We start from the raw sequence: 576,716 nt of genomic DNA, 5'->3' as shown, positions 1-576,716 counted from the left end.
CTATGAACATTTTCCCCACTGATGAAAGAGGAATCTAGAAACACGTGTCTGGGGATACACTTGAAAAGAAAACCGGTACTGGCCAACAAACTGTGAGAACTGTGTGTGAAGCGAGTAACACTGAACCACATCGACCATGATGCATGAGGTAATTCAGCTGTGACGTGTCAGCAGGGTGCTCCAAATCCCTTTGACTGTTTAAGATGGCTCCCGTGGGCCGTGAGCTGACGAGCTCTGTGAGCACCTGCGTGATGAGAGTGGCACTAACCCTGAGGAAACTGCAGCAGCACGTCCAGCGACCTATGAACATTTTCCCCACTGATGAAAGAGGAATCTAGAAACACGTGTCTGGGGATACACTTGAAAAGAAAACCTGTACTGGCACTGGCCAACAAACTGTGAGAACTGTGTGTGAAGCGAGTAACACTGAACAACATCGACCATGATGCATGAGGTAATTCAGCTGTGACGTGTCAGCAGGGTGCTCCAAATCCCTTTGACTGTTTAAGATGGCTCCCGTGGGCCGTGAGCTGACAAGCTCTGTGAGCACCTGCGTGCTGAGAGTGGCACTAACCCTGAGGAAACTGCAGCAGCACGTCCAGCGACCTATGAACATTTTCCCCACTGATGAAAGAGGAATCTAGAAACACGTGTCTGGGGATACACTTGAAAAGAAAACCGGTACTGGCACTGGCCAACAAACTGTGAGAACTGTGTGTGAAGCGAGTAACACTGAACCACATCGACCATGATGCATGAGGTAATTCAGCTGTGACGTGTCAGCAGGGTGCTCCAAATCCCTTTGACTGTTTAAGATGGCTCCCGTGGGCCGTGAGCTGACGAGCTCTGTGAGCACCTGCGTGCTGAGAGTGGCACTAACCCTGAGGAAACTGCAGCAGCACGTCCAGCGACCTATGAACATTTTCCCCACTGATGAAAGAGGAATCTAGAATCACGTGTCTGGGGATACACTTGAAAAGAAAACCGGTACTGGCACTGGCCAACAAACTGAGAACTGTGTGTGAAGCGAGTAACACTGAACCACATCGACCATGATGCATGAGGTAATTCAGCTGTGACGTGTCAGCAGGGTGCTCCAAATCCCTTTGACTGTTTAAGATGGCTCCCGTGGGCCGTGAGCTGACGAGCTCTGTGAGCACCTGCGTGCTGAGAGTGGCACTAACCCTGAGGAAACTGCAGCAGCACGTCCAGCGACCTATGAACATTTTCCCCACTGATGAAAGAGGAATCTAGAAACACGTGTCTGGGGATACACTTGAAAAGAAAACCGGTACTGGCACTGGCCAACAAACTGTGAGAACTGTGTGTGAAGCGAGTAACTCTGAACCACATCAACCATGATGCATGAGGTAATTCAGCTGTGACGTGTCAGCAGGGTGCTCCAAATCCCTTTGACTGTTTAAGATGGCTCCCGTGGGCCGTGAGCTGACGAGCTCTGTGAGCACCTGCGTGCTGAGAGTGGCACTAACCCTGAGGAAACTGCAGCAGCACTTCCAGCGACCTATGAACATTTTCCCCACTGATGAAAGAGGAATCTAGAAACACGTGTTTTGGGATACACTTGAAAAGAAAACCGGTACTGGCCAACAAACTGTGAGAACTGTGTGTGAAGCGAGTAACACTGAACCACATCGACCATGATGCATGAGGTAATTCAGCTGTGACGTGTCAGCAGGGTGCTCCAAATCCCTTTGACTGTTTAAGATGGCTCCCGTGGGCCGTGAGCTGACGAGCTCTGTGAGCACCTGCGTGCTGAGAGTGGCACTAACCCTGAGGAAACTGCAGCAGCACGTCCAGCGACCTATGAACATTTTCCCCACTGATGAAAGAGGAATCTAGAAACACGTGTCTGGGGATACACTTGAAAAGAAAACCGGTACTGGCACTGGCCAACAAACTGTGAGAACTGTGTGTGAAGCGAATAACACTGAACCACATCGACCATGATGCATGAGGTAATTCAGCTGTGACGTGTCAGCAGGGTGCTCCAAATCCCTTTGACTGTTTAAGATGGCTCCCGTGGGCCGTGAGCTGACGAGCTCTGTGAGCACCTGCGTGCTGAGAGTGGCACTAACCCCGAGGAAACTGCAGCAGCACGTCCAGCGACCTATGAACATTTTCCCCACTGATGAAAGAGGAATCTAGAAACACGTGTCTGGGGATACACTTGAAAAGAAAACCGGTACTGGCACTGGCCAACAAACTGTGAGAACTGTGTGTGAAGCGAGTAACACTGAACCACATCGACCATGATGCATGAGGTAATTCAGCTGTGACGTGTCAGCAGGGTGCTCCAAATCCCTTTGACTGTTTAAGATGGCTCCCGTGGGCCGTGAGCTGACGAGCTCTGTGAGCACCTGCGTGCTGAGAGTGGCACTAACCCTGAGGAAACTGCAGCAGCACGTCCAGCGACCTATGAACATTTTCCCCACTGATGAAAGAGGAATCTAGAAACACGTGTCTGGGGATACACTTGAAAAGAAAACCGGTACTGGCACTGGCCAACAAACTGTGAGAACTGTGTGTGAAGCGAGTAACACTGAACCACATCGACCATGATGCATGAGGTAATTCAGCTGTGACGTGTCAGCAGGGTGCTCCAAATCCCTTTGACTGTTTAAGATGGCTCCCGTGGGCCGTGAGCTGACGAGCTCTGTGAGCACCTGCGTGCTGAGAGTGGCACTAACCCTGAGGAAACTGCAGCAGCACGTCCAGCGACCTATGAACATTTTCCCCACTGATGAAAGAGGAATCTAGAAACACGTGTCTGGGGATACACTTGAAAAGAAAACCGGTACTGGCACTGGCCAACAAACTGTGAGAACTGTGTGTGAAGCGAGTAACACTGAACCACATCGACCATGATGCATGAGGTAATTCAGCTGTGACGTGTCAGCAGGGTGCTCCAAATCCCATTGACTGTTTAAGATGGCTCCCGTGGGCCGTGAGCTGACGAGCTCTGTGAGCACCTGCGTGCTGAGAGTGGCACTAACCCTGAGGAAACTGCAGCAGCACGTCCAGCGACCTATGAACATTTTCCCCACTGATGAAAGAGGAATCTAGAAGCACGTGTCTGGGGATACACTTGAAAAGAAAACCGGTACTGGCACTGGCCAACAAACTGTGAGAACTGTGTGTGAAGCGAGTAACACTGAACCACATCGACCATGATGCATGAGGTAATTCAGCTGTGACGTGTCAGCAGGGTGCTCCAAATCCCTTTGACTGTTTAAGATGGCTCCCAGCTGACGAGCTCTGTGAGCACCTGCGTGCTGAGAGTGGCACTAACCCTGAGGAAACTGCAGCAGCACGTCCAGCGACCTATGAACATTTTCCCCACTGATCAAAGAGGAATCTAGAAACACGTGTCTGGGGATACACTTGAAAAGAAAACCGGTACTAGCACTGGCCAACAAACTGTGAGAACTGTGTGTGAAGCGAGTAACACTGAACCACATCGACCATGATGCATGAGGTAATTCAGCTGTGACGTGTCAGCAGGGTGCTCCAAATCCCTTTGACTGTTTAAGATGGCCCCCGTGGGCCGTGAGCTGACGAGCTCTGTGAGCACCTGCGTGCTGAGAGTGGCACTAACCCTGAGGAAACTGCAGCAGCACGTCCAGCGACCTATGAACATTTTCCCCACTGATGAAAGAGGAATCTAGAAACACGTGTCTGGGGATACACTTGAAAAGAAAACCGGTACTGGCACTGGCCAACAAACTGTGAGAGCTGTGTGTGAAGCGAGTAACACTGAACCACATCGACCATGATGCATGAGGTAATTCAGCTGTGACGTGTCAGCAGGGTGCTACAAATCCCTTTGACTGTTTAAGATGGCTCCCGTGGGCCGTGAGCTGACGAGCTCTGTGAGCACCTGCGTGCTGAGAGTGGCACTAACCCTGAGGAAACTGCAGCAGCATGTCCAGCGACCTATGAACATTTTCCCCAATGATGAAAGAGGAATCTAGAAACACGTGTCTGGGGATACACTTGAAAAGAAAACCGGTACTGGCCAACAAACTGTGAGAACTGTGTGTGAAGCGAGTAACACTGAACCACATCGACCATGATGCATGAGGTAATTCAGCTGTGACGTGTCAGCAGGGTGCTCCAAATCCCTTTGACTGTTTAAGATGGCTCCCGTGGGCCGTGAGCTGACGCGCTCTGTGAGCACCTGCGTGCTGAGAGTGGCACTAACCCTGAGGAAACTGCAGCAGCACGTCCAGCGACCTATGAACATTTTCCCCACTGATGAAAGAGGAATCTAGAAACACGTGTCTGGGGATACACTTGAAAAGAAAACCGGTACTGGCACTGGCCAACAAACTGTGAGAACTGTGTGTGAAGCGAGTAACACTGAACAACATCGACCATGATGCATGAGGTAATTCAGCTGTGACGTGTCAGCAGGGTGCTCCAAATCCCTTTGACTGTTTAAGATGGCTCCCGTGGGCCGTGAGCTGACAAGCTCTGTGAGCACCTGCGTGCTGAGAGTGGCACTAACCCTGAGGAAACTGCAGCAGCACGTCCAGCGACCTATGAACATTTTCCCCACTGATGAAAGAGGAATCTAGAAACACGTGTCTGGGGATACACTTGAAAAGAAAACCGGTACTGGCACTGGCCAACAAACTGTGAGAACTGTGTGTGAAGCGAGTAACACTGAACCACATCGACCATGATGCATGAGGTAATTCAGCTGTGACGTGTCAGCAGGGTGCTCCAAATCCCTTTGACTGTTTAAGATGGCTCCCATGGGCCGTGAGCTGACGAGCTCTGTGAGCACCTGCGTGCTGAGAGTGGCACTAACCCTGAGGAAACTGCAGCAGCACGTCCAGCGACCTATGAACATTTTCCCCACTGATGAAAGAGGAATCGAGAAACACGTGTCTGGGGATACACTTGAAAAGAAAACCGGTACTGGCACTGGCCAACAAACTGTGAGAACTGTGTGTGAAGCGAGTAACACTGAACCACATCGACCATGATGCATGAGGTAATTCAGCTGTGACGTGTCAGCAGGGTGCTCCAAATCCCTTTGACTGTTTAAGATGGCTCCCGTGGGCCGTGAGCTGACGAGCTCTGTGAGCACCTGCGTGCTGAGAGTGGCACTAACCCTGAGGAAACTGCAGCAGCACGTCCAGCGACCTATGAACATTTTCCCCACTGATGAAAGAGGAATCTAGAAACACGTGTCTGGGGATACACTTGAAAAGAAAACCGGTACTGGCACTGGCCAACAAACTGTGAGAACTGTGTGTGAAGCGAGTAACACTGAACCACATCAACCATGATGCATGAGGTAATTCAGCTGTGACGTGTGAGCAGGGTGCTCCAAATCCCTTTGACTGTTTAAGATGGCTCCCGTGGGCCGTGAGCTGACGAGCTCTGTGAGCACCTGCGTGCTGAGAGTGGCACTAACCCTGAGGAAACTGCAGCAGCACGTCCAGCGACCTATGAACATTTTCCCCACTGATTAAAGAGGAATCTAGAAACACGTGTCTGGGGATACACTTGAAAAGAAAACCGGTACTGGCACTGGCCAACAAACTGTGAGAACTGTGTGTGAAGCGAATAACACTGAACCACATCGACCATGATGCATGAGGTAATTCAGCTGTGACGTGTCAGCAGGGTGCTCCAAATCCCTTTGACTGTTTAAGATGGCTCCCGTGGGCCGTGAGCTGACGAGCTCTGTGAGCACCTGCGTGCTGAGAGTGGCACTAACCCCGAGGAAACTGCAGCAGCACGTCCAGCGACCTATGAACATTTTCCCCACTGATGAAAGAGGAATCTAGAAACACGTGTCTGGGGATCCACTTGAAAAGAAAACCGGTACTGGCACTGGCCAACAAACTGTGAGAACTGTGTGTGAAGCGAGTAACACTGAACCACATCGACCATGATGCATGAGGTAATTCAGCTGTGACGTGTCAGCAGGGTGCTCCAAATCCCTTTGACTGTTTAAGATGGCTCCCGTGGGCCGTGAGCTGACGAGCTCTGTGAGCACCTGCGTGCTGAGAGTGGCACTAACCCTGAGGAAACTGCAGCAGCACGTCCAGCGACCTATGAACATTTTCCCCACTGATGAAAGAGGAATCTAGAAACACGTGTCTGGGGATACACTTGAAAAGAAAACCGGTACTGGCACTGGCCAACAAACTGTGAGAACTGTGTGTGAAGCGAGTAACACTGAACCACATCGACCATGATGCATGAGGTAATTCAGCTGTGACATGTCAGCAGGGTGCTCCAAATCCCTTTGACTGTTTAAGATGGCTCCCGTGGGCCGTGAGCTGACGAGCTCTGTGAGCACCTGCGTGCTGAGAGTGGCACTAACCCTGAGGAAACTGCAGCAGCACGTCCAGCGACCTATGAACATTTTCCCCACTGATGAAAGAGGAATCTAGAAACACGTGTCTGGGGATACACTTGAAAAGAAAACCGGTACTGGCACTGGCCAACAAACTGTGAGAACTGTGTGTGAAGCGAGTAACACTGAACCACATCGACCATGATGCATGAGGTAATTCAGCTGTGACGTGTCAGCAGGGTGCTCCAAATCCCTTTGACTGTTTAAGATGGCTCCCGTGGGCTGTGAGCTGATGAGCTCTGTGAGCACCTGCGTGCTGAGAGTGGCACTAACCCTGAGGAAACTGCAGCAGCACGTCCAGCGACCTATGAACATTTTCCCCACTGATGAAAGAGGAATCTAGAAACACGTGTCTGGGGATACACTTGAAAAGAAAACCGGTACTGGCACTGGCCAACAAACTGTGAGAACTGTGTGTGAAGCTGTAGTGTAGTTCCTATTATCCCAATAGGCTCTGCGCATTGGAATAATACCTTCAATAGTAAAGGCCTAGACCAGACGTTAACTAGGTCTACTACTGACGATATTAGACTTAAAGTTTTGGGTTTGCCAGCTAGCTCAGAGTTCACTAGAAACTTTCTCGAATGTTCAGGAAGGAATTAACTTCCCTGATTAGACAAGAAGGGATTTAGTTTCTGACAACCATAGAACATGACAACTTTGCTCTCCCCTAATCAAGAGTGTATCTCGAGAGTCGTGTGAACAAAAGGCAATTTATTTTACTCAGTCAGTACGTGCATTCTTAGTCTCATCAGAATGTAGAGAAAAGGAAGAGACGGGCGTGTTCAATAAAAAGGTGTTATTTATTGATCAGTCTCTTTTCTCATACAAGAGAAATGGATCGATATTATTGCAATACTTATAGTTAAGTAAAGTGCATACATTAAAAGCAGAAGTATAAAATAATACTGTAAAAACATTGATATGGTTTCTAAGCCATAAGATGTTTTAAAATGAATAAAATATATTATATACACATATACATTTGACTAAACGTACTCAACTGGTGTTTCTAAATACGCCTACCCCGTGTACCTGACCTAAGCCTAATACGTGGGCGGGAATAGAAAGTTACAGTTTAAGTTAAGTTTGTTTTTGCCAAGTGAATAACTAAAGAATTCTCTGCGAGGGGTTGTTCAGTTCTGTACCTGGAATTAAGGATGAATGAGGGATGGTATCTCTCTCTCTGGTCTCGATATTCCAGGCTGCCTGCGAGGGCTTCCCGGAAGCGCCGGTGCTGGATCTCTCGGCAGGAGAAAGCAGCGCGTCTCGTTCTCAGCGCGTCAGGAAGGCGGGGCTGTGCCAGCGGGGTCTGCTCTGCTCTGGGCTTCGGCAAGTATGGCTGCTCCGTCTCGTCACCACCGCGTGTGTTTGCATAGGGCAATATCGGTAATATTTATACCTTTAAGGTGCCGAGATTGACGTAAGGATGGACATAGATACGTCAATAAGGATGTCATACGACTTGCTCGTTAGCACATTCTTTTGCTGAAGTTCTCGGTGAAATCAAAACAATGGCCGCAGGGTTTTGCCCAGGTTGTCATAGGTTTGATTTGTTATGAGAACTCCGTATGCCTTATCAGGGGCTGGAGGAATATCGCTTGTCTAATTAGATCGCAAGCGTTATGACCTAATCAGATAACACGTTCCTGTGCCGTAGTGTGACTGCGTCAGATAACGGTATCTGCATCATGGGGGTTTTCTGCCTCATGGGCTGACTGCTAGTTAACTTGTTGGTTTGTTTAACCAGAATAGGGTCAGGAATAGGGGGATCGATTCAGAACCTATAGGAATACATCACACCCACTCCACGCTAACTATGGACATATTTACTAATCTATGCATAGTAAAAACATACTATAGAGTATAGTGTATACCTTACCACCCCAAAATACATAAATGCATTTTGAAATTTTTCAAATATACGGAAGAATTGCAATCATATGTATTGTATGCACTCAAGCTGTAGAATAATGCCAAAGTAATCACGCATTTGTATACATTATTGCTATTTGGTATATGAGATTTACACATGAAATGGCTCTTAATACAGAAAAAAAAGTTTGAGACCATTCCATCACACAATAAAATATTTATGAACATACCAGCGGGCAGCTAATGTCTATAAGCTATCTAAAATTTAGAAACCTTAGTTCTCTAAGAATAGTTCTTACTTTAAGCAGAAGATAGTGTCCCGAAAAATATGCAAAAATATTTTGGGGCTGCTGAAAAATTGCTGTCCATGAACTGGAGGTAAAATTGTTCATGTGACTTTATTTTTAAAGTTGAAGGCCGAATTCAGGGAACGCCGTGTGCGAGCTTGCTCAAAAGTCTCTATTTCTGCTCTGGTGAGAACATCATATCATTTAGGCTTTCGAAAAAGCTGTCAACAGCTTCCTGGGAAATTTCCACTAACTCGGAAAAAGGTGTAACCATGCATTCGTGCGCATGATTTTCTCCATTGACATTCTGATTCGCATTGCTGACAGAAGGTCGTACCTGTTCGATGCTGCTTTCATCTTGAACTTCACTACCCCTTAATCGTAGTGGTGAAGCTTCCACGAATGCCGTCATCAGGATTGGTAGCCGTTGAGGGCAGCACAAAGCGTGAACCTTGATCGGGCTCAACAATGTTTCTGCATCCATTGGCGCATCCGATTGTAGCGTTAGACAGGTGTCTAACACGCATTCTTCTCCGCATAGCAGACACCTTAATACAGGTAAAACACATCTTTGCCACATTGGTCGAAATGATAGAAACCAAGTCATGTTCAGGTTTCTAAGCCGGGAGAGTCCCAGGATTTTTGATATCCGGTCCCGGTATCCAATGGCTAGGATTGTTTCTTCCCTTGTCGCAAGAGTTTGGTCTGTGACATGGGTTGCCATAACGAAAAATAAGGAACAAGAATAGTATTCCTGCAATTAGTCCCAAGATCAGGGGAAGTCCGCCAAAAATCGAATGGACGAATTCTGGAAAAATACCCAGTATGGCTTTGAATGGTGTTAATGCCATCGAAAATACTGTCTTAAATACCTTTGAGACCCCATTGGTATCAGAAATATTTAAGATTTCATTCAGGATTTCTGCGAAATGTAAGGGGGAATTAGTCGATAACAATGAATGTATCTCTGCAGTCGTCCTTGCGACTTGTAGATCATACGTTTCTTTTGATGACGTGAGCCTTGTAGGCGTCTGAAGAAGCACTGTTTTCATTCTGCTTAAAGTATCTATTCGAATAGAAGTAATTTTCAAGTTGGGCCATGCCCTTGCCTCCCTGTCTGGAAAGGAGCTGGGGAACAATAAGCGTCCACAGCACTTGACCTTCGCAGTCGTAGTTACGAGATAAGGAGTCCCGGGCATAAGACTACAACATCTGCGATCTACAATTAGAATGTAACTCCCATTATAGAGTCTTTGAAAGAATGGTTCTATCTCTGTTGCAGGTGCGCCTTGCTGGTGACATGAAAGGTTGTATGAATTCCCTTCACAGGCTCCATGCAAACGAATTCCGTTACACAGAAGCATGCCGCTTAGTGACATCGCACAATTATTGCCACTAAGAAACACTTTCTGTCCTTTATTACTGACACATGCATGTGAATAGGGCAGGATCCATGTTGTTTTAATGTACCCCTTTCCCAATTTCTCGTACATGCCAGCCTGTATATATTTTTGGCAGTATTGAAACCTGAAGGTTGAGATTGGAATATTTATTATTCCATGTATTATCCATTCACTGACAGGTCGTTCTGCCATTGTCACTGGTAATCTTTCGAGTTTTTCAATGCTCAAGATTGTATAATCAGCACCCTTTTTGTGCCATACTGATTTGTCTATCAGTAAGGTTAAAGATTTGGAATAGTGACGTTGTGTTGATTAAACGCCAAGGCACATATCCTGAACGCAGATTTTGTAACGTCCAGCCAAGCTGTACAATAGAACGCAATTGAGACTGACCGTGTTGTAACAACAGTAAGTCTTGCGATAATATGTCGATTGCTGAAGACACAATGCTGTCCAAAGAAAAAATTCTGGAGGACAGAGTCATTAACCCATTGTCCACTACAGAAAGTGATTTTTCCAAATTAATACGGTCAATTTCCCGTATTCTCTCTGCTGTTTCAATTTGAGTAACCTTCCAGGCCTCATTGTATGCTGCATATACAGAGGCTGCTATGAAACGTTTCTGACGCTGTTTGCGTGGTCCCAAAATGAAATCACGCAAGTCAGCACCATCAGTAAGTAAAGTTAGGTGTTGCTTAATCTCTGTCAGTGTGGAAGTTTGTAGCCACTGAAGGCATAATTTGCCCACACTGTAGGTGGTTATTATCCCTGGGTGATGTCTTTGGGGATATCTAGGGTCTGGCCTGGTCATTTTGAACCCCTGTGTTCTGTTCAGGAATCTGTCTTGACAGTTATTAGTATCTGTGGGCCAGATTAACCACTGTTTCCAATCTGGATGTGTTCTGTTTTGGTTTAATACATAATTTACGTCTATCTCTTCATCTATAGTGCTATTGCTGTACATTGTTGGTTTTGGAATAGACGGTTTATTTAAGTCTTTGATTTTGGCTAGGCCAAGACAGGTAGTTTGTTGAACAGTGTCGTTTAAAAATATCATTTGTTCTGGGATCATGCAGGCTCTAAACAAAGATTCTATACCCTGTACTTGCCATTCTTTTGTACCCCAAACACTTTTCAATTCCACATTTTTGTCCCAATAATCAAAACCAAAAGTATTCATTTGTTCAAAAAATGAGTCCGAATATATCAATTTTGTGTTTGTTATCATGGTCTTAGTTCCTGTCTTGTTTGACAATTTGAAATAAAATGCTTCAGCATTACTTATGTTAAAACCTGAAAAGTATGAATATTTGTCATAGAAGGTTCTTGAGCTTCCTTTTGGAGGGGTTGCACAATGTTCCCATTGATTATAATTTAAAACATTTCTAGGTTGTGCAGATCTATGTAGAAAATGGTTACCATAGTGGTTATAACAGTACATACTATCATAATTTGTAGAACCCTGCAAATAATCATGTTTGGTAAATTTAGCAGACATTATTAAGTCAGACATCATATTATTAATGCTTTCGAAGTCCCAATCATCAGCAAATGAGCTTGGTTTTACAAAGTCACTCAATGAGATCTTAATTTGGTGTGGATATTTCAGGATTTCGACCGGACCATAAATTTCATAGTCAGTGTTGTCCCAGGCTACCCCACCCGGTATCGGATTGGCTGTGAAGTTGACTGAAGAAAGTTCTCTTTTCTCGACGTGTGACGATGTGTGTGGTTTGAGGATCAAGTTGATTTTCTGACTTGCTGTGTCCATTTTAGCATATTTTCCCTCAATGAAGCGTCCCAAAGTAAGTACCATGATGAGCCAAAGTATGAGGATAAATGCACCAAAACCCACTCAAAATTCGATCCATGGAGAAATCAGATATGTTTCTTTCAGTTGTTTCAAAAGTTCTTTAGCTTTATCTTTAAAGGTTTTTGATGATGTCTGTGTCTTTGATTCACTGAAGCCTTCAGAGGAATCATCGAAGTTTATGAAGTAGCCGGATGCAGTTCTGTCAATTGTTCCAATTGCTTCAGGATTACTGTTTCCTGCATTTTCGCTTGGTACTTCATTGTTGATTGGTGTGTCTCTGCCAAAAGTTTTTATTTGGGTTTTCAGAGGTGTGAGAAGTTGGCCTGGTAGGGGATGTTTCCAATTCTGGAACCACCTACTACCTGACCAAACAATCCCTTATGGTGTCTGGTTGTAAGTCAACCTTATTAGACAAGCTATCCTAGGGGTAGCATGGACTAAGCAGCCTAAAGGCTTAACTTAAGAGGTCGTGTTAAGCGAGCTGTTTTACCACATACAATCCTGTAGTACCAAATGAAAGGACACCACACAAGTATATATTATAAAAAATATATGTATTTATTACTAAAAACAATCCCCAGTATTCTTTATGAATAAAGGGGCACAAGCGTTAAATCAAAAGCACTGTTTAAACATACAAGTTGCACAATTATGGATGAGGGCGGGTGGCCACTCAAACCATATACTAAACAAGTGGTATAAGAGAGGCCACTCGAACAGTGGTTAGGCCTAGGGCCTAGGGAATCGCTGGGAGCAGTCAGGACAAGCAATGCTGAAGTCGGGAATGGCCCTCGGGATTCGGGAGATGTGCGGAAAGCGCACGCATGCACCAATGTTAACCAATGGTGCGTAAAAGTCATAGAGTTAAAGTTTAAGGACACTTCCGCTGGACCTAGAGGAACAAAACTTAACACGCAGACCCTAGAGATGTGCACCAGTGTGGGAACACCGGCGGAGCAAAGTTACCTCACCCACAGGAAGTGGGTGCACAGGGTCGAAGTGGCGTCGGGTTTTGACACGCAGGCTCTTGGTGCTTGAAGCTGAAAGGGCTGCAGGCGGGTTAAAGATGAAGTGTCCGGTGGAGTCCAAGGGTGGACTCAAGTTGTAGAGTACCTGAAAGCAGAGGGGACAGAGTCTGGGTCACTCAGCAGTGACCAGGGTGGAACCAGGACGGAACCAGGCAATGTCGGGCGCAATCAGGTGGTCGTCGAGGAGCTTCTCTCCGCTGTCACGTGGGCTCTGGGGCATCTGCGACGTCCAGGAGCAGGTCACGATCTGTCCCACGCAGGCTCTCACCGTCGGTGCAGTCGGCTTCAAGTTTGGAGCAAACAAGCCTTGGCAAGAGCAATCCACGCGGGATCGGAAGATTGCTTCTCACTCGGACCAGGAAGGTCAGAGTCGGGGCTCCTTTTCAGGGGAGCTGGTGTGGATCTGGAGCAACCAGATTCACGAGTCTTCTTAGTTAGTTCGTCGGCACAGGGACCACTAGCCAGCTGGCAAGTGACCGGGCCAACGCGTTGAACCAAATAGAGCCAAAGGGCCCCACGCAGCACTCGTCGAGTGTGGAGGGCTGAACTTCGGCTCAGGAGCAGCTCAGGGTGGGGGCTTCTCAAACCCCGGTGCACAGCTTCGAGGGTCACTCGTGGGCTGCACGGTCAGCGTCTCGTGGTCAATTCAAGATGGCGTGCCCCACGCTTCCGGTCGCCTCCACGGGTCTCAGCGTTGCAGGGACTGTGGATCGGGCTGTTGGAAGGCAGGCAGGCTTGATCTCGTCGATCTCAGTCGCTCGAGCTCCGGCGGGAACTGCAACTAAGTAGACGTCGAGGGCTGGATGGTGCCTGCTGCTGCAGGGTGGTCACTCCTTGACCACAAGGGAGATTCTTCGGGCTTCCACGATGAGATGGAGGGCGAAGGGTCCAGAGTTTCGTTTCTAATGTTTCTTCCAGGAAATCTGATGTGCATTGGCACTGCTCCCACTCTTATTCCAATCTGGGGGGCGTGATTACCTGCTAGGTCCCTCCCTATGGGTGGGACCCAGGAAGGGGGTGGATACACCCCTTTCCTTTGATCCAGGCCGCCCTGGCACGAGGGCTGGAGTGCCCCAGAACCGGTTTGGCCGGATTATGCAAGGGGCAGCCTTGTGCGCCCCAGGCAGTGTCTGGTTTCTTTCAAACCTCCCTGCTACAATCCACTATCTCCTGTCTGGAGGGTGGTGACACCCTCCTGTGACAGGAAACCCTTTGTCCAGGCCCCATCTGCTGAGTTTCGGTCAACTGCAGGGGTCCAGACATTTGTCTGTGGCAGAGGCATCCATTTTGTGGATCTTAAGGTCTTTGGAGAAATTAACCGCATTTAGTAAAGGAACATGTCTTACCCCTCTAGAGGGGTGGAATGCCATCCCCATCGCCAGAACTGGCGAGGGGATGGTATTCCAAATCGTATGACACCTTACACGACATGTTTTGATAAAGCCAAACCAAAGTTGCTATTTAACCGCGAGGATTATAAGGCACTTAAGAGTATATGGTATGGCATTATCCTGAAACAGCTTAGGGAGTTGTTCCCGACAGCTGCAGACAGGCTCAGCTCATGCTAGAGCTCCATCTCACATAAAACCACGCACCCTGCCTCCAGGATTGATGAGGCCTTCCATAGGAGTGGCTCACAGGTTTACATGTGTCCAGATATAGGTTTAGATATAGGTATACCATATCTAAGCAAGGGGTGATTACACCACCTTACCCCAGCTGAGTGATCAGCCAGTTGTGTCAATTTAAGAACCAGCCAGGGGTGGCAAAAGATATGCTGCAGCCCCTGGTAGGCCTTGGTGGCCCCTATGCCCTGGGCACCTATAGTGCATTATACAGGGGCTGACAAGGAGTCCATTTCCAATTGTGGTATGTACCTAGGGTACATGGAATCCATTTTACAGAGAGAGCAGATGGCCTGGGGCCCTGATTAGCAGGGAACCAGGTCAACTAAGTCAAAAAACCAGCTAAACACAGGCAAAAAATCTGGGGTAACCATAGTCAGGTAGCCACCTTCCTACATAACCCCCCCCCCAAACGAAAGGAGATAAGGCTATCCTTGGCCAGGTAAGCCTATATTGCCTGAGTGGCCATATAAGGAAGTACCTGCACTAGCATGGGTACCCCCTGTCTCATGGTCCACTAAGCAGTCCCTCACCCTTTGGGTATTAGAGGGTCTCCACCATAGGGAATCACTACCTTGGGTGTGTTTATGCAAAGTTAAAGGCTGGTTTGGATATGGAGTATTGAAGTGAGGCTCTACTAAGTTAGGGCTTGGCTTCCTCCAATTATCTTCCACCATGTGTGCCTTTCTTTCTTTAACTGAGTTGCACTGTGCTCTCAGGGTCAACCTCTGGCTACCTAAAGCTGGAGGCTGGGTCCCTCTGTGTGGCTTGCTGGAGGGACAGTTCAGGTTTGGGCCCTTCGGGTCCCAGGTTTGGCTGTGCCCAACAGAATCCACCTGTGGGAGGTCCCTAACTGTTTTTAAGGGGGCTCCCTCAGGAGTTTTTAAAGTTTTCACCTTACTAGGGCTACTAGTTTTGGTGCACCTAATCTTTTGATGGGGGTGCTTTATTTGACAGGGGGCCCTCTGGGTCTCACTGTCCTTCTTGTCCTCTGCAGCCCTGGGCTGGCTAAGGCAAGGGAGAGAGGGGCAGGTTACCTGCTCCAGACTGGGTTCCACCTGAGAAGGGTCCACCGCCATCAGAGGCTCTGTCAGGCCAGGCCTAACAACCTCTGGGGCAGTTCCTTCATCAGGGGTAAGATCAGTTCCCTGAGGAGGCTGATCCTGTCCTAAGGTCTGGTGAGGGGGAGATTTCTCTTCCTCCTCCATGCTCTCAGTTTGTGTGGAGTTATCCATCATTTCAGGTTTCACAACACACATATCAGTTTGAGTTTGGGCTGTGGCCATCACAGCCCCACCAACCTTTTCAGGAGGAGACTCAGTTTGGGTTTCTGCTGTTATCATAACAGCTTTGCTATTCTGTTCAGGAAGAGCTTTTGCTAAAGATGGGGCAGAGAGTTTCTCAGCCCTACCAACCTTTTCAGGAAGGACATCTTGCATTGGGGCTGTAGCCATTACAGCCCCACTAACCTTTCCATTGGAATTTACCATTCTAGAATGGGTTTCCTGTTCAACCTCAGCCCAGGCTGAGATCTCCAAATCATTACCAAGTAGGCAGTCTACAGGCAAGTTTGGTGACACTGCCACTCTCTTTGGGCCAATGACACCTCCCCAGCTGAGACTTACTACTGCCATGGGATGATTTGTTTGGATTCCATCAATGTTTGTAACCTGGTATGTGGCACCAGGTAAAAGTTGCTTAGAGGGGACTAGGCCATCAGCCACCATGGTGATGCTAGCCCCTGTGTCTCTAAAAGCTTCAACTTTCAAACCATTGATGATGAGTTCTTGTCTATACTTGCTCAAAGTATTTGGGCAAGCAGAGAAGTTGGCAAACCCCATGCCAGTCTCATAAACAAGATCATTGGGTGATGGGGACCTGGATAGGCCAGGGTCCACCTGAGCTCCAACAGTAAACCCACCCAGATTCCTGGGTGTGCTTCCACTTCCTGGGGAATTACTGCTGACAGTAACAGGAGGAGTTGAAGCTGGCTTTGGAGGTATATTTTCTTTATTGTTATTCTTGGGACAACAGTTGTCTGTTTTGTAATGCCCAACCTGTTTACAGGCATAACAATAAGGCTTTTTCTCAGTTGAAGAAGTGTCTTGGGACCCACCCCCATCCTTGGAGTTTTGGGGCCCTGGGGAAGTCTTTTCTTTATTTTTATCCCCACCCTTATCTTGAGGCTTGGTAGACTCCTTCTTCTGGTTACTGTCCTGATTCTTAGGCCTAATCCTGGTTCTGACCCATTTGTCTGCCTTCTTTCCCAATTCTTGGGGAGAGGTCAGATCAGAGTCCACCAGGTGCTGGTGTAAGAGCTGGTTCTGACAATTACTTAGGATCTGCTCCCTCATAATCAAATTATACAATCCTGTAAAGTCATGTACTTTGCTGCCATGTAGCCAACCCTCCAGAGCCTTAGTAGCACAATCTACAAAATCAGTCCAGTCCTGAGTCTGTGTCTTCTGGGTGTCTCTGAACTTCAACCTGTACTGTTCAGTGGTTAAGCCAAACCCATCTATTAGGACACTCTTCAGGACTTTGTAATTGTTTGCATCCTCATGTCTGACAGTGAGGAGCTTATCTCTCCCTTTCTCTGAAAAGGAGTACCATAAGATTGCTGCCCACTGTTCCTCAGGAACCTGCTGTACCATGCAGGCTCTCTCAAGAGCAGTTATCCACTTGTGGATGTCATCCCCTTCCTTGTAGGGGGCCACAATCTTTGTCAGGTTTCTACTATCATAGGACCTGGGTTTCTCTTTAGGAATATTGCTGCCACCAGTGGCATCTAAGCCACACAATTTCTGCTCTCTTGCCAAGGCAAGTCTAGCTTGAGCCAAGGCTACCTCCTCCCTCTCTATCTGGAGTTTGACAGCCCTCATTCTGGCCCTATGCTCTAGCTTTTGAGAAGCACTCATGCCTCTCTGTGATTCTCTGGAGGCACTAGAAACATGAGAGTCCCCTGAGGGAGATCTCACTCTTCTGTTGCCTGGGAGAATAACATGTTGGGTTCTGGGGAGGTGCTGGCCCTCTCCATTCCCCAGTAGGTCCAAGTTGGCCTGGCTAAGCCTGGCAACTGGAACCTGGCTACCCTGATCCTGAACTTCTAAGTCCTCAACATCTGAGTCCTCATCTAAGTCATCATCCTCCTCCTGAGGGGGATCAGTTACAGGGGGGTTCCCTCCATTTCCTGTTTCTAGGGAAGCTTCCTTTGCCTTCTCTAAGTCATCCTGTTCTAGGATTTCTACCAGGATTTGGCAGGTGGGGCTTCTGCCCCTTTTTAACCCTCTTGCTTTGCACAAGGCAATCAAGTCTCTACGGGTTAACTTGTCATATCCAAAAGTTGCCTGGGTAAGGTCAACTGTCACAGGATTAGACCCTGAGGCTTTTCCTGTGTCAGACATGGTTACTAGTGAGGTGTAAGTGGTGCACTTACCTACACTAAGTGTTTTCCTACTGTACCTTGCTAGTGAGTTGTAGTCAGGGTGTGCTAATCCCTTTAACCTACAACTACTAAGTTCAGTAGAACTTAATATGCTAAGCTTTTGATTTTATATGTACCTAGAGGTACTTGATGTGATCTTTCAATTTGATACAAAGATTGCAATGGTAAAACAACAGCAAGCTCAAATCCGCACCGCTGCTCACCAATGTGAGAAGTTGGCCTGGTAGGGGATGTTTCCAATTCTGGAACCACCTACTACCTGACCAAACAATCCCTTATGGTGTCTGGTTGTAAGTCAACCTTATTAGACAAGCTATCCTAGGGGTAGCATGGACTAAGCAGCCTAAAGGCTTAACTTAAGAGGTCGTGTTAAGCGAGCTGTTTTACCACATACAATCCTGTAGTACCAAATGAAAGGACACCACACAAGTATATATTATAAAAATATATGTATTTATTACTAAAAACAATCCCCAGTATTCTTTATGAATAAAGGGGCACAAGCGTTAAATCAAAAGCACTGTTTAAACATACAAGTTGCACAATTATGGATGAGGGCGGGTGGCCACTCAAACCATATACTAAACAAGTGGTATAAGAGAGGCCACTCGAACAGTGGTTAGGCCTAGGGCCTAGGGAATCGCTGGGAGCAGTCAGGACAAGCAATGCTGAAGTCGGGAATGGCCCTCGGGATTCGGGAGATGTGCGGAAAGCGCACGCATGCACCAATGGTGCGTAAAAGTCATAGAGTTAAAGTTTAAGGACACTTCTGCTGGACCTAGAGGAACAAAACTTAACACACAGACCCTAGAGATGTGCACCAGTGTGGGAACACCGGCGGAGCAAAGTTACCTCACCCACAGGAAGTGGGTGCACAGGGTCGAAGTGGCGTCGGGTTTTGACACGCAGGCTCTTGGTGCTTGAAGCTGAAAGGGCTGCAGGCGGGTTAAAGATGAAGTGTCCGGTGGAGTCCAAGGGTGGACTCAAGTTGTAGAGTACCTGAAAGCAGAGGGGACAGAGTCTGGGTCACTCAGCAGTGACCAGGGTGGAACCAGGACGGAACCAGGCAATGTCGGGCGCAATCAGGTGGTCGTTGAGGAGCTTCTCTCCGCTGTCACGTGGGCTCTGGGGCATCTGCGACGTCCAGGAGCAGGTCACGATCTGTCCCACGCAGGCTCTCACCGTCGGTGCAGTCGGCTTCAAGTTTGGAGCAAACAAGCCTTGGCAAGAGCAATCCACGCGGGATCGGAAGATTGCTTCTCACTCGGACCAGGAAGGTCAGAGTCGGGGCTCCTTTTCAGGGGAGCTGGTGTGGATCTGGAGCAACCAGATTCACGAGTCTTCTTAGTTAGTTCGTCGGCACAGGGACCACTAGCCAGCTGGCAAGTGACCGGGCCAACGCATTGAGCCAAATAGAGCCAAAGGGCCCCACGCAGCACTCGTCGAGTGTGGAGGGCTGAACTTCGGCTCAGGAGCAGCTCAGGGTGGGGGCTTCTCAAACCCCGGTGCACAGCTTCGAGGGTCACTCGTGGGCTGCACGGTCAGCGTCTCGTGGTCAATTCAAGATGGCGTGCCCCACGCTTCCGGTCGCCTCCACGGGTCTCAGCGTTGCAGGGACTGTGGATCGGGCTGTTGGAAGGCAGGCAGGCTTGATCTCGTCGATCTCAGTCGCTCGAGCTCTGGCGGGAACTGCAACTAAGTAGACGTCGAGGGCTGGATGGTGCCTGCTGCTGCAGGGTGGTCACTCCTTGACCACAAGGGAGATTCTTCGGGCTTCCACGATGAGATGGAGGGCGAAGGGTCCAGAGTTTCGTTTCTAATGTTTCTTCCAGGAAATCTGATGTGCATTGGCACTGCTCCCACTCTTATTCCAATCTGGGGGGCGTGATTACCTGCTAGGTCCCTCCCTATGGATGGGACCCAGGAAGGGGGTGGATACACCCCTTTCCTTTGATCCAGGCCGCCCTGGCACGAGGGCTGGAGTGCCCCAGAACCGGTTTGGCCGGATTATGCAAGGGGCAGCCTTGTGCGCCCCAGGCAGTGTCTGGTTTCTTTCAAACCTCCCTGCTACAATCCACTATCTCCTGTCTGGAGGGTGGTGACACCCTCCTGTGACAGGAAACCCTTTGTCCAGGCCCCATCTGCTGAGTTTCGGTCAACTGCAGGGGTCCAGACATTTGTCTGTGGCAGAGGCATCCATTTTGTGGATCTTAAGGTCTTTGGAGAAATTAACCGCATTTAGTAAAGGAACATGTCTTACCCCTCTAGAGGGGTGGAATGCCATCCCCGTCGCCAGAACTGGCGAGGGGATGGTATTCCAAATCGTATGACACCTTACACGACATGTTTTGATAAAGCCAAACCAAAGTTGCTATTTAACCGCGAGGATTATAAGGCACTTAAGAGTATATGGTATGGCATTATCCTGAAACAGCTTAGGGAGTTGTTCCCGACAGCTGCAGACAGGCTCAGCTCATGCTAGAGCTCCATCTCACATAAAACCACGCACCCTGCCTCCAGGATTGATGAGGCCTTCCATAGGAGTGGCTCACAGGTTTACATGTGTCCAGATATAGGTTTAGATATAGGTATACCATATCTAAGCAAGGGGTGATTACACCACCTTACCCCAGCTGAGTGATCAGCCAGTTGTGTCAATTTAAGAACCAGCCAGGGGTGGCAAAAGATATGCTGCAGCCCCTGGTAGGCCTTGGTGGCCCCTATGCCCTGGGCACCTATAGTGCATTATACAGGGGCTGACAAGGAGTCCATTTCCAATTGTGGTATGTACCTAGGGTACATGGAATCCATTTTACAGAGAGAGCAGATGGCCTGGGGCCCTGATTAGCAGGGAACCAGGTCAACTAAGTCAAAAAACCAGCTAAACACAGGCAAAAAATCTGGGGTAACCATAGTCAGGTAGCCACCTTCCTACAAGAGGTCTGAGTTCTATTGCATTGTTGCATAGTCCTTGTTGTTCTTCTGTAGGCGTTTCGAATGTGATGAGCCTCTTCGTTAGGACCTCTGTACTGGTAGCAAACCTTGGTGTTCGGCTACTTATTGGGAGTCCACTTGGCCTACTGTTTGTTATCGGCCACATGATTGTGGTCTTACCAGGTCGATGGATACAACTCGGTTCTCCTTTTTACCAGCAAGTGGCGGTAGTACAACAGATCTTGTCCCGTTGATAGACAAGACAGGAACTGCTTTCCTGTAAGAAGGCCCAAATTCCTTCTTTACCGCGATCTTTTCCCTGACTAGATCCCCGACTTTTGGAATCCAGACAGGCCTTGCTGGGACAGGTGGTGGTTCTTCAGTGGTGGTTGGCTGTTGTTTCAACTTTATGTTGCTCAGGTCTTTTCTTGTTTTGTTTAAGTCCTGCAAAATAGCCAAACGGTCTTTGATATCAAAGCTTTTTTCTTTCACCACTGAAGTCTGACTATCAATGTCAGAGATCAACATCCTAGTTCCAAATAATAATTCGTACGCACTGAATCCCTTCAGAGAATTTCTTGGCAAGTTATTTAGACTACGTTGGACACTTATTAGATGTTTGACCCACCCAGCTCCCGAACCTAATATCCTTTCCGTTATAGATTGCTTTATGCCTTGGTTTTTTCTTTACACCATCCCGTATCCCTCAGGAAGGAAGTGAGAAGATTCCCGCTGTGCTATGCTCATTTGGCCATGTTTCCCATCAGGCTGGAGGGCTAGAGTGAAAACAATGGTCAAACGTAGCATGCTCTTAGCGTATATGACATTTAGACTCGCAAATCTTTGTATAACAGTCCAGACGTCAGCCGAGTGCTGGTGATCTACATTATAAGTGGAAACTAGCCTGTATATGTTAATCGCAAGCCTTCCTTTTTACTCTTGATTTTTTCTGGAGTAAAACGACGAGGTATTAAACTGTTTCTCTCCCCACTGCGATCTCTGTTGCAGTTTGGGCAGTTTTTTACAAACATGGTGTGACGCAGGCTCATGCCTGGCCATCAGTACCGTGATTGTAATTCTTCCAGAGAATCTTTTAGTTTGAGGTGTCTGAGACCCTCGCCCATATGTGCGTCTGCGATTAACAAGTTTCTCCTGTCCATGTTTGGAATCACTCTATCCCCCACTCCAGGGATTCGAGCAAAAGGGACGGAGTTTGCATCGATTATGTATGTATAATTGAGTGGATAGTTGATCGGTAGCGCTGAGCAGTCGCCTTTTGATGACGTTTTCACCGCCAGCACTGTTTCACCGTCAATGTATTTTAATGTACGCTTTTTTCGAACTACGGGAGCCGATTTAGTGGCTGCCGCTGCAGCTGTGTCAGCCAATGAATTCCCTGCAACGTGAACGCCATCACGCTGATGACTCAGTGAGTGTGTCACGTGAGCCCTTGGTAGCTCTTTTTGTAAAAGAGCTATTTGTTCCCAGAGCAGTTTCTGCTTTATTGGTGCATCTGTGTCATCTTTGTAACCTTTTTGAATCCATGTCTGCAAATCCTTGTTATATGATTTGACGCAGTAATATGAATCTGACACTATAAGTGTCGGGAATTCGCGATCCGCATTATCTAGCGCCATTTTCTATGCTAGTATTTCAGTTTGTTGTTCTGAATTAGTTTCTACTGAGTGTGTCTTTGTTAATAGAGGTTTTAGTTTACCTCCGCGCCACACTTCTTTTGTAATCCCACATGTGGGGTTGTATGCCTGTTCTCCCCAAACGGGGGGTTGAGCATGTCCGTCTGTATAAATTACACAGGCGTAATGTCGTAAAGGCAGAATGTCGATTGGCAGAGGGAATGTTTTCTTATATTCTAGATTTTTTAATTCTTCTAGTTCTGGATCAAAGTAGTAGTATACTTTGTCCGTTGTAATTGAGTTCACCCATTGTATCCATTCCGGATTCAGTGTCGTTGTTGGTAAATTACACGGTGTTGTTAGTGCCTCAAAGGCTGTTTCTGCTGTTCTGACTGTGACATGTCTACCGTCAGCTTGATCTTTTTCTCTAGCTATTGCGGTTTGAACAGCATGAACAATTTTTTCTTTGTTGCTGAATTTCTGTTCAGCTTCTGTGTACAAGTGTGATTTGAATGCAATTGGTACCTTTTCTCCCTCATTAGAGGTCAGGTATGTGAATCCGCATCTCCCTGGGATGATTCGAATCACAAGATTGCGTGTGTTATCACGTGTTTCTAATTTTGTTTTAATTAGCATGTCTGTTTGTAAGGATCTCAAAATTTCTGTGTGTGTTTGAGTCCAATTGGATCTTTTAAAATCTGGTTTTATCAGATCATAAAGGGGTTTGACCCTTTCTGCGTAATTTGCAATGTATGTTCTTCCGAAATTTAGGAAGCCTAGAATCGACTGTAGGTTTTTTAGTGTTCTAGGTGCTTGGATTACGGCACATTTCTCTAGGAAATTGTCGGCCAGGCTTTTGCCTTCACTTGATAATTCATATCCTAAGAACAGGACTGTCAGATGGGCAATTCTGGATTTTTTAAAGTTGAATTTGTAACCCTCTGCTGCGAACCCAAGTATTATGGTGTTCACTCTCTTCAAGTGAGTCTCCAAGTCATCATCTGTTAAGTAAATGTCGTCGACATAAGATAATGCTTCATCATCATATATTTGTAGTAATTCTGTTACTCTCGCTGAGAATACTCCCGGGCTGTTCTTGTACCCCTGGGCTAACCGACAGAATTGTTTTTGAGTGCCATTTATTGAGAACGCAGACAAATATCTGCTCTCTGGTGCTATGTTTTGACAAAAGAATCCATTAGAGATGTCTAATGTTGTTTTGTATTTTTTGCGCACTATGTTATTCATTAGTGCAGCACTATGCGAATTTTGCACTGCAAAAGTTTTGCAACATGTGTTAAGGTGTCGGTAATCCAAAACTAGACGATATGAATTGTCTGGTTTGGAGACCGGAAACAAAGGGTTGTTCATTTGTGATGTGCAAGTTTCAATCACCCCCTGGTATTCTAGCTGATCTAGTATTTCTTTTACCTGTTTTTTTAGCTTCTTGCTTAATTGGGTACTGCCTTTGTGCAGTAGGTTGTGATTTTAACTGGATTTTGTGAGGAGGAGAGTCCTCATCCCATCCCACGTGATTTTTATATAAAGCAGGAGCTAGAGCCACTGCCCACTTTCTAGCAAGTGTGTATTTTTTATGAATTGGGATATGATTTGAGAAGGCAGGCATAATTACTTCTTCGCCATGAGGGCACTTCCTGACAAACTCTGGTGGCCAGTCTTTTTCAGCTAGAAGGATATCATAGCCCTTGGAGAGATTATCCCAAAATAGTCCCCTTATTTTCCTAGTCTTATCTCCCTCTATACGTAATGTTATTTCGTATATTTTGTGAGGTTTGCTAACTCTGGTGTCTGCAGTTTCCACTTGAAGATATTCATTCGTGTCCACTGTCTCCAGATGATTCATAAGGACTTTGCGAGCTATGCTCACTTCTGCTGCGCTGTCTAGCATTGTCTGAGCCCATTCCCCGTTTTTCAGTTGTGTCCTCAGAATTCTCGGCATTGTTAACTATTTTAATGCTGGCTACCTTCTTCTTTGGAAATTGTAATTTCTTTTTTAGCTGAGCAGGTTCCTTGTCTTTGGACTTGGCGTGCTCTTCTCTTTGTTCTGATCGTCCTCTTCTTTCCGATTTCTGCGAGGAAGTCTGAAAAGATTGAGAGGGACGTGTATCAATGTCTTGATATCTATCAGGCTTTTTTATATTATCCCTATTTCTAAGGTTATATCTTTTCCCAGAGGGGTCACTCTGGGGTGACCTGTGTCTTTGGTTCGGAGATTTCTCTCTTCGCCTAGGAGACCTTCCTCTGGACTGGAATTTCTTTTCTTTGGGATTGGATTGTTTGTTTCCATCCCAGCTCTTTTTCTGTGATGTTGAATTATTATTAAAAAATATTTTTTCAGGACTTTCAATTAGTTGTGGTTTTACTGGTATTCCACCTAAACTATCTCTACCTAGTTCCTCATAGGATTTTTCTATGATTCTGGCAATTTCAGCTGGTTGGTCTGCTATATCTGTTTGCTTTAACCTCTGGCGGATCGCCACATTTGCTGCTTCTCCCTTTATGTTGGCTAATAATATAGCCGAGACCTGCTTGAAGTCTTTTAGTAATTTCATACCAAGAGTTAAAGCGGGTTCTGGACCGTATTCGTCTTGAATTTGTTTTAGCACATCTGGTATTACCGAAATGGATGGAACACCGTGCGTTTTTGTGTAGATGGAAGCAAAGACTGTACCCCAAGTGTCACAGTCCTCAATGTGTGGTGCGATTCCCATTGGAAGACAGATAGTCAGAATCCTGTGCTTTTCTAGCGGGGTGGTGTCTGGAAACACCGCCTCTATTTGGGTGATTTTCTGCGCTAGCCAGAATGGTATTTGTTCCCGTTTAGCCGGTACTTTACCTAGGCAGGACTGGATGTTCTGTGGTGTAATTTTATTTGTGTTCCCCTGGTGAGGGGTCAGCTGTGGGAGTTTAATCGTTGGCTGAATTGTTGAAGTCCGCATCACATACTGGACTAATTGTCTATGTATTTTTATTAATTGTTTTAGCTGTGTTAATAGGTTAGCTGCAGACATCCCGTCGATGTCTGGATGTGGTGTGTATCCGGCTAGGACCGGCCACGTTGCTCCTGGTCTACCTAAAGGACCGAGCCTGGTGATGTGATTATTATGTTTTAGGGCGCCATCAAATAAGAGCAAATGCTCTTGAAATTTGAGTGGTACTTCCACCTCCTCGAAAGGAGTGTAATTTTCAGGAGGTTCCTCTATTTTGTAATAGTGGAAGTACTTTGTTACAGGATTTGCTGCTGGAAAATTTATCCATGAATAGTATACCTCTGTCTGCCGATATTCGTGTGCCTCAATTACGAATATGACTGTACCACCTCTAGGTGTCAGTCCATTTTCTATAAGTTTTATGGTTATAGATTTCCTTTTAATGACCGGGATGAGTATTATATCCGGGTCTGCTTCCTGTATGGTAGCATCAGCTGCTGCGAGTTCAGTTGCTAATCTAACTGCCTCTCTTTCTTCATCACTGTCTACCATTTTACCGACAGGATGGTTATTTTGTTTGTTTGCAGATCAGGTTTCTTATGGAAACAAAGATTAGATGCACAATATTTTGGAACAGTGTATCCTTCAAGGTTGACTATACCAAGAACCATACATAGGAGTTCCCTCCTGCGAGGTCTGGCGGATATGACCTTTTACCCACTCCAGACGTCTTTGGAGTATAATGGGAAAAAAGGGGTCTGAGTGAGAAAGCACGACTGAGTTACTTTAAATGTCTTACGTTAGTTTTATCGCCCTTTCCAAACGCGTTGGGCGCCATGTAGTGTAGTTCCTATTATCCCAATAGGCTCTGCGCATTGGAATAATACCTTCAATAGTAAAGGCCTAGACCAGACGTTAACTAGGTCTACTACTGACGATATTAGACTTAAAGTTTTGGGTTTGCCAGCTAGCTCAGAGTTCACTAGAAACTTTCTCGAATGTTCAGGAAGGAATTAACTTCCCTGATTAGACAAGAAGGGATTTAGTTTCTGACAACCATAGAACATGACAACTTTGCTCTCCCCTAATCAAGAGTGTATCTCGAGAGTCGTGTGAACAAAAGGCAATTTATTTTACTCAGTCAGTACGTGCATTCTTAGTCTCATCAGAATGTAGAGAAAAGGAAGAGACGGGCGTGTTCAATAAAAAGGTGTTATTTATTGATCAGTCTCTTTTCTCATACGAGAGAAATGGATCGATATTATTGCAATACTTATAGTTAAGTAAAGTGCATACATTAAAAGCAGAAGTATAAAATAATACTGTAAAAACATTGATATGGTTTCTAAGCCATAAGATGTTTTAAAATGAATAAAATATATTATATACACATATACATTTGACTAAACGTACTCAACTGGTGTTTCTAAATACGCCTACCCCGTGTACCTGACCTAAGCCTAATACGTGGGCGGGAATAGAAAGTTACAGTTTAAGTTAAGTTTGTTTTTGCCAAGTGAATAACTAAAGAATTCTCTGCGAGGGGTTGTTCAGTTCTGTACCTGGAATTAAGGATGAATGAGGGATGGTATCTCTCTCTCTGGTCTCGATATTCCAGGCTGCCTGCGAGGGCTACCCGGAAGCGCCGGTGCTGGTTCTCTCGGCAGGAGAAAGCAGCGCGTCTCGTTCTCAGCGCGTCAGGAAGGCGGGGCTGTGCCAGCGGGGTCTGCTCTGCTCTGGGCTTCGGCAAGTATGGCTGCTCCGTCTCGTCACCACCGCGTGTGTTTGCATAGGGCAATATCGGTAATATTTATACCTTTAAGGTGCCGAGATTGACGTAAGGATGGACATAGATACGTCAATAAGGATGTCATACGACTTGCTCGTTAGCACATTCTTTTGCTGAAGTTCTCGGTGAAATCAAAACAATGGCCGCAGGGTTTTGCCCAGGTTGTCATAGGTTTGATTTGTTATGAGAACTCCGTATGCCTTATCAGGGGCTGGAGGAATATCGCTTGTCTAATTAGATCGCAAGCGTTATGACCTAATCAGATAACACGTTCCTGTGCCGTAGTGTGACTGCGTCAGATAACGGTATCTGCATCATGGGGGTTTTCTGCCTCATGGGCTGACTGCTAGTTAACTTGTTGGTTTGTTTAACCAGAATAGGGTCAGGAATAGGGGGATCGATTCAGAACCTATAGGAATACATCACAAAGCGAGTAACACTGAACCACATCGACCATGATGCATGAGGTAATTCAGCTGTGACGTGTCAGCAGGGTGCTCCAAATCCCTTTGACTGTTTAAGATGGCTCCCGTGGGCCGTGAGCTGACGAGCTCTGTGAGCACCTGCGTGCTGAGAGTGGCACTAATCCTGAGGAAACTGCAGCAGCACGTCCAGCGACCTATGAACATTTTCCCCACTGATGAAAGAGGAATCTAGAAACACGTGTCTGGGGATACACTTGAAAAGAAAACCGGTACTGGCACTGGCCAATAAAATGTGAGAACTGTGTGTGAAGCGAGTAACACTGAACCACATCGACCATGATGCATGAGGTAATTCAGCTGTGACGTGTCAGCAGGGTGCTCCAAATCCCTTTGACTGTTTAAGATGGCTCCCGTGGGCCGTGAGCTGACGAGCTCTGTGAGCACCTGCGTGCTGAGAGTGGCACTAACCCTGAGGAAACTGCAGCAGCACGTCCAGCGACCTATGAACATTTTCCCCACTGATCAAAGAGGAATCTAGAAACACGTGTCTGGGGATACACTTGAAAAGAAAACCGGTACTAGCACTGGCCAACAAACTGTGAGAACTGTGTGTGAAGCGAATAACACTGAACCACATCGACCATAATGCATGAGGTCATTCAGCTGTGACGTGTCAGCAGGGTGCTCCAAATCCCTTTGACTGTTTAAGATGGCTCCCGTGGGCCGTGAGCTGACGAGCTCTGTGAGCACCTGCGTGCTGAGAGTGGCACTAACCCTGAGGAAACTGCAGCAGCACGTCCAGCGACCTATGAACATTTTCCCCACTGATGAAAGAGGAATCTAGAAACACGTGTCTGGGGATACACTTGAAAAGAAAACCGGTACTGGCACTGGCCAACAAACTGTGAGAACTGTGTGTGAAGCGAGTAACACTGAACCACATCGACCATGATGCATGAGGTAATTCAGCTGTGACGTGTCAGCAGGGTGCTCCAAATCCCTTTGACTGTTTAAGATGGCTCCCGTGGGCCGTGAGCTGACGAGCTCTGTGAGCACCTGCGTGCTGAGAGTGGCACTAACCCTGAGGAAACTGCAGCAGCACGTCCAGCGACCTATGAACATTTTCCCCACTGATGAAAGAGGAATCTAGAAACACGTGTCTGGGGATACACTTGAAAAGAAAACCGGTACTAGCACTGGCCAACAAACTGTGAGAATTGTGTGTGAAGCGAGTAACACTGAACCACATCGACCATGATGCATGAGGTAATTCAGCTGTGACGTGTCAGCAGGGTGCTCCAAATCCCTTTGACTATTTAAGATGGCTCCCGTGGGCCGTGAGCTGACGAGCTCTGTGAGCACCTGCGTGCTGAGAGTGGCACTAACCCTGAGGAAACTGCAGCAGCACGTCCAGCGACCTATGAACATTTTCCCCACTGATGAAAGAGGAATCTAGAAACACGTGTCTGGGGATACACTTGAAAAGAAAACCGGTACTGGCACTGGCCAACAAACTGTGAGAACTGTGTGTGAAGCGAGTAACACTGAACCACATCGACCATGATGCATGAGGTAATTCAGCTGTGACGTGTCAGCAGGGTGCTCCAAATCCCTTTGACTGTTTAAGATGGCTCCCGTGGGCCGTGAGCTGACGAGCTCTGTGAGCACCTGCGTGCTGAGAGTGGCACTAACCCTGAGGAAACTGCAGCAGCACGTCCAGCGACCTATGAACATTTTCCCCACTGATGAAAGAGGAATCTAGAAACACGTGTCTGGGGATACACTTGAAAAGAAAACCGGTACTGGCACTGGCCAACAAACTGTGAGAACTGTGTGTGAAGCGAGTAACACTGAACCACATCGACCATGATGCATGAGGTAATTCAGCTGTGACGTGTCAGCAGGGTGCTCCAAATCCCTTTGACTGTTTAAGATGGCTCCCGTGGGCCGTGAGCTGACGAGCTCTGTGAGCACCTGCGTGCTGAGAGTGGCACTAACCCTGAGGAAACTGCAGCAGCACGTCCAGCGACCTATGAACATTTTCCCCACTGATGAAAGAGGAATCTAGAAACACGTGTCTGGGGATACACTTGAAAAGAAAACCGGTACTGGCACTGGCCAACAAACTGTGAGAACTGTGTGTGAAGCGAGTAACACTGAACCACATCAACCATGATGCATGAGGTAATTCAGCTGTGACGTGTCAGCAGGGTGCTCCAAATCCCTTTGACTGTTTAAGATGGCTCCCGTGGGCCGTGAGCTGACGAGCTCTGTGAGCACCTGCGTGCTGAGAGTGGCACTAACCCTGAGGAAACTGCAGCAGCACGTCCAGCGACCTATGAACATTTTCCCCACTGATGAAAGAGGAATCTAGAAACACGTGTCTGGGGATACACTTGAAAAGAAAACCGGTACTGGCACTGGCCAATAAAATGTGAGAACTGTGTGTGAAGCGAGTAACACTGAACCACATCGACCATGATGCATGAGGTAATTCAGCTGTGACGTGTCAGCAGGGTGCTCCAAATCCCTTTGACTGTTTAAGATGGCTCCCGTGTGTCATGATTCCACCCCTCATCTGCACATACATGCACATAATGCAAATACATGCAGACGTAGCTGCACATACATGCAAATGTAGACTTCCCATTCTTGAAACCCACCCCTGTCCCGTGCAGCCAGCACGCCAGTATGTTAATGTGTGATTGTGCAAGAGGATCTGATTATACTTTGATTCAGGTCTTTTCTTTCATTCATGTGTTTAACTATAATGTTATTTGTTTTTGCCAAGGGTTGTTGGATTCATGGCCCGAGTTGTGTGTTGTGAGTCTAACACACATAGAGAAACGTTATTGCCAGGGAATGGTAGGTATCGTTGCAGGAAGGGTTTGAAACTCGTGTTCTGGGTAAGAGGAGGCTCGCAGAAGGAACAGAGAGCGAAGAATGGAGATGCCGTTTTCAGCGCGCACGCTGGAAAACGGCACGCATGGATTTGGCGCGCGATGCGTCAACCTTCCTTGGGTGTGGCTGGGTGTGGTTCCTCTATAAAAGGCCACACCCAGCGCAAACTGACGCTTTGCCTTCTGTCTTCGTTGATCACCGGAGGATGTTCCTTGACTCCCTCGACGACGGCCTGCATTCCAGATAGGACAGCTTTCATCTTGAAGGCCTGCTGTCTTCTCGAAGGTCTTCTTTCATCGCGCACAGCACCTGGAAGAAAGAAGACAAGACTTAAAGCTAAGTTACCGTTTTTCCTTCTTGTTTGGATTATTGGCGCCCCACGCAAGCAAGCATCCAGAGAGTATTTGAGTTAGAGACTTACCTGGAAAGAATTCGAACTTCCAATTCCATAGAGATTCCAAGGATAAGAACAATTACCAAGACTTTAGAAAAAGAAATAGAGACTTTGAGAATTATCAAAGAGAGAATGTTGATGATGTTTTATATTTAAGTTTGCTTTGCCATTTTCTTGTCTTTTGTTTTAATTTGTTTCGTATTAGTGAAGTGAAGGTGAAGAACAGCATGGTGTTAAGTCAGAGTAAGTTAAAGAGAGTTAGAAGGGACGTATGAATAATGCAAACATTTTAGTAAAGCAGTAACTCATCATTCCTTTTTTTGAATATTCACCTTACAGAGAACAAACGCAGAACAAGCCATCTTCTACTCTACCCAACATCTTGCTCAACCCTTCCCTTCACGACGACAACACGGACGCGACGCCAAATCTTAACCAGTCGCAGGTAGGACTCGTTAAAGCCCAAAGTAAATCGTAGAAAACCAGTAGGACTAAGATAGATTGAGTAAAAATCAGTATTTACAAAAGTTCTCCTTATTGCTTCGCAGGTCGACAATCAAGGAAGCAGGTAGCGTCCACGATCCGGCCTACCTCCCTGATTTCTATTTAATTACCTCTGTGTGTAAAAACAGTCACTAGGTATTGCCTAGAATTTGGGGAAGTTGGTCCATAACGTCTCTGCGAAATCATCTACAGGCATCCTACAGGTAAGGCTGCTTGTAACCTTGTCAGAAGGCAAAGCCCACGACAATATTTTCGCCCAGACGTTATGGATCCTTCTATCACAAGTTCTTTGCAAGATATTGCAAACGTGTTAACGGCTATTCAAGCCGAAAACGCAGCCCTCCGTAGAGATATCACAGATATTCAGAGCAATATTCAAGCCGCTTCTAGTCGGTGGGGGTATCCCTCAACACAAAAACCGGTTCTGAAACCAGCCTCGTTTCAGCCAGGTTTTCAGACCTTACATTCAGGCCCCAGTTCTTCCTCTGCTCCAACTCAGATTCAGGTAGTTACTCCTATTTCAGTGCCCTTAGCACCTCCTGAACGTTTTTTGGGAGATAGTAATAAGTTTTCGATCTTTTTAAATCAATGTCATTTGCATTTCATAGCCAAGCCAGCAGCCTTCCCGGATGATTCCTCTAAGGTAGCCTTTATTTTGTCATATCTAGGGGGGGATGCAGCCCTTTGGTCTGTGCCGATTGTAGAACGCGACGACCCGATTTTATATAACCTTAGACTCTTTAAGAATACTATGAAAAAGTTATTTGCTAAGCACGTTTTTGTCCAGTCCGCAGACCATGAGTTATTGCATCTTAAACAAGGGTCTTCGGACTTGTTACATTACATTTCCCAGTTCAATAGACTTGTCATTGAGGCTCGCTGGCCAGAAGAAAAAAGAGTTTCCCTTTTTTACAAAGGGCTTAGAGATGAGTTAAAAGATATGGTTACTCAGATCTTAGATCCACCAGACACCATCGAAGATTTTATTGATTTAGTAGTGAAGCTTAATCATAGACTGTTAGAACGCAGAGGAGAAAAAGGTAAAACTGAAGTCAAGGTCTTCACTTTTAAGGAAAGGTTCAACTCAGTAAGATCTGAAGGTTCATCAAAGGGTGATTCAGGAGTCGAACCAATGCAAATAGGTACTATTAAAGGGCCCCTGAGCAAGGAAGAGAAGGACAAAAGAAGAAAATTGAATCAGTGTTTATATTGTGGCAAACCTGGTCATTTCGTTAAGGAATGTCCAGTACGCCCAAATAAACCTAAAAGCAAGAATTCGGAGGTGGCTTTAGTACAACAGTCGGAAAACTAACCGGCTCGACTAATCAAGAGGTCAGATTGTCGAGTGAGGTATCTAGCTTGGCCTCCACAACTCCTGAGTTTACTTCCCATCATCTTAGTATTACAGTCACCCTACAATCTGAAACTGAAAAAGGGAAGGAATGGACAGTTGATGCTTTGATTGATTCTGGAGCTACAGGCAACTTCATAGATACTAAGTTTTTGCAGAAGTGGTTAAGGCGGTAGATGGTAAGGAATTATCATCAGGACTAATTCAATTTCACACAGAAGTACTGTCAATGACTTGTTTACAAAAACATAAAGAGAACATCACATTTGACGTCATAGATGCCCCTCAATTTCGCCTGATTTTAGGGATACCTTGGTTAGTCAAACACAATCCCAAAATAGATTGGGTAGAAAGAACTTTGTTATTTGACTCAGAACATTGTGTATCTTCTTGTCTAACCACACCAGACTCCCAAGTGATAATTTTGGGAAATAATTTTCCTTTGACTTCAAAGAGTATACTCTTATTGGAAGGAATCCCAGAAGAATATTCTGATCTCCATGACGTATTCGACAAAAAAAAGGCTAACACTCTACCCCCTCACCGGGATTTCGATTGTCGGATAGATTTGGTACCGGGGGCTACATTGCCATATAGTAGGATTTATGCACTTACCGAAAAAGAGAACGAGCACTTGAGAGAATATTTAGACGAATATCTGGCCAATGGTTTTATCCGACATTCGAAATCTCCTGTATCCTCCCCCCTCTTTTTTATTCCGAAAAAGGGGGGAGAGTTGAGAACATGCATCGACTATAGAGCCCTAAACAATGTCACCATCAAAAACAGATACCCTCTCCCTCTGATTCCGACACTTCTGGATCAATTAAAAGATGCTAAAATATACACTAAGTTAGATTTGCGGGGAGCTTATCATTTGGTTAGAGTCCGCAGTGGAGACGAATGGAAGACAGCATTTCGTACTAAATTTGGTTTATACGAGTACCAGGTCATGCCATTCGGACTGTGTAATGCTCCCGCAGCTTTTCAGTTTTTCATAAATGAGGTTTTGAGAGAATTTTTGGACATCTGTTGCATAGTGTACATAGATGACATACTCATCTATTCTAAAAACACCGTAGAACATGTACAACAGGTAAGAGCCATTCTCCGAAAACTACTTGATAACTCCTTGTACATAAAACTGGAAAAAAGCGTCTTCCACACCACCAAAGTGGATTTCTTGGGATATGTCCTGAGCCCAGATGGCATCGAAATGGATCCTAAGAAGATTCAGGCAGTTCTAGATTGGACCAGCCCTTCTTCAGTTAAACAGGTACAAAGCTTCTTGGGGTTTGCAAATTTTTATAGACGTTTCATACGTAATTTTTCACAATTGGTAACCCCAATTACCAAGTTACTGAGGAAGAACACAAAATTTGATTGGAATACTAATGCTGAAGAAGCTTTTCAAAATCTAAAAAATCAATTCACTTCAGCACCTGTGTTAATGCACCCTGATCCCTCAAATCCATTTATTGTCGAGGCTGATGCTTCACAGTTTGCTATAGGGGGCATTTTATCTCAAAGGCACAAAGACACTGGTCAAATGCACCCAATCGCATACTACTCTAGAAAGCTAACCCTTACCGAACAAAATTACGCCATAGCTGACAAGGAATTGTTAGCCATAAAAGCAGTCTTCGAAGAATGGCGCCATTACTTGTTAGGGGCGAGACATCCAATAACAATTTACACTGACCACAGGAATTTACAATTTTTACGCTCTGTGAAAGCTCTCACGGCTAGACAGCTTAGATGGACGATGTTTTTTAATGATTACAATTTTGTAATTACTTATCGTCCGGGAAGAGAGAACTTAAAAGCAGATGCATTATCACGTTTGGGGACTATAGAGGAGAAGGAGAGTTCTCTTCAAGAAATTCAACCAGTATTACCTGAGACTTGCTTCAAGGTAGGAGTGGTGGTCACTGATGTTGTAGAAGACATTAAACTAGAAATTCAGGATAAAACCCTTCAAGAATGGAAAACTTTGTATCCTTTAATGCAGAATAGAGAAGGATTATTGTATTTGAATGAGCAAATTGTTGTACCAACGCAAGAATTGCAAAAAAGAGTAATACAATTGCATCATGATCCTCTTATGTGTGCACATCCAGGAGTTGTTAAAACTAGTCAGTTAATCAAAAGAAGGTTTTGGTGGCCAACCTTGTTGAATGATGTAAAGAATTATGTAGAAACTTGTGTAATTTGTATCCAACAAAAACCACAACACCAAGCACCTAGTGGATTCTTGCTACCACTCCCAATTTCGCCTCAACCTTGGCACACGATATCGCTGGACTTTATCGTGGAGCTTCCAGAAACCAAAGAAGGTTTCAACACCATTTTGACTGTGGTAGATCATTTCTCTCGCATGGCTCATTTCATACCATTAAAAGGCATCCCTACTGCTAGAGAATTGACTCACACCTTCTCTAAGGAAATCATTAGGTTACATGGGATTCCCTCTGTAATTATTTCTGACAGAGGTCCACAGTTTATTTCTCATTTCTGGCAAGAATTAGGAAAGACTTTGAACATGGACATTCGCATGTCCTCAGGTTATCATCCTCAGACTGATGGTTTAACTGAAAGGACGAATCAAACTATAGAACAGTTTCTTAGGTGTGCTTTAGCAGAGGACGAAAGAGAGTGGTCAGACATCTTGTGGGTTTTAGAATTCGCTTTCAATAATTTAGACAATTCTTCCACTAGTCTATCACCTTTCTTTTGTATTTATGGTTTCCACCCTAAAAATGTCCCAGAAAAAGCAAGCATCCCATCAGCCATACCATCACTAGAGGAACACATTACTAAATTGGTTCATGTTCAGAAACAAGCTCAATATCATTTAGCTCAAGCGAAAGAGAGTCAAAAGGAGTCAGCAGATTTACGTAGAAAACCATCACCAGAATACTCGATCGGAGATAGAGTTTGGTTATCTACAAAAAATTTGAGAATGACTATTTGCAAAAAACTACGTCCCAAATATATCGGGCCTTTTGTAATAGAAAAAATCATAAATCCTGTCAGTGTCAAACTCACCCTACCCTGTAGGTATAAGTTCCACCCGGTATTTCACGTATCGTTGATCAAACCCTGTAATTCTAAGACTAGGTTTCTTAAAAATCCACCACCCATCCTTGTTGATGGTGTTCCTGAATTTGAGGTTCACAAAATCTTAGATGCAAAGAGAATCCGAGGTAAACTATTTTATTTAATACATTGGAAAGGTTATGGCCCCGAAGAGCGGACGTGGGAACCTCTTTCCAATGTTCAAAATTCTGCTCGATTGATCAAGAACTTTCATCTTCGTTATCCTAATAAACCGAAACCTGTACCACAAATTTTGGGAGGGATCTTGAGAGGGGAGTACTGTCATGATTCCACCCCTCATCTGCACATACATGCACATAATGCAAATACATGCAGACGTAGCTGCACATACATGCAAATGTAGACTTCCCATTCTTGAAACCCACCCCTGTCCCGTGCAGCCAGCACGCCAGTATGTTAATGTGTGATTGTGCAAGAGGATCTGATTATACTTTGATTCAGGTCTTTTCTTTCATTCATGTGTTTAACTATAATGTTATTTGTTTTTGCCAAGGGTTGTTGGATTCATGGCCCGAGTTGTGTGTTGTGAGTCTAACACACATAGAGAAACGTTATTGCCAGGGAATGGTAGGTATCGTTGCAGGAAGGGTTTGAAACTCGTGTTCTGGGTAAGAGGAGGCTCGCAGAAGGAACAGAGAGCGAAGAATGGAGATGCCGTTTTCAGCGCGCACGCTGGAAAACGGCACGCATGGATTTGGCGCGCGATGCGTCAACCTTCCTTGGGTGTGGCTGGGTGTGGTTCCTCTATAAAAGGCCACACCCAGCGCAAACTGACGCTTTGCCTTCTGTCTTCGTTGATCACCGGAGGATGTTCCTTGACTCCCTCGACGACGGCCTGCATTCCAGATAGGACAGCTTTCATCTTGAAGGCCTGCTGTCTTCTCGAAGGTCTTCTTTCATCGCGCACAGCACCTGGAAGAAAGAAGACAAGACTTAAAGCTAAGTTACCGTTTTTCCTTCTTGTTTGGATTATTGGCGCCCCACGCAAGCAAGCATCCAGAGAGTATTTGAGTTAGAGACTTACCTGGAAAGAATTCGAACTTCCAATTCCATAGAGATTCCAAGGATAAGAACAATTACCAAGACTTTAGAAAAAGAAATAGAGACTTTGAGAATTATCAAAGAGAGAATGTTGATGATGTTTTATATTTAAGTTTGCTTTGCCATTTTCTTGTCTTTTGTTTTAATTTGTTTCGTATTAGTGAAGTGAAGGTGAAGAACAGCATGGTGTTAAGTCAGAGTAAGTTAAAGAGAGTTAGAAGGGACGTATGAATAATGCAAACATTTTAGTAAAGCAGTAACTCATCATTCCTTTTTTGAATATTCACCTTACAGAGAACAAACGCAGAACAAGCCATCTTCTACTCTACCCAACATCTTGCTCAACCCTTCCCTTCACGACGACAACACGGACGCGACGCCAAATCTTAACCAGTCGCAGGTAGGACTCGTTAAAGCCCAAAGTAAATCGTAGAAAACCAGTAGGACTAAGATAGATTGAGTAAAAATCAGTATTTACAAAAGTTCTCCTTATTGCTTCGCAGGTCGACAATCAAGGAAGCAGGTAGCGTCCACGATCCGGCCTACCTCCCTGATTTCTATTTAATTACCTCTGTGTGTAAAAACAGTCACTAGGTATTGCCTAGAATTTGGGGAAGTTGGTCCATAACGTCTCTGCGAAATCATCTACAGGCATCCTACAGGTAAGGCTGCTTGTAACCTTGTCACCGTGGGCCGTGAGCTGACGAGCTCTGTGAGCACCTGCGTGCTGAGAGTGGCACTAACCCTGAGGAAACTGCAGCAGCACGTCCAGCGACCTATGAACATTTTCCCCACTGATGAAAGAGGAATCTAGAAACACGTGTCTGGGGATACACTTGAAAAGAAAACCGGTACTGGCACTGGCCAACAAACTGTGAGAACTGTGTGTGAAGCGAGTAACACTGAACCACATCAACCATGATGCATGAGGTAATTCAGCTGTGACGTGTCAGCAGGGTGCTCCAAATCCCTTTGACTGTTTAAGATGGCTCCCGTGGGCCGTGAGCTGACGAGCTCTGTGAGCACCTGCGTGCTGAGAGTGGCACTAACCCTGAGGAAACTGCAGCAGCACGTCCAGCGACCTATGAACATTTTCCCCACTGATGAAAGAGGAATCTAGAAACACGTGTCTGGGGATACACTTGAAAAGAAAACCGGTACTGGCACTGGCCAACAAACTGTGAGAACTGTGTGTGAAGCGAGTAACACTGAACCACATCGACCATGATGCATGAGGTAATTCAGCTGTGACGTGTCAGCAGGGTGCTCCAAATCCCTTTGACTGTTTAAGATGGCTCCCGTGGGCCGTGAGCTGACGAGCTCTGTGAGCACCTGCGTGCTGAGAGTGGCACTAACCCTGAGGAAACTGCAGCAGCACGTCCAGCGACCTATGAACATTTTCCCCACTGATGAAAGAGGAATCTAGAAACACGTGTCTGGGGATACACTTGAAAAGAAAACCGGTACTGGCACTGGCCAACAAACTGTGAGAACTGTGTGTGAAGCGAGTAACACTGAACCACATCAACCATGATGCATGAGGTAATTCAGCTGTGACGTGTCAGCAGGGTGCTCCAAATCCCTTTGACTGTTTAAGATGGCTCCCGTGGGCCGTGAGCTGACGAGCTCTGTGAGCACCTGCGTGCTGAGAGTGGCACTAACCCTGAGGAAACTGCAGCAGCACGTCCAGCGACCTATGAACATTTTCCCCACTGATGAAAGAGGAATCTAGAAACACGTGTCTGGGGATACACTTGAAAAGAAAACCGGTACTGGCACTGGCCAACAAACTGTGAGAACTGTGTGTGAAGCGAGTAACACTGAACCACATCGACCATGATGCATGAGGTAATTCAGCTGTGACGTGTCAGCAGGGTGCTCCAAATCCCTTTGACTGTTTAAGATGGCTCCCGTGGGCCGTGAGCTGACGAGCTCTGTGAGCACCTGCGTGCTGAGAGTGGCACTAACCCTGAGGAAACTGCAGCAGCACGTCCAGCGACCTATGAACATTTTCCCCACTGATGAAAGAGGAATCTAGAAACACGTGTCTGGGGATACACTTGAAAAGAAAACCGGTACTGGCACTGGCCAACAAACTGTGAGAACTGTGTGTGAAGCGAGTAACACTGAACCACATCGACCATGATGCATGAGGTAATTCAGCTGTGACGTGTCAGCAGGGTGCTCCAAATCCCTTTGACTGTTTAAGATGGCTCCCGTGGGCCGTGAGCTGACGAGCTCTGTGAGCACCTGCGTGCTGAGAGTGGCACTAACCCTGAGGACACTGCAGCAGCACGTCCAGCGACCTATGAACATTTTCCCCACTGATGAAAGAGGAATCTAGAAACACGTGTCTGGGGATACACTTGAAAAGAAAACCGGTACTGGCCAACAAACTGTGAGAACTGTGTGTGAAGCGAGTAACACTGAACCACATCGACCATGATGCATGAGGTAATTCAGCTGTGATGTGTCAGCAGGGTGCTCCAAATCCCTTTGACTGTTTAAGATGGCTCCCGTGAGCTGACGAGCTCTGTGAGCACCTGCGTGCTGAGAGTGGCACTAACCCTGAGGAAACTGCAGCAGCACGTCCAGCGACCTATGAACATTTTCCCCACTGATCAAAGAGGAATCTAGAAACACGTGTCTGGGGATACACTTGAAAAGAAAACCGGTACTAGCACTGGCCAACAAACTGTGAGAACTGTGTGTGAAGCGAGTAACACTGAACCACATCGACCATGATGCATGAGGTAATTCAGCTGTGACGTGTCAGCAGGGTGCTCCAAATCCCTTTGACTGTTTAAGATGGCTCCCGTGGGCCGTGAGCTGACGAGCTCTGTGAGCACCTGCGTGCTGAGAGTGGCACTAACCCTGAGGAAACTGCAGCAGCACGTCCAGCGACCTATGAACATTTTCCCCACCGATGAAAGAGGAATCTAGAAACACGTGTCTGGGGATACACTTGAAAAGAAAACCGGTACTGGCACTGGCCAACAAACTGTGAGAACTGTGTGTGAAGCGAGTAACACTGAACCACATCGACCATGATGCATGAGGTAATTCAGCTGTGACGTGTCAGCAGGGTGCTCCAAATCCCTTTGACTGTTTAAGATGGCTCCCGTGGGCCGTGAGCTGACGAGCTCTGTGAGCACCTGCGTGCTGAGAGTGGCACTAACCCTGAGGAAACTGCAGCAGCACGTCCAGCGACCTATGAACATTTTCCCCACTGATGAAAGAGGAATCTAGAAACACGTGTCTGGGGATACACTTGAAAAGAAAACCGGTACTGCCACTGGCCAACAAACTGTGAGAGCTGTGTGTGAAGCGAGTAACACTGAACCACATCGACCATGATGCATGAGGTAATTCAGCTGTGACGTGTCAGCAGGGTGCTCCAAATCCCTTTGACTGTTTAAGATGGCTCCCGTGGGCCGTGAGCTGACGAGCTCTGTGAGCACCTGCGTGCTGAGAGTGGCACTAACCCTGAGGAAACTGCAGCAGCACGTCCAGCGACCTATGAACATTTTCCCCAATGATGAAAGAGGAATCTAGAAACACGTGTCTGGGGATACACTTGAAAAGAAAACCGGTACTGGCACTGGCCAACAAACTGTGAGAACTGTGTGTGAAGCGAGTAACACTGAACCACATCGACCATGATGCATGAGGTAATTCAGCTGTGACGTGTCAGCAGGGTGCTCCAAATCCCTTTGACTGTTTAAGATGGCTCCCGTGGGCCGTGAGCTGACGAGCTCTGTGAGCACCTGCGTGCTGAGAGTGGCACTAACCCTGAGGACACTGCAGCAGCACGTCCAGCGACCTATGAACATTTTCCCCACTGATGAAAGAGGAATCTAGAAACACGTGTCTGGGGATACACTTGAAAAGAAAACCGGTACTGGCCAACAAACTGTGAGAACTGTGTGTGAAGCGAGTAACACTGAACCACATCGACCATGATGCATGAGGTAATTCAGCTGTGACGTGTCAGCAGGGTGCTCCAAATCCCTTTGACTGTTTAAGATGGCTCCCGTGAGCTGACGAGCTCTGTGAGCACCTGCGTGCTGAGAGTGGCACTAACCCTGAGGAAACTGCAGCAGCACGTCCAGCGACCTATGAACATTTTCCCCACTGATGAAAGAGGAATCTAGAAACGCGTGTCTGGGAATACACTTGAAAAGAAAACCGGTACTGGCACTGGCCAACAAACTGTGAGAACTGTGTGTGAAGCGAGTAACACTGAACCACATCGACCATGATGCATGAGGTAATTCAGCTGTGACGTGTCAGCAGGGTGCTCCAAATCCCTTTGACTGTTTAAGATGGCTCCCGTGGGCCGTGAGCTGACGAGCTCTGTGAGCACCTGCGTGCCTAGAGTGGCACTAACCCTGAGGAAACTGCAGCAGCACGTCCAGCGACCTATGAACATTTTCCCCACTGATGAAAGAGGAATCTAGAAACACGTGTCTGGGGATACACTTGAAAAGAAAACCGGTACTGGCACTGGCCAACAAACTGTGAGAACTGTGTGTGAAGCGAGTAACACTGAACCACATCGACCATGATGCATGAGGTAATTCAGCTGTGACGTGTCAGCAGGGTGCTCCAAATCCCTTTGACTGTTTAAGATGGCTCCCGTGGGCCGTGAGCTGACGAGCTCTGTGAGCACCTGCGTGCTGAGAGTGGCACTAACCCTGAGGAAACTGCAGCAGCACGTCCAGCGACCTATGAACATTTTCCCCACTGATGAAAGAGGAATCTAGAAACACGTGTCTGGGGATACACTTGAAAAGAAAACCGGTACTGGCACTGGCCAACAAACTGTGAGAGCTGTGTGTGAAGCGAGTAAGACTGAACCACATCGACCATGATGCATGAGGTAATTCAGCTGTGACGTGTCAGCAGGGTGCTCCAAATCCCTTTGACTGTTTAAGATGGCTCCCGTGGGCCGTGAGCTGACGAGCTCTGTGAGCACCTGCGTGCTGAGAGTGGCACTAACCCTGAGGAAACTGCAGCAGCACGTCCAGCGACCTATGAACATTTTCCCCACTGATGAAAGAGGAATCTAGAAACACGTGTCTGGGGATACACTTGAAAAGAAAACCGGTACTGGCACTGGCCAACAAACTGTGAGAACTGTGTGTGAAGCGAGTAACACTGAACCACATCGACCATGATGCATGAGGTAATTCAGCTGTGACGTGTCAGCAGGGTGCTCCAAATCCCTTTGACTGTTTAAGATGGCTCCCGTGGGCCGTGAGCTGACGAGCTCTGTGAGCACCTGCGTGCTGAGAGTGGCACTAACCCTGAGGACACTGCAGCAGCACGTCCAGCGACCTATGAACATTTTCCCCACTGATGAAAGAGGAATCTAGAAACACGTGTCTGGGGATACACTTGAAAAGAAAACCGGTACTGGCCAACAAACTGTGAGAACTGTGTGTGAAGCGAGTAACACTGAACCACATCGACCATGATGCATGAGGTAATTCAGCTGTGACGTGTCAGCAGGGTGCTCCAAATCCCTTTGACTGTTTAAGATGGCTCCCGTGAGCTGACGAGCTCTGTGAGCACCTGCGTGCTGAGAGTGGCACTAACCCTGAGGAAACTGCAGCAGCACGTCCAGCGACCTATGAACATTTTCCCCACTGATGAAAGAGGAATCTAGAAACACGTGTCTGGGGATACACTTGAAAAGAAAACCGGTACTGGCACTGGCCAACAAACTGTGAGAACTGTGTGTGAAGCGAGTAACACTGAACCACATCGACCATGATGCATGAGGTAATTCAGCTGTGACGTGTCAGCAGGGTGCTCCAAATCCCTTTGACTGTTTAAGATGGCTCCCGTGGGCCGTGAGCTGACGAGCTCTGTGAGCACCTGCGTGCTGAGAGTGGCACTAACCCTGAGGAAACTGCAGCAGCACGTCCAGCGACCTATGAACATTTTCCCCACTGATGAAAGAGGAATCTAGAAACACGTGTCTGGGGATACACTTGAAAAGAAAACCGGTACTGGCACTGGCCAACAAACTGTGAGAACTGTGTGTGAAGCGAGTAACACTGAACCACATCAACCATGATGCATGAGATAATTCAGCTGTGACGTGTCAGCAGGGTGCTCCAAATCCCTTTGACTGTTTAAGATGGCTCCCGTGGGCCGTGAGCTGACGAGCTCTGTGAGCACCTGCGTGCTGAGAGTGGCACTAACCCTGAGGAAACTGCAGCAGCACGTCCAGCGACCTATGAACATTTTCCCCACTGATGAAAGAGGAATCTAGAAACACGTGTCTGGGGATACACTTGAAAAGAAAACCGGTACTGGCACTGGCCAACAAACTGTGAGAACTGTGTGTGAAGCGAGTAACCCTGAACCACATCGACCATGATGCATGAGGTAATTCAGCTGTGACGTGTCAGCAGGGTGCTCCAAATCCCTTTGACTGTTTAAGATGGCTCCCGTGGGCCGTGAGCTGACGAGCTCTGTGAGCACCTGCGTGCTGAGAGTGGCACTAACCCTGAGGAAACTGCAGCAGCACGTCCAGCGACCTATGAACATTTTCCCCACTGATGAAAGAGGAATCTAGAAACACGTGTCTGGGGATACACTTGAAAAGAAAACCGGTACTGGCACTGGCCAACAAACTGTGAGAACTGTGTGTGAAGCGAGTAACACTGAACCACATCGACCATGATGCATGAGGTAATTCAGCTGTGATGTGTCAGCAGGGTGCTCCAAATCCCTTTGACTGTTTAAGATGGCTCCCGTGGGCCGTGAGCTGACGAGCTCTGTGAGCACCTGCGTGCTGAGAGTGGCACTAACCCTGAGGAAACTGCAGCAGCACGTCCAGCGACCTATGAACATTTTCCCCACTGATGAAAGAGGAATCTAGAAACACGTGTCTGGGGATACACTTGAAAAGAAAACCGGTACTGGCTCTGGCCAACAAACTGTGAGAACTGTGTGTGAAGCGAGTAACACTGAACCACATCGACCATGATGCATGAGGTAATTCAGCTGTGACGTGTCAGCAGGGTGCTCCAAATCCCTTTGACTGTTTAAGATGGCTCCCGTGGCCGTGAGCTGACGAGCTCTGTGAGCACTTGCGTGCTGAGAGTGGCACTAACGCTGAGGAAACTGCAGCAGCACGTCCAGCGACCTATGAACATTTTCCCCACTGATGAAAGAGGAATCTAGAAACACGTGTCTGGGGATACACTTGAAAAGAAAACCGGTACTGGCACTGGCCAACAAACTGTGAGAACTGTGTGTGAAGCGAGTAACACTGAACCACATCGACCATGATGCATGAGGTAATTCAGCTGTGACGTGTCAGCAGGGTGCTCCAAATCCCTTTGACTGTTTAAGATGGCTCCCGTGGGCCGTGAGCTGACGAGCTCTGTGAGCACCTGCGTGCTGAGAGTGGCACTAACCCTGAGGACACTGCAGCAGCACGTCCAGCGACCTATGAACATTTTCCCCACTGATGAAAGAGGAATCTAGAAACACGTGTCTGGGGATACACTTGAAAAGAAAACCGGTACTGGCCAACAAACTGTGAGAACTGTGTGTGAAGCGAGTAACACTGAACCACATCGACCATGATGCATGAGGTAATTCAGCTGTGACGTGTCAGCAGGGTGCTCCAAATCCCTTTGACTGTTTAAGATGGCTCCCGTGAGCTGACGAGCTCTGTGAGCACCTGCGTGCTGAGAGTGGCACTAACCCTGAGGAAACTGCAGCAGCACGTCCAGCGACCTATGAACATTTTCCCCACTGATCAAAGAGTAATCTAGAAACACGTGTCTGGGGATACACTTGAAAAGAAAACCGGTACTGGCCAACAAACTGTGAGAACTGTGTGTGAAGCGAGTAACACTGAACCACATTGACCATGATGCATGAGGTAATTCAGCTGTGACGTGTCAGCAGGGTGCTCCAAATCCCTTTGACTGTTTAAGATGGCTCCCGTGAGCTGACGAGCTCTGTGAGCACCTGCGTGCTGAGAGTGGCACTAACCCTGAGGAAACTGCAGCAGCACGTCCAGCGACCTATGAACATTTTCCCCACTGATGAAAGAGGAATCTAGAAACGCGTGTCTGGGGATACACTTGAAAAGAAAACCGGTACTGGCACTGGCCAACAAACTGTGAGAACTGTGTGTGAAGCGAGTAACACTGAACCACATCGACCATGATGCATGAGGTAATTCAGCTGTGACGTGTCAGCAGGGTGCTCCAAATCCCTTTGACTGTTTAAGATGGCTCCCGTGGGCCGTGAGCTGACGAGCTCTGTGAGCACCTGCGTGCTGAGAGTGGCACTAACCCTGAGGAAACTGCAGCAGCACGTCCAGCGACCTATGAACATTTTCCCCACTGATGAAAGAGGAATCTAGAAACACGTGTCTGGGGATACACTTGAAAAGAAAACCGGTACTGGCACTGGCCAACAAACTGTGAGAACTGTGTGTGAAGCGAGTAACACTGAACCACATCGACCATGATGCATGAGGTAATTCAGCTGTGACGTGTCAGCAGGGTGCTCCAAATCCCTTTGACTGTTTAAGATGGCTCCCGTGGGCCGTGAGCTGACGAGCTCTGTGAGCACCTGCGTGCTGAGAGTGGCACTAACCCTGAGGAAACTGCAGCAGCACGTCCAGCGACCTATGAACATTTTCCCCACTGATGAAAGAGGAATCTAGAAACACGTGTCTGGGGATACACTTGAAAAGAAAACCGGTACTGGCACTGGCCAACAAACTGTGAGAGCTGTGTGTGAAGCGAGTAAGACTGAACCACATCGACCATGATGCATGAGGTAATTCAGCTGTGACGTGTCAGCAGGGTGCTCCAAATCCCTTTGACTGTTTAAGATGGCTCCCGTGGGCCGTGAGCTGACGAGCTCTGTGAGCACCTGCGTGCTGAGAGTGGCACTAACCCTGAGGAAACTGCAGCAGCACGTCCAGCGACCTATGAACATTTTCCCCACTGATGAAAGAGGAATCTAGAAACACGTGTCTGGGGATACACTTGAAAAGAAAACCGGTACTGGCACTGGCCAACAAACTGTGAGAACTGTGTGTGAAGCGAGTAACACTGAACCACATCGACCATGATGCATGAGGTAATTCAGCTGTGACGTGTCAGCAGGGTGCTCCAAATCCCTTTGACTGTTTAAGATGGCTCCCGTGGGCCGTGAGCTGACGAGCTCTGTGAGCACCTGCGTACTGAGAGTGGCACTAACCCTGAGGACACTGCAGCAGCACGTCCAGCGACCTATGAACATTTTCCCCACTGATGAAAGAGGAATCTAGAAACACGTGTCTGGGGATACACTTGAAAAGAAAACCGGTACTGGCCAACAAACTGTGAGAACTGTGTGTGAAGCGAGTAACACTGAACCACATCGACCATGATGCATGAGGTAATTCAGCTGTGACGTGTCAGCAGCGTGCTCCAAATCCCTTTGACTGTTTAAGATGGCTCCCGTGAGCTGACGAGCTCTATGAGCACCTGCGTGCTGAGAGTGGCACTAACCCTGAGGAAACTGCAGCAGCACGTCCAGCGACCTATGAACATTTTCCCCACTGATGAAAGAGGAATCTAGAAACACGTGTCTGGGGATACACTTGAAAAGAAAACCGGTACTGGCACTGGCCAACAAACTGTGAGAACTGTGTGTGAAGCGAGTAACACTGAACCACATCGACCATGATGCATGAGGTAATTCAGCTGTGACGTGTCAGCAGGGTGCTCCAAATCCCTTTGACTGTTTAAGATGGCTCCCGTGGGCCGTGAGCTGACGAGCTCTGTGAGCACCTGCGTGCTGAGAGTGGCACTAACCCTGAGGAAACTGCAGCAGCACGTCCAGTGACCTATGAACATTTTCCCCACTGATGAAAGAGGAATCTAGAAACACGTGTCTGGGGATACACTTGAAAAGAAAACCGGTACTGGCACTGGCCAACAAACTGTGAGAACTGTGTGTGAAGCGAGTAACACTGAACCACATCGACCATGATGCATGAGGTAATTCAGCTGTGACGTGTCAGCAGGGTGCTCCAAATCCCTTTGACTGTTTAAGATGGCTCCCGTGGGCCGTGAGCTGACGAGCTCTGTGAGCACCTGCGTGCTGAGAGTGGCACTAACCCTGAGGAAACTGCAGCAGCACGTCCAGCGACCTATGAACATTTTCCCCACTGATGAAAAAGGAATCTAGAAACACGTGTCTGGGGATACACTTGAAAAGAAAACCGGTACTGGCACTGGCCAACAAACTGTGAGAACTGTGTGTGAAGCGAGTAACACTGAACCACATCGACCATGATGCATGAGGTAATTCAGCTGTGACGTGTCAGCAGGGTGCTCCAAATCTCTTTGACTGTTTAAGATGGCTCCCGTGGGCCGTGAGCTGACGAGCTCTGTGAGCACCTGCGTGCTGAGAGTGGCACTAACCCTGAGGAAACTGCAGCAGCACGTCCAGCGACCTATGAACATTTTCCCCACTGATGAAAGAGGAATCTAGAAACACGTGTCTGGGGATACACTTGAAAAGAAAACCGGTACTGGCACTGGCCAACAAACTGTGAGAACTGTGTGTGAAGCGAGTAACACTGAACCACATCGACCATGATGCATGAGGTATTTCAGCTGTGACGTGTCAGCAGGGTGCTCCAAATCCCTTTGACTGTTTAAGATGGCTCCCGTGGGCCGTGAGCTGACGAGCTCTGTGAGCACCTGCGTGCTGAGAGTGGCACTAACCCTGAGGAAACTGCAGCAGCACGTCCAGCGACCTATGAACATTTTCCCCACTGATGAAAGAGGAATCTAGAAACACGTGTCTGGGGATACACGTGAAAAGAAAACCGGTACTGGCACTGGCCAACAAACTGTGAGAACTGTGTGTGAAGCGAGTAACACTGAACCACATCGACCATGATGCATGAGGTAATTCAGCTGTGACGTGTCAGCAGGGTGCTCCAAATCCCTTTGACTGTTTAAGATGGCTCCCGTGGGCCGTGAGCTGACGAGCTCTGTGAGCACCTGCGTGCTGAGAGTGGCACTAACCCTGAGGAAACTGCAGCAGCACGTCCAGCGACCTATGAACATTTTCCCCACTGATGAAAGAGGAATCTAGAAACACGTGTCTGGGGATACACTTGAAAAGAAAACCGGTACTGGCACTGGCCAACAAACTGTGAGAACTGTGTGTGAAGCGAGTAACACTGAACCACATCGACCATGATGCATGAGGTAATTCAGCTGTGACGTGTCAGCAGGGTGCTCCAAATCCCTTTGACTGTTTAAGATGGCTCCCGTGGGCCGTGAGCTGACGAGCTCTGTGAGCACCTGCGTGCTGAGAGTGGCACTAACCCTGAGGAAACTGCAGCAGCACGTCCAGCGACCTATGAACATTTTCCCCACTGATCAAAGAGGAATCTAGAAACACGTGTCTGGGGATACACTTGAAAAGAAAACCGGTACTATCACTGGCCAACAAACTGTGAGAACTGTGTGTGAAGCGAGTAACACTGAACCACATCGACCATGATGCATGAGGTAATTCAGCTGTGACGTGTCAGCAGGGTGCTCCAAATCCCTTTGACTGTTTAAGATGGCTCCCGTGGGCCGTGAGCTGACGAGCTCTGTGAGCACCTGCGTGCTGAGAGTGGCACTAACCCTGAGGACACTGCAGCAGCACGTCCAGCGACCTATGAACATTTTCCCCACTGATGAAAGAGGAATCTAGAAACACGTGTCTGGGGATACACTTGAAAAGAAAACCGGTACTGGCCAACAAACTGTGAGAACTGTGTGTGAAGCGAGTAACACTGAACCACATCGACCATGATGCATGAGGTAATTCAGCTGTGACGTGTCAGCAGGGTGCTCCAAATCCCTTTGACTGTTTAAGATGGCTCCCGTGGGCCGTGAGCTGACGAGCTCTGTGAGCACCTGCGTGCTGAGAGTGGCACTAACCCTGAGGAAACTGCAGCAGCACGTCCAGCGACCTATGAACATTTTCCCCACTGATCAAAGAGGAATCTAGAAACACGTGTCTGGGGATACACTTGAAAAGAAAACCGGTACTATCACTGGCCAACAAACTGTGAGAACTGTGTGTGAAGCGAGTAACACTGAACCACATCGACCATGATGCATGAGGTAATTCAGCTGTGACGTGTCAGCAGGGTGCTCCAAATCCCTTTGACTGTTTAAGATGGCTCCCGTGGGCCGTGAGCTGACGAGCTCTGTGAGCACCTGCGTGCTGAGAGTGGCACTAACCCTGAGGAAACTGCAGCAGCACGTCCAGCGACCTATGAACATTTTCCCCACTGATGAAAGAGGAATCTAGAAACACGTGTCTGGGGATACACTTGAAAAGAAAACCGGTACTGGCACTGGCCAACAAACTGTGAGAACTGTGTGTGAAGCGAGTAACACTGAACCACATCGACCATGATGCATGAGGTAATTCAGCAGTGACGTGTCAGCAGGGTGCTCCAAATCCCTTTGACTGTTTAAGATGGCTCCCGTGGGCCGTGAGCTGACGAGCTCTGTGAGCACCTGCGTGCTGAGAGTGGCACTAACCCTGAGGAAACTGCAGCAGCACGTCCAGCGACCTATGAACATTTTCCCCACTGATGAAAGAGGAATCTAGAAACACGTGTCTGGGGATACACTTGAAAAGAAAACCGGTACTGGCACTGGCCAACAAACTGTGAGAACTGTGTGTGAAGCGAGTAACACTGAACCACATCGACCATGATGCATGAGGTAATTCAGCTGTGACGTGTCAGCAGGGTGCTCCAAATCCCTTTGACTGTTTAAGATGGCTCCCGTGGGCCGTGAGCTGACGAGCTCTGTGAGCACCTGCATGCTGAGAGTGGCACTAACCCTGAGGAAACTGCAGCAGCACGTCCAGCGACCTATGAACATTTTCCCCACTGATGAAAGAGGAATCTAGAAACACGTGTCTGGGGATACACTTGAAAAGAAAACCGGTACTGGCACTGGCCAACAAACTGTGAGAACTGTGTGTGAAGCGAGTAACACTGAACCACATCGACCATGATGCATGAGGTAATTCAGCTGTGACGTGTCAGCAGGGTGCTCCAAATCCCTTTGACTGTTTAAGATGGCTCCCGTGGGCCGTGAGCTGACGAGCTCTGTGAGCACCTGCGTGCTGAGAGTGGCACTAACCCTGCGGAAACTGCAGCAGCACGTCCAGCGACCTATGAACATTTTCCCCACTGATGAAAGAGGAATCTAGAAACACGTGTCTGGGGATACACTTGAAAAGAAAACCGGTACTGGCACTGGCCAACAAACTGTGAGAACTGTGTGTGAAGCGAGTAACACTGAACCACATCGACCATGATGCATGAGGTAATTCAGCTGTGACGTGTCAGCAGGGTGCTCCAAATCCCTTTGACTGTTTAAGATGGCTCCCGTGGGCCGTGAGCTGACGAGCTCTGTGAGCACCTGCGTGCTGAGAGTGGCACTAACCCTGAGGAAACTGCAGCAGCACGTCCAGCGACCTATGAACATTTTCCCCACTGATGAAAGAGGAATCTAGAAACACGTGTCTGGGGATACACTTGAAAAGAAAACCGGTACTGGCACTGGCCAACAAACTGTGAGAACTGTGTGTGAAGCGAGTAACACTGAACCACATCGACCATGATGCATGAGGTAATTCAGCTGTGACGTGTCAGCAGGGTGCTCCAAATCCCTTTGACTGTTTAAGATGGCTCCCGTGGGCCGTGAGCTGACGAGCTCTGTGAGCACCTGCGTGCTGAGAGTGGCACTAACCCTGAGGAAACTGCAGCAGCACGTCCAGCGACCTATGAACATTTTCCCCACTGATGAAAGAGGAATCTAGAAACACGTGTCTGGGGATACACTTGAAAAGAAAACCGGTACTGGCACTGGCCAACAAACTGTGAGAACTGTGTGTGAAGCGAGTAACACTGAACCACATCGACCATGATGCATGAGGTAATTCAGCTGTGACGTGTCAGCAGGGTGCTCCAAATCCCTTTGACTGTTTAAGATGGCTCCCGTGGGCCGTGAGCTGACGAGCTCTGTGAGCACCTGCGTGCTGAGAGTGGCACTAACCCTGAGGAAACTGCAGCAGCACGTCCAGCGACCTATGAACATTTTCCCCACTGATGAAAGAGGAATCTAGAAACACGTGTCTGGGGATACACTTGAAAAGAAAACCGGTACTGGCCAACAAACTGTGAGAACTGTGTGTGAAGCGAGTAACACTGAACCACATCGACCATGATGCATGAGGTAATTCAGCTGTGACGTGTCAGCAGGGTGCTCCAAATCCCTTTGACTGTTTAAGATGGCTCCCGTGGGCCGTGAGCTGACGAGCTCTGTGAGCACCTGCGTGCTGAGAGTGGCACTAACCCTGAGGAAACTGCAGCAGCACGTTCAGCGACCTATGAACATTTTCCCCACTGATGAAAGAGGAATCTAGAAACACGTGTCTGGGGATACACTTGAAAAGAAAACCGGTACTGGCACTGGCCAACAAACTGTGAGAACTGTGTGTGAAGCGAGTAACACTGAACCACATCGACCATGATGCATGAGGTATTTCAGCTGTGACGTGTCAGCAGGGTGCTCCAAATCCCTTTGACTGTTTAAGATGGCTCCCGTGGGCCGTGAGCTGACGAGCTCTGTGAGCACCTGCGTGCTGAGAGTGGCACTAACCCTGAGGAAACTGCAGCAGCACGTCCAGCGACCTATGAACATTTTCCCCACTGATGAAAGAGGAATCTAGAAACACGTGTCTGGGGATACACGTGAAAAGAAAACCGGTACTGGCACTGGCCAACAAACTGTGAGAACTGTGTGTGAAGCGAGTAACACTGAACCACATCGACCATGATGCATGAGGTAATTCAGCTGTGACGTGTCAGCAGGGTGCTCCAAATCCCTTTGACTGTTTAAGATGGCTCCCGTGGGCCGTGAGCTGACGAGCTCTGTGAGCACCTGCGTGCTGAGAGTGGCACTAACCCTGAGGAAACTGCAGCAGCACGTCCAGCGACCTATGAACATTTTCCCCACTGATGAAAGAGGAATCTAGAAACACGTGTCTGGGGATACACTTGAAAAGAAAACCGGTACTGGCACTGGCCAACAAACTGTGAGAACTGTGTGTGAAGCGAGTAACACTGAACCACATCGACCATGATGCATGAGGTAATTCAGCTGTGACGTGTCAGCAGGGTGCTCCAAATCCCTTTGACTGTTTAAGATGGCTCCCGTGGGCCGTGAGCTGACGAGCTCTGTGAGCACCTGCGTGCTGAGAGTGGCACTAACCCTGAGGAAACTGCAGCAGCACGTCCAGCGACCTATGAAAATTTTCCCCACTGATCAAAGAGGAATCTAGAAACACGTGTCTGGGGATACACTTGAAAAGAAAACCGGTACTAGCACTGGCCAACAAACTGTGAGAACTGTGTGTGAAGCGAGTAACACTGAACCACATCGACCATGATGCATGAGGTAATTCAGCTGTGACGTGTCAGCAGGGTGCTCCAAATCCCTTTGACTGTTTAAGATGGCTCCCGTGGGCCGTGAGCTGACGAGCTCTGTGAGCACCTGCGTGCTGAGAGTGGCACTAACCCTGAGGAAACTGCAGCAGCACGTCCAGCGACCTATGAACATTTTCCCCACTGATGAAAGAGGAATCTAGAAACACGTGTCTGGGGATACACTTGAAAAGAAAACCGGTACTGGCACTGGCCAACAAACTGTGAGAACTGTGTGTGAAGCGAGTAACACTGAACCACATCGACCATGATGCATGAGGTAATTCAGCAGTGACGTGTCAGCAGGGTGCTCCAAATCCCTTTGACTGTTTAAGATGGCTCCCGTGGGCCGTGAGCTGACGAGCTCTGTGAGCACCTGCGTGCTGAGAGTGGCACTAACCCTGAGGAAACTGCAGCAGCACGTCCAGCGACCTATGAACATTTTCCCCACTGATGAAAGAGGAATCTAGAAACACGTGTCTGGGGATACACTTGAAAAGAAAACCGGTACTGGCACTGGCCAACAAACTGTGAGAACTGTGTGTGAAGCGAGTAACACTGAACCACATCGACCATGATGCATGAGGTAATTCAGCTGTGACGTGTCAGCAGGGTGCTCCAAATCCCTTTGACTGTTTAAGATGGCTCCCGTGGGCCGTGAGCTGACGAGCTCTGTGAGCACCTGCATGCTGAGAGTGGCACTAACCCTGAGGAAACTGCAGCAGCACGTCCAGCGACCTATGAACATTTTCCCCACTGATGAAAGAGGAATCTAGAAACACGTGTCTGGGGATACACTTGAAAAGAAAACCGGTACTGGCACTGGCCAACAAACTGTGAGAACTGTGTGTGAAGCGAGTAACACTGAACCACATCGACCATGATGCATGAGGTAATTCAGCTGTGACGTGTCAGCAGGGTGCTCCAAATCCCTTTGACTGTTTAAGATGGCTCCCGTGGGCCGTGAGCTGACGAGCTCTGTGAGCACCTGCGTGCTGAGAGTGGCACTAACCCTGCGGAAACTGCAGCAGCACGTCCAGCGACCTATGAACATTTTCCCCACTGATGAAAGAGGAATCTAGAAACACGTGTCTGGGGATACACTTGAAAAGAAAACCGGTACTGGCACTGGCCAACAAACTGTGAGAACTGTGTGTGAAGCGAGTAACACTGAACCACATCGACCATGATGCATGAGGTAATTCAGCTGTGACGTGTCAGCAGGGTGCTCCAAATCCCTTTGACTGTTTAAGATGGCTCCCGTGGGCCGTGAGCTGACGAGCTCTGTGAGCACCTGCGTGCTGAGAGTGGCACTAACCCTGAGGAAACTGCAGCAGCACGTCCAGCGACCTATGAACATTTTCCCCACTGATGAAAGAGGAATCTAGAAACACGTGTCTGGGGATACACTTGAAAAGAAAACCGGTACTGGCACTGGCCAACAAACTGTGAGAACTGTGTGTGAAGCGAGTAACACTGAACCACATCGACCATGATGCATGAGGTAATTCAGCTGTGACGTGTCAGCAGGGTGCTCCAAATCCCTTTGACTGTTTAAGATGGCTCCCGTGGGCCGTGAGCTGACGAGCTCTGTGAGCACCTGCGTGCTGAGAGTGGCACTAACCCTGAGGAAACTGCAGCAGCACGTCCAGCGACCTATGAACATTTTCCCCACTGATGAAAGAGGAATCTAGAAACACGTGTCTGGGGATACACGTGAAAAGAAAACCGGTACTGGCACTGGCCAACAAACTGTGAGAACTGTGTGTGAAGCGAGTAACACTGAACCACATCGACCATGATGCATGAGGTAATTCAGCTGTGACGTGTCAGCAGGGTGCTCCAAATCCCTTTGACTGTTTAAGATGGCTCCCGTGGGCCGTGAGCTGACGAGCTCTGTGAGCACCTGCGTGCTGAGAGTGGCACTAACCCTGAGGAAACTGCAGCAGCACGTCCAGCGACCTATGAACATTTTCCCCACTGATGAAAGAGGAATCTAGAAACACGTGTCTGGGGATACACTTGAAAAGAAAACCGGTACTGGCACTGGCCAACAAACTGTGAGAACTGTGTGTGAAGCGAGTAACACTGAACCACATCGACCATGATGCATGAGGTAATTCAGCTGTGACGTGTCAGCAGGGTGCTCCAAATCCCTTTGACTGTTTAAGATGGCTCCCGTGGGCCGTGAGCTGACGAGCTCTGTGAGCACCTGCGTGCTGAGAGTGGCACTAACCCTGAGGAAACTGCAGCAGCACGTCCAGCGACCTATGAAAATTTTCCCCACTGATCAAAGAGGAATCTAGAAACACGTGTCTGGGGATACACTTGAAAAGAAAACCGGTACTAGCACTGGCCAACAAACTGTGAGAACTGTGTGTGAAGCGAGTAACACTGAACCACATCGACCATGATGCATGAGGTAATTCAGCTGTGACGTGTCAGCAGGGTGCTCCAAATCCCTTTGACTGTTTAAGATGGCTCCCGTGGGCCGTGAGCTGACGAGCTCTGTGAGCACCTGCGTGCTGAGAGTGGCACTAACCCTGAGGAAACTGCAGCAGCACGTCCAGCGACCTATGAACATTTTCCCCACTGATGAAAGAGGAATCTAGAAACACGTGTCTGGGGATACACTTGAAAAGAAAACCGGTACTGGCACTGGCCAACAAACTGTGAGAACTGTGTGTGAAGCGAGTAACACTGAACCACATCGACCATGATGCATGAGGTAATTCAGCAGTGACGTGTCAGCAGGGTGCTCCAAATCCCTTTGACTGTTTAAGATGGCTCCCGTGGGCCGTGAGCTGACGAGCTCTGTGAGCACCTGCGTGCTGAGAGTGGCACTAACCCTGAGGAAACTGCAGCAGCACGTCCAGCGACCTATGAACATTTTCCCCACTGATGAAAGAGGAATCTAGAAACACGTGTCTGGGGATACACTTGAAAAGAAAACCGGTACTGGCACTGGCCAACAAACTGTGAGAACTGTGTGTGAAGCGAGTAACACTGAACCACATCGACCATGATGCATGAGGTAATTCAGCTGTGACGTGTCAGCAGGGTGCTCCAAATCCCTTTGACTGTTTAAGATGGCTCCCGTGGGCCGTGAGCTGACGAGCTCTGTGAGCACCTGCATGCTGAGAGTGGCACTAACCCTGAGGAAACTGCAGCAGCACGTCCAGCGACCTATGAACATTTTCCCCACTGATGAAAGAGGAATCTAGAAACACGTGTCTGGGGATACACTTGAAAAGAAAACCGGTACTGGCACTGGCCAACAAACTGTGAGAACTGTGTGTGAAGCGAGTAACACTGAACCACATCGACCATGATGCATGAGGTAATTCAGCTGTGACGTGTCAGCAGGGTGCTCCAAATCCCTTTGACTGTTTAAGATGGCTCCCGTGGGCCGTGAGCTGACGAGCTCTGTGAGCACCTGCGTGCTGAGAGTGGCACTAACCCTGCGGAAACTGCAGCAGCACGTCCAGCGACCTATGAACATTTTCCCCACTGATGAAAGAGGAATCTAGAAACACGTGTCTGGGGATACACTTGAAAAGAAAACCGGTACTGGCACTGGCCAACAAACTGTGAGAACTGTGTGTGAAGCGAGTAACACTGAACCACATCGACCATGATGCATGAGGTAATTCAGCTGTGACGTGTCAGCAGGGTGCTCCAAATCCCTTTGACTGTTTAAGATGGCTCCCGTGGGCCGTGAGCTGACGAGCTCTGTGAGCACCTGCGTGCTGAGAGTGGCACTAACCCTGAGGAAACTGCAGCAGCACGTCCAGCGACCTATGAACATTTTCCCCACTGATGAAAGAGGAATCTAGAAACACGTGTCTGGGGATACACTTGAAAAGAAAACCGGTACTGGCACTGGCCAACAAACTGTGAGAACTGTGTGTGAAGCGAGTAACACTGAACCACATCGACCATGATGCATGAGGTAATTCAGCTGTGACGTGTCAGCAGGGTGCTCCAAATCCCTTTGACTGTTTAAGATGGCTCCCGTGGGCCGTGAGCTGACGAGCTCTGTGAGCACCTGCGTGCTGAGAGTGGCACTAACCCTGAGGAAACTGCAGCAGCACGTCCAGCGACCTATGAACATTTTCCCCACTGATGAAAGAGGAATCTAGAAACACGTGTCTGGGGATACACTTGAAAAGAAAACCGGTACTGGCACTGGCCAACAAACTGTGAGAACTGTGTGTGAAGCGAGTAACACTGAACCACATCGACCATGATGCATGAGGTAATTCAGCTGTGACGTGTCAGCAGGGTGCTCCAAATCCCTTTGACTGTTTAAGATGGCTCCCGTGGGCCGTGAGCTGACGAGCTCTGTGAGCACCTGCGTGCTGAGAGTGGCACTAACCCTGAGGAAACTGCAGCAGCACGTCCAGCGACCTATGAACATTTTCCCCACTGATGAAAGAGGAATCTAGAAACACGTGTCTGGGGATACACTTGAAAAGAAAACCGGTACTGGCACTGGCCAACAAACTGTGAGAACTGTGTGTGAAGCGAGTAACACTGAACCACATCGACCATGATGCATGAGGTAATTCAGCTGTGACGTGTCAGCAGGGTGCTCCAAATCCCTTTGACTGTTTAAGATGGCTCCCGTGGGCCGTGAGCTGACGAGCTCTGTGAGCACCTGCGTGCTGAGAGTGGCACTAACCCTGAGGAAACTGCAGCAGCACGTCCAGCGACCTATGAAAATTTTTCCCATTGATGAAAGAGGAATCTAGAAACACGTGTCTGGGGATACACTTGAAAAGAAAACCGGTACTGGCACTGGCCAACAAACTGTGAGAACTGTGTGTGAAGCGAGTAACACTGAACCACATCGACCATGATGCATGAGGTAATTCAGCTGTGACGTGTCAGCAGGGTGCTCCAAATCCCTTTGACTGTTTAAGATGGCTCCCGTGGGCCGTGAGCTGACGAGCTCTGTGAGCACCTGCGTGCTGAGAGTGGCACTAACCCTGAGGAAACTGCAGCAGCACGTCCAGCGACCTATGAACATTTTCCCCACTGATGAAAGAGGAATCTAGAAACACGTGTCTGGGGATACACTTGAAAAGAAAACCGGTACTGGCCAACAAACTGTGAGAACTGTGTGTGAAGCGAGTAACACTGAACCACATCGACCATGATGCATGAGGTAATTCAGCTGTGACGTGTCAGCAGGGTGCTCCAAATCCCTTTGACTGTTTAAGATGGCTCCCGTGGGCCGTGAGCTGACGAGCTCTGTGAGCACCTGCGTGCTGAGAGTGGCACTAACCCTGAGGAAACTGCAGCAGCACGTTCAGCGACCTATGAACATTTTCCCCACTGATGAAAGAGGAATCTAGAAACACGTGTCTGGGGATACACTTGAAAAGAAAACCGGTACTGGCCAACAAACTGTGAGAACTGTGTGTGAAGCGAGTAACACTGAACTACATCGACCATGATGCATGAGGTAATTCAGCTGTGACGTGTCAGCAGGGTGCTCCAAATCCCTTTGACTGTTTAAGATGGCTCCCGTGGGCCGTGAGCTGACGAGCTCTGTGAGCACCTGCGTGCTGAGAGTGGCATTAACCCTGAGGAAACTGCAGCAGCACGTCCAGCGACCTATGAACATTTTCCCCACTGATGAAAGAGGAATCTAGAAACACGTGTCTGGGGATACACTTGAAAAGAAAACCGGTACTGGCACTGGCCAACAAACTGTGAGAACTGTGTGTGAAGCGAGTAACACTGAACCACATCGACCATGATGCATGAGGTAATTCAGCTGTGACGTGTCAGCAGGGTGCTCCTAATCCCTTTGACTGTTTAAGATGGCTCCCGTGGGCCGTGAGCTGACGAGCTCTGTGAGCACCTGCGTGCTGAGAGTGGCACTAACCCTGAGGAAACTGCAGCAGCACGTCCAGCGACCTATGAACATTTTCCCCACTGATGAAAGAGGAATCTAGAAACACGTGTCTGGGGATACACTTGAAAAGAAAACCGGTACTGGCACTGGCCAACAAACTGTGAGAACTGTGTGTGAAGCGAGTAACACTGAACCACATCGACCATGATGCATGAGGTAATTCAGCTGTGACGTGTCAGCATGGTGCTCCAAATCCCTTTGACTGTTTAAGATGGCTCCCGTGGGCCGTGAGCTGACGAGCTCTGTGAGCACCTGCGTGCTGAGAGTGGCACTAACCCCGAGGAAACTGCAGCAGCACGTCCAGCGACCTATGAACATTTTCCCCACTGATGAAAGAGGAATCTAGAAACACGTGTCTGGGGATACACTTGAAAAGAAAACCGGTACTGGCACTGGCCAACAAACTGTGAGAACTGTGTGTGAAGCGAGTAACACTGAACCACATCGACCATGATGCATGAGGTAATTCCGCTGTGACGTGTCAGCAGGGTGCTCCAAATCCCTTTGACTGTTTAAGATGGCTCCCGTGGGCCGTGAGCTGACGAGCTCTGTGAGCACCTGCGTGCTGAGAGTGGCACTAACCCTGAGGAAACTGCAGCAGCACGTCCAGCGACCTATGAACATTTTCCCCACTGATCAAAGAGGAATCTAGAAACACGTGTCTGGGGATACACTTGAAAAGAAAACCGGTACTAGCACTGGCCTGAGAACTGTGTGTGAAGCGAGTAACACTGAACCACATCGACCATGATGCATGAGTTAATTCAGCTGTGACGTGTCAGCAGGGTGCTCCAAATCCCTTTGACTGTTTAAGATGGCTCCCGTGGGCCGTGAGCTGATGAGCTCTGTGAGCACCTGCGTGCTGAGAGTGGCACTAACCCTGAGGAAACTGCAGCAGCACGTCCAGCGACCTATGAACATTTTTCCCACTGATGAAAGAGGAATCTAGAAACACGTGTCTGGGGATACACTTGAAAAGAAAACCGGTACTGGCACTGGCCAACAAACTGTGAGAACTGTGTGTGAAGCGAGTAACACTGAACCACATCGACCATGATGCATGAGGTAATTCAGCTGTGACGTGTCAGCAGGGTGCTCCAAATCCCTTTGACTGTTTAAGATGGCTCCTGTGGGCCGTGAGCTGACGAGCTCTGTGAGCACCTGCGTGCTGAGAGTGGCACTAACCCTGAGGAAACTGCAGCAGCACGTCCAGCGACCTATGAACATTTTCCCCACTGATGAAAGAGGAATCTAGAAACACATGTCTGGGGATACACTTGAAAAGAAAACCGGTACTGGCCAACAAACTGTGAGAACTGTGTGTGAAGCGAGTAACACTGAACCACATCGACCATGATGCATGAGGTAATTCAGCTGTGACGTGTCAGCAGGGTGCTCCAAATCCCTTTGACTGTTTAAGATGGCTCCCGTGGGCCGTGAGCTGACGAGCTCTGTGAGCACCTGCGTGCTGAGAGTGGCACTAACCCTGAGGAAACTGCAGCAGCACGTCCAGCGACCTATGAACATTTTCCCCACTGATGAAAGAGGAATCTAGAAACACGTGTCTGGGGATACACTTGAAAAGAAAACCGGTACTGGCACTGGCCAACAAACTGTGAGAACTGTGTGTGAAGCGAGTAACACTGAACAACATCGACCATGATGCATGAGGTAATTCAGTTGTGACGTGTCAGCAGGGTGCTCCAAATCCCTTTGACTGTTTAAGATGGCTCCCGTGGGCCGTGAGCTGACAAGCTCTGTGAGCACCTGCGTGCTGAGAGTGGCACTAACCCTGAGGAAACTGCAGCAGCACGTCCAGCGACCTATGAACATTTCCCCCACTGATGAAAGAGGAATCTAGAAACACGTGTCTGGGGATACACTTGAAAAGAAAACCGGTACTGGCACTGGCCAACAAACTGTGAGAACTGTGTGTGAAGCGAGTAACACTGAACCACATCGACCATGTTGCATGAGGTAATTCAGCTGTGACGTGTCAGCAGGGTGCTCCATATCCCTTTGACTGTTTAAGATGGCTCCCGTGGGCCGTGAGCTGACGAGCTCTGTGAGCACCTGCGTGCTGAGAGTGGCACTAACCCTGAGGAAACTGCAGCAGCACGTCCAGCGACCTATGAACATTTTCCCCACTGATGAAAGAGGAATCTAGAAACACGTGTCTGGGGATACACTTGAAAAGAAAACCGGTACTGGCACTGGCCAACAAACTGTGAGAACTGTGTGTGAAGCGAGTAACACTGAACCACATCGACCATGATGCATGAGGTAATTCAGCTGTGACGTGTCAGCAGGGTGCTCCAAATCCCTTTGACTGTTTAAGATGGCTCCCGTGGGCCGTGAGCTGACGAGCTCTGTGAGCACCTGCGTGCTGAGAGTGGCACTAACCCTGAGGAAACTGCAGCAGCACGTCCAGCGACCTATGAACATTTTCCCCACTGATGAAAGAGGAATCTAGAAACACGTGTCTGGGGATACACTTGAAAAGAAAACCGGTACTGGCACTGGCCAACAAACTGTGAAAACTGTGTGTGAAGCGAGTAACACTGAACCACATCGACCATGATGCATGAGGTAATTCAGCTGTGACGTGTCAGCAGGGTGCTCCAAATCCCTTTGACTGTTTAAGATGGCTCCCGTGGGCCGTGAGCTGACGAGCTCTGTGAGCACCTGCGTGCTGAGAGTGGCACTAACCCTGAGGAAACTGCAGCAGCACGTCCAGCGACCTATGAACATTTTCCCCACTGATGAAAGAGGAATCTAGAAACACGTGTCTGGGGATACACTTGAAAAGAAAACCGGTACTGGCCAACAAACTGTGAGAACTGTGTGTGAAGCGAGTAACACTGAACCACATCGACCATGATGCATGAGGTAATTCAGCTGTGACGTGTCAGCAGGGTGCTCCAAATCCCTTTGACTGTTTAAGATGGCTCCCGTGGGCCGTGAGCTGACGAGCTCTGTGAGCACCTGCGTGCTGAGAGTGGCACTAACCCTGAGGAAACTGCAGCAGCACGTCCAGCGACCTATGAACATTTTCCCCAATGATGAAAGAGGAATCTAGAAACACGTGTCTGGGGATACACTTGAAAAGAAAACCGGTACTGGCACTGGCCAACAAACTGTGAGAACTGTGTGTGAAGCGAGTAACACTGAACCACATCGACCATGATGCATGAGGTAATTCAGCTGGTGACGTGTCAGCAGGTGCTCCAAATCCCTTTGACTGTTTAAGATGGCTCCCGTGGGCCGTGAGCTGACGAGCTCTGTGAGCACCTGCGTGCTGAGAGTGGCACTAACCCTGAGGACACTGCAGCAGCACGTCCAGCGACCTATGAACATTTTCCCCACTGATGAAAGAGGAATCTAGAAACACGTGTCTGGGGATACACTTGAAAAGAAAACCGGTACTGGCCAACAAACTGTGAGAACTGTGTGTGAAGCGAGTAACACTGAACCACATCGACCATGATGCATGAGGTAATTCAGCTGTGACGTGTCAGCAGGGTGCTCCAAATCCCTTTGACTGTTTAAGATGGCTCCCGTGAGCTGACGAGCTCTGTGAGCACCTGCGTGCTGAGAGTGGCACTAACCCTGAGGAAACTGCAGCAGCACGTCCAGCGACCTATGAACATTTTCCCCACTGATGAAAGAGGAATCTAGAAACGCGTGTCTGGGGATACACTTGAAAAGAAAACCGGTACTGGCACTGGCCAACAAACTGTGAGAACTGTGTGTGAAGCGAGTAACACTGAACCACATCGACCATGATGCATGAGGTAATTCAGCTGTGACGTGTCAGCAGGGTGCTCCAAATCCCTTTGACTGTTTAAGATGGCTCCCGTGGGCCGTGAGCTGACGAGCTCTGTGAGCACCTGCGTGCTGAGAGTGGCACTAACCCTGAGGAAACTGCAGCAGCACGTCCAGCGACCTATGAACATTTTCCCCACTGATGAAAGAGGAATCTAGAAACACGTGTCTGGGGATACACTTGAAAAGAAAACCGGTACTGGCACTGGCCAACAAACTGTGAGAACTGTGTGTGAAGCGAGTAACACTGAACCACATCGACCATGATGCATGAGGTAATTCAGCTGTGACGTGTCAGCAGGGTGCTCCAAATCCCTTTGACTGTTTAAGATGGCTCCCGTGGGCCGTGAGCTGACGAGCTCTGTGAGCACCTGCGTGCTGAGAGTGGCACTAACCCTGAGGAAACTGCAGCAGCACGTCCAGCGACCTATGAACATTTTCCCCACTGATGAAAGAGGAATCTAGAAACACGTGTCTGGGGATACACTTGAAAAGAAAACCGGTACTGGCACTGGCCAACAAACTGTGAGAGCTGTGTGTGAAGCGAGTAACACTGAACCACATCGACCATGATGCATGAGGTAATTCAGCTGTGACGTGTCAGCAGGGTGCTCCAAATCCCTTTGACTGTTTAAGATGGCTCCCGTGGGCCGTGAGCTGACGAGCTCTGTGAGCACCTGCGTGCTGAGAGTGGCACTAACCCTGAGGAAACTGCAGCAGCACGTCCAGCGACCTATGAACATTTTCCCCACTGATGAAAGAGGAATCTAGAAACACGTGTCTGGGGATACACTTGAAAAGAAAACCGGTACTGGCACTGGCCAACAAACTGTGAGAACTGTGTGTGAAGCGAGTAACACTGAACCACATCGACCATGATGCATGAGGTAATTCAGCTGTGACGTGTCAGCAGGGTGCTCCAAATCCCTTTGACTGTTTAAGATGGCTCCCGTGGGCCGTGAGCTGACGAGCTCTGTGAGCACCTGCGTGCTGAGAGTGGCACTAACCCTGAGGACACTGCAGCAGCACGTCCAGCGACCTATGAACATTTTCCCCACTGATGAAAGAGGAATCTAGAAACACGTGTCTGGGGATACACTTGAAAAGAAAACCGGTACTGGCCAACAAACTGTGAGAACTGTGTGTGAAGCGAGTAACACTGAACCACATCGACCATGATGCATGAGGTAATTCAGCTGTGACGTGTCAGCAGGGTGCTCCAAATCCCTTTGACTGTTTAAGAGGGCTCCCGTGAGCTGACGAGCTCTGTGAGCACCTGCGTGCTGAGAGTGGCACTAACCCTGAGGAAACTGCAGCAGCACGTCCAGCGACCTATGAACATTTTCCCCACTGATGAAAGAGGAATCTAGAAACACGTGTCTGGGGATACACTTGAAAAGAAAACCGGTACTGGCACTGGCCAACAAACTGTGAGAACTGTGTGTGAAGCGAGTAACACTGAACCACATCGACCATGATGCATGAGGTAATTCAGCTGTGACGTGTCAGCAGGGTGCTCCAAATCCCTTTGACTGTTTAAGATGGCTCCCGTGGGCCGTGAGCTGACGAGCTCTGTGAGCACCTGCGTGCTGAGAGTGGCACTAACCCTGAGGAAACTGCAGCAGCACGTCCAGCGACCTATGAACATTTTCCCCACTGATGAAAGAGGAATCTAGAAACACGTGTCTGGGGATACACTTGAAAAGAAAACCGGTACTGGCACTGGCCAACAAACTGTGAGAACTGTGTGTGAAGCGAGTAACACTGAACCACATCGACCATGATGCATGAGGTAATTCAGCTGTGACGTGTCAGCAGGGTGCTCCAAATCCCTTTGACTGTTTAAGATGGCTCCCGTGGGCCGTGAGCTGACGAGCTCTGTGAGCACCTGCGTGCTGAGAGTGGCACTAACCCTGAGGAAACTGCAGCAGCACGTCCAGCGACCTATGAACATTTTCCCCACTGATGAAAGAGGAATCTAGAAACACGTGTCTGGGGATACACTTGAAAAGAAAACCGGTACTGGCCAACAAACTGTGAGAACTGTGTGTGAAGCGAGTAACACTGAACCACATCGACCATGATGCATGAGGTAATTCAGCTGTGACGTGTCAGCAGGGTGCTCCAAATCCCTTTGACTGTTTAAGATGGCTCCCGTGGGCCGTGAGCTGACGAGCTCTGTGAGCACCTGCGTGCTGAGAGTGGCACTAACCCTGAGGAAACTGCAGCAGCACGTCCAGCGACCTATGAACATTTTCCCCACTGATGAAAGAGGAATCTAGAAACACGTGTCTGGGGATACACTTGAAAAGAAAACCGGTACTGGCACTGGCCAACAAACTGTGAGAACTGTGTGTGAAGCGAGTAACACTGAACCACATCGACCATGATGCATGAGGTAATTCAGCTGTGACGTGTCAGCAGGGTGCTCCAAATCCCTTTGACTGTTTAAGATGGCTCCCGTGGGCCGTGAGCTGACGAGCTCTGTGAGCACCTGCGTGCTGAGAGTGGCACTAACCCTGAGGAAACTGCAGCAGCACGTCCAGCGACCTATGAACATTTTCCCCACTGATGAAAGAGGAATCTAGAAACACGTGTCTGGGGATACACTTGAAAAGAAAACCGGTACTGGCACTGGCCAACAAACTGTGAGAACTGTGTGTGAAGCGAGTAACACTGAACCACATCGACCATGATGCATGAGGTAATTCAGCTGTGACGTGTCAGCAGGGTGCTCCAAATCCCTTTGACTGTTTAAGATGGCTCCCGTGGGCCGTGAGCTGACGAGCTCTGTGAGCACCTGCGTGCTGAGAGTGGCACTAACCCTGAGGAAACTGCAGCAGCACGTCCAGCGACCTATGAACATTTTCCCCACTGATGAAAGAGGAATCTAGAAACACGTGTCTGGGGATACACTTGAAAAGAAAACCGGTACTGGCCAACAAACTGTGAGAACTGTGTGTGAAGCGAGTAACACTGAACCACATCGACCATGATGCATGAGGTAATTCAGCTGTGACGTGTCAGCAGGGTGCTCCAAATCCCTTTGACTGTTTAAGATGGCTCCCGTGGGCCGTGAGCTGACGAGCTCTGTGAGCACCTGCGTGCTGAGAGTGGCACTAACCCTGAGGAAACTGCAGCAGCACGTCCAGCGACCTATGAACATTTTCCCCAATGATGAAAGAGGAATCTAGAAACACGTGTCTGGGGATACACTTGAAAAGAAAACAGGTACTGGCACTGGCCAACAAACTGTGAGAACTGTGTGTGAAGCGAGTAACACTGAACCACATCGACCATGATGCATGAGGTAATTCAGCTGTGACGTGTCAGCAGGGTGCTCCAAATCCCTTTGACTGTTTAAGATGGCTCCCGTGGGCCGTGAGCTGACGAGCTCTGTGAGCACCTGCGTGCTGAGAGTGGCACTAACCCTGAGGACACTGCAGCAGCACGTCCAGCGACCTATGAACATTTTCCCCACTGATGAAAGAGGAATCTAGAAACACGTGTCTGGGGATACACTTGAAAAGAAAACCGGTACTGGCCAACAAACTGTGAGAACTGTGTGTGAAGCGAGTAACACTGAACCACATCGACCATGATGCATGAGGTAATTCAGCTGTGACGTGTCAGCAGGGTGCTCCAAATCCCTTTGACTGTTTAAGATGGCTCCCGTGAGCTGACGAGCTCTGTGAGCACCTGCGTGCTGAGAGTGGCACTAACCCTGAGGAAACTGCAGCAGCACGTCCAGCGACCTATGAACATTTTCCCCACTGATGAAAGAGGAATCTAGAAACGCGTGTCTGGGGATACACTTGAAAAGAAAACCGGTACTGGCACTGGCCAACAAACTGTGAGAACTGTGTGTGAAGCGAGTAACACTGAACCACATCGACCATGATGCATGAGGTAATTCAGCTGTGACGTGTCAGCAGGGTGCTCCAAATCCCTTTGACTGTTTAAGATGGCTCCCGTGGGCCGTGAGCTGACGAGCTCTGTGAGCACCTGCGTGCTGAGAGTGGCACTAACCCTGAGGAAACTGCAGCAGCACGTCCAGCGACCTATGAACATTTTCCCCACTGATGAAAGAGGAATCTAGAAACACGTGTCTGGGGATACACTTGAAAAGAAAACCGGTACTGGCACTGGCCAACAAACTGTGAGAACTGTGTGTGAAGCGAGTAACACTGAACCACATCGACCATGATGCATGAGGTAATTCAGCTGTGACGTGTCAGCAGGGTGCTCCAAATCCCTTTGACTGTTTAAGATGGCTCCCGTGGGCCGTGAGCTGACGAGCTCTGTGAGCACCTGCGTGCTGAGAGTGGCACTAACCCTGAGGAAACTGCAGCAGCACGTCCAGCGACCTATGAACATTTTCCCCACTGATGAAAGAGGAATCTAGAAACACGTGTCTGGGGATACACTTGAAAAGAAAACCGGTACTGGCACTGGCCAACAAACTGTGAGAGCTGTGTGTGAAGCGAGTAACACTGAACCACATCGACCATGATGCATGAGGTAATTCAGCTGTGACGTGTCAGCAGGGTGCTCCAAATCCCTTTGACTGTTTAAGATGGCTCCCGTGGGCCGTGAGCTGACGAGCTCTGTGAGCACCTGCGTGCTGAGAGTGGCACTAACCCTGAGGAAACTGCAGCAGCACGTCCAGCGACCTATGAACATTTTCCCCACTGATGAAAGAGGAATCTAGAAACACGTGTCTGGGGATACACTTGAAAAGAAAACCGGTACTGGCACTGGCCAACAAACTGTGAGAACTGTGTGTGAAGCGAGTAACACTGAACCACATCGACCATGATGCATGAGGTAATTCAGCTGTGACGTGTCAGCAGGGTGCTCCAAATCCCTTTGACTGTTTAAGATGGCTCCCGTGGGCCGTGAGCTGACGAGCTCTGTGAGCACCTGCGTGCTGAGAGTGGCACTAACCCTGAGGACACTGCAGCAGCACGTCCAGCGACCTATGAACATTTTCCCCACTGATGAAAGAGGAATCTAGAAACACGTGTCTGGGGATACACTTGAAAAGAAAACCGGTACTGGCCAACAAACTGTGAGAACTGTGTGTGAAGCGAGTAACACTGAACCACATCGACCATGATGCATGAGGTAATTCAGCTGTGACGTGTCAGCAGGGTGCTCCAAATCCCTTTGACTGTTTAAGAGGGCTCCCGTGAGCTGACGAGCTCTGTGAGCACCTGCGTGCTGAGAGTGGCACTAACCCTGAGGAAACTGCAGCAGCACGTCCAGCGACCTATGAACATTTTCCCCACTGATGAAAGAGGAATCTAGAAACACGTGTCTGGGGATACACTTGAAAAGAAAACCGGTACTGGCACTGGCCAACAAACTGTGAGAACTGTGTGTGAAGCGAGTAACACTGAACCACATCGACCATGATGCATGAGGTAATTCAGCTGTGACGTGTCAGCAGGGTGCTCCAAATCCCTTTGACTGTTTAAGATGGCTCCCGTGGGCCGTGAGCTGACGAGCTCTGTGAGCACCTGCGTGCTGAGAGTGGCACTAACCCTGAGGAAACTGCAGCAGCACGTCCAGCGACCTATGAACATTTTCCCCACTGATGAAAGAGGAATCTAGAAACACGTGTCTGGGGATACACTTGAAAAGAAAACCGGTACTGGCACTGGCCAACAAACTGTGAGAACTGTGTGTGAAGCGAGTAACACTGAACCACATCGACCATGATGCATGAGGTAATTCAGCTGTGACGAGTCAGCAGGGTGCTCCAAATCCCTTTGACTGTTTAAGATGGCTCCCGTGGGCCGTGAGCTGACGAGCTCTGTGAGCACCTGCGTGCTGAGAGTGGCACTAACCCTGAGGAAACTGCAGCAGCACGTCCAGCGACCTATGAACATTTTCCCCACTGATGAAAGAGGAATCTAGAAACACGTGTCTGGGGATACACTTGAAAAGAAAACCGGTACTGGCACTGGCCAACAAACTGTGAGAACTGTGTGTGAAGCGAGTAACACTGAACCACATCGACCATGATGCATGAGGTAATTCAGCTGTGACGTGTCAGCAGGGTGCTCCAAATCCCTTTGACTGTTTAAGATGGCTCCCGTGGGCCGTGAGCTGACGAGCTCTGTGAGCACCTGCGTGCTGAGAGTGGCACTAACCCTGAGGAAACTGCAGCAGCACGTCCAGCGACCTATGAACATTTTCCCCACTGATGAAAGAGGAATCTAGAAACACATGTCTGGGGATACACTTGAAAAGAAAACCGGTACTGGCCAACAAACTGTGAGAACTGTGTGTGAAGCGAGTAACACTGAACCACATCGACCATGATGCATGAGGTAATTCAGCTGTGACGTGTCAGCAGGGTGCTCCAAATCCCTTTGACTGTTTAAGATGGCTCCCGTGGGCCGTGAGCTGACGAGCTCTGTGAGCACCTGCGTGCTGAGAGTGGCACTAACCCTGAGGAAACTGCAGCAGCACGTCCAGCGACCTATGAACATTTTCCCCACTGATGAAAGAGGAATCTAGAAACACGTGTCTGGGGATACACTTGAAAAGAAAACCGGTACTGGCACTGGCCAACAAACTGTGAGAACTGTGTGTGAAGCGAGTAACACTGAACAACATCGACCATGATGCATGAGGTAATTCAGTTGTGACGTGTCAGCAGGGTGCTCCAAATCCCTTTGACTGTTTAAGATGGCTCCCGTGGGCCGTGAGCTGACAAGCTCTGTGAGCACCTGCGTGCTGAGAGTGGCACTAACCCTGAGGAAACTGCAGCAGCACGTCCAGCGACCTATGAACATTTTCCCCACTGATGAAAGAGGAATCTAGAAACACGTGTCTGGGGATACACTTGAAAAGAAAACCGGTACTGGCACTGGCCAACAAACTGTGAGAACTGTGTGTGAAGCGAGTAACACTGAACCACATCGACCATGTTGCATGAGGTAATTCAGCTGTGACGTGTCAGCAGGGTGCTCCATATCCCTTTGACTGTTTAAGATGGCTCCCGTGGGCCGTGAGCTGACGAGCTCTGTGAGCACCTGCGTGCTGAGAGTGGCACTAACCCTGAGGAAACTGCAGCAGCACGTCCAGCGACCTATGAACATTTTCCCCACTGATGAAAGAGGAATCTAGAAACACGTGTCTGGGGATACACTTGAAAAGAAAACCGGTACTGGCACTGGCCAACAAACTGTGAGAACTGTGTGTGAAGCGAGTAACACTGAACCACATCGACCATGATGCATGAGGTAATTCAGCTGTGACGTGTCAGCAGGGTGCTCCAAATCCCTTTGACTGTTTAAGATGGCTCCCGTGGGCCGTGAGCTGACGAGCTCTGTGAGCACCTGCGTGCTGAGAGTGGCACTAACCCTGAGGAAACTGCAGCAGCACGTCCAGCGACCTATGAACATTTTCCCCACTGATGAAAGAGGAATCTAGAAACACGTGTCTGGGGATACACTTGAAAAGAAAACCGGTACTGGCACTGGCCAACAAACTGTGAGAACTGTGTGTGAAGCGAGTAACACTGAACCACATCGACCATGATGCATGAGGTAATTCAGCTGTGACGTGTCAGCAGGGTGCTCCAAATCCCTATGACTGTTTAAGATGGCTCCCGTGGGCCGTGAGCTGACGAGCTCTGTGAGCACCTGCGTGCTGAGAGTGGCACTAACCCTGAGGAAACTGCAGCAGCACGTCCAGCGACCTATGAACATTTTCCCCACTGATGAAAGAGGAATCTAGAAACACGTGTCTGGGGATACACTTGAAAAGAAAACCGGTACTGGCCAACAAACTGTGAGAACTGTGTGTGAAGCGAGTAACACTGAACCACATCGACCATGATGCATGAGGTAATTCAGCTGTGACGTGTCAGCAGGGTGCTCCAAATCCCTTTGACTGTTTAAGATGGCTCCCGTGGGCCGTGAGCTGACGAGCTCTGTGAGCACCTGCGTGCTGAGAGTGGCACTAACCCTGAGGAAACTGCAGCAGCACGTCCAGCGACCTATGAACATTTTCCCCACTGATGAAAGAGGAATCTAGAAACACGTGTCTGGGGATACACTTGAAAAGAAAACCGGTACTGGCCAACAAACTGTGAGAACTGTGTGTGAAGCGAGTAACACTGAACCACATCGACCATGATGCATGAGGTAATTCAGCTGTGACGTGTCAGCAGGGTGCTCCAAATCCCTTTGACTGTTTAAGATGGCTCCCGTGGGCCGTGAGCTGACGAGCTCTGTGAGCACCTGCGTGCTGAGAGTGGCACTAACCCTGAGGAAACTGCAGCAGCACGTCCAGCGACCTATGAACATTTTCCCCAATGATGAAAGAGGAATCTAGAAACACGTGTCTGGGGATACACTTGAAAAGAAAACCGGTACTGGCACTGGCCAACAAACTGTGAGAACTGTGTGTGAAGCGAGTAACACTGAACCACATCGACCATGATGCATGAGGTAATTCAGCTGTGACGTGTCAGCAGGGTGCTCCAAATCCCTTTGACTGTTTAAGATGGCTCCCGTGGGCCGTGAGCTGACGAGCTCTGTGAGCACCTGCGTGCTGAGAGTGGCACTAACCCTGAGGACACTGCAGCAGCACGTCCAGCGACCTATGAACATTTTCCCCACTGATGAAAGAGGAATCTAGAAACACGTGTCTGGGGATACACTTGAAAAGAAAACCGGTACTGGCCAACAAACTGTGAGAACTGTGTGTGAAGCGAGTAACACTGAACCACATCGACCATGATGCATGAGGTAATTCAGCTGTGACGTGTCAGCAGGGTGCTCCAAATCCCTTTGACTGTTTAAGATGTCTCCCGTGAGCTGACGAGCTCTGTGAGCACCTGCGTGCTGAGAGTGGCACTAACCCTGAGGAAACTGCAGCAGCACGTCCAGCGACCTATGAACATTTTCCCCACTGATGAAAGAGGAATCTAGAAATGCGTGTCTGGGGATACACTTGAAAAGAAAACCGGTACTGGCACTGGCCAACAAACTGTGAGAACTGTGTGTGAAGCGAGTAACACTGAACCACATCGACCATGATGCATGAGGTAATTCAGCTGTGACGTGTCAGCAGGGTGCTCCAAATCCCTTTGACTGTTTAAGATGGCTCCCGTGGGCCGTGAGCTGACGAGCTCTGTGAGCACCTGCGTGCTGAGAGTGGCACTAACCCTGAGGAAACTGCAGCAGCACGTCCAGCGACCTATGAACATTTTCCCCACTGATGAAAGAGGAATCTAGAAACACGTGTCTGGGGATACACTTGAAAAGAAAACCGGTACTGGCACTGGCCAACAAACTGTGAGAACTGTGTGTGAAGCGAGTAACACTGAACCACATCGACCATGATGCATGAGGTAATTCAGCTGTGACGTGTCAGCAGGGTGCTCCAAATCCCTTTGACTGTTTAAGATGGCTCCCGTGGGCCGTGAGCTGACGAGCTCTGTGAGCACCTGCGTGCTGAGAGTGGCACTAACCCTGAGGAAACTGCAGCAGCACGTCCAGCGACCTATGAACATTTTCCCCACTGATGAAAGAGGAATCTAGAAACACGTGTCTGGGGATACACTTGAAAAGAAAACCGGTACTGGCACTGGCCAACAAACTGTGAGAGCTGTGTGTGAAGCGAGTAACACTGAACCACATCGACCATGATGCATGAGGTAATTCAGCTGTGACGTGTCAGCAGGGTGCTCCAAATCCCTTTGACTGTTTAAGATGGCTCCCGTGGGCCGTGAGCTGACGAGCTCTGTGAGCACCTGCGTGCTGAGAGTGGCACTAACCCTGAGGAAACTGCAGCAGCACGTCCAGCGACCTATGAACATTTTCCCCACTGATGAAAGAGGAATCTAGAAACACGTGTCTGGGGATACACTTGAAAAGAAAACCGGTACTGGCACTGGCCAACAAACTGTGAGAACTGTGTGTGAAGCGAGTAACACTGAACCACATCGACCATGATGCATGAGGTAATTCAGCTGTGACGTGTCAGCAGGGTGCTCCAAATCCCTTTGACTGTTTAAGATGGCTCCCGTGGGCCGTGAGCTGACGAGCTCTGTGAGCACCTGCGTGCTGAGAGTGGCACTAACCCTGAGGACACTGCAGCAGCACGTCCAGCGACCTATGAACATTTTCCCCACTGATGAAAGAGGAATCTAGAAACACGTGTCTGGGGATACACTTGAAAAGAAAACCGGTACTGGCCAACAAACTGTGAGAACTGTGTGTGAAGCGAGTAACACTGAACCACATCGACCATGATGCATGAGGTAATTCAGCTGTGACGAGTCAGCAGGGTGCTCCAAATCCCTTTGACTGTTTAAGAGGGCTCCCGTGAGCTGACGAGCTCTGTGAGCACCTGCGTGCTGAGAGTGGCACTAACCCTGAGGAAACTGCAGCAGCACGTCCAGCGACCTATGAACATTTTCCCCACTGATGAAAGAGGAATCTAGAAACACGTGTCTGGGGATACACTTGAAAAGAAAACCGGTACTGGCACTGGCCAACAAACTGTGAGAACTGTGTGTGAAGCGAGTAACACTGAACCACATCGACCATGATGCATGAGGTAATTCAGCTGTGACGTGTCAGCAGGGTGCTCCAAATCCCTTTGACTGTTTAAGATGGCTCCCGTGGGCCGTGAGCTGACGAGCTCTGTGAGCACCTGCGTGCTGAGAGTGGCACTAACCCTGAGGAAACTGCAGCAGCACGTCCAGCGACCTATGAACATTTTCCCCACTGATGAAAGAGGAATCTAGAAACACGTGTCTGGGGATACACTTGAAAAGAAAACCGGTACTGGCACTGGCCAACAAACTGTGAGAACTGTGTGTGAAGCGAGTAACACTGAACCACATCAACCATGATGCATGAGGTAATTCAGCTGTGACGTGTCAGCAGGGTGCTCCAAATCCCTTTGACTGTTTAAGATGGCTCCCGTGGGCCGTGAGCTGACGAGCTCTGTGAGCACCTGCGTGCTGAGAGTGGCACTAACCCTGAGGAAACTGCAGCAGCACGTCCAGCGACCTATGAACATTTTCCCCACTGATGAAAGAGGAATCTAGAAACACGTGTCTGGGGATACACTTGAAAAGAAAACCGGTACTGGCACTGGCCAACAAACTGTGAGAACTGTGTGTGAAGCGAGTAACACTGAACCACATCGACCATGATGCATGAGGTAATTCAGCTGTGACGTGTCAGCAGGGTGCTCCAAATCCCTTTGACTGTTTAAGATGGCTCCCGTGGGCCGTGAGCTGACGAGCTCTGTGAGCACCTGCGTGCTGAGAGTGGCACTAACCCTGAGGACACTGCAGCAGCACGTCCAGCGACCTATGAACATTTTCCCCACTGATGAAAGAGGAATCTAGAAACACGTGTCTGGGGATACACTTGAAAAGAAAACCGGTACTGGCCAACAAACTGTGAGAACTGTGTGTGAAGCGAGTAACACTGAACCACATCGACCATGATGCATGAGGTAATTCAGCTGTGACGTGTCAGCAGGTTGCTCCAAATCCCTTTGACTGTTTAAGATGGCTCCCGTGAGCTGACGAGCTCTGTGAGCACCTGCGTGCTGAGAGTGGCACTAACCCTGAGGAAACTGCAGCAACACGTCCAGCGACCTATGAACATTTTCCCCACTGATGAAAGAGGAATCTAGAAACACGTGTCTGGGGATACACTTGAAAAGAAAACCGGTACTGGCACTGGCCAACAAACTGTGAGAACTGTGTGTGAAGCGAGTAACACTGAACCACATCGACCATGATGCATGAGGTAATTCAGCTGTGACGTGTCAGCAGGGTGCTCCAAATCCCTTTGACTGTTTAAGATGGCTCCCGTGGGCCATGAGCTGACGAGCTCTGTGAGCACCTGCGTGCTGAGAGTGGCACTAACCCTGAGGAAACTGCAGCAGCACGTCCAGCGACCTATGAACATTTTCCCCACTGATGAAAGAGGAATCTAGAAACACGTGTCTGGGGATACACTTGAAAAGAAAACCGGTACTGGCACTGGCCAACAAACTGTGAGAACTGTGTGTGAAGCGAGTAACACTGAACCACATCGACCATGATGCATGAGGTAATTCAGCTGTGACGTGTCAGCAGGGTGCTCCAAATCCCTTTGACTGTTTAAAATGGCTCCCGTGGGCCGTGAGCTGACGAGCTCTGTGAGCACCTGCGTGCTGAGAGTGGCACTAACCCTGAGGAAACTGCAGCAGCACGTCCAGCGACCTATGAACATTTTCCCCACTGATGAAAGAGGAATCTAGAAACACGTGTCTGGGGATACACTTGAAAAGAAAACCGGTACTGGCACTGGCCAACAAACTGTGAGAACTGTGTGTGAAGCGAGTAACACTGAACCACATCGACCATGATGCATGAGGTAATTCAGCTGTGACGTGTCAGCAGGGTGCTCCAAATCCCTTTGACTGTTTAAGATGGCTCCCGTGGGCCGTGAGCTGACGAGCTCTGTGAGCACCTGCGTGCTGAGAGTGGCACTAACCCTGAGGAAACTGCAGCAGCACGTCCAGCGACCTATGAACATTTTCCCCACTGATGAAAGAGGAATCTAGAAACACGTGTCTGGGGATACACTTGAAAAGAAAACCGGTACTGGCACTGGCCAACAAACTGTGAGAACTGTGTGTGAAGCGAGTAACACTGAACCACATCGACCATGATGCATGAGGTATTTCAGCTGTGACGTGTCAGCAGGGTGCTCCAAATCCCTTTGACTGTTTAAGATGGCTCCCGTGGGCCGTGAGCTGACAAGCTCTGTGAGCACCTGCGTGCTGAGAGTGGCACTAACCCTGAGGAAACTGCAGCAGCACGTCCAGCGACCTATGAACATTTTCCCCACTGATCAAAGAGGAATCTAGAAACACGTGTCTGGGGATACACTTGAAAAGAAAACCGGTACTGGCACTGGCCAACAAACTGTGAGAACTGTGTGTGAAGCGAGTAACACTGAACCACATCGACCATGATGCATGAGGTAATTCAGCTGTGACGTGTCAGCAGGGTGCTCCAAATCCCTTTGACTGTTTAAGATGGCTCCCGTGGGCCGTGAGCTGACGAGCTCTGTGAGCACCTGCGTGCTGAGAGTGGCACTAACCCTGAGGAAACTGCAGCAGCACGTCCAGCGACCTATGAACATTTTCCCCACTGATGAAAGAGGAATCTAGAAACACGTGTCTGGGGATACACTTGAAAAGAAAACCGGTACTGGCACTGGCCAACAAACTGTGAGAACTGTGTGTGAAGCGAGTAACACTGAACCACATCGACCATGATGCATGAGGTAATTCAGCTGTGACGTGTCAGCAGGGTGCTCCAAATCCCTTTGACTGTTTAAGATGGCTCCCGTGAGCTGACGAGCTCTGTGAGCACCTGCGTGCTGAGAGTGGCACTAACCCTGAGGAAACTGCAGCAGCACGTCCAGCGACCTATGAAATTTTCCCCACTGATGAAAGAGGAATCTAGAAACACGTGTCTGGGGATACACGTGAAAAGAAAACCGGTACTGGCACTGGCCAACAAACTTTGAGAACTGTGTGTGAAGTGAGTAACACTGAACCACATCGACCATGATGCATGAGGTAATTCAGCTGGGACGTGTCAGCAGGGTGCTCCAAATCCCTTTGACTGTTTAAGATGGCTCCCGTGGGCCGTGAGCTGACGAGCTCTGTGAGCACCTGCGTGCTGAGAGTGGCACTAACCCTGAGGAAACTGCAGCAGCACGTCCAGCGACCTATGAACATTTTCCCCACTGATGAAAGAGGAATCTAGAAACACGTGTCTGGGGATACACTTGAAAAGAAAACCGGTACTGGCACTGGCCAACAAACTGTGAGAACTGTGTGTGAAGCGAGTAACACTGAACCACATCGACCATGATGCATGAGGTAATTCAGCTGTGACGTGTCAGCAGGGTGCTCCAAATCCCTTTGACTGTTTAAGATGGCTCCCGTGGGCCGTGAGCTGACGAGCTCTGTGAGCACCTGCGTGCTGAGAGTGGCACTAACCCTGAGGAAACTGCAGCAGCACGTCCAGCGACCTATGAACATTTTCCCCACTGATCAAAGAGGAATCTAGAAACACGTGTCTGGGGATACACTTGAAAAGAAAACCGGTACTAGCACTGGCCAACAAACTGTGAGAACTCTGTGTGAAGCGAGTAACACTGAACCACATCGACCATGATGCATGAGGTAATTCAGCTGTGACATGTCAGCAGGGTGCTCCAAATCCCTTTGACTGTTTAAGATGGCTCCCGTGGGCCGTGAGCTGACGAGCTCTGTGAGCACCTGCGTGCTGAGAGTGGCACTAACCCTGAGGAAACTGCAGCAGCACGTCCAGCGACCTATGAACATTTTCCCCACTGATGAAAGAGGAATCTAGAAACACGTGTCTGGGGATACACTTGAAAAGAAAACCGGTACTGGCACTGGCCAACAAACTGTGAGAACTGTGTGTGAAGCGAGTAACACTGAACCACATCGACCATGATGCATGAGGTAATTCAGCAGTGACGTGTCAGCAGGGTGCTCCAAATCCCTTTGACTGTTTAAGATGGCTCCCGTGGGCCGTGAGCTGACGAGCTCTGTGAGCACCTGCGTGCTGAGAGTGGCACTAACCCTGAGGAAACTGCAGCAGCACGTCCAGCGACCTATGAACATTTTCCCCACTGATGAAAGAGGAATCTAGAAACACGTGTCTGGGGATACACTTGAAAAGAAAACCGGTACTGGCACTGGCCAACAAACTGTGAGAACTGTGTGTGAAGCGAGTAACACTGAACCACATCGACCATGATGCATGAGGTAATTCAGCTGTGACGTGTCAGCAGGGTGCTCCAAATCCCTTTGACTGTTTAAGATGGCTCCCGTGGGCCGTGAGCTGACGAGCTCTGTGAGCACCTGCATGCTGAGAGTGGCACTAACCCTGAGGAAACTGCAGCAGCAAGTCCAGCGACCTATGAACATTTTCCCCACTGATGAAAGAGGAATCTAGAAACACGTGTCTGGGGATACACTTGAAAAGAAAACCGGTACTGGCACTGGCCAACAAACTGTGAGAACTGTGTGTGAAGCGAGTAACACTGAACCACATCGACCATGATGCATGAGGTAATTCAGCTGTGACGTGTCAGCAGGGTGCTCCAAATCCCTTTGACTGTTTAAGATGGCTCCCGTGGGCCGTGAGCTGACGAGCTCTGTGAGCACCTGCGTGCTGAGAGTGGCACTAACCCTGCGGAAACTGCAGCAGCACGTCCAGCGACCTATGAACATTTTCCCCACTGATGAAAGAGGAATCTAGAAACACGTGTCTGGGGATACACTTGAAAAGAAAACCGGTACTGGCACTGGCCAACAAACTGTGAGAACTGTGTGTGAAGCGAGTAACACTGAACCACATCGACGATGATGCATGAGGTAATTCAGCTGTGACGTGTCAGCAGGGTGCTCCAAATCCCTTTGACTGTTTAAGATGGCTCCCGTGGGCCGTGAGCTGACGAGCTCTGTGAGCACCTGCGTGCTGAGAGTGGCACTAACCCTGAGGAAACTGCAGCAGCACGTCCAGCGACCTATGAACATTTTCCCCACTGATGAAAGAGGAATCTAGAAACACGTGTCTGGGGATACACTTGAAAAGAAAACCGGTACTGGCACTGGCCAACAAACTGTGAGAACTGTGTGTGAAGCGAGTAACACTGAACCACATCGACCATGATGCATGAGGTAATTCAGCTGTGACGTGTCAGCAGGGTGCTCCAAATCCCTTTGACTGTTTAAGATGGCTCCCGTGGGCCGTGAGCTGACGAGCTCTGTGAGCACCTGCGTGCTGAGAGTGGCACTAACCCTGAGGAAACTGCAGCAGCACGTCCAGCGACCTATGAACATTTTCCCCACTGATGAAAGAGGAATCTAGAAACACGTGTCTGGGGATACACTTGAAAAGAAAACCGGTACTGGCACTGGCCAACAAACTGTGATAACTGTGTGTGAAGCGAGTAACACTGAACCACATCGACCATGATGCATGAGGTAATTCAGCTGTGACGTGTCAGCAGGGTGCTCCAAATCCCTTTGACTGTTTAAGATGGCTCCCGTGGGCCGTGAGCTGACGAGCTCTGTGAGCACCTGCGTGCTGAGAGTGGCACTAACCCTGAGGAAACTGCAGCAGCACGTCCAGCGACCTATGAACATTTTTCCCATTGATGAAAGAGGAATCTAGAAACACGTGTCTGGGGATACACTTGAAAAGAAAACCGGTACTGGCACTGGCCAACAAACTGTGAGAACTGTGTGTGAAGCGAGTAACACTGAAGCACATCGACCATGATGCATGAGGTAATTCAGCTGTGACGTGTCAGCAGGGTGCTCCAAATCCCTTTGACTGTTTAAGATGGCTCCCGTGGGCCGTGAGCTGACGAGCTCTGTGAGCACCTGCGTGCTGAGAGTGGCACTAACCCTGAGGAAACTGCAGCAGCACGTCCAGCGACCTATGAACATTTTCCCCACTGATGAAAGAGGAATCTAGAAACACGTGTCTGGGGATACACTTGAAAAGAAAACCGGTACTGGCCAACAAACTGTGAGAACTGTGTGTGAAGCGAGTAACACTGAACCACATCGACCATGATGCATGAGGTAATTCAGCTGTGACGTGTCAGCAGGGTGCTCCAAATCCCTTTGACTGTTTAAGATGGCTCTCGTGGGCCGTGAGCTGACGAGCTCTGTGAGCACCTGCGTGCTGAGAGTGGCACTAACCCTGAGGAAACTGCAGCAGCACGTCCAGCGACCTATGAACATTTTCCCCACTGATGAAAGAGGAATCTAGAAACACGTGTCTGGGGATACACTTGAAAAGAAAACCGGTACTGGCACTGGCCAACAAACTGTGAGAACTGTGTGTGAAGCGAGTAACACTGAACCACATCGACCATGATGCATGAGGTAATTCAGCTGTGACGTGTCAGCAGGGTACTCCAAATCCCTTTGACTGTTTAAGATGGCTCCCGTGAGCTGACGAGCTCTGTGAGCACCTGCGTGCTGAGAGTGGCACTAACCCTGAGGAAACTGCAGCAGCACGTCCAGCGACCTATGAACATTTTCCCCACTGATGAAAGAGGAATCTAGAAACACGTGTCTGGGGATACACGTGAAAAGAAAACCGGTACTGGCACTGGCCAACAAACTTTGAGAACTGTGTGTGAAGCGAGTAACACTGAACCACATCGACCATGATGCATGAGGTAATTCAGCTGGGACGTGTCAGCAGGGTGCTCCAAATCCCTTTGACTGTTTAAGATGGCTCCCGTGGGCCGTGAGCTGACGAGCTCTGTGAGCACCTGCGTGCTGAGAGTGGCACTAACCCTGAGGAAACTGCAGCAGCACGTCCAGCGACCTATGAACATTTTCCCCACTGATGAAAGAGGAATCTAGAAACACGTGTCTGGGGATACACTTGAAAAGAAAACCGGTCCTGGCACTGGCCAACAAACTGTGAGAACTGTGTGTGAAGCGAGTAACACTGAACCACATCGACCATGATGCATGAGGTAATTCAGCTGTGACGTGTCAGCAGGGTGCTCCAAATCCCTTTGACTGTTTAAGATGGCTCCCGTGGGCCGTGAGCTGACGAGCTCTGTGAGCACCTGCGTGCTGAGAGTGGCACTAACCCTGAGGAAACTGCAGCAGCACGTCCAGCGACCTATGAACATTTTCCCCACTGATCAAAGAGGAATCTAGAAACACGTGTCTGGGGATACACTTGAAAAGAAAACCGGTACTAGCACTGGCCAACAAACTGTGAGAACTGTGTGTGAAGCGAGTAACACTGAACCACATCGACCATGATGCATGAGGTAATTCAGCTGTGACGTGTCAGCAGGGTGCTCCAAATCCCTTTGACTGTTTAAGATGGCTCCCGTGGGCCGTGAGCTGACGAGCTCTGTGAGCACCTGCGTGCTGAGAGTGGCACTAACCCTGAGGAAACTGCAGCAGCACGTCCAGCGACCTATGAACATTTTCCCCACTGATGAAAGAGGAATCTAGAAACACGTGTCTGGGGATACACTTGAAAAGAAAACCGGTACTGGCACTGGCCAACAAACTGTGAGAACTGTGTGTGAAGCGAGTAACACTGAACCACATCGACCATGATGCATGAGGTAATTCAGCAGTGACGTGTCAGCAGGGTGCTCCAAATCCCTTTGACTGTTTAAGATGGCTCCCGTGGGCCGTGAGCTGACGAGCTCTGTGAGCACCTGCGTGCTGAGAGTGGCACTAACCCTGAGGAAACTGCAGCAGCACGTCCAGCGACCTATGAACATTTTCCCCACTGATGAAAGAGGAATCTAGAAACACGTGTCTGGGGATACACTTGAAAAGAAAACCGGTACTGGCACTGGCCAACAAACTGTGAGAACTGTGTGTGAAGCGAGTAACACTGAACCACATCGACCATGATGCATGAGGTAATTCAGCTGTGACGTGTCAGCAGGGTGCTCCAAATCCCTTTGACTGTTTAAGATGGCTCCCGTGGGCCGTGAGCTGACGAGCTCTGTGAGCACCTGCATGCTGAGAGTGGCACTAACCCTGAGGAAACTGCAGCAGCACGTCCAGCGACCTATGAACATTTTCCCCACTGATGAAAGAGGAATCTAGAAACACGTGTCTGGGGATACACTTGAAAAGAAAACCGGTACTGGCACTGGCCAACAAACTGTGAGAACTGTGTGTGAAGCGAGTAACACTGAACCACATCGACCAAGATGCATGAGGTAATTCAGCTGTGACGTGTCAGCAGGGTGCTCCAAATCCCTTTGACTGTTTAAGATGGCTCCCGTGGGCCGTGAGCTGACGAGCTCTGTGAGCACCTGCGTGCTGAGAGTGGCACTAACCCTGCGGAAACTGCAGCAGCACGTCCAGCGACCTATGAACATTTTCCCCACTGATGAAAGAGGAATCTAGAAACACGTGTCTGGGGATACACTTGAAAAGAAAACCGGTACTGGCACTGGCCAACAAACTGTGAGAACTGTGTGTGAAGCGAGTAACACTGAACCACATCGACGATGATGCATGAGGTAATTCAGCTGTGACGTGTCAGCAGGGTGCTCCAAATCCCTTTGACTGTTTAAGATGGCTCCCGTGGGCCGTGAGCTGACGAGCTCTGTGAGCACCTGCGTGCTGAGAGTGGCACTAACCCTGAGGAAACTGCAGCAGCACGTCCAGCGACCTATGAACATTTTCCCCACTGATGAAAGAGGAATCTAGAAACACGTGTCTGGGGATACACTTGAAAAGAAAACCGGTACTGGCACTGGCCAACAAACTGTGAGAACTGTGTGTGAAGCGAGTAACACTGAACCACATCGACCATGATGCATGAGGTAATTCAGCTGTGACGTGTCAGCAGGGTGCTCCAAATCCCTTTGACTGTTTAAGATGGCTCCCGTGGGCCGTGAGCTGACGAGCTCTGTGAGCACCTGCGTGCTGAGAGTGGCACTAACCCTGAGGAAACTGCAGCAGCACGTCCAGCGACCTATGAACATTTTCCCCACTGATGAAAGAGGAATCTAGAAACACGTGTCTGGGGATACACTTGAAAAGAAAACCGGTACTGGCACTGGCCAACAAACTGTGAGAACTGTGTGTGAAGCGAGTAACACTGAACCACATCGACCATGATGCATGAGGTAATTCAGCTGTGACGTGTCAGCAGGGTGCTCCAAATCCCTTTGACTGTTTAAGATGGCTCCCGTGGGCCGTGAGCTGACGAGCTCTGTGAGCACCTGCATGCTGAGAGTGGCACTAACCCTGAGGAAACTGCAGCAGCACGTCCAGCGACCTATGAACATTTTCCCCACTGATGAAAGAGGAATCTAGAAACACGTGTCTGGGGATACACTTGAAAAGAAAACCGGTACTGGCACTGGCCAACAAACTGTGAGAACTGTGTGTGAAGCGAGTAACACTGAACCACATCGACCAAGATGCATGAGGTAATTCAGCTGTGACGTGTCAGCAGGGTGCTCCAAATCCCTTTGACTGTTTAAGATGGCTCCCGTGGGCCGTGAGCTGACGAGCTCTGTGAGCACCTGCGTGCTGAGAGTGGCACTAACCCTGCGGAAACTGCAGCAGCACGTCCAGCGACCTATGAACATTTTCCCCACTGATGAAAGAGGAATCTAGAAACACGTGTCTGGGGATACACTTGAAAAGAAAACCGGTACTGGCACTGGCCAACAAACTGTGAGAACTGTGTGTGAAGCGAGTAACACTGAACCACATCGACGATGATGCATGAGGTAATTCAGCTGTGACGTGTCAGCAGGGTGCTCCAAATCCCTTTGACTGTTTAAGATGGCTCCCGTGGGCCGTGAGCTGACGAGCTCTGTGAGCACCTGCGTGCTGAGAGTGGCACTAACCCTGAGGAAACTGCAGCAGCACGTCCAGCGACCTATGAACATTTTCCCCACTGATGAAAGAGGAATCTAGAAACACGTGTCTGGGGATACACTTGAAAAGAAAACCGGTACTGGCACTGGCCAACAAACTGTGAGAACTGTGTGTGAAGCGAGTAACACTGAACCACATCGACCATGATGCATGAGGTAATTCAGCTGTGACGTGTCAGCAGGGTGCTCCAAATCCCTTTGACTGTTTAAGATGGCTCCCGTGGGCCGTGAGCTGACGAGCTCTGTGAGCACCTGCGTGCTGAGAGTGGCACTAACCCTGAGGAAACTGCAGCAGCACGTCCAGCGACCTATGAACATTTTCCCCACTGATGAAAGAGGAATCTAGAAACACGTGTCTGGGGATACACTTGAAAAGAAAACCGGTACTGGCACTGGCCAACAAACTGTGAGAACTGTGTGTGAAGCGAGTAACACTGAACCACATCGACCATGATGCATGAGGTAATTCAGCTGTGACGTGTCAGCAGGGTGCTCCAAATCCCTTTGACTGTTTAAGATGGCTCCCGTGGGCCGTGAGCTGACGAGCTCTGTGAGCACCTGCGTGCTGAGAGTGGCACTAACCCTGAGGAAACTGCAGCAGCACGTCCAGCGACCTATGAACATTTTTCCCATTGATGAAAGAGGAATCTAGAAACACGTGTCTGGGGATACACTTGAAAAGAAAACCGGTACTGGCACTGGCCAACAAACTGTGAGAACTGTGTGTGAAGCGAGTAACACTGAACCACATCGACCATGATGCATGAGGTAATTCAGCTGTGACGTGTCAGCAGGGTGCTCCAAATCCCTTTGACTGTTTAAGATGGCTCCCGTGGGCCGTGAGCTGACGAGCTCTGTGAGCACCTGCGTGCTGAGAGTGGCACTAACCCTGAGGAAACTGCAGCAGCACGTCCAGCGACCTATGAACATTTTCCCCACTGATGAAAGAGGAATCTAGAAACACGTGTCTGGGGATACACTTGAAAAGAAAACCGGTACTGGCCAACAAACTGTGAGAACTGTGTGTGAAGCGAGTAACACTGAACCACATCGACCATGATGCATGAGGTAATTCAGCTGTGACGTGTCAGCAGGGTGCTCCAAATCCCTTTGACTGTTTAAGATGGCTCCCGTGGGCCGTGAGCTGACGAGCTCTGTGAGCACCTGCGTGCTGAGAGTGGCACTAACCCTGAGGAAACTGCAGCAGCACGTCCAGCGACCTATGAACATTTTCCCCACTGATGAAAGAGGAATCTAGAAACACGTGTCTGGGAATACACTTGAAAAGAAAACCGGTACTGGCATTGGCCAACAAACTGTGAGAACTGTGTGTGAAGCGAGTAACACTGAACAACATCGACCATGATGCATGAGGTAATTCAGCTGTGACGTGTCAGCAGGGTGCTCCAAATACCTTTGACTGTTTAAGATGGCTCCCGTGGGCCGTGAGCTGACAAGCTCTGTGAGCACCTGCGTGCTGAGAGTGGCACTAACCCTGAGGAAACTGCAGCAGCACGTCCAGCGACCTATGAACATTTTCCCCACTGATGAAAGAGGAATCTAGAAACACGTGTCTGGGGATACACTTGAAAAGAAAACCGGTACTGGCACTGGCCAACAAACTGTGAGAACTGTGTGTGAAGCGAGTAACACTGAACCACATCGACCATGATGCATGAGGTAATTCAGCTGTGACGTGTCAGCAGGGTGCTCCAAATCCCTTTGACTGTTTAAGATGGCTCCCGTGGGCCGTGAGCTGACGAGCTCTGTGAGCACCTGCGTGCTGAGAGTGGCTTTAACCCTGAGGAAACTGCAGCAGCACGTCCAGCGACCTATGAACATTTTTCCCATTGATGAAAGAGGAATCTAGAAACACGTGTCTGGGGATACACTTGAAAAGAAAACCGGTACTGGCACTGGCCAACAAACTGTGAGAACTGTGTGTGAAGCGAGTAACACTGAACCACATCGACCATGATGCATGAGGTAATTCAGCTGTGACGTGTCAGCAGGGTGCTCCAAATCCCTTTGACTGTTTAAGATGGCTCCCGTGGGCCGTGAGCTGACAAGCTCTGTGAGCACCTGCGTGCTGAGAGTGGCACTAACCCCGAGGAAACTGCAGCAGCACGTCCAGCGACCTATGAACATTTTCCCCACTGATGAAAGAGGAATCTAGAAACACGTGTCTGGGGATACACTTGAAAAGAAAACCGGTACTGGCCAACAAACTGTGAGAACTGTGTGTGAAGCGAGTAACACTGAACCACATCGACCATGATGCATGAGGTAATTCAGCTGTGACGTGTCAGCAGGGTGCTCCAAATCCCTTTGACTGTTTAAGATGGCTCCCGTGGGCCGTGAGCTGACAAGCTCTGTGAGCACCTGCGTGCTGAGAGTGGCACTAACCCTGAGGAAACTGCAGCAGCACGTCCAGCGACCTATGAACATTTTCCCCACTGGTGAAAGAGGAATCTAGAAACACGTGTCTGGGGATACACTTGAAAAGAAAACCGGTACTGGCACTGGCCAACAAACTGTGAGAACTGTGTGTGAAGCGAGTAACACTGAACCACATCAACCATGATGCATGAGGTAATTCAGCTGTGACGTGTCAGCAGGGTGCTCCAAATCCCTTTGACTGTTTAAGATGGCTCCCGTGGGCCGTGAGCTGACGAGCTCTGTGAGCACCTGCGTGCTGAGAGTGGCACTAACCCTGAGGAAACTGCAGCAGCACGTTCAGCGACCTATGAACATTTTCCCCACTGATGAAAGAGGAATCTAGAAACACGTGTCTGGGGATACACTTGAAAAGAAAACCGGTACTGGCCAACAAACTGTGAGAACTGTGTGTGAAGCGAGTAACACTGAACTACATCGACCATGATGCATGAGGTAATTCAGCTGTGACGTGTCAGCAGGGTGCTTCAAATCCCTTTGACTGTTTAAGATGGCTCCCGTGGGCCGTGAGCTGACGAGCTCTGTGAGCACCTGCGTGCTGAGAGTGGCATTAACCCTGAGGAAACTGCAGCAGCACGTCCAGCGACCTATGAACATTTTCCCCACTGATGAAAGAGGAATCTAGAAACACGTGTCTGGGGATACACTTGAAAAGAAAACCGGTACTGGCACTGGCCAACAAACTGTGAGAACTGTGTGTGAAGCGAGTAACACTGAACCACATCGACCATGATGCATGAGGTAATTCAGCTGTGACGTGTCAGCAGGGTGCTCCTAATCCCTTTGACTGTTTAAGATGGCTCCCATGGGCCGTGAGCTGACGAGCTCTGTGAGCACCTGCGTGCTGAGAGTGGCACTAACCCTGAGGAAACTGCAGCAGCACGTCCAGCGACCTATGAACATTTTCCCCACTGATGAAAGAGGAATCTAGAAACACGTGTCTGGGGATACACTTGAAAAGAAAACCGGTACTGGCACTGGCCAACAAACTGTGAGAACTGTGTGTGAAGCGAGTAACACTGAACCACATCGACCATGATGCATGAGGTAATTCAGCTGTGACGTGTCAGCATGGTGCTCCAAATCCCTTTGACTGTTTAAGATGGCTCCCGTGGGCCGTGAGCTGACGAGCTCTGTGAGCACCTGCGTGCTGAGAGTGGCACTAACCCCGAGGAAACTGCAGCAGCACGTCCAGCGACCTATGAACATTTTCCCCACTGATGAAAGAGGAATCTAGAAACACGTGTCTGGGGATACACTTGAAAAGAAAAACGGTACTGGCACTGGCCAACAAACTGTGAGAACTGTGTGTGAAGCGAGTAACACTGAACCACATCGACCATGATGCATGAGGTAATTCAGCTGTGACGTGTCAGCAGGGTGCTCCAAATCCCTTTGACTGTTTAAGATGGCTCCCGTGGGCCGTGAGCTGACGAGCTCTGTGAGCACCTGCGTGCTGAGAGTGGCACTAACCCCGAGGAAACTGCAGCAGCACGTCCAGCGACCTATGAACATTTTCCCCACTGATGAAAGAGGAATCTAGAAACACGTGTCTGGGGATACACTTGAAAAGAAAACCGGTACTGGCACTGGCCAACAAACTGTGAGAACTGTGTGTGAAGCGAGTAACACTGAACCACATCGACCATGATGCATGAGGTAATTCCGCTGTGACGTGTTAGCAGGGTGCTCCAAATCCCTTTGACTGTTTAAGATGGCTCCCGTGGGCCGTGAGCTGACGAGCTCTGTGAGCACCTGCGTGCTGAGAGTGGCACTAACCCTGAGGAAACTGCAGCAGCACGTCCAGCGACCTATGAACATTTTCCCCACTGATCAAAGAGGAATCTAGAAACACGTGTCTGGGGATACACTTGAAAAGAAAACCGGTACTAGCACTGGCCAACAAACTGTGAGAACTGTGTGTGAAGCGAGTAACACTGAACCACATCGACCATGATGCATGAGGTAATTCAGCTGTGACGTGTCAGCAGGGTGCTCCAAATCCCTTTGACTGTTTAAGATGGCTCCCGTGGGCCGTGAGCTGACGAGCTCTGTGAGCACCTGCGTGCTGAGAGTGGCACTAACCCTGAGGAAACTGCAGCAGCACGTCCAGCGACCTATGAACATTTTCCCCACTGATGAAAGAGGAATCTAGAAACACGTGTCTGGGGATACACTTGAAAAGAAAACCGGTACTGGCACTGGCCAAAAAACTGTGAGAACTGTGTGTGAAGCGAGTAACACTGAACCACATCGACCATGATGCATGAGGTAATTCCGCTGTGACGTGTTAGCAGGGTGCTCCAAATCCCTTTGACTGTTTAAGATGGCTCACGTGGGCCGTGAGCTGACGAGCTCTGTGAGCACCTGCGTGCTGAGAGTGGCACTAACCCTGAGGAAACTGCAGCAGCACGTCCAGCGACCTATGAACATTTTCCCCACTGATCAAAGAGGAATCTAGAAACACGTGTCTGGGGATACACTTGAAAAGAAAACCGGTACTAGCACTGGCCAACAAACTGTGAGAACTGTGTGTGAAGCGAGTAACACTGAACCACATCGACCATGATGCATGAGGTAATTCAGCTGTGACGTGTCAGCAGGGTGCTCCAAATCCCTTTGACTGTTTAAGATGGCTCCCGTGGGCCGTGAGCTGACGAGCTCTGTGAGCACCTGCGTGCTGAGAGTGGCACTAACCCTGAGGAAACTGCAGCAGCACGTCCAGCGACCTATGAACATTTTCCCCACTGATGAAAGAGGAATCTAGAAACACGTGTCTGGGGATACACTTGAAAAGAAAACCGGTACTGGCACTGGCCAAAAAACTGTGAGAACTGTGTGTGAAGCGAGTAACACTGAACCACATCGACCATGATGCATGAGGTAATTCCGCTGTGACGTGTTAGCAGGGTGCTCCAAATCCCTTTGACTGTTTAAGATGGCTCACGTGGGCCGTGAGCTGACGAGCTCTGTGAGCACCTGCGTGCTGAGAGTGGCACTAACCCTGAGGAAACTGCAGCAGCACGTCCAGCGACCTATGAACATTTTCCCCACTGATCAAAGAGGAATCTAGAAACACGTGTCTGGGGATACACTTGAAAAGAAAACCGGTACTAGCACTGGCCAACAAACTGTGAGAACTGTGTGTGAAGCGAGTAACACTGAACCACATCGACCATGATGCATGAGGTAATTCAGCTGTGACGTGTCAGCAGGGTGCTCCAAATCCCTTTGACTGTTTAAGATGGCTCCCGTGGGCCGTGAGCTGACGAGCTCTGTGAGCACCTGCGTGCTGAGAGTGGCACTAACCCTGAGGAAACTGCAGCAGCACGTCCAGCGACCTATGAACATTTTCCCCACTGATGAAAGAGGAATCTAGAAACACGTGTCTGGGGATACACTTGAAAAGAAAACCGGTACTGGCACTGGCCAACAAACTGTGAGAACTGTGTGTGAAGCGAGTAACACTGAACCACATCGACCATGATGCATGAGGTAATTCAGCTGTGACGTGTCAGCAGGGTGCTCCAAATCCCTTTGACTGTTTAAGATGGCTCCCGTGGGCCGTGAGCTGATGAGCTCTGTGAGCACCTGCGTGCTGAGAGTGGCACTAACCCTGAGGAAACTGCAGCAGCACGTCCAGCGACCTATGAACATTTTCCCCACTGATGAAAGAGGAATCTAGAAACACGTGTCTGGGGATACACTTGAAAAGAAAACCGGTACTGGCACTGGCCAACAAACTGTGAGAACTGTGTGTGAAGCGAGTAACACTGAACCACATCGACCATGATGCATGAGGTAATTCAGCTGTGACGTGTCAGCAGGGTGCTCCAAATCCCTTTGACTGTTTAAGATGGCTCCCGTGGGCCGTGAGCTGACGAGCTCTGTGAGCAACTGCGTGCTGAGAGTGGCACTAACCCTGAGGAAACTGCAGCAGCACGTCCAGCGACCTATGAACATTTTCCCCACTGATGAAAGAGGAATCTAGAAACACGTGTCTGGGGATACACTTGAAAAGAAAACCGGTACTGGCACTGGCCAACAAACTGTGAGAACTGTGTGTGAAGCGAGTAACACTGAACCACATCGACCATGATGCATGAGGTAATTCAGCTGTGACGTGTCAGCAGGGTGCTCCAAATCCCTTTGACTGTTTAAGATGGCTCCCGTGGGCCGTGAGCTGACGAGCTCTGTGAGCACCTGCGTGCTGAGAGTGGCACTAACCCTGAGGAAACTGCAGCAGCACGTCCAGCGACCTATGAACATTTTCCCCACTGATGAAAGAGGAATCTAGAAACACATGTCTGGGGATACACTTGAAAAGAAAACCGGTACTGGCACTGGCCAACAAACTGTGAGAACTGTGTGTGAAGCGAGTAACACTGAACCACATCGACCATGATGCATGAGGTAATTCAGCTGTGACGTGTCAGCAGGGTGCTCCAAATCCCTTTGACTGTTTAAGATGGCTCCCGTGGGCCGTGAGCTGACGAGCTCTGTGAGCACCTGCGTGCTGAGAGTGGCACTAACCCTGAGGAAACTGCAGCAGCACGTCCAGCGACCTATGAACATTTTCCCCACTGATCAAAGAGGAATCTAGTAACACGTGTCTGGGGATACACTTGAAAAGAAAACCGGTACTGGCACTGGCCAACAAACTGTGAGAACTGTGTGTGAAGCGAGTAACACTGAACCACATCGACCATGATGCATGAGGTAATTCATCTGTGACGTGTCAGCAGGGTGCTCCAAATCCCTTTGACTGTTTAAGATGGCTCCCGTGGGCCGTGAGCTGACGAGCTCTGTGAGCACCTGCGTGCTGAGAGTGGCACTAACCCTAAGGAAACTGCAGCAGCACGTCCAGCGACCTATGAACATTTTCCCCACTGATGAAAGAGGAATCTAGAAACACGTGTCTGGGGATACACTTGAAAAGAAAACCGGTACTGGCACTGGCCAACAAACTGTGAGAACTGTGTGTGAAGCGAGTAACACTGAACCACATCGACCATGATGCATGAGGTAATTCAGCTGTGACGTGTCAGCAGGGTGCTCCAAATCCCTTTGACTGTTTCAGATGGCTCCCGTGGGCCGTGATCTGACGAGCTCTGTGAGCACCTGCGTGCTGAGAGTGGAACTAACCCTGAGGAAACTGCAGCAGCACGTCCAGCAACCTATGAACATTTTCCCCACTGATGAAAGAGGAATCTAGAAACACGTGTCTGGGGATACACTTGAAAAGAAAACCGGTACTGGCCAACAAACTGTGAGAACTGTGTGTGAAGCGAGTAACACTGAACCACATCGACCATGATGCATGAGGTAATTCAGCTGTGACGTGTCAGCAGGGTGCTCCAAATCCCTTTGACTGTTTAAGATGGCTCCCGTGGGCCGTGAGCTGACAAGCTCTGTGAGCACCTGCGTGCTGAGAGTGGCACTAACCCTGAGGAAACTGCAGCAGCACGTCCAGCGACCTATGAACATTTTCCCCACTGATGAAAGAGGAATCTAGAAACACGTGTCTGGGGATACACTTGAAAAGAAAACCGGTACTGGCACTGGCCAACAAACTGTGAGAACTGTGTGTGAAGCGAGTAACACTGAACAACATTGACCATGATGCATGAGGTAATTCAGCTGTGACGTGTCAGCAGGGTGCTCCAAATCCCTTTGACTGTTTAAGATGGCTCCCATGGGCCGTGAGCTGACAAGCTCTGTGAGCACCTGCGTGCTGAGAGTGGCACTAACCCTGAGGAAACTGCAGCAGCACGTCCAGCGACCTATGAACATTTTCCCCACTGATGAAAGAGGAATCTAGAAACACGTGTCTGGGGATACACTTGAAAAGAAAACCGGTACTGGCACTGGCCAACAAACTGTGAGAACTGTGTGTGAAGCGAGTAACACTGAACCACATCGACCATGATGCATGAGGTAATTCAGCTGTGACGTGTCAGCAGGGTGCTCCAAATCCCTTTGACTGTTTAAGATGGCTCCCGTGGGCCGTGAGCTGACGAGCTCTGTGAGCACCTGCGTGCTGAGAGTGGCACTAACCCTGAGGAAACTGCAGCAGCACGTCCAGCGACCTATGAACATTTTCCCCACTGATGAAAGAGGAATCTAGAAACACGTGTCTGGGGATACACTTGAAAAGAAAACCGGTACTGGCACTGGCCAACAAACTGTGAGAACTGTGTGTGAAGCGAGTAACACTGAACCACATCGACCATGATGCATGAGGTAATTCAGCTGTGACGTGTCAGCAGGGTGCTCCAAATCCCTTTGACTGTTTAAGATGGCTCCCGTGGGCCGTGAGCTGACGAGCTCTGTGAGCACCTGCGTGCTGAGAGTGGCACTAACCCTGAGGAAACTGCAGCAGCACGTCCAGCGACCTATGAACATTTTCCCCACTGATGAAAGAGGAATCTAGAAACACGTGTCTGGGGATACACTTGAAAAGAAAACCGGTACTGGCACTGGCCAACAAACTGTGAGAACTGTGTGTGAAGCGAGTAACACTGAACCACATCAACCATGATGCATGAGGTAATTCAGCTGTGACGTGTCAGCAGGGTGCTCCAAATCCCTTTGACTGTTTAAGATGGCTCCCGTGGGCCGTGAGCTGACGAGCTCTGTGAGCACCTGCGTGCTGAGAGTGGCACTAACCCTGAGGAAACTGCAGCAGCACGTCCAGCGACCTATGAACATTTTCCCCACTGATGAAAGAGGAATCTAGAAACACGTGTCTGGGGATACACTTGAAAAGAAAACCGGTACTGGCCAACAAACTGTGAGAACTGTGTGTGAAGCGAGTAACACTGAACCACATCGACCATGATGCATGAGGTAATTCAGCTGTGACGTGTCAGCAGGGTGCTCCAAATCCCTTTGACTGTTTAAGATGGCTCCCGTGGGCCGTGAGCTGACGAGCTCTGTGAGCACCTGCGTGCTGAGAGTGGCACTAACCCTGAGGAAACTGCAGCAGCACGTCCAGCGACCTATGAACATTTTCCCCACTGATGAAAGAGGAATCTAGAAACACGTGTCTGGGGATACACTTGAAAAGAAAACCGGTACTGGCACTGGCCAACAAACTGTGAGAACTGTGTGTGAAGCGAGTAACACTGAACCACATCGACCATGATGCATGAGGTAATTCAGCTGTGACGTGTCAGCAGGGTGCTCCAAATCCCTTTGACTGTTTAAGATGGCTCCCGTGGGCCGTGAGCTGACGAGCTCTGTGAGCACCTGCGTGCTGAGAGTGGCACTAACCCTGAGGAAACTGCAGCAGCACGTCCAGCGACCTATGAACATTTTCCCCACTGATGAAAGAGGAATCTAGAAACACGTGTCTGGGGATACACTTGAAAAGAAAACCGGTACTGGCACTGGCCAACAAACTGTGAGAACTGTGTGTGAAGCGAGTAACACTGAACCACATCGACCATGATGCATGAGGTAATTCAGCTGTGACGTGTCAGCAGGGTGCTCCAAATCCCTTTGACTTTTTAAGATGGCTCCCGTGGGCCGTGAGCTGACGAGCTCTGTGAGCACCTGCGTGCTGAGAGTGGCACTAACCCTGAGGAAACTGCAGCAGCACGTCCAGCGACCTATGAACATTTTCCCCACTGATCAAAGAGGAATCTAGAAACACGTGTCTGGGGATACACTTGAAAAGAAAACCGGTACTAGCACTGGCCAACAAACTGTGAGAACTGTGTGTGAAGCGAGTAACACTGAACCACATCGACCATGATGCATGAGGTAATTCAGCTGTGACGTGTCAGCAGGGTGCTCCAAATCCCTTTGACTGTTTAAGATGGCTCCCGTGGGCCGTGAGCTGACGAGCTCTGTGAGCACCTGCGTGCTGAGAGTGGCACTAACCCTGAGGAAACTGCAGCAGCACGTCTAGCGACCTATGAACATTTTCCCCACTGATGAAAGAGGAATCTAGAAACACGTGTCTGGGGATACACTTGAAAAGAAAACCGGTACTGGCACTGGCCAACAAACTGTGAGACTGTGTGTGAAGCGAGTAACACTGAACCACATCGACCATGATGCATGAGGTAATTCAGCAGTGACGTGTCAGCAGGGTGCTCCAAATCCCTTTGACTGTTTAAGATGGCTCCCGTGGGCCGTGAGCTGACGAGCTCTGTGAGCACCTGCGTGCTGAGAGTGGCACTAACCCTGAGGAAACTGCAGCAGCAAGTCCAGCGACCTATGAACATTTTCCCCACTGATGAAAGAGGAATCTAGAAACACGTGTCTGGGGATACACTTGAAAAGAAAACCGGTACTGGCACTGGCCAACAAACTGTGAGAACTGTGTGTGAAGAGAGTAACACTGAACCACATCGACCATGATGCATGAGGTAATTCAGCTGTGACGTGTCAGCAGGGTGCTCCAAATCCCTTTGACTGTTTAAGATGGCTCCCGTGGGCCGTGAGCTGACGAGCTCTGTGAGCACCTGCATGCTGAGAGTGGCACTAACCCTGAGGAAACTGCAGCAGCACGTCCAGCGACCTATGAACATTTTCCCCACTGATGAAAGAGGAATCTAGAAACACGTGTCTGGGGATACACTTGAAAAGAAAACCGGTACTGGCACTGGCCAACAAACTGTGAGAACTGTGTGTGAAGCGAGTAACACTGAACCACATCGACCATGATGCATGAGGTAATTCAGCTGTGACGTGTCAGCAGGGTGCTCCAAATCCCTTTGACTGTTTCAGATGGCTCCCGTGGGCCGTGAGCTGACGAGCTCTGTGAGCACCTGCGTGCTGAGAGTGGCACTAACCCTGCGGAAACTGCAGCAGCACGTCCAGCGACCTATGAACATTTTCCCCACTGATGAAAGAGGAATCTAGAAACACGTGTCTGGGGATACACTTGAAAAGAAAACCGGTACTGGCCAACAAACTGTGAGAACTGTGTGTGAAGCGAGTAACACTGAACCACATCGACCATGATGCATGAGGTAATTCAGCTGTGACGTGTCAGCAGGGTGCTCCAAATCCCTTTGACTGTTTAAGATGGCTCCCGTGGGCCGTGAGCTGACGAGCTCTGTGAGCACCTGCGTGCTGAAAGTGGCACTAACCCTGAGGAAACTGCAGCAGCACGTTCAGCGACCTATGAACATTTTCCCCACTGATGAAAGAGGAATCTAGAAACACGTGTCTGGGGATACACTTGAAAAGAAAACCGGTACTGGCACTGGCCAACAAACTGTGAGAACTGTGTGTGAAGCGAGTAACACTGAACCACATCGACCATGATGCATGAGGTAATTCAGCTGTGACGTGTCAGCAGGGTGCTCCAAATCCCTTTGACTGTTTAAGATGGCTCCCGTGGGCCGTGAGCTGACGAGCTCTGTGAGCACCTGCGTGCTGAGAGTGGCACTAACCCTGAGGAAACTGCAGCAGCACGTCCAGCGACCTATGAACATTTTCCCCACTGATCAAAGAGGAATCTAGAAACACGTGTCTGGGGATACACTTGAAAAGAAAACCGGTACTAGCACTGGCCAACAAACTGTGAGAACTGTGTGTGAAGCGAGTAACACTGAACCACATCGACCATGATGCATGAGGTAATTCAGCTGTGACGTGTCAGCAGGGTGCTCCAAATCCCTTTGACTGTTTAAGATGGCTCCCATGGGCCGTGAGCTGACGAGCTCTGTGAGCACCTGCGTGCTGAGAGTGGCACTAACCCTGAGGAAACTGCAGCAGCACGTCCAGCGACCTATGAACATTTTCCCCACCGATGAAAGAGGAATCTAGAAACACGTGTCTGGGGATACACTTGAAAAGAAAACCGGTACTGGCACTGGCCAACAAACTGTGAGAACTGTGTGTGAAGCGAGTAACACTGAACCACATCGACCATGATGCATGAGGTAATTCAGCTGTGACGTGTCAGCAGGGTGCTCCAAATCCCTTTGACTGTTTAAGATGGCTCCCGTGGGCCGTGAGCTGACGAGCTCTGTGAGCACCTGCGTGCTGAGAGTGGCACTAACCCTGAGGAAACTGCAGCAGCACGTCCAGCGACCTATGAACATTTTCCCTACTGATGAAAGAGGAATCTAGAAACACGTGTCTGGGGATACACTTGAAAAGAAAACCGGTACTGGCACTGGCCAACAAACTGTGAGAACTGTGTGTGAAGCGAGTAACACTGAACCACATCGACCATGATGCATGAGGTAATTCAGCTGTGACGTGTCAGCAGGGTGCTCCAAATCCCTTTGACTGTTTAAGATGGCTCCCGTGGGCCGTGAGCTGACAAGCTCTGTGAGCACCTGCGTGCTGAGAGTGGCACTAACCCTGAGGAAACTGCAGCAGCACGTCCAGCGACCTATGAACATTTTCCCCACTGATGAAAGAGGAATCTAGAAACACGTGTCTGGGGATACACTTGAAAAGAAAACCGGTACTGGCACTGGCCAACAAACTGTGAGAACTGTGTGTGAAGCGAGTAACACTGAACCACATCGACCATGATGCATGAGGTAATTCAGCTGTGACGTGTCAGCAGGGTGCTCCAAATCCCTTTGACTGTTTAAGATGGCTCCCATGGGCCGTGAGCTGACGAGCTCTGTGAGCACCTGCGTGCTGAGAGTGGCACTAACCCTGAGGAAACTGCAGCAGCATGTCCAGCGACCTATGAACATTTTCCCCACTGATGAAAGAGGAATCTAGAAACACGTGTCTGGGGATACACTTGAAAAGAAAACCGGTATTGGCACTGGCCAACAAACTGTGAGAACTGTGTGTGAAGCGAGTAACACTGAACCACATCGACCATGATGCATGAGGTAATTCAGCTGTGACGTGTCAGCAGGGTGCTCCAAATCCCTTTTACTGTTTAAGATGGCTCCCGTGGGCCGTGAGCTGACGAGCTCTGTGAGCACCTGCGTGCTGAGAGTGGCACTAACCCTGAGGAAACTGCAGCAGCACGTCCAGCGACCTATGAACATTTTCCCCACTGATGAAAGAGGAATCTAGAAACACGTGTCTGGGGATACACTTGAAAAGAAAACCGGTACTGGCCAACAAACTGTGAGAACTGTGTGTGAAGCGAGTAACACTGAACCACATCGACCATGATGCATGAGGTAATTCAGCTGTGACGTGTCAGCAGGGTGCTCCAAATCCCTTTGACTGTTTAAGATGGCTCCCGTGGGCCGTGAGCTGACGAGCTCTGTGAGCACCTGCGTGCTGAGAGTGGCACTAACCCTGAGGAAACTGCAGCAGCACGTCCAGCGACCTATGAACATTTTCCCCACTGATGAAAGAGGAATCTAGAAACACGTGTCTGGGGATACACTTGAAAAGAAAACCGGTACTGGCATTGGCCAACAAACTGTGAGAACTGTGTGTGAAGCGAGTAACACTGAACAACATCGACCATGATGCATGAGGTAATTCAGCTGTGACGTGTCAGCAGGGTGCTCCAAATCCCTTTGACTGTTTAAGATGGCTCCCGTGGGCCGTGAGCTGACAAGCTCTGTGAGCACCTGCGTGCTGAGAGTGGCACTAACCCTGAGGAAACTGCAGCAGCACGTCCAGCGACCTATGAACATTTTCCCCACTGATGAAAGAGGAATCTAGAAACACGTGTCTGGGGATACACTTGAAAAGAAAACCGGTACTGGCACTGGCCAACAAACTGTGAGAACTGTGTGTGAAGCGAGTAACACTGAACCACATCGACCATGATGCATGAGGTAATTCAGCTGTGACGTGTCAGCAGGGTGCTCCAAATCCCTTTGACTGTTTAAGATGGCTCCCGTGGGCCGTGAGCTGACGAGCTCTGTGAGCACCTGCGTGCTGAGAGTGGCACTAACCCTGAGGAAACTGCAGCAGCACGTCCAGCGACCTATGAACATTTTTCCCATTGATGAAAGAGGAATCTAGAAACACGTGTCTGGGGATACACTTGAAAAGAAAACCGGTACTGGCTCTGGCCAACAAACTGTGAGAACTGTGTGTGAAGCGAGTAACACTGAACCACATCGACCATGATGCATGAGGTAATTCAGCTGTGACGTGTCAGCAGGGTGCTCCAAATCCCTTTGACTGTTTAAGATGGCTCCCGTGGGCCGTGAGCTGACGAGCTCTGTGAGCACCTGCGTGCTGAGAGTGGCACTAACCCTGAGGAAACTGCAGCAGCACGTCCAGCGACCTATGAACATTTTCCCCACTGATGAAAGAGGAATCTAGAAACACGTGTCTGGGGATACACTTGAAAAGAAAACCGGTACTGGCCAACAAACTGTGAGAACTGTGTGTGAAGCGAGTAACACTGAACCACATCGACCATGATGCATGAGGTAATTCAGCTGTGACGTGTCAGCAGGGTGCTCCAAATCCCTTTGACTGTTTAAGATGGCTCCCGTGGGCCGTGAGCTGACGAGCTCTGTGAGCACCTGCGTGCTGAGAGTGGCACTAACCCTGAGGAAACTGCAGCAGCACGTCCAGCGACCTATGAACATTTTCCCCACTGATGAAAGAGGAATCTAGAAACACGTGTCTGGGGATACACTTGAAAAGAAAACCGGTACTGGCACTGGCCAACAAACTGTGAGAACTGTGTGTGAAGCGAGTAACACTGAACAACATCGACCATGATGCATGAGGTAATTCAGCTGTGACGTGTCAGCAGGGTGCTCCAAATCCCTTTGACTGTTTAAGATGGCTCCCGTGGGCCGTGAGCTGACAAGCTCTGTGAGCACCTGCGTGCTGAGAGTGGCACTAACCCTGAGGAAACTGCAGCAGCACGTCCAGCGACCTATGAACATTTTCCCCACTGATGAAAGAGGAATCTAGAAACACGTATCTGGGGATACACTTGAAAAGAAAACCGGTACTGGCACTGGCCAACAAACTGTGAGAACTGTGTGTGAAGCGAGTAACACTGAACCACATCGACCATGATGCATGAGGTAATTCAGCTGTGACGTGTCAGCAGGGTGCTCCAAATCCCTTTGACTGTTTAAGATGGCTCCCGTGGGCCGTGAGCTGACGAGCTCTGTGAGCACCTGCGTGCTGAGAGTGGCACTAACCCTGAGGAAACTGCAGCAGCACGTCCAGCGACCTATGAACATTTTCCCAACTGATGAAAGAGGAATCTAGAAACACGTGTCTGGGGATACACTTGAAAAGAAAACCGGTACTGGCACTGGCCAACAAACTGTGAGAACTGTGTGTGAAGCAAGTAACACTGAACCACATCGACCATGATGCATGAGGTAATTCAGCTGTGACGTGTCAGCAGGGTGCTCCAAATCCCTTTGACTGTTTAAGATGGCTCCCGTGGGCCGTGAGCTGACGAGCTCTGTGAGCACCTGCGTGCTGAGAGTGGCACTAACCCTGAGGAAACTGCAGCAGCACGTCCAGCGACATATGAACATTTTCCCCACTGATGAAAGAGGAATCTAGAAACACGTGTCTGGGGATACACTTGAAAAGAAAACCGGTACTGGCACTGGCCAACAAACTGTGAGAACTGTGTGTGAAGCGAGTAACACTGAACCACATCAACCATGATGCATGAGGTAATTCAGCTGTGACGTGTCAGCAGGGTGCTCCAAATCCCTTTGACTGTTTAAGATGGCTCCCGTGGGCCGTGAGCTGACGAGCTCTGTGAGCACCTGCGTGCTGAGAGTGGCACTAACCCTGAGGAAACTGCAGCAGCACGTCCAGCGACCTATGAACATTTTCCCCACTGATGAAAGAGGAATCTAGAAACACGTGTCTGGGGATACACTTGAAAAGAAAACCGGTACTGGCCAACAAACTGTGAGAACTGTGTGTGAAGCGAGTAACACTGAACTACATCGACCATGATGCATGAGGTAATTCAGCTGTGACGTGTCAGCAGGGTGCTCCAAATCCCTTTGACTGTTTAAGATGGCTCCCGTGGGCCGTGAGCTGACGAGCTCTGTGAGCACCTGCGTGCTGAGAGTGGCATTAACCCTGAGGAAACTGCAGCAGCACGTCCAGCGACCTATGAACATTTTCCCCACTGATGAAAGAGGAATCTAGAAACACGTGTCTGGGGATACACTTGAAAAGAAAACCGGTACTGGCACTGGCCAACAAACTGTGAGAACTGTGTGTGAAGCGAGTAACACTGAACCACATCGACCATGATGCATGAGGTAATTCAGCTGTGACGTGTCAGCAGGGTGCTCCTAATCCCTTTGACTGTTTAAGATGGCTCCCTTGGGCCGTGAGTTGACGAGCTCTGTGAGCACCTGCGTGCTGAGAGTGGCACTAACCCTGAGGAAACTGCAGCAGCACGTCCAGCGACCTATGAACATTTTCCCCACTGATGAAAGAGGAATCTAGAAACACGTGTCTGGGGATACACTTGAAAAGAAAACCGGTACTGGCACTGGCCAACAAACTGTGAGAACTGTGTGTGAAGCGAGTAACACTGAACCACATCGACCATGATGCATGAGGTAATTCAGCTGTGACGTGTCAGCAGGGTGCTCCAAATCCCTTTGACTGTTTAAGATGGCTCCCGTGGGCCGTGAGCTGACGAGCTCTGTGAGCACCTGCGTGCTGAGAGTGGCACTAACCCTGAGGAAACTGCAGCAGCACGTCCAGCGACCTATGAACATTTTTCCCACTGATCAAAGAGGAATCTAGAAACACGTGTCTGGGGATACACTTGAAAAGAAAACCGGTACTGGCACTGGCCAACAAACTGTGAGAACTGTGTGTGAAGCGAGTAACACTGAACCACATCGACCATGATGCATGAGGTAATTCAGCTGTGACGTGTCAGCAGGGTGCTCCAAATCCCTTTGACTGTTTAAGATGGCTCCCGTGGGCCGTGAGCTGACGAGCTCTGTGAGCACCTGCGTGCTGAGAGTGGCACTAACCCTGAGGAAACTGCAGCAGCACGTCCAGCGACCTATGAACATTTTCCCCACTGATGAAAGAGGAATCTAGAAACACGTGTCTGGGGATACACTTGAAAAGAAAACCGGTACTGGCCAACAAACTGTGAGAACTGTGTGTGAAGCGAGTAACACTGAACCACATCGACCATGATGCATGAGGTAATTCAGCTGTGACGTGTCAGCAGGGTGCTCCAAATCCCTTTGACTGTTTAAGATGGCTCCCGTGGGCCGTGAGCTGACGAGCTCTGTGAGCACCTGCGTGCTGAGAGTGGCACTAACCCTGAGGAAACTGCAGCAGCACGTCCAGCGACCTATGAACATTTTCCCCACTGATGAAAGAGGAATCTAGAAACATGTGTCTGGGGATACACTTGAAAAGAAAACCGGTACTGGCACTGGCCAACAAACTGTGAGAACTGTGTGTGAAGCGAGTAACACTGAACAACATCGACCATGATGCATGAGGTAATTCAGCTGTGACGTGTCAGCAGGGTGCTCCTAATCCCTTTGACTGTTTAAGATGGCTCCCGTGGGCCGTGAGCTGACAAGCTCTGTGAGCACCTGCGTGCTGAGAGTGGCACTAACCCTGAGGAAACTGCAGCAGCACGTCCAGCGACCTATGAACATTTTCCCCACTGATCAAAGAGGAATCTAGAAACACGTGTCTGGGGATACACTTGAAAAGAAAACCGGTACTGGCACTGGCCAACAAACTGTGAGAACTGTGTGTGAAGCGAGTAACACTGAACCACATCGACCATGATGCATGAGGTAATTCAGCTGTGACGTGTCAGCAGGGTGCTCCAAATCCCTTTGACTGTTTAAGATGGCTCCCGTGGGCCGTGAGCTGACGAGCTCTGTGAGCACCTGCGTGCTGAGAGTGGCACTAACCCTGAGGAAACTGCAGCAGCACGTCCAGCGACCTATGAACATTTTCCCCACTGATGAAAGAGGAATCTAGAAACACGTGTCTGGGGATACACTTGAAAAGAAAACCGGTACTGGCACTGGCCAACAAACTGTGAGAACTGTGTGTGAAGCGAGTAACACTGAACCACATCGACCATGATGCATGAGGTAATTCAGCTGTGACGTGTCAGCAGGGTGCTCCAAATCCCTTTGACTGTTTAAGATGGCTCCCGTGGGCCGTGAGCTGACGAGCTCTGTGAGCACCTGCGTGCTGAGAGTGGCACTAACCCTGAGGAAACTGCAGCAGCACGTCCAGCGACCTATGAACATTTTCCCCACTGATGAAAGAGGAATCTAGAAACACGTGTCTGGGGATACACTTGAAAAGAAAACCGGTACTGGCCAACAAACTGTGAGAACTGTGTGTGAAGCGAGTAACACTGAACCACATCGACCATGATGCATGAGGTAATTCAGCTGTGACGTGTCAGCAGGGTTCTCCAAATCCCTTTGACTGTTTAAGATGGCTCCCGTGGGCCGTGAGCTGACGAGCTCTGTGAGCACCTGCGTGCTGAGAGTGGCACTAACCCTGAGGAAACTGCAGCAGCACGTCCAGCGACCTATGAACATTTTCCCCACTGATGAAAGAGGAATCTAGAAACACATGTCTGGGGATACACTTGAAAAGAAAACCGGTACTGGCACTGGCCAACAAACTGTGAGAACTGTGTGTGAAGCGAGTAACACTGAACAACATCGACCATGATGCATGAGGTAATTCAGCTGTGACGTGTCAGCAGGGTGCTCCAAATCCCTTTGACTGTTTAAGATGGCTCCCGTGGGCCGTGAGCTGACAAGCTCTGTGAGCACCTGCGTGCTGAGAGTGGCACTAACCCTGAGGAAACTGCAGCAGCACGTCCAGCGACCTATGAACATTTTCCCCACTGATGAAAGAGGAATCTAGAAACACGTGTCTGGGGATACACTTGAAAAGAAAACCGGTACTGGCACTGGCCAACAAACTGTGAGAACTGTGTGTGAAGCGAGTAACACTGAACCACATCGACCATGATGCATGAGGTAATTCAGCTGTGACGTGTCAGCAGGGTGCTCCAAATCCCTTTGACTGTTTAAGATGGCTCCTGTGGGCCGTGAGCTGACGAGCTCTGTGAGCACCTGCGTGCTGAGAGTGGCACTAACCCTGAGGAAACTGCAGCAGCACGTCCAGCGACCTATGAACATTTTCCCCACTGATGAAAGAGGAATCTAGAAACACGTGTCTGGGGATACACTTGAAAAGAAAACCGGTACTGGCACTGGCCAACAAACTGTGAGAACTGTGTGTGAAGCGAGTAACACTGAACCACATCGACCATGATGCATGAGGTAATTCAGCTGTGACGTGTCAGCAGGGTGCTCCAAATCCCTTTGACTGTTTAAGATGGCTCCCGTGGGCCGTGAGCTGACGAGCTCTGTGAGCACCTGCGTGCTGAGAGTGGCACTAACCCTGAGGAAACTGCAGCAGCACGTCCAGCGACCTATGAACATTTTCCCCACTGATGAAAGAGGAATCTAGAAACACGTGTCTGGGGATACACTTGAAAAGAAAACCGGTACTGGCACTGGCCAACAAACTGTGAGAACTGTGTGTGAAGCGAGTAACACTGAACCACATCAACCATGATGCATGAGGTAATTCAGCTGTGACGTGTCAGCAGGGTGCTCCAAATCCCTTTGACTGTTTAAGATGGCTCCCGTGGGCCGTGACCTGACGAGCTCTGTGAGCACCTGCGTGCTGAGAGTGGCACTAACCCTGAGGAAACTGCAGCAGCACGTCCAGCGACCTATGAACATTTTCCCCACTGATGAAAGAGGAATCTAGAAACACGTGTCTGGGGATACACTTGAAAAGAAAACCGGTACTGGCCAACAAACTGTGAGAACTGTGTGTGAAGCGAGTAACACTGAACCACATCGACCATGATGCATGAGGTAATTCAGCTGTGACGTGTCAGCAGGGTGCTCCAAATCCCTTTGACTGTTTAAGATGTTTCCCGTGGGCCGTGAGCTGACGAGCTCTGTGAGCACCTGCGTGCTGAGAGTGGCACTAACCCTGAGGAAACTGCAGCAGCACGTCCAGCGACCTATGAACATTTTCCCCACTGATGAAAGAGGAATCTAGTAACACGTGTCTGGGGATACACTTGAAAAGAAAACCGGTACTGGCACTGGCCAACAAACTGTGAGAACTGTGTGTGAAGCGAGTAACACTGAACCACATCGACCATGATGCATGAGGTAATTCAGCTGTGACGTGTCAGCAGGGTGCTCCAAATCCCTTTGACTGTTTAAGATGGCTCCCGTGGGCCGTGAGCTGACGAGCTCTGTGAGCACCTGCGTGCTGAGAGTGGCACTAACCCTGAGGAAACTGCAGCAGCACGTCCAGCGACCTATGAACATTTTCCCCACTGATGAAAGAGGAATCTAGAAACACGTGTCTGGGGACACACTTGAAAAGAAAACCGGTACTGGCACTGGCCAACAAACTGTGAGAACTGTGTGTGAAGCGAGTAACACTGAACCACATCGACCATGATGCATGAGGTAATTCAGCTGTGACGTTTCAGCAGGGTGCTCCAAATCCCTTTGACTGTTTAAGATGGCTCCCGTGGGCCGTGAGCTGACGAGCTCTGTGAGCACCTGCGTGCTGAGAGTGGCACTAACCCTGAGGAAACTGCAGAAGCACGTCCAGCGACCTATGAACATTTTCCCCACTGATGAAAGAGGAATCTAGAAACACGTGTCTGGGGATACAATTGAAAAGAAAACCGGTACTGGCCAACAAACTGTGAGAACTGTGTGTGAAGCGAGTAACACTGAACCACATCGACCATGATGCATGAGGTAATTCAGCTGTGACGTGTCAGCAGGGTGCTCCAAATCCCTTTGACTGTTTAAGATGGCTCCCGTGGGCCGTGAGCTGACGAGCTCTGTGAGCACCTGCGTGCTGAGAGTGGCACTAACCCTGAGGAAACTGCAGCAGCACGTCCAGCGACCTATGAACATTTTCCCCACTGATGAAAGAGGAATCTAGAAACACGTGTCTGGGGATACACTTGAAAAGAAAACTGGTACTGGCACTGGTCAACAAACTGTGAGAACTGTGTGTGAAGCGAGTAACACTGAACCACATCGACCATGATGCATGAGGTAATTCAGCTGTGACGTGTCAGCTGGGTGCGCCTAATCCCTTTGACTGTTTAAGATGGCTCCCGTGGGCCGTGAGCTGACGAGCTCTGTGAGCACCTGCGTGCTGAGAGTGGCACTAACCCTGAGGAAACTGCAGCAGCACGTCCAGCGACCTATGAACATTTTCCCCACTGATGAAAGAGGAATCTAGAAACACGTGTCTGGGGATACACTTGAAAAGAAAACCGGTACTGGCACTGGCCAACAAACTGTGAGAACTGTGTGTGAAGCGAGTAACACTGAACCACATCGACCATGATGCATGAGGTAATTCAGCTGTGACGTTTCAGCAGGGTGCTCCAAATCCCTTGGACTGTTTAAGATGGCTCCCGTGGGCCGTGAGCTGACGAGCTCTGTGAGCACCTGCGTGCTGAGAGTGGCACTAACCCCGAGGAAACTGCAGCAGCACGTCCAGCGACCTATGAACATTTTCCCCACTGATGAAAGAGGAATCTAGAAACACGTGTCTGGGGATACACTTGAAAAGAAAACCGGTACTGGCACTGGCCAACAAACTGTGAGAACTGTGTATGAAGCGAGTAACACTGAACCACATCGACCATGATGCACGAGGTAATTCCGCTGTGACGTGTCAGCAGGGTGCTCCAAATCCCTTTGACTGTTTAAGATGGCTCCCGTGGGCCGTGACCTGACGAGCTCTGTGAGCACCTGCGTGCTGAGAGTGGCACTAACCCTGAGGAAACTGCAGCAGCACGTCCAGCGACCTATGAACATTTTCCCCACTGATGAAAGAGGAATCTAGAAACACGTGTCTGGGGATACACTTGAAAAGAAAACCGGTACTGGCCAACAAACTGTGAGAACTGTGTGTGAAGCGAGTAACACTGAACCACATCGACCATGATGCATGAGGTAATTCAGCTGTGACGTGTCAGCAGGGTGCTCCTAATCCCTTTGACTGTTTAAGATGGCTCCCGTGGGCCGTGAGCTGACGAGCTCTGTGAGCACCTGCGTGCTGAGAGTGGCACTAACCCTGAGGAAACTGCAGCAGCACGTCCAGCGACCTATGAACATTTTCCCCACTGATGAAAGAGGAATCTAGAAACACGTGTCTGGGGATACAATTGAAAAGAAAACCGGTACTGGCCAACAAACTGTGAGAACTGTGTGTGAAGCGAGTAACACTGAACCACATCGACCATGATGCATGAGGTAATTCCGCTGTGACGTGTCAGCAGGGTGCTCCAAATCCCTTTGACTGTTTAAGATGGCTCCCGTGGGCCGTGAGCTGACGAGCTCTGTGAGCACCTGCGTGCTGAGAGTGGCACTAACCCTGAGGAAACTGCAGCAGCACGTCCAGCGACCTATGAACATTTTCCCCACTGATGAAAGAGGAATCTAGAAACACGTGTCTGGGGATACACTTGAAAAGAAAACCGGTACTGGCACTGGCCAACAAACTGTGAGAACTGTGTGTGAAGCGAGTAACACTGAACCACATCGACCATGATGCATGAGGTAATTCAGCTGTGACGTGTCAGCTGGGTGCGCCTAATCCCTTTGACTGTTTAAGATGGCTCCCGTGGGCCGTGAGCTGACGAGCTCTGTGAGCACCTGCGTGCTGAGAGTGGCACTAACCCTGAGGAAACTGCAGCAGCACGTCCAGCGACCTATGAACATTTTCCCCACTGATGAAAGAGGAATCTAGAAACACGTGTCTGGGGATACACTTGAAAAGAAAACCGGTACTGGCACTGGCCAACAAACTGTGAGAACTGTGTGTGAAGCGAGTAACACTGAACCACATCGACCATGATGCATGAGGTAATTCAGCTGTGACGTTTCAGCAGGGTGCTCCAAATCCCTTTGACTGTTTAAGATGGCTCCCGTGGGCCGTGAGCTGACGAGCTCTGTGAGCACCTGCGTGCTGAGAGTGGCACTAACCCCGAGGAAACTGCAGCAGCACGTCCAGCGACCTATGAACATTTTCCCCACTGATGAAAGAGGAATCTAGAAACACGTGTCTGGGGATACACTTGAAAAGAAAACCGGTACTGGCACTGGCCAACAAACTGTGAGAACTGTGTATGAAGCGAGTAACACTGAACCACATCGACCATGATGCACGAGGTAATTCCGCTGTGACGTGTCAGCAGGGTGCTCCAAATCCCTTTGACTGTTTAAGATGGCTCCCGTGGGCCGTGACCTGACGAGCTCTGTGAGCACCTGCGTGCTGAGAGTGGCACTAACCCTGAGGAAACTGCAGCAGCATGTCCAGCGACCTATGAACATTTTCCCCACTGATGAAAGAGGAATCTAGAAACACGTGTCTGGGGATACACTTGAAAAGAAAACCGGTACTGGCCAACAAACTGTGAGAACTGTGTGTGAAGCGAGTAACACTGAACCACATCGACCATGATGCATGAGGTAATTCAGCTGTGACGTGTCAGCAGGGTGCTCCTAATCCCTTTGACTGTTTAAGATGGCTCCCGTGGGCCGTGAGCTGACGAGCTCTGTGAGCACCTGCGTGCTGAGAGTGGCACTAACCCTGAGGAAACTGCAGCAGCACGTCCAGCGACCTATGAACATTTTCCCCACTGATGAAAGAGGAATCTAGAAACACGTGTCTGGGGATACACTTGAAAAGAAAACCGGTACTGGCACTGGCCAACAAACTGTGAGAACTGTGTGTGAAGCGAGTAACACTGAACCACATCGACCATGATGCATGAGGTAATTCAGCTGTGACGTGTCAGCAGGGTGCTCCAAATCCCTTTGACTGTTTAAGATGGCTCCCGTGGGCCGTGAGCTGACGAGCTCTGTGAGCACCTGCGTGCTGAGAGTGGCACTAACCCCGAGGAAACTGCAGCAGCACGTCCAGTGACCTATGAACATTTTCCCCACTGATGAAAGAGGAATCTAGAAACACGTGTCTGGGGATACACTTGAAAAGAAAACCGGTACTGGCACTGGCCAACAAACTGTGAGAACTGTGTGTGAAGCGAGTAACACTGAACCACATCGACCATGATGCATGAGGTAATTCCGCTGTGACGTGTCAGCAGGGTGCTCCAAATCCCTTTGACTGTTTAAGATGTTTCCCGTGGGCCGTGAGCTGACGAGCTCTGTGAGCACCTGCGTGCTGAGAGTTGCACTAACCCTGAGGAAACTGCAGCAGCACGTCCAGCGACCTATGAACATTTTCCCCACTGATGAAAGAGGAATCTAGTAACACGTGTCTGGGGATACACTTGAAAAGAAAACCGGTACTGGCACTGGCCAACAAACTGTGAGAACTGTGTGTGAAGCGAGTAACACTGAACCACATCGACCATGATGCATGAGGTAATTCAGCTGTGACGTGTCAGCAGGGTGCTCCAAATCCCTTTGACTGTTTAAGATGGCTCCCGTGGGCCGTGAGCTGACGAGCTCTGTGAGCACCTGCGTGCTGAGAGTGGCACTAACCCTGAGGAAACTGCAGCAGCACGTCCAGCGACCTATGAACATTTTCCCCACTGATGAAAGAGGAATCTAGAAACACGTGTCTGGGGATACACTTGAAAAGAAAACCGGTACTGGCACTGGCCAACAAACTGTGAGAACTGTGTGTGAAGCGAGTAACACTGAACCACATCGACCATGATGCATGAGGTAATTCAGCTGTGACGTTTCAGCAGGGTGCTCCAAATCCCTTTGACTGTTTAAGATGGCTCCCGTGGGCCGTGAGCTGACGAGCTCTGTGAGCACCTGCGTGCTGAGAGTGGCACTAACCCTGAGGAAACTGCAGCAGCACGTCCAGCGACCTATGAACATTTTCCCCACTGATGAAAGAGGAATCTAGAAACACGTGTCTGGGGATACAATTGAAAAGAAAACCGGTACTGGCCAACAAACTGTGAGAACTGTGTGTGAAGCGAGTAACACTGAACCACATCGACCATGATGCATGAGGTAATTCCGCTGTGACGTGTCAGCAGGGTGCTCCAAATCCCTTTGACTGTTTAAGATGGCTCCCGTGGGCCGTGAGCTGACGAGCTCTGTGAGCACCTGCGTGCTGAGAGTGGCACTAACCCTGAGGAAACTGCAGCAGCACGTCCAGCGACCTATGAACATTTTCCCCACTGATGAAAGAGGAATCTAGAAACACGTGTCTGGGGATACACTTGAAAAGAAAACCGGTACTGGCACTGGCCAACAAACTGTGAGAACTGTGTGTGAAGCGAGTAACACTGAACCACATCGACCATGATGCATGAGGTAATTCAGCTGTGACGTGTCAGCTGGGTGCGCCTAATCCCTTTGACTGTTTAAGATGGCTCCCGTGGGCCGTGAGCTGACGAGCTCTGTGAGCACCTGCGTGCTGAGAGTGGCACTAACCCTGAGGAAACTGCAGCAGCACGTCCAGCGACCTATGAACATTTTCCCCACTGATGAAAGAGGAATCTAGAAACACGTGTCTGGGGATACACTTGAAAAGAAAACCGGTACTGGCACTGGCCAACAAACTGTGAGAACTGTGTGTGAAGCGAGTAACACTGAACCACATCGACCATGATGCATGAGGTAATTCAGCTGTGACGTTTCAGCAGGGTGCTCCAAATCCCTTTGACTGTTTAAGATGGCTCCCGTGGGCCGTGAGCTGACGAGCTCTGTGAGCACCTGCGTGCTGAGAGTGGCACTAACCCCGAGGAAACTGCAGCAGCACGTCCAGCGACCTATGAACATTTTCCCCACTGATGAAAGAGGAATCTAGAAACACGTGTCTGGGGATACACTTGAAAAGAAAACCGGTACTGGCACTGGCCAACAAACTGTGAGAACTGTGTATGAAGCGAGTAACACTGAACCACATCGACCATGATGCACGAGGTAATTCCGCTGTGACGTGTCAGCAGGGTGCTCCAAATCCCTTTGACCGTTTAAGATGGCTCCCGTGGGCCGTGACCTGACGAGCTCTGTGAGCACCTGCGTGCTGAGAGTGGCACTAACCCTGAGGAAACTGCAGCAGCACGTCCAGCGACCTATGAACATTTTCCCCACTGATGAAAGAGGAATCTAGAAACACGTGTCTGGGGATACACTTGAAAAGAAAACTGGTACTGGCCAACAAACTGTGAGAACTGTGTGTGAAGCGAGTAACACTGAACCACATCGACCATGATGCATGAGGTAATTCAGCTGTGACGTGTCAGCAGGGTGCTCCTAATCCCTTTGACTGTTTAAGATGGCTCCCGTGGGCCGTGAGCTGACGAGCTCTGTGAGCACCTGCGTGCTGAGAGTGGCACTAACCCTGAGGAAACTGCAGCAGCACGTCCAGCGACCTATGATCATTTTCCCCACTGATGAAAGAGGAATCTAGAAACACGTGTCTGGGGATACACTTGAAAAGAAAACCGGTACTGGCACTGGCCAACAAACTGTGAGAACTGTTTGTGAAGCGAGTAACACTGAACCACATCGACCATGATGCATGAGGTAATTCAGCTGTGACGTGTCAGCAGGGTGCTCCAAATCCCTTTGACTGTTTAAGATGGCTCCCGTGGGCCGTGAGCTGACGAGCTCTGTGAGCACCTGCGTGCTGAGAGTGGCACTAACCCCGAGGAAACTGCAGCAGCACGTCCAGCGACCTATGAACATTTTCCCCACTGATGAAAGAGGAATCTAGAAACACGTGTCTGGGGATACACTTGAAAAGAAAACCGGTACTGGCACTGGCCAACAAACTGTGAGAACTGTGTGTGAAGCGAGTAACACTGAACCACATCGACCATGATGCATGAGGTAATTCCGCTGTGACGTGTCAGCAGGGTGCTCCAAATCCCTTTGACTGTTTAAGATGTTTCCCGTGGGCCGTGAGCTGACGAGCTCTGTGAGCACCTGCGTGCTGAGAGTGGCACTAACCCTGAGGAAACTGCAGCAGCACGTCCAGCGACCTATGAACATTTTCCCCACTGATGAAAGAGGAATCTAGTAACACGTGTCTGGGGATACACTTGAAAAGAAAACCGGTACTGGCACTGGCCAACAAACTGTGAGAACTGTGTGTGAAGCGAGTAACACTGAACCACATCGACCATGATGCATGAGGTAATTCAGCTGTGACGTGTCAGCAGGGTGCTCCAAATCCCTTTGACTGTTTAAGATGGCTCCCGTGGGCCGTGAGCTGACGAGCTCTGTGAGCACCTGCGTGCTGAGAGTGGCACTAACCCTGAGGAAACTGCAGCAGCACGTCCAGCGACCTATGAACATTTTCCCCACTGATGAAAGAGGAATCTAGAAACACGTGTCTGGGGATACACTTGAAAAGAAAACCGGTACTGGCACTGGCCAACAAACTGTGAGAACTGTGTGTGAAGCGAGTAACACTGAACCACATCGACCATGATGCATGAGGTAATTCAGCAGTGACGTGTCAGCAGGGTGCTCCAAATCCCTTTGACTGTTTAAGATGGCTCCCGTGGGCCGTGAGCTGACGAGCTCTGTGAGCACCTGCGTGCTGAGAGTGGCACTAACCCTGAGGAAACTGCAGCAGCACGTCCAGCGACCTATGAACATTTTCCCCACTGATGAAAGAGGAATCTAGAAACACGTGTCTGGGGATACACTTGAAAAGAAAACCGGTACTGGCACTGGCCAACAAACTGTGAGAACTGTGTGTGAAGCGAGTAACACTGAACCACATCGACCATGATGCATGAGGTAATTCAGCTGTGACGTTTCAGCAGGGTGCTCCAAATCCCTTTGACTGTTTAAGATGGCTCCCGTGGGCCGTGAGCTGACGAGCTCTGTGAGCACCTGCGTGCTGAGAGTGGCACTAACCCCGAGGAAACTGCAGCAGCACGTCCAGCGACCTATGAACATTTTCCCCACTGATGAAAGAGGAATCTAGAAACACGTGTCTGGGGATACACTTGAAAAGAAAACCGGTACTGGCACTGGCCAACAAACTGTGAGAACTGTGTATGAAGCGAGTAACACTGAACCACATCGACCATGATGCACGAGGTAATTCCGCTGTGACGTGTCAGCAGGGTGCTCCAAATCCCTTTGACCGTTTAAGATGGCTCCCGTGGGCCGTGACCTGACGAGCTCTGTGAGCACCTGCGTGCTGAGAGTGGCACTAACCCTGAGGAAACTGCAGCAGCACGTCCAGCGACCTATGAACATTTTCCCCACTGATGAAAGAGGAATCTAGAAACACGTGTCTGGGGATACACTTGAAAAGAAAACTGGTACTGGCCAACAAACTGTGAGAACTGTGTGTGAAGCGAGTAACACTGAACCACATCGACCATGATGCATGAGGTAATTCAGCTGTGACGTGTCAGCAGGGTGCTCCTAATCCCTTTGACTGTTTAAGATGGCTCCCGTGGGCCGTGAGCTGACGAGCTCTGTGAGCACCTGCGTGCTGAGAGTGGCACTAACCCTGAGGAAACTGCAGCAGCACGTCCAGCGACCTATGATCATTTTCCCCACTGATGAAAGAGGAATCTAGAAACACGTGTCTGGGGATACACTTGAAAAGAAAACCGGTACTGGCACTGGCCAACAAACTGTGAGAACTGTTTGTGAAGCGAGTAACACTGAACCACATCGACCATGATGCATGAGGTAATTCAGCTGTGACGTGTCAGCAGGGTGCTCCAAATCCCTTTGACTGTTTAAGATGGCTCCCGTGGGCCGTGAGCTGACGAGCTCTGTGAGCACCTGCGTGCTGAGAGTGGCACTAACCCCGAGGAAACTGCAGCAGCACGTCCAGCGACCTATGAACATTTTCCCCACTGATGAAAGAGGAATCTAGAAACACGTGTCTGGGGATACACTTGAAAAGAAAACCGGTACTGGCACTGGCCAACAAACTGTGAGAACTGTGTGTGAAGCGAGTAACACTGAACCACATCGACCATGATGCATGAGGTAATTCCGCTGTGACGTGTCAGCAGGGTGCTCCAAATCCCTTTGACTGTTTAAGATGTTTCCCGTGGGCCGTGAGCTGACGAGCTCTGTGAGCACCTGCGTGCTGAGAGTGGCACTAACCCTGAGGAAACTGCAGCAGCACGTCCAGCGACCTATGAACATTTTCCCCACTGATGAAAGAGGAATCTAGTAACACGTGTCTGGGGATACACTTGAAAAGAAAACCGGTACTGGCACTGGCCAACAAACTGTGAGAACTGTGTGTGAAGCGAGTAACACTGAACCACATCGACCATGATGCATGAGGTAATTCAGCTGTGACGTGTCAGCAGGGTGCTCCAAATCCCTTTGACTGTTTAAGATGGCTCCCGTGGGCCGTGAGCTGACGAGCTCTGTGAGCACCTGCGTGCTGAGAGTGGCACTAACCCTGAGGAAACTGCAGCAGCACGTCCAGCGACCTATGAACATTTTCCCCACTGATGAAAGAGGAATCTAGAAACACGTGTCTGGGGATACACTTGAAAAGAAAACCGGTACTGGCACTGGCCAACAAACTGTGAGAACTGTGTGTGAAGCGAGTAACACTGAACCACATCGACCATGATGCATGAGGTAATTCAGCTGTGACGTTTCAGCAGGGTGCTCCAAATCCCTTTGACTGTTTAAGATGGCTCCCGTGGGCCGTGAGCTGACGAGCTCTGTGAGCACCTGCGTGCTGAGAGTGGCACTAACCCTGAGGAAACTGCAGAAGCACGTCCAGCGACCTATGAACATTTTCCCCACTGATGAAAGAGGAATCTAGAAACACGTGTCTGGGGATACAATTGAAAAGAAAACCGGTACTGGCCAACAAACTGTGAGAACTGTGTGTGAAGCGAGTAACACTGAACCACATCGACCATGATGCATGAGGTAATTCAGCTGTGACGTGTCAGCAGGGTGCTCCAAATCCCTTTGACTGTTTAAGATGGCTCCCGTGGGCCGTGAGCTGACGAGCTCTGTGAGCACCTGCGTGCTGAGAGTGGCACTAACCCTGAGGAAACTGCAGCAGCACGTCCAGCGACCTATGAACATTTTCCCCACTGATGAAAGAGGAATCTAGAAACACGTGTCTGGGGATACACTTGAAAAGAAAACTGGTACTGGCACTGGTCAACAAACTGTGAGAACTGTGTGTGAAGCGAGTAACACTGAACCACATCGACCATGATGCATGAGGTAATTCAGCTGTGACGTGTCAGCTGGGTGCGCCTAATCCCTTTGACTGTTTAAGATGGCTCCCGTGGGCCGTGAGCTGACGAGCTCTGTGAGCACCTGCGTGCTGAGAGTGGCACTAACCCTGAGGAAACTGCAGCAGCACGTCCAGCGACCTATAAACATTTTCCCCACTGATGAAAGAGGAATCTAGAAACACGTGTCTGGGGATACACTTGAAAAGAAAACCGGTACTGGCACTGGCCAACAAACTGTGAGAACTGTGTATGAAGCGAGTAACACTGAACCACATCGACCATGATGCACGAGGTAATTCCGCTGTGACGTGTCAGCAGGGTGCTCCAAATCCCTTTGACTGTTTAAGATGGCTCCCGTGGGCCGTGACCTGACGAGCTCTGTGAGCACCTGCGTGCTGAGAGTGGCACTAACCCTGAGGAAACTGCAGCAGCACGTCCAGCGACCTATGAACATTTTCCCCACTGATGAAAGAGGAATCTAGAAACACGTGTCTGGGGATACACTTGAAAAGAAAACCGGTACTGGCCAACAAACTGTGAGAACTGTGTGTGAAGCGAGTAACACTGAACCACATCGACCATGATGCATGAGGTAATTCAGCTGTGACGTGTCAGCAGGGTGCTCCTAATCCCTTTGACTGTTTAAGATGGCTCCCGTGGGCCGTGAGCTGACGAGCTCTGTGAGCACCTGCGTGCTGAGAGTGGCACTAACCCTGAGGAAACTGCAGCAGCACGTCCAGCGACCTATGAACATTTTCCCCACTGATGAAAGAGGAATCTAGAAACACGTGTCTGGGGATACAATTGAAAAGAAAACCGGTACTGGCCAACAAACTGTGAGAACTGTGTGTGAAGCGAGTAACACTGAACCACATCGACCATGATGCATGAGGTAATTCCGCTGTGACGTGTCAGCAGGGTGCTCCAAATCCCTTTGACTGTTTAAGATGGCTCCCGTGGGCCGTGAGCTGACGAGCTCTGTGAGCACCTGCGTGCTGAGAGTGGCACTAACCCTGAGGAAACTGCAGCAGCACGTCCAGCGACCTATGAACATTTTCCCCACTGATGAAAGAGGAATCTAGAAACACGTGTCTGGGGATACACTTGAAAAGAAAACCGGTACTGGCACTGGCCAACAAACTGTGAGAACTGTGTGTGAAGCGAGTAACACTGAACCACATCGACCATGATGCATGAGGTAATTCAGCTGTGACGTGTCAGCTGGGTGCGCCTAATCCCTTTGACTGTTTAAGATGGCTCCCGTGGGCCGTGAGCTGACGAGCTCTGTGAGCACCTGCGTGCTGAGAGTGGCACTAACCCTGAGGAAACTGCAGCAGCACGTCCAGCGACCTATGAACATTTTCCCCACTGATGAAAGAGGAATCTAGAAACACGTGTCTGGGGATACACTTGAAAAGAAAACCGGTACTGGCACTGGCCAACAAACTGTGAGAACTGTGTGTGAAGCGAGTAACACTGAACCACATCGACCATGATGCATGAGGTAATTCAGCTGTGACGTTTCAGCAGGGTGCTCCAAATCCCTTTGACTGTTTAAGATGGCTCCCGTGGGCCGTGAGCTGACGAGCTCTGTGAGCACCTGCGTGCTGAGAGTGGCACTAACCCCGAGGAAACTGCAGCAGCACGTCCAGCGACCTATGAACATTTTCCCCACTGATGAAAGAGGAATCTAGAAACACGTGTCTGGGGATACACTTGAAAAGAAAACCGGTACTGGCACTGGCCAACAAACTGTGAGAACTGTGTATGAAGCGAGTAACACTGAACCACATCGACCATGATGCACGAGGTAATTCCGCTGTGACGTGTCAGCAGGGTGCTCCAAATCCCTTTGACTGTTTAAGATGGCTCCCGTGGGCCGTGACCTGACGAGCTCTGTGAGCACCTGCGTGCTGAGAGTGGCACTAACCCTGAGGAAACTGCAGCAGCACGTCCAGCGACCTATGAACATTTTCCCCACTGATGAAAGAGGAATCTAGAAACACGTGTCTGGGGATACACTTGAAAAGAAAACCGGTACTGGCCAACAAACTGTGAGAACTGTGTGTGAAGCGAGTAACACTGAACCACATCGACCATGATGCATGAGGTAATTCAGCTGTGACGTGTCAGCAGGGTGCTCCTAATCCCTTTGACTGTTTAAGATGGCTCCCGTGGGCCGTGAGCTGACGAGCTCTGTGAGCACCTGCGTGCTGAGAGTGGCACTAACCCTGAGGAAACTGCAGCAGCACGTCCAGTGACCTATGAACATTTTCCCCACTGATGAAAGAGGAATCTAGAAACACGTGTCTGGGGATACACTTGAAAAGAAAACCGGTACTGGCACTGGCCAACAAACTGTGAGAACTGTGTGTGAAGCGAGTAACACTGAACCACATCGACCATGATGCATGAGGTAATTCAGCTGTGACGTGTCAGCAGGGTGCTCCAAATCCCTTTGACTGTTTAAGATGGCTCCCGTGGGCCGTGAGCTGACGAGCTCTGTGAGCACCTGCGTGCTGAGAGTGGCACTAACCCCGAGGAAACTGCAGCAGCACGTCCAGTGACCTATGAACATTTTCCCCACTGATGAAAGAGGAATCTAGAAACACGTGTCTGGGGATACACTTGAAAAGAAAACCGGTACTGGCACTGGCCAACAAACTGTGAGAACTGTGTGTGAAGCGAGTAACACTGAACCACATCGACCATGATGCATGAGGTAATTCCGCTGTGACGTGTCAGCAGGGTGCTCCAAATCCCTTTGACTGTTTAAGATGTTTCCCGTGGGCCGTGAGCTGACGAGCTCTGTGAGCACCTGCGTGCTGAGAGTTGCACTAACCCTGAGGAAACTGCAGCAGCACGTCCAGCGACCTATGAACATTTTCCCCACTGATGAAAGAGGAATCTAGTAACACGTGTCTGGGGATACACTTGAAAAGAAAACCGGTACTGGCACTGGCCAACAAACTGTGAGAACTGTGTGTGAAGCGAGTAACACTGAACCACATCGACCATGATGCATGAGGTAATTCAGCTGTGACGTGTCAGCAGGGTGCTCCAAATCCCTTTGACTGTTTAAGATGGCTCCCGTGGGCCGTGAGCTGACGAGCTCTGTGAGCACCTGCGTGCTGAGAGTGGCACTAACCCTGAGGAAACTGCAGCAGCACGTCCAGCGACCTATGAACATTTTCCCCACTGATGAAAGAGGAATCTAGAAACACGTGTCTGGGGATACACTTGAAAAGAAAACCGGTACTGGCACTGGCCAACAAACTGTGAGAACTGTGTGTGAAGCGAGTAACACTGAACCACATCGACCATGATGCATGAGGTAATTCAGCTGTGACGTGTCAGCAGGGTGCTCCAAATCCCTTTGACTGTTTAAGATGGCTCCCCTGGGCCGTGAGCTGACGAGCTCTGTGAGCACCTGCGTGCTGAGAGTGGCACTAACCCTGAGGAAACTGCAGCAGCACGTCCAGCGACCTATGAACATTTTCCCCACTGATGAAAGAGGAATCTAGAAACACGTGTCTGGGGATACAATTGAAAAGAAAACCGGTACTGGCCAACAAACTGTGAGAACTGTGTGTGAAGCGAGTAACACTGAACCACATCGACCATGATGCATGAGGTAATTTCGCTGTGACGTGTCAGCAGGGTGCTCCAAATCCCTTTGACTGTTTAAGATGGCTCCCGTGGGCCGTGAGCTGACGAGCTCTGTGAGCACCTGCGTGCTGAGAGTGGCACTAACCCTGAGGAAACTGCAGCAGCACGTCCAGCGACCTATGAACATTTTCCCCACTGATGAAAGAGGAATCTAGAAACACGTGTCTGGGGATACACTTGAAAAGAAAACCGGTACTGGCACTGGCCAACAAACTGTGAGAACTGTGTGTGAAGCGAGTAACACTGAACCACATCGACCATGATGCATGAGGTAATTCAGCTGTGACGTGTCAGCTGGGTGCGCCTAATCCCTTTGACTGTTTAAGATGGCTCCCGTGGGCCGTGAGCTGACGAGCTCTGTAAGCACCTGCGTGCTGAGAGTGGCACTAACCCTGAGGAAACTGCAGCAGCACGTCCAGCGACCTATGAACATTTTCCCCACTGATGAAAGAGGAATCTAGAAACACGTGTCTGGGGATACACTTGAAAAGAAAACCGGTACTGGCACTGGCCAACAAACTGTGAGAACTGTGTGTGAAGCGAGTAACACTGAACCACATCGACCATGATGCATGAGGTAATTCAGCTGTGACGTTTCAGCAGGGTGCTCCAAATCCCTTTGACTGTTTAAGATGGCTCCCGTGGGCCGTGAGCTGACGAGCTCTGTGAGCACCTGCGTGCTGAGAGTGGCACTAACCCCGAGGAAACTGCAGCAGCACGTCCAGCGACCTATGAACATTTTCCCCACTGATGAAAGAGGAATCTAGAAACACGTGTCTGGGGATACACTTGAAAAGAAAACCGGTACTGGCACTGGCCAACAAACTGTGAGAACTGTGTATGAAGCGAGTAACACTGAACCACATCGACCATGATGCATGAGGTAATTCCGCTGTGACGTGTCAGCAGGGTGCTCCAAATCCCTTTGACTGTTTAAGATGGCTCCCGTGGGCCGTGACCTGACGAGCTCTGTGAGCACCTGCGTGCTGAGAGTGGCACTAACCCTGAGGAAACTGCAGCAGCACGTCCAGCGACCTATGAACATTTTCCCCACTGATGAAAGAGGAATCTAGAAACACGTGTCTGGGGATACACTTGAAAAGAAAACCGGTACTGGCCAACAAACTGTGAGAACTGTGTGTGAAGCGAGTAACACTGAACCACATCGACCATGATGCATGAGGTAATTCAGCTGTGACGTGTCAGCAGGGTGCTCCTAATCCCTTTGACTGTTTAAGATGGCTCCCGTGGGCCGTGAGCTGACGAGCTCTGTGAGCACCTGCGTGCTGAGAGTGGCACTAACCCTGAGGAAACTGCAGCAGCACGTCCAGCGACCTATGAACATTTTCCCCACTGATGAAAGAGGAATCTAGAAACACGTGTCTGGGGATACACTTGAAAAGAAAACCGGTACTGGCACTGGCCAACAAACTGTGAGAACTGTTTGTGAAGCGAGTAACACTGAACCACATCGACCATGATGCATGAGGTAATTCAGCTGTGACGTGTCAGCAGGGTGCTCCAAATCCCTTTGACTGTTTAAGATGGCTCCCGTGGGCCGTGAGCTGACGAGCTCTGTGAGCACCTGCGTGCTGAGAGTGGCACTAACCCCGAGGAAACTGCAGCAGCACGTCCAGTGACCTATGAACATTTTCCCCACTGATGAAAGAGGAATCTAGAAACACGTGTCTGGGGATACACTTGAAAAGAAAACCGGTACTGGCACTGGCCAACAAACTGTGAGAACTGTGTGTGAAGCGAGTAACACTGAACCACATCGACCATGATGCATGAGGTAATTCCGCTGTGACGTGTCAGCAGGGTGCTCCAAATCCCTTTGACTGTTTAAGATGTTTCCCGTGGGCCGTGAGCTGACGAGCTCTGTGAGCACCTGCGTGCTGAGAGTTGCACTAACCCTGAGGAAACTGCAGCAGCACGTCCAGCGACCTATGAACATTTTCCCCACTAATGAAAGAGGAATCTAGTAACACGTGTCTGGGGATACACTTGAAAAGAAAACCGGTACTGGCACTGGCCAACAAACTGTGAGAACTGTGTGTGAAGCAAGTAACACTGAACCACATCGACCATGATGCATGAGGTGATTCAGCTGTGACGTGTCAGCAGGGTGCTCCAAATCCCTTTGACTGTTTAAGATGGCTCCCGTGAGCTGACGAGCTCTGTGAGCACCTGCGTGCTGAGAGTGGCACTAACCCTGAGAAAACTGCAGCAGCACGTCCAGCGACCTATGAACATTTTCCCCACTGATGAAAGAGGAATCTAGAAACACGTGTCTGGGGATACACTTGAAAAGAAAACCGGTACTGGCACTGGCCAACAAACTGTGAGAACTGTGTGTGAAGCGAGTAACACTGAACCACATCGACCATGATGCATGAGGTGATTCAGCTGTGACGTGTCAGCAGGGTGCTCCAAATCCCTTTGACTGTTTAAGATGGCTCCCGTGGGCCGTGAGCTGACGAGCTCTGTGAGCACCTGCGTGCTGAGAGTGGCACTAACCCTGAGGAAACTGCAGCAGTACGTCCGGCGACCTATGAACATTTTCCTCACTGATGAAAGAGGAATCTAGAAACACGTGTCTGGGGATACACTTGAAAAGAAAACCGGTACTGGCACTGGCCAACAAACTGTGAGAACTGTGTGTGAAGCGAGTAACACTGAACCACATCGACCATGATGCATGAGGTAATTCAGCTGTGACGTGTCAGCAGGGTGCTCCAAATCCCTTTGACTGTTTAAGATGGCTCCCGTGGGCCGTGAGCTGACGAGCTCTGTGAGCACCTGCGTGCTGAGAGTGGCACTAACCCTGAGGAAACTGCAGCAGCACGTCCAGCGACCTATGAACATTTTCCCCACTGATGAAAGAGGAAACTAGAAACACGTGTCTGGGGATACACTTGAAAAGAAAACCGGTACTGGCACTGGCCAACAAACTGTGAGAACTGTGTGTGAAGCGAGTAACACTGAACCACATCGACCATGATGCATGAGGTAATTCAGCTGTGACGTGTCAGCAGGGTGCTCCAAATCCCTTTGACTGTTTAAGATGGCTCCCGTGGGCCGTGAGCTGACGAGCTCTGTGAGCACCTGCGTGCTGAGAGTGGCACTAACCCTGAGGAAACTGCAGCAGCACGTCCAGCGACCTATGAACATTTTCCCCACTGATGAAAGAGGAATCTAGAAACACGTGTCTGGGGATACACTTGAAAAGAAAACCGGTACTGGCACTGGCCAACAAACTGTGAGAACTGTGTGTGAAGCGAGTAACACTGAACCACATCGACCATGATGCATGAGGTAATTCAGCTGTGACGTGTCAGCAGGGTGCTCCAAATCCCTTTGACTGTTTAAGATGGCTCCCGTGGGCCGTGAGCTGACGAGCTCTGTGAGCACCTGCGTGCTGAGAGTGGCACTAACCCTGAGGAAACTGCAGCAGCACGTCCAGCGACCTATGAACATTTTCCCCACTGATGAAAGAGGAATCTAGAAACACGTGTCTGGGGATACACTTGAAAAGAAAACCGGTACTGGCACTGGCCAACAAACTGTGAGAACTGTGTGTGAAGCGAGTAACACTGAACCACATCGACCATGATGCATGAGGTAATTCAGCTGTGACGTGTCAGCAGGGTGCTCCAAATCCCTTTGACTGTTTAAGATGGCTCCCGTGGGCCGTGAGCTGACGAGCTCTGTGAGCACCTGCGTGCTGAGAGTGGCACTAACCCTGAGGAAACTGCAGCAGCACGTCCAGCGACCTATGAACATTTTCCCCACTGATGAAAGAGGAATCTAGAAACACGTGTCTGGGGATACACTTGAAAAGAAAACCGGTACTGGCCAACAAACTGTGAGAACTGTGTGTGAAGCGAGTAACACTGAACCACATCGACCATGATGCATGAGGTAATTCAGCTGTGACGTGTCAGCAGGGTGCTCCAAATCCCTTTGACTGTTTAAGATGGCTCCCGTGGGCCGTGAGCTGACGAGCTCTGTGAGCACCTGCGTGCTGAGAGTGGCACTAACCCTGAGGAAACTGCAGCAGCACGTCCAGCGACCTATGAACATTTTCCCCACTGATGAAAGAGGAATCTAGAAACACGTGTCTGGGGATACACTTGAAAAGAAAACCGGTACTGGCACTGGCCAACAAACTGTGAGAACTGTGTGTGAAGCGAGTAACACTGAACCACATCGACCATGATGCATGAGGTAATTCAGCTGTGACATGTCAGCAGGGTGCTCCTAATCCCTTTGACTGTTTAAGATGGCTCCTGTGGGCCGTGAGCTGACGAGCTCTGTGAGCACCTGCGTGCTGAGAGTGGCACTAACCCTGAGGAAACTGCAGCAGCACGTCCAGCGACCTATGAACATTTTCCCCACTGATGAAAGAGGAATCTAGAAACACGTGTCTGGGGATACACTTGAAAAGAAAACCGGTACTGGCACTGGCCAACAAACTGTGAGAACTGTGTGTGAAGCGAGTAACACTGAACCACATCGACCATGATGCATGAGGTAATTCAGCTGTGACGTGTCAGCAGGGTGCTCCAAATCCCTTTGACTGTTTAAGATGGCTCCCGTGGGCCGTGAGCTGACGAGCTCTGTGAGCACCTGCGTGCTGAGAGTGGCACTAACCCCGAGGAAACTGCAGCAGCACGTCCAGCGACCTATGAACATTTTCCCCACTGATGAAAGAGGAATCTAGAAACACGTGTCTGGGGAAACACTTGAAAAGAAAACCGGTACTGGCACTGGCCAACAAACTGTGAGAACTGTGTGTGAAGCGAGTAACACTGAACCACATCGACCATGATGCATGAGGTAATTCCTCTGTGACGTGTCAGCAGGGTGCTCCAAATCCCTTTGACTGTTTAAGATGGCTCCCGTGGGCCGTGAGCTGACGAGCTCTGTGAGCACCTGCGTGCTGAGAGTGGCACTAACCCTGAGGAAACTGCAGCAGCACGTCCAGCGACCTATGAACATTTTCCCCACTGATCAAAGAGGAATCTAGAAACACGTGTCTGGGGATACACTTGAAAAGAAAACCGGTACTAGCACTGGCCAACAAACTGTGAGAACTGTGTGTGAAGCGAGTAACACTGAACCACAACGACCATGATGCATGAGGTAATTCAGCTGTGACGTGTCAGCAGGGTGCTCCAAATCCCTTTGACTGTTTAATATGGCTCCCGTGGGCCGTGAGCTGACGAGCTCTGTGAGCACCTGCGTGCTGAGAGTGGCACTAACCCTGAGGAAACTGCAGCAGCACGTCCAGCGACCTATGAACATTTTCCCCACTGATGAAAGAGGAATCTAGAAACACGTGTCTGGGGATACACTTGAAAAGAAAACCGGTACTGGCACTGGCCAACAAACTGTGAGAACTGTGTGTGAAGCGAGTAACACTGAACCACATCGACCATGATGCATGAGGTAATTCAGCTGTGACGTGTCAGCAGGGTGCTCCAAATCCCTTTGACTGTTTAAGATGGCTCCCGTGGGCCGTGAGCTGACGAGCTCTGTGAGCACCTGCGTGCTGAGAGTGGCACTAACCCTGAGGAAACTGCAGCAGCACGTCCAGCGACCTATGAACATTTTCCCCACTGATGAAAGAGGAATCTAGAAACACGTGTCTGGGGATACACTTGAAAAGAAAACCGGTACTGGCACTGGCCAACAAACTGTGAGAACTGTGTGCGAAGCGAGTAACACTGAACCACATCGACCATGATGCATGAGGTAATTCAGCTGTGACGTGTCAGCAGGGTGCTCCAAATCCCTTTGACTGTTTAAGATGGCTCCCGTGGGCCGTGAGCTGACGAGCTCTGTGAGCAACTGCGTGCTGAGAGTGGCACTAACCCTGAGGAAACTGCAGCAGCACGTCCAGCGACCTATGAACATTTTCCCCACTGATGAAAGAGGAATCTAGAAACACGTGTCTGGGGATACACTTGAAAAGAAAACCGGTACTGGCACTGGCCAACAAACTGTGAGAACTGTGTGTGAAGCGAGTAACACTGAACCACATTGACCATGATGCATGAGGTAATTCAGCTGTGACGTGTCAGCAGGGTGCTCCAAATCCCTTTGACTGTTTAAGATGGCTCCCGTGGGCCGTGAGCTGACGAGCTCTGTGAGCACCTGCGTGCTGAGAGTGGCACTAACCCTGAGGAAACTGCAGCAGCACGTCCAGCGACCTATGAACATTTTCCCCACTGATGAAAGAGGAATCTAGAAACACGTGTCTGGGGATACACTTGAAAAGAAAACCGGTACTGGCACTGGCCAACAAACTGTGAGAACTGTGTGTGAAGCGAGTAACACTGAACCACATCGACCATGATGCATGAGGTAATTCAGCTGTGACGTGTCAGCAGGGTGCTCCAAATCCCTTTGACTGTTTAAGATGGCTCCCGTGGGCCGTGAGCTGACGAGCTCTGTGAGCACCTGCGTGCTGAGAGTGGCACTAACCCTGAGGAAACTGCAGCAGCACGTCCAGCGACCTATGAACATTTTCCCCACTGATGAAAGAGGAATCTAGAAACACGTGTCTGGGGATACACTTGAAAAGAAAACCGGTACTGGCACTGGCCAACAAACTGTGAGAACTGTGTGTGAAGCGAGTAACACTGAACCACATCGACCATGATGCATGAGGTAATTCAGCTGTGACGTGTCAGCAGGGTGCTCCAAATCCCTTTGACTGTTTAAGATGGCTCCCGTGGGCCGTGAGCTGACGAGCTCTGTGAGCACCTGCGTGCTGAGAGTGGCACTAACCCTGAGGAAACTGCAGCAGCACGTCCAGCGACCTATGAACATTTTCCCCACTGATGAAAGAGGAATCTAGAAACACGTGTCTGGGGATACACTTGAAAAGAAAACCGGTACTGGCACTGGCCAACAAACTGTGAGAACTGTGTGTGAAGCGAGTAACACTGAACCACATCAACCATGATGCATGAGGTAATTCAGCTGTGACGTGTCAGCAGGGTGCTCCAAATCCCTTTGACTGTTTAAGATGGCTCCCGTGGGCCGTGAGCTGACGAGCTCTGTGAGCACCTATGGCTGAGAGTGGCACTAACCCTGAGGAAACTGCAGCAGCATGTCCAGCGACCTATGAACATTTTCCCCACTGATGAAAGAGGAATCTAGAAACACGTGTCTGGGGATACACTTGAAAAGAAAACCGGTACTGGCCAACAAACTGTGAGAACTGTGTGTGAAGCGAGTAACACTGAACCACATCGACCATGATGCATGAGGTAATTCAGCTGTGACGTGTCAGCAGGGTGCTCCAAATCCCTTTGACTGTTTAAGATGGCTCCCGTGGGCCGTGAGCTGACGAGCTCTGTGAGCACCTGCGTGCTGAGAGTGGCACTAACCCTGAGGAAACTGCAGCAGCACGTCCAGCGACCTATGAACATTTTCCCCACTGATGAAAGAGGAATCTAGAAACACGTGTCTGGGGATACACTTGAAAAGAAAACCGGTACTGGCACTGGCCAACAAACTGTGAGAACTGTGTGTGAAGCGAGTAACACTGAACCACATCGACCATGATGCATGAGGTAATTCAGCTGTGACATGTCAGCAGGGTGCTCCTAATCCCTTTGACTGTTTAAGATGGCTCCTGTGGGCCGTGAGCTGACGAGCTCTGTGAGCACCTGCGTGCTGAGAGTGGCACTAACCCTGAGGAAACTGCAGCAGCACGTCCAGCGACCTATGAACATTTTCCCCACTGATGAAAGAGGAATCTAGAAACACGTGTCTGGGGATACACTTGAAAAGAAAACCGGTACTGGCACTGGCCAACAAACTGTGAGAACTGTGTGTGAAGCGAGTAACACTGAACCACATCGACCATGATGCATGAGGTAATTCAGCTGTGACGTGTCAGCAGGGTGCTCCAAATCCCTTTGACTGTTTAAGATGGCTCCCGTGGGCCGTGAGCTGACGAGCTCTGTGAGCACCTGCGTGCTGAGAGTGGCACTAACCCCGAGGAAACTGCAGCAGCACGTCCAGCGACCTATGAACATTTTCCCCACTGATGAAAGAGGAATCTAGAAACACGTGTCTGGGGAAACACTTCAAAAGAAAACCGGTACTGGCACTGGCCAACAAACTGTGAGAACTGTGTGTGAAGCGAGTAACACTGAACCACATCGACCATGATGCATGAGGTAATTCCTCTGTGACGTGTCAGCAGGGTGCTCCAAATCCCTTTGACTGTTTAAGATGGCTCCCGTGGGCCGTGAGCTGACGAGCTCTGTGAGCACCTGCGTGCTGAGAGTGGCACTAACCCTGAGGAAACTGCAGCAGCACGTCCAGCGACCTATGAACATTTTCCCCACTGATCAAAGAGGAATCTAGAAACACGTGTCTGGGGATACACTTGAAAAGAAAACCGGTACTAGCACTGGCCAACAAACTGTGAGAACTGTGTGTGAAGCGAGTAACACTGAACCACAACGACCATGATGCATGAGGTAATTCAGCTGTGACGTGTCAGCAGGGTGCTCCAAATCCCTTTGACTGTTTAATATGGCTCCCGTGGGCCGTGAGCTGACGAGCTCTGTGAGCACCTGCGTGCTGAGAGTGGCACTAACCCTGAGGAAACTGCAGCAGCACGTCCAGCGACCTATGAACATTTTCCCCACTGATGAAAGAGGAATCTAGAAACACGTGTCTGGGGATACACTTGAAAAGAAAACCGGTACTGGCACTGGCCAACAAACTGTGAGAACTGTGTGTGAAGCGAGTAACACTGAACCACATCGACCATGATGCATGAGGTAATTCAGCTGTGACGTGTCAGCAGGGTGCTCCAAATCCCTTTGACTGTTTAAGATGGCTCCCGTGGGCCGTGAGCTGACGAGCTCTGTGAGCACCTGCGTGCTGAGAGTGGCACTAACCCTGAGGAAACTGCAGCAGCACGTCCAGCGACCTATGAACATTTTCCCCACTGATGAAAGAGGAATCTAGAAACACGTGTCTGGGGATACACTTGAAAAGAAAACCGGTACTGGCACTGGCCAACAAACTGTGAGAACTGTGTGCGAAGCGAGTAACACTGAACCACATCGACCATGATGCATGAGGTAATTCAGCTGTGACGTGTCAGCAGGGTGCTCCAAATCCCTTTGACTGTTTAAGATGGCTCCCGTGGGCCGTGAGCTGACGAGCTCTGTGAGCAACTGCGTGCTGAGAGTGGCACTAACCCTGAGGAAACTGCAGCAGCACGTCCAGCGACCTATGAACATTTTCCCCACTGATGAAAGAGGAATCTAGAAACACGTGTCTGGGGATACACTTGAAAAGAAAACCGGTACTGGCACTGGCCAACAAACTGTGAGAACTGTGTGTGAAGCGAGTAACACTGAACCACATTGACCATGATGCATGAGGTAATTCAGCTGTGACGTGTCAGCAGGGTGCTCCAAATCCCTTTGACTGTTTAAGATGGCTCCCGTGGGCCGTGAGCTGACGAGCTCTGTGAGCACCTGCGTGCTGAGAGTGGCACTAACCCTGAGGAAACTGCAGCAGCACGTCCAGCGACCTATGAACAGTTTCCCCACTGATGAAAGAGGAATCTAGAAACACGTGTCTGGGGATACACTTGAAAAGAAAACCGGTACTGGCACTGGCCAACAAACTGTGAGAACTGTGTGTGAAGCGAGTAACACTGAACCACATCGACCATGATGCATGAGGTAATTCAGCTGTGACGTGTCAGCAGGGTGCTCCAAATCCCTTTGACTGTTTAAGATGGCTCCCGTGGGCCGTGAGCTGACGAGCTCTGTGAGCACCTGCGTGCTGAGAGTGCCACTAACCCTGAGGAAACTGCAGCAGCACGTCCAGCGACCTATGAACATTTTCCCCACTGATGAAAGAGGAATCTAGAAACACGTGTCTGGGGATACACTTGAAAAGAAAACCGGTACTGGCACTGGCCAACAAACTGTGAGAACTGTGTGTGAAGCGAGTAACACTGAACCACATCGACCATGATGCATGAGGTAATTCAGCTGTGACGTGTCAGCAGGGTGCTCCAAATCCCTTTGACTGTTTAAGATGGCTCCCGTGGGCCGTGAGCTGACGAGCTCTGTGAGCACCTGCGTGCTGAGAGTGGCACTAACCCTGAGGAAACTGCAGCAGCACGTCCAGCGACCTATGAACATTTTCCCCACTGATGAAAGAGGAATCTAGAAACACGTGTCCGGGGATACACTTGAAAAGAAAACCGGTACTGGCACTGGCCAACAAACTGTGAGAACTGTGTGTGAAGCAAGTAACACTGAACCACATCAACCATGATGCATGAGGTAATTCAGCTGTGACGTGTCAGCAGGGTGCTCCAAATCCCTTTGACTGTTTAAGATGGCTCCCGTGGGCCGTGAGCTGACGAGCTCTGTGAGCACCTGCGTGCTGAGAGTGGCACTAACCCTGAGGAAACTGCAGCAGCACGTCCAGCGACCTATGAACATTTTCCCCACTGATGAAAGAGGAATCTAGAAACACGTGTCTGGGGATACACTTGAAAAGAAAACCGGTACTGGCCAACAAACTGTGAGAACTGTGTGTGAAGCGAGTAACACTGAACCACATCGACCATGATGCATGAGGTAATTCAGCTGTGACGTGTCAGCAGGGTGCTCCAAATCCCTTTGACTGTTTAAGATGGCTCCCGTGGGCCGTGAGCTGACGAGCTCTGTGAGCACCTGCGTGCTGAGAGTGGCACTAACCCTGAGGAAACTGCAGCAGCACGTCCAGCGACCTATGAACATTTTCCCCACTGATGAAAGAGGAATCTAGAAACACGTGTCTGGGGATACACTTGAAAAGAAAACCGGTACTGGCCAACAAACTGTGAGAACTGTGTGTGAAGCGAGTAACACTGAACCACATCGACCATGATGCATGAGGTAATTCAGCTGTGACGTGTCAGCAGGGTGCTCCTAATCCCTTTGACTGTTTAAGATGGCTCCCGTGGGCCGTGAGCTGACGAGCTCTGTGAGCACCTATGGCTGAGAGTGGCACTAACCCTGAGGAAACTGCAGCAGCACGTCCAGCGACCTATGAACATTTTCCCCACTGATGAAAGAGGAATCTAGAAACACGTGTCTGGGGATACACTTGAAAAGAAAACCGGTACTGGCCAACAAACTGTGAGAACTGTGTGTGAAGCGAGTAACACTGAACCACATCGACCATGATGCATGAGGTAATTCAGCTGTGACGTGTCAGCAGGGTGCTCCAAATCCCTTTGACTGTTTAATATGGCTCCCGTGGGCCGTGAGCTGACGAGCTCTGTGAGCACCTGCGTGCTGAGAGTGGCACTAACCCCGAGGAAACTGCAGCAGCACGTCCAGCGACCTATGAACATTTTCCCCACTGATGAAAGAGGAATCTAGAAACACGTGTCTGGGGAAACACTTGAAAAGAAAACCGGTACTGGCACTGGCCAACAAACTGTGAGAACTGTGTGTGAAGCGAGTAACACTGAACCACATCGACCATGATGCATGAGGTAATTCCTCTGTGACGTGTCAGCAGGGTGCTCCAAATCCCTTTGACTGTTTAAGATGGCTCCCCTGGGCCGTGAGCTGACGAGCTCTGTGAGCACCTGCGTGCTGAGAGTGGCACTAACCCTGAGGAAACTGCAGCAGCACGTCCAGCGACCTATGAACATTTTCCCCACTGATCAAAGAGGAATCTAGAAACACGTGTCTGGGGATACACTTGAAAAGAAAACCGGTACTAGCACTGGCCAACAAACTGTGAGAACTGTGTGTGAAGCGAGTAACACTGAACCACATCGACCATGATGCATGAGGTAATTCAGCTGTGACGTGTCAGCAGGGTGCTCCAAATCCCTTTGACTGTTTAATATGGCTCCCGTGGGCCGTGAGCTGACGAGCTCTGTGAGCACCTGCGTGCTGAGAGTGGCACTAACCCTGAGGAAACTGCAGCAGCACGTCCAGCGACCTATGAACATTTTCCCCACTGATGAAAGAGGAATCTAGAAACACGTGTCTGGGGATACACTTGAAAAGAAAACCGGTACTGGCACTGGCCAACAAACTGTGAGAACTGTGTGTGAAGCGAGTAACACTGAACCACATCGACCATGATGCATGAGGTAATTCAGCTGTGACGTGTCAGCAGGGTGCTCCAAATCCCTTTGACTGTTTAAGATGGCTCCCGTGGGCCGTGAGCTGACGAGCTCTGTGAGCACCTGCGTGCTGAGAGTGGCACTAACCCTGAGGAAACTGCAGCAGCACGTCCAGCGACCTATGAACATTTTCCCCACTGATGAAAGAGGAATCTAGAAACACGTGTCTGGGGATACACTTGAAAAGAAAACCGGTACTGGCACTGGCCAACAAACTGTGAGAACTGTGTGCGAAGCGAGTAACACTGAACCACATCGACCATGATGCATGAGGTAATTCAGCTGTGACGTGTCAGCAGGGTGCTCCAAATCCCTTTGACTGTTTAAGATGGCTCCCGTGGGCCGTGAGCTGACGAGCTCTGTGAGCAACTGCGTGCTGAGAGTGGCACTAACCCTGAGGAAACTGCAGCAGCACGTCCAGCGACCTATGAACATTTTCCCCACTGATGAAAGAGGAATCTAGAAACACGTGTCTGGGGATACACTTGAAAAGAAAACCGGTACTGGCACTGGCCAACAAATTGTGAGAACTGTGTGTGAAGCGAGTAACACTGAACCACATTGACCATGATGCATGAGGTAATTTAGCTGTGACGTGTCAGCAGGGTGCTCCAAATCCCTTTGACTGTTTAAGATGGCTCCCGTGGGCCGTGAGCTGACGAGCTCTGTGAGCACCTGCGTGCTGAGAGTGCCACTAACCCTGAGGAAACTGCAGCAGCACGTCCAGCGACCTATGAACATTTTTCCCACTGATGAAAGAGGAATCTAGAAACACGTGTCTGGGGATACACTTGAAAAGAAAACCGGTACTGGCACTGGCCAACAAACTGTGAGAACTGTGTGTGAAGCGAGTAACACTGAACCACATCGACCATGATGCATGAGGTAATTCAGCTGTGACGTGTCAGCAGGGTGCTCCAAATCCCTTTGACTGTTTAAGATGGCTCCCGTGGGCCGTGAGCTGACGAGCTCTGTGAGCACCTGCGTGCTGAGAGTGGCACTAACCCTGAGGAAACTGCAGCAGCACGTCCAGCGACCTATGAACATTTTCCCCACTGATCAAAGAGGAATCTAGAAACACGTGTCTGGGGATACACTTGAAAAGAAAACCGGTACTGGCACTGGCCAACAAACTGTGAGAACTGTGTGTGAAGCGAGTAACACTGAACCACATCGACCATGATGCATGAGGTAATTCAGCTGTGACGTGTCAGCAGGGTGCTCCAAATCCCTTTGACTGTTTAAGATGGCTCCCCTGGGCCGTGAGCTGACGAGCTCTGTGAGCACCTGCGTGCTGAGAGTGGCACTAACCCTGAGGAAACTGCAGCAGCACGTCCAGCGACCTATGAACATTTTCCCCACTGATGAAAGAGGAATCTAGAAACACGTGTCTGGGGATACACTTGAAAAGAAAACCGGTACTGGCACTGGCCAACAAACTGTGAGAACTGTGTGTGAAGCGAGTAACACTGAACCACATCGACCATGATGCATGAGGTAATTCAGCTGTGACGTGTCAGCAGGGTGCTCCAAATCCCTTTGACTGTTTAAGATGGCTCCCGTGGGACGTGAGCTGACGAGCTCTGTGAGCACCTGCGTGCTGAGAGTGGCACTAACCCTGAGGAAACTGCAGCAGCACGTCCAGCGACCTATGAACATTTTCCCCACTGATGAAAGAGGAATCTAGAAACACGTGTCTGGGGATACACTTGAAAAGAAAACCGGTACTGGCACTGGCCAACAAACTGTGAGAACTGTGTGTGAAGCGAGTAACACTGAACCACATCGACCATGATGCATGAGGTAATTCAGCTGTGACGTGTCAGCAGGGTGCTCCAAATCCCTTTGACTGTTTAAGATGGCTCCCGTGGGCCGTGAGCTGACGAGCTCTGTGAGCACCTGCGTGCTGAGAGTGGCACTAACCCTGAGGAAACTGCAGCAGCACGTCCAGCGACCTATGAACATTTTCCCCACTGATGAAAGAGGAATCTAGAAACACGTGTCTGGGGATACACTTGAAAAGAAAACCGGTACTGGCACTGGCCAACAAACTGTGAGAACTGTGTGTGAAGCGAGTAACACTGAACCACATCAACCATGATGCATGAGGTAATTCAGCTGTGACGTGTCAGCAGGGTGCTCCAAATCCCTTTGACTGTTTAAGATGGCTCCCGTGGGCCGTGAGCTGACGAGCTCTGTGAGCACCTGCGTGCTGAGAGTGGCACTAACCCTGAGGAAACTGCAGCAGCACGTCCAGCGACCTATGAACATTTTCCCCACTGATGAAAGAGGAATCTAGAAACACGTGTCTGGGGATACACTTGAAAAGAAAACCGGTACTGGCCAACAAACTGTGAGAACTGTGTGTGAAGCGAGTAACACTGAACCACATCGACCATGATGCATGAGGTAATTCAGCTGTGACGTGTCAGCAGGGTGCTCCTAATCCCTTTGACTGTTTAAGATGGCTCCCGTGAGCCGTGAGCTGACGAGCTCTGTGAGCACCTGCGTGCTGAGAGTGGCACTAACCCTGAGGAAACTGCAGCAGCACGTCCAGCGACCTATGAACATTTTCCCCACTGATGAAAGAGGAATCTAGAAACACGTGTCTGGGGATACACTTGAAAAGAAAACCGGTACTGGCACTGGCCAACAAACTGTGAGAACTGTGTGTGAAGCGAGTAACACTGAACCACATCGACCATGATGCATGAGGTAATTCAGCTGTGACGTGTCAGCAGGGTGCTCCAAATCCCTTTGACTGTTTAAGATGGCTCCCGTGGGCCGTGAGCTGACGAGCTCTGTGAGCACCTGCGTGCTGAGAGTGGCACTAACCCCGAGGAAACTGCAGCAGCACGTCCAGCGACCTATGAACATTTTCCCCACTGATGAAAGAGGAATCTAGAAACACGTGTCTGGGGATACACTTGAAAAGAAAACCGGTACTGGCACTGGCCAACAAACTGTGAGAACTGTGTGTGAAGCGAGTAACACTGAACCACATCGACCATGATGCATGAGGTAATTCCGCTGTGACGTGTCAGCAGGGTGCTCCAAATCCCTTTGACTGTTTAAGATGTTTCCCGTGGGCCGTGAGCTGACGAGCTCTGTGAGCACCTGCGTGCTGAGAGTTGCACTAACCCTGAGGAAACTGCAGCAGCACGTCCAGCGACCTATGAACATTTTATCCAGTATTAGGGGTGTCTTTCATGGATTCACATGCCTGAATCATTCCCCGTCGTCGAGACGGGAGCCTCCGGTACATAAAAAAGTAATGTCCTATAGACATACATAGAGAAAATAGGCCTAAGGGCCTCCCCTTAGTAGCCTTTCTTAGTCCTTATGTAAAAAGGACCAAACTCTCCCAGTCAGCCAATCAGCTCCGACCTCCCTCTAGAACCTTCCTGGGAGGAGCCTCAGTCCCTCAGATTTTCTACCGCACGTTGTGCTAAGGGAGTCTCCTCTGAGCTCTGCTCAGATTCTGTGTTTTTTTCACTTAATTTGGCTTTTCTACTATGGATTATCCTCAAATACATTCTGTATCTTCAAATACTTTCTTAAAGAAGGTTTAACAAGGGAAAGAACGGAAGAATTCTGTTTGGAGCCTGCACTTCTTGTTCCAAGAGGTGGCTCTGCTCGGTTCCTCACACTCACAGACCAAAGGCTACAAGGTATGTTGCTTTTCAAGTGACTTTTGAAGGGTCGTGAACAGAGGCTGTTAATATGGTTAAGGCCAGAAAGGAGGTTATTTATTTTCTCCAGTTACTGCGATGAGGTGTTGCCCTCAAAGTCCAGGAGACCTCAATAGAGAATCTCCTCAGACTCATTCCTCAGGGTACCGTCCTGAGAAGGCCCCAAAAAAGACCGCTCAAGGGTCTTCCGGGCGCAGTCCTTCAAGGATCTCCCCACTCTGTGGGAAAGGAGAGTAAAGGACTTGCTTTGGAGAAATATCGGACAACATAGACGACGTATGAGCCGTCTATATCCCCTCCTCTGGTCATAGGATCGTTCAGAAAGGCGTCGTCTATACCTCCTGAGGTACAGCCTAAGAAGCCATCGACGTCAAAACCATCATCATTGCAATGTGAGCGTCGACAACGACGACAGCGTCGACGATGACGTCGACGACGAGACCATAGACGTCGACGGCGACACCGTCGACGTCGACGATTGGAGCGTCGTCGACGAGGACATAGACGTCGACGACGAGGCCGTCGACGACACCATGGACGTCGACTTCAAAACCGTCGACGACGGCGAGGACCGTCGACGACGACGAGCACCGTCGACGACGAGCACCGTCGACGACGAGCACCGTCGACGACGAGCACCGTCGACGACGGCGAGGACCGTCGACGACGGCGAGGACCGTCGACGGCGAGGACCGTCGACGGCGAGGACCGTCGACGGCGAGGACCGTCGACGGCGAGGACCGTCGACGACCAGGCAGTCGAAGTCAGCGAGGACCGTCGACGACGAGGCAGTCGACGGCGAGACCGTCGACGTCAAGACCGTCGACGTCAAGACCATCGCCGTCGACGACGAGACCATCGACGTCGCCGACGCAACCATCGACGACAGCCTCTCGAAACGAAGGCCTGTCTACGGTATCAATGAGGGCTTCATCTCGAAGACTAATCGGCATGTCTACGGCCTGTCTACGGTTTCGATGATGGCCTCATCTACGATGATGGCCTCCTCTATGAAGGCGCATGGCCTCATCTACGAAGGCGCATTTTAGTGGGCGCGTCTGTGACAGCCTGTCTACGGCAGCCCGTCCACGGCGGCCTGTCTACAGCGTCTACAGGGCCTAGTCTACAGTGCCTAGTCTATGAGGACCTACTCTACCATGGCCTAATCTATAGTCCACGATGTCCTAGTCTACTGGCCTACTCTATGGAGGCCTAATGATCGATGGCCTAGTCGTCTACGAAGGCCTAGTGCTCGATGGCCTAGTCTACGATGTCCTAGTCTACGACGGCCTAGTCTATGACGGCCTCGTCTACAAGGGCTAGTCTAAGGAGTCGACTGCTCGCCTACGACGCCCTGTCTACGGTATCGACGATAGCCTCATCTACGTAGGCTCATCTTCGAGGACTCGTCTACGGCGGCATAGTCATTGAAGACATCGTCTATGACAGCCTGTCTGGTCGACCAGGGCCTTCTCTAAGATGGCCTAGCCTAAGATGGCCTCATCTACGCGGGCCTCGTCTACGTGGGCCTCGTCTACGATGGCCTAGTCTACGAGGGACTCGTCGACGATAGCCTCGTCTAGGATGGTCTAGTCTATGATGACCTCATCTACGACGGACTCAGCTACGAAGGCTAGTCTACGACGGCGTCGACGGCCTTGTCTACGAGTAGTCTACGACGGCCTCATCTACTCTCTGACGGACATCTTGTCGACGAACTCGTCAACGAAGGAGGAGATCCACCGAGTCTGTCATCTCTTTTAAGGGGGTATGGTCATCTATGACTGCGCGTCTACGATGGCATAGGCTATGACGGCTACCTCGTCGACGGATTCATCGACGAAGAAGGAACTCCACCACTCTGGAATCTCTTCTAAGGTGGTATGGAGAGCTACTCAACGTTTTAAGATCTCCATGACCTCTCAAGAACAGGCCTGCTTCTTGTACGTCTTCAAGGAACCCTACAAGAAGGCAGTAAGATCGATACGGGTTATCCATTACCTATAGTCAGAAGAGGTAAGGGTCCGGTAGTACCCCTCCTCTGTATCACTGGTGATCCCTCCGTTGGAGAAGAAGTATAAGGCGCCAGATACAGCACCGGCGTGCTTAACAGGAACTTTCTAAGCCGGACTCCGTAGTGCCACAGGCGGCCTAGAAAAACTCCAGGGATCCTTCGGCCCCGTTGTCACCTCCTCCTGATAAGGAGGGTCTAAGAGTGGACAACCTTACGAACAGGTTTTCCTCTGTGAACGTTCTAGCGTTCTTGGTACGCTAGCATGGAAAATTGTGGGCACACTGGCCCCATACCAGCCGGAATTACCAGACTCATCCGAAGAGGAAGTTAGGTGGATTCCGCTGAGGCGAGGCATTGGCGTTAAACCATAGACTGCGCGAGGAATATCGCTATGACAGGGTTCCGCAAGTGGCTGGACCTGCAGTCTTGCGGATCCAAGGAGGGCCCTTTCCGTCCTGAGGTGCAAACAACGTTTGTGGACGGGCCAGATGAGGGCCAGTCACTATTGGCACGAAAAGTTAACGAAACAGACAATGCGAGAGCTTTGGACACTCTTCAGTATATGAACCAGTCCTTTAGTACAACGGGAGGAAGAAGAAGGTCTTCCCTCAAAGGAAATTATCAATTCCAATCTTCCTGCTCTTCAGGCCAGAGTAGACCACAATGCCTTCAGTCGCCGACAATAGCAAAACAAGCACCCATCTTCTGAGAAATTGTCTTCTCATGGAACGGGCAGCGGAGCTATCAAGATATACAGCTGCATCTACGTCTGGATTATGCTGTAGAAAGGAGCTATAGCGAGAGTTCCTCCTCCTCAAAGGAGCTGTAGCGAGAGTACCTCCTCCTCATAAGGGAAAAGGGTTTTTTCGTTCCCGCTTCCTGTTTAAATCCATAAAACAGATAAGAGGAGGAGACCAACCTTGGGCTTCAGAGACTTCAACACCCTCCTAAAAGAGGCAGTTGTTTCGCATGGTAATCCATGAGGTCCAGCAAACAGGACGTTTACTTCCATATCCCACTTCACAGGAATCGCTAAAAGTACTTACGTTTTGCAGTAGTGGGCAGACATTTACGGTTCCGCGTTCTGCCTTTCGAGCTCAAGTCTGCACCACACATATTCACGAAATACAGTTCCCTGGGAGCGACATAACTAGGACACCAAGTCTTTCGGTATCTGAAGGACTGCCTGCTCAAGGCTTCATCCTTAAAAGACGTGTCCAGGTCTCCCAACGCCTGTTCAGTTTTCGATGCTGGATCTCATCCTCATCAGGAAAAATCGGTCCTGAAACCTTCTCACTACATCAGTTTCCTAGGTACATCAGTTTCCTAGGTATAACCCTGGCCACACGGTCAGCAAAGGTTTTCCCATCAGAGAGTGATAGTGTATCCTCCTGGTTCCTCGCTCTCAACTACGAACGAGACCTCTACAAGAGGCGCTATCGAAGCAGTGGTTACAATCTACAGGGTCATCTTGCCACATAAAAGAGAATCCTGACATGGCCGGAGTCCTACAATGAGGAATATCCTCTCAAAAACTGTCTCAAGGCTTGTCACTCCTACTTCCGGCGGTTCCACACGTCGTCACAAAATGCGGAAGGTAGTCTCCTATGGGGAAGACACTACATATCAATCTGCCTGAACTGCTGACGGTCTTCCTGAGCCTTCAAGATTGCCTACCAAGAATAAGACGAACAATGGGCTCACCTATGCGCTCAGCAGGCAGCAACCATTGTAACAGGGAGCTGGACCAACAAATCATTGGCCCCATCTTCTCCAGATAAAACACGCCGCAAATGGATCTAATTGCGACGTGAATGAAAGCCGGATGCCCACACTTCCGTAATTGGCTAGGGAACGCATTTCCAACCGCATGGCGCAATGTCTTTGCGTAGGCCTTTCCACCATTCCCGATGCTCCCATTGTCCTCAATACAAGGTTGGTGGAGCCTTGTATTCTGATTTTAATAGCCCCAATTGGGCCGAGGCGACATTGGTTCACAGAACTCCACCGCCTATCCCTGTAGCCGCCGATCCACCGGCGGCAGTATCTATCTCTGCTACTATGATCGATAATGCAGTTCGACATCAGGGTCTGAAGTCTCTCTGGTTGGTCGCCTGACCCCTGACACAAGACTGAGTTCAGAGTTCCACAATCGGAATAATCCAAGACTGAGTTCAGTGTTCCACAATCGGAATAATCCACAGGACTGTAGACATTCTTGCCAGAGCAAGTGCGGATAGCACATGAACATATTCCTGGAAAGGGAAGCGCTTTGTGTCTGCGGTGTCGACCGCAGCAATATGCTTTTCTCCACATCAATGGTGCAAATATTGCCTTATCTATCCATTACAGTACATTTAACAGTGCTATCTCGTTATAAAAGAATTCAAACGAGCCCATCGCTATGGTCAAGCGGGTTGCTTAAGCAAGTTCTGAAACGTTTATATAGATCTTTCCCGCCAGTAAGAATGTTGCCACCTCCTGGCATCTCAATGTGGTTCTTACCAAGCTCATGAAACATCCGTTCAACCAGTACACGGAGCTGACCCAAAGTATGTCTCGTGAAAAATCCCCACTAAGAGTCAGTGGGCTACAGGCGGTTTTCTATCCAGAGGAGTGAGAGAGCTCCAAGCTCTGTCCATTCAGGAACCGCACATGCAGTTTTTCTGCTAGTCCATTCGGAACCGCACATGCAGTTCAGGAATGCTAGCATGGTGCTGAGACCGAACCCAAAATTCATTCCAAAGGTGCCTTCAGCCTTTCATCTCAATGGGCCAATAATCCTTCAAACTTTCTTTGCGAACCCTTCAACCGCAGCAGGAAGGGCTCTACATTCTTTAGATCTCAAAGATGTCTCAGGTTCTACCTGGATAAGTCTAAGACTTTCAGAAACTCTTCAAAACTGTTCGTGACATACAGCAGACCAAGAATGGGCCTGTCCCTCACGAAACAAAGCATCTCAAGATGGATCTCATCAACGATTGCATTCTGCCATGACCAGTCCGGACGGCCTTTGACTGATCAGGTCACTGCACATTCCACCAGGGCGATGTCCACATCAGCAGCACTCTTCGCGGGGGTGCCAATCTTGGACATCGGCAGAGCGGCGACATGGAAGTCACCGCACACTTTCTCCAGCCACTACTGCCTGGATATCGAACTTCAGAAGGATATGGCAGTGGGTCAAGCGGTGCTTCGCCATCTCTTTCAGTGAGGTGAGCCTTCCTACTTCCCGCCATCCAGGTATGCACATTCCTTGCTCTTGTGATACTATATGTGATGTTATATGCATTGTCTAACATGACTGCAGAACTGATTTACATCACAAATGTGCATATCTGACTGCTAACTATTCTGATTCAGGCATGTGAATCCATGAAAGACACCCCTAATACTGGATAAGAAATGCGTTACTTACCTGTAACAGCAGTTATCCAGTATTGGTGTCTTTCATGGATTCACATGCAACCCTCCCGCCTCCCCGGGAAGGACTCACATCCCTCTCTGACAACATTACGCCTACCTAGCTGGGTGCGTACGAAAATCTGAGGGACTGAGGCTCCTCCCAGGAAGGTTCTAGAGGGAGGTCGGAGCTGATTGGCTGACTGGGAGAGTTTGGTCCTTTTTACATAAGGACTAAGAAAGGCTACTAAGGGGAGGCCCTTAGGCCTATTTTCTCTATGTATGTCTATAGGACATTACTTTTTTATGTACCGGAGGCTCCCGTCTCGACGACGGGGAATGATTCAGGCATGTGAATCCATGAAAGACACCAATACTGGATAACTGCTGTTACAGGTAAGTAACGCATTTCTTCCCCACTGATGAAAGAGGAATCTAGTAACACGTGTCTGGGGATACACTTGAAAGAAAACCGGTACTGGCTCTGGCCAACAAACTGTGAGAACTGTGTGTGAAGCGAGTAACACTGAACCACATAAACCATGATGCATGAGGTAATTCAGCTGTGACGTGTCAGCAGGGTGCTCCAAATCCCTTTGACTGTTTAAGATGGCTCCCGTGGGCCGTGAGCTGACGAGCTCTGTGAGCACCTGCGTGCTGAGAGTGGCACTAACCCTGAGGAAACTGCAGCAGCACGTCCAGCGACCTATGAACATTTTCCCCACTGATGAAAGAGGAATCTAGAAACACGTGTCTGGGGATACACTTGAAAAGAAAACCGGTACTGGCCAACAAACGGTGAGAACTGTGTGTGAAGCGAGTAACACTGAACCACATCGACCATGATGCATGAGGTAATTCAGCTGTGACGTGTCAGCAGGGTGCTCCTAATCCCTTTGACTGTTTAAGATGGCTCCCGTGGGCCGTGAGCTGACGAGCTCTGTGAGCACCTGCGTGCTGAGAGTGGCACTAACCCTGAGGAAACTGCAGCAGCACGTCCAGCGACCTATGAACATTTTCCCCACTGATGAAAGAGGAATCTAGTAACACGTGTCTGGGGATACACTTGAAAAGAAAACCGGTACTGGCACTGGCCAACAAACTGTGAGAACTGTGTGTGAAGCGAGTAACACTGAACCACATCAACCATGATGCATGAGGTAATTCAGCTGTGACATGTCAGCAGGGTGCTCCAAATCCCTTTGACTGTTTAAGATGGCTCCCGTGGGCCGTGAGCTGACGAGCTCTGTGAGCACCTGCGTGCTGAGAGTGGCACTAACCCTGAGGAAACTGCAGCAGCACGTCCAGCGACCTATGAACATTTTCCCCACTGATGAAAGAGGAATCTAGAAACACGTGTCTGGGGATACACTTGAAAAGAAAACCGGTACTGGCCAACAAACGGTGAGAACTGTGTGTGAAGCGAGTAACACTGAACCACATCGACCATGATGCATGAGGTAATTCAGCTGTGACGTGTCAGCAGGGTGCTCCTAATCCCTTTGACTGTTTAAGATGGCTCCCGTGGGCCGTGAGCTGACGAGCTCTGTGAGCACCTGCGTGCTGAGAGTGGCACTAACCCTGAGGAAACTGCAGCAGCACGTCCAGCGACCTATGAACATTTTCCCCACTGATGAAAGAGGAATCTAGTAACACGTGTCTGGGGATACACTTGAAAAGAAAACCGGTACTGGCACTGGCCAACAAACTGTGAGAACTGTGTGTGAAGCGAGTAACACTGAACCACATCAACCATGATGCATGAGGTAATTCAGCTGTGACATGTCAGCAGGGTGCTCCAAATCCCTTTGACTGTTTAAGATGGCTCCCGTGGGCCGTGAGCTGACGAGCTCTGTGAGCACCTGCGTGCTGAGAGTGGCACTAACCCTGAGGAAACTGCAGCAGCACGTCCAGCGACCTATGAACATTTTCCCCACTGATGAAAGAGGAATCTAGAAACACGTGTCTGGGGATACAATTAAAAAGAAAACCGGTACTGGCCAACAAACTGTGAGAACTGTGTGTGAAGCGAGTAACACTGAACCACATCGACCATGATGCATGAGGTAATTCAGCTGTGACGTGTCAGCAGGGTGCTCCAAATCCCTTTGACTGTTTAAGATGGCTCCCGTGGGCCGTGAGCTGACGAGCTCTGTGAGCACCTGCGTGCTGAGAGTGGCACTAACCCTGAGGAAACTGCAGCAGCACGTCCAGCGACCTATGAACATTTTCCCCACTGATGAAAGAGGAATCTAGAAACACGTGTCTGGGGATACACTTGAAAAGAAAACCGGTACTGGCACTGGCCAACAAACTGTGAGAACTGTGTGTGAAGCGAGTAACACTGAACCACATCGACCATGATGCATGAGGTAATTCAGCTGTGACGTGTCAGCTGGGTGCGCCTAATCCCATTGACTGTTTAAGATGGCTCCCGTGGGCCGTGAGCTGACGAGCTCTGTGAGCACCTGCGTGCTGAGAGTGGCACTAACCCTGAGGAAACTGCAGCAGCACGTCCAGCGACCTATGAACATTTTCCCCACTGATGAAAGAGGAATCTAGAAACACGTGTCTGGGGATACACTTGAAAAGAAAACCGGTACTGGCACTGGCCAACAAACTGTGAGAACTGTGTGTGAAGCGAGTAACACTGAACCACATCGACCATGATGCATGAGGTAATTCAGCTGTGACGTGTCAGCAGGGTGCTCCAAATCCCTTTGACTGTTTAAGATGGCTGCCGTGAGCTGACGAGCTCTGTGAGCACCTGCGTGCTGAGAGTGGCACTAACCCCGAGGAAACTGCAGCAGCACGTCCAGCGACCTATGAACATTTTCCCCACTGATGAAAGAGGAATCTAGAAACACGTGTCTGGGGATACACTTGAAAAGAAAACCGGTACTGGCACTGGCCAACAAACTGTGAGAACTGTGTATGAAGCGAGTAACACTGAACCACATCGACCATGATGCACGAGGTAATTCCGCTGTGACGTGTCAGCAGGGTGCTCCAAATCCCTTTGACTGTTTAAGATGTTTCCCGTGGGCCGTGAGCTGACGAGCTCTGTGAGCACCTGCGTGCTGAGAGTTGCACTAACCCTGAGGAAACTGCAGCAGCACGTCCAGCGACCTATGAACATTTTCCCCACTGATGAAAGAGGAATCTAGTAACACGTGTCTGGGGATACACTTGAAAAGAAAACCGGTACTGGCACTGGCCAACAAACTGTGAGAACTGTGTGTGAAGCGAGTAACACTGAACCATATCGACCATGATGCATGAGGTAATTCAGCTGTGACGTGTCAGCAGGGTGCTCCAAATCCCTTTGACTGTTTAAGACGGCTCCCGTGGGCCGTGAGCTGACGAGCTCTGTGAGCACCTGCGTGCTGAGAGTGACACAAACCCTGAGGAAACTGCAGCAGCACGTCCAGCGACCTATGAACATTTTCCCCACTGATGAAAGAGGAATCTAGAAACACGTGTCTGGGGATACACTTGAAAAGAAAACTGGTACTGGCACTGGCCAACAAACTGTGAGAACTGTGTGTGAAGCGAGTAACACTGAACCACATCGACCATGATGCATGAGGTAATTCAGCTGTGACGTGTCAGCAGAGTGCTCCAAATCCCTTTGACTGTTTAAGATGGCTCCCGTGGGCCGTGAGCTGACGAGCTCTGTGAGCACCTGCGTGCTGAGAGTGGCACTAACCCTGAGGAAACTGCAGCAGCACGTCCAGCGACCTATGAACATTTTCCCCACTGAAGAAAGAGGAATCTTGAAACACTTGTCTGGGCATACACTTGAAAAGAAAACTGGTACTGGCACTGGCCAACAAACTGTGAGAACTGTGTGTGAAGCGAGTAACACTGAACCACATCGACCATGATGCACGAGGTAATTCCGCTGTGACATGTCAGCAGGGTGCTCCAAATCCCTTTGACTGTTTAAGATGGCTCCCGTGGGCCGTGAGCTGACGAGCTCTGTGAGCACCTGCGTGCTGAGAGTGGCACTAACCCTGAGGAAACTGCAGCAGCACGTCCAGCGACCTATGAACATTTTCCCCACTGATGAAAGAGGAATCTAGAAACACGTGTCTGGGGATACAATTGAAAAGAAAACCGGTACTGGCCAACAAACTGGTAGAACTGTGTGTGAAGCGAGTAACACTGAACCACATCGACCATGATGCATGAGGTAATTCAGCTGTGACGTGTCAGCAGGGTGCTCCAAATCCCTTTGACTGTTTAAGATGGCTCCCGTGGGCCGTGAGCTGACGAGCTCTGTGAGCACCTGCGTGCTGAGAGTGGCACTAACCCTGAGGAAACTGCAGCAGCACGTCCAGCGACCTATGAACATTTTCCCCACTGATGAAAGAGGAATCTAGAAACACGTGTCTGGGGATACACTTGAAAAGAAAACCGGTACTGGCACTGGCCAACAAACTGTGAGAACTGTGTGTGAAGCGAGTAACACTGAACCACATCGACCATGATGCATGAGGTAATTCAGCTGTGACGTGTCAGCTGGGTGCGCCTAATCCCTTTGACTGTTTAAGATGGCTCCCGTGGGCCGTGAGCTGACGAGCTCTGTGAGCACCTGCGTGCTGAGAGTGGCACTAACCCCGAGGAAACTGCAGCAGCACGTCCAGCGACCTATGAACATTTTCCCCACTGATGAAAGAGGAAACTAGAAACACATGTCTGGGGATACACTTGAAAAGAAAACCGGTACTGGCACTGGCCAACAAACTGTGAGAACTGTGTGTGAAGCGAGTAACACTGAACCACATCGACCATGATGCATGAGGTAATTCAGCTGTGACGTGTCAGCAGGGTGCTCCAAATCCCTTTGACTGTTTAAGATGGCTCCCGTGGGCCGTGAGCTGACGAGCTCTGTGAGCACCTGCGTGCTGAGAGTGGCACTAACCCCGAGGAAACTGCAGCAGCACGTCCAGCGACCTATGAACATTTTCCCCACTGATGAAAGAGGAAACTAGAAACACATGTCTGGGGATACACTTGAAAAGAAAACCGGTACTGGCACTGGCCAACAAACTGTGAGAACTGTGTGTGAAGCGAGTAACACTGAACCACATCGACCATGATGCATGAGGTAATTCAGCTGTGACGTGTCAGCAGGGTGCTCCAAATCCCTTTGACTGTTTAAGATGGCTCCTGTGGGCCGTGAGCTGACGAGCTCTGTGAGCACCTGCGTGCTGAGAGTGGCACTAACCCTGAGGAAACTGCAGCAGCACGTCCAGCGACCTATGAACATTTTCCCCACTGATGAAAGAGGAATCTAGAAACACGTGTCTGGGGATACACTTGAAAAGAAAACTGGTACTGGCACTGGCCAACAAACTGTGAGAACTGTGTGTGAAGCGAGTAACACTGAACCACATCGACCATGATGCATGAGGTAATTCAGCTGTAACGTGTCAGCAGGGTGCTCCAAATCCCTTTGACTGTTTAAGATGGCTCCCGTGGGCCGTGAGCTGACGAGCTCTGTGAGCACCTGCGTGCTGAGAGTGGCACTAACCCTGAGGAAACTGCAGCAGCACGTCCAGCGACCTATGAACATTTTCCCCACTGAAGAAAGAGGAATCTTGAAACACGTGTCTGGGCATACACTTGAAAAGAAAACCGGTACTGGCACTGGCCAACAAACTGTGAGAACTGTGTGTGAAGCGAGTAACACTGAACCACATCGACCATGATGCATGAGGTAATTCAGCTGTGACGTGTCAGCAGGGTGCTCCAAATCCCTTTGACTGTTTAAGATGGCTCCCGTGGACCGTGAGCTGACGAGCTCTGTGAGCACCTGCGTGCTGAGAGTGGCACTAACCCTGAGAAAACTGCAGCAGCACGTCCAGCGACCTATGAACATTTTCCCCACTGATGAAAGAGGAATCTAGAAACACGTGTCTGGGGATACACTTGAAAAGAAAACCGGTACTGGCACTGGCCAACAAACTGTGAGAACTGTGTGTGAAGCGAGTAACACTGAACCACATCGACCATGATGCATGAGGTAATTCAGCTGTGACGTGTCAGCAGGGTGCTCCAAATCCCTTTGACTGTTTAAGACGGCTCCCGTGGGCCGTGAGCTGACGAGCTCTGTGAGCACCTGCGTGCTGAGAGTGACACTAACCCTGAGGAAACTGCAGCAGCACGTCCAGCGACCTATGAACATTTTCCCCACTGATGAAAGAGGAATCTAGAAACACGTGTCTGGGGATACACTTGAAAAGAAAACTGGTACTGGCACTGGCCAACAAACTGTGAGAACTGTGTGTGAAGCGAGTAACACTGAACCACATCGACCATGATGCATGAGGTAATTCAGCTGTGACGTGTCAGCAGGGTGCTCCAAATCCCTTTGACTGTTTAAGATGGCTCCCGTGGGCCGTGAGCTGACGAGCTCTGTGAGCACCTGCGTGCTGAGAGTGGCACTAACCCTGAGGAAACTGCAGCAGCACGTCCAGCGACCTATGAACATTTTCCCCACTGAAGAAAGAGGAATCTTGAAACACTTGTCTGGGCATACACTTGAAAAGAAAACTGGTACTGGCACTGGCCAACAAACTGTGAGAACTGTGTGTGAAGCGAGTAACACTGAACCACATCGACCATGATGCATGAGGTAATTCAGCTGTGACGTGTCAGCAGGGTGCTCCAAATCCCTTTGACTGTTTGAGATGGCTCCCGTGGGCCGTGAGCTGACGAGCTCTGTGAGCACCTGCGTGCTGAGAGTGGCACTAACCCCGAGGAAACTGCAGCAGCACGTCCAGCGACCTATGAACATTTTCCCCACTGATGAAAGAGGAATCTAGAAACACGTGTCTGGGGATACACTTGAAAAGAAAACCGGTACTGGCACTGGCCAACAAACTGTGAGAACTGTGTGTGAAGCGAGTAACACTGAACCACATCGACCATGATGCATGAGGTAATTCAGCTGTGACGTGTCAGCAGGGTGCTCCAAATCCCTTTGACTGTTTAAGATGGCTCCCGTGGGCCGTGAGCTGACGAGCTCTGTGAGCACCTGCGTGCTGAGAGTTGCACTAACCCTGAGGAAACTGCAGCAGCACGTCCAGCGACCTATGAACATTTTCCCCACTGATGAAAGAGGAATCTAGAAACACGTGTCTGGGGATACACTTGAAAAGAAAACCGGTACTGGCACTGGCCAACAAACTGTAAGAACTGTGTGTGAAGCGAGTAACACTGAACCACATCGACCATGATGCATGAGGTAATTCAGCTGTGACGTGTCAGCAGGGTGCTCCAAATCCCTTTGACTGTTTAAGATGGCTCCCGTGGCCGTGAGCTGACGAGCTCTGTGAGCACTTGCGTGCTGAGAGTGGCACTAACCCTGAGGAAACTGCAGCAGCACGTCCAGCGACCTATGAACATTTTCCCCACTGATGAAAGAGGAATCTAGAAACACGTGTCTGGGGATACACTTGAAAAGAAAACCGGTACTGGCACTGGCCAACAAACTGTGAGAACTGTGTGTGAAGCGAGTAACACTGAACCACATCGACCATGATGCATGAGGTAATTCAGCTGTGACGTGTCAGCAGGGTGCTCCAAATCCCTTTGACTGTTTAACATGGCTCCCGTGGGCCGTGAGCTGACGAGCTCTGTGAGCACCTGCGTGCTGAGAGTGGCACTAACCCTGAGGAAACTGCAGCAGCACGTCCAGCGACCTATTAACATTTTCCCCACTGATGAAAGAGGAATCTAGAAACACGTGTCTGGGGATACACTTGAAAAGAAAACCGGTACTGGCACTGGCCAACAAACTGTGAGAACTGTGTGTGAAGCGAGTAACACTGAACCACATCGACCATGATGCATGAGGTAATTCAGCTGTGACGTGTCAGCAGGGTGCTCCAAATCCCTTTGACTGTTTAAGATGGCTCCCGTGGGCCGTGAGCTGACGAGCTCTGTGAGCACCTGCGTGCTGAGAGTGGCACTAACCCTGAGGAAACTGCAGCAGCACGTCCAGCGACCTATGAACATTTTCCCCACTGATGAAAGAGGAATCTAGAAACACGTGTCTGGGGATACAATTGAAAAGAAAACCGATACTGGCCAACAAACTGTGAGAACTGTGTGTGAAGCGAGTAACACTGAACCACATCGACCATGATGCATGAGGTAATTCAGCTGTGACGTGTCAGCAGGGTGCTCCAAATCCCTTTGACTGTTTAAGATGGCTCCCGTGGGCCGTGAGCTGACGAGCTCTGTGAGCACCTGCGTGCTGAGAGTGGCACTAACCCTGAGGAAACTGCAGCAGCACGTCCAGCGACCTATGAACATTTTCCCCACTGATGAAAGAGGAATCTAGAAACACGTGTCTGGGGATACACTTGAAAAGAAAACCGGTACTGGCACTGGCCAACAAACTGTGAGAACTGTGTGTGAAGCGAGTAACACTGAACCACATCGACCATGATGCATGAGGTAATTCAGCTGTGACGTGTCAGCTGGGTGCGCCTAATCCCTTTGACTGTTTAAGATGGCTCCCGTGGGCCGTGAGCTGACGAGCTCTGTGAGCACCTGCGTGCTGAGAGTGGCACTAACCCTGAGGAAACTGCAGCAACACGTCCAGCGACCTATGAACATTTTCCCCACTGATGAAAGAGGAATCTAGAAACACGTGTCTGGGGATACACTTGAAAAGAAAACCGGTACTGGCACTGGCCAACAAACTGTGAGAACTGTGTGTGAAGCGAGTAACACTGAACCACATCGACCATGATGCATGAGGTAATTCAGCTGTGACGTGTCAGCAGGGTGCTCCAAATCCCTTTGACTGTTTAAGATGGCTCCCGTGGGCCGTGAGCTGACGAGCTCTGTGAGCACCTGCGTGCTGAGAGTGGCACTAACCCCGAGGAAACTGCAGCAGCACGTCCAGCGACCTATGAACATTTTCCCCACTGATGAAAGAGGAATCTAGAAACACGTGTCTGGGGATACACTTGAAAAGAAAACCGGTACTGGCACTGGCCAACAAACTGTGAGAACTGTGTATGAAGCGAGTAACACTGAACCACATCGACCATGATGCACGAGGTAATTCCGCTGTGACGTGTCAGCAGGGTGCTCCAAATCCCTTTGACTGTTTAAGATGTTTCCCGTGGGCCGTGAGCTGACGAGCTCTGTGAGCACCTGCGTGCTGAGAGTTGCACTAACCCTGAGGAAACTGCAGCAGCACGTCCAGCGACCTATGAACATTTTCCCCACTGATGAAAGAGGAATCTAGAAACACGTGTCTGGGGATACACTTGAAAAGAAAACCGGTACTGGCACTGGCCAACAAACTGTGAGAACTGTGTGTGAAGCGAGTAACACTGAACCACATCGACCATGATGCATGAGGTAATTCAGCTGTGACGTGTCAGCTGGGTGCGCCTAATCCCTTTGACTGTTTAAGATGGCTCCCGTGGGCCGTGAGCTGACGAGCTCTGTGAGCACCTGCGTGCTGAGAGTGGCACTAACCCTGAGGAAACTGCAGCAACACGTCCAGCGACCTATGAACATTTTCCCCACTGATGAAAGAGGAATCTAGAAACACGTGTCTGGGGATACACTTGAAAAGAAAACCGGTACTGGCACTGGCCAACAAACTGTGAGAACTGTGTGTGAAGCGAGTAACACTGAACCACATCGACCATGATGCATGAGGTAATTCAGCTGTGACGTGTCAGCAGGGTGCTCCAAATCCCTTTGACTGTTTAAGATGGCTCCCGTGGGCCGTGAGCTGACGAGCTCTGTGAGCACCTGCGTGCTGAGAGTGGCACTAACCCCGAGGAAACTGCAGCAGCACGTCCAGCGACCTATGAACATTTTCCCCACTGATGAAAGAGGAATCTAGAAACACGTGTCTGGGGATACACTTGAAAAGAAAACCGGTACTGGCACTGGCCAACAAACTGTGAGAACTGTGTATGAAGCGAGTAACACTGAACCACATCGACCATGATGCACGAGGTAATTCCGCTGTGACGTGTCAGCAGGGTGCTCCAAATCCCTTTGACTGTTTAAGATGTTTCCCGTGGGCCGTGAGCTGACGAGCTCTGTGAGCACCTGCGTGCTGAGAGTTGCACTAACCCTGAGGAAACTGCAGCAGCACGTCCAGCGACCTATGAACATTTTCCCCACTGATGAAAGAGGAATCTAGAAACACGTGTCTGGGGATACACTTGAAAAGAAAACCGGTACTGGCACTGGCCAACAAACTGTGAGAACTGTGTGTGAAGCGAGTAACACTGAACCACATCGACCATGATGCATGAGGTAATTCAGCTGTGACGTGTCAGCAGGGTGCTCCAAATCCCTTTGACTGTTTAAGATGGCTCCTGTGGGCCGTGAGCTGACGAGCTCTGTGAGCACCTGCGTGCTGAGAGTGGCACTAACCCTGAGGAAACTGCAGCAGCACGTCCAGCGACCTATGAACATTTTCCCCACTGATGAAAGAGGAATCTAGAAACACGTGTCTGGGGATACACTTGAAAAGAAAACTGGTACTGGCACTGGCCAACAAACTGTGAGAACTGTGTGTGAAGCGAGTAACACTGAACCACATCGACCATGATGCATGAGGTAATTCAGCTGTAACGTGTCAGCAGGGTGCTCCAAATCCCTTTGACTGCTTAAGATGGCTCCCGTGGGCCATGAGCTGACGAGCTCTGTGAGCACCTGCGTGCTGAGAGTGGCACTAACCCTGAGGAAACTGCAGCAGCACGTCCAGCGACCTATGAACATTTTCCCCACTGAAGAAAGAGGAATCTTGAAACACGTGTCTGGGCATACACTTGAAAAGAAAACCGGTACTGGCACTGGCCAACAAACTGTGAGAACTGTGTGTGAAGCGAGTAACACTGAACCACATCGACCATGATGCATGAGGTAATTCAGCTGTGACGTGTCAGCAGGGTGCTCCAAATCCCTTTGACTGTTTAAGATGGCTCCCGTGGGCCGTGAGCTGACGAGCTCTGTGAGCACCTGCGTGCTGAGAGTGGCACTAACCCTGAGAAAACTGCAGCAGCACGTCCAGCGACCTATGAACATTTTCCCCACTGATGAAAGAGGAATCTAGAAACACGTGTCTGGGGATACACTTGAAAAGAAAACCGGTACTGGCACTGGCCAACAAACTGTGAGAACTGTGTGTGAAGCGAGTAACACTGAACCACATCGACCATGATGCATGAGGTGATTCAGCTGTGACGTGTCAGCAGGGTGCTCCAAATCCCTTTGACTGTTTAAGATGGCTCCCGTGGGCCGTCTGCTGACGAGCTCTGTGAGCACCTGCGTGCTGAGAGTGGCACTAACCCTGAGGAAACTGCAGCAGCACGTCCAGCGACCTATGAACATTTTCCCCACTGAAGAAAGAGGAATCTTGAAACACGTGTCTGGGCATACACTTGAAAAGAAAACCGGTACTGGCACTGGCCAACAAACTGTGAGAACTGTGTGTGAAGCGAGTAACACTGAACCACATCGACCATGATGCATGAGGTAATTCAGCTGTGACGTGTCAGCAGGGTGCTCCAAATCCCTTTGACTGTTTAAGATGGCTCCCGTGGGCCGTGAGCTGACGAGCTCTGTGAGCACCTGCGTGCTGAGAGTGGCACTAACCCCGAGGAAACTGCAGCAGCACGTCCAGCGACCTATGAACATTTTCCCCACTGATGAAAGAGGAAACTAGAAACACGTGTCTGGGGATACACTTGAAAAGAAAACCGGTACTGGCACTGGCCAACAAACTGTGAGAACTGTGTGTGAAGCGAGTAACACTGAACCACATCGACCATGATGCATGAGGTAATTCAGCTGTGACGTGTCAGCAGGGTGCTCCAAATCCCTTTGACTGTTTAAGATGGCTCCCGTGGGCCGTGAGCTGACGAGCTCTGTGAGCACCTGCGTGCTGAGAGTTGCACTAACCCTGAGGAAACTGCAGCAGCACGTCCAGCGACCTATGAACATTTTCCCCACTGATGAAAGAGGAATCTAGAAACACGTGTCTGGGGATACACTTGAAAAGAAAACCGGTACTGGCACTGGCCAACAAACTGTGAGAACTGTGTGTGAAGCGAGTAACACTGAACCACATCGACCATGATGCATGAGGTAATTCAGCTGTGACGTGTCAGCAGGGTGCTGCAAATCCCTTTGACTGTTTAAGATGGCTCCCGTGGGCCGTGAGCTGACGAGCTCTGTGAGCACCTACGTGCTGAGAGTGGCACTAACCCTGAGGAAACTGCAGCAGCACGTCCAGCGACCTATTAACATTTTCCCCACTGATGAAAGAGGAATCTAGAAACACGTGTCTGGGGATACACTTGAAAAGAAAACCGGTACTGGCACTGGCCAACAAACTGTGAGAACTGTGTGTGAAGCGAGTAACACTGAACCACATCGACCATGATGCATGAGGTAATTCAGCTGTGACGTGTCAGCAGGGTGCTCCAAATCCCTTTGACTGTTTAAGATGGCTCCCGTGGGCCGTGAGCTGACGAGCTCTGTGAGCACCTGCGTGCTGAGAGTGGCACTAACCCTGAGGAAACTGCAGCAGCACGTCCAGCGACCTATGAACATTTTCCCCACTGATGAAAGAGGAATCTAGAAACACGTGTCTGGGGATACACTTGAAAAGAAAACCGGTACTGGCACTGGCCAACAAACTGTGAGAACTGTGTGTGAAGCGAGTAACACTGAACCACATCGACCATGATGCATGAGGTAATTCAGCTGTGACGTGTCAGCAGGGTGCTCCAAATCCCTTTGACTGTTTAAGATGGCTCCCGTGGGCCGTGAGCTGACGAGCTCTGTGAGCACCTGCGTGCTGAGAGTGGCACTAACCCTGAGGAAACTGCAGCAGCACGTCCAGCGACCTATGAACATTTTCCCCACTGATGAAAGAGGAATCTAGAAACACGTGTCTGGGGATACACTTGAAAAGAAAACTGGTACTGGCACTGGCCAACAAACTGTGAGAACAGTGTGTGAAGCGAGTAACACTGAACCACATCGACCATGATGCATGAGGTAATTCAGCTGTGACGTGTCAGCAGGGTGCTCCAAATCCCTTTGACTGTTTAAGATGGTTCCCGTGGGCCGTGAGCTGACGAGCTCTGTGAGCACCTGCGTGTTGAGAGTGGCACTAACCCTGAGGAAACTGCAGCAGCACGTCCAGCGACCTATGAACATTTTCCCCACTGAAGAAAGAGGAATCTTGAAACACTTGTCTGGGCATACACTTGAAAAGAAAACCGGTACTGGCACTGGCCAACAAACTGTGAGAACTGTGTGTGAAGCGAGTAACACTGAACCACATCGACCATGATGCATGAGGTAATTCAGCTGTGACGTGTCAGCAGGGTGCTCCAAATCCCTTTGACTGTTTAAGATGGCTCCCGTGGGCCGTGAGCTGACGAGCTCTGTGAGCACCTGCGTGCTGAGAGTGGCACTAACCCCGAGGAAACTGCAGCAGCACGTCCAGCGACCTATGAACATTTTCCCCACTGATGAAAGAGGAATCTAGAAACACGTGTCTGGGGATACACTTGAAAAGAAAACCGGTACTGGCACTGGCCAACAAACTGTGAGAACTGTGTGTGAAGCGAGTAACACTGAACCACATCGACCATGATGCATGAGGTAATTCAGCTGTGACGTGTCAGCAGGGTGCTCCTAATCCCTTTGACTGTTTAAGATGGCTCCCGTGGGCCGTGAGCTGACGAGCTCTGTGAGCACCTGCGTGCTGAGAGTGGCACTAACCCTGAGGAAACTGCAGCAGCACGTCCAGCGACCTATGAACATTTTCCCCACTGATGAAAGAGGAATCTAGAAACACGTGTCTGGGGATACACTTGAAAAGAAAACCGGTACTGGCACTGGCCAACAAACTGTGAGAACTGTGTGTGAAGCGAGTAACACTGAACCACATCGACCATGATGCATGAGGTAATTCAGCTGTGACGTGTCAGCAGGGTGCTCCAAATCCCTTTGACTGTTTAAGATGGCTCCCGTGGGCCGTGAGCTGACGAGCTCTGTGAGCACCTGCGTGCTGAGAGTGGCACTAACCCCGAGGAAACTGCAGCAGCACGTCCAGCGACCTATGAACATTTTCCCCACTGATGAAAGAGGAATCTAGAAACACGTGTCTGGGGATACACTTGAAAAGAAAACCGGTACTGGCACTGGCCAACAAACTGTGAGAACTGTGTGTGAAGCGAGTAACACTGAACCACATCGACCATGATGCATGAGGTAATTCCGCTGTGACGTGTCAGCAGGGTGCTCCAAATCCCTTTGACTGTTTAAGATGTTTCCCGTGGGCCGTGAGCTGACGAGCTCTGTGAGCACCTGCGTGCTGAGAGTTGCACTAACCCTGAGGAAACTGCAGCAGCACGTCCAGCGACCTATGAACATTTTCCCCACTGATGAAAGAGGAATCTAGTAACACGTGTCTGGGGATACACTTGAAAAGAAAACCGGTACTGGCTCTGGCCAACAAACTGTGAGAACTGTGTGTGAAGCGAGTAACACTGAACCACATAAACCATGATGCATGAGGTAATTCAGCTGTGACGTGTCAGCAGGGTGCTCCAAATCCCTTTGACTGTTTAAGATGGCTCCCGTGGGCCGTGAGCTGACGAGCTCTGTGAGCACCTGCGTGCTGAGAGTGGCACTAACCCTGAGGAAACTGCAGCAGCACGTCCAGCGACCTATGAACATTTTCCCCACTGATGAAAGAGGAATCTAGAAACACGTGTCTGGGGATACACTTGAAAAGAAAACCGGTACTGGCCAACAAACTGTGAGAACTGTGTGTGAAGCGAGTAACACTGAACCACATCGACCATGATGCATGAGGTAATTCAGCTGTGACGTGTCAGCAGGGTGCTCCTAATCCCTTTGACTGTTTAAGATGGCTCCCGTGGGCCGTGAGCTGACGAGCTCTGTGAGCACCTGCGTGCTGAGAGTGGCACTAACCCTGAGGAAACTGCAGCAGCACGTCCAGCGACCTATGAACATTTTCCCCACTGATGAAAGAGGAATCTAGTAACACGTGTCTGGGGATACACTTGAAAAGAAAACCGGTACTGGCACTGGCCAACAAACTGTGAGAACTGTGTGTGAAGCGAGTAACACTGAACCACATCAACCATGATGCATGAGGTAATTCAGCTGTGACGTGTCAGCAGGGTGCTCCAAATCCCTTTGACTGTTTAAGATGGCTCCCGTGGGCCGTGAGCTGAAGAGCTCTGTGAGCACCTGCGTGCTGAGAGTGGCACTAACCCTGAGGAAACTGCAGCAGCACGTCCAGCGACCTATGAACATTTTCCCCACTGATGAAAGAGGAATCTAGAAACACGTGTCTGGGGATACAATTGAAAAGAAAACCGGTACTGGCCAACAAACTGTGAGAACTGTGTGTGAAGCGAGTAACACTGAACCACATCGACCATGATGCATGAGGTAATTCAGCTGTGACGTGTCAGCAGGGTGCTCCAAATCCCTTTGACTGTTTAAGATGGCTCCCGTGGGCCGTGAGCCGACGAGCTCTGTGAGCACCTGCGTGCTGAGAGTGGCACTAACCCTGAGGAAACTGCAGCAGCACGTCCAGCGACCTATGAACATTTTCCCCACTGATGAAAGAGGAATCTAGAAACACGTGTCTGGGGATACACTTGAAAAGAAAACCGGTACTGGCACTGGCCAACAAACTGTGAGAACTGTGTGTGAAGCGAGTAACACTGAACCACATCGACCATGATGCATGAGGTAATTCAGCTGTGACGTGTCAGCTGGGTGCGCCTAATCCCTTTGACTGTTTAAGATGGCTCCCGTGGGCCGTGAGCTGACGAGCTCTGTGAGCACCTGCGTGCTGAGAGTGGCACTAACCCTGAGGAAACTGCAGCAGCACGTCCAGCGACCTATGAACATTTTCCCCACTGATGAAAGAGGAATCTAGAAACACGTGTCTGGGGATACACTTGAAAAGAAAACCGGTACTGGCACTGGCCAACAAACTGTGAGAACTGTGTGTGAAGCGAGTAACACTGAACCACATCGACCATGATGCATGAGGTAATTCAGCTGTGACGTGTCAGCAGGGTGCTCCAAATCCCTTTGACTGTTTAAGATGGCTCCCGTGGGCCGTGAGCTGACGAGCTCTGTGAGCACCTGCGTGCTGAGAGTGGCACTAACCCCGAGGAAACTGCAGCAGCACGTCCAGCGACCTATGAACATTTTCCCCACTGATGAAAGAGGAATCTAGAAACACGTGTCTGGGGATACACTTGAAAAGAAAACCGGTACTGGCACTGGCCAACAAACTGTGAGAACTGTGTATGAAGCGAGTAACACTGAACCACATCGACCATGATGCACGAGGTAATTCCGCTGTGACGTGTCAGCAGGGTGCTCCAAATCCCTTTGACTGTTTAAGATGTTTCCCGTGGGCCGTGAGCTGACGAGCTCTGTGAGCACCTGCGTGCTGAGAGTTGCACTAACCCTGAGGAAACTGCAGCAGCACGTCCAGCGACCTATGAACATTTTCCCCACTGATGAAAGAGGAATCTAGTAACACGTGTCTGGGGATACACTTGAAAAAAAAACCGGTACTGGCACTGGCCAACAAACTGTGAGAACTGTGTGTGAAGCGAGTAACACTGAACCACATCGACCATGATGCATGAGGTAATTCAGCTGTGACGTGTCAGCAGGGTGCTCCAAATCCCTTTGACTGTTTAAGATGGCTCCCGTGGGCCGTGAGCTGACGAGCTCTGTGAGCACCTGCGTGCTGAGAGTGACACTAACCCTGAGGAAACTGCAGCAGCACGTCCAGCGACCTATGAACATTTTCCCCACTGATGAAAGAGGAATCTAGAAACACGTGTCTGGGGATACACTTGAAAAGAAAACTGGTACTGGCACTGGCCAACAAACTGTGAGAACTGTGTGTGAAGCGAGTAACACTGAACCACATCGACCATGATGCATGAGGTAATTCAGCTGTGACGTGTCAGCAGGGTGCTCCAAATCCCTTTGACTGTTTAAGATGGCTCCCGTGGGCCGTGAGCTGACGAGCTCTGTGAGCACCTGCGTGCTGAGAGTGGCACTAACCCTGAGGAAACTGCAGCAGCACGTCCAGCGACCTATGAACATTTTCCCCACTGAAGAAAGAGGAATCTTGAAACACTTGTCTGGGCATACACTTGAAAAGAAAACCGGTACTGGCACTGGCCAACAAACTGTGAGAACTGTGTGTGAAGCGAGTAACACTGAACCACATCGACCATGATGCATGAGGTAATTCAGCTGTGACGTGTCAGCAGGGTGCTCCAAATCCCTTTGACTGTTTAAGATGGCTCCCGTGGCCCTGAGCTGACGAGCTCTGTGAGCACTTGCGTGCTGAGAGTGGCACTAACCCTGAGGAAACTGCAGCAGCACGTCCAGCGACCTATGAACATTTTCCCCACTGATGAAAGAGGAATCTAGAAACACGTGTCTGGGGATACACTTGAAAAGAAAACCGGTACTGGCACTGGCCAACAAACTGTGAGAACTGTGTGTGAAGCGAGTAACACTGAACCACATCGACCATGATGCATGAGGTAATTCAGCTGTGACGTGTCAGCAGGGTGCTCCAAATCCCTTTGACTGTTTAACATGGCTCCCGTGGGCCGTGAGCTGACGAGCTCTGTGAGCACCTGCGTGCTGAGAGTGGCACTAACCCTGAGGAAACTGCAGCAGCACGTCCAGCGACCTATTAACATTTTCCCCACTGATGAAAGAGGAATCTAGAAACACGTGTCTGGGGATACACTTGAAAAGAAAACCGGTACTGGCACTGGCCAACAAACTGTGAGAACTGTGTGTGAAGCGAGTAACACTGAACCACATCGACCATGATGCATGAGGTAATTCAGCTGTGACGTGTCAGCAGGGTGCTCCAAATCCCTTTGACTGTTTAAGATGGCTCCGTGGGCCGTGAGCTGACGAGCTCTGTGAGCACCTGCGTGCTGAGAGTGGCACTAACCCTGAGGAAACTGCAGCAGCACGTCCAGCGACCTATCAACATTTTCCCCACTGATGAAAGAGGAATCTAGAAACACGTGTCTGGGGATACACTTGAAAAGAAAACCGGTACTGGCACTGGCCAACAAACTGTGAGAACTGTGTGTGAAGCGAGTAACACTGAACCACATCGACCATGATGCATGAGGTAATTCAGCTGTGACGTGTCAGCAGGGTGCTCCAAATCCCTTTGACTGTTTAAGATGGCTCCTGTGGGCCGTGAGCTGACGAGCTCTGTGAGCACCTGCGTGCTGAGAGTGGCACTAACCCTAAGGAAACTGCAGCAGCACGTCCAGCGACCTATGAACATTTTCCCCACTGATGAAAGAGGAATCTAGAAACACGTGTCTGGGGATACACTTGAAAAGAAAACTGGTACTGGCACTGGCCAACAAACTGCGAGAACTGTGTGTGAAGCGAGTAACACTGAACCACATCGACCATGATGCATGAGGTAATTCAGCTGTAACGTGTCAGCAGGGTGCTCCAAATCCCTTTGACTGTTTAAGAGGGCTCCCGTGGGCCATGAGCTGACGAGCTCTGTGAGCACCTGCGTGCTGAGAGTGGCACCAACCCTGAGGAAACTGCAGCAGCACGTCCAGCGACCTATGAACATTTTCCCCACTGAAGAAAGAGGAATCTTGAAACACGTGTCTGGGCATACACTTGAAAAGAAAACCGGTACTGGCACTGGCCAACAAACTGTGAGAACTGTGTGTGAAGCGAGTAACACTGAACCACATCGACCATGATGCATGAGGTAATTCAGCTGTGACGTGTCAGCAGGGTGCTCCAAATCCCTTTGACTGTTTAAGATGGCTCCCGTGGGCCGTGAGCTGACGAGCTCTGTGAGCACCTGCGTGCTGAGAGTGGCACTAACCCTGAGAAAACTGCAGCAGCACGTCCAGCGACCTATGAACATTTTCCCCACTGATGAAAGAGGAATCTAGAAACACGTGTCTGGGGATACACTTGAAAAGAAAACCGGTACTGGCACTGGCCAACAAACTGTGAGAACTGTGTGTGAAGCGAGTAACACTGAACCACATCGACCATGATGCATGAGGTGATTCAGCTGTGACGTGTCAGCAGGGTGCTCCAAATCCCTTTGACTGTTTAAGATGGCTCCCGTGGGCCGTGAGCTGACGAGCTCTGTGAGCACCTGCGTGCTGAGAGTGGCACTAACCCTGAGGAAACTGCAGCAGCACGTCCAGCGACCTATGAACATTTTCCCCACTGATGAAAGAGGAATCTAGAAACACGTGTCTGGGGATACACTTGAAAAGAAAACCGGTACTGGCACTGGCCAACAAACTGTGAGAACTGTGTGTGAAGCGAGTAACACTGAACCACATCGACCATGATGCATGAGGTAATTCAGCTGTGACGTGTCAGCAGGGTGCTCCAAATCCCTTTGACTGTTTAAGATGGCTCCCGTGGGCCGTGAGCTGACGAGCTCTGTGAGCACCTGCGTGCTGAGAGTGGCACTAACCCCGAGGAAACTGCAGCAGCACGTCCAGCGACCTATGAACATTTTCCCCACTGATGAAAGAGGAATCTAGAAACACGTGTCTGGGGATACACTTGAAAAGAAAACCGGTACTGGCACTGGCCAACAAACTGTGAGAACTGTGTATGAAGCGAGTAACACTGAACCACATCGACCATGATGCACGAGGTAATTCCGCTGTGACGTGTCAGCAGGGTGCTCCAAATCCCTTTGACTGTTTAAGATGTTTCCCGTGGGCCGTGAGCTGACGAGCTCTGTGAGCACCTGCGTGCTGAGAGTTGCACTAACCCTGAGGAAACTGCAGCAGCACGTCCAGCGACCTATGAACATTTTCCCCACTGATGAAAGAGGAATCTAGTAACACGTGTCTGGGGATACACTTGAAAAAAAAACCGGTACTGGCACTGGCCAACAAACTGTGAGAACTGTGTGTGAAGCGAGTAACACTGAACCACATCGACCATGATGCATGAGGTAATTCAGCTGTGACGTGTCAGCAGGGTGCTCCAAATCCCTTTGACTGTTTAAGATGGCTCCCGTGGGCCGTGAGCTGACGAGCTCTGTGAGCACCTGCGTGCTGAGAGTGACACTAACCCTGAGGAAACTGCAGCAGCACGTCCAGCGACCTATGAACATTTTCCCCACTGATGAAAGAGGAATCTAGAAACACGTGTCTGGGGATACACTTGAAAAGAAAACTGGTACTGGCACTGGCCAACAAACTGTGAGAACTGTGTGTGAAGCGAGTAACACTGAACCACATCGACCATGATGCATGAGGTAATTCAGCTGTGACGTGTCAGCAGGGTGCTCCAAATCCCTTTGACTGTTTAAGATGGCTCCCGTGGGCCGTGAGCTGACGAGCTCTGTGAGCACCTGCGTGCTGAGAGTGGCACTAACCCTGAGGAAACTGCAGCAGCACGTCCAGCGACCTATGAACATTTTCCCCACTGAAGAAAGAGGAATCTTGAAACACTTGTCTGGGCATACACTTGAAAAGAAAACCGGTACTGGCACTGGCCAACAAACTGTGAGAACTGTGTGTGAAGCGAGTAACACTGAACCACATCGACCATGATGCATGAGGTAATTCAGCTGTGACGTGTCAGCAGGGTGCTCCAAATCCCTTTGACTGTTTAAGATGGCTCCCGTGGCCCTGAGCTGACGAGCTCTGTGAGCACTTGCGTGCTGAGAGTGGCACTAACCCTGAGGAAACTGCAGCAGCACGTCCAGCGACCTATGAACATTTTCCCCACTGATGAAAGAGGAATCTAGAAACACGTGTCTGGGGATACACTTGAAAAGAAAACCGGTACTGGCACTGGCCAACAAACTGTGAGAACTGTGTGTGAAGCGAGTAACACTGAACCACATCGACCATGATGCATGAGGTAATTCAGCTGTGACGTGTCAGCAGGGTGCTCCAAATCCCTTTGACTGTTTAACATGGCTCCCGTGGGCCGTGAGCTGACGAGCTCTGTGAGCACCTGCGTGCTGAGAGTGGCACTAACCCTGAGGAAACTGCAGCAGCACGTCCAGCGACCTATTAACATTTTCCCCACTGATGAAAGAGGAATCTAGAAACACGTGTCTGGGGATACACTTGAAAAGAAAACCGGTACTGGCACTGGCCAACAAACTGTGAGAACTGTGTGTGAAGCGAGTAACACTGAACCACATCGACCATGATGCATGAGGTAATTCAGCTGTGACGTGTCAGCAGGGTGCTCCAAATCCCTTTGACTGTTTAAGATGGCTCCGTGGGCCGTGAGCTGACGAGCTCTGTGAGCACCTGCGTGCTGAGAGTGGCACTAACCCTGAGGAAACTGCAGCAGCACGTCCAGCGACCTATCAACATTTTCCCCACTGATGAAAGAGGAATCTAGAAACACGTGTCTGGGGATACACTTGAAAAGAAAACCGGTACTGGCACTGGCCAACAAACTGTGAGAACTGTGTGTGAAGCGAGTAACACTGAACCACATCGACCATGATGCATGAGGTAATTCAGCTGTGACGTGTCAGCAGGGTGCTCCAAATCCCTTTGACTGTTTAAGATGGCTCCTGTGGGCCGTGAGCTGACGAGCTCTGTGAGCACCTGCGTGCTGAGAGTGGCACTAACCCTGAGGAAACTGCAGCAGCACGTCCAGCGACCTATGAACATTTTCCCCACTGATGAAAGAGGAATCTAGAAACACGTGTCTGGGGATACACTTGAAAAGAAAACTGGTACTGGCACTGGCCAACAAACTGCGAGAACTGTGTGTGAAGCGAGTAACACTGAACCACATCGACCATGATGCATGAGGTAATTCAGCTGTAACGTGTCAGCAGGGTGCTCCAAATCCCTTTGACTGTTTAAGAGGGCTCCCGTGGGCCATGAGCTGACGAGCTCTGTGAGCACCTGCGTGCTGAGAGTGGCACCAACCCTGAGGAAACTGCAGCAGCACGTCCAGCGACCTATGAACATTTTCCCCACTGAAGAAAGAGGAATCTTGAAACACGTGTCTGGGCATACACTTGAAAAGAAAACCGGTACTGGCACTGGCCAACAAACTGTGAGAACTGTGTGTGAAGCGAGTAACACTGAACCACATCGACCATGATGCATGAGGTAATTCAGCTGTGACGTGTCAGCAGGGTGCTCCAAATCCCTTTGACTGTTTAAGATGGCTCCCGTGGGCCGTGAGCTGACGAGCTCTGTGAGCACCTGCGTGCTGAGAGTGGCACTAACCCTGAGAAAACTGCAGCAGCACGTCCAGCGACCTATGAACATTTTCCCCACTGATGAAAGAGGAATCTAGAAACACGTGTCTGGGGATACACTTGAAAAGAAAACCGGTACTGGCACTGGCCAACAAACTGTGAGAACTGTGTGTGAAGCGAGTAACACTGAACCACATCGACCATGATGCATGAGGTGATTCAGCTGTGACGTGTCAGCAGGGTGCTCCAAATCCCTTTGACTGTTTAAGATGGCTCCCGTGGGCCGTGAGCTGACGAGCTCTGTGAGCACCTGCGTGCTGAGAGTGGCACTAACCCTGAGGAAACTGCAGCAGCACGTCCAGCGACCTATGAACATTTTCCCCACTGAAGAAAGAGGAATCTTGAAACACGTGTCTGGGCATACACTTGAAAAGAAAACCGGTACTGGCACTGGCCAACAAACTGTGAGAACTGTGTGTGAAGCGAGTAACACTGAACCACATCGACCATGATGCATGAGGTAATTCAGCTGTGACGTGTCAGCAGGGTGCTCCAAATCCCTTTGACTGTTTAAGATGGCTCCCGTGGGCCGTGAGCTGACGAGCTCTGTGAGCACCTGCGTGCTGAGAGTGGCACTAACCCCGAGGAAACTGCAGCAGCACGTCCAGCGACCTATGAACATTTTCCCCACTGATGAAAGAGGAAACTAGAAACACGTGTCTGGGGATACACTTGAAAAGAAAACCGGTACTGGCACTGGCCAACAAACTGTGAGAACTGTGTGTGAAGCGAGTAACACTGAACCACATCGACCATGATGCATGAGGTAATTCAGCTGTGACGTGTCTGCAGGGTGCTCCAACGCCCTTTGACTGTTTAAGATGGCTCCCGTGGGCCGTGAGCTGACGAGCTCTGTGAGCACCTGCGTGCTGAGAGTTGCACTAACCCTGAGGAAACTGCAGCAGCACGTCCAGCGACCTATGAACATTTTCCCCACTGATGAAAGAGGAATCTAGAAACACGTGTCTGGGGATACACTTGAAAAGAAAACCGGTACTGGCACTGGCCCACAAACTGTGAGAACTGTGTGTGAAGCGAGTAACACTGAACCACATCGACCATGATGCATGAGGTAATTCAGCTGTGACGTGTCAGCAGGGTGCTCCAAATCCCTTTGACTGTTTAAGATGGCTCCCGTGGGCCGTGAGCTGACGAGCTCTGTGAGCACTTGCGTGCTGAGAGTGGCACTAACCCTGAGGAAACTGCAGCAGCACGTCCAGCGACCTATGAACATTTTCCCCACTGATGAAAGAGGAATCTAGAAACACGTGTCTGGGGATACACTTGAAAAGAAAACCGGTACTGGCACTGGCCAACAAACTGTGAGAACTGTGTGTGAAGCGAGTAACACTGAACCACATCGACCATGATGCATGAGGTAATTCAGCTGTGACGTGTCAGCAGGGTGCTCCAAATCCCTTTGACTGTTTAAGATGGCTCCCGTGGGCCGTGAGCTGACGAGCTCTGTGAGCACCTACGTGCTGAGAGTGGCACTAACCCTGAGGAAACTGCAGCAGCACGTCCAGCGACCTATGAACATTTTCCCCACTGATGAAAGAGGAATCTAGAAACACGTGTCTGGGGATACACTTGAAAAGAAAACCGGTACTGGCACTGGCCAACAAACTGTGAGAACTGTGTGTGAAGCGAGTAACACTGAACCACATCGACCATGATGCATGAGGTAATTCAGCTGTGACGTGTCAGCAGGGTGCTCCAAATCCCTTTGACTGTTTAAGAGGGCTCCCGTGGGCCGTGAGCTGACGAGCTCTGTGAGCACCTGCGTGCTGAGAGTGGCACTAACCCTGAGGAAACTGCAGCAGCACGTCCAGCGACCTATGAACATTTTCCCCACTGATGAAAGAGGAATCTAGAAACACGTGTCTGGGGATACACTTGAAAAGAAAACTGGTACTGGCACTGGCCAACAAACTGTGAGAACTGTGTGTGAAGCGAGTAACACTGAACCACATCGACCATGATGCATGAGGTAATTCAGCTGTGACGTGTCAGCAGGGTGCTCCAAATCCCTTTGACTGTTTAAGATGGCTCCCGTGGGCCGTGAGCTGACGAGCTCTGTGAGCACCTGCGTGCTGAGAGTGGCACTAACCCTGAGGAAACTGCAGCAGCACGTCCAGCGACCTATGAACATTTTCCCCACTGAAGAAAGAGGAATCTTGAAACACTTGTCTGGGCATACACTTGAAAAGAAAACCGGTACTGGCACTGGCCAACAAACTGTGAGAACTGTGTGTGAAGCGAGTAACACTGAACCACATCGACCATGATGCATGAGGTAATTCAGCTGTGACGTGTCAGCAGGGTGCTCCAAATCCCTTTGACTGTTTAAGATGGCTCCCGTGGGCCGTGAGCTGACGAGCTCTGTGAGCACCTGCGTGCTGAGAGTGGCACTAACCCCGAGGAAACTGCAGCAGCACGTCCAGCGACCTATGAACATTTTCCCCACTGATGAAAGAGGAATCTAGAAACACGTGTCTGGGGATACACTTGAAAAGAAAACCGGTACTGGCACTGGCCAACAAACTGTGAGAACTGTGTGTGAAGCGAGTAACACTGAACCACATCGACCATGATGCATGAGGTAATTCAGCTGTGACGTGTCAGCAGGGTGCTCCAAATCCCTTTGACTGTTTAAGATGGCTCCCGTGGGCCGTGAGCTGACGAGCTCTGTGAGCACCTGCGTGCTGAGAGTTGCACTAACCCTGAGGAAACTGCAGCAGCACGTCCAGCGACCTATGAACATTTTCCCCACTGATGAAAGAGGAATCTAGAAACACGTGTCTGGGGATACACTTGAAAAGAAAACCGGTACTGGCACTGGCAAACAAACTGTAAGAACTGTGTGTGAAGCGAGTAACACTGAACCACATCGACCATGATGCATGAGGTAATTCAGCTGTGACGTGTCTGCAGGGTGCTCCAAATCCCTTTGACTGTTTAAGATGGCTCCCGTGGCCGTGAGCTGACGAGCTCTGTGAGCACTTGCGTGCTGAGAGTGGCACTAACCCTGAGGAAACTGCAGCAGCACGTCCAGCGACCTATGAACATTTTCCCCACTGATGAAAGAGGAATCTAGAAACACGTGTCTGGGGATACACTTGAAAAGAAAACCGGTACTGGCACTGGCCAACAAACTGTGAGAACTGTGTGTGAAGCGAGTAACACTGAACCACATCGACCATGATGCATGAGGTAATTCAGCTGTGACGTGTCAGCAGGGTGCTCCAAATCCCTTTGACTGTTTAAGATGGCTCCCGTGGGCCGTGAGCTGACGAGCTCTGTGAGCACCTGCGTGCTGAGAGTGGCACTAACCCTGAGGAAACTGCAGCAGCACGTCCAGCGACCTATTAACATTTTCCCCACTGATGAAAGAGGAATCTAGAAACACGTGTCTGGGGATACACTTGAAAAGAAAACCGGTACTGGCACTGGCCAACAAACTGTGAGAACTGTGTGTGAAGCGAGTAACACTGAACCACATCGACCATGATGCATGAGGTAATTCAGCTGTGACGTGTCAGCAGGGTGCTCCAAATCCCTTTGACTGTTTAAGATGGCTCCCGTGGGCCGTGAGCTGACGAGCTCTGTGAGCACCTGCGTGCTGAGAGTGGCACTAACCCTGAGGAAACTGCAGCAGCACGTCCAGCGACCTATCAACATTTTCCCCACTGATGAAAGAGGAATCTAGAAACACGTGTCTGGGGATACACTTGAAAAGAAAACCGGTACTGGCACTGGCCAACAAACTGTGAGAACTGTGTGTGAAGCGAGTAACACTGAACCACATCGACCATGATGCATGAGGTAATTCAGCTGTGACGTGTCAGCAGGGTGCTCCAAATCCCTTTGACTGTTTAAGATGGCTCCTGTGGGCCGTGAGCTGACGAGCTCTGTGAGCACCTGCGTGCTGAGAGTGGCACTAACCCTGAGGAAACTGCAGCAGCACGTCCAGCGACCTATGAACATTTTCCCCACTGATGAAAGAGGAATCTAGAAACACGTGTCTGGGGATACACTTGAAAAGAAAACTGGTACTGGCACTGGCCAACAAACTGTGAGAACTGTGTGTGAAGCGAGTAACACTGAACCACATCGACCATGATGCATGAGGTAATTCAGCTGTAACGTGTCAGCAGGGTGCTCCAAATCCCTTTGACTGTTTAAGATGGCTCCCGTGGGCCGTGAGCTGACGAGCTCTGTGAGCACCTGCGTGCTGAGAGTGGCACTAACCCTGAGGAAACTGCAGCAGCACGTCCAGCGACCTATGAACATTTTCCCCACTGAAGAAAGAGGAATCTTGAAACACGTGTCTGGGCATACACTTGAAAAGAAAACCGGTACTGGCACTGGCCAACAAACTGTGAGAACTGTGTGTGAAGCGAGTAACACTGAACCACATCGACCATGATGCATGAGGTAATTCAGCTGTGACGTGTCAGCAGGGTGCTCCAAATCCCTTTGACTGTTTAAGATGGCTCCCGTGGACCGTGAGCTGACGAGCTCTGTGAGCACCTGCGTGCTGAGAGTGGCACTAACCCTGAGAAAACTGCAGCAGCACGTCCAGCGACCTATGAACATTTTCCCCACTGATGAAAGAGGAATCTAGAAACACGTGTCTGGGGATACACTTGAAAAGAAAACCGGTACTGGCACTGGCCAACAAACTGTGAGAACTGTGTGTGAAGCGAGTAACACTGAACCACATCGACCATGATGCATGAGGTGATTCCGCTGTGACGTGTCAGCAGGGTGCTCCAAATCCCTTTGACTGTTTAAGATGGCTCCCGTGGGCCGTGAGCTGACGAGCTCTGTGAGCACCTGCGTGCTGAGAGTGGCACTAACCCTGAGGAAACTGCAGCAGCACGTCCAGCGACCTATGAACATTTTCCCCACTGAAGAAAGAGGAATCTTGAAACACGTGTCTGGGCATACACTTGAAAAGAAAACCGGTACTGGCACTGGCCAACAAACTGTGAGAACTGTGTGTGAAGCGAGTAACACTGAACCACATCGACCATGATGCATGAGGTAATTCAGCTGTGACGTGTCAGCAGGGTGCTCCAAATCCCTTTGACTGTTTAAGATGGCTCCCGTGGCCCTGAGCTGACGAGCTCTGTGAGCACTTGCGTGCTGAGAGTGGCACTAACCCTGAGGAAACTGCAGCAGCACGTCCAGCGACCTATGAACATTTTCCCCACTGATGAAAGAGGAATCTAGAAACACGTGTCTGGGGATACACTTGAAAAGAAAACCGGTACTGGCACTGGCCAACAAACTGTGAGAACTGTGTGTGAAGCGAGTAACACTGAACCACATCGACCATGATGCATGAGGTAATTCAGCTGTGACGTGTCAGCAGGGTGCTCCAAATCCCTTTGACTGTTTAACATGGCTCCCGTGGGCCATGAGCTGACGAGCTCTGTGAGCACCTGCGTGCTGAGAGTGGCACCAACCCTGAGGAAACTGCAGCAGCACGTCCAGCGACCTATGAACATTTTCCCCACTGAAGAAAGAGGAATCTTGAAACACGTGTCTGGGCATACACTTGAAAAGAAAACCGGTACTGGCACTGGCCAACAAACTGTGAGAACTGTGTGTGAAGCGAGTAACACTGAACCACATCGACCATGATGCATGAGGTAATTCAGCTGTGACGTGTCAGCAGGGTGCTCCAAATCCCTTTGACTGTTTAAGATGGCTCCCGTGGGCCGTGAGCTGACGAGCTCTGTGAGCACCTGCGTGCTGAGAGTGGCACTAACCCTGAGAAAACTGCAGCAGCACGTCCAGCGACCTATGAACATTTTCCCCACTGATGAAAGAGGAATCTAGAAACACGTGTCTGGGGATACACTTGAAAAGAAAACCGGTACTGGCACTGGCCAACAAACTGTGAGAACTGTGTGTGAAGCGAGTAACACTGAACCACATCGACCATGATGCATGAGGTGATTCAGCTGTGACGTGTCAGCAGGGTGCTCCAAATCCCTTTGACTGTTTAAGATGGCTCCCGTGGGCCGTGAGCTGACGAGCTCTGTGAGCACCTGCGTGCTGAGAGTGGCACTAACCCTGAGGAAACTGCAGCAGCACGTCCAGCGACCTATCAACATTTTCCCCACTGATGAAAGAGGAATCTAGAAACACGTGTCTGGGGATACACTTGAAAAGAAAACCGGTACTGGCACTGGCCAACAAACTGTGAGAACTGTGTGTGAAGCGAGTAACACTGAACCACATCGACCATGATGCATGAGGTAATTCAGCTGTGACGTGTCAGCAGGGTGCTCCAAATCCCTTTGACTGTTTAAGATGGCTCCTGTGGGCCGTGAGCTGACGAGCTCTGTGAGCACCTGCGTGCTGAGAGTGGCACTAACCCTGAGGAAACTGCAGCAGCACGTCCAGCGACCTATGAACATTTTCCCCACTGATGAAAGAGGAATCTAGAAACACGTGTCTGGGGATACACTTGAAAAGAAAACTGGTACTGGCACTGGCCAACAAACTGTGAGAACTGTGTGTGAAGCGAGTAACACTGAACCACATCGACCATGATGCATGAGGTAATTCAGCTGTAACGTGTCAGCAGGGTGCTCCAAATCCCTTTGACTGTTTAAGATGGCTCCCGTGGGCCGTGAGCTGACGAGCTCTGTGAGCACCTGCGTGCTGAGAGTGGCACTAACCCTGAGGAAACTGCAGCAGCACGTCCAGCGACCTATGAACATTTTCCCCACTGAAGAAAGAGGAATCTTGAAACACGTGTCTGGGCATACACTTGAAAAGAAAACCGGTACTGGCACTGGCCAACAAACTGTGAGAACTGTGTGTGAAGCGAGTAACACTGAACCACATCGACCATGATGCATGAGGTAATTCAGCTGTGACGTGTCAGCAGGGTGCTCCAAATCCCTTTGACTGTTTAAGATGGCTCCCGTGGACCGTGAGCTGACGAGCTCTGTGAGCACCTGCGTGCTGAGAGTGGCACTAACCCTGAGAAAACTGCAGCAGCACGTCCAGCGACCTATGAACATTTTCCCCACTGATGAAAGAGGAATCTAGAAACACGTGTCTGGGGATACACTTGAAAAGAAAACCGGTACTGGCACTGGCCAACAAACTGTGAGAACTGTGTGTGAAGCGAGTAACACTGAACCACATCGACCATGATGCATGAGGTGATTCAGCTGTGACGTGTCAGCAGGGTGCTCCAAATCCCTTTGACTGTTTAAGATGGCTCCCGTGGGCCGTGAGCTGACGAGCTCTGTGAGCACCTGCGTGCTGAGAGTGGCACTAACCCTGAGGAAACTGCAGCAGCACGTCCAGCGACCTATGAACATTTTCCCCACTGAAGAAAGAGGAATCTTGAAACACGTGTCTGGGCATACACTTGAAAAGAAAACCGGTACTGGCACTGGCCAACAAACTGTGAGAACTGTGTGTGAAGCGAGTAACACTGAACCACATCGACCATGATGCATGAGGTAATTCAGCTGTGACGTGTCAGCAGGGTGCTCCAAATCCCTTTGACTGTTTAAGATGGCTCCCGTGGCCCTGAGCTGACGAGCTCTGTGAGCACTTGCGTGCTGAGAGTGGCACTAACCCTGAGGAAACTGCAGCAGCACGTCCAGCGACCTATGAACATTTTCCCCACTGATGAAAGAGGAATCTAGAAACACGTGTCTGGGGATACACTTGAAAAGAAAACCGGTACTGGCACTGGCCAACAAACTGTGAGAACTGTGTGTGAAGCGAGTAACACTGAACCACATCGACCATGATGCATGAGGTAATTCAGCTGTGACGTGTCAGCAGGGTGCTCCAAATCCCTTTGACTGTTTAACATGGCTCCCGTGGGCCGTGAGCTGACGAGCTCTGTGAGCACCTGCGTGCTGAGAGTGGCACTAACCCTGAGGAAACTGCAGCAGCACGTCCAGCGACCTATTAACATTTTCCCCACTGATGAATGAGGAATCTAGAAACACGTGTCTGGGGATACACTTGAAAAGAAAACCGGTACTGGCACTGGCCAACAAACTGTGAGAACTGTGTGTGAAGCGAGTAACACTGAACCACATCGACCATGATGCATGAGGTAATTCAGCTGTGACGTGTCAGCAGGGTGCTCCAAATCCCTTTGACTGTTTAAGATGGCTCCGTGGGCCGTGAGCTGACGAGCTCTGTGAGCACCTGCGTGCTGAGAGTGGCACTAACCCTGAGGAAACTGCAGCAGCACGTCCAGCGACCTATCAACATTTTCCCCACTGATGAAAGAGGAATCTAGAAACACGTGTCTGGGGATACACTTGAATAGAAAACCGGTACTGGCACTGGCCAACAAACTGTGAGAACTGTGTGTGAAGCGAGTAACACTGAACCACATCGACCATGATGCATGAGGTAATTCAGCTGTGACGTGTCAGCAGGGTGCTCCAAATCCCTTTGACTGTTTAAGATGGCTCCTGTGGGCCGTGAGCTGACGAGCTCTGTGAGCACCTGCGTGCTGAGAGTGGCACTAACCCTGAGGAAACTGCAGCAGCACGTCCAGCGACCTATGAACATTTTCCCCACTGATGAAAGAGGAATCTAGAAACACGTGTCTGGGGATACACTTGAAAAGAAAACTGGTACTGGCACTGGCCAACAAACTGTGAGAACTGTGTGTGAAGCGAGTAACACTGAACCACATCGACCATGATGCATGAGGTAATTCAGCTGTAACGTGTCAGCAGGGTGCTCCAAATCCCTTTGACTGTTTAAGATGGCTCCCGTGGGCCATGAGCTGACGAGCTCTGTGAGCACCTGCGTGCTGAGAGTGGCACCAACCCTGAGGAAACTGCAGCAGCACGTCCAGCGACCTATGAACATTTTCCCCACTGAAGAAAGAGGAATCTTGAAACACGTGTCTGGGCATACACTTGAAAAGAAAACCGGTACTGGCACTGGCCAACAAACTGTGAGAACTGTGTGTGAAGCGAGTAACACTGAACCACATCGACCATGATGCATGAGGTAATTCAGCTGTGACGTGTCAGCAGGGTGCTCCAAATCCCTTTGACTGTTTAAGATGGCTCCCGTGGGCCGTGAGCTGACGAGCTCTGTGAGCACCTGCGTGCTGAGAGTGGCACTAACCCTGAGAAAACTGCAGCAGCACGTCCAGCGACCTATGAACATTTTCCCCACTGATGAAAGAGGAATCTAGAAACACGTGTCTGGGGATACACTTGAAAAGAAAACCAGTACTGGCACTGGCCAACAAACTGTGAGAACTGTGTGTGAAGCGAGTAACACTGAACCACATCGACCATGATGCATGAGGTAATTCAGCTGTGACGTGTCAGCAGGGTGCTCCAAATCCCTTTGACTGTTTAAGATGGCTCCCGTGGGCCGTGAGCTGACGAGCTCTGTGAGCACCTGCGTGCTGAGAGTGGCACTAACCCCGAGGAAACTGCAGCAGCACGTCCAGCGACCTATGAACATTTTCCCCACTGATGAAAGAGGAAACTAGAAACACATGTCTGGGGATACACTTGAAAAGAAAACCGGTACTGGCACTGGCCAACAAACTGTGAGAACTGTGTGTGAAGCGAGTAACACTGAACCACATCGACCATGATGCATGAGGTAATTCAGCTGTGACGTGTCAGCAGGGTGCTCCAAATCCCTTTGACTGTTTAAGATGGCTCCCGTGGGCCGTGAGCTGACGAGCTCTGTGAGCACCTGCGTGCTGAGAGTTGCACTAACCCTGAGGAAACTGCAGCAGCACGTCCAGCGACCTATGAACATTTTCCCCACTGATGAAAGAGGAATCTAGAAACACGTGTCTGGGGATACACTTGAAAAGAAAACCGGTACTGGCACTGGCCCACAAACTGTGAGAACTGTGTGTGAAGCGAGTAACACTGAACCACATCGACCATGATGCATGAGGTAATTCAGCTGTGACGTGTCAGCAGGGTGCTCCAAATCCCTTTGACTGTTTAAGATGGCTCCCGTGGGCCGTGAGCTGACGAGCTCTGTGAGCACTTGCGTGCTGAGAGTGGCACTAACCCTGAGGAAACTGCAGCAGCACGTCCAGCGACCTATGAACATTTTCCCCACTGATGAAAGAGGAATCTAGAAACACGTGTCTGGGGATACACTTGAAAAGAAAACCGGTACTGGCACTGGCCAACAAACTGTGAGAACTGTGTGTGAAGCGAGTAACACTGAACCACATCGACCATGATGCATGAGGTAATTCAGCTATGACGTGTCAGCAGGGTGCTCCAAATCCCTTTGACTGTTTAAGATGGCTCCCGTGGGCCGTGAGCTGACGAGCTCTGTGAGCACCTACGTGCTGAGAGTGGCACTAACCCTGAGGAAACTGCAGCAGCACGTCCAGCGACCTATTAACATTTTCCCCACTGATGAAAGAGGAATCTAGAAACACGTCTCTGGGGATACACTTGAAAAGAAAACCGGTACTGGCACTGGCCAACAAACTGTGAGAACTGTGTGTGAAGCGAGTAACACTGAACCACATCGACCATGATGCATGAGATAATTCAGCTGTGACGTGTCAGCAGGGTGCTCCAAATCCCTTTGACTGTTTAAGATGGCTCCCGTGGGCCGTGAGCTGACGAGCTCTGTGAGCACCTGCGTGCTGAGAGTGGCACTAACCCTGAGGAAACTGCAGCAGCACGTCCAGCGACCTATGAACATTTTCCCCACTGATGAAAGAGGAATCTAGAAACACGTGTCTGGGGATACACTTGAAAAGAAAACCGGTACTGGCACTGGCCAACAAACTGTGAGAACTGTGTGTGAAGCGAGTAACACTGAACCACATCGACCATGATGCATGAGGTAATTCAGCTGTGACGTGTCAGCAGGGTGCTCCAAATCCCTTTGACTGTTTAAGATGGCTCCCGTGGGCCGTGAGCTGACGAGCTCTGTGAGCACCTGCGTGCTGAGAGTGGCACTAACCCTGAGGAAACTGCAGCAGCACGTCCAGCGACCTATGAACATTTTCCCCAATGATGAAAGAGGAATCTAGAAACACGTGTCTGGGGATACACTTGAAAAGAAAACTGGTACTGGCACTGGCCAACAAACTGTGAGAACTGTGTGTGAAGCGAGTAACACTGAACCACATCGACCATGATGCATGAGGTAATTCAGCTGTAACGTGTCAGCAGGGTGCTCCAAATCCCTTTGACTGTTTAAGATGGCTCCCGTGGGCCGTGAGCTGACGAGCTCTGTGAGCACCTGCGTGCTGAGAGTGGCACTAACCCTGAGGAAACTGCAGCAGCACGTCCAGCGACCTATGAACATTTTCCCCACTGAAGAAAGAGGAATCTTGAAACACTTGTCTGGGCATACACTTGAAAAGAAAACCGGTACTGGCACTGGCCAACAAACTGTGAGAACTGTGTGTGAAGCGAGTAACACTGAACCACATCGACCATGATGCATGAGGTAATTCAGCTGTGACGTGTCAGCAGGGTGCTCCAAATCCCTTTGACTGTTTAAGATGGCTCCCGTGGGCCGTGAGCTGACGAGCTCTGTGAGCACCTGCGTGCTGAGAGTGGCACTAACCCCGAGGAAACTGCAGCAGCACGTCCAGCGACCTATGAACATTTTCCCCACTGATGAAAGAGGAATCTAGAAACACGTGTCTGGGGATACACTTGAAAAGAAAACCGGTACTGGCACTGGCCAACAAACTGTGAGAACTGTGTGTGAAGCGAGTAACACTGAACCACATCGACCATGATGCATGAGGTAATTCAGCTGTGACGTGTCAGCAGGGTGCTCCAAATCCCTTTGACTGTTTAAGATGGCTCCCGTGGGCCGTGAGCTGACGAGCTCTGTGAGCACCTGCGTGCTGAGAGTTGCACTAACCCTGAGGAAACTGCAGCAGCACGTCCAGCGACCTATGAACATTTTCCCCACTGATGAAAGAGGAATCTAGAAACACGTGTCTGGGGATACACTTGAAAAGAAAACCGGTACTGGCACTGGCAAACAAACTGTAAGAACTGTGTGTGAAGCGAGTAACACTGAACCACATCGACCATGATGCATGAGGTAATTCAGCTGTGACGTGTCAGCAGGGTGCTCCAAATCCCTTTGACTGTTTAAGATGGCTCCCGTGGCCGTGAGCTGACGAGCTCTGTGAGCACTTGCGTGCTGAGAGTGGCACTAACCCTGAGGAAACTGCAGCAGCACGTCCAGCGACCTATGAACATTTTCCCCACTGATGAAAGAGGAATCTAGAAACACGTGTCTGGGGATACACTTGAAAAGAAAACCGGTACTGGCACTGGCCAACAAACTGTGAGAACTATGTGTGAAGCGAGTAACACTGAACCACATCGACCATGATGCATGAGGTAATTCAGCTGTGACGTGTCAGGAGGGTGCTCCAAATCCCTTTGACTGTTTAAGATGGCTCCCGTGGGCCGTGAGCTGACGAGCTCTGTGAGCACCTGCGTGCTGAGAGTGGCACTAACCCTGAGGAAACTGCAGCAGCACGTCCAGCGACCTATTAACATTTTCCCCACTGATGAAAGAGGAATCTAGAAACACGTGTCTGGGGATACACTTGAAAAGAAAACCGGTACTGGCACTGGCCAACAAACTGTGAGAACTGTGTGTGAAGCGAGTAACACTGAACCACATCGACCATGATGCATGAGGTAATTCAGCTGTGACGTGTCAGCAGGGTGCTCCAAATCCCTTTGACTGTTTAAGATGGCTCCCGTGGGCCGTGAGCTGACGAGCTCTGTGAGCACCTGCGTGCTGAGAGTGGCACTAACCCTGAGGAAACTGCAGCAGCACGTCCAGCGACCTATCAACATTTTCCCCACTGATGAAAGAGGAATCTAGAAACACGTGTCTGGGGATACACTTGAAAAGAAAACCGGTACTGGCACTGGCCAACAAACTGTGAGAACTGTGTGTGAAGCGAGTAACACTGAACCACATCGACCATGATGCATGAGGTAATTCAGCTGTGACGTGTCAGCAGGGTGCTCCAAATCCCTTTGACTGTTTAAGATGGCTCCTGTGGGCCGTGAGCTGACGAGCTCTGTGAGCACCTGCGTGCTGAGAGTGGCACTAACCCTGAGGAAACTGCAGCAGCACGTCCAGCGACCTATGAACATTTTCCCCACTGATGAAAGAGGAATCTAGAAACACGTGTCTGGGGATACACTTGAAAAGAAAACTGGTACTGGCACTGGCCAACAAACTGTGAGAACTGTGTGTGAAGCGAGTAACACTGAACCACATCGACCATGATGCATGAGGTAATTCAGCTGTAACGTGTCAGCAGGGTGCTCCAAATCCCTTTGACTGTTTAAGATGGCTCCCGTGGGCCGTGAGCTGACGAGCTCTGTGAGCACCTGCGTGCTGAGAGTGGCACTAACCCTGAGGAAACTGCAGCAGCACGTCCAGCGACCTATGAACATTTTCCCCACTGAAGAAAGAGGAATCTTGAAACACGTGTCTGGGCATACACTTGAAAAGAAAACCGGTACTGGCACTGGCCAACAAACTGTGAGAACTGTGTGTGAAGCGAGTAACACTGAACCACATCGACCATGATGCATGAGGTAATTCAGCTGTGACGTGTCAGCAGGGTGCTCCAAATCCCTTTGACTGTTTAAGATGGCTCCCGTGGGCCGTGAGCTGACGAGCTCTGTGAGCACCTGCGTGCTGAGAGTGGCACTAACCCTGAGGAAACTGCAGCAGCACGTCCAGCGACCTATGAACATTTTCCCCACTGATGAAAGAGGAATCTAGAAACACGTGTCTGGGGATACACTTGAAAAGAAAACCGGTACTGGCACTGGCCAACAAACTGTGAGAACTGTGTGTGAAGCGAGTAACACTGAACCACATCGACCATGATGCATGAGGTAATTCAGCTGTGACGTGTCAGCAGGGTGCTCCAAATCCCTTTGACTGTTTAAGATGGCTCCCGTGGGCCGTGAGCTGACGAGCTCTGTGAGCACCTGCGTGCTGAGAGTGGCACTAACCCTGAGGAAACTGCAGCAGCACGTCCAGCGACCTATGAACATTTTCCCCACTGATGAAAGAGGAATCTAGAAACACGTGTCTGGGGATACACTTGAAAAGAAAACCGGTACTGGCACTGGCCAACAAACTGTGAGAACTGTGTGTGAAGCGAGTAACACTGAACCACATCGACCATGATGCATGAGGTAATTCAGCTGTGACGTGTCAGCAGGGTGCTCCAAATCCCTTTGACTGTTTAAGATGGCTCCCGTGGGCCGTGAGCTGACGAGCTCTGTGAGCACCTGCGTGCTGAGAGTGGCACTAACCCTGAGGAAACTGCAGCACAGCACGTCCAGCGACCTATGAACATTTTCCCCACTGATGAAAGAGGAATCTAGAAACACGTTTCTGGGGATACACTTGAAAAGAAAACTGGTACTGGCACTGGCCAACAAACTGTGAGAACTGTGTGTGAAGCGAGTAACACTGAACCACATCGACCATGATGCATGAGGTAATTCAGCTGTGACGTGTCAGCAGGGTGCTCCAAATCCCTTTGACTGTTTAAGATGGCTCCCGTGGGCCGTGAGCTGACGAGCTCTGTGAGCACCTGCGTGCTGAGAGTGGCACTAACCCAGAGGAAACTGCAGCAGCACGTCCAGCGACCTATGAACATTTTCCCCACTGATGAAAGAGGAATCTAGAAACACGTGTCTGGGGATACACTTGAAAAGAAAACCGGTACTGGCACTGGCCAACAAACTGTGAGAACTGTGTGTGAAGCGAGTAACACTGAACCACATCGACCATGATGCATGAGGTAATTCAGCTGTGACGTGTCAGCAGGGTGCTCCAAATCCCTTTGACTGTTTAAGATGGCTCCCGTGGGCCGTGAGCTGACGAGCTCTGTGAGCACCTGCGTGCTGAGAGTTGCACTAACCCTGAGGAAACTGCAGCAGCACGTCCAGCGACCTATGAACATTTTCCCCACTGATGAAAGAGGAATCTAGAAACACGTGTCTGGGGATACACTTGAAAAGAAAACCGGTACTGGCACTGGCAAACAAACTGTAAGAACTGTGTGTGAAGCGAGTAACACTGAACCACATCGACCATGATGCATGAGGTAATTCAGCTGTGACGTGTCAGCAGGGTGCTCCAAATCCCTTTGACTGTTTAAGATGGCTCCCGTGGCCGTGAGCTGACGAGCTCTGTGAGCACTTGCGTGCTGAGAGTGGCACTAACCCTGAGGAAACTGCAGCAGCACGTCCAGCGACCTATGAACATTTTCCCCACTGATGAAAGAGGAATCTAGAAACACGTGTCTGGGGATACACTTGAAAAGAAAACCGGTACTGGCACTGGCCAACAAACTGTGAGAACTGTGTGTGAAGCGAGTAACACTGAACCACATCGACCATGATGCATGAGGTAATTCAGCTGTGACGTGTCAGGAGGGTGCTCCAAATCCCTTTGACTGTTTAAGATGGCTCCCGTGGGCCGTGAGCTGACGAGCTCTGTGAGCACCTGCGTGCTGAGAGTGGCACTAACCCTGAGGAAACTGCAGCAGCACGTCCAGCGACCTATTAACATTTTCCCCACTGATGAAAGAGGAATCTAGAAACACGTGTCTGGGGATACACTTGAAAAGAAAACCGGTACTGGCACTGGCCAACAAACTGTGAGAACTGTGTGTGAAGCGAGTAACACTGAACCACATCGACCATGATGCATGAGGTAATTCAGCTGTGACGTGTCAGCAGGGTGCTCCAAATCCCTTTGACTGTTTAAGATGGCTCCCGTGGGCCGTGAGCTGACGAGCTCTGTGAGCACCTGCGTGCTGAGAGTGGCACTAACCCTGAGGAAACTGCAGCAGCACGTCCAGCGACCTATCAACATTTTCCCCACTGATGAAAGAGGAATCTAGAAACACGTGTCTGGGGATACACTTGAAAAGAAAACCGGTACTGGCACTGGCCAACAAACTGTGAGAACTGTGTGTGAAGCGAGTAACACTGAACCACATCGACCATGATGCATGAGGTAATTCAGCTGTGACGTGTCAGCAGGGTGCTCCAAATCCCTTTGACTGTTTAAGATGGCTCCTGTGGGCCGTGAGCTGACGAGCTCTGTGAGCACCTGCGTGCTGAGAGTGGCACTAACCCTGAGGAAACTGCAGCAGCACGTCCAGCGACCTATGAACATTTTCCCCACTGATGAAAGAGGAATCTAGAAACACGTGTCTGGGGATACACTTGAAAAGAAAACTGGTACTGGCACTGGCCAACAAACTGTGAGAACTGTGTGTGAAGCGAGTAACACTGAACCACATCGACCATGATGCATGAGGTAATTCAGCTGTAACGTGTCAGCAGGGTGCTCCAAATCCCTTTGACTGTTTAAGATGGCTCCCGTGGGCCGTGAGCTGACGAGCTCTGTGAGCACCTGCGTGCTGAGAGTGGCACTAACCCTGAGGAAACTGCAGCAGCACGTCCAGCGACCTATGAACATTTTCCCCACTGAAGAAAGAGGAATCTTGAAACACGTGTCTGGGCATACACTTGAAAAGAAAACCGGTACTGGCACTGGCCAACAAACTGTGAGAACTGTGTGTGAAGCGAGTAACACTGAACCACATCGACCATGATGCATGAGGTAATTCAGCTGTGACGTGTCAGCAGGGTGCTCCAAATCCCTTTGACTGTTTAAGATGGCTCCCGTGGGCCGTGAGCTGACGAGCTCTGTGAGCACCTGCGTGCTGAGAGTGGCACTAACCCTGAGAAAACTGCAGCAGCACGTCCAGCGACCTATGAACATTTTCCCCACTGATGAAAGAGGAATCTAGAAACACGTGTCTGGGGATACACTTGAAAAGAAAACCGGTACTGGCACTGGCCAACAAACTGTGAGAACTGTGTGTGAAGCGAGTAACACTGAACCACATCGACCATGATGCATGAGGTGATTCAGCTGTGACGTGTCAGCAGGGTGCTCCAAATCCCTTTGACTGTTTAAGATGGCTCCCGTGGGCCGTGAGCTGACGAGCTCTGTGAGCACCTGCGTGCTGAGAGTGGCACTAACCCTGAGGAAACTGCAGCAGCACGTCCAGCGACCTATGAACATTTTCCCCACTGAAGAAAGAGGAATCTTGAAACACGTGTCTGGGCATACACTTGAAAAGAAAACCGGTACTGGCACTGGCCAACAAACTGTGAGAACTGTGTGTGAAGCGAGTAACACTGAACCACATCGACCATGATGCATGAGGTAATTCAGCTGTGACGTGTCAGCAGGGTGCTCCAAATCCCTTTGACTGTTTAAGATGGCTCCCGTGGGCCGTGAGCTGACGAGCTCTGTGAGCACCTGCGTGCTGAGAGTGGCACTAACCCCGAGGAAACTGCAGCAGCACGTCCAGCGACCTATGAACATTTTCCCCACTGATGAAAGAGGAAACTAGAAACACGTGTCTGGGGATACACTTGAAAAGAAAACCGGTACTGGCACTGGCCAACAAACTGTGAGAACTGTGTGTGAAGCGAGTAACACTGAACCACATCGACCATGATGCATGAGGTAATTCAGCTGTGACGTGTCAGCAGGGTGCCCCAAATCCCTTTGACTGTTTAAGATGGCTCCCGTGGGCCGTGAGCTGACGAGCTCTGTGAGCACCTGCGTGCTGAGAGTTGCACTAACCCTGAGGAAACTGCAGCAGCACGTCCAGCGACCTATGAACATTTTCCCCACTGATGAAAGAGGAATCTAGAAACACGTGTCTGGGGATACACTTGAAAAGAAAACCGGTACTGGCACTGGCCCACAAACTGTGAGAACTGTGTGTGAAGCGAGTAACACTGAACCACATCGACCATGATGCATGAGGTAATTCAGCTGTGACGTGTCAGCAGGGTGCTCCAAATCCCTTTGACTGTTTAAGATGGCTCCCGTGGGCCGTGAGCTGACGAGCTCTGTGAGCACTTGCGTGCTGAGAGTGGCACTAACCCTGAGGAAACTGCAGCAGCACGTCCAGCGACCTATGAACATTTTCCCCACTGATGAAAGAGGAATCTAGAAACACGTGTCTGGGGATACACTTGAAAAGAAAACCGGTACTGGCCCTGGCCAACAAACTGTGAGAACTGTGTGTGAAGCGAGTAACACTGAACCACATCGACCATGATGCATGAGGTAATTCAGCTGTGACGTGTCAGCAGGGTGCTCCAAATCCCTTTGACTGTTTAAGATGGCTCCCGTGGGCCGTGAGCTGACGAGCTCTGTGAGCACCTGCGTGCTGAGAGTGGCACTAACCCTGAGGAAACTGCAGCAGCACGTCCAGCGACCTATTAACATTTTCCCCACTGATGAAAGAGGAATCTAGAAACACGTGTCTGGGGATACACTTGAAAAGAAAACCGGTACTGGCACTGGCCAACAAACTCTGAGAACTGTGTGTGAAGCGAGTAACACTGAACCACATTGACCATGATGCATGAGGTAATTCAGCTGTGACGTGTCAGCAGGGTGCTCCAAATCCCTTTGACTGTTTAAGATGGCTCCCGTGGGCCGTGAGCTGACGAGCTCTGTGAGCACCTGCGTGCTGAGAGTGGCACTAACCCTGAGGAAACTGCAGCAGCACGTCCAGCGACCTATGAACATTTTCCCCACTGATGAAAGAGGAATCTAGAAACACGTGTCTGGGGATACACTTGAAAAGAAAACCGGTACTGGCACTGGCCAACAAACTGTGAGAACTGTGTGTGAAGCGAGTAACACTGAACCACATCGACCATGATGCATGAGGTAATTCAGCTGTGACGTGTCAGCAGGGTGCTCCAAATCCTTTTGACTGTTTAAGATGGCTCCCGTGGGCCGTGAGCTGACGAGCTCTGTGAGCACCTGCATGCTGAGAGTGGCACTAACCCTGAGGAAACTGCAGCAGCACGTCCAGCGACCTATGAACATTTTCCCCACTGATGAAAGAGGAATCTAGAAACACGTGTCTGGGGATACACTTGAAAAGAAAACTGGTACTGGCACTGGCCAACAAACTGTGAGAACTGTGTGTGAAGCGAGTAACACTGAACCACATCGACCATGATGCATGAGGTAATTCAGCTGTGACGTGTCAGCAGGGTGCTCCAAATCCCTTTGACTGTTTAAGATGGCTCCCGTGGGCCGTGAGCTGACGAGCTCTGTGAGCACCTGCGTGCTGAGAGTGGCACTAACCCTGAGGAAACTGCAGCAGCACGTCCAGCGACCTATGAACATTTTCCCCACTGAAGAAAGAGGAATCTTGAAACACGTGTCTGGGCATACACTTGAAAAGAAAACCGGTACTGGCACTGGCCAACAAACTGTGAGAACTGTGTGTGAAGCGAGTAACACTGAACCACATCGACCATGATGCATGAGGTAATTCAGCTGTAACGTGTCAGCAGGGTGCTCCAAATCCCTTTGACTGTTTAAGATGGCTCCCGTGGGCCGTGAGCTGACGAGCTCTGTGAGCACTTGCGTGCTGAGAGTGGCACTAACCCTGAGGAAACTGCAGCAGCACGTCCAGCGACCTATGAACATTTTCCCCACTGATGAAAGAGGAATCTAGAAACACGTGTCTGGGGATACACTTGAAAAGAAAACCGGTACTGGCACTGGCCAACAAACTGTGAGAACTGTGTGTGAAGCGAGTAACACTGAACCACATCGACCATGATGCATGAGGTAATTCAGCTGTGACGTGTCAGCAGGGTGCTCCAAATCCCTTTGACTGTTTAAGATGGCTCCCGTGGGCCGTGAGCTGACGAGCTCTGTGAGCACCTGCGTGCTGAGAGTGGCACTAACCCTGAGGAAACTGCAGCAGCACGTCCAGCGACCTATTAACATTTTCCCCACTGATGAAAGAGGAATCTAGAAACACGTGTCTGGGGATACACTTGAAAAGAAAACCAGTACTAGCACTGGCCAACAAACTGTGAGAACTGTGTGTGAAGCGAGTAACACTGAACCACATCGACCATGATGCATGAGGTAATTCAGCTGTGACGTGTCAGCAGGGTGCTCCAAATCCCTTTGACTGTTTAAGATGGCTCCCGTGGGCCGTGAGCTGACGAGCTCTGTGAGCACCTGCGTGCTGAGAGTGGCACTAACCCTGAGGAAACTGCAGCAGCACGTCCAGCGACCTATGAACATTTTCCCCACTGATGAAAGAGGAATCTAGAAACACGTGTCTGGGGATACACTTGAAAAGAAAACCGGTACTGGCACTGGCCAACAAACTGTGAGAACTGTGTGTGAAGCGAGTAACACTGAACCACATCGACCATGATGCATGAGGTAATTCAGCTGTGACGTGTCAGCAGGGTGCTCCAAATCCCTTTGACTGTTTAAGATGGCTCCCGTGGGCCGTGAGCTGACGAGCTCTGTGAGCACCTGCGTGCTGAGAGTGGCACTAACCCTGAGGAAACTGCAGCAGCACGTCCAGCGACCTATGAACATTTTCCCCACTGATGAAAGAGGAATCTAGAAACACGTGTCTGGGGATACACTTGAAAAGAAAACTGGTACTGGCACTGGCCAACAAACTGTGAGAACTGTGTGTGAAGCGAGTAACACTGAACCACATCGACCATGATGCATGAGGTAATTCAGCTGTGACTTGTCAGCAGGGTGCTCCAAATCCCTTTGACTGTTTAAGATGGCTCCCGTGGGCCGTGAGCTGACGAGCTCTGTGAGCACCTGCGTGCTGAGAGTGGCACTAACCCTGAGGAAACTGCAGCAGCACGTCCAGCGACCTATGAACATTTTCCCCACTGAAGAAAGAGGAATCTTGAAACACGTGTCTGGGCATACACTTGAAAAGAAAACCGGTACTGGCACTGGCCAACAAACTGTGAGAACTGTGTGTGAAGCGAGTAACACTGAACCACATCGACCATGATGCATGAGGTAATTCAGCTGTGACGTGTCAGCAGGGTGCTCCAAATCCCTTTGACTGTTTAAGATGGCTCCCGTGGGCCGTGAGCTGACGAGCTCTGTGAGCACTTGCGTGCTGAGAGTGGCACTAACCCTGAGGAAACTGCAGCAGCACGTCCAGCGACCTATGAACATTTTCCCCACTGATGAAAGAGGAATCTAGAAACACGTGTCTGGGGATACACTTGAAAAGAAAACCGGTACTGGCACTGGCCAACAAACTGTGAGAACTGTGTGTGAAGCGAGTAACACTGAACCACATCGACCATGATGCATGAGGTTATTCAGCTGTGACGTGTCAGCAGGGTGCTCCAAATCCCTTTGACTGTTTAAGATTGCTCCCGTGGGCCGTGAGCTGACGAGCTCTGTGAGCACCTGCGTGCTGAGAGTGGCACTAACCCTGAGGAAACTGCAGCAGCACGTCCAGCGACCTATTAACATTTTCCCCACTGATGAAAGAGGAATCTAGAAACACGTGTCTGGGGATACACTTGAAAAGAAAACCGGTACTGGCACTGGCCAACAAACTGTGAGAACTGTGTGTGAAGCGAGCAACACTGAACCACATCGACCATGATGCATGAGGTAATTCAGCTGTGACGTGTCAGCAGGGTGCTCCAAATCCCTTTGACTGTTTAAGATGGCTCCCGTGGGCCGTGAGCTGACGAGCTCTGTGAGCAGCTGCGTGCTGAGAGTGGCACTAACCCTGAGGAAACTGCAGCAGCACGTCCAGCGACCTATGAACATTTTCCCCACTGATCAAAGAGGAATCTAGAAACACGTGTCTGGGGATACACTTGAAAAGAAAACTGGTACTGGCACTGGCCAACAAACTGTGAGAACTGTGTGTGAAGCGAGTAACACTGAACCACATCGACCATGATGCATGAGGTAATTCAGCTGTGACGTGTCAGCAGGGTGCTCCAAATCCCTTTGACTGTTTAAGATGGCTCCCGTGGGCCGTGAGCTGACGAGCTCTGTGAGCACCTGCGTGCTGAGAGTGGCACTAACCCTGAGGAAACTGCAGCAGCACGTCCAGCGACCTATGAACATTTTCCCCACTGATGAAAGAGGAATCTAGAAACACGTGTCTGGGGATACACTTGAAAAGAAAACTGGTACTGGCACTGGCCAACAAACTGTGAGAACTGTGTGTGAAGCGAGTAACACTGAACCACATCGACCATGATGCATGAGGTAATTCAGCTGTGACGTGTCAGCAGGGTGCTTCAAATCCCTTTGACTGTTTAAGATGGCTCCCGTGGGCCGTGAGCTGACGAGCTCTGTGAGCACCTGCGTGCTGAGAGTGGCACTAACCCTGAGGAAACTGCAGCAGCACGTCCAGCGACCTATGAACATTTTCCCCACTGAAGAAAGAGGAATCTAGAAACACGTGTCTGGGCATACACTTGAAAAGAAAACCGGTACTGGCACTGGCCAACAAACTGTGAGAACTGTGTGTGAAGCGAGTAACACTGAACCACATCGACCATGATGCATGAGGTAATTCAGCTGTGACGTGTCAGCAGGGTGCTCCAAATCCCTTTGACTGTTTAAGATGGCTCCCGTGGGCCGTGAGCTGATGAGCTCTGTGAGCACCTGCGTGCTGAGAGTGGCACTAACCCTGAGGAAACTGCAGCAGCATGTCCAGCGACCTATGAACATTTTCCCCACTGATGAAAGAGGAATCTAGAAACACGTGTCTGGGGATACACTTGAAAAGAAAACTGGTACTGGCACTGGCCAACAAACTGTGAGAACTGTGTGTGAAGCGAGTAACACTGAACCACATCGACCATGATGCATGAGGTAATTCAGCTGTGACGTGTCAGCAGGGTGCTCCAAATCCCTTTGACTGTTTAAGATGGCTCCCGTGGGCCGTGAGCTGACGAGCTCTGTGAGCACCTGCGTGCCGAGAGTGGCACTAACCCTGAGGAAACTGCAGCAGCACGTCCAGCGACCTACGAACATTTTCCCCACTGAAGAAAGAGGAATCTTGAAACACGTGTCTGGGCATACACTTGAAAAGAAAACCGGTACTGGCACTGGCCAACAAACTGTGAGAACTGTGTGTGAAGCGAGTAACACTGAACCACATCGACCATGATGCATGAGGTAATTCAGCTGTGACGTGTCAGCAGGGTGCTCCAAATCCCTTTGACTGTTTAAGATGGCTCCCGTGGGCCGCGAGCTGACGAGCTCTGTGAGCACTTGCGTGCTGACAGTGGCACTAACCCTGAGGAAACTGCAGCAGCACGTCCAGCGACCTATGAACATTTTCCCCACTGATCAAAGAGGAATCTAGAAACACGTGTCTGGGGATACACTTGAAAAGAAAACCGGTACTGGCACTGGCCAACAAACTGTGAGAACTGTGTGTGAAGCGAGTAACACTGAACCACATCGACCATGATGCATGAGGTAATTCAGCTGTGACGTGTCAGCAGGGTGCTCCAAATCCCTTTGACTGTTTAAGATGGCTCCCGTGGGCCGTGAGCTGACGAGCTCTGTGAGCACCTGCGTGCTGAGAGTGGCACTAACCCTGAGGAAACTGCAGCAGCACGTCCAGCGACCTATGAACATTTTCCCCACTGAAGAAAGAGGAATCTTGAAACACGTGTCTGGGCATACACTTGAAAAGAAAACCGGTACTGGCACTGGCCAACAAACTGTGAGAACTGTGTGTGAAGCGAGTAACACTGAACCACATCGACCATGATGCATGAGGTAATTCAGCTGTGACGTGTCAGCAGGGTGCTCCAAATCCCTTTGACTGTTTAAGATGGCTCCCGTGGGCCGTGAGCTGACGAGCTCTGTAAGCACCTGCGTGCTGAGAGTGGCACTAACCCTGAGAAAACTGCAGCAGCACGTCCAGCGACCTATGAACATTTTCCCCACTGATGAAAGAGGAATCTAGAAACACGTGTCTGGGCATACACTTGAAAAGAAAACCGGTACTGGCACTGGCCAACAAACTGTGAGAACTGTGTGTGAAGCGAGTAACACTGAACCACATCGACCATGATGCATGAGGTAATTCAGATGTGACGTGTCAGCAGGGTGCTCCAAATCCCTTTGACTGTTTAAGATGGCTCCCGTGGGCCGTGAGCTGACGAGCTCTGTGAGCACCTGCGTGCTGAGAGTGGCACTAACCCTGAGGAAACTGCAGCAGTACGTCCGGCGACCTATGAACATTTTCCCCACTGATGAAAGAGGAATCTAGAAACACGTGTCTGGGGATACACTTGAAAAGAAAACCGGTACTGGCACTGGCCAACAAACTGTGAGAACTGTGTGTGAAGCGAGTAACACTGAACCACATCGACCATGATGCATGAGGTAATTCAGCTGTGACGTGTCAGCAGGGTGCTCCAAATCCCTTTGACTGTTTAAGATGGCTCCCGTGGGCCGTGAGCTGACGAGCTCTGTGAGCACCTGCGTGCTGAGAGTGGCACTAACCCTGAGGAAACTGCAGCAGCACGTCCAGCGACCTATGAACATTTTCCCCACTCAAAAAAGAGGAATCTTGAAACACGTGTCTGGGCATACACTTGAAAAGAAAACCGGTACTGGCACTGGCCAACAAACTGTGAGAACTGTGTGTGAAGCGAGTAACACTGAACCACATCGACCATGATGCATGAGGTAATTCAGCTGTGACGTGTCAGCAGGGTGCTCCAAATCCCTTTGACTGTTTAAGATGGCTCCCGTGGGCCGTGAGCTGACGAGCTCTGTGAGCACCTGCGTGCTGAGAGTGGCACTAACCCCGAGGAAACTGCAGCAGCACGTCCAGCGACCTATGAACATTTTCCCCACTGATGAAAGAGGAATCTAGAAACATGTGTCTGGGGATACACTTGAAAAGAAAACCGGTACTGGCACTGGCCAACAAACTGTGAGAACTGTGTGTGAAGCGAGTAACACTGAACCACATCGACCATGATGTATGAGGTAATTCAGCTGTGACGTGTCAGCAGGGTGCTCCAAATCCCTTTGACTGTTTAAGATGGCTCCCGTGGGCCGTGAGCTGACGAGCTCTGTGAGCACCTGCGTGCTGAGAGTTGCACTAACCCTGAGGAAACTGCAGCAGCACGTCCAGCGACCTATGAACATTTTCCCCACTGATGAAAGAGGAATCTAGAAACACGTGTCTGGGGATACACTTGAAAAGAAAACCGGTACTGGCACTGGCCAACAAACTGTGAGAACTGTGTGTGAAGCGAGTAACACTGAACCACATCGACCATGATGTATGAGGTAATTCAGCTGTGACGTGTCAGCAGGGTGCTCCAAATCCCTTTGACTGTTTAAGATGGCTCCCGTGGGCCGTGAGCTGACGAGCTCTGTGAGCACCTGCGTGCTGAGAGTTGCACTAACCCTGAGGAAACTGCAGCAGCACGTCCAGCGACCTATGAACATTTTCCCCACTGATGAAAGAGGAATCTAGAAACACGTGTCTGGGGATACACTTGAAAAGAAAACCGGTACTGGCACTGGCCAACAAACTGTGAGAACTGTGTGTGAAGCGAGTAACACTGAACCACATCGACCATGATGCATGAGGTAATTCAGCTGTGACGTGTCAGCAGGGTGCTCCAAATCCCTTTGACTGTTTAAGATGGCTCCCGTGGGCCGTGAGCTGACGAGCTCTGTGAGCACCTGCGTGCTGAGAGTGGCACTAACCCTGAGGAAACTGCAGCAGCACGTCCAGCGACCTATTAACATTTTCCCCACTGATGAAAGAGGAATCTAGAAACACGTGTCTGGGGATACACTTGAAAAGAAAACCGGTACTGGCACTGGCCAACAAACTGTGAGAACTGTGTGTGAAGCGAGTAACACTGAACCACATCGACCATGATGCATGAGGTAATTCAGCTGTGACGTGTCAGCAGGGTGCTCCAAATCCCTTTGACTGTTTAAGATGGCTCCCGTGGGCCGTGAGCTGACAAGCTCTGTGAGCACCTGCGTGCTGAGAGTGGCACTAACCCTGAGGAAACTGCAGCAGCACGTCCAGCGACCTATGAACATTTTCCCCACTGATGAAAGAGGAATCTAGAAACACGTGTCTGGGGATACACTTGAAGAGAAAACCGGTACTGGCACTGGCCAACAAACTGTGAGAACTGTGTGTGAAGCGAGTAACACTGAACCACATCGACCATGATGCATGAGGTAATTCAGCTGTGACGTGTCAGCAGGGTGCTCCAAATCCCTTTGACTGTTTAAGATGGCTCCCGTGGGCCGTGAGCTGACGAGCTCTGTGAGCACCTGCGTGCTGAGAGTGGCACTAACCCTGAAGAAACTGCAGCAGCACGTCCAGCGACCTATGAACATTTTCCCCACTGATGAAAGAGGAATCTAGAAACACGTGTCTGGGGATACACTTGAAAAGAAAACTGGTACTGGCACTGGCCAACAAACTGTGAGAACTGTGTGTGAAGCGAGTAACACTGAACCACATCGACCATGATGCATGAGGTAATTCAGCTGTGACGTGTCAGCAGGGTGCTCCAAATCCCTTTGACTGTTTAAGATGGCTCCCGTGGGCCGTGAGCTGACGAGCTCTGTGAGCACCTGCGTGCCGAGAGTGGCACTAACCCTGAGGAAACTGCAGCAGCACGTCCAGCGACCTACGAACATTTTCCCTACTGAAGAAAGAGGAATCTTGAAACACGTGTCTGGGCATACACTTGAAAAGAAAACCGGTACTGGCACTGGCCAACAAACTGTGAGAACTGTGTGTGAAGCGAGTAACACTGAACCACATCGACCATGATGCATGAGGTAATTCAGCTGTGACGTGTCAGCAGGGTGCTCCAAATCCCTTTGACTGTTTAAGATGGCTCCCGTGGGCCGTGAGCTGACGAGCTCTGTGAGCACCTGCGTGCCGAGAGTGGCACTAACCCTGAGGAAACTGCAGCAGCACGTCCAGCGACCTACGAACATTTTCCCCACTGAAGAAAGAGGAATCTTGAAACACGTGTCTGGGCATACACTTGAAAAGAAAACCGGTACTGGCACTGGCCAACAAACTGTGAGAACTGTGTGTGAAGCGAGTAACACTGAACCACATCGACCATGATGCATGAGGTAATTCAGCTGTGACGTGTCAGCAGGGTGCTCCAAATCCCTTTGACTGTTTAAGATGGCTCCCGTGGGCCGCGAGCTGACGAGCTCTGTGAGCACTTGCGTGCTGACAGTGGCACTAACCCTGAGGAAACTGCAGCAGCACGTCCAGCGACCTATGAACATTTTCCCCACTGATCAAAGAGGAATCTAGAAACACGTGTCTGGGGATACACTTGAAAAGAAAACCGGTACTGGCACTGGCCAACAAACTGTGAGAACTGTGTGTGAAGCGAGTAACACTGAACCACATCGACCATGATGCATGAGGTAATTCAGCTGTGACGTGTCAGCAGGGTGCTCCAAATCCCTTTGACTGTTTAAGATAGCTCCCGTGGGCCGTGAGCTGACGAGCTCTGTGAGCACCTGCGTGCTGAGAGTGGCACTAACCCTGAGGAAACTGCAGCAGCACGTCCAGCGACCTATGAACATTTTCCCCACTGATGAAAGAGGAATCTAGAAACACGTGTCTGGGGATACACTTGAAAAGAAAACTGGTACTGGCACTGGCCAACAAACTGTGAGAACTGTGTGTGAAGCGAGTAACACTGAACCACATCGACCATGATGCATGAGGTAATTCAGCTGTGACGTGTCAGCAGGGTGCTCCAAATCCCTTTGACTGTTTAAGATGGCTCCCGTGGGCCGTGAGCTGACGAGCTCTGTGAGCACCTGCGTGCTGAGAGTGGCACTAACCCTGAGGAAACTGCAGCAGCACGTCCAGCGACCTATGAACATTTTCCCCACTGAAGAAAGAGGAATCTTGAAACACGTGTCTGGGCATACACTTGAAAAGAAAACCGGTACTGGCACTGGCCAACAAACTGTGAGAACTGTGTGTGAAGCGAGTAACACTGAACCACATCGACCATGATGCATGAGGTAATTCAGCTGTGACGTGTCAGCAGGGTGCTCCAAATCCCTTTGACTGTTTAAGATGGCTCCCGTGGGCCGTGAGCTGACGAGCTCTGTGAGCACCTGCGTGCTGAGAGTGGCACTAACCCTGAGAAAACTGCAGCAGCACGTCCAGCGACCTATGAACATTTTCCCCACTGATGAAAGAGGAATCTAGAAACACGTGTCTGGGGATACACTTGAAAAGAAAACCGGTACTGGCACTGGCCAACAAACTGTGAGAACTGTGTGTGAAGCGAGTAACACTGAACCACATCGACCATGATGCATGAGGTAATTCAGATGTGACGTGTCAGCAGGGTGCTCCAAATCCCTTTGACTGTTTAAGATGGCTCCCGTGGGCCGTGAGCTGACGAGCTCTGTGAGCACCTGCGTGCTGAGAGTGGCACTAACCCTGAGGAAACTGCAGCAGTACGTCCGGCGACCTATGAACATTTTCCCCACTGATGAAAGAGGAATCTAGAAACACGTGTCTGGGGATACACTTGAAAAGAAAACCGGTACTGGCACTGGCCAACAAACTGTGAGAACTGTGTGTGAAGCGAGTAACACTGAACCACATCGACCATGATGCATGAGGTAATTCAGCTGTGACGTGTCAGCAGGGTGCTCCAAATCCCTTTGACTGTTTAAGATGGCTCCCGTGGGCCGTGAGCTGACGAGCTCTGTGAGCACCTGCGTGCTGAGAGTGGCACTAACCCTGAGGAAACTGCAGCAGCACGTCCAGCGACCTATGAACATTTTCCCCACTCAAGAAAGAGGAATCTTGAAACAGGTGTCTGGGCATACACTTGAAAAGAAAACCGGTACTGGCACTGGCCAACAAACTGTGAGAACTGTGTGTGAAGCGAGTAACACTGAACCACATCGACCATGATGCATGAGGTAATTCAGCTGTGACGTGTCAGCAGGGTGCTCCAAATCCCTTTGACTGTTTAAGATGGCTCCCGTGGGCCGTGAGCTGACGAGCTCTGTGAGCACCTGCGTGCTGAGAGTGGCACTAACCCCGAGGAAACTGCAGCAGCACGTCCAGCGACCTATGAACATTTTCCCCACTGATGAAAGAGGAATCTAGAAACACGTGTCTGGGGATACACTTGAAAAGAAAACCGGTACTGCCACTGGCCAACAAACTGTGAGAACTGTGTGTGAAGCGAGTAACACTGAACCACATCGACCATGATGTATGAGGTAATTCAGCTGTGACGTGTCAGCAGGGTGCTCCAAATCCCTTTGACTGTTTAAGATGGCTCCCGTGGGCCGTGAGCTGACGAGCTCTGTGAGCACCTGCGTGCTGAGAGTTGCACTAACCCTGAGGAAACTGCAGCAGCACGTCCAGCGACCTATGAACATTTTCCCCACTGATGAAAGAGGAATCTAGAAACACGTGTCTGGGGATACACTTGAAAAGAAAACCGGTACTGGCACTGGCCAACAAACTGTGAGAACTGTGTGTGAAGCGAGTAACACTGAACCACATCGACCATGATGCATGAGGTAATTCAGCTGTGACGTGTCAGCAGGGTGCTCCAAATCCCTTTGACTGTTTAAGATGGCTCCCGTGGGCCGTGAGCTGACGAGCTCTGTGAGCACCTGCGTGCTGAGAGTGGCACTAACCCTGAGGAAACTGCAGCAGCACGTCCAGCGACCTATTAACATTTTCCCCACTGATGAAAGAGGAATCTAGAAACACGTGTCTGGGGATACACTTGAAAAGAAAACCGGTACTGGCACTGGCCAACAAACTGTGAGAACTGTGTGTGAAGCGAGTAACACTGAACCACATCGACCATGATGCATGAGGTAATTCAGCTGTGACGTGTCAGCAGGGTGCTCCAAATCCCTTTGACTGTTTAAGATGGCTCCCGTGGGCCGTGAGCTGACAAGCTCTGTGAGCACCTGCGTGCTGAGAGTGGCACTAACCCTGAGGAAACTGCAGCAGCACGTCCAGCGACCTATGAACATTTTCCCCACTGATGAAAGAGGAATCTAGAAACACGTGTCTGGGGATACACTTGAAGAGAAAACCGGTACTGGCACTGGCCAACAAACTGTGAGAACTGTGTGTGAAGCGAGTAACACTGAACCACATCGACCATGATGCATGAGGTAATTCAGCTGTGACGTGTCAGCAGGGTGCTCCAAATCCCTTTGACTGTTTAAGATGGCTCCCGTGGGCCGTGAGCTGACGAGCTCTGTGAGCACCTGCGTGCTGAGAGTGGCACTAACCCTGAAGAAACTGCAGCAGCACGTCCAGCGACCTATGAACATTTTCCCCACTGATGAAAGAGGAATCTAGAAACACGTGTCTGGGGATACACTTGAAAAGAAAACCGGTACTGGCACTGGCCAACAAACTGTGAGAACTGTGTGTGAAGCGAGTAACACTGAACCACATCGACCATGATGCATGAGGTAATTCAGCTGTGACGTGTCAGCAGGGTGCTCCAAATCCCTTTGACTGTTTAAGATGGCTCCCGTGGGCCGTGAGCTGACGAGCTCTGTGAGCACCTGCGTGCTGAGAGTGGCACTAACCCTGAGGAAACTGCAGCAGCATGTCCAGCGACCTATGAACATTTTCCCCACTGATCAAAGAGGAATCTAGAAACACGTGTCTGGGGATACACTTGAAAAGAAAACCGGTACTAGCTCTGGCCAACAAACTGTGAGAACTGTGTGTGAAGCGAGTAACACTGAACCACATCGACCATGATGCATGAGGTAATTCAGCTGTGACGTGTCAGCAGGGTGCTCCAAATCCCTTTGACTGTTTAAGATGGCTCAGGTGGGCCGTGAGCTGACGAGCTCTGTGAGCACCTGCGTGCTGAGAGTGGCACTAACCCTGAGGAAACTGCAGCAGCACGTCCAGCGACCTATGAACATTTTCCCCACTGATGAAAGAGGAATCTAGAAACACGTGTCTGGGGATACACTTGAAAAGAAAACCGGTACTGGCACTGGCCAACAAACTGTGAGAGCTGTGTGTGAAGCGAGTAACACTGAACCACATCGACCATGATGCATGAGGTAATTCAGCTGTGACGTGTCAGCAGGGTGCTCCAAATCCCTTTGACTGTTTAAGATGGCTCCCGTGGGCCGTGAGCTGACGAGCTCTGTGAGCACCTGCGTGCTGAGAGTGGCACTAACCCTGAGGAAACTGCAGCAGCACGTCCAGCGACCAATGATTATTTTCCCCACTGATGAAAGAGGAATCTAGAAACACGTGTCTGGGGATACACTTGAAAAGAAAACCGGTACTGGCACTGGCCAACAAACTGTGAGAACTGTGTGTGAAGCGAGTAACACTGAACCACATCAACCATGATGCATGAGGTAATTCAGCTGTGACGTGTCAGCAGGGTGCTCCAAATCCCTTTGACTGTTTAAGATGGCTCCCGTGGGCCGTGAGCTGACGAGCTCTGTGAGCACTTGCGTGCTGAGAGTGGCACTAACCCTGAGGAAACTGCAGCAGCACGTCCAGCGACCTATGAACATTTTCCCCACTGATGAAAGAGGAATCTAGAAACACGTGTCTGGGGATACACTTGAAAAGAAAACCGGTACTGGCCCTGGCCAACAAACTGTGAGAACTGTGTGTGAAGCGAGTAACACTGAACCACATCGACCATGATGCATGAGGTAATTCAGCTGTGACGTGTCAGCAGGGTGCTCCAAATCCCTTTGACTGTTTAAGATGGCTCCCGTGGGCCGTGAGCTGACGAGCTCTGTGAGCACCTGCGTGCTGAGAGTGGCACTAACCCTGAGGAAACTGCAGCAGCACGTCCAGCGACCTATTAACATTTTCCCCACTGATGAAAGAGGAATCTAGAAACATGTGTCTGGGGATACACTTGAAAAGAAAACCGGTACTGGCACTGGCCAACAAACTGTGAGAACTGTGTGTGAAGCGAGTAACACTGAACCACATCGACCATGATGCATGAGGTAATTCAGCTGTGACGTGTCAGCAGGGTGCTCCAAATCCCTTTGACTGTTTAAGATGGCTCCCGTGGGCCGTGAGCTGACGAGCTCTGTGAGCACCTGCGTGCTGAGAGTGGCACTAACCCTGAGGAAACTGCAGCAGCACGTCCAGCGACCTATTAACATTTTCCCCACTGATGAAAGAGGAATCTAGAAACACGTGTCTGGGGATACACTTGAAAAGAAAACCAGTACTAGCACTGGCCAACAAACTGTGAGAACTGTGTGTGAAGCGAGTAACACTGAACCACATCGACCATGATGCATGAGGTAATTCAGCTGTGACGTGTCAGCAGGGTGCTCCAAATCCCTTTGACTGTTTAAGATGGCTCCCGTGGGCCGTGAGCTGACGAGCTCTGTGAGCACCTGCGTGCTGAGAGTGGCACTAACCCTGAGGAAACTGCAGCAGCACGTCCAGCAACCTATGAACATTTTCCCCACTGATCAAAGAGGAATCTAGAAACACGTGTCTGGGGATACACTTGAAAAGAAAACCGGTACTGGCACTGGCCAACAAACTGTGAGAACTGTGTGTGAAGCGAGTAACACTGAACCACATCGACCATGATGCATGAGGTAATTCAGCTGTGACGTGTCAGCAGGGTGCTCCAAATCCCTTTGACTGTTTAAGATGGCTCCCGTGGGCCGTGAGCTGACGAGCTCTGTGAGCACCTGCGTGCTGAGAGTGACACTAACCCTGAGGAAACTGCAGCAGCACGTCCAGCGACCTATGAACATTTTCCCCACTGATGAAAGAGGAATCTAGAAACACGTGTCTGGGGATACACTTGAAAAGAAAACTGGTACTGGCACTGGCCAACAAACTGTGAGAACTGTGTGTGAAGCGAGTAACACTGAACCACATCGACCATGATGCATGAGGTAATTCAGCTGTGACGTGTCAGCAGGGTGCTCCAAATCCCTTTGACTGTTTAAGATGGCTCCCGTGGGCCGTGAGCTGACGAGCTCTGTGAGCACCTGCGTGCTGAGAGTGGCACTAACCCTGAGGAAACTGCAGCAGCACGTCCAGCGACCTATGAACATTTTCCCCACTGAAGAAAGAGGAATCTTGAAACACTTGTCTGGGCATACACTTGAAAAGAAAACCGGTACTGGCACTGGCCAACAAACTGTGAGAACTGTGTGTGAAGCGAGTAACACTGAACCACATCGACCATGATGCATGAGGTAATTCAGCTGTGACGTGTCAGCAGGGTGCTCCAAATCCCTTTGACTGTTTAAGATGGCTCCCGTGGGCCGTGAGCTGACGAGCTCTGTGAGCACCTGCGTGCTGAGAGTGGCACTAACCCCGAGGAAACTGCAGCAGCACGTCCAGCGACCTATGAACATTTTCCCCACTGATGAAAGAGGAATCTAGAAACACGTGTCTGGGGATACACTTGAAAAGAAAACCGGCACTGGCCAACAAACTGTGAGAACTGTGTGTGAAGCGAGTAACACTGAACCACATCGACCATGATGCATGAGGTAATTCAGCTGTGACGTGTCAGCTGGGTGCGCCTAATCCCTTTGACTGTTTAAGATGGCTCCCGTGGGCCGTGAGCTGACGAGCTCTGTGAGCACCTGCGTGCTGAGAGTGGCACTAACCCTGAGGAAACTGCAGCAGCACGTCCAGCGACCTATGAACATTTTCCCCACTGATGAAAGAGGAATCTAGAAACACGTGTCTGGGGATACACTTGAAAAGAAAACCGGTACTGGCACTGGCCAACAAACTGTGAGAACTGTGTGTGAAGCGAGTAACACTGAACCACATCGACCATGATGCACGAGGTAATTCCGCTGTTACGTGTCAGCAGGGTGCTCCAAATCCCTTTGACTGTTTAAGATGTTTCCCGTGGGCCGTGAGCTGACGAGCTCTGTGAGCACCTGCGTGCTGAGAGTTGCACTAACCCTGAGGAAACTGCAGCAGCACGTCCAACGACCTATGAACATTTTCCCCACTGATGAAAGAGGAATCTAGTAACACGTGTCTGGGGATACACTTGAAAAGAAAACCGGTACTGGCACTGGCCAACAAACTGTGAGAACTGTGTGTGAAGCGAGTAACACTGAACCACATCGACCATGATGCATGAGGTAATTCAGCTGTGACGTGTCAGCAGGGTGCTCCAAATCCCTTTGACTGTTTAAGATGGCTCCCGTGGGCCGTGAGCTGACGAGCTCTGTGAGCACCTGCGTGCTGAGAGTGGCACTAACCCTGAGGAAACTGCAGCAGCACGTCCAGCGACCTATGAACATTTTCCCCACTGATGAAAGAGGAATCTAGAAACACGTGTCTGGGGATACACTTGAAAAGAAAACCGGTACTGGCACTGGCCAACAAACTGTGAGAACTGTGTGTGAAGCGAGTAACACTGAACCACATCGACCATGATGCATGAGGTAATTCATCTGTGACGTGTCAGCAGGGTGCTCCAAATCCCTTTGACTGTTTAAGATGGCTCCCGTGGGCTGTGAGCTGACGAGCTCTGTGAGCACCTGCGTGCTGCGAGTGGCACTAACCCTGAGGAAACTGCAGCAGCACGTCCAGCGACCTATGAACATTTTCCCCACTGATGAAAGAGGAATCTAGAAACACGTGTCTGGGGATACACTTGAAAAGAAAACTGGTACTGGCTAAGCATGGGCGTAAAATCCGCTCCGCTCGCGGATTTTTCGGATTTTCGGCAAATCCGCAATCCGCGAACGCTCGCGAATTTGTCGAAAATCCGTGAATCCGCTCGCGGCGGATTTTTTGCTTGGTTGCGGCGCGCGGCGTGGTGCACGGCGTTCACTTTCCGTCATATTAGCGTTTGCCGAGTTGTTTTTCTTTGCGAGTGACGCGCCATTTTAGATCTTGCTGCGTGTTCCCGCGGGAGTTTGTCGCCCGCGAATACGTACTCGCGGCTTGCCACCTTGCACAGCACACCTCGCGAGAGTTCGCAATTGCGAACACGTAGTTGCGGCGGAAAGGAACAATCTCGCACTTGCGAAATAGAGATTTTGCAATTTCGCACAAGAAAATCACCAGCAAACAGGATAAACCTTCAGAAAATTATGATTTTTATCAGAATCACTCCTCAGGTTGACATTTGCATGGCCTTTTTTTTTGCAAGGAGTCCATTTTGGGGGGGGGGGAGTAAGGAAGTGCCCCACAGTCTCCAACTTCCTGTTCCTGTCCAGCAGGCTCCTCCCAGTGCTTTGTCCATCTCCTGGTCACTTTCATTTGGATCTGGAGCTGGAAGGATTACTTTTTGTGGGTGCTGCTGGATATTTGGATTTGAGGCCTTTTTGACTGTCTTTGGATCACTTTTGGATTAGAAATCAACTTTCACAAGTAAGTTTGTTTGGGGCATTACAGTTGCTGCAAGTACAATTTTTGAACTTTTTCAGAAAATTAAATAAATTATATTGTGGGTAGCCACAGTATCCAGTAGGACCAGGGTTGGTTATGGGTGCATGATACAACTGTTTTGTTGAATTTAAACACCATTGAGGCCATGGATGGGCTGGGATTGTGCAGATTTTATTGTTTTTTGTCGTTTTTTTGGGCCTGCTGGTGTGGCCCTTTGCCCAGGGGTGGTGAGTGTTGCATGGGCCTAGTCTTTCTGTGGGGTGTCTTCTTGAATTTAAACATAATTGAGGCCATGGATGGGCTGGGATTGTGCTTATTTTATTGTTTTTTGTCGTTTTTGGGGGGCTGCTGGTGTGGCCTTTTGCTTGCCCAGGGGTGGTGGTGGTGCATGGACTGAGTGTGCCTGTGGTGTGGTCTCACTCTCTTTGATGTAAACATCATGGATGGCATTGGATTGTGGTGATTTCTGGCTGTTTTTCTGTTTTTTGGGGGTGTACTGTTGATGTGGACTGGCCATGTGGGTGGTGGTGGTGGCCATCTTGAGTGCTGGCTGGTACAGGCAACATGTGCTTGGGGTGTAAGGGGGCCATTTTGAGGAGAGGCAGTGTCTGAGGCCTGCACTTATTTTGCCTACTTTTCATCCCTTATGCCCAGGGGTAGTGAGTGTTGCATGGGCCTAGTGTTTCTGAGGGGTGTCTTCTTGAATTTAAACACCATTGAGGCCATGGATGGGCTGGGATTGTGCAGATTTTATTGTTTTTTGTCGTTTTTTTGGGCCTGCTGCTGTGGCCCTTTGCCCAGGGGTGGTGAGTGTTGCATGGGCCTAGTCTTTCTGTGGGGTGTCTTCTTGAATTTAAACATAATTGAGGCCATGGATGGGCTGGGATTGTGCTTATTTTATTGTTTTTTGTCGTTTTTGGGGGGCTGCTGGTGTGGCCTTTTGCTTGCCCAGGGGTGATGGTGGTGCATGGACTGAGTGTGCCTGTGGTGTGGTCTCACTCTCTTTGATGTAAACATCATGGATGGCATTGGATTGTGGTGATTTCTGGCTGTTTTTCTGTTTTTTGGGGGTGTACTGTTGATGTGGACTGGCCATGTGGGTGGTGGTGGTGGCCATCTTGAGTGCTGGCTGGTACAGGCAACATGTGCTTGGGGTGTAAGGGGGCCATTTTGAGGAGAGGCAGTGTCTGAGGCCTGCACTTATTTTGCCTACTTTTCATCCCTTATGCCCAGGGGTAGTGAGTGTTGCATGGGCCTAGTGTTTCTGAGGGGTGTCTTCTTGAATTTAAACACCATTGAGGCCATGGATGGGCTGGGATTGTGCAGATTTTATTGTTTTTTGTCGTTTTTTTGGGCCTGCTGCTGTGGCCCTTTGCCCAGGGGTGGTGAGTGTTGCATGGGCCTAGTCTTTCTGTGGGGTGTCTTCTTGAATTTAAACATAATTGAGGCCATGGATGGGCTGGGATTGTGCTTATTTTATTGTTTTTTGTCGTTTTTGGGGGGCTGCTGGTGTGGCCTTTTGCTTGCCCAGGGGTGATGGTGGTACATGGACTGAGTGTGCCTGTGGTGTGGTCTCACTCTCTTTGATGTAAACATCATGGATGGCATTGGATTGTGGTGATTTCTGGCTGTTTTTCTGTTTTTTGGGGGTGTACTGTTGATGTGGACTGGCCATGTGGGTGGTGGTGGTGGCCATCTTGAGTGCTGGCTGGTACAGGCAACATGTGCTTGGGGTGTAAGGGGGCCATTTTGAGGAGAGGCAGTGTCTGAGGCCTGCACTTATTTTGCCTACTTTTCATCCCTTATGCCCAGGGGTAGTGAGTGTTGCATGGGCCTAGTGTTTCTGAGGGGTGTCTTCTTGAATTTAAACACCATTGAGGCCATGGATGGGCTGGGATTGTGCAGATTTTATTGTTTTTTGTCGTTTTTTTGGGCCTGCTGGTGTGGCCCTTTGCCCAGGGGTGGTGAGTGTTGCATGGGCCTAGTCTTTCTGTGGGGTGTCTTCTTGAATTTAAACATAATTGAGGCCATGGATGGGCTGGGATTGTGCTTATTTTATTGTTTTTTGTCGTTTTTGGGGGGCTGCTGGTGTGGCCTTTTGCTTGCCCAGGGGTGGTGGTGGTGCATGGACTGAGTGTGCCTGTGGTGTGGTCTCACTCTCTTTGATGTAAACATCATGGATGGCATTGGATTGTGGTGATTTCTGGCTGTTTTTCTGTTTTTTGGGGGTGTACTGTTGATGTGGACTGGCCATGTGGGTGGTGGTGGTGGCCATCTTGAGTGCTGGCTGGTACAGGCAACATGTGCTTGGGGTGTAAGGGGGCCATTTTGAGGAGAGGCAGTGTCTGAGGCCTGCACTTATTTTGCCTACTTTTCATCCCTTATGCCCAGGGGTAGTGAGTGTTGCATGGGCCTAGTGTTTCTGAGGGGTGTCTTCTTGAATTTAAACTCTATTGAGGCCATGGATGGGCTGGGATTGTGCAGATTTTATTGTTTTTTATCGTTTTTTTGGGCCTGCTGGTGTGGCCCTTTGCCCAGGGGTGGTGAGTGTTGCATGGGCCTAGTCTTTCTGTGGGGTGTCTTCTTGAATTTAAACATAATTGAGGCCATGGATGGGCTGGGATTGTGCTTATTTTATTGTTTTTTGTCGTTTTTGGGGGGCTGCTGGTGTGGCCTTTTGCTTGCCCAGGGGTGGTGGTGGTGCATGGACTGAGTGTGCCTGTGGTGTGGTCTCACTCTCTTTGATGTAAACATCATGGATGGCATTGGATTGTGGTGATTTCTGGCTGTTTTTCTGTTTTTTGGGGGTGTACTGTTGATGTGGACTGGCCATGTGGGTGGTGGTGGTGGCCATCTTGAGTGCTGGCTGGTACAGGCAACATGTGCTTGGGGTGTAAGTGGGCCATTTTGAGGAGAGGCAGTGTCTGAGGCCTGCACTTATTTTGCCTACATTTCATCCATTATGCCCAGGGGTAGTGAGTGTTGCATACTTGCATGTCCGTAGTCTTTCTGTGGGGTGTCTTCAATGTAAACATCAAGGAGGGCATGGGATTGTGCTCATTTTTCTGTGTTTTGTCGATTTTTTGGGGTGTATAACTGAACTGATGTTCCTCTGTCTTCCATTGCTTTTAGGTGCACAAGAAGACTCAAGAGAACCACCAGTGCCAGGAAGAAGTCCTGCAGCGGTGTGTGCAGCATAACGTCACGCGATGTCACGTCTGGACACAGAACCCTCTGCAACTCGTGCAACTGCTGCCTGCTGACCTGCTCTGAAGAGGATGGCCCCAAAAAAAGTAACCCGTAGCTCCTCTAGCAAGAAAGGTGCCAGTAAGGAGCAGAAGAAGCAAGTTACCAAGGAGACTGGTGTGCCGCCCGCCCCTTTTTTTGGGAGTAAAAAAAAAAGTATGCCTGCAGCAGCAGCAGCGGGATCTGCTGGGGACCAAGCTGGCAGCAGCACCCCCGCTCCATTGGGCTCAGTGCCACCACCACCACCACGCCAACTTAAGTCCAAGCCCTTGAGTGCTGCAGAGGCAGCCAGTATAGTTGTTCAATCACCATCGACCAGTGATGTTGGCTCATCGCAAGAAAGCAGCAGCAATGTCCCTCAATCAACACAGGTTGTTGTAGCTCATCTGACGAGTGTTGAACAACCACAGCCGCAACAACAATCACATGTGCAAGTACAAGCCCAAGTACATGTGGAAGGAGAGGCAGCGCAAGGAGATGCGCAAGCAGAGGTGCATGGAGGGTCACAAGTGCCCACAATAGTTGTTCCTCCCGAAGTAGGGGCACATCAGGAAATCGACAATCAAGGCGAGGTATCATTTGAGGAAGCCACTCCTCCTGCTGATCCTTCATTGTCTTCCACAACCCTAGCAAGGAAGAGATCAAGGGTGGTGTCTACATCCTCTTCAAGCACACCTCCTTCTGATGATACGGATCAAACTTGGGAACCAGCACCACAGCCGTCTGAGAGTGAGGCACACCATGATCCAACAAAGGTACTTAAGCGTAAAAGGAAGCTCGTCCAAAGTCTCAGACTTATGGAGTGTGATGAGGCTCAACAAGAAGTGGCGGATACTGCTGCTGATGAAGACTCTGCCAACGACGACCCAGTCATCATAAAGGTCACTGCAGCCCCAGCGGGCATGCAGCAAACAGACATTTTGACCCTAGCCCGAAGAGCTGCTGCGCGTGATGATGATGATGATGATGTTGTCGATGAGGAGGCAGTGGAAACACCACAATCATTGGAGTTAAGTAGTACACCAACTCGTCCCGCTTCCATATTTCTTTCTGGCAAGAAGAGACCTGCGTCAACCTCGACCTTAATTAGTGGCGGTGAAAGTGGAAAACGTACAAAAGTTGGGCAATCCAGATCCTCCACTTCATCTGGCATTAGCTTCATGACCACCACCACCAGTATCGCCGCCTCCTCCAGGTCCCACAGACACTTCAAGTCCCCAGTTTGGGACTTCTTTACTGTTTGTCCCAAAAATCCAAAGTTTGCCATTTGTACCCTTTGTAAGCTTGCAGTTAGTCGTGGTAAGTCAGGTACCAACTATGGTACCGGCGGCCAGAGTGGTCATCTTGAGAGAAAGCACGCTGTCCAATGGTTTGCGCACCTAGCTGCGATCAAGAAAGGCCAAAATCAAGGAAACGTTGATGTTTCATCTGATGTTGACGAGCAGGAAGAAGACGTGTCAAACACTTCCCTTACACCCAGTACCCCTGTCAGCAGCACACCCAATGTGAGGCACACTAAGAGTGTTGGAGCGAGTGAGACACCAACGCACAAAAGTTCACCAGCGAGCAAAATTGGGTCAACGAAGTCATTATCAGCCCGTAAACGCTTGGTCCAGGCCGACATTAGAACAATGCTTACTTCAGACGTGCCATATGAACGCAACCACCCACTGACGCGTCTGTATAACACTAAGCTGGCTAAAATGCTAGCTGTGGACCTTCTACCTTTTTCTTTTGTAGAAGCGGTAGGTTTTCTTGAATTAGTTGCAACGCTCTGCCCTAAATGGAAGGTTCCGAGCCGGTTCTATTTTGCCAGAGTTGCGGTTCCAGCACTACATGAAGATGTGCTGCAGGCGATTGGGGCAGCTTTGCAGAAGAGTGCTGTTCACACAATACATCTGACAACAGACATGTGGACCAGTGGCCCAGGCGATGATTACATGTGCATCACTGCACACTGGGTCTCTTTTTCAGGTGTTATAGCAAAGCTAAACGCAGGTGTTGACCCGGACCAAGTTTTCAAAGCTGCTCGGAAACATGCAACACTAGCCATGTTTGGCTTGGAGAAAAGTCACACAGCAGAAAACCTTTTGGAAGAGTTTGACAAAAAGGTCTTGACAATGCTATCCCCCCTAAAACGCAAGATTGGTTATGTTTCCACGGATAATGGCGTCAATGTAGTTAAGGCCATGTCGAAGGGTGACCATGTTAGAGTGCCGTGTTTGGCGCACTGTATCAACCTGGTAGTTCAAAAATTCTTGAGTGATAAAGAGAGTCCAGCGTTCGAGGTAATGGCCACCTGCCGCAAAATGTGCAACCATTTCAGCCATTCTTTTAAGGCCCGGAAGCATCTGCGGAGACTGCTACTTGAACGTGGAATGCCAGTGAAAGCACTCATCCAGGAGGTGGCAACACGTTGGAACTCAACCTTCTACATGCTTGAGCGTCTGTATGAGCAGTATACGGTACTCGATCACTATTTCTTGACAGAGGCTACATCTCAGAAGGAGGACCTGCGGATGAGTAAGGCGCAATGGGCCATAGTTAAAAGCCTGACAGACATGCTTCGTCCTTTTGAGTTCTTCACGCGTGCAGTCAGCCAGGAGGACTGTAATTTGGGAAAAGCTATCCCATTGTTGTGCATACTGGAGCACCAACTGATGGCGGTTTCTTCTGAGTTTCAAAAAGATGAAAAAAAAAAACCCATTTCATTTTGTCTGAGAAATTATTACATCGCCTACGTGGTGATGAACGTCTTAAAAACATCAACTCAGATCAGCATTACATTTGTGCTACTATTCTGGATCCACGCTACAAAAAGGCGCTGGCAGACAACGCATTCTTTCCTTTCGCTGATGCAGATGTTCAAAAGTACAAACATTGGTTAGCCTGGTCAGCCAAGAGGTTTGAAAAAGAACGGCAGGTTATTGAAGGAGAAGCCAGTACATCAGCATCAGCATCAGCAGGCCATCCGCAGTCACAAGAATCCACTTCTGCACCTGTGGCTGGGGCACAAGTGACCTCTCAGCCGTTAAAGACACCGGCAACTGGATCATCTGCACCACACACAATGACAACACTAACAGTGGCTGGGGAGGAGGATTGGCTAAGTTTGATGGGGTATGGTTCTCGAAAAAATGTCACAGCCAGCACAGCAAAAAGTAAGCAAAGTGGAGGAACAGTTGATGACCTTGAGTCGATGGTGCAGGACTATCTGAATGACTCAACAGTGGTCTTTCTTAATGAGGAGCCATTGCAGTATTGGCATGGCAAAAAACAATTGTGGCCACAGCTCTACAACCTGGCTATAAACTATTTGTCTTGCCCACTCGCAAGTGTGTCTTCTGAACGTGTTTTCAGTGCTGCTGGTGGCATTGTAACTCCCAAACGGAGCCGCCTCTCGCCCAAAAATGTGGAGCGGCTGACAATGATCAAGATGAATCAGCACCTCATACCACCAGATTACAAAGTACGAGAAAGCACGCCGCATGAAGACGAGGAGGACAGCAACGTAGATGAGGGGATTTTTTCTCTGTTCGGTGCCACTGACCTCATCCAGCCTGAATTCGCAGAGTATGATGACGAAATCTTGTTCTTATTCCCTGACACCGAGCCCTGAAAATGAGACAATCAATCAAGAACTTTCTTTTTCGTCCTTATTCACTTTTATTCCTGTGTGCTTTGTGTCTCTCTTTCTTTGTTTTGCACAGTTAATTTAATTCAAACTTTAATCACCTAATCCCAAAAACAAGACCATCATCAGAACTGTCTTCACTTGTTTGCTTATTGATTTGAAGGTGCCGCAGTCTACATTCCTCAGGTTCACAAGTTCTGAAGAACATGCTCCTCTATCCTCCTCCTCCAGACTGCGATTTCCCTCCAAGCAGAGTGCTGGATTACGCACAATGAAGAAAGACTCAGCACTTGTGGGGGTGTTGTACTTCTTTGCGGGTGAGTTGACGGTTTTGGGCCCATTGCTGTGAAGCTCTAATAATGGACAAAAGTGTTTTGGACCAAATATGAGGTGGAAATTTCTTGCCGTTTTTGCTGACTTGCTTGCCTTTGAGGTGCTCTTTGGCGGGGTTCCGGGGGTTTGTGTGTAATTTTTGGTGTCTGTCGAAGCACTGCTGCGACAGTCTAATCTTGATTGCATTTGCTTTTCAGGAAATCCGTGGTGGAAAACAGGAGTTATGATGATTGATGATGATGACGACCTAGCTGCACAGCGCCGCGTTTGGACCGAAGGCCGAGAGACATTGTAAGTATGAGATTTAGCTTTTCCGCTGTTTGGGGGTGTTGTGTCGGGGGTTTTTTTGCGGGTGGGTTGGCGGGTCTTGCCTGGGGCATTCCTGGGAAGGTCTAATACCGGATACAAGTGTTTTGGACAAAATCCATAAGGAACAGCCTTTTTTTTGCCATTTCTTCAGACATCTTGCTCAATGTAGCGTTTTGGGGGGCTTCCTGCTGTTCGTGGGTGGGTTGCGGCCGGGGTCTCTGTCGAAGCACTGCTGCGACAGTCTAATCTTGATTGCATTTGCTTTTCAGGAAATCCGTGGTGGAAAACAGGAGTTATGATGATTGATGATGACCTAGCTGCACAGCGCGTTACTTTGGACCGAAGGCCGAGAGATATTGTAAGTATGAGATTTAGCTTTTTCGCTGTTTGGGGGTGTTGCCGCGTGTTTTTTTGCGGGTGGGTTGGCGGGTCTTGGCTGGGGCATTCCTGGGAAGGTCTAATGCCGGATAGAAGTGTTTTGGACAAAATCCTTAAGGAAAAGCCTTTTTTTTGCCATTTCTTCAGACATCTTGCTCAATGTAGCGTTTTGGGGGGCTTCCTGCTGTTCGTGGGTGGGTTGCGGCCGGGGTCTCTGTCGAAGCACTGCTGCGACAGTCTAATCTTGATTGCATTTGCTTTTCAGGAAATCCGTGGTGGAAAACAGGAGTTATGATGATTGATGATGACCTAGCTGCACAGCGCGTTACTTTGGACCGAAGGCCGAGAGATATTGTAAGTATGAGATTTAGCTTTTTCGCTGTTTGGGGGTGTTGCCGCGTGTTTTTTTGCGGGTGGGTTGGCGGGTCTTGGCTGGGGCATTCCTGGGAAGGTCTAATACCGGCTAGAAGTTTGTTGGACAAAATCCATAAGGAAACACCAGTTTTGGCACTTTTTGTAAGTTAGGGTTCGTTAGGGTTAGCCCTAGCAGCAGGATTGCATGTGTTTAGGGGGGTTCTATTGCAACGCGGTTCTGTTGTTGTAGAGCACTGTTGGAGCGATGCTGGCTATGGATACTTTTGCTTGCAGGCAAGTGGTTTGAATACAATCCACGGTCTGTATTTGGGTCTACTGTTACTTTCAAAGTACGTTTTGTAACCATTTTTCTGCTAGGCATCGTTTTTGGAGATATGATTGGGTTCTTCTACATTTTTGCGACTGGCTTTAGTAAGGGTCTTGGTGGGAGCATTGCTGGGAAGGTCAAATTTTGTTCTAAAACACAGTAGTACACCCACCTTGAGGGGAAAGATCCGCTATAATATTTTGGCCATACTTATTGATCCTTAAAAAGGTGACTCAGACAGAGCACGCAATTTCAAAAATATTGTACTGTCTATTAGGGAAATCAAAGTGTCACTTTTTGAACCACACAGCGTACATACCTTTTATTTATTTATCAGTGGTATTGTAATAGCACTTCCTGTTTTCCGTTCAATAATTACAGGCCGGGTTTCAGTCAACATCCGCCAGGCAGGCAGTGGACAGGGTGTCTCTTCTGTCAGTGGTCACCACCACATTGATGGACGAAGCGTCAGCTGGAATGGAGGAGTGCCGCCAATAAGAGGAATTGTTTGCTGCATGCAACTTACTTACCAATTTCAACAGGACAACTCCAACAACATACGCAATACAGATACAGTATCCATTGTTGTCTTTTATTCTATGAGTGTGACTGCATGTGCTTACCTTTAGTTTGTAACCAAAGATTGTCTGTAAACTCTGTATCTTCAATTATTGTTTGTCCATGCTCTGCTTTTTTTTTCTTCTCTCAACAAAACCTACCCAAAAAGAAACCCCCATTCCCATCCATTTTACAAACCCTAACCCTCTTCCCCCGGGCTGTGTTGTTTTGCTTGATGTCTGACTAAAATGACATCAATAATTCCACACACTTGCTGGGGAGGATAAGGTGATAGCAGCAACAGGCTGGTGAAGGAATACGAGGATATCTTCTAGACTTACTCAGCTTCAGTACTATATCTTCTAGTAGTAGTAGCCAATGTCAAATAAATTCAACGCAAGTACTAGTTATACTTGCAATACTTTACCATTTGTTAGGCTACATTATGGCACTGTTCTAGTGTACTGTCACCTGCTATTTTCTCGATCGTACCGTAACCGTTGTAATGCTACAGTAAGGAGTACAAACAAGGTTTCGTTTTCTTTTTTTCCATAGGCATGCAACTGCCACTGTGTCACACCACTAGTACCACCGCAATGAGGAAATGTCACCCGCCCAGGAATGACAACGTTAATCCCCATTTCACCTGGAGCCAGCCCTGGGCCTAGCCCTAATTTCTAACACAAATTACAGGTAAGATAAGCGTTTGGTGGGAGGTAGTATAATGGAGTATTATTTCGGAGTAGACAAGAGATTGACGGTTGTACTACTAAAGTCCTACGACTGTTCAGGAAAACAAAGTTACTGTTACACCCCCGCCCCCCACCCACCAGACTGAAAAGCAGTAAAAAACAGGTATGGTCAGATAAAGTTGAAAAATATATTTATTTATCCCTAACAAAATAATCTCCCTCACCCACCCTAACCCCAACGATTGTCTCTGAAACGTCCCAAAACGATCCCAACTCCCAAATCCCACCCCCCAAAAGTCTATAAAAAAAGGGCAAGGGACACTCCACTACTGGAGGGTGCTGGTGCTGGTGCATGATGCGGCATGGGCATCATACTCCTTGCGGAGGGTGGCAAGCTCGGAGCGGAGGCCCTTAACCAAGGTCTTATACCTCAGGACCTCCTGCTCCAGGTTGGACATGCGGACTCGTAGGCGGCGTTGGCGTTCCTTGCAGCTCCTGTGGGGGGCAGCTGGTATTTCGGTTGCTTGGCGGTGGCGGTCGGCTTTCTTAGCCCGGCTCGGTCCCGCTGGCTTAGTCACGGAGGAGGATGCAGTGGTCACAGTCGAAGATGTTGCCCCGCTCGACTGCGTGTCCTCCTCCTCCTCCAGGGCCACCAGCCGCCGATACTCGGCGACTGTGGCCTCCAGCCTCCGTTGCCGGGCCAATCTAGCCTGCTCCCTCCTTGTTGTTGATTTGGAAGGAGCAACTATATGAAGAAAGAAAGACATAGTCTGTAACCAATGCTCCTTATTAATAACACAAAGTGATTGAGCCGAAAGTTGGGTCACAGAGTACAAGTAGCAAATTGAAAGCACAGTACATAACTATTGAGGACAGTATCTATGTAACCTCCCACTTCTGCATCCTTGCTCTAACAGTAGTGGTAGTTTAATGAACTAATTCTACGACCACTATGGACTTCCATTACAGTCGACTATGACAGTACACCAGTCTTATTCTTCTTCTTCTCTCTTGTTTAGGGAAATGGGTACGTTATCTTATGCAAGCCGGCAGAATGACATGGACACAGCACAGTGAAGTTGCACCCGAGAAAAAAAGTTGCACACCATGATGATGGAGACAGACTTGCGTTACTGTACCGGTCCAGTACATGCAGGTGGTGAAGCTATTACTTTTCTATTACGGGTGGCACTGAGAATACTCTGTTACAAGGGCTACTGCTTAATTAATTTACCTTTCACCCTACAGTGCAAATGAGTACTAGAAAAGGAAACTGAAGAAGCTAACTAATTTGATTATCTATCACTTCACATGGGACGTATTTAATGACAGATGAGATGACTTTAGGTGCTTTGCTTAATATTGAGTGAACAGTGATACACCCACACATGAATGACGTACTACAAGTAAACTAAAGTTATTAAGAGAGGTACGGAGTGTCCACCGTAATAACCAGATATATGCTGTGAATGCAAACGCAATACAAAGTACTGCTACTATTCATGGTAGTATTGGACACATTTACAATTTCTTTTCCTTGCCTTCCCTGCACTGGGACGGACGTGCGGGTGCGGTGGTACATGCTCTTCAAGGTAACACTTACTTCACCTGGCGACCATCTACTCTCTCTAGATACACATGTGCTATGTAAGAGTCAGAGAATACCATGCTCCAGGCATCCATTCAGTCAAAGTATACGCACACATACAGTTTCTGTTTCACCCACCCAGGCTGCTGTCCTTCCACCCATCCTTGCTTCATCATTGACCCAGCCATGCACCATACCATATTCTTTCCTTCCCAGCCACCTCTGGGTCCAAGCAAACACATATCGTTCTTCTTTGCCAGCCATCATACAAGTTCGCGTCCTACTTACTTACACCCTTCTTTCGCTTTTCGTTCATCCCATCCATCACGTTCGTCTAAGAACTTATTGGGATTCTTCTCACCAAAAACTTCACAGCTAAGTCGAAGTACATTTCGAGGAGGCTACTACCTGGTTGATTTGTAATTGTAATACACCCGTGCAGAAAGCACACTATGCAGTCTTCAATCTCAATAAGTAAGGAATATATAGCTTACCTGTTTCCGCCACCACCGTTTGATCCCCCACAGGAACGGCCACCAGCTCTTCTAACGCCGCCTCCTCCCCAGAGGCCTCCGAGTCCAAGTCCAACACAGCCACCTCCGCGCTGGCCCCGTCACCAGATGTTACACCTACAAAGTACATTTAAGAATGTTAGAATACACCACTCACTACTATATAATATTTGGTCTAGGAGAAATGTTAAAAAAACAGAATACAATGTAATAATTTGTGACTGTCTACTCCATAGTAAAAATGTCCCATTTTCCAGGGAAGGCTGTTGTCTTGCTGCACTTTTATGCACAACTGATGAATGCTTGCTTTTGATTTTTAACACGCACCACTTTTTCTCCTAACAGACAGAAGCTTGACTCCTGAGTCCTAAGAACACGACCAGGATCAAGTTCAAACTAGGTGAGAGTTCGGCTCGACCACAAGAAATGTGTCCAATTAATCGTCAGCACTAACCACTTTTCCGTTTACAGTTAAATAGTTTTATGACAAAGTAGATTTTAATAAATGTGTTTACTTTTAATAAAGCTTTTACACTTAAATAGACTCTGTGGTTTTTGTTCCTCTAGACTAGAGTGGATGAGCTAAAGGTTTTGGAATTTTTGCAAGCATGAGTGCCTCTGACACTTCTTGACTGTGCTGTGACTCCGTACTACTCTCTTGTCCTGCGTACGATAATCTAGAGATCATTGGGGATCTATAATCGGTGACTTCGGGAGCTGAATGACTCTGCCACACTATCTAGTCAGTAAGGAGACAGTGCATAGAGGTATTGCTGAATATAATGGGAGTCCAATGGAATTGCCAAATGTCCAATCTTAGTTAGCTACACAGACAGACTAATAAGAATAGTCTAGTAATACCACAGGGAGTCATATTCGAGGCAGGATAAGAATTTATATCCAGTCTACAAGAAGATCAAAGACGATTTAGAAAAAATCGAATGAGGAACGCTAGGAAAAAATAGGTACTGTTTATTAAAATGTAAACTTACTGGGGCCAGCAAAGGAGCCCTCGCCTGCCCGATCCTGGCCTGCATCCTCAGCACCCTCCTCCTGTGTCCTCTTGCCCTTGGGGGGAGCTGATGTACAACATGAAAGAAAGAAAAACCAGAAAACATGGATGAGATTTTTCAACCAAATCAAACATTTCAAAAGAACAATAACAACATATTTTGGAAAAATAGCAAATAGATAGACAACTATTCCACGGGATCTATCTCATGTGGTATACTACGTTATTCGTATTGCCTGATTTGGGGAACGTTGACTTAGAAAGTTCCTATGTAACTCAATAAACAGACTACTAAAGAGGTTTGCCTAGGCCTGGCACTGCAGGCAGCAGTGCGCAACACGTGACAGACAAAGTCCATCCTGCTTGCAGATCAGTGAATACTCAAACTATCAATCCACCCGCCACCACCGCCACTATTTCTTCTGATAGCCATGTGACTGTCTAAAGGAAGGACTGGACTTCAGTCTGTTGGGGCTGATTTATAAGTCCCTTGCGGAAGTTGCGGCTGATTTTCCTCCATTGTTGCGTGCCTTTTCTGACGCAGCGGCAGAACAAAAGACTCGCCATGGTGTTGGTGCGGCGTATATATTAAAAAAAAAACCACATATGGGCATATGGGCGATGCATCACGTTGTAAAGCCCTGCGCCATCAGGGGGCGTTCCGGCGCAAGGGAGGGCGTACCTGCGCAGGAACGAATCCTAAAAGTGGCTGAGGGAAATCTACAAGATGTCAATCAGTCATTTTTAGGACAATGATGCATGACTCAAACCCTGCGCGCTTGAAGCCGACGTACGGCTTGATGCAGCATTGGGGAGATAGGGTACCCCAGAGCATTGCTGGAGCTGCGCCATCGTTGGCACGCAACTCCAGCAATGCGCTGCCTTTACGGCACAGATGCGTAAGGCTTCTGTGACGTTTTGGGCCAATGGGTGGTGGTGGCATGGCACACAATTACTGCCGCATCCCTGCTACTTTGCAGGGATGCGCCGGTAATTGAAAATATGACCCTTACTGTCTAGCATTACGCAGTTCTTTTCTTTACAGTACACTCATACATAATTTCTCAGGCCAATGAAATGCTTCTGAACACAACATACAAAACAAAGAAGCATAGTAGCAAGCAAGGCTACTGAGAAGGAGAGCAGTGCACCTGAAAATGAAATGCATAGAAGATTTTGAAATATAATTTACCTCAATGTAATCGGCAGCATTATTGCTCTTGGTAAAGAACAAAGATTTGCAAATAACAGAGCAGGATAAAACAGAGTAGTAAATGTACTACTACTACTACTCACCAAGCCCGGGGACCTCTACGCCGAGCGCGTCCAGCAAGTCCCGCTCCCGGTCCATGACATCGGTCCAGCGGTGGGTGGCCTGGTTATATGTGCGCCGGACCCCAGAGATCTTGTACATGGCCCGGCACACCTTCTCCCACCGCTGGCGGCGCTCCCGGATGCCATAGCCGGTCGCGATCTTGCCGCCTCCCAGGATCGTCTTGGGGAGGCGGCGCTGGACATGGAAGATCAGTGCCGCCACTTCCTCCGCGCTGAAGATCTCCCTCGGGACCACTTGCTCCCCCCTTAAACGCCCGCACGGGAGCCGGGCACGGGGTGCGGGACCCTTCCCCTTCTCAGGGTGCTTCCCGGCTCCCTTTACCATGGTCTGGGCAGAAATAAACTTAAATGATAAAGAAGAAATAGAATAGTGAAGAAGAAAAGAAAAGAGTTTAAAAAAGTAGTTTAAAAGTAAATAAAAGCTGCAGAAAACACAAAAATATAGAGCTAGAAAAATAGAGGGTTAGATAATAAGTAAAATTAGATCAAAAAAACTTCAAACAAGCAAAGGATGGCAGAGATTGAGAGAGGATACAGAAAGCATGCCCAGAACCATAGCAATGAATGAGAAACAAGATGGCCGCGCCCGTTCACGACCGCGTGGGTAAGTTCGCGCGAGATTTTCCTTGCGAGTACGCGCGAAATTGTACTAGCGAGCAGCACACTTTGCGAGATTACACATAGCGGGCGGAAACGGAATTACGTCACGCCAACAAGATGGCCGCGCCCGTGTACGACCGATAGGGTAACTTGGCAAACGAATAGCTAGAAGCGCCTCGCGAACACGCGCAAGATCACGCGAACATACACGTCGCAACAAAAACAATTTTGTATTCGCACGTATTCGCGGCTTCCGAAATCGATCTCGCACGGATTCGCGCCCCAAATAACGCGCGAAATTGCAAAAAAAACGATTTTAGCTAAAATGAAAGCAATGAGCAGGTGCAAAAGTTCAAACTTAACATTAGTAACATTCAAGGTAGTGCTTCCTGATGGGCCCCTCCAGAGTTTGCAACAATTCTATGACCCTGCTATGACCCAAACAGCAGGCTCATAGAATAGCACCATAAAGGTCCTGTAAAAAAAAAATTTCACTGCAACAAAAAGCAAATTACAGATAAGGAAGGAAGCAGGTGCCAGCCAGACTGGAACTTTCAAAATTACTGACACATTAATGAAACACAAATTAATTGATGGCAGTTGAAGAAGGGCAGGTGTGCTAGCTTTTTTCAACCACCATAATCTACAGTGATAAATAAACCTAATAGGTGCCAGTGAGGATGTACTAGAGGGTGGCATGGGTGTCCCAGAGGGTGGCAGTGGTGAAACAGAGGGTGCTGTGAACCTGTGATGATAAACCAGACGTAGAAACAACATAGTCGCGGCCGTTGCAAGCCGAAAAGTAAGTTCGCAATTGCGAACTTGTCCCAAAATCGGCGCGAACACGCGCCAACACAAAAAACGGAAAAATCCGCAAATCCGCTAGAGTTCGCGGATCTTCACGGATTGCGAATCCGTAAATACGCAAGTTCGCGGATTGCCAATCCGCAAAATCCGCCCATGCTTAGTACTGGCACTGGCCAACAAACTGTGAGAACTGTGTGTGAAGCGAGTAACACTGAACCACATCGACCATGATGCATGAGGTAATTCAGCTGTGACGTGTCAGCAGGGTGCTCCAAATCCCTTTGACTGTTTAAGATGGCTCCCGTGGGCCGTGAGCTGACGAGCTCTGTGAGCACCTGCGTGCTGAGAGTGGCACTAACCCTGAGGAAACTGCAGCAGCACGTCCAGCGACCTATGAACATTTTCCCCACTGAAGAAAGAGGAATCTTGAAACACGTGTCTGGGCATACACTTGAAAAGAAAACCGGTACTGGCACTGGCCAACAAACTGTGAGAACTGTGTGTGAAGCGAGTAACACTGAACCACATCGACCATGATGCATGAGGTAATTCAGCTGTGACGTGTCAGCAGGGTGCTCCAAATCCCTTTGACTGTTTAAGATGGCTCCCGTGGGCCGTGAGCTGACGAGCTCTGTGAGCACTTGCGTGCTGAGAGTGGCACTAACCCTGAGGAAACTGCAGCAGCACGTCCAGCGACCTATGAACATTTTCCCCACTGATGAAAGAGGAATCTAGAAACACGTGTCTGGGGATACACTTGAAAAGAAAACCGGTACTGGCACTGGCCAACAAACTGTGAGAACTGTGTGTGAAGCGAGTAACACTGAACCACATCGACCATGATGCATGAGGTTATTCAGCTGTGACGTGTCAGCAGGGTGCTCCAAATCCCTTTGACTGTTTAAGATTGCTCCCGTGGGCCGTGAGCTGACGAGCTCTGTGAGCACCTGCGTGCTGAGAGTGGCACTAACCCTGAGGAAACTGCAGCAGCACGTCCAGCGACCTATTAACATTTTCCCCACTGATGAAAGAGGAATCTAGAAACACGTGTCTGGGGATACACTTGAAAAGAAAACCGGTACTGGCACTGGCCAACAAACTGTGAGAACTGTGTGTGAAGCGAGCAACACTGAACCACATCGACCATGATGCATGAGGTAATTCAGCTGTGACGTGTCAGCAGGGTGCTCCAAATCCTTTTGACTGTTTAAGATGGCTCCCGTGGGCCGTGAGCTGACGAGCTCTGTGAGCACCTGCGTGCTGAGAGTGGCACTAACCCTGAGGAAACTGCAGCAGCACGTCCAGCGACCTATGAACATTTTCCCCACTGATCAAAGAGGAATCTAGAAACACGTGTCTGGGGATACACTTGAAAAGAAAACCGGTACTGGCACTGACCAACAAACTGTGAGAACTGTGTGTGAAGCGAGTAACACTGAACCACATCGACCATGATGCATGAGGTAATTCAGCTGTGACGTGTCAGCAGGGTGCTCCAAATCCCTTTGACTGTTTAAGATGGCTCCCGTGGGCCGTGAGCTGACGAGCTCTGTGAGCACCTGCGTGCTGAGAGTGGCACTAACCCTGAGGAAACTGCAGCAGCACGTCCAGCGACCTATGAACATTTTCCCCACTGATGAAAGAGGAATCTAGAAACACGTGTCTGGGGATACACTTGAAAAGAAAACTGGTACTGGCACTGGCCAACAAACTGTGAGAACTGTGTGTGAAGCGAGTAACACTGAACCACATCGACCATGATGCATGAGGTAATTCAGCTGTGACGTGTCAGCAGGGTGCTCCAAATCCCTTTGACTGTTTAAGATGGCTCCCGTGGGCCGTGAGCTGACGAGCTCTGTGAGCACCTGCGTGCTGAGAGTGGCACTAACCCTGAGGAAACTGCAGCAGCACGTCCAGCGACCTATGAACATTTTCCCCACTGAAGAAAGAGGAATCTAGAAACACGTGTCTGGGCATACACTTGAAAAGAAAACCGGTACTGGCACTGGCCAACAAACTGTGAGAACTGTGTGTGAAGCGAGTAACACTGAACCACATCGACCATGATGCATGAGGTAATTCAGCTGTGACGTGTCAGCAGGGTGCTCCAAATCCCTTTGACTGTTTAAGATGGCTCCCGTGGGCCGTGAGCTGACGAGCTCTGTGAGCACCTGCGTGCTGAGAGTGGCACTAACCCTGAGGAAACTGCAGCAGCACGTCCAGCGACCTATGAACATTTTCCCCACTGATGAAAGAGGAATCTAGAAACACGTGTCTGGGGATACACTTGAAAAGAAAACTGGTACTGGCACTGGCCAACAAACTGTGAGAACTGTGTGTGAAGCGAGTAACACTGAACCACATCGACCATGATGCATGAGGTAATTCAGCTGTGACGTGTCAGCAGGGTGCTCCAAATCCCTTTGACTGTTTAAGATGGCTCCCGTGGGCCGTGAGCTGACGAGCTCTGTGAGCACCTGCGTGCCGAGAGTGGCACTAACCCTGAGGAAACTGCAGCAGCACGTCCAGCGACCTATGAACATTTTCCCCACTGAAGAAAGAGGAATCTTGAAACACGTGTCTGGGCATACACTTGAAAAGAAAACCGGTACTGGCACTGGCCAACAAACTGTGAGAACTGTGTGTGAAGCGAGTAACACTGAACCACATCGACCATGATGCATGAGGTAATTCAGCTGTGACGTGTCAGCAGGGTGCTCCAAATCCCTTTGACTGTTTAAGATGGCTCCCGTGGGCCGCGAGCTGACGAGCTCTGTGAGCACTTGCGTGCTGACAGTGGCACTAACCCTGAGGAAACTGCAGCAGCACGTCCAGCGACCTATGAACATTTTCCCCACTGATCAAAGAGGAATCTAGAAACACGTGTCTGGGGATACACTTGAAAAGAAAACCGGTACTGGCACTGGCCAACAAACTGTGAGAACTGTGTGTGAAGCGAGTAACACTGAACCACATCGACCATGATGCATGAGGTAATTCAGCTGTGACGTGTCAGCAGGGTGCTCCAAATCCCTTTGACTGTTTAAGATAGCTCCCGTGGGCCGTGAGCTGACGAGCTCTGTGAGCACCTGCGTGCTGAGAGTGGCACTAACCCTGAGGAAACTGCAGCAGCACGTCCAGCGACCTATGAACATTTTCCCCACTGATGAAAGAGGAATCTAGAAACACGTGTCTGGGGATACACTTGAAAAGAAAACTGGTACTGGCACTGGCCAACAAACTGTGAGAACTGTGTGTGAAGCGAGTAACACTGAACCACATCGACCATGATGCATGAGGTAATTCAGCTGTGACGTGTCAGCAGGGTGCTCCAAATCCCTTTGACTGTTTAAGATGGCTCCCGTGGGCCGTGAGCTGACGAGCTCTGTGAGCACCTGCGTGCTGAGAGTGGCACTAACCCTGAGGAAACTGCAGCAGCACGTCCAGCGACCTATGAACATTTTCCCCACTGAAGAAAGAGGAATCTTGAAACACGTGTCTGGGCATACACTTGAAAAGAAAACCGGTACTGGCACTGGCCAACAAACTGTGAGAACTGTGTGTGAAGCGAGTAACACTGAACCACATCGACCATGATGCATGAGGTAATTCAGCTGTGACGTGTCAGCAGGGTGCTCCAAATCCCTTTGACTGTTTAAGATGGCTCCCGTGGGCCGTGAGCTGACGAGCTCTGTGAGCACCTGCGTGCTGAGAGTGGCACTAACCCTGAGAAAACTGCAGCAGCACGTCCAGCGACCTATGAACATTTTCCCCACTGATGAAAGAGGAATCTAGAAACACGTGTCTGGGGATACACTTGAAAAGAAAACCGGTACTGGCACTGGCCAACAAACTGTGAGAACTGTGTGTGAAGCGAGTAACACTGAACCACATCGACCATGATGCATGAGGTAATTCAGATGTGACGTGTCAGCAGGGTGCTCCAAATCCCTTTGACTGTTTAAGATGGCTCCCGTGGGCCGTGAGCTGACGAGCTCTGTGAGCACCTGCGTGCTGAGAGTGGCACTAACCCTGAGGAAACTGCAGCAGTACGTCCGGCGACCTATGAACATTTTCCCCACTGATGAAAGAGGAATCTAGAAACACGTGTCTGGGGATACACTTGAAAAGAAAACCGGTACTGGCACTGGCCAACAAACTGTGAGAACTGTGTGTGAAGCGAGTAACACTGAACCACATCGACCATGATGCATGAGGTAATTCAGCTGTGACGTGTCAGCAGGGTGCTCCAAATCCCTTTGACTGTTTAAGATGGCTCCCGTGGGCCGTGAGCTGACGAGCTCTGTGAGCACCTGCGTGCTGAGAGTGGCACTAACCCTGAGGAAACTGCAGCAGCACGTCCAGCGACCTATGAACATTTTCCCCACTCAAGAAAGAGGAATCTTGAAACACGTGTCTGGGCATACACTTGAAAAGAAAACCGGTACTGGCACTGGCCAACAAACTGTGAGAACTGTGTGTGAAGCGAGTAACACTGAACCACATCGACCATGATGCATGAGGTAATTCAGCTGTGACGTGTCAGCAGGGTGCTCCAAATCCCTTTGACTGTTTAAGATGGTTCCCGTGGGCCGTGAGCTGACGAGCTCTGTGAGCACCTGCGTGCTGAGAGTGGCACTAACCCCGAGGAAACTGCAGCAGCACGTCCAGCGACCTATGAACATTTTCCCCACTGATGAAAGAGGAATCTAGAAACACGTGTCTGGGGATACACTTGAAAAGAAAACCGGTACTGGCACTGGCCAACAAACTGTGAGAACTGTGTGTGAAGCGAGTAACACTGAACCACATCGACCATGATGCATGAGGTAATTCAGCTGTGACGTGTCAGCAGGGTGCTCCAAATCCCTTTGACTGTTTAAGATGGCTCCCGTGGGCCGTGAGCTGACGAGCTCTGTGAGCACCTGCGTGCTGAGAGTTGCACTAACCCTGAGGAAACTGCAGCAGCACGTCCAGCGACCTATGAACATTTTCCCCACTGATGAAAGAGGAATCTAGAAACACGTGTCTGGGGATACACTTGAAAAGAAAACCGGTACTGGCACTGGCCAACAAACTGTGAGAACTGTGTGTGAAGCGAGTAACACTGAACCACATCGACCATGATGCATGAGGTAATTCAGCTGTGACGTGTCAGCAGGGTGCTCCAAATCCCTTTGACTGTTTAAGATGGCTCCCGTGGGCCGTGAGCTGACGAGCTCTGTGAGCACCTGCGTGCTGAGAGTGGCACTAACCCTGAGGAAACTGCAGCAGCATGTCCAGCGACCTATTAACATTTTCCCCACTGATGAAAGAGGAATCTAGAAACACGTGTCTGGGGATACACTTGAAAAGAAAACCGGTACTGGCACTGGCCAACAAACTGTGAGAACTGTGTGTGAAGCGAGTAACACTGAACCACATCGACCATGATGCATGAGGTAATTCAGCTGTGACGTGTCAGCAGGGTGCTCCAAATCCCTTTGACTGTTTAAGATGGCTCCCGTGGGCCGTGAGCTGACAAGCTCTGTGAGCACCTGCGTGCTGAGAGTGGCACTAACCCTGAGGAAACTGCAGCAGCACGTCCAGCGACCTATGAACATTTTCCCCACTGATGAAAGAGGAATCTAGAAACACGTGTCTGGGGATACACTTGAAGAGAAAACCGGTACTGGCACTGGCCAACAAACTGTGAGAACTGTGTGTGAAGCGAGTAACACTGAACCACATCGACCATGATGCATGAGGTAATTCAGCTGTGACGTGTCAGCAGGGTGCTCCAAATCCCTTTGACTGTTTAAGATGGCTCCCGTGGGCCGTGAGCTGACGAGCTCTGTGAGCACCTGCGTGCTGAGAGTGGCACTAACCCTGAAGAAACTGCAGCAGCACGTCCAGCGACCTATGAACATTTTCCCCACTGATGAAAGAGGAATCTAGAAACACGTGTCTGGGGATACACTTGAAAAGAAAACCGGTACTGGCACTGGCCAACAAACTGTGAGAACTGTGTGTGAAGCGAGTAACACTGAACCACATCGACCATGATGCATGAGGTAATTCAGCTGTGACGTGTCAGCAGGGTGCTCCAAATCCCTTTGACTGTTTAAGATGGCTCCCGTGGGCCGTGAGCTGACGAGCTCTGTGAGCACCTGCGTGCTGAGAGTGGCACTAACCCTGAGGAAACTGCAGCAGCACATCCAGCGACCAATGAACATTTTCCCCACTGATGAAAGAGGAATCTAGAAACACGTGTCTGGGGATACACTTGAAAAGAAAACCGGTACTGGCACTGGCCAACAAACTGTGAGAACTGTGTGTGAAGCGAGTAACACTGAACCACATCAACCATGATGCATGAGGTAATTCAGCTGTGACGTGTCAGCAGGGTGCTCCAAATCCCTTTGACTGTTTAAGATGGCTCCCGTGGGCCGTGAGCTGACGAGCTCTGTGAGCACCTGCGTGCTGAGAGTGGCACTAACCCTGAGGAAACTGCAGCAGCACGTCCAGCGACCTATGAACATTTCCCCCACTGATGAAAGAGGAATCTAGAAACACGTGTCTGGGGATACACTTGAAAAGAAAACCGGTACTGGCACTGGCCAACAAACTGTGAGAACTGTGTGTGAAGCGAGTAACACTGAACCACATCGACCATGATGCATGAGGTAATTCAGCTGTGACGTGTCAGCAGGGTGCTCCAAATCCCTTTGACTGTTTAAGATGGCTCCCGTGGGCCGTGAGCTGACGAGCTCTGTGAGCACCTGCGTGCTGAGAGTGGCACTAACCCTGAGGAAACTGCAGCAGCACGTCCAGCGACCTATGAACATTTTCCCCACTGATGAAAGAGGAATCTAGAAACACGTGTCTGGGGATACACTTGAAAAGAAAACCGGTACTGGCACTGGCCAACAAACTGTGAGAACTGTGTGTGAAGCGAGTAACACTGAACCACATCGACCATGATGCATGAGGTAATTCAGCTGTGACGTGCCAGCAGAGTGCTCCAAATCCCTTTGACTGTTTAAGATGGCTCCCGTGGGCCGTGAGCTGACGAGCTCTGTGAGCACCTGCGTGCTGAGAGTTGCACTAACCCTGAGGAAACTGCAGCAGCACGTCCAGCGACCTATGAACATTTGCCCCACTGATGAAAGAGGAATCTAGAAACACGTGTCTGGGGATACACTTGAAAAGAAAACCGGTACTGGCACTGGCCAACAAACTGTGAGAACTGTGTGTGAAGCGAGTAACACTGAACCACATCGACCATGATGCATGAGGTAATTCAGCTGTGACGTGTCAGCAGGGTGCTCCAAATCCCTTTGACTGTTTAAGATGGCTCCCGTGGGCCGTGAGCTGACAAGCTCTGTGAGCACCTGCGTGCTGAGAGTGGCACTAACCCTGAGGAAACTGCAGCAGCACGTCCAGCGACCTATGAACATTTTCCCCACTGATGAAAGAGGAATCTAGAAACACGTGTCTGGGGATACACTTGAAGAGAAAACCGGTACTGGCACTGGCCAACAAACTGTGAGAACTGTGTGTGAAGCGAGTAACACTGAACCACATCGACCATGATGCATGAGGTAATTCAGCTGTGACGTGTCAGCAGGGTGCTCCAAATCCCTTTGACTGTTTAAGATGGCTCCCGTGGGCCGTGAGCTGACGAGCTCTGTGAGCACCTGCGTGCTGAGAGTGGCACTAACCCTGAAGAAACTGCAGCAGCACGTCCAGCGACCTATGAACATTTTCCCCACTGATGAAAGAGGAATCTAGAAACACGTGTCTGGGGATACACTTGAAAAGAAAACCGGTACTGGCACTGGCCAACAAACTGTGAGAACTGTGTGTGAAGCGAGTAACACTGAACCACATCGACCATGATGCATGAGGTAATTCAGCTGTGACGTGTCAGCAGGGTGCTCCAAATCCCTTTGACTGTTTAAGATGGCTCCCGTGGGCCGTGAGCTGACGAGCTCTGTGAGCACCTGCGTGCTGAGAGTGGCACTAACCCTGAGGAAACTGCAGCAGCACGTCCAGCGACCAATGAACATTTTCCCCACTGATGAAAGAGGAATCTAGAAACACGTGTCTGGGGATACACTTGAAAAGAAAACCGGTACTGGCACTGGCCAACAAACTGTGAGAACTGTGTGTGAAGCGAGTAACACTGAACCACATCAACCATGATGCATGAGGTAATTCAGCTGTGACGTGTCAGCAGGGTGCTCCAAATCCCTTTGACTGTTTAAGATGGCTCCCGTGGGCCGTGAGCTGACGAGCTCTGTGAGCACCTGCGTGCTGAGAGTGGCACTAACCCTGAGGAAACTGCAGCAGCACGTCCAGCGACCTATGAACATTTCCCCCACTGATGAAAGAGGAATCTAGAAACACGTGTCTGGGGATACACTTGAAAAGAAAACCGGTACTGGCACTGGCCAACAAACTGTGAGAACTGTGTGTGAAGCGAGTAACACTGAACCACATCGACCATGATGCATGAGGTAATTCAGCTGTGACGTGTCAGCAGGGTGCTCCAAATCCCTTTGACTGTTTAAGATGGCTCCCGTGGGCCGTGAGCTGACGAGCTCTGTGAGCACCTGCGTGCTGAGAGTGGCACTAACCCTGAGGAAACTGCAGCAGCATGTCCAGCGACCTATGAACATTTTCCCCACTGATGAAAGAGGAATCTAGAAACACGTGTCTGGGGATACACTTGAAAAGAAAACCGGTACTGGCACTGGCCAACAAACTGTGAGAACTGTGTGTGAAGCGAGTAACACTGAACCACATCGACCATGATGCATGAGGTAATTCAGCTGTGACGTGTCAGCAGAGTGCTCCAAATCCCTTTGACTGTTTAAGATGGCTCCCGTGGGCCGTGAGCTGACGAGCTCTGTGAGCACCTGCGTGCTGAGAGTTGCACTAACCCTGAGGAAACTGCAGCAGCACGTCCAGCGACCTATGAACATTTGCCCCACTGATGAAAGAGGAATCTAGAAACACGTGTCTGGGGATACACTTGAAAAGAAAACCGGTACTGGCACTGGCCAACAAACTGTGAGAACTGTGTGAAGCGAGTAACACTGAACCACATCGACCATGATGCATGAGGTAATTCAGCTGTGACGTGTCAGCAGGGTGCTCCAAATCCCTTTGACTGTTTAAGATGGCTCCTTGTGGGCCGTGAGCTGACGAGCTCTGTGAGCACCTGCGTGCTGAGAGTGGCACTAACCCTGAGGAAACTGCAGCAGCACGTCCAGCGACCTATGAACATTTTCCCCACTGATGAAAGAGGAATCTAGAAACACGTGTCTGGGGATACACTTGAAAAGAAAACCGGTACTGGCACTGGCCAACAAACTGTGAGAACTGTGTGTGAAGCGAGTAACACTGAACCACATCGACCATGATGCATGAGGTAATTCAGCTGTGACGTGTCAGCAGGGTGCTCCAAATCCCTTTGACTGTTTAAGATGGCTCCCGTGGGCCGTGAGCTGACAAGCTCTGTGAGCACCTGCGTGCTGAGAGTGGCACTAACCCTGAGGAAACTGCAGCAGCACGTCCAGCGACCTATGAACATTTTCCCCACTGATGAAAGAGGAATCTAGAAACACGTGTCTGGGGATACACTTGAAGAGAAAACCGGTACTGGCACTGGCCAACAAACTGTGAGAACTGTGTGTGAAGCGAGTAACACTGAACCACATCGACCATGATGCATGAGGTAATTCAGCTGTGACGTGTCAGCAGGGTGCTCCAAATCCCTTTGACTGTTTAAGATGGCTCCCGTGGGCCGTGAGCTGACGAGCTCTGTGAGCACCTGCGTGCTGAGAGTGGCACTAACCCTGAAGAAACTGCAGCAGCACGTCCAGCGACCTATGAACATTTTCCCCACTGATGAAAGAGGAATCTAGAAACACGTGTCTGGGGATACACTTGAAAAGAAAACCGGTACTGGCACTGGCCAACAAACTGTGAGAACTGTGTGTGAAGCGAGTAACACTGAACCACATCGACCATGATGCATGAGGTAATTCAGCTGTGACGTGTCAGCAGGGTGCTCCAAATCCCTTTGACTGTTTAAGATGGCTCCCGTGGGCCGTGAGCTGACGAGCTCTGTGAGCACCTGCGTGCTGAGAGTGGCACTAACCCTGAGGAAACTGCAGCAGCACGTCCAGCGACCAATGAACATTTTCCCCACTGATGAAAGAGGAATCTAGAAACACGTGTCTGGGGATACACTTGAAAAGAAAACCGGTACTGGCACTGGCCAACAAACTGTGAGAACTGTGTGTGAAGCGAGTAACACTGAACCACATCAACCATGATGCATGAGGTAATTCAGCTGTGACGTGTCAGCAGGGTGCTCCAAATCCCTTTGACTGTTTAAGATGGCTCCCGTGGGCCGTGAGCTGACGAGCTCTGTGAGCACCTGCGTGCTGAGAGTGGCACTAACCCTGAGGAAACTGCAGCAGCACGTCCAGCGACCTATGAACATTTCCCCCACTGATGAAAGAGGAATCTAGAAACACGTGTCTGGGGATACACTTGAAAAGAAAACCGGTACTGGCACTGGCCAACAAACTGTGAGAACTGTGTGTGAAGCGAGTAACACTGAACCACATCGACCATGATGCATGAGGTAATTCAGCTGTGACGTGTCAGCAGGGTGCTCCAAATCCCTTTGACTGTTTAAGATGGCTCCCGTGGGCCGTGAGCTGACGAGCTCTGTGAGCACCTGCGTGCTGAGAGTGGCACTAACCCTGAGGAAACTGCAGCAGCACGTCCAGCGACCTATGAACATTTTCCCCACTGATGAAAGAGGAATCTAGAAACACGTGTCTGGGGATACACTTGAAAAGAAAACCGGTACTGGCACTGGCCAACAAACTGTGAGAACTGTGTGTGAAGCGAGTAACACTGAACCACATCGACCATGATGCATGAGGTAATTCAGCTGTGACGTGTCAGCAGAGTGCTCCAAATCCCTTTGACTGTTTAAGATGGCTCCCGTGGGCCGTGAGCTGACGAGCTCTGTGAGCACCTGCGTGCTGAGAGTTGCACTAACCCTGAGGAAACTGCAGCAGCACGTCCAGCGACCTATGAACATTTTCCCCACTGATGAAAGAGGAATCTAGAAACACGTGTCTGGGGATACACTTGAAAAGAAAACCGGTACTGGCACTGGCCAACAAACTGTGAGAACTGTGTGAAGCGAGTAACACTGAACCACATCGACCATGATGCATGAGGTAATTCAGCTGTGACGTGTCAGCAGGGTGCTCCAAATCCCTTTGACTGTTTAAGATGGCTCCCGTGGGCCGTGAGCTGACGAGCTCTGTGAGCACCTGCGTGCTGAGAGTGGCACTAACCCTGAGGAAACTGCAGCAGCACGTCCAGCGACCTATGAACATTTTCCCCACTGATGAAAGAGGAATCTAGAAACACGTGTCTGGGGATACACTTGAAAAGAAAACCGGTACTGGCACTGGCCAACAAACTGTGAGAACTGTGTGTGAAGCGAGTAACACTGAACCACATCGACCATGATGCATGAGGTAATTCAGCTGTGACGTGTCAGCAGGGTGCTCCAAATCCCTTTGACTGTTTAAGATGGCTCCCGTGGGCCGTGAGCTGACGAGCTCTGTGAGCACCTGCGTGCTGAGAGTTGCACTAACCCTGAGGAAACTGCAGCAGCACGTCCAGCGACCTATGAACATTTTCCCCACTGATGAAAGAGGAATCTAGAAACACGTGTCTGGGGATACACTTGAAAAGAAAACCGGTACTGGCACTGGCCAACAAACTGTGAGAACTGTGTGTGAAGCGAGTAACACTGAGCCACATCGACCATGATGCATGAGGTAATTCAGCTGTGACGTGTCAGCAGGGTGCTCCAAATCCCTTTGACTGATTAAGATGGCTCCCGTGGGCCGTGAGCTGACGAGCTCTGTGAGCACCTGCGTGCTGAGAGTGGCACTAACCCTGAGGAAACTGCAGCAGCACGTCCAGCGACCTATTAACATTTTCCCCACTGATGAAAGAGGAATCTAGAAACACGTGTCTGGGGATACACTTGAAAAGAAAACCGGTACTGGCACTGGCCAACAAACTGTGAGAACTGTGTGTGAAGCGAGTAACACTGAACCACATCGACCATGATGCATGAGGTAATTCAGATGTGACGTGTCAGCAGGGTGCTCCAAATCCCTTTGACTGTTTAAGATGGCTCCCGTGGGCCGTGAGCTGACGAGCTCTGTGAGCACCTGCGTGCTGAGAGTGGCACTAACCCTGAGGAAACTGCAGCAGCACGTCCAGCGACCTATGAACATTTTCCCCACTGATCAAAGAGGAATCTAGAAACACGTGTCTGGGGATACACTTGAAAAGAAAACCGGTACTAGCTCTGGCCAACAAACTGTGAGAACTGTGTGTGAAGCGAGTAACACTGAACCACATCGACCATGATGCATGAGGTAATTCAGCTGTGACGTGTCAGCAGGGTGCTCCAAATCCCTTTGACTGTTTAAGATGGCTCCCGTGGGCCGTGAGCTGACGAGCTCTGTGAGCACCTGCGTGCTGAGAGTGGCACTAACCCTGAAGAAACTGCAGCAGCACGTCCAGCGACCTATGAACATTTTCCCCACTGATGAAAGAGGAATCTAGAAACACGTGTCTGGGGATACACTTGAAAAGAAAACCGGTACTGGCACTGGCCAACAAACTGTGAGAACTGTGTGTGAAGCGAGTAACACTGAACCACATCGACCATGATGCATGAGGTAATTCAGCTGTGACGTGTCAGCAGGGTGCTCCAAATCCCTTTGACTGTTTAAGATGGCTCCCGTGGGCCGTGAGCTGACGAGCTCTGTGAGCACCTGCGTGCTGAGAGTGGCACTAACCCTGAGGAAACTGCAGCAGCACGTCCAGCGACCTATGAACATTTTCCCCACTGATCAAAGAGGAATCTAGAAACACGTGTCTGGGGATACACTTGAAAAGAAAACCGGTACTAGCTCTGGCCAACAAACTGTGAGAACTGTGTGTGAAGCGAGTAACACTGAACCACATCGACCATGATGCATGAGGTAATTCAGCTGTGACGTGTCAGCAGGGTGCTCCAAATCCCTTTGACTGTTTAAGATGGCTCAGGTGGGCCGTGAGCTGACGAGCTCTGTGAGCACCTGCGTGCTGAGAGTGGCACTAACCCTGAGGAAACTGCAGCAGCACGTCCAGCGACCTATGAACATTTTCCCCACTGATGAAAGAGGAATCTAGAAACACGTGTCTGGGGATACACTTGAAAAGAAAACCGGTACTGGCACTGGCCAACAAACTGTGAGAGCTGTGTGTGAAGCGAGTAACACTGAACCACATCGACCATGATGCATGAGGTAATTCAGCTGTGACGTGTCAGCAGGGTGCTCCAAATCCCTTTGACTGTTTAAGATGGCTCCCGTGGGCCGTGAGCTGACGAGCTCTGTGAGCACCTGCGTGCTGAGAGTGGCACTAACCCTGAGGAAACTGCAGCAGCACGTCCAGCGACCTATGAACATTTTCCCCACTGATGAAAGAGGAATCTAGAAACACGTGTCTGGGGATACACTTGAAAAGAAAACCGGTACTGGCACTGGCCAACAAACAGTGAGAACTGTGTGTGAAGCGAGTAACACTGAACCACATCGACCATGATGCATGAGGTAATTCAGCTGTGACGTGTCAGCAGGGTGCTCCAAATCCCTTTGACTGTTTAAGATGGCTCCCGTGGGACGTGAGCTGACGAGCTCTGTGAGCACCTGCGTGCTGAGAGTGGCACTAACCCTGAGGAAACTGCAGCAGCACGTCCAGCGACCTATGAACATTTTCCCCACTGATGAAAGAGGAATCTAGAAACACGTGTCTGGGGATACACTTGAAAAGAAAACCGGTACTGGCACTGGCCAACAAACTGTGAGAACTGTGTGTGAAGCGAGTAACACTGAACCACATCGACCATGATGCATGAGGTAATTCAGCTGTGACGTGTCAGCAGAGTGCTCCAAATCCCTTTGACTGTTTAAGATGGCTCCCGTGGGCCGTGAGCTGACGAGCTCTGTGAGCACCTGCGTGCTGAGAGTTGCACTAACCCTGAGGAAACTGCAGCAGCACGTCCAGCGACCTATGAACATTTTCCCCACTGATGAAAGAGGAATCTAGAAACACGTGTCTGGGGATACACTTGAAAAGAAAACCGGTACTGGCACTGGCCAACAAACTGTGAGAACTGTGTGTGAAGCGAGTAACACTGAACCACATCGACCATGATGCATGAGGTAATTCAGCTGTGACGTGTCAGCAGGGTGCTCCAAATCCCTTTGACTGTTTAAGATGGCTCCCGTGGGCCGTGAGCTGACGAGCTCTGTGAGCACCTGCGTGCTGAGAGTGGCACTAACCCTGAGGAAACTGCAGCAGCACGTCCAGCGACCTATGAACATTTTCCCCACTGATGAAAGAGGAATCTAGAAACACGTGTCTGGGGATACACTTGAAAAGAAAACCGGTACTGGCACTGGCCAACAAACTGTGAGAACTGTGTGTGAAGCGAGTAACACTGAACCACATCGACCATGATGCATGAGGTAATTCAGCTGTGACGTGTCAGCAGGGTGCTCCAAATCCCTTTGACTGTTTAAGATGGCTCCCGTGGGCCGTGAGCTGACGAGCTCTGTGAGCACCTGCGTGCTGAGAGTGGCACTAACCCTGAGGAAACTGCAGCAGCACGTCCAGCGACCTATGAACATTTTCCCCACTGATGAAAGAGGAATCTAGAAACACGTGTCTGGGGATACACTTGAAAAGAAAACCGGTACTGGCACTGGCCAACAAACTGTGAGAACTGTGTGTGAAGCGAGTAACACTGAACCACATCGACCATGATGCATGAGGTAATTCAGCTGTGACGTGTCAGCAGGGTGCTCCAAATCCCTTTGACTGTTTAAGATGGCTCCCGTGGGCCGTGAGCTGACGAGCTCTGTGAGCACCTGCGTGCTGAGAGTGGCACTAACCCTGAGGAAACTGCAGCAGCACGTCCAGCGACCTATGAACATTTTCCCCACTGATGAAAGAGGAATCTAGAAACACGTGTCTGGGGATACACTTGAAAAGAAAACCGGTACTAGCTCTGGCCAACAAACTGTGAGAACTGTGTGTGAAGCGAGTAACACTGAACCACATCGACCATGATGCATGAGGTAATTCAGCTGTGACGTGTCAGCAGGGTGCTCCAAATCCCTTTGACTGTTTAAGATGGGGTGCCACAGGGGTCGGCATTGAGTCCGACCCTGTTCAACATCTATGTGGCCCCCCTTGCAAGACTTGTAAGATCTCAGGGGATGGAGGTAGTGTCGTATGCTGACGACACGCAGATTATGGTATCCCTGACCCACTCTGTCAGTGAAACTGCTTCTAACTTCAGGGCCTGCATGCAACTTGTTGCAGAGTGGATGGTCTCCAACTCCCTGAAGTTGAACGGGGACAAGACAGAGGTCCTGGTCTTTGGCAAGGACCAGGACATATGGTCAGATGACTGGTGGCCTCCTTCTCTAGGTAGCTGCCCTATACCTACCAAATCTGCTAGAAACCTAGGGGTCATCTTTGACACCCAGCTCTCCATGGAGCTACAGGTGAATAGAACGGTGGCGACCTGTTGGGGTGTCATCAAGACCCTGAAAAGGATTGTACACTATCTGTCCCCACAGGCGCGGAAACAGGTGGTGATTGCCCTTGTTGGCTCAAGGCTCGACTACTGTAACGCAGTGTACGCCGGGGCCAACAAGGGCTTGCTCCAGCGTCTACAGGTCATACAGAACGCGGCAGCGCGGTTTGCTCTCGCTTTGCCCTGGTTATCTTCTATGACCCTAGCGAGGAAGAACCTCCACTGGCTCCCCATCCCGTCAAGGATCATTTTCAAACTCCTTTGCCTTACCTATAAGGCTCTAACTGCAGGCTCGGCTGATGCCCTTGGTTCATTACTTATTAGATATGTTCCGAGTAGATGTTTACGTTCCAGCGAGCAACACCAACTGGTAATCCCCAGAGCCAAGAAGGCCAGATGGGGGTCCAAAGCTTTTTCCATATTGGCACCTCTCACCTGGAACTCACTCCCCCTCGAAATCAAACGACTTCCTTCCCTTGACCTCTTTAGGAAGTCATTGAAAACCTGGCTCTTTATTGAGGCATACCAGTAGGTTCTGTTTCTGTCTGCTATCAGCTTTATATTTTTTGGTTTAGGCGCCTTGACGCCCACTGGGCATAGCTGCGCGTTACAAATAATATTTCATTCATTCATTCATTCAAAAGAAAACCGGTACTGGCCAACAAACTGTGAGAACTGTGTGTGAAGCGAGTAACACTGAACCACATCGACCATGATGCATGAGGTAATTCAGCTGTGACGTGTCAGCAGGGTGCTCCAAATCCCTTTGACTGTTTAAGATGGCTCCCGTGGGCCGTGAGCTGACGAGCTCTGTGAGCACCTGCGTGCTGAGAGTGGAACTAACCCTGAGGAAACTGCAGCAGCACGTCCAGCGACCTATGAACATTTTCCCCACTGATGAAAGAGGAATCTAGAAACACGTGTCTGGGGATACACTTGAAAAGAAAACCGGTACTGGCACTGGCCAACAAACTGTGAGAACTGTGTGTGAAGCGAGTAACACTGAACCACATCGACCATGATGCATGAGGTAATTCAGCTGTGACGTGTCAGCAGGGTGCTCCAAATCCCTTTGACTGTTTAAGATGGCTCCCGTGGGCCGTGAGCTGACGAGCTCTGTGAGCACCTGCGTGCTGAGAGTGGCACTAACCCTGAGGAAACTGCAGCAGCACGTCCAGCGACCTATGAACATTTTCCCCACTGATGAAAGAGGAATCTAGAAACACGTGTCTGGGGATACACTTGAAAAGAAAACCGGTACTGGCCAACAAACTGTGAGAACTGTGTGTGAAGCGAGTAACACTGAACCACATCGACCATGATGCATGAGGTAATTCAGCTGTGACGTGTCAGCAGGGTGCTCCAAATCCCTTTGACTGTTTAAGATGGCTCCCGTGGGCCGTGAGCTGACGAGCTCTGTGAGCACCTGCGTGCTGAGAGTGGAACTAACCCTGAGGAAACTGCAGCAGCACGTCCAGCGACCTATGAACATTTTCCCCACTGATGAAAGAGGAATCTAGAAACACGTGTCTGGGGATACACTTGAAAAGAAAACCGGTACTGGCACTGGCCAACAAACTGTGAGAACTGTGTGTGAAGCGAGTAACACTGAACCACATCGACCATGATGCATGAGGTAATTCAGCTGTGACGTGTCAGCAGGGTGCTCCAAATCCCTTTGACTGTTTAAGATGGCTCCCGTGGGCCGTGAGCTGACGAGCTCTGTGAGCACCTGCGTACTGAGAGTGGCACTAACCCTGAGGAAACTGCAGCAGCACGTCCAGCGACCTATGAACATTTTCCCCACTGATGAAAGAGGAATCTAGAAACACGTGTCTGGGGATACACTTGAAAAGAAAACCGGTACTGGCACTGGCCAACAAACTGTGAGAACTGTGTGTGAAGCGAGTAACACTGAACCACATCGACCATGATGCATGAGGTAATTCAGCTGTGACGTGTCAGCAGGGTGCTCCAAATCCCTTTGACTGTTTAAGATGGCTCCCGTGGGCCGTGAGCTGACGAGCTCTGTGAGCACCTGCGTGCTGAGAGTGGCACTAACCCTGAGGAAACTGCAGCAGCACGTCCAGCGACCTATGAACATTTTCCCCACTGATGAAAGAGGAATCTAGAAACACGTGTCTGGGGATACACTTGAAAAGAAAACCGGTACTGGCACTGGCCAACAAACTGTGAGAACGGTGTGTGAATCGAGTAACACTGAACCACATCGACCATGATGCATGAGGTAATTCAGCTGTGACGTGTCAGCAGGGTGCTCCAAATCCCTTTGACTGTTTAAGATGGCTCCCGTGGGCCGTGAGCTGACGAGCTCTGTGAGCACCTGCGTGCTGAGAGTGGCACTAACCCTGAGGAAACTGCAGCAGCACGTCCAGCGACCTATGAACATTTTCCTCACTGAAGAAAGAGGAATCTTGAAACACGTGTCTGGGCATACACTTGAAAAGAAAACCGGTACTGGCACTGGCCAACAAACTGTGAGAACTGTGTGTGAAGCGAGTAACACTGAACCACATCGACCATGATGCATGAGGTAATTCAGCTGTGACGTGTCAGCAGGGTGCTCCAAATCCCTTTGACTGTTTAAGATGGCTCCCGTGGGCCGTGAGCTGACGAGCTCTGTGAGCACCTGCGTGCTGAGAGTGGCACTAACCCTGAGGAAACTGCAGCAGCACGTCCAGCGACCTATGAACATTTTCCCCACTGAAGAAAGAGGAATCTTGAAACACGTGTCTGGGCATACACTTGAAAAGAAAACCGGTACTGGCACTGGCCAACAAACTGTGAGAACTGTGTGTGAAGCGAGTAACACTGAACCACATCGACCATGATGCATGAGGTAATTCAGCTGTGACGTGTCAGCAGGGTGCTCCAAATCCCTTTTACTGTTTAAGATGGCTCCCGTGGGCCGTGAGCTGACGAGCTCTGTGAGCACCTGCGTGCTGAGAGTGGCACTAACCCTGAGGAAACTGCAGCAGCACGTCCAGCGACCTATGAACATTTTCCCCACTGATGAAAGAGGAATCTAGAAACACGTGTCTGGGGATACACTTGAAAAGAAAACCGGTACTGGCACTGGCCAACAAACTGTGAGAACTGTGTGTGAAGCGAGTAACACTGAACCACATCGACCATGATGCATGAGGTAATTCAGCTGTGACGTGTCAGCAGGGTGCTCCAAATCCCTTTGACTGTTTAAGATGGCTCCCGTGGGCCGTGAGCTGACGAGGTCTGTGAGCACCTGCGTGCTGAGAGTGGCACTAACCCTGAGGAAACTGCAGCAGCACGTCCGGCGACCTATGAACATTTTCCCCACTGATGAAAGAGGAATCTAGAAACACGTGTCTGGGGATACACTTGAAAAGAAAACCGGTACTGGCACTGGCCAACAAACTGTGAGAACTGTGTGTGAAGCGAGTAACACTGAACCACATCGACCATGATGCATGAGGTAATTCAGCTGTGACGTGTCAGCAGGGTGCTCCAAATCCCTTTGACTGTTTAAGATGGCTCCCGTGGGCCGTGAGCTGACGAGCTCTGTGAGCACCTGCGTGCTGAGAGCGGCACTAACCCTGAGGAAACTGCAGCAGCACGTCCAGCGACCTATGAATATTTTCCCCACTGATGAAAGAGGAATCTAGAAACACGTGTCTGGGGATACACTTGAAAAGAAAACCGGTACTGGTACTGGCCAACAAACTGTGAGAACTGTGTGTGAAGCGAGTAACACTGAACCACATCGACCATGATGCATGAGGTAATTCAGCTGTGACGTGTCAGCAGGGTGCTCCAAATCCCTTTGAATGTTTAAGATGGCTCCCGTGGGCCGTGAGCTGAAGAGCTCTGTGAGCACCTGCGTGCTGAGAGTGGCACTAACCCTGAGGAAACTGCAGCAGCACGTCCAGCGACCTATGAACATTTTCCCCACTGATGAAAGAGGAATCTAGAAACACGTGTCTGGGGATACACTTGAAAAGAAAACCGGTACTGGCACTGGCCAACAAACTGTGAGAACTGTGTGTGAAGCGAGTAACACTGAACCACATCGACCATGATGCATGAGGTATATCAGCTGTGACGTGTCAGCAGGGTGCTTCAAATCCCTTTGTACATTTATGTTACTCAACTGGTTTACTCCTGGTTAGATTATTCAATGATAGGCACCCGGGTTTTTATCAGACCAGGCACCGGTGTCGATATCCATGCATGTAAGCCCACCTGATGACCCACCCCACCGATTATGGAGAATGAACAAAGTAGTGTTCCAGGACTTGGTCCTCCCAGACAATGTTCGGAAGGTGGTAGTAAACTATTTTAATGAAAACAAGACTAAAGAGCTGTTGTGTGCAGCAATATGAGATGCCCCCAAGGTGGTAATAAGAGGGGCATTTATCAACCATATCTACTTTTCTGAGATTAGCCCAGAACAAACGATTAGATCTAGAAGCCAAAATACACAGGTTGGAAACAAAATTTAAAATCTAAACCTTGTAGAACTCAGCAATCATTACAGAGAGCCAGGGGAGAACTGAAAGCAGTCCTGGCTAAGGATGCCGAGGAGAGATGAGGGATATGGCAGGTAAGATGGCCGACAGGGTGCATTAAAGAAATCCTATGTAATCCATCCACCCAGGAGCGGAACCCCGGATCATGTGGGTGCCATTGTGCCTGATAGTGTGGGTGCATTTCAGCCTTCAAATACGCACTCTGCTGCCTACGGACCGTCTTGCCTGCGGACCCCTGTGTGAGCATCAGTGGAGGCCTGCTGGATCAGCTGAAGGGTCCATGCTTCGGCCGGTCTGCGTCAGAATCCTGATGGGGGAGGAAATGACTTCCTCCCGGAGGCTTCTTTGCTCCACAACTGACCAGCCACTCATTCTGCCTGATTGTGGTGGCTAGAGCAAACGAAGGGAATGTACCTCCACCACCAATATTTTGAAAAATTATTTAAACAGAATAAACGGAAATCAATACGTGTATCCTAGCCATCTATTTAGGCTAATTAGTTTTAATTATTCAACATATTTAAAAAAAACAAGAGGGACATGTAGTCTACTCGACAGAGAATCCATTTTAGTGAAGTTACACTAACAATACATACAGACAAAAATAATAATTACCACAAATTAATTGCACAAATACATGTAACTGATATTACAAAAAGTCACAAATCATTTTCACAAAATTAATCAAACATAAAATCACGATAATGTTGAAAATACAATACACAGTGAGACAATTAGAATATGAAAAAATAGAATCAGTTTTGTATAATAATAAACAAATCGTCATTTAGCAAAAAAAGCAGCTATATCCAATAGCAATTGCGAATTTACGCAGAGTATCCTATATATCAAGATTCAGGCTATACTCAATATTAGTGGCCGACGCGTTTCAAGTCCCGGTTTTTTCAATTGCCGGACTCTCATCAGGGCGGGATAAGTCTTTACGTGATAAGCCAACTGTTTAAGATAGAAAAACAAAACTGATTCGAACTGGACTTCCTCAAACCGTCTTCATACAATAAAACGCATACATTTAGGCAAAGGTTGCTTTTTCCTACCTGGCCATTGACCAGCGGTAAACTAAGGGCCTTCTGATGTGCGTTCATGCGGTACTCGCCTACAAATGACAAGGCAACAAGAGGCTAAGTCAGGTTGTTTTTAGCCCGGGGAATTCAGTCGGCGTTAGTGAAAGAAAAATGGTTTTTACCTACAAAGGGCTCCAATTGGGCGTGTGCTCTCAACTCTTATGATGTATGCAGATGCAATCGTGGCGTATTTAAAATCTAGCAAAGGATAAAAGGTAGCAATGAGGCATTTTATTCGTCGAGTGTTAAATGAACACAAGTCGCGCTCACCAGAAATAAACTTACTTGAAATTATTGCTGATTTATGCAGGGGTGCCACAGTTTTAAGATGCGCGGTTAAGCGCCGGTAGAAAAATCTGAAAAACGGAAGGTACGAACATATTAACAGTCGGGACCCTGAATGGTGCGGAATGAAAGACTTCAACGCTGCCGGCCTCTCGACCGGGATACAGGGACCCGCTTACCTTCTACTTCAGTTTTCAGAAAGAAATAATACACACACGGACAGCGTGAGGACGAGCCTGCAGGTTGTCGTCTCCATTGCCACATAAAAACAAAATCACATGACCATGGCAAAGGCGGAGCTAACCCCCCTAGTCAGCAAATTGCATTCTGGGATTTGTATTTTTGTCCCATTACCTGTTTATTAACCACTGTTCGTCAAGGCTTAGAAAGCGGAGTTGGAGGAGCGAAAAAAGAAAGGTTAAGCTCTGGTGAGCTCACTCATGCAGTTTAATCCTTTGTTTATGGTATCAAATTTCATAATCAAATATGATTCCTTGCGCAATAAGGCACTATCAATGCAAAGAGCACCATTTTTTGCATCAATTACTGCCAAAACAGTCCATTTGAATTGATTTTCACTGTGGCCCACGGCCAAAAAATGTTCGACCATAGGTGCCGATTGAACCCTTTTCTTGATTCGAGATCTGTGCTGGGTTATTCTTATGTTTATTTGTTGACTCGTTTTACCAATGTAAACCTTGTCACATGGGCAGAGCACCGCATAAACAACATTTTTCGTTTTACAATTAGTAAACTTTGTATGTTTCCATGCAATTCCGTTATGGTCAAACACATCCCCCTCCAGTGTTGTGGGGCAGGCAACGCAATTACCACATCTGTGGTGTCCAACAATCTGCGGCAAATTCCATTGCGTTAGTAGATCGCTTCTGGGTTTCGGAATGTAACTGTCAGCGCGTATCAACTGCTGACCGATACTCAAGTTTTTCTTCATTGCGAAGATAGGTTTGGACATAGGGCAGGTAAGATTCTCTAACAAATGCCAATTTTTTAGGACAATTTGTCGAAACTTATTGGTGTGGGCGCCAAAAGTAGTGACACAGACAAGTTTGTCTAAATCTGACTTGATCTTTTTCTCTAATAGAGTCTCTCTGGGTGTGAACCTTGCTCTTTTTTTAGAGTGCTTCAATAATTTTTTGGGGTATCCCCTCCCTTCCATTTCTCTACAAAAAGACTCAGCATGCATATCAAAGTCCCTGAGCTCAGTGCAGTTCCTTCTGATTCTTAGTAATTGCCCATACGGCAGATTTTGTTTTAAACACTGGGGGTGTGAACTTTTGTAGTGCAAAATCGTGTTTCTGTCTGTATCTTTTTTGTACAGGGATGTGGTAAGCTGTTCATCTTGGCAACTGACTAAGACATCTAAAAATGTCATTTCGCTGTTACTTGATTGTATTGAAAATTTGATGTCAGAATGCCGTGAGTTAACCCAATTGTGGAATAGGTCTAACTCGGTCTGGCTCCCCTGCCACAGGAGCCAGACGTCGTCTATGTATCTCCACCAGTGCACAATTTTATCGAGGAACGGGTTATTATTGAAAATGAATTTCTCCTCGTATTGGGCCATATAGAGTACGGCCATTTCCGGCGCATAAGGACAGCCCATGGCTGTCCCTTTGACCTGTACAAAGAACTCATTTTCAAACTTAAAGTAATTCATACGGAGGGAAATTTCAGCCAATGAGATTATGAAAGATGTGGGCACCCTATGTGGTCTTTCTCTAGATTCAAGATATACTTCAATCACCTCAAGCGCCTCGTCCTGAGGGATCTGGGTATATAACGATGTTACGTCCATTGTGGCCATAATTTGGGTCTCTTTATTAAACTGTATGCCCTCTACCTTCGTGATAAATTCAGTTGTATCTCTGATTGTGGTGGCTGGCAGTGTGTGGAACAGTCCTCCCCGCTGGAGCGCACGGCAGTCAGGCCCCCTTGTGTTGGGAATGCCTCAGACCCATGGTCCATGTGGCGGTGCCTCTGAGGAAACTTAATTGAGCAGTGACACGCCTGCAAACTGGGGCCACCAAACTAGCGTAACGTAACTCAAGGGGGCCTCCCTGCAAGGCACGTGGAGGGGCCCCCTCCGGACTCAATCAGGAGCTCTGCAGTCAGAGTGTTGTGCTGAGGGGAGGAGCTTGGGGCCCCCCGCACCGCGGGGGCCTGTGTTGCGCCCCTGGGCCACCGCTTGCATGGTCAGCGTCTCACTGAGGCCTGCCCGCCACACCCGCAAATGCTTCAATCCATGGTAGGGGGACCGAGTGGACTGGCGGTTCCCCCCACTTCTGAACTGTGCGGTGGGCACTGGAGAGGGCCAGGGACCACTAGTGGGAGTGACGCTGTGCCAGTGTGAGACCCGTGTACCCGTGAGGACTGACTGGTTGGAGTTGTGAAACTGGACTTACAGTCCTGGTAGGACTTCGTAGTGGAGCAGAGGAGAGGTGACCTCAAGTGGTTTGTCCACATTATCTGATCCCTGTGAGGCAGTGAATTGGGACCAAACGACGAGTAGTCGCAGAGCTCAGTCCCCCTGGCCCGATTGGCAGAGGCTGTGCTACCCAACTGCGGTACAGGTGCCAAAGCTCTGCTCACCCTACAGACGGGGCTTCTTGAATTGGTGTCGGAGGGGAGTGGCGACTAACATTGGTGTGATCTGGAGCGAGCCCCGGGGTGGCGATGGAGCCCTGCATGGTCATAGAAGAAGGTCCTAAGCCTACAGATAAACCCCCCTCTTTTTGGCCTCACTGGGTGTCCACCAGTGCGTGCTCAGTTGGTGACAGTCCGAGTGTTTCCCTATGTCCTCTCGGCAGGGAGACTGGCTGTCGGATGACCCAGCCCCTGCACAGTATCTTTATTGGCATATTGAGGTAGCGAGCCATCATGGTTAATGTTAGACCTGGCATCATTGGCATGAGTCTCTCCTCCATTTTTTCTGTTTGCCTCCTCTGTTTACGATGTTTTTGCTGGTAAATGCTTTGGGCACTGTGCCACTGCTGATCAGTGCCACAGTGCAAGTGCTCCCTATGTGAAATTGCTGTATTGATTGAATTCCATGTTTGGCTTATTTGGTTTACTGTCAGTCCCTAGTAGAGTGCACCAGGAGTGCCAGGGCTTGTAAATACAAATGCTGCTAGTGGGCCTGCAGCACGTGTTGTGCCACCCACAAGAGCGGCCTAGTAAAAGTATGTCTGAAGGTCTACCATTGCTAGACCACGGGCAGTCTGGTACTGTCACGCAGACTGCGCAAGTACACCTACTTGCCAGTCCCTAAACCTTCCCTTAACTTCATGTTAGTCACCCCTATGGTAGGCCCAAGGGCAGGGTGCATTGTAAGCATAAGGTAGGACAAGCCTGACAAGGTTGGCATGTCCTAATAGTGAATTACAGCCATATTCGTTTTTCACTATTGTAAGGTTACCTGCTCTCCATCAGTTAGAATGGGCTGCCAGGATTATTAATGCTATAATCCTAGCGGGCTCGGGGAGCATGGTGCAATGTCGAGTTTGGTATCCCTGAACTCAGGGTTTAATAACGCATCCGTTTGGGTGGATGGTTTTTGGACTCTGTGTTTGAAAATAGCACTTTTAGAAAGTAGCTATTTTCTTGTCTAACTGTCTACCGGTCTCTGCTGGTTCTGGTGTGCGTGTGACAGGAGCTGGGTGGCTCCAGAGGTCTGAATGAGTCAGTGTGGGATGAGTGGGGCATTTGCATTGAGAGAAGGGGAAGAGTAGCTCCTGATAGCCTGCCCTGCCTGATACAATGCTGGCTCCGCCCCCCTGCCAGGCGACTGATGACTCTGTGCCTGCCTGGGACTTTCCTGGCCCACCTCCTGCCGGGCAACTGATGGCCCTGCCCCTGCCAGTGACAATGCTGGCTCCGCTCCTGCTGGGCGGCTGAAGACTCTGCCCTGCACAGTGAATAGGCCAGGTGCTTCGGCCTGGCAACACCCACAACAAACCCAAGATGGGGGGAAATTCCCCTGCATGGACAAAGGGATCAAAGCCAAAAAGGGGTATAAGAGAAGGACCCCTGAACCAAGAATTGAGATCACTTCTGACAAGGATACCTGAACCAAGGACATGAAGCCTGCTGATCTAAGGACTGTCTACCCCTTCTGCCAGAGTGCTGTTTGTTGGGGGAATCCTGCATTGCTTCTTTATTTTTGCCAAGGAACCAGGAGAGAGGAACTGTGGGTGTACTCTCAATCTTTGCTAAGAAAATCTCCAAGGGCTGGAAGAGTGCCAGTCTCCTGTTGAAGTCACAGGGCCAAAGGACTTCATCTGCTTAAAGTGCTGTTTGCTGGAACTTGTGAATCCAGCAATCTCGACGCCGACGGACGCCGCCGAATCCAGCTCGACATCGTGAGTAACGGCTCCAGTGTCCCGCTTCCTCGACGCCGGCCGCCGGGCCCGATCGACGCCAGCAACAACGCCAGTGAGTAGTGAGTTCGGCTCCAGCTCCAAGTGACCTCGTGTCTGCACCGCTGCTGATCGCATCGACTTCGAGCCCTCTCGACGCCGTGAGCGCTGCTCACTCTTGCAACATCGACATCGACGACGCCGTATCCTGCTTCACCTCGTGAGCGCTGCTCCTGCCTGACTTCGGTCGACGCCGCTGCAGATCGCCCCGACTCCGAGGCCCGATCGACGCCAAAGACGCGACGCCGGACATCTCGACGCCGCTGATCATCGAGTGCTTCACTTTTCCAAGGTACTGTGTTGTGGGGGTCTGTGCGACTCCGGGCTCGACGTAGCGCTCCTCGCGGTCTACGCCGAACCTTTGGATTAACTTTGCCTCGACGTCGTGTGACTCCCGTGTGGGTTACATTGTTGCCAAGAACTGTGTTATAAAGAAGAAGAGTTGCTTTTGATACTAAAGACTTTGTGCCAAAAAGAAACTACGCTTGAACTATTATTTTTCCTTCCAAGAGTATTTATTAAGATGGTGGTATATTTTTGTCGTTATTTGGTTGTGCTAAGCCTTATATAAAAATCCTTATTTTTATAATACTACTGTGTCGTGTCCATTTGTAGTGTATTCACTTTATTACTGTATGTGGTCATAAATGCTTAACGCACTGCCTCTGAGATAAGCCTGTCTGCTTTGCCAAGCTACCAAGGGGGTGAGCAGGGGTTATCTAAGTGTGTGATCCCCTTGCCCTGACTAGAAAAGGTGTGTCCCTATTTGTCAGAAGTGTATACCTCTGCCAACTAGAGACAGCCGCTTCTAACAGTTAATGACAGGACACTTTGCAATACACAGCAAACATAACTGAACCAGTTCACAGCCCCTTGGGCAACGGGGGCCCAGCAGACAGGCGGCAAGAAGTCTGCAGGAGCCACAGGGCCCAGCAGCTGCTCAAATCCTGGCAGCAAGTGAAGCTTCAAGCACGGCGCTGCAGGCAAAAATTTAGACCATCACCCTGGATGTTAATCTATTACAGGCTGATGTTGGTAATGTTTCGGAGCGGTCAGTTGCCACAGAATAGTAGGTATCGGACTTACAGGAGGAGATGAAGGCACTGAAGGCCACGGTGGAAGCTCTGGAAACTCGACGTGGAGGCTGGAGAAGAGGGCACAAGATGCTGTGGGCCAGTCTTGCAGCTCTAACGCGCAATTTGTGGGGTTCCCTGAGCTGTTCCTGGAGGGCTGGGTGCGGCTACACCTCATGGATGCTGAACTATCGCAGTTCTGAATCCATAGTCACTCGCCCCATGCCACTGCCGGTACGATGGAAGAGCATTAGGTTTTCTGGATATTCCCAAATTCTACCAAAACTGTCCAACTGCAGCGACAAACTTTTAATGTTGCCAAACAGAAGTTGAGGGCGATAGGTCTTCAATATATGCTGTTGTATCCAGCTAAACTCAAAGTTCCGCATGAGGTCTGCTAGCACTTCTTCACTTGACCAGAAGAGGTTTGGGACTGGTTGGAAATCCATGGGGACAAGCACTTTAACCCCTTCGACGCTCATGACGAGCTGGGCTCGTCATGAGGTAGCCTCCTCGCACGCTCATGACGAGCCCAGCTCGTCATGTAAAGTGCGGTTTTAAAAAACTCAGCACAGGAGCAGAATTCCGCTAGCGCGCATGCGGTTAAGCCGCAGGAGTCTAAGCATTTACCCACAAGCTGGGCCAGGTGGAACCTCGCCGGTGGGGGCGGGGGGCTGGCGGATGTATGACGTTACAACGCAGGCTATTACAACGCCTGCCTTTACAACGCGGTTTTTACATCGCAATCCATCACAACGCATAGTGCTTTTGGGTGTTGGATAGTGAATAGTTTAATTTACTATTCCAACTCCAGTCCCCGTGGACACTAGGGAAGGTTATTGGATAGTAAATTAACCTATTCCCTATCCTAGAGCGCCCCCCAGCGCAATGCGTTGTAATGGTTCGCGTTGTAATGGTAGTGCGTTGTAAAAGTTTCGTTGTAAAGGTTGTTTACCGGGGCTGGCGGATGGGCTCGACAAGGAGGAAGAGAAGCAGACGATGGCAGCGCTCCACATCCAGCACTTGGGTGGTGGTTTGCAGGGACGGCACTTTGAACTTGTAATAACAGCGACAGGAATGGGAAACAGCCAGGACACTAGTAAAGTTGGTCACTTCAGCTGCCTCGGCCTAGAGTGTTTCAGACTCGGTGGAGGAGACACAGATTCCCCAGACTGAGTCCCCTTTAATTTCAGAATCCACCCAAGCCGATGCTGGTGTCTGCTGGGGGCCCGCCGAGGGGCCATGGCTGGTGATGTATCCACTTCCCTGTGAGGATTGCCCAGAGGAGATGGTATTGTATGAGACTATAATGTATGCTCCAGCTTGTGGGTAAATGCTTAGACTCCGCGCCTAACTGTGACATTCATACAAAGAGACATTATCTTTTATGGAGGGGTACGGGACCTAGGGGTGGGTCCACTGGGCGGGCCTGGGCTTGTTTTGTGTTCCTATTTTCCCCCACAAGCCTGTTACTCCTTGCATGTGGTTGTAACTGTGTGGTGGGCAGTGGGAAGGTGAGTAGGTGCAATAAGGACGCCATAGAGGTTGGATTGTGACTCAGGCTGCTTTTAGTTGACCCGGATTGCACCCCATCGTTGGGATATATTTCACAATTGAGTGTAATGAGGTAGATTTGTTACACCTGCACACAGTCACGAGTTCTAGTTGAGTCACATACGGGTGGATGTTTTTTTCTTATAAATGGGGAGACACGTGTTTCGTTTAGGTGTGTTTACCCGGGGAGAGTGGGGGTTGATGTTATTTTTGTATGGTTCTATTTACTGCAGTGTACAGTGAGCTCTACTTTGGTGGGGAGTGTGATGTTGGGGTGGGTGGTGCGTATGGGCGGCAGAGGTCCTGAGGGGCTCTTGGGCCTTTGTTCTAGGATAAAGCCTGATGGGTAGTTCCACTCGATTTCTCACCAGGGTCTCACATGACGGTTTAGGCAGCCTCTAGACGCCCGTCCACCAAATGCCCACCCGGGCCCTTATCTCAGGATCACCGTCACATCTCGGCAGAGGTGTCCCTGCCACCCAGAGAGAATACCCTTAACGTTTCAGGGCCACTTTCCTAGAGCCCAACTTATCACAGACTCTCTAACCTGGTCCTAAAGAAGCCCTACTTCGCCCGCAAGTGCAACACTAGACCCTTCCCTCACACCCCAAAAGGAACCCGCCTTCCTCAGAACCCAGATAAAATGCCTCCGCCCACGCCTCTGGTTGCCGGACCTCGACCACCGAATTACCTAAAACCCTTTGGGCCGAACTCCTTCGCGATTACTTTCCCTCCCAACCTCTCAAGGGAAGCGAAGAGACTCTTCAAACATAGACTGATCAGACACCACCCCGAAACACTATTTGTAGATACCTTCCACTGCTCCTACAAAGAGCAGTTAATAATGGATCTCATCTTCCACACTCAAAGACCTGACAGCTGGATTCCCATCCTCAATTCAAACCTTCACATCTCCACAACTACCGCCACATCCTATAGCAGCAAACGGACAACCTCGCTCCCGAATCACCTGACGCTGAGCGGTAACATCTCCATAACCATCTACTCGAATGGCACTGTCCTGATACAGGCTAATAATGATAACCTCGGGGTCTTTGACTCCCTCTTCCTCTAGTTAAAAAAAGCACCCTTGCCCACTATGCGACCTGGCCAGACCCCTCACTACCCCACAGCGAGCCCTCCCCTTCAGGTGAGGCGCCAGACACTTCATGCGTCCTCTTCTAGAACCCTGCTCCCGCGAGTCACCCCCCCAACTCTGCACCTCCGAATAATGATTCCACCCTCCCCAGCGGTAGACCTTCCCACCCCTGCTTCCTCTCTCATTCTAACCAGCCATCCCGGAGCGAACATTACCCCCAAGCTCAGTTCCCCCCCAGCCCTTCCCATCCTTCAGGCCACACAAGGACTAATCCACGGTTTGAGCCATTACTCCTCCTACCTAGGACCTCGCCCAGTGATAAACCAGGCAGCCCCTTCCCCAACAATCACCCTGACTGGGACCCACAGGCCTCCCCTTCGGGCAATGCTGCCCTAGACACCCCTGCTCCCAGTGTGGATATTACGACCCATCACCTCAACCTCCTGGAAACTCAGCTGGAAATCCTTATCCGAGGCCTGAACGAAACTTTATCTAACCTGGTCACGAACGAAAAACCCACCCAGCCCCCTACCGCACCGCCTAATACCACCCAACCCTGGCGTGGAAAGGTCCAACAATCCAGCGAGCCCCCAGCCCCTATCAGGTCCCAGCCATCGACCAACAGAAAGGGGATGGAGATCCACTGTGGGAGACCCTGAACATCAAAAGACGCCCTTTCCCCTTGGGAAGCGGCATACCTAGCCTCAACCTATGACACTCCCTCCAATCTCTCCCCCAAATCTTTGATCCAAGTAATTACGGAAGTCAGAAGAGAACTCCTTCCACCGAGAGCCCCTAGACCCCCAGCTCATCTAACTGCTCTACCCAGGGACCCAACTACTAAGACTCTGAGCAACAAAGGATCCCCATTAACTGCTTGCTCCTAAACTGCAGATCAACCTCTAAACATGCACCCGAGCTAGCAGAAGCCATTCTCTCCCATGATATAGATATAGCATTCATCACGGAGACCTAGTTCAATAATCTCTCTTATCCCATCATGGACATGTTGGTACTGCCTGGACACACCTTGATCAACAAAGACTGGATAGCTCAAAGAGGAGGGGGCCTAGCAATCATTCACAAGAATAGCATCTTTATCATGGAAACACCCTCCTGTCTCTATAACTCCTTTGAATATCTCTCAGTCAAGATCAAGACAAGCGAGAACAGGCCATCTCTATGCCACCTCCTGTACCACCCCCGAGGTAACTCCTCAGAATTCGGAGAACACCTTTCTGACTTGATTGCCCACTGCTCTCTTGGAAACGCAAATAATTTTATTCTTGGCGACCTTAATCTAAGATGGAATGAAACAAAAACCCGCTCATTCAAACCCTAAACAACCTCCTACGAGAAAACAACCTGACTCAACACTGCTCAGAAGAAACACATCACAGAGGAGCAACCCTTGACTCTATTAATGCCAAAAGCAATCCAATCACCATCGATCACATCCTTCCCGTAGACTGGTCCGATCACCACATCATCCTTTTTCAAATGAACCAAGCGGTCCGAGCTCAACCCCCCCCTTGCAGGTCCCCCCCAAATGGATTAGGAACACAGCTCAGATCCCACAAACTGATCTAGAAGAAAGAACAGGCTCACTCCTCCCGAGCACCACTGATCACCTCCCAACGAATGAACTCACCTCTCTCTACAACTCTAATATGACGCGCACCCTGGATCAACTTGCCCCTTTAAAACAAAAAAAACCCAGAAGCATTCCATCCAGATCATGGTTCACCACTGACATAAACGAAGAAAGAAGACATCTAAGAGCCTCAGAAAGAATTTGGAGGAACAATCCCACCGCCCTACATCATGAGCAACTCCAAACAGCCCGCAGGAATTACAAAAAGCACATTAGGAACAAAAATACTTCTTTCTTCTACTCGGCGCTGGACAACGCTAAAAACAGACCCAAAGAGCTCTTCAATATCATCAGGAAATAAACCTCTAAACCAGTGGCCTCCGCAACTCAGGCATCCAAAGAACGCTGTGACAACTTCGCCACATTTTTCAACGACAAAATCGCAAAGATCGATCTTTCACTTGGCTCCAATCTCACTCCCTCTACCGAGATCCAGGCAGCCAAAACCATCGATAGCGCTTCCTTGAACCCCCCTATTCTCTGGTCTTCCTTCACTCCCATTCAAGCAGCAGAGATAGTTAAACTTATCTCCAACGCAAAACCCTCATCCCACACCCTTGATCACCTACCCCCTCAACTGACCAAAGACTTGAAGCTCGCCCTAGCCCCAGTTTGGTGCAAGATCATTAATAGCTCACTGAGATCAGGAGTCGTAGCAGATTGCCTCAAAGTCGGTCAAGTCACACCTCTGCTGAAAAAGCCAGTACTTGATTCGGAGGATTTGAATAACTTTAGACCCATCTCAAACTTACCTCTTCTGTCCAAAATCATGGAAAGATGAGTACTTCCTCAACTGACCCAACACTTGGACAACATCAACCTTCAAGATTCCCATCAGGATTCAGAAAAGGCTGCAGCACCGAAACTGCAATCCTCATTGTCATAGATGACCTGCACAAGTCACTTGACTCGGACCAATGTTGCCTTCTCATCCTCCTGGACCTATCGGCTGCATTCGATATAGTCGAACACAAGCTTCTCCTCAAGGTTCTACAAGAAAGGGCTGGTCTTGAAGAGATGGTCCTCCTCTGGTTCTCCTCCTTCCTCCACAACGATCACAAAAAATAAAAATTAAAAATTTCGAATCCGACCTCCACCCCGTTACTAGGGGTGTTCCACAAGGGTCAGTACTCTCCCCTCAGCTTTTCAACATCTACATCGAACCCCTCACCTCTCTTTCTCAGGGAATCCAACATCCCTTTTCCACCTATATGCTGATGACACGCAGTTATATCTAGAAACCACCTCCATTGAGGACCTCCAGAGATTCAACACCACACTCAGAGAGGTGCAACAGTGGCTCTCAAGTAACCACCTGCATAACCATTCTCGCCTCTTTGAGTCAATACCCCTCACCAGTGGTATGCAGCAGGGTTGTGCCCTCTCACTTCATATCTTCTCCCTCACCATGGAACCCCTGTACCACTGGATTATGGCTAGTCCATTTATTAAGGGTCTAACAACCAAAAAGTGTCCGCTATGGTTAGCAATTTTTGCAAACGCTGTCCTAGTTTTTAACCAATTCAGCGACTTAGGTAGCAGAGTTAGAGTTCTTTCGATTAGCAGCATAATTCCAAATTAAATGCCAAAAATCGATGGCAATGGCAGAAAGGACAGACTGCCCCACTTCCCAATACTTGGGGATAACAATCCCTCACTCCGAGGATGGGGTGTTTCTAAGCAATGTTCAGCCTCTCCTAAATATAATATTTAAAGACCTATATTGACGGGGCAGGCTAGAGATCTCTTGGGTGGAAAGGATACATTCTGTAAAAAGTAATTTTTTGCCCAGACTTCTAAATCTCTTTTGCTCCCTTCCAGTCTGACCCCTCCCCCCTTCCCCCTAAAACTATCTAAATAGGAGGATGTGGGCATTCATATGGGATGGAAAACCATCAAGTGTGACAAAAGCGCTATGGATAAAAAGTTCTCTCTTTGGTTGCCCCCTATGATCTTGAGGCTCCACTTTTGCCATGAGATTGTCTACAAAAGTGACCATATATTATTGGTCAAAAGCCCAGAGGACGAAATGGACCACAACATACCCTTATCCCCTGACCCTGGTGGTGAGGAACCAAGCACTGGGGATGATCAATCAATCAATCAATCAATCAGACAATTTGTAAAGCACGCTACTTACCTGTGAGGGTCTCAAGGCGCTGAGGGGAGGGGGTGCTGTTACTGCTCGAAGAGCCAGGTCTTGAGGAGTTTTCTGAAGGTGAGCAGGTCTTGGGTCAGTCGTAGATGGGTGGGGAGGGTGTTTCAGGTCTTAGCGGCGAGGAAGGAGAAGGACCTGCCACCGGATGTCGCTCGTTGGATGCGGGGGACGGCGGCGAGGGCGAGGCTGGCGGAGCGGAGCTGGTGGGTGGGGGTGTAGAAGCTGAGTCTGCAGTTCAGGTAGGCCGGTCCGGTGTTGTGAAGTGCTTTGTGTGCGTGGATGAGGAGCTTGAAAGTTATCTTCTTGTTGACGGGGAGCCAGTGTAGGTTTCTCAGGTGGGGGGTGATGTGGCTGCGGCGAGTGATGTTGAGGATCAGTCGGGCGAGGGAGTTTTGGATGCGTTGCAGACGACATAGGTGTTTGGCCGGGATCCCTGCGTAGAGTGTGTTGCCGTAGTCTAGCCTGCTGCTGACGAGGGCTTGGGACACCGTTCTTCTAGTTTCGGTCAGGATCCACTTGTAGATCCTGCGGATCACGCGGAGGGTGTTGTAGCAGGAGGAAGAGACGGCGTTGACCTGCTTTGCAATGGAGAGGGAGGAGTCGAGGATGAATCCTAGGTTACGTGCGTGGTCCGTGGGTGTTGGTGCTGTTCCCAGTGCGGTCGGCCACCAGGATTCGTCCCATATGAACAAACACTGTTGGTCCACGGAAGGTGGGGAAACGTTATGTCTGAGACAGCTACACCCAGGGGGCTCTCCCAAGACAGAAGACCAATGTGCTAATGACTTCCAGCTGGGTCCTAGAGAGCTATACTGTATCATACAGCTCCTACACTGGGCAAGACAACCAAAGGTTTGTGCACAAGGTGCTAACCAGCGCTAGAGTGCTTTTGCTCTGTCTTTTCAACATGGGGAAATTAGCATACACTCAATCAGCACATTTAATTTACCTCCGAGTAAAATGGTACTATATGTACCCAGGGATTCTAAATTAAATGCTACTAGTGGACCTGCAGAACTGATTGTGCCTCTCACTTAAGAAGTCCTTATTGCAGCCTGCGTGTGCCATTTTAAACTGCCATTTTTACCTGACAAAACAAACCTTTTGACAGTGCTAAACCTTCCTTTTTAATATATATAAGCCACCCCTGGTCTAGGCCCCTTAACAGACCATAGGGCAGGGCGCAGTGTATATCAAAATGTGGGCATGCACTTTTACATTTCCTGGTATTAAAAAAACTCTTTAAATTATTTTGTCACTACTGCAAGGCCTGCCTCTCCCATAGGATAATACTGTGTTACCTCATTACATTTAATAAGTGCTGACTTTCTATTGGGAGCAGGTAGGAAAGTTGAGTTTGGGCTCTAAAGAATTGTACTTTAAAACTCTTTTTAATAATGAAGAGGGGTCTGAAAATGCCACTTTTAGAAAGCTCTTATTTTTTTTGTCCTAACCATTTGATGCCTGCAGTCTGAATCCTGGGTCACAAAACTAGGTGTAGCTGGAAGTTGGTGTTTGTGTATTCCTCCCAGACAGTGAGACAAAGGTGGAATAGGAGGTGTCAGGACGGGCCATCTCTATCAGGATGAGGGGGAGGAGTTGGCACCTGCCACACTTGTACATCATGAAGACTCGGTCTCAGCATACTCAATAAGGGGTTCACACTAGTCTTTTTTGCCCCTGATAAGCTGGAGCCAGGGCAGGGAGACTGAAAATTCCAGACACATCTTTAGGGAGAGCACTCTAGGCGCAACACTTTGCAACCATGATTTAAGGTACATTTCACAGCAGGACTAACTTGTTCCTTGTATCTGGCCAATGCTTTATTATGGTCTGCTTGAAATTGTGACTTTATCCAAATCTGGAGCGACCAGATAACTGCAGTCGGAGTTTTGTGCTTTTGGCACTATTTTTACTGACACCCTTGACATTGCATATCTCCCGTTCTACTGATTGGATTTTTGTTGTTTTGGTGTCAAATCATTTCTTACATTTTACTCTATGCTTCCAAATTTGCATGGGATTGTTCCTGTGTTTTCACTTTGTTACAGTTTTTGGGCTGCATAAATACTTTACACATTGCCTCTAAGTTAAGCCTGACTGCTTTTGTGTCAAGCTATCAGACAGTTAAGCATAGGTTAATTTGGGGTTGCGTTTCTTTCACCCTGACAAGAATTGTGGTTGCTGTTGAAGTATGGTTTCACCCCCTCAATCAGTAACCCGATTTCTCACAATACTGACAACAGTTCTGTAGAATGGGCAAAAGATTCACTAAACAGATGGCAAGCAAAAGAGTGGGTAGGGGACATTCATGTTTTGTGCCATGAGTACACATTAAGATGTGAAACACTTTTCCATTGGTACATATGCTCGGTTGTGGGCATGTTTAAATCAGTGTTGTCATTTACACCAATGCACTGTGCATCCTTCAAAAGCTTTAGGGCCACCAGCACTTCACCAAGTCATCAGCATCTCCCTAGAAGTGGCACAGCCAATTCCCTGCGACCTGCAGACCTGGCCGCAAAGTCCGGTTAACAGCTCTGCTGTCCACCGGGTCCACTGACGCAGCAGCCACTGAGGAGGAGGTGACCGTGTTCCAGGAGGTCAGATCTGTCCCCCCCCCCAAGTTTGGAGATGCCGGGAGCCATACACACAACCTCCACCCCCCCCCACCCAGATCTGCCTTGCATCAATAGCTGGGGTTCCAGACACCCTTGCAGCAACCACGGCTTGACTATAATCCAATCCAGACTCCAACACCCCCAAGACTGACCAGCCGATGAGGTAAGCACCAAGAGTGGTCCAGCTGTCCTGTTTTGTCTCCCTCTGCCAGTCTGTAAAGACTCTGGATGTGGTTTCCTCAGGAGTGCCAGGAGCCGCTGATAACCCCAACCCTTCCCCCTTACACCACCTGTGCCTATCAAACTCTAGGACACAAGGGTGATATGGAGGGAAAGGAGGGAACAAAACAAGGAAAGTAGGGGGAGACAAAACACTGGACTCTTCGGGCACTGCTCTCCTCTGCTTCTGTCTGAAGGTGAAGCTATAAGGATAATGGATTAATACAACAACAGTCACCCCACAATTCCCCAATGTCAATACTAAAACCACCCTTTACCTGAGAGCACGAGGGTGTGTCAATCAATGCAACTAGGAACTCTTCTGGAAACCCATAAGTGACCATGGAACTATGGACATCCAATAAGGCCTAGGTTTGAGGGATGTGAGATATTATCTCTGGTTATAACTGTGGTATACACCAATATAGTGGTCAGAGTGTAATCCTTACCTAACTAAAGACATCTCTGGACGAAAGGTCTTGTAGTGTAAAATAAAAGGTCAGGATCACATAAGTAGTTGCCTGGAGGATCAGAATTACATACATAAATACCAATAGACTGTATAGCAAGAACACGATGTAAATATAGTGCGCTACAAGCGATTTACCGGTTCTTCTTGTCCCTGTACTGTGATGTATGCCAGAATCCGGGAAGTCCAGTAAACGAACAAACAATATAGATAATAAAGGGGAAAAAAAAAGGGTTATCGCTAGGCGGACCACAAAGCCCACAATGCCACGCAACACTCCTCACCACTGCTTCCGCAAATACCGGCCGTTCGGCGGGACCATAGTCCGGCCCAATGACGAGTCCGCAGAAAACAGGGCGAAGAACACTACAGTGACACCGGGGATAAGACAGCCGGTCAGAGCGAGGGGGGGGCAAATAAGAAGTAGTACCCAAGTTAAGACTGGACACTTGGAACTACCAGGAATGCCTCAGAATCCTTCTGTGTCACCCCGGAGGAGAATGTACTGATGGACAACTCTCGGCAGGTGGAAAACAGGAAGGGAATGAGCTTCACCAAAAATCAGGAAAGCGGCATCGGCATTCAGGAATAGCCGCTTGTAAGCCCGGGTGAGAGGTATGGTTTGATACCGTAACCTCGAGCCAGGATAAAGCAAAATAAACAAGGTGCACGGCAATGGGAAGCCGAGCTTCGAATCAATAAAAGAGAGCCCAAAAGGAAACTAGGGCGAGTAATCGGAAATGGCACAGCGGAAGTGTCAACTCGGAGGAGAAGAAACTAGAGCGCGAAGCGCTGAGCGCCTGGGCAAGCGAGCTTAAGTTCCGGCTCGGACCCCTCGCGCATGCGCAGTGCCGCGCGGCCATTTTGGATTGGTTTTGGTCTCAGAAGTTTGTCTGTATCTTCCACGGAGACTAGGCAGGCATGACAGTACATCCCTCCTAAGGATCCCCCCCACAGGTTTAGGCTTCTGGGGATGTTGTCTGTGAAACAGCTTCCCTAAGGTAGGTGTGTGTACATGACTGGCTGGTTCCCAGGTCCTGTCTTCCACACCATACCCTTTCCAATGTATGAGATAATGCAATCGTTTCCTGACACGTCTAGAGTCTATGACGGCCTCCACCTCATATTCCAAACCATCATCCACTATCAAGGGTGGAGGAGTGGAAGGTAAAACCGTTCCAGGTGCAACAAGCTTCAGTAAGGACACATGGAACACAGGATGGATTTTCATCGTCTGGGGGAGGTCAAGTTTCATGGCCACTGGATTTATGACCTTCGTGATCTTATAAGGCCCAATGTACCTAGGCTTAAACTTACAATTCCCTCTTAAACTGATGTGTTTTGTGGACAACCACACCTCATCCCCTTCAGCGTAAGTGGGTTCCTGTTGTCTGTGTGCATCTGCTCCCTTCTTGTACCTTTCCTTGGCCTGTACCAAATTATCTTGTGCAAGCTTATGGTTGCGTTGGAGTTCTTGTACTAAATCACTAGCTGCGGGGGTTGTGCACGGTGTGGAAGAACCAGGGAGGATTTGAGGGTGGTAACCATACGTGCAAAAGAAAGGTGTAAAATCGGTGGATGCGTTGTTATATGCCATTTCGGCCAACCAAACCAAATCATCCCATTCTGTTACGGACTGCAGAGCTTGACATCTGATATACTGCTCAAAACGTTGATTCACTCTCTCCGTCTGTCCATCAGTTTGTGGGTGGTGGCTAGAGGAGAGACGTACATCAACAGACAGAAGAGCACATATACCCTTCCAGAATCGAGACACAAACTGGGACCCTCTGTCTGAGATCAAAACAGAAGGTAGACCATGTAGTCTAACTATCTGTCTCAGAAACACAGAGGTCAGGGTTTTGGCTGTAGGTAGCCCTGTCAAAGGTATGAAGTGAGCTAATTTGGTAAAGGTATCCACCACCACTAGCAACGTGTTGTTCCCTTTTCTTGTGACAGGCAATTCGACGATAAAGTCCAAGGACACTGTGTGCCAGGGTCCTGGTGGTGTTGGTAAAGGCTGCAATAATCCCACAGGGTTTTTATGTGATACCTTGCTCTGAGCACAAATGTGACAGGTTTGTATGTACTTTTCCGCGTCCTTTCCCATTCCGGGCCACCAAAAATATCTCCGTAACAAATCTAAGGTCTTTTTGTACCCAGGATGTCCGGCCAGGGGATGAGAATGACACCATGTGAGGGCTTGATCTTGTAATTCTGTAGAGGGGAGGACTAACCCACAATCTACATAGTAGTAATCTCCCACCTGGACTGTATCATGAGGTCTTTTAATAGATTCCATCCTATCTGAACTTTGTTCCTGCCTTACTCTAAAATCAACTTCAGAACTGACCCCTCCTATAAATCTGTCTGGTGTTATAATGGGTGGTGTTTCTTTAGGTTTTTCAACGGTAACATACCCTAAACGAGATAAGGCGTCTGCCTTCCCATTTTTGTGTCCTGCGCGGTACATGATTACAAAATCAAATTCACTGAAGAACTGAGTCCATCTAAGCTGACGCATAGATAAAGCCCTGACTGACTTCAGAAACTGTAGATTGCGATGATCTGTTAAAACTGTCACCGTGTGGTTTGCTCCCAATAAATACTGCCTCCATTCTTCAAATGCCTTCTTAATGGCCAACAATTCCTTATCCCCTGTACAGTAATTCATCTCGGCAGGATTAAGTTTACGCGAGAAATACGCTACTGGGTGGCTTATTCCTGTTTCAGGGTCTGGTTGGGAAAGAACACCCCCCACTGCCTTTTCGGAGGCGTCCGCCTCCACCCAGAATGGGATAGCTGGATCAGGATGTCGTAATATAGGGGCTCGAGTAAATGCCTCTTTAAGGCGGAAAAGGCGGTGTCAGCTGTAGGAGTCCATTGGAAAGGAACACCTTTCTTTAGTAAAGAGGTGATAGGCACTACCAGCTACGAAAAACCGTCGATGTGGGTTATGTGAACGTAGCCATGGTAACCCCAATAGCACTGGAAACTGGGGGGATTTGATTAAATCGAAAGATAGATCCTCTTGATGTCCTGGCCCTAGGGTAAGGTGTAAGGGTATCGTCTGATGAGTGATAGGCCCTGATTTCAGTACGCTACCATCAATAGTGGTGACGTCTTCCCATGTGTCTTTCTCTATTGACTCTATAGCATGGTTTCTGGCCCAATCAAAGTCCATGAAATTTCCGGTCTCCCCGGAATCCAGCATGATAAGTAATTCGATTGATCTTTCCTTAAAAAACAGATTAGCAGAAATATAGAAGTGACTTGGTGTGACAGAAGAGGAATCTTTAGAAGAGACTATTAGACCTGAGTTACCCGACACCTTAGCCTCTCCAGGTGTCGGTCTTGTTAGTTTTCCGACTTCTTGATTTGGGAGGGTTTCACGGGGCAGTTCTTTAGAAAATGGCCTGCTTTGCCACAATAGAGACATAACTTGTTGTCTCTCCTCCTTTGTCTTTCTTCTTGACTCAAAGGACCTCTAACTGACCCGATTTGCATAGGCTCTACCTCCTCAGAAGTTTTCTCGACTTCAGTCTTTCTTTGATAAACATATGGTTTGAAATCAGAACGTCCCTTCTCCCTTCTGCGCTCTTGTAGTCTGTGGTCTAATTTAACTACTAAGTCTATCAGTTCAGGGCAGCTATCAGGAGGCTCCACTACATGTGATAATGCGTCTTTAAGTTCATCTCGTAAACCCCTATAAAACAGGTCACTGCGTTTACTTTCAGGCCACTCTGCCTCTGCCACTAATCTCTGAAATGTGGTGATGTAAGCTGAGAGTTCTTTGGTGCCTTGTTTGAGCGACAACAGGTCGGTGTCTGCAGAATGAGCAAACTTATGTTTGTCGAATATCTTTTGTAATTCCCTTTTAAAGGTCCCGTAATCATGTAACATGGGATCGTTCCTCTCTATTAGTGGTATAGCCCAGTCCCCTGCTGAACCCCCCAAATAGGAAATAACAAAGGCCACTTTAGACTGGTCGGTCGGGAAGCAGCTAGCCTTTTACATAAAGTGCAACTGGCACTGGCTTATAAAGGTAGAAAGCTTAGACGTGCCTCCCGAAAACCGTTCAGGAGGAGCAAATGGGGCTGACTGGGGAGTAGTAACATGTACTACTGGGGCTACAGTACTGGGTCCTCCTGCGTCTAGACTAGGCTGTCTCTCTCTTTGTAGGTTATCTACCCTTTGGGACAATGCTTGCATTTCTAACTGGAGATTGCCCAGCATGTGGGCCAAATCTTCCATAGTAACCTGGGTCATGGCACTCGGGTGGAAAAGCAACGTGGGCTTCGCGCTCTGTAAAGACTCTGGATGTGGTTTCCTCAGGAGTGCCAGGAGCCCCTGATAACCCCAACCCTTCCCCCCTACACCACCTGTGCCTATCAAACTCTAGGACAAAAGGGTGATATGGAGGGAAAGGAGGGAACAAAACAAGGAAAGTAGGGGGGGACAAAACACTGGACTCTTCGGGCACTGCTCTCATCTGCTTCTGTCTGAAGGTGAAGCTATAAGGAATAATGGATTAATACAACAACAGTCACCCCACAATTCCCCAATGTCAATACATAAACCACCCTTTACCTGAGAGCACGAGAGTGTGTCAATCAATGCAACTAGGAACTCTTCTGGAAACCCATAAGTGACCATGGAACTATGGACATCCAATAAGGCCTAGGTTTGAGGGATGTGAGATATTATCTCTGGTTATAACTGTGGTATACACCAATATATTGGTCAGAGTGTAATCCTTACCTAACTAAAGACATCTCTGGACGAAAGGTCTTGTAGTGTAAAATAAAAGGTCAGGATCACATAAGTAGTTGCCTGGAGGATCAGAATTACATACATAAATACCAATAGACTGTATAGCAAGAACACAATGTAAATATAGTGAGCTACAAGCGCTTTACCGGTTCTTCTTGTCCCTGTACTGTGATGTATGACAGAATCCGGGAAGTCCAGTAAACGAACAAACAATATAGATAATAAAGGGGAAAAAAAGGGATATCGCTAGGCGGACCACAAAGCCCACAATGCCACGCAACACTCCTCACCACTGCTTCCGCAAATACCGGCCGTTCGGCGGGACCATAGTCCGCCCCAATGACGAGTCCGCAGAAAACAGGGCGAAGAACACTACAGTGACACCGGGGATAAGACAGCCGGCGCAGAGCGAGGGGGGGGCAAATAAGAAGTAGTACCCACGTTAAGTCTGGACACTTGGAACTACCAGGAATGCCTCAGAATCCTTCCGTGTCACCCCGGAGGAGAATGTACTGATGGACAACTCTCGGCAGGTGGAAAACAGGAAGGGAATGAGCTTCACCAAAAATCAGGAAAGCGGCATCGGCATTCAGGAATAGCCGCTTGTAAGCCCGGGTGAGAGGTATGGTTTGATACCGTAACCTCGAGCCAGGATAAAGCAAAATAAACAAGGTGCACGGCAATGGGAAGCCGAGCTTCGAATCAATAAAAGAGAGCCCAAAAGGAAACTAGGGCGAGTAATCGGAAATGGCACAGCGGAAGTGTCAACTCGGAGGAGAAGAAACTAGAGCGTGAAGTGCTGAGCACCTGGGGAAGCGAGCTTAAGTTCCGTCTCGGACCCCTCGCGCATGCGTAGTGCCGCGCGGCCATTTTGGATTGGTTTTGGTCTCGGAAGTTCGTCTGTATCTTCCACGGAGACTAGGCAGGCATGACACAGTCTGACCAAGAACTGCGGGTGCCTTTGACACACAGGAACAGCCAACTCGGGTCCATGAAGACCGACTGTGCCCCCCCTGCTCCCAAGATCCTTATTAACTAAGCCCCGCGTTGGGAGCTCCCGGAATTGTCCCCAAGTCCCCCTCTGCAGCCTGTTTCTAGGTGCCCACCATCAACAGTGTAGTGTGCAGGGCTACCAACCCCTCCAGCATCTCTGCAACTGGAAACTCGAGGGCAGGTAAATCGGAACTGCTGGTGGATCTTGTGACCTTGACCCCCTAGCACCTTAAGTCCTAAAGGAAACCCTGGAAATACAATTGCAAATACCTTTATGCAGTATGTTTTGTTTACCATAGGAAAGAATTACTGCGCAAAAACTCATTTGTGTGACATATTTTGCTTCACTGTAAGAATTGATAACTCAAAAAGTACTTACCTAATTACTAATATCTTGGTGTTAAAAATTCTATAAAAATGCACATTATTTTTCTAAATTGGTCTCAAGTTTCTTCTTTAATGTGAGTCTCACATGCCTGTGTGTTTACCACAAATGCTAAACACTACCCTCTGATAAACCTAAACTGTTCGCCCACACTACCCCCAAAGAGAGCATTTGGGATTATTAATTTAAGACCCGTAAGCCAATAAGGATCGTCTGGAATTTTTAAATAGTGTACATAATTTTGGTACACTGCATAAAAAGTCAGCTTCCTACATGATGTTCTTTCTGATCTCAGAAGGCTCTTTCTGCTTTGGACTACTTACCTCTGCCACAAACCAAAGATTTAATATGATTATGTTCATCAGATTAAGGGAGTTTTTTTATTTTCTATTTAAATAAAGCACCAACACAAGTAGACACTTGTATACATATATTAACTTTCCCAGAAGGCTAGAAGATTTAATGTTGGGAGGATTTCTAAGGGAGGGTATGAGTGAGTTGGAAGCATTGGGTGGGGGGGGGAATACAAAATCCTCAAGACACATACTAGCCCTGGGCATTAACACAGCAGGAGTATGATTGTGCAGAACCTGCCATTATCATCTTCAGCACTATTGAGATTTCATCTTGGTGAGAAGCAACGAAAGGGACCATGCCTTCAGGAAAGATGGTAAAACAGGTTGAGACATTCACATGGAATGTAAATTGAATGAGATCCGGAAAGATACATAAATTAGTTACTGAATAACTACAGGGGATTAAGGCTTAGGTTATTATTCTTCAAGAGGCACAGCAGAGTGTTGGGCCTGTTTTGGGAACTCCAGGTAGGCACAGGATGGTATTGGCTCAGACAACATTGGCAGCACAAAAGGACCAGCTATTATTATTAAAACCTCAGGGGTTAGGTTAGTACATTTAAAAAAAAAAAAGAGTTTGAGAATGTGGATTATGGACACTTTGGGGTCCGGTCAGTTCAAATTGACCTATGCAGGGTACTATGCCCCTAATTGTGATGATCCCTCATATTTAATTACACTAGAGTGCCATCTGCTAGAAACTCCAGGCTTGATGCTAGTAGGAGGAGATTTTAATCACACCTTATACAAGAAGCTAGACAGAACTTCTAAATGTAGAACTATATTTACCCCAAAAACCAGGAAGCAACTGAGGGATATGATGAAAGATTTAGGGTTAGTTGATATTTGGGAGTGCAGGCCAGTGCTCAGAAAATGTTTACTTTATATATTAAACATCACTGTTGCATTGATTACTTTCTCATTGGTAAACCCATGGCAAGAAGTGTTAGGTCAGTGATCTACATACCGGCATATGATAAATTAGCAGTTGTACTAGCTCTAAAATTTCTGTCAGCTTTAGGTAGGAAAACATGGACTCTAGATAAAACCTTACTTCAGGAGGAAAGTTACATTAGCTACCTTATTAACAAACCCAAAGATTTCTTTTTATAAATTCAGGTATGGCAAACAGTAGTTTAATTTTGGAAACATACAATGTACACATTAGAGGGGTAATTTCGATGATCTTATACGAAGGAAATATAAAGAGGCAAGCAGCAGAGGAGAAAGTTTTGAACGAATTAGCCAAGAAAGAATGTGAGATCCAGAAATACTTGGTAGAAGACCCCATTTGAGATCCAAGTTAGAGGAGCTGTAAGGCCAATTCAGAATAAATCTGGACAAGAGGATTCAGGAAAGATGGCGAAACAGTAAGTTACAGAATTTTGAATATGGGGAAAAGAGTGGAGCACAACTGGCCTTGAAAACCAAATCAGATCTGTCCAGAAATCATATTGATCTGTTGATGGATTTTAGCAGCGGGGACATGGCCCAAACACTGCAAGAAATACATGAATTGATGTTAAGCCACTAAATCTCTTTTTACACAAGGGCATAACACCATATCTGTCTGACATTAGGAGATAGCTGTCAGATAACAATGTATCAGTGCTTAGAAAGCAAGAAGGTGTAGGACTTGAAAGGGAAATCACTGACAATAACATATAAGAACAGGTGGGAAGACTTAAAAAACTAAAAGCAGCAGGCCCGTTGGGATTCCAGGAGAGCTGTAGAAGACACTCATAACTTACCTGGTTCCCGTATGGAAAGGTGTTTTTAATCGACTATATCTGTGCAGCAGAGAGATTGCAACTGTCGTGGTATCAAGCCACAACAGTCACGAGTCGGAAGCCTAAGAAAGATCCAATTAAACCAGGTTCCTATAGACCAATTTCTCTTTTGAACTGATATTATTACAAGATTTTTATGGGTATCAAAGCAAGACGATTAGCAGGGGTTATGAGGACAATAATTCCTCCCAGTCAAAAAGTGTTTGTACCAGGTAGGCAGCCTTATGAGCTGAAACACCTCTTGATTGGGGCAATTGGCATTGCAGACTTTCAATAGTCCACTGACCATAGCAACCATGACTGCTGCTAAGGCCTCCGATCGGGTGAATTGAGTACATTTATAGCAAGCCTTAAAAACCTTTCGTCTTAGCAGCAATATGATTAATACAATTTAATTGCTATATAACTCACCCATAGCTACAGAATTGACAAATTGAGAACGAACTTGATCCTTTTCCATTATTAGAGACTAGGCAGGGATGCCCTATCACCACACTTGCTTAATCTCTATATTGATTCTTTCACCCAAATGATTTGTTTAGATAACTCTATTCAACACTTTGAAGCTTTGGGTTTGACTGTAAAGATAGCACTTTATACAAATGACATCATCTTATACACAGCCAATCCTGCACACTAGATTCTCAAACTCAAAACACATGGTGAAGTGCTTGGGAGCATTTCAGGTTATCAAATAAACAGGTAAAAAACAAAAGTTACGACATGAGCAAACAATGAGGGCATCCAGGGAATTCAGGAGAGTAAGAGGCATATAGGAAACTTGGGAGTCTTGGTGCCACATAGCTTGGACCATCCCTGCAATAAAAAATGTGTATAAGGTCTGCAATGAAATAGAGGCTCTTTTGAGGAGATGGGAAAATCTCCCACTAAGAATCTACAGGACTAACTTGATCAGGATGATGATTCTCCGCTAAGCAGACCTTTCTATTTAACACCATTCCCCTAACATTTACAAGTGATCGTATTAAAAAAAGTCAATGAGGAGTGAGTAGTGTTATGTGGGTTTCTAAAGGGATTACATTGTCCTGAAAGAAACAGGAGTTGGGCTTGCTGTTCCACATTTACAGGCATTTAATCACACTTTCCAATTTAAGAACAAAAGAATCCTGCTAGTAAAGCCTCATAAGTCATATTGGGCGAATCTATGCGGCTGTGTTGAGAAAGTTTGCTCAAGAACAATTTCTACAAAAATTAGGGACCCAAAGTACTTTAGCAGCTCTAAAATGATGGTGCTATTTTAGGAGGGTCTTTGACATTCATTATTACATATCCTTAGCACCAATCTGTGATTTTCCTGAGACCCCTGTCTGTTTAAGGGACAAGCTCAGCTATCCTCTTAGACAAGCAGAATATATAACCGGGGGTGACCTTATAAACGGAACGAGGTTGGTTGAGAGGTAGAATGTCCTCGCAGAAACAGACGCAACAATGGTGAGATTTAAATATCTTCAGTTGAGATCATACTGTTGTAAGCTCCTAAGTGGATGGAGACTGTTGGAAGTACGAAGACATTAATGAAAAATGTTAGTCCATAAAAATTTGCTTTCTGGTATGGGAAGATTGTCAATGCAGAGGAGAAGCAAGCTGACCGAACTATATCGCGTGTGGAGAGAAGACCAGCCAGAGCTGGGGACAGAAGATATATGTCAAGTATCTCTAGGCTTACTTCGTTGTATAGTAAAGGTTGCTCCCTTAAAGAAACATTTCTTCACAGGATACACTAGACACCCCAAAGACTGGCTAAGATACCAAGATGCAACCAATCCGGGGTGAATGACATATGTATCTAAAAGAGACAATTAGTTATGGATTCCTCACCTAAGAATTACCCCCAGGTGTTAGACTGGAGCCAGAGAATTTTTCTTCAGCAGTACCCCTGCGCATCGTTCGATTCCGCGTTCGTCGTTGGCGTCGTGGTCCCGGAATGACTTTGCAGTATCTACTTAGATGCCACCTTCTTGCGCTGTCAGTTTTCTTATTCCGCGCCAGCCAGCGCAGATCCGGAGGGAGCGGTACCTCAAGTCACTTTTTGACTCTGTTTTTTGCGACTTTTGTCGGCATCTTTTTGAGTCGTTCGACTCCTGGTGCACGTACGGATGTCAAGTTGGGCTGGCTTCAAGGCGTGTGACTCCTGTCGCAAATTGAAGTCGGTCACGGACCCGCACCTCGTGTGCCTTATTGTGCTTGGAGCACGAACATGACCCGAAGTTGTGCTCCGACTGACGAGCCATGAACCTGAAGTCTTTGTGGGAGCAGTGCCGAAAGCTTCTCGAGGCCCTACAGTCTGCTCCGCGCCATTCGAGGTCTCAGTCGAGAGTGAGGTCGCGGGACCGGTCGCAGATCCACCACCACCACTCGTCATCGAAGTCTTCGTCTTCAGGTAAGTTGAAGCACAAGAAGAAGGAGAAGAAGCATCGTCGCTCTTCGCGTTCTCCCCGTCTGTCGGCCGACGGGGAAAGCGGAAGGTAGTCGCCAGGTCCGCCCACGGAGCCTGTTGGGTCGACTCCGGCCTTCCCTCCATTTCCGGGAGCTGGAGCGACCCCTGCCCAGCTTTTATGAAGCCTTACATTCCATCTTTGAACAGCCCGTCTGCCGGTGCACCCTCGGGCCCCGTGGACTCGGCTGGGGGCTATAGGCCTTTGATGCCTGCGGCTTCAGATCCGGCGCCCCCATGGATCCAGGCCTGCATCCGGACCGACGCCGGTCGACCTTGTGACACCTCCTCTGGCGCTGAATCCAGTGACAACACCTCCGCCACCTGCGACGTCGGTAGTGTCCCCAGCCGACCCCGACCTCAGGCTCCCCTTTGATGTAGGAACGGAGCTGGACCGACGCCGACTGGTACTTTTGTACCATTGTTCTCCCCTGATGGTCCCTATCGCCCTGAGTGGCTACAAGAGGAGGGTGAGGAGGACTGGGAGGAGTCTGTGGACCCTCTAGCAGACAAGTTGGAGATACTGGACTGGAGAGAGGAGTTGGGTGAGGCCGGAGGTCTGGACACCTCCCCAGACCTTGGCATGCTTTCTCCCCCTACCGTGGCTATGGAGGAGGGTGCATCTTACGCAGTGGTGTGTTGTTGGGCGGCCAAGGCCTTAAACCTCGAGCTTCCTACAGTGGCGGTCAGGACTAACCTCCTGACCAAGGTGCTACAGCCAGCAGCAGCCTCTTCGGAGCCCCTGCTGCTGTTCAATGAGGCCCTCACGGACATCCTTATGGGCACTTGGTCCATGCCCAACACAAGGGCTCCTGTGGATAGGATGATTGCCCGACGCCACAGCCCGTCCCCATTTTCTTCTCCCGACACCCCACCCATGAGAGCTTGATGATCCAAGCCTCGACTTCCAAGGGCGCATTCTCTAACGCACCACCTGTTAGGGAATCCAAGAAGCTGGACCACCTTGGGAAGATGTTTTCTTCTTCCAGCTTAGGACTGTGGTCAGTGAATATCCCATGTCTCTTGGGCCATTACACCCACTCGGTGTGGGACAGGGTTGAGCAGGTGCTGCCACAGTGCGCGGAGGAGGCCCGGGCAGTGTTCTCCCGTGCAGTGGCTGAAGGAAGAGACGCAACGAAGTTCACCATCCGATGTGGGCTGGACACCGTCGACTCACTAGGCAGGACGATTTCCACGTCGGTAGCCCTTGGATGCTATGCCTGGTTGAAGTCTACTGGCTTTTCCAGGGATGTTCAAGCTACGCTTTTGGACATGCCCTTTGATGGCCGTCCCTTGTTTGGCGACAAGGCGGACAAGGCGCTTGAGCGCTTTAAAGACTACTGGGCTTCAGCCAGGTCCTTGGGCCTTGCATCCACATCCTGACCAGCGCAGTCTGCTTTTTGCCCCTTTTGTGGCTACGGAAGGGGTGCTCCACCATGTTCTGCCCAGAACCACAGGTCTGCACAAACTGTCCAGCCTCTGTACAGCCGGGCACGTGGGTTCCACAGTCATGGGTCTGGAAGCCAGCTGCCAGGCCCGTCCACCAGCACCCCCTCTGCAGCAGCCTGCAAGCCCTCCTAGTCTGACCTTTCAGGGCCACCAATCGCCAGTGGGCCGGAGGATTCACCATCACCTCCCCCACTGGCTCAACATCACGTTGGACAGGTGAGTTTTTCATGTCAGAGGATCACTTGGCCCTTCTCCAACAGGAAGTTACGGCTCTTTTGGACAAGGCAGGCATCGAGCGCGTTCCTCCCCCAGAAGTAGGTTCTGGGTGTTATTCCCACTACTTTCTGGTGCCCAAGAAGGACAAGGGCGTGTTCTATCTTGGATGTCAGGAACACCAACCGCTTCCTCCAGAAGGAGAAGTTCAAAATGTTGACACTGTCTCACGTCCTGTCTGCCCTCAACCCTGGATGGTAGCGTTGGAAATGCAGGACGCTTATTTTCACATCCCTGTCCTTCCGGCCCACCGGCATTACCTACGGTTCACAGTAGGCCACAAGCACTTTCAGTTTACCATGCTCCCCTTTGGCCTTACCAGCGCCCCTTGGGTGTTTATGAAAGTGATGGCGATGGTCATAGCTTATCTGCACAGATCAGGGGTTGCAGTCTTTCCCTATCTTGACGACTGGCTGTTGAAGGCAGGCTCGCCCCAGGTTGTCGTCTCCCACCTCCAGACTACGGCCAACCTCCGGCATTCGCTGGGGTTCACCATCAACGTGCCACACCTGATTCTCTCTCAGAAGCGGTTCTGGACTCAGTGCAGTTTTGGGTTTATCCTCCCGAGCAGCGAGTCTGGGATATTCGGGCTATGATTCCAATCTTTCAGCCTCTATCCCGGGTTTCGGTCAGAATGACCCTGAGGCTACTGGGCCTCATGGCCTCCTTCATTCTGCTGGTGGATTATGCCAGGGGGCATATGCAGGCTCTGCCGTGGGGCCTGAAGTTCCAGTGGGCACAGCATCAGGGGAATCTTTCCGATTGTGTCCAGATATTGGAGGGCACTGCACGCCAATTTGCAGTGGTGGCTAACAAACCAGGATTGGGTCAACGGAAGATCCCTTTCCCAACCAGAGTTTACAGTAGTGACAGATCCCTCACTTCTGGGGTGGAGAGGCGGAAATCAGAGGGCTCTGCTCTCCGTCGCAGTCCGGGCTCCATATCTATCTTCTGGAGCTTCGGGCGAATCATCTTGTACTAAAGGCATTCCTTCCCTCTGTCCGAGGAAGAGTAGTGCAGGTGTTCATGGACAACACCACCGCCATGTGGTACTGCAACAAACAGGGCAGGATGGTGTTGTGGCCCCTATGTCAAGAGGCTCCCTGCCTTTGGACATGGCTGGAACATCAGGGCATATCTCTGGTGGTTCAACACCTGGCAGGTTCTCCGATCGCCAGGGCGGACAAACTCAGCCGCAGGTGCATGATGGATCACGAATGGCGTCTTCACTTGGAGATGGTGCAAGGTCTTTTTCAGCAGTAGGGAAAGCATTGGTTAGATCTGTTTGCCACTGAAGAGAACGCGCAATATCAGCGATTCTGCGTGTTGGAATTTCCAAGGCGGCACTCACTAGGCGACGCTTTTCATCGCGAGTGGAGTTGCGGTCTTCTATACGCCTTTCCTTCTATACCTCTTCTGCTTAGAGTGCTGAAGATGATCAAGGGCGACCGGGCTAAGTCATTCTTGTGGTCCCGGATTGGGCACAAAGAGTCTGGTATCCTGAGCTATTACACATGGGCATCGATCCTCTGATCAGACTGCCTCTTCGGGAGGATCTTCTGTTGCTGCAGCAGGGGACGGTCCTCCACCCGAACCTGTCCAGCCTCCACCTCCTTGCGTGGAGTTGAGCAGCGACAGTTGACAGCTTTCGACCTTCCTCCCGAAGTCTGTAACGTTATCTTGGCAGCCAGGCTTCCCTCCACTAAAATGGTATACACCAGTAGATGGACCAAATGTGTGGCATGGTGCGCAGCAAAGGCTGTGGATCCCCTTTCTGCCCCCCTTTCAGAGGTTCTCCTCTTCCTTCTTTCCTAGGCCCAGCCGGGCTCTGCTCTGGGCACTCTCAAAGGCTATCTTTTGGCCCTTTCGGCCTTCCTTCGTCTGCCTGACCAGCCTTCGCTTTTCAAGTCCCCTATTGTAAATCGCTTCCTTAGGGGAATTAATCACTTGTTTCCTCCAACCCCTTTCGTAATGCCTCAGTGGGACTTGAACCTGGTTCTCATCTATCTTATGTGCGCTCCTTTCTAGCCGCTACATAACTGTCCTCTCAGACTGGATCGCACAAAACAACCAACTCTTTGTTGGCTATGTGGGCTCTAAAAAAGGTCGGGCCGTGCAAAAACAAACCATCTCCCAATGGGTCATTCTTTGCCTCAAAATCTGCTATTCCTTAGCGAAAAAGGAACCTACAATGGGGTTGCACGCCCATTTGACCAGGGCGACAGCAGCCACTACTGATTTAGGATGTGGAGTCCCCTTCTTGACATCTGCCAGGCAGCTACGTGGTCTTCACTGCACACGTTTACCAAACACTACTGCCTGGGCAGCCAAGTCCGGAGAGACAGCTTCTTTGGCCGTTCACTTCTCGAGGACTTTCTGGTGTGAATTTGGTTTGCAGACACACCTCTGTGGTTGGTATTGCTGGGGTATGTATTCTAAGGTGAGGAATCCATAACTAATTGTCTCTTTCAGAGGAACAAGTTACTTACCTTCGGTTACGATATACCTGTAAGAGACATAGAATAGTTATGGATTCCTCACCGCCCCAACTATCCTCCCCGTTCTGCGAACTGACTTCTAGGGTAAGGGACTCCCTTTCAGGGCCCTAGTTTTGTGCACCAGTGGTGAGTGTCTTGCATGGCTCTGGGCTTCTGGCGTGGAATGTCGTATAAAAAACGGACATCAGCGTGCAAGGGCGGTGTCTAAGTAGATACTGCGACATCATTCCGGCGACCACGACGCCAATGACTAAAGCAGTCGACCAAAGCCACCTATAGACGCACAGGGGTACTGCTGAAGGAAAATTCTCCGGATCCAGTCTGCCATCTGAGGGCAATTCTAAGGTGAGAAATCCATAACTAATCATGCCTCTTACAGATATATTGTTACCGAAGGTAAGTAACTTGTTCTTATGGACTATCTAGGGTTTCCTGTTAACTGAGAAGCTGTAAATAAGACTTAAAAGTGAAATTATAGAACAAAAGATTAAGTTATGCCACAATAATTCTAATGGGGACTGATCCATTTATCTGTATATCGCTGAGCAAGTCCCAGCAAAGATTGGTGTACTATCTAATTCTGCTGACTGAGAGAAATTTGTAAAAGGAAAATGGACCTCTATAGAGTCCCCATCAGCAACTAATTGGATTAAATTAGCTAACTATTTCGTCCAAATGGATATTGCTTGTGACCCTAAAAGTTTAGATAAATCATGCATTGGTTTCAGAGTATGGCAACTTGTCCAATGATTACACTCTAATGTTGCGATGCCTGGGGCCAGTCTTACCAACGCTGCACCCATCAGCACCACTTGCAAACAATATAACTTGCTCCGATGTTTGAATGGTATGGTATGCATATTTGGTAGTACTGATGGTGAAATGAGGATACATACCCACCCACCCCCCCCAATTTTTTTTTTAATATGTCATAAACCCACCTCAGCTGAGTGGAGCTCTCTGCTTCCTGAACTGATAGCTTAGTCTTCCTAATCATCAAACAGTCAAGTTTGGCTTGCTTCTTTGAAAGTAAAATGGTGCTCTTGATACTATTTAGAAGCAAATGTTCCCCTGACAGGCCTAGGTTAATGATCTTTTCATACCAGGTCATCTGGGCATTGCTATTTTTACATCAAACCGGATTTATCAATCGAAACTTACAGATTACATTTGACTATCTGATATTGGCTAATGAAGAATGATTGTCAGAAACGGCAGTTTTTAAAAACAGGTCACTTAGTTTTATCCTTCTCTACAACATCTCTTAACTGTACAAGTGAGCTGCACAGGAGATAGCTCTCTCACAAGGACAGTTAAGAATTTATGGACAACAATTGGATGCATCCTGAAAGAGGGTAAGGACCCCCGGGCGCTGTCCACATACAGGGCTCTGTCGAAACTCAAAGCAGATATAAAACTACTATGTAAGGTTCTGGTTACTAGACTACTGCAAGTGATTGAAGCACTTGGTCATCCAGATGAGACAGTATTTATCCCTCGACAAAGCAGACTGAACCACAAAATGCAAGCATTGGAGACAGCTGAGGGGGACTATGCACTGGCGGTGCTAGACCTGGAACACACATTTGATACTGTGGGATGGCAATACATATGGGAGGTCCTGAGGACTATGGAATTTGGACCAGCCTTTACCAGATAAGTGCAACTGTTGTACACAGACACAAGGACAAGGGTGCGCACATTATGGGTTCTCTCTGAAGTGAGAATGCTGGGCAGAGGTACCTGGGGATCTGGGTGAATTCTAGTCCGAAGACCCAATGCGACCTGAATATTGGGCTAAAATGATAATCTTACTTTGCTGCCTGTACGTGCAGCAGAATATGCTTGGCCCGGTCCCAGAAAATACTTTTGGCCATTTTGACAGACTGTTGTGGGCGGCAAAAAGGAGTTGGGTGAAACTGGCCATAATGATACTCCCCTGGGTTGAACGGAGGACTGGGACTGCCTGACTTGTTCTCATATTATGCAGCCATTCAACTCCAGTATATTATAAACTGGCTGGACGATCGACCTAACTGGGAAAATACATTGTTGGCAGGTACTCACGTCATATATGCCCTTCCAGAGTTATGTATGATGGGAAAAGGAGTCCCAAGGGACTTCACAAATATGATCCATTTGAGAGTGGGATTATGGCAGTGTAGGCAGCATGATTCTGAAAAAAAGCCCACTTTGCAGAAAACCTGCCCATATGGGTAATATGACCCTTCACTGCCTGAGAGCTGATAAGTCATAAGAGAAATGGAGAGGGCAGTTGTAACCAGGTAGGAGATCTGTAGCTGAATAATAGGTTTATTTCTTTCGCCCAGGCTCGGGGAGTGTGGCCCTCCTTTCTGGAAAAAACCTCAGGGGCACAAGGTGCTGAGGCAGCTCCTCAAGCTGTCAGGGTATCAGCGCCTGATCATGCACCTGCAGGCAGCAATGATGCAGGATAGAAGGGGCTTGTTAGGGGTCACGGAGGCGGTGGCAGTCGCGCAAGCACTCGCCCAACGGAGAAAGGAACTACACTTCCCGGCATCCATAGCGAAGCACATCACGTCAGACGCCCCGCACTCGGCACGTCCCACGTGATGCGGAAATGCGGATTTAGCGAGGCAGCAAGAGAAAGATGCTGCCCATTATTCCACGTTGCTGGATACTTTTGGTGTCTTCATATCCTGTTGGTTCCTGGTCGGGTAAGGGTGCTGTGAGCACCGCTTTCCTCCTATTCTGTTTGAATACCCAAGTTTCGGTGGCTTGCTCCATTTGAGATATTTCTCTTTTTTGAAGTACTATTAGTTTTCTCCTACCTACCTTGGTAAACTGGCCAAACAGTTCAAAGTTCTTGCATGGGAGAAACATAATGATTTGATTGGCCTAAATACTTTTTGTTCTTTTGGCATAATTACTGTGTGCATTAATTTCCCTACGTTGGCGAACCTTCACCAATCCTTAAAGGTTCTTGCGGGAGAAATTATCTTTTGGCATAATTACTGTGTGCATAACTTTCCCTACGTTGGCGAACCTTCACCAATCCTTAAAGGTTCTTGCGGGGGAAATCATTATCACGCAGTCATATAACCTGAGATAGGGGATCCTATACTCGATACTGTTTGTACATCTTCGTGACGCGGGGAGAGTGACGTAACTCTTCTCGTGTTTTGGCGCAACTGGGCTTTCTACTTGTGCACTCTGCTGTCTTATGGAGTGCTATGCCTAATGCACATTTATCGTACATACCTTGACAATTCTCTGCTGTTCACCGTATCTCTGTTCCTTTTTTCTACATCTACACAGGGGGATTACGACCATCAGTTGTGTTTAAGCCATTGTGTGTACCTCACAATCACAGGTAGATCTAGGGGACCAGGGTGGGGTATTTGAAGACATACATAGGAGGGTGTGTTCTGATTGACCTCTTTATATATTCTAGTATTTTAGGTGATGATCAGAGGTGCAAGCTCAACCTCACTGTACGCCAGCTTGTGTATTTTCTTTTACAGGTTAGTGGAAGTATGGGTATTAAGGGAGAACACAAGATAAAGAATAGTGTTAGAACAAGAGAGTAACTTCCTCTCCTTTTGTGTCTCGTTACAGGTCTCCCTCCCTGCTGTCCCCATCCTTCCCTTCACCCGCTTAACCACCCTTTAGTCTGTGTGTTATCATATCCAGACTTGGGGCTGTTGAGAGGTGGACCCCATAGCGCATCGGTTCGATCCTGAGGATACGGTTAGGCCTGGGACAGAATAATCGGCCCACAAATAGATTTATCCTCCCGGTCGAGCTGATCCTAGGATGGCGACTTTAGATGACGTGATGGCAGCATTGGCCTTGGTTCAGGTAGAGCTTTCGGCTTCACGTAATGAGACTGCTGCTTTACAGGCAAGAGTAGACAGGATGCAAAGAAATCCTTTTGACTCTGGTAATCCTACACAGCCTCAACCCAGTTCCATGGTGGTAGAAATCCCAACTCCTATTCCTCTGGCACCTCCTCAGAAGTTCACGGGGGACATACATAAAGTACAGGTGTTTATCACACGAACCCTTTTGCATTTCAATTGTAAACCTAAGTTATTTTCGACAAATCAAGCTAGAGTAGCTTTTCTCATATCCTACCTAGCGGGTGATGCAGCTCAATGGGCAGTCCCTTTTGTCCGACAAGATGACCCCATCCTCCATGATTGGGATGCCTTTAGAGAGGAGTTCGAAAAAACATTTGACCAAAGAGCAAACACTTTTACAGCTGATAGGGAATTACTTGCATTAAGACAAGGAAACAAAGACTTAATCAGATATTTGAATACTTTTCGACGATTGGTAGCGGAAACACAATGGCCAGAAGGCAAACAATCTGCAATTTTCTATCAGGGTCTTAGAGATGACCTTAAAGATTTGATCGCCCAAGTAGATCCGCAACCTCAGACCTGTTCTGCACTGATCGAGCTGACCATGAGGTTGGACCATAGGATGAGGGAGCGAAGAGGAGAAGGCAAGAAGAGAGCGGAATACCCACAGCGTTATGAAAAGCCAAGACCTCTGGATTCGGGAGGGTCAGTCCCCGAACCAATGGAAATCAGAACAGTATGAGCTTCATTAACGGTCGATGAAAGAGATCCCAGGAGAAAGAATGGATTGTGTCTGTAGTGTGGTAAAAGGGGTCATTATTTGCGTGAGTATCCCATCAAACCCAAGTACCCCTGTGCTCGCCTGGGATCATCTGCGGCTAACAATACAAAGGCGTTACCGGAAAACCTATGAACTCAAGACTTGTAGAAGGGGAGTCTTTGAGTAGAGCATTTATCCCTTCTCTTAATGAAGAAACCGTTACCTCTAAGGATCACTTTTTTATACCTCTGGTAATTCATCTTGATGAAAGACTCTGTACTACCCAAGCCATGGTGGATTCCGGAGCCACCGGTTGTTTCATGAATTTTCACGAAGCCCACCGACTGGGGTTACATCTAATCTCCAAATCCATACCGTAGGTAGTGTTTGCTGTGGACGGAAAGCAACTTGAATCTGGTCCCATCAACCAAGCCACCAAAACTTATCAAGTGGATTGCATGAAAGGGCATCAAGAGCTTTTGTCATTTAACATTATACAAGCCCCGTTGTATGGCATCATATTGGGATTGCCGTGGCTCTCTAAACGAAACCCCACCATTGATTGGAGCCAAAGAACATTGAATATGGATTCTGCCTTTTGCAGAGAAGATTGTTAGAAGGATTGCAGCGAGCTTTCTTCCATTGGAGAGAACCTATTTCACATCGTCACTGCTACTGAGAAATAAACCGTATTGCCTGCTAGTTATCAATCATATCAGGATGTGTTTGACGATCGGATGGCGGAAGTTTTGCCTCCGCACAGGCTCTACGATTGTAGGATCGACTTGAAACCTGGATCGGTGGTACCATGTGGAAGAGTTTATGCACTTACAGAACCCGAAAATCACCACCTGCGCCAATACTTGGACAAATATTTGGCCATCGGATTCATTCGTCCGTCCAGTTCACCTGGGGGTTCTCCGTTGTTTTTATTCCGAAAGCCAACGGCGAATTACGAACGTGTATAGACTTTCGAGCCTTAAATACAATCACCATCCGTAATCAGTATCCGCTCCCACTGATTTCGGTGTTGTTGGAACAGGTTAAGGGAGCTGCGATTTTCACGAAATTTAATCTCCGTGGGGCCTACCATCTGGTAAGGATGCGCACCAGGGACGAATGGAAGACCGCTTTCAAGACGAGGTTTGGTCTTTACGAGTACTTAGATATGCCTTTCGGTCTTTGCAATGCGCCTGCAGCGTTCCAATTCTTTTTAAACAATGTTTTGAGGGAATACTTGGATCGGATAGTCGTAGTCAATATCGACGATATCCTTATTTATTCAAAGAGACCTGAGGACCACATCAGACATGTGAGTCTAATCTTACAAGCCTTGAGAAAACACCATCTTTTTTGCAAGCTCAGTAAATGTGAGTTTCATGTTTCTACTGTTGAATTCTTGGGGGTCATTCTCACTCCCGCAGGATAAGAAATGGAGGAACATAAGGTGAAGGCCAATGCAGACTGGCCCAGTCGCAAAAATGTGAAAGGCATCCAGGCGTTTCATGGGCTTCGCCAATTTTTACATGCGTTTCATCTCTCTGTACTCAGACAAGGGAGCTCCCCTCACTCGGCTCACCAAGAAGAATGTTCATTTCCAGTGGACTCAGGAAGCACAATCTGCCTTTGACTTATTGAAAGAAGCTTTTGTGACCGCTCCCATATTGAAGCACGCTGATCCCACATTGCCCTCCATAGTTGAAGCGGACGCTTCAGAAGTGGCGTTAGGAGCAGTGCTTTCTCAGAGAGACAACCTCACAGGACAAATGCATCCTGTTGCATTTATGTCAAAGAAATTAACAGGTGCAGAACAAAACTACACTATCACAGAAAAGGAGATACTCGCAATTAAGGAGGCGTTTAGTGAATGGAGACATTGGCTGTTAGGAACTCAACACACCGTCACCGTATACACGGACCATCGTAACCTCCAATTTCTGAAAACAGCTCGTCAGCTGACCCCAAGGTTACTCAGATGGATGACCTTCTTTGAGGAATACGATTTCATAGTGACGTTCCGTCCTGAAAGCATGAACAAGAAGGCTGATGCTTTAACTCGACAAGAGTCCACCATAGTGCCCTTGGTCAATCCCGAAAGGTCAATTTTGGAACCCCAGAAAGTGATTGGGATAGTACACAGTGACCGATTCTTACAAGGAGTGGCGAAAGAACTTCAAACATTCAAATGGAAGGATTGGTTAAAACACCATCCTGAATGGTCTAGAAGGCATGGTGTTGTGATGAAAGGGACTCAAGTGTTAGTTCCCACTATCCAGCCGAGAAGAACCGTTTTTCAATGGTGTCGCACAGATCCAAGTGCAGGTCATCATTGCACGAAAAAGACGTGTGAGAAAATCCTAAGACAATTTTGGTGGCCTTCTCTCAGGAAAGACATTCCGAAATGGATAAAGGCCTGTGCAGTGTGTGCTTAAAACAAGATGCTTCCAGGTAAACCACAAGGACTGCTGCAAACTCTCCCTACTCCAGATGTCCCATGGGAAAGGTGTTCCTTGGATTCTCTAGTAGGACTTCCATCTGACCACGGTCATACAGTCATTCTGGTCATCGTAGACTATTTAACTAAAATGGGGCATTTTGTAGCCTGCAAGACAATCCCTACTGCTGGACTTTTAGCTACTCTTTTAATGGAACATGTAGTGAGATTGCATGGACTACCTAAGGTGATTGTGCCTGATCGGGGATCCCAGTTCACGACCACATTTTGGAAGGTCTGGTGTTCCGCATTACATATATCGTCTGCTCAGTCTACAAGCTTTCATCCCCAGAACGACGGGCAAACAGAAAGATTAAATTGAACCCTTAAGCAGTATCTGCGTAGTTATGTTAACAATAACACAGACGCTTGGGTGGGATGGTTATGGCTGGCTGAAATTGCATACAACGCACAACACAGTTCCAAGAAACACTCTCCCTTCTATAGTACCTATGGGTATCACCCCCGCTTTGTTCCATTCTCTGCGCCTGGTAGGAGCGAGCGTATTCCAGAGGTGCATGAGAGAATAGGACAGATTCAAAAGATATTGGGGAGTACTAGGAAACATTTAATCCATGCTAAAGTTTTGTATAAGAGACAAGCGGTCAAACATCGCCATCGAGGGCCCACATACAAACAAGCATTGGAAATGCAATAGGTCTCGCAGCATTAGAGTTAGTGCTTTTAGAATTGTTTATGGGTTTTTTTTTTAAATCTTTAGCATTTTTGTTTCCTGTAGCCAATGCTAAAGAATTACAAATAAAAAAAGCCATAAACAATTCTAAAAGCTCTAACTCAAATGCTCCGAGACCTATTGCACTGTGTGAGGGTGAGGGGTTGAGGGTGAGAGAGGGTGAGTGAGAGTGAGGGTGAGTGAGAGTGAGGGTGAGTGAGAGTGAGGGTGAGTGAGAGTGAGGGTGAGTGAGTGAGAGTGAGGGTGAGTGAGGGTGAGTGTGAGTTAGGGTGAGGGGTTGAGGGTGGGTGAGGGGTTGAGGGTGGGTGAGGGTGAGGGGTTGAGGGTGAGTGAGGGTGAGGGGTTGAGGGTGAGTGAGAGTGAGGGTGAGTGAGGGTGGGTGAGGGTACACTTAAAACGCTGCTATGGGCACTCGGGGTTAATACCTAGGAGTACTTTCACAATTATGCAAAAACAACTTGTTAGTAAATTAAATGGTCTGGATTCTGCCAAAGTATGCCTGCATGCTGCGTCCCTGAGATATCCAGATTTTTAGGATCTATCTCTCTTTGTCAAAGTTTTTACAGCATTACAGGCAGATTAACCAAGAAACCAGAGATTACAATTGGTTAAGCTTTATCAAAAGAGACAAATTCAGTGAATCCTTCTGTGGCGGTACCGCCTGTATAGGACATCGGCGATGTTGACATTGGTGGCATCAAAGATATTACTGCCAAGACATCCACTTCTTCATCTTTATTCTGCACAAGGTGCTATTTAAAGCTTGATTCACAAAGATGTTTCTGCAAGTAAGAGGGTTACCCACTCCTGCCTTAGTCCTGAATATACACTAAAAGACACAGTATGCCCATAGGTCGCAGAGTCTTATGTAAGCTCTGACAGCATGGTCTTGATGTAACTCCTTACATGGTGAATGTTAAAATGTGTATTTTACTATGTGTGGGCAGTTTTACGTGGACTTGTAGAGCTGCACAATGTATATGCACTTTTAATATTAAATGACAATAGAAGGATGAAAAAAGCTACAACCAAATACTGACAAAACGGTGCAATCTAAATTAACGGGATTAGTTCTCCATTTAGAGAGAGTGAGCGGTGAGTAAAATAGTGTTAGCTTCTACTCGAGCATTCTACTGGATCGTCGAAACAGAGAATGATAGGTTAGTTTGAGAAGGTTGTGTTATGTTATGTTATACTGCGTGGCGTGGTACGTCACTCCTTGTTATTCAATGGAGGTCTCCTAGAGCATTGTCACATTTTTCTTGTGCTCTCAGGGCTAATGATACAATGGCTGAGATGCTCACCGTATGGTTGGGTCCTTAATCTCTTCCTTGTTCATTATAATTTTGAGAAGTTTTAAGTAAGCAATCTTTACATATTCATGTATATTAAGTTCGGATATTTCTTCTGAAAGTATTTCATATTTTTGAAAAAACGTCTACTCGATGAAAATCTATGTGGCTGAGCTGCACGGTTTTGATTATACAGAAGAACACAAAGGCAGTTTATGAAGCGTGCCCTCTAATTGGTGTGCTTCTGCTTGCTGGCGGCAGGGAGCCTAGGAGGTGGGAACTGGGTTACAAGAAAAACCCTGCCGACTGCCCATTATCCTGTCTACACAATTCACGGCAATTTTCTTTTCAGCCGCACATTGAAACTGTTTGCAAACAGCTTCTATCTTTAGAACGGGCTGCTCAACATTTGCCAAATTTACTAGTCTGAGGTTTAAGCAAAAGACTGACCGAAAAAAAACACCCACTGATATTTCAGAACAACAAAATGACTATTGAGCATGCTACAATCTATATCAGTCTGTTGTCCGCTCACTATATTTGGCTATGGCAAAATACCCGTTGATGACAGGCACATGAACGGGTAACAACACAAAACAACGACATTCTTCGTGAAAACAGGGCAAAGTTACACTCTGTGATTAAAGGAAATGTAACCGTGTCAATACGGGTAAGTGGCAGAACAAATGGTCGCTAAACACAGGCATACCAGGGATGAGAAGAAGTCGTTCAGAGTGGACCCGCCACCAAACACTGCACGAGGAGCAGCAAAACACAGCCAATGCGTCAGATGCAACTTTAAAAGGGTTTGCAGAAGTTTACGTTCTTTTCTGCACACGGTCAGCCCTTTCGCAAGAACACACACACTGCGCAAGACTCGAAAAAAGAAAAAGAAACTTACATGCGTGTGGTAGCCACAGCCATTCTGTTCTCGCGTCAGTGGTGACCGAGTTTAATGTTTAGACAGTGGGAATTTATGTATTTATAACATAAAGTCTTGAAATTACACCCAGGGCACAAGTGCTAAAACAAGACGGAGGGAAGAGAGGGGAGGGGGAGGAGAAATGCGACACGGCGGGAAGGGGAGGGGGCGGAGCGGGTAAACAAAGACGGACGTGCACGCGCTTTTAAGGTCAATGCGCATGCGCATAAGCTCAATGCGCATGCGCATTGACCTTAAAAGTCACGGGCACTGCAAGGAATCGCCACGATTCCTTGCAGTGTGGATAAGTCGCAATACTCTCGCTTGCTCGATGCGCATGCGCATCGACAGGCGAGACCTAAAAAGGGGATCTAGTGTGGCTCTCTACACGTAACATCCGTTTCAGAAGGTATAGCATGTTCAATCCCAGGTACATAGGTCCCTACAGAGTGGTGAAACTTGTTAACCCCGTAGCTGTGAAGCTGGCTTTGCCCTCCCATATGCGCATACACCCCGTGTTTCATGTGTCTTTGTTGAAACCTGCTTTTGGTCCAGCTCAAGCTAGGCCATCTCCGGTATGGGTTGATCAGGAAGAAGAATATGAGGTGGCAAAGATCCTTGATTCCAGGGTCAGAGGTTACAAACTCTGTTTTTTTATTGTGTGGAAAGGATATGGTGCGGAGGAGAACTCTTGGGAGCCTGAGTCCTCGGTCCATGCACCTAGACTGATTGCTGCCTTTTACAGGCGTTGCCCTGACAGTCCTTGCGTATGCCTGTGCTCTTCAGGAGGGGGATGTACTGTTAGGGGTCACGGAGGCGGCGGCCGTCGCACAGGCACGTGCTAATGGAGAAAGGAACTACACTTCCCGGCATCCATAGCGAAGCACATTACCTCAGACGAACCGCAATCGGCACGTCCCACGTGATGCGGATTTAGCGAGGCAGCAGGAGAAAGACGCTGCCAATTATTCCGCGTTGCTGGCTACTTTTGGTGTCTTCATATCCTGTTGGTTCCTGGTCGGGTATGGGTGCTGTGAGCACCGCTTTCCTCCTATTCTGTTTGGATACCCAAGTTTCGGTGGCTTGCTCCATTTGGGATATTTCTCTTTTTTGAAGTACTATTAGTTTTCTCCTACCTACCTTGGTAAACTGGCCAAAACGTTCAAAGTTCCTACATAGGAGAGACACGATGACTTGATTGGCCTAAATACTTTGTGTTCTTTTGGCATAATTACTGTGTGCATTAATTTCCGTACGTTGGCGAACCTTCACCAATCCTTAAAGGGTCTTGCGGGGGAAATCATTATCACGCAGTCATATAACCTGAGATAGGGGATCCTATACTCGATACGGTTTGTAAATCTTTATCAAGCGGGGAGAGTGACTTAACTCTTCTCGTGTTTTGGCGCAACTGGGCTTTCTACTTGTGCACTCTGCTGTCTTATGGAGTGCTATGCCTAATACACATTTATTGAACATACCTTAACAATTCTCTGCTGTTCACCGTATCTCTGTTCCTTTTTTTACATCTACACAGGGGGATTACAACCATCAGTCGTGTTTGAGCCATTGTGTGTACCTCACAATCACATGTAGATTTAGGGGACAAGGGTGGGGTATTTGAAGCCATACATAGGAGGGTGTGTTCTGATTGACCTCTTTATATAGTCTAGTATTTTAGGTGATGATCAGAGGTGCAAGCTCAAACCCCTGTACGCCAGCTTGTATATTTTCTTTTCAGGTTAGTGGAAGTATGGGTATTAAGGGAGAACGCAAGATAAAGAATAGTGTTAGAACAAGAGAGTAACTTCCTCTCCTTTTGTGTCTCATTACAGGTCTCCCTCCCTGCTGTCCCCATCCTTTCCTTCCCCCGCTTAACCACCCTTTAGTCTGTGTGTTATCATATCCAGACTTGGGGCTGTTGAGAGGTGGATCCCATAGAGCATCGGTTCGATCCTGAGGATACGTTCAGGCGTGGGACAGGGCTCCACAGACGTAGCGAGGGAAAGGTGGGGAGTGGACTGTCCAGAGTAGGTCAGGGTACAGGTGTGAAAAACGGCCTCGGAGCTGGTTAGACAGGTCTCCCCCAATGCGTGGCTTACATTGATAGTTTCATTATCTGCACCGGACACCAGCCAAACAGATATACCCAGCGAGGCCCAGTAGATTGCGGCAGATGCAGGCAGCTACCGTCTGACTTTCTACATATGACGTTCCCCCCCCCCCAGTTAATGGAGCATTGGAGGACAGAAGTAGAGCTGCTTGCACATACAGGAGGAAAGGAGACAGAATAATCCACTCCCCCTATGCCCTCTAGGTGTGGTCACCAAAAATAAAAGACACCTTTAAATGCAAATGTTGGCACTGGGGCTGACACTGGCCAGAAGGCGCATAACAAACCATTGGAAGGTGGCCAGAGCCCCGGCGGTGGGTATTAGGCAGGCTGATTTGCTAGAGTGGGAACTAGCAGATGAACAGCACATAAGGCGCACCCAAAGGGATGACAGGGAGGGGGAAGAATTGGAAGTATGGGGATGAATGTTAGAGAAAGTACTAGATGTGGTCCCTGGAGGGGCAGAATGAAGGGGATTGAGAAAACGGGGGACAGGGAAGGTGGGCAAGATGGTGGTGATGAGTGGGAAGGAAGGGAGACGCTAGCTAAAGTGTTTACGACTACACTGTCATGCATACTTATGTTTCTAAGTAATCGAAAGCCTGTTCGTAGTAACATGCTGTATTGGATAGACTGTAAAACACCAATAAAAACAACTTCCAAAAAACACACAAAAGTGAGATGCTTGGAAAAAAAGAATTTATCAAATAAAAAAACATAAAATTTAACAGAGCACATATGGCTTTTACTCGTCAGTGTGCTATAAACAATGGAAATAAAAAAAATATAGCTTTTGAAAATGAAAATAAAAAACAACTGCAACACACATCCATCATTAACAAAATCAGGATGTGTGCATATTCAATGAATCTGTCCCTGTAAAAGGGTCAAACGTGGTTCATGACTGGCTAAAGAAAATGAGTGAGGTCAATACCAGGATATCACGTAACACAATACAGCTGGAATGTTTTGGATGAGTAGAGTATGTCAAAAACGTCCAAAAAGTAGGTGAACATAAATCCCAGACGCTAACTACTGCATGCTTTTGACTACAAGATATTAACCCTGTGTAAGGAACACTGGAGAACAATGCTCCTACAAAGCTTTCAGGTGTTATTTATGGAGTGCCATAGGAAATTCTCGTTTTTAGATATTATAAAGCCCTCGGCAGACATTTTAGATTGCCCCTGGATACATGTGTATCACACCAGACCTGGTGAGCATAGGCTGCCTGCCCCGGTGGCACTTTACCTAGAGCCTTCACTTTAAATTACACCAAAAGAGACAATTTGTACTTTTGGGACACTCCTGGATGGAAAATATGCCGTAAAGACAGTTTTAGGAAAACAGCACAATTGTTCCTAAATGTTCAGGATAGACCAAAGAACACTGATGTGCATAATATACACGTGATATTTAGGAGTGTGGTTCATTAGCTATTCCGTATTTGAACAACATTCTGAGAGTTCAAGATTTTTCCTAAGAATATTTTCCTTGTAAAGCAGTAGTGTTTTTGTATTTTCTGATTTAGGTTTATAGGCATTGCAGAGAGCACTGCAAGTTAGGCCATCACAACAACAAAGCAGAGTCCGATGCTAAGCCCCCAACAATATTCAGATTAATACACAGCTATACTGCAGGCCTAAATTTCAAGTAAGATGTATAATTTTTTTTAAGAGTTTGCACCCTTCAGTTCTCTTCTGCACACTTTGTTGGACTGCTGTTTGTGTAGGAAATGTGCATTTTGCTGCAGAGTTAAATGAAAGAAGGGACTGGCATTTTTCTGAAAAAGCTAGTCATGTTGGGTCAAGAATGGGGAGGAAGGCAGAAAGAAGACAATACAGAGATAAAAGGTGAAGCGAGAGAGAAAAGTGGAGAGAAAGGCCAATTAAAGAATTATGGTTACAATGGCGAGGCTAAAATGTCTGACGGGCAGAGCTGAGCTATTTAGTGACTATCAAAATCAAACAGCTTGGGGGATGCGGTCTGCATTGGGGTGGTGGGTATCGGCTACACGCCATCAAATGGCGTAAAGATAAACACTAGGCTGCGGCTCCTGTACTAAGGGATACAGTGAATTAACCAGTGGGCCATCTCATGTCCTGTACTCAGTTTTATGCAGTATGAATGCACTGTGAGATCTGGAGAACATCTTAGGTTGGATCTGGGTATTAAGCTTCACTGAGCCACAATTCACTACATGTGTTAGGCCTAAATGCTCCCTTGTGAGACGCTCCAGTGGATCGCCCTTGTACTTTACTCTGAGGAGTTCTGCTTCAAAAGTAGGAATTATCACTCGAGGACAAGAAAAACAATCGCTCTGGTTGGAAGAGGCAGTCCTGGTTTGCGGGGGGGGGGGGGGGGGATAGAGACCTTGAAGAGAAATCAGCCGTAAGATCCGCGTGCCACAGGGCAAAAACATGCAGATTACAGTTGCCACATATCACTGCAGTCCAATAAATGCTAATGAAAAGTCAGGAAAGAAAACATTGCTCTCTAATGAACTATAGTGATGGAGACTAAGCTAGCATGAGGAATGGGGCACTTTAGCTTCATTTTCACAAACAAGTGCTTTAGGTAACAACACAAAGCTGGATATATCACATGTGGGACTGGAAAAATCAGAAAATAAAAGTTACTTTTCTATTTCAGTGCCTCACTTAAGGTGCATCTCAGTCAAGACAATGAAACATTAATGAGAATCCTGACCTTTTGAGTACATTTAAATTCAAGACTAGCATTCTACAGGAATGAATGTGCACCGATGGAAAATGCCTCGATGTCTTGGTAGCCGATGTTTATATGTTGAAGCTACAAAAATATGGAAGGTAGCATTTTGTTGTTATGTGGGCTTATGAGTGCTGTACGTGAAATGTATGATTTGTGCTACAATGTGCATCAGTATTTCAAGGCATTGAAAAGTTGTACTAAAAGCATGTAAATTGGTTTCCTGGAAGTGTGATGCTACTGACCTGAAGTTGAAATTAGTTGCTAGTGAGCAACCTGGAAATACGCATAAATATTTAATGTATATTCTTCTTTCACAAATGCAAAAGGAACAAATGTGATTATTTAGACAAAAAACAAGTAATTAATAACTCGTGACAATGGCTATCGATGAGGAGCACCGCTAGTAGTACTTCAGACTTCAGTCTTAATCTAGACCAAGAGGCCATGAGCCAAATTCTCATCAGCAAAGCCAACCCTCTATCACAACAGAAGGTGAAGAAGCAAATTTAAGGGTGAACAGCAGCAAAACATCCAGTGACCCGAGTCAATCCAATGCAGTTTCCATACATTTTTGAAGGGCTTCTACAATTATACACCTCCATGTTTTTGCAACTGACGAGTGTGTTTACCATGGATGACTGCATTTTCTTCCCATGCCAGAATCTGCCAAGCAGATGACGGGCCTTCATTTTGAATGTCTATGTGTGCACCAACGGAGATTTGGGGGTAATAGATTAATAGATTTTTTCTTTTCTTTTTTAAGTGGATCCATAACTTTGATCAATGTAGTATTTACATTTGATTTGAAGACGTGCTATCATAATGTGGTGATACAGCTCTATTAGCTCTGAACCCTGAAATGTGTTGGCGGGGGGATTTAACCGGCCAGAGAAAATATGGAAGTCATTTGGCCATCAAGCTAGTTCCTCTACTTTTACCTTGGTAATGTACAAGTCTGTAAAGCTGTTGGGTGAAAATATTTTTGGGCTCGGCCCCACATTTTTCAAAAATGTTGGTTGGGATTTCTTTTTTTTAAATCATAGAATGTCTCCTTTTGAGTTCAAGCACGAATAGCAAAGTAGAAAAGAAAAACAAGATCCATCTATTGGTAAACTCATGCTAGAAAGGAGTAAATGAAAACAAGCATTGGCATAGCCAATAGGTCTCGCCTTTGGGACCTTATAAGTGTTTAGCCATGCAACACTTGATATTGTTGCACCAAGGATATTGTGCTGGATAACTAAACACTTATAAGGTCCAAAAGGCGAGACCTATTGGCTATGCCAATGCTTGTTTACCATTGTATTGGTATTTACATAACAATAGTTTCCACAGCCCTTACGAGGCGTAAACCGCTTTTCGGGTGTTCAGTAAGCAGTTCATCTGTATGTATCCTTTATAGTGCTAGGTAATCTTGACGAGGTCATGGAGCGCTTCGATTTTTATCAGGTGGCTTGGCTCATGCAGATATATGGTTGAAAGTCCGCTGATAATGGCTTGGACTGTGTAGGAAAAGCCGGGTGCTACGCAAGAGGTTTTAGGGAAGGATAATGTTAGTGCAGAGTAAAAGTCTGAATGATTGGTTAGTATAATGAGGAACACAATGTTCAAGTGGGTAATTAGCATTTTTGTGTCAGTTGCTATAAGGTGATTTTGCCATTTTTTGGCAACTGTATATCCTACAGGTTAGTAGCCTTTAATGGAGAGCTTGGAGCTGTTAATTAAACCGGGAACCTCCTTATAATTTGGATGCGTCAAGAAGGGCTGTGGACTCACCCATCATGACATGAAAGGCCATCCTGAGTCCTTAGGACCTATATAACAAAAGAGTGTCTTTGCCCAGCACCACTGCCTGTATTCTTAGTAACTTCGCTTTGTTATGAGCATGGATTTATGCCATCTTCATCAAACCTCTAGATTGTGTATTTCCTTTGGTAAGTTGATCTAAGCCTCCTCTTCTTGGTGTAGCGTTTGAAAATGGATTGTAAAAATCGATCCACAGGTATGGATAGCCCGGGGTCTGATGCGGAGAGCGTTGAAAGATATTGTACTTGCAACAGATAGCCAGTGCCTTAAGGGAGGAGTGTTCTGGTTATATCAGTTCAGGCCAAGTCTTGGCACCATTATGGAATCATTGAAGTTTGTCAGTCAGGCACTTTGTAAGGCCAATGCTGAGCCCATTAGTATACTCGAGGCTCGACAGCACTAGGCAATTGACACTTGGCCCCTATGTGGGCAGCCCAAGTACGGCAGATCATCATAATGTTCTCATAGTGCTGAAGGGACCTTTTGTGGCATTTGTTGTCATATTCTAGTGAGTGCTTGGACACCATAGTTGTGCCGAGGTCTTTTAATTTTGTGGATCTGCTAGGGGATAATTATTCCCCTTATGCCAAGGTACAGTTGTGTTACATGTTTTCCCTCATACAAGTTCCAATACCGGACTTTAATGGATTTAAATTTCACCTATAACATCCAGTTGTCTACTGCCATTCAGTAAGATCAAATGTTGCAAAGTTAAGCGGGTTTTCCATTTTGAAAATGGATGGCCTGTAGCTGATGGAGAGATTGTTCTTGCAGCAGAAAGTCAGTGCCTTTAGGAAGGGGTGATCCGCTTATATCAGTTCGGGCTAAAAACGTGTTTGGTGGCAATATTTTGTATTCATTGGAGATCTAAAATCTGGGTGCTTTCTGTATAGTTGTAACAAGTAAGTATTAATGGTTTGATAAGAATAAGGAGTGAGGTTACGCATATGTGGAAGGAACAGGGGCAGTAATTATTGAGCTTTGCAGAACACCTACCTTTAGCGATGCTGATTGGATTGGAGGCAGTAACACAATTTGTGTTCTATCTGTCAGGCAGCACTGAATATGTTTTTGGCCTGTGCCCCAATGTCATTCAGCCTTTGAAGTAGGAAGTTAGAGGTCAAGTAGGAAAGAGAGAAAGCGAGAGACAGAGTGCGAGCGAAAGACAGAGTGAGTGAGGGGGGAATAAAAAAAAGAAAGAGAAAGCGAGAGACAGAGTGCGAGCATAACAGAGTGAGGGAGGGAGAATTTAAAAAAAAAAAGCACATCCCGCACTGTGCTTAAGAACTGTGAATGACTAATGCTAAAACTCGAACAATGCAAAAAAGAATCACGGCCCGCAGCAGCAGTTTTCAAGCACACTCGTGCTTGTGGTGCCATCCGCCTTGCGGGAGCGAGCAACGGCCAATTAGCACGCGCGTCGCTGCTTGCTCCCGCAAGGTGGAGGCCGCCACACGCACGAGTCTGTGCTTGAAAATGAGCAGACCGATGGCTAAAGGACCTCCTAGAGCAGTGCATGCGCGCTGCCTAGGCGAGACCTAAAAACATACTTATAAAGCCACACACATGAACACCCTCTTTAAACGCTCCAGTTAGTTCTTAGACCTCACTTGCATTGCAAACAACTTTGTAAATCAGATATCCCTCTGTGCATCTGTTGAATCCACAGATGATTGTGCAGAGAAAAGGAGAGTGCCACAACAAAACCTTTGGAGCGGTAAGTTAATTCCTAATCTTAGGAATAGCACCACAGTTTCTGTATGAGCCTGCATCGGCAAAAACTATCAACACACTTAACATTCACAACAGATGGGCATGCAAGCATTTTCTTTCATGTTAGTTCCTTGTCATACAAAATTCTCAGCACCTTGCTTAATTTGAGCCAGAGATCGCAGGTGGGGTTCACTGGCACTCATTTTTGGGGACCACCACATCAGACTTTCACCCACAGATGGACAGAGAAAAAGACAAAAGGGGGAAAGAACAAGGAAGAGAAAGACCGAAAAACATTGCTGAAGGTAGAAAGCAGGGATGAAAGAGCATGCAAGAATCAGGTAAAGGGTCAGGAAGTGTCTGGTGGCGGATGAATAAGGCACAAGACCCCCCAAACCTTTGGGCCTTGTCAATTATTGATTTAGAAATTAAACTCTGGTTAAGACACTCTCAAATCTCAGCTTCTGTGAAGCACTAAACAAGCGTGAAGCATTTTTTTCCATCAGAATTTAACACACAAACTGATCGAAAGAAAGATTCCCTGATAAGAATAAAACGTACTCTGTTAAAAATAAATAATTCATATATATTTTAAGTGATCTAGTACATCAAAAATATTTAACCTGGAACAAGCAATGAAGAAATAGGGTCAGGTGGAGGAAGAGGGAATGCATACTAAAGTTGCATTAAAAACCTATTGCCATTCGGGAATTACTTCTCAAACAACAATATTCTGATGTTAAGCAAGTGCAGGCGCCATATATACGGAAGAGAGGAGACTTAAACAAGTGGGATTATACGAGGAGGAAGCCAGGCTTTGACAGCAGTGGCGTTTAACTGATCTTTTCCCATTCTCAGTTGAAGTCTTGAGGACATAGTTAAACTGAACCTTTTTCACACAAAAGTGATAATGATATTACTACCCCATAGAGCGCGTGTGTGTGTATATATATATATATATATATATATATATATCTCACACAGCTTAAAGATAAATATTAAAATTGATGTGTCGGAAGGGGCCATGACTAATGAGAAGCGAAAGCAAGACATGACACTGCCCCGCCCTTCAACAGTGGTAAGAAATAGACAATTACAATCTGTACATCTGCATATATGGTTTATGCCATGACGTTTTCATGCTTATTATATTTAATAAAGTATTTAACCAAAACCAGGATCCAAGGAGTTAAATGCTTGCAGTAAGGTAAAAGCACACTGAGGAGGACGCCTGACTCTTAGGAGAGTTGTTTCCCTGTGTAAAGTCACCGTAATAGTCAATTTGTGAGGAAGTAAACCGTGCTCTTTGCATGTCAATTTAACGGTAACCTTGTAATAACAAGGAATTTGACATCTGAGCCCTAGTAATAAATCTGTGTATGGCTATATGTAAGCCATGCCAGTGAAAATTAAATTGGCACAACGTAACGTTATTTGGAGAAAGTGTAGTAATAAAGACACAGACTCGCACCTTTATTACTACAGTGCAAATGTCAAATCCTCTATTCTTACCATAGTGGAGCTTCATGTTCTGTAGAATCTGACTAGTCATGCACTCCTCTTCACTGTTCACACTTTAGATCTACACAATGGGATAATGCTCTACTTTTACAATGAATGCACATGAACACAATAGCTTGGCATAAACCATGTATGCATATGTGCAGATTCAAAAGCTTTCATTGCCACTGCTGAGGGAGGACAGGGGCTGCACAACCCGCTCCACAATTCTACTTTCATGAATCATGGTCCTTTGCACTCAAAAATTTTAATAAATAGCACATTACACTCAGCATATATATTATTTTTACAGACAAAAAATAAAGCCCTTCTTTAAACATGATTACTGGCCGTTCCTCTGAAGGAGCTGTGGCATCAAATTGTTCTGCGCTTTCTACTACAGATACTTCCATCGTGCCTCCACAAGGACAGATCTGCGGCTTTACTGAATTCCCAGATAGGAAACTAATGTTCTGTTCATCAAGTGAAATGAAACCAAAGGACAACACAAATAATCATGTGCACTGTGATACTCGGTTCAATATTTTAAGATGGGATGGTGGTACAGTTTGATTTTTAGATTTAACCAAAAAAGACCATAGCTTTTCACATCAGCTACTTTCTACAAACGAGCCCCAACTAACCTCCACATCTAGACTTCGGTATGCACTGTAAGAAATTCAAGAGGAGTAGGACAAAGCCCTTTCCAGACAAGAAAGCTCATAGAAGTACCAGGATACACCAATAGCTTATGTGTACTAGTTAAATTCCCGTAAAACAACAACCAGCACCAGAAAATGCCAAAGTGCCAAAACAATTGACAATTTACTGCAAAAGGATGACTTCTTTCTTCTCTCGTGCTGCTTCTCATTTTGGTGACACAAGCAATCATATATTCAATTGTGCAGCAGGGTGCTCCGATTGAGTTTTAGCAATGATAAAAAGCGAGTACTCTAGGTGAGGAAATAGCTGAAACTTTAGGAAGAGGGGTGAAAGTTCCTTTTAGGAGAACCTGCACGTCTATTCACTGTAATACACAATGTAACCTACTTTCAAATGGTTTGACCACAATAACGTTCTTGTAAAAATCAAGAGAATAATTTGCCTTCCATGCCAATATTCTATGTAGGAAGGTAAAACAGGAACATTTTCAACATGAAACTTTTCTCGCACAAGTGACAAACTTTGGAAACAGGATGACGGTCAGAAGATATGTAAAATGTTCCAATCCTTGGGCCCAGGCATCAAGCTAGAGATTTTCTTTCGAGAGTGGCAGTGTGGTGCGCGCACACACAACCACTGTGCTCGTCAATCCACATGATGTCCATGGGTAAATGACCACTGCAACATCAGCACACTAAATAATATCACCGTGGGGTCACAGGTATTTCACTTGTCCTTAGTCCAGTCTTCGTAGACAGTCATGGTGTGGCTCGAGAAAACTCCTCTGTTATAGATTAGCAGCTGAAGGCATCTACTGGGGGATGGTACATTTGAGGCAAGTTAACGTTGCAATTCAGTGACACAGGTTTCGCTGTTGCCATCATGCACCATATTACCCCATACCCAACCACTCCTAAAACAGAACTGCAAAACTGTAACTCATTGAAGTTTCCATGGAAAAGAAAAAAAATAACAGACGTGTCACCCGTATAAACAATCCCTGAAAGGATCAGCTTCACTCATGCGATGTGTGAGAAAATGATCACTGGCCAAGTCTTTCTTTCTTTGCCTTGTAGTGCAGGGTTCAGCAGAGCTAAAGAAATGCCGGCCTGTACAGTCATAACACGTAAATGCAGATGTCTGGGAATGAATAGTCACATGCTGTAATACACCAACAAGAAAAAACCTTGAGTCTGAGATGTTATGAGTCACCAACAACTGTAGTTGAGGATTTCTGCAACTCCCAGAACCTGGTCAGGTAAGAGAAATGCACACTTGAATATTAAAATAGTACGTTTGCTGAATGTCACTACTAGTGGGAATGTACATACATTGAATGTGGAGGACACTGCAGAACCAGCTGTGGAAGACAAGACATTTGGAGATATGTTTCTTTCATCATCTGCTATATTTACCCTCTGAATGAAGTTACTCAAACCTGCCATCAGCAAATAATATTTCTGAGCCAGCTAGTCCTATGCTTCATGCTATTTGTTCAGTCTAAAAGGGTTAGACTGGGAAAAGGTAGGGGTGAGAATGGTGGTGTTTGATATCTGTACATGCACAGATTTTTCAATTACATTTCTGTCTCCATCAATATTATTAGTCAATACATCTCTACAATGTGGAGGCTTGTAGTTGGAGGCATCTATTTATTAACAACCTGGATCACAAAGAACTAGATGCACTGGATCAAGGTGACAAATATGGCACGAAGTCTAAAAGTTCAGCCAGCACACCTTAGGTGAACGATTAATTTCTTTCAAGACTTAACTCCTGATGTCAGGCATTGATACGGCTGTCTATGCCCTGCTTGCTTTCAGAAGTGAAGAAGCAATGTTCCCCCACAGACTTTCACAGGAAATAGAAAACCACTGTAATACTGCTTTGTTTAGCGCGCGAGGGTGAGCACATTTAAGTCTGCAGCACTGTGCAGAATGTATGATGTGGTTGATGTCAGTTATGTACCTGTTGCCTCCAAGTGGCCCAGTGTTGTGTATTACATCTTGAGTCAGTCTTGACTGGTCGAAGATATCGAGGCATAAGGTAGGTGTACTACATTTGTACTCGGACAATCCAATTTTTAAGTACGGACTTAAAAAATCTACAGCATTATTAGCGGACAAGCCAGAACCGACAACGAGTGTCACAGAAGACATGGTCCATTTGGAAGCTATGTGTCAGAGATCTGAAAACGACCAAGGAGCAGTTGTGATGCGCTGGTTAAACAATGCGCCAATATAGTATTGTTGCACGTGCCTCTAACTGATAGGGACTGTGCTTACCACTTCTCAGGGCTACGTGCCTCAATTTGCATTCTTGTAGTATTAGATCGACTTCCAAACCCACTCTACCATTTCCCAATTAGCCAAAGTGTGGTGGGAACCATGATGATTGGGACTAGAAAGAGCTATACCAGTACGCCTCTGACTACAATGCATCTGGGAGGGGAAAGGCGGTTCCAACGATAATAACCGAAAATGTGTGTTAACCATATAAAAGATATTTTCAGTGCACAAATCACGTTTTTTCAGTAAAACCAAAGAGGAAAGTAACTTAGCTACAAGTAAGTTGTTACCCTTTTAAAACGGACATACAAATAGGGGACAGCCATTCGCAAAAATGTGCTTTTTCCCAGAGATAGATCCTAACAGAAAAACAGCATTGCATGCTTCAAAGTCTGATCAAGGCAATGCTACTTTATGTGTAAACACTCTAGTAACCACTTAAGTAAAATTATTACAGGCAAAGAAAATAATCAGATACATATACCTTTTTTTTTTTTTTTGCAAAACTGAAACAAAGAAAAAGCGAAGTCTGGAATTGATAGGCAATCTGACAGAGTGCAGTTTGCAAACAGCTCTGTCGGGTGAGCTTGTCCTGGCAGGATGTTTGATTTGTGGGACAATAAGGGTTATCCACAGGAAAGATTACATTACGAAGATGTATATGGCCTTTGTTTAACCTCCCTTTTATTCCTTAAAACGAAGCTTTAATGCCCGATGCCACAAGTGCAGCTGTCAGCACAGGACCACTACCTAATAGATACTCTCCAGGCACTTAACAGTTACTAAATGGCTATAACATTAGTTTGGACATGAATAGTTGGTAACATAGTACCAACCCCTCCAACTTATTTTAGTTGCCTTCCTCAGGAAATTGTGTTAGGCATGCCTTTGCTTGCTGGGAGAAAAAAGAACACAATTCCAAGACTGTCACAGGTTACGGCCAGTGTAGCGACGTATCCTGGGAGCCATATGCAGTTGGGGTGATCAAACACTTCGAATGATCAATAAGTCCTTTCTGCAAGGAAGAAGGGAAATAACTGTCTTTTTCATGGCAGTGTGCAAGTTCAAGAGAATGATTATATATGATACTATCTTGTAATTAACTTGAGCGTGGGTATACAATTATACATATACATACTAAACACATGTGCGGCTAGAACACTTTCAGACCATAAGCTACTTTTATCGTCTTGTGGGAAGGTCCTCAGATTATCCTTCCCAAACAGGGAACAGCAAGGAAAGCCAAACTGCAGGTCCTACAAGCTTCACTGGAGAAAGAAGCTTCAGTATGAGTCAATAAAGTCCTAGAATTCTCCTCACGGGGAGAAAAAGGTTTCAGGTACACTCCTTATTGCTCTCTCCCACCGCCACTTCAATGACTTTGTAGCCTGGATGGAATTTAAAACTTGGCAAAGTGTCTGACACTGAAGCTTAGAAATATGGACCTAACACAGCAAGGTCCACGGGGACTCTCCCCTCCTTTGAATTGCTGGCAATCCACACATCAACATAAAAGGAAATCGTGGCCAAAAAGTGCCTCGAATCATTTAGACGACTTATACTCTAAATCACAACTAAAAACATATCTTTTGGTTTCTTCATACCAGCAATATAACCCTTAAAAATATCTTCTTTTCTTTTTAGCAGTTAGATCCAAACAGTATGTAGAAGTGCTTCTTCTGTCCTCCAGCTGAGTAAGGTACAATGACGTTACAAACAAGACAGTGTTACTGTAGGAGTGGAACCTACTCCCCTCCTCTTTTCAGAGCTATTGGTTCTCTTTTCTCAAACATTCGAGAATGTTAATGAGGCTCTTTAGCCCAAACACGTAGCCTTTGTCTGGCCCGTCATGCACAGTGGGATCGTCCCGGAAACCCTTGAAAGTGCTGTGCGCAAAGTCAATCATTCGCACGTCCACCTTGGGCATGGAAGGATAGCTGAGGCTGGGGATATCTTCTGGAGTCTCCGTGTCCATGTTCTCTGTACGCTTTGGGCATTCTTTGCCATCATAAATGATGAGGAGGGAGCTGGAGTAAAACCGGTAGGAAGCCTGTCTCTCCAGGACACCCAGAAGACCACGGAGCTTTGAAAGAACTGGGTCAAAGAGGTCCTTGCGAAGTTCCAGACCATTGTGGAGATACTCGAAAAGAGCATGTCGGAACCCATCGATTGAGAGCCCACGTCCATAATACTTGTTGCGACAAACATAATGTCCCGTATTCATTTGGAAAACCTGAAGTAGAAGAAAAAAATGTTTAGATAACAATTTAGATGAATACTTCTCTCATTCAAAAAATGTTCTTGTAGCACAGTAACTCAAGAAAAAACGATGCAGTCTCCGCAAATTTCCATCCTGGAGTAGACCAATTGTTTTGTAACTTATTTTTATTATAATACTGCATTGTTAATCATAAAGATCATTGCATTCCACTTTTTTCTTTTTTATATAGTTTACACAGGTGCTAATAACTCGAATTGCATTACAATGTGTAAGTTACTCCAGGATCTCAAACCCACTCTTCATATATCTTTACAGTCCGTATGCCACAATCAGAAGGGTAAAGATCATACAGTATGAGTAAAAATTAAACAATAGTATAACAATTGCATAGCAGCAAGTGATGACTAACTCCACTCCCAGGATTGAGGGTTCCATCTCGTTAGTTATTTCTAGTACGGGGGCTGGTCGACCACCTATCAGGTTAGACCAATTAAAGATATACAGGGACATAAACATAAATCCGCACAGCTCCTCTTCTTCTACCCCACAAACGTTTCTATGTTTCCCTGTCAGTCCCCAGTAAAGGGAGGAATCAAAGTGCTGTGTCAAAACCACTGAAAATATTAGAGTTAGCACCCTGCAGCACAACCCCGTTTCACATAATACACATATTTAGATTCCCAGTGATATCCTTTTTAGGTCTCGCGTGACGTTGCAGCGCAAAGCGCTGTCAGGCTCCGCAAGAGATTTTGTAAGAGAGGACTTTTAGAAGAGGGCTTTAAGCCCCGTCCCTCATTTCCATTGGCTGGCGTCACCGTTTATGCTAAACGGTGGCCTGCCATTGGAAATGAGGGTTTTCTGTTCACGCCCTTTGTCTCTGAGCGGGACTGGCTCGCCTGCTTTGCTACTGTCGCAAAGCAGTTTCTTATCTTTATGGGGCCAAACACATGGCCCCATAAAGATAAGAGATCCCCCTGCAGTGCGGTCCTCTTTCACTTTCGGGACCTCGCTGGTTGTGAAATGTCCTGGTTTTTGGCTTTAAAATTCTGGTTACCCTAATACTAAAGCACTGGTTGGCCCTGCCTTTGATAACATCTGGGGTTGGTCCCGCTACAGGGAGGCACTTGGTTGAGGAGAGCTGTGACCTCACACATGTGGTTGTATCCAGGACAGCTTGTGGGAAGGGGCAGGCTTGGCTCACAGAGCGGTATGGCATTACCTCCCGGGCAGGGCGCCTTAAGATAAATATTTTAGTAGTCAGCATGCCAAGGAAAGTTGCTGCATTCTCGCACAGCCCTCTTCGTGCGATAAACATCCGTGGCACCGTGAACGCGGAGGGCGCTTGCTCGCTACCAGTGCCGCTTCCCTCCTCGCAACCCTTGCTATCTCCGGCCGCCATTATCTCTCCCCCACACTTGCCGCGTATTAACAATATCTTGACCTAGTGCGTGCGCTCTCTCTCTTTCATTCCCACACACACCCACACTAACTCTCCCACACACACCCACACTAACTCTCTCACACACACACACACACTCCTAAACCGAAGATGCAGTTTCTCAATGTGGCGCTCTTAACTCTCTCCCCGTCTCACACGCATGTCATCTGGCACCACACTATGCTGCAGTCTCATTCACCTGCCTCTCACACTCACACATTATGCCTCGCTGTCACTGCTCCACGCTTCTTCCTGCACATGCGAGGCCTCATTCACACCCTTACGTAAACTTTACACAGCCTTGCATGAAATCAATTTTACACATAACCTCGCCCATGTGCCCTGTTTCATTGTGTACTCACTGACTCCGACACATTCCCTTATACGGCCTGCTCGTGCCCGACAGACTCTGTCCTTCACCTCCCTTATACTGCCTCACAGATACTTGCACACGATTGTCATACATTGGGTTTGTTTATTTTATTTAGCATTTTTACAAGGCGCAATCAAACGCCTTCCGGACATGAGAGCGATTATGCAAACAGAGGGGCGGCAGTGCAATAACAATCTCACGTCACGAGGTATCTTGACAACAGAATGCACTCAGATTAGAGCACAATGGCTTAGCAAAAAAGATACATGGTGGAGGCAGTGTAAACATTAAACCTAAGAGAAGGGAGTCCTTGTTTTATTACTCTGTAGGGGTGGCTAGAGGACAGAAGATTACTTGTCCATCATGTTTCTACTCACGTTATCATTGGCTTACGTTTCTAGGTGACACATTTCATGCAAGAGAGGAAGAGAAATTGCTAGCCTAACAATGCTTGAAGTTTCTGTTTTAAAATTGCACATTAATCTGAAATTATTACTTTTTTTCTTTTAAAACTGTGTCTTGCAAATTAAAAAAATATATTAAGGATGGATTTGTTTAATAAAATGAGAAACATACAAAGAATAGGAAGCCATGTTGATTTGCTTTCGTTATTTAAAGCCTTTTCTTTGTAAATTGCTGTCTTTGTATTCTTTTATTTACAACAAGGGGTGGTGATGGACAGAGCCTCTGAATTAAGCAGAGTACTCTCACCCAGTCAGGAGATCAGGGCTAGATCCAACACCGTTTTTTAGCTCATTGCACCATCCCAGTTTCAGAACCTGGCTGTGTGCAAATTAGTCTGTCCCGGGCCCAGTGCATCATGGGAACAGGGCAGACCAAACTACCAAGCCAATTCTTCACTGGAAAGGAAACAAGCTTCCGGGGACCGGTTTCTGGCATTACAGCCGTCTTCGGCCCGGCTTGCTTGAATCCTGATGGTGCAATGAGCAAGGGACTCACATCTGAGTATACCCTTCCACGCTTAGGGTGGACAAAATTATTTACAACAAGGGGTGGTGATGGACAGAGCCTTTGAATTAAGCAGAGTACTCTCACCCAGTCAAGAGATCAGGGCTAGATCCAACACCGTTTTTTAGCTCATTGCACCATCCCAGTTTCAGAACCTGGCTGTATGCAAATTAGTCTGTCCCTGGCCCAGTGCATCATGGGAACAGGGCAGACCAAACTACCAAGCCAATTCTTCACTGGAAAGGAAACAAGCTTCCGGGGACCGGTTTCTGGCATTACAGCCGTCTTCGGCCCGGCTTGCTTGAATCCTGATGGAGCAAGGGACACACATCTGAGTATACCCTTCCACGCTTAGGGTGGACACAATTATTTACAACAAGGGGTGGTGATGGACAGAGCCTCTGAATTAAGCAGAGTACTCTCACCCAGTCAAGAGATCAGGGCTAGATCCAACACCGTTTTTTAGCTCATTGCACCATCCCAGTTTCAGAACCTGGCTGTATGCAAATTAGTCTGTCCCTGGCCCAGAGCATCATGGGAACAGGGCAGACCAAACTACCAAGCCAATTCTTCACTGGAAAGGAAACAAGCTTCCGGGGACCGGTTTCTGGCATTACAGCCGTCTTCGGCCCGGCTTGCTTGAATCCTGATGGTGCAATGAGCAAGGGACTCACATCTGAGTATACCCTTCCACGCTTAGGGTGGACAAAATTATTTACAACAAGGGGTGGTGATGGACAGAGCCTCTGAATTAAGCAGAGTACTCTCACCCAGTCAAGAGATCAGGGCTAGATCCAACACCGTTTTTTAGCTCATTGCACCATCCCAGTTTCAGAACCTGGCTGTATGCAAATTAGTCTGTCCCTGGCCCAGAGCATCATGGGAACAGGGCAGACCAAACTACCAAGCCAATTCTTCACTGGAAAGGAAACAAGCTTCCGGGGACCGGTTTCTGGCAATACAGCCGTCTTCGGCCCGGCTTGCTTGAATCCTGATGGTGCAATGAGCAAGGGACTCACATCTGAGTATACCCTTCCACGCTTAGGGTGGACAAAATTATTTACAACAAGGGGTGGTGATTTCTAAGCAGCCCAACGAAAACGGCTCTTTTACAAAATGGCCGGTTCCTTTTACTATCAAGTATGCAGGATCCAATCAATCTATGTCCTGTCTCTATGATTCGGCACAGGACACTCTTGCACTTCTCCGCAAGCAGAGCGTTGCCGGTTCGAATCCTGCGTTGGTGAAAACGCTGCTTTTGAAAGATGGCTGACGACATAGACCAGGTGAGGGGTGCAGCGGCTGAATGTGGGGGAAACTAACGTGGGAGGCCATTCAATAGTATAAAATTAGAGTAACGTCTTTTAGTGTTTTATTTGGTAGCGGAGTAGAGCATGGTGAGCCTTTTTATCCAGCTTACTGTGCTTCTTGTTGATGGCTGGACATGGAGAGTAGAATGTGAGTTGCGTGTTTATGCAGAGTAACTCTCACTGTGACCACCGTTTTGCCCTTACATTGCATGAGAATAACTTGCAGTCTCCTTATTCAAATCAATATTGGCTGATACCGGAGGCACAAGTCCTAAAACGAGCATTTCCAATGCAATTGGTCTTGCATTTGTTAAAGTTGGAGCTAATGGTGTTGTAAATGACAATGTCTTTTACTTATGTTTATGGAGTGGATGTGTGTGGTGTCGAGTTGAATTAAGTGGGTTTGATTGAAATTACTAGTTGTGGAATTGTGTGGTGTAGAATAGTGTAATTAGGTGACATTGATGAATGTGCGTGTAGGTGTAGAGGCTATCTTGAATGTATTTTATTATCCTTTACGAATAGAAGTTACAACAAGCATTTGCAATGCAATAGGTATCGCATTTACCTAACAATATTTGTGTGGATTTCCGGTAGTTGAGGAGTTAAGAGTGTAGCGAAGTCTAAAAGACCTTGAATAGCATAGCATTATAGAATACATGAAACCACCAGTTGGGGGACGGAGACCTAAAATGCCCTTTTACTGAATTATGGGTAACCTAAGACATAAACTCGCTGAAGAAGCAAACGCTAGACACACCCTCAAAGTAGAACTCAAGGCCTTCCTGCTGTGAAGGTCATGTATGCGATTTCTGCTTCCAAAGGGTTCAGAAAAAGACTAGGAGGAAAATGTCCCAATTGATATGGAAATCGTACTCAAAGTGGTGGCAAAAACTTGCCCCAGATCCATGGCAGAGGTAATATTTAATTGTTCACCCTTCTGATGTTCAAGTTACTTACAGTTGGAAATGCCTTTTATGGTAGAGACTCTAACTACCCACAGATGCCTAACCTTGTGAATTTTCCTCATTATCCTGACTGGATCTGGAAGATTCTCATAGTAACTACCTCATGCGCTGGAAGGTGGTGTTGTGCAGCTCAGCATTAGTTCCATCCCGGATGTGACTTGGGGTGGATACTATATGTGTGCAACCTCTGCACACCAATGTCACTTTCGTTCGGATCTCTGTTCGTGCCATTGAATTCTCTGTTCTTGCTGTTGCATGCGGAGGCCATAGAAATAAAAAAAAATGCCAGAGTGGAGATCTCTATAGTTGACTGTATGAGTCCATTCCACAGAAAGAGAGGAGGGAGGGTCAGTGAAGGATCAGCTGTTAGAATCTCTATCAGAAATGGTGTTATCAAAGGTAAGTAACTTGTTTTTCTGATAGACTGTGAAATGGCTCAGACCAGGATATCCTACTCAACAGATAGGGCAACATGCCCACTCTGCAGGACCTGGCTGTCCAGGCAATAGTGCTTTGTAACGGGATGCCCATGTGGCAGCTTGGCAGAAGTACAGGACTGGCACAACGCACCCAAGCACAGTGGTAGTAGCATTTGCTCTGGTAGAATGAGTGCACAGGCCTTCCAGTGGCTGCGTTTCGGCTAGCTCATAGAAGGTCTTAAAGCATAAAATGATCCATTGAGAGATGGTCCTCTTTTGCAGTTTTCTTATTTTTTGCTGAAGAGACGCCCACAAAGAGTTGATTGTCCAATCGATGTTCCCTGGTGTGATCAATGTAAAGGCTGAGGGTTCTCTTAGAGTCAGGGCGGTGGAGCTGTTCCTTCTCTTTAGATGGGTGGGGTGAGGTGAGGTAAAAAAAAGTCACTAGCTGTGCGATTGACCTATGTAGAAGAGTGGGAATACCTTTAGCAAGAATGCTGCCTTTATCAGGAGGATAAGCTTGTATGGAAAGAAGGACCTGTATGGCTGTTGGCAGACCAGGCCTGGAGTTCACTCACTCATCAGGCCGAAGTTAAGGCAATGAGGACTACAGTCTTTATGATGAGTAGACGTAGGGAGCAACTGTGCATGGGCTCAAAGGGATGATTATCAGGCATGTGAGAACCAAATTAAGGCCCTACAGTGGGATCACAAAAGATGTTGGTCGGAACATAGGGATCAGTCCTTTTAATAATTGCATGACAACAGGTGATTTGAACAGGAATAGCTGATCGGGCAACTGCAGAAAGGGCCAAAAGATAACCCTTAACTTTCGACGTAATAAGGTCTTACTGGGCTACAGAGAGACAAAACAATAAGATGTCAGACAACTTTGCCTGTAAACGCTGAACGTAATGGGAGGAACACCAGACCAACAAACGTTTCCCAGCGTACTCCATATAAAGTTTTGGTGAAAGGACTCCTGGCTTCCAAAATAACAACAAACACTTCGGGAGGAAGATTTAAAGCCATCAGCTGTGACTGCTCAATCTCCGTGTATGGAGGTGTAGTTCGTGCAAGCTTGGGTGCATTACCTGGCCCTGCTGCTGCGACAAGAGGTCCTCCCGAAGGGGATGCCGAATGGGAGGACATACGCTCATGGCCAGAAGATCTAAGTGCCATACTCTCCTTGCCCAGTCCGGAGCCACCAGGATGACTTGGGCCTGGTCTTTCATGATATTTTTCAATGCTCTGGGCACGAGATGTAGGAGCGGAGAGGTGTACAGGACAACCAAATCTAGGCAAAAGGCTTCTATAAGGGAGAGCTGCCTTGGGAACTCCAACACACAAAATCCAGGACTCTGCATGTTTTCTGCAGAGGTGAACAGATCGAGTCAGGGTTCTACCCATTGTTGGAAAAAAACCAATGCAACCTCTGAGTGGAACTGCCATTCCTGATGTGGTAGGCAACAGAGTTAGCCTGCCTAGCAGTTAAAAATCCAGGCAGGTGCTGGACGATCATAGAAATATCACAGAAATGCCCTGAGCATTCAGCCATTTCCAGAGGCTTAAAGCCGCCTGACACAGGACCCACAATCCCGCACTGCCCTGCTTGTTGCAGTGCCACATGGTGGCCGAGGTATCTGTGAGAACCTGTACCCATTAGCCCTTGATGGACGGAATAAATGCCTTCAGTGCCAAGGAAATTGGCCATAACTCTTAAAAGTTGATGTGGCGACAGGTCTTTGTTGGAGACCAGAGTCTTCTCCACATCTCAAAGAGGTCGTCCCTAATCCAGCAACAATGCATCTTTTATTACTGTTAGTTTTGGGTGGGGTAAGGTGAGGGGTCTGCCGCTGGGCCAATTGCAGTCAAGAAACCACCACTGCAGATCTTTTGCAGTCTCCTCCGACACCTGGATGAAATCTGAAAGGTTCCCTTGGTGCTGGGACCCCTGTACTTCAAATCACACTGCAGCGCCTACAAGTGCCACCTGATGTAGTCCACTAGTAGGATGCAGATAGCTGAGAGGACAAGAAGCCTCAGAGCCACTCTCACTGAGACAGGTCAAACGCTGAAACATCGAGATCATAGCCAGAATGTCCTGGGCTCACAGAGGCGGAGGGAAAGCTTGAAGAGCACTGTATCCAGGATGGCCCAGATGAAATAGAGCCTTTGAGAAAGAGTATGGTATTACTTTGGCATGGTGATGGAAAAGCCCATCAATGTTAATGAGTCTCTCACCGTCTGGAGGTAGTCTAAGACCACTTGAAGCTAGCCCACCTTCAGCAACGAGTCACTGAGGTAGAGAAAGAGTGGTATTCCCACCCTCCGTAGATGTGCTGCAACCACCACCACCATCGTTGTCAACACAAGAGAAGCACTAGTAAGGCCGAAGGAGAGCACTGTGAACAAAAAGTGCTTTGGGCCTATCTGAAACTGCAAATAACATCTATGGGATTGCAGGATTGGGATGTGGAAATGGGCATCTTGCGAATCCAGTCTCCTGGATCCAGTGCAGACAGAACTTGGGCCAGAGTGAATACTCTGAACTTGTCCTTCGGGAAGGAGAATTTCACAAGGCAAAGATTTAACATGAGACCTCTGCTTTTTTTTTGGCACAAGAAAATAATGGGAGTGACAGCCAGTCCCGATTTTTGATACCGAAACCCTCTCTACAGCTCCCTTGGTTAAGCAAGATTACATTTTCCCCTGGAGTATGGACAAGTGGTCCTCGCGGATGTGTTGTGGCGTGGGTGACATATCTGGGGGATGTGCTGAGAAGGGCACGGGGTAACTCTATTCTATATTTTTGGAGCACTCATTGATCAGAGGAGATGCTCCTCCACCCAGGGAGCTGAAAGGTGCTGCGACCTCCCACCCAGTACTCATATACTGCAGAAGTCTGACCTAATGTGGTTTTGCGGGAGCAGCGGGGTGGATGTTGTGGTTTGGGTAGATTGTGTGCCCTGGGGGCTGGACACTGATGGCCTCGTCCACTGCCTCTAACTCTACCTCAAAAGTATCAAGAGGTTTTTTGCTGTTGTTGAGACATGTACTTGTGTTGCCTCTGTCAGCATCTCTTCCAGTAAACTCAAAAGTGTCAACACTGTTGGGGAACTGCCGCAAAGGTGGAGCTAGCCCAAGAGTGTGCAGTGGGTGTGCTGTCCTTGAAACATTCAAGTGCTGAGTCCACCTTTTCTCCAAAGAGATGGGTTCCATTAAAGGGCAGGTCTATAGGTGACTGCTGGATGTAACCAGAGAATCTAGCAGAACCGATCCAAGCGCGGCGCAGAAGCACCACACGCTGGTCCCGGCTGCTCTACCCAAGCAGTCAGTAGTGCTCAGGCCTGACCTGATGAAGTAACTCACCAAATCTTGGCAATCTTTGTTAAGGCGTTGGTCATTTGGCCTGGCCTTACATCATGTGGGACCATGGGCAAGGTGTTCGCTACCATGTCTCATAACGCATTGGTACAGCTCGCCAGGAGGCTGCTTGTATTGATGGACTGCAAAAGCTGGTAGAGGAGAACAACATGTTTGGAGAATGTCTCTATGCTTGTCGACTTCTGATCTGGTGGTGGTGTAAACCATTCGGGTTCAGACCACTAGTGGAGGCCTGCACCACCGAGCTATCTGGTGACGAATGTTGCAGGGGCAAGAACCTGGCTTTGACCAGGAGCCCCAACGTTGTTTCCATAAGGGCTTCCTTGAATGGTATTTGAAGACTCTGGTCAGTCTGTCCAGGGTGAAGCGTTAGTACATTGGTCTTGGCTTCTGTGGTGGGCAGGGTTAAGTCAAAGACCTCAGCAGGCCTTCTTACTACTGTGGCAAAAGAGGCAGACTCTTCTGTGTCCACATTAGGAAGAGGAGAGTGTAGGCTAGTTTCAGGAGATGCATCCAAGCCACTAGCATCTTTTACATCCAAATACAAGTCTTAGTGATTTTACACGTGGCTAGAACCATCATTATCGTCTCCGAATTCATGGTGGCATAGTGGGAGTGACTCTGGGTCAGAATGAAGGTCAATGTGAGGTCAGTGCAACGTTGATGGGAGAAGCTCTAGTTTCGTCTCAAGAGTCCAAAAGGACTATTGACTCTCCCTTCAACGATGGTGCCGACATTGATGCTCAGGACTGCGCAGCAGAAAGCACTAATGGTTAAAGTGGAGTTAATTGTTAGCAAGGTAGCAGGATTTTTACTTGCGCTAAAGAGAAACCTTAAAAATGAATTGACAAATCACTACTGTTTAAAAACCATGAAAACAGGGAAATTCAACAGTTATATGCAAATGACACAAGTATAACTTTCTCTGCCATTGAGTTTATACGTCATCAGTGATGTAATATGTGAGGTCATAAGCAGCGCATCACAGCGGTGCAGTTAGTCATTTACGTATAATTGTTGAGTTTCCCTGGTTTTATGGTTACCAAATTATAATGCTTTTCACTGAAAAAGCATTACTGCTTAAGCAAGATTTTCGACGTGTAACTCCACTTCAATCGTCATTTTTTCCAGAGAATTTCTTTGTTTTAAAAAAAATATAAAATAACATCTTATCACAAAAAATTTGCAGCGCATCCCTCGCTGGACGGCCAATCGGATTCTGCGTTTTGACATTTTTCTCCCATGGAAGTGCCACGGTAACATATCTATAAATCTTAAGCCTTAATTTCCCTAAAACAGCTAACACTAAATCACAAAAAGTACACTCATTGGATACATAGTAAAGTTCCTTCAAAATCTGGTGCAATTCTGTTCAGCTATTATTTCTGCATAGTTTTCTAATTTCTCCTCTGGGAAATGAATGGGGAGAAAAGTGTTTTAGGATTCCTTTTTCTTCTCCACACCCTCTGGACGGATCATCCTGAAACTTTCGAGGAAGCATCCGAGGTGGATAAAAGTTTTTTGGGGAAGTTTTATGAAGATTTATCACAATGCACCAATGTTTTTACCGAAGAAAAAAAACTTGTTATGGTATCTCGGCCAGACTAAAACTATATAGTGATTGATATATATCTATATCTCTCTCTCTATATATATATATATATATATATATATATATATAGAGAGAGAGAGAACATTTAAACCAACTGTGGCGCAATAACATGCAGTTTAGATCAACTGTACTAATAAATTGTATTCATACATTTATTATTACAGAGCAAAGTTGGAGCCGATTACCACAGAGAACCTAACTGACTCCGACTGCATCTAACAACTACTTTACATATGGAAAAAAACTCATACAGTCAGGATATATCTTTAGTGAGAGTCTACCTTGCAGAACAAGTTCAACCCCTTGTATTCAGGTTTGGTTACCTTTTGTTAACACAAATGCACATGAAAAAATGCCATTGCATAAACAATATACGCAGCTGCATAGACTATAATTTTTTTATTTAATATTGTCGAAGGAGGGACTGGCATCCCGACTCACCTGAGGCTTTATTCCTTGAGTCAATGCTACTCCCCACAATCAACAATGGTAATAAATAGCTTATTCATTTGCATATTGTATCTATATATATATATATATATATATATATATATATATATATATATATATATATATATATATATATATATATATATATATACATACACACATACTGAAAAAAACATAGGTTTCAGCCACGTTATAGTTAGGAATTAGCATTTAAACAAACCTTAGAAATTCACTGAAAAAAACATAGGTTTCACACATGTTATAGTTAGCTGGACATTTCACTCATACAAAACCATTGAAATTCCCCTGTTATAGTTAGTTCAGCTAACTATAACTCGCGTGCCCGCAATCCACTGCTGATACTGTCACATATTACATCATTCATGACATGGTCAGTGACATCACTGATGACATCTCAAATGACATCACTGATGACATCATCCAGTCCATATGGTTTGGTTTGATATTTAAATAAGTATTATATATATATATATATATAGCAATCTGCCTTGAAGACTGAGTGGATGTATAAGTGACTGAAAGGAGGATTCAGTTGCAATTTGATTGACTGTCTAAGTATCAAATTTAATGTGTCTCATTAAATATATGGGATAGTGATTAAACTGTGTGAATACCTGTATCACTCTGTCTTTTGTTGTGCAAACAACTACATAAGTTGGTTACTACCTATGTGAAAGTCTACATTAGTTATTAATTAGTTAAATGAGTATTTGTATGGGTTAGTGAATGAATGTGTGTGTGGTTGGGTGGGACGTGTGTGACTGTGGAAAGATGTGTAAATAGTTGATTTAGTAAGTATATGAGGTTAAGACTGTATGTGGAAACAGTTGTTCGGGTGAGTAAACCTCTTTATGATTGTTGTGATGAGTAAATATATTTCTCATGTCCAACAAACTTAAAATATAAAAGGCAGTGTACGTGACAGTTATTGTATATAAATAAGTATACATAATACTCAGTGATTGTATGAATGATGTATGCATAATGTATACTTGTAATACTGATTTTATAACACACTTAGTATGACTTACTATCTATATGAATAAATAAAGTGGTGTTTGTTTAAGTGAGTAGCTTAGTAAATATAAGTATGATCAATTGTTTGCATAAGTGAGTAGGATGTCTGCATAAAGGAATAGGATATGTGCTGGTGTGTAATGTTGATATAGGTGTATAAGTATATTTAATAGTGTTCTATTGATCTTTGTTAGCATGTATGAGTGAATCTATAGGTAAGTGTTTAGATGTGTGTAGATGTAGGAATTACTGAGTGGGTTTTTAGAAACTTGTACTGGTGTGTCAATGGTTTCAAATATGGTACTTCATATTTTAAAATGAGTGTTGAAAGGGTATGCTACTGTATGATGAGGTGTATTAGTTTGTCACATGGATGATGTCATCAGTGATGTCATTTGAGATGTCATCAGTGATGTCACTGACCATGTCATGAATGATGTAATATGTGACATCATCAGCAGTGGATTGCGGGCACGCGAGTTATCCTTAGCTGAACTAACTATAACAGGGGAATTTCAATGGTTTTGTATGAGTGAAATGTCCAGCTAACTATAAAATGTGTGAAACCTATGGTTTTTTCAGTGAATTTCTAAGGTTTTTTGAATGCTAATTCCTAACTATAACGTGGCTGAAACCTATGGCTTTTTCAGTGAATTTCTAAAGTTTTTTAAATGCTAATTCCGAACTATAACTTGTGTGAAACCTATGGTTTTTTCAGTGAATTTCATAGGTTTTGTAAATGCTAATTTGTGTGCACGTGGATAGAAGACTGTATGCATACAGCATACAGCTTTGAAGCAGTCCTTGTCCTAAGGCCTACTTCGCTGCAGAAGTACTGGCTACTGACTGAATCAATAGAATACTGTAAAGAGAGTGTCTGAGTGAATCTATAATTGCTTGAGTTTTAGTACAGTGAATGGAGAAGTACATAGTGCTCAATGCTTTATTATTATTCAACAATAAAATTATTCTTCAGACATCTCATATTTTAACACAGCTTCTAAAAGGAGTTCATCTGGTACTTCGTCGAGATCATGCTGCTGGTTTGCCATTTCAAAGTTTATAGCTTCCAGTAACTCTACGTGATCCAGTGTTTCCAAAAAATCTGCATCATTGCTTTCATTTTCAAAATCACAGGTAATATCTGCAGAACTGATGTCCTCTAATTCAGTCTCACTGCCTCTTATAGGTAGATTTTGTACTTCAATTAAACTGTTGCTCATTTTCAATGTGTCTTCGGTCATATTCTCCTCTTTATCCATAACAAATCATTTATGTTCTAGGTCCTTGCACAAAAAAATAAACACTTCACTTTAACAGTTTCTTAGTACATAATAAAAAATAGGTTTATCAACTATTTTGGCACAAAATAAATATTATGTAAAAACCATTGTCTAATAACATTCCAACAGTAGAGTTTTAGTACTTCATAAGGTTATATAAATATAATTGCTTATAAACATATCCTGTAATTAAGTTTTCGTAAAATTCGAAACCAGTCACTGCTTATGACTATGGAAAATGACTCAGGCTCTTACACTAAAATGCAGTACTAAAAAATGTAGAATATGTCTATTCACCTTACCCCTTCCAAACTAGTAAATGTGTTTTAGTAAAATGCAAAGGATACTGTTGCTTGTATAGAATAACACTGTGAATCTGTGTGCATTTAGGTACCATTCTCACATTCGTTTTTGAATACTTCATGTGTTTTCACACACATCAATCCTTAAAGACCTATCCAGTACTCACCTTTTAACATAATTAGAAATTAGTCATTGCTTATATAAGTCGAAAATACTCACAGCAACAGCTATAGAACGCCCCTTCAACACAAAGTATTGTGTATAATGAGGACATATTTACATAGGGAAGAAAAGCTACACACAGTAACTTATCCTGTCCTTCTAAATATGAAAGAGTATTTGAAAACACTCTCTGTGACGTATTTTATGTTGAGCAATTTGGTCTCTTTTAATCCTGAAAGTCCCTGGTCTCTACTAGCCAAGCATGTCTTTCTATTCAATACCATACAGGTGCGTTGCAGAGACCTGTTCGCAAGCCATGTCCCATTTTATACACTGTGACATCTTAGCCTACCACTATCTCACTGTAAGTAATACCTTGCTTAATCTTCCCAACGCCCCAAGCGCCAGCACTCTTTTCCGTGGGTAGCTTTACGATTTACAAATGCTAGCATTTTTTTTAAATTAAGAAGCATAGTAATACCAAATATTCTGTTCTTTTTCTTCTATTGTAAACAATATTTTTTTTATGTCTTCTATTTAGAGGTTTTTAATCATGAGAATGCAAACAACACAGTTTACCGAGTAACATTTTTTAAACTCTTCAACATATGTAGATAATAATGACCTTATACTTGTTACTATGGAAATCGAAACCTTTACAGCTTCACAGTTTGTAACTTTTCCCAACACGTGCAGAAGTAAAACAGTTAAAAACTCAGCACGTGTAAACTGTAAAACGTGACATCTACATAGGCGGAGCAAATCTTCCTTCCATAGACTATTAACCACATTGGTGCTAAGGCAATTCCCGCTGGGTGCTGACTTCATTGAATTCCCATTGTTCGTGACAAGGTCAGCTCGTCATAAGCACAGCTCCAGTGCACTGCATGACGAGCTGGCCTTGTCATTAGCATGGAAGGGGTTAAAGAGCCAAAAGCTATATAAACCACACCTACTGTGCAATTAGTTTAGTTTTCGAGAGTTATTTCTGAGTCGCCAATCTGTGATGCAGGTTCCCTTTTCTAGCACCGGATTCTTCTTTTGCGTCAACAAACATAGTCCAGAGTTGTACATTGTTTCAATATGGCATAGGCATAGTACTTAGTTATAATTTGTGGCTATTTGTCAATATTTAAACATTTATATCTAGAAAAAAAATTTCTTGCATGTTTTTCGCTTTTTTTCTGTAACGTCAGCAGCTTGTTTTCAGAAACAGATAGATTACAACACACATTGCTCCTTTTCTGGCTCCTTTCAGCTTATATATTGTGACTTTCTATATTATAATGACACTGTACTTCGCTTGAGAGGTGTTGGTGATCCGATTGCACAAACCCTAAACATTTACAATCAACGTCACCATCTTCCAGTTGTTATTGTGTTTTCCCCTAGAGATCATATACTGTTAAAATGTATATTAAAACATTAACAGTTATGCTGATCTCAGTGGAGTTCATGATACGTCGGCACAAAGAGTAAAGATATATAAGCAACGTCACCGGCTTTTGGTTTTTAGTCTGTTCCCCCCTTGTGATCATATGCTGTGAAAATGTATATATATTATAATTCTCATAGTTATGATCTCAGAGGAGTCTATGACCCGTCACCACGAAGATCAAACTTTTTCACCTCCCGGAGAAAAGTTCAGTAAATAATTACCGCTCGAAAATATTTCATTATGGATGTTCTGATAAATAGATAACTTTATTTTCCTTTTCTTTTTACTGCAACAATGGTATCAATCGTTATATTGTAATAGATTGTCCTATTGTTACAGAAGAGGAACAGGAGATTTTTCAGCACCATCTGTAATATATATCTGTATATATTTTTTTTCAAGAAACATATTTTACGAAATTGCACAATAAAAAATATAGCTATCAAGCATACTTTGTTACTTTAAATATTTGATAAACCCTACATTTCTGAATGTTATTTTCTAATTTCTATTCTTATTTGCGGTTCCTATTCACCTTCTCCCTAAAGAATATATAGGACCAGTACTGTACATTATAAGAGTACCATCCTATATATTCTTACCCACATCGATGCTCATGACGAGCTTAGCTCGTCATGAGGCACGGCGCTCCGTCATGAGCCGTGGAACGTTCGCATGCGGGGATAATTCCCCTGCTGTGCTGAGCGTTCCACGGGAACGGGTCTGCTCATCACGAGCTCAGCTAGTCATGAGCACACGAGCACCGTGCCTCATGACGAGCTGAGCTCGTCATGAGCATGGGGGCGCTACGCGCCCCCCCCCCCCGCACAGCGGGGGAATTACTCCCGCACGGAAGGGGTTAAGTGACTGTGATTTGTTGGTGGAACTGTGTGCAACCTCTAAGCACTACGACAGAACGTTCCTGAATTCTACAGAAGACAAATTTGAAAAATAATAATGCATACATTTCTATGTAATATGAAGTCACTTGTATTTAACTGTTTTTCACTTGTTCTCTTGATCTCAGATACTGTAGTGCGGGAGTGTTTGCTGTAGCACTTCTATTCTACTTTATCTAAAAGTAACTGATGCCCTCTTGCATTATCAACAATATGGGGTAACACTTTTACAAACTGTAGCAGAAAAAAAGGAGGATGTGGCCACGCTTAACTGATATTTTATGAAATTCCATTTTTAATACTCACCCTTTTCATATATACAGTGACAGTTTCTGAATAAAGTTTTTTTTTATTTGCTTAATAAAAACTGTTTCAAACCTAGATTGAATTTTTTGCTGCGCAACCACTCCTCCCCATCAGAAAAGTAAACACCACATTACAAGTAAATAGTACTCCTAAGAAGTATGTCACCCGCAAACTTGATATAAAAAAAACAGCACAAGACACCGTCATTGTTCCGCCGTGATTTATACACCACATGGCAATTATATCAATGACCCTTGAAATATATAAAAACTATTTTGTACCTCATAATCCCTCTCCACCACCTTATGAGCACTGTAGAGAGTTAATATTGTTCCTAATCTGCCCTCTACTACTTTCTTTTCCCATACTCCTTTGGAAGTGCGTCACAAAATCACTGACAACAGTCAACCGTTCCCACCCAATAAGGAGCAAACTTGTGCTCGGAACACTTGAGCCAATAAAATGTCCATGTTGTTCCGCAGAGGAGGAAGGAATGACTGCCAAAACCTCTACTTTTAATACTTCACAGCCTATGAACATTAAGCTTTGTAAGGTCCCGCTTGGAACAGGTTACCCTAATACTCCGAACAGGAAGGAATCGCTAACAACACTTTCACTTTCAAGAGTTTACAGCCAATAATCATTAAGCTTAGGAAAGTCCTCCTTAAAACACGTCAATCAGATGTCCCTCCTACTCGGCAGAGCGGAAATGAATGGCTGACAACGCTTCTACTTTCAATAGTTCACAACCAACCAACATAAAGCTCAGGAAAGTCCTCCATACAACATGAAAGCCAATTACATGTCCTTGCAACTCTCCGGAGCACAAGTGAATTACAGAAAATACTTCTACTTTCAATAGTTCACACCCAAATGAACATTAAGATTGTTGTTAGAACACCTTAGCCAATAAAATGTTAAATTTGTATCACGCACACATACAAAACACGCCGTCCTACATATTAATAAGTTGCCTGTAACAAAGTGACTGTATCTGTAACAAAAGTGTACACTGCCTAATAAATAAACATTATTCCACATTTTATTAAAGCCGCAATAAGCCGCATTGTTGTTTTCCCGATATAATTTCCACAGCCTACTGCACCCCTCTTCCAACATGAGTGAAGCCCCGGGACTGTGAGGGCCCCTGCGAACCCCTGCTATTGTTTTTATTATATTTTCCACTGACTTCTACGACTAACGGTTCCTATGGAAAAAATGTAAAACTCCACCAAGTAACTATTTCTATGACCAATATAGTATGGTGAACTTCTAACCTCTGTGCTCACTAAACTGTTCCATGAACTGTTACTATGGTAACAGGCAGAAAGCCATTTGGTGGTAGAGTTGAAAGGTACTAGCTGTACAAAAACCGTTATATTTACCCTGGATCCTCTACAAGACAGAAAGGAAAGCAAAGTAAAACAAAACACTGTGTTCCAGATTTACAACCCCCTTGCGCCACTTTCGCGTCCAAGGCCCACCCATCCTCCAAAATGCTTTAAAAAATCGTGTTTAAATAAAGCATTTTAGAAATTATATGAAAGTTAAAAAGTATAGAAAGAGGCACATTTACATAAACACGTGACGCACTAAAACAGTGCAAATGAGAACACCTGTCAACTGAAAAACGTGACTTAAAAGTGGGAGGAGTGAGGGAGTGTTTGTCGTAGCACGTCTATTCTACTTTATCTGAAAGCAAAAAAAGCCCAAATATTTAAAAAAAATGATGGGGTAACACTTACAGAATGTAAACTTAGGAAATGACTGCTTATGATAAAATAAAAGAAATGTGGTCCAACGCGTGATACCAATGAATGAAAAATAAAAATTTGCATTTCACCCATATGATGAATATAAAAGACTCAATAAAAATATTTTGAAAACTTGTGCATATTTTTAAATACCTTTACAGTCAACAAAGTCGTAAGCAGACTACACACTTTTTTTTTAAACTTTATTTTTCAGTTTTATAATATACAACATACAAAACCCCCTTCAAATGGCATCAAAACTGCACGTATTCACATCATCTGACTAATTAAGGCACTTTTGTTGGCTAGAGGCTCCACTGAGCCACACGATCACTCCGAAGGCATAGCAGAATAACATACAAGAGTTGCATTACTGTGAGTACATAACCAGTCCATACACTACGCATTATCCTAGCTCCACTCTAGGTGACTCCCTCGGCCACCTCTTCAGAACTCGATCCCCGCGGCAATAATAGCTCTTCACTCGCCCCTTCGGAATCGCTGTGGGAAGTGTGTCCCCGTCCCCCCAAGCCTGTAGCACACATAACCCGCCAGGCCAGTAAAAAAAGAGTCCACATTTGTAAAGCGCACAATCACCCGTAAGGGTCTCTAGGCGCTGGGGGCCGTCGGGAAGATTAAGCGAGCTATTGCCCAGAGTCACATGGTGCTGGGCTGACCTGCCGCCGGAGCCGGGGATCGAACCGTGGTCCCCAGATTCCAGCGTCAGTCGCCCTGGCCGCGGCGCCACACCTCTTCCCTAGATCCTCTTGGAATTTTACATCCCTCCTGCTGCTCTGCATATGAGTCTTTTCAGCCAGGGACCATTCCCTCACATCCCTGAGCAATGTGGGTATCTCAGGGGCCCTCTGTCCCATCCAGGTGATAGTCACCCTGCGTCTAGCCAGTACCAACATCGATTGCATTAGTCTATAGGACAGCTTTAGTTTCTTTGGCCTACGGACCAGCGTCAACAGGCAATGCAAAGGCGTCAGCGTGAGACGCATTCCTGTCGCGGCCACTATGTGTTCTACTACGCTCGCCCAAACGTTCTGAATCAGCGGACAGTCCCAGGCCAAGTGCAGGAACCCTGCCCCTCCCGTGCCACATCTGGGACAAGCATCACCCTTATCCGGGGAACAGCGCTTCAGCAGGATTAGAGTGAGGTAGGTGCGGTGTAGGAAATTAAAATGTATTAATTTAAAGCGTGCCTTACAAGATACCTTCCCCTATTCTCTTGCGTTGCCCCTGGTAGATTGGTGTACCTAACTCCGCTTCCCAGGCCGCACTACTTCGCGCAGCCCCTGATAATGCAGGTACTGCCCTCTGCGAAGACCAAAGGCCTCCTCCGCTTGTTCGTATGTCAGAAAGGTCTCGGTGGGGTACAAGTCGGCAAGTGTTTCGCAGCCCCCCTCCCGCCTGTCAGGAATCAGACTTCGTGGGCCGCTGTCCGCGCTATGCGTGGTAAACAGCAACCACGTTCTTATGGACCACAACCCCCAGAGGGCCAAGGGGTTACGTTGCGCATGACGTCAGACGCGCAACACAGGATCATAAGCCCGGAAGCAACACGGATCGGGGCCGATAATTCCTGCCGAGGGTGAGTCACGTCTTGGAGCAGAACAGAGGACCGGAGCTACCGTGAGTAGAAGTGTTTCAGTGTGTTTGCTGGCTGGAGGCACACGGACCTTGGACACGCAGGACTAGCGTGGTGCATTTCTGGATACTCACACGAGGGTATGTGTGAAACGCTAATCCCTAAAGAAACCTGTGTTTGTTTTTCCCCGTTTTGCGGAGGAGAGAAGCGGCTGTTTTCTCTTGCGGGGAAAGCGGTGTAGTAACTCGCTATTCGGGAAAAACTCCTTCTACAAACAATTGTGCGAGTTTGAAGTATTTACCTGGGTGGTGTTGGAGACACTACTCAAATTCCACCAAATTGAGAGTACTTTATGAACTTGTTGAGAGTGCAAAGGCTAACGCAAGCCTGAGGAGTACAAACTCTTATCTATGTATTATAGTACCTTGTTTGGGGAATGCAGTGATAACATTGGACAAAAAGGTGACCTGAACCTAGAGCATATTGCTCATCATTTGTTTTGAAGACAACCTGTTTGTGCTTTATATTACGGTGCAGGAGAGAACTCAACGGGGGTACCTATGTGTAAGGAAGAAGTGGCATAAGGCGAAGCATTGACACTAAGTGGTAGGTGTGGTGTTGTAGTAGTTACTATACTGGGTGCGAATGGTATACATTCTCATGCTCATTCTTGTTCCTTTTAGCTGAGTGCTGCCACTGATAGGACCTCACCTCCCTCTCCTGTATGCCAAGACTATGTATATTTCTTTACAGGTATGCCATAGATTTGAATAGAAAGGAATGTTCAAACACTGATAGTGATTCTAAGTGCTAGAGAAGACAGGGAGGGGTGTGACGCTAAACACCTTGTCTTTGTCATTTCAGATCTCCCTCCCCGCTGTCCCCTTCCTTTCTCGCGCTCACGGGGTCATCCTGTTGGTCTGTGATATTACTATCGGGCCGCGGGGTGGTCGCAGGGGTGCGGAGTGAGGTCTTTCGACACAGCCCAGAGGAGTATCGCGTGGAAGCTGACAGAATTATCGGCCCACGGTTACTGTTCTCCTCTTGGCTGTGTGGAAGGATAATGGCGACGCTGGATGACGTTCTGGCTGCCTTGGCTTTGGTACAAACGGAACTAGCTGCCTCCAATAGAGAGGTCGCTGCTTCCAGAACAGAAAATGCACAATTAAGGGCTCGTATAGACAGGATGCAAGGGAATCCCTTTGATGCTGGGGCTAGTACAACCGCTCCATCTTCCCTAGTCGTAGAAATGCCCACACAAATCCCGCTGGCTCCCCCTGAAAGGTTTTATGGGGACAACAAGAAGGTGCAGGTGTTTATGACACAAATACTCTTACACTTCATGTGCAAGCCCAAAATGTTCTCAACAAACCAGGCCCGAGTGGCCTTCTTGATTTCCTATTTAGGTGGGAGGCTGCTCAGTGGGCGGTTCCTGTAGTTAGGAGAGACGATCCCTTACTCTACGATTGGGACGAGTTCCGGGTTGAATTCGAGAAAACCTTTGATCGTAGAGCAGAAACGTTCTCAGCAGACCGTGAGTTGTTGGTGCTTAAACAGGGTACCTCGGACTTAGTATCTTATTTGAACAACTTCCGTCGCCTGATAGCGGAGACGGATTGGCCTGAGGTCAAACAATCAGCATTGTTCTATCAAGGACTGAATGACGAAATGAAAGATGTGCTGGCACACATAGACCCCCAACCACGTACCTGTTCGGCGCTTATTGACCTCACTCTCCGTCTAGATCATAGAATAAGGGAACGCAAGGGCGAATTACGAAAGAAAGAGCCTATCGTAGTGGGTCATGAGCGAGGAGGAGGGGGCAACGAGAAGCCAACTACCAAGCAAGACGCCATGGAAATCGGAGCGGTCAGAGCCTCTTTGACCTTTAGCAAGAAAGAGCATTGCAGGAAAAATGGGCTCTGTTTGTACTGCGGAAAGAAGGGGCACTACCTACGGGAGTGTCCGGTGAAACCAAAAACAGGAAGGTTCAGACCTGGTCAAGCGGCAGCAGGAACAGTTGAGAAGAAGTCGGAAAACCCCAGTGCTTGAGAGTGGAAGAAGGGGAACCCTCAAGCAGGATCACTATCCCTTCAGTCACAGCCTGTTGTGATCAAGAAAAGAACCATGTATACCTTTCATTGTTGTTGTTGCTGGATACCGGAGAGCAGGGAGTAAAAGCAATGGTGGACTCTGGGGCCACTGGGTGTTTTATGGACTATACTGAAGCTGAAAGGCTGGGTATTCAACTCATAGCAAAGAAACAGCCTGAACCTGTGTATGCGGTCGACGGGAGTGAACTGATCGCAGGACCTATAAAATACCACACGCTGGAATTTTGGTGCGTATGTAACGGCTCGCATCGAGAAACACTTTCGTTTAACATTATCCAAGCACCCCAATATGGCATCATTCTGGGGCTCCCTTGGCTACAAAGACACGAACCGTACATCCACTGGACCACAAAGACAATCAGATTCGAATCGGAATATTGTAAGGAACACGGTTTGGTGCCTACTGAGAGTCCATCTCATGTATTGGCCAGAGTGTTCAACATCGCCACCGCAGCCGAGAAAGAGGTGGAACTCCCGTCCTGTTATGCCGCCTATGCAAAGGTGTTCAGTGAGGTACATGCGGAGGCTCTCCCGCCTCACAGAGACTTTGATTGTCGTATAGACCTGGTTCCAGACGCTGTAATACCAAACAGCAGGCTCTATGCGCTTACAGTGCCGGAGAACGAATACCTGAGAACTTATTTGGATAAGTACCTGGCGCTAGGGTACATTCGTCCTTCTCGGTCACCTGCATCATCACCGTTGTTTTTCATACCGAAAGCAAACGGTGAAAAGAGATGCTGCATCGACTACCGTGCATTAAACACCGTCACGGTAAAGAACCAATAACCTTTACCACTGATTCCTGTTCTATTGGAACAAGTTAGAGCAGCCACTATATACACCAAGTTGGATCTGCGAGGGGCATACCACATGGTTCGCATAAGAAAGGGCGACGAATGGAAGACGGCATTCAAGATGCGGTATGGGCTCTTTGAGTATCTAGTGATGCCCTTTGGGCTGTGTAACGCCCCAGCCGCGTTCCAATACTTTCTGAACGAGGTGTTGAGAGAGTACTTAGACCTCTTCGTAGTCGTCTACATCGATGACATTTTGGTTTACTCCAGCACAACGGGGGAACATCAACAGCACGTGAGCCAGGTGCTAGAAGCCCTGATGAAACATCATCTCTATTGTAAGATCACGAAATGGGAGTTCCACGCGACCACAGTAGAGTTCTTGGGAGTAATGCTTACGCCCTCAGGCCAGGTAATGGCTGAGAGGAAAGTCCAAGCCATAAAGGACTGGCCTCGTCCACGTACAGTCAAGGATATCCAATGCCTCCTGGGTTTTGCGAACTTTTATAGAAGCTTCATTGAGGGGTTTTCTGCCCTGGTGACCCCCTTGACACGTCTGACAAGAAAGAACGTCCCGTTCATCTGGAGTGGTGAGGCCCAGCAAGCGTTCGATGGGTTGAAAGAAGCCTTTATCAGTGCTCCAATACTAAAACATGCAAATCCCGACTTGCCGTTTATTGTAGAGGCTGATGCATCTGAAGTGGCCTTGGGGGCGGTTTTTTCACAAAGACAGGAAAACACAGGCATTCTACACCCTATCGCCTTTATGTCACGAAAACTCAGTCCGGCTGAAATTAACTACACAATAGCGGAAAAAGAGTTGCTGGCTATAAGAGACGCCTTTGTGGAGTGGAGGCATTGGCTCTTGGGAGCGGTTCATCAGGTCACGGTCTATACGGATCACCGTAACCTGCAGTTCATAAGAGCAGCCCGACATCTCACGCCCAGACAATTACGCTGGATGCTTTTCTTCGAAGAGTATCGATTCGTTGTTACCTACCGACCAGGAGTAAACAACAAGAAAGCAGACGCCCTGACCAGACAAGAACACCCAGTGTTGCACACTCTGACCCCGAAAAGATCGATCATCGACCCTGCGAAGGTTGTGTGTGCTACCCAATCCAGTGATTTTGTTCAATCCTTGCGCTCAGGGATTCAGTCATGCGTTTGGAGAACTTGGCTTCGTCATCATCCAGAATGGAAGATGAGACAAGGAGTAGCCATGAAAGGGAAACAAGTGCTTGTGCCCACCAAGTCCTTACAACGTACGGTATTTCGATGGTGCCACGAACTGCCTAGTGCAGGACACATGGGACATGTGAAGACTCTGGAAAAGACGCTGAGGCAGTTTTGGTGGCCCTCCATCCGCCTGGATTTGAAACGCTGGGGAACTCAGTGTGTGCAATGCGCCAGAATGAAATCGGATAGACAACAACCCCAGGGATACCTACAACCTTTACCCACTCCTGAAATGCCATGGGAAAGCGTGTCAGTGGACTTCATCGTCGGTTTGCCGAAAGACCAAGGGAAAACCCCCATTCTAGTAGTGGTGGATTTCCTCACGAAAATGGGCCACTTTATCGCTTGTGAGAAAGTACCTACAGCGGGCCAGTTAGCGCATCTACTATTAACACACATAGTGAGGTTACATGGACTCCCGAAAGTGATAGTATCGGACAGGGGGGCCCAATTCACTGCAGGCTTTTGGAAGGTATGGTGTGCTGAGTTACGAATATCATCTTCACTATCCACTAGTTATCATCCACAGTCGGATGGACAAACGGAGAGGCTCAATCAGTCACTAAAACAGTATCTCCGCTGCTATGTTCAGGCAGACTCAGACTCCTGGGTAGATTGGTTGTGGGTGGCGGAGCTGGCATACAACAGCACACAACACTCATCGACAGGACATGCCCCTTTTCTTTAGCACATATGGCCATCACCCAAGGGTAAATCCATTAATCCTTCCTCGAGACACGGTCAGGTTGCCAGATGTCAAGGCAAGATTGCTGCGCATTCGTAAGATACTTCTGGCGACGCGCAGGAATCTTGTTCGTGCCAAAGGGAGGTATAAAGCACAGGCTGATAAACACCGAAGACCGAGCCCTGTGTACAAGAAAGGGGACCTAGTGTGGTTGTCCACCAAACATATAACTTTCCAGAGGTATAGTGTGTTCAATCCTAGATTCATAGGCCCGTACCGGGTGATAAAACTGATCAATCCGGTGGCAGTGAAGTTAAAGTTGCCTGCCCATTTCAAGATCCACCCTGTGTTTCACGTGTCCCTTCTAAAACCCTCTCGGGTCCCGGTTCGTCGTCCTCCTGTGCCTGTGTGGGTTCAACAGGAGAAGGAGTACGAAGTGTTGAGGGTGTTGGACTCTAGATGGGTGCGGGGGAGGCTGCAATACCTGCTTTCTTGGAAGGGCTACGGGCCGGAGGAGAACTCTTGGGTGCCTGCGGGGTCTGTGCATGCTCCCCGTCTTGTGTCCTGTTTCCATCGCCGGTGTCCTGATAGGCCAGCCCCTGGACAGTGTCCCTTTTGAGGGGGGATGTACTGTCAGGAATCAGACTTCGTGAGCCGCTGTCCGCGCTATGCGTGGTAAACGGCAACCACGTTCTTATGGACCACAACCCCCAGAGGGCCAAGGGGTTACGTTGCGCATGACGTCAGACGCGCAACACAGGATCATAAGCCCGGAAGCAACACGGATCGGTGCCGATAATTCCTGCCGAGGGTGAGTCACGTCTTGGAGCAGAACAGAGGACCGGAGCTACCGTGAGTAGAAGTGTTTCCGTGTGTTTGCCGGCTGGAGGCACACGGACCTTGGACACGCAGGACTAGCGTGGTGCATTTCTGGATACTCACACGAGGGTATGTGTGAAACGCTAATCCCTAAAGAAACCTGTGTTTGTTTTTCCCCGTTTTGCGGAGGAGAGAAGCGGCTGTTTTCTCTTGCGGGGAAAACGGTGTAGTAACTCGCTATTCGGGAAAAACTCCTTCTACAAACAATTGTGCGAGTTTGAAGTATTTACCTGGGTGGTGTTGGAGACACTACTCAAATTCCACCAAATTGAGAGTACTTTATGAACTTGTTGAGAGTGCAAAGGCTAACGCAAGCCTGAGGAGTACAAACTCTTATCTATGTATTATAGTACCTTGTTTGGGGAATGCAGTGATAACATTGGACAAAAAGGTGACCTGAACCTAGAGCATATTGCTCATCATTTGTTTTGAAGACAACCTGTTTGTGCTTTATATTACGGTGCAGGAGAGAACTCAACGGGGGTACCTATGTGTAAGGAAGAAGTGGCGTAAGGCGAAGCATTGACACTAAGTGGTAGGTGTGGTGTTGTAGTAGTTACTATACTGGGTGCGAATGGTATACATTCTCATGCTCATTCTTGTTCCTTTTAGCTGAGTGCTGCCACTGATAGGATCTCACCTCCCTCTCCTGTATGCCAAGACTATGTATATTTCTTTACAGGTATGCCATAGATTTGAATAGAAAGGAATGTTCTAACACTGATAGTGATTCTAAGTGCTAGAGAAGACAGGGAGGGGTGTGACGCTAAACACCCTGTCTTTGTCATTTCAGATCTCCCTCCCCGCTGTCCCCTTCCTTTCCCGCGCTCACGGGGTCATCCTGTTGGTCTGTGATATTACTATCGGGCCGCGGGGTGGTCGCGAGGGTGCGGAGTGAGGTCTTTCGACACAGCCCCGAGGAGTATCGCGTGGAAGCTGACACCGCCAGGCCCGGAAGGACATATGTTGTTCCATTGCCACCATGGGCACCAGGATCCAAATTGGTAAGTCCCTGTGGAAGGGTGCCGTCCGCAACACCCTCTCTACGAATCGGTGCCAAATGCTCGCCGTGTGCCTCACTACGTAGGGCAAAGTCTCACTCGCCCCCCTGCCTCGTATCAAAGCCTCCCTCAATTCCAGAACCGTTGCTCTACCTGCCAACAGTTGCGTCTCCCAGACGTCCGCATCCGCAAACCATCAAGCAACCGTTAGCAACTGCGCAGCATAATAATACAAATCAAAGCGCGGGCCTCTAGGCCTCCTTCCTCGTAGAAGCGCACCACTGTATGCAGGGCTACTCTACTACACTACACCTGTTCGCCCAGAGTAGAGATGTAAGGAGCATATTCAGTGTCCGGAAGACCCTCGGGGGAAGAGGACACAGCGTGTTCTGAAGTATGTAAAGTGTCCTAGGCAACATCACCATCTTAGCAACGGACAACCGACCCATGAGTGATAACGGCAGGGTGTTCCAAAAAGTCACCGAACGCTGCAGGGACTTAATCACCCTATCGATATTGCAGGCCAGTGACTGCGCCTCCGTTGAGGCCACATGAATACCCAAATAGCGAAAGCTATCTCTTTCCCATTGCAGCCCGAGCTCTGGCAAATCCTCTCGGGGCACCGAATCCAGCCCTGACAACGGGTAGATCAGGGACTTGTGTCTATTGAGTCTTAGTCCTGACGCATCTCTGAACCTATCTAGCCGGTGTAACAACACTGGAAGCGCCTCTCTCGGGCCCTCAGGTAAAACAAGGCATCGTCTGCATAAAGGGATATAATATTACAGGTGTCACCCACTCGTATGCCCCATTGCGTCATCTCCGAACGGATCCGAACGGCCAAAGGCTCTATAGCCAGGGCAAAGAGTAGCGGCGAGAGGGGAAACCCCTGTCGCGTACCCCGTCCCAATTGCCACTCCTCTAAACGTGCAGCCCCCAGTCGTACCCTAGCCCGGGGGGACTGATATAGGATTTGGACTACACACTAAGTTAAAAACACCCTACCAAAACTAGTTTTTGAAACGCATTGTAAAATAAAGTGCATCACAAAATGGGCTACATACATGGTGAGTGTATCGTAAAGTCATATAGAAAAAAAAGCCAATCAAAATTACCATGAGGAAGGTACACATAACCACACAACAGCCAATAAAATGTTTTTCAAAATCTGGGCAAGGAAAGGGATTGGTCGCTAATACATCTTCTTACAATGCTTCACAACCAATCAAAAAGAGGTGTTAAAAGTATCTTTTTTTTAACATACGAGCAAATCAGATAACCTTGCAAGTACACACAGCGAGAGGCAATTATTAAAGATGACTTACTTTCCCAAGACCCCGAAAGACTTCTTCCAGAATAACTACGCACTTCACTGCCAGACCCCATTTAATGATTATCCAGGCTCTCAAGCCTAAACACGTCACAAATCATCTCTCATCACTTTCTCTTCTTTTTTAGTGTATTGTGTGAGGAAGACAGCGAGTCCCTATGCCTAGAGCCCTCGAAGGCCCTGGAAATTGCCATGCCCTAGGGCCAGCTCCTGCAGTGTCCCGGAGCCGCGTGGCCCCCCTCCAAACATTTAAAAGCCCCGGGGGGTGATGGTAAATGAATCAAGGCTGAATACATTAGTACAGCCCACTCCGCTTACGCCACCAGGAAAACACAACAACACTACATGGCCCAGATTTCCATTGTAGTGATTTCTTAGTTCCAGGTCTAGTTGTCAGATCGGCACACACACTCCCTCATGGCTGGTATACACCCACACCACACCCATCCAGCACATACGTCACTACACACGTGAGCCTATCTATAAAAAAAGACGGGGAGTACGTGCTGTACGCCATTTTAGAGGTGCTCCCATCGCAAACCCCCCCCCCCCCCCCCAACACTTCTAAAACTCAATGTTCAAGGATTCAGTGATGATGCGTGGCCATCGTAACAACTTCTGAGAAAGCTGCTTTAACACCTAGTGCACCCTCTTTCAATCACGCCAATGGCACAAGGTGAGCAAAGGAGCTTGTTTCCGAAACAACGACAAGTCCTCAGTCGAAGGAGAAAGTGGGACTATACTATTACTAACTCTTTATACTATCTTTCAGATCACTAAATTTGAGGGTGCACTAGGAACTACCACGTGCTTGGACACAACGAAGGCAAAAGGTGAGCTACGAGTATTTTCTCCAGTGTTAACTGTTCCATCTATAACTTTCTCTCTCCCACATTTTAATGTTGTTTTTTCTTTCTTTCTCACTTTCCCTCTCATCGTTCCTCTTTCTCTTTTAAAGTTATGGTCGCTGCTGTCCACTCCGCCGTGCACAACCTTAGCTGAGTTCAAGTAGTGAACTCGGTTGGCCACAGTGAAGCCTGGTTCGACATGTAGTGCACCCTCCTTGAATCACGCCAATGGCACTAGGTGAGCAAAGAAGCTTGTTTCCGAAAAATAACAAGTTATCTGTGAAAGGAAAGAGTGGGTAGTGTCCAGCACATTCACTACGTAGAAATATACAATTAACTCCGAGCAGTGAGAATAGATAGGTTACAACAGTCTGACGAACAGATCTACAAGCTTCTTGCGCCACTTTTGTGTCACTTTTAACATGGGAAAAGTAGCGCAAGGAGCTTGTAAATCTGCCTCTGACTTCTCAAGAAAAACACTCACCTCCAGACTCTGCGAGTCAATAAGATGCAACAGACTAGGTACGCAGGGGCAGGTCTACAAGAAAGTACCGCAGCGTGGCACCGTAAGCCCTTTGGCTGCACCACGTTACAGCACTTTCAGAGCGTACGAATGCGACATATTTACAAGAATATGTCGCATTCCTGTGGTCTCCGCTGGCGCACAAACAGTTGCCATGCGCCGGCGCAGGCACCCATGCACCATGGTGCAAGGATACCTGCGCCAAGGGGAGATTGTTTTTGAGCAGGAAGGCATTTTTCCTCTTTCAATGCATGCGTAGAATGCAGCATGCATTGAACGAGGAAAAAAAAAGGAGAAATGAAAACATTTGTCCTCGTTGCGCCTTGCTACGCCACCTCTAGGGTGACGTAGCATTCAGATGCATCTCCAGATTTATGATTCCTCGTAAATCTGGACAATGTGTCTTGTTCCATGGGTGTTGCGTGGGAACACCCACAGCAACACCCATGAAACGCCCCTTCACCGCAAAGTGCTGCGTGTGAAGGGGCCATATTTACAAGGAGAGGAAAAGTCACGCAGGGCGGCTTTTCCTCTCGTAAATATAAAGGAGTCCCCTGCGCCACCGATATGTCACAAAAAGTGACGTACTGGTGGCGCAGGGAGCTTGTAAATCTGCCCTGCAATATCAAGAACTCACCGCTATGCAGTGGGAGTGTATGTAATATACTACTTTGGAAGAAAAACAGCGCACAAACACCTCCTTACAGTGGAAGTTGAAAAAATACATTATCCGGCGTATACAAATAAATAAAGCGAAAATATACATGTGCAGTTGTATGTACTATGCTATTACAAAGTCTATATTCTATCTTTCAGATCACTAAACTGGAGGGTGCACTATGAACCAGCACGTGCTTAGACACACAACAGAGGCAAAAGGTGAGCTACGGATATTTTCTCCAGTATTAACAGCTCCATTTATAACTTTCTCTCTCCCGCGTTTTAATGTCGTTTTTTCTCTCTTTCTCTCTCTCACATCATTTCTCTTCCTCTTTTAAAGTTATGGACGCTGCTGTCTACTCTGACGTGTAGATCCAAATCTAAGTTGAAGTTGTGAATTCTGCTGGCCAAAGTGTTTACACAAGGTAAGCAGAGCGGCCTAGATATACAATACCTCCGATTAAATGCATTACAAGTAAAAGAGCTTATTTACACGCCCCTTGCGCCACTTTCAACATAAAGTAACACAAAAGTGGCGCAATACTCTTGTAAATAAGCCCTAAAGAATACTGTCCTGCATAATGACTTGATCTCTCACCTAATTCATCATATCTCTGAATCATTTTAAAGACCTATTGATCTGTAATTTAAATCTGACGCAGTATGCACTTCCATACAGACACCGCTTTAATGCAGGCTTATAACACAAGTGAAATGTACCAGGCACACTGCATACGTAAAATCCTAGTGTTACCTTGACTTGTAATGTTTGACCTTACTTAGTCACATCGATCTAATTTTAAACACTAATTTTCTTTTTTGTTTTGCAGATAACTTACCATACGTCTATTGGAGTTCAGATCACATTTTGTTTATTATATTGTTTCATTAAAGTTATGTTTCTAGTTCTTTATTGTATTGTTATCTTTAAGTTACGTTTCCAGTTATTTATTGTTGTTTTAATAAAAGTTCATTAAAAAAAAATATGCGTCTTTTTGGGGGGGGGGGGGGGGAGGGTAGCGATCCCCAATAGAATTGATATTTATAATTTGAAGTATAATTCTGAGACTAAATCTTTACCAGGTCTGAACCAGAGTCTATAGCTACAACTAACGGTTCCAATCCAAAACTTTAAAAGTACAACGCCATTAGCAACATAGTGTGGTGTACTTCTAGTGTTCCATGAACTGTTACTATGGTAACAGGCAGAAAGCCGTTTGGGCTTAGGGTTGAAAGATACTTGCTGTACAAAAACCATTATATTTACCCTGGATCCTCTACAAGACAGAAAGGAAAGCAAAGTAAAACAAAACACTATACAAAATTAAAAGTGTGTGGGCCTCAATGACGCCCCTCAAACCCCGGGAACAACCACCCCCCAGAGATTTCTGTATTGTGTGAGGAGGGCTGCGTAGCCCTCCGCCTGGTTCCCTTCGAGAGCCCTGGAGACCGCCAAGCTCAGAGCCAGTTCCTGCAGTGTCCCAGGGTGGCAATGGTGGTCCCCGGGGCTTTGAAGAGCGTACTATTTTACGTAAAAAAAATTGCCCCTATCACTAATTTTTATTATCTCCGGGGACCCCAGCCCCCGGGACTTACATGAAACGTTGGGGACAGTAGAGGGAGCCCCAATGCCCTCGCGGTCCCAGCCGGCTCCCCGCGTCCTTCGGGAGCCGGCATTGCTTTTCCTCAGGGAGAACAACTCCAGAACATGCTGCTCCCCCTGAGAAAAAGCAATCTCCTTTCCTATTTGGAAGAGAGAGCAGTTTAACCTGCTCTCTCCTCCTAATAGGAAAGCAGTTTCCAATTACAGGGTGGGAGCCGCGAGGCTCCCACCCTGACATTGCAAATGGCAGTGTCCCGAGGCTGTGCACCCCGGGACACTGCAGGAGCCGTCCCTAGAGGGTGGCGGTCCCCAGGTCCATCTTGGGCTCCAGGAGGGGAGCCACCTGGCCCCCCTCCAACACTTTCAAAAAGCCCCGGGGGTGGTGGTCTCCGGAGCTGGGGGGGCCTCAGACCCCCCCTCAATTAATATTTCAAAGCCCCGGGGCTGAAGGGATCTCAGAGCCCCCCTCAATTAATGTTTTAAAGCCACGGGGACTGGAGGTCCCTGGGGCTGGTGGAACCTAAGAGCCCCCCAACACATATACATTTACTGCGGGGGGGTCATGAGCCCCCGCCGCACATATATTTTTTTAAAAAGCACCGGGGAGTAGCGGTCCCATTATAATAAACAACATTGCCCCCAGGACTTGGGCCCCCCCACGGGCTAATTAGCACTAAAGCGGGCTTCAGGCTTTCTTTTTTTTTCCACGCCATACGCGTATCATACCTGCATCCCGTCATTTAAAAAAATAATAATAATCTAGGCCTTGGGGGTCCTTGTGGAACCCCCTGAGCACGCCTAGGGGGGTCAGGCTGTTTCTACCCTGCCCCCTTTGCATCTTTTGCGCACTTCTTTTTCAATTTTCTTGTGCCTCGGTTCTACCGAGACACAAGATGGCTGCCAACACTTCCTGGGTTGGAGTGTTGACACACAGTTGACAGCCAATTAGCATGCAGCTCGTGCTCGTGATGGTACGCGTATAATCCTCGGACGGTACTTCGTCTATAGATATATCTATGATTTTACTTTTGATTTTCTCAGGAACTACTGCACGGATTTACAACATTTAACAAAAAGTGTCATCTACGAACCAAACTCTACCCTTTTGCCAAATTTGGTCTAATTCCGTTCAGCAGTTCGGGCTGTAGCCCGTCTTAAAGGTCCCTATGGAAAATTACATGGCGAAAACACGTTTTGGGACCGCCCCCTTTTTTCTCGGCCCCCACTTGACGAATCAACTTTCAGGGAATGAGTGGCGCGGAGCAAACCATCTTCTTGGAGAATTTCGCAAAGATTCATTGACCGGCGCCAAAGTTATCCCAAATAGAATGTTGCGGATTTCCTATGGAATCTAGGTCCCAACTATAACTACCTACTGGCGACCGCCAGTAGGATGGATGGATGGATATATATATATATATATATATATATATATGTGCTGAAAACCTCCCTTCCAAAAAAGTGAGCAGAGACCCAAGGGGAAAACGGTTGGAGGTCCTTTAGTGTAGTAGTGGCGAATGCATTTCAGCAACTTCCATGCCTTCCTCAGCGCCCAAAGCCTCCAAGTGGTAATGAAACACTCTGCCAGTAAGTCCCGCCCTTTTACCTTCCATGAGGCTGGCCCGCTCCACCCCCTATGACGTAGCAGCACACCTGTGTAGAGTCCCAAGTCTGAGGAAAACTAACAGTCCCAGAATCCAACATGTCGGATCCTCGGAGGTAATGCAAGGGGGGTGAGTCTGTTACCATGTGGTTATACGGGGATGCGGGGAGCAGGGTGTGTCCAATGGTGAATCATGTGGTGATTTTCAGCTTTGAAGTCCACAACAGCGAGCCTCCTCCGGTCCCCTTAGACTGCCTCAGCCCCGGAGAACAGGAGTCCATGAATGCAGATCCCATTTAACTACTAAAGTGGCTAGTGCTTCTTCATTTCTGCATGAATGCATGTTCATAACAGGATATATGATGTTTGATACATAGCTGCCTAAATGCTGATGTCATGGCACTACTCAAATTAATGGAGCTGTATTCTTACTGCATGAATGCATGACCCCAAAGGTATATAATGTAACCAATCCTGATTCATATACAATGACAATATAAGAAAAAATAATAAAAATGCCAATCAAATCATGTGACTATTAAACATGTACGTGATAACATATCACCCTGTTGCCCACAAGCTCATATCCTAAATATTAAAAATAAACAAACCCGGAATTTTCTATTTCATACTATTTACAGTTCATATATTCGAAATCAAAAATGGAGTGCTTTTCTGTACATGTATTTACTGGTGAGTGATACAACACCATAGAAAAACATTTTTTTACAAGAAAAAGAGAAAAAACCTCAGTGAAAAAGTAATAATAAATGCTGTTGTGAAATATCTAATTTACAATCTAATTACGGAATTTACAAAAAAAAGGGGGATAAAAAATCCATTGTACAGGTACAATACTAGGTTTTTAGTCTAATCATTTCATAATACACCCTTCATATGTACCTGAAGGTAGCTTGATAAGGAATTTATACTGACCACAAGTTGATAGTTAAGTTATAACATACATATCAATTAAGGCAAGACTAATGAAAAATGGATTTGACCGCATCAAATCTATCAAGTGGCAATATAAAGGTGCTGTTTTAGAGAAAGTTGTGGAGATCCTCAGTCGCGTTGAGCCCGTAGGGCTGTTTACTGTCCAACGCGATGATATATTGTGTTTCTAATTTTCGTAGCAGTTTGTCCCTGTCTCCTCCCCTCCTTTGTGTGGGCGCTGAGTCTATTACATAATAGCTCAAACATGACAGATCCCTGTCATGTGTAGAGTTGAAATGCCGCGCCACAGGGTAAGCTGTATCATGGTTCACAACCGCACGGAGATGCTGCAAAATCCTCACGTGAACCTGCGATCTCGTGCTTCCCACATAGCACAGGCCGCAGGTGCACGTAAGGACATACACAGCAAACTCCGTGCGGCAGCTATAATTGCCCCTGATTGCAACTTTGGTGCCTGAAAAGGGATTGACATAGTGTGTGGTGTTCTGCCCGAATTTGCATGCTCGGCAAGAGCTGCATTTGTAAAAACCCTTTCTGGTCAGCCAGTCACTGCCACTGACCAGCTCAGGACTAGGTTTAACCAACTTGCTGTGCATGCTGAAGGCTTTTCTGAAGGTAATAATGGGTTTGTCTGACACTCGTGAGCTCAACACACCATCAGTTTTGAGGATGGACCAATATATATATATATTCACTGGAAAAAACCATAGGTTTCAGGCCTTATATAGTTAGGAATTAGCTTTTAAAAAACCTTTGAAATTCACTCAAAACACTAGTTAGCTGGACATTTCACACATTTTCCATCAATTCTGAATGTTAGCACTCTAGTTGCTAGATCACTGTAGTAAAGCTACTGCTCACCAGGGAAGTCTGCTGCTGGTATTCAAAGTGCATGTTTCAGTCTGCATGTCAGAATTTTTTTAATGAAATAGAAGAGGATTTGAGAAGTCACTCAAAATGTGCCCTACTTTTTCTTTCTGAAGCACTAATCATACTTTCTATGGCAAAATGAACCCCCCTCATTTTGTTCCTTTTTAAATTAAATGTTTTCAGACTTACCACTTCATTCCAATCAAGATGGCTTCTGGTGTGCCATACTTTTGTCATAAGTAAGACTGTTAGCGCTCTAGTTGTTCTTTAGAACACTCTGGGACATTCTGTCATTGGGCTATACTTGGGCTACATCTGGGTGATATTTGGGCTACATTTGGGCTCTTTTGTCTCTGGTGGCCATCTTGGGAGACTGCATGTCAGAATTTTTTAATTAAATAAAAGAGGATTTGAGAAGTCACTCAAAATGTGCCCTAATTTTTCTTTCTGCAGCACTAATCATACTTTCTATGGCAAAATGAACCCCCTCATTTTGTTCCTTTTTAAATTAAATGTTTTCAGACTTACCACTTCATTCCAATCAAGATGGCTTCTGGTGTGCCATACTTTTGTCATAAGTAAGACTGTTAGCGCTCTAGTTGTTCTTTAGAACACTCTGGGAAGCTGCAGTAGAACACAAAGGAATCAACTGACAGTCTCTGCCCTTGTTGGATGTACATGTTTTACAGAGAATGTCAGACTTCATTCTCACATGACTGAGAAAGATAATGTGAATATACAGAAAATATGCTTTCAGCTTAGCTTATAGATCCCCTTCCAAACCACTGTGGGAAAAGCATGAGATAATAGTTTTCTTTCAAACATGATTCATGATATCCCAGCAGAAGGCTTTTTCACATGGTAAAATCACCTTAGAACACACCAAAATTCTTAAAATTAGTATGGTACTATCAACAAATGATTTATAATGTAACTAAAGTCTTAAAACCTTCTATTAACTGCAATGCTTTTTAATGAGGTGCTAGCATGTATATTGGTCCCAAGATGGCTGCCAACAGTTTCTGGTTTGGAGTGTTGACAGACAGTGGACAGCCAATCAGCATGCAGCTCGTGCTCGGAAAGGTAAGCTTACAGTAAGCTGCTATAGATATATATATTTTTTCTCTTTTGATTTTCTCAGGAACTACTGGAGGGATTTTTACCAAATATAGAAAAGGCACTTCTGCATACCAGTCCCTACCATTTTGCCAAGTTTGGTGTAATTCCGTTCAGCCGTTTGGGCTGTAGCCGTGTCTAATCGTCCTATGGAAATTAACATGGGGAAAACACGTTTTGGGACCCCCCTTTTTTCTCGGTCCCCGCTTGACGAATCCCTCCAAAACTTTCAGGGAAGGAGCAGAACTGAGCTGGCCAAAATTTTGGAAAATTGCACGCAATTTCCTCAACCGACACCAAAGTTAATCCCAATAGAATGTTGCGGATTTCCTATGGTAACTAGGTCCTAACTATATATACCTACTGGCGACCGCCAGTAGGTAATATATATATATATATATATATATATATATTCAATACAAAAACAGTTGTAACGTTTCACTCTTCTGTGGAGCCAGGTGTCTGTCCCATTTTAGTCACCATTTTACCTGGATTTTCTTTGGAAACCATATTTATACACAATGTAGCGAGTCTCCAGCATCCTTTCCATCAAACTTATAAATCATATATAGGTTTCACTTTTCAGTCTTCATCAGTTTCCAGTATAAACTTGATAATCCAAACATTTCATTCATTTCTTAAGGTACACCACTAGTCAGGGTTTCAACTTCATTGTCACTGATCGTTTCAACATGATGGGGACTGACACGGGGCAAACAACTTACTCAAAAGCATTGTAAGAAGTATAGAATGTGTATGTGGAGGGCTCTCTTCTTTGGAGACAAAGAATCCTCGATATGGGCAACTCTCTTTATAAATATGATCCGACAGTGAATACCATTTTTATATGCGATCCTTTTAAAGGTCGGAAAACGATTTCTATTCGCCAGCAGTTGGAACCTACAGTTTTGAGTCTCTGCTTTTGCAAGTGTTTTAAATTTAAGTAACAGTTTAGGTCTGAATCAGACTGTTCCCCGTTCCAGAACTGATTTTATTTTTTTTTAACTGCCACGTGACCTTTTTAAGGTCTAAGCTTCAAAGTTTTATGTCCATAAACCTTACTGGAGCATGTCTCGCACATAACTGTTCAAGCTTACCCCAATATTTTACTTCTGGGTTTGACTCGGACTGAAAAGCACTTCACCCAGTTTTTAAAATATTTTTGGACCAGCCCCTCCAACAATTTATTACCGAATCAATAAATCACTGCTATTTTTAATCTTAAGAGTGGCAGCTTAATCGCAGTATCGGCAAACCGTTCCAGCTTTTTTTCTCTTTTCAAATCCTTATGCAATATTTTTTTTGTTCTTACTAAAAGATAACAATGCTAAATTGGCACATTCAAATATCACCTCTGATCATGACTGCCTTTTTAACTTGTACTTGCTCTTTAGATTTCAAGATATTTTTGTTCATATGTTCAATAAATGAAAACTGGAGGCACTGCAGAGACGCTCAATATTTATTGCAAAAATCCCAGAGTCCCTCACCACTATGGCAACAATTCCCACTGCTGCTCGTGGAAATTGTGTCTAGTTACCCAGGTTCAGGCCTATTATTTGGCTTTTGCTATCTAGAGGCAATTGCTCGTTGGGAATGAAATGCTTCTATGTAGTTTTTTCAGCATTTGCTTGCTTTCGCCAGAGAAAGACTGAATTCCCAGTTTTTCTTAACCTCTAGTCTGGGCTACCAGAACTGCTGCGGCCTTCCCAATATTCCACTGCCGCTTGTCTGACAATTCTTTATTCTTAGATACATAACCAACAGTATTCACATGCTAAAAATCTCTATCTAATGAGCAATCTATCACTGCTCGTTTAGGATTTTTTTTAACTTTATTTTTGAAGCTTTTCAAGGAAAGAACACATACAAGAAAATACAGCTGGGTAGGAGTCACATTTCGAGCACAACAGCAAGCACCAATTTAACACAAGACTGTCGGTCAGCAAAAGATAAATAGATACCGAAAGGCACATGGATGTACAAGGAGCACAGACTGGAGGCCGTAAGTAGAGGGGAGTATAGGGAGGTGTAGGCAAAAAAGTGTGGCATGACAGTGCTGGTTTAGGATTTAATTACAATTTTACATACTCTGACAAGGGTTTGCTTGTTTAGGTTGCCATTTGGGTTTTATAACTAGATGTGTTGAGTGTTCCACCAGCGTATTGTCATCGTCCTTCGCAGAATCTGTATTTACGATGCATAACTGTGGGCTTCACAAAGGCAGTTCTTGTTGGCCACTAATTCCTCTAGTTGAAACCCACAAGTCATTGAATATTCCTATATAGCATTTGTCTTTATTCTAGAACTTTGCGGAACATACTTCTTTCCTGGCATAAGACCACTGGGTTCCATGACCTTTTAGATTTCAGGACTTTTATTGCAACTGCTATGCTTTGTTTCCCACACATTCTTTGCCCAAACTATATGTTCTTTCACTGCAGGTCCTCAGCTAATATTCTGGGTATATGTCTGCATGTGAGTCACAGTGTTGCCGAAAGGGTCTAATACTGGGCTATTCCCCAAGCTATCAATGAAACCATCCGAGTGGCACTGTTAAAATTCTTAAAAGGGACAACAAATCTCAGAAAAAAGTCTTATGCTCCTGAGCGACCAGGGTGGTTTAGCAAGACTAATTAGGTGGACTACTATAGAACCTCCCACCTGTGCGATCTCATGGAATGGTTAACTCGGAAACACCCCCATTTGGGAACTTGGGGCATGCACATTTTCAGGAAGGATTCTGGCAGTGCTGGGCAAGGGGTTTACCTCTATACCATTACCCAGCAGTCCTCTTCTGCTTACTTCGATCTGGACTTCAAAGGTGGTGATCAGAATTTGTACTACATATACTTTACAGTGAACAAGAAAGCATTGGACAGTTCTGGACCTCCTCTTCTCAACCTGTGTTCTGGCACATGTCAGATTCAAAATAGTTATCTTTCATCACAGATTCTGGTATGGTTTCAGATCAAAGCCTAGCTTTGTACATTTGATTGGCAAGACGGTTCTTATGTCCACAGCCCTAGCATTCTACGACATTGCATGTTTCGGAGGTTTGTAGTTGGGTGGAGAGCACTACCACTATAACATTTTTAGAGGAGCTTAAATTAAAATCATGGCAGTCTATCTCCTGTTGAAGAGAATTGATCTCCACCTATATCCAGAGAATCGATATTTCAGCAAACTTGGTGATTTCAAGGGGCTCTGGGCCTTATCGATTCATCAGACTAAGGTGGCCCCCTTCCCCACCTTAATGGAAGACTTTCCTACTTCCATCTTTCCTCCCACTGGGTCACATAAAAGGACCTCTATGATGTGCTATCACTGGAAGGTCTTGCACTAACATGATCGGTAGTATGTTTTCTGTTCCCTTTATTTCTAAAAATGTGAGTGCTCATTAGCATATTTAGCCTGAACTGCAGATGGAATGCAGTAATTTTAAAGACTTAAAAGGACCATATGAGCTTAGTCTTCAACAGTCTTCGTGCAGTATTCCGTACACTTTTAAGATTAGTTCAGTTTATGATAGCATGGACTACAATGTACAAAATACTAATTCACATTCTAAAACAAAACAATTTAAAATATAATCTACAATGTAAGGGAAGTACAGAAATCATCATTTGACGCAGTTACACAGATATAATATCACACTTTGGGTCACACTGCTTTCTGCCTGTGGAACAAATTCATGCTTAGAACCTAAAACGCTATCTTCTGTCTTTCAAAGCTGCCAAATATATTTAGCCACTGCACTGTGAACATATGGTGGAATTGACAGATGAACATGCTGTAGAACGAGAAAGGATGCAACCACAAAACAGAGTTTAAGCAACTACATACTCCAACTGCTGTAAAGCAGGCAAAAAATAAGAAAGGAAGTCAGTTTACTTTCTTCTGCTATGCTGAAATAGTGAAGGTTACGAATCTACTTGAGAACTATTGGCACTTTCCTAGCAACTCACTGGTTCAAAAGGCAGAGAAACTGCAAAAACATTAGGAGTCTCCAAGAAGTCTTTAATGCATATCTGAGAGAAGGCTTGGGAGAAATGACAGAAAGCGATTTCACCATCCCGGTTTTATACTAGCAATTAGTTCCTATAGTGGGTGTTTAAAAGTCTTTCCTATCAATTGGCGTGAGGGCATAGTCACCTGAAACTGACTGAAATGTGAAAAAGCACAGAAATGTTAAGCTTGTCTGTGCACGGTCACATTTAGGGACATACCCTTGCTGGCGTAGTCTATAGAGTGTACAAGGAGAGGAGTGCACATTAGCATAAGCCAGTCTCTCTACACACTCTCACTGTGTGGCAGGACATTTGGAAATCAGAAACCATCATGGTAGCAGCAGCTTCCTTCATGCAAACTGATGCCTTCTGAAAAAGGTTCTCCAAATGACATTACTATAATTACTATCATTGATTTCCAAGGCTGGGGCGAGAAAAGTCACTGAATTTGTTGCAGGTGTTTGATGACAACAGCAGAATAGCTTCAGGGCTGATATACCTTGGTTTCTAGTTAGACCGACCATGCAGCAGCAGGGAAAGGTTCAGGATTTTGGGGGCCCTGGGTCAAGCATATTTTGGGACCCGTAGTAAGTAACAGTTTTGAATTTACGATCCTATTTCAACTCTTTCGTGCCCTCTTTGACTGAGTCACTGACAGTGCACAGACACTCTTGCCCAAATTCTAAATGTGTTTGCATGTAATATTCAGGGATATGACGTGTTTTAAATATTGTAACACAGCAGCTGCTTGCTAATATTATTGCAAATAATCTCTGTGACACTCTCCCATTTCTCATATGTGAGATAATGCTTTGATCTAAAAGAAACTATTATATGGATGTTGCATGAAACAAAACACAACACATCTCTACAAAACGTACTAGACAAACATATCACCTACAATGAAAATATAGGAAAGGAAAGTGGTATTTAAAACAATCTGTTTAAGAATCATTCAATGCCATCAGGGCAAGACTCTGCAGAACCAAGCTGGCTCTCTCAGGGGGCCCCCTGAAAGGCTCGGACCCTAGGTATGAGTCCATATTGCCTATGCCTTGAAATGTCTCCGTGCAGCAGAGGAGCTTATATGATAGTTTTCATTAGCAAACCTTTCCAGATTTTGACATGAGGATCCAAGCGGGCATGAGAGTAAGGAACATGTATACCTTGGATAGGATTTTCTCTTCAAGTTTGTCATCATTCGTTCACTGCATCGGAGTCATCATCCACATCAACTTGCAAGAATTAAGGGAGTGAAGTCTTGCCAGAGTACATCATAGTTCACTTTCCAACTCCTAAGTGATATGATATGATATTTGAAGAGCCACAGCTATTCAACAAGTGCTTAAGAATCCTCGAAGCTATGACTGTTGCAGACCTTGAAAGGGGAGAGAAAAATCCTTAAGGTTGTTGCTGGAACAACCAGGTTTTCAACATCTTCCTAAAGGTGAGTACGTCCAACACCTGTTTAAGAGTTACTGGTAGGATGTTCCAAACAATGGCCACCTGAACTTGGAAGGAACGACCTCCAGTTCAGGTGCGGGAAAACCACCTGATTCTGGAAGGATGACCTCAGAGTTCCGCAGGGGACATAATGAGTAACTCTCCTTCTAAGATAGTGTGCGCCCGTACCTTGTAAAGCCTTAAAGACTAAAACCAGGGCTTTAAAACGGATTCTTTTTTTTTTTTTTCACAACCAATTTTATTGAGCAAATGAGCACCAAGAATGTGGCGTCTCCACACCCGAAGATCACCACAACAATATCAATATAGCAGTTCCATAAGCAGCAAAATGATAAAACAGGCTCAGAATATGCTCAGTATACGAACTCCCCAGCAACCCACCCTAGCCCACAACTTTGCCCCCCCTCCCCACTCCAGATACCCCCCCCAACCCCCCCTACCACACGTGTATAGCCGCAACTGAAAAAGAAAGTAGGTGTAATGCCTCCAGGGCCTCGCCGCTTCGGGCCAGAAATGTCACTGCGATCAAGTGTCCTCCTCCTGCTCTGCCGGGGGGTCCAAGAACAGGCCACGATAGTCAGCCCAACGCCTCCAAATTTTGTAGTGCTTGCGTGGGCAGCCCCTCGCCTCAAAGATCGGCCTCTCCAGACCCATAAAATAATCCAACCCAGCCCTCCAAGCAGACAGGGGGGGAGCCCTCACCGACTTCCATGCCCGGGCCAGGTCCCGCTTGGCCACAACCAACCCCAAGAGCAACAAATGACGTTTGTAGACGTTGCCCCCAATCCCTTCCATAATATGTAGCAGACCCAGCCGATGGGTACGTGGAAGGTCCCAGCCCAGGACCTCAGCCAGGCAACTCCACACACCCCTCCAGAACCCAGTCAGCCGGCCACACGACCATACCGTATGCAACAAGGAGCCAGGCACCGCCCCACAGCGCAGGCACTCCGGTGAAGCAATCAAGCCAGCCTTCCACAACCGTTCACGCGTATAGTAAGCGCGGTGCAAGTATTTAAATTGAATCAGCCGCAGCCGGACAGCTATAGCGGTTCCGCGCGGGGATTCCAGCGCCTCCCTCCAGTCGTCCTCATCAAGGGGGCCTACATCTACTTCCCACGCCTCCCGAAGGGAGTGTAGGGTGGAGGAGCAATGAATCACAAGTGTCTGGTAGATCCTAGAGACCTTCTTGTCCCCCAGGTCTCCCATAAATACTTTAGCCTCGACAGGGCTGAACTCCGGCAAAGAGTCGAGGCCAGCGATGCTCGGGGCGAGGGCATGCCGTAGCTGGAGGTAACGGAAGAACTGGGACTGAGGCATGAGGAACTCCGCGCGGAGCTCCTCGAAGGACTTAAGAGCGGTGCCGGACATGACCTGGCCCAGCTGCGTGATCCCAATGTTCTCCCAACCCTCAAATCCGGTCAGGGTCGCCAGTTCCGGGAGCAGACCATTATGCCAGAGCGGCGTCTCAGCCGTCAGTCTGCCCCACCATCCCATTCGGCGCAATGACTGCCTCCATACCGCAAAGACCACTCTTGTGACTGATGGCAACCCACGGCGTAGGCGGGCCGAATAAAGGATGGTGTGGAGCGTGCGATCGCCCATAAGCAATCGTTCTAGGGCATAAGCCGGATCACTCCTATCACAATACCACCATTCATTGAGGATAAGTAATTGTGAAGCTTGGTAATAGGAGAGGAGGTCCGAGGTGGCCAAGCCACCACAGTAGGTGGATAAAAAGCACGTCTTCAGAGCCACTCTGGCCGCACCACCATCCCACAGGAAGCGGCCCAATGCTGAATTAACCTGGCGGAACCACTCCAGGCCAATGGGATGAGGGAAATTCTGGAGTTGGTACAGGAGCCGCGGCAGCGCTACCATCTTAAAGATGGCCGATCTCCCGAAAATAGTGAGCGGCATTCTAGACCAGGTCTTAACATCAGCCTGTACCCTCTCCCACACCGGCAATACGCCACGCGCCCAGGCCACGGCCCGCGACTCTGAGAGAAAAACGCCCAGATATTTCAGGCCATCCGTCGCCACTCGCAATTCAGCCGCCCAAGGGTCAGCAACCACTCCGCCACCCAGCACCCACAGGGTTGATTTATTCACGTTAAGATGGAGACCCGAGACCTCACCGAACGCCCGCATGAGCTCCAGAACCCGGGGACCCGACCGCCGCAGATCAGTCAAGAAGAGGAGGACGTCATCAGCATACAGCGCAATCCTATCCGCCAGGTCTGCATTCCAAACAAAGCCACGCAACCGGGTATCTACTCGCACTCTCGACGCCAGAGGTTCCATGGCGAGGGCGAACAGGTACGGGGACAGGGGGCAACCCTGCCGGGTACCGCGACCGATATGGAAGCGCCCAGAGGTAGCTCCGGCCACGCGGACCGAGGCCGTCACGTTGGTGTATAGGAGGCGAACGTACGACAAGAAGACCGGCCCCAGGTTGAGGCGAGCCAACAGTGCGAACAAATACGCCCAACTCACCGAGTCAAAGGCTCGGTCCATATCCGCCAGAAAGAGTGCCGCCTGCTCATCCCTAGCACCCATGGCATCCACCGCGGCCTGTGCCCGTCGGATATTATGCCGGGTGGCCCTGCGAGGCATGAATCCGGCCTGGTCGGGGTGGACCAGGTCAGTAACGTGGGGCAAGAGGCGGTTAGCCAGGGCCTTAGCCAGAATTTTGGCCTCGACGTTAAGGAGAGAGATCGGCCTGTACGAATCGTGTCTATCCGGCGCCCTGCCCGGCTTCAAGAAGACCACAATCTCGGCATGACGCCAGTCCGGCGGCAGTTCTCCCCGATCCCTTGCCGCCTCCAGGGCGCGGCGATAGTGGGGTCCCAGCTGGACGTGAAATTTTTTAAAGAATTCGCTTGGGTAGCCACTCGGGCCGGGCGCCTTACTAGCATTCAACTGACCAAGGGCGTCCCCCAGTTCCTCAGCCGTGAGCGGGACGTCCAGGGCGGTCCTGGTCGCATCCGAGACGGCCCGTGGCATGAGATCGTCAAGATATGCAGATATCATGTCCGTCTCCAAAGGATCACGAGGGGCGTATTGTGCCTCGTAATAACTGGCAAAGCTAGCCGCCAGCAAGTCCGGATCGGTCATGATCGACCCGTCTCCCGCCGCAAGACCCGGCAACGCCAGGGGCTGAAAGGTCGCCTGGCACAACCTATGCAGCATGGTACAGGACTTGTCGCCCCACTGATACACTCTGCTGCGCGTGGCGAGCCACGCCTGCCGGGCTTCCTCATAAAGGACGGAGGCGTACAACTGTTGGGCCTGCAGGAGCTGCCTCACCACGCCATCGTCACCCCCAAGCCGGCCACGCTGCTCCAGCTCCTCCACGCGGGCCGCGGCAGCCACAATAGCCTCCCGATGTTGTCGCCGAGCAGCCACGCACCAAGCTATGTCAATGCCCCGAATGGTGGGCTTCAGCGCCTCCCACACCACCATAGCGTCCGCACCCCCCACGAGATTCTCGCGCCAGAAATGATCAATCGCCCCACGCAGATGATGCACATAGTCGGGTCGCTGCAGCTGCCAGGACGACATCCGCCAACGAAACGGCTGCCTCTTGGAAGGGAGGGTCAGGGTAGCTAGGACAGGGGAGTGATCGGACAGGCCCCGAGGGAGTATCGCAGCATCACTGACTCGACTCAGACAGGCACCCGGCACAAACAGATAGTCAAGTCTCGAAAAGGACCCATGCACCGCCGACACATACGTAAATTCACGCACAGCGGGATGAAGGTGTCGCCACACATCGACCCAGCCCAGGCTACTCACAGTCGCACAGAGTCTGGTGGAAGCAACAGCAGGGGGGGGATCCGGCGTAACAGGCACTCGCCTCCGGCGATCCAAGCCCACATCCATAACCTCGTTCCAATCGCCTCCCACCATAGTCAGCACCTCCGGAATCTCATCCCACAGCGCAAACAGCCGCTCAGATAAGGCCCACTGCAGAGGGGGGGGGGCATACACACTACCAAACACCACTGGCTCCGTACCTAACATACCCTTAACGAAAATGTAACGGCCCTGGGGATCAAGCCATTGCTTCTCATGTACATAAGCCACCCTGCGGTGCACCAGAATAGCCACCCCCCGGGAGCCTCTCGTAAAGCCTGCATGGTACACTTGCTGAAAGCCGAACCTCTGGAGGCTCAGGGCCTTGGAACCCAGCATATGAGTCTCCTGGAGCAGCAGAACATCCACCAACTCCCGTTTCCCCCAACGCAGCACAGCCCCACGTTTGATCTTATCCAGCATACCCCTTACATTCCATGTCACAACGCGCAGGGTCTTTTGAGGAGACACAGTCGTATTATTAGCCATCATCATCACAGCGTCCTGTATCCAGCCCGCCGTCCCACCCCGGCGCATTACACAAAGCGACAAAGGCAAAAGCTACACACACGTGCGGTCCCACCCACCCAGCCCAAACACTCAGCAACCCCCCCCAGACCCAAACCCCCCAAAGCATCAGCAAGAAAAGAACTTCCCCCCCCGCCCCACTCCCCCCACCCCAATACCTCAGAGAACATTGAAGTATCTGTCGCGGCATGGAGAGACCCGGGCCCAGAACCGAGAACCCAGGGCCCGCCATACCAATGGATCCCAACATCCCAACCAATACACACTCACCACCCCCCTCCCCACACACTCAACCGCGGGGGTCAGAGGCCCATAGAAGGCACCCCCCGAGTCCCACCATGTACCCAAAAAGATAACAGGAGTTCTCAATTGGGAATAGACTGGCATAGGGAAGTCACGTTAGAACAGTCTCACCAGCCAATGCAGGGCAGCGCAGCATTCAGTAAGTAAGGTCCAGACCCAGCAATGTTCAGCTGCCAGCCTCGGAGTGCTCAGAGTCCCCTGCACCATCCGTCTGCAACGTACTGGCAGAGGCCGACCTCTTCCTAGAGCGGGACCGTCGGTGACGGCCCTTCGGATTTGGGCGAGGCACCTGCTCCGGCGACGATCCCCGGGACCCGCCCGGGTTCAGCCCCGGCTGGGCATGTGGACGAAGTCGTACCGTCTCATCGGTCCAGCGAAACACCTCCTCGGGGGAGTCGAAGAAATGCGTCCGGGACTGGTGCACCACTCGTAGGCGGGCCGGATACAGGAGAGAGTACTGGAGCTTCAGGCCCCGCAGCTTGGCCTTAGCAGCCACGAAGGATGGTCTCTGCTGCTGCACCATCCTCGTGTAGTCGGGAAAGATCATGATGTTATGATTTTCAAAGGTGAGCGAGCCTTTGTTCCTCGCCTCCCGCAGGACGGCATCGCGGTCATGATAATTGAGCAGCCGGGCGATGACTGGTCTAGGGCGCTCACCCTCCGGCGGCCGCTGAGTCAGGGCCCTGTGTGCCCTCTCGATAACAAAGCACGTGGACAGTGTCCCTTCGGGGAGCCAGCCCTCTAACCACTGGGTCAAGAACCGCGCCATGTCGTCCTTCTCGCATCGCTCCGGAAAGCCGACGAAGCGGAGGTTGTTCCGCCTTGCGCGCCCCTCGGCGTCCTCCACTCGGGCCGCCAGCGTCTTCTGGACACCCTCCACCTCCGCCAGCCTCTTCTTCAGGGCGCCTATGTCCGTCTCAGTCACCGTGATGCGGGTTTCGGCCCCAGCGATCCTCTCCACTGCATTGCGAAGGTCTTGGCGCAGCAGTGTAACATCCGCTCCTACCGCCCCAATCTTGGCATCGAGCATGTCCCGGGATTGGGTGATGGCCGCCAGGATCGCTGCATTGTCCGGCCCAGGGCCACCGCTGCCACCAGCCGCCCCAGAGCCACCACTAGGCCCCGTGAACTTATCGATGGGGCCTTGCTTAGTCTGTCCGCCACCTCTGGTCATGGCCGGTCGTGGGCTCGCCGGGACCGCACACGAGGCAGGGCGGGCACTACTCCCAGCTAGTTGTAAGAATCCCCAGGCACCACCACTCGTGCTGGAGGCTCCAGGCCCCGGGGTGGATCACCGACGTCAGAGGCCCCAAGAAGGAGGCGGGCAGGCCAACACAGGCCCGGGGTCGCGAAAATCGAGGCCCCGGCTTCACCAAGGCGGAACAGGCCTCAATCACCCCTCGGCACCACCAGCAGCTGTTCAGGACGCAGGGGAGGCTCGCGGCCCGTGAGTAACTGCAGCCACAGAGCCGGGCCAAGCGCAGCGTCGTCAGCACCTCTACCACCCGCGAGCCCACAACTGATGTCGGGCGTCTCGAGAATCGAGGTCCCCGGTCTCCGGCCGGTCACTGGGCCTCACGGCGAACCACCAAAAGGGGAGAAGAGAGTGTCCACACAAAGAGCAGGGATAAGCGGCGCCTCAGCGGCCAGTGGGCGAACACAGCAGCAAGTCAGGGCCAAGAGCGGCGCCGTGGACGCCGCCACCTCACTCCAGCCCGCGACCGCCCCGGGCGTCCCGAAACTCAAGGGCCCCGGTCTCCAGCCGGTCACAGGGCCGCACGTCTCCGTCGCCTCTCCGCGGTCCCAGGATCGAGTACAGCACCAGGTCGAGGCACCGGAGCAGGCAGGGGACTCCACCTAATCAGCGCCAGGCACTGGGTAGCAACAGCGGGCTCGGGGGCCAGGATAAATGGAAGGATGAAGTCCGGGCCGACGGGAGCTCTACGAGGCTGCGACCGCCATCTTCGCCCGCCAAGCCACGCCCCCAAACGGATTCTTTTTTGGACAGGAAGCCAGTGCAGCCCCTTCAGGTGGGGTGAGATCCAGGCTCTCAATCCAAGCATGAGGATCGCCCTGGCGGCCGCGTTCTGGACCACCTGAAGTCTATTCAGAAGGTTGTCCGGAAGGCCAAGGTATGACATTGGTGTAGTCCAGCCTAGAGATAATAAGGGCTTGGAACACAGTCGTCCTACGGGTGAGGGGGAGACATTTCTTAAGCATCCGCAGGAGGCCAAAGGAGGATCTTGCAACTGACAGGATTTGTGCCTTTATGACAGGGCATCATCCAACTTAACACCCAGGTTTTAACCATGTTGACCCAGGTAAGGGGGGGGGGTGACATGTCTGATGGTCACCATTGTGTCCATTCGTCCATAAATGGAGAGCAGAAGAAGATTATATCAGATTTCTCTGGGTTACATTTAAGTTGATTTTCTCTGAGCCATTTGAAAACCCCGGTACGGCATTTATTGATCTTCTCCCCTACAAAGTCCTTGCCCTTTTCACATATCAATAGAAGCTGCCTGTCGTGGAATAGGATATTTTTGTTGCGCCGCAAGCTTCAGCCAGGGGAGCCAGAGGGGACATGTAAATATTAAAAAGTGTTGGGCTCAAAATAGAACCCTGGGGGACACCCACCTTCAGAGGAAGGATGGGGGCGGCGAAAGGAGAGGACCAGACCTCTTGAAGGTTTGCCCATTATTTGAGAAGTGCAAATGTCATGAGGTCTTAGAAATGCACCTCCATTATGGGTGACCTCCACCCAATCACTCTGTCCTGCAGTGTGTTTAAGTGGTGACAGTAGAGGATTAAACACGGCCTGCCCGTGAGCTGTGTAAAGTGTAGGGCACAACAGAGGCTTTTACCTATAAACAATTTTGCAAATGCCATAAAACATTCTGACCTCAGAATGGGGGATGGGTATGCTACACTGGCCCAAATGAAGGAACAACCAAGAACAAGCGAACAGCCTCTCTAGCGCAAAGAGCGGGCCTCGATGTAAAACAAGTAGTGACATTCAGAACCTGAATGATTTAGTCTAATATTGCTGCCAGATATTCATATGAAAAGGTCTGGCACTTATAGAAGAATGCTCAGGAGTCATCTGAGAAGAGAAGAATGAAGGGGAGGGGAGGAGAGTTTAGTTTGAGTGGAGAGTGGTCAGAAGGATTGTGCCTCAGCAAGGCCGTTGCGTCCACCCAAAAAGGCTCCACACTTTGCCTGGAAAATGAGACCAAGGAGCCAAGCTAGGCTTGCCTATATTCCAAAATAGAGTTACAAGACAGAGTGTGAAAGACCCGGGCCAATGTAATCTGGGCTGTTTGCTCTCTTTGAACTGGAGAACATTTCTGCTTTGGAGGGAGAATCAGAAATACATGGGTCTGGATTGGGAGCATAGGTCTTGTTCTTCATATCACTGAATTTAGTGTGTATTTAGAGGGCCCTGAAAGAGATGGTACGTTTTTGCGGCTAGTCGCTCATACTAAAGGAAAGCGCAGCTTGGGAGCCATAAGGAGCGTTTCATGGTTTAAGCCACATCTGCACCTCAAGGTTGACTCAGTGAAAGTCTTAGTTTTAGGCAGCATGTTATTGCCCGGCCCAAGCAGGAGGATCGAAATTCACAAAGTAATCACTGCTCTTAGTGCTCAGTGTTCAGAGGGTTTTGAGGGGAATTCAAAAGCTCCCACCAAGTGCCTCACATCACAAACCTTTTCTGTTCATCACTCACCCTAATTCAAAAATCATCAAAAGGCGTGGTCACTCACATGGGAAATCACATACAAGTCAACATAAATATGTAAAAGGTTGCAACAAAAATCAGGGAGGCTGCTATTGATTTTGTTCATGGTCAGTCCTTTCCATTCAACCATGCCCCTAGTTATGTATACTAAGATCCTTTCTTGGCCATTTACAAATTATTTGATCAGCGGTTATACCTTCAGGTGCGTGTTCACTCTCTCACTCACACACTCTACACTCAGACATATTCTCATGCACATGTAATCATGCTTATTTATGCACCAACATTCTTGGCCAAGCCAGTGCCCACCTCCTGCCGCAGTATGTACTTCTCCCCAGTGGCAGTAGTGGTACTGGCTCTGAGGCTCTCAGTTTCAGGGTGTTCCTGTCCCAGACAGATTCAAACCTGCCCCCTCTGGGAGGGATGGAGGTTGGGCCGCAGCGAGGGGCCAGAGTGCCAGAGCACAGCAGAACTTGCATACCAAAATGCACTATCATGTGGTGCTAACCAGAGTGGGTTCTTGCGACTGAGATGGCGCCAACAATAGTGGAGCAACCCAGCCCCCAAAGGTAGCAATTGGCACATACTCAGGGACAACTTTCACAGATGACTGGACACTGTATCACGTGCACTGATGGCCCGCCCACCACAGTCCCATTAAAGCTTGTGTAGCTGATTGATGATTAGCCATGAAGAGGTGGAAGGTGGGTGCAGAAGTCTCATTATCTGCGTCGGCTCATTCAAAATAAAGATTACAACAGAACTGAGCAGGCAATACCAGTTTCTGCCTGATGCAGGGGAAATCAATATTTGGACAATTACTAGGTCCCCAAAACAGCCAACGTGCTACACACCACTTAGAGTAAGCACCTATGATGTCAAGGGCTTCTCAGGGATACCTTCAGTGTTCCATTGGCATCTTTTACGACATTGTTTGAGAGTTGTTGCAATGTCTGACCTATTTGTAGAACAACGATCGCCATAGCAGGAGACTGCTTAAAAGAAAACCAAGAAAAAGGCCTTCTCACCTTTTGATTCCAAAGAAGGCCCTCGAGCCCCCAAGGGCTTCCGACCAAATTGTCAAATTCTAGTTGAAAGGGAATTGCTTATAAAGCTATAAGTATGGGAAATCAAGCACAAGACACTCCAAGAGAAAAAAATGGGCAAGCCTAGAAAAAACTGGATCAGCAAGTCTGGTGCTTCTTAAAACAGGAGTGCTGAGGTATAAGGAGGAGCTTGGAAAAGAATGTAGGGAAGCAGACATATGGAATACAGCTTCACAAAGAAAAATGTACTGAGAAGTAAATTACGTGAAAGAAGGAGAGGCAAGCAGCGAAAAACAGTGTCTGATCCCTTCAGGAAGAGCAATACATAGGAAGAACTGATAAGCATGTGGCAGGGTCTTTGTGCTAATGCAAGGTTAAATGTTCTATCCATTACAAGGGCACTGGTGTCGTACCTGGCAAATATGCAGATGAGCTTAGCAAGGTGTTCCCGAATATTTAGGTTTTAAGGCCCAACCAGTGAAATGAAGAAAAGTGGCAGAATCATCGAGACTAAGGGTGCACCAAAAGAGTTATTTAAAAGCACTTAAGTGTATCGATGTGCTAGTTGTGGCTGAAAATCTCTCTATAGCATCATTAATTCCAAACAAGGAAGAGGTTGAGGGAGTGTGCTCACAATGCAGAATTCAATGAAAATTATACTTACTATAAAGGTACAATTTCTACTCGTGAAACACTGCTTTCACTACCAACATTGGAAAGGGTTGTGTTTCAATCCGCTCCTATGCCTTCGTTTACTAAACTTTATTTCCACTTTTGTGACCTTTGTGTTTTCAAGGACATTTAACATTCCCATTGGCAAGTATTCTTGACTTCATAATACCATTTCCATAGAACTCATCAGGACGAATACCAAGCAGTACCTGCATGCCGCAGACCCTAACTCCCAGCGTAGCGGATGTGCTCTGCTCACATTTCTTCATCTGCCGAGCAGCCTTCTCCTCAGATGCATCATCTCCATGCTGCCTTGTTCCCATTTTCAAGTCCAGAACACACGGAAATTTGAAGTGGTGGACAACATTTTCCAATAACAGAAATTCTATGAGCGCTGTCAAGGATGTAACATATCTAATGGAATGGCAGTTCTATAACATGAATTAAAATAAACACTTAAGATTAGCACTTGTGTCACTATGATCTCACGAGAACCTTCTCATTAGGTCAGACCCAAAAGGCTCCACCAAAAAAAGAAACTTTCAGAAAAGCAAGTAAGCAAAATATACAACTTTTCTATAGTGCAACAAGCAAGCTTTTCTCAGTCGTGATAATCCTTAAGCAGTTAAAATAAATTTTAGGTCATCATTCGATCTCTTCGTTGCCATTGTACGTCTTGCCATCAAAAACGATTTAAATGCCATGTCTATAGGATTTTTTTTCCAGTTTTCACTTTCGGAATTAACTTGAAAACATTTTTGAACCAAAGACTTCTAGAGGTTGCACATGTTTGGTTCCAAGGACCTCACGAACTTCCGGCCCATCTCCCTACTCCTGTTCCTGGCAAAGGTCATCGAGAAAATCGTCAACATGCAACTGGCCCGCCACCTGGAAGACAACAACATCTTGCACATCATTGATTCCAAGGACCTCACGAACTTCCGGCCCATCTCCCTCCTCCTGTTCCCGGCAAAGGTCATCGAGAAAATCGTCAACATGCAACTGGCCCGCCACCTGGAAGACAACAACATCTTGGACCCGTCCCAGTCCGGATTCAGACGAAACCACAGCACCGAGACAGCCCTCATCGCAGCCACAGACGACATCAGGTGCAAACTAGACAACGGCGAAACATCAGCCCTCATCCTCCTGGACCGGTCAGCCACTTTCGACATGGTCTGCCATCGCACTCTAAAGACATGCCTCCTAGAAGCTGGAATCCAAGAGAAGGCTCTTGACTGGACCACGTCCTTCCTCTCCGGCAGAACCCAGAGCGTCCGCCTCCCACCCATCCGAAGCCACTGACATCATCTGCGGCGTCCCCCAGGGCTCATCCCTTAGCCCAACGCTTTTCAATGTCTACATGGCCCCTCTCGCACAAGTGGCCCGCCATCACGACCTCAACATCATCTCCTACGCTGACGACACCCAGCTCATCCTCTCCGAGGACCCACACACCGCCAAAACCAACCTCCACGAGGGAATGAAGGCCGTCGCCAACTGGATGAGGAGCAGCCGTCTGAAGCTAAACTCAGACAAAACGGAGGTCCTCATCCTCGGACCCACCCCCTCAGCCTGGGACGACTCCTGGTGGCCGACCACACTGGGAACAGCACCAACACCCACCGACCATGCACGCAATCTAAGATTCATCCTAGACTCCTCCCTCGCCATGTCTAAGCAGGTCCATGCCGTCTCCTCCTCCTGCTACAACACCCTCCGCATGCTCCGCAGGATCTCAAGTGGATCCCGACCGAAACAAGAAGAACGGTGACACAGGCCCTCGTCAGCAGCAGACTGGAATACGGCAACGCACTCTATGCAGGAATCCCAGCCAAATACCTACGACGACTACAATGCATCCAAAACGCCTCCGTCCGACGGATCGTCAAAGTCCCCCGCCGCAGCCACATCACCCCCCACCTGAGAGACCTACACTGGCTCCCCGTCGACAAGAGGATCACCTTCAAGCTCCTCACCCACGCACACAAAGCACTCCAGAACGCCGGACCAGCCTACCTGAACAGCAGACTCAGCTTCCACACCCCCACCCGTCAGCTCCGCTCCGCCAGCCTCGCCGATATGCCCCCCATCCAACGAACGACCTCCGGCAGCAGATCCTCGCCACCAAGACCTGGAACACCCTCCCTACCCACATACGGCAGACCCAAGACCTATTCGCCTTCAGAAGACTCAAGACCTGGCTCTTCGAGCAGTAGCAGCAACTCCTCTACCCTCAGCACCTTGGGACCCTCACGGGTAAGTAGCGCGCTTTACAAGTACTCTGATTGATTGATTGATTGATTCCCAAAACGAAGAATAATGGATAAAGGTAACTTTCTTTCTTGCACAGGAGACATACAATCTTTCAAGGATATACTGCTACAGCTTTGTTGCTTCTATGTGGTGTCGGTAAGAGGTGAGTACACAACTCCAATTTACTCCTTTTTACCATCAGAGAAGGATGAAAAGCCGAGATGCCTTTCTGGGATTTAAACTGGGTTATGTCGGTTGCATTCCTATTTCCGAAGAAGGTGCATTAATATACTGGGCTAGTTACACAGATTGTAACTCTGCAGAAGTAGAATAAACTTGTAAGAGTACAGTACCTACACTAAACATCCAATATCAGGAAGTTATTCAAGAATGTTTTTGTACTGGAGTTCTTTTTTTTTAAAATTAGTGTATAGACAGATGTCCCCAACTATCTGTTCAAATGGTCCATCTTAGCCATTTTATCTGAATGGTTACCTTGAATTTTCTTTTTCTAGACATTTTAAGCAAGCAGGCACTTCTGTTATGGTTACTAATCACCTGGGATGACGCAAACTGCAGCCTTGACGCTCCTTAGTGACATTTGTGGTCTGTAGTAAGACTGGGGAGACCTCCATTTGGCTTCACTTAACACTACAGTCCTGCATTTCTAATCCAATTAGCCCCTTTGTCCAGGTCCTATTTTTTTTTTTTTTAGCTATATGCAGTTTTGGAGTGGAGTTTCAGAACGTTGGCATGAGGTCTCATGGCGTCCTCCTGTAAATCCAGTCCAGTGACCTGGAGAAACAGGACACTTTGTGTTTTTTTAATGAATACTGATGAATGCACACATTATGGGCTTTTGTTCTGCAATTTGATCCTCAATACTTAAACAAGTGTAGGCTGAAGAGAGCTTGATCACCACTGAGGCATCCTACATTAGTGTTACCCTTGGACGAGAACACAAACAACCCCAGCATTCACTTTGTACTCTCCCACTTTCTTTGTCTCCAGGTCCCGTCTAAGGGAATTGACAAACTGTACCTATCTGTTGTCAGATTGGAACGCTATTGACCCTTTACTGCCTTCTGACTGCAGGGCAAGGCTTGCACATCCAAGAACCCCTTTGAGGAGGAAAACCTTGCACCAACCTCAGATGCACTGGCACTAATTAGCACTGGGCTACTGCCTATCTTCCAAGAAAAGTGAAAATAAGCTACTCCTGATGTGGAGCTATACTGCCCTTTTCCTCAAGCCCACCTACGATGAAGCTTTACTGTTCAAATCTGACACGGTTTCCAACTCTGTCTGCATCGAAGACCCGACCAGCCCAGGAAATATATAGAAATGCACAGAGAACACAATTAAGCCTTTGTCAGCCCTCACCAGAGATCAAGGAAGGGCTACCCAAGAACCAACTTTCATTAATTGCACATAAGTTCAGTAATGATGCTTATTTGTGAGCAGACATCAGTCATGTTCAACATTTTGTAGTATCTGATCTAATTAATAGCTTGTTTGAGAATGTTTCTCTGACAGTGTTCTGTTTTGCCTGGTGATGACTTTTCCTTGTCTGGTTTTCTTAGAAAGTTTAGGATTGGAATGTTGTGTACAGTTGGGTTTGCTTTGTAACTGGTGGAGCGCCTGCTTCTTTCCCTACAACCGTGTAGCCAACAAATAAACTCTTCAACTTACCTTGGCTGCAGCGTCATCACTACAAGTTGTTGGCGATGAACTGGCTACATGTTTGAGCCTTCTGCGTGCTGCTAGACTTTTTGGCGACATCACCTTGTTCCTGACAGCTATGGACATCAGTTGCCACTGGACTTCATTGCTTTCCACACCCTGATCCCTGCGACTCCTCCACTTTTGGTGCTGTGGTGTCTAATTGTGGACTTCATCTTCGCAACGTATGTGTCTGACCGTCATCACCTTGATTTCTGTGTGTCTCTCCTGCAGGGTGGAACCATCACATCATTGCCCTGATGAGACGGGAAACAAATCCAAGGTGAGATCTTTCCATTGACATTGTTTTTTTTGGAGAATTGCTCCGGTCACGCAGTTCCATGTGCATGTGAGTCTTGGCACGCGATCCTGCACTCAACAGCGCAGATCTACATTGTACTTTTTTTTTTTTACCACTGCACTCATGTGGCAGTACTGCGCATGTGCGGCCAAGTGAGGATCTTCTCTCATTGGAACTAGGTTCATTTCGTCACCTAGCAACGAGTTACTACCAGCGTGCTTTTGCTGACATGTTTCGACTCCCTTCATCAGATTGTCAGTGTGTTGCTTAGCAACGTCTTTTCAAGCGTGTGTTCGCTGACACGCACAGCTTTGCTAAATGAACTATTCTAGGTTCAAAGTGTAACCTAGCAACGCAGCACATTTTTTGGGAGAGTGTACGAAGTCATTGCCAATACAATCATTTCAAACGAAGAAGTGTTTGCCAGCTGCGGAGTGTGTGCTGCTTCGCCGACACGCACGGTTTAACTTCTTAACTCCATGCTTGCGGCGCATTTTCCCGCTGTGCGCTGACTTTTCGCAAAACCCGCGGTTCATGACGAGCTCAGCTTGTCATGAGCGTACGAGAGGCGTAACTCATGACGAGCTGAGCTCGTCATGAGTGTCGAAGGGGTTAATTAGCACATCTTCGCTGATGTGCAAGGCTCTGTACTTTCATCATCTTAAAACTGAGCATCTTCGCCGATGCGCACAGGTTTGAGATCTTATTGTTCAACAGTGCCATTTTAGTTGTTGTTTGGGTTTTCATCATTTTTTGCACTATCCCTGCTCACTTTGCCAAAACCCACGGCTATTGTTACCCTGTAATACCTGTAATTCGCACAGTTTCATTGCCAAAGTTACGTCTATACCACCACACAGCGTGTATTTCAAGCTATTTTCGCCGACACGCACAGCTTTACAACATCAACTGTTCTGTTATTTTGACAAGACTGGATTCCGTCTCTATTCTGTGACAGTTTTTTTTTCCTTACACACTCTGTGGTCTATAGTAGAATATACATTTACATCCTTTTGGTTTCCTATATCCTTGCATATCCAGTTTTCTTGTGCTTATAAACTTATTATTTGCCATTATGCAAGCTGTTACTCCACCGCCATCTTTTCTTGACAATCTTGGTGAACCACCAGTATGATGGGAAGTATGGTTTGATGCTTTCGAGGCTTATTTGGGTGCTATTGGAGCATCCAGATTTTGCACTGGTAGGAAGAAATGTCTACTTTTACATTCTCTTGGTTTTGAGGGCAGATCAATATTCAAACACCTTCCAGATATTCTGAGGGTTGATGGTGAAAATATTGATGAATATCAAGAGACTCAAACTAAAAAATAGGTTTGGCAAACAACCTAGTTCAATGGTGCTTCGCCACAAGTTTTTTAAAACAAAACAAAATGATGGGGAGGATGTAGATGCTTATATATCGGTATTAAGGAGGTTGGCGGCAGTGTGTTTGTTTAAAGGATTCACTGACCAACTAATTTGCGATCAATTCGTTTGTCAGTGTAAGAACAAACAAATAAGACAAAAGCTCTTAGCAATGGGCAAGCCATCACCTGAAGAAAACATTACGGTCACAAAAAGAATTGAAATGTCTATTGTTTCTTTGAAATAACTCGAGGATAAGTCTTTAGAACCTATTGGTGCTATTGCTGTTACTAAACCCAAACAAAAGAGTGTGCATGTGGGGAATAGTGCCTCCAGCAGATTCAGAGCTGGCACCTCTAATTTCCCTAACACTAATGTTTGTATGCGTTGTGGAAATTTCCCACATCCCAAAGGTGGGCGGTGTCCGGCATCTAATGTCATGTGTTATTACTGTAAGAAAGTCAGATACTTTGTAAAAGTGTGTCAAACTAAAAAATTCAAAGAAATCTGTTGTATGTGCAGGTGAGTCTGAGGGCGACGGAGTTTGAAGTGGTCTTTGACAATCCTGTGTGTAGTCAGGGTGACTGTAACACACCTCTGACTGGCGATCCTTCTAAATGTGTTGATCCTGTTGCCAAAGTCAAGGTGGGGTACAAAAACACTTAAATTGTTAGTTGATTCGGGAGCCAATATCACCATGATCACAAAACAACTGTTTGAGGAAATGTAGGGTGTCAGGATTCTACAAACCCCTGACCGATGCCCGGTTTCATATGAAGGACGCCACATTGAATTATTATTTTTTTTTAGTATTAAATCTGTTTTATTAGTATTGTAGAAGCAAACATTCATGACAAAATCGCCTACAACCCGATGGGCCGGCTGGAGATCGTGGTACCAAACAGTTGTTTCAAGGATAACAGTAATGCAGTCGGTAATTAACACAGCAAGCCGCCTACAACCCCGAAGGGCCGGACGCGTCTTATTATTTTTTTTAAAGATGATATGGAGATTAAGGGAAAGAAGATAAGAGGGAAAGTTTATGTGGCTTTCAAGGGGCTCAATATACTTGGATGGTTTCTCCAAGGCCTATTTGGCATCATCCTAAGGCCTGGTGCTAAGGAACACATTTCTATTGCTAGCTGTTGTGACAATGGTCAAAACTGGAAGAATAGCTTTCCTTCTGTCTTTGGTGATAAATTAGGTAAGATCCATGGATTCAAACACAAAATCATTGTCAAAGAGAATGCCATCCCCATCAATCAAGCACAAACTTAGAGGTGTTCCATTCAGTGTCAGGGATGATCTCGACAAGGAGCTTAAGTCTCTTTGCGATAAGGGAATTATTGAACCCACTGAACCTTCCTTGTGGTTGTCGCCCTTGGTTGTCGCCTGCAAGAGGTGTGGCCAACTTAGGGTCTGTGTGGATTTAAGATCACTGAACAAGAAGATTTGGTTTGAGTCCCATCCTCTGCCAAAGAATAATGACCTGTTAAAATGTATCAAGGGGAGACACATTTTTCTCCAAATTAGATCTAGCCTGCGCTTATCACCAGATAGAGCTCCATCCTGAGTCTGGTCACTTTACGGCTTTCGTTTCTCCCCTTGGAACATTTCAATACCGCCAGATGCCATTTGGCTTGGCGTCGGCTGCCTCTGTTTTTCAGAGAGTGATGCAAGGTTTGTTGAAAGGTATTGATGGTGTCCTAGTTTTTTAGGATGATGTTTTGATTTTTGCTAAAGATGCCTGTTCACGTGATGCAACCTTACATAAGGTCCTCAAAGGCGTTGTTTTAAAGTCTGAGAAATGCAAGTTTTTTTGTCCTGAGGTTGGATACTTGGGTCATTTACTAACACAAGAGGGTATTAAGCCTAGACATGGTTTAGTGGAGGCAATAATCAACATTATTGCTCCTATAGACAAGGTTGGTGTTAAGTTCCATCTTAGTTTATGTGAATACTATTCCCGCTTTATTCCCAATAGTTTATGTGAATACTATTCCCGCTTTATTCCCAATTTTGCCACCATAGGTCGACCCATCAGCAACCTGCTTAAAAAAGGTGTTAATTCATGTGGTCTGACGAGTGTGCTTCAGCTTTTGAGCTTATTAAGTCTTTGCTGAGCAAGAGCAATGCTCTCAAACCCTTTGACCCGGACTTATCTTGCTGCATTACTGTAGATGCAAGCCAGGTTGGTCTTGGTGCCATTCTTACACAAAAGCATCATGATTGCGAAGATACTGTTGCTTTTGCATCTAGGCTTTTGCGAGACACTGAAGTACACTATTTGGTTATTGAAAAGGAGCTTTTGGCCTGTTTGTAGGCCATTGAGAAGTTCCGCCCGCATATATGGGGAACACAGTTCATGTTACAAACAGACCACAAGCCGTTGGTTTCCATTCTCAGTGCTGGGATCAACAAGTGTTGCAAACCTAGGATTTTGAGAATAGTTTCCAGGTTGTTGCAATATCAATTTGATGTTTCTCACATTTCTGGAGGAAAGAATGGAAGAGCTGATTTCCCATCTCATTTTCCTCAAAAGAGAGATGATTGTGAGGATGTAGTCTTCAGTGAATTGTGTGAAGAGGACTGTGATGACTGATTTGTGGCTGCTCTTGATTTACCCATTCCAGCAATAGGTTCAGAAATGGAATGGAGAAATGCCTTGAAAAATGATACTTTAACCCAACAAGTTTGTGTAATTTGTACATAATGGCTGGCCCAAGGAGAAATTGTGGTCTCCTCTACTCCAACCTTATTGTAAAGTTGAGGAGGAGTTGTCTATTGAGAATGTTTTGCTGGTAAGATGTAACAAGCTTGTTCCCCCCTCATACTGTAAGACAAGAGATCATCAGAAATACTCATGAGGGGCCTTTAGGGGGTGAATCTCAACAAGCGCCGCTTTTGAGAAAGCTTTTGGTGGCCAAAAATGTATGGAGAAGTCGAAGAGTTGGTTACAAACTGCTGTCTGTGTGGTGCTGCTGACAAGGGTCTTAAGAATGTGTCCCCTTCTTTACTGCCCACTGAGTGTCCCTCTGGACCTTGGATTAAAGTGGACATTGACGTCATGGGTCATTTTGATAATTTGTCCGGTGGAATCAGATTTATCCTTGCACTCATGGACTATGCTTCAAGGTGGCCTGAAATCAAGCTTGTGAAGGAGGCAAATGCTTTTTCTATTGTTTGTTTTTTTAAACAAAATATTTGTGAGAGAAGATTTCCCAGAAACTCTGATCTCTGACAATGGACCTCAATTTGTGAGTGGGGAGGTTGAAACTTTTCTTGCCTCTTGCAGAATTAAACACGACAAAAGTTCTTTAACCGGGTGGTGGGAGAAATGCATCAAGTGGGCAAAGTCTGGGAACCATGACATTGTAAAATCCTTACACAGTATGTTGGGGTTTTATAGGACCGCTCCTCATGCTGCTACCAGAGTCTCACCTTTTGAATTACTTAGGGGATGCAAAGCTAACACAAGTTTCAGACCTGGTTGGATGAATAAATGGCTGAAATCAGAGTCTGATTTAAACAAACTTCTGGAGATTGTGAGATTTACCTTGTCTGAATCTCAAGGTGAGCTTAAAACTTGGTATTTAAAAAAAGTGTTAAGACTGTCCCATTGGTGGTTGGTGACATGGTAAATAACAAGTCTTCTATCCATGTTAAAAAAGGGGACAGCATGTTTGGCAAATCATTCAAGTTTCGGGTGGGCATTGGTGGAATTGTGCCAAAATTGTTAAAGTGCGGACCAGTACCGGAACATGCACAGATAAAACTGTTGTAAATGATATTTTAGGTTCTGAGGATGTGCAGGTTGGCCTTGAGTTCAAGGGTTCCTGTCACTCCCAGGAGGTTTTGGAGGACACTGTTCTTGTTTCTATTTTTTTTTTATATATATATATATATATATATATATATATATATATATATATATATATATATATATATATATATATATATATATATATATATATATATATATATATATATATATATATATGAGAAGGGAAGGTATGTAGTATCTGATCCAATACATTACTTGTTTGACAATGTTTCTCTGAAATTCCTCACCAGTGTTCGGTGTTGTCTGGTGCTGACTTTTACTTGTCTGCTTTTCTTAGAATGTTTGGGATTGAAATGTGGTGTACAGTTGGGGCTGCTTTGTAAGTGGTGGAGCGTCTGCTTCTTGCTCCACAACCGTGTAGCCTACAAATATACTCTTCAACTTACCTTGGCTCCAGCTTCATCACTACACATTTGTTTCATGCTTTGTGGATTTAGGCCTTCACACAAAACCATTCCTCTTAATCAAGCTGCAATACTTCCTCGCATCATAATCCCAGTTTGTGATCGTTGATTGTGCAACAAATATCTGCTCAAGGTCAGTACCACCTTCTTTAGCTAAAGGACATGACTAATCAAACAAGCTAACCAGACAAAGTGGTATGGACGCCAACTTTGGTTTGTAGAATGAGAACCCAGTGCAAGTGGTGAACACCTGCAACTTAACCATTTACATTACTAGGCTGTCCCTGTGACTGAAAAGAGCGAGGAAAAAGTCAGACCATAAGGATGCATTGTGAGTATATTCCTTACTAGAAGTGAAACCATATGTGTAATGACAGTTCTAAAGGAGGTATACTTGAGCATTTTGAAGGTTTGGGGAAAGTGAGTGAGGCAAAAAGAATTCGGATTTGGACAAAGGGGCCGTTGCATAACCGGTCAATGTGTTAATGTCCTTGTCATTCAGGTTAGAAACCTGCCTGTAAATACAATTTTTAAAGAAGTAAAGATGCAAGGTTTAGTGTTCAACTGCTGTTTAGGCAACATGTTGCTAGATGCCAAATAGGTCAATGGTAACAGTATTTCTCATTTGCTGGCTGGGAAGAGGTATACTTGATGCATGGCCAAATGCTATGCAGACGGTAAATCAAAATCCAAACTATGAGGAGCCAGCATCAGAAGGTTGAAATGCAATAATGGATGGTACTGATGGCATGTGAGAAAGTCCATTTGCTTATGGAAAATAAAGAATGTTTTTCCCTACAAAGTCCCTTACACCGCACTCATTAAAAATACTCGGGAGTTGAGGAGGCCGTGGCTGATCCAGAGGACCGCCCTCCCAGGTCGCGCCCTCCTACACCGTGAAATGGACACTACACTTGCTTTAACCCTCCTGTGATACTGCTCTCCCGTCCCCCTCTGCAACCGAGGGGTTGAGTGTTGGGGGGAGAAACGACGGACTCCTGACTCCTCTACATCGGGCCTGGGGAGGTGGGGGCTCCACACCTCCTGGTGCGCTGTGATAGTCATGTCCCTTTCGAACTGCCCCATGGGGAGTGACATCCCGAAGGACATTCGAACCTGCGGGTGTAGGATGCCCTGTTCTGGGGGTAGCAGACTCTGGCCATGTTGGCCGCATTTCTATGGTTCATGTCACCAGCCGGTTAGGCTGAAGACTGTTCGTTCCCTGTTCCTACCTGCCTTTATTTTCCTTTCTCTCTCTTTTCTTCTCTCTCTTTCTTTCTGTGCGGGACCTGGGGGGAAGCTAAGGGTGGCGGATGGGGTGCGAGGGGGGAGGGCCAGAGCCCGGGGTGTGTGGCGGATGTGTGGATGGCTGGGGATGGTTTAGAAAGCGTTTTCTAGAGCTCCCTATCATGGCTAGTAGTGTGAATGGGCCCTTAAAGATCCTGTCCCTTAATGTTAAGGGCCTTAACTCGCCCAATAAACGTAAACAGATCTGGCACTATCTTCTGCGGCAGGATCCGGACATCGTTTTCCTGCAGGAGACCCACCTTCTTCAGGCTGACACTGGACGCATGGCACACCCTAGATACCCTCTCCAGTATTGGGCGGCGGCAGAAACAAAGACGGCAGGGGTGGCGATCCTGTGCAAAGCTGGCATCAGACGGGGGGAGAGTAGGCTCTTCCGCAGTGGTGATGGTCGTTTCCTTAAGGTGACTGTTGAGGTGGGACTACGACGTCTTACACTGTGTAATGTGTATGCCCCCAATGTGGCGCAAGATCGTTTCCTCCGAGACCTCTTGCGGGAACAGGTGCCTCTGGGTAGCCCCTCTCTCATTTTTGGGGGAGATTTAAATATGGTGTGGTGCCCTACGATCGACCGAAGTGAGGGCTCCTTTCACGGGGCGGGGGCAATGTCTCAGGCGCTTCGTAAGCAGATTGATGACCTAGGTTTGTTTGACGCGTGGCGCTATTTTTCCCCGGATAAGAGAGAGTACTCCTTTTACTCAAGCGCCCATCGCTCATACTCTCGCATCGACCATCTATTCCTCTCCCATGACCTCCTCAGGGATGTGATGGACGTAGAGATGTCGGACATCTCCATCTCAGATCATGCGCATGTGGAAATGCTCCTTCGAGATCCGCGGAATTGTCCCCCCCCCCCCCCGAGAGCGGAAATGGTATCTGCCGGCACACATTCTTCGCGACGAGGCGTCGGTCGAGGACATTCGTGCTGCCATTACATCCTATTTTGAGACCAACGACCTGCCCGAGACGCCCTTTTCGGTGGTCTGGGACGCCTTTAAGGCCACGATACGGGGTCACATTACATCCCTGGCGATTGCGAGGGCTCGTGAGGGGAGGGCAGTAGAGGACGGCCTGGTGAGGGACCTGAAAGCTGCGGAAGCGCTGGATCGGGAGGGATCTACCTTGCGGACGCGACGCCGCATGGCGAACTTGCGGGGCCAACTGCGACTGCTGCGTACAAACAGGGCTGAGGGATCCCTTCTTGCTCTGAAACAATTACATTTTGACGGAGGGGATAAGGTCGGAAAGCTCCTGGCGAGGCGGCTTAGAGTCAAGGCGGCCAGGTCCCACATTGCGAATGTGGTGCTCCCTATCGGGGCGCGAGCAACGGCGGCGGGGGACAAGATGCAGGCGTTTCGGGACTATTACGCCTCACTCTACACTGCGGAGCCGCCGGCTCCTGCCCTGACGGACGACGTCTTGGAGCAGTATAGCGGGTCGAAGTTGCATCCCCTCACGGCCGAGCTCCTAGAGGAGCCGATAACGCAGGAAGAGGTAACCTCGGCCCTAAGGGAGCTCCATCTGGGGAAGACGCCAGGCCCTGACGGCTTGCCACTCTCCTTCTACCGATTGTTTCAGTCTCAGCTGAGTCCCTACCTCCTTCGGCTCTTCGCCTCTTTTGACGAGGGCTAGGGCCCTTCCCCAGACATGGGGATGGCGGAAATAGCCTTAATTCCAAAGCCTGGGAAAGACCCCGCACTTTGCTCGTCGTATCGCCCGATAGCGCTACTCAACACAGACTTTCAAATATATACCAAGGTATTGGCCAAGCGGCTGGACCCCCACATGCCTGACCTTGTCGACCCGGACCAGGTGGGCTTTATTCGTGGTCGTCAGGGGGCCGATAACGTGCGGAGGATCGCGCATGTGGTGGGGAAGGCACACCACTGGCAGATTCCAGCATGCCTCCTCTCATTGGACGCTGAGAAGGCGTTCGACCGGGTGGATTGGTCGTTCCTTCGGGCGGTCCTTTGCAGGGTGGGGCTTGGCCCTAAGATGGTCGCCAGGATCATGGCGCCCTATGTTGCACCAAAGGCTCGGATCCGAGTGAATGGGCGGTTAACGGACCCGATTGATATCGGTAGGGGGACTAGGCAGGGCTGTCCTCTCTCGCCCTTGCTGTTTGCCCTGGCGATCGAACCTCTCGCGGATTTGATTCGTCGCACTCCGGGCAACACGGCGTTCCGATGGGTGGACAAACCCACAAAGTTGCGCTTTACGCAGATGACCTCATCCTCACCCTTACGGAACCACGTCACTCTTTGCCAGCGCTCCACGCGGTCCTCGGCACCTTCGAGGGCGCCTCCGGGCTGAAAATCAATCACGATAAGTCCTGGGTGCTTAACCTTACGATCCCTCCATCTGAGGTTCCCTCGCTAGAGCAGTTATGTCCGTATCGATGGACCACTCGCCACATTAAATACCTCGGCCTATTCTTGACTCCCTCCTTAGACGGCTGGTCGTCGCTTAACTGGAAAGATTGTCATACATCGGTCCTTGAGGACCTGAGAAGATGGAAGTCGCTTATCCCCTCATGGCTGGGAAGGCTCAATGCAGTCAAAATGTCTATACTGCCTAAACTCCTTTACCTATTTCAATGCCTGCCCACGCCTATCCCCTTGCCCAATATCCGAGCTCTGCAAAAAGACTGCACTAACTTCATATGGGGGGGTAGGAGACCCCGCTTCTCCCAGACGCTCCTGATGGCCCCGAGAGATCGCGGAGGGCTGGCATGCCCTAACTTAGCGGATTATTATTGGGCCGCTCACTTGCGATTCGTGGTTGAATGGGGCACTAGGAGGAGCGAGAAAAGGTGGCTCCATATGGACAGGGCAGTCGCTGGCCTTACTATATGGAACTTGGCTTGGACCCATAAAGCAGGGCGGTCCCCGAGCGCGTACCTGGCGGTGCCCACAAAGACGGTACTGGACGTGTGGGATCGGATAGCGGTAAGGAGGGGTCTCACGACTTTTCCCTCCCCACATACCCCTATTGAGGGCAACCCGTGGTTCCCACCGGCTTTTCGCACCAGGGCCTTTGATAAATGGACACAGGGCGACTGCAGAGTCCTCACGGATCTCTTTGACGGGGGAACCATTAAATCTTTTGCCCATTGTAGGGAGGAGTTTCGACTTCCACCTGAAGCGGAGTTACAATATCTTCAGCTGCGCCATTGGGCCTTGACGGACGCGATATACCCTGGAGCTACCCGGGACTTTACTCCGTTCGAGCGCCTGGCCCGCTCCTGCACTGACACGAAGGGACTAGTTTCCCGGATTTATCAGATATTACAACACCCACAGACTCCGCACCGCACCAACATCGGTGGCACACGACACCGGGGGTTGATGTCACGGCGGTGCAGTGGTCCCGCTTATGGAGGGATATCCCCAAAGTGTATCGCAGCATACCGCAACAGGAGAATGCATACAAGGTAATGACGCAATGGTATTAAACGCCTCAGCGCTTGCATAAAATGTTTCCCTCCTCCTCTCCCGGCTGCTGGAGGTGCCATCACGTGCCTGGGGATTTCCTACACATATGGTGGACCTGCCCACTGATCGTTCTCTTTTGGAAAGAGATCCTGAGCCACATACGAGGGGTTCTGGGGTTTCCTTTGCCTGAGGCCGCTAGTACAGTGTTGTTGGGAATCAAGCCTGCCGGGCTGCTCGCCTTGACCCGCAGTGACTGGACGGTATCATTACAAATGCTGGGTGCTGCCAGACAACTTATTGCCCTGTATTAGAAGAAGGTGGAGGCCCCCCTCATTGCTGCATGGTTTGGGAGACTTTGGCAGGTCATCGCAATGGAAATGCTCTCAGCGAGACTGCAATCCCGTTCTACACGCTTTGAAAAAGTGTGGCAGCCCCTGGTGACCTATTTGTGCAAAACTGAACATGCGAGGTGTATGCCTCCTAGGCTGAGGGCGCTGCGCTTAGTAGAGGACGCTGTAATCCCCTTTACTCCACGTAGTCCCACGAGATGATGGCTGGGGAGACTGGGCCGCGCTTCCTGTTGCGAGTCATGACGACTGTTTCTCTCCGGGCCCTCTCGCTGCCCCCTTCCCGACTCTACCTTTTCTGTCTTTCTCTCTATTCCCTCTTGGCACTATACTTTTTCTTCTGTTGCCTCTCTCTAGGCTTCTGGTTGTGTGTTGGATCGCTATGGTCCGATAATTGTTCTGGTTTGCCCCTTGGTTGTTGCCCGGTCTTACGGGCCCTGACCATGTGCGTGGTGACTTTTAGGCATGATGGGAGGCACACTCTATTCTTTAAAGCGGCTGATCCCCTTGGGCTCTTGGCAGAATGCTGTGTATGGAACTGAAGTGCTTACTGCAAGATTTTTTCTATGACGCGGCCGGCCCCCTGGGGGTTGTAGGCTTATCGCTGTGTAACTGTCACCTTCTTTTCTGCGCACTCCCTTTTTTGGGAGTAAAATAAAAACAGACGTTAAAAAATAAATAAATAAATAAATAAATACTCGGGAGTAAGCTTGAGTGAATTGAAGGTGTTTGGCCCACCCCTGGCAAGCTATGCCTTCTCAGATGTATGTGAACATTTGCAGAATATCTGTTAAAAAGAAACAGCCAGTTTCTCTAGGGTTTTGACAAAAATGTAAGTCTCTTGGCTCAGGTATGCCATTTACGTAGAATACATCCATTATATCGGATTATGTTTTATGTGTTTTTTCCACTTGACATATACATTCGTCTGGGGACAGACTGTATTCCATAGCAAGACTGATCAATAAACCAATTCTGATGCATTTCTGATTCACAGAAAGCAGCACTCCAAGTTTAACGCCTATTTGCATTGTGGTTGATGGATTACAGATACATCTTTAAGTAGATCAAGTCTTATTGGTCACAGGATAAAAGTACTGAGAAACAATAAAAGCCTGGAGGTCAAAATATCTGAAAAGAAAACTTGCCGTTAAAAGGGATGCATGCCGAACACTACCAATTAAATCCTAGGCAAAGGAGAGCTATTTAGACATTTGGCAACATAATAAAATGGCCACGAAAGTGAGAGCAGTAGGTTAAGATGTCAGCAAAAGCCAAGGGAGGTGATTCTGATGTGAATTTCTAGTTATTTTCAGACCTCCTTTATAATATCATAGGATTGGTTGTAAATGTCCTGTATGAATTTTTATCAATTTGTGAAAGTCACCGTAACTGTACATTTTGCAATAGCATTTTACATACATATTTACTTTTACTAAAATATTGTTATCTCCTTTTCTTTTTGACGAAGTAGCACCTTTATTGTCACAATCACATTCACAACATGCAGGGACAAACATGTCAGTTTGGAAAAGGATACTGTAGAGTTTCCGGTCCTTGGACTCAGAGCGCATGCGGTTGAGCTGCTGTTTGTGGCATCGGAGGCTCCAAGGGTTGTAACTGATCTTTTCAGAACTCAGCCCGCTGTTACCATCCAGCATCTGAAATGGGACGTCGGATTGGATTTGCAACTCCACCTTGGGGCTCTTCATCTCTTGTATGCTGTTGGCATAAAGAGACCCCACAAAAATGAAAATGTGAATTTTCAACATCCAATCACTCGGTTCGATCTGCACACTTATCACTGCTTTGTCCTCTATTTTTCCAATCGCTTGTCATTTATCCCAAAATGTGAGGTACACCCAGACCACTATGGTGAATCATCAATATAATCTAGCCCGGTAGTTAAGGTCGACCATCTAAAACTTCATGTTATAACTAGCTATCCAAATTCTAAGACCCCACCTGTCCATTATTTAGTACCTGCGTTTCTTTTTCACCCATGATCTTGTCTGCATTTGTAACAGAAGTCTTCGGCATATATTGTGACAACGTACACTTTTTTTTGGTAATTTTTTTTTCTTTCACACCAACCAAAGACCAGTACATACAATATATCGTCACTGTGGACAACTTACACTTTTAATTAACTTTGAGACGTTGATTTTTCATACAAACCCGATGTAAAGTTACTTTAGTACTACTGGTGCAGGTTGAAATGATGTGACATTGAAAATTCACAGCACCCATCACTAAAGGAAGTAGGCAAACAAACTTAGTATTTTAGAAATGCAGTGATGAGGTGGGTTATGGGCTATGTAGGAAACTATTTTTTGTTGTCTTTTTTTTTTGTTGCAGAATAGCCCTCACTTTGTGCCAGGTATATGGTGCAATTTTGACTTAAGTGTGCTGGGTTCCTGCCAACCAGGTCCCCAGCACCAGTGTTCTTTCCCTAAACTGTATGATTTTTCCACAATTGGCAAACCCTTTGGGATCCCATGTAAATCCTTAGTAAATGGTACCCCTTGTACCTAGGACATTGAACCTAAAGAGTGTCCCTAAGGGCGGCCGCAACAATTGTGCCACCATAAACGAACCCTCACCAAGATCATGCAAACTGCTATTGCAGCTGCGTGTCTTGGTGCTTACAAAACTGAAGAGTTGACATGGCACACATCCCTGTGTGCCATGCCTGCCAACACTACATGTGGTATAGGTAAGTCACCTCTATTGCATGCCTTACAGCCCTAAAGCAGGGTGCATTATACCCAAGGGAGGGCATATCGGCGAGAGTGGATATGTCCCGGTGATATCAAAGTTCACCAGTAGATATTACCAGTGCACAGGGAAGCTATAACGAGTACATGGGCTGGACACTCGTCTTTACGAGTTCCCCAGCTACTTGATGGCTGAGTGTACCCTAAGGTGTTTGGTGCCAAACACCTTGACTTAATAAACCCACACTGATGCCAGTGCTCGATTAATTAATAAATGCACACAGAGCACCTTAAAGGTGCCCCCTGAAAATCTACCAACTACTAGCGTGTTGACTGACTGGTCTTAACCAGCCTGCCACGACTAGACATGGTTATGGCCTCCTGGGGTAAGAAGTGTCGCTCTCAGAAGGCCAGGGAAAAAAGCCTGCTCTGGGCGAAGGTGTTCACAACCCGTCCAAGCAGAAACTGCCTTCCAGGGCAGGAAGCTTCAAAAACCGTGCCACCTTTGAAATGTGAATCAGGCATTGCAAGCTAGTGGTAAATGCCAACCCCCCTTCCCTGACCCCACTTTTTGGTGGCAAGACAGATGGGGAAATTAGTTAGATTAGGAGATGTGCCCACATTCAGCCAGCACCAACGCTAGGGCCGGCCAGCTGAAGTGGACCCCACTTTTCAGAATCCTCCATCTTGTGTTGAGAACTCCAACTGTACCAGAATCCAGGAGCCTCGAGGGACATCAAGACCCCCAGAGACCCACTTCTAGAGTGTCCCAGCAGTCCTGAATTTGCCCCTGCCAGCTGTTGGTCACTGACTGCAAAGAGCACCTTTATGCACTAGAGCCGGCCAACCTACCTGCTCTGCACCCAGCTCACCCGGCCTGGGTAACGAAGACACTTGTGACCCTAGCCCTTGTTTGGGAGCTTTCGGACTTGCCCACAAGCCCCCCTGTACAACCTATCCTTAGAGGGTTCCCCTTTCCTGCAGGGCTCCAATTACCAACTTCACCAACTCCCTGCGGAATTCTGGATGCAACCGGCAAACTGTTGGTAGAACAATGGACCTTGGCTTCCTGCTACCCAAAAGCAGGAAGGTGAACCCCCCTATAACTGTCTGTGCTGTGTGCTTGACCTACCTGCTTTTTTCTCCCATAGGATTGCATGGTGCGTACAACTTTGAACTATTTGCTTATCCTTGAAAATTCATAAGAAATGGAGTACTCACCTTTGAACATAGTTCTTGGTTCGAAAATATATATAAAAAGACTTGTTATTTTTCTAAATTGGTCTCAGATTTATTCTTTGAGTGTGTGTGTTTCATTTATTGCCTCTGTGAGTACAAAACATGCTTATCACTACCGTCTAATAATCCTACCTGCTCGCCCACACTACCAAAAAAGAGAGTTAGAATTATCTACTTTAGCTTCTGTAAAGCAATTTGGGACCCACTGGACTCTCTGCCCGGTGTAATTCGTTTTAGTACACTATATTGAGAGCCAATTTCCTACAGGGTACAACACACTGCTTGACTTTCCTACAGCCACAAAGAGAGACAACTGAAGCAAGGACAGCGAAGATGGGCTTTAAAAGTTTGTCCTTCAAGTCTGGAAGATGGTAGGAACAGAACATAGCCTCAGCCACCTGCTTTTCAAAATAGGACCCATCACTAAGGAAATATACTTTTGCACAAAACCCTTATATATACGAAAAGAGTTTTGAGAAGGGGGACTCAATTTTGAACTGAAGTAAATCTGCAGAAAAGATAAGACATAGAACCAGTTAACAATGTCACACTCTGAGGTAAGAAATTAAGCTTTGTATCTGTAAAGAGATGGTCAAAGCGCTGCTATGGACTGCTATTCTTGGAAAAGGCGACTTGCTGCTCTTCGATAATTTCATACTTCCTAATTCTATCATTTGGACCATGAAGCCTGTTAGCTGAGATTTTTGCTCTAACTTCATGCAACAAACGATGCAAGCGAAGACTTATTGCCTGAAAACTCAGGGAGTTACTCAAGCTGTTGCTCCCATGCACCCTGAACTTCTGTTGTGTGCTCATGTTATGTATCGCTTAGTAACCCTGCTTGCTTCTGAACAGTGATCCCATTTCTCCAAACCAACCTTCTGTACAAAATTGATTTCTGATCATGAGCAAAGAAGATGGACAATGATGCAGATAAATATTGGCTGGTTTTCTATTGATAATACATCAGAAATACATTATTTTGAAGTGCCATTTATATCATGTATTAATGTGGCACTCAAGGCTTGCCGCTTAACTTTCTGTGCTTCCATTAAAAAAGATACATATTGTGGAAACTCCTTTTCAATCCACTAAGCCAAAGTTTGGAACTGAATGCCACCTCAAATGAGAAGAAACTAAAACCATGTTTAATTAGGAAAGAATCAAAAACATTGTTCTTTTCCAAAGCGCACCAGAATATGCAGACTTTGAGCTACGCACTTAAATTATTGTGTACAAGATGAATGTGGTTCTCTTGAATCTTGAACAATCCATGACATCACAACTGAGTTCCGATCAATTAGGGCCATGAGAGTGGATGAACCCACACTGTGCAAGATGAGTATTCCCGTGCTATCCTATACTCATGGAAAGATATTAATCATTATTTCCAAATCAAAGCGGGACTCCAATACTCACTGAAAATGTGATAGTCAGCACTGGGATCATGACAATAAAATAAAACATCCAAATAGCACCAGATTGACCTATAAGGCCTCCTTCCTGTAACATTATTTCATGTAGCCACTATATCATCGGTCCTAAATGTACATAGTAGGCAGTGCAAGTACCTTTATTTTTATGTGGAGTAATGCTACATGCAATATTTTATGCACTAGCTCCCCAAGGACATGGAAAGTTGGGGAATCCGACTGTGATCATGTCCGAATCTGTAACTTTGCAACATGGCCTTCAATGTAACAAGGTCTAGAAAAAGCTGGGGCCTGGTGATGTGGTTAGCAATCAGTCAGAGCAACTTTGCCACTTTCGCACCAGACTATGAAAGCAGAGGGTCAAGCCACTCAAATCCCAACTCCCTACCTATTATAACCATAGACACACCTCAGTGCCCACCAACATCAGTAATGGCCAGTTTGGAAAGTGCTGCTTCGACTTTAGTTGCCACATCACCAACTTAAAAGAACCACAGCTAGCTAAACAGACGATCTCCATAAATAGGACACTTGACACCTTGTACCTCTTGTGGTTGTCTGTGGCTATATAGCATTTGAACAAAGTACTTTAATGCATACTAAACTAATTCATACTACACACGCTCATGAATAAAACTGCATTGTTGAACTGGTTCTGTGCATGGAAAACAAAATTAGCTTGAGAATATAACTGTGCGTGTTTGCTGTGAAGTGAGATGAGGATTAAGCACAATAATTATTTTAGAAACCTACTGCATGTCTTTTGTATTAATTCTTTAAAATGCAAATCTTCTCAACCATCAGGCCAGATATCTGGAGTTAGGAATATCTGGACACTTCTTTCAAAGAGACTGTAAAACTCTTATGCTGTATTCTCCCAGGTACAGGGCAGTACAATAAAAAGCTTTTCCAAAGATAGTGAAAGGATTCTGATGAATAGATTTAGGTTCTATCCAATACTAGCAGTCCATGAAATCGACTTCTTGTGGCCAAGATATGGTGGGATACCTAGTTATCCAAGTGAATTTCATTTTCAACCTCATCATGCTTATGAATGTCCACAGCACGACAATAATGAAGAGTTGCAATATCTAGTTGAGACCTAATAACTGCTCCTAATGCAATAGCAGGAATAGTTAGATTTAATTTTTATTAACTTCGATCAGGAAAACACATTCTTATACAGAATCATTTCGCCTAAGGTTTCTGATCTAGAACAAGTCCTAGAATTAACTGGTGGGCGGGGTTTGGCAGAATTTCCATTAGCATGAACAGCGTGGAAAGGAATCCCTAATATTTTGCACAACCCAAAGAACATACCCTTTGGCAAAGGACTACAGTTCACGATCATGCTTTTTCATCAGTCTGATGAAATGGTCAGGTAAATGTCAGAGGAATCCTCTCGCTAGATTTCAGTAGGAGAACTCCATGAGATGGACTGATACATCTCCCAACCTCACAACGATCCATAAATAACTGGAGTGGTGTCATGGCCTGTATTCTACAGATTCTTTGGAATCCAGGCTCAGTTTATTTTTAATAACGAGAGATATTTGGCCCAATTCAAATGGTAGGGGAAACCACCTCCTCCTTTAAGGAGTTATGAACATTGGAAAACAGATTAATTTCTCTAGACTCTATATTAAAAATTGTACTAATATGGCACTTGGCGAAAGGAACTGCATTTTTTTTTAAACTACAGAAAACGGTGTAAGGAAAACTAGCACAAAGCTGTTCACGACCTTCTAGCAGGAACTGCTTCTAAAGTTTAATACATCACAGAATTTCGGAATGAATTATTTCCTTTAGACATTTATTTCAGGAGTAAATGAGTTTGCTGGCATGGAACAGTCTTTCCAATAAAAATCAATGCGATCAACAACATTTCAAATGTTTATCCGAACAATACCTTAGAATTAGAGATTAAAATATTCAAAACCACAATAACAGCCCTTCACATGCACATTGGAAGTGTGCATACACTGTCCAAGATGTATTTGCAAAAAAAAAAGCCTCATGCAATGAGAAAGCATGTTTAAGGGGTTTGGTTCCAGAATATCAACTCCTAAATATTGTGAAGGTAAATTTATAGAGTTAAGAATACTTTTAATATGCTTAACTACACCTATATATAGCTTCATGGAAAACATATCTTCAAGGAATGCAGATGTCTACTTAAGAATAGCACATCTATAGATACCTGTATGTAATTGCCTCCACAACATCGTGGTTGTTGATATTTTTGCTTGGATATTCTTGTAGCATACCAGCTTAAGACTAGAAATAAATTGCTACTCTAAATTTTCAGTCACTGCTAAAATGCTTTTTTGCAAACAATGTTTTACTGTACGTTCTACTTTTCACGCTAGCTTTTGGGTTTAAAAACAAAATGAATCTCTATTTACAAAGTTGGAAGACATTCAGAAAACAGAGTTCGACATGCTTGAGAACAAAGTACACGTACATGTGGAAGATTAACAGTGGGACATGACGAGGGTAAGGCTAGGTTACCCACCACAGTAGTTGACATAACAGACACAGCTTTCATTCCGTGGTTTAAAAGTAATAACCTAATGTTTTCTGGTTTTTGTAGTTCTGGTTTGCTGCCATAGAGATAATCCGACTGGCAATAAATTACCCTGGGGAGTATACACATCTTTAAGACATTACGTCGACCTACCATTGATAGGTGAAGACACTCAACCTTTTCCAGTTGTCTTTTAACTGACTCTAGTATATCAGCCCCGTTCACATCGACTATCTTTTGGAGTGACACCCTAATTTTTATCCCCAAATTCCTTACTTTTTGTGTCACACGCCCTCAGTACAAACAACCTGGGTTTTCGAGATGTTTAACTTGTATCCAGCAGCCTCCCCAAATTGCTGGGTCAAATGCTCAATTTTCCTTAGTGCTTGCTCTGGGTCCGATGTTACAACCGCTATATCATCAGCGTAAGCAAGAACACGCACTTGATGCTGGCCCACTACCATTGACTGTATACAATTGGTGGTCTCCAGTATTTGCAGCAATGGTTTAATATAACTAGCAAAAAGTAGGGGTGAACATGGGCATCCTTGCCGTGTGCCCCTGGTTATATATACAAAGGATGACTCCTACCCCATTGTACAGATCTTGGCCCGCGGGCGTTTATACACTGTCTGCAATGCTAGCAAAAATTGGGGACCAAACCCCATCTTACGCATTGTAGCCCATAAAAATGCCCATGATACACGATCAAATGCTCTTCAGCATCTAGAAAAATTATACCGATTTTTTTGGTACTGTAGTGGCATAATCCAGCAGTGCTATAACCCTATGCAAGTGGTTAACCATACTCCTGCCAGGCAAGAAACCATGCTGATGCCGAGACACCAGCAGTGGAATAACTTGCGCTAGCCAAGTTGCAAGTATTTTTGAGTACACTTTGGCATCCGCATTTATTAATTATATAGGTCTATATGACCCAGGAAGTCTAGGGGACTTGTCTTTTTTCTTAAAAACCACTATATTTGCATCATCCCAAGATGGAGGGGGATTCCCACATTGAGCTGATGCGAAAGTGGCGTGCATATCATCCTTTTTTAATAGGAAAAAGTATCCGATAAACCTCCAAAGGAAGTTTATCCAGTCCAGCAGCTTTCCCTAGCGCTAAGCCATCTACTGCTTTCTGTAGTTCTTGCATAGAAATTGGAGCTTCCAGCTCTTCCCTTTCAACAGGCCCTAGCTCAGATAGATCGAATTTGCGAAGGTATTGCTCAATCTGACTCTGAGCAACAGGATCTTGAGTATATAGATCTTTATAATACGAATAAAATACCTCCATTATACCTTCCATAGTCTCAGCTGTACCACCTCTACCATCCTCCAAGATTTCAATTAGTTGGGATACCTGCCTGCCCCGCAGTCTTTGAGCTAGGCATCTACCAGTTGTTTCTCCATATTCGTATCTTTCTGCTTTATGTATTTTAAACTGGGTCGCTATTTCTTGACCCCAGACCCCGTTAATCCTAGCCTTGCTACAAGCTACCTTGGTTTGTGCTGCTTGACTATCCATATTTGCACGAACCACTGAAATAAGCTCACTCAGCCTTCCTTAAATCCTCAAGTAAATCCGCCATTAGTGTTTTCTGTTGCTTCTGTTTAGCCCAGCCATAACTAAATGTTTCACCCCTTAGTCCCGCTTTAAAAGAGTCCCAGATCATTGGTTGAGCGGCAGATCCTCTATTATGTTCTAGGAACTGTGTAGCCCAAAGTCGAATATGACATATATATTCCTCATCGCTTACAAGCTTTTTGCTAAATGTGAAGGATCGATGTTCCCTCAAAATGTTAAAGCGAGCCAAATCCATAACCACGGGTCCATGATCCGACGTAATACGGGGAATTACCTGCATCTTTGCACCCACGGTTAAAAATCGAGGTAGAAAAATATAGTCTAACCTGACAAACTAATTGTCTGGAGATGAAAAAAACATATACCCTGGATCACCATAAATCACTACCGTCCACCCATCCACAAGACCATTTTCTGTAACAGCTGATGCAGAGCCCTGAATACTTTCGGCTTGCGACCTTTATAGTCGGCAAAGTGAGCTTCCCATATCTGTGAATCCCGATGTATATTAAAATCACCAAATAATAACAAAGGGGTCCCCCACAGTGCTAACTCAACATTCAAAAACTCCAAGATCTCAGCTTCGTCTAAGTTTGACCCATACACTGTACAGATTGTAGTCTTAGTGTCCACTAAAATACACTCGGTGAAAGCCCTACTCCCTAAATTGTCCACCCTCTCTCTACCCGTGCCTATCACACCCGACGCACCAGAATTGCCACCCTCCTATTCATAGTAGATTGTCTAGATGCCAATAATAGTGTGAATCCCAACTCCGATAATATCCTACGGTTAGACCAAGGAATATGCGTTTCTTGTAAGCAAAGAATATCAGGAGTAATTAACCGCAGCTCAGCAATAACGCGTTTCCTCTTGAGGACATTGTTCAGCCCACAAACATTAAATGAACATATACGTAGACTCCTATCTGCCATTAGAATATGTATATCGCTGGCCATTAACATACAAAAAGAAATTCAAATATACATCAAAGTTCCTACAGCAAATACTATGAACTGACATTTGACCCTTTTTACCCTTTAACAAATGCCCACCCAACCCTTTACACCGCAGGTGCCCCTCTACACCCCCCTTCCCCCACCCAGCAGACCCCCCCTCCCACCCTGCACGTGAACCTCCCCCTTGAATGAGGAATTAGGGCCAATCGCCCTTGTGATGCTCGGTGAATGGCTCACTTGGTACTCGGCCCTCCCGTATTCTTAAGTATACACGGCTAGAAACATAAAAAAAAGTTAGTACACATAACCACAAAACAAAGCGTCTCATTACATATAAAGCCCATGCCTGTATACTAGTCCTCAAGCCAAAGAGTGAAGATATTCTTTAGCTGCAGCTTCAGACGTAAAAAAACGTGTCTGTCCTTTATTGACAGTCTTTAAAGTAGCTGGTTGCAGTAGAAACACTTGCAGGCCTTTTGTTTGGAACGGGGCAATCAGCTGCCATAGCTGCCATCTCTTTTCCACTGTAGAATGGCAATAGTCAGGTCTCACAAAAAATGGTATTCCTTTACCAGTTCTCTTCTTATCTGGTCTAGCCAGATCATACAATGCCTGCCTAGCCCAAAAATTGTTCAAGGAAACCAATATGGCCCGCGGTTGCTGCACCCCTTGTCCACTCCTTGCTGGTCGTGCCGAAATGGAAATCTATGCGCCCGTTGAATTTCATGCGCCCAGTTCAATTCTTTCAACTCAGGGAGTGCTTCCTCAAACAACTCAGCTACGAATATCATGCCCCTCAAGTCCTTCTGGGACCCCTAGAATGCGTAAGTTATTGCATCGCAGACTGTTTTCTAAATAGGCAAACTTATCATGCACATCATCCTTATGCGCTTTTATGTCTGCAACAGCTTACTTTTTGGGTCGCCATCTGGTCTTCTAATGATGATATGCAGGCCTCGGCTTCCGCCATTCTGTCAGTAAAGTTGTTACATGTTTTTGCCTAGCGTCTGACAGTATTCTGCAATTTTCTACACGCGGTGTGTGGTTTTAAATGCTCCGCTCGTGCCTCCAACCTGTGCTCAGAGATGGATCTATACATTTCTTCCAGCGACACCTGGGTTGGTATCTCCACAAATGGACCCCCACTTGCTTGGCCAGATAAGTCCATTCCCTCTAGTAACTGTTCCCCACTAGAAAGGTCCCAGTCGGGCGTTTCTCTAGTTGCTAGTCCCGCAATTCCTTCCCTATCTTTCTTCTGAACCGTAAGTGCCTCTGCAGATACACCCCCCGGAGAAGTGTTTTTACTGTGACTGTCATCCATAATAGTAGGGGTAATATCTCCAGATCCTTCTTCCTATGATTGAAGATCTCCTTCCAAATCAGATCCTTCTGAATGCTCTGAAAGAGAGTAAAACTTTCTGTTTTTACTGCTTATAGGCTCATTTATATCTTCACTAATAGTGCCATTGTCGTCATCCGTTAAAATGCATTCATTACCATCAGCCACAGTCTGGGATGTTTCATCATATGCTAAAAGTGCATGTCTCTTCTCCGAAGGTGCAACGGACACTTCATTAATTTATTACTTTCGGACGGTCCCGCTGGAGTTGACAAGAGCACAACTAATGCAGCTGCAATCTGTAGCAGATAGGTTTATCTGGGGCTGGAAGAAAGCTCAACGTGCTTCAAAATATATGATGTTACCACTGGTACGCGGTGGGTGGGGAGTGCCGAATTTAGCTTTTTATTATCTGGTTTGTTTTTTGCAAAATATGCAGTATTTGGTTATGGGGGGTGAATCTCCAAATATCTATCAGATGTTACTAGGAGCCCATGCGCGCGAGGCTTTGCTTAAGTTTTTTTAACCAAGCTATTTTTAAAGAACACGATTTAAAACTGTACTTGCTGCATATAAAGCTTGGAAGTGGACGCGTAAAATCATATCAATAAATCGGGTTTGTTATTATACGCCTCTTGACTCCACAGAAATATTCCCTTTGATATTCTGGGATGTAAAGATGATGACTTGGAGGGATAAGGGGATACGTCGCCTAGGAGATATTTATAGTGCTTGGGGAATTGTTTCTTTTGCGGAACCAGCCGAACAATTTACAATATCCAAGAATGATTTCTTTAAATATTTACAAATACAGGACTTTATTCATAAACATTGTAGACATTTGCCTATTTTAACTAATGAACTCTTGGAAGCTTTGATTAAAAGGGCTAAGATTGGGACTCTTTATGATATATTACTGGCAATGTAGCGGGAAGACATTGAGATTCAAGATGAGAAGTGGAGGGATAGACTTGGCCATCCTGGTTTATTTGTGGAAGAATCGATAGATATGGCTAGCAAAGTTATACTGACGGCAAATTTACGCACCCAACACTACAAAACCTTGTTTAATTTATACCATACACCTGCTAAAATGATGAAGTGGGGTGGAGTTTATGATGGGAAATGTTTCAGGTGTCAGTCGGATGCTGCAGACGTCGTACATATATTTTTTTATTGTATTGTGTTAAGACAATTTTTCTCATGTATTGCACATTTTCTGTCGCAAACGACGAGGGTTAATGTCTCCATCTCCAGAGAGATGATGCTATTAGGGGTGGGTGAGGACAGGGAAACCTACGCAGACTTGCTATCCATTTCGATATTTTATTTTTATGGCCATGGCTGTTGCTCGACTATGTGTTGCTTTGATGTGGCTGCAACTAGAGGCGCCATCATATGAAATGTGGCGAGCTAAGTTTTATAATGTGTTTAATCTTGAATTTAGTTTGTATCGTATTAAAATCGCTGAAGAAAAAACTATGAGGGATGAAAATTTGGCAGCCCATGCTACAACATATGGAGATGTCGATCTGAAATTATGCTTTATATGATTTTTATTTGTTGATTTTTTACTGAATTCTGTAATACTTCTACAGCACTCTGATCAATGTATGATTTACAATCGCTATATGCTATGAACTGAACAATAAACAATATAAAAAAAAAAAGATAATCCGACTGGCACTTTTTTTTTTTTAGTTGCGCAGGTTGTGAGTGGTGGCTCTGCCCAGTACAAATCCAGATTGATCTGATCAGGATATGAGAGGAAGCAGGAGGAAGAGCTGCCAGGCAATTAGCTTAGCCAGGATTTTATTATCCACATTTCTCATGGATAGTGGCCTGTATGATTCACAATGCAAGGGGTCTTTGTCTTGCTTTAGGATGGTAACAATAGGCACCTCTCTAAGTGACAGAGGTAGCTCACCTGTTTCCACTGACTCGCTGTACACGTTGATAAGATATGGTGCTAGGAGTGCTGAACATTCCTTATAAAATGCAGCCGTCAGGCCATCCAACCCCAGAGCCATATTTCAAGGGAGGGCCCGATAACCTCAATAACTTCCTCCTCCATAAAAGGCTCAAAGAAACGCTGATTACCATCTCCAAGCCAGAGCAGATGTATTGAGTCAAAGAAGGAATCAAGAGGGGGCTCGTAGTCACCTTGTTCTATAGAGTGAGTAAAAAGAGATGATCTCGTCCTGTACTGCCTCCCGACCTACCACCGGCTCATACCCATCAGAGCAGAGCTCAGCAATGTGGTAATTGGCCCAAGGTTTGCAGAGCAGGCTGGCCAGGGTTTTACCTGCCCTATCTCCCTCCCCATATCGTCTAGCGCGGGCCTCTATTACCAAGAAATGTGTTTCTCTCAGTGCGGCTTCCTCAAACGCATCAATCTTGCTGCGGATACTACTGAGAGTGTCTGCACTGCAATTTGTAAAATATACTTGTTCAGGAGCGCGGATTTCGTCCTCAAGACACTTCAGTTCCCCTATGATTGATTGCAGAACTCCTGCTTGCTTGGCAATACAGTCCCATCTAATTACTGTTTTGAAGGCATCCCATATTGTTGCGAACGAGTCTACTGTGACAGCGGTGTGCAAGAAGTACTCTACTATGGCTCCACAAATAGTTTACCAAAACACCTGATCCCTCAGAGCCCCTGGGGCAGTCGTCACGTAAACGCTCAGTCATGGAAGGCCTGTCTAACAAGTTCAAGGAGAATCAGACTGACACTTAATAACAATGATTTGTGGGTGGGCAGTCCAGAACTAGAAACTCAGGCTGGGAACACGTCCATTTGCCATGCAGGGGACATTCCTGTCCCAACAGATCTCTTCTGAATTGACTTTCGTCTAGATATGTGCTATTTGTTAGGTACCCAGGGTTTTCGAAGTACAAGATTCACATTTTTATGACTTTAGTACTGAAGCTGCATTTTTACCACATGGATTGTGATTAGAAATAAAATAATATATATTACTACGGCTAACTTAGGTTTATTTAAACTCGCTACATGAAAAAAAAGTGTGGGCTGACGTTACCCTTCGACTATGGTTTTCCAGTCGTTGTTTTCTAATCCTTAGAGTGTGTACACGTCTGCATTCAGTAAATTAGCTTTATTAATGAAAACAAAAAGCTATAGGTTTATATAAAAAGTGTGTACACGTCTGCATTCAGTAAATTAGCTTTATTAATGAAAACAAAAAGCTATAGGTTTATATAAAAAAAGAACACCAATTCTACATTTGTGGGACTGCCGTTTGTATTCTTAGGACCTTATCCATTATCCACAAAATAAATTATATAGACAAACGTGAAGGCAAATTATTAATGTCTGCAATTGTAACTTACCCCTACATATCATTCGTTCCATTGTAGAATGCAAACTTAGAGCTAAAACAATGTTAGACCTAATAACTTTTTCTCTCCCTCTCTTTGTCATGGAAAGATGTATTGAATTAGGATGCTTAATGACTTAGTACAGATTTGAAATACTGAAGGAGAAGACACTGAATTTCTTTTTGCAAACATGCTGTACTTTGATGCACATTTGAATTGGACTTTCAAAAAACAGAATAAGGGCTAAACTGCATTCAAACTAAAATATGCAAAGCGAATAAACATTATGTTGCTTACTCAAAATATAGCAAGGGGTGAAATTCTGTGTTGCCAGTGCCAAGAAAGAATGTAAAACATATGTTTCTAAAGTTAAAGAACTTTTGAAAATAACAGTGCTGTTCACTCAGAGCGATTTCCACCCAAAAATGATACAGTTTCTAAATGTACTACTCTAAGGAAAAAGTTATTTCGTTGGCCTGGCCTCCTCTGGTCCACACGAGGAATACTCTAGCACTAGGCATGGTATGGCATCTCGTGGGAGCCAACAGACCTACTTCTTGCCATTTCACTTGCCAATTCTTTTTCCGTCCTCTTCTTAATTATATTTTGCTTAGTCTATCCTGTATTGCACTTTTAACTGTATATCCTTTTGTACAATACTGTTAGATTTCAAACAGTTTTGCCAGGAATACATCAATTTGGTCCATCGGACACTATACAAAAAGTATCATAACTTTTAGAAACTGTCATGGGGAAAAAACAAATACAGAAGAAAGAAAATGCATTCAAGGGCTATGGCAAATGCATACTGAAAAAGGATGCCTTCTTCTGACTTAACATTATATCAAATGTGCTTTAACATCGCTTACCCTGCCAAAAAGTATTTGTAAGCAAAAATAAAAAGTTTACTGAATATTCATTGATACTTCCTTTATGGGCAGGAGATATCCAACAAGCATATTTCTATTTATTTTTATTTATTTTATTTAAGGCATTTGTTAAGCGCAACTGTCACCATTGCAGGCATCCTGGCGATGACTGAATCCATTGGGGGCAGGAAAGTGAAAACGGCAGGGGCGGGAGTTGTCAAACAGTTGTCTTGGGGAAGAGCCAAGTTTTAATCCTTCTCCTAAAGGGGAGAAGTTCAGAGATGTGTCTAATTTCGGCTGGGAGCGTATTCCAAAGCTTGGCAGCTGCCACCGCGAAGGATCTGCCTCCGGATCTGACCTTCTTGAATCTGGGGACCACTACCAGCTTGGCTTCAGAGGAGCGGAGCTGCCTGGCTGGAGTGTACCAAGCAAATTTAGATTGGAGGGAGGCAGGACCAATTCCATGAAGCGCCCTGAACGCAATGCATAGGGCTTTGAATTGTACTCTCTGCCTTACCGGTAACCAATGGAGTTTGCTCAGTGAGGACGATCCGTTTGCTCTTCTAGGGAGCCCTAAGGCCAGTTTAGCAGCTGCTGATTGGACTCTCTGGAGCCTATCCAGCAGAAACCCAGGGGATCCTAACAAAAGGGCATTACAATAGTCAAGTCGACTAAGGATGGTGCATCTTACCACTTGGGCACGTGCATGAGTGGGAAGGAGAGGCAGTACCTTCCTTAGGGAGGGGAGGATGGCAAAGCAACAAGCAGTTGTCTTTTGGATGTGCGTCTCCATACTGAGTCTCTGGTTCAGCATAACCCCAAGGTTACGAATTGTTTCCACCGGCTGAAGTATGTTCCCAATTTCAGGGGGCCAGAAGTTATCTGGAAATGGCCGAGGAATCTTAGTACCAGCGCTAAAAAGTACCTCAGTTTTTCCTGCGTTGAACTGAAGGGAGTTGTCCCTTAGCCAACGGGAGGTGTCACGCAGACAATTGTGGAAGACCTCAGCTGAAGTGGAGTCTTCTCCCTCCAGGGAGAGGATCAATTGCATGTCATCGGCGAAGTTGACAATTTTAATATTGAAACTTTTAATTAACGTGACCAGCGGTCTAAGGTACAAGTTAAAAAGAATTGGGCTAATTGCAGAGCCCTGGGGGACCCCATGCGAGATCAAGGTGAAAGCCGACTGAAAGGGGGGAATAGACACCGCTGCTGCCTGTCCTGCAGAAATGACTGGAACCATTGTGCAGCCGATCCTCTTACTCCCGCCTCAAGCAACCGCTTCAATAAAATGTCGTGGTTCACAGTATCAAAGGCGGCAGACATATCAATCATAGTAGGGATTTCATGATGCAGACCTTATATTAGCAACTTTTGGAGCACTGATCACTGTATTAGGTAAAGAAGCAACATGACACACGTTAACAGTAAAAATAGGTTTACAGACGCAGGTAGCAGTGCATTTGATTTGGCATCTGGTATGGAGGAGAGCAGTCTGATAGCACCCATACTCACTGGAAGGCAGGATGAGTCACAAGGTTTGTCAGAGTCATCTGACTTTGTGAGTTCTAGTCAACCTCATTTTTAGACAACTCGAGTAGCTAAAAAGTTGCCTTCACTAGTCAAATATTTTCAAGCACTATCGAACCGGAGAAGGAATTGGAGGCAGATTCACTTACATAGGACTTTGCCAACCTTTAAAGCGCCAACACATGTGCTGTGTGTACAAATACTGTTTATTACATTAAAACCTCCCATAGTGCCTTTGCCAATGCAGGGGAAAATAGCATGAAAAGGAATGATTTTATAAAGAACGCATATAGGAGATATGGCATTGAATGTGATAAACAGCATGGTCAGATTTAAAATGGTCCCTCGTGCATTCCAAAAGAAGCACTTCCTGGAAGGTGAAATTAAGCATCAAACAGCCAACAGTATGAAGTAAGAGGGCAATACTCATTTGGGTGAAGCCAAAGCCCTCCCTTTGTAAGGCTCAGCAGAACCACACCTGACTATAAACCCTAGAGTGTGAAGAGAGCGGACTTCCCCGGTCTTCCAGCAACCAAGATGCCGCCAATGCAAGTAAACGCCAAAGAAAAGAGTGCCTTCCAGAAAAATCCCTTGTTTGGAGGGGAAAAAAACTTGGCAAAAAACCTCCAGAAGCTAATACTGTAGGCAAAGCGGCTGGAATACAGGCAGATGCAGAAACAGGAGGGAACAAGCAGAATAACAGGACAGAAATCAGTACCCAGGATAACCGCAGGAAGCGTAGAAACCCGCGACAGGACTGATGAAGCGTTGCGACGCAAGGGCACAGGAAGTTACATTAGGGGGAAAAGAAACCACGATTGACTGGGAAAAGACCATAGGGGAACTAAGGAGCGCTGCCATATAGGATAGGGCAAATATATTTCCGTCCCAAGGAATTCTGAGACAAAGAAACACCAAGAACATGGAGGTACGCAAGATACCTCATTGGAGCATGCTCCCAGGAGCAGTATGGAGGGGCAGAGGGCCACACCCTTATTACTGGAGTAGTGCTGCGCCTTCCAGAGCCTGCATTAAAATCCAGGGTGGGGCACGACAGTGGCGATACAGTAAGCCTCCGCATCTTCCCATGATTTTTCAATCAGAGGATTGCCTTTCCAATGAATCAGGAACTGGAGTTTATTTCTAAAGAAATGAGTCACAGATTTCATGGTCCTCAAACTCATGAACATCATTTACCAACACCACGGGATGGACATTCCACTGCTGCAGCAGTTGAATCTTGAAAGCCCACTGAATTAATGACTTTAAGAATCTTGCTAGGGCAATAGAATATAGGTTTGAATTTATTGTGAGACAGATAGGCTGGCAAAAATGTAGAAGATAGCCAAACTTTATTACCCACCTGATAATCTGGTGCAGGTGTGCAGTGTACATCGAAAAAGGCTTTCATCTAAGTTTTAGTGTTGTGAAGATTGAAGGAAATCCGACGACATATGGTTTGCAGCCACCTACAAAAGCTGCTAGCACCGGGAACCAAGACTCGGTCCTTCAAGGTAAAGGGGGAGACCCCTAGGATGCAAACCATGAAGACATACAAATGGAGAAGTGATGGTTTTTATAAACTAAAACCAATAAACAATAATCAATCAAGCAATCATACAAATGGAGAAGTCTTAGTGCCACTATGGACTGAGTTGTTATATGGGAATACAGCAAGGGGTAAAAATGATGACCAGCCACTCTGGTGAATTACAAAAACATCCGAGATATTGCTCTAACCCCAGATTGACCCGTTCAGTTTGGCCATTGGTCTGGGGATGAAAGCCAGATGACAGGGCTACTTCAATTTGGATGGATTTACCCAAATACGTCCAGAAATGGGAAATGAATTGTGCACCTCAATAGGAAACAATAACCTGGGGAACAAAGCCGATGTAACCAAAAAGGTTTCCTTCAAGAACATGGGTCCCATGTTGCTAACACTGGGCAACATCTTTAAGGTAGTAAAATTTCCCTTTTGGAGTAGGAATCAACTGTCCCAATGATAAATTGATTTACACCAGATGGAGGGAGCGCCACAATAAAGTCTGTTGAAATGGTATGCCAGGATGCAGGTGGAATAGGTAATGGATGAAGGAGCCCAGCAGTGCGAGAGTGAGATGTTTTGTGTTGAGCACAAGTGGGATAAGAGTTGACAAAGCTCAGTGTCTTCAAAACAGAGGGACACCAAAGGGAACTTTGTAGGAGTTCTAAAGAAACCTTAACACCCTTGTGTTCTGCGACTGGTGAATCAGGACACATTTTAAAAGAAGACTCAACACTTTGGTACGTACTAACAAATACTTTACTTTCTATAACATCTAGCTAACTTTATGGACTAGACCTTTAAGTGCATTCCAGTCTTGCTTTGTAAGTGTGGATTATGCTTCTTGTACTTGCTGAAGAAAGGATTAGGTAGTTCCAATTATTCATTGTGGAGCAGAAAGAATCTGACCTAAGGCAGAAGAACGCTCAGGATACCTTTGAGCCAGGTTATCTGCAAGTGTATGCTTTGTGCCCGGAATATAAGGGTTGTAAAAATCGTACTAATAGGAAAAATAGGACCTACATGCTTACCAACTAGTTCCAATAGTTCGTGCTCCAAGACTGAGCAATTTCGTTCAGAATCAGACAGCTGAGACTATTTTGATCTATTGATATTCCTGCCTTGGTTAAATGGAAGCCTAAATATTCCACTTCAGGGCAGTTAAATTTGCATTAGCCCAGTTTACAGAATTGATTTTGTCTCATTGTAGTTAAAACTCGAGAGACATGCCCATGTTGTAATCAGGCTTTTTTGGAAAATATCAATATGTTGTTGAGGTAAACTATGACAAATTGGTTAAGCAGGTCAGAAAATACATATTCAATGAACGTTGGAAAATTGCTGGGGCATTGCTTAACCCAAATGGCATAACCCAATACTCATAATGACCTGGGGTGGGGGTTCTAAAGGATATCTTCCACTAACCTTACTCGATTCATAAGAGATAAGCCCCATGGAGGTCTAGTTTGGAAAAGATTTCAGCACCCCTGACCAACTCTAAAATATCCTTGATCAAGGGAAATGGACATCTATCCTTGATGGTGATTTTGTATAGGCCTCTGAAGACTATGCAGTCTCAATTCGTTTGACTTCTTTGGAACAAAAACCATAGATGATCCTGCTGGGGATGACGAGCTGGTAATCAATCCATTCGGTAAGTTCTCTTCTAGGTATTGTTTCAGGGCTTCCTTATCCGTTTCTGAAAAGGAATAAATTCTGCTGAAGGGAACAATAGCTTCGAGCTCAATGGGAATTGCACAATCAAACTCCCTATGAGGAGGCAAGGATGATTCCTTAGGTTTCTCAAAAACATCAGAGAAGGATTGATAATGAGATGGTACCACTTGAAGGAGATTGTTACTTCCTGACTCTATAGTCATAAACATCAGAGAAGGATTGATAATGAGATGGTACCACTTGATGGAGATTGATATTTCCTGAATCTATAGGTGTCGTATGAGCCATTTCTTAAAAAGTCGAGTAATCTTCAAAAGGATAACAACATTTGTGGCAGAATTGGGAAGATACGGATATGGTCTTGTCACTCAATTGATGCAAAGATTATGATGTGACAGCTTAGGAACTCCTAGAATCAGGATATGGTTGGATGAAGCTATGAGATCGAAGGATGTGGTCGCTTGGTATTTGCCAAAGCACCGTTTCAGTGGAACGGTCATCTCTTTGACTAGTCCCGAAACCAAAGGTGTCCCCATTTTCACTTTCTGAACTTGCTCTGGGATGTCCTAGGGAACACGAGGAATACTGGTTTTTTTCAAGCCCAGTTTCCATCCAGGCATAGGCCACTCGCCCTGCTGTCTAAAAGGCAGAGAACATTTTCGTTCTTGCCACTAGGTAATTCCAATCCAATAGAACGGCCAAAAGGAACAAAGAGGCTGGTGAATCCCAAGATACTCCTATAAAAGGTACTGAAGCGATTTCTGCCCTTTCCCCTTTCACACCGGACGGGAGCCGGCATTTCCCGAAGACCTTTGTGGCCGAGCAGGGCATCCCTGTACTAGGTGTTCAGAAGACTCACAATACATAGAGTCCATATTTACGACTGTATTCCCTCTCAGAAGTAGATAATGCTCCTCTTGCCACCCCAATTTGCATGGGCTCTTCTCCCAGAGGCAAGACTAATATTTTTAGGGGAGGTGTCCATCTGAGGGGCAGGTTCTCGGTGCTCCTGGGAATTGTAGAAGGCTGTCCTTTTCTCTTTTCAGAATGGCAATCATGTAAGTGATGTTCAAGCAGGAAGGTCGGAATAAGCTCACCTAGACTGGAGTGAACCAGTTCATCTTTGATTTCCTCTGAGATCTCTGCGAAACAAGGTTACAAGAGTGCATTCTACTCTGTTGCCTCAGCAGCTAACTTACGAAATTGGGTTATATAGGTGAGAACATCTTGGTTTCCTTGTAGAATGTCACAAAGAGCTTCTTCTGCAGAAAACACCAAATCCGGCCTCTCAAAGATTTGTCTGAAAGCATTTTAAAGGTTTCCATAGTCTGTGAGGCAGGGGTCTTCTGTGGCTACTAATGGGGTCACCCAAGCTAAAGCTGCCTAGACAAGGCACTAATAAGGTAACCAATCTTTGCTTGGTACTGAGCAAACTGCACAGGCGGAAGGTGAAAGACTGTCAGAGTCTATGAAATCTTTTAGCTTGAAAGATCTCTAGAAAAATGTGGGGTGGCCGAAGAAACTGATGGTACATCAGAAGCCCTTGAGACAATGGTTTGGCATAAAGCTGGCCTTTCATCATGTAAGAGTTGATCTTCTTGTGCTTGTTGATGTAAAGTCTGCAGCAAGGCTTGGTCCTGGTGCACTGGTGCTCCTTGTACAGAATCTTGGGCTAAGATCCATTTTCTCTGGGACACAATTAATTTGTGAGCACTGCCATCTATCAGACTCAGCAGAACAACGCCTGGCTATAAACTCTTGAGTTCAAGGACAGCGGACTGCCCAGGTCTTCACTGTCTTGCTCTGCCAGAGGTAGGAGAGACCCCTTCCAGTAGCCACGATGTTGCAGATGCTAGCAAACAGGAGCTGGATGGAACTAGAAGAATAGCAGGACAGTAATCAGTACCCAGAAAAACAGCCGGAAGTGTAGAAACCCTTAACAGAACTGACGAAGCGTTGCAATGCCAGGGCAAGGCAGTTACGATCTCCAGCCGTCGTGAGGTAAGCAGACAGGATGAAAGCAGCAACCCACCAGAGGGTCTCGTGCCCTCAGTGTGGGAGAAGCGCTGAAGGTTGCGTCCGCCCGAGCCTGCAATAGAAGCAGGTGTTGGGCGCGACAATGGCACTACACTCTCTGTATAGGTTACAGAATTGGTAAACATAGGTCATGTGACAACAGCACTGTCAAGCAAGACCTAAAACCTACTTGCAGCTGACTGTAGGGATCAAAGCCCAGTATCATGGTTTTTCTCACATAATTTACAAAACTAAAACTTTTGCCATACAATTCTTTTTATTTCACTTGAAATTTTTAAAGAGTTTACATTATGTTCTACTGACTCAAACAATCATGATAAAATCAAAATGTTACTGGCTCCCAAAAACTGTCAGTAGCCATGCAGTCTTTCCTTCAAATCAAACCTTGTTCTATTGTAGCAGACATTTGAAAACTTCCCATACTGATTACTTTCATTACAGTGATCAGCTGCTCTTCAGTTAAACCCTTTAGTGTTAACCAGACCAACTGGCCTGGTGGTCTTATCCAGAAGGTTTTTTTAGGACCCTTGCCCAACAACAACTGAAAATATAACTAACAGTTCACATATTACTTCATCTAACCGGTTTAAAATGTCATCTTTACTGCTCTACACCTTCCAGTCAAGGTTCATTATATTATCCTTACCTCTCTGCGTTTTCAACTGATAGTCCCTGTTTTTCATCCTTGTGCTCAGTGGAACTACCGGATCGGTGAAAGCTCCTTCGTGAATGTTTGCGTCGTGGTTGGTCCCTCTCAGGTGTAACTTCCTGATCCACATTTTCACTTTCTACATAAGGGTAGGCTACTAGGTTAATGTAACCATCACTGTCTCCCTCAAAGCACACAGACACCACACCTGCCAAAAACAGAATTTGAAGTTAACACAACAATCGACACATCACCCTGAAGTCTTTTACAGGACTTCTGTAGCTGTTAAGTCATCTTAGGCATGCATTGGGGATCTAATAGCACTAATTCTCTTGACTTGTTCTTAATGTTCATGTTTCAAAACATGCAACAACAACAAAATTCACCACAGCTTTACTTATTTTAACATCTATTCTACCTAAAAATGAGCACTGCTGTATACGAGTCATACATCACCTTTGTATTCTGGAGTGAACTCTTTCATCTCAGGCGGGAGAGACTCGTAGAATCGCTGCTCTCTGGAAATGAGGGGCTTGCAGACCGTGTGGTCATCATACCGCATCATGCTGCTGTGCCCGCCCACCTGGTGGATGAACGGTTCCAGCAGCACCCCTCGTCCTCCATCCAGATTTGCAATCTTGACATACTTCCCCACTTCCATGGTTTGACAAATACACATTGCATTGGGGGCCCGTCGCTCACTTGGGGCATGAGAAGAGGCTGCGGCCGTGGGTGAACTATGTAGGTTAGCTCACAATCGCTGAAGAATATAAAGGTTTGAACAGGCAGTCTTCTGATCTAAAAAATTCAATGTTTCACTGTAAGTATTTCAATTATTCACAAATAGGCAAATGGTACGTAGATGGAGGGAGAAGGTAGCAGACTTGTGTCTAAGCATCACGTGCTATATGCTCAAATTAGCAGGAAACTGATAAATCAGGCCAATCTTACATTGCATAGATACAAGCTAAACCTCCAAAACAACTAATCAAGAAGAATTTTTTTTTTTTAAATATGCTCAACGACTTTTGATAATAAATTCCCACAATAACTCATGAAAGAGAGCAAATAGATCTACACAAACCTATTATGTGAGCACAATTTTAGGATACATCTGAAGGAAGCTGGCTCTGTAAAAACTATAACAAAGTAAGGTATAGGGTGCACAGAGTCCAGGGAGTCCCCAGAGGTAGAGCAGAGGCTAAATTAGTTAAGTACTAGCAGCGCTCTTTGTGGTAGCGTGGGCAAGCAGTTAGGCTTATCCAGAGGGTGTGAAGCATTTATTATATTCACTTACTCAAGGACTGATTACACACACTCGGAGACAGAATCCAGACCTACTGGGTAAGTATAAAAAAGTTATACTTGTATTTTATTGCTAGAACCAAGCAGGACTTGGTACAGGTAGGTAAAATGCACTATCAATTGCAAACCTTTACACAGAAATACAATTGGTAATGGATTTGCAATTGTTACAGGTTGGTATGACTTCAAAAAGCAGCTTAAATTACACAGTAATTACTTTTAGAACGCTTTTTGATTACTTTCAGATTACATTGACTACTTGTGGTCGTAAGCCTGGACTTCACACAGAGGGATTTCACAATAGAAGGTAAGTAAAAAGTAAAGTCCACATTTGTAAAGCGCACAATCACCCGTAAGGGTCTCTAGGCGCTGGGGGGCCGTCGGGAAGATTAAGCGAGCTATTGCCCAGAGTCACATGGTGCTGGGCTAACCTGCCGCCGGAGCCGGGGATCGAACCGTGGTCCCCAGATTCCAGCGTCAGTCGCCCTGGCCGCGGCGCCACACCTCTCCCAAGACTTTTTAGAGTTTGCAATTCAGTTATCCTTTCTCCATACAAACATCAATTCAACACGGAACATTTTAGGCCCAAAATCTCATAACATGGGTTCTTATGGGAGAAAAAAGGTTACTGGTTTCACAGGTAAGTAAATGTCTCACGAGTGGAAGTTTTGGGGATTAGGACCAAGGTTCCCCATGGTCTAGGTAGGCACTAAAGTTGGCCCACCACCAGCACTGGGACGGCCGGGTGCAGAATGCAGGGGCCCAATGTTAGCTAAAAGGGCCGTTGGTTAGGGACTGCTCAAGAGCAGGCCACTCTGTGTGGGAGCAGAACTCCAGGGATTAAGGTCACAACTTCAGGGGCCAATAATCAGCACAGGAGCTGCACCACCAGCGGCACAGGGACAGCCGGGTGCAGTGTGCCAAGAGGACGTTGGAGACCCTCTGGTTTTCAATGGAGACCTTCAGTTTGGCAAAATTGTTGCAGGCTCAGGCAGGGAGACTTTCTGAAGGTGACCACTGGCTGGGGAGGTAGGTTAGGTTCTTGGGGATGCTTGGACACCATCGGTTGGGCCACCAAATGCTGTTGGGTGTCGTGTGCAGGGGGGGGGGGGGGGGGGGGGGGGGGTTGGGGTTCCATAGAGGGTTGCCTGCGTAATGACATTCTTCCATCCCAAGGTGGACAGAGCAGCCCGCCATCGGTGTACCAGTCTGTGTGGGCTCCAGTTTGCCTCCACATTTGGCCTAGCCATATAGAGCATGTAGGTATCCCCTGGGACGTAGCACTGGCCTATCCATGTAGAATGCCGGCTCCTCCGGCGGAAGGTAGACTCAGCTGTTAATGGTAGTCAGCTGTGCCACCCAATAGTATTTTTGGACATCTGGTAATGCGATGCCCCCATCATAGCACCCCCTTGTGAGCTTGGACAGTGCAATGCGTGACCGGCCCCAGTACCACAGCAATATTCTGAATTCCTCCTCAAGGGCCTTGAAGTACGAGTTAGGCACCACACACAAGGGTGTTTTGGAGGACATATAGAAAGCAGTGTAGTGACATTTTTGAATAGTGCCACTCTCCCTAGCAACGAGAGCGGAAGTGATCTTCAATTTCACACATCGCAAGTCAGCCTTTCAGCAACGGGGCCAAATTATTCTGGAAGAGGTCTGATTTGATATAGATTCCCCAATATTGAAAGCCCACAGTTATGACCGTCACCAGGCATTCAGGGGGTACCTGTGGCATCGGGATCTTAAGGGGATACAATATGGATTTGTGCCAATTGATGACTCCTATACTACTTTGCTAATATTCCAACATACGTCCCCAACCGGGTGTTTCGGGACCTCGAAGCCTTACTACGAGACCTACTCTGGAACAAAGGCTGCCCACACATCGCTCTGGCGAAGCTATATATGCCGACCGAAGCGGGAGGACTGGCTGTCCCTCATCTGGAGCTGTACTATCTGGCAGCGCAAATGCAGTGGGTGTCGGGCTGGCTGGGCGGAAGAGACTTGGGAGATACGGCCACGGATGTTACGGTCTGGACGCAGTTACAGGTCCAGGTGCTGTTTCACCCACTGACCAGGACCCCGCGCCCGTCGCAGTTACATCTCGCAGTAGCGCGCGGATGCTTCCTCCGCTGCCTGCGCCTAACACGGGCGACAACACCATACGCCCCAATACTCCCCTTATTGGGTACCCCGACTGCGTCAGGGACGCTAACGGCTGCACAACTTGATGGCTGGACCACGGCGGGTGTGGAAACATTTGGGGACCTTTACTCTGACTGCGCTCTCCTCCCCTTCGCCACCCTCGTAGATTACGCTTCTCTACCAGCTGGACAATTCCTGTTGCATGCGTCCCTCATACGCACGCTGACTGCCGCCTGGGGCGACATTACTGTTGAATTGCCCACCCATAACTTCCTGCAGTACCTTCACGTCATGAGTAATGGCACACACAATCCACTGGCTCGCGCAAGCTCTTCTTCTCCATACACATCCCACCACAGTGCAACTGAGGGAGAAATGGGCGACTGACAGAGGACGAGACTGGACGGATAAGGAATGGATAATGATTTTGGCTGGCCCGGTTAATGTCCCTCGTAACCCCCGCTTTAAAATTATACAACTCTACATTTTACACCGCGCCTACCTCACTCCGGACAAGATAAACAGGTACTTCTCGGTCGGGGACACGGCCTGCGCTCGCTGTTCCCAGACCGGAGCGGACCTCTTACACATGCTCTGGCACAGTCCTACCCTTCGGCAGTACTGGGACGGAGTGACCATGCTACTGACGCATTGTACTGACGAACGAGTGCCGAGAACGTGGGAGGCCTGTATACTGGGATTATACAAGCGTACACGGCTGAACAAAGTCCAGGCCCGGTATTGGGATCTTGGGCTCATCACGGCCAAGCGGCTGCTCACCAAACGATGGAAAGCCGACACACCTCCACACATCCGGCACTGGAGCCTATCGTTGGTAAACTGGGCACGGGCAGAGAGCGCGGCCCTGCGACGTGAGGAAACGGCAGGCCTCAGAAAATTCCCGATTGCACACCACTGGGACACTATCCTCCAATCCTTTCAGCAGAAATGTGTAGAGCAGGGGATCACATGACAAGATGTAGGGCATCCTTGCTTCCCCGCGCAGCGATGGACGCCACACACTGTGATTACATCTGGCGAGTCTTTTCCATATCCCGTTTCCCCCCCCTCCATGGTCCTGCTGTGATATTGAAACGTAGCTGTTGCTGCACTGCTCGCTGCCCCCATGACCCCCGAGTCTTAACCACTGTATGCTACGTACCCGACTGTTTAGTGTTGGCAGGTGTGTAGTCTTTCCCGCACCCATGTCCCCACGCATACTGCCATAGCTAGGGATCTTACCGCTGACTACGTGCAGATCAACACTATCCTGTTACAACTGCCATGCTCTCACGCTGGGAGCCCCCCCTCATAAGCTCGGCACCCAAGCGAGCCCCCTACTGCACACCCCGAGCTACCCCGCCCGCTGAATAGCTACCGACATATAGATGCCACATCTCCCCCTAACGCATGGCTACCTCCATCCCACTCCCCTTTTCCCTTTCACTTGTATTTCCCAAGTTACTGTTATAAATGTTATCGACCTCTTGGTCCCCCACACCCCTGGACCACGTTCTTCGCTACTGCTTCTCCTCCGCGCTACGTCTTGGGGTATTTGGGAATACCTGTCAAGGCCGAGGTGATCCTACCCGACTACGACTATGGACGCCGGACATCCCCAGCAGGTCAATCATGTTATGTACTCACCCAATGACTGCCATACTTGCGGTGCTATGCGACATCGTCCCTACTTAATGCTATCCCGCGCCCTTCTAGAGCGCGGGCTACCTTATCATCCATTATGCGACTGATAAGTGTTATAGCGGGCCACGGCTTATAGACTGTCACTGATGAGTAATACCATAACACTGTGTTTTTGAGTTTGAATATGAACATATAAATGAAAACGAAGACCTACAGTCTTACAATCGTTATTTTCACTTTGTGTTATTGCATTGCTGAATGTTCGCAAAATTACGAACTTCGGAATCAATCACTTACACGCCGCCAGACCCCCGGGTTGTCGGCCCTGTGGCTGTGTTCATTCAATGCATGTGCTGCGACTTTAATGATATGCGGCTGGCCCGGATGGGTTGTCAGCAGAACGCTGTGTACTGTATGTTTCCAACAATAAAGGTCTTTAAAACATCGCCGACTTCGTCAGCCCGCACGCTCTCCCCTCCGCCGACTACATCCTCCTGGGGGACCTCAACTTCCACCTGGAGAACAACAACGACCGCAACACCATCACCCTGCTCGACAACCTCGACAACCTCGGACTCAAGCAACTGGTGACCACCCCCACCCACCTCGCCGGACACACACTCGACGCCGTCTTCTCATCCAGCAAAGACGTCACCTTCAGCCACGCAACAGGACTCCACTGGACGGACCACAGCTGCGTCCACTTCACCTTCAGAAGAACGACGATCCACCACCTCCAGCAACAGGTTGCTCGAAGAAGCTGGAACAAGATCACAGCCGACCAGCTCACCGCCTCCCTGAGCCAGCACCCTCCCGCCAACTCAGCGAACCCCAGCCAGGCCGCCGACAACCTCACGAAGTGGATCAGCAACTGCGCGGACGAACTCGCCCCTCTAAGGACCCCGCCCAGCAGATCCTGCAGCAGAAAAACACCATGGTTCACCGACGAACTCAAGTGCTCCAAGAAGAACTGTCGAGCCCTCGAGAAAGCCTGGAGAAGGGAACCAACGACGGACAACATGACCACCCTCAAGCTCGCCACCCGGAAACACCACCAACTGATCCGCGCCACCAAGAAAAATGCATACAAGGACCGGCTGGACAACAACGCACACAACTGCAAGGAACTCTTCAACATCGTGAAAGAGCTCTCCAACCCCAACGCCGGAAACAACGACATCACACCGTCGCAAGACCTCTGCAACTCCCTCGCGTCCTACTTCCACAACAAGATCACGGACATACACAACAGCTTCAACAACCAACCAACGCAAGCCACAACCGCAACGACGCCACCATCCACCACCCTCCGCACCTGGACCCCGATCAGCACCGAAGACACCATCCGCACCATGAACTCCATCCATTCCGGATCTCCGACTGACCCCTGCCCTCACCACGTCTTCAACAAGGCCGACGCTGTCCTCGCACCCCACCTGCGGGACATCATCAACACCTCCTTCGACTCCGCCACCTTCCCTGAGAGCTGGAAGCACGCCGAACTCAGCGCTCTCCTCAAGAAACCCACAGCAGACCCCACCGACCTCAAGAACTACCGTCCCATCTCGCTCCTCCCGTTCCCGGCCAAAGTCATCGAGAAGACCGTCAACAAACAGCTGGCCGCCTTCCTCGAGATGAATGGATCCCTCGACCCCTCACAGTCCGGCTTCCGAGCAAACCACAGCACCGAGACCGCCCTCATCGCCGCCACCGACGACCTTCGAACTCTGATGGACAACGGAGAAACAGCGGCCCTCATCCTCCTGGACCTCTCCGCGGCTTTCGACACTGTCTGCCACCGCACCCTAGTACAGCGCCTCAGCAACATCGGAATCCAGGAGAAGGCACTGGAATGGATCACCTCCTTCCTCGACGGAAGAACACAAAGAGTCCGCCTACCACCGTACAAGTCAGAGGCCACCAAAGTCATCTGCGGCGTACCCCAAGGATCCTCGCTGAGCCCAACCCTCTTCAACGTCTACATGAGCCCCCTCGCGGCCATCGCACGCCAACACAACCTGAACATCATCTCCTACGCCGACGACACCCAGCTGATCCTCTCCCTGACCAACGACCCCGCCACCGCCAGAGCCAACCTGCACGAAGGGATGAGAGACGTAGCCGAATGGATGACGACCAGCCGCCTGAAACTGAACTCAGACAAGACGGAGGTCCTCATCCTGGGCTCCACGCCCTCCGCCTGGGATGACTCCTGGTGGCCCCCCGCCCTGGGCACCGCACCCAAACCGACGGACCACGCACGCAACCTGGGCTTCATCCTGGACTCCTCCCTCGCCATGACCAGACAAGTCAACGCCGTCTCCTCGTCATGCTTCAACATCCTGCGCATGCTACGTAAGATCTTCCGGTGGATCCCCACCGAGACGAGGAAGACGGTCACCCAAGCCCTCGTCACCAGCCGACTGGACTACGGCAACGCCCTCTACGCCGGAACCACCGCCAAACTCCAGAAGAGACTCCAGCGGATCCAGAACGCCTCGGCGAGACTCATCCTCGACATCCCCCGACGCAGCCACATCTCCGGACACCTGAGAGATCTGCACTGGCTCCCGGTCAACAAGAGAATCACCTTCCGGCTCCTCACCCACGCGCACAAAGCCCTACACGACCAAGGCCCGAGCTACCTCAACAACCGGATCAACTTCTACACTCCCAAGCGCCTCCTCAGATCAACCAACCACGCCCTCGCCGCCGTCCCCCGCATCCGAAGAGCGACAACAGGAGGAAGATCCTTCTCCTACCTGGCCGCCAAGACCTGGAACTCACTTCCGACCGAGCTGCGCCTGACCCAAGACCACCTCTCCTTCAGGAAGAAGCTCAAGACCTGGCTGTTCGAGCAGTAGCGGCACCCCCCCCCTCCCAGCGCCTTGAGACCCTACGGGTGAGTAGTGCGCTCTACAAATGACCTGATTGATTGATTGATTGATTAAAAAAAATGGATTTGTGCCAATTGATGGTATTTACCAAACATCGCTATGATCTGCATTAGTCTATTTAAGGTTAGGTCTGTGCCGGTTACATAGAGCAGCATGTCATCTGCATAGAGACACACTCTGCCTTACCATTGGTACTCCCATCTCAGACCTCACCAGAGGTTCCATCTGGACCCACGCTGCGAAAGGCAAAAATCAGAGGGGAAAGAGAGCAGCCCTCTCTAGTGCCTCTCTGGAGCTTAAATTGCCTGTATTGCCCTCTGTTAACTCGGATCTGTGCCAGAGGTTCCACATATAGGAGCCTTATCCATTGTATGAAATGTGGGCCAAAGCCTAGTCTGGTCAATACTTCGAAAAGATCCCATTCCACTGTATCGAAGACCATTTTGGCATCCAGCCGCAATAGTAGGGCTCCCTTTTGCTGGTTGGCCATTTGTCCCAGTACTTCATGGAGGCGTCGGAGGTTAAGGATTGTACTCCAGTGAGGCCTAAATCCTGATTGATCCAAGTGGATCAAGGAATGGATCGCTGTAATCTGTCACAAGGCTAGTACCTTAACTAGAATTTTCGCCTCCACATTTAATAGTGTGATTGGCCTATAGGAGACGCGGTCTTCAGGGGGTTTCCCCTCTTTATGAATAACCACTATTGTGGGTAGCCTCTGGTGTCGAGGTAAAGCCCCCACTGCTTACTTTTTTTATACATGTTTAGCAGGTGAGGGGCCAGCTTGGAGGCCTTTTTCATATAATTCGATTTGAATTCCATTTGGACCCAAGGCCTTACCAGTTCGCAGCTCCCACCAGTTCTTCCTCAGATGCACAAGTTACTACTTGTGTAACGATATATCTGTAAGAGACATTAGTTAGTATTAGATTCCTTACCTTAGAATATCCCCAGGCGTCAGACAGGATCCGGAAATTTTTGTGTAGCAGTACCCTTGCGCGTCGGTAGGCGTCGTCTGCGGCTCCGCGTCCGTCGTCGGCCGCCTCCGCGTGCTGACGTCAGTTCTTAGACACAGCTTTTCCGCGCCAGAAACGCAGAGCCATGTTAAAAACCAACACTGGTGCCATTAGAACTAGGGCCCTGAAAGGGGACAACCCTAACCCTAGATATTGGTTCGCAGAACGGGGAGGATGGGTGGGTCGGTAAGGAATCTAATACTAACTAATGTCTCTTACAGATATATCGTTACACAAGTAGTAACTTGTGCATCTGAAAGAGACACGTTAGTATTAGATTCCTTACCTTAGAATAGATACCCCAGCAATACCAACCCCGGTGGTGGGTCTGCGAACCAATAATCACACCAGAAAGTCCTGGAGGACGGAACGGCCAAAGAAGCCATCCCTCCGGACTTGGCTGTCCAGGCAGTAGTGTCTTGCAAACGTGTGCAGCGATGCCTACGTAGCCGCCTGACAGATGTCTTGTAAAGGCACTCCCCTGCCCAGGGCAGTGGTAGTCGCCGTGGCTCGGGTAGAATGAGCCCGCAATCCAGCAGGAGGCTCCTTTCTAGCCAAGGAGTAGCATGCCTGGATACATAAGATGATCCACCGGGAGATAGTCCTCTTGTGTACCGCTTTCCCCTTCTTAGCGCCCACGTAACCAACAAAGAGTTGGTCATCCACCCGGAACTGGCGTGTGCGATCCAAATAAAATGAGAGCGCACGTTTTGGGTCCAGACGGTGGAGCCGCTCTTCCTCTTTCGAGGGATGCGGTGGCGGAAAGAAGGTTAGCAAGGTGATAGACTGCCCGATGTGGAAGGCCGTGACAACCTTGGGCAGGAAAGAAGGTTTGGTACGTAACACCACTTTGTCCGGATGGACAGAAAGGAAAGGTGGAGTACAAGAAAGGGCCTGGAGCTCACTCACTCTCCAGGCAGAGGTGATGGCAACCAGGAAAGCAGTATTCAAAGTCAGAAGGCGAAGAGGACAGTTGTGAAGTGGCTCAAAGGGAGCGCACATCAGAAATGTAAGAACCAGGTTCAAGTCCCACAGAGGCATCACAAACGGAACAGGAGGAAACGTGTGTGTGATGCCCTTAAGAAATCTATTCACAATAGGGGACTTGAACAAAGAAGGCTGATCAGGTAGCCTGAGAAAGGCTGAAAGGGCAGAAAGATAGCCCTTGATAGTGCCCAGAGCAGAGCCCTGCTGGGCAAGAGAAAGAAGGAAGAGAAGAACCTCAGAAAGAGGGGCAGCAAGAGGATCCACAGCCTTTGCTGTGCACCATGCCACAAATCTGTTCCACCTGCAGGCGTATACCGACTTCGTGGAGGGACGCCTGGCTGCCAGAATGACGTTACAGACTTCAGGAGGCAAGTCAAATGGCCTCAACTGTCGCCGCTCAATCTCCAAGCATGGAGGTGGAGACTGGACAGGCTCGGGTGGAGGACCGTCCCCTGCTGCTGCGACAGAAGGTCCTCCTGAAGAGGCAGACGAACCAGGGGATCGACTGACATATTGAGTAGCTCTGGATACCAGTACCTTCTCGCCCAGTCCGGTGCCACAAGGATGACTTGGGCCCGGTCGCGCTTGATCTTCTTCAGCACTCTGGGCAGAAGTGGTATAGGCGGAAAGGCGTACAACAGACCGCAACTCCACTCGCGACGAAATGCGTCTCCGAGCGAGTGCCGCCTTGGAAATTCCAACGCGCAGAACAGATGACATTGCGCGTTCTCTTCGGTGGCGAATAGATCTAACCAAGGCTCTCCCCATCGCTGAAAGAGGCCTTGCGCCACGTCCGAGTACAGACGCCATTCGTGATCCATCATGCACCGACGGCTGAGCTCGTCCGCCCTGGCGTTCAGAGAACCCGCCAGGTGTTGAGCCACCAGGGTCACGCCCTGGCGTTCCAGCCACTGCCAGAGGCTCAGAGCCTCCTGGCAAAGGGCCCACGACCCCACCCCGCCCGGTTTGTTGCAGTACCACATGGCGGTGGTGTTGTCCGTGAACACCTGCACTACACTCCCCCGGACAGAGGGGAGGAATGCCTTCAGTGCTAGACGAATCGCCCGTAACTCCAACAGGTTGATGTGGAGCCGGGCCTCCGCCGGAGACCAGAGGCCTCTGATCTCCGCCTCTCCCATGTGGCCTCCCCAGCCCTGGAGGGACGCGTCCGTCACAACTACGTTCTCCGGTTGGGGAAGGGAGAGGGATCTGCCGCTGACCCAATCGCGGTCCGCGAGCCACCACTGCAGCTGTCTCGCAGTGCCCTCCGAGATCAGGACTTGGTCGGACAGATTGCCCTGATGCTGGGCCCACTGAAACTTCAGGTCCCACTGCAGAGCCCGCATCCGCCACCTGGCGTGATGCACCAGAAGGATGCAGGAGGCCATCAGCCCCAGGAGCCGCAGCGTCAACCTGACCGAGACCCGGGATAACGGCTGAAAGATGGGAATCAGAGCCTGAATATCCCGGACCCGCTGTTCGGGTGGATTAACCCGAAACTGCGCCGAGTCCAGAACTGCTCCGATGAAGAGGAGGTTCTGAGAGGGAGACAGATGTGCCTTTGGCACATTGATGGAGAACCCCAGCTGGTGCAGGAGATCTGCCGTAGTCTGGAGGTGGCTGACTACTGTCTGGGGCGAGCCCGCCTTCAACAACCAGTCGTCGAGGTAGGGGAAGACTGAAACCCCTAACCTGCGCAGATGAGCTGCGACCACCGCCATCACCTTTGTGAACACCCGTGGGGCGCTGGTAAGGCCAAAGGGGAGCACGGTACACTGAAAGTGCTCGTGGCCAACCGTGAACCGCAGGTAGCGCCAGTGGGCCGGCAGGACGGGGATGTGGAAATAAGCGTCCTGCAAGTCCAACGCTACCATCCAGTCTCCAGGGTTCAGGGCAGCCAGGACCTGAGCCAGTGTCAGCATCTTGAACTTCTCCTTCCGGAGGAAGCCGTTGACGTTCCGTAGATCCAAGATAGGGCGTAGGCCCCCCTTGCCCTTCTTGGGCACCAGAAAGTAGTGGGAGTAGGAACCACACCCTACTTCTGGCCCAGGAACGCGCTCGATGGCCCCCTTGGCCAAGAGAGCCGTAACTTCCTCCTGCAGAAGTCGCAAATGATCCCCCGATACACGGTGGTTCTGCGGTGGCATGGCTGGAGGAGTCGCCTCGAAGGGGAGGGAGTAGCCCCTTCGGACGATTTGCAGCACCCACCTGTCCGAAGTGACAGTGCGCCAGTGGAGGTGGTGATGGCGAACCCTGCCCCCCACTGGCGTCACATGGGCCTGAAAGCACGGACTACGAGGGTTTAGTGCAGATGCTGCGGGGGAAGGTGTGGACTGACCTCGCCGTTGACCCCTACCGCCTGGACGGCGGTTACCACGGCCGCCACCGCGTTGGGTATTGCCCTGCGGAGCGTGGCTAGCGGCACGTGTGGGCGCACCCCTTCCGTGGCCACGAAAGGAGTGATAAGCAGCCGATAGCTGGCGCGGGGCCGAGAGGCCCAAGGACTTGGCCGTAGCCCTGGAGTCCTTAAAGCGCTCGAGCGCATGGTCTGCTTTGTCGCCAAAGAGGCAACGGCCATCGAACGGCATGTCCAGGAGTGTGTTCTGGACATCTGCCGAAAAGTTGGCGGACCTCAGCCAGGCGTGGCGTCTGACCGCCACCGTCGTTGCCATCGCTCTGCCTAGCGAGTCGGTGGTATCCAGCCCACACCTAATGGAATACTTGGCTGCGTCCCGGCCCTCCACAAGGGCTTGGCCGAGTTTGGCCCGTACCTCCAACGGACACTCTGGCAGCACATCCGCGACCGTATCCCACAGGGAGTGGGTGTAACGGCCCAAGAGGCATGCGGTGTTGGAAGACCGCAGACCCAAACTAAGGGATGAGAATATCTTCTTTCCATACTGCTCATACCTCTTGGATTCCCTGTCCGGCGGGGCGGACGGGAATGCGGTCTGGGAATTAGAGGCCTGGATGACCAGACTCTCGGGGGTGGGGTGGGTGGACAGGAAAAATGGGTCGCCCGGGGCTGGGCGGTGGCGTCTGGCCACGTTCCTATCTACGGGCGAACCCGTAGCGGGCTTGGACCAAGTGCCCAGAAGAACGTCGGTCAAGGCCTCATTAAAGGGCAGCAGAGGCTCGGCCGAGCTTGACTGCGGTTTAAGGACCTCAGTGAGGTTAGTCCTCACGGCCGCAACGGGGAGCTCAAGGCCCAAGGCCTTGGCAGCCCTCATCAGCACCACACTATAGGTTGCCCCCTCCTCCGAAGCCACGGTAGGAGGGGAGACAAAACCAGTGTCTGGAGAGGTGTCCAGGCCACTGGCCTCCCCAAGGTCTCCTGTCCAGTCCTCATGAGACTGACATTCCCTGGTCAGAGGGTCCTCAGACCCCTCCCAGTCCTCTTCATCACCCATCTCCTGAAACTCAGGGTTCTCAACTAATGGGGCCTGTTCATAATAGTGAAATTCACCAAACTACGTCTGGAGCGGCGCCCATTGGGGCCGTCCCGATGGCAGAACAGGAACGAAGGTGGAACCGGGGACGGCGCCGCCCGAGGACGGCGCCGGAGGCGACACCTGCGGGTCCGACGCCGGGTAGGTCATAAGATCCACCGGCGACGAACCAGATCCCGAAGGAGGTCCAGCGGCGTCCTGCGGCGCCGGGACAACTGAACCCCTCGGCGCCGGGCCCGAAGGCGCCGGCGGCGTCGGGATGGTGGGGACCTGCGGCGCCGGGCCCGTCGGCGGCGTCGGGGCCGAAGCACCCGACCGCGTCGGGGCCGGAGCCGCCGACCCGCTAGGGGCCCCAGACGGGTCCGCTGGGCCCGAAGGCGCCGCGGAGTCCGCCGGAGGAGAGAGTTTCCTCATGGCCATGAGGAAGCGCTCGATCTCCTCCTGCGACGCGTTCAGCCCAGGGACCGGAGGGTGTGGAGCTGCACGCGGCGCCCGCGACTTCGACGGAGCCGCATGGGTGGTGTCACCCGAACCCCCGGCCGCATCGCGCGAGCGTCGGGGAGAGTCCGAAGAGCGATGACGCCGCTTGGACTTCTTGTGCCTCTTACCTGACGACGACTTCGACCCGGAGGAGTGCGGCCTACTCTCGGAACTGTGGTGGCTCCGAGCCCGCGACCTGTCCCTCGACCTCCCATAGGATCGGGACCTCTCAATCCGTGGGACCGACTGCCGGAGTTCGAGTCGCCTGCGGGACCGCTCCCGCCTGGCTTTCGAAGAGAGGGCCCGGCAGTCGGAGCAGGCCTTGTCGTCGTGGTCGACGCCCAGACAAGATAAACATACGCGGTGAGGATCCGTGACCGACATCAGGCGGTCGCAATCATCACAGGGCTTAAAGCCGGGCATACCTACGGCACCGTTCGGAGTCGAGAGACTTCGAGAACAATCAAAAAGTGATCAAAAAAGTTAGTCAAAAATTGACTAGGGTTACTGCTTTTTCCAGATCTGCGCTTGCTGGCGCGGAAAAAAGAAGAACTGACGTCAGCACGCGGAGGCGGCGTCTAAGTACTCCGACGACGTCATCACTGCGCCCACGACGCCGACGACTGACGCGGAGCCGCAGACGACGCCTACCGACGCGCAAGGGTACTGCTACGCAAAAATTTCCGGATCCAGTCTGACGCCTGGGGATATTCTAAGGTAAGGAATCTAATACTAACGTGTCTCTTTCAGATATATCAGACTCTAACTGTTACCGGTCTGTCCCTAATAGGCATAGCAAGCTGATGTCCCGTAAAAACACTTTAGCCTCTTCAACCGTCTGCACAGCAGGGGAGTATAGTTGTGCATAGTAGTCTGCAAACATCTCAGCTATGCGAGTTTGTTCATTTAACTAATTCTGCCTCGCCCATTTTGACTTCTAGTACCCATCGCCTGGATTGGTCTAGTTTGTTAAGCAACGTCAATAATTTGCTCGCTTTACTTCTCACCTCAGAGAGACGGTGATGGGTGGCACAGTGAGCGGCTCTTGCGGCATCAGTCGCCTGGTCTCTGTACTCTCTCTGCTTCAGGACAAGGGTGCGTCTTGCCCCGAGCATGTCTGTTACCATAAGGAGGCGCTCTTTGGACAGAATATCTTGCTGTAGTTCTTCAAACTTAGCCCTTTTGACCTTTTTAAATCCTAAAATGAGGGAGATCGCCTGGCCTCTGACCACAGTTTTGTAAGCTTCCCAGAGGGTTTGCACCGAGTCAACTGAGGCGAAGTTCTCAGTGCATACGTTTTAAGTCGGAATTGGCAACACCTCCCCGATCGTGTGCGGTTTCAAGTATCTCAGATCAATCGAACTAGCCCCCTCTCTGGGCCTGTGCTGTGAGCCCAGCACTGCCCACAATGGGGAGAGATCTGATAGTCCTCTCGCTAGGTGGCAAACCTCCAAGCAGTATGGTATATGTTGGTGGTGCATAATAAGATAGTCTATGTGTCAGAGGCTCCTAAGGCCACCAAGAGGAAAGTGTACTGCTGGTTCCAGGGGTTGTGTGCTCTCCTGATGTCTAGCCATTGTTTGCTGGAATGCTTGAGCCCGCTTATCGTCTGTCACTGTGGGTGTCTGTGGGATACATGGCCCCTGGTCGGGCACAATGGTATTCACTGCCGCCTGCCAAGGTCAGTCCAGCGTAGGAGAGGTCTCTTGCGGCCTCTCAGGGTTCCCTAGGGCCATCAAATGGGGCCAGCACTTCAATGAAGTCGCTGCCTGGTCCCCTTGTGCAGATCTGACTGGCTCACAGTAATTCCAGGTGGCGCCTAGGCTCCTTCAACCGGCTTGACTCCATGCCAAATTAGAGTCACACTCTTGGTTACATGCCATCCAGACAGCTCCCTGTTCTTAGAGACTTCCACTCTTTAGGTGTCTCACCTGTGAAGCGCCTAGGCTAGTATTATGCGGCACCTCGAGGCATCAGTGTATGGTGGCACGGCTTCCTCCCCTGCCTGTAATTGGTCCCGGTGTAAGGTCTGTTCGGGGGACTCAGGGTTCCAAGCACCTCCCTCCTCAGCTTGTAAAATCAGGAAAGCGTGAGAGGGGAGGGGGGGGTGGGGGGGTTATGGCCAAACACCAGGCTTACCTCTTACAGTCTGGGTCTATGAGGCCTGGCAACTCTCTGCTCCTCCGTGTCTGCTTTTCTTAGCCCCAGCCGTTCCGCACATCCAAGGGGTGTGGCCTATTCCCTGTTACACCGAGCTCCCCCAGGCAGCGGCCAGAAAGTTGCAGATTTACCATCTTTGGAGGGTCCATGGCGCTGTGTCTCTCTGATCTCATGCTTTTGTTGGTAGCTGCTGCAGTCTGCAAGATTGTGGTTCTCAATGCAGTGAGAGCCGCACGCAGTCCCACTCCTTTGCCCGCCGGGGACTAGATTCCTCGCCTCCGCTGGCAGCCTCCGCAGCACATGGGGCCCTGGATATCAACTCCTCAGGGGCCACATTATGATGCGCAGCCCCAGCTGCTGTGTCAAGGGTCTTGATCTCTTGCTCCGGCTATCTTCCGTAGCAGCTAGCCACGCCTGCACTAAATGGCACTCTTGAACATACTTAACCCATTCTGCAATATGGTAAGTGTTGCACTTGGCAGTGTCTGTTGGACCACCCCCAAATGTTTTGCCTTCCCCCCCCTTCTGTTTTCTGAACACATTTGTGTTGGCTTTTAAAACTCTGTGCATGTTACCATTTCTAACATGATTGAACAGCTCTCTCCTTTAAACATGGAAAAAGTGCTTATACTCAACTGGCACATTTAATTTACTTGCAAGTCCTTAGTAAAGTGGTACTATCTGTATCCAAGGTCTATATATCAAAAGATGCTAGTAGGCCTGAAGCACTTATTATGCCATCTTCTTAAGTAGCTCTTTTAAACAGGTTTCAGGACTGCTATTGCAGCCTGTGTGTGCCATTTTAAACTGCCATTCCGACCTGGCAAAAAAAAAACTTTCACTCGCCTAAACCTGCCTTTTATATACATACATTACGGTCAACTCTATGTTAGGCCCTAAACGTCACATAGGGCAGGGTGAAGAACATTTAAGAAATTGAACACATTTTTAAGTTTTCCATGTTGTGGTAGTGGAACACTCACTAATTGTTTTCCACTACTGTGAGGCTTCCTTCTCCTATAGGATAACATTGGGTTAAGTTATTAAATTGTTTAGGAGTAGGTAGGAATGTCATGCTTGGTCTCTGAGGAATTGTAATTTACAATCCTCTTTAATGGTAAAATCAGATTTTCAATCACAATTCTGAAAATGCCACTTTTAAAAAGTTGACATTTTCTTGTCCTAAGCATTTGGTGCATGCAGCCTGTATCCGGGGCCACATGACTAGGTCTAGTTGGCAGTTGGCCTTTGTGTATCTCTCCCGGACAGTACCACAATAGAGGGCCAGGGTGATGGCAGGTTGGGTCATCCTGACTTGATGGGAAGGGCAGAGCAGTCACCTGTCACACTTGCAGTTCAAAGTCACTCCCTCAGCTCATACACAAAGAACTACACACAAACGTATTGTGACTGTCGGGAAGACTGGGACCACTACAGCTAGGCATGAAAGGACAAACTCTGTGGCGGGACTACTCCTGAAGTTTTCTCCCATTTCAATATAAGCACCAGGTATGAAAATGGGACCCTTGGACCCACTCCTCAGATCACTTCTGGACAGGTGGAAGACTCAGAAGGACTGCTCTGCTGCTGGAAGGACTGCTGCCTGAGGAAGAAAGTGGGGACCTACTCCTTGAACCTAGAGCCAACAGAGAACACAGGGACAATTCGCTAGCCCTTGGACTCAAAGCTACAGGGACATAAGCTCCAGGGACCAGCCCTACATCTGCCCAGCCTCACCTTAACCCGCCTGTGCCCTGCTGCTGGCCTCTGCTGGAGTGAGACCTGATCCAAGAGGTGCCTCCTAGGTCCTAGACCCTTGGCTGGCATCAGAATGTACTCCTCCTGGCCCAACTGAGCGTTTCCTCAGGAAAGACGCAGCGCATCTCAACGCAACCCAGGAACTCCCATCAAAGCATCTTGAAGACCCGGATGAGCGGCCTCTTCGGAAACGATGCAACTCGATGCAGGACCTCTCATCATGGCCCTTGCAATTAATCCGAACCACTGCATCGCGCCGCAACTCAACACAGGACCTCACATTGCAGTCCTTGCAGCTCCTCATCGGAACAGACGCTGTGCAATGTAACCAGAAATAGGACTTTGCATCACAACCTCATACATCACAGCCCTCTAACTTCTCCTGGCCCAACTGTGGGTTTCCGCAGAACAGATGCAGCGCATTGCAGCTCCTCGCAGCCCCAGATTAGGGGTCTCATTTGAACAGATGAAGTATGATGTAACTTGACGCAGAAACTTGCATTGCAGCTCCTCACTGGAACCAACGAAGCGCAGTACTACCCGACGCAGGACCTTGCATTGTAGCCCAGCTCTGCATCAGAACCGACGCAGCGCGATGCAACACTCAGTACCAGGATCATAGGGTACTATTCTCAGTGGTACTAACCTGGTCCCAGTTTCTGGCCCGCACTCCGTTGTGGTTGGCCTGAACTTGCGACTTTGTTCTGATCCAGCGAGATCAGATACCCAAAGTTGCCGCTTTGTGCTTTTAGGCGCTATTTTTACCTAAAAACTTTGAAATTCCATATCTCCAGTTTGATTGATTGGATTTTTGTTGTTTAGGTGTCAAATCATTTTTAGATTTTACTCTATTATTCTAAATTGGTTTGGCATGCTCCGTGTGTTGAGTTTTCACTTTATTACGGTTTAAGTGCTGTATATATTTTTGACACATTGCCTCTAAGTTAAGCCGGACTCCTTTTGCACCAAGCTACCAGAAGGTTAAGCACAAGTTAATTTAATGACTTTTTGAGGGTCCCTCTGACTAGCAGTGTGACTTGATTGAGAAGGGCTCACACCCTCCTCTACTAACATCTCAATTTCTCACAATGCATGTTCACTGAATTGCAAAATGGATTTAGAAATGCATACCGAATTCCAATTTGGAAGGGGGCGTTTAGGGCACTCCTTCCAAATTCAGTTGGAATGCTTTGTATCAATAGTTTGAGACTGAAATTTTGGTCGAAAACCATTAATAGGTCACAGACTACTCAAAGGAGGTGGTAACCCATTCGTGAATAAAAAATAAAAATAAAAAAGTATATATGGAAGTGGGAAAACTGGCTGCATTAAAAATAAAATGTACTTTAGTTAAACGCCAGCATCCCTGCTATGGCATCCCATCGCGGTCATGTGCAATTTTTGACTTTCCTCATTTATAGTGATGAAGCAGGTTGAACTGCAACCCACTCTGAATGGTGATTTTGTGAACCAACCTATTAGTACATAGGTCGGGTTGCAAAATTAGAAGAGATTCACAAAACGTTGGTGTGCAATTTGCAACCCCTTATTGCAAATCGGTTCTTTATATATCAGACTCTACATTGTTTCAGAAAAAAACCCAGCTGGCATCTCTTTCTTTTGCCGTTGACAGTATCTAATTACAGCAAGATGGCAAAGTACTGTCCAAGTTAACTGCAGGACCTATATTACTTCAAAGCTATCTATTGTACCATACCACCTTATTCTTGCTTCAAATCTGGTGAAGCCCCCACACATAGTTCATGTTGAATGGAGGTCACATCAGAAACTTTTAATGGGCCACTATCTAACCATAGGTCATGCTTCTTTTCTGACAGCGACAATGATCAGAAAAACGCCCATAAAGCAGGAACGTTATTGCTTTTTCGTTTGGTTTTAAGGAAAGCCAATAAACACTTGTACATGCAAGCAAGGGGCTCAAATGGTACACACTATGGACCCAGCATAACAGTAATATCAGAGTTCTTGCAGGAGTACTGGCTTACAGGACAGTGGGAGGGATCTTCACGGTACATATTCGGTGTGATAGCAATATTTATGACCATGGATCGAACAGTGCCGGTCCTAGGCCTTCTGAGGGATCCGGGCGAAAGGGAAGATGCGAGGCCCCTCCAAGTGACATCACAGAAAGTGACTTCGCAGGACTTTTGATCTTAGTTATTTGGCATCAGTGAAGCAAACTAATGTGGATATCAGTAACATGGACAAAAGTAGAGGGAATGGAAAACACTGAGCGGGGGCTGGCCATAAAATCATGTCCAGGGCCGTCATTGGTAGCGCTTTCGCGCGCTACCAGATTGACGGCCCTGGGACCCACTGTCACCTGCATGAGGAAGATTCAAAGCCGGCGACGCCGGCGTCGCGTCACCACCAGGGCACGCACCACCACCACCACCAACCAAGCTAGGTGGTGGGGGGTGCGTGCAGGCGTCTTTGCGTGCGTGCGCAGACAGTGTTGTTCCCTGTATTGTCCAGGAGGTGCCGACTTAAAAGTAGCAGCAGGCTCTGCTCAAAGATGGGACGCAGAGACCCTAGGTGAAGTAAGAGAGAACAGGGGGCAGTGATGCCTAATGAATAATGGCTGAATGAATACAGAGCTCTTAGAAGTCTCCTCTCGCACTTTCTTTGCAGCCAGCAGACACCACAGAAATGCCGATTGTAGGCACACCCGGGTCCCCCGGCCACGTGCAACAGAGTGTGGAGAACGAGGCCTGGTAACTGCAAAATAAACACACTTGATATTAATGGACGGAGGAAGAATGCATTCATGTAGAAATAAATCTGAACCTTTGATACCAGAGCTGAAGCAGCCGGGACGGCCCTCTCTACCTTCAGCTCCAGCCATCGTTCATAAAGACTGGACTAGCCTGTCCTAGGGGCCTCGCATTCTATGCCCCTATCTTTAATACCAGAGCTGGACACACCTCCTAGCACCTCGGATCACTGTTCTCCGGTCCCACTGCCTTCATAACCAGAACATTGACTTCTCCCAGGCCTCCTTCCCTGCCTTAGTTAGTTACTGCCTGCGGGCCTGCGGCCCGGCCCCTGCGCGAGTGCTGTGCTCACTGCACTGGCAGCGCTTTTCCCCATCATCATTTATTTATTCGCGCAACTGCGGGGCCGGCGGCGGCGGCGGCGGCGGCGGCCCCCCCCCCCCCCCCCGAGCGAGAGGCCCTGGGCAGCTGCCCATACCGCCCACGGCTAGGACCGGCCCTGGGGAGTGCTGTTCACTAGAACAGTTGTATAACCAAAATAGTGTTTTCACCCTGAAAGGGAATTAGAAATAAAGTTACACATTTTTACAGCGAGAAAAGTTTAGTTCAGCCTGGAAGGAGCTGCTCACCCTTCATCGCTGAGGAATGGAAAGCTCTAGGAGCTGTCGAGGGAAACCTAACCTTCTGATGTTTGCCTATTTAGCTCTGTGCAGGGCCAGATATAGTGTGCAAGAATGCTAGCTTGGAATTTTAATTATAAAAGTTCATTAACTGCATTTTCTTTACTGAATTTGAAATTTTCTGCAAATATTTTGTTATTGATATTTAGTATATAAAGGCAAAACAATAATGGAGGGTCAATGTTCCTGAAAGGGAGGGATAGGTAGTGGACAGACCAATTGGCGGAGAGTCAACAATGGATGTCATGCTTCATGATCGGGCGGATGCTACTCGTCAGGCTATACTCATATCCAGCATCCAGGGTGCCAAATGATCGCTTGATCTCTCTCCCCTCCCTTTCCATAGGTCGCCAAACGCATCAGGGATGCCCACTTTCCCAAAATTCTATTCTCCATCGCCATGGAGTCGTTGGCCCATCGCCTTCACCTGGAACACCACCAATGGGGAATCTCCTTGGACGGAACTATACAAGTTGCCATACAAAGCTGACCTGCTATTATACATCCAGGATGCCTTGGCGGACACAGCTTCGTTATATATGTGACATTTCAGGACTTTGAGGAAGCTGCGGGCCTCTGAGTAAACTGGGGGAAATCGTGCGCTTATCCATTTCACCACAACGCCCCCCCATAGGTGATTCACCAGTGCAATATCCATTAACCTAGAAGACAGTAGGGTCTGATACCCAAGGGTCATAATATATTATTTCAAAGGGACATGCATGAGGGCAACCTGAAACGTGCTTTCACAGCACTCAAGTCCCAAATGCGATTTTGCCAGCGGCTACCCCTCGCTCTAACAGGAAGGATACCGCGTTCCTAAATGATTGTCCTCCCCGCCTCCTATATTACTTTGTAATCCTGCCAATGTTCTTACACTGGTGCTTCTTTCAAGACCGGGATCAAATGCTGGGCGACCTACTGTGGGACAGTTGGAGGCAACAGGAAGCCCTGCATAAACTCCAATTGCCGGCGGGTCAGGGGGGGGGCCTTGGGGCATCATCCTTCTAAACTTGCTATCTAGCAGGTCAGTGGCAATGAGCGTCCCTCTGGCCGGTAGGCACAAATCTGTACAAGGCAAGTGCAGGGGAAGGCCCTCTCCCCCTATACGTCAGACTCGAGCTCCTTCACCCCTCTATTAAAATAGGCTGATGTCAATATTGGTCACTGCATGGGTGGATCACCAGAAAGTGTCTAGCCAGGGTCTTCCAGCTGACGAAAAAAGATCCCCCTACCCCCCTAATATTTTCCACCAGGACAGTTGGGTTCTTTCACTGCTGATCAGCTGACAGAATGCCATGCACAGTCCTTCGATACCGTGGGCGACCTCTTTCAAGACACTCAGATCCTTACTTCCGATCAACTCCGCCAAGACTAAAACGTCCCCCCCGGGTCAGTTCCTAACACATGGGAAAATGTCAACAGCATTCCGCTCACTATGGGGAGCGTTAGACATAGACCCCGCCTACCTACGCGGTGATACATACCTCTACCTCATGGGAGGTGGCCGACACATCATTACTTGTTTATACAAAGCTATCAGGTAACATATGGGACTCCCATTATCCCACCTCCGCCACCTTTGGGGAGAGGAGCTGGCGAGCCATCTCCACAATACCAAGTGGTCCAGAGACCCGGAGTTCCCCCAGACTGTTCCCAGGTACGCTGGTATACTGGTATATTAACATCAACTATATGATCCTCCACAGGCCATACCTCACACCTCTCGACTAAACCATACGTTTCCCACAGCTAATCTTATTTGCCTTAGCAGCCGATCTCCGAAATATGCTTGGATCCTGCCCAAAGATAACCTGCTTCTGGCTCGCCATACATGACTCACTAGCTACAGACACACAACTCGACACATTAAATTCCTGGGAGGCCACTGGTGCTGGCGTGCTTTGCCAACCTCGCTCTCCTGTTGGCCAAGTGTTTCCTAACCATGAACTGGAGAGCCCAACAACCCCCAGATCTCCCTCAGTGGCACAAGGCACTGCTGTCCTGGGGACAGGCCTAAAGCTCAGCACTGCACTGGTACGAAGCTTGACTAATTTGCAAATGCCTTATAGCTGCAGCTTGGGACACTGTTTTCAAGGCCCAAGGAACTAACTGCTGAGGACCCTCTCCCAACGCTCACCTTCCTGAAATTGAATAACCCCCCTCATCCACTATGCCCAACGGAGACCTAAAGCAGCTCTGTGCAATGCTCGATACCCCCAGTGCGAATACTCAACGTCCCCTGAAATTACCCCAAAATTACCCACTCCTCCCAGGAAGGATCGTGACATGGTAGAGGTCACACTACCCCGGTGATCATCCCCATGCTTGCCTCCCTTCCTGTACATTACCCTCCGGCCCGCAATTCTTTCTAATGTAATCTAACACCATCGTCCCAACACTGCTTGTGCCCTTCCCTGGTTACTTCCTTTCAAACTTGACACCCACCCCCCATTCTAGCCTTCCACACCAGTTGACGGAGGCTCCACATAGCAGCTTCCATTGGGTCTCTAACATCCTACCAAGGCACACAGGGACATTTTAAAATATGGCACTGCATCACACAGTAACAAGCAGTTTAATGATTCATCATCCCCACCCCACAACGAGCCAATACTTTCCTTTTTTTTCAGCCCATCTAATAACGTACAAATTAAAACACAGGCATTCTAATGCTCACTGTTATTTTTCTATCATTCGGTTTGTGAAATCGCCAAATCTTGTACCCTGTTGCTTTTTCTACTGAAACTGTAATGCACTTGCAGGATGCAACTTGCTCTCTTCTTCAGCCGGTTGTAACTACTGATGTCAAAAATCAATGAAACGCAATAAAAAAAAAGTGTAAACATTTATTCCATGACTAAACCTATAAACATTTCAATTGAATTATTTACTCTGAACCAATAAATCCACTGGTAAATATTGTACTATGCACGACTGCCTAAACCGATAAAACCTGTAAGAAAACAGGACTAATTTAATAACCATTGCCTGGTTCCCTCTGTGTTTTTCCCTTAAGGTGACTAGTTACACGAGTTTGATCTCTACCGTTATATTCTGTAATCCACATTTGGTTGGTGTGCTGGCGACTGGGGCCACCAGGCACCCATTTCAAGTGGTCCATCCATCAGAACCGTCAATATTAACTGCAGAGCCCCAAATCGACCAACAATTATGCTACAACATTCTAGGCTCATGTGAAGGAAGCAAGCATTTCTATTTAATCATCTGCTCGGGTTTGTTCTATGTGACCCACTCCTATCGCCCTTCCATAAGACTACTCTTTCGGCCACCGGACATAATTCAGCTTCTTTTCACCACTTGCTGTGGGACAGTCCCTCGCATGGCATGAATTGGTTTATCGTGATTTTGAGATCACCATTGTGTCTGTCAATTTTAGTCAGATATTTTAGTTTTAATTTCAGTATATATCACTTGCACTTGAAATAGGCTTAACTGAACTCGTTGATTAACTGCACAACTGGTACATTTTGAGCAATGTCTAAATAGTCAGATGTTTTTACTTGCTCAGTACTTTTATGAAACTGTACAGTAATTTTCCATTAACCCTGGTGTCGCGTTCTGGTCGTGCGCCGGGAAGTACATCATACACGGGACACAGTTTCATCTCATACACCTTTATTTGCATCGCGCATTACAGCGGGTTAGCATCTGGTCAGCTGCTGGTCAGCACGTCCGTCTCCATCTGCCCCTTAGCCATTGTCTGTCCCCTTCCTGTCCCCGTCACCGGATCTGGTGTCCGGTGACTTGGTCACTCTGCCTGAGGCCCCACAGGGTCCTAATGCCCCACTGTCCATTGCCCACACTGTCGGGTCACGACACCTCCCTCCTTGTTGCAAACAAAAGTTTGTGACACATTTACCATAGTCCTCATTCACAATTATATGGATGGGGGTGAACGAGAGAGAGAGAGAGAGAGAGAGAGAGAGAGAGAGAGAGAGAGAGAGAGAGAGAGAGAGAGAGAGAGAGAGAGAGAGAGAGAGAGAGAGAGAGAGAGAGAGAGAGAGAGAGAGAACTTGTCATTCTACATTTCTTTATGAATCTAGTGTCTCCATCGCTTCCTTGTCCTCTATCTTCCACCGTCCATGTGGCTGCCGTTGTCGCTGCCATTTCTTCTTCCTCTGCCTTCTTTGCCCTTGAAATGCTATCTGTTTCTTGTTATTCGTTGTTGTTCGTCGGCAGCCGTTATCATCTATCCTTTCACTTTTGTCACCGCCCGTGACTCTTTGGAGAACTTGTTGTCTTGTCTCTATGTTATTTCTGTCTCAACACCTTTGGTCCTGGCCCTGAGGTGCCTCTTGCCTTTATTTCCTTGGTGGCGCTTGTCCGCTCTGCTCATTGCACGTCTTTGTCCTTTCTTCTTCTCCTTTTTTTTTGTTGCTGCTCTTTCTCCTGCGGTATGTCTTTCCGTGTTGCTCCTTTTTATCCCTTTTTTCTGGGCTCTCCTTGGCCTTTTCTAGGCTCTCCTTGTCCTTTTCTCTTGTGTCCTTTTTGTGTCTTTTTCCTTCTTCTTCTTCTGTTATTCTCCTTTCCTTTTAGCCTTTTCTGGGCTCTCCTTGTCCTTTTAGCCTTTTCTAGGCTCTCCTTGTCCTTTTAGCCTTTTCTAGGCTCTCCTTGTCCTTTTCTCTTGTGTCCTTTTTGTGTCCTTTTTTCTTCTTCTTCTTCTTTTATTCTCCTTTTATGTAGCCTTCTCTGGGCTCTCCTTGTCCTTTTAGCCTTTTCTAGGCTCTCCTTGTCCTTTTCTCTTGTGCCCTTTTTGTGTCTTTTTCCTTCTTCTTCTTCTGTTATTCTCCTTTCCTTTTGGCCTTTTCTGGGCTCTCCTTGTCCTTTTAGCCTTTTCTAGACTCTCCTTGTCCTTTTAGCCTTTTCTCGGCTCTCCTTGTCCTTTTCTCTTGTGTTCCTTTTGTGTCCTTTTTTTTTTCTTCTTCGTCTTCTTTTCTTCTCCTTTTCTTGTAGCCTTCCCTAGGCTCTCCTTTTCTTTTCCTATTTCTTTGGTCCCTTCTTTCCTCGTTATTTTACTCCTCTTTCTTCTTTCTTCTTTTCTTTATTTCCTTGTAACTTCTCCTTTGCTCTTTCTTTGTCCTTTCGTTTCTCTTTGTTGTTCTGCTTTCTTTCCTTTTTGTTTTCTTTCTTTTCTTTGTTGGGTCTCTTTCCTGTCTTTTATGTAGCCTTCTCTGGCTTCTTCCACTCTCTTGTTTCTCTTTCTTATATGTGTATATATTCTTTCCTTCTTTCTCTTTCTCTATTTGTCTTTTTGTTATTCTCTGGTAATCTCTTTTCTTATTGCACCATCATCTTCCTTTGCCTTATCGCTCTTTTGCCTTTTATCTTCCTTTTCTTCTTTGTCTTCTTTTTCTTCCTGTCTTTTCTTCTTGCTTGCGTTCTCCTTAATTCCCCTTGTCTTGTGTTCTTCTTCTTCTTTGCCCTTTGCCTGGTTTTGAAATGGCTGCTCTCCTTTTTCTATGACCTTTCCTTGAATGTCCCCTTCAAATGTCCGCCGTCATTCTCACAATACTTTGGTCGTCTTTGTCCTTCCTTTTCTTTTATGCCTCTTTATTCTCCTTACTTTTTCCTTTTATTTCTCTGTTTCTGACTTTTGGGTGTACTTCTTTTCTTCTCTTTTGTCTTCTTTTGCTCCTTGTTTTTCTTCTATGTTCTTTTTGTTGTGGGAGTCTTTAGTCCCTTTCTGCCTCTCTTTGCCTTTCTTTCTCTTCGTGTTCTTTAATTGTCTCTTTTCCAATGTTGTCTCACTTCGCCTGGCCTTGAAATGGCCGCCCCGCTTTTCCTTATGGCCTCTTTCTCCAATGTCCCATTTAAAATGTCGCCGTTATCTCGCGAGATTTCGCGATCGAAATCTCGCTTTTCCTGACCTCATGATGGCCTCCTCATTCCTTTTCCCTTTTTTGATTGGCTCAGCCGCCTGACTTCGTGATGGCCGCCGAGACTCCTGAGCTCTCGCGGGACCTCGCGCCTTGTTTTCAAAGGCCCGCGCTTGGTCTTAGCTCTTACCGCGATCTGCTGCATCTTTCCCCTGTCGCTGTTTGGTGGGCTCCCGCGTCGCTCTTCCCATCTTCCATTTGTCTTGCGGCGCATCCAGGGTGAGCACCTTTATTCTTTTTTTTTTCACGATGATGTACTTGCTGGACACACTTTCATCCACGCGTCCATCCGTTTCTTTACCTTCGTCGCCAGTTGTCGTGTTCTGGTCGTGCGCCGGGAAGTACATCATACACGGGACACAGTTTCATCTCATACACCTTTATTTGCATCGCGCATTACAGCGGGTTAGCATCTGGTCAGCTGCTGGTCAGCACGTCCGTCTCCATCTGCCCCTTAGCCATTGTCTGTCCCCTTCCTGTCCCCGTCACCGGATCTGGTGTCCGGTGACTTGGTCACTCTGCCTGAGGCCCCACAGGGTCCTAATGCCCCACTGTCCATTGCCCACACTGTCGGGTCACGACACCTGGGGAGGCTGGCAATGGAAGCGGATGTAGGGTCCCAGTCCGACAAGAAATGGCGTGATGCCCTTGAGTCCCAGACAGAGGTTGTTGTTTCCTCTCTGCATATGCTGAGTCGATTCAAATACCTTCATTGATTCTAATACACCTAGGGAAAATTGTGGGAGATGAGAAGGGTGACTGCATGACAATGTGATCTGCTAAGCAAATGGTTGCAGGAGTAAGTTATTGGACTCTAAATTATCATCATAAAACTATATGTCGATCTACAGAAGATCCAAAAAGCACAGAACCATAAAAATACCTTAAAAACACACATCACTGCATGAACACATGAAATCCCCACAATCCTTACATAAAAAAAAGAAAGCCCAATCCCATCGATAAGCACTTTCATACAGAGTGACTCCATTAAATACAAAAACCTTTGTAAAACAATAATAAATTGGATAAAACATAGTACAAAAAATGTACACGGGGAAAAGGCCTAAGAAAGCAATCAACCTGGGCCAAGGGTGATTTCCACAAAGAGCAATACCTCTACTCAAGGATAACTGTTGTGGGATCTGTTGGAGAGACCATCTGGCCCCCCTTAATGCTTCACCTGGAATGCCCTCACATCATTTGCACTAATGCACTTTCACCGCCAACCCCAGGCTACCTGGAGGTATAATGCGACCACAAACACCACCAGCCTAGACGTATTAGATCGTAAAATCCTGGTGGCGGATTAGTAACTCTTAACACCTAGGGTCTTACACAGGGGCAATATCCATTTTCCACGATGGGAAACATACGCTGGGCAGAACAACAAAAGCTGGGTAAATCTTTGGGATGCCCCTTGTACGCCGAACACTCTGTGCTCTGATACTTTGCATCTGTCCACTTAGCACAGAAGGTCGTGATGGGTTGGCACCAATATCTAAATTGTAACTCTAAATGTCCACAGGAAGGTTTCCTCAAGAACTGCCATTACTCGAACTTGGCAATACGTTTATAATACATGGGATTATGCAATCTCTGCATTAAAAATTGGTCTCCAATTTCTTTTTCATCTGCAACTTCTGTTGCACTCAGTCGCCTACTATGTATGGGATATAGTGACCGCTTCCAGCCATTATGAAGAAGTCACTGAGGAGATCCATGACCATATAGAGGCATGAGACAGAAGGCAGAGTTCCTTTTTAAGTTTATGGAACTATTCATATGAAAGATTTATTTTCATTTTGCAGCAGAGATTGTATTTTCATTATTTGTTTGCAAACATGCTCTCTCGATCTTATGAAAGAGGTATGCACTACGGATTTAAGTGGTTTGGAGGAAAGGTGACGTGTAATGATATATTATAAGGAACATAGTACCCTCCTGCCGTACACAATAAGGATATTGCAAGTCACCTCGGAGTTCCATAACCTTATAAAGGAACTCGGCCTTCGACCTTCTACCGCTATATGGTCATGGAACTCTTTGGTGACTTTATCCCGTATATAATATACAGGATTCCGCAATTCAATTATGAAAATCGCCCTCCAATTTCTTTAAGAATAGGAAACTTGTGACACACCCAGTTGCCTATTATATAGGAATAAGTACTGACGTCACGTCAGAATGCCTGCTGCCAGAGCCAGTAGTTGAAGAAAAAGGCAGGTCAGATCATGGAGCATAATTAAGAAGCTGTTTAAGGAACAAACGGAAACGTTACTTTTCTTTCTTCTGCTCTGTTTTTCTAGCTGTATAGTAATAAGGAGATATTTAGGGCTAAATGTTTATTTTTTGCACTTCCTAGGTAACTATATACAAATTAGAATATTTCTGTATGTTTCTACACATTCAGATCAACTGCAACTTTTATTAAAAAATGTACTTATAAATTGATTAGAATATCTTTTTGCAGCAAATATGCAAATCCTCACTACCTTTTATCACCAGTTTGGATGGTAGGTTCTCCCCAGTATTTAGGTCATCAAAAGCACTTTAAGCCCTTTCCATGATGGAGATGTTTGAAGAGATCAGAAATGCACAAAGGGGGTTAACTGTGCTGTGCGTACCACCAAGACCTGGTGCAGGATCCATGCACAGGCCTCAGACTCTTGCTACCCTGCCCCGCAGGACAGTTGTCAGCTGATTGCATAGCATCCTTGTCATTTCCATTGATGAAACAGCTTTTTTTGATGTGTTTGATTTTACACTAGAAATTTTATTTGTATTCTTCTTGTTTGCAAACAGGCTCTCTTTCATATGAAATAGCTACACACCAAGGATCTAAGATGTTCGAGGGAAAGGTGATGATGTGGCCATGTATTATAAGGAATAAAGAACCCCCTGCTGTACATGATAAGGATATTGCAAATCAGTCAACTCAGGGTTTCATAAACTTATAATGCAACTTTGCCTTGTTCCATGGAACTCCTCAGCACATTGCAATATTCTCATGATGTATAGTGGGTGAACTTTATCCCATATATAATAGGTGTCTTATGATGCAACAAGCTTCTAATTATATAGAAATTACATCAGAGCTCAACTGTAATAACTTAGAACAGTTGAGTTCTGCCATCACAATGCCTTGAATATTTGTGCTTCAGAGGATTTTCTCCTTCAATCCCTGTATTTTGGCCCAGAGACTCCTGCAATTTTAGAGTATTTATGTATTTATATTTTCTCTTAGACTTATCTACACTTGGTGGTTTGGTTGTATTTTCACGCATGCAGGAATTCTTTTCTTTTTCGGTATGCTCTTTCTGGTTGATGCATGGCATGGGCTTCTCACAGAATGTGTTGCTGCAGCACCCTATTGGGTCTTCGAACTATACTTTTACTTTTTCTATGATTTCTTTATTGTTCATATAGAGTTTTTGGTATTTGGGACTCTGCACAACAATGTTAACAGAAGCGAAGCAACAAAATACAGTTACCTCATTATTCTAGTTAGTTACACCTAGTTGAAGGAACTATATGTACATGTACTTTTTTTATTTGCAGGTATCAAGAGATATTATTTTGTGGCTTTTCCTGGTGAAGGCACTCTTTGTGCCGAAACGCGCGTAGATACCATCTGGTTTCTAGTCATGGATTTTCGACTAAGCCGAATGGTTCTCCGATTCATCCATTGTTGCCGTGTTGAACCTCGTTTTTTAATTATTGATAATCATGTGAAGTACACTGATCAGCTACTGTAAAATTAACCATACATATACCCAAAAGGTGACAGAACAAGGCTGCAACCCAAAGCCATCCTTAAAAGACTGTCAAGGTGGGGCGTGGCCAAGATGGCGAGGTAGGACGTGTTGTCCGTAGCTCCTGCCCGCCGAAATTAGCATCTACAAGCGCTGGTAGCACCAGCAAGAGGCTTCCCCGGTGACTCTCAACCCTCGACTGACCGACGGCTGGCCGCGGATGACTTCAGCGGCGGCTCGATGTGGGCGATGAGAGAGGCGGTCTGGCCTACACCCGCTGACGCTCGGCAGAGTCTCCAACAAGGCGGCGGTCCGAGACGGGGGCCACCGGGGCCAGCTTCTCTTCCATCGGCCTCTGCCTGGACACGCGGGTCGCCCAGCACAATCCCTGTATTTTGTCTCAGAGACTCCTGCAATTTTAGAGTATTTATGTATTTATATTTTCTCTTAGACTTATCTACACTTGGTGGTTTGGTTGTATTTTCATGCATGCAGGAATTCTTTTCTTTTTCGGTATGCTCTTTCTGGTTGATGCATGGCATGGGCTTCTCACAGAATGTGTTGCTGCAGCACCCTATTGGGTCTTCGAACTATACTTTTACTTTTTTTATGATTTCTTTATTGTTCATATAGAGTTTTTGGTATTTGGGACTCTGCACAACAATGTTAACAGAAGCGAAGCAACAATATACATTTACCTCATTATTCTAGTTAGTTACACCTAGTTGAAGGAACTATATGCACATGTACTTTTTTTTTATTTTCAGGTATCAAGAGATATTATTTTGTGGCTTTTCCTGGTGAAGGCACTCTTTGTGCCGAAACGCGCGTAGATACCATCTGGTTTCTAGCCATGGATTTTCGACTAAGCCGAATGGTTCTCCGATTCATCCATTGTTGCCGTGTTGAACCTCGTTTTTTAATTATTGATAATCATGTGAAGTACACTGATCAGCTACTGTAAAATTAACCATACATATACCCAAAAGGTGACAGAACAAGGCTGCAACCCAAAGCCATCCTTAAAAGACTGTCAAGGTGGGGCGTGGCCAAGATGGCGAGGTAGGACGTGTTGTCCGTAGCTCCTGCCCGCCGAAATTAGCATCTACAAGCGCTGGTAGCACCGGCAAGAGGCTTCCCCGGTGACTCTCAACCCTCGACTGACCGACGGCTGGCCGCGGATGACTTCAGCGGCGGCTCGATGTGGGTGATGAGAGAGGCGGTCTGGCCTACACCCGCTGACGCTCGGCAGAGTCTCCAACAAGGCGGCGGTCCGAGACGGGGGCCACCGGGGCCAGCTTCTCTTCCATCGGCCTCTGCCTGGACACCCAGACGACACGCGGGTCGCCCAGCACACCGCTTGGACGTCAACCTCTCCTGCTTCGGAGGTTGAGAGGGCCTACGCTCTGGAGGTGGCGTGGACCTTGCTAGCCACATGGCGCCCGGAGACCGCCGGGCGCCCCTGAGAAGCTCACACTTCATTGGATATCCCCAGCTGGGATTGAGGTAAGATCCCTCCCTCTCCCACGCTGCCCGCGGCTATCCCATCGGGGGGGGGGGGGTCACCATCACACACGTCGAACGAAGCCGCTGGATCCCCGGCCTCGATTTTGGTGGCAGCGGCCTACAGCATCAACCAATTGGGCCGGAGGGAGGCGGAGACGCGGCGTGCGCTGTAGCGCGGCCTGGAGTGGAGGCCTAAGACTCGCCGGCATAACCCTGACACCTGCAGGAAGCTCTGGGGGCGCTCTACACCCCCACAGACCGGCTTGAAGCGACTGCAGCGGCCTCCAGCCTGCCCCGCATTGGGAGCCGCTATCTTTCTGCCGGGACGGCGACACTTGCGTCCCCCGGGATCGAACTGCGAGAGCGGGGGCCACGGGTGAGCTGGGGCTTCGGAGGGACACTGCGATGTTGCCTCATCCCCTTGGTGCCCATCGGACCTTTCCTTGCTGTGGCCCCGATAGGTGGACCCTCTGCTGGAGGCAGAAAACCATCCAGCCACCACCCTGGTAGGAGCTCAAGACCTGTGTTGTTGCCTGATAGGCGGACACATACGCCATTGGTTTTATGTAGGCGGTGTGGTCATCGAAGTTGCCCCCCGCTCCTACGGGGAAAAGGTGTGCTGACAGAAGCCTGATATCCACTGGACCTGCCATATGCTGCCGGTTGCTGAGGGGTGACCTAACCCGGGACAGACTATTCAAAGCCCACTTCGTATACCTGCACGCACGGCGAGACGCACCCTCACCGATAACATCTGCACACCGGAGGATGGTGTGCCTAGAAGGCCCCCTTGCCTGGAAGAGGGTAGAGCCTTTTTGGTGACCGGTTGAGGTGGAGACAAGTGGGGATGCACGAGGCCAGCTCTGCACTCAGAGTTGAAGCTTCAGCACCTCTCGCCACGAGGTGGCTAAGCCGATACATACCTCCCATCACTGGCCGTCCGCCAGGGGCTGCACCATTATGTCCTCTTTCAGGACGAGGAAGCAGAAACCTCTGAAAACATCTTTGGACGCGCACATTCCATTCCCAACTTAGCAGCGACGACGCCCAAAATGGCGGCCCTGCAGCAGTCTCCTAGTGCCGGTGACAAACCCATTACAAAGGCGCTTTTTGAATCGCTGTTCCATACTCTCAGAGCCGACTTGCAAACCGTGAAAGCAGATCCCACAACTGAGATAAAGGAGATCCACAGAGACGTAGATGAGGTGGGGAAAAGCGTTGCAACTTTGGAGGACAAGAGTGATACTACAGCGACCGAAGTGAACATGCTCCAACAGGAGATACTTCGATTACAAGATCAGCACCTTGATGGCCAAACCCACCTGGAGGATCTAGAAAACAGGTCACGCAGGCACAACATTCGGATCAGAGGGTTGAAGGCATCGGACGACAACAATGACCTCTTTGCATTCACAACGGGCTTGTTCCGCCACATCTTGGGGGCCTCTGATGACGCTGAGATTACCTTAGACCAATCTGTTTTTCTGGTTGGAAACTTTGCTTTGAGTGTTTTTTTTTTTTTCTTCTTGGGTATGGGCTCCCTCGTCCACCTCCTCTTGTTGCCTGCCAGGGGCTATTTGACACTAGGCTTGGCGCCCCGCTCTGTCGCTCCTCTTTGTTTAATACAGTAAACAGCCTGCACCACGACCTTGACGACCCCCTGACCTTTGATGCCGCACAACTCTCTTAAGATTCTCACCCTAAATTTGCGGGGTTTGAATAACCCAATCAAGCGCAGGGCTGTCCTTCCTTACTTAGAGCACTCGAAAGCTGACATGTGACTCCTGCAGGAGACTCACCTTCTTTCCAAGGACCACCATAGACTGAAATCCTGGGCCTTCCCTACCCAGATGTTTTTTTTTTTTAATACCACCAAATCAGCCGGGGCAGCTATACTAGTCTCCCGATCCTTTCCTGGCAAGGTCATACAGAAGGAGGCAGAGATTAAGGGCTGTTTACTTACATATCAGTTCTTATGGGAGGGCGGGGGTGACCTTTATAGCCGGTTCCATATATGCACCCAAAGAAGGGCAGAATAAGTTCCTCCTCGACGCACTCACTGAAGCAACCGCTGCCTCGGATCCCCGCTTATTGTTGGGAGGTGATCTAAATATTGTCTTTGATGTTGTTATTGTTATGTTATTGGTTATTTATAGAGCGCATGACTCACCCGGGGGCATCGCCGCGCTAACTAGACAGAAACCTGGTAGGGAAGGTCGGATGTCAAAGGCCGAATCGAGAAATTAATATAAAAAAGTTTTCAAGCATTTCCTAAAGACAAGGTAGGATGTGGACTTGCGCAAGGCTTCTGGCAGGTATTTCCAGTACTTAGGAGCAACATAAGAGAAGGCTTTGCCACCTAAACGTGTCCGCCAAATACGTGGAATCGTCAGTAGAGCCTTTCCATTCGATCTCAGATTGCAACAGGACATCTGTTTCCGAAGTTTATTTTGTAGGTACTTGGGGCCTATTCCATTAGTAGCAGCACGTCTTGAAAAAAGATCTTTTTCACTGGGAGCCAGTGAAGCTCTCTCAGCAGAGGAAGAGATGGCGTGCCTGGAGGATGATTTAAGACCATCCGGGCAGCCGTATTTGGATGACTTGGAGTGTTGCTATCATAGTCCCCCCAACTTCCGCCAAGAACGCATTTCCATAGTCCAAGCGACTCACCACCATCGCCTGGACCACCGTTCTACGGTGTTTCAGTGGTAAATATGGAATAATTCTGCGTAGAAGTCGGAGGCTATAGTAGCACGAACTCATGATGTTTCTGACATTGTCTTTCATAGTCAGCTTGTCATCGAGATGTATTCCTAGGCTTTTTACTGATGTAGAAGGAACGGGGGCCGTGCCAAACTGGTCAGGCCACCAGTCAGCAAGGTTTAAATCCTCCCTTTTCCCCAGAAACATCAACTCTGTTTTTGTTGGATTTAGTTGGAGGCAGGATACCGCCATCCATTTTGCAACAGCCAACATTCCCGCCGAGAAGCGCACTTTCTCTTCTTCTAAGTTTGATCCAATGGGAAAGATCAGCTGCGTATCGTCTGCGTACGAGACGACCTCAAACCCGTAACCTCGCGCAATCTTAGCCAATGGGGCCATATAAATATTGAAGCATGAGCCCTGTGGAACTCTCTTGTCCAGCTGGAATTTTTTTGACCTGAAGGGGCCCAACCTGACCAGTTGCTTCCTGTCGGCCAAGAAGCTCATCAGCCATTTCAAAGCAAGATCCCCCACTTTATAGTCCTGTAACCTCTCCGCAAGCAGTTGATGAGAAACAGTATCGAATGCTGCGGAGAGGTCCAGGAGAATAAGCATTGCCGATCCTCCTCTGTCAAGGGTCCATCTAATCGTATCTGTGACTGCCAGAATGGCAGTCTCAGTACTAAAACCCGGCCGAAAGCCGGATTGTGACGGGTCCAGAATGTTATTGGCCTCCAGATATTGGCTCAGTTGCTTATTTATGTCCGTTTCCAATATTTTCCCTAGCAAAGGGAGCAGCGATATTGGCCTGTAGTTATTCAGGACTTCGGGATCTGCTGTTAGTTTTTTAAGGATAGGGCGAACATGGGCTTCCTTCCACGCCAATGTCATATAGCCATTGGCGATAGATGAGTTGAAGATCTCCTGAATTGGTGGAGCACAACTCATTGCAATCATGGCCATAGTATTTGGAGGGTATGCTCAGACGTGAGTCCCTTGCTCACTTTGCCACAGGATTCAAGCAAGCCGGGCTGAAGACGGCTGGAATGCCAGAAACCGGTCCTCGGAAGCTTGTTTCCGGTCCAGGAAAGGCATGGCTTGGCAGTTCGGGCTGGACTGTTCCCATGAGGCACAGGGTCAGACTGATTTGCATATGGCCATGTCTGAACTGGGATGGCAGAGTAGGCTAAAGAACGGTGATGGATCAAACCCAGATCTTTTGACTGGGTGTTTGATTGGTTCAGATGCTCTGTCCATCACCACCCCCTTTTGTACCGCATAGTATTTGGAGGGCATATGTCCGTAGGAGACCCTGATCTAGTTGCTTGGAGATGGCAGATTACGTCTTCTAATGAGATAGGGTCAAAATGATTAAGAAAATACCCAGATGTTGGCACGAAAGTGTCGGGACAGCCAATAGATTTAACATTGCAGGTACTCTTAGTGGGAAAATTCTCATAGATTAAGGCTATTTTGTTCTGAAAATAAGATGCTAATGCCTCACAGAGCTCCTGTGTTTCTACAGGTAGTTGTTTACATGCTTGAGGGGAGACAAAGCCCTTAACAATATCAAACCGTGTCTTGGATGAGTTTCCAGCCTGTTCTATTTGCAGCTGAATGAAGGCACATCTAGCCGTTTTGATATTTTGATGGTAACTCGCTAAAGCCACTTTATAGCTCAGCTTATCCACCTCCTCTTTAGATCGTCTCCAACGTGTCTCCAACGTCTCTCCAAGGTTTTGCATGAGGATTTCTCGATTTTTAGCGCCCCTGAGTACCATGGAGCAGATTTTCGTTGGTGACCGGGCTTCTTATTACATTGAGGAATGACCGCGTCCAGAGCCTGCGCCATGGCTCGGTTAAAACTGGTCAATAGACCGTCGGTATCCGGAGGAATTATATCTTCAGCAGCCTTATCCGGGAGTACGAACTTTCCTTCAAATGCCTCCGGGATAAGCTTCTGCCAGGATCTACCTCTTTGTGGTTTTCCTGATATGGACGACTGCCTCTTAGGAGACTTAATTTCCCAGGAGCAAGAGAATAAGATCAAATAATGGTCTGACCATGTCAGGGGATGTGAGGAGATAACCTGCAACTGTTCTGTGTTCGAAAATAACAGGTCCAGAGTATGCCCCGCAGAATACGTAGGGCCACATACATGTTGGAACAGGCCCAGGTCAGATAGGCTTGAGGTCAGTTGAGAGACTTCCGGGTCATGCGAGGCTTCTCCGTGATAATTGAAGTCACCCAGTAGAATAAAGCTACTAGATGCCAGAGCTTGTGTGGCAATGAACTCTGTCAAATAGTTGACAAAGTTCAGTTTCGGACCAGGTGGCCGATACAGGAGGGCTCCGTCCCAAGTTTCAGTAGGTGAGATGGAAACCCTAAAAATGCCCATTTCCACCTTGTCATTCCTAATCGTGGATAGCCAATGAACCTTTAAGTCATCCTTAAAAACTATTGCAATTCCTCCTCCTAATTTTCCCTCTCTGTCCAAGTGATTGAACTTATACCCATCAGGGATCGCTATATTAATCACCGGGGCATTATGAGGAGTTAGCCAAGTTTCTGTTAGAAAGCAGATGTCTGGAGAGTGAGTGGACAGCATGTCCTAGATTTGAATAGCATGCTTTACCAGAGATCTAACATTACATAAGATATAGCTAGGCCCATTGTGGGGTGCCCTACCGTGTTTATTATTATCAGACTTCCCAGTCCCGCACTGATTTTTACACGAATAGCAACTTACAGATCCTTCAAGTACTATAGGTAGTTTAATGGGGCAAGTGAGTGTCATATCTTGGTTCTTCGAGGCCACCGCACCTATCCCATACAGGGTGTCACTCGTATAAATTATCAGACCTGTGGCCTGGGGCTTTTCGGTCACGTTGGCAGCATTTTCCGTTTCCCGGCGCGGACGGGCTTGCCTTTGGCGCGGCGCACGCTGCGCGGCCGGGAGAGTGGCGTCATTTTACCTTTAACCACAATGACCGTTCCTGTCAGAGGACGAACCAGGCTGGTGTTCTTTTGTCTGCTGAACGGGCTCGCCTCCATGACCTGGGGCTGATAGATCATTGGCGCCTTTCCACCCCCGCAGTCGAGGCTATACCTTCTATTTAGAGGTGCACAAAACATGCACGCGATTAGACTACTTTCTTAGCTCTTCCTCACTTCAGGCACAGGCATCGAGCACTGAAATTTTAACGGCCTCTCTCTCAGACCACTCCCCGGTTCTCGCCTCCTTTCAGCTCCCACCATCACCACAAACTCTCAGACACTGGCGCCTGCGTGACACTTTGTTACACCACTCCTCCATAATTGAGCAGATCCAGAAGGCCATCACGTACTATATCACCCTTAATGCTAATCCGGACACATCCCTAGCGACACAACGGGTGGCATTGAAGGCAGTCATAAGGGGGGAATTTATAGCTATATCCTCAGCCCACAGCTGAGAGCGTAGACGCAAGTGGGCGGACCTTTCCCAGCTAGTCTCAGCTCTCAAACAGATCACCAGAGAACCGGCGCTTCCAGCACTTGGCGTCAGCTCTGTATAGAGCGGAAGCAACTTGCAGCCTTGGATCAAGATAGGGCTGAATATGCAGCTCTCAGACTCTGTCACTCATATTATACGGGAGGGGACAGATGCGGCCGCCTCCTAGCACACAAACTATGTGAGACCAGACAGAGACAGGGTGTCCAAGCTATCCGATTCCCCGGAGGTGAGTCTGTCACTGATGATGCGGCCATAGCGGAAGACTTCACGACTTCTATGCAGACCTCTACAAGAGTGACTCCCTAGATGCTCAAAAAAGTGCTAACTATATAGCCGCAGCTCACATGCCTTCCCTAACTCAGGCGCAGGCTGATCACCTTGATAGGGCCATTCAGACGGAAGAGGTCATCACAGCGATCTCCCGTCTCAAGCTAGGTAAATCGACCAGACGGCTATACAGCTGCCTTTTATAAGACATTTTTCAGCCAGGTAGCCCCACTCCTGACAGCTTTATTTAATACCTCTGAACATGTAGGGGCTATTCCAGGGGAGATGTTGGAACAGCAATAGTGGTCATCCCGAAACCCAGGAAGGACAAAACGGCTTGTAGCGCATACAGGCCAATCTCCCTATTGAACATTGACATTAAATTATACACTAGCATTCTAGCGGATAGACTAGCGCACTACATGACACAACTGGTTAAACCGGACCAAGCGGGCTTCATCCCGCAGAGGCAGACAAGTGATAATACTAAACGCATCCTGCACCTGATTGAAAAGGCGTCACGCACCCAGGGAGAATATATGCTCCTGGCCATTGACGCGGAGAAGGCCTATGACAGGCTGCACTGGCCTTACTTGGAGCTGGTCTTGATGAGCGCCGGCCTTTGTGAGAAGCTCCGTACTCGGTTCCTAAATTGCTACCGCTCCCCTATGGCGACAGTTCGGGTTAACGGTCACACTTCCTCCTGCTTTCCCATTGGAAGGGGCACTTAACAGGGGTGCCCTCTTTCACCCCTCCTATTTGCGCTCTACATGGAGCCATTGGCACTCAAGAGTGCGACAGCATCACCTTATCTCTGGGATTAAGTTCGGAGGGGACGTACTATAAAAGCCTCTACGCAGACAATATCCTACTTGCCCTCTCGGATCCGATCCCAGCTCTGCGTTCTCTTCATTGAATTGTAAGGCTTTGCACAGAGTTCGGGATTTAAAATCAATATGGACAAGTCGATAGCACTTAACATCTCGCTCTCTCCGCACACTCTTGCCCACGTCCAGGAGGAGCACCCTATGCAATGGGCATCCGTTTTGATTCCCTATTTAGGAATCCACCAGGCTCCCACCATTCAGGCCACCACTGACATCAACTAGTCCAAACTCCGCTCCCACATAAGCAAAGGATTAAACTGGTGGAAGCATTGCACGATGTCCTGGCTAGGCAGGATTGCGGCTACCAAAAGGACTATCCTTCCGCAAATCCTGTACCTCTTCCAGACCCTTCCCCTTCGTCCTCCGGCGGGCTGGATCCAGCAGACCCAAGCGGACCTAGCGCATTTTATTTGGTACGGTGTCAAGCCCCGATTCCGACACGAGATTGCGGTTCTTCCGCCTGAGAGGGGGGGGTAGGGGTGCCTGACCATCAACTCTATTTCCACGCCTCGCAGATCAGATATTTAGTGGAATGGCACCGGCATGGAATCGGAAAAACATTGGCTGTTTCAAGACCAAGCGGTGGAAGCCATGCCCTTGCAGGGCATTCCCTTTCTCCGTAAACAGCACAGACCGCCCAATCTTTATGCCTCATACATCACAAGCACTATTATGTAATCCTCGGACCGCACTAATATTGCCCACCAGCTGAACACCTTTCCACCCCCCCTCACACCATTGTTTGATAATCAGGAGTTCCATCCAGGCATGGACGCTCGGACCTTCCACGCCTGGCGCTCCTCTTCCTGCCGGTCCTTAGGTCATCTTTTCGACTTATATGGAATCATTACATTTACACAGCTTAAAGAACACGATGGCCTTTCAGAATCAGAGCACCTACCATATCTGCAAACCAGACATTGGGCACTTCACCCGCATATCTGACCGCAGGCGCAGTGTCTTCTGACCCCTTATGAAAAATGGCGCGTAACACGCACTTCAACAAGAAAATTATCTCCGACCTCTACAAAATGCTTTTGGCTACTACCGCACACACATACAAAGCAGGCCGAGCCCGCTGGGAAAGGGATCTGGGTAGGTCTTTAAGCCACAAGGAATGAGAAGGCATTTATCATAGGGCGCGGCATTCGGCATACCATATGGGTCTCACAGAGACCTTGACCAAGATTGCCACATATTGGTATTACAAACCGGAGCGCTTACACCGATTTAACTCCCGTCAGAGCGCCCTATGTTGGAGGGGATGCGGGGAGGTGGGTACTCTGGAACACGATCTCTAGTGTTGTGCCTGTATATAACCATACTGGTCCCAAATCTTTGATAAAATAGATCTCCACTTTGAGACACAACTCCCGCGACTCTCTACTTGTCTTCACCTTGGATTACCCAACTCATTGACATACCCACTTAAGTCCCGGAGGGGTCGACTGATCGCTATTGGCTTAGGCGCAGCGACACAAAACATCCGGATACACTGGCGTTCTGCCCAACTTCCAACACATTCTGGATGGCTTCAGAGCCTCTGGCTGGTGTTAGGCATGGGGAAACTTACCCTCACTTTGGCCGGCAGTGGGTCTGAATTCCCAGAGTTGTGGCACCCTTCTTGACCTTATTAGTGTCCGAATTCCGAGAGTTGACGTGTCCTCAATACCTTCGACTACTTCGCCTTTCAGACACACAGCTCCCAGGCAGCGATTCCCTGAAGCGTCGCAAACAACGCACTAATCCCTAGAATGCTCTTCCCTGTTAATGGTGGACGAGGGGGAGGGAGGAATGTTGGTCCTCATTTATTTGTCTTGTTTCTTCTTTAATTTTCGCAGGCCTGCTCCACTCTTATTGCCTTTGGTAATGATATGTCTTGCGACCTCGTTGTCTCATTTGCACTGTCTTCAAGGAGCTGAGGGGCTTGTTTTTCGTATCTGTTTGAAAATCAATAAAAGATTTAAACCATAAAAGACTGTCAAGACAGACTAAGATCTCAATGGGACAGATAGCTAGAGAAGCCAAAATTGAGTAGAAGGAACACGCTTGTGTAGCCAGTCCATAACGACCTGAGAGGAGTTTGGATTAGGCAAGTACCAAAATGCTACCAGCTTGTCCAAACTTTTCCCAGGTGCTGAAAAATTACAATTCATCACCACTCCTCAGTGTGTTATTAATTCCACTCCCGAGTTGAGGGAAAATGCAGACCAAATGATGAATCATAAAGGGAAATCATCCCCTTTCAGATATCAATGTGATATCTCCCAAACTAAACATCTTGAGCCCTGGACCATGGCCTGGGCTACTGCAACTTTTGGTTTCAATCCAAGTACTCCTAGAGGACATATACTTACTAGGAAACTTCAACAACGGTCTTAGACCAGCACTAAGGCATGAGACCATTGGTATAGCCTATTACCCAAGTGCTAAGTTTAGTTCCAGTTGGGTAAACAGCTGGATTTTCTTTATCTTCTCAGGGACCAAATAGTCTGTTTTTGCTCCTCTGTGGGTTTCTGGAGCAGCTTAAAAAGCTTAGTCACCAATAAAGAATCTTTCAAACGACCAGAAATATCACGCACTTCTTACTCTACCCACAGTATCTAATTTTTCTGCTAGTTAGAGAATTAATTGTTGATACCCAGGGATACCTGAACCTGCAATGGTGTATCTGTGTCCTTAATAAACCTGGCACTCGAGAGTGAGTCGAGATAGCCTTCTTTTTGTTGTTCTCACAATAGATACGTTGTGAACAGTAACACAAGAGTATTTTTGTGTGACTTCAAACCATTTAGCCTTAAATTAAGCAAAAACGAAAAAGGGACCTGGCACAGAAATTGCAGCTAATCCACTTAAATACATTTGTGATTGTAAGTGTACGTTGATAATAACGATGTCATATTTGTAAGAGTGTTAAACCCAGGATAAATGCCCCAGTTTGCCTAGGATCCACGATACCCTGTTATTGGTTGGTATATTACGGTGCTTGATTATCTAAGCAAATATGGGTTTGGCCCAAAATGTACTCCATTAACAAAACTTTAAATATTAAAAAAATCAGATACATGTTGAGAAAGGAGATGAGTCACTGGATCTGCTGTGTCATGGCAGAAAAAAAACACGAGCTACTGTATCAACTGACAAGACAGAAAAAATTATAAGAAACAAAGTGCATTAGCTGCGTACTTTGGCAGGTATTTGTTAAACTTGTATCATGAGCAGTGCAACACTGTAGTTTCTAGAGAATATATTAGATATATTCTAATATAAAACATACCTGAATGACTGGCCACCTCCATCTTTAAAAGCACTGCTATCAGCAGTGTGGCCTGATTCATTGTTACATCTCCCTCGATACATATGTTATACTCAAATATATTGAATGAATATCATCATGGAGAGCTAAACACGTGTATGAGGATAAAAAAATGAAACATTGGAAGAAACTATTAGTTATCAAGCTTTGCCTCACTGGAAGAACTGCAACTTTGCTAGGGTGGACCTCTTCGGCCAGAATACAAGGGGAGGGCTACTTTGAAACCAAAGTTTGAAGGCCATTGGCGAGTGACAGTCTTGTTTTGGGTGCTGCCACGTGGAGAGTGCCCTGCTTGCTGGACTAGGATTACAAGGATGTGTTATATTTATATCCTGAGCTGTGCAGCTCCATACTGGCTTCATGGTTACTTTCTTTTTAGTAATGAGCAATTAAGCGCCGCTCTTATATATGAAGAGTACTGCTATCAGTACCATGGCCTCAATGCATTATGTCACATTTGACACATCCTACTCAAATATATTTCACGAATAAATCCTTTCAAAATTAGGTTCTTTAGACTCTGAAAAATTGAACTCTACAAATAACTTTCAATAAAAATAAAAATATGAAAGTAGGCAAGGCTTCAGCAGAAAATCAAGAGACGCTCATAGGCTGCCCCAACTGGTAATGGTACTATGTCACTACAGCAGACTGCTGCCTCTATGGAGCACAGAATACAGAGTTGGCAGAGGTGGTGGAGAATTAGCTAGTACTTCATTTACCCAGGACTGCTCCTTTCCTGCAATGCCTCCAAGCTATAAACAGCCCTAACCAAGAAGACAAGAGGGCCTGATTTAGCATTTGGCAGACGGGTACGCCATCACAAACGTAATAGACATTACACCTACTGTATTTCAAGTGCTGTATGCCCCAATGCACTTGTAATATGGCAGACGGACATCCGCCAAATTCCGTCCACCAAACTTCAAATAAGGCACAGAGTGCCTTAACTAAGAGGGGGAGAAATGAAGGAGCGTTGTTACTTACATTTTCTATGCGAGACAAGTTTTCTATTATTTAATGGTCTTTCAGTATTAATATATATATATTTTTTTTAAGCTAAGCCTATTCTTGTCATAAATATTCTATAAAGTATCCTACTCTCTCACTCATCACTTCCCTTTTACACTTCTATTTTGAATTATTTAAGTCCGACTCCTATTTCATAATCAGCAATAGGCTCCGACGTTCTCTTTTTTTTAACCTCTAAGGCAACCTTCAAGTTGGCAATCTCATGCAACACAATGGCTCCGAATTCACAAACCCAAAGGCCCGATTTAGAGAAAGGTAATGACAGAAATTCTGCAACACAAAAGGTGTACAATAATTTTTCCTGAAGCAGGATAACCAATGAATTAAAGCTGTGGCAAAAGACAGGCTCAGACTGACTAGGTCAGAACCACTTCTGCCAATAACCAGAAATGGAAAGTCACCATATTAAAAGCATATTCCAAGATTAAAATCTACGTCACGAAACTACTGCAGAAAGGAGAAAAACGCGAAAGAACAATGTCTCTCAGGCAGGAAATGCCTCATAGGTGGTCCATGTGATTGAGGGAAAGTGGACTTTGATAGGGTATGTTCGTCACAGGTACATTTGCAAACCTGAACTAAATAGGTGCTAGGAAAAAAGAAATCAAACATTTTAACCTCGGAAATGGTAAACCAGTTCCTAATATTGTTATGGCTGTAAATGGGCCCCCAATGTAGGAGAATTCAGTTGACGACTGACTTCGATTTGTAGGATTCTCCTGTCCTAAATCTATAGGTTTTGCATGTACACACATTTTTATAAGGGTTAGGTCCAGGAAATATACACCAGGTGTTGGACTTCTATACCGATCCCCGGTACACTCCTCTCTCTCTCAATCTCTTTCCCTCAAGGTCTAGCTAGCTGCAATGATTTTGTTAATACTCACGTAATACAACTTTTCTGTGTGTACACAAAATCTTAGATTTCCATTTCTTCGTTCCCACACTTACGCAAACAAAAGAGTCAAACTACTAGGCAGGCTTTTCTACCCTTTCACTTTTACGGAATCAGCATTTCCAATTTATAAATGGAAATGTTCGTTTCTACGCTCATTCAGGACCGTAGTTGCGTGAAACAAGTTATGAATTTGGCCCTAAATGACAATAAATATAGTTCCTATCCATACAACCGCCACCAGTATCAGGGACGCTGCAGGTTCTGGTCTACAAGTTGTTCTGCTGCTGGGACTACAGAAGGCATAGTTTCCAGGCAAGGTGTGGCAGCTCTCCAGTACATTACTTCATGCTTGATGAGGCTCAGTGCATGTGAAGGTTGCTGTCCCTTGTCAACATGTACCGTTCAGTCAATGAATGAAAGGCTGAGGCCAGGAATCCGAAAACCGACGCTGTCGTAGTCTCTGTTCCAGGACTCCAGCTCATCAAATGCAGCCGCTGATCAAGCGTGCCAGCAACGCTTCCATGTGCCATGTACTTACTCATATCATTTATATTTCTATTTTTGACGCTGTAACGCATCAGGGTATTGTTTCCATATATTGTGTTACATTCGAGGTTACCACTGTTCCTGAGGGCGTCTGCATCATGATGTGAAGCTAACTTGAACCTGCAATTCTCAATCATCACCTTTGATCAACACCATCATTACTTAGGGCCTCATTATGAGTATGGGGTGTCGGTGGGACTGCTGTAAGACAGCTGCCTCCACCGGAATCAAGGATCAGGCTGCAGCGGCAGATCGACAACAGCCTGAATATGCTGGATGTGCTGATGCCGACACCGCCCAGCATATTCCAACCTGCATATTCTTTTCCCTTTTCAAGGCAGAGACCCCGCCATTAAAAGGGTGACGGACATGCAGGTCAAGGGGCCCTCACATGGCCCCCCAGCCAAATCTGGGACTGGGGGTGCATGCGGGGGCACATGTTGTGGCTCCCTGGAACTGCACCTTGTTCCTGCATGGTGTGGCATACACGACATGATGCAAGAAATACTGTGCAGGAACGTACTGCAAGCACTCTCACAGTGGAGGTATGCGGGTTAGGCTCTCCTATAAATCTAACAAAGCCACCACTGTGAGTCCGCTGCAGCACTGCCTGCCCACCCTGGACTACACTCATAATCCTGCAGGTGAGCTCACCGCTGCCATGGCGGTCTTCCTGGGATAGCTGCGGTGGCGGTCCCATTGTAAGACCGCCAAAGTTGTAATAAGGCCTTTAGGGTAGAGCAGAGGCCCTTCCACATTTTAGTAGGAAAAGATGAAAAGGAAGATTGTTCTGAATGAAAATGTGTACACTGAAATAAAAACGCTTTGGGAAATATTTTTGTATGATTTACTCAATACACTTGCAGTTTCCACATATGTCTAAAAAATTAAGACAAGGTAGATCAAGTACGGATGTGGATGAAACTCAAATCTTTGGCCATTGACAATGGTCTTCTAGATTGGACCATGGAACTATACCAAGATTGCTAGACCAACTTGGATTCAGGTGAAGTGGACCAGTAACTTGAGGACGTCGCCTAAAACACTAAGCACAATTAGAACAGAAAAGTATGCCTTCTACTTATATTTTATGGACGATTTACAAAGGCATATAAGAGTAGGCATTCAGACTACTCCAGGTCACAATACTTCTGGTATGCATAAATGCTTTTGAGAACCAGCCCTATAGAATTATTTAAATAAATATAGTTACATTTATCCGGAGTCTTATTCCTTGCTCCTCTTTCCAACCTACAGGTATCCTGGTCAGCTATAAGCAGGACTGAACAGTGCTTCTGGAACTAATCTAGAGGTGTGTGGTGCCAGTACTGTGCAAAGGTAAGCATATTTACGCACAGACACGTATATGCACAGAACAGCACACTTGCTGACATCTTTTTTTAATAGGAGCCTACTGAAGTGATAGTTTAAGTCAGATGGCAGAGTGGTAACAGGGAGGGTATAGCAGATGCCTATGTATAAGAAGGAACATCAGCTTATTCTTATGTCCTAGCGATCTCAGATGGGAAGATCCCGCAAGAAGAAAGGGAAGAGGAGACATGCAGCACAAAGCAGTCAAAAACTAAAGCAAACCGGTTTCATAAGACCTCTTGACTGAACTCATAGCAAGGGTATGGAGCTTTGAGAGAGTGATGCAGATAGAATGCTCATGTGGCCGCCTTTAGGCCATCTGCAGGCATGCTTTAGCTCCCCAGTATTACTGAACAAGCATCTGCAATGCAACAGGTCTCGCATTTACGCATGTTTGAGCTATTGACATTGTAAATGACAATGACTTTTATTTAAGTTTTGGTTTTTGAAACATAAATAAAATGCATTGTCATTTACAATGCAATAGCTTAAACTCGCGTAATTTAAATTGTTCGTGTATATAGATGCAGCCAGAGAATGTGTACCATATAAATGTTGTTGTCTGGACAGTATTCCAAATCATCATGTATGTATGTACAAAAGATACGGAGGCAAAATGTCACTTGTGGATTTCTGCCAGACCTATTTCTTCTGTTGGTGAACACAGTTTTCTTTCGCATGACCACTTTTGTCTCTTGGGTTTCCACATTATTTCATTGAAATCTTTTGATCCAGTCATTGTGTGCATCCTGTGGGATGTTATCTTATCTTTCAAATTCTGGCTTTATTAGTCGTTGTGTTTTGTTTTAATTCCAGCCCTGAAGAGTCAGAGTGGAATGTACTTTGATGAAACACGTGCCGGCTGGTGTCTATGCAAATAAGCATTAAATCGACATGAAAATACGTGGCAAACTTTTTGTCTTTGTGTTCTGTGGATTCGCATATTACATGTTGTAACTCTATGTGTGCACAGGTCCTTAGTTTCTAATGCAGATGTTTGGAGTTTCCAAATATCAATTTAGGGGTTGTGAGGGTCACCCCTTGCCTGTCAGCACCATATCAATTGATTATCTGCCAGTCATCCTGCAGAGCAAAATTATTCCCTTAACCATTCCTTTGGATAACTGCAACGTTGTTAATTTTGAAATTGTGTATATAGATGCAGCACAAACTAGCCACTGCTCATTCCTATTTCAACACATCTGCTTTGCTTGAAGATGCAAGCGTGACTCCCCGTTAATTGTAAACCCAACCATACTAGCCTAACCACTTTCTTATGTAGTTGGACTCCAAGAAGATTCGACTTTAGCCACACCATGGTAAGGTTTACCATGTGGGGTCGCAGAGGAACAGTTCTGCTCACATTACATTTTCCTGCCTCTTGCCTTTCTTCAAAAACATATTATGAAAAATAAGTACGCCTTTTGGAATGGTTGTTGGGTCATCTGAAGTCACAGGGAATCACACAGGTCCAGGAGTCCCAAGAAGTGCTCTTAACTGGTGTTCATTAAGTGGGAGGACAGAGGGTGAAGGTGGAGGAATAGGTTTCAAGTCCTCTGATAAGCTGCAATGACGTTCAAGGTGAATTCCTTCCCCCGCTGTATTTCAACATTTAACTTTGATCCCTAATAACATTAATTGTGGACAGCTTGACCCATTTCACTTATGCAGGTGACATGCAATTGATTAGTATGTCATGTTACTGGAGAACAACAAGTCACCACAGTATCAAAGAGTCTGGAACTAGTGGCCTGAGAATTGGTACTCCGATGAGACGGGCTCCTTTGGTCTCCTATCCGACGCTTGGACATTGGTGCGGGACGGTAGCTGCTCTGCTGAGCTTTGGTGCAGCATCCCTGCCCGGGCCTAGATTGGCGAGCGGCAGATGCTGCTTCTCCGGTTCAATCTACTCCCTCCCCCAGCTCAACTGAGGAGCAGGGGACCTGTGGGACAAAAATACTGCCACTACCCGCAGCCCATAGTTGAGATTAGGTCTCTAGCCCTTCTCGGGCACAGTCGGCCCTCCGCATCAGAGTGTGGCGAAGGACAGCACAGCCTGTCAGGCCTGGCGTTTTAGTGTGCAGAGTGCCTAGAAGTGTGTGGACATCTGGCAGGCGGTGTTGGTCTACCGGTGTGGCATGGGCGAGTCCTGCTGCCTGGGGGAATGCCCTCCCCCATGATTCGAGGCTGTGTGATGAATAGCGCCTCAGAGAGCTGGGGCATTGTCATGCAGAGCGGCTGTCCTCCACTGCAAGGGCTGGCTACCTCTGGCTCGCCCAACTCAGGATCGAACTTTCCCATCTGGCCGGGCCTTGCTTTGCCGGGTGCAGTGAAGTGGAGTTTGCCAGTTGTGTGCTTGCTGTGGGGGGTTACCCTGGGACTGGACTCTGTTGTGCACGGAGACTGCTCGTGCCCCCATAAGCCTACTGTGCACTAGCTAGAGGTGAGACGGGTCTAGGACACCGCTGGAGTCATTGGCTCCTCAAGAGTGATTCTCACCCCCTCCTGAGTGGTGAAAAGTTGCATTAGGGGCTTTGGAGGGGCGGATGGAGGGGACCGCATGAGCATCGTACAGTACTCCGTCCTGGACCCAAGGCCCTAGACTCATCTCTCCTGTCGCATAGTGGCAAGAAGCCTCCCATCCAGATGGCTTCTGATCTGGCGTCCTCCCCAGGGATGGATTCGGCGGTGTTGATACCTGCCACCAACAAACTGAACAAGATACTGGCTGCCATTGCAGAGTGTTGGATTATGTTTGAGGGCAAATTTTTCCAAAGATCTGGCGATCCTCAGCAAAAACCAACAAAAGAAGTCTGAATAGATCGCAGCAAATACGCAGTCCCTGGGGGAGCTATGGCTTGATGCCTAGCACGTAGCTGAACAGACTAGGGATGTTGATGAGAGGCTGCGCATTGCTAGACATAAGCTAAGCTGAAGGATGATAAGGGCTGCTCACGCCGCAATAACATTCATCTTATTGGCCTCACAAAGTCTGCGCTAGGTAAGGATCCAGTACGGTTTCTGGAACATTGGATGAAGCAGGATGTTGCCACTACAAGGCTTTCCCCTTATTTTGTGATCGAGGGCATACACAGAGTGCCGGACTGGCGTCCGCCTCCGGGGGCACCCCCTAGGCCTATGGTTGTGCAGCACTATAATTATTGGGACCAAGAAGCTGTGCTGATGGCGCACCGAGATAAAAGTACTGTCCTGTTCGAGAATGCCAGTGATGTTCTTCCTGGACTATACAAGAGGGCTTCCTTCCTTCAGGTGAAGAGGTGGCTGAGTGAGCTGGGCCTCAGGTATGCTCTACTTTTCCCTGCTAAGTTGCAGGTATCAGGTGGTCAATGTACCCACTTCTATTTACAGCCAGAGGCCTGGGACTGGGTGGAGTCTTTCACCGAGCGCTCTTGCAGTTGCTGGCCCTCCTCTCTCAGGGCCTAGGATGACTCAAGTTACTGACACTGTTCGCCGGCTGCGCAGAAAGCGCCCCAAGAGAGGGATACCCTCTCCTGCCCAATGCCAACGGGAGCAGTGCAGTGCTGTTGCGGCAGCAGCATCTCTTCAAGGGCTTTCATTGACACTATACCTACTCACATCTGACTCTGAAGCCTCTGGGGATGACAAAATCACGTTGCGGCTCTGCCTCCGATTCCCCCCACCCCTCACCGTAGTAAACAACTCAATCTATTGAGGACTTGTGCTCTGTGATTTCTCAGCTGGGTCGGTGGCGAGGTGGCCTTTCGTCTTCAAGTCATAGCCTTTTGTACTACTGACTTTGTATTTGTACTCAGTGTTATGCTCCTTGTTGAACTGATAATCTTTGCTGAGATCACGGCCTCCCAATGCTTTCTGCTCTGCCTTCGTCTGCGGGGCTGGGGGCACACTGGCTCATCCCTGCACCTACTCAACAACCTCTGCTGGGGAGTTTTGATGGATCTTGGTTTTTTTCCCTTTTCCGTCCGCTGTTGGACCTTTTTGCTTTTCCTTCTTTTGTAGGGGTTGTTTCTGGTTTATGGACGGTTGCATAGTTGGCTGTACTATGGGTGCCTTTCGCACACATACAGGCTTTTGTTGGCGCACTTCCTAATCACTTACATTTCCTCCAGTTAGGTTCTGGGTTGCATGTGGTGCCTAGTATCCTGGCAGGTATCGTAATTTTTCAGTTCCTTATCACGGTATGGTGGCTAACACTTCTAACTTCCTCACTTGTAATATTCGGGGAATGAACTCTGTTCATAAGAGTTATTAAGGTCCATGCTGCCTTGCTCCGCTGGGGGTGGGTAATTTCATGTTGCCATTCTACAGGAGACGCATTTGTTGGATACAGAGGTCGACAGAAAGCAATCAAAATTGTAGGGAATGGGCGATTGATACGGGTGACTCAGCCTATTTCCTGGTCAGGGCGGGGACACTCTTCAGGGGGGACAGAACATAAGTGGTCACGGACGGATGGTTCCTATTTGTTGGAGGGGCCCTTAATGGATGTCCGTTGGAACAGTCGGGTGGTTTAAGCACCTCAGTTGGACCATTTGTCTTTTTGGTCCTTGGTTACTTCTGCTATGGCTGATTGGCGGCACGCATCTTTGTTAACTGGTGGGGATTTTAATTCGATCCTTGATGTCTCTTTGAATTGTTCTACACCAGTGCTGCCTCGATCTCCAGTGCTGTTGAACGCGGTTCTTTTGTGTAGCTGGTTAACCCATTGGTTCCTCACTGACACTTGCCGCATTAAATACCTGACTAGCAGTGACTTTTCTTTCTACTCTGCGGTTCACAAATTGCATTCCCACCTAGGTTGTTTTGATTATTCGCCGTCTATTCACACAGCAGTGCCAACTATTGGTTAGTATCCCCAGCTGCTCTCAGACCATAATTCCTTGGTCATGGAGTTGGCTCTGATTCCCACTTTGTGGGTTCCGATCAGGATGTTGGGGGACGCAGTCTTCCATCAGACACTGCTAGATCACATTGACTCCTTCAGGGTTAATACAGGGTCTGCTTCCTAGCTGTTGGTGGAATGGGAAGTACTTAACGTGGTTACTAAATGGATTTGTAGTAAAGCCATGGGTGCAGTGTGCAGGGATCTCGCAAGGGAGGTTCCGGAAGCAGATCTTGCCCTGGAGGAGGCAGAGCAGGTGGTGGTGGCAAATTGGGGGGTACTAAATGCCATGAGCTGAGCTCTATGACAACACGAAATGCTCCGCTGTCATGGCCATGCTGCCTATGTTGCGAGAACACATCCGGTTGCATATTGGCGCGGTTTGTCTCGCCCCGTTGCAGTGACCCCCACCCCGCTACTTATCCGCCTTTGATCCGGGAAGGTTGCCCACCCTCTATCCATTAATTTTGCTTTCCATGATTACTACAAAATGACTTTAAGCGTCCTGCCTTTAGTCCCCTGCCCCCCGACAACTTTCAGTCTTTTTTTTCCTTAGACTCCCTTTGTCCGTATTTCATCAGAAGTTCAGGCGGCCTTGGATGAGCCCATTACAAGCCAAGAGATTGGTTGTTGCTTGGAGGACCTGCCCTCAGGCAAGGGGCCAGGCTTCGACTGCTTGCTTGCTGCATTTTATATTAATTTTGCTCCGACGCTGGCAAACAGGTTGCAATTGTTGTTTCAGGCCTGTTGTGATACTGGTTCTCTTCCCCATCTCCATAACGCCACACTGATTACCACCCTGTTGAAGCCACATAATGACCCAATGGAACTTGGCCCCTACCGGCCACTTTCCATCCTCAATACAGATTATAACATTCTTTTCAAGACTCTTACCATTCGGTTGCTTTCGATGATACATGATCTTGTGCTCAAGGATCAGACGGGCTTGGTTCGCAGCCGTAACAGCTTGCATAATCTTTGTAGTTTGTGGCATGTCAAGGGGGGATTCCTGCTCTTCCTTCACCAACACAGTGTGTATTGTTTGGGACTTGGAGAAGGCTTTTGACACTCTTCATTGGGACTATATGCATGACGTGTGGCAATGTTGTGGGACAGGACCATGGTGGTGTCGGGGGATACATATCCTGTAAGCTGCACCAACTGCCTGAGTTAAGAAGGGTCGATGTATCGCGGCGGCATGGCTAGTCCATAATGGCACCAGGCAAGGCTGTGTGTTGTCTCCTCTGTTATTTACCCTGGTGATGGAGCCTTTGTACGTGCTGCAGCAGGGAAGGGTATTTGGGTACGTGGCTGGACACACAATCTCGTATGTTCGAAATGTCTCTATGGACCGGTCATCCATCGCTCAGACACTTCTGGATTTCGCCAGCGTTTATGGCCTGCAGGTTAACTGGAATAAGTCCTGCTTTACCAATCCTGCCCTCGTCCTTTGCTGCCCCTTCTCTCTTAGACCCACTTGTCGTTCGAGACAACAGGTTTTGCTATCTGGGGATTCAGATTTATCATTCACCGGCGGATCTTCTGGATGGTAACTTGGGTAAAGCCACTCGTGTTCTCCAGTCCTAGATTTTTTTTTCTAATCTCTGCCACTGTCGGTGATTGGGAGGGTGGTCTTGGCGAAGATGGTGATTCACCCTTGACTCATGTATTATTTTGTTAGCCTAACTTTTTTTATACCCGCTCTTTTTTTCGACAACTTGATGCTTACTTGGTGACTCTTCTGTAGTTAAGAGTCGCCGCTGTGTTGCGCTCACTACTTTGAGGATGCTGGTGGAGGCAGGCGGTCTTGCTCTTCCCTATTTCAAATGTTATTACTTGGCAGCTCAGTTTCAATGGGTGGACCGCTGGTTGGCAGGCTGCTACCCTACCTTCATAAACCGGGCTGATGGGGAGTGGTTTCTAGAAAGGCCTGCTGAATTATGTACTCTATCCTTCCCCGCGCAGTACCATTCCGACTACAGGCCAGTTTTGGGTGGCTTTGACGTGTCTAGCTAGGGTGGGTTAGCCGACAAGACACACAGCGTTTAGCCCTGGCCATGCCTTTGGTGGGCCTCCTGACAACTACAGACCTGTTACAGTTAGGACAACTGTGGGCTTGGCATACGGAAGGCATCTCCACGGTGGGTGACCTCTTCCAGAATGGGGAGCGGCTGACCTTCCTTACCGTAGCGGTTGAGTAGGACCTATCCCCGTGACAATTCTTGACGTAAGAATGTATTATCAGTTGTTCCATGCTGTCCAAGCAGAATGTTTTCCAAATCCTCTACACAGCGGATTTATGGGGCAAACTCAGTCGATGACTCTAAAGAGCCTTTCTGCAGCGAAAGGACAAGTCTCATGCAGTGCAGTGGGCAGCCTGGGAGGGAGATCTCGCCTATGCACTCTATAAATTCAGACTGACAAAAGGTACTTGAATACTCCCGCAGTGTACCGAGGGGCCTGGTTTCAAAATATTCTGTTTAATATCCTTAACAGGGCTTATCTCATGCCAGCTAGAAACTGTAGGATTTTCCTGATACGACCCCAGTCTGTCCTAGTTAGATGATGCCCAGAGCGTATCTCCTTCACATGTTAAGGGCTTGCCATTTTCTTCTGCAGTACTGGGCTCAGATCATACAGATTCGGTTGACATTAGGTCTTGTCCTCCCCGACTCCCCAGCGGGCTTGCTTCTTGGCCTTTTCTCCTGTCCGTCCCTGGAACAGCATGTTACTAAATTCTTGGACTTAGCCCTCATCTTGACCAAGCGGACGGTCAATATGCAGTGGATGCAGTGGAAGCATCCAACTGCCCACTCTTTTGCTGCTTGGTCCCAGGTGCTGTGTATGTGGTGCCATGCAGAGAGCACAGTTCTGCGTAGGGAGGAGCAGCTAAGTTTACAGAAATATCTCATCTCAAAGACCTGGGAAACATTCCTTGACCAATTTAAAACCATTATCAAAGACTACCTCCGCCGGCCTTGAAGTTTCTCAGTTGTTTATACCACTTGCTGCATGCTAGTTGGGCATGAATGGATCTCATTGTGTTGGTAGTCCCTGGACTTGGCATCACCATGGTAGAAGCAAACTTTTTGCCGAGTTCTATTGGGCATGCTCTGGGGCAGCACTTTCTTTTCCTTCCTGTTCTTTTCCTGGAAACGGATTTAGGGAAATGGGACACAGTTCGATGGCACCAGGTGGGTGGAGGGGTTGCGGTTAGTTGGGTGGGAGCGTGGTCTGGTTATAGTGGGGTTTCTTTATACAAAAAACATATGGGTGCTTACTCCTTGCCTGTTACAAGTAATGTATACTCTTTTCTTGATTTGTACTGTAATAATACTCTGTAAACTGTTTTGCACATGCCATTCCTTTTCATAGAACACTCGAGAAGCTTACTAGAATGTTAAGCCATGAGTTATATTTGGAGTCTTAAGCTACCAGCCTCATAGGTGTGGAAATATAGGAGACATCCCACAAACTGTGCATTCACGCCTTCTGACACTGCTCTGTTTCTTGAGATCAGTTCATAAAATCCTTAAAGGAGCATCATTATCAACTCTCACTTGTAAAGCGGAATGCCAACTGGTACCCTTTCCTGCTTTGTTTTTTTTCACAACTTTATTTAAACTTTTAGGGGCAGAGATGCCAGTATTTTAATGTATAATGCAATGGTGTTATTTCTAGTTATTAGTATTCACGTTCATTCAGCAGCATATGTTTTTCCACCATTTATCAAACATCTCCCTTTTTCCATATTTTTATTAAACATACATTTGATCCGAAAATGTGTCCCCTGTTGATCTTCAGGATGTTCAACCATTCGTTTTTTCCTCGGACGTTGGCGATTCAGAAGGTGAGATAGACTGGGGTACTCCTGGTATGTGCAGTACCATTGACCAGTGACAATCTAGGTTCTTTATGTATAAAAAGATGCCCATACCTTATTTTTCAATTCCATCTCAAATAATTGTGGTTAATTTTTCCATTTACCACAGTTTAGCCCAACCCATATTGAAGTGAGGGAAAGTCGCTAGGTGCGCATAGTCAAAGGTAAATATGAAAGTTTGTATTATTTCTGCCAGAGAAGGTGGGCTCGCCAGGACTCCTTGGCCAATTGCCCAATTCTTGAGTCAGAATCAGTAGAGATCGCTCATGGTTTGTCAGGAAACATAATATGCAATCAGCAAAAAGTGCTTCTTTAAAGGTGGATGATCCCGCTTTCAATCATCGATCCAAGGATTTGTTGTAATTTGGTGAACCAGGCATTCCATGTCTAGGGCAGAATATGATGTAGACAGAGGTGTCCCTGCTGTGTTACTAAGCTGAATTTTTAGATTGGGCTTCTTATTTAATTAACAATTATGATCACGGATGTGCAAAGTTCTCCTGGACATATGACCGGATATTTGGACTAAAGGTGGTTATTCCTAGGATTTTTTTAATGAATCTCCAATCCCATGCTGTCACACGTCTTCTCCGCATCCAGCGAATGAAGGTGCATATGGGAACATTCACTAGGGATACACCCGACATTTAGGACCAAGCAAATATATCTCTCCCTTGTCTGTTTTTAATAAAGCCTCATGAAAGACCTGTATAATTAAGTGCCACATATTCTCTAGGGGGTATGTTAGTATTTTTTATTATACTGTGACATTGGTTTTCAGTAGAGCTGTTGGTGGTCTACATGACCCACAAGATGAGGATTCCTTCTTAGGCTTTAATACTAGTATGGTCTACGACTATGATTATCTTAGTGACCTCACTCGACTCTAAAATCTCATGATTGAAACATTGTCAGAAGGGCCTAAAAATATGCAAAGAATAAACAAAGGACCCAGTACAACTTTCTAGCAAGAACAAGTGAAGGGGTGTACTTTTTCTTCAGAAAAAACCTTTTTAAGTGTACTTAAAATTACCTGGCTAGTGGGAAAAGTGCTTTATACTGATCCCTAGTCAGCAAAGAAACAAAAAACAGGGAAAAGAAATAGGGTGTTCTGGGAAATGAATGTTCACACACCCTATGGGTCGACATGTTTCTAGCCTATGCTCAGCTATTCTTCAGGACCTAGTTTATGAAAGTAATTTTATCTCCAGGACTAGTTCCACTCCTTAGGTTGTATAGCTAAACACAACTAAATATTGAAAAACATGCAGCAATCGGTCATTCATGCACTGGTGTATAATATTGCCATATCACCCTGTCCTTTGTAAGGTTAATACATGTAATACATGAAGCTTGTGCTTCATGGTTGCCCCGGCGGGGAGTCCAGCCTCTAATGAAATCACTTAACTCAGCTGGACCCCTCTAAAAACCTTTTAGTATCTGCCGCACGAGAATTTCTAAACAACTTGTAAAAACGTACCGAAAAGCCATGTCTGGGGCTTTATTATTGGGGAGCTTTGTCATTGCATCTAGACCTTTCACTGGGTATATGGGTTCCTTCAGTCATTCTAGTGGTTTGAGTTGTATTTCCAGGAAGATTATATCTGTTTTTATTTGATGACATTCCTGTGTTGTGTTTGTTTTATAAAGATCATAGTAGTAGTGGGGGGGGGCAATTTTCCTATGTGTTTTGGTAAAAAGAATGATCATTCCATTTTCCCTACGTATTTATTTGATGGCATAGAAGGCCGCTCTCATGAAGCCACCTCTATCCCAAGCTGTGGCGGCCATCCTGGTTTGACAAATTTAGCGAGATCGGTGCATTCCAGCTTGGTAGCAAGCGGACTGGTTTAAAACTAGAGAGTTTAATATTCTGTGACTTCTATCCATCCCATAAAGGACAATCAATGTATTAAGGTTTTAAGACAGACGTCACTTATAGATAAAAAAACAAAAGATCTGTCATTGGATCAACCAATACTTACAATCATGAAGGACATGTGTAAAACTCTGGACATAAATGCAGATGCGATCATGACTCAGTATTCTAAAGTTGTTGCCCAATTAGAATTTTCTAAGCAATTCACAACTTCTACAGTGACCATTGATCGCAGGATGGCCGAAGTGGAGGTAAAAGAAAATCTAACTTAACTCTAACCAAGGGGCACTATAGAACCAACACTGTATTCCCTTGTTAGAAAAATTGTAGAAAATACCAATAGGTTATAAATAACATTATAGACGACTGTAGGCAAAATCTGTCAAGCAATTCAACTATTGGCCAAAAAAAAAAAAAAAAAAAAAAAAAGAATGTGCTTGCCTAACCACAGCATCTAAGGCAGCATTGCCTACGCAACAGGCTTTGACTCAGTCGAACCATCATTTGAAGATGGAGGACTTAATTGAAGATCCTGAAAACCCCCACACCTTCAATATTGAAACAATACCCACTTCTGATAAAAAGGTACAAATGAAAGCAAAAATGTATAGGAAACAACAGAAAGCACGCGCTGTAAAAAAAAAATAAAGACCTTTTCCTAATCTTTCATCTGTAACACAACCTCCCCAAATTATTACACAACCATTTGATGAGACAGATCCTCAGGAATCAGGCAAAGTCACAAAGCATTCACTTAATAAAGTAACCGAAATTGATCAAACTGCTTCTTTCGCAAATCAAAAGTTAGGGCTGATGTTCATTGAAACATGCACTCTTCATTCCCACATAAACTGAGTGCCAACTGGGTACAGGTTGATCTTCCCACCCAAGCAGGAAACCAAAAGTGAGTAAAATATAATACCCACTGTTGAGGCCATAAACTTGCCACCTTGTACGGAGGATGAAAACCATGGAACTGATATAAGTCAAATAAGTCAAACAAACCGAACAAATCAAACTGTACTTCAATCTGGTGAAATAGATAATAAAAATTCTGGTTCTTTGATTCAGATGAACAAACCACAACCAAGGTCACATTTTCCCGAAGGAAGAATTTGGTTACAACATGAACCAAGCCCAGAATAAGAATAGTAGTTGAAGTAGTAGAAAAAGTTTCTTTAGGAAAGTTGATACCATAAAAATTACAAGCAATAAAACAATCATTAATATATAGTTTTTTTAAGGTTAATATGACCAGGTAAAATGCTCTTTAAGCCGATTCCATTACATGATAAAATTGCTTTAAAAGAATAAAAACAGTTTTCATACCACAACAGAAAATGAAAACTCATGCATGTGTAAAATAGCTGCCAGTGGCATGCAACCAACTAAATTCTCCTAGTCTAAAGTTTAAGACCATTCGTTTTCCTAATAAGCCCAACCATAAATAACAACTTACTTACAGCAAAGACCGTATGTATGGCTGTGGTACCCTTCAAGATTATCAGTGCCTCCAAATATCTCCGAATGCCAGGATACCTTCACAGTGGACATATCCATTTCCCTCTAGGCTTCGTGTATGCTGGACAGAAGAATTGCTGGCAGAGAACACAGAAGTACATACAGATGATTGGACAGTGCTCCTATCAGGGCTCCATAGTTCTGTAAATGACCCCAATTCAAGTGGATCATAGCGAAATTTCAGGTATAAAGATTTTACTTGTTGTTGGAGCAGGAGATCAAGAAAGGTTTCATAAATGGGACGCTCCTTAGTGAACATGAATTGGTTTGTAAGCCTACCAAGGGTAGAACTACAAGAGAGACTGGTTTGGATGTACTCCCAATAGCAAATGTTTAGCTGGAGCTTGGAAGTAGCCAAAAGCAACGTAGGTGCCAACCAGAATGGTCCAAGGTCCAATCTTTCAAACCAGTGTTGAGCATTCTTGAACCACAGGAAGGTTAAGCCCTTGTGAAGAGCTAACAGTTCCTCCACTTCCCTCCAATACGGCTTCAGCTCCTCCGTGGTCCAAATCCTCCCCCAATAAAGAAGGGGGGCCTGCATCAAGAAACATTGGTATGAGAGGGTTGCTTGTGGGGAGGTCGAGTAATGAACAGATAAACTTGTTTTAGCTTGTGGTAAGAGAATCAGGTTTGCGTATCCCCAGATTTCAGCCCCATACAAGGCAGAAGATTGTGCCTTTAGTTTGTAAAACTCACGAGCCAGGAGGACGGCTCTCGAGGCGGTTCCCTGAAACCTCCTATAGATTATTGAGACTTGGTTTTGTATTACAGCCATTCTCTTCTCAATATGTTAAGGTTAGGTTGGTGGTATTGTACTAGGATACGGCGCCTCAGGGGACTGTACACCTTACTGTGTTTGTTGATTCTATCTCGGGAATGGTGCTATAAGGAGAAGAGAACCACACTTCCTCTTCTAAATTAGGCCAAGCCTAAACAGCATTCGAACACTCCTTAGCACACATTACAGTATTCAGCACAAGTTTGCATATTTGTATTCCACTCATACATAAGTTACGCAAATTAAACAAAAACTTTTGAGGTCCTTGTAACTCAGGTTGTTCTGCAGGTGTTGTTTATTATTTTGATCGATGTCACAGCCAACACGTGTTTCCTCAGTAGGGAATGTAACCCTTGACTTTTTCAAGGCTATTTTCCTCGAGTGTTCTTTTTTCTTCCTTGAGGTGATAATTCCAACCCTCGAAGGGGTATCTGTTAGGGGACCTCGGTTTGTTTGTAGATTGATCTTCCGTTATATGCCACAGTATCGGTTTGTTTAGAGGCAGCTTTCGCTTTTCTTATTATCGAGTCCTCGAGTGTCCCCGCTGCTCCGTATTTCGTCTTCTCAATATGTGGACACCATGATAGGGTGACCAGATCTTCCGAATAAAAAAAACGGGACCCGGCCAGAGAAATAGAAATAGGACTATGTTTTGGCCAGGGCTGGATTACGGTCAGAGAAGGACTACACTAAATACAATTAAAAAAACATTACATATCAATTATTTTTTTCCTTCGTTCGCTCTTGTGATGTGACCCAGGAGCTGGCTACTAACGATCCTGGCTTGGGGTGATGTGACACCTATTCCCCTCATTAAATCCTGCTGTGCTGCATGAATGAGTCAAGGCAACATAGCAGGCAGCTTTTTAAACAACTATACTTCCTACGTTTTGTGAACAGAGCTCTTTAAACTGCTTAACTTCTGTTCCTGGTTTTCAGAGAGGGTCAAAGAAAAAGTGAGCCAGCACCATGCTGATTAATGTGCAGGCTCACCTGACCATCTCTCAAAACCAGGACATATCTTTATTTCAGAAAAAACTGTAAAGACGCTGGGACAGTCCTTGAAAAACTGGGACTGTCCGGGCAAATCGGGGACGATTGGTCACCCTACACCATGATAGTCTGTCAAGCATTATGCCCACACACTCAAATCTGGAGACACGTCCTAGTTTTTTGTTTGCCAGAAACAGATCGAACTGGAATGTCTTCTGTGGTCTGACAGTCATAAATTTAGTTTTTGAGATCCCAATATCAAGGCCCTTAGATGATCAACAAGCATTAACATTTTGTAAAAGCTGTTGAAGGCCTATTGGAGTCTGGGAGATTAAAAGGGTGTCAACAGTGAATAAAAGTGCGGGCAATCTCACTCTGTCCAATTTAGGTGCATCTATGTTCCCTTGCAAAAGAACCTCCACTACACTGTTGTATAGAGATGAGAGGATGGAGGCCAGTACACATCCTTGCTTCGCTACCCTGCTTATCGAAATTCTATCAGTAGTTGCCCTCCAGATCCCCAGCAGACTTGGACAGAATTGTTCTGGTGGAGGCTAATTATCTGTGTAGCCTCTTAGGGACAAGTCGAAGACAGCTCTGAGGTTGACACATGCATTAAAAATAAGTCTCTATGAGTCTAGTGTATTTCCAGAGAATAATCAGCAGCCTTAAGACTTCAGTAGTGCTCACTTTTGGTCTAAACCCTGCTTGATATGGGGTCAGGCTTTCTAAATTCTCAATCCAGTCAAATTTGTTTAACAGTTGCCTAGCATACACTTTCTGGAGGACATCTATGACGCTAATTGGCTTATAATTAGCTCCAAGCATCATATAAACCTTACATGGGAACTTCCAAGTTGCGATTCCAGGTGACCCAATAACCCCAGCTAGCAGCGCAGCCACCAATGATCTTGTATATTCCCAGGCAAAAATAACAAACCACACACGCAAGGCAGGGATCAACATCTAGTAATGATCAACTGTGGAAAAACAATTAAAGAAGCTAGATCGGGTAGCAAACAAGCCCAATGTCAAAGCAGCATAAATGCTACCGAAGAGCAGTTGTCGATCATATGTACCCCAGAGTACGCATCACGTGGGAATCAAGGTATCCTCACTAGAGGTAATATCTTGCGACTCGAACACGCTAAAAGTTGTACGTTTTGTTCAACCCAGAAAGAATGGGAGAAAAGAATCCATGCATACAGTATGGTCCAGCATACACAAACGGAATCCTCGCTCGTGTGAATTATCTGAAAGCGTGGAGTGTTCACAGTTACCAAAAATGTAATCTTAGCCGCTTATTTTCTTAAAGCAATCAAGCTTAAATACATTAGCCAATCAACAATAGTTTAAACGAAGCATAAATCTAACTTTGAAAACTGCAGTTTTTTTTTTACCACTTCCGAGGCAAGCTGAATTGACTGAAATCAAATTCTGCATTGCAAACAGTTTACCACAAAATCAACAGGCTTTTACAATTGCAGAAAAACAAACAGTTTTTACAAACCAAACCTGCAACCTTTTACCAGCAAAAGACCCATACTATCAGTCTAATTAGGTAATCGCCTGTAAGAAAGTTTCCCATTTGACATGGTTAACCCCCACTTTTTGCCTGGTATTTGGTGCAATTTTGATTGAAAACGTGCTGGGTTCCTGCCAACCAGGATCCCAGCACCAGTGTTCTTTCCCTAAACTGTACGACTGTTCCACAATTGTCAAACCTTTTGGGATTGCTTGAAAGTCCCTAGTAGATTGTACCCTTGATACCTAGTGCATTTGAGCTAAAGAGGGTCCCCTAAGGGCTGCAGCACAAATTGGGCCACCCTACGTGACCCCTCACCAAGCTCATGCAAACTGCCGTTTTAGCCTGCGTGTCTTGGTGCAGAGAAAACCGAAGAGTCAACATGGCACACATCCCTGTGTGCCATGCCTGCCACCACTACATGTGGAGCAGGTAAGTCACCCCTATAGCAGGCTTTACAGCCCTAAGGGAGGGTGTACTATACCCATGTGAGGGCATATCTGTGAGAGTGGATGTGCCCCGGTGATAACTAAGTTCACCCATAGAAGGTAACAGTGCACAGGGAAGCCACAAAGAGTACATGGGCTGGACACTCGTCATTACAAGTTCCCCACCTACATGATGGTTTCACGGCACCCAGTGTGTTTGGTACCAAACAGCTCATTTTAATAAACCCACACTGACACAAATGCTGGATTTATTAATAAATGCACACAGAGTACACCTTAGAGAAGCCTCCTGAAAACCTAGCGACTACTAGTGTGTTGAATGACTGGTCTCGATAGGTCAGCCACCATAGACCGGTTTCTGACCACCTGAGGTGAAAGCCTTAACTCTCTGAGGCCGGAACAAAGCATGCTTTGGGTGGAGGGGTTCACATCTCCTCCAAGCAGGATGTACATTCCAGGGCGGGAAGCTTCAAATGCTCTGCCGCCATTGTTAAGCAACCCCGGGTCTCTCCAGATAGTGGAGGTGCCCACACTCCCCTGTCCTGACCCCACTTTTTGGCAGCAAGACAGGCAGGAAAATTAGTTAGATTGGGAGGTGTGCCCACATTCATCCAGCAACACCCCTAGGGCGGGCCAGCTGATGTGGACCCCACTTTTCAGAATCTTCCATCTTGTGTTAGAGAAAATTAACCTAGTAGGGTCAGGGTTATGCCCACTTCCTCAGGAACTGTTCATATAGAGGGTGTAGTCACCCTACTAGTAGGCAGCCCATTGGCTACTAGCCGGTGATCCCCTTAATGCCCCTAAATCAACCCTGAATTTCAGACTCAACAGACCTAAAGACCAAAAGGACAAAGAAGAGCTGCTGAACCCGAGAACTGAGTGCCTGCCATAGAGTTTGGGCGCAACCCCCTGCCTGCCGCTTTAAGATTCGACAATCGAGGTGAACTGTCTCTTCCTGCTGCTGTATGGCCTCTAAGAACCCTTGAGGACTACCAGCCTTCGCAAACTGCCCAAGAACATTCTTGGGGTAGAGCTACTCCCCTGCAGCCAAAACCATAGAGTCCCGTCCACCGTCATGCAGCTTCCCGGGCGGACTGGTGCAGCAACCGACCAGGAAGAGGTACTCATTCTCCGGAAGGTCAGATCGGTCTCCCCACCGAGTGTGGAGGCACCAGGACTGACCGGAGCCATGCAGTACCAATCCCCAGGGTACCGGACGCACTGCAACCAAGACCAACATCTAAGAGTCAAACTGTACCAGAGCCCAGGAGCCGCTGAGGGACATCAAGACCTTCAAGAGTGGCCCAGCAGTCCTAAATTTGCCCCTGCCAGCTGTTGGCTCAGGACCGGGAGGAGCACCTTTACGCACCAGGGCCAGCCAACCTGCCTGGTCTGCACCCAGCCTGCACTGCCGCACTAACCACGAACCGGCTGTACTCCCTTGTCCAAGGCCTTTGCGATCCTAGTCCCCATTTGGGAACTCACAGACTTGCCCACAAGTCCCCTTGTGCAGCCTCTTTTTAGAGGGCCCCTCTTACCCATAGCGCGCCAGCTACCAACTTCACCAACTCCCTGTTTACGGCGAAATTCAGGACACACCCGATGAACTGTTAATAGAACATTGGACCTTGGCTTCCTGCTTCTCTAAACCCAGAAGGTGAACCCCTGCAACGGTCTGTGCCATGTGCTTTACCTACCAGCTTTTTCCTCCCATTGGACTACATGGTGCATAACTGCGCACAACTTTGTACTATTTGCTTCTCTTTGAAAATTGATGAGAAATACAGTACTTGCGCCTTTAAACGTAGTTCTTGTTTCGAATATATATATAAAAAGAATGGTTATTTTTCTGAAGCAGTCTAGGATTCATTATTTGAGTGTGTTTCTCATTTATTGCCCTTTTGAGTACAACAAGTGCTTAAAACTACCCTCTGATAAGCCTAACTGATCACCCATACTACCACAAAAGAGAATGTTAGTACTATCTACTTAAGTATCTGTAAACCAATTGGGGACCCACTTGACTCTCTACACAGTGTACTTGTTTTTAGTAGGCTATACAGAGAACCAGCTTCCTACATCGCCTACAAGATAAAACCAGAATGTCTAATGCAGTACCTGGAACATAAGCATGCCTAAATGCATTGAGTTGGAATGCACCAAGCATAAGGTAAAAAATGAATGATAAGGATTGGTTGGCTTTTATAAAACAGGACATCTGCTGTTTGCAATAAACATGGGTTGTTGACATCATCGACCTTGATGCTAACATACCATTTACTCACTAAAAAACACAACAAAAAGGCAGACCCATAGGAGGTTTGATTACCTGGGTAAGAACCTCGTTGGCTGTTAACCCAGAAGTGATACATACTAAAACCAATGAGAACATACAAACCGTGGAGCCCAGGAGGAGTCACTAAATATAATGAATGTATATTTTCTCCCAGGAGGGTGGGCCCTAGTTAAACCAGATGTACAGCTTATTCTTAAAACAACTCATGGCTCTATGGTTTGCGCTGCCAAGGAAGATTCCAATAAAAAGTATATACAGAGGGCCTCGGACTGTCAAAAATGAATGCAGGTTAGTATGTGGTGACTACCTCCAAAATGCACCTTTTATTGCTGAATCCCACGCTAAAGGTCAGACAATGCATGGAATATTCCTCTACTTTCCAAAGAGCACTACGTTCGTACAAGCAAAGGTGACTCCATCTTGACCCTAGTTGAAGGGCGATTACATCCACTGATTGTCCGATTCCCCAAAATTTACATTCAGACCTGGAAACAGGTAAGTGTTATCGACTACATGACAATTAACATTGAAGCATAGCACCTGGTAGCCAATATGAAAGTGCATTAGGAATTGAAAGAGATCACGATCCTCTACATTTGGATAAAGTGCACCAAGCTTTTTTGCTTATCAATCAAAACAACCTGTAGATGGTCAAAATGTAGCTTTGAAACCAAAAAGGAAGAGCATTGTTGGTATCAATGATATTTTATCAAAAGATGCACACTTTGAGTTCTAAATGGGTTGTCCTGCATGCTCTGGCTATTAATGCAGACTCAGAAATGGGGGAACCGAAACTCAAAGTATTTGAAGATCTACTGGCACATACAGCTGCAGTAAGCAAAAGCAAAACTTGTGTTTCTCCTGGTAACTATTTCGCACATTGGTTGGACTGGCATGATATGGAGTGCTTAAAGTTAAAAAGATTATTGGCATTAGCCTTGAAAAATCGACAGCTGTCCAACAGTAGCAAGCAGCACTTTCACGAAACTCAAAAGCAGTACAAACTGATAAAATATAAAAAGAAAAATCAATCTCGAAAACTTCGACAGCTTTACATGATGAAGTAGCTCAAATATTCCTGAACAATTTGGGAGATTATAAAATGGAGTTACAGGGATTCCCCCAAGAATTTAGAGCTGAATATAACCGCACACACCTGGATCAATCACTTTGCAATTCTCTATCAGAACATACAAGTACATTTTTTAACATGAACGGCTTATTCATCCAGAATCATGTTCTGTTAAAAGATAATATTTCCTTGAGCAAGTCAAAGCAACTAAAACAAAATGACGGAAAGATGACCTGAAGGTACACACGAGTGAAAACCTGAAATCAGCACACCAAAATATAGATTACCCAAAAATCATGGCTGTTACACCAACTTCTCTAGTTCCCCATCAGGTATTTGTTTACATCACTTAAAATTGGGGCTAGTCCATGAAGTCACCGAAAAATATGTTGCTCAAGCGGATCGAGCCCAAAAAACGAGCAAAGTTCCTGGGCCAGACAAAATTCCAACAGATGTCTACTAGAATCATTTAAACCTATGGTCAACTTAATTAACTAGGTCCTTTAACAAATCTTGAACTAAGAGGAGATACCACTTTCTTGGAGTAAATCAACAATTGTTCCATTATACAACAAGCATTTGAAATGCAATAGGTCTCGCGGTTACACAAGTTTAAGCTATTGGCATTGTAAATTACAATGCCTTTTATTTATCTTCTTAAAACGAAAACAAAAATAAAAGGCATGGTTATTGTTTCAATGCCAATAGCTCATACTCGCGTAAATGTGAGACCTATTGTATTGTAAATGCTTGTTATTATCTCGTATGTGTGGAACCTTCAGTGGTATCGACAAGCTGGTAAGATTGCTCCGGTGGGGGGTGGCATTACACCTGCCTTAGTCTAGGTATGGAACATACAGAGCACAGCATCGAATTCCTGGCAAGCAGACCCTGCCATTCATCCTTCGGAGGTTGGTAAAATGAGCAGCACTAATTGAAGCTATAATACCACTTGCTACTGCAGCCTTTTGAGATGTAGAATGATGCCAGAACACTGGTGCAGATTTAGAGCATTGAAAGAGACATACAAATAAATGGCTAAAAATGCCAGTGAGTTGTGTACTGCACGGCTTTAACCAGTGACGCAGGAAGGGAAAGTATAAAGATGTCAAATTATGGCGCAAAAGGGTCTACTATCTCAGTAACATTCAACTTTGCTCGGGATTCACAAGCATTGAGTGTGGAAAAGTTTGTAAACCTAGAGTTGATATTATAAAGTGAGCCTACTCGCAGCATGTCGACGTCATACTTCATGGAGGGAAATTCAACTAAGTGGTTTCTTTAATAATATGCATTAGAAATATTGTTTTAGAAATGTTAGGAAGAACTCCCAATGTTTGTTTTGACAGTTTTTACGCTTCAAATACGCGTTTATTCTTTTTAAAGTTGTAAATTCACAGCTCTTCGAGCCAGCGTATCTGCGCTTTATTTCAGATTTAGTTTACATTTTTCAGCCTTAAAAGGTCAGATAGTTATAAACATCGGGCCGAGACTGAATTGGGGAACCAGCTGAAGTTTGGGCTGTTTGCAGTTGCCCTTGTTAAAGTTACACATTTTGGCTCCGCCCTAAGCAAGCACAAACGGGTAAACGAGCCTGGGCTCTGAAACCAGGTTCAAAATTTAATTTAAACTTTATTGGAAATGTACAGACATACTTCTACCTACATTAACGCACAGGTATACTGACGGAAAAACATGCACATACTCACACTCGGGTAGGCATGCAGGCAAACAAACACACTCGAGGACACAAATGCAAAACAAGTCAGCCGTCTGCTCAAGATCACAAGGAGCGCTCTGTGCAATTTGTACCGTACCTGCATGAGAGTCTCAGGGTCTAGCTTAAAACCCAGGGTGAAAAGGTTGCAGAGGATGGGGGCAGGGGTTGCTCCGAGAGGCAGCGCATCCACATTAGTTTAATAAACTACAGAGTGACTACGCACAGCAGCAGAGCCAAAAAAAGCGGACCCAGGAACAGGCGCGCCATCCTGACGTACCCTCTTGTGTATATTGGAAGCATGGCCTGAGATGAGAAACTGTACATATTTACATTTTCTATGTCCCAAAAACATATAAATTAAAAGTATGTTAACACGGATGAGGGGGCGCAACATCTCCAGTTATGTGGAGGCATTGCAGGGAGATGTAAAAACAAGCGCGAGACGCACAGGGAAAGTTTTTACCTACTGAGAACATCCTGAGCTGAGCGTGCGTGAGCATGAAGAAAGCGAGTGTCAATGCTTGTGACAACGCCAGTGGCGTGGGGCATAGGCGGAGCATTGAGCGCGCGGCCAAAAGAGTCCGGGGCTCCCGTGAGCTGAGGGAGGCCCGTGTGTTGGAGTAGCGAGGCGGGAGCCCACCCCACAGAGAAAAGTCCAGCGGGAGCACACCCTGTAGAGGGAAGTCTGGCGGGAGCCCACCGCCTGGATAGGACATGTGCACGCGTATGGAGCGTGCAGGAGTTGTGATAAAGACGCGAGCCGTACACGTGCACATCTACTGTCTGTTAAGCTTCAGCAGAGTCGATGTGCACGCGTACGACTTGCGGCGTTATTCCAACTCCTGCTCGCACCATACACGTGCACAGCTCATGTCCAGGACTTGCCGTACGCGTGCACAGGTCCTGTCCCGCATGGGAGCCAAGTCAGCAACAACAGTTCTTGCCGATAGCGAGCAGCGCTTTGCGCTGCATCGCTAGGCGAGACTTAATAAGGGGCCTAGAGAATCACCGAACAATTATCAACCAATTTCACTCCTCAACGGAGAGGGTAAAATCTTCTGGAAACGGTTACCATCTAGTCTAGACCAGTAGTTGGAAGAAAAAGATATCTTCCTTACAAGTGGATTTTGGGACCGGTCAGAATACAGTAGACCAAGTAATGAGATTAAACTTTCTGTTCAAAATACATCTCCCTTCAAAAGTTGGTTTTCATCGATCTTCAAACCGCTTTTGAAAGTGTTGGTCGCCCTCATCATGGTAAACTTTAAAGCAACTGGGGATGCCTTATAAATTACTAAAGCTTCTAGTTGCATTGTACTCTGGAAACACCGCCTAGGTGAAATCTAGTACCTGGGGTGAATACACAACTCCCAGAACTATACAAAAATTCACATAAGATTGTGCTTAAACATGAAGAAGAAGTCAAACAGCGTTATCTAAATCATAGTATGAAATTGCGTCATAATGTAGATCTCGAATTATACACAGGGATATTGGTGGCACGGCTTGCACCCCGCATGGGTGGATTGGTCAATCCAGACCAAGCGGGATTTATCCCGGAGCGTCAAACCTCAGACAATACTAAGAGGGCCTTGCACCTTATCGAGAAGGCGACCCGTACACAAGGGGAATTTCTGATGTTGGCCATTGACGCTGAAAAGGGTCCACTGGCCGTATCTAAAGAAAGTCCTAGAAAGGGCGGGTTTAGGTGCAAAGTTACGCACTTCTGTCATGAACTGTTACAAGTTTCCAACGGCCACGGTCCGCGTTAATGGGTACACGTCTCCCCGATTTCGCATTGAGAGAGGCACTAGGCAGGGGTGCCCATTGTCGCCCCTCCTCTTTGCCCTCTAAATAGAGCCGTTGGCACCAAGGCTGCGGTGTAACTCATGGGTGACGGGGATCAAATTTGGGGGCTATGTACATACCATCAGCCTCTACGCTGATGATGTCCTGATTTCGCTGGCCAACCCGCGGGACTCGCTACGTGCTTGCCTCGCGGATCTCGAATTTTTTGCTCAATGCTCTGACTTTAAGGTTAATATGAGCAAATTGGTGGCGCTTGACCCGTCGCTGGAGAAGTCCACTAGAGAGTATTTGCAGAGCCTGTTCCCCATCCAGTGGGCGGATGGGACTATCCCATATCTGGGGATTCAACTGGCAGCCTCCCTCACTGACACGGTCAATGTTAATTATGCACTGCTGCGACGGAAAATCAAGCAGGAATTGGGGCGGTGGAAACATTTCCCAATATCATGGTTGGGTAGGATCGCTGCGGTCAAAATTACTATTCTGCCTCAGATTTTATACCTGTTCCGCACTATTCCTCTCCGGCCCCCAACGGGCTGGATACAGCAAACTCAGTCGTAATTAGCCCAATTTATATGGAATGGGCGCAAGCCACATCTAAAACTACGGCTAGCGATTCTCCCGCCGGAAGGAGGGGGACTGGGATTGCCGGACCTTATGCTTTACTTCCAAGCAGCCCAATTGCGGCTTCTGGTGGAGTGGAGTAGGTGGGAGTCCGAGAAGCACTGGTTATTACAAGACCAAGCGGTGGCGGGCAGACCTTTACAGGAAATTCTGTTTCCTTGAAAGCAACACCGGCCCCCTAATCTATACGCATCCTACATAACGAGGGTTCCCTTGGAGGTCTGGGACCAAACCAATATTAAACACAACTTCACCACTTTCCCGTCCCCACTCACCCCCTTGGTGGATAACCCTGACTTCACGCCGGGCAAGAATTTGGCGGCATACGCGGGGTGGAGGCCAGCTGGTTGCCGTTGCCTCTTCCATATGTACACACCGGAGGGAGTTATCCCCTTTACCCAGTTTCGGCAAACATATGGGATGCCTAAGTCGGAGAGACTGCGATACCTCCAAGTGCGACACTGGGCACTTAGTGAACAGGTACACCCGGTAGCTGCTAGGCGTCTCTCAGACTATGAACACTGGCTGATTACTCGTACAACGGACAAAAAACTAATTTCAGATTTATATAAAATGCTGCTGGCTAGGTAAGCGCACAGATATAGTGCTGGTAGAGCCCTCTGGGAGAAGGAGCGAGGTAGGACACTTAGCCACAAAGAATGGGAGGGAATCTATTATAGAGCGCGGCATTCAGCGTATCACATGGGACTCAACAACACTCTTACCAAGATCGCGACCTATTAGTACTATACTCCCGAGCGCCTCCATGCAACGGACCACACAAAAGAAGCGACATGTTGGCAGGGTTGCGGTCAGGTGGGTACCCTGGTCCACTTGCTCTGGGACTGTGTTCACGGACCGTGTGGAATGTTCACAGACACCCGAGAGCCAATCAGCTTTCTGCTCGCGCACTTCCGTGGCGCGCCAGGTGCGCTCCCCGGTACGCGTACAGGTAAGCGCTCGAAGCGCGCATATAGATATATATGTGTTTTTGAAGTTAATTTTCATAAAAAACACTGGAGCAATTTTCACCAAATATAGAAAAGGCACTTCTGCGTACCAGTCCCTACAATTTTGCAAAGTTTGGTGTAATTCCATTCAGCGGTTCGGGCTGTAGCCGTGTCTGAACGTCCTATGGAAATTAACATGGGGAAAACACGTTTTGGGACCCCCCTTTTTTCTCGTCCCCCGCTTGACGAATCCCCCCAAAACTTTCAGGGAAGGAGCAGAACTGAGCTGGCCTAAATTTTGGAAAATTTCACGCAATTTCCTCAATCGACGCCAAAGTTATTCCCAATAGAATGTTGTGGATTTCCTATGGAAACTAGGCCCTAACTATATATACCTACTGGCTATCGCCAGTAGGATATAGATAGATATAGATATAGATATATATATGAAACACGAACCTTCACCACTTCCGTATCACGGCGAAATGAAGACACGGGCCCCAAGCTGTCGGCAAGGTAGATTTATTAACCTCTAAGGCGACGCGTTTCAAGCAACGAATGCTCTTGTTCACACACCTAACACCTGGTCAGCTGACTAATTATATACATTTATTTTTAGTGATGCTCCACCTCTCTAGTGAGTCACGTGCTAACACCATGAACATAGAAAAAATACTCTGTCATATAATGCATTAATGCAGCGCAGGGTCATCAAAGGCACAAAAGCACAATATTACAGCATAAATGCGTAGTCTCCTTCTAATTACAATACTTTGTCAACAAGTGCATGAATGCAACAAAAATACTTAGCGAAGGCAAAAAAACAATATTGCAGCATGAATGCTTGGTCTGCTTCAATACTGTACACGTTCAAAATCAGGTAGCCAGAAAATACAAATTCATGTAAAAAACCTTTCTATACATGAGACCAATTAAACAATGTATATACAAATAAATATCAATCTATTTACACTAATTACATCCAATCCTTTTTATATGTCAATAACCAAAAATAATCATGTTTGGCCCCATGTATTTCACATGTGCATCTGGCAGATATTAAATACTCTTGTATAGATTTATGAAGCGTGTATGAAATATATACACCCTATCTTAATAGATTTGTTAGTACCTACATGATCCTACGTCCCCTCCTATCTGTTAGAATGACAAATCTAACTCGCATAGAAAAATCAGTCTCCAACTAATTCTGGAAGGAGAAGTAAATGTTCATGGAAACAGAGAAAAAAATGATATACACCCTGTGCCGTGAATAACCATAACTAGTTGTGTACACAATATACAAATGATCAAAAAAAGATATCTTTTTTTTAAAATGCTAGAAAACTAAGGTAAGAAAGAAAAAACCAACAATTAATATAAACAGTATTTACACAATTAAGTCTGGTTACAGGTACGGGATACAAAATATAATGTTTTTCAGTTAAGCGTAGTTGTTTTCTTAAACAACTTCTTCACCCGTGGTGTACCGGGGAGCCAATCAGACTTCAAAGTTCATGATACACTTCAATTACCGGAAAGCCCTAAAGGATGAAAATATACAATCAATGCCTACTCATAATGTTACACACGACAGAAAAAAAAAGCATTCATGTGATATCTAGTTACTACAGAAAGTGATGTAAATCTTCTGTAGTATTAAGCCCATTGGGGTATCTACTGTCAAGCTCCACTATGTATTCGGTTTCCTCAGGCCCGGACTGGCCGTTATGGGCACCGGGCAATCCCCCGGTCGGCCGCAAGGGTGGGGGCCGGTTTTGGGCCCTGGGGGCCGTTTTTGTTGCAGAGCCGTTTTTGCAGCATAGCTGCAAAATCGGCCCTGTAACAAAAACGGCTGAAAAGCGGCCCTGGCAAAGCGCTCGCCCCCCTCTACCCCGGGGGGCGGGGGGGGCCGGACGAGCACTTTGCCAGGGCCGGTTTTGGTTCCCATTCCGGCCCTGTGTTTCCTTTCTCCTCAGCAATTTTTCTCTGTCCCCTCCTCGTTTGAGGGGTGCCACTGCATCAATGACAAAATATGTCAGATTGCTAAGATCGTTGTTGTGAGTAGATCTAAAGTGGCGAGCTACGGGGTATGCACTATCATTATTGACTATTGCACGAAGATGTTGTAGAATTCTGACGTGCACCTGTAGTTTGGTACTACCTATGTACCGTAGACCACAGGTGCACGTCAGGACATACACTGCAAAGTCACTGTGGCAGTTAAAATTCCCTCGAATAGCTTTGCTGGCATTACTGAAAGGCGTTTTGTAGTGCGTGGTATTGGTACCAAATTTGCACGCTCTACAGCTTGAACATTTGTAGAAACCATCCTTCTTTTTGAGCCAGGCGCTGCCACCACCTAGCTCGGGACTTGATTTGACCAGACTATTATGCATGCTGCTTGCCTTTTTATAGGTTATAGTCGGTGTAGCCGATAATGTGTCATTAAAGAAACCATCGGTCATAAGGATTGGCCAATGTTTTTTGATGATCGACCTGATCTGCCTTTCCTGTAAGATAAGATCAAGCGAGGAGTAGTGTTTTCTTTGCTACACTCTTGTGCTTCAGCATTTAACAGAGAATCCCTAGATCTTTCTCGGCTACGCCTCAAAGCACTTTGGAGTATCTCGTTGTTGTAACCTCTAGCTTTAAGTCTGGTGATCGTGTTTTGTGCCTCAATTTCAAAAATTTCAGGGGTGCTGCAAATTCCTTTCATACGCAGCAACTCACCATATGGAATATTGGCAATTACATGTTTAGGATGTTTGCTACTGGCATGCAATATGCTGTTTCCTGCCGTTGGTTTGCGGAAAAGCGATGTCTTAACCCTGTTGTTATCAATAGTGATGTGTACATCCAAAAAGTCTGCTTTGTCTCTGCTTATGTTGGAGATAAAAAATAGATTTTCATGATTTTGATTTAAAGCACTAACGAAATCCGAAGCACTTTGTTCATCCCCCTCCCATATGCAGAACACATCGTCTATAAATCGCATCCAGTGTTTGACACGATCAAAACCAGGTGTGCCGATGAGACCACGCTCCTCCCACCAGCCCACGTGTAAACACGCGTAGCTGGGGGAGAAGCATGATCCCATTGCCACACCCCTGATTTGTTTCCAGATCTCTTTAGCAAACATAAAAAAGTTATTGTGCAGGCACCAATTTATCAGTTCACATAGCATCTTGTTATGAGTATAATACTCACATGACCTTAAACCCAGATAATGGCCAATCGCTTCGATGCCTTTAGTATGGTCAATAGAAGTATATAAAGACTCAATATCAAGAGTCAGCACACACCAATTGTCCTGCCATTGGATCGAATTCAATTTGTTCAGAAAATCGCCTGTGTCTTTAAGGTAACTTGGGAGATTTTTAACAAAATATAGAAAAGGCACTTCTGCGTACCAGTCCCTACAATTTTGCAAAGTTTGGTGTAATTCCATTCAGCGGTTCGGGCTGTAGCCGTGTCTGAACGTCCTATGGAAATTAACATGGGGAGAACACGTTTTGGGACCCCCCTTTTTTCTCGTCCCCCGCTTGACGAATCCCCCCAAAACTTTCAGGGAAGGAGCAGAACTGAGCTGGCCTCAATTTTGGAAAATTTCACACAATTTCCTCAATCGACGCCAAAGTTATTCCCAATAGAATGTTGTGGATTTCCTATGGAAACTAGGCCCTAACTATATATACCTACTGGCTATCTATCTATATATATCACGCTCAATTTCCGTCAAACTCCCTTTCACTCTCGACCGGGTGCTACTCTCTGACTCAATCATCCTTTGTCCTCTGGCACAATTTGAAATGCCCCTTTCCATCACTGCTAAGCCTTAGAGATGATAAAGTTAGTCCTTACTTCTGGATTCTTCTACACTGCTTGCAACTCTATGATAATTAATCTTTTCATGGTAGTGAAGTTGAAGCCTTTAACTGTATAATTAACTTAATTGATATCATGCCATAGCACTGAATTGATTAATTGTTTTCGGCTCCAAAAACCGCAAGGAATCTGTGTTTTCTTTTACTGTACTTCTTCCTTAATTAAATACAGGCTGATTGCCATTAAACGTTATGTTTCCTGCCTATTTTCCTTCTCCTCAAAATGTTGACCCAGGCTATTGGTCTACTCATGCCCATGGAGACAGCATGCTCCGGTCATTAGCCGCATCTGTCACCGCGTGATTTGTGCCTCCATTTTGGCTAATGAACTGTGAATGGAGGCATCAGGTCGGTCTCCTGCGTTCAGAGTAAGTGGTCTGGATACGAGCATTTAGAGAGGTGATTTAAAGATCAAAACCATGCCTCTGACACTGATGGCGATGGGGAGTGACAGAGCCAATGTTGCTGCACAGGGCCGATATATATGACATAAATGTATGAGACAGGCCTCACTACTACATTCCTCGGCAAACCAGGTCTAGCGCCTCAGATTTAATGGCTCGAGACTCGCATGCGTAGGTTCTGGAGGTGTTGCTCTGCAAAGGGGCACGACACGCAGGCAGCGTTGTATTCAGCGGTCAACAAACATAAAAATTATAGGCTTTGGGGGGCTTAAAGTCAAAGCAAACTTCTGGTCAGTCCGCTGAACGGCTTACCAAGACCTCCATAAACTCAAGTGCTCATAAATCCTGGTGGCTCCATCTTAAACGATAGGGAGGCAGGCTGGCTCGCGCCGACGAAAATAAGCGAGGAACATGACAAACATCATTAGGGCGAGATTACGGGGAACAAGTAATGCGTATTTCACGAAACTTGAAATTTCTTGAAGAGAGTTGCACCGCGTAGTACTGCACTCTAGTGCCGAAATGCCTTACGTTGTGTAAAAAAAGGCGACAATACGGTACGCGCTTGAAGAGCTAACGGTCGGTGTTCAATGAACAGCTGTTGACAGGTGAAGACAGTAGTTGTCCAGAATAGTCCTTAAAATCTCTTTACGCTGGACTAAAGCTACACCGTCGAAAAGAGGGATTTGCAATTTGCAATATGATGTGGAATTTTGCATAATTTTTCAGCTATTTAGTACATTTACGCAAAAGAAAGCAAATTACGCAAACTTCGTACACCCCTAAAACCATTTTCTGCAAGCAATAATTTAGTCCTTTGACTTTGGCAAAGCAAAACAGGACTATGCAAGCAAATGTGGAAAAAACATAAGACATTGAAATCTTCACTCCCTTGAAAGAAATAGACTTCAGAGACCACAAGCTACATTAACAATAACCTAACTGGAGTGAACATCCCTAGGAGAAATTATATAACGGGTGAGCACTGTAGAGATAGCTTTGTTTAATTAGATCAGCCACACAACACGTGGAAATGTTGGAAAGAAAATGAACATCATTTTTAGATCGAGCCTGGGCAGCGCATGTGGTGCTCTGGGAGCTATGCTGTATTGGAGTGTGTACTTTAAGCCCCGCTCACATTTATCATTGACTTGTGTTATTGTCCCTCCTAAATTCTGGCTTCTGATCCGTTATTAGGATGGTTAGTCCCTCCTTAGTACCGCCTTGTCTTCATTTGTAACCTCCCATGAGGACTGGCCCTTTTACTTCGGTTGTTACACGGTAGGTCTTCTTTAGTCTGTAAGCACTATCTTCTTTAATGAGTTTCTCTTACTGCAGGAGGGCAGGAGGGTCTCTCATGTGCACTTGTGACCACCAGCTTGTTTAACCTGTGGCAAAAGGGGAGCTCTTCAGGGGCCAGGGGATACAGAAGGGGGCAACTCAGCGATGCCTTTAAGGAGGTCAAAGGTGCGTGATGTAAATTCCGCAGATCTGGTGTGTTTACTTTCTGGAGGAACATCTATGTTAAACATGAGTATGCTTTAGGTTTGCTCCTCTGCTCACTTGCTAAAAGCCATGACTTCAACAACAAGCATTGGCATAGCCAATAGGTCTCGCCTGTGGGACCTTATAAGTATTTAATTATGCAGCACAATGTCATTGGAGCAACATCACCTGTTGCATGGCTAAACACTTATAAAGTGACAAAGGTGAGACCTATTGGCTATGCCAATGCTTGTTAATTATGGTTTGCGTTATTTAGAAAAAAAAACAGAAGGACCTCTTTTAGACACGTGTTTGGAACGAATTGCTAAACTATCAATTACAATGTTTTTCATGAGCCTGAACATAAGTGTAGATATTCTAAAATGTATATATATCGAAGAAAATTCATGGATGGGGAACAAGTTGCTTTTCAAAGTGACAGAATGGCATTTCAAGAGCTTCGTCAACGAGGAGCAACTATTTTGGGACACCAACTTTAAGACTCTCAACCTTGCAGAACCAGTTCCCGCAAGCCCATTGATGACAGAATCAGTAATTTTAATGACTGGCATCCTTTACAAGAATCTCCATTCTTGTGGCTCGTGTGTTGGCATGTTATTTCACTTTCACACTCAACTTTCATATCATATAGGAGTTATGCAGTTTTGCTGAACACAATTAACATTTGGGGCTATGGATAGTGGCAGATTCTTTGTTTTCTCCCTTCCCATTTAATGGACAAGATGACTAGTCTTGGAATCAAATTCATACAGTTGTTCTTCAGCAGAACTGCTGCTTGGCGAACTACTTTACCAAAAAAACAAATGTTTTAAACTAAAAACACTAGTATTGGCAAAGCCAATTGGTCTGGCATTGGTCGCCAGCCTTTTAGCAAACCTTGTTTTGTCATGGTTTTTGCAAAACTTTATTATTTGGGAATATGCCAGGCGCTCCTCCACATAAAAGAAAAAAATAATTTACTACAGGTGAAAGGATTTTTGTTCTCAAGAAACACACATTACTATAGTACTCCCTGGAACTGAAGGAAACTACTTTGTGTGCAGATGTATTCCTTTGGAAAGGGTGGCAAGTTTCAACTTGTAGTGAACTCAGCCAATGGCTGAAGTACACCGATACATTGCGACGTAATGCATGCTGGAGTGGGAAAGAGAAAAATGTGAATGACACCAACCACAGACAAATGGATGAAGTCCAGCTGAACCTGGAGATCGCGGAACACGTTGCGCCTGGAGACAGTTAAATGTACTCGTGTTAACTCGAGCTCGCCTTATAATAAGATTTGACTGACTACTATCGACTTTGAGAGTTTGAAGAATCAATTATTTGGATTATCTCATGTTATAAATGAGACCCGAAGTAAAAAATTATTTTGATTAGAACAGATTTATGATATATCCATTTCAAATACATGAAATGACACCTTTTGAGCCCTGATGAAGTTATATGATGCATGTATAGAGCATCTGACGAAACACGTGTTGGCAGCAAAAGGAGTTGTTTTGAAGATTGAACAATAAATTAAATTTTGGACCACTGTTCAAGTTGGACATTTGGATTTGTACGCTATGGTGGATCTGTTATCAGGATGAACATTATGAGGATTTACGAAGAAGAAATTATAAGAGACATTACTTCTGCACTCGTATAATAATTTGTGAATACGTAAAAATATATATACATCAGAATTTGAACTGTGGAGGCGCTCAGGGAGAAACTTTGGTATCCAGCTGAACCTGCTCCCCCCCCCACCCATATGTAACTATTTTGGAAGGAAGGTAGGTAGGAGGACTTAAAGGAATTTACAACAGCATTAACAGGAGATTAAAAATAAAAACACGGCACTGAAGGGAACTAGATTGTGTGCAGATGTGCTCCTTATGAGAGGGAAAAATGCAGTTACTGAAAGTTAAGTTAACCAGGTACTTAAGGACGTTGGCCCACTGCCCCACGCCACATGGTGCAGTGAGTGGAAGCAAAATGTGAATGACAACAACAGACCAATGGATGAAGAGAGGTGGCTGAAAGCCCTAAATGTAAAAATAGTATACACTTTAGCAAAACCATAAGGTCTTTGCTAACGCCAGACCACAAAAAAAAGAAATCCTAAAAAGGTGTGTTTAGCCGACCCAATACTTACCACTCACTGGCACTATCACTCTTCTTTGCTGCCTTCTAATTCGGCAGCACGTCCCAAGCATCAGTTTGTGGTTCACTTCCATCTCTTTGTGTGGCGCATGAACGAGGTACAAATTGATTTCTCTTAATTAGAGTCCATCCACTGCTCACGCTGTGATTGAGGTACTATTTCTTCTCTTTTTGCCATTTTAAAATAGCACAAACTTGACCCGAATGTATTGGAGCACTTAACATGAACACCAGTTACCTTACCCCCACCGCTGCTGCCGACGTTCAGCGGACGTCGTGTGCACTACCTCGGTAGTGCTGCGCACGTCCGTTGAACGTCGCGGCCCCTCCCGCGTAATAGAACGTTCCGCACTAGCGCTGAACGTTCAGCGCAGGCAAGGGGTTACACAAGGACACATTCATTTTTTTAACGGGTACGGCGAGTTTTTGCTATGCTTGTTGTAGTATAAAATGTGCTTTTGTGGGCAGAGTTCCAGGAGCTTTGTACTCCACAGCAATTGTGCAAGGACAACTTCTTGTGGGTGCATTTGTTTTATCCTTCTCTCCATGCCACTACATGACAATTCACGCCACTCTAAGACACTACATGCCACCTGATGCCACTCCATGACACAACCATCTTTTATATGATGCTCCACTCTAGAACATTCTACGCTACTTTACTCCGCTCTACCAAACTCCAGTCTATGCCATTCCACTCTACACCACTCCATAAACCTCTACTCCATGCCACTCTAAGACACCACTCTATGTCACTTTGCTTTAATTCACTCTATGCCACTCCACACTACAGCACTCCACTATACAACACTACTCCATTCTATGCTATTCCACGACACTCTACTCCACGCCATACCATTCTACCCCACTGCACGATTATTCTCTATGCCACACCACTTCACACTTCTCCACAACACTCTAGTCTATTGTACCACACTATGCCACTCCACGACATTCTACACCACTATTCCACTCCACTTTATGCCACTCTACCCCACACATCGCCAAAGCCAATAGGTCTAGCATAGGCGTGACCCACTGGCTATGCCATTGATTGTTATCCCTGGATTTAAAGTGCTGGTTTTACAACAAAAAGATGAATAGGAAGTAAAGTGTCAAAACACAATTCACTAGTCCACTCTAAAGGCCATGGATACTAACTGGTTATAAATGCAATGTCCACATAAATTGTTGTTAGCAAAGATTATAACTTCTGTGTGCAGTTTATTGGTATAAGCCAGTGGCAGAACATAGGACTCTGTACAGCAGATAGAATACAGAAATAGTTATAAATCATAGTGGCACATTTTATGGGTGTAGCTGTTTCAGTGCATAATGGTTATGTAGCACGTCTGGAACTGTGTTCATGCTGCAGCTGTGACGGCCAATATATTAATTTTAAAATAAAAAATCTGTATGGAAATTTTTGCGGATTTTGCGTGCTGCACTGGTTTGCAAGATGCTACTGTGAGGTGGTTGTTTTTTTTGTAAGCATTTCCCAAAAATAAATTAGAATATTTTTGGTCCTTTGAGTATGCTTTGGCTTCTTAAACCTGGTGCAGTGAGAACAATTTGGAAGCAAAATAACCTTTCGCTTGGTGGAGTTAAAAGAAAGCCTTACTGGTCTATAAAGTGCAATGGTATTTCTGACTTAACACTGGGATTGGATTTTGTTACAATAGTAACAGTTGCGTAGCATTTAAGAGCAGGATCACGAGACTGACGCCAGCAGAGAATGTCTCGTAAATAATAAAACCTTAAGATGGCTGTGTGCCAGAGCTGAATGTCACTGTTAACTTTACAAATATTTGTAAGTGGCTAGAGTACAGAGGCCTCTAAAAGATGCAGTTGGCTTGAGCAAAATAAACTGTTACAGGACGTATTCGCTATACATCATATCCCCCCTTAAATATGAACCATACTGGAAATGTATAGTTTTGTTTTCAAGGTATTTACTACTCCGCCGGATTCAATATGGAAGTGGCACAAAATAGTTTCTTTAAACCCATCAATATGGGTCACTGCTGCTCACCAAATTCCATGTTTGCATACCGTACATAGCCCACCATGTAAACACCAAGGGCTTGATATAGAGTTGATGGGTAAAAACTCCTACTGTTCCTGTAGCTAAATCTGAAGGAAAATCTATTCTTGGTAATTTTTTGCGCCGTACTAGGCATACAGTTGAGGAAATTCCAATAACTATTTTCCTTCAAATTTAGCACAAGCTAAATTTGGCCAGATTTATTTGATTTAGGACAATGCAAACCCATTTCTCAAGGTTTCTGTGAGCATACTGCTTTTATTTGTTATATTATAATTAGAGTGCAGCAGCTACCCCTCGGTGTTCAACAACTAGTACAAGATGAACAAACAATTCTGTAATTTTGTACAATAGAAATATATATATAATCGAACCTAGGAAAATAAAAAAAGGGTTAAGACGTGGACCCTTGAACGAACATGCAAGTACTTGAAGACTGTGCACCATGATTTATTCAAAGAAGTTCTTACCTATGACAGGTATTCCGGGACGATGAATACAGTGATTCAGTTCAGACATTGGACCTCTAAACATAAGCTTGCACAGAATCTTCAGCACTTCTCCTGTACAATTACCCCGGAAGTGGTAGGTGCAGCTAGGATAATATCCTAAAAAGGGCAATCTGAAGTAGTGAAGCTGTTGTTGGCAAGCAGGCTTCCAATAGCGGTGCATTCCTTGAAGTGTCATGCAGCAGCATCCATCAACGGAAGGTTCACCTGTAACAAAACAAAGTTTCCATGAATGAAAATTCTAAATGGCTAGCGAAAAAAAAGCAAATCAGGGTTTATTCCTTCAAACTGCTGCACATTCCACTGGAATCTGGATTTGTCATATGGTAAAGAATTGCTGGTACGTCCCAAACACCTTATTCGACTCTTCTATGCCACTACATGGGTATGTTGGAGTCCGTAATGGATTCACAGTTGCATGGAAACCATATCATGTATGGTCTTGAAAAAAAACGACCACCAAAGGAAACAGTATTCCAAGATCAGGCCGATTTGTAATAAATTATAACTGTGATTAACATACATTCAAATTACGTCTCTCGAAACATTCAACGTGTAGAAGAAATCCACTTCTTTGAATACGTTAGCAATTACAAACATTTAAATGCAAGAACCAGCTCTTGGGGTGCCTAGATGCGGCACCATGTTTCACACAAACCTGTCTGTAAGAGACTGTAAGAACAGTATACATGTAGCCTTTATCATCCCAAAAAGAAAAGAATCTCTATATTGCATGGAAGGGTAATTTGTGGTTTTCTGCAGCAACAATTGAAAAACATTCTGTATGATTTCTTGGTTCCACTCCTTGTTAGGCATGGTCTCTTTTCTGTTAATCATATTTACTAAACAAGTCCCTCTAGGCCTCCGAATCGACTGATGGTTACACGATATCTAAAGAAAAAAGCCAATCCTGAAGTTAAGGAAGAAACAGGACAGCTGTCATTTTTTAGACAGGCCTCCTAATGTTGTATTCGGACACCATATGTACCTCTTTTTCCTGTAACCAGGGCAGGGAAAGACCAGTGGTGGGCCGTTTAAACTTGGTCCTTATTTTGAATGAAATGCTTTTCTGTTTTCCCAATAGACGGTCGCAGTTCCCCATGTTCCACCTTCAGTAGAGAAATATGCACTATTCAAAGTAGAGATATTACGAACAGGGTGTCAAATATTCCAACTATGTTCTACTGCCCTCCCACACTATCTTGCAATTCCTCGGTTACTGTAGAGGCAAATCCCACTTTATGTTAGGCTGCTGCACTGCTCATGCTGCCTGTTCCCCCAAAACTGACCTCCTGAATCACGGGTGCTGATCTTTCCAACAGCACATACATGGATTCTAAAGTGATGAAACTAATATTGTAACTGGGAAGGGTGGGTAGCTTCCAGAGCCAACCTTCAGCTGGTGCACAGCCAGGTGACCAGAGCTGCTACTGCCATGTGCTAAGGTAGGTGGCAGACTTTTTGCAGTGAATAGCAATTTTCAATGGATGCAATCCGTTTTGAGACACAATTACTTGAATCCACTGACTTCATCCTAAAGTACAGTACAGATAAACCATGCACACAGAAGAAGCCTGCTCCCTCCGTACTATCACAAAGAATCAGAGGTTTTGGATAGATCCATCCTAAATTGACTGGGCATCTATCACATCCATATAAAGGCTTGCTCCAGTGCTGCTGCCATAATAGAAGCACACTAAATTTGGGCTCAATTATTTCTTAAATGTACAAGCACACTGCTAAAAAGTAAAGTAAGTCATGCAGTTGATTCTTTTTAAAAAGCATCAACAAAGCTGATTGAGAAGTTACAATGAAACTTCACGAATGTGGAGTTTGTGTTTGTGCTATTGGGCAGGACAAGTGGAAAAACGAGTTAAAGAGTTTGGGGAAAGAGGGACGAGTAGGAATTGAATGAATGAATAAATCTACTGGTGAGCGAATCCACTGATTTACGAATCCATGAGTACAGGAATGGATGGATGGAGGCAGTGTGTGAAGGAGGGCATGACTGGTAGGGCATGGGTGGCTAGGTGAGCCAGTAGACATGCTTCGATATAGCTACTAGGCACCATGCAATTGTGAAAATATTTACTGAGCGCAACCCAAATAAACAAAAAATGAATTTGCCAGTTGCAGTCCCATTGAATTTGAAAAACTCTGCAGAACCAAATGGAACGGGTGAGAAAGTCTGTGTAAGTGTATGCCAGGACTTGTCTGACTTGCTAGTAAATATAATTTGTATTTTCTCGACTGCATATACCTAGCCTTCCTCTTAAAGGACTGGAGGGCAGCTAGTCGCCTATCTACTTGGTGACCCCATATCAAGTTGCAAACACATAGCCATTTCAAGCAGGTTACCAAAACATTGTTCTAGGCTTAAAATGTGGTAGCTTATACTTAAATGAAAAAAGTGAAAGTACAAGTTTCAGAGACCCTTGTGTTGCTAGCTAAGACAAGCATTTGCAATGCAACAGGAATCACATTTACGAGAGTTTAAGCTATTGTCATTTACGATGGCAATAGCTCAAGCTCTACTAAGTGCAACACATATTTCACTTTAAAGAAGCGTCCGCCACTGCCCGGGGCTGCTTGAAAGCGAAAGTGCGCATGGCGTGCTGAAGGTAAGGAAAACACATTGTGCCTGCAGTAAGAGAAACTCATTGAAGAAAATAGTGCTTACAGACTAAATAAGATAAACCGTGCCGCAACCGAAGTAAAAGGGCCAGTCGCCATGGGAGGTTACAAATGCAGAGAAAGCGGTACCAAGGAGGGACTAACAAACCTAATAACTCAGAAGCCAGCATTTATAAAGGACAATGACACAAGCCAATAAAAAATATGGGTGGAGTATGGGCGGGACTTCAAAGCCATGCTCCAATACTGCATGCCTCGTGCATGCACTGCCCAGGCTCGAACTAAAAAAAGAAAGAAAAAAAAAGACGACTAGCTGCAGGTATTGCACGCGCTATGGGGCAACCAGCAAGCACCGCAGTTACCTGTACGGATCATTCAGGCAAGGTGAGTAGAGTTTATCACATGATAGCTTTACCAATGGAAGGTTGGCAGGTCTGAGCAAATGTCAATTACTTACAGGATCACCTGTAAAAGGTCTATTGCATGACAAGATGACTATGGATAAGGCTGGTTAATATTCATTAACTAAAATACTATAACAGCTCAGCACTCGTCTGTATCACCTCTGGAAGGCAGGTTGAGCTGGTGCAGAATCCTTCATAGCAGTCCTGCAGTGGAAAAGGCGATTGAATGTGCCCAGAACCAATCACATCGATTTCACCATCATATCTGTCTGACTGCAACCCCAACATTGCTGCATCATATGATAAAAATTAAGTAAACGAAAAAGTACAGAATACACATATTTGGAGAGCATGGGGATCTCTTGGAACTACTGGAAATTGATAGATGTATTGGTCCTCAACTCAATGGCTTCCACTTAATCACTCCGATAACAATGAAAGTTTGAGTGACCCTTCCAGATTTTGAACCTGTGACCGTTGGGTAAAACAGAGATCGCTGCTATGATTTCATTACTCCACTGAGCCACCAACCCGGGCTTTATGGAATCATTTTGAAAAAATGGAAAAGCCACAGGTGAATAAATGGGTCGAAGATTAAACAGATGAGTGGGTTCTTGAGTAGAAGACTAAATACATGATAGATGAATATGAGCACCTGCTCGAGGTTTAGAGTGTACCTGACAGATAATGCCATGCACTCATTGTCCCCAATCAACATGCCTATCCAGGGCTCGAGTCAGGGTACCACAAGGGTGGACGGCGTCCCCCCACTTATTTGACCGGGAGCTCGATAACTGGAGCCACACATTCACTCTTTGGCCTCTCTGCAGCGAGATCGGAGCCCATTCAGAACGCTGCTCACGCGCTGGCTACTCTGATGCAATCGCATCTAAGGGGTGAGCGAGGGGAGGCAATGAGTCTGATGGTGCAAGCCACCTTTCGTGACTTCACTTCCTGTTATGGCGTCAGCGTCCCCCCACTTCTTTTTTTAGAACTTGTGCCCTGTGCCTATCATGAAGCACCCCGCACTTGCTAATCACCTCTTCCTACCCAGTAATGAAGCCTACACCGAGGCTCCGACCAAACACGGTGCAGCTAGCTGCAGAGCATTGAGGTAGTGACAGTATAAACAGAGACGTTCTAAGGCATGGGCAAGGTGGGCTCTGGACCAGGGCCCCAGCCTTTCAGGGGTCTCCCCGATAGACCCCGCTCGGTTCAGTAGAGAGTCTTGCCCTGATGACCTTGGATAATTCAATAATAGAATAATAACATATTGTTATACCAGTTTCCTTTCATTTATTTTTAATGTGGGAGACGTGTGAGAGTCTATTACAGACATTTTGCAAAGAAATTGTGTTGAGGTTTGATGAAACATCCATTAAAAAAGTGTATTTATATGAAAACGGGACCTCACTCACATATGGGAAATGGAAGGGTGTCACGGAGACTATTTGTAGTAATATTAGTGAGCCGCTGCGGTGTCCCATGCCTTCAGGCTGACAGTGATTGGCACATCAACACTGGCAATGAACTGTCACTATGGCAACTCATGGGTAGTTCGCATGCTGCTGCAGGGCTCCTACTGTTCCCATTAACTTAAGCACGACTTCCGCCTAAGCGCCCCAACTCCGGGCAGTCGATGACACATTCTGCCTCCTGGCAACTAAAGGCTGCTGCTGAGATCCTGCTGGGCCTCGTGCTTTCAGCCTCACCCTTACCTGACGCATGCACAGTGCCATTTCGGAACAAGAACCCTGCTTTATCTCCAGCAGAAATCGAAAGCACTCCCAACAGTGTCACTGGCGGGTACTGCCAGCTCACAACCTGCTGTCTGACCCCCTGATGAAGACCCCAGCCTGACACTGAGCCAAGCAGTGAACTGAGCAGGAGGGAGCACGTGTCCTCTCCGAGCTTCTTAAAGGGCATTCCTTTTGTGCCACTGGCTCTTCGATAGTGACTGCCCCTATATGTGCCCGATCCCTGCTCAACGGTGAATCCAGGAACCCTGCTCCAGTAAGTAAGTAAGTAAGATTTTATTTATATTGCACAGTTACTTAAAACCATTTACAATACATCTGAAAAAGAAAGGCAATCCTAAAAAAAAAAATTTAAAAAAATGCATTGGTATACAAAACTTTCAAAATCAGTATATAAAAAAATCAATATATATATATATATATATATATATATATATATATTAATATTTGTATCTGTGAATAGAAACAGCAAGCATATACCAGTGTGTCCACATTAATGACTTGCTTGCTTAAGTTAAGATATTATAGTTATTAAAATGATGTCTTATCCATCTGGTTTGTGGGACAAGTTGGCTTATTGGTCTAAGGTGACTTTCATCATGCCTGACCCCTCATTTTCCGAAAGCCTGTTTCGAAGCTTGGCCATGTATTTCCCAAACTTGGCCAGGTCTGATGGAAGAGTGCAGGAGAAAAGTACCGAAACGGCTTCTTTTACTGTTCGAACCCCGTGTCGTAGCCAGATTTGTTTTAAAAAGATCCGTTGGGGCAAGAGCATCTCAGGGCAGCAGCAAATCATGTGTAACAGAGATTCGTTTTTGTAGTTGCAGAGTCTGCATCTTATTTTGTATTCCAGGGACCTCCACCCCGGGTTTAGCTCTTTAATTTGGAGGGGCACTAGTCTGGCCCATATGATGTTTTTGAGTGCTTTCCTTCCAAGTGCTTGGCTGAGGTAGGGCTGTGTTTTGTGCCCTGTATATGATGTTTCCAGCCCGGGTGTTACGAATTCAGCTAGATCATTTGTATTTCACGAATAAAGACATTGTTTGTTTATTGCATTTTTAATCACCAGGTAGTTTGTTGGTGCATCTTTCCAGTTTTCAATTGCAAGCCCCAACGTTTCCACTGCTTTTTCCTTGTAGCTATGCCACGGGTTAGCGGTATCTCCGTAAATTGGCTACAGCATACTTTTTAAACTTCCAGCTGGGGCAGTTAAAACTTGGTAAAAGTATTTGGCATGTGTTCCCAAGCATTCCTTACTTTGTTGCTTTAGGCCAAACTCCAAACGAATTAGACTGTGACGAGTGTATTTGGGAAGTTTAAAAATATGTTTGTAGGCCTGGCATTGTACTTTATCCTGAATAGTTAAAGAACTGTGCACAGCTTTTTCACATATAGTATAGATGAGTTAGAAAGTTATTAGGTGCTCTCGGGTATCGCCTATCACCCTCAGGCGAATGTCTATATTGGAAAATAACGTGTGATCAATGGACCATTGATAACATCCCCAAGGCACTCAAACTGGTGCATTCCTCCAAAAAATTCAAGTGAGAAATAAATGTTGAACATTCCATAAGTGTTTAATTTCATTCAAAGATTTCTTCTCTTCACAAAATCGTTATTGGTAGCTTAATCAAGCTAGATGTTCACTTCATAACCGAGTCAAAAATGCATTTCCAATTCAACATTGTACATTAGTGGAGTTTGCTCCAATGCATTTCGGGCCACCGCCCTTCATCGGGGAGCATCTATAATAAAAAGATAATAACGCTTGTATAATATTCATATAAATACCAGACAGTGAAAAAACGGGTAAGAAATAAAGGAGGGGAAGGCACCATAATCTATCTAGATATAACTTCACTTGTATGACAATTTTCGTTATTTAACTCGGACTCAACAACAGCAATGGTATCACGTTATCTAAATTTACGGTAACAAAGCAGTTGACGTGTTAACCATTGAGAATAAAATAGTCGCGGTTCTGTTGGGTAACCATTATTAAACGAGCGCGTCAAAACAGACGATGCTGCATTTTAAACTTACATGTCTCCGTGGTTCATAGCGTTCCCATGCCGCGAACCGGCAAGATTAAACCGGAAGTGTTACGGCGGTTGTGCAACAACAGCCTGGGTCAAATGCGGAAAGTTAACCACTTGGATGCTAAGGGTGGTACCTGATGTTCAATGTAATTTCCATTGAAGTCAATGGAAACTCCATGACGAGCTGAGCTCGTCATGAGTGTCGAAGGGGTTAAAAGACGGACTATAGTGGTAAAGGGCTATGGAGCTAGACGAAAGACTGTTTCACGCTACAGTTTACTAGAGATAAAGTACTATGTAATTGGACAAAAATATACTAGAAAATAAAAATGAAAAATAAAATGAAACTAGACTGGTATTTATAAATTACATTCTGTAAAAGACATATATTGTCAGCAAGCAGTGTAAACGAACAGAAAAGCACCAAAGGCTAGCAGTTCATAAGTAACACGCAAATTCCACTCTGTCATTAAGACCAAAGGGTTTGGTCGCATTAAGTTTATAAATCCAATAATTTTCACGTTGAAGGAGCATCCTGTTATTGTCTCTGCCTTCTGCTTTATGTATGATCTCTAATGCCATGAATTTTAGTTGAGATATATTGTGATTCATATCCAAAAAATGTGATGCCACTGATGATTTGAGATTCTTAGTTCGAATGTTTGACTTATGTTCGTTTAAGCGAATCTTTGCGTTCAGTCTTACCTACATACACCTTTCCACATGGACATTTTAAAAGGTACACTAGGTTACTAGAATCGCATGTGGCTGTAACTTTAAGATTGATGTTAAATCCTTTCATTGGATGTGATATAGTGTTTCCAGTGATAACGTTGTGGCAATTGTTGCAATTGTTACATGGTCTAGTCCCTTTTGCTATTGGATGTTGCTCCATAGGTTGTTTAAGGATCTCTCCTAAGTTCTTACTCCTTGTATGAGCAAATATTGGTTTGTGTTTAAACAGGTCTTTGAAATCCGTCTCTAATTCTAGCATTGGCCAATGCTTAAGAATGATTTTTTTGTAGGTGTTACTGACATTTGAGAATTTTGATACTATGACCATCCGGTCACAAGATTTATCTTTTTTGTGCTGTTGTAATAGACTCACTCGATCCATTTGATCTACCTCTTTTTTGGCCTGTGCCAATATTTTGTCTGGATAATTTCTCTCTTTAAATCGATCAATCATTTCATTCATTCATTCTTGTTTCTGTCTGTGTAATATCTGAACTTATTCGTTTCACTCTCATCAGTTGAGATTTGGGTAGATGATTCTTCAATGAATCCTGATGGAAGCTACTATAATGTAGCAAGTTATTGCGGTCTGTCGGTTTTCTAAAGATATCTGTTGTTATCTTGTTGTTTTGAAGAGTCACTTGGACATCCAGAAAAGTAATCGTCTTAGAATCAATTGACCATGTAAACTGGATTCGAGGATTCGCTGAGTTTAACATCGATAGGGCTAGTTCTAAGTTCTCTCGTGTATCTTTCCAAAGTATAAAAAGATCATCAATGAATCGTATGTACATTTTCAGATGTTTATTCCACTTTGTGTTTGTCCAGATATGGGTCTGTTCAAATTCTCCCATAAATATGTTAGCGTATGCCGGGGCAGCGCTGTTTCCCATACTGGTACCCACTAGTTGCAGAAACCAGTTGTCTTTGTACTTGAAATAGCTATGATACAAAGTAAACATTGTGAGTTCCATCAAAAATATTTTCATTGGTTCATCCACTTCTAGTTTCAAGATAGCCTGTTCCATGGATTCTATGCCTTCTTTATGTGGGATATTCGTATACAATGAATTAACATCCGCTGTGCATAACCATAATTGTTCATTGGGCTCCATTTGAATAGCTTTGAGTTTTTTCAAAAATTCTGTAGTATCACGGATATAACTGGGTAGAGATTGTACAACAGTTTGTAGGTGGCGGTCCAAAAGTTGGCCGATTGGCTGGTGTATACTGTTTCGAGTTGATACTATCGGTCGAATTGGGGGATCCATGAGATTTTTATGTATTTTAGGTGTGGCATATATATTTGGACTTTTGACATTGATTTTTAACAGAAAGTTTTTTGTTTTTTGATTAATCACACCTAGTGATGTTGCTTTCTCAACAATCTCTGTTAAAGTTTTCATATATTCCATGGTAGGGTTGCCTGGTAGTTTTAAATATGTTTGATCGTCTGATAGGTGATCTTGAAGTTTCTGGTGATACATGGTTGAATTCATTATCACTAATCCGCCGCCTTTGTCTGCTTTCGTGCAGATTATATCATGATTACTAGCTATTTTCTTTAGTGTGTCACGATCTTTTTGAGTCATATTCTTGTATTGATGTTTATGAAAATTGATTGATGTCAAATCTCGTTTCACCAATTGTTCAAACAGATCAATGGTTTTGTGGCTCTGTGGAGCTTGAAATGAACTAGTTGTTTTGAGACCCATCAGGGGGTCAGGTTCTTTAATCCCTGTGGGAGGCATGATGTTTGTAAAGAAATGGCGTAATTTAAGTTTTCTTGTCAATTTAAATGTGCTAATTTCTAGCTCTAATAAATCCGTTGTTGTCGTTGGTACGAACGAAGTGCCTTTTTGTAATAAATTCATCTCTTGATCTGTAAAAGAATAGTCAGATATATTAATGACTAGTTGAGATTCTGTTTTTTCTTGTTGTCTTTTTTCGGCTGTGTTGTGCTCCTTGTTTGAGGTTGACCTGTTTTTGACTTTACTCCTCCTTGATCTTCTGGTTCTATGACCTGTTCTAAAAAATCCACATTGGGTACTGTTGAGGTTGAACTTAATGTTTGTTCAATCGATGTTGTTGGTCGCGTTACTGGTTGTTTTCTCTGACGATTAGAAATGTCACTATCTGACGATGATGTTTCAGTATTTTGGGTGTAGGGGCGACTTCGTCTTTTTTGGGCGTACACCTCCGCCCAGGTGTAGACCTCCCCTAATTTATAGTCAAGTGTATCACGACGGTACTTCCTCAATTTACGGTCATTAATCTCATTGGTATGTTTATCCAGTTGTTGTTTAATATCTTTCATTAGAGCATCTAATTCGTCCGCCGTCATGTTTTTCTTAAGTTCTTCATTCGTTTCAATTATTTCTTTTTCAAGATCTAGCAAGATGTTAGATAATTCCTCTATGATCAAAAGGATCAAATCCAGGCTGCACTTATTTAATATTGCGTACCAGCGATCCTGGAAGATTTTTGAGTTTTTACACAATGACGGTTTCAATGCAATTCGCAGACCTCGTGGAATGCGCTGTGTTATATGATACTTCACTAGCGTGTTAGCATGTAGTTTTTGATTGATTTGTCTTTTAGACAGATAGATTAATTGTTTTATATTCTGTTCTTTGTTCCTGCTTGTTGACGATTGTGAGATGTCCTCGTGGATAAGAGCATATATTCTAGAGGCTTCCTCATTGGCAAATGCAAAAGTATCAGCTCTTGCTTCTGTTGAACGAGCTATATCTTCATATTCCATGTTGAATTAGTAGTTCTATGTTGGATTATCAGTTTTAAATGCGTGCAGGACAGTTCGTTGGTGTGATAGAATGAAATAAACTGAATAGTTAAAGAACTGTGCACAGCTTTTTCACATATAGTATAGATGAGTTAGAAAGTTATTAGGTGCTCTCGGGTATCGCCTATCACGATTAACTATTCAGTTTATTTCATTCTATCACACCAACGAACTGTCCTGCACGCATTTAAAACTGATAATCCAACATAGAACTACTAATTCAACATGGAATATGAAGATATAGCTCGTTCAACAGAAGCAAGAGCTGATACTTTTGCATTTGCCAATGAGGAAGCCTCTAGAATATATGCTCTTATCCACGAGGACATCTCACAATCGTCAACAAGCAGGAACAAAGAACAGAATATAAAACAATTAATCTATCTGTCTAAAAGACAAATCAATCAAAAACTACATGCTAACACGCTAGTGAAGTATCATAAAACACAGCGCATTCCCCGAGGTCTGCGAATTGCATTGAAACCGTCATTGTGTAAAAACTCAAAAATCTTCCAGGATCGCTGGTACGCAATATTAAATAAGTGCAGCCTGGATTTGATCCTTTTGATCATAGAGGAATTATCTAACATCTTGCTAGATCTTGAAAAAGAAATAATTGAAACGAATGAAGAACTTAAGAAAAACATGACGGCGGACGAATTGGATGCTCTAATGAAAGATATTAAACAACAACTGGATAAACATACCAATGAGATTAATGACCGTAAATTGAGGAAGTACCGTCATGATACACTTTACTATAAATTAGGGGAGGTCTACACCTGGGCGGAGGTGTACGCCCAAAAAAGACGAAGTCGCCCCTACACCCAAAATACTGAAACATCATCGTCAGATAGTGACATTTCTAATCGTCAGAGAAAACAACCAGTAACGCGACCAACAACATCGATTGAACAAACATTAAGTTCAACCTCAACAGTACCCAATGTGGATTTTTTAGAACAGGTCATAGAACCAGAAGATCCAGGAGGAGTAAAGTCAAAAACAGGTCAACCTCAAACAAGGAGCACAACACAGCCGAAAAAAGACAACAAGAAAAAACAGAATCTCAACTAGTCATTAATATATCTGACTATTCTTTTACAGATCAAGAGATGAATTTATTACAAAAAGGCACTTCGTTCGTACCAACGACAACAACGGATTTATTAGAGCTAGAAATTAGCACATTTAAATTGACAAGAAAACTTAAATTACGCCATTTCTTTACAAACATCATGCCTCCCACAGGGATTAAAGAACCTGACCCCCTGATGGGTCTCAAACCAACTAGTTCATTTCAAGCTCCACAGAGCCACAAAACCATTGATCTGTTTGAACAATTGGTGAAACGAGATTTGACATCAATCAATTTTCATAAACATCAATACAAGAATATGACTCAAAAAGATCGTGACACACTAAAGAAAATAGCTAGTAATCATGATATAATCTGCACGAAAGCAGACAAAGGCGGCGGATTAGTGATAATGAATTCAACCATGTATCACCAGAAACTTCAAGATCACCTATCAGACGATCAAACATATTTAAAACTACCAGGCAACCCTACCATGGAATATATGAAAACTTTAACAGAGATTGTTGAGAAAGCAACATCACTAGGTGTGATTAATCAAAAAACAAAAAACTTTCTGTTAAAAATCAATGTCAAAAGTCCAAATATATATGCCACACCTAAAATACATAAAAATCTCATGGATCCCCCAATTCGACCGATAGTATCAACTCGAAACAGTATACACCAGCCAATCGGCCAACTTTTGGACCGCCACCTACAAACTGTTGTACAATCTCTACCCAGTTATATCCGTGATACTACAGAATTTTTGAAAAAACTCGAAGCTATTCAAATGGAGCCCAATGAACAATTATGGTTATGCACAGCGGATGTTAATTCATTGTATACGAATATCCCACATAAAGAAGGCATAGAATCCATGGAACAGGCTATCTTGAAACTAGAAGTGGATGAACCAATGAAAATATTTTTGATGGAACTCACAATGTTTACTTTGTATCATAGCTATTTCAAGTACAAAGACAACTGGTTTCTGCAACTAGTGGGTACCAGTATGGGAAACAGCGCTGCCCCGGCATACGCTAACATATTTATGGGAGAATTTGAACAGACCCATATCTGGACAAACACAAAGTGGAATAAACATCTGAAAATGTACATACGATTCATTGATGATCTTTTTATACTTTGGAAAGATACACGAGAGAACTTAGAACTAGCCCTATCGATGTTAAACTCAGCGAATCCTCGAATCCACTTTACATGGTCAATTGATTCTAAGACGATTACTTTTCTGGATGTCCAAGTGACTCTTCAAAACAACAAGATAACAACAGATATCTTTAGAAAACCGACAGACCGCAATAACTTGCTACATTATAGTAGCTTCCATCAGGATTCATTGAAGAATCATCTACCCAAATCTCAACTGATGAGAGTGAAACGAATAAGTTCAGATATTACACAGACAGAAACAAGAATGAATGAAATGATTGATCGATTTAAAGAGAGAAATTATCCAGACAAAATATTGGCACAGGCCAAAAAAGAGGTAGATCAAATGGATCGATTGAGTCTATTACAACAGCACAAAAAAGATAAATCTTGTGACCGGATGGTCATAGTATCAAAATTCTCAAATGTCAGTAACACCTACAAAAAAATCATTCTTAAGCATTGGCCAATGCTAGAATTAGAGACGGATTTCAAAGACATGTTTAAACACAAACCAATATTTGCTCATACAAGGAGTAAGAACTTAGGAGAGATCCTTAAACAACCTATGGAGCTACATCCAATAGCAAAAGGGACTAGACCATGTAACAATTGCAACAATTGCCACAACGTTATCACTGGAAACACTATATCACATCCAATGAAAGGATTTAACATCAATCTTAAAGTTACAGCCACATGCGATTCTAGTAACCTAGTGTACCTTTTAAAATGTCCATGTGGAAAGGTGTATGTAGGTAAGACTGAACGCAAACTTAAGATTCGCTTAAACGAACATAAGTCAAACATTCGAACTAAGAATCTCAAATCATCAGTGGCATCACATTTTTTGGATAGAATCACAATATATCTCAACTAAAATTCATGGCATTAGAGATCATACATAAAGCAGAAGGCAGAGACAATAACAGGATGCTCCTTCAACGTGAAAATTATTGGATTTATAAACTTAATGCAACCAAACCCTTTGGTCTTAATTACAGAGTGGAATTTGCGTGTTACTTATAAACTGCTAGCCTTTGGTGCTTTTCTGTTAGTTTACACTGCTTGCTGACAATATATGTATTTTACAGAATGTAATTTATAAATACCAGTCTAGTTTCATTTTATTTTTCATTTTTATTTTCTAGTATATTTTTGTCCAATTACATAGTACTTTATCTCTAGTAAACTGTAGCGTGAAACAGTCTTTCGTCTAGCTCCATAGCCCTTTACCACTATAGTCCGTCTTTTAACTTTCCGCATTTGACCCAGGCTGTTGTTGCACAACCGCCGTAACACTTCCGGTTTAATCTTGCCGGTTCGCGGCATGGGAACGCTATGAACCACGGAGACATGTAAGTTTAAAATGCAGCATCGTCTGTTTTGACGCGCTCGTTTAATAATGGTTACCCAACAGAACCGCGACTATTTTATTCTCAGTGGTTAACACGTCAACTGCTTGGTTACCGTAAATTTAGATAACGTGATACCATTGCTGTTGTTGAGTCCGAGTTAAATAACGAAAATTGTCATACAAGTGAAGTTATATCTAGATAGATTATGGTGCCTTCCCCTCCTTTATTTCTTACCCGTTTTTTCACTGTCTGGTATTTATATGAATATTATACAAGCGTTATTATCTTTTTATTATAGATGCTCCCCGATGAAGGGCGGTGGCCCGAAATGCATTGGAGCAAACTCCACTAATGTGCAATGTTGAATTGGAAATGCATTTTTGACTCGGATATGAAGTGAATATCTAGCTTGATTAAGCTACCAATAACGATTTTGTGAAGAGAAGAAATCTTTGAATGAAATTAAACACTTATGGAATGTTCAACATTTATTTCTCACTTGAATTTTTTGGAGGAATACACCAGTTTGAGTGCCTTGGGGATGTTATCAATGGTCCATTGATCACACGTTATTTTCCATTGTACTTTATCCAACATTGCCTCCATTTTGCCTGGGAACGCCTGTTGTGCATATCCTGCGGTTGCCCTGATCTTGGCTTGTAGTACCTTTCTAATGGGAGCGGACGTTGGGCACTGCATGAGCTCATTTAATTTGCATATCGAAAAAATCGTTGCTTGTGCTCTGGCCTTCATTTTGTGCGTATGTGATGTAGCTTTGCCAGTTTCACTTAGCCAGCACCCGAGATAGTTATATGAGCGCGTGGTTGTGATGATTTCCTTCCCCACGTGCCATTTCAGTGAGGCTTTTTTGGGGAAGTGGCCAAAAACAACAACTTTTGTTTTTTGCGCGTGGATTATGAGCTTGTTGATTTCATTGTACTTATTTAAGGCTTCTAGCCCTCTTTGCAGGCCAATTTTTGTGTGGTCCATTACCACTAATTCGTCCGCATATTGTAAAATTTGCAGTTTGTTTCTCCCGATTTTTAGCATTGCAAGGCTGGCGTTCAGAAGCTTCTTCCCCAGATCTGCTGTATAAAGATTAAACAGCGTGGGGGCGAGTACGCAGCCCTGTTTAATCCACGATTTGTCTGACACTTCTTTGTTATAGTATTATCTGCTAGTTTTACTTGGATCCAGGTATTGCTGTATAATGAAATTATAGCGTTAAGGAGTCCTGCTGGGATGTGCCAATTGCTCAGTTTTTTGCAGAGCTTATTTCGGGGTACCCCGTCAAAAGCGGCTGAATAGTCTACAAAGCATGTAAAAATTGGTTTGTTGTTTTTACAGTTTGCTTGCTGGCTCAAGTATGACATGGCCACGATGTTATCAATTGTGGAGCATCCCTTGCGAAAGCCAGTCTGGTAGTGGGGGAGGATTTCGTTCTCTTTAATCCATTCGCTTAGTCCCTTCAGTAGAGTACTGGCATAGGCTTTCCCTTGAATGTCCAGGAGAGCAATGAGTCGATAATTTTTTGGGTCTGTGTTGTCCCCCTTCTTGACGATAGAATGCAGGAAGGACCCTCGCCACGAGTCTGGTACTTGTGCTTTTAGTCTACATTCGGTAAACAGTGTGGAGAGAATTCTACTCCAGTAAACTGGATCTTCTCTGAAAATTGCCCCGGGGAGGCCATTAGGCCCAGGAGCCCCATCTCTTCTTATCCTGCTTATCACTTGTTTAACTGAGGTGCCATCTTGTTCTTTTCCAAGTGATTCAGCGCGGGCTTCCGTAACAGTTTCTTCTCCAGTTGCAAGTAGGACCTCTTGTTTTTCATGGGCTGCGATAGATGCTTTCTCATTGTAGATTGAGGCAGCGTACTTTATCCAAACATCGGCGTGTACTGAGTTGCGCCTATCCACTTTGCCGTTCTCCAAGTTTGCAATGAATTGCCAAAGTTGTCGTTGTTTGTAGGGTTTTGAAAGCTTGTGTATTGTTACCCAGTCATGCTCTAGTTTCTCCTGTTTGAGTGACCATATTAAGTGTCTCTTCTTCTTTGATAGGTCTGTGCATTTCTCCCTTGTTTCTTTTGTTCCTCTAATTTTGTGTAATCGTTTTGCTTTTTTTAGACAACATAGTCAAATTTGACTATTATGTCTAAATCTTGATGTAAGCATTATATTTCCCGGGCCGCAGACATTAGGATTGTTGTCCAATTTAGCTTTTAGGTTTCCCATCCACTTTGTCCAGTTTTCCATGGTGGGTGGATTCCACAGGCTCATCTCTTGTTTTTTTTTCCAAAGGTTGAACCGCTTGGCTTGGGACGTGTTCCACTTTATCCTTTTGACTAGGGAGTGTTCTTCGGTCCCTATTGATTGCGATATAGCCTCAGCTTGTTCCCTCTGTAGTAGGCACAAATTTAGGTCCACCTGCAGTAGTTTGTGATCACTGGTCTCATGTGCTATTTCAGTATTGACAATTTTCTGGGATAAGAGATTACACAAAAAAAAAGTAATCTATGGTGGAACAATCCCTAATTGTGGCCACACTCACGAGTTTAGAGTCTGGTGATTTCCATGTGTCCCTTACAGATTGTAGGTCGTAGTTTTTTAGGAAGGAATTAAAAACCCTTTCGGAGCTGCTAAACCCGAGCGTATCACTCTGGTATGTACCCAGGTGATGCAGGTTAAAGTCTCCTGTGATAACTTTGGCCAGGAGCGCGTTGGAATGTAATATTTCCTTTATCAGTGTTATAATAGGTTTGGTGGCGTCCAGTTTGTACTTTCCCTGTGCATTGAGATATAAATTTATCAGTAAAATGGGTGAACTTTCTTTTCGGGTCCTATCACCCTCTATTATGAGCGCCTGTAGTGAGTCAGAATCTATTTTTACCATTTTTACCATCATCATCTTTTGATGTTTTACGTAGATCGAAATGCCCCCCGATGGTCTACCGAAGTGATTGTTTTTGGTTGCTGTTTTATGAAAACCAGCATAGCCTTCGAGGTGTACGTTATCTGTGGCCAAAGTTTCCTGTAGGCATACTTTGTCTCCTTCCTGCAAAGTTTGTAGGACGGTTTCATGTTTAAGTGCTTTGTGTACCCCTGCCACATTCCACTAAATAATTTTGAGGTTGGAGAACGTTTTATAATTAGTGTGGGATGCCCTAAGCGGTTCCGGTGCTGCCGGTTTCCTGATTAAAGTCCGCCCTTTCCATTCTAGTGGGCCCACCCTGCTCCAGTATCCAAGCTCGCAGTCTGACCCGCTCCCAAACTAGTCTGACACGGCGACCTCTCCTCGATGCTCAGGGGCCATGCGGACAGCCACTCGCACGTGACCCGAGGCAGGTGGAGCTCCACCTGCCATTGCCAGAGCCGCTCTGCCTAGCACCATTGCGCTACCTGCATCTCAGCAGGCCGTGAGAGGAGCACCGCGAACGGCTCCAACCACAAAGGTTGGCCCACTTGAAACCGGGCCTCAGCTCTGAGCATGCCAACCTGACACTCTCAAAGCACTTGGGTGGAGGAAGCAGCAGCCTTGCTTTTCGGCGCAGCTAATTTTTTTCAACCAATCACATGTCAAAGGGTCAGTACACTCACCACGCCTCTCCCAGTATGGTACCTTGATGTATCAATCACTGCCGAGAGGAGGGTTAAAGCAGTGCATTAAGTGGGCTGCGTTTTACCGGAGCTCAGCACCGGCGGTTTTTTAAGGGAGGCCTCGAAACGGGTCTGTTTTGTGCCCGGGCACAGTCGGACCGGTTTTTTTGCGGACTGCAGTGACAGCAGGCACATCGATGTGCGCATGCTCACACTGCTCACTCCTCACTCCTCACTAGTGGAGAAGTTACGGCATGACGTCATGCCAGGTGAGCCCTGTAGGGGGAAGGGAAATTCTTCAAAGAGAGTCATTTTCCCGCTGGATTTCCCTTCTCTTTTTGAAACTCGGGAGCAGCAACATTGTCGTGGTGTCATCAGGGCTTTAAGTGGAAGCTTATTCAATATTATATACAAGCAGTACTATCTGCTTATTTATCTTATACAACTAACAACCATTGACAAAGCCAATAGCCCCGACTTGTTGTAAGTATGATGTTACTTGTTGTATCATATCTGGATGCAATGACAAAAACAGCAAAATACCTGTCGGGCAGCACACTATGCTAAGCACAGATTTTTAGCTTACGTGTTTTTAAGACACGCCCTTAATTACATTGACCACGCCCCTTTGAGACACCCCGCCCCCAGTTTTTTCATCCCACTTAAAGCCCTGGGTTAAAGTCTCATGAAATGAGTGTAAATGCAATGTTAAGGGGCTAATGACTGAAGAAAGGATATGTATTTCCACCCAGGGTTGGATTGGGATAAAAAAATAAGCCCGGGCACACCAAAAAACAAGTGGCCCACATTTGCGTATTGCCTTTCCGCAAAACATTGCTTCAGCGAAGTTGTATGAAAAGAAAGGGGGTGGGGGCATGTTTTATTAACTTCACTTAGATAAAAAAAATGCACAGATTAGTTCACACTGCTGAGCCACATAGGAATGCAAGTGAGACGACTTCTGCTCAGGGCCCCTGCCCTGCTCAATCAGCATACATTAATAGGCCGGCCCAGAGAGAGAAAGTGAGCAATACCTGCACCCATCTGCCTCTAGAAAGGCAACTCAGGCACCCCATTGGGCCACTGGCGGCATCATAACAGCACAGACAGCCCCCAGGATGCCCAAAAAAGCAGCCCACAGCTAGGACTCGGCTACCAGCCGTTGGGCTATTTCCCGAGTGCCTGCGTTACCAATTCGACCCGGTTTCCACCCTATTCGTCCTCTTGGTCTTCAGCAGGCCATCTGCTCCAGAGTGACAACCGATGTGAGTTTTAAATATTTGTTCTCTCCTCCCAAAGCCACGTTAGTGTTTAAGAGGAGAATGGGGGATGAAAAAGCCTTTTTTCTACTCTAGTGGAGCGCATATGCTGTTTAGACGACTGTCGCTGCTCACCCGTGCCAGTCACTGGCCGTTTGCTTGCACTTGGGTCGTCGCCCGAATGGATGTCGTAGGGAACCATCTTCTTTCTTGACAGTTAAGTAACAGTTTCGTCCCACATACTTGGTCATAGCGGCCTTTAACTTTTTGCATTGTACCTGGTTGGGGCTGCCTTTAGTGTTGCGCTGTGTATTGACGATGGTTCGTGTTATGGCACAGCGCAATATCTCGTCTTCCAGCCTTACCAGAAGAATCAAGCAGACGTTTTGAATGTGCTCCTCTGTAGGACCTTTAACTTTTTCAAAGGCCAAGTCTGGACTGGAGCAGGGCTTCGGCTCCACAAACACCAACTTCAGACTGTTTTGCATTGACTTAAGATGCACATGGCACACACACGAAGTTTGCTGTACCGTTGCAAACTCTCAGGGAGAGCGGTCTTGTTTCTGCACGGCATGGATCCCTTACTGGTTGCAAGATGTAGCGTCCTCCCCCTCCTGGAAGCATGCAAACGAACACGCCACACACTGAGCTCTGGAACAGAAGCCTTTATTCCTCAGCATATAATCACACAGTGCACTCTGATTAAGTCATACCGTTAATAACCACACCATAACACATCCCAGCACATTACGTCATTCCTCTTTTGAGTCTGTACACATCGACAAGTGTCCTAGCGCACATAGTATCACGCTACCACACTGACCATCTCAAAACAAGGTGGGCTGAAGGTGTAATCGTCTCAAATAGGCCTATGCCCCGGCAAGAAAGAAGATTCTATGCCTTCTTTCATGGAACGGCTTCTATTGCTCCTCACTTCCAATTTCTGTTTTTTGGAGCCTTGATTATAGAACTGTCATTTTAAAAGGTTGAGCCATTCTTCTAAGAACACAATCGTAAGTCTACTACACCACAATGCAGTGCAAGGGCTCCAGATTTAAAACCCTTCAGAGGCTCATTAAGATTCTCATTTACCTTTGAAATCCAACTGCTATTTACACCAATCAGAAAAACAAATAGATTAATAGGTGGTCTATTAAACGGATGTAATTCAGATCGGGAATTCTCTCCTTCCAACCCATTATGGTTAATATCTGCACTGGTATATATCCTCTCACCTAAACAAGGGAACCAAATCCTCAATGGTTTTTAAATATTCATCTGATAAGGTTGGCAACAGCTTCTGTTGAAGATTAAAGCCTTCCAGAAATTAGGGTCCGATTTACAGTTTGTTAGGGTACTACGCCATCAGAAACCTACACTGACAGACTGATGGAGTATATGCGGTCTGTATAAGAACATTAAATTGATTGCGCTATTTAAAGCGATGAGTCTGATTGGTCTCATAGTATTCAAGAGGCACACATCAGGCAACTCCAAGTGCTGCGCCGTGCTGGATTGAGGAATGCGGACACTGCGGCACCTCTAGCAAGCACTAGAGCTATGACTCAGCCTCGCCAATAGAGCATGTTGACTGTGAGCCGATCTCGTCACAGAAGAGGTCATCTCAGCTGAATACAATGCTTTTGTGCTTCTAGGCCCCAACTGTGAACTTCATTTACCCCCCCCCCCCCCCCCCGTCGCCACTTGTCACAATGGGGCGCACTGATCCTCACCAGCACCCATTGTCATTTGATTCCTCTAAAAACCCCAGATGCTGTGAAGATGAAACGCATGGCGGTGAGGACCTGGGATACAGAGATATAGGCACTTCGATGCCAGAGAAAACTGCAGCCATTCTTGCCTAAATAAAAGCAGAATTCAGTGCAGTGGATGTTCGAATCGATGACATAACCTCAAAACTAGAAGGCATGCATAAACGCCTTGACCAACAAGAAGAGCATATCTACTGCAGAACAACGACTCTCAGACAGAGGACGCACATTCTACCAGCACCAAGTGGATCGACAAACTTGAAAAACTACTCAAGCAAACTGCAGCCAAGGCGGAAGACTTAGAAGAGAGATTCTGCAGGAATAACATACGCATTGTGGAAATCTCTGAACCCACGAACAAGGGTCATATGTGCAGCTATGTGGAGCTGCCTACTCACTGGCCTCTTTTCAAAGAGGCCTTCTCCACTTTGTTTGCAATTGAAAGGGCCCATAGAACCCTCGGGCCCTGTCCGGCCTCTGGTGCACCGGCTAGATTAATTATCACCAAACTTATTAATTATCAAGACAGGGATTTAATACAACAACATGCCCACGAGAAAGGCTCATTGCAAAATCAGGGCATGACACCAGCATTCTACCAAGACAACACCACAATAGTGCAAGATGCACGCCTGAAATTTACAGGAGTTAAGCGCACCCTACATGCAGCCAATGTGAAATATTCGATGCTCTATCTGGCGAAACTCCATGTCCAGTTTGGTGGCAGGATGAAGCTGCCCAATTTTGTATAAGCTACCGTACAGAACTTGCCTCTACAGACACAGCGCCTGGCACTTCCTCTCCTGCCCACCCATCCTCCATATATTATTGTGATTGGTTCTGGCATATGCCGGGTGCTGACCGTTACCTAGATTATGTTCTATCATCCCTGAGTGTGAGGCTAACTTCCTCCCCCACTGTAAACTTCTACATGACACTGCTCTTCTATTTTCCCACTTCGATGCAGCAGTAATTTCCAAGTGCATGATACATTGTTGATGTAATAACTGTCATGTTCTTCTCTTTACTAATTAGGCGTTACTTATACATGCCCATGGTCAAATGAGTGCTTTTCTTGGGCGTTGTCTCCACCCAAGGATAACTCCTTCAATATTTTCTTGTTTTCTGATAGGGACGTGTTTGTTGGGATTCTCTGGCAGTATCTGTTACCCCCCCTCCCACTTCCGGCAGTGTATCAGGGTTTTTTGTGATATACTATTTGTTTTTCCGCATAATTACTTTTTAGTATACTCTATTGGTCTCACTAAATATGCACTGTACATGCTGAATCTTGAACGAATAACTTGCCTTTCCCTGGCCGGCAGAAGTACGTATGTTTATCCACCGCTTTGACTAAATCCCACTATCTATGGCTAAACCAACTTGACCTCTAAGTAACTCTTCCTTAAGATGCATATCCTGGAAGGTGCGGTTGCCATCCAATCCCCGAAAGGGCCGGCAGGTGCTGTCCTATTTGTCTAGACATGGCTTACAGGTTGTCCTTGCTCCAGGAAACACATTGCACCCCAGACACAAAACCTCGGTATGCCTCAACTTGGGTCACAAACGAATTCTTTGAGAACTATAACACATATTCCAGAGTGGTCTACATCCTAATAGATAAGGCGATATCATTCACCACATGTGAATTCGTTGCTAATCCCGAAGGTCGTTATTTAGTTATTGCCGGGATATTGGGTACCATCCCCCTACTCTTAGTGAATATTTATGCACCAAACAGACTCCCGAGATCTTCTCAGATATACCAGTGCACCTTACCTGCTTATATACATCCACTATACTCATGGGTGGGAATTTCAATCTCTCCCTTAAGCCGATGATCAATACAACTGGTCCGGGCCACTCCACGAAACCACAATCTCTGCGTGCCTTATCTGGACTCACACAAATCCACCTTTTAACAGATGCACGGAGATTCAAATAGCCAAACTCAAGGGAATACATGTGCTACTCTGCTCCACACAGTACTTGGTTCTGTATAGATCATTCGTTCATTACACCAAACCCAACACTTGCACTTACTGATGTTTCACATTTACCCAGACCACTCTTCGACCATTCCCCTGTGCTACTCACTGTGCAGATATCAGACAGCCTTCCACTATGTGCACGCTGGCATTTTGCTATGAATGCCTTACTGGATGAGGTCTTCCGTACTGAGTCCGAGATGCAATCACTGAAAATTTTGAACATAACATAGGCACAGTGCAACACTTTCATACTCTGGGACGCTTTTAAAGCATAGATCAGGGCGGTGTACATAGCAAACCACTCCAGTGTTCTAAGCTCAATCCACAGAGACTTGACACAAGTGGAACAAGCACTAAAAACACTTGATTCCGAGATGCTTGCGGGAGACCATTCCCCGTACAGACAGAGAAGGGCTGCGTTAATTAAGGGGTTTCATGAGTTTCATGCCCACCGCGAGGTCAAGTACTTAAGCAAATACGCCAGAGCAAGAATATACAGAGAAGGAGAGAGACCTGGCCAAATATTAGCCAATAGCAAGGGTTCGAGGGGTATGTGGGTCCAGTTCTTGCCTAGCCTTTAATTTCAATCAGAATCGTTCTATTTCCAAATGGGAAAAAAGCCCTAACCCATTTGTTTTTGGAGACTTGTGAAAGTAATCCTGAGCAAGTGGTGATATCTTATTCACGTATTTTGTTTAACAAGCGAGATCCTTTGTAATAAAGACTTGAAAAGATGGTCATTTAAAAAAGACATTTTTTTTAATGTGTGTTTAATTGTAAAAAAAATGCATCTGTTGACTTCCTCACTCATAAGCCGCTCATGCCTTTATTTTTCCCACACTAGCAGACTGGCAAGAGTAACCCTTCTTACCAGGAAAATGTGTCTAAAAGGAAGGTGTTGATGTGTCATGGATGGACGAGGAATCTCTCAACGCATCCCTGTGCACAAAGAATGAAAACAGAGCTAGTGGATATGGTGGGGGCTGAAGATTACACAGTTCCAACATGTGTTTCTATGCGGCAGGCCTCAATCTTCCCACAGAGGTGACCCTTGAAAGCCTCTTTATTAAGATCACAATATTTTCCTTGTGCTGAGGAGATTAGGAGCCCTACATACTAGAAATCTCTCCCAGGTCGCTGGCTTCCTGGGTATTACAGTGCTAATATTAGCTTTGGTCTCGCCTGTCTAGTTGACATTGTCACATACTAAACTGGTAGTGTATCAATAAATATAAACTGACGGATTGAGCTCAGTGAAAATCCCCAACTGCTGTTTTGAAAGAAATTCCTGACAAAACCCCCAGTTTGCAACCAGCACACACATTTAGCATTTAAACTTGACATATGAATTACGAGCAGTCCATGTGCCCAATGACTGCAGCAGCAAAACGACCCTTACACCCACCATCAGCAGCTATAATTGGCCCAGCCATCAAAGACCTCAGCTGTACACCTCCATACATTGTCAGAAAGGTGAACTGGACAATGGGCAATTTCAAACCCCAGGAGGACACTGCAGCTCCACAGGTATCAGTGAGTGCCCACCATTAAATTATAGAACTGAACCGGTCAATAGACTACTGTACGTGCAGTTTCTGTTTTCCGAGGGAGTAATGGGGTGTCTACAACAAGGGACACGGGCCAGATCCTAGCAAGCAGAGCTCGGTCCCCACATTGTGATGCATGCAAAAAGGCCAAGCATCCGGCAGCTGTGGAAGGCCAAGTGACCCTATTCCAAGCCCCACACCCACAATTATACTGAGTGCTAGTGTGGGGTCCTTCCAGGATGAACCAGAGAAGGTGTCGACAGAATGAAAGCTTGGAGTTCAGCACCAATGGAGGAATCAAGCTAAGTTTAATAAAAAGTGTAAAGAACCATTGGCAAATACAATAGGTTTCACTTAACATAAGAATAATTGTATTGTCAATGAATAGCCATGCTGTACAGCAGCGCAGCTACTATACAGTATGGCTGAAAGTCAAAAGGTTAAGGCATTCTAATGCGGTCAACTCTAGCTAGGTCAAAGAGTTTTTTTTGTTTTTATTGATGGCAGGGGGGTGTTTGAAGGCAACACGGAGGTCGGGCGCAACACAGACACGGAGTGTGGTAAAAAAATAAAAGAGCTATGACACAACTGCATCATAGCGCTTTCTTTATTATTTATTCACAGGGAGGGCTGGTGGGGGTAAGCAACAACAGGAGGGGTGGTGGTGTAGAAAGGAGAGGGACGGAGGGTAGTAGCAGTAAGCAACAGCACAAGGGGAGGGAGGAAGGGCGACTGGTTGCTTCAAACAACACTGACGAGGGAAGTATGGGAACAAGCTACAACACAGACAAAAGAGAGGGGGAGAAGTACATGGCGGAGCATACTGAAAAACACACTCTGGCATAGGGCCTAAACACAATGTAAAAAAGTAGCGCCTTAGAAACCTCAAGTAGTGGAAGGCACACAAGTAATGCATCCATGCGCCAGCCAGGCGAGGGACAAACACATGAAGAGGAAGGCAGCCTAAAGCAGCTGACCATTAAGAAGCAAGTAAAAAAGAGTGACAATGAAACAAAGCAATGGTAAGCAATAGGTGGTCTCTAAGTCCACTGATAATATGCAAAAATCTTGGAGATAGCGCATGCAATGCCTAAGCGTTGAAAGTTGCAGGTCCCACTTTCAAACAGGTGTTTGTCAGTTTCTTTTTGTGAGAGAGCCCCTGTATCTCTGTCTGTCAAGTTTGTTCAACTGGCACTGCCCTTATCCCTGAAAATGCAGAAACCACATACGATTGATCGAACTGAAATGGCACAGGTCTTCTCTTTAAGCTTAGCATTTTAAGTGGTAATGAGAACGAACAGATAAGGTTTACTCTTGAAGGATGGTATTGGATTAGAACGTCTACTTTAGCCAGCACAAATACCACTCACAATAATTCTATTTTCCAAATAATGTTATTCTTTTTATAAAATGAAGTAAGACAGGCTACGCATTGAGCAAACCTGAACTATAACTTTAGGAAGTTCTATGGAATAGAGCTCACTTTGGATTCTTGCAGTAATTAAAGCTCGCCCGTCTATTTTTAGAATGCGAGAAATACACAAAGGAAATTTGTGCTAAAATTGAACATGAATTTATTGTTGGATTTAGCCAAGCACACAGGAGGCTGCTTCCATTAAACATAGGGTTGTCTATGTGCCTCACTGTTCCAAGTCTATAAATGTTTAGATTAAAGGGGCTTTCAGGGTCTCTTGCCTGTTAGGACCTACTGACTCTGTATAAGGGAGGAGGTGGGGGAACCAAAATCAGCAGTGCAAAATTGTTCAGTGATGCAGAGCAGACTGTGTGATGTCATGCAACCTGCACCAGTGCAAGTGTTTGGGCTCATGTTATGAGCGCGGTGCCATAAGGTTTCGGGAGTAGTGGCTCAAAGTGGCTAAAAAGGAACTATATCCTATGTTTCCAGAAGAACCATCAACCATCATCATTTTGTTGCTTTGACCCGAGGCGTGAGCCGGGTGGTTACTTATTTTAACTGTTCTTAAATATTACTGTGTTCCTTTCCCTTGTGTCCTTTCCCCCCTTGCAACTACCCTTGGCATTAGCGCTTGGTGCTCGAGGCATTACCTTAACGCTGCTGACTTAGTCACCGATTTCAGGGTGCAGCAAGCAGCTTATTTTAAAAATACATTTTTGCACAATTAGGTCAGTGGCGGCAGATTTACTTGCTTGCCTTGACCCTTAACGACCGGCTGACTGCAAGGTCGGCATCCCTGGGGGCTCGGGCCGAGATTTCTGTGGCGGCCATCTTCGATAGGGATCTCCTCTTCTGGCGCTCGAGGTGCCGGTATAAAAACATACGGCTATGACTCCGCGCAGCGGACGAGTACAGCGGGAGCGCCGGATTCGCGCCGGAGTCAAGCCAGAGTCTTGCCCGTCTGCGATCGACCGGGGAGCGGGGCGAGTCTCTCTGGTCCTATCACGCCTAATGACCCTACAGGTAAACACTGCAATACTTCTCATTACTACTCCAAGCAGGATCTGCTTTCCTTACGTCAGAGTTCAATTAATAGTTGCCACCATACTTTTTGGGCTGACTCTCTGCCCCTTTATTGCGAGACGTGTAACCAGACTCTACCGTCTCTGCAAAGGGACGTGATAGAAGAAACTAAATTAAAAATGATATTACTAAACTGTAGATCCATGGTTAAGCATAAAATTGAGATTTAGGAGTTGCTAAGAGACAGAAGTCCGGAAGCATTGTTTCTCACAGAGACCTGGATGGATGATGCTTCATCTCCAGATGCCCTCGAAGCTATCCCCCCTGGGTACAGTCTACTTAGGCTGGATAGAGAAAAACAACGTGGAGGGGGGCTAGCCCTTATCTACAAATCACATTTGGCATGCACCCTAGTTAGGACCTCACTACTTAATAGTGAGAGTGGTTTTTTTACTATAAGAGCAGGACCTAAGAATATCATTAATGGACTTTTGATATACCGTCCGCCAGGAAGTGCGGCCAACTTTGGGAACCAACTTCTAGAACTAACAACTCAATCAGTGCTAAGATACAAAAAGTTGCTCATCTTGGGTGATTTAAACATCCACTTTGATGATATAGATTGTAGAGAGGCGCAAGCTATGGTTATGGCATTGAAACCCTTGGGGGTTAATTTGGTGTCCACAGCCCCTACACATCAACTTGGCCATCTGTTGGACCCTATTTTTGCCAACTGGGAGGATATTAAAGTCCTACCCCCAATTGAAACGACTTGGTCGGACCATAGCATCGTCCAATTCGAAATTAAGAACATGCCCCTAGAAACTAGACCTAGGATACTTCTTTCTCAGAAACGCAGGCAATGGAAGAAATTTACCCCAGAAATGTTTGGAAATGCCCTATCAGAACATCCCCTACCATCAGGTGATACCCTACATGAGGTATAGAGCAATTATGAAAGCTGGATGTCTAATGCCTTGGATAAAGTAGCACCCTGGACTACCAAACCCCCGGCAAGGCAATCCAAAACTGCACCATGGTTCTCCGAAAAACTGAAATTGGCTAAAACTAACTGTAAAACCATGGAACGGAGCTGGAGAAAGAACTATGCTCCAGAACATAAAGCTCTTTATAAGTTGGAATTAAAAAATTATCAAAAACTGGTAAGATCTGAGAAAAGTACCTATCTCAAAAACAGGATTGAGCTGGCAGACAATCCCACTAAAGAACTTTTTGTTATTTATAAGGAGCTTACGGTTCCTACTAGACTGGAAGCTCAAGATACATTTTCTAATGAGATATGCGATTCTGTTGCGGATTTCTTTTTAGAAAAAGTCGATAAAATTCATGCCACTTTTATACCCAGTGTCGATCCTTCAGGCCACCAAAGAGGCACGAGAGACAGTTCTAGCTCCATCAAGAAATCCCATCTCACATGCTTCACAACTCCTGAAAGACATGACTTATTAGTTATCATCAATAACATACAATCCGGCTCTCCCAGCGACGTATGCCCTCCGGCACGTTGCAAAGAGGTTATGGAAAGTATGCTAATTGACCACATTAGCCAGATGGTGACACTGTCCTTTCAGGAATGCTATGTACCTGAAGCGTGGAAAACTGCTCAGGTGATCCCTCTTAAAAAGAAACCAAACATTCATATTTCCCAACTCCAAAATCTCCGCCCCATCTCCCTCCTCCCTTTCTGCTCCAAAGTTGTAGAGAGGGTTGTGAATAAGCAACTTATGGCATATCTTGAGAAGGAAGCCCTCCTCCACCCCTCACAATCAGGATTTAGACCTGGCTACTCCACGGAATCGGCCGTTCTCTATTCCACCGAGTGCCTCCGAAGGCTAGTAGATGAGGGGGAGACAGCAGCGTTGGTGTTATTAGATCTAAGTGCAGCGTTTGACACCGTGCTGCACACAACGCTGCTGTCCCGACTCTCTGAGATGGGGGTGGAAGGATCAGCATTGGAGTGGTTACGTTCCTTTCTGGCCAATAGGAGTTTCCAAATTCACTGCCCACCCTTCAGGTCATCCATTAGAAAGGTGAGCCATGGGGTTCCCCAGGGCTCAAGTTTGAGCCCTACTTTCTTCAACATCTATATGGAACCCCTGGCTCATGTGGTGGAGGCATTTGGGGTGGACATTGTCAGTTATGCTGATGACACCCAACTAATACTTAAGCTTACGCCCGACCACAGTGATGATGCCACTAATTTTTCCAACTGTCTGTTATCAGTAACATCATGGATGAACGACAACTGCCTGCGCCTTAATGGCGAAAAAACAGAACTATTAGTGGTGGGGAAAACAGTATCTGCCTGGTCTCATAGGTGGTGGCCTACTGAACTGGGTAGCCCGCCCACTCCTGTGGATTCGGTAAGAAACCTTGGCGTTATGCTTGATTCGGACCTCTCTTCGAAGTCACACGTCAACAAGGTGACAGGGAGGTGTCTCAGCGTTCTTAAGGTCCTTCGGATGGTTTTAGATCTCCTTCCAATAGGTGCCAGAAAAACCATTGTCCATGCCTTGGTGACCCCCCACCTTGATTATGGAAATGTCCTGCTAGTGGGCTTGAGTGTGAAAGGCCTCCACCAACTTCAGTGTGTCCAGAATGCTGCCGCACGTCTTGTGCTTGGGCTTCCTCGAAGAGCCTCTGGGAAGAACGCGCTGGCAAAGCTTCATTGGCTCCCAGTCAGGGAACGGATTAAATATAAAGTCCTTTGTTTTGCACATCGCATCGCACAAGGCACAGGCCCAGATTATCTTAAGAATCTTCTTAGTATACACCGTCCCACCCGGAATTTAAGATCGTCCGGCACGATGCTGTTCAAACTTCCCCGAATCAAGAGGGCCAGGATGGGCGGCCGCTCATTCAGATATTTGGCCCCTAAACAGTGGAATGAACTCCCGCTACATCTTCGCATGGAACCTTCGGAAACGAGATTCCGGGGTAAACTCAAGACATTCCTGTTTCCCACTACGTAACTCTCCCCTTTTATGGCTCTTTTATCAATCTGCCTCTGTAAATCGTAGCAGCAATTAGCGCGGGGACACACTGTTTTATGTGTAACCAGGCGCTTAATAAATGGTTTATTATTATTATTATTATTATTATCATCATCAACATTAAACACACTACAAGCGCTCCTAGCTACCCCCACAAGAGGAAAGCTAGTCATCAAATTATATAAGATCGCACTAGAAGAGATAGAAAGCACCCCGAACCGCTCTCTAGAACGCTGGAATTAACAATTGCAACCTAAAATCATGCAGGAAGAACGGGAGTTCTGTTGTGGCCAAACGAAAGAGCTAACAACTAACTACAATCTGCGTATAATACACTTCAAATACATACAACAAGTGTACCACACACCAGCTAGGTTACATAGCTATGGGCTCAAAGTAAAGGATATATGCCACAGGTGCGGGAGGGAAGGGGCAGATTTCCTGCACCTAGCCTGGCAATGTAAGCGAGTACGAAATTTCTGGGTATCTGTAGTACAGTGCATAAAAAAAATGATTGCAGATACAATACAGTGCCGCCTACAGGTATGTATGCTCAGCCTAATTCCAAGATTGAAAGGAGCTATATGCACATTTAAAGCAATAACTTTGCTGCTAGCCAAAAGACAGGTGGCATGGCACTGGGGGGAAAAGGCAGCCCTTAAACTGGAGCATTGGATCAAAGACATGATATAATGTAAAGAATACCGGGCTCTCTATGCGAAGGAGATTCCAGAAGCATCCAGGCCAAAAGACATATGGGGACCGCTAACAGTATTGAAGGGAAAATGCTGCTTCGGAGCACGAAACTGATGTATAGGGGAAAAAACAAAAGAGGGAGTAGGTAAAACCACGAAGAATGGGAGTATATGGACTTGATAGACCACTTAATATTGTAAACTGCTGTTGCTGTGACGTATGCTGTTGCACGCGGTTAAACTTGAAAATAAAATTTTAAAAATTAAACTTAAAAAAAAAAAAAAAGGTTTCCGGAGCAGAGTGCAGCTGGAGGAAAGTCAAGCTGGCCTTTTTGACTGTTGCAGGCATGCAGGGAAGAGTTTCTTCTGAGCAGCCTGCGCTCATGCCAGGAATGCAAACGAATACACATCTTCAGACAAGGTCACTGCAGTAGAGGGCGATGGCGGGCCATGTCACTGGGTGCCTCTTGCAGTCATGTAGGCCTCAAGTTGAGGAGTGGAAAGGCTCACAGCAATGATGGTCCATCTGCAGGGCCACATCCTGGCCTAAGGTTATGGAGTGTAGGACTCCAGCAGTGACCGGTCAGTCACTGCCTGCAGTGCTTTGTCGAGTTCAACTTAAGGAAGACCATGGCCACAGAGCATCATCCACACTTGTAGTCAGACTTTGCAACAATAAGCACTTTGTGGCAGCACAGCAATTGGGATTTTAGTCTTTAGCAATGCAAGGAAGGATCTAAGCACAAGGCAATCTATTCCCCTTTCATCAATGCTTTGCAGCATCGCTCTCCATGGTGCTAGGAACTTGTTTCTAGCACCCTTAAAGAAAGACAGCCATGGGTTTTGGCCCTGTTCTTCCTCTCTACAGGAGAGTAAAGCTTCAGCTGGTCAAAAAGTGAACACCAGAAAATCAAGAGAGGGCTTACCTGTGGAATGCTGACATCTCAAATGTCCAACTGAATAGAAAACATTTGGCTGGAACCACTATTTTCAGAGTGCATTTCTTTTATCGGGTAACCACATGCCCAGCGGAATAATTTGAAGTGAAACCGTCTGCACTGCATAAGGAGCAGAGAGGCAAACAGCTTCTAACAAAAGAGCACAGGAGAAGGGGTGGGACATCAGCTCATATTCCAGGATGTGTTTGCCATTTGGCAAAACCCGCAAGCCAAACTACTTGTACATGTTTTGGGGGTGGGAGAGAAACAGGGAGGGAAGAGAGAGGGAGGGAAGAGAGAGGGAGGGAAGAAAGAGAGAGAAACAGGGAGGGAAAGATAGAGAAACAGTAAGGGAAAGAGAAAGAAAGTGAGCAAGAGAAAGAGAAAAAGAGAAAGAGAAAAAGAGAGAGAGAAACAGAAAGAGAAAGAGAGAGAAAAAGAGAAACCTCCATTTATTTGGAAATCCTTGGATGCACGCTGTTGGCGAGGCTGTCCCATATTCTCCATAGGGTGAATGCTGTATATCGAACTTAAAACAAAAAGATCATTTAAAAAAAGAAAAAGGGTGCTGAGGAAGATGAAACTCACTGACCAGGTTTTCTTGTTTCTAGGTTACGAGTGGGTGGGGGGGGGGGGGGGGAAGGGTTCAGAAGTTGGGTTTGTTACGATGCTCCCTTTGTTCCACTGCACGACATCCTTCAATACGCTACAACTTCAATGGTACAGGCTGATTAGTGCTCCTCTCACACCTCCGTCCTATCGCCACCGGGCCTCAGGGATGCCGGTTTAAGGCTGTGTCTGAATAATTGATTACTCTCTGCTGATTACAGGGTAGCCGCCGGCCTCCGGGTTGTAGGCGTGCGAAACAGTGTATTGAAGTCAACATTAATAAAAGCAGTTGAACTATAAAAAAAAAAAAAAAAAGAAAAAGGTAAATTGTTCATACGGGTAGAGCATATTTAAATATGATTGTGAGATGCATGTTGATAAGATGTAGTGAATGGGGTGTAGAACATCACATTTCACAGCTTCTCCTTTCCTGTTCCCTTTGCCACCATTTCTCCAGGGCCTGCGTCATTGTATTTGTGTTGTGAATAGAAAAGCCAAGAATCGTAGGCTTCAGGGAGGCTTGAAGGTATTTGCTTGGGTTTCAATCCTACCTTAGGTTGTGACTGCTTGCTGGGCAAGATGTGCTTACCACTGGAAAAGCGGACAATGAGGTAATGAAAACCACTCATCGCACATTATGAACATTCGTGGCATGCTACCCATTTTTTACTTAATTCAGTCCATTACTTGAATAGTGAGGCAATCATTACCATTAATGAGTAAATCCTTGGCATAATACTGGCACTCATTATGAAGGTATTCGTTGCCACATTGTGGGCACGTGCATGCTTGGCACGCTAGTATCCACCCAGGTATACTACTACTGGTAATCCTTGTAAAACTGTTATATTTGGCACTATGAAGCAAATCTGGCTCAGATTTGTAGCCAAGCCTAGGACATGGTGGGCATTTTTCACATTATTGTTGCCTTCCCTAAAATAATGGTGGAAATCTGGCTTATGCTGTATATCCCTGCACGATACTAGTATATTTTCAGTCAAGCAGTTTGGAAAGAATAAATGTACAGGTAAAGAAAAGTTTTGCATGCCCCAAAGATCCTTTAGTTTTAATAATCATAGAAGAAATTGTGCTGAAAATTCACCATTTTGCAACAATGTTCTATACATCTCTAAGGTGGGGAAGCGAAACTCAGACATGTCGGGCGAGGGTCAGGCTTGCTCAACACACCATCAAAGTACTGGGATATGTCATGAGTGCCAAACTGTTTATTTGGACAATGCATCTGAAAACTGCATTGGGAAATTCATCACAGTCCAATTTTTTTATACGCTTTTATGAGTTCAGACCTGCTCGCTTGGTGCAAATGGCCACACCTCAAAGTTTACCAGCCGTCTCCGGTATTTTGTAAGAGGTGTATGAATAATTCAGACGGGAATGGCGTGCTTGCTTATTCTGTGTACTTAATTTCTAAAAGGAGTGCCAGAGGCTCTGCAAAGAAAGCCGAATACCAGGCTGGTGGTCTTACATCACCTTGTGCCTCTTTAATTCATTACCAGAAACTTTCTGGCACGGTCACTCACTCTTGCAGGGTCTCGCTTTCTTTCTCCCTTTGTAACAAGTTTTCCTTAAAGGTGAGTGTAGCCACTAAAAGTTAGACTGAACTTCATGTTTGCGTCTGTCTACCACCAACTCCCTCTCCAGGCTGTGGTGTTAGGGTCGGAGCTCCAGACTTTGGAACTGGGGAACCTGGTTCAAATCTCTGCATTGGATCAATATTCTGTGATTCTGAACAGATCACTTAATCTCCCAGTGCCCATTAAAATGAACGGGGCCTTGGTACCATAATGCGCTTCAATACCATCTGTGGAGTTTGTGCTATTTAAAAATTGCACAAAGAGATAAAAACAAAACATTAACATAAAAAAGTAAAGACAAATAGATACCTATTTAGTGGCTGATTTGTACAAAGTGAAATCAGAAAACCTGTATAAATAGTGGCTTACCCACTTAAATCATGGGATCTTAGGCAAATATTTTATTTCACCACAACTCCTTTTTCTGCATTATCCTGTATGAAAGTTCTTTGAAGTATGAGAGTTCAGAATACGAGTTGTATAAACACCTAATGTGTATTATTGAATAGGCTATAATGTTGCTTTATAATAATCTGGGCCATGTGTAGGGTTTATATGGCAACGAAGTTGCCTCTTACTTCATTAGTGATTCAAGTTTAAAAACTATCATTTTTAATAACTATTTCTCAGGAAAGTGCTATAAAGTGACATATTGATGTCAGCTTCCACGTGTGAAAGAAATACACTTTTTTAGAATTTTGGAGAGACTATCATAATTTACTTGATGTTTGGTATATGATTTACATATTAAACATTTTCAGAGTGAGGCTTGTGTACGGGTTCTAAGAGCCAAACCAGACCCTTAGCTCGGCTCTCCTTGTTAATTTGTTGGCTCGCAACCTCTAGTTTTCAGTCTCTCTTTCTCCATCTTTGCAATTTGCGTTTTCTTCATTCTCTTGCCCCCTGTAAAAATGTGATGTGGACAAATAAGCGCCAGTACCCAAAAATAAGTGCCAGTGGCACAAATTGCTTATCGGAGAGAAGTATAGTGCGGCATAGTGAGAGTCCTGAGGCAATCTCCAGGGCCGGTTCTCGGATTTTTGGGGCCCCGGGCGAAGTGGAATGTACGAGGCCCCTCTAATTTACATAAGCAACACCTTCACGGCTCCAGAAGCGGCTTTGTGCAGACCCCTCTCTGCTACCTACAAGCACCTCTTTCACAGCTCATATCGGGCTGAAGGTGTGAGAATAGATTGGGGGCTAAGTTAAAACAGTGTAGACTGTAAAGTGCTGACAATGGGTGACCAGCTGTGTCTCTCAATGGGCAGCCAAGTAGGAGGCCTAATTGCAGGACACACCTGCAATAAGGCCTCCTTGCAACTGGTACGAGAGGAAGAGTCCCCCTCTGCTAGGCCTCCCCACACCATCCCTGAGAGGCCCAGGGAGGGGGCCCGCCCCTGTAAGCCCAATTTCAAACAGACCCCTTTCTTCAATGGGATCGTCAGGGGCTCAAGAGGTTTGGTGGTGTGTTACACTGGTGCGGGGCCCCATGCTGGTGGGCTGAGAGCCAGGCCCTGGGCAGCTGCCCACACTGCCCACACTGCCCATGCCTAGCGCGGGCCTGGGCTATCTAGGTACTGAGAAAGCAAAGCTACGTCAGGTGATCGTTTCATTCAAGTGGGGCCTCACTGGATGGTACACCTAGGTAGTGAAGCAGAACAAAATACTCCTTGGAACAGTCTAAAACCTCGGAGCTTTAAACTCAATATAGTTGACAATATGTCCAAAAAAACGCCTAATTCTCCTGAAGTTTACGAAAACTGTCTTGGAATGCATGGTCTTGCCTGTAAAATTAAGCTGGAGTAAACGCTTTTGCCACGGTCTGTTTTACAGCCCCCACCCTGACCCTGTTCATCTTTAATGAAGGCAGGATGAGCGTCGGTTGTAAAATCCTTGACTATCTATCCGTAATGTAGCTAGTCATGAGATTAAAATGAACTAGATGGAAGCTGGGTGGCTTTTGGGAAACGACAAAGAATTGAGGGGGTTGCTGCCTTTTGCTTTCAAGAAATTAAGACACACTAGCGTAAGGAGCTAAAGGACAATGTAAAAATGCTGTCAATAGAGAAAATGAAAATAACCTGCGAACAACTGGGAATTCGAACATGGCCCAAGGACACAAAAGCCCTTGCAAGGAAAAGCCTCCCTAATAGTGCTGAATTTGAAAGTCCGACCTTACATGCCGTCCTTGCTGGTTTAGAAATGAACAAAATTATGTAAGGAGTCACATGAACAACCTTGCACTAGCTCGAGGGTGCAAAAGCCACTGCATCGTTTTGTATTAGGGACCGAAACAAAATAATTTGGTTCTAGTACATAATACATAAAATGTGGATATTGAGGCAAAAAAGAAAAGAAGCTATGTAAACTCAGCAAACAGAAGACAGCTTTGCACACAAAATCAATGTACATGTGTGATGCATATTGCAGCAAAGACCTAAGCCATGAATATTTTGTGATAAATAACAAGAAACCTGATGTTACCCTATCGGATGACAACATAGAAGGAGGGTGTACAGTGGCAATAGGGATGGAGTGTGTGGGAGAAAAAAAAAAAAAAAAAATAGATGACGCAGCCAGCGATGGCCACATCATAGTTGTTTTCCTGTATACTGCGGGGTGGGGGCAACACAATGGAAGGGGGGGTATAGGCAAGGAGAGAACCATGCACAGCGAGTGGGACGAGAGGCAGAGCAACATTTTGCTCCTTAAAGGCAGGAATCCTATAACAAAAATGTCAGCTTTTTCTGGTTGGAAAAAAAGGTGTGTGTGTGAGATGGACAGGGACAAGATATCTGAGAGGATATCTGCTCATCAAGCCAAATACAAATATAGGTATGATTTAGGTAAACGTGAAAACTCCTTCATTTAAGACTGGAGACTGGGTACGCTAGATATTCCAAAACCCCGTAAACATGATGGATCCAAGCTTGTATCACCCATAATACCTCGGGTGGGAAGAAATATATTAAAGCTAGAGAACGGTCAAACGTGGGACCTGCTCAAGTAAAGACACATCATAAAGCAGACCATGATCCAGGTAATCACGCACGAAAAGATGCTGGGGAGTTCAGAAAAACAAGAAAGGTACGTTATGCTCTATTTTGGCAAAAAGAAGGCCATGAAATGACTACCTTTCAATGTATATGTAAGCAACAATAAAACAATCCTACTGCTCCATTTTTTTGCCATGAAGCAAAAATGTTAATGTCATATGGCAAGAACCAAACCATGTTGGCCCCATTAAAACAATAAGAAAATGCTGTAAAAGAGCCTTTGCTCCATATTTTGCACCAATGCAAGGTTTATGTAATCTGGCCTATTAGTATGCCCCCCACACACATTAATGATCCCTAGCACACAAACAACTCAAGCACTTGTATGCCAGATTAGTAGAAAGCAATCCACTCCAGTGTCTGGCCCTGGCACTTCCTGTATACAGACAGAGCAGCGGGATATAGAACAGACAAAGCATATAGATGCCCGAGCTATGCAGTAGTGATCTATTATTAGGAAATGCCTGATTACAGCGAGCAAGTGACACCTTGTGGGCTCGGCTCTTTATCTAGAGACTATTTGACAACCATGTGATGACATTCAGGGGGAGTGGAATGTTCGGAAGCCTTACAGCATACTCGTGGTCAGCAGCAGAGAGGGGTGTTTCCAAGACCAAAACAAGGGTTTGGGTAGTGGTTCATAGAAAGCCCACATGGTGACCTTCAAAGCCTGACTTTCTATTGTGCTTCTCTGGCATATTACCAATGGTCTGCAGGCTGGAGGGCTGCTTTCAGAGCTGGACAGGCTGCCATGATCCAAGCACGAGACTAGGTCTCCTTGCCAGTCACAGCTTCCTACCGTGCAAGTCTGGTTTGAATTTTCGTTTTTATTTTTTACGATGGCAGTTTCCAGTTTAGTTCTTATGACCCTGAGAAACCACAAACCATGCGAAATCCCTGCTTTAGAACTCACGAGGCAACAAGACTTGAGAGCGGCATGCAAACGTTAAAGGATGATTTTGATAAACAAGGGACACCACTCGCTTTTCAAGACAACCCTAAAGCTTCCCTGATGTAGAGAAAACAAAATATGAAAGATCAGATAGTAATGAACACATCTTACTTGTAATATTGAGTACTCTAAGTGTACACTTCATTGCCTACACATGAAGGTTGTGCTGGTCTTCAAACGCGTTCCTGTCCGAAGACAGGAACAGTTCGCTTTTTGCTGCCTAAAAGAGGAAAGCCCAAGCCACTATCTGTTTTGTATCCGTCTAGCGACAGATCTCAGAAACTTCAATAGATTAGGAGGCTGCAGGGGCCTGATGTCTGTGCTTTGGCTTGCAGAAAGTGTATCTCTTGGCATGGTAAAACCACTCAATGCAAGCTTTGGATATAAGCGTGCAAGCTGCCAGATGGACCTACTTTGGAAGCACGACGTGGAGAGAACAGAAAGAAGCAGAAAGGAAAGTCATAATGATATTCTTGTTTGGCTCCAGCAGAGATCATAGAAAAGGGTATACAGGACTGCCAGGTGACAGAACCTGTAATGTATGTGGAGGATGGTGGTCTTATGCCTACCACCTTGGCGTATCTTTCCATTTAGATAATCAGACAAATAATAAGAATGATCCCAATCTGGGGAGATCGGATTAGGTAAGAGGGGAAGTACAGAGGTGGATCGGCTTCACATTGAAAGACGGAGCATGCCCTGATAGGGTGTAAGTGTTGGCGATCCAACAACCTAAACACTAGTTTTGCTGCCATACACAAAAGAGACATGTGTAGCCCGTGCTCCCCCACCGCCTGCAGTTCCATGCACTGTAAAGTAAGACATGGGCAGGTGTGTATCATATCTATAAAATGAAAATAATAAACAAGTCGAACCATACATTATCTGATTGCTGATGATGCAGTAGACCACACGATCCTACTGGACAGTGTAAAATACTGGGCTTCCCCTGCAAGGGCAGCCCTCCAGTGGATGCTGTTCTTGCAATCTGACCCGGTTCACAAATTGGAATCCACACCCTCACTTCAACCAACAATGCCATCGCACAACACCAGCTACATTTCCATATGAAGTCTAGGACGTGCTAATACATGGTCTCCTAGGCCACAACTCAGTGTGCCAAGATTACTGAATGTGTAAGGCACATGTCCTCACAAGAGATCATCAGTGAAAGATATTCACCAAGAAAGAAATCTATATTTTTGTTGGTCTAAACATCCATTTGACCGCAATCTACATTTATCAAAGGAAGTAATCCTACAATACCTAATAAAATGTGTATTATACATTTCTACGTCTGCTTTAAGATCAATAATGTGGAATTCAACATTCTTTTTATTTCGAATAGATATAAAAGCATTACACACGAGAAAAATATTTTCTGTAACACAGAAATCACTCATTTGCAAATCATGTACTCTAGCATTGGCAAGGCCAGTAGATCTGACTTTAAAAGGGACGTGTATGGTTAAATGAATCTTTACAATTAAATAACATGGAAATAGATATGAATTTGTGCGGATGCTAAGGACTGTAGAATAATATTGGTGTGGGGTAAAAGGTCAAGTGACAGATGCACTGTTAAACCAGACCTAAATAAACATGTATGTTAATGACTGTCCTCCTCTATGCTGCTGCCAGAGAAAAACATAACTTATCTAGTTATCTAATGCTCTTTAATAGAATATAAAATGTCGTGTTTGTGCCTCTGAAAATTCAATCTTAGGTAGATGGATAGATAATCAAAATGAAAACAGCAGCATGGAAGACAAGCACTTTTGTTTTGTGGGGGCACAAACTTCTGCCCAATCAAAACATATACGCATGGCTCCCAGCATGAGGGAGGAGACGAAGCCCCTCTCTAGTGACGCTCACATAATTGTCTGGCGTCCTCTGCAATGTCAAGACAAACCATAAAAGGGACAACAATTTTTTTTAAATCACTGTACACCAGGACTGATAAAACCCAATGTATTCTCCCTCATTAACCCAATCATACATAGGTTTGAGACTGGCGATTACAAATACAAGTGTTTTATTTAGTTGAAAGCAGTATCTCTCTAACGCTGAAATAATACAGTGTGCACAACATCGAAAATACCATACGAATTGTACATGTGATATCCATTTGAAATTATATCTTCAGTTGTAGATGAAAATGATCTTAATTCCGCAATATCTTCTCAAGTGTAAGTATTAAACTCATTTTACCCAAAACATCAATTGGACCCAAAAATGGGAATTCTTTCAACAACACTGAACCAAATACAAAACTTAAAGGGAAGCGCAACAATACAGGCTCATTAGTAAGAACCTAACACTTAGCATAATAAACATCTTTCAAAAGTGAAACTGTTCCCTTCAAGTGCAAATGTCAATATAGAACCGCCACCTTCAACAGTAGAGACCTCTTGCAGATGAACCACAGAGATTAAATGACAAGATCAGTGCTGCTCTCACACAGGAACACAGCAATATAGTCCAAAGGAGAGCACAGGCAAAATACATGGGAAGAGTAAGGGCCTGATTAGGAGTTGGTTAGTAATGTAAAATCCTCTGATCATAGAGGAAGTTTTGAATTCGATGAGGAATCAACCAGCAGAACCGATTCCATTACAAGAATAGTATGGCGGAGGCTATGGTGGCACTGCAGCACTGTTACTCTAGCAGTTCTTAATTTTTAAAAGATTAAGTGCGTAACCAAAGGTTTTCTCAGAAGAACGAAGCTGGCGCTATTTAATGTTTGGACTGACAAATACCAAAGGTGCATACTCTTGATTCAACCTCATGACTTTCACCTCTACCAGACACTCCTTGCCACATTTATTTAAAACTCTTACATGTTCTTTTTCATCCCTGCTTTCTTTCAGTCAATGATTTTCTGTTTCTCATCCTTCTTTTTTCCCATTTGTATGTTCTCCTCTCTTGCTCTGACTCAAAGTCTAATGAGGAAAACTAAGTGCCGTTCCCAAAAATAAGTGGTGGTGAGCCTCATATGCAAATACAGGCTAAAATTAAGCACTGCCGTAAGGTATTCATTTTCAACTAGGTTTAAGTCTTTGTACTGTGCTGGATGTTTAAATTCAGTAGAGTGCAAGGAGGCGGTTCTCTCGGAATCACCGAAATCATGTCTCAATATCCAGATGGCAAGATTCATTCTGCAGATCTTCGAGGACGGTTGTAAATGCAAAGATGGATCCATGCAAGAGAGAGCAACTCTCGGTGTTCACTTTCACAAACAAAATCCAAATAGGAGGACAGTGCAAATGGGACACAAGGGAACAGACAGTCCACGGCCCAATGGCTGCTCCTCTTATGCTGGCAAATGTCTGGTGTAAAGTGGGAGTGGTATCTCCGTGAAACGTTCCATTTTTTGAAGTTAGATAGTGACTGTTCTTAAATGCTAACTAGAGTGGTCGCAAATGGATGTATGACCTAATGAATGCCTCTGTCACAGATAACGCAATGCGTTGACGTTTACAATGCATTGCATTACATCGCGGGTTTTACCACGCATTTTTGTGGTATTATTTACACACACACACACACACACACGTTATATATATATATATATATATATATATATATATATATACACACACATATACATACATACACACACACACACACATATACATACACACATATATTACATAGTGGCAGATGCCACAGTGTAGTTAATAGTTATGTCAGAGGTTTCACAGGAAGAACGTTTGTTTTGCTAATAACTTCGGAAGCATTTGACTAATCTTCACAAAACTTTAGAACAACAAAAAAGTTCATCCACCTCAGCTCCTTTCTGGAAAGTTTCAGTATGACCCATCAGGCGGAGATGAAAAAGGGGGTAGGGGTTCCAGAACAAGTTTTCCCCATGAAATTTCCCAAAGGAATTTTAGACAGTGATCCAGAAAACAAAGCTGAACAGAATTACACCAAATGTGGGAGAAAGCTAGATCTTTACTCGGAAGCAGGATTTGATGTAAATCTGTTTATTTGCGCAATTAAGGTTCAAAAGAGAGTAGTAATATCTGGGTGGTTGAGCCTGTGGAACTCCCACGGTACCACATTTCCGTTCCACAGGAATCAGCGATTTGACTGGCTGGCCACAACATCAACAGAATATTGTGGCAGTCATTTTAGGGCTTGGTCCTGTGTTCTGAGTTTGTTTTTGAAAAAATGAGGTGTAAGGCAGCAGGTTAAGGGTAACCTGATGTTCTGGCCCTAATGGTATTTGAGGGAGTTGGCTGTCCAAGAAGAGTTATGCACACAGCAAACACTGTGTGCAGCAAGCGCATACCCACCAGTGTCTGGAAGACTACCCACATGAGGATGTTTATCTAAAAAGGTGTTTGGTACTGGGTGAAGGCTGTATATAGGAAATGCTTGGTTCACCCAAGGTGGTTTGTATGTCTGAAGGGTATTTTATGCGTTTCAATATTCTGTATCATTCAGTACTTACTTTAATATCTGAAATAGTGTACTGGTTTATTCAGTAATTTGAACAGCAGTAGGTTTGATGAGGTCATCAGTGATGCCATCAGCTAATCCTTGTATCCAACCTCCAGCTGTGCACGGCGGCTTTTGGCCATGCGTAGCATGGGGGAGGGGGACTGCTGGGTCTGCGCTAATCACACTGCAGGCAGCCAGCCAACCAACCAACCCCACATGACACTCGCAGTTTGGCAGCAGGGCATAGCAGATTACTACTGCATCACTGAAAAAACTACATTTTAGTTTGACACAGGAGGCGGTGCCTCTCGGACCCAATCACAATGGCCCAAGGGGTAGGTATATCTACCCTACCCCCCTGATCCCTCTCTTGCTTTAGCTTTCTATGACAAGGTGAGTGAGTCCCAGAGTTAAAATGGCAGGCGCAATGTTGTCTTTATGATGTGGCTAGCCAATCTGTTAGTTTAGAGCTCGCTGTACTATCACAAAGGTTCAGCGGAATGAAATATCTACTCATTTTTAACCTTCATTTCTCAAAAACTACTGAACTGATTTACATTAAATCACACAAAGCACACTTTCTGAATAAATCTCGAACGGTCTGCCAAAATTTATGTAATTCTGTTCAGCCATGTTGGCTGCAGCAATGTTCAAAGTTCCTATGGGAAGTTGCATGGGGAAAACAAGTTCTGGGACTCGACCCCCTCCCCTTTACAGGAAGTAGTGGAAATAATATAGTTCCTATAGAAATATATATATATATATATATATATATATACACACACACATACACACACATATACATACACACACAATATATATATATATATATATATATATATATATATATATATATATATATATATATATATATATATATATATATATATATATACACACATCACGTATATATATATTTATCAGATGCGCAACTAGTCAAATTTCGGGGGTAGCTAAGAGAAAATTTCGGGGGTGTGGTTCTGAAATTCTGGACCCTACCGTTGTCCCGGTATCGAGGTCCAATACCCGTGTCCCGAAACATCAACGTACCATGACGAATTTGGTGTCGACGAACCGATAATGATTAGGACATCATTTCTATGCATTTGCGTCATGATCGAGGCATGCTAACACCCCTGAATCGTAGTTTCCGTCCCGACCCCTCAGACTCCATTTTGTAAACGGTATCCATCTTGTGTCTTGCCCTCATGATAAGTCAATTAAAGGTCGAGCTTGATCTAAAAGGACACGTCCACCTTCCCTGACTCCCCCCTGACCTGTCCCAACTGACTCCCTTGCCTCCAGCCAAACCTGTTTGGGCAGCTCCTCGCCCAGTGGCCAAACACGATAGCATCAATGCACAACATACCACAAACCATTCACCGCATACAGATCATGTTTTCTACACACATACACACCTGTCCACGCTCCCTGTTTATGGCCAGTTTTATGACTAGGAGGTGCCTTCTTTTATTGGGGCTTCACCGATATCTGATGGGAGTTCCGGGCCTGGCTAGGTAATCTATCACGAATTGGACATCTAAAATATGGGCTTGCCTACATGACTTCGCTCTTTTGTATTATTGTAGAAATATGTATATAGCCATATCATAAACTCAAGAATTCTTGCTTGCAGCTATTATTTTTGTATATAAGGAGAAGGCTGGTTCTGTAAAAACGAACAGTCTCCTGAGAACACATGACCCCTGTTTGTCGTGCTTCTAGGACACCTGTTACTTGGTAGCTGCCAATAAAACTTGATCTCTGACTGCGACTAGAAGACTCCGTGTTTCTGTGGTCCGGAACAGGGAGAACTCAGAGGTCTTCGGGTGTTATCCCCTGGCACCAAACGGGTTCCTAAAAACCCGTTACCTCAGTTGGCGCCCAACTCGGGGCGGTATCAAGCGGCGACGGTCCAAGCCAGATGTTCGTGAGGAGCTTCGTGTGAAAATTCCAGAGGACGGCCAGCCACTTCAGCGACCCCTGTATGTCGACGTGGTTCCGAAGGTCTTTGCTGCGAGGTTCCCCGCGTCCCGACGGCTACGAAGGACTGCTGCCCTGACTATCACCTTTTTTTGGACCCAGTGATCCTTGGTAGAGCGAAACGATAGACGAGTCTTCTAGCGACGTCACCGATCTTCAAATACTTCAGTTAAGTATAAGTGGAGCGTCTCCCAGTCCTTAGTTTGTCCTTAGTTTTTGGTATCCTTGAGATATGCTTTGATTTGGTACTTGCAAGCCCCAAAGCCAAAGGACTTGTGTATTCACGAGAAATATCGTAACAGATAATCCTTTGAAGTTTGAAGCTAGACTAGTGAGCAAAGATGCCTGGTTTTAGCAGACTTGGAAACTTGTTTTGTCTTGGTTATAGTAAGGACTCCCGATTAGAGGATTCCTGTCCGGTTCCTCCGATTGGAACTCCAACATATGAGCTCTATGTAAAGCACGGCGTAGGTCCTATCACATTTAATGAAGTGTGGATAAAATACACCCGCAAGGATGGTGTTTTAAAATGGCCCCAATATGGTAGTTTCGACTCAGAAATATTAGATAACTTAGAGGTCAAATTATTCAAGAGAAAAGCCCGGCCGGCGATGTTGGACTCTTTCCGCTTATGGCGCAAAGAAGCCAAACAGAAAGAAATAAAATTAGCAAAAAAGAATAAAAGAGGTATGTCAATGGTGCAAGCTGCCGTTGCATACAGGGATAACGAGGAAGAGCAAGAAAGCGAACAAATACTTAGGAGCAAGAAACTAGCAGTAGATAAATGCTACCCGATGTTACCAAATAAGGGACAAGGTCAAGAGGAGAGATCCGAGAAAGATCCATTAATGTCCCACTTAGTAAGCTCACCTCCACCGTATGCGTTAGACGCTACTACAACGCCAAAGCATTTTACTATACCGCGCCCCGGCGCACGAAACACAGCTCTTGCACACACGCCAGCTACTCTTCAGCTGGTTCCTACTTCTCCGGCGCAGCCTTCTCAAAGGCCGCCATCTTTGCTACCTACTCCATCTACTTCTACGACTTTGCCTACAGCTCCAGCTATTGTCTATGATACTACGTCTGCTACTACTTCAACTTCCTCTGCTATTGCCTCTACTTCTTTGCCTCAGCCTGTTTTTTCTGATGCATTTGCCCCTCCGCAAGGTTCTCCCTCTATTAGACAAAGAGTGACAGGTACCGTCACTGGTCTGCTTTCACCTTTCTTCGGGTCGCCTAAAACGACCCCTAAAACAGAACATAGACAGTTACGTAGTCAACTGCCTGATTACGAGGAAAGAAAAGTGCTGAATGAACTAGCCCGTAAATGGATTACGGATACTGTTAGATATGATGTTCAGTCTGTTATGGAAGTTTTCCGTCAATGGAATGCACCCACTCAGAGATACGTATTCGAAGAAATGTGTGTATATCTGGGCGAAGATGTGAAGACAAATGATCCCAAATACACAATGAACGAACTATGGCGTACACGCTTTAAGTTCTATGAAGGTATGATTATAGGTGCAGATGTTGAGAAAGCGATAGAGTTATTGCTCTCTTATAGGAGTAAGGGAAACGTCTCTAGATCATGTCACGAAGACGATGCACCAGGCGGGAAAAGAGCGAGACAGTACCCATGAGAGAGGTTCCTCCGGTTTGGAGAGAAGGTGATGCGAATGCGAATCCACCGATTCTGCCTCATTTCCAGCGTGTATGGGTACATGTCCCCTGGAAAAGATCCGATGTCTTAGCACTCAAACAGACACTGCCTGATCCTCGTAAAAACCCGACTGGGTATTATAAGGAGTTATCGCAAACTGCAAGCTCATGTATAATGAATTTAGCGGATATAGACATGTTGTTTGGGAACGTTGTTCCACATCCTCTATGGAGCAAAATACGTCATACGAACCATGACCAAGAACTAGGTGACTCATGGGCGAACATTGCCGCTATAGATGCTAGACAAATTGGTGGTTCTAAACCTGAGCCGTTAATAGCTGAACTTCCCGGTAGAATTATCGCGTACATGAAAACGATAATGCCTGAAGTACGCGTAAACTGGGACAAGCTATCTGCGTGCAAGCAGAAGAAAGATGAGAATGTGTCTGACTTTTTCACAAGATTTGAGGAGACTTTCACCGATCATAGTGGTCAGGATATGGCTACCGAGGGTGGCCAAAGATTGTTTGTAGACAAATTCGTACATAATTTAATCCCTGAACTGTGTAATAAACTGAAAGATTCAGAGAGTGCTTGGGCTGTCTCTACGTCAGCTCAAATTTTAGCTACATCCCAGTACTATGAAAATAGGCGCAAAGACGAGCTAGATAAAGTCGACAAAAAGACGAAAGATTTAAAAACTAAAGTTCTTCTCCAGCAAGCCTATCCGCCTCGCACGGCTAGTCAGCCCAATTATGAACCACAACAGCAGTATTCGAGAAACGTGCAAGGAAACGAGTTTTCCCATCAGCGTATTGCTTATGGCCCGAATCAATGTGCGTATTGCAAGGAAGAGGGTCACTTTAAAGGTAATTGTCCGGCTCTTGCACGACGTTTGAGCGGTGCTTCAGGTGTAAGGGGAAGAGGTGTTCAACATGCCCCTAGAGGTAGGGGCCGTGGAAATTTCACGCAAAATACAACTTCTTTTCCGCCTCAGAATTCGATGAACAGCTTTGACCAACAGAATAATGCGTCGTCCAGGTCAGCTCAGTACTATGCTGACGACTATTACACCGAACACGAAAATGAGGGTAACGATTGCTAGGACAGCCATGGACAAAGAGAGGGAGTTGTTTCAGTTCCAGTAGATCAGAATGGACCTTATGTCAAGGTAATTACCTCAGGAGTGTCAGAGCCATTTCTGCTGGATACTGGTGCTACAAAAAGTTCTATCATGCACTCGAAACTTCCTGGCGCACCTTTGTCTGGCGAAATGAATGTTTCAGTAGGTTTCTCTGGCGCCCCTGTTAGAAACCCGATCTCCAGTCCTGTATCTCTTTCTATTGGCCCATGCGAATTAGAAGCACCCCTCATTCTTACAACAGGTTGCGGTGAAAATTTGTTAGGCTTGGATTTGCTAAAAAGGTTATATGCGACTTTGTACTGTTCCCCCTTGGGAGTACAACTTACTTTAGGTAAGAAAGTCATTTCTCCAATGTATTTGTCAAAGGACAATATTCCGACTGAATTGTCATCACTTCCTGATATACTCTGGGCAAACGGTTCTAATGATGTAGGTCGTTTGGAGATAGCACCGTATGTCATAACATTGAAAGCCAACGCTAGGTTGCCACGTATTCCCCAATACAAAATATCTAGCGAATGTGAAAAGGCGTTATTGACGATTGTTTATGACCTGATTGATAAGGACGTCATCGAAGAAACGACAGGAAATGTTTGTAACAGTTCAGTTCTGCCCGTCTTAAAGCGTACTGATCCTTTACAACCGCCTGTGTATAGGTTCGTCATCGACCTCAGAGAAGTGAACAAGATAGTTATCCCACAGTTTCCAGTTGTCCCTGACATTACTGCTTTATTGACGATGGTTCCAGCTTCAGCAAATTGGTTCTCGGTGATTGACCTGAAGAACGCCTTCTTCAGCATCCCGATTGCTGAGGAGAGTAGAGATATTTTCGGATTCAATTTAGGAGGACGAAGTTTCCGCTTCAAGTGCGCTCCTCAAGGGTACTGCGAAAGCCCATCAATATTCAGTCAGGCCCTGAAAACACAACTAGACACGATTGTTCTACCGAATGGTTCAACGCTGATTCAGTACGTAGACGATCTGCTGATCGCTGCAGACACTGAAGAGATTTGCAAGAAAGCTACGTTATCATTATTACGTAACTTATGTGACATGAAGCACAAAGTCTCTCTCTCCAAACTACAATTTTGCCGACAAGAAGTAACCTACTTAGGTCACATCTTGTCGAAGGAGGGAAGGAGACTGACACCAGAAAGAATACAGGCAATTGCAGAACTGAGTGCCCCAAGGACACAGAGAGAGGTTCGAGCCTTCTTGGGCATTACATCGTACTGTAGACAATGGCTACCGAATTTCTCACTACTAGCTAAACCCTTGCTGGCACTACTCTGCAAAGACACGCCAAATCCTATGCCTTGGTCTGAAGATTGCCAGACGAGTTTCCACAAGTTGCGTGATGCATTATGGTCGGCTCCTGTGTTGGGAAACCCCAACTACAGTAAGCCTTTTACATTATATGTCCATGAGAAGGAAGGTTGTGCATTATCAGTTTTAACACAACATTTTGGGGACAGACAGCGCCCATGCGCGTATTTTTCAGCAACTCTAGACCCTGTGGCTAAAGCCCTACCAAGTTGTCTGAGGGCTACCGCCGCAGCAGCTGTCTGCATCCGACAATCCGCTGGATTAGTCATGAATAATACTCTGATCGTTATGGTTCCGCATGCAGTAGACATTTTACTAAACAGGACGAAGACACAACACCTTACTAGCGCTCGACTATCCAGTTACGAACTTACACTGCTAGCAAGTCACATCCACATAAAAAGGTGCGATACACTGAATCCCGCAACGTTATTACCCATTCCGACAGAAACAGACAAGATTGATAACCATGACTGCTGTTTTAGGACAGAAGAAGAGACAAAAGGGAGAGTAGACTTACAGGACACTCCCCTTCCTGAATGCAACGATACTTTATGGGTTGATGGTTCATGTTTCAAGCTGCTGAATGGTGATACGACTGCAGCATATGCCGTAACGACATTACACACCATTATAGAGACCGCGCGCATTTCCCATAATTCTGCACAAGCTGCAGAGCTAATTGCGCTTACCAGAGCATGTGTGTTAGCGAAAGGAAAGCGAGTGAATGTGTACACTGACAGCCAATACGCCTTTGGTGTGGCTCACAGTTTTGGGAGATTGTGGCGTGAACGTGGGTTTCTTACGTCACATGGTGCAAAGATACAACATGGTCAGTTAGTTAATGAACTCCTCGAGTCACTGACCTTGCCACTACAAGTTGCCATTGTAAAATGCAGTGCACACAAAAAGATTCAGGATGATGTTGGCCGCGGGAATGCATTTGCAGACGAGGTTGCGAAAGAGACTGCAAGGAACACAATGAGTCGGATGTATGTTGTAGGTCCCGCTAGATGGATTACTGATGTGGGAATGTGTGAGGACACCATCGAAAGCGTGAAATCTATACAAGCCGAGGCAACTGAGAAAGAGGTGAATGAATGGAGAGAAAGTAAGGGTAGGTTAGATGCGAATGGTTGTTGGGTCGAATTGTCAGAACACCAGCGATGGCTATTACCTAACGCCTATGTACTTGCAGTAGTAACAATGGCTCATGGATTTGCGCACATCAGTTCGAAAGGAATCTGTAAAGTATTGGCCCCAGTATGGCAAAACAGCAATATCCCGAAATATGCAGAGAATGTGGTCAGAAATTGTATGGTGTGTTTGAAGTACAATCCCGGTAGGGGAACCCCAACTCCAGCTGGTCATTTTGCGCCTCCAACGTATCCGTTCGAGGTTTTGCAGCTCGATTTCATTCACATGGAGAGATGCAACAATCTGAAGTATGTGCTCGTTGTTGTTTGCGCTTTCTCCAGGTGGGTGGAAGCGTACCCCCTTAAGGACAATACTGCCTTGTCAACTGCCAAAGCCCTTGTCAAAGAGTTCTTCCCGAGATTTGGCATGCCTAGAATCGTCTGGAGTGATAATGGAAGTGAATTCGTAGGACGCGTGATGAAGAGAGTGTGTGAGTGTTTAGGCATACAACAAAAGTTTCACTCTGCGAATCACCCCCAATCAGCTGGATTAGTAGAGTGCTACAATGGCACTTTAAAGCTCAAATTAGCCAAGATCCAAGCCTGTACAGGTCTTAAATGGCCTGACGCCTTGCCCCTAGCACTCTTGTCAACCAGAATGACAGTCCATTCCAGGTTAGGACTTAGCCCCCATGAGATAGTGTTTGGCCGCCCAGCCAACGTCTGGGGCGTGCCAAGGCCAAACAAACTCAGCGAAATAGAGCACCCCGTACTGCTTGACTATTTGTGCGAATTGACAACTAAATTGCGTGTTTTACACCAACAGGTTCACAGTTCCTCTCCGCCAGCCTCTGACGATCCAGGTCACTCCATCGCACCCGGCACGTGGGTCTTGGTGCGGAATTTCCAGCGCACAAACAACGGCCAGCCGAGGTGGACCGGACCTTACCTGGTATTTCTTTCCACGAGATCAGCTGTTCGGGTGGAAGGCAAAAAGAACTGGGTGCACGGGACCCATTGTAAACGGGTCCCTCTGCCCCTTCCATACGACCGGTGGGTCAACGAAGGAATTGCCGACTCCGAGACAGAATCCATACCTCGCTTCATCCCTTTCAGCGATGCACGTTTAAAAGAAACTGGTACCGAAAAGGAGAGTGATCATATTTTACAAGGATTTGTGCCACCGTCAATGCAGTTGGACACTTCAGAACCTAAGACATTGTTTGAAGACCACACCGTACATGGGAAACAACAATATAATCTAAGGTCGAGACAAAGAGACTAATAAAAAACAAACTAATGTGATTTCCCTTCCCCCAAGAACTATTTTTGATTTTTCAGCTCTCTCACTCTCAGGAAACTTGCTCATTTTTGATTTTCGAACCGCCATCCTGTTCTGCTGCTAGGGTCGCGGTTGAAGTCTGGGGAGTGCAGCTGGGGACGTTTAGGTCAACGGTTCTGGCTGGTCCAAGGGAGTTACCCCGGACTGAACAGAGCGCACTCCCTGGCAGAACCAACCTACCACCGCGGGCAGCAACTAGAGGATGGAGTTTCCTAGGGTAAAGAGACCTACCAGACTCACGAACATTAAAAGACAACTATGCACTGTACTGGCCAAAAGAAGGTTTTTGATAACATGTATTTTAATGTTGTGTAGCATAACGATGTTTTTGACTGGTTATACTCTATTCGTATTCCAAGTTACTTTTTCAAATGACACCCGGCCACAGCCTCCTCCTACTATCTCTCCACACTACTTTCACCCTCTACCTGAACACGAGCCTGCCAGAAGACTCGAATTTGTAAATAACTCATTCATTCAACTTCTACACCAACACCAGTCCATAATGAACACATCGAACTGTTGGATATGTGGACTCATGCCACACACAACGGATAAGGGTATCCCATACTTCATCCTGCCTTTCAGTTATTATGGTTCTCTGTGGGCTTTCCAGACAATGTTCCTATTCGCCCTAGAACCATACCCGACCCGTTCTACTGAGAGTGATTCCAGTAACAAGGCACTAGTAGCAGGGATAAGAAATATGAGTAGAGAGTTCGACACATATCTAACGATTCCCAAAGATGAACTCACTCCGTACACTCGTTGGAACGTAACTAAATATGGGGTTTACCTGAGTAAGAGCCAGACAGCAAAGAAATCCCGCCCAGTTTGGATAGTACCCAACCGAGGTCACTTATGTTTACAAGGTATCAGCAGGGATCCCAAAGCACAATTAGGAAAGAGTATATGCACGGAAACCTATGTGTTCGCTTCCCGAACTTCCCCTATACTATTAGCAGCCAAAGGCACGTATTTCGTCTGCCATGACCAAGCTTACACCTGGTTGCCCCCTGACTTCTCAGGTACATGTTTTATCTCATTTCTGCTGCCTCCCACCTACACGGCCAGAGCAGATTACCATCGGACAAGGACAGCTAGAGGTGTCGTGAGTAAAGACGACACCGCGGGTCAGGAATTTGCTGACTTCGCAAAGGGTTTTCTGCCATTTTGGGGGCCTATGGTGAACAGCAGGAATATTCGCCAGTTATCGAGGATAGTTGAATCTGCCGTGATTACAACGGCCGGAGCCCTTGGCAATTTGACGACCGAACTTCAGTCGGATCGACTTATGACGCTTCAGAACCGAGTTGCCCTAGATATCACATGCGCCGATCGTGGTGGTGTGTGTAGAGTGATCCAATCCAGTTGTTGCATTTTCATCCCTGATAACGCACCGACAGTGTACCAGGCCATCTCTAAGCTACACGAGATATCTGGTTCCCTTCACGTAGCAAAAGGGGACTGGTCCTTACTAGGGTGGTTCTGGGAGCTGATCGCTACCTGGGGATGGAAAACACTGATCTTCATTGGGATGATCTTAGCACTTCTGTTTATGTTCTGCCTGTGTGTACAGTGCGCTCCTGCACTATGTGGCCTCTGTGCTACCTCATGTGTACGGAAGCCTGTGTCAAGGGACGAACTGAGCAACAGAATGATGCTACAACAGCATCTCCACGAATTCCTTCATACAGATTTAGACTCGGATTAACATGAATTATTGCCTTATATGAGGGCAAAAGGAGGGTCTGTGGTTCTGAAATTCTGGACCCTACCGTTGTCCCGGTATCGAGGTCCAATACCCGTGTCCCGAAACATCAACGTACCATGACGAATTTGGTGTCGACGAACCAATAATGATTAGGACATCATTTCTATGCATTTGCGTCATGATCGAGGCATGCTAACACCCCTGAATCGTAGTTTCCGTCCCGACCCCTCAGACTCCATTTTGTAAACGGTATCAATCTTGTGTCTTGCCCTCATGATAAGTCAATTAAAGGTCGAGCTTGATCTAAAAGGACACGTCCACCTTCCCTGACTCCCCCCTGACCTGTCCCAACTGACTCCCTTGCCTCCAGCCAAACCTGTTTGGGCAGCTCCTCGCCCAGTGGCCAAACACGATAGCATCAATGCACAACATACCACAAACCATTCACCGCATACAGATCATGTTTTCTACACACATACACACCTGTCCACGCTCCCTGTTTATGGCCAGTTTTATGACTAGGAGGTGCCTTCTTTTATTGGGGCTTCACCGATATCTGATGGGAGTTCCGGGCCTGGCTAGGTAATCTATCACGAATTGGACATCTAAAATACGGGCTTGCCTACATGACTTCGCTCTTTTGTATTATTGTAGAAATATGTATATAGCCATATCATAAACTCAAGAATTCTTGCTTGCAGCTATTATTTTTGTATATAAGGAGAAGGCTGGTTCTGTAAAAACGAACAGTCTCCTGAGAACACATGACCCGTGTTTGTCGTGCTTCTAGGACACCTGTTACTTGGTAGCTGCCAATAAAACTTGATCTCTGACTGCGACTAGAAGACTCCGTGTTTCTGTGGTCCGGAACAGGGAGAACTCAGAGGTCTTCGGGTGTTATCCCCTGGCACCAAACGGGTTCCTAAAAACCCGTTACCTCAGGGGGGGGGGGGCTGATTCTTCCAACATCAGGCGGGGCGGAGATGCAGGGGCTTTGAAAAGGGGTGAAAAACAACAAATTCTCATTAGCAACCGAATGGTCTTTCACAGACCAGTGAAGTACTCTGGTGCGGCTGTGTGTGTGTGTGTGTGTGTGTGTGTGTGTTTGTGTGTGTGCCTGGGATGCTGTCTCAGCCGGGCTGCCACACGCGACTGGGGGGTATATGGGGGGGGGGGCTGAAGCCCTTCGAGCCCAATGGGATTATATATCACACACAGATATATATATAATAATAATAAAGCGTTTTCTAAAGCGCGAACAGCTACCTCAACCAGGAGGTGTCCCGGCGCTACAGAGCACATATTTGACCGTGAGGACTGAACAGAGTAAGTGACTAGCGTGGTTGGGCAAAGAGCCATGTTTTCAGCATACGTTTAAAGCAGGGCTCAGAGGGGGCCTGCTGGAGGGCTGGGGGCAGGGAGTTCCAAAGATTAGCCGCATTGGCTGAGAACGTCCGGCCGCCGAGCCGAGCTTTTTTTGCTCGAGGGACAGCAATCTGAGCCCGACTGTTAGATCGGAGGGAGCGGGCTTGACTGTATCTCTGTAGACGTGTTTTTAGATAGTTTGGACATGTGCCATACAACGCACTGTATGCCAGTGTGAGTTCCTTGAACTTAATTCGGCTGGCTACCGGAAGCCAGTGAAGAAGTTGGAGATGCGGAGAGACTGATTGCTTGAAAGGAATACGCAGTAACAGTCTCGCAGCCGCATTTTGGACCAATTGTAGTCGCTGTACCTGGTATTTGGGGAGACCCAGGTACAAGCCGTTGGCGTAGTCCAATCTTGATGTTACTGTGGCATGGATTACAGTTTTTCGGCAGTTTACTGGTAGGAGTCTCAGAATCTTACGTAGATTCCTCAGTTTGCATAGGCAGTTGCCAGCGGTTTGCTGAATGTGGGATGTGAAAGATAGCTTGTCATCCCAGCGTATTCCCAGGTTTTTAGCCGCCCGGCTGGGTAAGGGAGCTTCTCCCATCTCCGTCCGCCACCAAAGATCAGAAGGAGGGGGAGGGCCCTATCCAAAAAAGATAACTTCTGTCTTATTGGCTTTAAGCTTCAGTTTGTTTGTGTTCATCCAGAAGGCTATATCTTGGAGGCACCCTTTAAAGCGCAAGAAGGATGCCTCCGACACCTCTGAGTACGGGAACACCAACTGGGTGTCGTCGGCATAGGACATTGCTTTGACTCCCCAGTTGGCTATCAGCGTGAATAGAGGGGCAAGATATAAGTTAAATAGCAAAGGGCTGAGAGCCGACCCCTGAGGAACGCCACAACTTAGGGGCTTTGGTGTTGAGGAGGATGTCCCCAGTGCTACCTTCTGTGTTCTCTGGGTCAGATAGGATTGAAGCCAGCTCAGAGCCCGGCCCTGGATGCCCATCTCAGCCAGACGTAGTAGCAATCTCTCGTGGTCGACCGTGTCGAAGGCGGCCGACAGATCCAGGAGCACCAGCATCGCTGAGCTACCTGAATCCATCGACCGTCTCAACGACTCTGCCACCTCGATTAGTGCTGTCTCTGTACTAAAGCCGGGCCTGAAACCCGATTGTGTCTCATGTAGAATTTTATTCTCTTCAACAAAGTTGTTGAGTTGGCGCTGGATTGCCTTCTCCAGCATTTTGCCTCGAGCAGCCAGTAAAGAAATTGGGCGCAGATTGCTCAGATCCAGGGGATCCCCGTTAGGTTTTTTCTTTAGTGGGAGAAGGGTGGCGTGTTTCCATACATTCGGGAAGATTCCGGAGGAGATGGACATATTCCATATTTGCTGGATTATAGGGGCTACAAAGACAGCAATGGTACTCCAAATTTTAGGCGGGCACGGATCATCGGGTGAGCCTGATTTACAACGGTTTAATTCTTGCAAGACCGTGTCCAGGGATAAGGGCTGACATTCTGACAAGGTCCTGCAGTCTGATACAGGTATAGCTAAGTCAGTTTTTTGAGTTTTTTTTATCAGGCCCAAAGGACTCATAGACAAGTTTGATTTTTGAGTCAAAAAAATCTGAGATCCTGTTGCACATCATGGTTGATGGTTGAATCTCCCTTTCGATACAACGGGGTTTGAGAAAGGATTGTACTATTTTGAATGTTTCTTTGCTTGAGTGTTCTGCTTTCAGAATCGAATCCGCGTAGAACAGCTTTTTTGCATTTCTGATCGCTTTGTGTAACTTTTTGATGGCTTCCTTGTATCTGGTTTTATTTAGAGGGTCGTAGTTTAACCTCCAAAGCCTCTCCCGCCTTTTACATTCGGATTTCTGAGCTCTAAGGTCCTGCGAGAACCAGGGAGCCGAGGGCGAGCTACGTTTAGAAATGGCTGGTACAGCCGGCGCGATTGAGGACACCATATTCCCGACCCAATCATTGAGCAGCCGGGCATCCACGTCGGCGTTACAGGTAAGGGTGGGCGTATTCTGGGCTAGAACTGGGCCCATGGAGGCAGGGGTTAGTTTCTTCCACTGTCTTTTCATAAAAGAGCGTTTACTAGACCCCAGTTTGTCTGTCGCTAATTTTAGTTGGAATGGAATCAGGGAGTGGTCTGACCAGATCAGTGGTAGCGGCGGGTCTGTGCTGGCCTTGTCGATGTTAGAGAAGATTAGGTCTAGCGTGTGGCCTGCTCTGTGCGTGGGGCCTGCGTTTAGGAGACTTAAATTGGCTGTGCTTAAGGTTGACCTCAGTATATCGGCGGGGGCACATTCCTCCTTGTCCATATGTATATTGAAGTCTCCAACCACAAGGAATTGTGGGTGCAGGAGGGAGCTTTGTATAATAGTGTCCAGTATCGGGGTCAGATTGTGATCTTCCCTACCTGGAAGGCGATAGATTACTAATCCCGCTAGGGATAGTTGATGGCCCACCTGAAAGCAAAAATGGAGACCCTCGAATTCCGGATTCGGGGTGGGGGCTGAGGAACTGAGTGTGAGCTGTTCTTTAAAAATAACAGCCACCCCTCCCCCTCTTATCGCCCATCCGGTTAGCTTGGCAGATTTTATACCCAGAGGGTACTGCCAGAGCGATAGAGGACGTATTGTCCTCGTTTAGCCACGTTTCAGTTAGAAACAGTGCATCCCATTGATGCTCTTCCAGAAGCAGCCAAATGTCATCTGCGTGTTTTGCAAGAGATCTGCAGTTTAGCAGGCCTGCTCTGAAATCCCTGCTGGTCTCTGGTTCTGGATTAGTGTGGTCTTTTTCTCTAGCGTCATCCAACGCTCTGAGTAATGTCCCGCATACTTCACAGGTGTAAGGGAGGGTGGTGGTATCAAGGTGGATCCTATGCGTGCAGGCAGCTTTCCCCTTGTTAAGAGACCTAAGAATGTCCCCTGACCACACGATCCTTCCCCTATGTGCCTCCTTGCCGGCAGCATGACTGGCCGCGGCCGCGGCCTGGTCGCGGACGGGCGCAGACGGGCTTGCCTTAAGCGCCCCTTTGGCGCGCAAACGGCGCCCCCGCTGCGCCCGTCCGCTGCGCGTCCGGGGGAAGCACATGTGAAATAGCAGGGGGAAGGAGCGTGGCCTGCCTGGTGGTGGGCGTGGCCTGTGTGTCCCAGGGGGGTGGCGGCAACACAGGGGAGTGTCCCTCGGCAGCTTTCGAACCGCTGCGCGGGAATGCCCAGAAAGAACGAGGTAAGTTTTGTTGTCAGTCACAAAGATACACTCAAAGGTTAAAACGCTGTCTAAAAACACAATATGCAGTTATTTAAAATCACAAGAGCGACTCTCCCGGCTGCACCTCAGGAGGTTAAAGTGTTCTGACTCGAGCAGGGCTCAGCACACTTATTTAACTGCCGGTCAAAAAAGGGGCGTGGCCTGTCTGGTGGTGGGCGTGGCCTGTGTGTCCCAGGGGGGTGGCGGCAACACAGGGGAGTGTCCCTCGGCAGCTTTCGAACCGCTGCGCGGGAATGCCCAGAAAGAACGAGGTAAGTTTTGTTGTCAGTCACAAAGATACACTCAAAGGTTAAAACGCTGTCTAAAAACACAATATGCAGTTATTTAAAATCACAAGAGCGACTCTCCCGGCTGCACCTCAGGAGGTTAAAGTGTTCTGACTCGAGCAGGGCTCAGCACACTTATTTAACTGCCGGTCAAAAAAGGGGCGTGGCCTGTCTGGTGGTGGGCGTGGCCTGTGTGTCCCAGGGGGGTGGCGGCAACACAGGGGAGTGTCCCTCGGCAGCTTTCGAACCGCTGCGCGGGAATGCCCAGAAAGAACGAGGTAAGTTTTGTTGTCAGTCACAAAGATACACTCAAAGGTTAAAACGCTGTCTAAAAACACAATATGCAGTTATTTAAAATCACAAGAGCGACTCTCCAGACTGCGCCTCAGGAGGTCAAAGTGTTCTGACTCGAGCAGGGCTCAGCGCACTTATTTAACTGCTCGGTCAAAAAAGGGGCGTGGCCTGCCTGGTGGTGGGCGTGGCCTGTGTGTCCCAGGGTGGTGGCGGCAACACAGGGGAGTGTCCCTCGGCAGCTTTCGAACCGCTGCGCGGGAATGCCCAGAAAGAACGAGGTAAGTTTTGTTGTCAGTCACAAAGATACACTCAAAGGTTAAAACGCTGTCTAAAAACACAATATGCAGTTATTTAAAATCACAAGAGCGACTCTCCCGGCTGCGCCTCAGGAGGTCAAAGTGTTCTGACTCGAGGAGGGCTCAGCGCACTTATTTAACTGCTTGGTCAAAAAAGGGGCGTGGCCTGCCTGGTGGTGGGCGTGGCCTGTGTGTCCCAGGGGGGTGGCGGCAACACAGGGGAGTGTCCCTCGGCAGCTTTCGAACCGCTGCGCGGGAATGCCCAGAAAGAACGAGGTAAGTTTTGTTGTCAGTCACAAAGATACACTCAAAGGTTAAAACGCGGTCTAAAAACCACAATATGCAGTTATTTAAAATCACAAGAGCGACTTTCCCGGCTGCGCCTCAGGAGGTCAAAGTGTTCTGACTCGAGCAGGGCTCAGCGCACTTATTTAACTGCTCAGTCAAAAAAAAAAATATATATATATAGATATATATATATATATATATATACCGATATGAAGGTTGCTCACCTAGAGAGACACACACGAGTCCAACAACAGGTTACCAGCCTCTTTATTCGGTACAGGTATGCAATGTTCGTGGGTAGATTAAAGCAGCTTTCCACGGAGCCTGACGCGTTTCGAGTTTCGCCTTTCTCAAAGGCTTGTGGGAAGTTCGTGCTCGAGCGTACCACAGCTCCTAATTAAATGCAAAATTCATCCGCATTGATTTCTGGGAGTTGTAGTGTGCTTTAGTCCCCTACTCAATATTAGAGTGCACTTGCTTACTGCTGACGATAAAGCTCCCACTGAGCCCCCACCAACATGCACACCTTAAACCCACGGTTGTTGCTCCATGAACGAACTTCCCACAAGCCTTTGAGAAAGGGAAACTCGAAATGCGTCAGGCTCCGTGGAAAGCTGCTTTAATCTACCCACGCAGTCAACAAAAGGAGGTTTTGGGTCCTATCCCTGACCAGCCTGGACCTCAACAGTCGATAAACAGAACAAAAAGGCTGGTCCGGTTCACTTTATAGCAAATTTACACCCCACCCAGCCACTCTGTGCTACGTGGGACACTATTCATTTAGAAATTATTTATTTATCTTTTTTTGTTATTGGTTTCTTTGATTTCACCAATGACATACAAGAGACAGTTGTCAAGCAGTTGAGTCCGCAAACAGATATAAGTGTGCACAATATATACAAGTGGCAAATGAATGACAGTGAAAAAATAAATCACAAATAATACTCAAAATCTTGAAACACCAAGTACCAACTTGCTATGTACAATACATATTCGAACATTAAAACATTTCATAAAACAACACAGTCCTTCGAAATGTGTACCAATGGAAAGGCGGTAACAGACAACTATTTAGGACTGCCTGCCTATCCACAAAGACCTGTGAAAAGGTGTTTTTAGAGATTGAGGTGACACCCAGCCTGTGATAAGGAAGATGGGTGCAGCGGGGGAATAAACAATATCACTAGTCCCGCCCCTGCTGTTCAATCTCTAAAAACACCTTTTCACAGGTCTTTGTGGATAGGCAGGCAGTCCTAAATAGTTGTCTGTTACCACCTTTCCATTGGTACACATTTCGAAGGACTGTGTTGTTTTATGAAATGTTTTAATGTTCGAATATGTATTGTACATAGCAAGTTGGTACTTGGTGTTTCAAGATTTTGAGTATTATTTGTGATTTATTTTTTCACTGTCATTCATTTGCCACTTGTATATATTGTGCACACTTATATCTGTTTGCGGACTCAACTGCTTGACAACTGTCTCTTGTATGTCATTGGTGAAATCAAAGAAACCAATAACAAAAAAAGATAAATAAATAATTTCTAAATGAATAGTGTCCCACGTAGCACAGAGTGGCTGGGTGGGGTGTAAATTTGCTATAAAGTGAACCGGACCAGCCTTTTTGTTCTGTTAATCTACCCACGAACATTGCATACCTGTACCGATTAAAGAGGCTGGTAACCTGTTGTTGGACTCGTGTGTGTCTCTCTAGGTGAGCAACCTTCATATCGATTATATATATATATATATATATATATATATATATATATATATATATATACACACACACACACACACACACATATATATACACATATATACACACACACACACACACACCTTACCTACTGGCGGTCGCCAGTAGGTATATATAGTTAGGATTTTTTCTCTATGGGATTTTTGAAAATTCTATGTCTAATAACTTTGGCGTTTGTGGACGGAATTGGCTGAAATTTTCAGGAAAATGGAAGATTTTGTTTCTGAGCAGCCCCTGAAAATTTGGGGGGGGGGGTCGTCAAGGGGGGGCCGAGAAAAAAGGGGGGTCCCAAAACGTGTTTTTGCCATGCAATTTTCCATAGGGCGGTTGGCCTCACTTTTAGCTCGAACGGCTGAATGGATTTCCACGAAACTTGGCAAAATTGTAGATATTGTTTGCCCGATGTGCCTTTGCTAGGTCTCAAGATATGTGGTCCTGTGAATTTTGAGTAAATTAGGTTTAAAAAAAGATATATATCTAGAGCCGCGCCCGGTACGCGTACCGGGGAGCGCTCCAGGCGCGCCACGCGACTTGCGCACGGCAAGCTGATTGGTTCTCAGGTGTCTGTAAACATTCGAAACAGTCCGCAGCGGCCGCCATCTTGTGTCTCGGTAGGATTGAGACACAAGAGGTGGCAAGAATCAAAGGGGGGAAATGAGCAAAAGGGGGCAGGGTACACCCCCCTGACCCCCTACTTTTGATGTGGGGGCCATAAAAGGCTCCCGCGGGTGAAAAAAAAAATTAAAAAAAATTCGATTTTCGCGGGGGGGGGGAGCGCCCGGTACGCGCCCCGGGGAGCGTACCATGGAGATAAAAAATGACAGACTTTAAAAAAAAAAAAAAAAAAAAAGGCTTCTTTTTATAAATTGGAGGTAGTTCTGAAAAGAACTTTTTTTTTGATTTTGTTGTTTTATATATTTTTTTTGTTTTATATTTTTTTTTAGACTTTTTAAAACAATTTTATATTTTTGGGGGATTTTTGTCAAGGGAAAAACAAAAACAATGATTCCAAAACTGCTCAACAGGAGCAAAAAAATTTGAAAATTTAGGGACTGGAAGAGCAGCGGTGTTGCTGTTTCTTTAGGGCAATGAGTTCAACACTCTGCTCCCCATAGCAGAGCAGTTCGTCACACTCCGTGCACAAAAATTTGATGCCTGCAAACACCGGCTGAATGTTAGGGACCATTCTTCCACAGGGTGGTCCCGAAGGTGTTGCTCCACCAGTGGAGGTGCTGCCGCCATCTGTGGGTACATTCCGTGCCAGCTCTCTGACACTCTCCCTGGCAAAGTTGTTAGGGTGTCTTCTTTTCACATGCCTGATCAAATTAGCATTTCCAAAACTATATTTTTTCAGAGGATTGCCTCTGGATAAACTACTCCCACATATTTTGCAGGTTACTTTGGGAGCGTTGACTTTTTTCTGTCCTTCAGGGATGTCGTAAAATTTCCAGATGAAATGGTTTTTTTTCTTTTGCTGAGGAGGGTCCTCATCTAAAAATCCATCTGAATCACTGCTGGATGACTCTCTTGCAGCCATTGCTGGAGATCAGAAAAGTAGGAGATAAACAGAGTAGACAGAACAGCTCTTGCTCTCTCCAAGTACAAAGCAATAGTGAGAGAAATGGGTGGGTTTCACACAATTTGGAAAAAAAAAAAGTTCTGAACCAATGAAAAGTGTTATTTTAAAGTCACATGGTTTGACGCGCTTACGCTACGCGCCCCGGGGCGCGTCCCGGGCGTGTATCGTAAGCGCATCGGGGCGCTTACGTTGCGCGATCGTATGCGCTTCCGGGTGCGCTTACGCGGTGCGTCATAAGACGCATCTCGCGGCTACGCGATACGTGTCTTATGACGCAAGGCGTGGCGGCTACGCGATACGTCACGATGTTGTTTTCGTTCGCGGCAATAACGCTTCCGGGACGCGCATCAGTACGCGCCCCGGGGCGCGCCGCAAGATTGCGCTTACCCGTGCGTTCACCTGTCCGCGCCCCGGGAGCGCACCAAAAATAATATAAAAATAAAATAAAAAAATTATAAAATATAAAATTCGATTTAAAATGTATTATTTTTATAAAGATTTGCTATTAAAAAACCTATGAAATTCACTGAAAAAACCATAGGTTATAGACCATATATAGTTAGGAATTAGCATTTACAAAACCTTGAAAATTCACTGAAAAAACCATAGGTTATAGACCATATATAGTTAGGAATTAGCATTTACAAAACCTTATTTTACTCACACAAAACCATTGAAATTCCATATATAGTTAGTTGTACTAACTATATATCGCGCACCCGCAATCCAATGCTGATGATGTCACATATTACATCATTCATGACATGGTCAGTGACATCACTGATGACATCACTGATGACATCTCAAATGACATTACTCATGACATCATTCATGTGATGATACGATGAACCTCTTCAGACTCTAATATAACCTTAGATACACTCAGTGTAAACAGACACTCACAGACTGTCACTCATCCATGGAGTTACTCACACACCTAATCAGTCTTGCAAAGAATCAATCACACCTCCATTTCCTCAACTATATAGTTAAACACACCTTACTTATTGAAACATATAATAACACATATTTACTCTGTTATACAATCCCTGATACAAGTTCACAATAATGTAGCACTGAGATATCCATTCACTCACCAATACACTCATGCACACAGTAAACCGTCCATACAGCTGTTTCCACATGCACTTTTGAACCCATGCATCTAGTGAATCAACTGCTCACACATCTATGCACAGAGTCATACACCTCCCAGACACCCACACACACACTCAGTCTCCCATACAAATACTTGGCCAACTAATCAATAACCCATATAGTTAGTCATATAGCTAATGATCAACACATGCATCAGATTACAAAACAACAGACACAATGGTGCACAATTTAAAACAGTTTAGTCACTAACCCATGCACTCAGTGAGACACATTTAATCACTCACTTATACAGTCAGTCATGCACCTACTAAATACATCATCCAGACACTTATACATCCACTCATTCTTCAATATATAAGACATATTTTAACTTTACAGAAACATACAGTCACTGGATGTTGTCATCAGTGATGTCATCAGTGATGTCATTTGAGATGTCATCAGTGATGTCATCAGTGATGTCACTGACCATGTCATGAATGATGTAATATGTGACATCATCAGCAGTGGATTGCGGGTGCGCGATATATAGTTAGTACAACTAACTATATATGGAATTTCAATGGTTTTGTGTGAGTAAAATAAGGTTTTGTAAATGCTAATTCCCAACTATATATGGTCTATAACCTATGGTTTTTTCAGTGAATATATATATAGATAGATAGATAGATAGATAGATAGATAGATAGATAGATAGATAGATAGATAGATAGATATCCAAAACGAATTTGCTCACACTTGGAAACACCACACCAAACGTCTGATTTAGCCCTTTTATTCCGGACGGCAACAGCAGCACAACCATTGCTTCACAATAAAGTCTTTTCACCAATTTCTGCCATACGCGTTTCGGGGACATTTCCCCTTGATCACCGGCTTGGTTGTGGGGGAAAGGGACAGCGTTGAATTGCGTGATTAAATAGTCAAAGTTCTTGATACCGCCCATCCGGGCGTGACTCCGCTGTGCATCATGGTAGCAGTAGTTCTCGTGAAATCCTTAGTGGATACTGCTGTACCTTAACCTCCCAAATTATTTTGCCATCAGGTTATTGTTGAGTTTTGGCTAAACTGCTGTTTCTCTTGCGCCAAAACCGGAACAGGCACGTTGCTCCATTAGTGTGTCCCCTACTTAGAGGCACACGGACCCGCTTTTCCAGCAGTGGGGTTTTTCCGTGACCCGAGCCTGGCCACTTAATATCCAAAACGAATTTGCTCACACTTGGAAACACCACACCCAATGTCTATAACAAACTCATTGAAATCTACTGAGGTGTCAGTATGAGTGGCTGGATTTAAACTGTAAGGTACAGCTTATTTGGATTCATAGGTCATAAAGGTGCTGGTACACCACAAATGAATTTTACATTGGTATAAAGAGTGAAAAAATACTTTGCCAAGAGGAAAGTCCCATTAACTGGCTGAGATAGGAACAAATTAGGCAGGGAAAGTTTGAAATGTTCTCTAGTGTCATGACGGGTACATGCCTACAAGGGGAGAAAAAAAATAATATTTGACTAGATGGGCCACTCAGAGGACTACGGATAAAAAGCATCAATGGGAAACAGAGATTTCAATGTATGAATGTTATCTGGAGAACACCAAGTGCCTTTTTAAGTGGGGATTTCTTCCCTCAGAGTGGGTGTTATGTTGTGAAGAGAGTTTTGCAACAGTGTCTTGCTGGGTTATAGTGTGAGAGTAGGCTCAGTGAAGTGGGTTACTTGGCAGGAAAGTGCAGAGTGTACTGTTTGGCTGTTAAGTGAAACCTTCGGAGAGTTAATCAACCGGGTTAGTGCAAACTATTGGAGCTGTGTATACCTATGGATGCTCGTATGGTTATCGCATACTACTGGATTAACTTCCACTCGTGACACCTGCTTCTAAGCAGAGAACTGAATTGGCTATTTTTAAAAGGCACACTTTCGGAAGGTGCATTTTAGGTAGCTATCTGATACCCAAACATTATCAATCACTACCTAATCAATCAGCCAATGAATCAAGGCTAAATAGTGTTGTCAAACAGGTTTCTACTTTTGAATATATATCCTCTATGAGTATTTAGATACAGTATCCTCTGCAGCCACTCACTCTATCCACCTCACTGCATAAGACGTATACAAGCGACAGAAAGGATATGAGTTTGAGTGCACCTTTAGTGACATGTGAGTTATAACCAAAAAAAGATAAACTGCACCATAGTGGATCGTCAGTGGTAGGTTTGACGTCACTGACACCAGCTGAAATTCCTAAAGGCTGTGTCTGAGAAACAGCCACAAAACACCAGCTGAAAGAAACACCTCATACCACATCTGAAACCCTGGACAGTGGATCCATACCCTGTCTGGAAAAGGTGGGATCCAAACAGCCCCACTTTAGTCCAGGTCCAAATTCTTCATAACCAAGGAAAGAAGTGCTCCGCAAAGTACTTAATGGGCCTCTGCGTGACCAAGGATGGAGTTTCCCAGAGGTAAGGGGGACATCTCTTGAAATCTACTGACAGCGGACAGTCAGCAAACGGTCAGCCGAGAGCCTAGAAATCTGCCACCTGCTGACAGAGTGAAGGAGTGCGCCTGGTTTTGCAGAACAAGCACATGTGCAGAAGGAGAAGTCCATCATGTTCCCAGTGTGTGGAATAGCCAGGCCAGATAAAGTAAGACTACAAGGAAGCAAAACCAGGAACAATCTGGATGCAAGGTCAGGGTTTTTAGAACACATAAGTTCTCCAATATGGGTATCTTGGTGCAGAAAAAAACGAAAGCTCAAAAAACATACCTCAAGCCTAGAAGAGAAAGAAGACACATTGAGAAGAAAACGTCTCATCTTCAGAGTCTTCTTAAACGTTTTCCAGTTTGAGTCTTGACCTAAGAATGGCGGCAGCGATTTCATTTAATTTTAGATGCCATGGAAAAGTCCCAACCACTTAGAAATCTCCTAAGAAACCTTGGAAATCCAAGAAGGAACTGACTTCCCCAGACCTTGATGAACGCCTATATTTATACCACTGAAAATGTTGACACAAAGTGGTCTAGGAGCAAAAATTGCTTAGTGCACAAGGCACTGAGATTTGGACACAATACACTCCTTAATCTGTAAATAATGCAAAGAGACGAAGGACACAGGGTCCCCAACCTTCAGACACAAGCTAACCTTGCATCACAATTCTGCAATAGCGGTAGCTTACAAATGACAGAGTAAATCCAAATACATTGGTCTTTAGTAATCCAACCACACTAAAATACACACACCAAATTTGAACTTTATAAGAAGAATAACTGCAGGATATGTTTTGCGGTATGAAGTTGGAAAAAGGAAGAAATTACCATAACATTAACTTGGTTGATCACAGAAATGGTTGAATCAAACCCAACAGCAAGATTTTTTACACATGGAAGTAGGCTTAAGTTTAGAGGAGGAGGGCCAGAACGGCATGTAAAGAAAATAGGGAGGGGCTCCCAAGATGTAAAGTATTGTTTTTATCTCGTTTAAACTTCATATGGTTGACACACATCTGACACTCAGTTAAGCAGATGAGCGCCATAGCATGTAACACTGCCTGAGATTTTCAAAATAATGAGTGTCATCTGCGTACTTCAAAAGTCTAAAACCCAAAAAATGAATAACCAACATGATTATATTGAAATTAAAAAGAAACTGAGATAACATGTTGTTCTCAGAGACTTCAAAAGTTTACGTTCTGACCAAAGATGTACATGAGGAGATGGAACTTGCAAAGTTCTGCCCAGAAAAAAAAGAAAAGAATTTATCAGCGAACCAAGATAGAGCTGTGTCCCAACACTCAAGTGAGCCAGTTTGACTAGCAGGATTTGGGGGTCCAGTGTATAAAACATCACTTAAAGATACTACGACCAGAGAAGAAGGGATGTTGCTGTCAACACAGAGGCGCAATTCATCCAATGCAGCCTCCAACACCACAAGCTCTATACCAAAACAGAGCAAAAACCAACTTTTAAAGGATGGAGGAGGTGATTATACTCTATATTATCAGTAAGCTGAAGAAACACTATTCTTTCCAAAGGCCAGATATCAAATACAGAGATAGGACCATAGATAGCAAAGTTGTGAGGGTCCAGCAAGGGTTTCTTCAGGAGGAGAGTACATGAGCAAAACTAAAACTTGTGTGTGGGAGTGGTGTTACCGAATGGTTCGTATCATGAACATCGAGACTTCTGCAAGAATTAACGATCAAGTATGATCGGCAGACCACTGAGAGAGAATGGTGGTGCTGCTGCTGAAGACTTTGGAGGTCAAGCACTCCATCCACACCAAAGGTTGGCACCCTGACCAAAGCAGATGGCATACCTGCCATACCAGTGTCCCACTTACACAGAGCCTTGAGAGGACGCAAATACTAAAAAAGAAATTTGTTGCAGGAGCCGTGAGAACTGAGAGGGAAAAAGGCGGCTGCAGATTGAGGTCTGCAGAGCCAACTTAAGACTGAGTGAATAACTACCAAAAAGTTAACTCGATCTGAACTGCTGAGTCAGTCTACACCTCTGAAGTGACATGAGAATACTGCAATTTTGTTTAATTAGTGCCTTGCCCAATTATACAAGAGGGATTTTAGACACTGGGGAACTCCATCAGTAGGGGAAAGGCTTTGAAGAGTGTGCCCCCTCAAAGAAGATCACAACAGAATGACAGCCGTGTGTCCTGCTCCCCTAATCAGGTTTTTTGTATTATGTTATGCTGCGCAATTAAAGTGCTTTCTTGCAATTCAATATATAAACACCGGGCTGTACAATGCATTATTGTGCCTTTTGGTTGATTGATGGGCTCTGCGCTCTTGACTCCCACACTGTCAACAAGAAGCCTTTGACTGCTAGCTCTTGCTAGGCTAAGAGTCAACTGTGGGCAAGGTATACATGGCCCAGTATGCAGAGCTATAGTGGGACACAAGTAACAAATTACCTCACCTGACTCGATTGGGGTCCAGTGACCCCAGTCTGCCCTGTGGCCTACTGAAGGTTGTCTGTCACGGACCTTTTAACCCGATTACGCTGAAAGAGGTGAAGTTCCCTCAGCTGCCTTCTACCAAAGCGCAAGCCTGTAATTGTTGAATCACCAGCTATTGAAGGGGAACAGTGCATTGAGTAGTTCATCTGAAAGAAAGAAGAAAGAACTGATTGCAGGACCTTCCTGGGAACTCAGTGTGGGCCTTTGCCTCAATGGCCTCAAACAAGAGAATTAAGCCCTTCAAACTCTTTGTAGGTTGTTCCACATAAGATTTGAAAATTGTGAGTGGAAGAAAGCATGCTCCAACGTGTCTTTGACCTTGCGATCCACATGATTTGCCTGAAAGGCCTGCGAAGTTCCAAACAGCGAGTTTGTTTTTACTGTAGGTGGCAACTATGTTGAAGTCTTACATAGGGTAGCACCTCACCAACAACTGGAAACAAATATATTCTGTTTTCTGAAGATACTTCAAACAGCTTTAATATAGAGAGACTCCAGCTCATAAAAGGTAAGGACTAAAACAGTTTCGGGACCAGGGGCTGAATTTAGCTTTTTAAATCCCAGCATGGCTTGCTGTCTCACAAAAATGTCTCCAACTGTGCACTCTGAAAATACCAGCATGAGGGTTCATGTTCTGTAACCATTCAGCTTTCGTTCGGAATCATAAATTGCCCCCCTGTTCCCCGAGGTTCAACATATGTCATTAACCTTTCGGAGAGCACATCACACCAATTTCTGGAGAAATTTTAAGCATATTATGTATGCAAGATTTTTATATAGTGGTGCATCGAAACTATAAAGGGGATTATGCCTGTATTCAAGCAGAGTCAGGAGGCAATTAGGATTTAGGCTCTTTGAACAAGTAAAATAGAGCAGAGGTAAAAAAACATTTTTTGAACAGGTAGCAGACAAAAGGCTTGAACAAACTTAATGGAAAAACTAAGCCTATATTCAGGCTTCAGCTCACCTCACAAATATATTGTGACAGAACCCAGATGAAGTAAGAATAGCTTAGGCAGTAGCTGCTAATTAGATCACTATGTTTATTAGGACCTTCTATACATTTATCATAATTGTTATCAAATGTCAGAAGTCAATTGAACACTATTTATATTAATTTCAGTACACCTTTGATTACATTTATCACCTTGCATGCAGAATGCATTGAGACTGCTTTGATGGTAATTAGGCATAGCTTCATTATTCACCCCACACCATATATCTACTAAACCAGTTACTATACTAGCCAGCTAAGATTGTAATATTTATTGGTTGGGGAGTGACAGGGGCGAGACAGACAATAGAACCAAAACCGGAAGGCATCTTCTACTGAGATTTTTGCAAAGCATGGCAGGAACTTTCAATTACTCTCAGAGCAAATATCGCAAAGGTCAGAGGTGGACATAGGAAACATTTTAATTAGACTCATAAAATTCACGAAATTCAGGCAATTTCTCGTAGGAATTAGGTCACTTTGCACAATATTTTTTTAACCAATGCTCATCTAAATCTTCACCTTCTGTTGGTTCTTCAAATTTTCCTATGGAAAAAAAAGGACTTGGCTTAAATAAATCTATACCGCGATGTTGAATAGTGACAAATATTTCCTTTTCCTTAGATAATCACTGATCAAAAAATGAAATAAATAAAAAATAAAAACACTGACGAGCAGAGGTAGTTGTGCTCGAAGAGGCCAGTTTCCTCTTTGTGATTCCCTTTTTGCATCTGTCTGACCACCTATGTGTCTCTATGATGTTGCAGGTGTTGATCAGTAGCGGCATGCAATTCTTTGTCATCCAAGGCTCATGTGTTGTAATGCAGATCGGTGTCCTGCCTAAGTGACAGTGAGTCAGGATTCTGCCCTCCCCCTGTGATGGCATTAAGACCTATTCTGACTGGACATTCCTTTGGCATGCTTTCTCCATGACAGGCATAGTCAGCTGTGTCTGGAGTCCTGGTGGCCTCGGTAGATATATTAGAATGAGGGATGGAGATTGTGGAGTAACCAGATCAACAAGGGGAATTCACGAAGACCTAGAGCAATAAAAGTGGAGGACTACGATAATGAAGGTTCGGAAGAGCAGACCTGCAGTAGAGGAGATCTAGTACTCAGGCTAACTGAGCCCACATCACCTGCAAGACAAATGCCTAGAGGCAGGAGCCAATTGCTGAGCTCATATCTGCATGTGATGAATTATTGTGAAACTAGTCTGCTTCTTGGGGAAGCGATCTAGGGGATTTTCGTTCTTCCCAGTACATCATTAGGGTTTCTATGTTTATCAGCTATGTCAGAAAAAGAAGAGTGCAGGGACTCACTCATTTTTCAAACCCAGGACTGTCACCACAAGGAGGCTCTGCAGCACCTAAACCAAGAAGTGGTGCTGAATCAACAGGATTTGTCTAAGAATGAGAAATAACGCCTTAAATCTATTAACTCCATGTATTTCAATATAACTACAAAGGTGTTCAGTATTGAGGAGGCTAGGAGGTTGGCGGAGTCTAAGATGGAGGTAATCAGTGCTTAGTGACAGGAGTAAAGCAGGATATGGTCAGAACGAAGTAATCTGTTGGCTCAAACAAGAGCTTCTGCAGAGACTTACCTTGGGATATCAAAGGAACTATCAATGTGAATGCCGATCACCTTAGGAATGGAGGATAAGGCAACCATGGTGAAGTTTTTCAGATTGCCCACTAAGGAATAACAAGGTGCAGAAGCAGACGTAAGTCCTGTCAACTCTGGGTTCACCAGAAATATTTGACCATCTAGTGAATAGATTTCAATGTTATTGCTCTATGTTGTGAAGCTTATGGTGTCCAGTTCACCCAGCTACATGGGTTGGGGAGATGCACAATCGCTGTGGGTACAATTTGAAAAAAATATTGCAAAACAAAACAGAAATGTAAACCATATTTTACTTATACCTCCTGAAATTAATGTAACGGACCATGTTACACAGTTAGTTTCTCCAGGAGATTGCCACACTGGGAGCACCATTTGATCCACAATTAAGTTCACTCTAGCCGCTACCTGATAATGTGATCTTCACATGCTGCAAACACAAGAATTTCAATATTTTCAGAATGTCCCATTACTGATAACAGTACATTGTAATTGTGGTTACAACAGCCATATTGAACTAGCTAGATCACATTCGAAAGATCAGCCACTTTAAACAAGGTTTCTGCTGGTGTATAAAAATAATTCTCCAAATGTGGGAGAGCTTTTTCAACATAATTTCCTATGATTATTCACATGAGTTTATTTTGCACAGATAAAAGGAAGGACATGGTTTTCTGATTCAGTCGTCTAGAAAACATGGGGGCAAATGAATCGAACCAGGAGAGTAAAGATATCAACATTTTAGTTTTTCACAGTAGGACTAGAGAAGAATGGAACATGTGATTGCAAATTCAGGGTTTACCCTCTAAAGATATGCTCTGGTTAAGAGAAAAACTAAACATGTAAATTTGGTCTTGGTTTTGATCCTTCCTGGCAGTTTTACCTCCTTGTATTATACTCTAGAGGGCATCACTGGACCTCCAAGCTTCATTACAGGCTCAGGCACAACTTAAGACTGTGCTGCACACATTTACCCAAACTAAAGATGAGATAAAGTGAGTATACAGAGACACCTCTGCTTATCTGTGCAACACCTTCCCACTTATTTTCGGAGTCTCAGCTCATGATTGTTCAGTACAGCGGCAGGCTGCTCTCTTGGCAAGCACAGCAATATTCTCATCAGGTTAACTTGCGTACCTCCAGCTCTCATTAGCACTAAATACAGAAAAGTTTCTTCAACTCCAGCTCTTTTAAACCACTACTTAAGTTACACTTCGCACCGCCCTTACAAAAAAAAAACCTGAGAAGGCTAGAATGAAAAAAATAGCAGGAATATTTCAGTGTGGAAATGAGCAAAAGGGGCAGATGACATTTAGTACTTGATCCCAACATTTGTGGAAACTCCCCTGCCAGTCAAGTCAAGTCAAGTGATTTATATAGCGCGCTACATACCCATAGGGTCTCAAGGCGCTAGAGGAAGGGTGGGGAAATTACTTCTCAAATATCCAAGTTTTAAGTTGTTTTCTGAATGCTAGGTGGTTCTGAGTAAGGCGAAGGTGAGTGGGAAGTGCGGAAAATCCACTGCTTGTGCTAACAATCCAGATAGAGCACAGAGTACCTGTACAACGTGATAGCAATTGAATTCTACTTAATATGAAAGCAGCAGTTTAGCTGATTAAATACCTACACATAAATTATGCATCCCAAGACAAAACAATCAAATCAATCCTTTTTTTCGGCCATTTGACCATTAAAGTGATTGGCAATAACATACATAAAATCCATAAAAATTTAGCAACCTTGATAAAACACCATTAATTTACAGAATAATAAATACATACAGTACATAAACATATCGACCAAAGATAAATACAAAATACTAAGTTCAGTTGAATAATAAGATTGTCAAATACAATGACCTCTTAACAGTCAGTGACCTCGAGGGAACTTGTACCTTCACATTTCAGGTCCACGTGATCAATGTGCATCAGAAGTTGACTCTTTCAACATTATTTAGATTCTGTCACTTAACATACATGATGAATGTATAATGGCGTCCAAGTAAAAAAAAAAAAAAAAAAAAAAAAGAAAAATTTTACAAAAAATTATGCCACCATAACAAAAATATAAAACCTCCTTTGGATAAAAACATAGCAATAATAGATCGTCATATACGGTAAAATGCTGGATACTTCAAATAATCAGCAATCTTCGCTAATACATATTATTATAATAACATTCAATTGATCTATCTAGGATTGTAGTTCATAACCATAACGTTCTAGGTGTCTCAGATCGTCGAGAAATCCTAGGTAGCAATTACTGGGGTGGCAATTGTTAAATTCTGGCTATACTTGCAGTTCGATTAAGGCTGAAACGTCTCGAGCAACCTGGGACATGAACTTCTGGCGTCTGAACCAGACACTCATAAGAAACTTGCTTACAGCAAATACAATAAATGCTTTAGTGCCAAATTTTAATATCCTCAGTGCCATCCTATAACGTCTGATTCCCAGTCTACAACAGCCTGGGCGAATCAATTTTTTGCAAAGAAAGTGATATTCTTTACAAAAGGATAAAATGTGTTCAACTGTCTCCAAATCATAGCCAAAAAGCTTAAACTAAGGAAAGGGTTTAAAACTTAGAAACTCACTAGTTAGGCGCCCCACTGTTCTACTTGTAACACTCCGGTCTTCTACAAAGGCCCAAAACTTAGCCTTCACCGTAGCAATAACATTTTTACAAATGCGTCCCGGACCGTCCCAAAAGCGAATCAGCCCCAATGATCTGCACCAAAAATGAACATGGCGTAACCAAGGGATCCATTTAGCACCACTTAGATTTAAGACTTCTTTGAAAGATTCACAGTATTTGCCTAGCTCCGGAGTGGACCAGATTCGTAGCCAATTGATCAGTGGTTTCATTGCGGCCACAAGACCAATTCTCTTCAGCCTTAGATCAAAAAACAGCAGAGTCAGTGTAGAGCTGGCTAGGACAGGGATCAAAGATCTAGCAAATATATTTTTGCTCACCGCTAGTTTGTGCAAGTTATATGACCCCAAAGCTCTGCACCATATAGGGCAGCATTTTGGGCTGTCATCCGATAAACCTCCAGAACGGGGGTAATTGATCGGGGCCAAGCCTGCTTGTGGAATCACAGGATTGATTTAGGTTTGTAACATAGGGTTAGATAGATTTTCTCTAGGGGAAGATCCCAGCTCAGGGTTTCCGTTAACATTACTCCCAAATAATCAAACTTTGGCACCCTCTCAAGGGGTTTACCAGTTATCTTCACTGGTCTACATTTTCATTTATTCTTACCAAATACCGTGTATTTTGTTTTCTCCATATTTAATTCCAGGCCCCTAGTATCACAGAACACTAGAAATGTGTCAATTAGCCTCTGGAGTCCCATTGGGGTCCTGGATATGAGTAATGAGTCATCAGCGAACAGCAGGATTGGTGTTTTTTTACCGTTTAACATCGGGGAACCATTTTCACAATTCTGCAGTTTGTTGACTACCTCATTTATATAGAGGGAAAACATTGTGGGTGCGAAGACGCAGCCTTCGCGTACCTCACGCCAAATAGGGATCGTAGTAGTTAATGAGCCAGATTTCCCTCATCTAACCTGCGCATAATTATCGTCATGCAACCTCACAAGCAGGTTCACCAGATGTAGCGGAGCTTCCATCCCTTTTAGAACTAGCCAAAGCATTTACCGCGGCACCAGCAAAAAGGCAGCACGAAGATCAACAAAAACGACGTACAATTTTTGATTTGTAATCCATGTATCTCCAAATAAGTAAGATAAACCTGAACACCTGGTCGCATTTACTAATTTTGATGCGGAAGACGGCTTGATAGGATGACAATCTCATTTTCATCCATCCAGGACTGGTCTAGCGAATATTTTTGCCTGTTGTCTAGTAGACTAATCGGTCTATAGTTTGGAGAGGCAGAAGCATCAACTTTTTTGTGTATAGTTATTTCCGCCCCTCTCCAGGTCACAGGTAATTCTCCCCCATCAGCAACGGCATTATACAGAAGATTTAGGTAAGGAGCCCAAACTAACGGTTCCGACTTCTACAAATCGCCTGGTACCTTATCAGGCACAGGGGCTTTCACGGATTTCGTTCTTTCAATAGCCCTAAGAGTATCACCCAGGCTAAAGAGAGATCCATCACTGGCGACAACCCCCTTATCTTGTTAGGTTCACATTCAAACAAATTATCAGTACCACCTACGAGGAGGGTAACTTCCCTCTTATCATAAAGCGAAGTGAAATGACCGACTAACTTCTCTGGTTGAATAAAGTAATCCGGTGTAGTAACCCCTTCAAGTCTCCTGTGTGCTATAATATGCCAAAATGTATAGTTGTCATTGCACCTGGCAGTGACCAGTAAGTCTTGCAGTTCGTATCAGCTCAATCACGCCATTTCTAGAGCTGTTTTGGACCCATTGCGTGATTGGACAACAGGTATATGGTCGCCCTCCTGAATCGCTAGTTTTAAATTAAGTTTGCCTTTTACACTCATGATTGAACCTGAACATTTTTTCTTCTCCCTGGGTTCCTTCTCTGAGGATTGTGATAAAAATACATCTTTCTGATCCTTGAAGAAGCCCAGATGGGAGGTTATTGTTTGATCAGGCAATAATGCAGCGGTATCAAGACTAGAGAAATGGCACACAAACAGACTGTAGACTTTTGCTTGGCATCTGCTCTCATTCCAAATTCTAGGCCAAGAAACACTTCCAAGATTATTGGAAATTAAGGGTTCTCCTTTTGTTGTGCGGCTACCAGACGCACCACTGCTCAGGAGAGTGCCAGCCATGGAAAAAAGGAGGGATTTTGGACGCTCTTATACAGAGCTGTGATCATCATATCACTCGCTAAAGGCCAAAATCTGGGCTTGGTGGCCGATGGAGGAAGACGTGTGAGCGCTGAGCTCCACAGCAGCCTTCCCCCATTAATCCTGTTGTACCCGATCCTGGAGGCCCTGGCGCCCTGAGACTGCCCGTGTCTCCTCCCGCACTCCTGGGGACCTGACCGGAGGCAGCGGAGGCGAGCCCCCGGCTGCGTGGAGCCCGCGCCGCACCGACGGACTGGTGGGCGGCGCCGGCCATTTTGCGGCCTTGCAGCTCAGCCGCATCCCCGGCCTCGGGTACTCCGGCGGCCGACTTGTGACGTTCCTTGGCCGGCCACTGACTGCCGGGTGGCCTGGAGCCCTGGGTGCAGATCTCACCGCAGTAGCGGAATTTGACCCGCTTCCTTGTGGGGTGCCTGCGAGGACCCGCCGGGGTTCCTACACGCGGGGGGTCTTGGTGAGGCGCCCGGCCCGGGGGGGGCCCTAGTGCTACCCGACCGAGAGGCTCGCGCTTGAACTCGGACCTCTTCCTGCGCGGCGACCGGCGCTGCCCCCTCCCGGCTTGCTTTGGGGCCCCCCGCTGTGCACCGCCTGTGGAGCGCAGGCTTGGAGTGCGGACTGGCCCGGTGCCAGCCGGAGGCGTGGAGTGCTGCGGGCCCCGGACTTTGTGGCCGCCGACCTAGGGGGGGACGCCCCTGCGCAACCCCTGGCCATCCTACGTTGGGGACCCCACCACCACCGACTGGCGAACTGGTGTCCGGCGCCTGAGGACGCCGGGGAGCTCCTCTCTTAGGGCCCGGGCACGCTGATCCTTGGCCCTCGTGCACTTGGGTCCCTGCAAGGCCGCCCTGCCGCCATTTTGGACTGACGGAACTGCATGTCGCAGTTGGGTTTGAGGGAGTGCTGCGGCTGGGGGGGCCCTTGGTGGCCGGCGGACTGGATTGTATCGAGGGGGTCCCAGGCATCGTCGGAGAGTGGCTGGCTTTGAGGACCGACGAACCCGGAGGGAGTGCCGCACGACAGAAGGCCCCGAGGACTGCGGTCTGGCGAGCTGTACGCGGGGTAAGACGTTGACCCTGTTGCTGCGGGGGAGGGACGCGGCTGCCCCCATGGGGAAACGCCCCTTGAAGCCCCCCCCGGAGGCTGCTGGGGGGCCTGTGGTTGATGGGGGCCCCGCACCGGACGCTATCCCGGCGGCGGGTCTGCCGCAGAGTCAGCTGGAGCAGATCCTGAAGGCCATCGCTGATACCAGGGAGGCCTTGCATCGTGATATCGGACAGGTGTCCACGAGCCTGGGCCTACTACGTGCAGACCACGGCAAATTGGCAGATCGGGTCAAAGTGACCGAAACCCGGATTGAAGAGCTGGAACCTTCATCGAAAGCGGCTGGCGCCTTGCTGGGGGAGCTGCAGCAGCGGGTGCACCTGCTGGAACAGAGGGCGGAGGACGCAGAAGGGCGAAACCGCCGCAACAACATTCGCGTGGTGGGCCTGCCAGAGAAAAATCGAGGGGGCCGACATGCTGGGCTACCTGGAGGTCTGGCTACGGGACGTGGTTGTCCCGGAGGGGCTGTCGCCGTTCTACACTCTAGAGCGTGCCCACCGCGTGCCAGCTCGCCCTCCGGCTGAGGGCCGGCCTCCCCGCCCGGTGGTGGCGCGGTTGCTGCATTATAGAGATCGGGACCTCATTCTGCAGAGGGCGCGAGCTTTGGGACCTTATAAAGTGGACAACGCTCAGGTCTCCATCTATCCTGATTACTCCTTGGAAGTCCAGCGGCAGCGATCTACTTTTCTGGCGGTCAAGAAGGCGCTTCGGGAGGAGGGCGTCCGCTATTCTCTCCTGTTCCCAGCCCGCCTCCGGATCATGCTTGATGGCAAATCTTCCTTCTACGACAACCCCGATGATGTCTGGGACTGGCTGGAGCTCTACAAGACCGGTGCGGATGCACATCACGCGCCTGGGGAACAGCGGCGGGCGCCACCGAGACCTCGACGGGGCAGGCGACGCAAGAAACGTCCGCCGAAGGTTCGGACACCCACGGTCTCACAGACTGAGCAGGAGCGCAGGGACGCCCTCCAGGCGGTCTCCGACATCTCCCAGGCGTTGGACTCCGCGACGGCGGTGGAGTCGGGGTCTCGAGGTGGCACTGACGGGGGGACCTCGGAGGAATCGGTGATTGGGGACCCCGCACCGCCGCATGTCACGCCTGGGACTGCAGATGGTCTGATGGACGAGTGAAGCTACTGCTCTCCTGAACTGGTATCGTATGACCTGCTGTGTTGGCGACATTGGCCTACTGGGCCTGGGACTGGAGTTGGGCGGCCACCGCCTGTAGTGTTGATAGCTTTACTTGTGGAGGGGATGCGGGCGGCGTGGGGCGCATAGGGGAGGCCTCACTGACTCAGGGGAGTGTGCTGCTGGCGGTCTGGCGAGAGAGGCAACAGGCCACCCCCTCTTTTTCCCACACTTACTGTGGGACTCTGGTAGTTACCAGGGATTGTTGCTGTTGGGTGCTACTTATTTGGATGGGTTTCTGCTGTTGGGGACCTATTCTGGGGAGGGGTGGGACATGGGGCTGTTGGGGTTCATTTCAAGGGGAGTAGCCAGTGCGCGTGCGGAAGTTGCCTTCGTTGGGGTTGTGCTTGTTCTGAGATATGGGGACCCTCCTTGACCTGAAGTGTGTGACCTGGAATGTGAGGAGTCTGAATTCCATGTTGAAACGCCACAGGGTCCATGCACATCTTGTCCGCAGGGGGGTGCAGATCGCCTTCCTGCAGGAAACTCACATTGATCAATCTGAGGGGCGGGCCCTACAGCGCAGGTGGCGGGGGCATGTGTTTTGTACCACTTACTCGGCATTTGCACGGGGGGCTCTGATATGGGTCCGGGCGGGGGTTCCCTTTCAGCCTCTGGTGACGATAATTGATCCTGAGGGAAGGTTTGTTGCTGTACAGGGACGCCTGGATGGGAGGGACGTGACACTCTGCAGTGTCTACGCTCCGAACGTGGACCAGCTTGCCTTCTTTGCGCGACTGTCTGGGAAGCTGGCGACTGTTCTGGCCGGCACGGTCCTGCTTGGGGGGGGATTTTAACTCCGTGTTGGACGTGGGGCTGGATCGATCACACCCACCACTGGCGCAGGCTGCGGCTCACAAGTTGGCGCAGGGTAGGAGGGATTGGCAGGGTAGCTGGGGCCTACTTGATGCATGGCAGACCCACCACCCGTCGGAAAGAGATTACTCCTTTTATTCCCCCCCGCACGATCTGCATGTTCGCTTAGACAGCATTCTGTGCTCACTGGACATCCAGAGCCTGATCCGCCATAGCGAGTATTTGACTAGAACGGTGTCTGACCACAACCCTTGCCTGGTGTCGGTACAGTGGATGCGACGACGCCAAGCTATTCCAACGTGGCGGTTGAACCCACTGACGCTGGAGGACCCGGCATTTAAGGCAAGTGTGCGTAGTGGGGTGGAGGGGTATTTTGACACCAATGTGGACACGGCCTCCAGCAGAGCTGTGGAGTGGGACGCCTTTAAGGCGGTGGTTAGGGGCGTCTGCATCTCGGCCACCACAGGTGTCCGCAAGACCCTGCTGCAGGATGTGGAGCGCAGTGAGGACCGATTGCGCGCGGAACGGCGCAACCACTCGGACCCCGAGGCTGGTGGCGCGGTGTCGGAGGCGCGAGAGGTGGTGGCGACGGCATTGGAAAAGCTGCGCTGCTTTGATTATAAGGAGTTCCTGATCCGAGCTCACGCTGAGCGGGACAAAGTGGGTTCGTTACTGGCGTGGTTGGCCAGTCCTGGGGCCCGTGGCTCCCCTATAGTGGCGCTTGCCACCCCGGAGGGGCGCATGGTCTACACGCAATTAGACATTAACGACCAATTCCTTCGGTACTATGAACGCCTTTACGCGAGCAGGATGCCGAGCCCCCCAGCAGGGCTGGAGGAGTTCCTGGTGTCGGCGCAATTACCCAAGCTCGACCCGGAGCATGCGAAACTGCTGGGCGGAGATATTTCCGAGGGTGAGATCAGGGTGGCCATCAAACACATGGCTCGCCGAAAGACTCCGGGTACGGATGGCCTCCCGATAGAATTTTATGCGGCCTGCGCGGATGTGCTGGTCCCCCGACTGCGGGCGGTTTACCAAGAGGCCTGGGATCTGGGGCGCCTGCCGGCGTCTACTCGCGAGGCCTTGGTGATACCCTTACTGAAGAGAGGGGGTGATGCGAGCTGCCGATCGGCGTACCGCCCGCTCTCCATGCTCACCACGGATTATAAGATCCTCAGCCGGGTTCTCGCGACGCGGCTTTTGGCCCACATGCGCTCCCTGGTGCATGGCGACCAAGCGGGCTTTATTCCTCAGCGCACCACTGCCACCTGCGTGCGCCGGCTGCTCAGGATCATGGGGGGTGAGGCCGCCAGCTTTCCGGATGCCGCGATCCTCTCAATTGACATCGAGAAGGCGTTCGACAGCGTCGAATGGCCATACCTGCTCCGTGTCCTGGAGACATTTGGGCTGGGTGAACGCTTTGTGAAGTGGACTGCCTTGCTCTATGCTGCGGCCACAGCCCGGGTCAAGACAGGGTCCACCATTTCGGCCTCGTATGTGGTGGGTAGAGGAACCCGACAGGGGTGCTCTCTGTCACCCCTGTTATTTGCACTGGCCATAGAACCGCTGGCGGCGCATGCCCGGCTGGGACGGGCGTATGCAGGGCTCCCGCTGAGAGGCGACGCCCACTACATCTCTCTCTATGCGGACGATTGCCTGTTGTTCTTGGCAGACGCGGGCGATTCTCTACGCGGGGCCGAACAGCTCCTGTCGGACTTTGGTCACCTCTCGGGGCTGCGAGTCAACTGGGGGAAGTCTTGCCTCTTCCCGTTGACTCCGAGGGCCGATGACACCCAGCTGGAGGGTGCCTTGCAGTGGGAGCACCACTGTCTCCCCTATCTGGGCACGCACGTCTATCACTCGCCTGCGGCCCTCCTAGACGGTAACATCAACAGGGCAATTCGGAACCTACGGGGTTGCATGGGCTTCTGGCAGACGCTGCCGCTCTCTGCCGCGGGCCGAGTCGCGCTGCTGAAGATGGTGGCGCTTCCCCGATTGCTGTATCTGTTCCGCACTCTGCCGATCTGGATACCCGTATCGGTTTTCAGTGGACTCCGTTCCCTGATGACGGGGTTCATCTGGGGTTCGGGCAGGAGGCGGGTTGCACTGACCACGCTGATGCGCCCCAGGGCGGACGGGGGTCTTGCAGCCCCGGACTTCGAGTGGTACTATCTGGCAGCGCAGTTGCAGTGGCTGACCCAGGCAGTGGCTTTGGAGTTCCGTGGCCCGGAGGACGCGCCAGGCAAATTGTTCCCGAGACATTTCGTCTCTTTTACTGTTTTGGGACAGAAACTGGACCTTGCTCTGCTTACGTTGGAGGAGCGGACGATCCGCAGCTGCTGGCTTCGGGCGCACAAGCGCTCCGGTGCTGTTCGCCCTTACGCCCCAGACATCCCGCTCGGGATGTGCACTGCTCTCCCTCATGGTGGCGACTGGTCCGCCCTAGCAGTCTGGGAGGAACTTGGCCTGCATGTGGTCGGCGACCTCTACAGGGACGGCTCGCTGCTCCCGTTTCAGGAGCTGCGCGACTCCTACGGACTGCCGAGGGGTGGATACCTGCTGCATGCTGCATTGGTGGCAGGTATTCGTCGATACTGGGGGAGTGGGCTCACTGAACCCCCGACCTCGGAGTGCTGCCAGTACGTGGTGACGGCCGCTGGCACTTATAAGGCCGTCACGTGCCTTTACCGACGGCTGACATCTACGGCCTTGCGACCCTTAGACGGGCTACGAGCCAAATGGGAAGGGGACATCGGGCGTCCTATTCCTGACACGGTGTGGCCACAGTTACTGCGCAGAGCATGGAAGGGCACAAGGAACGCTAGGTTTCAAATGGTCCAGTTTTTCGCTCTACACCGAGCGTACCTCACACCGACGAAGCTCTCGCAGTATTTCGAGGGGGCTTCCTCGCTTTGCCCCAGATGCGGAACCGCGGATGCGGACTTCGCCCACATGTTCTGGACTTGCACCAAGCTAGCGGATTATTGGGAGGCGGTAATGTCTTGCCTGAATGCTGTCACGGACCGGCAGATCGATCTTGACATGGGCGCATGCCTTTTGTTGTGGTTCCCTCACACCCCTCGCAACCGAGTTACCAGCAAATTTTGCGACCTGGGTTTAATACTGGCTAAGCGGGAGATCTCCATGCATTGGAAGTCAATTCAAGGCCCCAGCTACCTGCGCTGGAAGACCACACTAGAGCGCTGGGCGAAAGCGGAGAGTACATTGCGGCTGCGACAGGCTAGGAGTCTTGACAATGACAATGCGCTGGAGGTGGCCAGGGCGTGGGAGGCCCTGGTGGTAGCGCTCCAATTGCCGGATGGCGACCAGAGCGAGGATGAGGGGGGGACCCCGAGGTGAGGGCACCGAACATGGGATTCTCCACACTCCCCAAGGTGCACACACTACTTACACTTACTGCTGACTGATCTGGGGGGCGGGACTCCCCGTTGGGGGGAGCCTCTTACCCTCCACTGTGGGCCTTATTCAGGACGAGTGCTGATAACACATCATCGACTGGAGGGGAAGAGCACGACACACTGGCTACGGGGGGGGGGAATATGGGAGAGGGGGGGATTAGTTGGGGACTGTTCATTATAAAAGGTGTCTTGTTGGAACTGTGCCGCTTTATCGCATCGTTACCTGATGCCTGACTTGCTTTATCCTGTAATGTATCTTTCCACCTGATTGCCAATAAAAACCGTTTTTGCAAAAGGCCAAAATCTGATATCCACTAGGATATAGTCGATGACACAAAAACTAGAGCCTTACTTAAAGGTGGCCTGTCTAATAAGGTCCGAACAGGTCCTGCCATTGCATGCCCTTAGACTCCTCCCCACTACCAGGTAAATAAACTAAAAAGCTACGTTGGTATTACATGAGCCTCCTGCTTTATTAGTCTGGTTAGGGATTCCCCAAAACTCATCTTCATCCTCAGTTAGACAATCGAGTAACATGGAGGGCTCAAACATGTTTAAGTCCCCAAACTACCAGAACCCTAGTCTGTGGCTGGGAGACACCTACCAGATAATCTAGCATAGATAAAGTGGGGGAGTCATTCCCTGAAGAAACAGACCTGACAGACATTAAAAATAGATATAACTAGCCCTGCCGGAAAAGTAGCATGGATCCTCATTAGGTCTGGTGAGGTGGTTTGCAGCTGTTTGTGAGTGCATGCAATAGAGTTTTTTTGTGTTTTTTTTTACAAAGATTGAAAAACCACCGCTTGCCCTCTCTGTATTCCTTGGGCTAGCGCCTCAATACTATATGTAATGTATCTATTAATAAATGCCCTCTCATTAGACCAGGTCTCCTGGAAAATACAAATATCGTTTTAATTTATAAATGTAATCCACCCAGGAACGGAGAGTTTAGGGTAAACCCCTGTCATATTCCAAGAAATAATTAAGAAACTAGAATTCAAGGAAGAATCTTCCTCCTCAATACTAATATGGACTTTGACTTCTGATTTGTCAGCAACAACAAAGTTAAAAATCAGTGGAACAAACTCCCGGATTAGCATTGTTTAACAACCTCACAATGTGCAAGTGCCCAATCTCAGAAACAATTTCTTGGTTATTAATATTCACCATAAACAGGGAAATTACTGCAGCCACACCATTATGACTACAAACAGAAGTACCCACATGTTTACCAGGCTCAAATGCAACAGCTAGGTTATATTTAATATTAAGTGAGGGTAGAATGTTCGTAGGCCCAGGCCTGGTCCAAACGACTAAGCCCTCAGATGTAACTAAAGTCAGGAGGGAAGCAGTTCTAGAACATGCCCCAAGTCCGTCCACATCCTTCAGAGGAGGCACCTGTCTTTCGCCCTGATAGACCCAAGTGGGCATGTCACGTCCTTGACTACTATATTTAAACTGTATGCTTGAATTATTGGGTGGGCAGCACCTAGTATAGAGTGAAACCAAATGGTCTCCAATCCTCCCATCCCTTAAGGACAGCTCAACGGCATCATAGAGCAGGTTTTATGTTGGACATCTCTGCATTAAGGATATCTTCTCGGATCACAGAGCGACACCCTCTGACACACCTAATCTAGTGCGTTACCTTATTAATAAGTGAATCTTTTGACTCATGCTTACCAGATGAGGAATGGTGTTTCAGGACATTAACCATAAAAATTATGTTCACAACAGGATAATACATCTCTGGGTTCTTCCTGTTTTGGTATATATTGGACCTACCACTCCACCCCCCTATGCCCCCATCTATCCCACTATCGTAAGAATGAAATAATGGCCTAATATAACCTTGGTAAATGGGATTAGGTTTAATCATACACCCAGCAACGTTCTGAGGGCTAGGACCTCTCTTACAGGATTGGTAACCTAAATACGAAGTATCAGGAGGGGGTTGGTGCTTTTGATCCGCAGGCATACTAGCCAAAGGTATAGGTGGTTGCATCTGACCAGTGACCTGCATAGACATTTCCCTGGAATTTACATTTTTGAGTGGCTGGAGTTGTTTTACTATTGTTATGAACGAACTAATAATGGTTTATAGCTCGTTCACTTCTGCCTCGAGTTCCATTATCAGAGGGATACAGACCGTGGCAGAAGGTATAGAAACGACTGTTGGACTAGTAGATTGACAGCTAATACTATAATTCAGCACTGACACATCATCTGTTTGTTTGAGTAAAGGTGAAACCAATTCTTGCATACCTGTACATAAATGATGCATCCCAAGACAAAACAAAATGAATCCAATTTTCCAGGGCACGGATCCCAACTGCGCTGAGCAGGATTCACTCAAGTATCCAGTGTCAGGAGGATATGAATCTTACAGAAGCAAAGTGTTAAAATGATCAAGCAGAGATCTAGCTCTACACAACACTAACGGGACAAACGCTATGAAATTAGTACACAACCCACAGAACAATATGTTACAGTAGTTGATCACCAGTAAACCAAAGAGAGGAGATCGCATTACAAGACAAGTAAGGGTAAAGATGTAGTTTAAATCACCGGAGCTTCTTAGCCAAAACAGTGAGCGATGCCCTCTTGGCTTATACCACACCCTTTGACAGCAATAGACAGAGTCAGCAATTTTGCATTTTATTTTCATTTTTACTCGGACCGCAGCAAAGGACATATTTTTATTATTAAAAAAAAAAAAAAGAAAGTAATGCTAGCCGATGACAGATTTAAGGAGCCGCTGGGGTAGCTACTTTGGTTTTACAAAATTTTCTTTTCGGTTTGTTTTTAATATGTTAGTACCAATAGGGAAAGAAATTAAGAAACACAAAATCTAATGTTCCTTTTAATAAAATTAAAATATTCATGCACACCTGGTTAAGGTACTCGAAGGATATGGTTGCAAATACCTGCTTGTATTCTCTTTGTAGTGCACAAGCACATGTTACTTTAGCTTCATCTTCTAGATTGTGCAATATATTCAACCTGGTTCAAATGCAAACTGACCTCAAGCGAATTGGCATCAAGCAAGCCCAGATATCTGTGCATTTTGCCAACAATGGAAGACTTTATGGCATCCTAAATGCAAAAACGTATTAATAAGCTCCAGAAAAATCTTTATACCGTTAAAACATTTTCAACACCACCATTCCACGCCCCGCCATTTCCTGCAGACCAGTATTCCATTCTCATTACCTCTGCATAGAAAGTTTAATAAACGTTGCCACTGAACAGGTCAACCTAACCCCCTCCATCTCACACACAAGAAAGTTGTCAGGTGTCCAGAAAAGGATTTATTTTGTAAATATGTTTTTTTAATTTTAGTTAAAAAAAATAAAAAAGAATTTAAAAAAAACCAAAAAAACACACACAATCCAGCTTTATAGCGTGGGCTCTACATGTGTCAAAAAAGATTTACAATTGTCATTACTACTGGATTACTATTACCAGACAGCACTGTGTTGGGTTTGTTTGTGATCCTCTTAATCCAAATATCTTAATTAAATCGCCCCATATTTAATAGTGTTTGTGTGGCCAACTCACTTAACAAAGTACTTCTAACAGCATATAATGATTCATTCCCTAGCACAAAACTCCAGGTCCCATGGGTTTTCTTGCCTCCGATTAGCAGGGTCTTGATTTGCCACCACTGGACCTATTTGCAGAAATGCTGCACTATATTCATTTGCATCTTGGTTTGTGTACAGGTGGAGCAGGGCAGGCCTCAGGCCTCTCTCCTGCTGTCAATTCATCATATTTCCCAGGATTTGTAGCACTCCCTTCTACAATGGACTAATCTTGTGGCATTCCCATACCATGTGGATGAAGTCTCCGGATAAACCCTGATATCTCTGACAATCAGGGGAATGTGTACCACCAAATCTCCATAACTTAACACTTTTGCCTGATGCAGGTATTGAAACAGAATATTTCTAAGCCGAGTGTATATAGCTACGTAGCGTATTCTGGGCGCATGCAATAGTCTTCTGTGAGCTCGCCAGCATCTCTTTCGGACATGCCTCAATGCCCAAGGTATTTGGGGTTTGGAACATCAATAACTAGTGCTTAATATGAGCCGGTTGTTTCCGGTGCTCTGCACCGGCACTTAATTGTCAGCACCGGCTCTAGTGACAGTCCACCACATGGTGGGGCTGTGTCAGTTTAGGAGATAAGCACAAGAACAGTGTTGATTAAGTCGATATACATAAAAAATAAATAATATCTATTGCACACACCATTATCATAGCTTTGGGTGACCTGAGAGTTTGTATTATCACACTTATAGCAGCGCGATGGTTAGTACTTGTGTTGGTTCTGTCATTGGCATCGTTGGCAGGGGAAATAAGTGGTGTAGTCTGCGCTAGCACTTAAATTGTGTTAAAAAAAAGTTAAGCACTGCTAATGCCTGGTTAACCGCAGAGATCTTTTTCCATCCCATGACTTCCATCAGGAATTTAGAATCAAAGGGTTTTCAATAGGGAAGCTCAGGGAAGTACCAAAAATATCAGCTTATGCCTAATGTTTCAGGTACTTGAAGAACTTTGCAGTTCCCCAAATGAGCACATGTGGGTTTCTTCTATCATGCTTCGCAGCTTGGAGATAGGATACTCATTGCATTAATACATGTGAATAAGCCATTGGAAATGCAATATGGGTGGTTCATGAAAGGATATTCTAATGTCTAAGATAAGAGTGTATGTGGTGGATAAACCGTAAATGTTTTGAGGTCTAGTGATACAGCATCGAGATTTATTAAAGGAAGAACCTGCGAAGGTACATGTAAAGGAATTGATAATGGAATAACGGTTCTAGGACAGTTTGATAGGGCGTGTCAAGGAGATTGTATGTGGTTGTGATCGAAGGAGAGGACTCCAATGATGAAAACAAAAGTTTAATAAAAGACAAGCAGAGATTACAGACTGAGAAGAGAGGTTGTAAAAATACATTAAAAAAAAAAGAGGGAAAATGAAGAGGTCAGCCCCCATTAAGGGAACCACAGGGCAAGCAGAGGTTACAGAGCTAAATCCATGGGTGTTTGGGCCGTTTGCCTCTAGTGTCCTTGAGTCAGCCCTTCTATAGCTTTGAAATTTTGATCAAATACACCCCTTCAGCAGTTGACTTTAGTGTAGCGAATCATGGGTGTAAAAGGCATGGGGTTCTACTCAATACAAATGCAGGGCTGTCGCCAATTTCTACAGCTCCCACACTCCTCAATGTTCTAACACAGTGGCTACAGTTTACTCACCCACTAGTGCTATAAGAGCAATAAAAGGATTGTGGGCAGGAATCTGTCGGAGTTTATTATTAATATTTTGTCTACAAAGCACATCTTGATTGAACAAGTATAGCACTGATTTATATAAAGTAACACTCAAAGTCCCACATTCGGCATCCTTTTTCTAAACAAGTTGACAATGTTATGAAAGATACTGTTGACTGATTGGAGAAGTGGAAAAAGTCACTGGAGGATTTAAAAAGGTGCACATAGTAAGCTGGCGAGATGGCAGTTAGTGCAGCATTGGCAGTTTTCTCTACTGAAGGTCCGAATGTGCTTATTAAATAATATTTAAAAATGCTTTCCTGAACAAAGTGAGGATTGGGAGAACCAATCTGAAGTGGACACCATTCTACATGTTGGGGCCTTCTGTTGTGCATCCTCTCCTCTGTCAGTCTGTAAACTGTTAGCTAGTCAAAGTAGTCTACTGTAGAGAGTTTGCTTGGGGAAATGTTACTGCTTATTTTGCTTCTTTGCCATCAAGGCCCTTGCTCTGAAGATGTGGCAGAAATGTCAACATTTTATGCTGGCCCATACAAGTAGCCAAGGCAGTCTTTGTAGTGTGGCTCCATGGGAATATTTTTAGGCTGACTGTCAGCCTGATTTGCACTTTGAATCCATGGTAGTCTACCTAGTTGGTACTGTAGAATGCCAGAGTAGGGTTCAATGGCATAGTTGAGTGTGCAATGGACTCCAGTAATTCCGCTGTAATGTGCATTTCAGTGTTCATGTCTAAAATGTTCCGTTTTAGTTGTTGCCTGAGCCAGCGCGCATGCGCTGCTCTGCAAGGCTTTTAGTAAGGGCTTTAAACTCTGAACACACGCTTGTGTGCCTCTTTTTTCCAATCACCCGCTATTGGCCTTTGCATGCATCTTTCTAAGAAAGACAGCACGCAATTTACCAAAGGCGGTGCATCTCCCGCCTTCTCACTCCCCTGGCCTAGGGAGCTCGGGAGCGAGCAGCAGCACGGCCGGGTGCCAGCTGCATACTTCACATTCCTTGTAGTGCGCGCACCGCGCTTGTTTCTTTTGAGTTTCTGTTGGTGAAACCAGACGGTGGGAGCTTCTGGAATGGTTTTGTTTTACATTACACATTTGTTGCTGCATTGGTTTGATCCGCGAAAATACAGGGAAAACTGACAGTGGAATGCTCCACATTATTCCTTTGTCAGCAAGGCACGTCTCTTTATCTTTAAACATGGTGACATACAGGGCTGTGCACACTGCTGCAGACTAACAAATATGGGTCTCGCTATTGGGGAGAGTCCTGGTTAGATGGGTGTGCGTTTCCTTCTCCCCTCCCCCCCCCCCACCCACCCCCCACCTCCCCTTTCCACTGCATCGCAGGCGGGCTCTAAAACTAAAATCTCAGGCATAGTACTGATAGTTAAGGCACGTGCCCTGGTGAAAAAAATTTAAAGGAAGCCGGAGACCGTTGTGTCAACGAGAGGAGCTCCTTTTTTGCAAACTCTGCTTTCTGGGTTAGTCAGTCTGGGGCATAAAAACAATTTTAGGAGCCTCTCCCTATACTCGGCCAGGAAATAAGTGTACCCTTCGGTTACATTACCCATGAGAAGGTAAAAAAACAGAAGTACTGTGCTACCATTTAATTTGAAAGATGTACAATCTTCATGTTCATACTAAAAAGCATTCTGAAAGGCAACACGTAATGTTCACATTTGACCAAGTTGGGCACTTGTACTTAGAAAGGCCACAGTTTTAAATAATCGTTTATCTCTAATGCCCTGCACTCACCCTTTGTTCACTCAGATATAGCCCCAACCGCACTTCTTCGTACCTCAAAGAAAACACGATCCCGGAAGTGCTTCTTTCCCCTCTAACCCTTGTTGGTGAGCAGTTGGCAGTCTAATCAAAACCGCCTTTACTGTGGTGGTTTCTTTATAACTTCCTGCGTTGCAGTACTCAGCCTTAACCTCCAGCGTGATCTCACAGTAGGAATGGCCTACGCATTTAAAGTCATATTGCCAGTAAGTAACCGGGACATTCACTGTTTTTTTTTTTTTGGTGGCACCAGTGCAGCATTTCTACAATATGGCTTATGGATTTAAACAGCAATATTTACAGGTGAAGCACTCAAAGTGAGTGCTTCTGAAACCACCTGAGGGGGCTGTTGCACTGTGAAGTGCGCACTTGACCAACACAGTTCAGAGTGGATGTTTGCACCCAAAGTCAGTTAGTCAGCTTTTTCTGCATCAGACATAAACCCCCAGGTCTAGACCACCCCGGACATACACCTCTAGAGTGCAGAAAAGAATCGACTTACTGGCGTCCATCTAAGACTATAAAAACTATGGTGTTCCTAGTTTGCCTCGCCTAGAAGCTATAGTGCCTGCAGACTGCCTGTACATACCCTCAGAACCTGTTCTCCAGCGCTGCCTAAGCTAGATTTGTTGCACTTGATACAGTGTAAGGTGTTCGAGGTACTAATAGGTGAGGCTCGAGGAGAGAACGCTTTATACATTCACTTCGCACAGCCTTTGCAAAACCTAGACTGAGTTAGGACTGAGCAACAAATTAGACCTCCTTCCTGGGTCTGAATGGTAAGATTTTCTTTAGTACACTCAATTTTTTAGCCACAAACTTTACTGAACTTTGGTCATGTGTTTTAGGTGAACTCTGACATGAACCAATGTGCAGTAAGCGTCAAGGGAGTCAACCCTCTCTACTTTGAGTAGATTCTAGATAATTTACTTGTTCGGCCTCCTGAGCATGGCCGTTGCTCTGACTGTATACCTTAATATTGACTCCTGGTGCATTGCCTGTACATTCTGTCAGAGAAGGGAAGATGCTGCCCTGTAGGAAGCCCCTCAAATGTGCTCTCGTTTTGACCAGCCTTCTTATTTTTGTTAGGGCCTATGCTTGGCCTGACATTCAGTACCGTTTCGCTGTGCATGACCCCATTTTTAATTTGGCTTCTATTCGGTCTTCATTCGTTGTGTGTCAGAACCAGGATCTGGGCAAAGCAGTGTCTATCTTGGGCCTTACAGAATTCCTGGGAGTATCACTGAGCTCACTTTCGTTGAGATGCTTTTGTCAATAACAGTATATATTGTTAAATTTGTGAGTGTGGCTATATGAGTGTAGTTTGGAGCATGGGTAAAAGTTTTGATTGGGGGTTTGACACTATTTGATTCTGCTGCCTTTTTCAGAATATTTATGTCTGATGTGTTCATATAGTGTATGAACTCTGTTATTGTTGCTAAAACATCTGGGATTTTTTTTTATCTGGACTTTGTCTCCTGCTTGGCTGTCCCTTTCGGCGTGGCTAAACCTACACAAAAAGTATCCACTTTCTGCCTTAATATCACACGCTCTTCCCCTCCACACACACATCTAACAAAAAATGCATCAGTAATTGGTGGTGCTCGCAGTGTGTAATCGCTGTGGCAGGGTCATGCAACCGGTTATTTGGGTGTAATTAATCACCGGAAACGGGGTGTAGAGGCAGTTAAAAGGCTCCGAGGGTGGATGATATCACCTCCAAGTGGGTGGACATTACTTTAGATATGGCAGTGTTATATAGGCACACTCACTTTTTCATGAACGTAGCAGCGAAACACGAATGGGGTATAGATTATGGAAAAGAATTAAGGCGAATAATGTCACAAAGCTAAGACACATAGTGGCTTACAATTAGAATTAGGCATATACCTACAGGTTGACGAATTACAACTGCAGGAAATTCTAAGGGTGTGAATAACGGTTGGAGAAAACCCCTCAAAGTGGTTTACCGGTATGAACGATAATGGCAACTACCCGGTAAATAAATAATAATTATAACATGACTGCTCAGTACCATGTGTTACCGTCAGGGCAAAAGTTGCCTGTTCACACTTATCTTTTTAAGGTTTCCTCACTGTTTTTGTATTGTTCTTGTCTTTTTTCCCTGTTTGTCAATCATTCCAGGTTCAGAGTGAAATTACAGTAATGTGAAGACCGGCCCAAGCCCTGATTAAATTGCTGCAATGGTAATGAAACATGTTGGCCTTTCCATAACCGAAGTGGTCAGCAACATTTTGCTTCCTTTTTAACCAGAGTGGGCTCGCGGCATCCAATAAAGTAGGCTTATTTGCCAGTGAGTCCCAACTCATTTTAACTTTAAGAAGCGAGTTTATTCCTTTTTTTCCACTACGGGTCTCAGAGACAGCACAAAATAAGCACCGTTTGTGCATCTGTTCACAGCTCCCTTATTTATCTGTTTCCCTCACTTTCAAAATTCACATTTGACACATATTTTACTGTTCACGGTCGAAGAAAGTCACCAAAGATGATAAAAAAGTGAGCAAACTGGTGAGTACCTACCAGCAGCTCTCATGGTGATGCTTGCGTTAGGTACTTTCTGACCTTTTGACATTTCTTCTTTTTTTTTCTTTCTTTATCTTGCACACACCAATTAGTGGGGGTACTAAGTTAGTAGATTGACAAACATTGAAATTTGGACACTGTGGTCTGGCTGTTATTGGTACTCTTCAGATGCCAGTTTTTGTGGGGGCATAGATATTATTACCTGGCCTATAGGAACATCAGAATTCAAGTGTTCGAGCACAATTAGGTCACTGTTGATATAGTGATACTATGAGTGGAGGGCGACCTGATTGATTACTCCCTCTTATGCTCCCTATTGTTGATGGAGTTTATTATTAGTCTGGTAATGCAAACTCTAAGTTTGGTAACCCTTAGGTCAGTTTTGTATCTTTATTAAAATAGCTCTTATTAGCAACTGTGTGCCGATGGGAGCCTGCCTGTGGAGGCGAATGCGGGTGGGAAGAGTGTATAAAAGAGAATGTGTGTAGGGAAAGAGCATGTTATATTAAGGAGGCAAATGGATACTTTTTGTGCAGGTTTAGCCATGCCGAAAGGGACAGCCAAGCAGGGGACAAAGTCCAGATAAAAACATTCCCAGATGTTTTAGCAAGGATAAGAGAGTGCATACACTATATGAACACATAAGACATAAATACTCTGAAAAAGGCAGCAGGATCAAATAGTGTCAAACCCCCATTCAAAATGTGTACCCATGTTCCAAACTACACTCATATAGCCACACTCACAAATGTAGCAATATATACTGTCATTGACATGAGCATCTCAATGCAAGTGAGCTCAGTGATCTTAAGGGACATTCTCGCTGCTAAACTAAAAAGGAACATTTTAGATACGACTACTGAAATGCACATTACAGCCGAATTACTGGAGTCCACTGCACTCAACTATGCCATTGAACCCTATTCTGGCATTCTACAGTACCAACTAGGTAGACTACCAGGGATTCAAAGAGCAAATCAGGCTGACAGTCAGCCTAAACATATTCCCATAGGTCCACACTACAAAGACTGCCTTGGCTACTTGTATGGGCCAGCATAACAAGTTGACATTTCTGCCACATCTGCAGAGCAAGGGCCTTAATGGCAAAGAAGCAAAATAAGCAGTAAAATGTCCCCAAGCAAACTCACTATGGTAGACTACTTTGACTAGCTAACCGTTTACAGACTGACAGAGGAGAGGATGCACAACAGAAGGCCCCAACAGGTAAAATGTTGTCCACTTCAGATTGGTTCTCCAAATCCTCTCCTTGTTCAGGAAGGCATTTTTAAATATTATTTAATATGCACATTCGGACCTTCAGTATAACAAACTGCCAATGCTGCATTAACTGTTGTCTCGCCAGATTACTATGTGCACCTTTTTAAATCCTCCAGTGACTTTTTCCACTTCCCCACTCATTTTACAGTATCTTTCATAACATTGTCAACTTGTTTATAAAAAGCATGCCTAATGTGGGACTTTAGGAGTGTTACTTTATATAAATCAGTTCTATATTTGTTCAATCAAGATGTGCTTTGTAGACTATCACCACAAAATATGTTACTAACGTGTGTTTTCTCTACTGGTTTTCATTTTTAAAATGAAAGTTACATTTAGGTCTACAAATGGGGAAAATGTGTTAAGCTGAAAAAACTACCACCCCTCCTCGATCTTACTGGTTATCTTTTTCAAGTCTAGGTCTTCTCCCCATAGTCATTACAACATGGGAGACAGGCACTAGGTGGTGCTCAATTCAAGAAACAAAAATTCCTCCCAGGGAACTGCAGCCTGTTGCCTCTTTTTTTCATTAGGTGCTGCGGAAGGAAGATCTTTCCTACCCTTCACCCTAGTGTCCATAGTCCCTTGACCTGCACCACCTGATGTTGTGTTAGGTCTCCCTTTGACAGACCACTGTGGTAACCATGGCTCCAGATGTTTCTTTTGAACATTTCTGCTATTTATTGGGCTTACTTCATTGCCACTTACCACAAATGCCTGTTGCAAAACCATTGAAATAGCCTTGAGAAATGTATTACACATGATTAAAAGTTACTGGGCATCAATACTACAAACACTACCAAAAGGTGCTGGGGCAACTAGTCAAACTCACTCCACGAACTGCACTTCTAGGTGTTATAGAGTAAGTTGTGGAGAAAAAACACTAATGGTAACTGCAACAAATTTAGCAAACAAAATAAACTGCCAGACACTGGAAATCTGCAACATTATAGCTTGTAAATGAAGGAGGAGATCCATGGACTGATGTTCCAAGATGGAGGAGCCAATCTATAATGCAAGGGGTGCCTCACAAACTTAAGAAAATGAAGACAATCATGTGAATACTTTGGTATTTCAAATGTATAACAAGATCAGGCAACGGCATATGAGGGTGAGACCAATACTTTCTTTGTTCTTATTTGAGTATTTTATTTATTTATAGGTTTCATGTACTTCATTTATTTCATGGGAAAAAGCAATACATTTAGTTTCGTAGAAAAAGACTATAATCAATTCCATGGCATTATACAAAAGTTGACAAGAATGATTAAGATTTTTTTTAAGTAAGAGAATCGAGATATGAGGTGATACTTAAAACAGGCTGTGCATTTCCTGGCAGTTTGATTACACTCCAGTAGCCATTGTCATCCTATTTCGTTTTTTTTGTTTTTTTAAGTACATGGGATTATTTTCTAAAGCACTGACTGAATTGAGTGGCGGAAGGTGGCAAAGGCCACTGGAGTCTGTTAGGAAATGTCAGCAGAAGCACTACGCCTGCAAGCGCCCATATTTATTCAAGACGCTTAGCTTTATGTGCAATAGATATGCTGCTTAATGAGTCCTGTTCCACTAAATTAAGTACCCATGTGGCTAACCAGCACAGATAAACAACTCCTTACTATTAGGTAAGAAAAAACAAACTGCAGGAGAAACCAGATTCCTGTGGAGTCTAAAACCAAGAAAAATGATGCCAGCTCAAGCTTTAAAGTTGTGGACATAACAATTCTAGACAAGAAGCAATAATCCCTGACTAGAAAAAGCATAGACAATTTCAACAATGTGCAGTACATTCTACAATACGTTGAATCAAACTGGTCAACTTGAGTCACTGTTTGAGACACACCCTCAGAACGAGGCTGGAAATGAATGGTCAAGGCTTGCCAGAAAACTGTGATCCCTATAGAGTGCTTCAGTATGGTTCCCTTATTTTAGGAATTAATAGGAAAAGCAGTCTGAGCTTTACTCCACTAGAAGTGAGCAGTTACTCCATATGGTTCGTATGGAGACAGGAGACAGGTCTGCATGGAGACAGGTTTAACGGGTTTAAACCAGTCTCCAAACTTTGCAAATGGAGGTATGTTTAAAGTCATCATGTTGTTCTATACTTACTATGGTACAGTGTCAGTCATAATACAATCAAGAGCTTTTAATGTATTAATTATCTGGCAAAGAGGTATTTTGTTTGCTTTACACAGCAAAACATGTTAGACTGCTACTCTGCTTTTTATTTTAAAAAACAACATCTCTTCCAGCACATATAAAGAATGAGTAACAGTGAAATTGTACCTATTTGCCATGAAACCAGATGGGGCCATTACGTTTAAATGATATTATTATGTAGTTAGTAAGTTATTTAACATAAACAGCAGACCAGAATATTTGGATTTTTTCCATAGACAATGTTGTAAGTAGACCTCTTAACCAGTTTCTAATGTAGCCTCTCAATCACTTTGTGATTCACTAGCCACTTTTTTCCAAGACAAGGTGAGCCAAATCTACTCAAATTTGACTACTTCTACAGAGGACGTGAACCAGTTAGATGACAATAATATGATTAGAAAGTCCCCCAGTTTTATGGAATTTAAACCAGTGTCAGTGGAACTGGTCACTGATCTGATTAAAACAGTCAAATCAGGATCCCCGTCTGACCCATGCCCCCTGTCAGTCTTAAAAACGATTCCGGATCTGATCGGTACTAATTTAACGAGCATCTGTAACGCAATGTTTTTCTCAGGCACTTATCCTTCTATATGGAAAAAGGCAATTTTCAGCCGTTGCTAAAGAAAACCAATCTGGATCCAGGAGAAACCAAAAATTACAGACCGATTGCACGTTTACCTTTTCCAGCGAAGATCTTTGAGAAAATTATGAATACCCAGTTAACGCAGTTTATAGAAGAGAATAAACTGTTAGATGACACTCAATATGGGTTTAGAAAAGGGAATGGTACGGAGACTGCTCTTATTAAAGCATCTGATGAAATCAGAATGGTGCTAGACAGAGGAGGTGCCGCAGTCCTGGTACTTCTGGATTTGTCAGCGGCTTTTGACAGGGTTGATCATGTCACCTTGATCAACCTTGTCTCAGCCCTAGGTGTCGGACGAAAGGCTAAGGCTCTTCTGTCCTCCTTTCTTTCCGAACGGACTCAGTCAGTCAGCATGGGCGACTATAATTCTTCAGTCTTTGCTCTCCCCTGTGGTGTTCCGCAGGGATCGTCGCTGAGCCCGACCCCGTTTAATGTATATGTGACAGACTTAGCACGAGTAATTAAGACTTTTGGAATGGGTCTCACGTCCTATGCCGATGACACACAACTTGTGTTAGCGGTGCATAAAGACGGTGAGGCAGTGGCGGAAGTCTTTCATGATGGCATGCTGGCCATTAGTTCGTGGATGGCAAATATTTGCCTTAAATTAAATTTTGATAAGACTGAGGTCATAGCCTTTGTCAACTTAACTCCGGGATTGTCTCCGACATGGTGTCCAGAGGAATTGGGATTACTCCCCACTCCGGTCAAGAAGGCCAGAAACCTAGGTGTTATGTTTGACGAGAGCCTCACTTTTAAACAGCATGTCAATGCAGTGGCCTCCTCGTCCTTTTAAGTTCTAAGGAAGATAAAAAATCTGCCACCCTATCTCCCGATGAGTGCTGGAAAAACTCTCATTAGTTCTTTAGTTATGTCAGAAGCTGATTATTGTAACGGCCTGTTGCTTAACGCACAAGAAAATGTGCTAAATAGGTTGCAACGGATACAGAACACAGCCGCTAGGATATTGTCGGGTACCCCAAAGTTTAAGCCCATTTCTAGTGTCAGGCGTCAATTCCACTGGCTGCCCATAAAAAGCAGGACTAAATTTAAGGCGTTATGCATTGCCTGTAAAGCAGTCCATGGCACATGGCCTGAATATCTGAGAAAATCCCTGCGAGCACATGCACCCAGCAGAGCCTTACGCTCGGCAGCCGCAAATCTTCTAGTCGTTCTCAGAACCAAAAAAGTTAACTGGGGCGACAGAAGATTTGTGGTGGCAACGGCTAAACTTTGGAACTTGCTCCCTCTACAGATTAAGACCTGTCAAACACTGTTCTCATTTAGGAAACCAGTGAAAACCTGGCTATTTGAGCCATAGAAGCCTTCTCGTTATCCTTTCAGTCCACAGCGCCGAGACACCCATGGGTATTTGCGAGCTTTATAAATTGTTAAAATAAATAAATAAGACACTTTCATACTTTTGAGATTAGTGATGCATGCCATTGCCTCTTGAGGTAATTAATGCTACCCAGTTATGGTTATTGTGTTTGGACTGAAACATTGGCACATGTATCAATACATAGTTCCTGGTTTAATCGGAAGCAAAGACTCAGAGAACCATACTACGAGATTTAGAAGGAACCAACTAAAATCACTTTCCATCTGCTCAATCTGAATATGGGACTTACACTGATCTGACTTGGGTTTGTGTGGGATGCAGTCATTCGGGCTTAGAGAGATTTGCCAGTGCATTTGGCTGGAAGAAGTGCCTTAGTTGTAAAAACATATGGAAGTCTGCTCTAAGGTGTAATTCTGTTACTCTCAGAAACAATGCCTTTACCAAGAAATTACCTCTCTTTGCTCTCTGCCAATTCCTGTTTTTGAAGGAGGAGTGCTAAGGCAACATTTAGTAAATTGCTACTTTCCAACAGATCCCACATTTTTGTATACTCAACTGAAATGTGGAACAGCCGTGCAAATCTCACTTTGCTATGGTTCCAATATGACAAAAAAGATGCTGTTTATTACCCTAGTGAAGTGTATGTTTCCTGTCGCCTAGGTTAGAGAACAATCAAACATCAGACTGTATCTTGGCATACATGGAAGAGGTGTGGCGCCGCGGCCAGGGCGACTGACGCTGGAATCTGGGGACCACGGTTCGATCCCCGGCTCCGGCGGCAGGTCAGCCCAGCACCATGTGACTCTGGGCAATAGCTCGCTTAATCTTCCCGACGGCCCCCCAGCGCCTAGAGACCCTTACGGGTGATTGTGCGCTTTACAAATGTGGACTTTATATCTGTATCAATTTCACAAGTAGGTAAGTGGCAAATTCATGTTCATGCAAATTAAAGAAATTAGAAGTTTAACTTCCACTGTCATTGTTTCCATGTCTTGGGGGCACAGTGAAAGAGTAAAAGGAAAAGCCTTGTTCACCTATCAACATCTATAGGCAATGACAGGCAGAACATTAAGGCAAAAAATGAAAAAAAACATCACAAGCAGGTCTATCTTAGCAAAAGCAATATGAAAGATACTTGTCAACAAGCATACACCAGAAAGAAAACAATACAATGAAATCTGAAACTGGAATGGTGCAGGTCCTGTAAAACAAGAATGTAATAAATTATTAAGTGTTAGTGCATGTTACAGGGCCACAGAGTCGTTGCACTTTCTCAAATTAGCACAAATAGTGGAAACAAATGACCCAGAGTGGACTATTACCTAATTCCTTATCTATTGCCTCATGCTAGCATTCAGTGACAATGCTCTAAAATCCACTGATGGATTTAATTTGGACCATGTCATCCAATTTTGCTAAAACAACTAACAAATACTGCACCTAGATTTCAACTATTTATGGACAAGTGGTCTGAAAGAGGATGCTTTAGATAAATCTTAAGGCCAAGTCTATGGCCACAGCTGAATACTGCTTGATGCAGGGGGACTACAGCAGGGTGAGTTAGGCTTCTGATTTAACAGTTAATTTCTCCATATGAAATCACAAAATTAAAGAGCAGGTCCAGGTTGGGGTACTGACAGTCTTGAAGTGCCACAGAACCAGTTCCGTGTCATACCGACTATAAATGTAAGGTCCTTTTCCTCTGTATGAACACAGCTTTAATAGGCATCAACACCCAAGGAAATGCCTGTTGGTCAAACTTAGCTATCTATGTACATTTATACCACAAATTTTACAACTCATATTTTGGGACAGCAGCAATGAGCAAAGAATCGAAACAATGATATAAAGGAAGCATATAAAGGAGAATAAATAAATATTTGTGGGTTTTATTTTTGAACAGATATAGCTGTCCCAAACGCCTTGGCTAAACTCGCGAAATAACACTCAAATAGAAACCCTTCTTGTCAACAGTAACTATTTTTTTGTGTCAAGCTGCACGTTATCTATCTAATACCGCAATGTAAAACATACAAAATTGAAAAAAAGTATGTTGACTGATTTCGGGCAATAATATTTCTCTAAACAGAAGTAATTAACTAGTTTAAAAAAGTGCAGGGTCTAAGTTGAACTTCACAGCCCACCATTGTGTGTGCCGAGGTTGTTCAATATCAAAGGTGCCTACTTTTAATGCAATCTCATGCCTTGTTCTTTCCCCAAACTACTTACATTTGTCTCTGTTCCCTGTTTCACTTCATCACATTTCTGCATATTTTCCTATTGCTCTGGTCACAATTTGATTAAAAAATTTTTTAATGAATGCCGTACCTGCCAGCTGGAAAAACTATGTACTGTTAGTTACTCAAAGCTTTGACTATGCACCTTGTGTGCAGAACACATGCATACAGCAAGGAGGGAAGAGGAGCGATAAGTACAGTTGCACATATCCAGGCACTGCTCATTACCTCACAGGAAAACTCTTCTCCTATGGAAAAAATATATCTATAGCAGGACACCAAATATATTTCATCATACAATAATTGGTCAAAGTAGTACAAACTCAAGTAAAAAAATATCATCACGTTTTGGGAAAATGTTAATCCTTTCAAGTTCTTCTTTTTTGCAAAAAAAATGTAACGGTCCTTCTAAGTCACAGTAATCAGTCTAATATTTTTTTACACAACTGAGTGGTCGAGTGGATGGAAAAAACCTTTCTTTAAAATGAATTAAAAAAAGCTTGGTCTGATAGATTTAAAATAAGGAAGATCACCCTGTATATATGGGGAACACCTTTAGACTTTATAGGACATTCCTACCAACTTGTGATTTGTTCTTTGAATGTGTAAAAAGAGAAAAACAACAACAATACAGCTTTTGACAAATTCTATTCACAAGTACAGAGGTAGCAATATTATTTACGAAGGATGCCTACATACAGTACACAAGTAAAGCTTGGGTTGTATAGGTGAAATCTATGAAAATATTGACGCAGGAAACTACTACAATGGAAATGTAATATTCTTTAGCTCTGGTAAATTGGGCGGACAAAAAACTATCGTAATGCTTTTATATATTTGCCTAAAAATATTCCTTGACAGCTTGATCTAGGACAAGTATTTTGATAGTGGAATCAGCCAAGATATGCATCATTAGACATGCATTCTCAGCTGCACTAAGATGTGTAGGAAGAAAACCCTGCTGTGCCAATAGCTGAAATACAAACATCCTGCATACTCTAAATTATGAAAGCAAAAGCTACAGAAGAGCAATGTACTAATGTATCAAGCGTCTTACACTTACCCAAACAAGCTGGGTAAGCACGCGGTGTTTAAGCAAAGCAAGCAAATCTACTGAAATAAATGCTGCTGCGCTTTCCATATTTGTTGGGTGATGAACTGCAGCACATGAAAAGTATCCCAGGATCAGTACAAGCTCTAAAAATAAGATTTGTTTAAATCAAATACAAAATAAAAGTAATGTGTATATGCCTATGTTGCTATGGATGAGGAAGGGTCCCAGGGGGGTTATAAATCTATAGAAGTCCCTAGACAAGATCCCAGGTCCGGCAACCTCCTCTACGTTGTTTTATATATAAGCTGCAATTTTTGTTTTCCCCATCTGCATTTTCTGTCATTCTAAAAATGGAAGAATGTCCTTCCCATATCTCATCTCTTCCGGAATGCTAAACGGGGGAGCGGGTGTTATGAATGCCCACTTAAAAAATAAACTATCACCAAAGTCCAACTGAAGTCTTTTCATTTCAACTGCTATGCAAAACTGCTCCTCAGAGTTGAAACTACGCAATCGACTATGTAAACTGTTAATGCTCCCAGTTAATGCACATACACAGGTTGTATAAGGCATACTAACAAATCTGATTTAATTAGCGGGTTTGGTCGAAACTGACTCTTATCACATTCAAATAATGTGTGTGTGGGCTACATTCAGTTCCAAATTTCCCTGCCATGTATATATGCACATATATGAAATGGTAATGGATTCCTTGTCTGATTGTTTTACAGGGTAAACAGGAACAATTTTAATAGTTCAAGGAGATCTGAAGTAGATGAAGTAAGATGTATTCTAATGTTCATGGGAGCAAGTGAATCCATTTCATTGCACTCTTAGGGAAAAATGTGTCAAGATCGAATGCAAACAAATCGTAGAAGATTTGGCTTTTTTTAACTGAGTTCAGTTGTCTGTTACTTTTCCAGCATAAGAGACTGCCTAATCCGTGTCTTTTTTCACACGCCTGTTGAACCCATCTCTTCTGCTAAAGTCTGGCCCATTTTTTGAAAATGTTCACTCGCCTGCAACAGTCCAGAGCACACATTTTCCTTTAACACAGCTCCCAAACTGTCAGTTCTAATGGAGACCCTGCGATAAGGAAAGGTTAATGCAACTTGAGGGTTTCATTTAAAATTAAGTGAAGTAAAAAAAAGGTTTCGGAATGCCAGGCCATGATTTTAGCCTGATTTTTTTTTACGTCAAACAACGGAAAAGCGAACGCTTGTCTGGCAAGACAACCGTCGTTTGAGAACTACCCCATACATGCCAACAGACCAGATTCGTGCGGGAGACTCTCCATTTTTAAAGCTAAAAATTGCTTTCTTTTGGATGTCTCTCACCTGAAATTGGCTCTGCTTCCATAGGAGCAATACACTTCCCGATTTTATCTTTAAATCTCCCACTTTCCTCTTCTAAAATGTTGACATGAACGCTACCCCCTCAGCTCAAAGAGCGACTCTTCTCTTCAAGCTAACGGGAACCGGTGCAGGTTGCCTCTTCTGCATTATTTTTCATCCTTGATTTAAACGGTTGGCTGTTATTTCACGTCTTGCCATGGGTATAGTGTTTACGCCTTAAAAGGGCAACTCTGCCAAAAAGATATTTAAACAGCCTGGGAAGCCCAGCCCCTCTCTATGCTTCTGGCTGTTTATACTGCACTTCTAAATGTCTCAAAGCTGCCAACAAATCGGACACCAATCTATGATCTCTTCATCTTTTGCCGTGGGGTCCCTTGGCTACCCTCCCCCGTCTCCAGAACATTCGCCACCCAACCTTTCACATTAAGAATTTCCAGCCCCGTGCCTCGCTTGGATAGACCCGCTGTTTTTCACCTCGCAGAGGATCCGTCACTTGAGATGTTCGTTTCCCTTTCCCTTAGCGAGCATCCTAATCTCCAGCCCTACAGTGCCCCCTGTTATGCAGCTATCCACTCTCTCGCTGCAGCGCAACCTCCTGCACAAGGGGGGGTCGTCCCCTACAGAGCATCCTGCCTCCCTCTGCAGAACCTCCTGCCCCTGCAGTACCCCGCTTTCCTTCCCTGCAGCGGCTTGCTTCTCCGTCCCCTTAACAACCTCATCACACAGCCCTCTGCATAGCTTCACTGCTGCCCCCTCTAGAGACGCTCTATTCCACTCGCACCCAGGGCCACGAGTCACCCGTGCGCTCTCTCACCTGCAGGGCCTTCTGTCCCCGGTCCCGGAGGGCGGGGGGGTCGCGGGGGTTTGCTCCCGCTCTATATAGGCTCCACTCCCCGCTCTTCCTCGGTTGTCACTAGCTCCAATGACAGGAACGCACCACGTGACTGTAAAAAAACGTTTTGCATGGACGTCAGACGTAACATGGCACGTCACGCGCTGATGTCAGACAGAGTTCTCTCCACAACCTACAAGACTCGCTTTAGCTGAAGCCAGTCGTTGTTTGCGCGCGCAGTGGTGGTTCGTGAACGTGAACTTCTAATAAGGAACTAGAACGCTAATATTTAAGGCAAACACATAACTTAGCGAGGCACCCCTGTGCGCCATGCTGCTGTAGGCGCTGTGGGTTCTAGAAAAATAATGTTGGGAAGCCAGGCTGCCGGAACAGTAATGTGTGTTTTTTCCGATAGTTTGATAATTGATTCCATACATACCCACATTTCCAAAGAAGGAGATAGTAAAAATAAAAGCGGATTTTTTCCCCTTTTGACGAGTATAGAAACAGAGGCAATTTGAGGTGGGGGACACCTAAAAGAAATCCAATTTTGTCCCGCCTGAGTGCGATCTGTTGGCTTGTATGTTATTCTCGCATTACTAATTAGCGTCTGATTTACTATTTGTGTTAAGAACGTCTCATGCCTACATTTTGTGAAGTCTAGAAACATCCTTCTTTTGGAACTAAAAGACTTTCATGATAAAGATGGAAGTAATTGGTTAGGTACCAGGCAGACTAATGTTATTTTCACTTTCCTTAATCTGAAGAGAGAGTAGTCCCCTAAATCCATGTCAGTATGGACGTTATTTCGACATAAGCATGCCTCTCAACCTTTTGCAGCAGTTTAGCGGGTGGATTATCAGGATGTAGTGTCATTATTACAGTACTCAATTTAGCAGATTTGTGGGGTTTTATTAAACTCAAAATGGCATTATTGTATATTTCTGCTCATATAACCAACATTAATGACTCAACTTATTAAACTGAAGCTGTTAAACGATTTTGATATAACTTAAATATAGATCATGAAAATCATACATAGCAACGCATCTAGTGAAGACATGACACTCTTGATTTTATGAGCCAAAAATGGCTTTATTTTATCTTTGACTGCCTAAAATTGCTTCCACCTCAAAGTATTCTAATGGTAGAAATAAGGGCCAGAGGTAATGAGTTTCCATGTATAAAATGTGGTCACAAATCCGAAACAGACTTTTTGTGAATGAAAAATAATGTTGTCAACCTACTTATATATTAATAAGATAATCATAGAAATTGTAGTGGATTGCGATTCAACCGGTCTCATCACTATCCATGAGGTAGGTCATAAATTGCAACTCCCGATGACTAGATGCATTCACAGTGATGATTGCCAGCTGGTGTCTGCAGACCACCATTTCTATGATCGCATTTACATAAAGTAAACTTTTTTGTACATGCAGTATGTCTTTTATAAAGGAAACCAAACATGCATTTAACAAGAAAAGTTTATTTTTGGTATTTGTTTCCGCATTGGCATTGGTTTCCTGAAGCACTGCCTACTCTCCAACAAACATTTTGTTTACATTCACAAATAGGAAGCGGTCCCAAGGGAACCCGTTACCATACATGCCAATGCACCCAATTCAGGCGGGAGACATCAGATTTTCGAAGCCAAAAATAACTTTGTTTTGGCAATCTCCCCCCTGAAATTGCCTCTGTTCAATAGAAATCAATGGGGTTAATACATTCTCCTGATTATTATTTTAAAATCTCCCACTTTCTTTTTCAAAAATGTTTGCATGTATGCGTTACTTTTTGCAATTGTGTTACTAACCCAACTCTGTAGTCAATAGTTTCCAGTGTTTTGTAACCATATTACAGTCACAAAGTATTGATACATTCGATTTAGAATTGTCATTTAGAAAGCAAGCCCTAAGCACACCTCTTCCAAATAGCGATTCTTTATGCATTTCTAAACTAATTCTGCAATTCAGTAAAAAATCAAAAAAAATGCAAAATGTGTTTAGTACATTTCAAAAGCCAATTTGCATTCGCAAACCCTGTTATTTTGTGAATAACCGGCTTTGCAACCGCACATGTGGCACCTAAATTCTCCAGATTTTTTTTTTGTCTCCAAAATCTACCTCTTTCCTGTTTCCAAATGTTGGCATGTATGGAAAACTCAATAAACATTGGGATGTAATCTAATATTTAGACTAGCAAGTCATGATTAGGTTAAGGTGTTGCCCAATTTTATGTTTTTTAATACTTCTAATGTGACACCCTTGCTTTCATAAGGGTTTCCTGTATTGTTTTCCATGCATCAGTAAAGATATTTATTGCTTTGAATGCCTGGCTAGAAGACATTTCCTGCATTAAACAATCTATTCTGCTCAAAGCGACCACTCTGGAGCAGGGCTGTAGCCACAGAGAGGCCTGGTAATGCTAGTCATGTTATTATTTTTGTTTGGCTCCTATCTACTTCCCTTCCACCCATACATCCAGCTATTTACATTTTATCTACTAATTGGACAATTCACAACATTCAAAATCGTAGTGGATCACAATTCAACCTGTTTCATAAGTATTCATGAGTTATGTCACAATTTACAACTCCCTACAATTGGATGCCTTCACAGTGCTGATGGCTTGCTCAGGTCAGCAGACAACCATTCCAGTGTTCGCATTTATATAAAGTCAACCTGTTTTGTAAATGTGGCCCACTTTTCTTAGAGAAAACCAAACCAACATTTAATAAGAAAAGTTTATTGTTTTTTGTTTGTTTCCGAGTCAGCAGTGGTTCCCTGGACAATTGCCTGCTCCCCCACAATTGTTTTTTTTACATTCCCAAACAGGAAGCGGTCCCAAGGGGACTAACCCTTTACCTTATGCAAATGTGTTATTAAGTCAACTCGGAAGTCAATACATTGGCAATGTTTAGTAACCAGATTACAGTTGCAAAATATTGATACATAATGCAACACATTGTTATTTGGAAGGCACGCCTTAAATACACCACTTCCAAATAGCGATTCTTTAGGCCTTTCTAAACTAATTTTTCAATTCAGAAACAAGTTAACAAATCGTAAAATGGGTTTAGCCAAAATGCCTCTGAAAGTGGGCAGAGCTGTGTGAATGTGATTTTAAATTTAACTGCTAACTTTATCTTGTAACAAGGACAAAATGAAAGCTGCAGTGCAGGTTCTCAAGTACGTTTTGAGATAAATGTTTAAAGAGGCAATAATATTTTCTCTTTAAATACAATAAAGGCATTAGTAAATGAGTATCTTTACAATCAGATGTCAATATGAGATAGAGGCTGGTGCTTGAACATAATATAATAGTAATGCTTAAGTGCAATGCATGCACCTCTGAAAGGTGTGAGGCCAGCATGGCTGTACTGAGATCCAAATGTATCCCTGGAAGTTGTTGTATAACAACTATATGAAGAAAACAGTTGTAGCCAGCAAGTTCTACAAATCTGCCATGAATAGTTAGCCCAGCCATTGGAGTTGAGTTAAACATTAATGTGAATTAATGGCTTGAAAAAATCCTATGTCACACCTTGGCCTGGGCAATTTACACTATTGCCACAAAGTGCAAAGCATATGTGAATGTATGTGATACACAAATTCACAGTCCCCTTACCCACACTGAGGGCCTGATTCTGATGTGGGTTGGAAAGCTTCCCGACTGAATCAGTTTGGAAATGGTTACAGACCCACTCGGATCGGGAGAGTCTGACCGACGGAGTATGATGCATCCAGATGCTTCCAGACACGATTTGGTTGGACTCCCATTGACTTCACTGCATCAGAATCAGGCCCTAGGTGGGAATGCTTTACTAACCGCATCAGAATCAGGCCCTGAGTGTTTGTCAAGGTTGATAAGTTACACCAGTGGGGATGTCAAAGTATGCCAACAAACACCCAGTCTTAACTTGCTGGAGAATGAAACACTTTTATAAAGCAATTCTCCACACTTTTCAGCATATGGAAGATGAAGGTATAAATACTGCTGAAAGTTTAGGAAAGTGCACCAACGTCTTGATCTTTGGGGTCTTCTGAGAAATGTTGGTAGTCTCAATAAAAGCCAAACAAGCCTGCCCTGAAGCATTGGTAACCCTGCTGAAAAATGTTGCCTTTGTTCAGTATAAAAATGAGCTCCTCGGCTCAGACAACCACCTCATTAAAGTATGGGTCTTTGCTTCGTCAGCTTAGGGACGGCCTATCCTACTGGAACACCACCGACTCTCCTGGCCGAAAGGGTGGCTGCCCTTAAAAAAGACCACCCTACCAAGGGTTCTATATCTCTTTCAGACCCTCTTGGTGACACCCCCTGCGGGTATGATACAGAACTTGAAGAGGGAAATGGATCACTTCGTCTCGATGGGCAGCAGACCAGAATGCAAAACGATCAGTGCTACCGACCTCCAGAAGCAGGGAGCCTGGGTCTGCCAAACCTCCAGCAATACTACCAAGTGGCTCAGCTACTATATCTCATGGGATGGAACAGAGGCGAATCAGAGAAACACTGGATATTTTAGGATAAGGCGATAGCAGGGTTGCACCTATGGAAGGTCCCTTTCTTAAATAGACCACACCGTCCATAGAGCCTCTACTTGTCTCCCATCACCATGGCAACCATGGAGGTCTGGGATCAGGTGGGGGTCGGTCGGGCCTCTCGTCATTCTGATGCCAATTTTAGACAACGCTGACTTCAACCCGTACTGTAGGGTGACCAACCGTCCGTAAATTTCACAGACAGTCCGTAATTTTGGCCGTCTGTCCGTTGTCCGTGAAGGATTCTTTAACGGACGTCATTTGTCCGTAATTTTAACCAGGCACAGCTTCCACCCACCTCCCTTCTTGACACCGATGCTGTTCCAAAGCTCAGATACCCCGCAGCATTGGAGAGGCACAGCGGGATGGCAACCATCACACCTCCAGCCCTTGACTTCAGCCCTTGATGAGCTGTTAAGAGGTAATTGAAGGTGATTGAGAGGGAGGGGCTGCAGCTTCAGGAGCAGGGGCATCTATTCAGATGCAAACAGACCTGAATGCGTCATGTCTCTGCAATTTAGAGGGGGCCTCACACATTCCATTTCTACCCAGGGCCCCAAACATCCTAGACTCGGCCAGATTACACAGAGGCAGCACGTGGTTCTCTCTCGTCACAGCGCTTAATTACTGTCACTAAATTGTAAGCAATTCTCGGTTCTTCAAACATGCAGTCTATAATGTAATAAAATAAAGAAATGGCACAATCGCACCCACACTGATTAACAAAGGACAATCAGTTAAACCAGTTCTCTTAGAGTATCTCCTGTAAGTACTGTACATCAAAGTGGGGGGTGGCATTTTGGACAGAGAGCCTGTCATCTCGTTGTCTTGTGCAGGAGGGGGCGAGGAGCCCAAGATGAAACTAGAATACTTCATGCCCACCCCTGTGTCCACCCTGGTGGATCCTGTTCCCCCTCCTGTGATGGCTCCTGTCCCCCCTCCCCTCCGCCTGTGATGGCTCCTGCCCCCCCCCTGTGAATGCTTCTGTCCCCCCACTGTGGTGGATCCTGTCCCCCTCCCCCGCCCCTGGCTGTGATGGCTCCTGCCCCCCCCTGTGGGGGATCCTGTCTCCGCCCTGGGTGGCTTCTGTCCCAGTCCTGGAACGGCTCCTGCAGCGAGGGTGAAGTTCCTGATGGGCCTCTTCTCAATAGGGCTCAGCTCAAATTAATATGGAAAGGTGGGTGAGTAAGTAAGTGAAGGGATGGGTGGATGGCTGGATGAATTAGTGAAAGGGTGAATGGATGAATGAAAGATTGAATAAATGAATAATGAGAGGATTGATGGATTGATGAGTGAGGGGAAGGATGGATGAGAGAAAATGTAAATAGCTGGATGTATGGGTGGAAGGGTAGCTGGATGATGGATGAGGAGAACGATGGATGAGGGGAAGGATGGATGGATGAGGGGATGGATGGATGAGGGGATGGATGGAGGGGAAGGATGGATGGATGGGTGGGTGGGTGAAAGGATGGATGGATGATGAGGGGAAGGATGGATGGATGATGAGGGGAAGGATGGATGGATGATGAGGGGGTGGGTGAAAGAATGGATGATGAGGAGAAGGGTGGATGGATGGATGATGAGGGGGTGGGTGAAAGGATGGATGATGAGGTGAAGGATGGATGGCTGATGAGGGGATGGATGGATGATGAGGGGGTGGGTGAAAGGATGGATGGATGGAAGGATGATGAGGGGAAGGATGGATGGATGATGAGGGGAAGGATGGATGGATGATGACTGGGTGGGTGAAAGGATGGATGGATGGAGAGTGGGTGGGTGAAAGGATGGATGGATGGATGATGAGTGGGTGAGTGAAAGGATGGATGAGTGGGTGGGTGAATGGATGGATGAGTGCATTGGATGGTGGGTGGGTGGGTGAAAGGATGGATGAGTGGGTGGGTGGGTGGGTGGATGGTTGGGTGGATGATGGGTGGGTGGGTGGATGAGTGAATGATGGATGATTGATGGATTGATAAGTGCAAGGGTGAATGAATGTACATATGAGTGAAAGGGTGGATGTAAGGATGGATGAGTGAGTGAAAGGGAGGGTAGATGGACAAAAGGATGAATAGATGTGTGAAGGAGTGAAATTATGGATGAGTGATAGGGTCAATGGATGGATTCATGAGTGGAAGAGTAGATGGATGGATGGGTGGGTGGGTGGATGGATCGATGGATGGAAGGAAGGATGGCTAAGTGAAAGGGTCGATGGAGAGAGAAAGGGAGGATGGATGGATGACTAAAAGAGTGGATGGGTGGAAGGATTAATAAGTGAAAGGGTGGCTGGATTGGTGAAAGGGTAAATGGCTGGACGGATGAGTGAATGGATAGATGGGATGAAGAGTGGATGGATAAGTGTACAGATGGATAGGGTGAAAGGACGGATGGATGGATGAGTGAAAGGATGGATGAAGGGATGGATGAGTGAAATGATAGATGGAAGGATACATGATGGATAGGTTTGCAAATGGTTGAATATGTTTGGAAATGGCTGGGCTTAATTATATACTATTGCGCGACCTCTGATGTGTCTGTAAAACTTACCTATTGTCCTGAAGTTTTGTCCTGAATTTTGACCTCCTGTCCTGAATTTGTGTCCTGAATTTTGACCCTTTGTCCTGAATTTTTACACTCACCGTCCTGAATTTGCACCAATGCCAGTTGGTCACCCTACCCGTACATGGATCAAGTGGCGTTTGCCCCATGGCAAGGTGTGAGGCGCACCTCTGCGGGCCACATATTTGACGAGGAAGGGATAATAATGTTTGCCCAGTTGCGTTCTGACTACGTGCTACCAGAGTCTCCGAGAATGCATTATATGTAAGTGCGACATTGGCTGATGTACCTGCTAAACTACTTTGGGGTACAAATATGCCTCACGCCCTATGAGAAATGGCTGGTAACCAAAACCTCAGATAAGCAGCTCAATTATATAACATCCTACGTCAGCCTCCTCCGCCACAGTCAAACGCAAGTCAGAAAAGGCGGGAGACAGAAATAGGCAGGCAATTGTCCTTGAAAGAATGGGGAGAGGTGTATTGTAGAGACAAACAGCACATAATCCTGCCAGCATTGAAACCGCCACCAATATCGCCACTTACTGGTACCTCACACCAGTGTGTTTACAGAAAGGAAATCTAGAGCGGAGTCCAGATTGTTGGAGGAGCTGTGGCTCCCGTGGGACACTGTTACACTTGTTATAGGACTCCCCAACATAGCAGAGTATTGGACCAAGGTTCTAGATGATATTGATTCACAACCAAGTACTCAACTTCCCAGATTGCCCACTTACACGATTCTGGGGTTGACCAGAACAAGGGATATGACAGTGCAACTATTCTATCCCATCGGTTTGCTAGAGGAGGTAACCAATGTCAACACATTTACCTACTGTGGTAATCTGTAGGATTCCATGTAATAAAATAAATACCTCTCTGCAAGCTGCAGTACATAGTGATAACAATCCACCCTTAAATACCTATTTCCTACCTACTTTAACATATGCTGTTCACAATAAATATGTTAGGCCTACTGCCCATAGAGGAACTTTGCATAATAAGCAGATCAGGTATATAGCCTCAATACTAGACTTGCCAACATAACCAACTCAGTCCTGCTGTAGTGATCATACGCCTAACTGCCAGGCAAAAATATGCAACACAAGCAAAATCCCTCACTGCAAGCACACAACTTCAGCTCAACAAATCCTGTAGTGTAGTGAACCACCATTTGGGCAGAGCATAAGCCCCTTTCAATAGTACTTTTGAAATCTCTTTTTCTGTTTATCAGACAAGGTCTAGCAACAGCTGCCTTGTCAAACTAGACCTAAAAATGACAAAAGAATAATGCAGTCTTCAAAACCTCACCCAAATAAAACATATTTTTCAAAAACACATTCCAGAAGGAGAACCCTGATTCAGGCTATACATTCTTTTATATTGTTATTGTTGATAGGGGCATGATCCCGCAAAACGGTGAACAACACTTACAACGCAACTTTTACATCGCAGAGCCTTTACAACGCAACCATTACAACACAAACTATTAGAACGCATTGCTCTGGGGGCGCTCTAGGATAGGGAATAGGTTAATTTACTATCCAATAACCTTCCCTAGTGTCCACGGGGACTGGAGTTGGAATAGTAAATTAAACTATTCACTATCCAGCACCCCAAAGCACTATGCGTTATAATGGACTGCGTTGTAATACTTACGTTGTAAAGGCATGCGATGTAAATGCATGCGTTGTAATGTCATACATCCCTGCAAAACAGACGTCTGGCTATTTTATGGGCCTGTTCTGGAGTTTGGTCATTGCAAATAGTCTTTGAATGGTTCGGTGCGAAACCACACTAGATCAATGCCCGAATCTTAGGTTACCTTGTGAAGGTTGTGGCAGACACGTATTCATATTCTATTTTGCACTTTATTTATTTATTTATAAAGTTTTATATAGCGCCCACGGTAAACATTTGATTTGCACTTCTATCTGCTGACACTTCTATTACTAGCAAGATTTTTAAACTTAAGTCAAAGAATTCTCTTAAATTACTGTATACTAGTGGTTATCTTTCCAGCCTAGAAAAAAAATCCATATATGATTATTACTGTTTAAATTATGATAGTCAACACTCGATTAAGGCTTATGAATTTTTAAAGATCATACTAAAATGGGACTGCTTATACAAATATGTCTAAGTCTCAGTCCCACTCTTAATATGGTATGTCACTAGATAAATGTGTATGCCGCTGTTGTGTCTTGATGGAGGAATGCATCATTCAGGTGATGTTTTGCCTTTGGTGTTCTTTGTGAATCGTTTGAAAATATTTTACAACTATTTCTGATATTCTTCCTGAATTTGTTGATGTTTCGTTAATGCATTCAGTCTTGAATTTAAAGCAACAAAGAATACAGAGCTCTTTAGTGTTTTTGTGTTTACAAAATGTAATTGTAATACATTTGACAAAGAACTTCTTGGCACATCTGAGTATGAATCGTGTGCTCCCAAATAAAATATCTGTAATGCTGCGTCACCAAGCGCACACCTACATTTCCCACTAAATCAATTAATAACTTATTTCATCAGTTACCAATTTGTGTAAACCAAATAACACCACCCATTTCTTGCCGAAGTTGCTCTGTGACAGAACAACCCCAGCTCCCTAAATGCTAGTATCTACAGGGAATGCACCTTGTCAGCACTAATAATTACAAGTACTGAATTCTTATTGTGCTTTTTTAGTATTCAAAAGAAGCCTCATGCAAACTTAGACTTTTAAAATCATATATCTATAAGGTTGAGTTTTAACTACAAAATTCCAGGCACATTTCAATAAAATTCTAACTGTTCTCTTTGAGCCGCTCCCACTGTATTCTCTGTGGCAGTGCCAAACATTTTAGAATCACAACCCATTTTTTAGACTAACACATTTTTCACGACCCACCTAGCTTTAATGGACATAATACAGACTATTTTTTAATGTTACTAAAGTACTGTGTGTTAGCACACTGTCATTTACAGACAGCTCCGTTTCCAATGAAATGGCCACCAAATTTGCTCAGACATACAGTTTTACTGATAAAACTATACTGTACACAAATAATAATGTGTGGATGTTGGAAATGAAAAAGAAATGAAAAAGAAACTTGATAAAGCGCACTGCGGCCAAGCGGCTTCCTGGCGCTAGGGACTAGACCTGACTTTGCTGGGGGATCCGAGGGAGCTAACAGGGGAATGCTTGGGAAAACAAAAATGTTTTCAGGGCTTTACGAAAGTGGGTGTAGATGGGGATAGAACGAATGGAAAGAGGAAGACTGTTCCAGAACCGGAGGGCCAGAACCGAGAAACGGGTGCCCCCCGTTCTGGATTTACGGAAGCGGGGAACGTGCAGAAGGGAGAGAGAGGAGGAACGAAGAGTGCAGGTCGGGGTGTAAGGAGTGATCATAGAACTAATAAAGAGGGGAGCTGAGTGGGTATAAGCCCGAAAAGCCAGGCAGGCCAATTTAAAAAAGGATCTGAGGTGGACGGGGAGCCAATGGAGGGATTTAAGTGCAGGCGTGATGTGGGAAGATTTAGGAAGGCAGAGGATGAGGCGGGCTGCCTGATTTTGGATGGCCTGTAGGCGTCGGGTTTCATAAGCAGGTATGCCCACGTACAGGCCATTCCCATAGTCAAGGCGGGAGGTGATAAGGGCCATGACTATGGATTTAAGGGCGTCCGCTGAGAAATACCGGGAGATCTTCCGAATGAGACGAAGGGACAAAAAACAAGAAGATACAACGGAGCTGACTTGGGCATGCATGGTAAGGTCATGGCTGACCTTGATGCCCAAGGTCCGAACAGAGGGAACCGGAGAGGGAGGGGAACCAAAGGAAGGGGGCCAGTGAATAGTGGACCAAGGATTGGAGGGGCCACCCGTGAGGACAAGCTCCGTCTTGTCAGGATTGAGCTTCAAATGGTTGGTGCTCATCCATTCAGAAATAAAAACTAAAGTGGAGCAGAATTTGGGAAGAGAATCCGAGGGAGAAGAAAGATCAAAGACGAGCTGGAGGTCGTCCGCGTAATTATACACAGAGACCCCCAGCTCGCGGAGTAAAATGATAAGGGGGTGAATATAGAGGTTAAAAAGGAGAGGGGAAAGGGAGGAGCCTTGAGGGACCCCGCAGGTGACTGAGCGAGGGGGAGCGGAGAAGCCCGAGAGGTGGACCGCTTGGGACCTGCCTTGAAGAAAGGACGCGAACCAAGAAAAGGCTACGCCCCGAATGCCCGCTGCGCTGACACGGTCGAGAAGGATGGCATGGTCGACCGTGTCAAACGCAGCGGACAGGTCGAGGAGAACCAGGGCTTGGGGAAGATTGGTGTCAGCTTTCCCCTTAAGTTCGTCCAGGACCGCGACGATCACTGTCTCCGTGGAGTGAGTGTCCTGGTCGGAAGCCCGCCTGATGGGAGGCCAGGAGGTGGTTCTCCTCGACATAAGAGGACAGGCAAGATGTAACGTAGCTTTCAAGGATCTTCCCCAAGTAAGGAAGAAGAGAAATAGGCCTGAAATTAGAGGGAAGAGAGGGGTCTAGACCGGGTTTCTTAAGGATAGGGAGAACCATAGCAGTTTTGAAAGGAGAAGGAACAGAACCCAGGGCCAAGGAGGCATTAAGAAGGGCAAGGGGAGGAGCGGGACAGCTGGTAAAAAGAACTTTGAGGATCCGTGCCGGAGCACAGTCCGCCGGAGAACCAGACTTGACTTTAGAAAGCAAGTTAAGAAAACAATCGATGGGAATGGGAGGAAAATGATCCAATGAAGAGGAGGGCAAAGGGAGGGGACAGGAGACACCGGGTAGACGAACCACGGGAATAATGGCCTTTATGTTGGCAATCTTGTCAATAAAATAATCGTTAAGTGAGGAGCAGAAGGCCTGGGTAGGGACAAGACTGGTGCTAGTGCGGTCGGAAGTGGCGAGGTGATGGACCAGGGAGAAAATTTCTCTGGGTTTGTTAGCAGAGAGGGCAACTCTCTCGGTGAAGTGTTTAGTCTTGGCCGTCAAGATCGCTTTTTTATAGTCATTGAGGAGGGATTTGTATTTAGCACGGAGAGTGGGGCAGTAGTTTCGTCTCCAATGGCGTTCCGAACGCCTGAGATCGAGTTTAAGATCTTTGAGCTCCCTGGTGAACCATTTATGTGCATCGTGGGGGCGGACGGATTTGACCTTTTTAAGCGGGGCAACCTGATCGCAGGAGGAAGAGAGCCAGGTGCTGATGGCTTCTGTCTGCGAATCTAAGGAGAGACCAATAAGATCAGGCACTGAGGAGGCCAGGGAAGACGAGAGAGGGTTAAGATCCGTTTGGTTCCAGCTGCGAGCTAGTACGTTTTTAGGTAGGGGCGGTTTGACGGTTGAAGCAGAAAAAATGGAAAAAGAGATGATGAAATGATCAGACCAGATGCAGGGGAGTATAGAAGGGGGTGAGACATCACGGCGCAATGACCAGATTTGGTCGAGAGTGTGACCCTTGACATGGGTGGGGGCCAAGATGTGAGACGAGAAGTTCAGACACTGGAGGGTGGCAGAAAAGTCTTTAGAAGAAGCATCTTCCCTTGGGTCACCTGGCCAGTAGTTAAAATCGCCAAGTAGAATAACCGATGAATTATTGACCGCCAGAGTGGCCAAGAGATCCTGCAAGGTAGCAACAAATAGAGGCATGGGTTGAGGGGGACGATACATGAGGACAATGGTGAGAGGGTCGGGGAGATTGAGAGATCGGGCCACCAGATAGTCCACATTGGGTATGGGAGGGTGATCAAGGAGCTGAAATTTCAGGGTGGAGCGAATAATCATCGCCACACCGCCCCCAGCCTTCCCAGCCGGGCGATCCGCTCGAAGGACATAGTAGGTGTCAGGGAGAATGGCCAGAAGATCCGGAAGAGAATCGGTGGAAAACCAGGTTTCAGTGAGAAATAAGTAATCTGGGGAATCAGTGCTCAAGAGATTGAAAAGTTCCATCTGATGCCTGACTGCCGAGCGAGTGTTGAGGAGGCAGGCAGCAGCTGCAAGGGGGGTAAGTGAAGAGCAAGATGCAGGCGGAAAAGCAGGGGAGGGAGAAAAGGGGCTGTGAGTGGGAAGGGGTGAGCAGGGAGGGTGGGGGACAAGAATACCAAAGGAGTCAAGGCGTTGCAACAGAGAGGGGGGGAGAGGGAAGGGGGCCAGGTGTGCAGAGAGTTGAGCTGATGAGTAGACCAGAGGACGGGCAGGGTCTGTGGCCCCTGGTCCCGGCCGGTCGCGGACGGGCGCAGACGGGCTTGCCTTAGGCGCGCCCGCTGCGCCCGTCCGCTGCGCGTACGAGGGAGGCACATGATTTGTAGCAGTGTTCAGGGCGTGGCCTCGTGCAGGTGGGCGTGGCCTGAGGGGAGGCTCGCTGATGGCGGCGAGTGGGGAGAGCCTGTTCCGCAGCAGCGTACACCTCGGCTGTGCGGGGGGCAGGGAAGCGAGCAGGAATCCCAGAGGAAGGTGGGTGGACAGAAGTTTAAAAACGATCAAATAAACACAAGTTTTTAAAAAAAGGACAAGATTGGGTTAGGCTATGCTCCCGGGGAAGCCTCAGGAGAGTCAAATGAAGGACCGAGCTCGTAGTCAGCTCCTGGTTAAGTATAGAGATGGGCGTGGCCTCGTGCAGGTGGGCGTGGCCTGAGGGGAGGCTCACTGATGGCGGCGAGTGGGGAGAGCCTGTCCCGCAGCAGCGTACACCTCGGCTGTGCGGGGGGCAGGGAAGCGAGCAGGAATCCCAGAGGAAGGTGGGTGGACAGAAGTTTAAAAACGATCAAATAAACACAAGTTTTTAAAAAAAGGACAAGATTGGGTTAGGCTATGCTCCCGGGGAAGCCTCAGGAGATTCAAATGAAGGACCGAGCTCGTAGTCAGCTCCTGGTTAAGTATAGAGATGGGCGTGGCCTCGTGCAGGTGGGCGTGGCCTGAGGGGAGGCTCGCTGATGGCGGCGAGTGGGGAGAGCCTGTCCCGCAGCAGCGTACACCTCGGCTGTGCGGGGGGCAGGGAAGCGAGCAGGAATCCCAGAGGAAGGTGGGTGGACAGAAGTTTAAAAACGATCAAATAAACACAAGTTTTTAAAAAAAGGACAAGATAGGGTTAGGCTATGCTCCCGGGGAAGCCTCAGGAGAGTCAAATGAAGGACTGAGCTCGTAGTCAGCTCCTGGTTAAGTATAGAGATGGGCGTGGCCTCGTGCAGGTGGACGTGGCCTGAGGGGAGGCTCGCTGATGGCGGCGAGTGGGGCGAGCCTGTCCCGCAACAGCGTA

The 576,716-nt window shown here is 47.2% G+C and overlaps 1 protein-coding gene across 2 annotated transcripts; it reads right to left on the bottom strand.

Moving 5' to 3' along the window:
* Nucleotides 1-282,543: 282,543 nt before the first annotated feature.
* Nucleotides 282,544-562,501, bottom strand: IP6K1 (inositol hexakisphosphate kinase 1). 2 transcript variants are annotated; one of them, XM_078661204.1, is made up of 7 exons: nucleotides 562,355-562,501; nucleotides 460,409-460,654; nucleotides 379,086-379,427; nucleotides 378,627-378,837; nucleotides 356,718-356,899; nucleotides 340,408-340,583; nucleotides 282,544-288,662 (listed from the first exon to the last, which is right to left on the bottom strand). In XM_078661204.1, exons 3-7 carry the CDS (start codon nucleotides 379,306-379,308, stop codon nucleotides 288,198-288,200), a joined length of 1,257 nt encoding a protein of 418 aa, XP_078517330.1. In that variant the 5' UTR covers nucleotides 379,309-379,427; nucleotides 460,409-460,654; nucleotides 562,355-562,501; the 3' UTR covers nucleotides 282,544-288,197. The 2 variants fall into 2 exon arrangements, with proteins under 2 accessions (XP_078517330.1, XP_078517331.1); XM_078661205.1 differs by lacking the exon at nucleotides 562,355-562,501 and adding an exon at nucleotides 544,778-544,933.
* Between the last annotated feature and the right edge of the window lie 14,215 nt (nucleotides 562,502-576,716).

This window comes from Lissotriton helveticus, chromosome 9, assembly GCF_964261635.1.
Source record: "Lissotriton helveticus chromosome 9, aLisHel1.1, whole genome shotgun sequence".
Classification (NCBI taxonomy): Eukaryota; Metazoa; Chordata; class Amphibia; order Caudata; family Salamandridae; genus Lissotriton; species Lissotriton helveticus.
This window is presented reverse-complemented; position numbering and strand designations above follow the sequence as displayed.

Bases quoted from the DNA above. Each gene is read 5' to 3' on its own strand.
- IP6K1 (XM_078661204.1), bottom strand. From the start codon at position 379,308: ATGTGTATTTGTCAAACCATGGAAGTGGGGAAGTATGTCAAGATTGCA. The intron at 356,900-378,626 runs GTAAGGATAATA...TTATGCCAACAG, and splicing joins TCAGTTGAAAACGCAGAGAG to CATACAAGAGATGAAGAGCC. The intron at 340,584-356,717 runs GTATCCTTTTCC...CAGCGCTCATAG, and splicing joins CAAGGACCGGAAACTCTACA to AATTTCTGTTATTGGAAAAT.